Consider the following 576716-nt stretch of genomic DNA (forward strand, 5'->3'; position numbering starts at 1 on the left):
GACACACTTGGCAGGTAGGCTGTTCTGAGCATCTTGGAGAACTCGCTTTAGTTCTTCTGTGGATTAAGGCTGCCTCAGCGTCTTTTGTCTCTTCGTGTAATCCCAGACTAACTCCATGATGTTGACATCAGGACTCTGTCGCAAGACCTCTAATTATTCTTGTCACTTAACGACTGCGGCTGTATGCTTGGGGTCATTGTCGTGCCGCAGAATGAGTTTGGAACAGATCAGAGACGTCTTTGATGATCCTACATGATTGAATAAAAATGTAAACATCCAAAATGCTTAAAAGTGTTTTGCACAGGACTGTAAATCAGGGTCCGTCCCAAGTAAATCTAATAAAATGAGATAAAAAGAACACCGAAAACATAAATGATCAAGGGTAGACGTGCTCGGGAGCATGTAGCTTGGCCAAGTCTTTGTCCATCATCATTAAAGGACACGGATTTGTTGGAATCAGCAGCGGTCTTGTGACTGGTCATGTGTGCCTGAGGTGCCAATCATGTGCAGATATTTTGGGAAAGAACCAATAAGCTTTGTTAAGTGAAAACTGAAGGTTACGAAGCGATCGAGGAACCACATGGGAAACGGGATGACATGTTGGCTCTCAACATGGATAACCTAGGTCTGCCTGAAGTGTCTGACGTCATTTTCACTGAAGCGAAAACCTCACAGTTGTACTAGCTGTGCGTCCTCTTTTTTATCATATCAGTGAACAAAAAGTAATAAACCACAATTTATCAAAATATCCCGATTACTTACATTTGTTCCATCATTCTAAATACAATAGTGATACATATGTACCATGAGATACATTGTAACAGATAAAAACTGAAACTATTCAGTCCTTATATACAATATAGCAGTATTTATATGTAGATAGTTCTATCATTGTTGATTAACAGTGTTAAGAATCTTAACAAAATGGCTAAAGAATGCTAACTTTCCATAAGATGCAAGCTCATTGATCTGGTGTTCCAAAGCAGGGAATTTTTGAGATTACTATTTAATTATACATTTTCCCCTACGGAACCTACAAGCTGGATAAGCGCCTCATGATGAGTCATTTTAACTGAACCGACATCACCCGGTGTTCAAACTTCAAGATCAAAGTTAACACGACTGTTGGAGATTTCAAACAATCTTGTGATCGTTGCAGTAAGCGTGTTGGAGAGCTTCAGAACATGTCAGAGTCCTGGGAGACATTCTACATCTCTGTCAACCAAGTCATTAAGCGTGACTGGACAGTAAGGAGAAAAACTGCATCCTGTACTGAATTTGTCTGTTTTTGGTGCATATCAACAAAACCTGAATTTTTCTTCGTGGAAATGATTCCAGCTCTGATCCTTGCTTCTTCTTTGTTTTGGAGAGGTTATTAATAAAGCTGTTGTTTATGAAAAGATTCCCATGTGGAAGTCAGTCGGTGTCAAACAAATAGATTTCCATTAGGGATTTCTCAGGTATTTCAAACAAGTGTCCCAGCGACCGACTTAACCTGTTGCCTTATTTGATCGGGGAATACTTTAAATGCTTACATTTTGTGCTGTTATTTAGTATATAATTCAATATTAATATCTTCCCTAATCCCACTTTACATTCAGCAAAAGGACTAAAAATATGAGGACTGACATTACGAGTTGCCCTGTTTTCAAGCCCAGGAGGGAATGAAATTCCTGCCACGTGCCAAAGGGACTCCAAAGGTTTTTCCATTATCTCAGAAAGTTTATTCCTCCAGGCCAGGAAAAGAACCGGTAGTTACTTATTTACTATGCTGCAAACACACATTAACATTTTCAGTTTTGGTTGATTAACAGTATATACTTGATATTTGAAAAGGCTTTGATAATTATGATGTTGTTTTTCACCTCGGCGTGTCTGGGTTGAGTAAGAGCCAGCAGGTATCATGCGCCATTTGGTGAGTGATTACGTGCAATAGTCTGCTACCTTTGCAGGATATGATTACATCACAGTTATTCATTAACAATTGCACATGAACAATTTATGCGCTGGTCAAGAAACTGACTGGGGATCATACGCCAGCAAGACTGTCATTAACAAACAAACAGAAAAATCCTATCTTTGCCTGTTTGTAATCTATAGTGCTGTGCATTTTACAATTCAGTGAACTGAGTACATTCATAATAATAATAATACAAGTCTAATGCCCTCTGTTGACAATCCGAGGAAACATATTCAAATGACTCCAAATGCAAAATGGCAGTTTAAGCTGTTGCAGCCAGAGAGACCACATGTGTTTTTAGTCCCAGCTTATGAATAAACATCTCTCCCAGATATGGATGCCTGTCACTGGATGACCTTTTATTACATCTGTTTTCTCTTTTTTTGTCCCTTGCAAAAACGGCCTGTATTATTATGTAAAATTATGCTTATGAAAACATAAGTCTGCCCCTCTCCTGCGTTCACCTTCACCTGGCAAGCATGACTCAACTTCACATTTCCCCATAGTGGGTGAAAGACAGCGGGCTTTTTTTATATTGAAGCCAGGTGTGTGCCTGCGCTCTACCTGATGTTTAACGGCATTCCTTAACCAGATTACAGCACGCTCCAAGTATTAGCAAGACTCAAATATAAACATAAAACAGCTGTGTTTATTTTTAGATATTGTGAAACCAAAAAGTGGCCCTAATAAAAAACACCAAATAACAGCTGTGCCGATAATTAGATTTTCAAACTTTCATAAATATATATATTTGTTTGTTTTAATAGGAAAAAAAACATATATCAGAGCTCAGCTTCATTACAGAAAGAAATGCTGTGCACGATGAAGTATAATAATCTGCATTTCACCCACAGTGGAGTATAATGTAGAAAACCAATATAACATACTGCATGCAGTAAGGAGTGCCAGGGTCAAAGTCCCAGAAGCCTGAAAAGAAATCCATTGACTGCTGAATGGTGTCATGAATCATGTAAAGGAAAAGAGGAGCGATGAAAAAAAAGAAGGGGGGAAAAATACATTCACGACTCTGAAGAGGTTCTTGATTTGAAAAACTGCTTGGCTCCGCACACGCTTGGCTCTACACACCAGCGGCAGCTTGACCACTGCTGCATGGGCCAGAGTGCTGTCCAAATGGGGCTGGTTTGAGCGAGGGAGAAAAAGGTCTGTGTGCACGTCCGTGTTCTTTTGATGCTTGGTAGTATTACAGTAGAATGACTCCACTGTCATTGGTTGAATAGGCCGGACTGCCTACTGTGACAGAATACGGGCCTCTCATTCCCAAAAGGAAGGCAGTGTCGCTTCTTTAAGCAGAAAAAAAGTGGGGCCAAAAATGAAGGCGCTGCACTCGTAATAAAGCTTTACTTTCTGTATGATGCAGTGGAATAGCCCCTCTGTAGGAAAATAAGCTGAGCACAGTCCTGCCGGGCATGATGATAAGTTGATGAGGACAGTCTGTGATGCGTCTAGACTCCGAGCCGTGGTGGATCTAGAATCCATGTCAGGTTTTAGTGTAGACCTGCGCTCAGACAGCTCCTGCAGTCGGCAGCCTGGTATCAACTGCACTGGCGCTGTTCACTGGAAGCCCGCTCAGCGCTGCTTCCTCCAAGTGTCTCAACACTGTGAGCGGGATCTTTACCAGAGGCTAGCCGCTGAAACTTGCCCAGTCCCCACACAGTATCATTCAGGGGAGCCAGGAGAGCAGCACCGGCGGCGGCTACAGTAGCGGAGAGAGATCTTCGTCTTCTCCCCTCCACCAGACACTGAAAAGCCCCACTCTTGTCTGTCCCTCTCAGTCACTCAAGTCCTTGTTTTTTTGGTCCCCGAGCTTCGCTTCTCTTTGACTCTTGTTGTTACCGCTGCTGCTGCGTCGGGGAGTGAGGGCGCACGCACAGGGAGAGCCGAGACTGTATGAGCCGCTCAGAGGTGTGCATGAGGTGGCTGATGAGTTAGGACTGAGCTCAGAGCAACACCTTGCGTGCCATGGAAGTGTGCGCTCGGTGCAGGGGAATGTACGGGCAGAAAAGGAGACCTGCCGCTTGAAAGCCAGCCTCTGTCCCAGACAAGGCGAGCATGCCTGAGACCTGCAGACTCACTCTCTTCGCTGCAGAGGAGTTCACATCAGACTGCCTTTCCACAATCTGACATTTTTTAAACGAATCTTTTTTATACAGCTCACAGTTTCCTACTCACTGTCTTCAATCAAGCCCCGCGTGGCTACACTGCTTTTCGAGAAAGGTAAGAGTAGATTTTATTTTACCCCCCTCCTTCTGCGCATTAATACCATCAAAACTTATGAAACATCCAAACTGCAAACTAAGGTATAGTAACTTTTACCTTCTGCCTCGGTCACTTCTGAACCTGCGTTTCGAAACTTGTTTAGAAAACGACAGATGGCGAGTCAGATTTTGTGTCTGAGTCAGTTGTTTTAGGAAATTCGCATTATAATAGAGGCGCCATAAGTTTAACGAGACTAAAATAATAATAATGATGAATTTAAAAAAAAAAACAGAGCAACACAGTCTGCAGTGGAGTACCGACGGGTGCCGTGGTTAATTGAAAAGTGCTTAATCAAAACATAAGCAGATGTGGATTGATTTGTTCGGCTGCCGAGTCTGAACGTCTGAATTGAAACAAATTTAAAGTGCGTGTGTGTGTTTGTGAACGTGTGTGTGTGGTAGGGGGGCTCGGCAGCGCAATTTCTATGAACCAGAACACGTAAAGCGTCATTTAATTGGGATTTATGCCTCCAAAGTTGAGGTGGAGTTTTGCTGGTGGTATTGGCCACTGAGGGTTTTTTAAATCCACTGATGGGTCTTGTTGCTTTGAATGGGGATTTACGCTGGAAGCTGTGACCTGAGAAGTGTTGTCTGCCTGTTTCTGGAGAGCATTCACGGGCTAATCCATTATAATTGGGGTTAGGCTATTTGTCCCAAAAAAAAAAAACGAAAGAAAGAAAGAAACAGACAGACAGAAAATAATTCGAGCCTCAACTAGAGATGTAATAATTAGTTTTGCCTCAGAGCTAGCCTGTGAGGCAGTTGGCTCCGAGGGTGGAAGGTGACGTTGGAATGAAATGGTGAAATAAAAAGAAAAAGACGGGAGCATAAAAAATAGGAACTGATTTGGCTTGCTTACACTTAACTCAAACCCAGTGGGCGCAGAGTGGCAGTAAAAATTAGATCCTTTTACTGCGCATTTATTATTTAGGCCCACCGATTCCGAACGTGTCTTGTCAACCATGTGTTAAAGAGGAGGCGGGAGACGCGCACATGCGGTGCGGTGCGTGCCTCTCCTTTTGCTGGAGAAACACACAGCGGTCACCGCTGATGCATGGCTGCCTGGAGCGGAGCAGCAATCTTCAGTGATCGATCAGAGGATTGGGTTAAATTTAGCTCCAGCAGACTTCACATGCCCACAGTTTTTTTCTTCTTCATCTTCTTCTCTTTTGGGGGGTTCAGGACTAACCTTAGGAAGGCGAGAGACTGACCTTCGAATTCCTGCCTGGAGTACTGTCCATAGATGTCCCTCATGTCTGTCTTTAATATATCTGCACAACACATTCTCACGTATACGTACTTGTCCATAGCGGGTTATAGAGTTAGAGTAAAAGAGGATTTTTTCCCCCCTTTTGCCTCGTATATTCTTAGATAATTTTTCAAATGAGAAACAAAATAAACCTAATTGCAAAGTTATTGTTCATCTTCTCATATTCTCCACAAATCCATACTCTCAATAAAAAAGTGTTGAAATTTAAGGAATTTATAAGAAGCATGGCTGCTGCTCCCTGAATACTTTGTTTTTTAGTATTGTGATGATGATTCCATTGCCTTGTACTTGTATTAAAAAAAGGTAAAATTAGGCTAATGTGAGTGCAAATTCCAGCTGTTTGGAAGGAACATATTAGCATATCAAAGTGGTCCTTGCACAATTGAAGGAGTCATATATTCTGCCACTGGTTTTGGCTGATCCTGAAAGGCTTCAGAATGAGTGTGTGAGCTAGTAAAACTCAAGTTTCTTTCTCCATTCTTCTTGTGCACACGTCCCTCTGACATCTTGCATATAACATACGTGCCATGGCATCCTCACAGTGAGTCAGTTATAGTAAACAATGGGGGATGAAAATGACACGAAATTCAAAATGTATAAATGCTGGCGATGTTTGATTCTTGGTTAAAGTAGTAATAAAATTGTGTGATTTTGTGTGGGAGTCTGAAAAGAAATACAGGTCTATCTACACTCAGTGGAAATAATGTAATCTACCTGTGAATGCGTCCTAAAGAAGGAGACTGTCTTCTCAGATGTCGTTGCTTGATATCTTATTATGAGTAGTTTACCAGTATGAGAGCACCTTTTTCAGTCTGTAGCCTCGTTTGAATGGAAGTGCGTCCGGTTTCAAAGAACTGAAGCTGCTCTTGATGTGCCAGAGCCCCACATTGCCTCTATTCGCTTGCATGTTCGTCTCCACTGGCGGATCAATAGAGCCCGGCACACTCCTGTATGGGTCTGAGGGAGACATATCACTCCTTAGTAAACTTTGGTATACCACGCTGTCATAGAACGCAAGGCTCTCGAGCGAGTGTGAAAGGGCGAGTGGGTGTGAACACATCCAAATTTGCCACATTATGGACTCTAGCTCCATTTTCTGCTGGGATGGTCCCCTCCTCAGAACAGCAGCTGAGCTTTTTGGATATTTGACGTGTGGATTAAACAGAAATGACGCAGCCTTCATTGCCTGTCCAGATTTTTTCTAATATCCCAACAAGCCAGACTTGTTCCACTCTGGTTTTATTAAGGTAATTTGTTATCGATTTTATTCACTGTGAGCTTGCACATGCTGACCGGTGGTGGCATTTGCTCACTTTGCTTTGTGTCTCTCTGTCATGAGTGTGGATGTGAGCCTGCGATTGGCGAGCCACTACGACTGATTTAAAGGTTGCTTTGTGGCTGCATGGATAGCTTGTGCCAGCCTCGCACTGTCAGGATGCTCTTCGTTCGTGTGAGCCCATCTTTGCTGTCCTTCCTGCGCATCAGAGTCTTTAGCTAAGGAACAATGACCAATTTAAAAGTGTAGTTGTTGTTGCAAATGATGTGCTAGCTGCTCCACAGCATAATCCACCCCCCAAATAATAAAAGAAATGATGGAGGCTTTGAGTGTGTCAGCAGAAGAGGATTGCAGGGAGTTAGATTTACATCCCATTGCTTATTTGGCGTGTGAATTGTGGGTTTGTGTTTTCAGATGCAATCTTTTCTTTTGCCTTAACCACCTACATGGAGTCATACTGTGCGGATAACTGCTTGCCATTAAAGGGAATAAACAAGGCTGTAAAAGAAAGCTATGGCAAATTTGATGTAATGTGCAGGGCTTTGGTGGGCCAGTGTACCTCCCCTTTCATGACTGATTTTATTTTACGATTGGCAATCAGTAAAACGCTAGTGCGCTAGTGTGTTCCCCTCCCTGCCATTTTGTGAAACATTTGTTTCCACTTGCCAAAGGCCTCTGGTGCAGCGGGGGGATTCGGTGCCCCTGAAATGGCAGGTGAAACTTTCTGCTTGCCTAAATAATTTCCTAGCAGAACATTACTCTGGGAGTGGAAAGTAGGGCTCCATTCAAAGTCTGATGACAAGAAACAGCATGAGCGTTAGCCGATAGATGTCACGATGGTTTGTCTGCACTGGCTAAGTGGCAGTCTCCCTTAGCTTATCTGGCATCTCTTTTTATGAAAGGTATTTGGAGATAAGGCCGTGCAAAGTGCAAAACTGGGTCATAAAATCTCCTTTTTTGTGTGTCCTCTGGTCACAAGATGACTGGGCGTAGCACGCCGTTCTGTTTGCCTTTTTTTACAATGTGTTCAAAACACTGCTCGTATTAGCAACGTGTGTTTAGGTCACTCAGAGAAGTGAAAGAAAATTCTGCCAAGAGATCACTGGGTGGAAATTTGATCAACAAATTGTGATTTAAAAAAAAACATTTTTATATTAATCTCTAGAGGTATAAAAAGCGAGATTGCAAATAAATTATGTTTTTTTTTATTATTTAAAAATATTTTTTCTTAATTTTCAGACCTGACATTGTGGTTATTTTTGATGCTTTTATATATAAGTTGTTACATTTATTCCTATTGTAATTTGAAGAAGGTTGAAACACACACACACACTCACACACACTCACACACACACACACACTCACACACACACTCACACACAGTCTCATTTTTGTGCTATGTGAACAGGACTTGTCCTTATCTGTGCACAGCTGCAACACTATTTGGGAAAATATTCAATTTCAGTGTGACAGAGGAGAACTTGGGAGGCAAGGCTCTAAGCAAACAGCAGTTATTGCGGCTCTGCCATAGCAGCGGAGAGCAAGGCCTGGCTGGGAGAGAGGGGGGATCTGCGGACGTCTGCCAGGGGAAGGAGTAATGTCTCGGCTGGATTATAGGCGAGCGAAGCACATCCACATTTAAAAGCCCCTTTTCCAACAAGACAGGGCTCTTATTTAGGGATGGTGTGGGTAAACACAGCAGAGCAATATATTTCCTCCATATAGGCTGCTGTCCTTGACAATTGTGACTCATTGCAAGTAAGAAAAGTTGCTTCTTTATTTTTTTAACAATGGGATATGGATGTTCTCCAGTATATTCAAGCCGACATTCTTGCAGCGAACAAAAATGGTAAGTCGAGTTTGACATTTCAATATAATTTTACTCGTTTGAGTGGCAGCGCTTTTATTTGCGTTTGCTTCTGGGGCTGTATTTTAAATATACCAAATTATTTACGTACCTGTTTGTTGTTGACTGTTTAGCAGTCTAGTGAACCGGGACCCTCTTAAAGAAATCTGTAGGGAACAGAAACACTGAACTAAAACTAATACATATATATGTATATCTAAAAAAGCAGTAGTTGTTTCTCCAGTGGATGAAAAATGAGCGAAAAAGATGTGAGAATATTTGGTTTTAGAGTTCTTCTTAAGTGTTTGGATATTGATCTACTGGGAGATGATTCAGAAAACGATACACTGAAGCATTTTGGAATCCATCAAAAACACACAGCAGTGTTTCCAGTGTTAAAATACTCTAAAAAGTCAAAGTGACCTGCAGGTAGATCCACTCCCATAAACGGTGCACTTCCTTATTTGCAGCTAAAGTCCTGCCAAATACATGTTTTGTTCTGCTTTTTTTTTTACCGCCCCCATCGTTGCATATTTTATTCTATACGTTTATTTGTTTAGGCGGTGGTTTTCTTTCATGATATTTTATTTTACAGTATGTAGTTAGGGAGTGCAGAAGCTTTGTTCTTGTAACGTAGCTGCCAAGTCAGATGGAGTTGAGCGTCTGGTCTGGGAGTTTCAGAGGAATATCACAGGCATGGTAAGTTGCTAAAAACTAAGCTAATCAACAAAATAATTGTCTGTTCAATTGCTACCATGCCAGAGACATCAAACACAGCCGAGGTTGAAAAAACAATCAAATTATCTCTTAATGATTGCTCACGCTGACAGATGAGTGCTCGTGAGTCGGTTTTTGTTTGTAGGCGACATATGCGAGGAAGAAGGAAATTCTGCGGTCTCTCTCGCGCTCATAAATTCTGTGTACATTTTAATAATCTACATAGATATCCATCATCACCTGTAATGAAAACAATTTTATCTTATTATGTGGTTTTTGGCAGTGAAACAGAGAACTGTATTAGTCTATTAATTTCCTGCAGTGAATCATGAATCCTGCTGCTTTTATCCTCGCAGCACCCTCCATGTGTGGTCCACAAAAATGTTTCTATTTCCTCTCCAAACTAAAGTTTGGCCCCTATGCCGGCTCTCCCCTCCTCCTCACCCCCCCTCCCCGCCACACACCCTCCCTCTCTTTCTCTGTCTTTCTCTCTCTGCGTAGATAATGTCTCTGCAAATGATTTAACCGCCCTCGTTGAGGCTCCTTCCAGTAATTGAACAAGCAGAGACTGGGTGCTTTACAGGAAAACAATAGTCATATTATCTCAGATCTCTACTACTCTCAGATTCAACAAAACACAAGGTTGGACTGGACTTTGTGGACTGCTTCACATCTGAATTGAAGAAAAGAATCAGGTTTGCTTTCTCTTGTCCAACGGGAGAAAAAAAAAATGAAAAGGGCCGCGGGAAAATGGGTGCCATTACTTTACTCAGTGCATGTGGGCTAAAGTGCAGCCTCAGGTAGCGCTGCTAATAATTAGTCACAAATATGCTTTGATAAATGGTGATAATAAATCTCAAGGTGCCACTGGAATTATTATTGATATTTTTATTGTTATATTTATTATTATGCACATGGCTGAATATGAAAATGTGGCTGAAACCTCCACGTTTGAGCGTGATTGCTCCGGGTTGGTATTTGTTTTGCTTTTTGGCACAGCGAGGGGAGCTTTGATTGTGTTGCTGTGGAGCTGAATTGACCTTGTGTGTCAGAATGAGCTTTTTCTACGCCTTGTTTCATACGCAGCACTGTTAGGCTGAAATGGCCTTAGGAGGAGTTGTTCTTGACAGAGATGCATTGTTTCAGGCAGCCAATAAACCACTGCACTGAGTGGCTACATCTGTGAACCTCATCTTGACTACAGTGTGGGGCTAGCAACAACACGGCAACTGTCACGGCTGCACCTGCTGCTGTCTCAGTACAGAGCCTCCCTCTCTGTTACCCATAGAACCGCATCACTCTTTTCCCTGTGACAAGCCAGAGGCAATGGTCTCTGCGTAGGTCAACTGAGGAGAAGCTTCTTGGGAAAACATTTTGAAGGCAGAGGACAAAATGTCAGTCCTCCCCCCCAAAAAAGAGAGATGTTAAAATAAAGTTTCTGCCCCGAAGGCCGGGATTTGGTTCCGCTGGAGCTCGGCTATAAAATTCTGTAAGTCTATAAAACATAGAGGGGCTTGTTTAATAAAACGTGCCCAACACTTGAGGGTCCATTTTTCAGCGCATTTGTCCAGCCACAGGAACGGTCTGGGATATGACAGCAAGCTGTCCCTCCATGATAATGTGAAGGATGAATGCAGATAAATGGAGCCGACTCTTCTGTACACACACGCCGCATGTTTGTGTATCGAGGCCATTCAGAAGATGATCTGATCAGCTACGAAGAGATTCAGGGGCATTAAAGGCTTTTAAATCTCATATGTACACATATTTGCCGCGCCGCTGTTAAAAGTCACAAAGCCGGGCTCTGGTGTGGAAATGCACGAGTAAAACTCAGGTTTGTGCGTTCACATTGCACGCTTCAGTGAGTACCTGAAAGAGAACGCAAGAAGCAAGAAAATATTTTGCAGAAAATGACTAGCGAATCGATTGTACATGATAACACAGCCATCATGCTGTCTCAGAAACAAGATTATTGGAGGGGAACAATGCCGAGAGAATTTTCAGCCAGGAGAAGTGATGCAACGTGTCCACTTTCCTGCCAAATTGAACTTAGGGGTGTGAAAAGCAATGCAAGGATGTGTGGAATGGGTCTGACGTGCATGCAGACAGTGTGGGATTAACACAGGGAAAGATTGAGCGACAGTGGCCGGTGACTTCTCTTTACAGCTTTGCTTGTACAGCTGTGCCAGGCCTGGCATTCACTGCTGCCTGTTGGATCCAACTCCTCCTCTACTGCCGTGGGGGTGAGGTAATGAACATCTTAAATACTGCAGAGAAGTTGCTCCTGAATGTGTGTGTGTGTCGATGGAGACGTCAAATTATTCATGTATTTATAATGAAATTTGGAGTGCTTAATATTGACACCTCACTGCGTCTCTGTACTGATTTGATCTTTTTGGCATTTGCACAGGAAAAAGACATATACAGGCTGCCCTAATAATTCATCGTGCCTCCTTCTAAATGAGGTGTGAGGCAGCTCTGCTGGTGTGAATTCTGTTATAAATCACACATACCCTGACTGCTTTATCCATTAGAGCCACCGGTTTGTCTAATTCAGTCCACAGCAAACCGGTTTAAGTAATTAAGATGAGTGTGAGAACTGCAGCTTATACTTCACATCTGTTATGTTGTGACTGAGCAGGACGTGCAGAAGCAGAAGAAATGCTATTAGTTGCACAACTGCAATAAAACTGAGGATGCTCACCGTATAGATTCCTTGCAATAAGCGCAAACAATAACAGCATGTAATAAATATTTAAGGCTAAAATTTCATTACTGGCCAAATGTCCAGTATCTCCGTAGGTGGCAAAAATGTTCTTCTTTGTTGTGTTATAATGCATTTTTTTAAGCTGCTACATTTTTACATATATTATTTTTGATTATTTCAGAAATTAAAATTGAACGATATTTGGATTTCTCTTTGTAGTTTAAGAGTTTTATCGCTTTGCTTATTTCTTAAATAACTTTAAAAATTAACAATAATTTGAGGTGTGTAAAAAGCAGCCTCGCAATGCTGTAACATATTTATTGCTCGATAAACAAAAAATTTTAAAGGTGTAATTTTAGTTTGTTCAAGAAAAAAAAAATAGGTCAGGTTTTGTGTTTGGTGGATATTTCGTGTGTGTGTGTGTGTGTGTGTGTGTGTGTGTGTGGCATGAAAAGAGATAAATGAGGCCAAAAAATGCCATGACCTGCTAAGAAATAAACAGATAAGCCAAAGCAGGGAAAAAAGTAGTTTTATCTACTTTATAGCTGTGTTTTTGTACTGGGACCATTAAAGCGAACATGTGTTCACATCCTTATAAATCACCCAGTGATAAAATGAAAGCAAGGTTAAATGATGACCAGACAGAAAGCTCTGAGCAAGCTCTACAAATTCTCAAGTACTGCATCTGTGCCCGGCAACACATGTTTCATTTTTAGCTTCAGCATCAGCAGCTGAACCAATGTGATGAGTGCTATTTTGTAGTAGTTGATGGAAATGGGGAAAAAAAGCTGTGTAAAGAGGACAGTCAAATGGGTGGGTGGGGGGGCAGAAACTGGTGCTTTTTTTTTTTTTTTTTTTTTTTGTCGTTGCAAAAAGTGGAGCCAGTGGCATTTCTGTCATTCATCAGCTCGAGCTGATTACTAGTGAGTCTGGAGTGAGCTGACAGGAAGTGGCTCCTGCAGCCATTACCATCAGCCCGGCCCGGGGGTAGGCAAGAAGCTTCAACTCCAAGGAGGCAGAGACGTGTCTAAAGAATGGAAAAGTTTCTCTGTGCTCCCTGAAAACATCTCTCTGGGTATCAGGGTGAGGTAGTAAATTTTGCCTAAATGTTTAGCTTGTTTTTATTTATGTTTTAAAGGTCTACCTAAGACGAACATTTGCTCTGTAAACGGTGGTGTTGAAATGTGGGTTCCAGACACCAAAGCTGAGCCTTAACAATCAGCGAGAGATGGTGAATGTTGCAGACGCTGCAACGCCTACTCGTTTTACAGTTTACTGCAAGGGCCAAAAAATAGAGACGAAAAAAAGGGATCTTTTATTCTCTCACCTGAAAAGGCTCGAGGCTCCCGTGGAAGCAGCGTGGAAAAAGCAGGATTGTGCAAGCATTACTTGGAGACGTTTTCTGAAAGTCACTGCCCATAAGACTTTCTCAGGTGCATGCTTGATATTTAAATGATAAGTGAATTCAGACACAATTCATACAACTGGAGCAGCAGCAGGCTCAAAAAATGCCAAATGTTGCTGCAGATGTTTTGGTGTAAAAAAACCCAGGAGGATGACATGTTAAATGTATTGATTTTATTCTGTAGTTACCTTTCATAACATTAAGTCCTCCATATACCCATTTGTTTTCAGTGTTAAAAAACATATACGAGTTACCCACAGTCAGTATTAGGTTGCACCTTCCAGTCTTTTCAAGCTTCCTGGATTTTCATGTTTTTGCAAAGAGCGATATTTAAAGAAAACACACAGAGCAAAAGGTTGCAAGCAGCATCTCTTATATTTAATGTGGAAATTCCAGAAAGTTTGCATGCTACACATTCGGCTGCATTTTAATTAATTTCATAAATACGTAACTGTTTCCTCTTTTGTAAATTCACCTCTTTCTCACCTCTCTTTCACATCCTTGGTATCCATGAAGATGAATTGCTGTTGCTAACAGGAACGGGTTCATCTTAGCTAGCCGCTTTAGTCGCATAAATCCTAACATTTCATCTGCGCGGCTCGCTTCATTATGTTTCTCCGAATGGTGCGTCTTGTTAAAAAAAAAAAAGAAAAAAGAAAAACAGCGTCCATATTGGCGCTTGTTGTTCTTCAGAGGATAGTTTTCCTCCCCAGCAAGAGTCCTTGTCAAAGTGTTTTGCTCCTCTGCCACTGTGGGGACTTTGTGTTCTCACTCACTTCATATTCATAGTGAGTCTCATTCTTCTGTCATTATTCTGTATAACTTAGAACTGTAGCAATTACACTTCAATGGATTACCTATGCAGACATGCAGAGATTAAAATCTTGGCTTCCTGCTACCTCAAACCGCGGTGGTTCAAAGCTACAACCTGCTCTGCAATCCGCTATCGTTTAGCAGAGCACAAAATTGGTCAACCTCTCATAGTTTGTTTGGGAATTTGAATCCCTTTGGTATTCAAAACAGGAGGACCTTATGACAGGGAGATAATTTCACAGTGAATGTTTTATCGCAGTCTGCTTGACAGTCTCCTGTATTTGTCTGCTCTCTCTCTCCTTGTGTCTTTGGATTCCCTGACTTTGGTCCAGTTATTCGAAGGAGAAAAAAAACAACAACAAAAGAAAGCCCTGTTTATCCCCCCCCCCCTTTTTTTTTTTTGTTATCACAAAGGAACAAACACATATTAAACATACACAAGGTGCAGAAGCAGTGATTGCTGTATCTGCTGTCCTACTGTGGGTGGCAGGGGACGATAACATAAGCCACCGATTCATTTACATATTTTTTCTTTATTCATGTCAAGCCCAAATCATGGTCAGTTGGGAAATGAGGAACATTGGTGAAAAGAGATGTTTTCGCCCATAATGAAGATTTTTTTATCCTCCTGTGGCCTGCCACGTGTTTAAATTCGGGCAAAGTGCAACAGCAGCAGCGCCGCTCTTACGTCAACTGCACGCAAGTTTTCTTTAATCATCCAAACTGCAGTTGAAACTTTTCCACCTATTTTTAAAAAAATCGAATCTCTCTCTCAGTCTCAAAGAAGGCTGATCCATTGTACAGTGAGCAGGCGGGAGCGAGAACCTTAGTTATTAAAATTGGGGGAGATGGAACGAGCCAATCTTGGCTTGTTTGCATCACAATCCCCCTCGCGCTGCTGATGTTATGCAAATGAGGACGGTAGAGAAAGCTCAGCCCCAAAACTGTCCTCTCCCTTTCACAGCTGAAGGTGGGCAGAGGGCAAGGAGTAGTGACACTGGAACGGCACGAGGAAATCTAATGAAGCAGCCTCCCCAAAAATTCAAAGCAACCCAAATTACTCGCTTATGTCGTGCTGCTGTGTATAAATGCCATATTAGATGCTTTTTTTCTTTAAAAAAACTAACTATGTAGTCTCACCCCTTTTTCACTCTTTTAATGAAAATATGTTTCATGTTATTGTGCAGCAGAGTGTGTAAAACATTCATTTGTGAGCGGCAGCAAAATGCCTTTTAGACATTTTCTGTATCTTTAAAAAAAAGGCCAATATACATTCATCGGTTTAAAAAGCACCGTTACCTGTCACGGCAGTACTGAGTGAAGATTTAGGGCTGACAAGTGATTGCATTCAGGAAAGACTACACCCACTTCTTTTGTCTAAGCTTCCTGACGAGACACAGCGCTATACCTTGTTTAGCTTGACATACGCCGCTCCCCCTGTCTGACAAAGGCATTCATGCCATCTTTTAGATTGGAAATAGATTCGGCAGTAGTGGGATAGAAATGCGCTCGGATGAAGTACGCTACTGTACATCCACTGCTGAAATCATTCGTACAGTATTGCTTCTCTTCCTGTTTAGCTGATGACTGAGATGATGCAGTGGCCCTTTTGGCTTTGGCTTTGTCCTTCCCCTGAGCCACAGAAAGGTTAAAAGCATTAATTAGACATTAAGCATAGTGCCTCTAATCTGAAAGAATTAACATTCTTCAAAAATATATACATTTCCACAGTAACACAATAACTCGTTTTACAGGATTTGATGCAATTTTTGCCAATTTTTGCCTCTGATGCATCAACAAATACAGAGAAATTGTATTAGGGGCACTGCAGTGAGCTGAGTCTAGGTAAAAGCTCCTATTAAGACATTGTTAAACATAAAAGCCACAAAGGAGAAGATGATGCAGACTGTCCGGAATGTAAATTCAGCGTATGCCAAGTATTTACTTAATGACATATCTGTCAGTCGAGGTGCACTGAAAACATTCCTTCGTTTTTCAGTTTCTCTGCTTCTCGTCGCCTAGACGAAAAAAAGTCGCAAATAAGTGTCTTATTTTCACGCTCACGCTGCTCCATTGAAAACGCGTCTCTCACAAGTCGTCGTCTCTGTTACTTTCTTCGTGTTTTGTGTTGCTGCCCACTGCCTTAAAAATTAATCATCCTGCTTAATAACGCCTCACGATCACAGTGCATTATTGATGGTGAGTCCTTAGTAGAAGGATGAAGCGAAGGTTTTACCCATTCAGCTGCTCCGTTTGGAGGGGGGCAGAGGATCACAAAAGCTGCTTACTGGTGCATATCCGTGTAAATACGGCGCATTATTATCATAGACTAAAAACCAGGCCTTGCGCTTCCAAAAGGTCTTGGTCCCTCTTTTGCAAACAGCCATGTTGTTTTAGATGAGAGGTGACTCATATGTAGAAAAAAAGGTTGTGTGTAGCGGACGTTAACCCAACTTTTATGCTGTCCTGATGTGCTCTCGGGGCGTCAACCCTGCAAAGTATTTATGCGCACACACTAATTGGATCAGGTTTCTCAACAGGGGACTATATACTACATATTGCATGCATTCTCTGTATTTCAAGGTGAATCACACCTTGTCAAGGACTTATTGGACTTGATTGGCAGGTACTATCACCATGAGATGCCCATATAATGGCAGGGCTCACTTACCTGACCTGCCTATTTATCTTGCTGTATTAATGTCAGCCTATTAATTCCTAAGCGGAGGAACATTTGGCAAAGACACCGTTTAACAGCCCTGGCTGAATCATTCTTATCTCTGCAGACCTGAAAGGAATAGTTTTGTGCTATCAGCAAGTGGAAATGACATTTTGAAATTTCATTCGAGATAATCCACTTCACTTCCCAGTAAAACATCAAAATTAGAACAAAAAAAATGTATGGGACCCGTATTAAAACTTTGTTACCGTGGCAAATCACCTGCCTATAATCCATGTGGACAGACAGGTGTAGGTATCTTTCAGCGCTAATAGGATTTTTCTTGCATTGCTAAAGTGATTATGAGGCTATGGATTTAATATATATTCAAGCAGAGGGGGCGATAACACTAAGTGCCTAGAAATGCAGAGGAAAAGTGCCACGTTGAAACATATCGTATGTTGACATTCTTAAATCAGGAAATCTTTCCTGATAAACGCGGCGCTTCTCGACATGTAAAACTACGGCAGACCAGAAATACTTTTTTGTTTTGTTTTTCATATTGTCAAGTAAAACATCGAAGGAGGGAAATGAAAATAAAACAATGCTGTCTTTTCTTTCTCCTAGACAATCCATTTATTTTTGAATGTATTGAAGTGCTGGAGTGTTTCAGGGCTTAGCTCATGATTGCTTTATTTAGTAGCCATATGTCCTAACCAGTGGGGAGTACCCTAATCGATTAATTGAGTGGCTCATAAAAATGATGAATGGTGCAAACACTAAGAGCAGTGAGCATGACAAGTACCACGCTTATGTCACGCTCTGCTCCTCTTGCATGCTGCTGCCTTTTCCGTGCAGTGTGGCTTGCATCAGAGCCGGCTAATGATTCGTTTAATCCAAATGTTGTGATCAACAAATTCAAAAAACAGTTGGTTTTATGTGCTCTCAGATGATGAAATGCACAAGATAATACATGAAAGTTTCAAGTAAGCTAGCCTCCCACAGACAGTGTGACTAAAAGTCCTAGCAGTCCTAATCACGACATCTCCAGCTATGTTACTATGCAGAGTAATAATAAAATGAAAATAATCTTCCATGCAATTTTTCTCCGCCCTTATCCTTTGCGCTCCCTGCTCCATTAACCATCTCTGCTGCTGAGGAGTCCTGTCGCGCAGCATGCGTGTTTGACCCGGTATTTCACTGGCTCGGCTCGTGTCAGGGTCGGGTCTCGTGTTCGTGGCACCAGCAGTCGCACGGCGTTTGGTCGGGTGTCGCTCGGCTCCTCTGGTCCTGTTCTGCTCTCAATCATTCCCTCAGCAGAGAGGTCAGCCTTGATTCCTTCCTGGCCTATATCCGACTCAGTGGGGGGCTCCAGACTCATCTGCTCACCAGCCCAATCTCTACGCTTGCAAAATGTACATTTGAGCAGTGTCAAAGCAGGGACACAGTCACTTTTGAGAAGACATTTCTTCCAGATTTGAGACTTGAGTATTTTCTGACTGAGCCCCATGTTTCAGGTTTTTTGGAGAAACAGATAACAGGGTTCTTATAGTGCGTATGAATTAATGTATGAGGATAGTTTTGGGAAAGCCCAATAGAAACCAAATGTGTTTCCCTGCATTCAACATGTGGTGGTCTGTTGATTCTGATTTCCATTTCAGTGAATATCTGGCCCTGCGTTTCCCTTCTTTTGCATCCCTGTGATGTTCGGTGACAATTAACATCCCAACTCTTTCTCGAGGTTTGTTGAAAGCTCAGGGGCTAATTCAAGGGTCAAGCAAGACTTGCAAGCTGTCAGTCTCTCATTGTAACTCGTGTCCCACTCCCCCACTCAGGTTCTTTATTCCGGCTCCCCCTCCATTCTCCCAGACCTCGTTTTGTAGAATGGCCCAACTCTTCTTCTATTCTCCTGTGGCCCTCTAACAGCTATAGAGGGACAACCAGGAGCTTTGTCTAAGAAGCCCAGCATTCTTTCACATCTGCCTCTTGTTTTCAGACCCCCACTGCATTTAAATTTCAAACTGTCCTTTTCAATCAATCCTCTCTCCCTCCCTTCTAATAACCCCCTTCCTCCCAGTCACTAAGCCCTTTTATTTCTTTTTTTCCTAAGAGGACCAACTGCTCCTGCAATTTCTAATTTTGTCACACAGTTGTTGATTATAAAGCATTCTGTTGTATTGCCCGTATATCAAGCACACATATGTTTAAAGCCTCTGGGCTCACGCCCCTGTGGCTTCTACATTTTTCAGAGTACTTAAACATCTGTCTGCAGTGGCTTCACGTTTAGCCCAAGCACTGCGATGCTTGTTGACATTTTAGCAATCTGTGCTTAAAAATCACAGAAGACCGCTACGGTCATGCGTTTCGTGAAGTCGAAGGACCCGCGTCGACAGCGGCGCTCGTCATCTGTGCATCTCTGCGTATCGAGTCCAAACTTCAAGCACGACGCAGCGGCGGCGTTATAGAGATGCTCAAACCTGCTCTGAGATCACACCGGAGTCGAGGGCTATTTGAGAAAATGGTCAAAATGAGATCACCGGCAGTTTCCGTTACAAGGCGAAGAGAGGGAAAAGAAACCCCCAGCTGAGAGGGGAGACCTCAGCCTGTTTAATGAGGAGAACGGCAGTCTGCAGTCTTCCTGCAGCCTGCGCCTTTGGTGTCTCAGCATGTTAAGCACTCACAGCATGATACAAAATATATTAAAGTATAGGACTGTTATCGTCGATTTACAGAACATCCGTCCCCGTGTACCGCGGATCTACAGTCGTCCTTTTTTTTCTTTTCCTTTTGTGGCAGGGGGTCTACGCTGCCTTCAAGGCAAAGTGTTTAAAGGCATCCCGTCTTTGTCTTAGCATTCTGACACAGGGCGTGTGAGCGCGCTGCCTCCCTTTTTTTACACTAAGCAATGATGACAAGGAAGGAAGAATAAATCATATTGAGACCAGCCTGTTTACATACACAAACAGCCTCAGCCATGAAGAAGACACGCATCCACCAGCATGTTTTAACCTATTTTGACCATAACGTTTGGCATAAAGTGTCGACTCGAGCTATAACAGTTTAGTTAGACCTGATTTGGCTTAAACGATCACTCGATACGTTTGTTGGTGCATCAGCTAATAAAGCAACTGTAAAGGGGAAAAATGACTACTTCACCATGGGAAGCCAATAGACCGGTTATCGAAACGAACACGTTAAGTAGGTCACAGCGTCTTGTCAAGGATGTAAGCTGAGCAGGACTAGTGCACATACATCCAGTAGCTTCTGTTTCCCCAGTCTGGTGCGCACACATAGTGAACCTGGTGCAAAGTGAGGCTACATTTGTTGACAATGGCATGTGATGACAAGAGCGGAAGCTAATTTTTAACAGATTTCGTTTTTTCCAGCTAACGCCTCCAGGGTTAGAGCCTGAATGAATGCCGCCTTCTCCATGTGCAGATATTCCTCTTGAACTATATTTTGCTGTTAAACGCTAAAACACAAGAGTAAATAATGAATGATCCTGTTAAGGAGCCTAATTTTGTTAAACTGTTCATTTCATCTGAGTGTTCATACTGTATTAGTTTTAAGGACTGATTACCATCATCCACCGCTCAACACACGTAGATGTCTTTTGGCAAAAGTGGACAAACCAGTAGCCGATGAGGCTAAGATGAAGCTAATATGGTCACTATCCACCAGCTTTATTGTTAGACGATCAGCTCAAGAGCTGATTACGCCGTACGTTTGGACCTTGACTTTACAGGCTGATTATGTGTCGCCACTCACCTGATAAATTGAATTGGTGCCACGTGGACTGAAGAAAAAAAAGGGTCAGAGTTTTATTGGAATCCAACATGTTTGATCAACTTTCATTTGTTAAGCCTCATGACTGCATATTATTCCATTGAAACTAAATACCCGGTGGCTGTGTGTGTTCTGCTCCTGTTAACCTCTTTTAAATGGCTCTAAAATTAGAGGTCTCAGGTGAGGCACAATGTCATACTAGATGAGCTGATTATGGCAGGTTTAATTATAACTTTGTTGGCTAATGTGTGTGCTCTGCATGTTTTCTCGGTGATAAATTATTACACTGTCTGAGAACTCAGACAAAATAGATCAAAGACCTTTCGGGCCGCGGATATTCTCCAGTGTGGAGGAGGCAGCTGAAGACGAGTTTTGCAGCTCTGACTGTACATGACAAACAAAATTCCTCACGGTCTTTTCTTGTTAGCTGCAAGTATAACGGATAACATCCAGTCCTTTGAATCTTAACTAACAATTGCAGGCTGAAGACTCGGAAAGAAAAAAATGGAACTGTGTTTTTGAATGTGCTAAAAAAGAAAAAAACTGTTTCTAATGGGGTCCTATGAGCCTTGTTGCCAGAGTGATGCCATATCCCATGGTGAATGTGCTAATGGTCCATGGGAGTGAGAGGATTGAGCTTAGCCCAGCAGTGTAAACACACAGACAAAAGGGAGCCGTTAGTTCTGTGAAACGCATGCCTGGGCGCGCAGGTAGGCATTAGGTTTCACCCTACACAGCTTCAACGCTGTATCTGTGGCGGGGAGGAGGCCATTTGCTTTTGTAGCGAAAGAGAGCAAAACAAACATTCAGACTCGTACAACAGAGACAGGTATGGATGGGCTGGGGAGACAGGAATTTTGGTTTGGAGAGATGTAAGGGACTGGGGGGGGGACTGGAGAGATAAGGTGGTTTGTGGTCAGTCACAACACAGAGAAGTGACCATTTGCTTGGTAGTGTTTGTTTGTTTGTCTGGGGGTCATAAAATATCACTCAAACAGAAGTAGAGCTCCGCTTGGATACAAGTGAGATTCCAGTAGTGCATCCCCGGCCAAAAGTAGCTTCATTACTGCTACATTTTTACGTAAAATGCGTGTTGCTGATCGTTTCGTTACGTGTGCAACCTTCCTAAAAATAACCGGATGTGAAAACAGCTCCCATATGTAAGAAAACCACCTCTGAAATGGACAATAACAACAATGACAATGCAAAGCAAGCTGCACGGAAAGCTTTTTGGCTGATGCTATCCGGGCTATTATCATTAATATTTCTAGCACTAAATGTTACTGTCATTTACTTTAGCATTTCCACCACGTGGCTGTAGCGTTTTACTCCGTGTCAGGACGCGCTGCAGCTCTTACAACAGAGCTTTTACTCGGTCGGCGAGATGCTTTTGGTGTTATAAAGGTGCTACGTTTTAGCACATCAAAGTGATGTCACGTGAGACAGTGGCCCAAAAAAAAGGGATTTTAAAGGGGTTTAAACAATGTTCAAAAGGCATAAATGTGTTCTGTGGAACAGGAACAGAAAATACAAGTTGACACAGTTTTGATAAGGTTAGCATCGCTAAAGGTCTTGAGAAGGTAGAAGGTGGACAGGGCGGGATCCGTCTTTTTGATCACGGTGCTGATCCCACTCAGCCCCCCCTCGGCTTACACACACACAACGATTCACCCCCACCCCTCCCTGCTGGGGAAATAGTTAGCATTGAGCTGCCATCAAGGGATTTCCCTTTGCAGGATTATTGAACTTCTGGGCTTATTTTAGTGGCTTGCATGGGGTTTGTGGCATTTCACAGTTGTCACATTTCTGCAGCGGGATGTATATGCAGCATCAAGTGCCTTGTGACATGAGTGTTACAGGATGAATTCCACTGTGAAATCACACAAGGACAGAGCTCGCACGTTGAATTATTATCACTGCTGAAGGGAATGTCTTTTTTTGTGTTCTCTGCAGGTTAGAGGATCAATGATGAGCATCTCTGAGACCACTTGGCTTGGACTTTTCTAATCAGAACCTGTTAGTCACAACACAAATCTGCCACACAACATCAACACCTGGCACCATGTCTTGCTCCCTGTGGAAACTACCCACTTTCTGCTGGTTTCTCATCACTCTAGCCCAAGTACACTCCACAGAGGGTAAGTAGCTCCTCTTGCTTTTGTCAAAAACATACTGCTAGTTTTTTTTTGATAGCGTCTTTTGAAAAAGTGTGTTGTTGTTTTTTTTCAGGCTCACATAAAAAACTTATTTTTTTAATGCTATTGTTTTCTACTGCATATAGCATAAGCAGTTACATTGTGGCTGAAGCCAAATCTGCTCTCTGGGTGCAGCCACTGCTTGTGTAAGTAATGCAGCTTGGAGGACAGTGGGCACAGGCGGATGGGGGATAATCTTGAGTGGTTTCATTAGTTGGTAAATTGTGATTTGTCTGAGATTTTCTGCTTGAAAGCGTCAGTTGTTCCCAGTGGCATCAGAGCTGGATCCATTTTTAAATTCCTCACTAAAATGTTCTGTCTCATGGCAGGCAGGCACACAGATTTCACACCTCAAAAAATATAAAGCTTGAATGTGTTTTAATCATACTGCATTAAGTTTTGATTAAATCACTCTCAGCTGTATCGTAATTACAAGATTTATGCGTCCAAGCCTTATCTCATAAACTGTATCCTCTACTTATTAGTGTTTAATCGCAAGACTAGAGGTGCTTTACTTTAGACGTTTGATTATTGGATTTAAAATAAAGCGAGGTTGGCATCTTTTTCGTGCAGTATAAGATGAGTCTTTACAGATTTTGCTTCACTGCTGCCAACTGTTTTAAGATCTCGCCAACTGTTCGCTATACCTGCTTTATTACTTCTTAAAAAACTTAATAATGTAGGATTACTCATTCAAGTTTTCAAGGTAATGATTTCTCAAGATTCATTTACACTGTAGCAGGTCACACTGGCACGATGTGCTTTACCATATGGTCTTCTCATGTATCACCTGGGTTCAATTTGATCTTTCATGTAAGAAATGTGAAACCGTATGGGAAACAGTCGGGGAAACGATTTCACTGTCTTTACATGCACGCACATACAAATCTATATGTTTTCCACAAATATTGGCACTTTACTAAACCCCAATTCTGAACCTCGGGCAAAGAGCAATTACGAGACTCGTGTATATACACGTTAATCTATTTAGGAAAACCTCAGAGGTTTTCCTATCCATGTTGCGTTGCCTCTGGTGTTTACCGGGTGCTCCACAAAATTCAGTCAGCAGGGTTTGCAATAAATCTTGTCGATAGACTAATGGTTTTTTAAGACACATCTGCTGCAACAGTGCGAAGGAGTGAACTGCATGTGCTGCGTGAGTCCACTCTGGCAGAAGAGACAGACATGACGATGTGTCCAGAATCGGGGAGGAGAACGGGTTCAAAAACACATAAATAGCCCCGTTTATTAATAACATGGCACTTGTCATTCACCTTTTTCCTCTTGCTGGATAGCCTCCTCCCCGAGCCCCCCACCCACCTTCTCCTTTTTCCCATCTCAGCCCAGAAACAGTTCATTACAAACAATATCCTCAAGTAAACATGCTTCATTAAACTGCGTCTACCCCTAATATCTTTTTAATGCATTTTTATAATTGAATTAAATGGGTTAGTGCAGTGCTGTAAATAGTTTAAAGTTAGTTTTCCAGTTTTTCTTTTTTGTTGTATCTAAAGAAAGACTCATACACACAGCCAATACCGATACTGACCATCTGTCTCATGCCTTCACTTTTTCTTCATGAATATCTGTATTTGCTGGGCTCATTTCTTCCCCGTATTTTCTTTTCCCTTCACATCCTCATCTCTCAAAATTGCACCCTCCTCAGCCTATTCTGCAGCATTAATTTCCAAAATTGATTTGTTACATACGTTTCAGACAGTACTGCACAAAAGGCCACACGGGCGTCGTTACGACATAGATACTACGATCACTCACGATGATATGAGACCAGTGCTGGTTACAGTATAGACTTACTTTTTTATTTTCTGCTCTCCGTCTATAATTTAGCTTCACCTTTGTTAAAGAGACATCAGGTGAAAATAATTTAGCATAAGAACTACTCAATCCATTAAGACAGTTCTAAAGGAGAGCGACTGGAAAAAGTGGGAAAAGAATTAAGAAGGAAAGACTTGACAAAAATATCTTGGCCTCTGGTGAATCAATTTTGACCTTTTGAATTCCCCCTAAATTCATGGAAGTGAAATACTGAAGTGTGGGAATGCCCTTTTAAAACAGAAAGAGCCCACAGACACCAGCAGCACCGGTTTCAGCTTGTAGGTGAGCGTCAGGCTTCACACATTAATATTCACAATGCTCTACGCATGTTTTGCCTTCCACTAATTAATTATGTTTACAGTCTTTAATTTACCTTGTGAAACAGAGCGAGGGCGATCTAAACACAGTGATTAATAGCGTTCATTTCATCTGTCTACCTATGTTTCTGTCTGTCTGTGCATCAGCACAACAATCACGCTCACAGTGGTCTTCTGTAAAGTAGTGGGTTTATTTCCTTTTGTCCCATTGGCTTTCCCTGTGGATATCACCATGACAACCAACCTAAAATGAGGCGAAGGTGTAATTTACAAAGTAATAATATTTTTTTGCAAAAACAGTCGTGATTTACCCCTGCAATACATGATTAAATTGGCTCACATATCTTTCAAAATAATTTAGTGAATTCTGGTGGGGTTGAAAGGATTTGTATGTATCAGCGACAGAATAACAATTCCCACCCAGCTCAGCCACACGCTCTCGTCGAAGTTTTCCCGATGATTGTTGGAATTACGCGGGGCCGAACCGAAGAGCAGGGATTCAGTTTTAGAAATGCGATATTAGGGTGAAAGTTGCGACACACTCGCCTGTCCCTACGCTGCTCTTCCTGCACCATTGTTGGTTTGAAATTATTATCAACACTTAATCAGGAAATTCCCTATCCTGGGAGCTTTTTGGGAAGTTTGTTTAATTTAATTGTCACAGTTTCACAGTGTACGGATGTTACTGTGTGAGTGATCATGTTTTGCAGATGTATAAGCAAACATAAGAAAAACTATCCCAAGTAGGTCATGTCGACCTTATGCAACAAAAATTAAACTTCAGTTATTTTCTCTTCCATTGCACTATAATAAAAGCTGCTTGTTCAGTGGCAAAAGTGGCAAACAAGCTTGAGAATTCCCGTTTCTGTCACAGACCCTGAAACCACACTAGTTTCTCCTCGATGCTTAAAATGTTCAAAGTACTTGAGATTTCTCAAGGGCAGCAAGAAAGGGCCTGTTATTGTACCACGTGAAATGAAAAGAGAAGGGTTTTAAAAGCTGTCACACCAAAGTCTGTGGAGAGAAATAATCAAGGTGTTTTGAAAATATAAAGGCTAGAAGTAAAAGCCTGCAGCATAATGTGAACCAGGACCTGCAAGGGCAGGACCCGGCTCCTCCCAGTGCTCTGGCACCACCTATTTGACCCATTTAGCCTTTTCTTGTAACCATAAAAGCCTGTTTTATAACTTCATTAAGATGGCAGGCTGCTATCTTGTTATTTTCCACGTTGTTCTCTTTTTTTGTTCTCTATTTTCTGCTCCAGTGTCTTACTGACCAGCATTAGGGCAAGAAGATAAGAAGATAACTATCTAACAGGTAAATCCAATCAGGTAAACTATAAATCCTGTTATCATAAGCCCGGTCTTTAAAGGCACACACACTGTATCTCAGACTAATCGTTAGCCGTTCATTCTGCCCAGCGCCAGGTGCCTCTTTCTTAGTTGTCTTAAAAATAAAAAGAGAACACTGTTAGATGAGTAAACCATTTTTTTCCCTTTTTGAATACTCGTTTGTGTCGGTTGTGTCCGTGGAAAAAGAATAGCACCCCGCTGCGTCGCCATGCTCCAGTCCCCTGATCACTTAATTTGGCATTTAGCTATGAGCCAGCCTTTGAAAACATTGGCCCATACCTAATTTGTTAACAGAGACAAATCAGTTGTTGCATAATTACTTTCTGAAATGCTAAGTTTTCATACTTTCCAATTTGCTTATTGTTGAAGCAAAACAGTAAAGGCTAAAGGGCTGGATTTTTAAAATTCCCTTTTATCTCGTGTGTCTAAACCAACCTCTGTTGGTTTTGTCTTTCTACCTCCTGTGTGATGTCATCCTGGTTGTTTGTGGAATCTGGCTCCCCGCGGAGCCAGGCAGGCGTGGGGCCTGTGTACGAAGGCCCACCATGCTGTCATGTCTCTTTCATCGCCAGCCAGGCTTGGCCAATAAGGAGATAAGGAGACAATGACTGGGAGAGCAAGCAGTGGCAAGGTGTAACCTCAGCCCCCGGGTCTCCTCCCTGCCGAGTACTTCAAATCCTCATTAGGATTTTCAGCAAAGGAAGGAGGGATTTTCTGGATTAGGGCTTTGTCACAGCTGGCTCCAGGTTGGTGTTTGTCATGCACAAGCATGGTGAAGCGCTGACATCTTGGCACTCTCCTTTCTCCCACCCAAACACTGATATTCCCTTCACCTGGCTACTGAGGCAGTTTAAGGATGTTCCACTAACCCAAAATCTATGACTGCTAACTCGTTGCCCTTGCTAAAGGTTTTTAACAGCTTCCTAGTAGCCTGCGCTCGTGGATTTGGACTGCCGCGTCAGCATTCTTCTTAATGGCTATTTATGTGGAGATAACCTTGGAAAGCATCATTAGTTTGTTGTTTGCTGTCACCATCCATAAGTCGTGCCCAGATCTGGGGCCGCGACACAGATGCGGCAGCTCAAACAGCAGATACGATACCGTGTCAGTCATGGCGGAGATGCTAAAGTGTCTTTCATAAAGCATTTTGCCCCCAGATTTCTCACGCATTTCCACAAGGTTTCTATGGTCATTTTTTCTTTCTTTCTAAACCGAAGCAAAGAGTTTCCTGTTGCAAATACGGTTACTGCTTTAATTAAGCCACGAGTGTTCCAGTCCTGTGCTACAAAACAACAAGACTGTGTTTCCTCATGTGTTGCTCAACCTCTAACATGGTCTTTAATTGGGTTTCAGGCCTGTCTGAGAGAGTGGTTCAGCATGACAGAGCCTCAGACTTAGTGTGAAACCTACCTTGTCCCATCATTCTCCAGGCTGATCTGTCTGGATAACGGGAATTCACACGGGTCCCACGAGCCCTCTGCTCGGTCGTATCTCAGGCACCCTTAGATTAGTCATTTACCCACATGTCCCTGTCTGTCTTCAGTTTTACCGTCATGCTTTGTCTCGCTTTGTTCTTGCCCTGCTAGAATCATGCGGGTATATCCCAAACAATCTACAAAACATGTTCTGATAACCTTATCAAGTCTTTTCTCTAAATCCCAAATATGGGAAAACAAATCTATCTTATCACTCTCCAGTGCAGTGGTCTATAACCAGAGACTGTTGTTCATGGAAAATTTATTGTTTTGTGCTTTTGTTGGTAGTCTCTAATGTGACCGTGGCAGATGTGAGCATCTTGGTATAAGCAGGCTTCAATTTGTCACAGATATGCTTCCGTTTTAAAAGTTGTGTCTGTGTTTGCCCTCGTGTTCCATATTTGCTACTTGCTGTGCCTGAAACCCGGGTTAGCTGCAAGATTTGATGTTAAAGGTTTCGGTATATCCAGCAGATACAAAAGTGTTCAGAAAAGACCTGAACCTCCTCGCATGATGGCAGAAATAGCACAGGCTCTTAGAGCCTGTGTAGTGGACATCAAGGACTACAGACAGACCTCATGCAAGGACTACTGCTGAAGTGTTGTCTGCAAGGGGAGGATGAGTCGAATGTTTTTGATTATCCGGTGTCGACAGTATTTCAAACAAGAACCAGCGTGAACACCTTGTGCCGCACAAATGAACTAGCTCAGCTGGTCAAAAGGCAAATGTCGGTTTTTTTTCTTTTGCTGTAATGATGTGGAATATTAAGGTGATTAAACTGCAGAGTTTAGGTCACATGGGTCGCAGCGTGTCCATGTTCGCTTTTCAGCTCCTTCTGCAAAATCAGAGATGGAGGAAATCCTCATGAATGGATTTAACTGTGTGCTCTTTGCCGTTTTCCTTCGTAGGGTGAATTACACGTATTTATCAGCGCGAGCAGTTTAGCTCTGCCGCACCTTCTGATTTCAACAACAAGAGCAACTAAGGCAGTGAAGTGGTCCTGAACTGCTGTTTATGAAACCATCGACTCGTTTCAACAGCTGAAATACGTAAACAGCAACAATCTGCAGGTGTTTAAAGAGGACGTAATCACATTTTCATTGTGAGGGCCACTGCCGAAAGACGCGCTCGCAGAAAAGCGCAGGTACGGTTTGAATGTCATGCAAAGGAAAACTGATTGCAGGACATGTAATGACAGCTTCTGTTAAGAGAGCGTAATATATCTAGAGCCTTATGATTTCACAGATTTTACAGTTCGCTCTCAAGAGTCACATGTAATATATCCCTGCTTGCCCTTACTGGAGTCCTGTTCTTCATTGCTGATTTAGAGCAGCTATAAATCCTGAAGAGGCTCCTGTATTTGAGGGGTGGTGAAACTACACCCATAAATATACTGAATTTAGAGCCACGACCTTTTGAAGTCAGTCTGAATGCCCTTTCATGAAGCTTTGTTAACTTACAGCTTTCCTCTCTAGTTAGTATTTGTACTTTCTTCTGTGTTTTTGTGCTTCTTGGCTACGTGACCAAATGGTGCCAAAGCAGGTTGCAGTAAATAAAGAAGCTGTTTAGTTAGAAGGAAGATGTCACGACCTGCTGGTTTAGTTGCTGGCAGGCTTCACACATGCTAGCTCAGGGCGTTTATGCGCTTGTAAAAACGCTATGACTTGACCTCGTGTGACTTTGTGAGCCAGAATGACCCCTGAGTGTGATTGCACGTCAGGGGCTTTGGCTCCTGCTTTTAAGCCCCACTCTTGGGTAAATGATGGGCGGAAGGAAAACTGTAATAAAAGACATCTTATAAAGGACTATAAAATTAAATTAGTGATATCAACTCAACCCCAACCCCCTTCTTGGTGCATTTATATATTACTTACCCATGCCTTATATTCGGTTTGTACCTTAATTTCAAGACAACCCCCTCCAAACACGCCAGTACCACCACCATTATTTAAAATAGCCAGCATGCAGTAAATAAGGTTGATAACCATGAGCGACATCTGAAACTCTTAAATGAGAACTTCCTGCTGTGACATGTGTGAGGGCTGCAGACAGATGGAGGAGTGAGAATTTTGGGCATCAGACGTGATTCAGACGAGGTTATTCCAGAAGTCAAAGTTTCAAACAGACACACACATACAAATGTTGGTGCGGACCTTCTTTTTAAAGGTAAGATGATTCACTGGGGGGAAAAACACATGTAACATGGAAGGCCATCAAGGTAAGCCTTAGCCTGTGGATTATAATGAATAACGCCAAATAAATCCCTGATAAACTGAGTTAAATTCAATTTCAACTTTCTATTCAAGAATCATGAGCTGGAATCCTTGAACCAAAGGGAATCTTAAGATAAGTGTCCCATGATTTAAAAAAAGAAGAAGAAAAAAGTAAAAAAAATCAAATCAAACCAAACAACTGTTGCTCTGTCTTTGTCAGATAAGTACTCTGGAGTTGTGCATAACCTTGGATGAGGCCATTGTATCAGAGTAAAACGGTGTTTTGTCACATAACAATCTGCCGAACCTAGAAGGCAGCAAGTCTGCAGTCTAGTCTGAGCAAGAGCTGCATAAAGAATTCAGTTGGAGCAGTAGTCGTGTCATCAGGGCATGACTAGCGTGTTGGTCAGGGAATTTAAATGCCAGGTGGGGGTCAGTTGAAGCACTAGCTGAATAATGTGGCACAAATGCATACACATGAGGGCTGAGTCTCGGGGAAAGGAACCACTGCTGTGGCCTGCTTGAAGAAGTGCACTTTGGGAAGGCAAACATGCAGCAGATGGATCCTTCTCATTTGTGTGTACTGCCACTGCTGGTGACCCATTGGGAAATGCTTCTTTACTGAATTGAGGAGCATCAAACGCTTCATTGGAGCAGAGAAGGAAGTCTGTGCTACCCAATGCATCTCAGTCCAATTTTTACATTCTTTGTAATGGAAACTGTGAAAATGGTATCGATGTGACGAACACAAACTAATTCAAGTCTGACTGGTGTTCTGCAAAAAACTCATCGCATTTAAAAACATGCTAAATATTTTCAGTGTTCTGACAGACCTGCTGTCACTAAGATGCTTTCCTCTTGTTTGGAGGGGCTGGTAATCAGATTTTTACTTAACATTTATTGGAACTAGATAGTCTAGACAAAGCAAATATTGTGTTGCTGTGAGCCTCACGCTCACGTTCTGGGTTTGTGCACTTTTAAAAAATTCAGCTCCCTCTTTTCCTTTACACCGATACTCTTTGCTCCCACCTTTAAACGTGCTTGGTGGCTACTGGAGGTTTATTTCTGGTGTATTCAGCTGTTTGGATTCAGAGAGTTAGCAGAGTTTGAGCAAATGCCACAGAAGTCAGTGAGCCGTCACGTTAAATACTCATGATCACAGAATTATGACTGTGCCACGCAGCCCTAACAGGGACTGCCCCACATCAAGCTCTTTAGGACGACTCGTGGGATCAGGACACTGCTAATCAAACAAAGCATGCAGCATGTTCACTTTAAAGTTAAATAATAATCAGTTTACTTTGCTAAAACAACTGAAGCTGTGTCACGATTTGGAATATTTTACCTTTTGGATCCTTGCAGTAAAGCCTCCACACTGTGCCGGGTATCACACCGTGATAACACGAGGCGAGAAGCCTTGACCTCTCGTTGATAATCTCTAAATGTATAGCAATTTAAAATTCAAGTCTGGCAGTGACCATTTGTTAGGGACCATGAAACAAAATTTACTATTTGATGGTCATCGCAGCCATTTCATTACCGGAAGATGTCCTTGCTTTTTTGTGTGTGACCTAAAAAGCACTCCCCATTTCTCTCTCCCACAAATACAAACACACACAGCAACGCACACACACTGCCTGGCCTCAGGGCTATCCGATATTAGACAGTGAGATGACACTGTGTGCTTGTGCGAGTGCAGTCAGCCGACATGTGCAGATAATGTGAAGTCAATAATGCTTTATGAAAAAATGGGATTTATGACCTTGATGAGCCCCATAGAGCTTAATTAGGCCTAAAGGTTGATTTACATACAAGTGCACATGGAACTTGATGAGGTTGTGTTTTCCTGCCGTTGTTGTGCATTCTGATTCTGTCTGGCATTAAGACTCGATGCATTTGTTCAAACTCTTACGGATCAGAAAGAAAATACAATAAATACTCGGACCCTGCTCGGGTGCTTGGTTTCCACAGGATTATATTTCCTTCCTATGCAATGATGGTATTTCTAGTGCAGACATATGTCTACAGGTGCTGGTTGGAGGAAAAAACTAAACGGGGGGTGGGGGGGAGTCTGTGACAGGTTAAAATCCTGTTTAAGGAGGCCCACCCAAACCAAAAGGATGGAAAATGAGTTTTTTTCTCACAGTACCTATTCAGAGGAAAATGACAAGATCTTTTTCAGAGTCATGTACCTATATCAAAGATGCTCCTGATAGCCCCCCTGCTGTTGCTATGGAAGTAGCAGAGATGTAAATGAACTGGAGTGAACTGGATGGTGGAGAATACAAATGAGGTTGGAATGCTCATTCTCCTGCTGCTCTTTGCCTCTTGTTCTTCTCCCAATATCTTTCTCTGATCCTGTCTCCCTCTCTATGTGCGAGTAGGTTTTAAAGACTAAATTATATTCTGCATATATATAGAATTTCAAACACCTTAATTATATACAGATGTTTTGGGCTGAATTACAGATGAAACGTCTGCACGTGTAACTGCTGTTTGCTGTTAGCTACAAAATAAGCTAAAGTTAATATGAAGGAATTCCAAAGAACGTTAATATCTGTCGAGCCCGTGCAATTCTTCTTTACAATGGCCACACAGAGTCTGCAGTCGACCATATCCTGCTGTTTGCAGGATATATGCAATATTTTCTTTCTTCTCCTCCCCTGCATGGACCTGACTTCTTAAGAATACATGCTGTTGTAAAGGATATCTCTGGATTATAGAATCAGCACTGTGGGAAGAGTTTTGACTTAAAGGTTTCTTTTCCTTCGCAGACTCGAAGGAAAAAGGGAGGGGGCTCGGGGGTGCCGGAACCTGGGGGACTCAAGCTGTGGTTCCTGTGGCTCCAAGCTAATGCTATAGGCCACACTTTCCTTTCACCCAAAATCCCCCCAGCAAGCGACCTTGTCGGCTCAGGAGTGCAGAATAATGGCTGGCCGAGCAGCGAAGCTAGCTCATTTACAAGCAGCTGTTTAGCTCTCATCAGAGCAGCGAGGAAAATCAAAGGGCTGCGTTAACGGCAGACGACAAGCATCGGGAGCGTCCCCGTCACACTTCTCATTGGCTCTCGACAGAAAAATTATCTGGTGTGACATCAAAATAATCTCGAGTCCTCTTTTGTGCTCGGAGCACAATGATGACTGAATAGACCTTTTGATCAGCCTCTGCCTAGCCCCTGGACTAACTCTGGAAAAAGTATAACTGGAGTTGCAGAGAGTCATTTTGATTTAAAAACCATTTGCTGGATGCAATATAGCTGTGATGAAAAGCAGACTACTCTCAATTATGCATTACGGTTGGAGCAAAGAAATACTGAAAAAAAACTATTTCATAGAAAGATAGTAAGTTTGGTGTTCTGATTAAATGCAGCCGTTTTGACTGCATGTTCTTTATGTCTGTTATCCGGCTTGATGAGACTACACAGTCTCTACATGGCTGAAAAAGACCCTAATGTCTCCTCATTTCTGTGAAATAGGAAGACATTTTCGTCATTACCTCTGCTTCAATGACACTCATATCCTAACAGATGGTCACTTTCCGATTGATTTGGCTCATCTGTGAGAAAAATGAATTAAAACATTACGGCAACGAGACGGCGCTTAATCGGCCGCCCTTACATATGGGAGGTTTCTCACAGTTCTTCAGCCTCAGCTTTTGTACGTGCTTAAAGTCATCGCAAAGGTTAGTCTGGGTAATAAAAGCCAGAGTGGAAAGCCTTAAATAGAGGCTTGTCACTGGCTTAATAAAGTGCTATAACCCATGGAAATAGAGGTGCTATGCACCAATCAGAGTCAATTACTAGCATGTTCCAACACCATTTACAGCGTTTACAAGCACATGTCAAAAGGTTAAGTGCTCAGATTTCTTTTAAAGCAAACAGATGTTTTATAATGTTCACTTGTTGACTGGGAAATGCACGACATTTTTAAGGTTTACTGTCGAATTGCATCACATTAAAGACAGAGCCCTGACTGAATGCTTTACGGGAGGATGATGTCAGTAATCCTCGCTCTGCTCCGTGACAGCCGATGGCGATGAGCCGGACTGGTCTTCTTGTGGTCGTGGTGGTGGGGCTGACGGCTGACCAGAATTTCTGATTAGAAAGTGTCAACAGGGCCACGATAAGGGCCTGGCCAATAATGTCTCTGCTCCCATCATGTTGCCATGGTGACAGGACTGAGCTTTCCATATTATATATTTTATTTTGTCTATGTCTTAAACTTTCACCCCCTGCTGTTTAATTAATGGCGAGAATGCTTCAAAAATTCTCCTTCTTCGTGTTTGATTGATATAAATCTATATTTTAAGAGCTTGTATACATCGTGCACTATCTTAAAGTGAAAGCACATCAAAGCGAGTAAAATAGCATCTCGTATTTTAAGATCTCTGAAGTGCGTGCTATCAGTGACGATGGGGCAGCCGGGCTTCTTTTATGAGCACGTGGCCGCATAGCTCGTCTAAAAACTCTTTCCAGGCGCAGACTTGTGATTATGTTTTTCTGTCCGTGAACCATCAGCGTACACTTGGGTGGCGCCATTTTGTCTGCTCAGCAGCCTCTTTGTAGAAAGCTCCGAGGTAAAGAGGTTCCTGAAACATAATATAGCAACAAGTGCCCTCAGCTCCCCCAATTAACTGCTGAGCTCTGTTTGGATGGGTTTTTAGAACATCAGCAAGAGTGCGCAGGAAAACCAAAATAGATGGTTTACGTCGTCAATATTTTAGCATCCGCCGCGTATTGATATTCTTGACATGTTTTACTGTCACCGTATGGAAAGTAAATAATTTTCATATCATGCATTCGCTGAATAGTTATGCTAATGGCCCCATGAGCAAAATAATGATTACTTTTCTGGCTCATTTGAATAATGAAATCATTTAGTTAAGTGAGACAGTAAGCATTGGATTTGTTTATGTTAGATTCAGTGTGATCATATTATTCTCGTGTAATTGCGACGTGTGATCGATGGTGTTTTGGTTCCTTCATACTATCTATATGAAAACAGACAAAGAGGATTTATTTTCAGGAGTGGCACAAAGCCTCTATTATACAGTAGAAAAGAACCTAAGAAAACATTATTTAAAGTGCACATTTTAGTCTCCCAGCATAGCAGAGAAATGATTTTTTGTGGGGCTGATCTTGGTCAATACTTATTTAAGTGAAACAGTGACAAATGCGTATGTGAGGAGGACAGATTTTCTGAGGATCTCATCCAAAACTGAATAAATGAAATGAAATACTTGTACAAACAGTACAACATTACTAACTTAATTGAGAAATAAGGACACCCATCTATTCCATTGGCATTTGTTTACAGAACTATTGTTTGTCCCCCCATATTGATTTATCTTTGTCACCCATCTCCCCATGAACTAAAAATACCATCTGACACCAGAGCGAGGGAAAAAAATCAGCCTCAGGCCTAATCAATTGAGAGGCTTTTTGAGGTTGTTTACGATGCTGCTTTTGGTTCATGATGCACAAGCCCAGCTGGTGAATGAAATGAGTTTAGAGGACAGCAATTTTGTCTGAGAACCAGTAATATGAACAAGAAAATAATTTCACAGCGTGTTTTTGTAGAAGTCGTACGGTACTCTTGAGCCTACATTTATCTCCTCGTTGCTCCGGCCGCTGTTTTCCTACTTAAGCGCAGAGACTGCATCAGCTCTAAATCATAAAAAACCAGAAGATTGTAAAGGCAGAGTGATTTAAGTGTTTTAACAGTGATCCAGAAACGCAGAGCATCAGTGGGTTTGGCTGTGGATTTGGAGATCAAACTCAGAGGTCTTACACATGGCCAAAAAAGCAGAACACTTGGCCAAGTTTACCGTCTCCCACCCAGTCACGCTGATCTGCTGCCCGGTCACCTTTATATTAAGGCAGGGTAGCAAAAATGTGTTAGCTTCAGTTATTGAAATCACGTTTTAAAATGATTTTTATTCCTCATATGCAGAAAAAAGTGAAAGCTGTCAATTCTTCATTTGATGTGACAACAGCTGACGGAAAAGCAATAGATGAGTTTCCATTACACATCCACCACTTTTGTGACATGATTTAAGCGTAAAATTGCGATACGGGTTTGAGTGATGTTTTACATAGGCTCTTGTAGTTACTACACATCATATTTCAGTCTTTTGACAAAGCTGGAGTACATTGACACGAACTCAAGATTGGCTGTCAAGTCCTGTTCTTAACATGCTGTGTTTCAGGGGTTTTTTCTCTCAAGCCAACATCTCTGATATATTGTTTATCACCTTAAGCGTTCTTTTTGACTCGAGAGAGAAAGGGGCTGCAAAAATGAAATACGGCCGCAACCTATCATATTTGAAAGCCTTTACTTTTTCATGTCTATTGGTCACATGAGAAAGTTTGCTGTCAAAAAGTGCAAGTGGAGGAAAAAAGATCCTTCCCTGATGATTTTATGCTCCCAAACAAATAAAAGTCTTTTAGTGATAGGCCAGGGCAGCTGCCCTCATCCATACAGATATATCCTTTGTTTACCCCGAGCTCCTCACCGAGCACCTTCAGAAACAGGCCTTTCACCTGATTGGCTCACAAACGGTGGATCTGGCAATACAAGCTGACATTTATCTTACTTTGTAAAATACCACAGGAGCATTACGAGGCAAAGCAGAAAAAGCAGAATGCTAATCCCCTGCCACTGTAGCTTTGCCTTTAAATCACACTAAGATAATTGTTTTGGTAATTAATTGATGAATCATTCAGCAGGGTACAATGAACTTAGCCTTTCTTGACCAATTTACTCGGTGGCTTTAAGTAAACAGCTGCCACAATGCCATGTCACACAATGCCTCATGAAGTAATAAAGTGCTTCATAATTCCAAACAACTGCACATATGGATCGCCCGGACTTGTCCAGGAGCCAAACGAATTAGTGCATTAGAAGTGGCGGCGGCGGCGTGCTTTATTTTCTTTTGCAACTGTGAATAAAGCTCATTAAGGAAACGCGTTCTTCGGAAACAAAGCCATCAACCAAGTTGCATTAACAGCGATGTTTAAAGCACTATAAAGGTGACTGAAACTGTAGTTTTTATTCAGCCGTGATTCAGAGTCTGCAGAGAAGCATCTGAAAATCATTTTTAGCTCCGCGCCAGGTTTCTTTGATATCTGACATGACATAGCTGCAGGAAGCTGCTCTCGCCAAAAAGACACGCAGTATGTAGAGCGCTATAGTTTATGCAGGTAGTTCACTTTTAGTTTAAATATGGCTTTTGGCATTGTTCGTATTCGCCGAGCCACAATATTGATTTCTTTTCTATTTTTCCTCCCCCCTCCCCCTCCCCGACACACACACACACACACACACACTGAACACACTCACATTCATAAACCTTTTTTTCAGCCTCCCAATAGCCTTGCCTTCGATTGTCAGCACTGGAAAGTGGATTAAATTACACTCATGTTGTCATGCTTGTTGTTCTTTTTCATTTTGGATAGAAAAATGAGCATTGCAAGTAAACCGCAAGTCTCCAGTGATAGACTCTGCAGTGTCAGTCAGGCCCCGTATTGAAGTGAAACACGCGACAACAGCAGAGAAGAAAACAGATGGTTAAAAATGTATTTATTTAATTGTTTATGTTAACGTGACATCAGCCTCTAAAGGTTGTTCTTGTGTCGGCATGCTTATGTAGATGGTCACAGGGGGAAACAAGGCTCCAGACATTTAAGCTGACAAACTAGACTTTAATGACAAATATTGATTTCTCTTTTTTTTAGTAGCAGTTAAGGCACGTGGATGACATACTAACACTATTAGCTCCCTGGTGCGGTTTAGATCTGAAATGTTCACTCGGCATACAGATGTATGTCAGAGTTGCAGTCTAGTCTGGGCTTTTACTCTTTAGATTTCTTATTTATATTGATGAAAAGTTACATCTTCTGAATAAAATAAGAGAAAGCGATGTTTGAAGATGCTTCCTTTGTGTATATCCACCTCTGATCTCTTTTGTCTCCTGCCTCCCTCTTCCTCTAAGTCGCTGTAGTTCCATGCTTCGATCCGCACTGATAGAGCTCCTTCTCCTTCTCTTCTCCCTCAGGGTTTAGTCGAGCTGCCCTGCCATTTGGTTTAGTGCGGAGAGAGCTGTCTTGTGAGGGTTACCCCATTGATTTGCGGTGTCCAGGAAGTGATGTCATTATGATCGAAAGTGCCAACTATGGCCGAACGGACGACAAGATCTGCGATGCCGACCCTTTCCAGATGGAGAACATAAACTGCTATCTTCCAGACGCCTACAAGATCATGTCACAAAGGTAACACTGCAGACACCTCCAAATAATAACAGTAATAATAACTAATAAATCTAAAGGTATTTTCCGCTGTCACAGAAGTGAAATGATTGATAAGCATGATAACATTTTCTTTGTCGTGGTCCGCTGTTGTTCATTTTGCATGGTTGCCCCTGTTGGCATCCTGTGTTGAGAACAAAAACCCTCCGTATCCCTCGGCTTTGGAGTAAAAGTCACCCAGAACAATAACAGTGTTGCTGTCAGTTGCATAAAAACAGAAAAACGGAATATGAGTGTGTAATAAGATTGCACTACTGAGACAGCCGAAACCGAGCAGAAAAGAATTAGAAATTTCATCAGAACTTGGAATTTTAAATCAATTTGGGCAAACAGCCCAGAGAGAGCAGATTAAAACAGAAACACAGCCAAAGTCACAGAGTGCAGTAACAAAGCTTCCCATCCAAACTGCTGCCCATTGTCATTTCTGCTCTTATATACATACATTTAATATCTGCATTTATGTGATAAAATAAATAAATATTTAAAAATAAATAAAAATGAAAAAAATGTACATGATAAATATTGATTATGATGAAGAGTATTTCTACAGTATAATGTGTATTACTTTTCTAAATGTTCTACTTCTACTGTCTGAATTTCCTAAACTTCCTAAATCATACTGATCTCATGTGTAAATTCCTTCTGGTAAGTTTAAGAGCAGGCTGTTAGCACGATTCAAAGATGCTCCATAGCTGATATTCGCACTCTGGTTGATAGTGTTAACTTTGGCACCCAGTATTGCTTTAGATTGGCACCAAAAAATTGTGTCAGAATTGAATAAATGCACTCAATGAAAAGTGCATGGATACAGTTATTTTTCTGCAGCTGACCCTATTGCACATGTATCTGAATTGAGTTTTCCATTCAGACCACAAAATTTGGGGTTGACACTTTTAAGATGAAATATACAACTCAACTCACTAAGTTTTGCATTTGTCAATTCACCACCAACTGCCAAAGTCTAATGGCATAAAGTCATGTGTTAACTATTTTGCAGTTCCAAGAACAACAGCGCTGTGGTATGAGGGAGAGAAGTTTCTCCACTCCTGTTCATTTATCTGCAATACTAGAAGAACACGAGAACATCTGAGGGCAGTCGTTAATGTTTCTAAGGAAACGAAAGGCAACACGCACCAAAGCTGTTTTGAGCCGGGGCTTTAAAAAGTCAACGTGAAACACATAACATATGCATTTTAATGATATGCACTTTTTTCATATTGCAGGTTTGCTGAGGTGCTATAACAAACACTAACACACCAACAATACAGTGAGACGAGTTCATTACCAGTCTGACTTCAGCCTTTAGTCCAATCTGAATTTTAGGCTTTTATGAGACAACAAACACTAAAAAGATTTAATTCCAATTTTGCAGATTATTCATTATTTGCAGTGTCACAATGCTAACACTGCAGACCAAGTCAGTAATTCCAGTTCATCTTATTATTACGTAACTCTGACCGCGTTATGTCACCAGGGATAAAAGGACATTTCTCAAGGAATTTAGCTCATAAATGTATTTCTGTCCAAGAAGTCAGATAAAATGAGATGATGCTACTCATCACAGACTGTAAGCAAATGAATACAACTTTACATTGAAAAAATAAGCATGTTTTTGTGAGCCTTGCACATTTTCATTTAGTTATTATTTGCATTTATAGAAAAATGTTCAGTTTCCTTCACAACGCTCTCATGGAAACAAAGGTTGCTAATGGACAGTTGAATAAATGAACACCACAATGCAAGCTTGAAACCATCTCTGTAGCTGTCATTAGATGCAAAGCTATCGACACGTTCGCTGACGCGCACACACACTTGCAAACTTGGCTCAAGCAGGAACGCTGCATACATGAGACCTAATACACGAGGCCAGTTGTCACACAGGGATGCCATCGGAGCCAAAGTGCACAGGATGGAATGACATATGACTGCCACAGAGAGAGATATTGGACGGTATGAGAGCGTCAGCAACTCTGGCACGCCGCCTTGGGAAATAAAAAAAATAATGAAATAAAAAAGTAGAGCCCTTGTATTCAGGGGGGTTATTGTCAAGTCCTATTTGATGAAGTCAGATAGCTGACTCACATTGTCTGTCCTGAAAGGCTGCAGGCTGCCTTCTCTCCGCTTGTGGCCATATGTATTACGCTGGCCTCAGCCTCGCTCGTACACAACAGTAAACAGTAAACTGAAGCACAAATACCGACCCAGCAGGAGGCTGACAACAAATCCCAAAAACGCTCTCTACCAGTGTCTCCAGTTCAGACACTGATGTCTGTAGGACTGGGGTTCATTCCTCACATCCTGAGAGTGCCAGAGGCTGAACTTCAGATGTTGTTTTAAATGTGTTTTTAGCACCGTGATGTCGATGCTGTAGTGTTCAAAGAGAGCGAGAGAGAACTGTCATAAAAGAGGTCTCTGCGAGGGACACAAGTTCAAAATGCACAAAACAGGTACTTTACAAGAACAACGTCTGACAAAACACATAAAGTTCTTTTGAGATCACCATGGAAATGTGAGAACAGATGAGTGAGTCATTATTTATACGAGTGGAAAGCGTGGATTGGAGTTTTTATGTAGTCAGTATCATAAAAAGCAAAAGGAGTTCACCGACATGAAAATAGATTCAAGGACAGCTTGACAAATGTCCAAGACTGCATATGGGACTAATTACACATTCTTTTTCTCCTGCCCGTTTATTTACAGCAATAGACTGAAATAGGAAGCAAATGTCATGAAAGATTGCCCCTGCTGCCAAAAATAATTATCTTCAAATGGGGAAAAAGGAACGTGGTGATTGTTTTGCCTGTTTGGAATGCAGTGTTTGTTTCATTGGCATGAGGTCTGAGCCCTCGGTTCCTCCCCGAGTCTAAACTCCGAGGCTAGCTCAGCTGAAAACGGTCCCTTTGTTGAACACTCCCCTGCACACACACTGTATGTGGAAAAAAAACAGGAAAATAGTATTTCCTACTGTACAGCCTACATCAATAAAGGGATTCGAGAATCAAAAATATTTGTTGCCATAATTACTCTGGTCTACTAATTTAAGTGTGTGGGGGGAAATCACATTAGTACTCATGTGTGGAAAACTGTGTTCACTTTTAAACATCCGAAATTGATGTGGCCCCGAAGTGTGGAGAATTGGATTGAGGCTTCACTGAGTTTGATAGATCCTGTTGGCACTCCAAGTTGTTTTTATATCTAGCTGGCATATTATATTCATGAGCACAATGATTTTATGAAAATAGCCTTAGGACTGTTGTGGCTCAATTAGAACATTCAGCTGCAAGCAATTAGTCGACTCAAGTGGGTGATAATCTGTACAGGAATTTTTCATGTGGACACCTCCCCAGCAGATGTGAAACTGCATGGCAGTACAGTTTGAAATAATTAATTCATTGGTAATAATATTCAGTGATGTGTTTTTTTTTCTTTCTTTTCAGGATTTTAGTTGTTAATGATTACATTTCCTCATCTACGCTGATGATAATGATAATGACTACAAACACATTCTCGCCACACAGATAACATCTACTAAATTAAAACTGTAATTTAGGTGCATTTGAATATTATTTTGTAGTGCGTTTACTTGTGCATGCAACAACCATCTGGTGCTTAGATGTTACTGATCTAAATCTGTCCATCAGTCTCCATCACAGTTCAAGGAATAAGAAAACATGACAGTGAAGCACCTCGACTGATCATCTCAAAAAAAAAAGGATATACAATATGAGCAGCTTACATCTATTGATTTCTCTTTGACTAATGAGGTTCACTGTAAGTATTAGATAACAAGGTCATTGATTGCTGTAACATAACATGATTGGTGTCTGTGCATCATGGTTTTTTTTTTAAAGAGCGTATCATTGATGAAAATGATCAGTGCAGATACGTCTCTAACAGAGAAGATTAAATTCATCAGCAGGATTAGGGGACAGCGTGAGTTGATTATTAATTAATAATTATCGTGACAATTATTATTATTACCAGTCAACAACCATGTATTTGAAATGTTATATTTCATAATGACATATTAAGTGCAGCAGGTTTTTACAAATATAACATGTTGTAAAAACATTAACATGCAATTAGCTGCATCTTTGAAGTTGTTGTCAATGAATGTGAAGCAGTTCTGGAGAACAAATGATGCCGCTTACACTATTTATATCAATGTCAGGGGCGGCTCGCGAGGCTCTCCGAGGAGCTCCATTGTTGCCGCCTGACAGCACAGCGCCTTGTTCTTCCTCTCTGTATGTACGACGTTAGTGTTTATTTAAAGCGCAGCCGATTAAGATTTCATAAAGATCCAGATTCCGCTTGGACGTTTCACAGGGATGTTCAAAAGTTCATGAGGCATGAAACTGCTCTCCACTCGAAAAATTAAGGGTAGGAACAGTCACCTCATTAGGCTAACAACTGCTAATACCAGTGTTGAATTACATGAAATGTAAGTAGAGAAATAGATTTACCAACACACGTGTCACATCATGTTAGACGGGTGGGGCAGCACGCTGGTTTCCCACGTATGAAGTCTGGAGTATGTATTGGAGAATCTGGGCAATGCAGCAAGTGAGGCCTACTACTGTTGATATTAATAGTACTAAAGTACATATGATATGCACTTAGATTCACCAGAGTTTTTAAATTGATATATTTTCTTACAGTTTGGAAATGTTTCCAGTTTTTCAGATAAATTTGATCATTAACACAATAACACTTCTGTAAAAAAACAAAAAAACAATTAACACAGAAACACTGAACTACTCTCTAGGAGGAATTTTAAGCAGTCAGGAAAGCTCCGAAGTATTAAACAGTTATGACCTGCACACACATTAAAAACAGCCACACTAGCGGTCTGTGAAGTTATCATCAAGGTGGTGGATCGTAACTATGGCTAATATTAAAATGATAACATTAGTGTTGGGAGTGGGTAGCAAATTATATCAGTATGACGGGATGACACAATTATTTGTGTGTAAAAAGTACAATCATCCTTCTGAAGGTTGGAGCTGAAAAAAGTCTATTAAAACTAGACAGAAACAGAAGCAGCCTACCTTACCGACTGCATTCGATCAATAACAGAAGTCACCAGAAGCCCAACGCTACCTCAGAAAATCTAAAAATGTTGAAGTTTTTTTGTGATTTTGCTCTGCAAACAAAATCTTAAAGTATTGGTCACACAGTCATACTTCCAGTTATATTAACTGGATTTTTTTTTTTTTTTTGCACGATGTCAGAGAACTTAAAAACAGTTTTGTCACAGAAATATTCTTTTATATTGTTTGTAATTTTTATATATATAAAATATGATCCCCTGTTATATTAAAAATGTATTCTTTTCCTGGGTATCAGTTTGAAATTCAACGACAAAAGAAGCAGCAGCTTTTCCTTTTTAGTAAAGCTTTGAGTTCCCATCTCTTCTTTACAAAACTGATCAAGCTTGAGAATGAACACACTTAAATTCCTTTCATTTACTAGAAGTCAGAGCTGCACTGAGATCTCATATTTGGCCAAAGGAGAACATTCATATTGTTGTTTCTGAAGCTTTCCTGAATTGTTGTCTTTGTACTTGGGTGTTCTAGCTTCGCGTCGTGTCATCTTGTAAAGGTCACATTTTGACCAGCAGAATGTCACCGTAGTATTTCTATTGACTTGAGTGGCATGGCGATATACCTTTTCTGGTTTAAAAATCAATAGATGGATGGATGTGAGTCAGACAGCCTTCCCCCTGACTCTTTAAGAGCCTGGAATCTCCCGGGTGAGCTCCATAAATATGGCACAAGCATATGACAGTAATTATAAGTTTCTGGGATGTCTCACCCGGATATTGGGCTGGATTGTGAGTTGAAAGCGATGCTAATGGTTAATTTCTAACAACCTATTTCCTGCAGCATTATTGGGCCACCCCCTTATAAACTGGTCTATATATACTGATACTGGAGCTGGTTATACTTATAAAGACTATACTGTACACACGTGTGTGTGTGTGTGTGTGTGTGTGTGTGTGTGTGTGTGTGTGTGTGTGTGTGTGTGTGTGTGTGTGTGTGTGTGTGTGTGTGTGTGTGTGTGTTCGCACCAGATTTTTTTTCCCTTTGCTGCTATTCTCTGGCCTTGGAAATGATTTAATTTTTCAATGGCCTGTCTGCTATCAACAGGCTTGCCTCTTGAGAGAGATGTCTGCCTTGATAATTGTGCCATGAACCTCATCAGCATTTCAGATGAAATGGAGCTAGACGGGTCACTTTGAGTTTAAGAGATGCTAATTTGATTGAAATTCAAACTGGGAGCACCAGGAAGTAGATTGTGCCTTTTTCTGTAATGTGCTCCCCTCACTCATGTCGCTTTTCTCCTCCAGTTACACAGCGATTGTTTTGCTACTGCTGCTGGTGCTACTGTATTTTTTTATTTTTTTTATTATGAATTACAAATAGCTGCTTTGGCTTTCAGTGAGTTGAAGGATAGAAAATCGAGAAGTGGGTGCAAAATGATCTGAGATTAAGCAATTAAGGGACATCTTACCGGTAGTCTAAAATAAACCAGTCACGTGACCGGCACTTGATGTGACACATGCAAAAATGGTAATAAAAGATTTACTTTCTACACTGCTTTAAAAGTTTTTAATTTAGTTTCGTTTTCCTTTAAATCAGTTTGCAATTGTTCTGATTCAAAATTGAATATAATTAAAATATTTCAACATTTCAGGGCTTTTTCTCCGGTCATCTATTTTTCTCTCTTTTAAAGCAAATTTCTTCACTCACACACAGTCTAAATACACATTTTTTGTAGTTTCTTTTATTATTATTAAATATTTAAAGGTTTATCTTCGGTATTACCTCGTGGTTTCACCCCCATGTCATACTGTGTATGGTTGTGTGTGTGTGACAAATAAAATTTGAATTTGAATTTGAATTTGAATTTGAATTTTGTGGTTGTGATTAATCTGATGATGAAATGTGTGACGACCAAATCCCCAAATTTCTAATTATGCAGTATATTTCCACATATTTGTCATAAAAGTAAAACTGGAATATAAACGTATAAACTGAAAGCTTGACATGATACAAAGCATAGTTTATTAAAATAACACAGTTATAAAAAACAGGCATGTTAGGATTTCAGAAGGCTGTAGACCTCCCACTATGTTTGTTTTTGTATGTTATCATGATTTATTATTAAATGAACATATTATCCTCAAGGCCCATCATTCCTCTGACATGCTTTATGATGTCATAGCAAAAGGTTAAATATGGTGGATACATGGTATCAGCGAGTACTAGCAGTTCACCTTGTTGGTATCTTATTGCTTTCTTTCCCACTGCCCTGAGACGGAGCTCATATTTAAAAGAGATTTACATGAAATCCAAGCAGCACACTCTAATTGTACTGATGTCTCCCAAAAGGTCAGAGATGTGATGGGATTACATTTGGAACACTTCAGTGTGATTAAAAGGCCGGTGGGAGAAATGGAGGCAATCAAAGCAGAATCATGCTCTCTCCTGCAGTCGCTTTAGTTTTACGTCAAGAAAATTGGTGATCTGATTTTACATTCTGAGACTAATTTAAATACATATTTTCGAGACATTTTCAAATTCAAATTATTTGTAAGAAAATACCACAAATAAGTAGAGAAAGATATAACCTTTTGATTTAAGCTTCTGACCTCTACTTCTTTTATCTCTTCAGACTTGGCTTTGCTTTGAAATGTATTCATTCATTCATTCTGGAACAAATTTAGATATATGTGTATATATTCTAGATATTTTCCCATTCAAAGTATCTGTGAGCAACACCCTGAAGAGGAAGAGAAAGAGCTAGTTTTTATTGGAGTCTGTGACCTCTAAGACTTTTTATCTCTTCAGTCTTTTATACACTTTGAAATGTATTATTTACTAATTACTTACTTACTAATTTAATTATGTACTTACTTATTCTCAGCCAACCTATGTTTGATGTAAAAGTTTCCTAAAATATGACTGCATCACATACACTCGTCTGTATAGGCACAGCAGGAACAAACAACCCCCAAAAATGAGTAATAATAATAATTATAATTTTGCCTCCGAAATAGTATATTTACTATTAACTTCTTTAAGTCTTTTTAAAAGCTAAAACATAAATTGGTAGTCTCTTCACTTTTGCTTCAGTGAAATCCTGCTGAGCAATCAAGATAGTCATAGAAAGTTTCAAAATCTCAAAGAAAGCGGAGGAATGCTTCCTTTGACTTAATAATCATTATGTACATGATTAATTACTATATAGCCTAAGAGTAGTAAAAGATCATACTGTACATGCATTTAATTAGTGTGCACTTTGAGACCTGCGCCCTACCAAATCCAAAATGCTGAACTTTTTTATGGGAGGAATTTCTATTACGTGCTCTCTCTCAAAATGAGGGTTAGAACTATGCACAGCACAAGTCATTAGGGTTTTTTTTTTTCTCAATTGGTCTCAGGGGATGCCTGAGGTTTCACTGAGGAGACAGGCATCACAGTCACACAATCCCACAGACGAGGGAGCCCCCTGCTCCGCTGCTCTAAAATTAGGGCAATATATCAGAAAGAGCCATCAACACTTATGTCAACATTGTTTCATGAGAAATATGAGAATTTTTTGTGTTTATGTCCTGTCGTTTCACGCATTTGCCTGAGTGATGATGGCAGGCCGGTGTCTCATTAGTGTCACAAATTTTATTTTTGAATTAATTCTTTTTCATACCCGTAACATAAAGTATGCATTCATTTCCCAGTCTCGTTGGTATCTGATAGATAAAGCACGGTGATTTATATTGCTCCTGCATGAGATGCTTATGCATGAGCAAAGGAAAAACAATCATCAAAGTGACCATATAATATATGGAAACTGCTACAGACTCGAGAAATATTAGCCACAAAAACAAGCAGCGTATTATGGTCCCAGCATGAAGTGCATGTTTTAATTTCAAAACAGTCATTCATTTCCATAAATACAACTATAATATGCTGATATTTTCATCTGTTATCACTCACGGAGGTCATTAATAAAGTGAAATGCCCCTTGAAATCTGCACTAAACACAGATGCACACAGATGTGGAAACAAATGTGTGTTTATGCTGATTTGCTCTGTAATAAAATGTGCTGTATTAAAATTGCCAAAAGGAAAAAGAAGGAAAAAAAACCCCATTTGTGCTTCTCAGTCAAAATAAGAAGGTGTTCTCTATCAAAAACATTTATGAACATTTATGAACTCTTTCAGTCAGCATGATTTGTAGAAATGCAGAGGAACATGAATGAGCGATGTCTAATTATGTTCCCTTCTGTTGTTCCGACTTTGTTCTGGACACAGTTGTGTGTTGTAAATCTCAGTCCCAGCGCCCTGCATGCATTCCTGATACTCAGCTAAAACTCTGTAGGTTTGTTTTTAAGCAAAAACTAAAGCGGCACCAGTGTCCAGCCCCTACGTCAATTCATCACTGTGCCCCTCAACAGTAACCAACTCTGTTCCACTGAGATACCTAATAATATATTAATAACATTTGGACACAGAGCAGCGATTACGTCTCCAGCCCAAAACAAAAGCAAAACCCAAAGCACAATACAGTGCAACCAGTAATACATTTTCCAATGATCTGCTGTAAATGGGCGCACTGGTCTGTGATAAGAAGAAACAAATATTATCTCTGGTCTCTGCTAAATCAGCAGAACGGGGTTATCGATCCGGCTCCTCACATTGCCAATAGAATTTCAAGTCCCCTTGGAAGCAAAGACGGCTAGCTCAGGGTATTGATGTCATTATCATGATTTCAGTGTAGCGAGATGGTGGTCTCCTACAACTCCCTGAACCTCAGAAGATCCTCTCCAGATGTTAAAGGCAGTGACTGAAATGTACTTCTGACACTACTGTAAGGGCTGTTGAAATTATAAACAAGATATCTAATATTATTATTCTTATTTTTAAGAAATGACACATTTCATATTGTCTGGTCTTGTGGGATCTGCAATTTCAGATGCTGCAGTTATTATTAATGAGACCTTTGATGGCATTTTGGGTGCCTCATAAAGCTACTCAGCATGTAGGCCCATTCAGAGGAAGCTCAATCAATAAGTCAGGACATTTGAGTGAAACACACAGAGACTGTTTATCCTGTGCAAAACTCACCCCACCAAAGACCAGTGTGGGGGGTAAAGATCACATGAGGTTCCTGTGCAGTAGTCCAGTACTGTATTTACAGTGAGCCACAGTCAGCTGCAACATTAAAACTAGTGCCACATAATGTGCGGTTCCCTCTTCTGCTAACAAAACAAAATGGAATCACAGGGCTACCCTGCGGGATCCGGGTCTTAGGATCCCGGGGGTTCTAGAATGGGACGTCCTTGGATTGGGCTTGTTGTGGTGCACTGGATTGGGGTCTGGAGGATATGAAGGCAGTGCTGCTCCCATGGGTCATGTTCCCAGAGCCATTACTGAGCATTCAAGGTGACTTTATTTATACCCATAGGTAAATATGCTTTACAGCAAAATGATAGCATTTGGCATCCGTTCACAAAACACCCACAGCTATTTAAACCTGACAGACACATATTAGGTAATTAGACAAGATGAATCCAATCAAAAAACAGTTGTTATTAAGTAAGCATGTTCCCCGTTACCGGGGACTTCTGTGGTCCAATGATCCCCGAGGGTCGTTGTCATGTTCCTCGAGCTGCGACGGAGCAATTTTACGGTGTGATTTAGCACATTTTTTCTAAGGGAGTTCTGTTGCTATGGTGACATCCTAACAACGTCTTATGTCTGGTACGTGTCAAAGTCAGTCCGTGCATTGCATTGCTGGTGTGTGTCATGGATATTGACTTTGACACATACCAGCGATGCAATGCAAGGACTGTAAAGTTGATCATTGTATTGTTAATTTTATTTACCCACCGTTTAGTTTTTACATTTTTTTTGGCTGCATCTGACAGTGTTAGAATAATTTGTTGCTTTTTTTTTTCCTCCCACAAAGTTTCAACTGCATGCAAGCAGCTTGACATTTAACAAACCACAACACATGCAGAAGTTAGTTTGAATTTAAGCATGATGACAACTCCCTCCAAACTGCACTCTATTAACAACAACAGAGGAGTTCAGATGACTTCAAGTTGGCAGACAGCACGGCTAACAAGCTGTCGCTAGCTAGAGGTGTTTATAAAAAGGTGTGCATGTGCAGACGGGGCCTCGCGTGTGTTATCATAGGTCATCTGCCTTAAAGCTGCAAAGAGAGATGTCTTCAACCAGGACATGTGATGCGGGGCATGATATCTCACACTGTATGTGTTGTACTGAGTCCGAAGGGGAACTCTGCATTTAGTTCAGTGCTGACCAGCTTTTTACCAGACAGGTGATGCTGTGTTATGTTAAGGGACTAAAAATATAAGAGAGGCTTCTGGATTTTTCCTTGACATATACACATTCAGACAGATTATCCACTATCTAAAAGAAATACAACACAAAAGACCTCTTTTATATGAACCTGATGGCAAAGATCCAACAGGCATGTACAGAGTGAAAAGCACTGGAACTGGTCATATCTTTAGTGCTCGCAGATTCAATAGCATGGCTACATCTTGCTGAGCGTTACTCTTTTTATTTCTTTGTTGATAGAATTTGAATATTTCCCAGCCTGAACATGAGTTAAGAGCCGTTGAAAAGAACCGGCACACAGCGCTTTAATATTTATGCTTTTATGTCCTTCGGTTTGTCTCGATACACGCTTAATCACCCAGGGAAGGAAATCCCAGACAGCTGATTCTGTCCCTGTCAAACTGAGAACACTACATCCAGATGAACACAGTCAACTTTCTGGGATTTCCTTCAGTTGCCGAGTTTGCTTGAGACTGGATGAATTTGAACAAAGCAGTGAATGTTTCTTTCCTGTGTTTTCTCTCGTCAGATGCAACAATCGGACCCAGTGCATTGTAATCACGGGATCAGATGTCTTCCCCGACCCCTGCCCAGGGACCTACAAATACCTGGAGGTCCAGTATGAGTGTGTTCCCTACAGTAAGTATGGCCCTTCTGTCATGAATTGTAAACTCTCCCTTTTCTCTCTCCCGACACCCCTTCCCCATCGTTTCCCCCCTTCCTCCTTGCCCTCTGTCTCTCCTCCTGTTGTACCATATTCTGTCCCATTTCTTCCAGACAGTCTCCTTTCTTTGTCTGCAACACCTTCCAACACCCTATTTCTCCTTCTCTTCTTCCATCTGTGTCACTGTGAACTTTTCATGAAATATGACCTGTAAAACCCTTTGGTCCTCTTCCACACGGCCCTTATTATTGATGTGCTCACTGTGTTTCCAGCAGATCGACAAGCCTGGTTATGAGGTAGCAGACTAGAGGGAGGGCAGAGGAAGTCATGCTGACTCTCCTTAATAGCAAGACAGTGTTTCATTACTCAAGTCTTGTACGGAGAAGTCTATCAGGCATAAGCACAGCTCACCTTGATGGCTTAATATACATTCGCACAACAGGTGTTGAAATATGTTAGCAGATGTTTCATTATGTAACAGAACAAAATAGCTCCACTCATAAGTCAACAAGCTAATATTTCATGTAAAGAGATAGCGTTAACATTTTGTCTGTTCCTCTGGTGTTAAAATATTCATTGCCATTCAGCTTCCAAACAATCTTTAGATTGCCCTTTGTATTAAAATTCTCCTTTGTCCTTTAAGCTGCCATGTTCATTTGCAATTCGTGAAGGAAATTCCCCCGTGTAACCTTTACAAACTGATTAATGACAAAGATTTAGATGAATTGCCAGAATCACTAATCAGGTGGAACTGAAATAATTAGAGTCGGGGTGATGGGACAATAGTATTTGGCAGCTCTTGTAGATCCAAATGAGTATTTTGCACTCTGATGTCTTTGGATGTGTTGCAGTCTTGATTCAGCTCAAAACAGAAATGAAATAGAAGTAGAAATAAAACACCTGTATTCTGTTTCTCCTTAACACATCTGTTCAACGCTGCTCATTACCAGTAAACCTGCTTAAGCTGTTCCCCTTAGTGTTGAATTGGAATGCATTAGTGAACATCATTAGATGGTGAAACTCATTACAACTTAAAGGTTAACCTCTCTGAGGCTTTGAGGACCTGTAATTAAACATGGAATAAGCAGTAATGGGCATTCGAGTCCAACTTACTGAGGAAAGACGAATCCTGGAGGTCCTACCTCAGACTGCACTCAACTGCTACCTTCTTTCTTTTTTGGGGGGGTTAGAGAGGCTAGGGGGAGCTCACCTTATAGTCAAGCAACGTATTGATTCTACGTCTTGCTGTGATGCCGCAAACTTTAATAGTAGGATTAACCTCAAGGTGCACTCGTGTCCACCCGCTGTTATGATTGTCTTTTGCCTTCACATCTCGCAGAGGAAACAGTCTAGGCTGCTAGTGTGGTGGTGAAAAATAAACTTCTGACCAAGGACTCTCAGCCCTAGAAAAGTCTGTCTAACCAATGAAAATAAAAACAAGTCCTCACTCTAAACAGTTTCAAACATGCATGTCTGTAGCCCCATCTTTTTGCTTCTCAAGGTCCATGCCCAACCAGAATAGGACCAAGAACACAGAATGTATCCTATCGCAACTGCCCTGGTAAGTGTATAGTGTTCTCCCAGTCTGATTCAGTCCACACAAGCCCAGTCCAGCCTTTCCTATTCAACCCCTACTGTAAACAGTGATAGACTTTGATTTATAGGAAAGTTGCCTGTTTTGTTGTTCTCCTGTAACCAATCCTCTGTCTCCTCAGCCGTCAGCAAAAAAATAATATTAATCCATGCATCTCATTTTGTAGAGTCAGACTAATGCAGATTGAATAGATCATATGCCAAATAGAAAGGTTCATGATTAACAACATTTCAGCAGTCCAGAAGCTTAGGAACCCCCGGATTTGCAGACTTGAGTAGATGTTTTTCAAAAGAACACTTGAAATCCCCATTAAGCTGATCAGCAAGGGGACCAAAGACAGTGTCCTCGTTTAGCCCGGTAACTACCACCCCTCAAAATCTCACTGTCCCCAAGAAACACAAGTAGCAGTTACACAACAGAAGACTTAAAATGTTGTTTTTTTTCTCACCAGCTGAATGTATTTAATCCATTCGGTCTATTTTCCAAGTCTTTGCATAATTACACTTCTGTGCAAGCAGCGTGTGCAATGACTTACCTACATTCCAACCATTTTCCTCCTTTGGCTTTATAATTTGGTTCTTGTCATGAACTGCCCTCATTAGTAGCATTAGCTTCATATTCCAGCCAAGGATGTAAATTTTGTCTTCACCTGGCACTGAGTCACCCTTTGAATTGGCTCCAGTAATTGCTTGAATCAGGCAACATAAAAGCCTCGATGTTTCTTTATTAAGATTGTTCTATGCAAGCAATTTCGAATCGGTGGGAAAAAAAGAGGATGATTCCTTCTCTATTCTTACTTGTAAAACTGCAGAGTCGTGCCAGTTGGCATAAGCAGGCCTCATTGCTAATATTTTCATTTTCATCACCTGTTAGTACAGGTAAACCCCTCAGCTCCGAGTGACAGTGTTGGCCAGAACAGGAAAAATAGGATAAAAAATACAGCATGAGCATCGAGTCCTCTTTGATGGCTTTGTTTAGCCCCCTCACACCTCCCACCCCTTCCTTTTTCTTGAGTATATTTAATTTAATGCTTCAATTCAACACCAGGATACCTAACTGAGTTGACAGCAGACATGTGTTCACAAAATAATAGAAAGCCAGATTATTAACCGGGGTTATTTAATTACAAGTACTTCTTAAAAAGCAAGAATTCCCTAGAAAAGAAAAGAATGTAGTTTCCTGGGTTAAATGTGGATTCGAATGTGTCTCATGCTTGTTGTAATGTTGCTGTATATAAACTGACTTAATTTCTTCCCTTCCCCTGTGCAATCTGCAGGAAACCTCCTGGGTATCTGACTCACTCTCTTCATCCACTGACCGATTTCTGATCACACTGATTGCTGTTTCTATTTTTACATTTCTACTTACATCATCAGGTCTTCGGTCATGTGTTCTCCCTTTCTTTCCAGATTTCCTTCACCCGTGTCTCTCCGTCTGCTTCTCACCTCTTCTATTTTGTGTGGCTGAGGCAGCTTCTGAGAACTGTTGTTAGTTTGTTTGATTCCTATCCATGTGAGATCTCTTAGTTAGGTGCAGCACACTTGAATTTCTTCTGCAGAATGGAGTGCATTCATTTGTGGATCCTTTTGAATCGCAAGCTTCATAGATTTTTTTTTTCTTTTTTGCCACAGAAGCCAAGATCAGACTCAACAGTTTGTGACGGATTCAAATTTTAATGTGAACATGTATACAAAAGGAGTGTTGCAGGCCTCGGATAAAAATGTATGATCACGTTAACGCTTTTTGTGAAAAACAGACAGTCACAAACACATAGGAATGTAGACTGAAGGGCACAAGATCAGAGGTGTGCAGAAATAATCGTTGAATCAGTGAAGTAAAGTACGAGTGCACTTCAAACACTCCGCACATAGATATTACTTTGTTGTTGACGCTTCATAAAAGTTCAAAATTAAAAGAAATAAAACTCACTTAAATAAGAGTACCATTTGATAAATACCAGGTTCCTTAACTCCACCCAAAAAAGCCAAAGACACACCTAATTTAAATTTTTGCTGATTTCCACTTCAAGGTTTTCTCATTGTTCTCGTTGAAGTTTTGAGGTCTCATTCTAACTACTTGACACATCAGGACATAATAGTGAGCGCTGAATTTGAAGTTTGATCTTGGAGGATAAATTAAGGTCCAAAACACAATTTAAAAAAACAAAACGACACTGAAACCGTGTGCTCGAACACTATAAGCTGCTCGGTCTCTTGGTCACAGCTCATGATGTGAAGAAGCAGTTAAAATAAAATCTAATTTTCTTTACCTTGAATTTCAGATCAGCCAAATTTAAATCAGGTTTTTGCCTTTTAAGGGCAGAGTGACAGAATTGTTTTGATATCTCACTCACAGTTTTTCTCTCGTTCATGTACAAATACCACTGACTGGATTTCCCTTTCTGTAACACTGTTACCTCTTAAACAGTGTACATTCAACACAAACAGATTACTGCTGTACTGTCTTGAATTGTCCAGTCTGATCTAGGCTTTAGATGTACCTTGCTTATATACTGCTCTCTCTCTCTATATATATTTTCCATTATTGTATTGTTGCAGTTCAGAATTAGAAGCCACTCACTTGCAATGCATATGGAATTCTTTTTTTTTTTTTTAAGTTTTAGTGAAATGTGAAATGTTTTATCGGCTATTGACATCTCAGTTTAATGGACTGAATAATGCTTATTAGCACAAGTGCATTCAGAGTGCCTTGTTTGAATGCGCTCATGATGGCTAATTTATAGCAGACTCATATGGACACAAAAACATCTATTCAGATTGCGCACGCTCTTATGGAACATAAAATTAAATACATTTTTCCACAGTGAGTGCACGAGAGGTATATTCATGCATTTTGCTCCAACAATTTACAGTGATTACCTGCTCCCTTGGTCTGCAATGAACTTATTTGTGCATGGCTTCATCTTTTTAAAAGTGAAAATAATGATAAAAATGTTACATGGAGACTTTTGCATTGTATTTTTCCCACAAAATTGAAATTGGATCTTTATTATATTAAAACCTGCTTTAATTGAATAACACGATGTAATCAATTACACTGCTCAAAAACCCCCCACTTAAATCACACATAGAAAAGCTTTTTTGATATAAAATGTGTAATTCATAAACCCTTTGCAGGCAAGGTTCAAAATTATACCACCAATCAAAGTTTAAAATTGAAATTAGAGGCTGCTTCAACTGGTGTCATAGTGTGGCTCTGGGTGAGATAGCAGACGGTGACCTGGCAGATCTCCTTCTAGACCTGGATCATTTCATCAGTGACATCCGAGACAGTCTGGGTGCTCCCAGAGGTTCTCAGTTGGATTCAGGTCTGGGGAAATGAAGGCCAGTCAATGGCATCGATGCCTCTGTCCAGGAATTACCTATACACTAGAAGAACCCACAGCAACAGCATAAGGTCTGACAGTGGGTCTGAGGATTTCATCCTGGTACCTAACAGTGATCAGCTGTTTAGCATGTGGAGGTCTGTGCAGCTGTCCAAGGATATGCCTCCCCAGTCCATCACTGACCCACTGCTAAGCACTCATGCTCAGTGCTACTGCAGGCAGCATAACACTGACCAAGGCATCTCCAGATTCTTTCACGTCTGTCACTTGTACTCAGTGTGAAGCTGCTCTCATGGCGTGTCAGCGGAGAACACGCCAATTCTGATGTTCACTGGTGAATGCCAATCAAGCTGCACTGTGCTAAAGGCCACACCAAAGGACGTCAGCCCCTAGTCCCGTCTTCATGGCGTGTGACCGTTTGGTATTCGTATTAATAGCCTACTGGGGTCATTTTGTAGGGCTGGGATTGGGGAGGCCCTGTCCAGTTCTCATAACATACGCTCCTACAGGAACCTGAATGTGCTGCATGGAGCGTCTCGTGATAACAGTGTTGACAAGGACGCTAGCAAAAAGCAAAAGCAGAGAAACGTGGTGCAGGAAGGACATGGAGAGTAATGGTCTGTGGCCACCACCTGCTAAACTGTTGTCATGTTGTTGCCTCTCCGGTGTGCCTGTTGTAGCTTTCATTGCACCAAAGCAGGTGAAATGGATTGCTCCCTAAATTTTACCTTTTTTTGAGCAGTGTATTTGTACAACTTTCCACTTAGAAAAAGGAAATAATCAATCTTGATTGAGTTTTGGTGGTGAGTGGATTTAAGGGAATGAAAAGTCACACTCTAGAAAGTATCGTGTGATCTGTCCAACTGTAAGACAGGGTTTCAGTTTCTTTGAGAGACAAAAATGTGACTTTTACTTTATGCAAATTTTTACCATATTTCTAACTAAAGAGAGATTTTTCTGAAATGGTTAGAGTCGTGGATATAAAACTGAACGTATGTTAATAACAATTTTCTCACTTGCCAATGAAAAAAAAAATCCACCCACCACTTTGCTACAAAACTACTTTGACAATTAGTCATGACGCCAAATGTGACCACACAGTTTTTGGTGCTCTAATCTAACCCTTTTTCTGAGACAGGACTTTGACGTCTGTGTGTCATCTTTCTCACAACTTTCCTGTTTCTAATAGGTGTACCCGTCTTGTTCCATGTCTCATAACGTGTTTCTGCATATGTAATCGTGGCGATGACACTTAATTCATATTAATCTGTTTTTTTCCCTTGCACCCCTTTCATTCTCTCTTCCAACGCTTAAAATAGAAGTGGAGCAAAAAGGTAAATAACAGACACGACCCAAACCCTAGCTCCTTGTTTTGTGGCATCTAGTTGTCAGTTACCTATTTTCCGATGGTGGCCTCTAGAAACCCATTGCAGACGTTATCGTCAGAACCTCCGCACCCCCCAACTGTAACGTTAGCAGCCAGTGTAGTGCTACAAGGGAAGTAAAGCTGGCCATATAAAGACGGTACACAAGCAGCCAAAAGATGTAAATGGGGGAATATTGGCTGCAGTCCATAGGGGCGTCCTCTTCTCATTCTCCCTGGGTGCTTTGCTACTCAGCAGAATCTCATATTGCTTGGCTTCTAAACCCTTTTCCATAGCATGCCATGGTAACAGTGTTTCCTGGCCTTCTTTTCAAGCTTTTGCTATCAACTGTCCCTTTTCTCTTCAAGATCCCTACCCTTCTCACTGTTTTCCCCATTATTCTCACCAGACCACTTGCTGCTCTTTTCTCCGTTGATTCTTATGCCTCCTTTACCTCAGACAACAACCAAAAACACCTCAAGAGACCCTTTCAAAGAAAAGAAACCAAACATTTTTTATTACTTTTCAATTTGAATGATTGTGATATTTGCACCACTTCGTAATGACGAGCCTCTCAGGTATATACCATTAGAATAGGTGGTGTAACTGAGACATCAGAGTATACACATTTTGCAGACTCCGTTGACTCCTGCTCTGTCATAACCTCTCCCGTCTGTTGCCAAGTGACTTTAGTTGGCTGCATACTTTTATTTACAGGACCAATTGTTATGTTAAGTTTTGTTTCTGTTATGTTTTCCCCTCATTTGTGTTTTACTCAACAGTTAATGTCTATGAGGCCAGTCTTCTTTTCGTTTCCGACTACTACATATTTAAACATTATGCTTAATAACTTTTCTATTTCTTTGTATTTTTTCTTTCTATGCACAAAACGTCCTCATATTGGCTATAGATGTTAGTTGTGTTTTGGCCACTCGTTGATATGTGTTTGTCCCCACTCTTATTGGACAACCTGTAAAACAAAATGAAGAAATTAGCTATTAAATCGGCTATTTAAGCGTGTATATATATATGTATATGCTTTTCACATTTTAACCTTTCTGCTTCTCATTCTACTCTTTCTCCATTGCTAGTTTTTCTTTGTCCTGGGACTCTGAAAGCTGTCGGTGAACCTTCCTTTATATTTGAAGCGGAGCAGCAAGCTGGAGCCTGGTGCAAAGACCCACTGCAAGCCGGCGACAAAATCTACTTCATGCCTTGGACTCCGTACCGAACAGACACTCTAATCGAGTACTCCTCCTTGGATGACTTTCAAAATGCCCGTCAAACCATCACCTACAAGCTGCCGCACCGGGTGGATGGGACTGGATTTGTGGTCTACGACGGGGCGGTGTTTTTCAACAAGGAGCGTACCCGAAACATCGTGAAGTTTGACCTGCGGACTCGAATCAAAAGCGGTGAGGCGATCATCAACAACGCCAACTACCACGACACGTCGCCCTACAAGTGGGGAGGAAAAACAGACATTGACCTGGCGGTGGATGAGAACGGGCTGTGGGTGATTTATGCCACAGAGCAGAACAATGGTATGATGGTGATCAGCCAGCTGAACCCCTACACGCTACGATTTGAAGCTACCTGGGAAACGACCTATGACAAGCGCTCAGCCTCCAATGCCTTCATGGTCTGTGGAGTACTCTATGTGGTCCGCTCCACCTACGAAGACAATGAAAGTGAAGTCAGCAAGAGCCTGATTGATTATATTTACAATACCAAACAGAACCGTGGGGAATACGTTGATATCCACTTTCCCAACCAGTACCAGTACATTGCAGCTGTGGATTATAATCCGCGAGATAACCAGCTCTATGTGTGGAATAACTTTTACATCCTGAGGTACAACTTGGAGTTTGGCCTGCCTGATCCGGCACATGGTAAGAAACCGTCGCCCCGATCATTTCTCCTGCAGACAATAGTGTTAAATTGCATTGCTGAGATTGTGATTTTAGTTCCTGTCAAGTGCACTTTTATATTCCTCTGCTATCCCCATCTATGTATCAAGTGTCACAGCTGACTGATTTTTAATTTAGAATCTAATATGTGCTAGATATGTTATGGGAAGCTTTGGAGTGTAGGAAAGCATTGAAGTGAGCGGGGCTCTGTGGTAAACAACACCTCGAAGCCAGTTACCATATCATAAGGGATCAGTATCATGGGGATTTGGGAGGTTTACCATCCGGGCGTTCCCTGAGTCCCTGGTGCTAAGGCTCCAGGGACCCCTGCTAGCATATTCCTTTTTTTTTTTTTTTGAGAGTGAGTAAGACAGGAAGAGAGAGAGATACTCTCACCTCTGGAAACATACATGTCTGGACAGGTGCAAAGTCTGGCCTGGGGCAAGGTTAGATAATTCCCCCAGTGATGCTGAAACTTGAAATCTCTGTTGGCCATTAAAAAGTGAAAAAAAGCGAGAGAACCCCCCCACTTCATTTTACAGTCTCTAGCTGAAGTGTAAGGATTCAAGGTTCTCCTTAAGACAGAAAGAGATGCAGACAAAAAAGAGACGGATCAATCATCCAGGGTCACATCGGCAGCATGTGTTTTTAATTTAGCTGTCAAGAGCTGAGCGGAGACCAGCCAAGGCTTGCAATCGTCCTTACGCTGAGAATATAATAACGGTAATTATCTTAATCCCTCCACACCCAGAATCCTAAGTCCACGTAATGCTCAGCATAGTTAATGATGAGCCACAGAGGTCAAGCAACTTTTTCACAGATTATCCAAGAGCTTAATATTTATTAATGCGTTGGCTCGTCCACTTTGGTATTGATAGGGCACGGCCTAGGGCTGCTAGACTGGGTTCAGCAAGTGGAACAGCATCAGCCTAGGCAATGCAAACCAGGTCTGAGGTAAAATGCACAGGGTTCACTGGCCAAATAAAATTAAAAAATGATCTTTATAACTTGCGTGAAGTTCTTCCACTAAATACTTTATCAATATATCGAGTTTTACCTACAAATTTTGAACAATTGAGGCGTATTCTGCAGTCAGAATCCGTTACCTTATTTTAGTCATGCCTGAACATACATTCACGTACTCATTTGAAGAAATCAAAAATAAGCTGGTTTTGGGCCATTCCCTTAAATTTCCCGACAGTCACTGTAAAAGCGGTCGTGTTATTTTTTTCTCCTAACAAATGAGAATCAATTAGTGCATTATGTGTTTATAACCAGCAAACTGACTATGAAGCAGTCAGCATTGTCTTTCCAGATTAACTGATATGGCTTCCCGTATTAAGCTGTTTATACACACACTGCATGCTCAATCAACTTTTTCATTTGTTAAATGGACACTGATCACCGATAGCAAAATAAGAGGCTTTAAAAGGATCTGCCCTGATATAAGAATACACTCCAGTTGTCTGTGTGTCTTAAATCACACTGTGCTAGCTTGTTTATTCACACAGATACCTCTCAAGCATCAAAAAGAGCCCACTTCACTTCCTGTCTAGTACGTTAAGAAATATACAGTCTCTGACATCCTGCATTTCCTTCTCCTTAGGGTTTCCTTATTCTCTCATCTTTATTTTAATGTCTACAAGGACTCAGTTCTCTCCCCTTGACAAATGAGACATGAGCCTGGCCCTGTTGCTGACTAATGTATGTTGAGTTGCAGTCGATGAGAGCAAGGGAGAATGGTCCAGGATGATCATCAAGATGTCAATAAACTTGTCCTCCCACATGGCTGATGTTGACACATAAATGATGGCAATTTTTTCTGGCTGTCACAGGACGCCCTCTCTTTGATATCTTTATGCTCGTTTCAGTGGCTGCATCACTGGCCACTGAAACAAGCCATCAGAATGCTTTTGTGGTGTTAAAAGTTGAACCTATACGTTTTTAGCAGCAGCGACAAAGAAAAAAGAAGGAAACTAAAAGAACATTCTCATGCACTAAAGCCTAGACTACATGCACACGCACAAAGGTGTGTTTGTGTATGAGTGTAGCAGTAACTGGCCCAAACTTGCAAAATTCTGCTGCTGAATGATGAGTTTGGCCCATTATCAGTCAGACAAACATCCAGTAGTTACTTACCGTGTAACAAGAGGATTTAAGCAGCAAAGTAATAGTTTCTTACTTTTTCTATTTGTTGAATCACCATATGGTGCACAGTGTTTTAGCCCTAAGAATCCAACATGCAAAATAGTTCCACGCTTTCAGTATTTATAGGGCTGTGTTAAACTTTTGACTAATATCTGCAGGTCGTTCTACTTTTAAAGGGAATCTCAGAGAATGAATAGAAGCTGATGGAATTGGTAGGGGCAAGACCAAAACTTTACTTTTACTGCACTTTCTGCTCTATTGCCATTTCTCAATGCACAAACAACTCAGTCACTTGATTTGATCCGTCATGGAACGCTAAGCATCAAAGTGATGCTGAGGCTTTATGCGACAGACATTTGGGTTCTTGTCAAGTCCAATAGCATTGCTCGTGTAGAGACAAGATCATCTCTTGTAGGATTATGTGGGAGTGGATGGGCTCCGATTCAACAATCAGCTCCACTGGAAGTGGACGCTATATGGGTCAGCAAGTCCCTCTTGTGGCTTTGACCAACGTCAATATAATAAAGTGGTTTTGCTCCTTGCATGTTTCCCTTCTTGCATATAGCAGCCAATGCAAAAGGCACATTCCTTTGTTGCATTTTTTAAGTGAGATGATTACATGGATTTGAATGAGGTATTCCCAAAGAGAACTCATTATGCACCCATTTCTGTGGAGAATGTATTCATGCCAAGCTCTGATATGTGGCCTCAAACCACCGCGTAAGCATCTCCAAAGCCTTTTATACCCAAAGTGGGTAAAAACAAGCTGTGACATTTCCAGGATGGGACACAGGTGAGCCTTGGAAATCTTTTATTTTATCCCGCACTGCAAAATACTACTGTATAAAAGCCCCCAGTGCTGCAGTTAACACCCACGCAAATCAAAACCGCCTCTTTAATTGTTCAAATGTCAATACATTTGCATACAGTTTCAATCTTTGCGCTGCACAGTCAAATTACAACATTCGCAAGTAGGGATCGTAAGAAAGAAAATGACCCAATTTGTCTAAAATTATAAGGTACGGCTCACCGACGCGAGTTGCCAATTAGCTTACAAAAGTCTGCATGTGGTCAAAACAATGCCCTGTAGTTGGTGTGTTATGAAAGTGCTTTACAGTGCAAAAATGTTCAGCTGTTAACAGATGCTTGTGACTCATATGCATTAGCATCACCCTAGAGAGCTTACCTCTTATAGTCTGATAAATATACAGCTCTCTAATAAGCACCACTATGATTCATTTCTGTCTTCTGTGGTGCTTACATGGAGGTCAACTTGTGCGTGGCAACATTTAGAGAGAAAACAAGGAAGGGGGGTAAAAAGATGGACACTGTCAACGTCATCATTAAGCTTTCGCAGCCATCTAAGCTGCTCCGCTAAAATGTATAGAGCATGGATGTTTATGTGTCCTCGAGTTTGAATTTGTTCTTTGTTATTTTTTAAGGTGTTGCGATTGTGGAGTAGCCGGCTTGGATAAGGAGGTGCCACTTCCCAGGCTCATTAAAAGGGATGCTACTTTTAGCTAGTTACAACATATGCAGTCCTGACAGTTTCGTTTAGTACGACACTGAAAAACATCTCGAAGCAGCCACACCCTTAAAAAATGTATAAATTAGCCACAATGATCAAAACCATCTTTTTTTTATTCTTTGTTTAGCCAGGCTGTGCAGTTTTGAAAATGTGTGTGAGGCTATTTCTGGTCAGGTGGTAAGAACTTTGTGTCTGCTCACTGTGGTGCAGGATCACGGTTCAGGATGGGTTAAAAACATGTTTGCCTTGACAACAATCAAGTGTGGACACAGCGGTGTGGATGGGGAGGGTATCGATGTGGAAAATCACCCTTTCTGTTTTTGTCTTCATGTTTTCTTTTCTGTCCGTTTCAGTCACATGGTTTCTCGCCGTCGTTGTTTCTGTTGCATTCAGTTGTGCTGCTTTACTCTTTCTTTTATTTCTTTATTTCTGAGTTGCAGACACTCATTGTCTCGGTTGGTGCCTGATGCCATCGGACCAAACCCACTCTAACTCTGACAACCAAATCCACATATCTCTCCTAAAGCATGTTTTACCCTTTTCACGTCCGTGAATATACGATAGTCACCTTTGGTCACAGCGATGCCAATTTTGTCATCAGTGAAACCGAAGCTACACGCTGCCATGGCGTGCCTTCAAATTTGTCGTCACAGGCTTGCCTGTGTAGATTTACAAGCACGCGTCGTCCCAGAAGACCGTTTTAATAAGAACAACTACTCATCCATGGTGTCCACAGCTGTCCGTCGGCGCCTCCGCAAGCAAGTGCAATCACGGTGTAACATTAAGCACCGATCACATCAGTGCCTCGTTTCTGCTTTGCCCTCCAGCTGATCCAAACCAGCAAATTTTTTTCTTTTAAGTCCTCCTTCTCTGTGAATGTACACGAGCTGCGACTTAGATCCACATGTTTGCATTTTGCAAGCATGTCGTCACCCATAGGCATCTGTTTGACTTCTCTGCTGAAGTCGGGCTAAAGCCTAAGTCAGACTGCTCAAATAATGCCTAGTGAGAGCAGTGCACACTAAATGAGTGGATTTGAGCAAATCCTTAGCTCTGCCTCATGGGGAACTGCACACACACAACAGGGCAAAGATGGCCATCATAACATGAGCACGCGGCTCACACACTGCTGGCTGTCATTAAGAAGTCATTTCCACTGTTTTGTTTTTTTTAAGGATCAATATTTTCATTATAAAAAAAAAAAGTAAAATCCAATATTTCCCATCTGTTCGTAGTTTAGTTGGATTTTCTACTGATAAATTCTTGGTAAGTAACTATTCGCCTCTGTCAAGGTGACTCTAATTCTGACCGCACAAGCCCGGCCAGCCAAGGCTCAACCAAATGAAACACCTCACTGCAGCAAGTCTGTATAAAAATCCCCCCACAGCGAGCTGACCTCTTGGCAGGCCTGCTTCTTGGTCGGAACAGGTAAATTCAGCAAGTTTCATATTTTGTTGAGCGGCTTAAATACGTCCCTAAATCTCATATTTTTCTGCCCAGGTGCATGATATTTCCAATTTTGTCAGCTAAATGTCTCCATTGTTGCTTTTAGAATGCAAAACTCTCTAATATCTGTCCGCCTGCTTCAGCTCTTTATTCCTCCCCCGTATCTTTTTAAACACAATTTAGTTATTCTGTCTACATCATAACACCGCTGTTCTCCTTTTTGGTTATGATATAGGAGTGAATTTAACTAGGCTGATGAAAAAGGGAAATTCCACAATGGGGATTTGGACTATTATTCACAGCGTCTCAGATATTACTTTTGTGGGATAATAACGAACCATCCAGTATCTGGTGGCAATAAAGGCTATTACACATCAGGTTAGGAGGTCACCTGTTTCCTCTGAAATATGATCACGATCTTTGCTGTTACTCCAGCACTGAGCACTGGCCACTGGATAAAGAATACCATTTCAGAGCTTATCCCACAGTCCCGACCTGCTAGTTGGAACTTCACTTGGAATGCAGCCTTACAAGCTGATGTTACGTTAGTATAAACAACATGGCCAAATAATCTCCACTGACAGCACACAAGATGTGGGCAATAGCAAACCCGGGGTTATGATTTAGAATGTCACAAAGAGTTGTTTTACATAAAGGGGAGGAGGGGTGATTATAGTTACACTGAGTCCTATAGCCAAGGGGATCCACAGTCTCTTGTTTGATTACAGTCTGACTGTGAAACAAGGCGTATTAAAAGAATTATTACTCAGACATCACAATGGTCCCCCATCACTCCCTGACACACGCCTTTGAGGAGATTTATTTCACACAGGCGTGATTATTGTGTCTATGGGAGTCTGTGTTTCTCTAATCTGCGGGTTTGCATGGATTTCTGCGTTTTGCAGCTCCCGTGCTCACACATGCACACGCAGCCGCTTGGGTGTGCATCTCCGTGCGCTCGTGCACGTGCATGTGACTGCCCCAAAATAGATACCCTCTCCTGTGCACAGCGTTGCATATCAGTCTGCCTGGCACACTTTGAGTTAACGCTTGAAATTTGAGGCACGTACGGTTCAGAAAGCTGCAAGGAAAAAAAAAAAGAAAACAGGCGGCAGTCTGGCAGCTGCTAAGTCTGTTCTCCATACATTTTGTGTGTGAGAGTGTATATGAATGTGTAAATGTGTATATGTATGTCTCTGCTTCCTTCAAAGTGTGTGTGTGTGTGTGTTGCCTCCAGTGCTGCTGTGTGAAACAGAAACACTGGAGACAACAGAAAATAACATAATCCAACTATTAGGTTCCCTAAGACATAGATGTGTACTGTACACACCTCACAAGGACATGACTCATGGGAAATTATATGAATTTTCACTCGCCTTTCTTAATATTTACTGCTGATACACAAGCAATCATACGCTGTGTTCCCTCCACAGCTACAAACGCGGCGTAGAGTGAAAGATGTGTAATCCAATTTCCTTTGTGTATTATTGTTATTATTGGTAGATATCAAAATGCATCACAAACATATTATAAATCATCACGCTGTTTCGTACTCAAGAACAGCTCCATTTCCATATGAACTTCGATGCAAGGCGGGACCCGGAGACAACGAGCGCCGTGCGCGCTGGAAACAGGGACGCATCAGCAGTATTAGCACAGAGAATTATTTACAGTTTTTCTCACACTTCAGCGCCTTATTTCAATTAGCCTGCGCTCAGTGTCGAGCGGCTCTAAAGCCGATGGGTTGTTCGTTGGTCCCCTTCCCAAAAGCCTATCACGGGTCGCTATTGATGGCAGAAACAGGCCTGGATCTGTTTTGTGGTTTCATGGGCTCGTTAACTTTTTCCCCTTTCATGGGCGTGTGATTACCACAAGCCTTTCACTGTAGCACAAAAAGGTTGTTTTTTTCCCTCTCTCAAAAATGGTACAGTAGGTACAAGCGGTACAGTAAATCTCTTAAGCAGCTTCACTTCCCATCATGTGATTATTCCATGACAAAGCAGGGGATAGAGGAGGTGATAAGTGACATCCAATAATTATTTTAGCTTTTAATGTGGCAAATTAGCTGAAACGAATGCTAAACCACTTTCCCTTCCCTCACAAGATAAACAGCACCTGATAATGTGTATGAAACATTACCCTGATGAACAACCATGCGGTGCCTACTGAAAGTGAAGCCATTAAACATAATATAAAAGACACACACGCTGTCGGTTTTCATTTGTCACCTCGCCGTGAATACCGAGTCCTGGTAAAGTCTCATCTGGCCTCTGTGTGTGTGTGTGTGTGTGTGTGTGTGTGTGTGTGTGTGTGTGTGTGTGTGTGTGTGTTGCGTCCATGCATATGCTTTGCACTGGCTCAAAACTTGACATGCTCCTCTCCTCGATTTCCCATCTTATTGTCTGTCATCAATCCGAGGCCTGTAACCCCTGTGGTAATAACCGAACCACCGAGATACATTCAAGTGCAACAATGTGTGGGTGTTGAATCTCACAAAGAGGTTATGAATAAGTCTGCCCTGACTAGTGGCAGTGCTTTGGAGAATATCACTCTGTGCACTCCCACTGTATGACAGCTAATTGAAGCTTCCCCTTGGGCTAAGTGCAGCACAGACATAATAATCAAGGATCCTGTCCTGGATTCGATATATAGCCCGAACGTGGGATTTGCTTCTTTTGTCATAATCAAAGGAACGTCGCACAGGGAAAGTTCAGGAGTGTCAAGGCATGTGTTGCCACAATGGAAAACAGAACTATTTGCTTAATGTTATGAATCTGAAAAGGTCTGGAAAGGCCTGCTGCAGCACCGCCAACAGATCGATAGCCATCCCTCACTCGGCTCTGCTTGCTCTGCTTATAAAAACCATCCACTTAGACATCTCTGTGAAGAAGTGACTACCTGAGAAGAGTGTCCATTTTAATGCCTTTGGGTTAATTCCTCCTAGCGTTCATTGGATTAAATTAAACCAGTCTATGGCATAACGGTAATGAGATTATTGTGTTTCTGGTAGGATTACGGGATGACAAGCTACGTACACGGGAGCAGCAGTGGTCAGAGGGGCTGCATTGTTTATGCACGGATCTCTGTGGGAAGTGTAGCCTACATCCACATTAGCCTCGTTTTCACACTGGAAAGCGGATTAGTTTGCATCATAAACATGACATGAAACCTCCAAACTGGATTAATTGAGCCATTTTAAATAATGCGTTTTCTTCCCAGTACTGCTCATTAACGAAGCTCTGATGGCGTCCAATCAGAGCAGCAAGAGTTTTATTGGGGGTTTTTTCGTAGCTAACTGATTCTTTGGTTTTTTTCAATCCACCCCGCAGCCCTTTCCGTAAGCCACAGGGTCGTCCCTCTCAAACGGAAACCCCTCAGTTCAAGCTCAATATCAACAAGAGTCCAACATTAATTATATTCCCAGCTTTGCTGTTGACAGCAGGCACCATCAGAGAATAAAAAGATTGCGGTCGTTTTAACTAGCGCGTAAACCCCAACATCACAGCAATTTTTTTTTGTTTTTGCATGTAGTCCTGTTGAATGAGAGTATAGACAAGATACAGTTGTTAGTTGACATGCAAAAGGAATGTGCTTGGATTACAGCAGATGCCTCTTTGATTTATTGGCTGTAGTGGTGAGCCCTTTATCTCGAATCACGCTGCCGAACAGCAATTCATTTTCATTTCATTTCTGTCTGGATCCTAAACCTCCCACCCACAGAGACTGGGATTTTTAGCCTTATCATCTTTCATACTTTGGAAATGAGAAACCCATAAAGGGGCCCCACAGTTTCTTGGGAGCCTTGTGGAAGTTTGCCAAGCAACTCTGACCCAGACATTTATGAAGAAACAACGATAATCATTTTAACACTGCGTTGACACACATTCGTTTCCTTTAGACCGAGCCGCAGCATTGATTGCCACAGCTTGTAAAGTCAACCAGGAATCTGCAAAGCTTGCTTTCACGTCTCTGATTCTTCTCAGTGAGTCTTAAAAAAGAGAAAGAAAGAAAAAAAAGGGCTATAGCAATAAAAGGATATTGGTGCAGAATAGAGACAAACATTTCTCCCAGCCAGCTAAATGCTGGTGCTGAAAGGACACTAAGCACAGGTTGTCTCTCAACTGCTGTGACAGGCTGTGCAGCCAAGAATTTCACTGTGTTGAGTAAAAGGATACAGGTAGGGGAGAAGGGACAAGAGAAGGGGGGATGCTGAGGTGAAGCCAGCCGACCAGCCAGCCAAATCTGCCTTCAGCTCAGTGTCAAAACAGCCAGTCAGCTGTGTACACCTTCATGTCACCTGCTTGTGCGTGTGTGTGTGTTTGTGTGTATGCCGTCCTATAGCCTCCCTCAACAGGAGGGAGCACAGAGAGTCATCTCCTCTGGTCAATAGAGCCTAATTCTCCACAGGTGGCAGCCAGCCTCAAAGACGATTCCCTTCAGCTCCACTGTGCTGAAGCTTCTGATCCACACGATGGGGCCTTTGGTGATGGAAGAATTGGTGTGTGTGTGTGTGTGTGTGTGTGTGTGTGTGTGTGTGTGTGTGTGTGTGTGTGTGTGTGTGTGTGTGTGAGGGTTGAGTCAGATAAGAGGCGATAGATATGGAACCAGGGGTTCACCAGAACGCCAAAAATGTCTTCTTATTGACCCCACTCTTATTGAATTTTCCCATCGTCGCCCTCTGTTTCTCCGCTTCTCTTGCCTCACCCCTTCCACCTCAGATTATCTCCTCGTTCTCACTTTCTGCCTCATCTCTACCTTCACCTGTTATTTCACAAGGTGTTGCAGCACCGACAGCAACTGTGCTCAACCCCGGCAGTGTAACAGCACCTCTTCGCATTTTCTGCATGCTCTATAGGCAGCCTAATGGAGGAAATCAAAGTACTCAAATGCGATTAGATCGCATAACGTTCAGAGCTCCTTTTGATTGATTCGGCTTTTTTCTGTTAAATTCAACCAACAAATATGTTTTTTCCGAGGTGGTTGTTCTGCTTTCTTTTTGCACTTGCAGATTTATATCAAATAGTCAGTGTTTATCAACATTTCATCTATAAAGCTCCCTTATGTTCAACTTTTATGAAATGTAATTACAGCGTTACTCTCACTCCTCCGGTGTATCACATGAAAAATGTCTTCATAGTTTTTCCTTAGTGGCTCATGTTAAATGTAAGGACTGCACTATTTTTCTCCTTTCCTGGGACTGAAACATATTGTTTTTGCCCGGGGCATTGGAAGAGTTACTGCACACCTGTTTTATCAGAGTATGAGTTGTAGGGAGAAACAACTGTAAAATGAATGTTCTGGCACCATGGCTGCACATACAGGTTCCGTGTTGCTCTAGTGAAATTTAATCAGCCATGCCACAAAATCTTCCAGGCAAGAATGATTGCCAGGCAGGAGGATGTTACTGTAATTATTGTCTTGTTCGCTTCAGACTGAGTGCCTTGGATAAGCCATAGTCAACGGGAAAGCAAATACGCTTGTTGCACAAAGCACTTAGTGGCAATTTACACAACAGGGTACTTGGATGTATAAGCATTACAGCGTTGAACGTGTTGAGGAAAAAAATGGGAATGTTGCTTACAGGGGGCGCCGTTAAGGTTTAGTTGTACATGAAGACTTCTGCCCACCAGAAGGTCAAGCTTTGAAAAGCTGCCAGGTTGAATATTCTTAGCAAATCCTCGGTATTATGTGTTTTGCACAACAGGGGTGCCACACTAATGAGCTGACCTCACACAGCAACCGCAGGTCAACTTACCATTTGGTTATTATTTTTATTCACAGCACTGCATCGTGTTTTCGGAGGCTGAGAAACACTAAATGTATCCCAGTGAGATCCAGACTCGTCGTGTTCTCCCCCAACCCCATCCAACCCAGCGCAGATCACACAGCGGCGCTCCACCCAAATATTGACTTCTGTTTTTTCTCTCCCGTTGCACAGCACCGCCGTTTTCAGAAGTCACCACGACTCCGCCTACAAAAACGACAACCACCACAACAACAACCACGGTGCACTGGGGTGTGGACAACAATACCACCACAACAGGGTACAAGGAGCGCAGCAGGGGAGCGCCCAGGCCACGTCCTGTAATCCCACAGACTCCTTCCCCTCCGCCCCTGGAGTCTTTCCCTTTACCTGAACGCTTCTGCAAGGCAATTGAGAAAAGAGACATAATGTGGCCTCAGACCCAGAGGGGCATGCTTGTTGAGCGACCTTGTCCCAAGGGAACACGAGGTAAACAGGGCCGTCTTTCCTTCTCTCTCTCTCATCTCAGGGCCGACTGCTCGCTGCGTTCAATATGACCCGACAGCTCTCGAGAGAACATCCCCGTGTTTGTTAGATATTTCTTTTTTCTCTAATTATAAAAGATTTAACTTAAAGGAATCAGCAGTGGCTGTTAGCGTAAGCAGTCTCTGACTGACTGAGGCTCAGCTGTTTGTTTGTTCCTCATTTGATTGTATATGAACTCATGTCACTTTGTAGCAATAACAGGCTAACAAAATTAGTTTTCTGTACATTGTCTCGATAGACAAAGTGGGGAAAACTAAGAAGAAACATCTGCTCAGGCTTATGTTGTCATGTGCACAAAAATGTTTTGGATTCATATATGTTCTACATATAAATACTCAATTTGCATGATTGTGTTGCTTGTGTGCAATTTCTTCCTTTGATCTCTGTTTCTGCCTTTGTTGTTCAGCGAGCAGCCTCATAAAAAATATGTATTTGATTTGAGTTGATTCAACTTGACTGTTCTCTTCTTGTTTGTTTTCTTGGTTTTTTTCTGTCAGGCACAGCATCTTATTTATGTGTCCTTTCCACCGGGGACTGGCACCCAAAGGGCCCTGATCTCAGCAACTGCACCTCCCACTGGGTCAACCAAGTAGCCCAGAAGGTTTGTATGAGCTCTGCCTCGCTGTTTTCCATCTAAGTGTTTTTCTTAAAATAAGGAGTAGACAAAAATAATGTGTTCCTGTAAAGGACGTCAATTGCAAAAGTAAACTATTCACTGGAAAAAAAATATAAACATGGAAGCAAATCTGGGTCAGAATCACTCGAAAGCAGGATGACAAAAAGGGCTGATGTGTCCTATATTTTTGGTTTTATAGAAGATGACTACAAAAAAAGAAAAAAGTGAAATATCGGAGTTAAAACGATCCAAATTTTGTGTTAACAAAATAAAATGACACAAACTGCATTATACAGAGGGACAGTAGGAAAGGCACCATGAAGCTGCAGTGTGTATAATTGTGTATTTACATTTTAGTGATTTTGATTTTACACTTTGGTTAGTGGTGTAGTGGTTAACACCTTCACCCAGTTTGAAACTGGGAGGTCAGAAGCTGGCCCATAAATAGGACGGTTGTATTAGGAGGAGCATCCGACATGTAATCTGTTCCAAATCCACCACGTGGACTCGTTTGCTTTGGCACCCGACTCGGAAATAAGGGACTAAAGTACCTGACATTGTGCCCTTTGATTAAAAGCCTTTTACCTTCTGTATAATCTGCACCATAGTCTTATTTTGCAAACCACTCTTTGTAGACTTTTTTTCTTTTGCCTTAGCACACAATAAAAAAAGAAAAAACTGCCACTATAGCAGCTTCTGCTGTGTGAAGAAAACATTAAACCCTCTTTTCATAACCAATATTTCAAGGACTCATTCAAGTGTGATTTTTATGTTAGAAACAGAGCCGCAAAGAGCCCTCCAAGTCTGTCTTTTCGTATTCTCATTCGCATTACTCACTCTCTCCCCATGCAGATCCGCAGCGGTGAAAACGCGGCTAACTTGGCCAATGAATTAGCCAAGCACACCAAAGGACCCATCTTTGCCGGGGACGTCAGCTCCTCAGTGCGCCTGATGGAGCAGCTGGTGGACATCCTGGATGCGCAGCTGCAGGAGCTCAGACCCAGCGAGAAGGATTCTGCAGGACGGAGCTTCAACAAGGTAACCAGATCCTCCACATATTAGCAGGGTATTAAAAAATATTACCTCAAGTTTCTCCCCAGTTCCCTCTTACTGAATGACTCTGCATAACTTACATCGCTTTTATGCTTTACTGATAACTTAATACTTCTTTAATACAATAGCTGCGTTTTATTAGATTTTTTTCACCAGATTACGTCAGCAGTCTGCTTTTCTGTGCTTTTCACTTCAAGTTCAGCCGAGCTGGGAAACAAACAGAAAAGCAGTTCTGATTTTTGAGCAGATGTGTATTCAGTGTCATGAGTGTGATCCACCGGTGCCATTTGAGACTGGTCGTTTTATCAGTTGGTTTTTCCATCCAGCGCTCACCCCTTTATTATTTCTACCAATTCTTTACTCGAGCTCGTGAACTTGTGCAAATTACATGTCTCTATTTTGTATCTGTTCTTTTCCTTCTCAAACAAAAAAAGCTCCAAAAGCGAGAAAGGACATGCAGGGCATACATGAAGGTACTGAAGCAAAGCTTCTGCCCACTCTGCTTGCAGCTGCTGTCCCCTCTATTCCTGTACTACCGTACTGTATATGCCCTAGCCCAAGTTCAGCAGCATGCACCCTCTCCACTGTCGTGTACACCCTCCTCCCTGTGCTTCCTGCTTTTTTGAGTAATTGCTTCACACAAAAACACAGTTGTATTCAAAGTGCTTCCTAAGTCAAAGAGAAGTCATCTCCAGTTACTTAGGTGGCTTCTTTTTGTAACTGTGTACGTGTCTTCTTTTTTTTCTCTCCTGTATGCATTGACAGCTATGGTGTATTTTGTTGTTTCTTCCGTTTGTCCCTGTTATTATTTTCTGTGTTTCCTCAAGACTGCACGCCTACATGAATAACAGCACAACTCAAGCAGACATCCTCTTCTTACATCCCCCTCATTATTCATTTGATGAAGGATTTGCTGCTTTGTAGTGATGTATCAAAACTCTTTCTACGGATCGTTTCCTGACCATTCACAGCCTGCAAAGGGAAAATCCACAAGGGCGCAGGTTTGAGGTCATTAAATGAATGCGTTTCATAAATTAAAGGTACAAATCTATAGCTCGAGCTGGTTAATAGGGTTAGTGCAGGTCAAACGCTTTTTTTTTTCTTTCCCTTTCTTCCCCAAATGCTTTCACAGCGTTGGGTTCGCACATCAAAGTATTTTGGCTGTATATATATCCCCCCACCATCAGGGACATCAGTGTCCTCCACCTGCCACCAAAGTCACCCCCCTCAATCCATCTCTCCTTCGGGAGGGTGTTAAAATGGATCAAGCTAATTAGCCAGTCAACGGCCGTGCGCTCGTAAAGGAGGCAGGGAAACTGGAAAAAAGCAAAAAGCACATACGTAGTCATATCGCCGCCGCCGCCGCGTCGCATCATCGTTTCGCTTTTTAAAGTCAAAACATTTCGATTTGACTTCCGAGAGGTTATGTCGATGTAAATTACAGCAGCATGAGAGAGGATCAGGGACAGGGATTGTTGAGTCATCAGTATCTGACATCTGACGCAACTTCACATTAGCCCCCCCCCCACACACACCCCACCCTCTCCTCCAGCCGTCGCCAGCATTGATTACCTGATTAGACGCATTGATTTTATTATTTCCTGAAGAAAACCCTGCATCATTTATGCCCAATTTATCCTCCGTGTTTCCTGAGCTTTTAGATGGCAAAAAAGATGTAAGGGAAAAAAAAACAAGGTTTGCATTCACGGGACAAACAACAGTTTGGCAAACTGCACACTTTTGGTTGACTTTTCGAGTGCCTTTGCAGGGCGGCTTAATTACTTGTTCTACAGTAAAGTGTTTGAAGAAAAGGAAAGTTGCTGCCCACTGAACTTTCCAATTAGAGAGCTTTAATTGAGATCAGCCACGGAGACTTTGGCTTTCACCAGGCCGTCTCTTAATATCCTGTTATCAGACAGACGTGATAGGCTCAGTGCACTGTGACCCAGAGCATCGACGCAACATCCTTGGAAAAGAGGCCGAGCATCGCTGAAGCGCCTCGTCTCCTCCGCTCTTTTAGCAGTTCTTCCTTCATTAACATCACATTAAAAACATTTTTTATTGTTTTTATTTTGAAATGTGTTGCAAATATATGTTTACATTACATATACACCTGAGAAACAGACGTCCTTTCAGCTTCCTCACTTTTGTCCATTTCACTCCTAACGACGTGACACTCCAGCACAGCGTTTCACTAACTCACATCAGCGTCTGCATGTCACAGCTCATCCACAGAAAATGTCACTTGTTTCCAGACACTCAAGAACCTTTGTTTTCTGTGGATTTGTTTCGGTTATCTGCTTTAATACAGGCCATCGTGGACACGGTGGATAACCTTCTGCGACCAGAGGCGCTCAAATCCTGGCAGGACATGAACAGCACCGAGCAAACTCACGCAGCCACCATGTTACTGGATACTTTGGAGGAAGGGGCCTTCGTCCTCGCCGACAACCTCATGGAACCGGCTATTGTCAAAGTCCCAGCAGATAATATAAGTGAGTAAAGCCGAGTTTGCGGTAAGCAAATGACAAGCGTCCGTGATTGATGTGCGCCTCGGCTAATTTGATTACGCTCAGTTCATTGAAAGAGTAACTCCTGTGATAGCAACACAAGGCCGCCTCATAAAAAAGGACTTTGTTTTCATAATAAGGGTTTAAACCTCGGGGGAAGTGAAAAACAAGGCGTATTAGGTTTAACAAGTCGCTTACTGACAAAGTGATGAATATCAGACAATTAAATAGACTGGATTCTCTGATTGCGCACGCTTACTTTATAAATGTGTGCGTCTAGACCTTGTAACTCTATACACTAATGTGAACATTAGCCTGCTGTGCAGGCAGAAAAAAGGACATTGTTTATCCAAAGCTCCTCTTCCTTCGCTCATTTTCTTCAGCTGATAGACCGAACGAGAGAGTCCTTTGGTTTCTCTCAGCACCGTTTTATTCATATTAGTGGGAGCACCACTGGGATGAAACGATCACTGTGTGAGTGACGCTTTTATTGCGTGGCGCACTGTCACTAACATTTAGAAATGTTTAAACAGCTCGTGTAGAAATGTCAGGAAGAAATCGTCTTCCCTTCTGCTTTTTTTCTTTTTTGTCTCTTCTGAATTGACCGATTTTCGTTTTTTTTGTTGTCGTTCTCTAACTCATCCCCTGCCTCTCTGCTCTTGGCAGTCCTGGAAGTGTATGTTCTCAGCACGGATGGCCAGGTCCAGGATTTCAAATTTCCACAGATCGGCAAAAGCGGCATCTCAATCCAGCTCTCAGCCAATACTGTTAAGCTCAACAGTCGGAATGGTGAGTTAAAAAAGCAACGATAGCGAGAGGAGCTCGGTCAAAGTTAACTCTGGTAACTCAGAGACAAACAAAAGTGATTCTTTAGCGTAGGAGAAACTGTGAAATGGATTCATTTTCAAGAGACTGAGTGCAGTTTATCTCAAAAACTCCAAAGCTCTGCGATTTTAAACCTACAAATAAGGCCATTTGTAGCAAATATATCTCACTTCTCTCATCCATGCAGATAATTGCTTGAATAATTTAAATTCAGCTACATTGAAAAAGATGCAGTCAGTTTTAGAGCTTTCTCGTCCTCTGGTCTTCTGCATATTTTGTCTTCACTTCTTTTAGGCCCCTGTTGTTTTAATTGCGTCGCTCTTTCCCTAATCTGGTGTTTCTTTAAATCTTTCGCTCCGCAGGAGTTGCCAAACTGGTTTTCATGCTCTACAAAAACCTGAGCCAGTTCCTCAGCACAGAAAACGCCACCATCAAGATGGACAATGACGCCTACGCCCGCAACGTCTCGGTAGCCGTCAACTCGGACATCATCGCCGCCTCAATCAACAAAGAGTCTAGCCGCGTGTTCATTAATGACCCCGTGATTTTTACCCTGGAGCACATTGATGTAAGTCCGCCTGCAGGAACAAATGGACGGGCCATATTAAAAACACCAGGAGGGAAGATCTAGAGTAGACGGAGATGTGCAATTTGAATTGTAAATGTCTGGCTAGGTCAGTCGGCAGTTTATTTAAGTCATTGAACATCAAATTAAAGGAGTCTTTAGAACCTAAGTGAATTCTTAATGAAAACTAATTCTTTAATCAACATTGGGATATAAATGATACCCATTTTCTTTTATAGTGAGGGAAATTAACTCCTAGATTAGCCCTACAATCTAGGATGAAATTACTGGAGCACCAATTATCTTTCGTCTTTTAAAGTTGTCACTAGAGTTCCCAGAGGGCCGCGCGTGACTCCATTCTTTATCAGAGAAATTGTGCAATTCCAAAGACATGCCGTCAAACAATTATGCTTCTCTGTTATTAAGGCCTCGTATACGCGACCATGCTTCGGTTGATTTGGCAAGCATGTGCCAAATGAGATACAACATATGAATTGCTTCATAAGAGCTGTGAAGTGAAAAATCCTCATCCATATCAGTGCAGAAAAATACTTTCTGTGAGTGGGGGGTAAATGGCCTCTGTGTTCTACATGTGCTTCAATTTCAGGAAGTCAATTATTTGGACACTTAACCATATCTCTTGTTATCTGCAGATGGAGCACTACTTCAACTCCAATTGCTCCTTCTGGAATTACTCTGAGAGAAGCATGATGGGCTACTGGTCCACCCAAGGCTGCAAACTCCTGGACTCCAATAAAACACACACCACCTGCTCATGCAGCCATCTCACCAACTTTGCCATCCTCATGGCACACCGTGAAACCTCGGTATGTCCAGTCTTCTTTCGTGCCCACCCGTAGCATTGGAGGATTTTTGATTAAATCAAGATCAGACCCTTAACATTTTAGTTTCTAGGCTTGAATATTAAAGCAGCTAAAGATTGCAGCTATCACGGTGCGGTTTAATGAGTCGATCTGTGCGTACTGGGTTGTTTTTGCCAGACTTTTTTCATCTTTCAGCTTGATTTGAGTGCATCTTCTCCAACACGTAATGCTAATTTTACACCCAGAAGCAAACGATAATGAAATAACCACAATTATTGAAAGAGAAAGATTTTTTTAATCAATATCATCACCATGGGCGCCCGCAGATATGTCATGGGATAGGGATGTAGTCCCAAAATATGAAATTGGTTACTCTGTGTCCTTTTGTTGCTCCTGATTTATCTCATTATGCTGGAATGTAAATGTAAGCAGTCATTTCTTCGTTTTAGTCCTCAATTATCAAATCTAAAAGGGGAGGCTACCATTATTTCCCTCAGAGCTTCACACGACCCTCTTTGTCATTTCGCCCTTTCGCTTCAGGCCAGCAGTGAAGTGCACGAGCTGCTCCTGACCGTCATCACTCGCGTCGGCATCGTGGTGTCCCTCGTCTGCCTCATGATCAGCATCTTCACCTTCTGTTTCTTCCGGGGCCTGCAGAGCGATCGCAACACCATCCACAAGAACTTGTGCATTAATCTCTTCATTGCAGAGTTAATATTCCTAATTGGTATCGATATGACGGAACCCAGGGTAAGCCGGAATGATTTCACCCTATTGATTTGGTTTTGATTCATCCTCTCTCTCCTTATCGCCTCTCAGCCCTCACACAAAAGACCCTTCCAGAGTAAAATGGATAAGACTTTAAGCATTGTTTGTTTCTAGCCTTCCCCACTTGTCCCTGACATGACACGAGTGGAACAGCACCATTAATATAGCTTACTAAAGGGACATGTCTTCCGCTTGATGGGTCTTTTTCCCTCTTTCCTTTGAAGCTGCAGCGACGATTGCTGAGCAACGGCAGCTTTTTTCTGTCTTTTTTCACAGCTCCAAATAATTAAATCTCCTAACTCTAACCCCACAATACTAATGGCATTTAAATTTGTACTGTGCTGATGGAAAGCTAAACCTGTGCTTAGTCAGAGCCCATGTGGTGAATGAATATTCATTGTTTTTCTCTGCTGTTGAACGAGACGCCCTGAAACGACGATCTTTTCAGGGAGCTTCAATAAAAGATGGGGTACACGATGTACAATTTTCACTAACAAAACAGCAACAACAACAAAAGTCAGATGGAAACGACACGTGTCATCTTGATGTTGAAAGATTATTTAATAAATTTCACTGTGTCTCCTTTGCATCTTGTTCTTTGATTGTCTGAATCTGTTGTTCTTCTGTCGTTCTCAGATTGGCTGTGCCATCATTGCGGGGATCCTGCACTTCTTCTTCCTAGCTTCCTTCTCCTGGATGTGTCTTGAGGGAGTCCAGCTGTACCTCATGCTTGTAGAAGTCTTTGAGAGCGAATACTCGCGGAAAAAGTATTACTACGTGTCTGGTTACCTCTTCCCTGCCATCGTTGTCGGCGTCTCAGCAGCTATTGACTACAGGAGCTACGGGACCAAGAAAGCGTGAGTGCAGCTTCTTTTTTTCTCTCTCTCTGAAAACATTCTTGGAAATGCAGAGCAGACATGCTGGATGCTGCACTGTGTGGGCTTACCTGCTGTGGCTGCGTGTGGCAGATTTTGAAAAGAAATCCGCTCGTCATTTCTTCCAGCACCTTATGTGCATCCCTGGAGACTACACCAAAACATTTGAGCGCCTTTTGCCAGGGATGGGCAGCTGTTCAATTTTTTATGTCATTTGAAAGTGGCTGACAGACTCAACACTGTGGTTTCAGGGGAGGCTGCAGCTACATTAATGCCTTTCTGTTCAAAGACCCTCCTGTGACCTCTTGTTTGTAAATGCTGTCTTAAAGAGGAGAGCGCAGTGCAGGGGAAAAAAGCCTTTTACATAGATTAATGGCTATATCACAGCTAAGACGACGCTATTAAGAGGGGCTGCTCGGTTTGCTTCTTCTCCTGTTGTGTCCGGCCGTCTTCCTGCTCGTTTTGTGAAAGAGCTTTGAGTTAAACACTGATAATAACAGACATCAGCCCAAGTAACCAAAAATGATTTCTTTCCATTTTTAGCCACAGGAGCACGATGTCGTTTTTGTGGTGTTCACTGCCTGGAGCTGATTTGTGTGTTTCTCTGACATAGGTGCTGGCTAAGTGTGGATAATCATTTCATATGGAGTTTTATAGGACCTGTCACCTGTATCATCATGGTAAGCTGTTTTCTTTTCTTTGAATACTCATACTGACAGAGTGAGGAAGGGACCAAGAGGGTGAGATGAAAGAGATGCAGGAGGAAGATAAAGGGAGCAAGATGGTTGAACTGAAGGGAAAAGTCAGCAGGATTTTTGCTCCAAGCCTTCCCGGTGATGACAGGTTAATTTTGCGCCACAGACAGATTACGAGGCGTCCGACGTTCCCCTCTGCCTCTCACTGCCTGACAAGCATCAGCCTTGATAGTGTACTTTAACCTCACTTTTACACAATTTCAGGAAGTCTCATATCACAGATATTACCTGATGACCTTCAAAGGTATGTGATGAGGGAAAGTTAACAATTGGCTGAAATGGTCCATTTTACAGCACACGTTGCAAGCCGGGGTAATGTTCATAGCTCTTTTTTGTATTTGTCTGCCTGTAAATAGCGCACGACTTTGTCAGGAAGACGGAGAGCAAAGGCATCCCTTCTGTTTGGTCAGGGTCCGCCAAGGGTGAAGGACATATAGCATATAATATTGACATATGTCCCATTGAGGCATGCAATTATTTACTGGTCATGACATTATTATCTCTCGCTCCATCAGAGAGGCTCAGAAGAATAAGACCTTCGGGAGTCTTACTTCCCTGCGCAGGACCAAAAAAAAGAAATAGCAGGTGGTGAGCCTCACATATATCCTCTCAGCTTCCCACATCATGTATTGCTTTGCCCTCGTGCACACCGAGGGATAAGGAAGCTCTGCAGGCTCGTCTTGCTGCTGTGTAGGGAGGATGGGTGGTATTTGTTCAGTACTGTGTTCATTATCCAAGCTAATGGTTGGTACTGTATCTACAGATGCAGTGACCTCTGCTGAACATCAAGCTGACACTGAAAATATACTAGAGAAAAGGGTCAGCCGTGTCAAATTCCATCGAGTCCCTGCACACTATTGGCAGACTGCTCCGAGTTTTCAAAGTAAAGATGCAGTGGCCGTACTCTTTGTCTGTGTGGCAGCAGAATAAGTAAAAGGCAAATCTGCACACTGGATTGCATTTCACAGCTTTCTCACAAACAGGCGTTGGCTTAGGAATGGAAGAAATGGTGCTCACTCGAAAAGGGTCTGCGCTGGATTGAAATGTCTCGGAGTAAATGCTGAAATGACTTTTTCTTGTTTTCAGTGATTTTCCTGTCTTTTTTCTTTCCTCCTCTCTGCCTCCCTGCTTTGAATGTGTGAGCTTATAATTGAGGAAAAGCTAACATTGTATTAAAGCAAACATACATTTCTCCCTGTCTCAGCAAATGCTCTGTCAGCCACACTGGAATATGTTTCCTTTCCCTAAATTGGACCCTCATTGTTTTCCAATCGAGTGTTGCTCTCATAATGATTTGCATGAAAAATATTTCTGCAGTGGAAATGATGATCGGGATCCCGGTGGTGATGACCGCAGAGATAGAATCATGACCCTGTGAGGAGCTAATGTATTGTAGCAGAGCTAATATGTGACAGGAATGAGGTTTTGCTGCACTGGGCCGGGCCTCGCACACCGCTCCTCTGATTCTGTGCAACAATTGACTCAAAAAGACAAAGTACTGTGGAAAGGGGCATCTCGGGGGAGCGTGCAGGAGCAAGGTTTGTCTGCACCATCCGTGACCCTGGTTTCTCTACAAATTGGCTTTGTCCTTGTCAATGAAAGACAGAGTTAGAAGGCGAAAAGGCACATGAACAGGAGAAAAGGAGAGAAAACAGTGCTGCTTTGGCTTATGTCTGGATCCCCACTTGTCACCCAGACCATGTTTGTGCCAAGTAACACCAGTTTTGACCTAGGGTGGTCATGTTTTGTTTTGTTTTTTCTCAGCCTTGTGCTTTCCCCCCTCATTTTTCCTGTTGTTTTTGCTGCCGGATGAAACGCTTCCTAAATACTGACTGAAAACAAAAGCTGAGAGCAGGCATTTAGATCCTTGTTCTTAGGCAGAGGTTGCCCTGCTTCTGGGCACAGGGGGTATTAGCTCCATGAAAGGAGGAACATGGAAGTAATGAGTGGTGGGGGGAGCCATTAGCATGCTTGAGATAACTTCAACACAAGGCCTTTTGGATCATGACACGTCGCGAGCAGTTCTTATCATCTGGACAGCTCCATCTGCACCTTTAATATTTTATCCCCAGCAGTTCATTTGGAGTTCAGTGTGTACACACACAGTCCGCTTCAGAAAAAGCTTTCTCCTCAGTCCCAGTGTGGCAAGGTGCTTCTGCATGGCTTGCAGTGATGATTCAGAGACAGAGTGAAGGATAGAGGCAAGACAGCTCCGCTCTAGCAAGAGGGATCCCCCGGGAGGGGCTGCGAAAGCATGTCGGTGGGGGTGGGAACATGTGCCATGCTGCTAGGTTACTTTAAAGTACCGTGTCCCTCTCCTCTGTCTCATTGGATCCATGTCACCACTCCAGGCTGTGTGAAAGGGTTTTTCAAAAGTCCTCGTCCTCGTGTCCCCCCACACCCACACGCCTCCCCTCCCCCACACCCACACCCACTGTCTGACTCATGCAGACAGGAATAATGGCTGATCACGGTGAAACAAAACATAGTTTCAGTGCCGTCTGTGATATGAAAGAAGGTTTGCATTTTTTTCCTCTTCCTCTCTCGCCCCTTTTTCTTTTTTTTACAGTCGGGCTTATTGTGAGTGGCTCCATGAGTTGATTGCATGTGGAGGGGTGATGTATTGACCACAGGTAGTCTTTTGATAGCAGCGTGTGTGCACCAGAACACTGAGAAAGACTGAATGGCTGTGGTCTGAGTCCAGCTCACAAAGGTCCCTTGCATTGGCAGTCCGTCTCCATTTTTCTTTTGCCAGTGCTGCAGTGCTCTAAAGACAGCGTGCTAACGCCAAAATGCACTGTTTGGTTTTCGTCCCTACAAATGTTTTACTTGCATGGAGCTTCTTTGTTACGCACATGGCACTGACGCCGCGTACACATAAATTTGTCTGCCGTGTTTCTGGTGTTTGATCCTCTTATTTGCTCTATTGGAGACTCACATCTCAATTTCCCTTTGTAAGATATTCCTTGACATCATTTATACATGCCTGGCTTTCAGCACAAATGCACTTGGGTTTGTCTGAGTGAGTACATGTACATGCTGCGTCAGGTGCTAGTTTGCTCCAGAATAAATGTTTTTGAGGTAAATTATTTGGAAGGGCTCCTTGCTGGAACATGCAGCCTTTGTGTCTCTAAATCACAGTATTGATTTTTTTTTAAAGGTAGCAAATAAATGTGCTCAGAAACACAGCGCATAGTATCCCTGTCTCAACCTGATATGTGCCACTGGTTCTCTAAAGATTTAATACATTAAAACAAGCAAGCAACAGCCTCCACACGTCTCCCCTTCCTTCTCTCTCTCTCTTTTCATCTGGCCACAAACAGGAATCGAACAAAATACACCACGTTCCCTCAAGCCTTCTGTAGCTGGTTATACCTTATAATATTTCACTATGTGCATAAAATGATATGCAGTTGTTTTGTACACCAAGAGGCTCTCATTTCTTCTGCTACTTTTCATTCCCTTCTGACATTCCCAGAATGGTGCTGTGTGGCTGCCCCCCTCTTTTCTTTTTTTCCCTTACAGTGATGGATTTTAATGCATTTCCATGCTCTTATTGATATAGAATGACACTAAATTTGGCGCCAGTCGGCCCCGTCTGAGACTAGCTGGAACGATAGATGTTTATTGGATTAGTCTGTGGACATGCAGAGTTGAAGGCTCTCCTCTTTTAATACTTATGGGCAAATTAACAGTTTTTTTTTCTGTGTGTGCTATATCTTCAGTCATACATCTTCATGTATTAACACTGCCATTACTCTGTTTTGACAGCTCAATCTCATCTTCCTGGTGATCACAATGTACAAAATGGTGAAGCACTCCACCACCCTGAAACCAGACTCTAGCCGACTGGAGAATATAAAGTAAGTGAAGCGTCATCATATGCAGAACGCCCGCACACTCCTCCCACTTATGAGCAATCTAACACCGGTGCCACTTCCCCCGGAAAAACCACAAAGCCTCTTTTAGTGTTAAGTTGTTGTTTTTTCTCCACCTCTACATGAATTCTTTTTATTATTTATTTATTTTAGGCCCAATTTTAAAATGATTCATAGAGACTTTACTATTTTCACTGAAATTACTTTTTTTTTTGCATCACCATGTTGTGTATAATCTGTGATGATGACTACACATATTCTGTGACTCATATTTTTCATGCTTTGGTGTTTTACTGCAAACCTGCAGCCACAGAACTGCTCTGGCATGACACGCATCACTGTAAGGATGCTGCGTAACCGTTCAGCGTCGGCTCTGGCAGGGTGGGGCGCAGCCGAACAGCTACCATGTGTGCTTGAGACTGGAAAATGTCAAAGTTTTTTCATATTTATATAAATATATATAGAGAGAGAGATGCCAGCTTCTAATCCTAAAAAGAAAAAAAATCTGCCACCATCTCAACACCGCCACACTCCGCCTTTCCTCTTGTAGCCGCTGCTGAGTCACCGCAGCGTGTAGCTCAGCGTTTTCCAAAGCACTAATTACAACTGCTGTTGTTTTTGCACATTGTATGAAGAAAACTGATATAAATATATATTTATTGCTGTTTACTCCAGGGCCTTGTTGGTTACAGTCCTGCAGTCTCATGCCATTTTGCATTATTTACATTATATTAGTTTGTGTTTCAACCTCCACCACGCTGTGCGGGAGCGGCGCTTGCTGCTTTCTTTTTTCCCCCCGTCCAGTGTTTGTTATTCTTCATCTTTGCTTAATGAATGCGTGCAACAACACAGCTCTGTGGTAAAACCGCAATCAGAGAGAACAGTCACAAAAACGCCTCACTTAGTATTCTAGGTCCATTTGAGATGGACTCCTCCCTGTTTAAGGAAACCACAGCAGAAAGCATTCACTGAACTTCAGATTGTTGCGCATTTTGATGTCGGATGTTAGAAATGATTTCTTTCAAGCTTGTTTGTACTGAAATGCACCGTTTGCCTAATCGCTGTTTCCTCTGTGATCATTTGTTTCCTGTTGTCGCTGTTTTTCGTGCCAAAGTTTGATGCTGAAGTCAGACAATGGTCGCTGCATGTTGCATGTGAAGCCAAAGTTAACGCACACCCTCTCCTTTCTTTTTCTTCTGTCATTCCTCTCTCCTGTCTCTGTTCTGCAATCCACACCAGTAATTATCGCGTTTGTGACGGCTACTATAATACAGATTTGCCTGGGTAAGCTTCTACTACGCACCTCAGATAATTTTACCCACACAACACCACCCACGAGTAAAGGAGCATAAATGCATATTCAGCTACAGACAGCGAATGTTCTACATGTAATTGAATCATCAACAGCAAAATATACAAGTCTCAGTTCTTGTTAGATCCTTTATTTCACTGCCTCCCGTGATTTCCCCTGAATCAAAGTTGACGATATCTTACTCAAATGCCGACTAACCCAAGCTGTTATGCGCTCTAATCTAATTGTGTTTCTCTCTTCCTGCCTGTCATGCTCTCTAGCTATGAAGATAATAAACGGTTTATCAAGTAAGAACATGCTGCCCAGAAGTCGTCTCCTCAGCTTCTAGTTTATTCTCTCTATCCCACGTTATTTTTTCGTGCCTTTTTGTTCCTCTTTCTATCATTTCCTTTCACAAACTGCAGCTTCTAAGCTTCTCATCCACTGTCTTTGTGACCGGTCACTGCCACCACGTCCATCATTTTTGATCCAGTTTTGTTGTCGTTGCTGTTGTGTGTTTGATCATCGAACCGTGACCACTGTTGGTGTGCGAAGGCTCCGCAGGACCTTCGCACACGAAGCAGGGAGTTTTCCTTGAACTCTTTCCACGTCTGCGTAGCTTCTCCGGTTCTGGTAGCGCACTCAGTAGATGAATATGATAGTGTTTGTTGCTTTTGTTGAGTTATTTTTAAACATGTCGTGCTGTCTTGTGATAGCGGTTGGTGTGTTTTAATAAATAGAGAGGTATAAAGAGAAAAGCGGGTCAAGCTTTTGCTTGTTTCTTGTCTTGTCTGAGGGCAGAATCTGCACGTGTGAGGATGGAGGGGTGGGGACAGCGGGGAAGGGTTGTGAGGACGTGTGTGTGTGTGTGTGTTTTCTTTTTCATTTTATTTCATTTTCCTCCCACCTGGTTTTTAGCCTTTTCTACATATTTCATAGTGGAACCGGGTGATTAATATTCCAATCACCGTTCTGTCACAGAACCTCCCTCATGCTGGATTCGTCCTGTGTCTCGTTTGTCGTCCCTCAGATCCTGGGTCATGGGTGCTTTTGCTCTGCTGTGTCTGCTCGGTCTCACCTGGTCTTTTGGGCTCTTCTTCATCAGCGAGGCCTCGATTGTTATGGCGTACCTCTTCACCATATTCAACACCTTCCAAGGAATGTTTATCTTCATTTTCCACTGCCTTCTCCAGAAAAAAGTAAGTAGTCACTCTGCACTGCGTACGGTTTTTCTCTGTCAAGGTGAAAAGCAGAAGGCTTTTGAGCAGTCAAGGCCAAACCTTCAGCTGAATTCACAGATGCTGATATAAAGAACAAACACTGCCTCATTCTGCTTCTTGTAAAGTCATATGTAAAGTCAACATTGTATTTAAACACTTGGCTGTTTGCCTGCGTAGGTCCGCAAAGAGTACAGCAAGTGCTTCCGCCACACGTACTGCTGCGGAGGGCTGCCGACTGAGAGCTCGCACGGTTCTGCGAAGACTTCCACCACACGGACCAGCGCACGCTACTCCTCTGGCACACAGGTACACCGGCACTTTTGCACAGTGAGAGTCTCGCCACGTGCCAGGATAAGATGAGAGCGCAACGTATCCTGGACTCGTCGTGCAGCTCTGTTACGTTGTTAATAACCCCACTGTTTAAACGACTCCTCAGGAAAATGTACTTTTACTGTGAGCACAGAGAAAAAGCACATTCTGCATCTTAACCTCAGAGGTAGATGAGAAGACACAAACATTATCCCACTTTTTTACAAGCAGCATCTGCTGTACTGCATGAGTACCTTTCTTCTGTTCTGGCCCCTTTAGCTCTTGCTTTTATCCTTTTTCACTAACGCCATGTGCATGGGGAAGAAATACATATTGCACTGTTTAAAGAGCATTGCAGGCACTTTTTACTACAGGGAGAGCCAAAATTACAAAGAAGAAAACAACAACTTTGTCCTCGCCTTATCCGGTTCTTATTAAAGGCTAATAGACCTTAGCAGACAATACCTCCAGATGTAATGTGCTTATAGAGAAGCATCCCCGTCTCAGTATAACCTCCAGCCTATTGTAAAGAGTCATAACTGGAGCTGAAGTTGTTCAGAAGTTGACTTACATAAAATTAGTTTTTGAAAAACTCATCCAGAGGGATTGAGCAGTTACTACTGCCCTTGCCTCACTGCAGATTAGTAGGTTTGTTTTATAGTGTGTAGCACGTAGAGGGAAATCGAATGAAAGTTGATCTGAAAGGTGAACGGGCTTGTTTAAAGTCCTAATGGCTGTCCCTTGTTGACCTGACAGAGTCGTATCAGGAGAATGTGGAATGACACCGTAAGAAAGCAATCTGAGTCCTCCTTTATCTCAGGTGACATCAACAGCACCTCCACCCTTAACCAAGGTCAGTTCACACCTCATTTCTCTGCACATGCACACCTATGCACACATTTCATCATCCAGCTAAAAATACCTCCTTCAAGTTCCAATGATCTCACCAACACCGTCTAGGGTCCTACTCTGGTAATCGTAATAAATGATTCAGCTTGAAAAGACAGAGCAGTACGGTTTAAAAAAAAGATTTAGGTCTTTAGTGTGGTCTCCCTGTTCTGCCAGCAAAGGATTACAACAATCCATCCTCAAATACTCTGTGAGCTGTCATTCTGGCCAGTCATGTCAGTCTTAAATTGGGGCAAGGCTGGAAGAACTTTTTTTTAATTTAAGTGCTGGCTGTCCAAAGTTTATACCAAAGCTCAGGGGAAACATAGACAAAACTTAAAAGGCGGGGAAGGGGTGGGGTGCAAAGTTTTATTTTCGGAAAATCTTAACATTGCTTTAAAAAGGCGGTTTGTAGCCTGGCATGTAAGGTGACCTCTCTTACTTTACAGTGGGAGGGAGAAAAAAAAACTGTCATTTATTATTTAGCTTGAGCACAAATATGATGATGAGAAGATGATGTTCAACTCTGGCTGACCTGGAGTGCTTAGTGTGCTGTTAGGCTTTCTGCTGCTCTCTGAAATGGCTTTCCAAGCATGCGAAGGGAAAGAGGGTTTACACCGAGGTAGCTTAACTCCATTCCCTCCTCTCCCCTCCTCTTGACTCCTGTCTCTGCTTCTCTTTGCGGTCACTTTTTTTTAAAATTTTGCTGTCACTTGTCACAAACTACAACATTACACCTAGCGCTTTAAAACACATTTTGGCTTGCTGATACATCAGCATCAAAATAGAAGTCTTTTTGGGGGGGCGATCAGTATAATTTCCTGGAGATGTTAATGTAAAGGTTGGATATTGATCACTCTGGGGTGTAGCTGCCTCGTTACCCTGGAGAGACAGTGCACTGAAGGATGGCTCTATCTCCTAGAAGCACTTCCCTGTCATTAAAAACATCCCTGGAGACTTCTCAACATGACAGATGGCATTTAACACAGGTGATAAATGGCAGCCGAAATACCTCAGATCCTTAAAACACACTGCAAGCTGGGGGGGGGGGGGATGGAAAGAAGATGAGCTTTTGGAAGAAAGTGGCAAAAAATTAAGACTTAATAATAACTTTGACTTGGACGTGTTCGCCTTGGTCTCTTGGGAGCACTTATGTTTGGACCTGGTCCAACAGCAAAACCTCTGCACAATAACAGGGTGCTGTTTTTGGGAGGAAAATAATACTAATAACCGAGCTTGACTTAAAAAATGCGAGAAGTGTGAAAAATTGCAGTAATGAGCACAGCTGTTTCAAATGTTAGTTGGTAAATAAATGGGTTATAAATGCTTTTCAACACACGTAATGAACTAAATAACTGAAGAAGGACAGCACAAAGTTGAACATTTTTGCTCCTCAAACTTTTCTCTGTACAATCACTACGTTTCAGATTTCGCGTAAAAAGAGAAGTGACGCCACACGCCTCTCTACACAAACTGCTGCTAATTTCCTTGATCTCTTTTTCTCAATGCTCCTCTTCTGTCCTGCTGCTCCAGGAATGACCGGGAACTATCTACTAACAAATCCTCTCCTGCGACCACAAGGCACTAACAACCCTTATAACACCTTACTGGCTGAGACAGTCGTATGTAACACTCCCACAGCTCCAGTGTTTAATTCACCAGGTGTGCTTACTTGATACTTTCACCTGCATTCTGCCTGTTCTTCTGTCTTTACCTGCTCTCTCCCTCTTTTGTATCTCACTTCAGTGTACGGCACGCTAAAAGAAAAGCAGGATGTTCGGCAGTATCACCTTTCCTTCTGAATCACTGTCTCCCAAATGCTTGACACACTACATAGTGAGAGAATGTGTGTGTGTGTCTGTGTGAAAATGCACACATTTTCATGCACGCCAGAGATTTTTGTGGTTCGCCTCAATAGAGTCTCATATGTGTTCTCGTATTTCTAATATCCATACTCTGCATGGGACGTGATGATTAAGATGGCAAAGAGATACTACACATTCTGCCTTAAAATAATGCAAAGTATAATCTGCATGATTATTATGATGAATTTTCCTGAATTGAACAGGTCGTTTGTTAGTTTTGGTTTGCTTCAGAGGGAATTTTCCCCTTCAAAACACATTAAACTGCAAGAAAAAATCATGCAGCGTTGCATTAGTAGCTGCATACACATGCAGACTTTCACAGATTGCTTTACTGTACAGTTGGTGGTGACTTTTGAGCATACACCACACTGTAAAGACTGTGCTGTGATTATTTTTATATATATCTATATATGTATTCTATTTTGAAACTGAAATGGCCTCCTTTGTCATGTTTTGTGCTTTTCCCTTGTGCTTCCTTCTAGTGACCTACAGAGAGACAAGTATGGGAGTAAAACTTAACTTTGCCTATCAAATGTAAATTTTTTTCAGCATGCTTATTAAAAAAAACCCAACAAAACCCCGGCACAATCACTGGTTCACTTTAGGCCATTAACACACACTCAGTGAGCAAGCGGTTCACAAAATTATCTACCCAAATTTGAAAGACAATAAAATATCAAATATTCTTCCAGAGCTTCTAAATGCTTATTACTCTGCTATTGTCTCTTTTGCTTAATTTGAGATTTAACCAAAACAACATGTGTTGCTTTTTTTCTCCCCGTCAGAACAGCTTTTGTCAGGTTTCTTTTTTCTTTTCTTTCTACCTTTTTTTTTCATGTCTTTTCTTTTCTCTCCAGTTGCTTGTCCTTGTGTGGCATACAGCAGTTTCAGTGTCCAGTAGTGTCCCCGCACTGTTTTTCCCCAGAAACACCCGTCTGGACACTAAATTGCCGTCTAGCGGGCATAAACACGTGGATGTCATGGCTGCAGCTGTTCAGCTTTAGTTTTCCTTCTTCATACTTTTTTTTGAAATTTCCACAGAATCTCTGTAAAATCTTTCCCTTTAGTCACAATCGGTCCACCCCTCCTGGACAGAGACATAATGAATTGCCATGGACATTGAATTAATGTTATAATTAAAGTGGTAGCAGAGTTCCTTTATCTCCTTTCTCAGTCGTGGTATTACAAATACATTTTTCTGCTGCTTTCCATGACCTCCATGCTTTGAGAAATTCCTAACATGACTGAGTCTGACCTCAGCAGCAGCTGTTTTTTTTCTTGAGCTGTTCTGCTAGTGACCGGGGTCTCACTGGGAACTGTTACTGTGACGGATGCCAAGTGCCGAACTGCGGGCAGGCTTTGACCTTTGCCAGCTTTGGGTACACAAGCTGCCAACTAATGGACAGCAAGTGTACCGACACAAACTCAACTTAAAAAAAAAAACGACAACAAAGCGGCTGCTGGCAGTTAGCTCGGAAAACTAAAAGCTAGCCGATGCTTAATTATTTCATTTGCTGAACCCTTGCTCTTGCTAAGTTGCAGTTAAGACCGTTACATTTTGTTGTTCTTTTGAGTGATTCTTCATGTTACAATAAATCATTTTACTTTCTTTTGTACATCAGCTGCTCTTAGACCAGATAGCCTGAGCAGACAGACATGATGTGAGTTGTCTAAAGTGAGTCCTTTCACCTGCTGTGTGTGGTGATGGTGGAGTGCTGCTTGTGGGCTCCCCTTGTAGTGGGAACAAAGATGGCTGTCCCATGACCACTTTCCCTTTTCTGTCTTATGTCATCGTTTGCCATCTCCTTCCTTTTCTTTAGTTCAGCACATCCAACCTATTAGTTGCTAGAAAACCTTTAAGTGTCGTAGCTTGCCCGTCTGTGGCTTCATACATGTGGACATCCACTTTTTGCCCGGTGTGTTGTGATGGTGATTACTGTCTGTTTCTTAATGTTGTTTGGGATCTTTTTCACATTTGTGGCAGAACTAAGCGCACAAACCCCTTCCTGTTTGTTCTTAAAGCAGCTTTTTAAAAGGGAAAGTGAAAATGTATATGTGAGAAAGTAAAATGATTTCTCGACGCAAGTGATGCATGCCTGCGTATGCTGAGGATTGTGCCTAACTAACAGGTTTACGGCATGGCTTTATTTGACCTCCATGTGAAACTGCATCCTAAACAGCATTAATGCTCTGTTTTATTCCCCCTGCTGTTATTGGTGTTTGACTAATGTAAAATCCCCTCTATTTGCCTTTCCTTCCAGGGCACTCACTGAACAATGCGGTGAGGGACACAAGTGCAATGGATACTCTACCGCTAAATGGTAACTTTAATAATAGCTACTCGCTCCGTAATGGGGACTTTGGCGACAGTGTGCAGGTAGTAGACTGCGGCCTGAGTCTGGACGATGCTGCCTTTGAGAAAATGATAATCTCCGAGCTAGTACACAACAACCTGCGTGCCTGTAATAAAAGCCACCAACAGCAACAGCAGCAGCACCACAGTTTACATCATCCACCCCACCACCAGCAGCCACCGCAGTACCACCATCACCACCACACGGAGCGGGCTCCGCCCAAGGTGACGGTGGTAGGTGGAAGCAGCAGCGAAGATGACGCAATTGTGGCCGACGCTTCGTCTCTGGTCCACGTGGGTGACACGGTGGGCCTCGAGCTGCACCAGGAGCTGGAGGCACCTCTCATCCCCCAGCGGACTCACTCGCTTCTGTATGCACCCCAGAAGAAGGTGAGGACCGATGGGGGAGTCGATACGTTTGTCAGCGAGCTGACACCCACCAATCCCGATGATAGTCTGCAGTCCCCAAACAGGGACTCCCTGTACACTAGTATGCCTAATCTGAAAGACTCTCCGTACCCCGAGAGCAGCCCTGATGTTGTGGAGGACCTGTCCCCCTCCAAAAGGAGCGAGAATGAGGACGTTTACTACAAGAGTATGCCTAACTTGGGGGGTGGCCAGCAGCTCCAAGCCTATTACCAGATAGGCCGAGGGAGCAGTGATGGTTACATTATTCCCATTACTAAAGAGGACAGCATCCCTGAAGGCGACGTACGAGAAGGACAGATGCAGTTAGTGACAAGCCTTTAAATGTATTTAAATCATCCCCAGACCGTTCCCAGCCTTCCTGCAGCCCTGAACTCTTGGAGGACATTATAAAAGGGAAGGGAGGCATTTTTCTTTGTTTTTTTTAATGGGGTTTTTTTGTTTGTTTGTTTGGGGTTTGTTTGCTTTTTTGACGAGAGCTTAAAAGCCCCGCCATTTACACTTAGCCATTTGCAAACCTACATCTCCATTGCCATCTTCTTTTCATGCCACCCTTCCTAACTTCCCTGCAGACCAATAGACTTGGAGCACAGCTATGGCAGTGCAGAGTTTTAATGAGACTGTACATAAAATGCAGAGTTAAATTTCAATTTTAAGAGACAAGCCAACTATGTATTTAAATGTGCTGCTGCTGTTGATTAATTGAGAAAATTTTAAGGTACGAAAATTTAAAAAAAAATGTAAAAAAAAGGAAAAAAAAAAAAGGAAAAAAAGAGAGAGCGAGAAAGAATCAATACTGGCTACATCCAATCAGCAACCTCCCAGTCAAAAGGCTGTACATACACTCCCCAACAACCTAGCTGAAGCCTGTTTTTTTCTTTTTTGTTATTTTTTTTTTAAATATTGTATACAGAACAGTACCCCTGGACCAGGACATGGACATGTTTGCAAAATGTTCCTGATCAAACTGTTAGAAAAGGAATATAAGGTCCTGATCGGTCTCCATCACCATCAAGTTTGGATTGTATAACCACTAGCAATCAAGCCCCTGGCCTTATATTTTCTCAACTGTAACTTGAACTGTTGTCAAGGAAAAATGGCTAAAATATATATTTTGTTGTATTGCTAGTGTAAAATAAAAAAATTCAATGGGAAACCATAAATATGAAGAAACCTTATAATTGCAAAATCTAACGTTTGAGAGACTATTGTGTAGAAGTTGCACATATGTTATACAGTGTGTTTATGGTTCCAACACTTCATTCATGGTAGTGCGTTTGAACGTTAAGGCTTATAAAAAGAGAGATCGAGTCAACTAATTACAAAGATGCATTATCACCTTTTCCATTTGTGAACAGTGTTTTTTTCTTCCATCGATATCGCCCATGTTTAAATATGTTTATTTGACTTTGCCATTTACTTTGGTAGAATGGGAATGCAAAAACCCCAGTTAAGGTGACTTATGCATTGCACAGTTTTTTGTGTAATTCTGGCAGATATAGATCTTTTTAAGTAACGGCAGAGTGGTGGGCAAGCGCAAATGAAACGAGCGACTTTGAACAATAAAGTTCCTATCATAAATGTAGTTCTTCCGCTTGGGTTTGGATATTTTATTTATTAAAATCTTTCCAAAAAAAAAAAGAATAAATAAATGGGAAATGTGTGAATATTTTCCAGCACTGGTATACATGCTGTACTGTAGCTCATGTTTTTTATGTAAACATGTTACCAAGGGGCTCTTCACTTAAGACTGATGTAAAGTTCAACACTTGTTTAACAAATAAAATAAATGTGAGATTTTTTGTCAAATGCCAGTTGCTTTTTAATGGTTTGTGGTTTTGGTACTATTTGAGAAAAAAGCTTTTATTATTTTGCTATGGACAAAATACACTTTTGACTCAGGTTACAAGTTAAGTCCCGAGCACCTTGACAGGTAAATTAGTGAATTTATTTTCTAGAGCGTTTATTTGCTTTCTTTTCCTGCTATTTCTTTGCTAACTGCAGAGTTTAGAGAGCGCGTATGTGTTATAGAGAAGCCAAATCTTTCCATGTGATTCAAAGATGAGAAACTCAGGTAGGAAAACTGCATTGTAAATGTTCCTCTGTGTGGTTGTGACACTAATAAAGGCTAAAAAAAAACAAACACAAAAAACCCGACACTGGTTCAAAGCATTGTCCACTAAGTATATTTTTAAATGAGCACTAGACTGAGCGCCATTAAAGGGTCTGGCAGTACAGAAGTCTTGTAGTAAGATTTTGGCTTAAAATGCCGTGTGGGAGTGGAAATGTGTCCACAGACCTAACAAGGGGTCAATGTAACACTTGGCTCCGGCTGTAGAAATATATTATACATAATGTGTCCAGCTATGACACATATTTGCTCTAATTAATGTCTGCTTCTGCTGGAGCCCACAGTCAGTTCTTGGGTGGTTTATGCCTCAGGTAGTGCTAATTTCTGAAGCATTTTAATATAACACCAGTTGAGGCAGAGTGACAGCTCTCAGCAGGGTTGCTGGAAATTGCACTGTTTACCATTTGGCATTGAAGGAAATGACTCAGAACTTAGCAAAAATGCACTTTATGTCAGTGCACATAAGGCTGTGTGGGCTGTGTGTTGTTTTGACTTTTTCAACAATTACGTGACATTTTGTGCAATTATCTGAGGCTTCAAATTGTCATAGAAGAATTATGTTCCTTTTTTTGTGATCTCTTGTACAGACCCCTTGAATGTCAGTTTGGAATCAAGTGTTGTGGTGATTGTTGACTGTTGAAATGGCAGGCATAATGACATGCATAATAATGAGAAAAAAAGCATATTGATTTCCTGCATTGTAAAACATGCAGCGCCATTTTATCTGTTTAACATCCCTTAACGTTTGATAGCGTACACGTAATTTGAAAGCATAAAATTAGTCTTAAGAATGACAAATATAAATATTATAATGAATTGATAGTATTTTTTGACAGCAGAATGACAAAATATGTCCTGTAAAAGTCAAAAGTAATGCTAAACTGACAATGCATATTAAAAAGAAGTGGCTAACCCACACTTACAGAGGGAAAAAATGCGTTTTTGAGTGCAGAACAATGTGTTAAACCTCAAAACTACCACCACAGTTAACACTGAAAGCAATGCTCCATTGTCAGATCTGCAGGTTTGTCTTTGCTCATTGTTTTTGTCAGGATAAATCTCACTCAGAAGCACCATTCACCCGATTTATCTGTTTACCTGAAACAAAAAAAAACTCTCCAGTGCAAGATTATGTACAAATTGTAAAATAAAGTTCATTTTAACAGCAGAAGCTCACGTTTCAGTGGTGTCAGTAGTCAGGTCTTCATAAAATACAGGCAAACAAATATTTGCCAACCCTTTCCTCACCCCTCTCTCTAACTGCGGTTTGTTTATCCCGACACGGTGACCTTCGACGTGGATAAACTTGGTGTGTAAGCAGGTTTATTTTCATTATTGAGGACAGGGAAATATGATCTCACACTGACTGTTTGTCTCTGTTAGAGAATGTGGACTATACAGCCTCTAGCTTTGCGTGTGGCCTTCTCACCATTCAAGATCTTCTCTAATTCCCTGCCTTTTGCTGAGGGAGAGACTCGCCCTTTGTCAAACATTGATTCAGAAGTAGGCCAGGAGCCGAGGGGCTGAGAGCTTGGTTCCTCCCACGGAGGAACAAGCCAGCCTCTGGAAACAGAAGCAGAGAATACTGTCAGCAGAATCAGAGTGAAACTATTTAAGACGAATGGGTTATTGACTGAAAGAAGCATGTGAGTCACATCTGACCAAACATAGCTGTGACTGTCTGATTGTCAAGTCTGAGATCATTTTCAGGATCTAAGGATTTCTGTAGGATATGATGAAATTGCATGAAAGACATTTTGCTGTCGATGAAAAGATTTAATGTGCGTTTCCAGAGTGCACCGAACGTCTCCAGCATCATTTTCCGTCTCCAGGAAACGTGAAACAATGAATCTTTTGCAGAAAGCAGATTTAAAAGAGACATTTAAAAAGCTATTTGTTTAACTAATCCTCTGTTTAAGATCGACTGAGATGTTATAATCATTTTTAAAATAAATTCACACCAATTCTTTTACTTTAATCAAGTGCTTAAATGCATTTTATGAGCCATCCATCCATTTTCTTCAGTAAATTCAGGGTAGTTGTCGGGTTGAAGCTCGTCACTGCTGTCACGGGGCAAGCTGTGGGCTGGCTCGCAGAGTACGAGTATTTCCAATCTGTGCTCTGTGGTGTGTATGTGGGTGTGTTTTATTGCAGATCTCTGTTTTTCTTTTAATTAATTTTTTTAGTATATAGAGAGCCTGTTTATGTCCCATGTTTTTATCAGAGGCACAGGTCACCAGTCTATCACAGGGCTGAGACAGAGAGGCAGACAACCATTCACAATCATACCTACGAACCAATTTAGAATCACAAATTCACCTAACATGCATGTCTTTGCACCAGGAGGAAGCCAGAGTACCGGGAAAGAATCCCAGCAGGCTTGGGCAGAACATGTAATTTCCACACATCAAAGGCAGCCGGAGGATTCAAACTCAGGACCTTGTTGCTGTGACACTGTTAACCACTGCACCACCGGTGATCAAGCCAGTCAATTTGGTATTTCTTTCAAAAACAGAGCACAGTGTGACTGTTCTTGCAAGTAGTATGCATTCATGTATTTGTTGAAAGTTTGTTTAAGAAGTTCATTTTCAAACCCTCTGGTTATTTCTCTGAGGTTATCAATAGCTGGTGCAATAGCTTCTGCAGCAGTCACTCCTGTGAACGGAAAACACTGCCAATTATAGATGCCATCAGCGTGAATGAAGGCGATTGTGTACAAGCAAAGGAAAACCTCTGAAACCACAAACAGTAACTGGCAGCACAAAAGTAACTTCCCATACTCTTGAAGTCAAAGGGGACCCTTTAACTGCTTACTCTTTTCTTCCCCCAGCCTCCTTTGTCCTGTCCCCAACTTCAAATGTGCAGATTTGCGGCCCATGGGCGACTCAGATCCGGTCCCGTTGAGGTGAAAAATCCAATTAACCTGCAGCTCCAGCTGCCTTCGTTATAATCCCCTCCCATAATTATGAAATTACTAGATGCAGGATTTCAAATGAAAAAAGGATGAGAGCGACTGGCTCAGGAAAAAAAAGATGAAATAAGCCATTCCCTGCCAGTATACAGAGTTCCCATTTACCTCAAGGAGGAACAGCTATTTCCTATGACTGAATTTGAAGGTGAAGCCCACAAAGTCCTTGTAATCAGAATAAGACAAATCCTAAGCACAAACATGAGGACAGTAAGGATCGCGAACTAGTCGTTGAGATTAATGGATAGACTGGCCAGACAATTATGCATTTAGACATCAATGTCTAGCTTATTGAAATATATCAAAACCGTGCCAGTGTGAGCGCTTTGGAGTCTCCAGTGGTGTAAATGTGTACTTCTGAAGGGCTTTAAGTCTTAAAACATCCCTCAGCTTCCTTCTGACTTGCCTGGCGTCTCCTGACGAAACAACTAAACAACAGACTGCAGTGAGGTGCGATACATGGCGATTAACTTATTTGTATGAAGTTTCTTGATTGCATTTAAACTGTGAAAAAAAATTAAAGCGGTTTCATAAATGTTCTTGCGATCTCATTAAATGGTAAATGGCCTGTATTTGTATAGCGCTTTTCTAGTCCCTAAGGACCCCAAAGCGCTTTACACAACCTGTCATCCACCCATTCACACACTGGTGATGGCAGCTACATTGTAGCCACAGCCACCCTGGGGCGCACTGACAGAGGCGAGGCTGCCGGACACTGGCGCCACCGGGCCCTCTGACCACCACCAGTAGGCAACGGGTGAAGTGTCTCACCCAAGGACACAACGACCGAGACTGTCCAAGCCGGGGCTCGAACCGGCAACCTTCCGATTACAAGGCGAACTCCCAACTCTTGAGCCACGATCATTAAAAGTCGTTGTAGATGCTGTTCCAGCCTTTCACAAACAGAGAGCAAAATAAACCATTCATCCCCAGACTTTTGAATTTGTCAAAGATCTGCTGTCTTTCCTCACTCTTAGTGCAGGTCCTTCCATCTCAATACGCCTGCCTCCAGGTCTGCGAACATTAAAAACTGTGAGCCTCGCAAAGCAACCGTGTTGGATTAGTGCGCCCTTAACATTGACATAAACAATCGAAAGGAGTTCAAATAAAATTGTCATATTATAAACATGCAATGATGGAACCAGTGTACTGTTAACCAGAAATAAGAGAAAACACACAAGTAATTAAAGTGAAGCAGAAAAACTGAAGGCAATTAGCTGATAACACACCTACGAAGAAAAAGGAAATAAAATATAATATTTGTACTGGCAGGTGTAGCAGTACCAGTACTGTATCATTTCATCTGGACTGTTTCTGACTAATATATGCAGTGCATCACACACTGCACATGTCCAGTTCCCACAGAGTTTAATAAATTGTATAATACAATTTTCTTATGTAATTACATGAGTTATCACATAGTTTTTAGTAATCAGGAATGATGCATTCTTTAAATCTTGTGTTCAGGTCCTTCACAACAGAGAGACTCCGTCCTATCAGTAAATCTAATATTCGTCTGATAAACTCATTGGCACTTGCCGGAGGGAAGCCTCAAGCAATAACTACAGGATCTCCTGCTGTGTACAAGCTTCTGCAGGCCAATACAGATAACTCCCACTCACAAGACACCTACTGTATGCCGTGTCTCATGTAAAATAATCCATTATAGTGCTGTATTCACACAGCAGTAACATCTTTATTCATCATTTGACAAGAGGAGAAGGAATATGTAACCAGTTAATGTCCACTCGCCTAGCCTGCTTGTTTCTAAAGGACATTTAAGAAGGAAATATGATACGGCTGGAAAGCTACTGCAATCTTTGCATTGCTTTCATTCTAACCAGGATATTCACAGAGACAAAACAAAGCACATTTTCCCGTAACTTAAATCAGAGTGAGTAAGACAACTCGGATATCTAAAGCAAAAAAATGATAACACTTAAAAACACTGCCGCCATAAAGTACTCGTGTTTGCACAGAGAAATATTCAATGCCATCATAATCAAAGGTCTGAGCAGATAATAATAATAATAATAGCAATAATAACTACATTCCTAACTGCATGGTAATGTAATGCAGTACTGATGAAAACATTACATACGTGTTAATATAAAATTGTAACTGTTGGAATCTTTTTGTAAAATATGCATTACATTTTTGAGGCTCATTACTATATTTATAATTGGTAAACAGAAGTGGGGGGGTAACCTTGGTGTGCATTCCAGCTGAATATTGATTTTGAGTTTCCTTGCTGGTGGCAAATGTGCAAGGAGGCTATGAAGAGAAGATATAAAATATATTATGAATGTCTCTGTTGGATTGTAGTTTCTCATTAAGATTCAGAGGGGCCTTTGCAATGGAACCTTGTCATGCTAATCCTGGGCAAGTGGTCCACAGGGTCCCAGGAACTGTGCGCGAGCATAACCTCGAAGAACATTTTTTTTTGTTCGTCTGTGATCTTTGTCATATTACTGGGATTGCCTTTGTGTTGTCATTGTCCTATTTGTGTAGTAGTTTGTCTTAGTCAAATATCTGGTTATAAGAGCAAAACGCACAGCTTGCTCCACTTCTCTTTGCTGTGAAAGAGAACAGAAAGAGAAAGGATTTTCCATACAAGCAAAGCAGCCTGTATTTTTCAGAGTATGCCCAACAAGTGTTGAAAAAGCAAAGAAATTTAGTTGTTTATGAAATGATTTGGGTTCAGGTCACTTGTTTTATTAATGAATAATCAGTTAGTTCATGTGTTCAAATGCAGAATAGTCTGACCTAAAGCAATAAAACAAGAACAAATAAAGCCATCAGAGAAAATGAATATACAGTATGCTCTATAATTTAATGTCGACTGAACTGTAGGTCAGTTTCAATATAGCATGAGTGAAGTGTTGTGAGATCTAATCTGATTTCATTTTATTAAAATGAGAATGCAGTTCTAGGAATCCATCGCACTTCTCTGATTCATATCAACATCTTTTGTTTTCTCGTTTTACTCTTGGCCAATAACGGCACACGGAGCTACTTTGTTGCCTGACTATGTGCAAATACACCTTAAAGTAAAGGGCCACAGTTTAGAATGGCACTGGTGAAATGTTTCAATTGTCATCATTGTACAAGAATATAAATAAAGGGTGTCCGAGTCGTTTCTGTACTTTAAACCAAGCCCAACACATTACTTTTGCTAGTGGCTGGATGGTGCTATTATATGCAGTGCCATTGTTGCATCCTTAGAGGAAAGCCCTGAAATCTACCCACAGTACATTTCTTAGCTGATGAAATTACTGGCATGACCTTTAAAGCCTCTCTTTAAACTTCTTATGTCTGAAACGACAATAAAATGTCTTGTCAATCATGTAAATTACATCTCAGATTCAATGGATCACATTGCAGATAGGAACAGAGAAAAGCATTATGTTGACTGAAAAAGGGAGGACAAGCAATTAATGATACCTGAGCTGGGGTTTCAGATCCCCAACAATCATAAATGATCAGATGGTCTAATGTCAGGCACGCTTCCGCCTTCCAAGTCATTTCTCCGTTAATTCGTGATAATCATAGTATTGACACTCAGCTCTATGAATGGTGCCTATTACATGTTCTAGCAAAAGCCCTGGAAATAGACTTTTATTATGAATGTATTTCAATAAGTGTAATGGAATACGCTCGTGCCTCCACCTGATTGATTAGTTTTACCCTTTGTGTACAGCCTGGCTGCAAAGGTCCTCGCTTTCATATCATTTTAATAAGCGACTCAGGCCTGATGTTGTAATTAAATGCATAAGCCTACACTGTAATGCAATCATTATGGCAAATGTTCATTTTGCTGTCTGGCTTTTGGGGAAATGCAATATTTCCTCGCTGCACATGTACTCTTCAACTAAGTTAAAGCAGAGCCTGGGGGATTCCAACAGATGCTCGATGGTTGTGTTGTCTTGAGTACATCAGGGCTTTTCAGCTTGAAGGTGATATCAAGTATGAACCACATTACGACTCACTTCGACGTTATGGCTCACAGCTGTGACTGGGTAGCTCGGTGAAGTCAGTTCTTCGGCTGATAAAGGAAGAACAGCTGGATGGCTGAATTTTTTGTGCTTTAAATGCAGTCAGGCTGGTGCAACTTGAAAGAAACGTTAAAAAAATCAAATATTTATGTATGTCAGCAGTGCAATATTGAGATTAAGATCAGGAAGAAGAAATCATGTGGAAAAGTGTAAAGGCATGTTCATACTACATAGCTCTGACACCAGTTATCTAAAACAGTGGTGTGGGCATGGCATACAGGAAATTTAGGTAATCGAATGCATAAAAGCTTACTGGTATAGGTATATACTCTTAACACATCTGCACTTTGGGCGCAACCTTTGATGTCCCTTTTCAGGAATTGCGGGAAATGTCTCTGTTTGTTTTGTGTCCAACAGTAAAATGAGTCTCTGCCCTTGTACGTTAGCTTGGCCACTGGAGATCGGATACTGTGTGGCTGTGAAGTCATGTGGACTAGTGGACATAGCAGCCATGCAAACAACCATGTTTTGACTTTGATACCCAGTGTTCTCAATGGCTCAACTGGAATAGGGGGAAGAAGGTGAGATGAATCTATTTATACCTTCTTGTTTCATTGATGGCTAATGTCGCCACTGAAACCACCTACAACAGGACACAATTTGCTTCCACACAAAACCTGCAGTTTAAAAAATAGACACCATCATGTAGATGTAGTCTAACAAACAGATTTTCTTTTTGGTTCAGTAGGCAGACAAGATTAAGCACTTAAATTCCAGAGCCCCCCCCCCCCCCCCCCCAGGCTAAAATAACAGATACCATCACTGCCCACACAAGCTAACTGCAACCCCTGCATTCAGTGATTTTAAATGGGGTCATTTAGTAGCACAAATGCCAATCCTATTTTCACATTGAGTTTCAAGTTGCTGATGCCATATTGAGATTTGTTTTTGGATGCAAAAAATAAAAAAAAGACTAAGCCACTTACATTTGTATTCACAGGGCGGCTCCAGTATCTGCAGGGCCTGTCTTTATGTGGCCAGTGTGCCAGCAGTATTGGAGGAGAACCAGATGCAGAGACTCACAAGTGAAACTGAGGCCACAGCCACAGTATCAACATGTGTCATCTGGATAGACGTGTCAATTTAAGTGTGCCGCATGCAATGCGCTGTGCCTTGAGCGGCGCTCCATGCATTAATTTCCTGTTGTCTGAGTTCAAAGTGTTTGTCACCCTGTGTCAGTCACATTGCCGGCTCCTCTCTCGCTGCTCGGGGACCCCTCTGCAGTTGCAGGAAATGTTGTTTTCCCTCAGCAGTACACTGGGTCACTTGGTCGATAGCGGCAGAGGTCCGCTGGGGTCAGGTCAGCTGACAGGAGTACCCACTGTCACCACTGCATGATAAAATGCTCCGAGGATTAGTGGCTAGTCTCCGAACAGAGGAGGGAGGAAACATACAGACAGATGAGTAAGGGAAGAGGTAAAGGGTGATGTTACAGAGGAGAGTGGGTGGAAGTAGAAAGCAGTCAAGCCAAACAAAAATTTTACTCTGCAGAAATTCTGTGCTGTGAGCGATACGTAACGACCGTGTGAGAGCCTACGTCTGCTGGACAAACTAGACGGCTGGACAAAAACAAAGGTCCACTTGATTAAAACAGTGCTGCAGATTAACCAGGCCCTCTGTACATATTTGCTCAGAAGCATTAATCAACACTGGATAGACTACTCTGAATAATAAGCAAGGTGATTATACAGCCCTGAAATGCTGCTCGCGTGCATGATTTGGGCATGAGCTGGTTTACAAGCCACTTGATGGTTGAAAGTGATATAACAACACCAATTGTGAAACACAATAGTAAATCAGTGAGCAATCAGCGTGTGTTTTATTTATTTTAAAATTCCCACCTCCACCAGAAACATATCTGATTAATGGCTTAATTTAACATCTGCGAGGAATCAGAGATGCTTAAAGAAAAAGAAAAAGCTACAGAAATAAAGTATCGCCGTTTTATTTACTGCATGATGAATATAATCAAATCTTAAACAAATACGTCGAAATGCTGGCTAAAATGTTAATCTTGTATTTATTTACTTACAATTAAATCACTTCACAAAATGTGATATCCGTGATATTAATACACCGTTTTAGCAGCAACGCTGTGCTCTGCGAGCTATGATTAGGCTTTCGTGATGGTTAAAATGTGCTTTGTTTTCCTCCAAGTACTCATTATGTGAACAATTTACTAACAGAAATGAACTCTTTCTATTGTTATTATGCTTTTTTTCATGAAAACTTCTTTGTCTTGGTCGCCGCCGGAAAGAGATCCACAACTGACAGCCAACATTATGAATTTGTGCATATTTACCCAAAAGCTGCCACCACGACTCATGTTATCTTTAATTCACAGCAGTTCAGCAACATCACAAACCAACCAAAAAATATTATTGACTCATAATATATTGATATAATTGGCATTGATTTGCAATCTGACACTTTTTAGTGCCAGTTTCCATTTGACAAAGAACCCAATAACAAAAAGGCATCATTATAGCACATCCTCTAATTAACCTCATGAATATATATTGGTTTGTTAGTTTTTCCACCATCTTAGATTTTCACCTTTGCATCTAATCATCACCCTCAGCCACAGCAGCTCAATGTTATTAAGCCACAGCACAGTGAAAGAAAATGCTGACTTATCCTTTCGCACTAACACCACATTTTATTCCGATGCATTTTCCCCCCCATATCTCTTACAGCTAAAGTTGACCGACTGATGGGCAGGAGACAGCGTCACTTTTCAACTTCCCTCAAACTGACTGACAATGATCGTTTTAAATCCTCCTCACAGGATTGCAGTGCTCAAAGTAATGGTGATAAGTACTAATTGGGATCATATACATCATGGTTAATTCCCCAGCCTTTACAATATAGTTTACATGGCATCACGAGTCTGCTCACAGTCAATCTGGAGAATCCATTACATCAATGAGAAAAAGTTGTCAGCAGTCAATTAATATTGGAACAGCCATGCAGTGGGCAAGCCACTTGCCTGTCTTAAAAATGCCTGCAAGTGAAAGTATTAGGAAGGATTAAGAAATTAATCTTGTAACAGTGCAAGCAGGTGACAGGAAGCTGAAACAACTCAGTGCAAGAAATTTAAAACTGGTCATAGTGGATTAAAAGAAAATTTACATTTGCAGGTCTAGTTTGATGTTTTTCAGTGTAATTCTCATATAACCTTTTCTCCAAGTTATTTATCCTGTGATGGAAACTGTTTCTATTTCATTTCTCATTTCCTTTTATGCTTTCCAATACCTCCAGCAGGTGTGCAGTTGGGAATATTTGGCATTTTAAATGCATTCCGGTCACCAGGATGAGTCGAACGCTCAGGCTGGTGAAGACCAATGCTAAGGATGACTAATATCCTGTTTTAAACCAAGGTTTGAATTTTTCAACCGGGAATGCGTTTTTGTGTTTTCTGTCCTAAATTCAGAAGGGCTAATGGCTTATAGATCAAAAGAGAAAGACCATTTTTCTGCTACATTTGCTACAAGTTTAAAGGCTTTCATGGCTGAAAACTTCAATTTAATAAAGTGGGATTGATTGAATCTCAGTGATTTAGATGTCACTCATAGGGAGTTCCCTGTTTTGTTTGTCTAGTGCACGAGGACGCACTCATGCAAACAAGTGAGGCATTTCACATTATTCCACTGAGCTATAGGCTATAGGTGGGGGAAATGCACTCTGACAAAGTCAGTCATGGGCACGGGTGCCGTGCCCATATATATATATACACACATATATATATATACACATATATATATTTATATGCCTAACAATCATTGGCAGTGTGCAAAATATATCCAGAGCAATACACACTGGCTTATAGTGTGTAGAAAAAAAACATTACCCTGAACTCACCTATTTCTTCGGATATCAGTGGGGCTGGTTCACTGTCATGAGTGTGAGTTTGGGGAGATGCGTGGGACAGCTGAGCCAGAGGTTTGCCGTGGCACCAGGTCGTCAGATTAGTGATTAAACATATGTGCGGAGGATCTGCCTGCACCAATTACACGTTGGCTAAAGGAACACAAACACATTATTTTCTGTCAGAAATGAAGTAAGCTAACTAATACTAGGAAAGTCAAGCAGTTTCTTTCATATGGACTTTGTTATGAGTTTAATTTCCACCTATCTTAATTTCTTTTTTGAAACTGGACATAAGTTTTCAATGGAGAGACTCTTCCGTCTGGTGCACCTGGACCAAACCAAATCATGAAATAAGGAGGGGGGGGCGGCTGGGTCAGAGGGTGACTGGATTTTATTTTTTATTGCCAAAAATAAAGCAACCTGATTATTGTGACGGTTAATTATTGTAATAATTTTAATACTAAAAAAAGACTAGTTGACTAGTCTACTGTTTACTAGTTAGACATCACTTTTCTCCCCCTTACGGCGCCCCTGACCGTGAGGTCCATGCAAGCGTAAAAACTGTAAGTATGCCAGATAGGTATGCTAGTAGTGATGGGATTTCCGGGTCTTTTTAGTGAGCCGAGCTGAAAGAGCCGAATCTTTCGGCTCCGAACCAGATCTTCAGGTTGTTTGGTTGCTTTAATTAATTTATTATTAACAATAATATAAAATTATGCACAAAAGGAATTACTAATGTAAAAAAAAAGTTGTTTTACTTATATATGTTTATATATAAATGTATACGGTGGCCCCTAGAGACAAGACACGTACAAATTCCAAAACACATTTCTAACGTTAACTGAACTTCCAAAACAGAGCTACCTAGATCACTTAAATTACACAATTGAAAGCATATGTGTATTATTTGTAGGGCTGCTCGATTATGGCAAAAATGATAATCACGATTATTTTCACTGAAATTGAGATCACGATTATTTGACGATATTTATTTAACCCTTTAAGACCTACTATAGAACCAAGTCCACCAGAGCTTATATTATTTTTATTTTTTTTTTTTACATGCTGTAGTGCCATTTGTGGGAGCATTTCAAGTTGCTATACATCAATACAACTGTTATAGCCCATATTTTAATAATATGTATGCATTAAGTCCATAGTAATTACATAAATTGCAAAAAAGTGCAATGAACTACAAAAAAAATTGAAAATCGCTTTTGTTTTGTTTACATATATTTCTACTTGGAGAAGTTTAAGAGGTTTATCCCTCAAAACTTTAAATACAATAAAGTTGCAAAAAATAGTTTCCCACCACAGGAAATTTATTTTGAGTGTCTTCATAGTTTTATTTTGGAGATACAGCAATTTTTATATACTGCAGGAAAAACAAAAAACAATCCTATGATGCAAATTTGCAAAGAAAACAGCATGTGCATCATTTCACTGTGGGAAGTGTTACGAACAGCTGATAGGAACGGCAAAGCGTGTTTCTGGAATATTATGCTTTTGTTCCTGCAAGCGCTTTTTATGCAGTTTTTGCAAAGCTATATGTGGAACGAAACCGTGACCGAGGACAAGCTGATGGCATCAGATGTAAGTACAACTCCTCCGGTTTCATATGCAAAACAAATTATTGCGCTAGCTTACACGGTTCAGGTTCTACAGGGATTTAAAAATAGTTACGCAAAACGGAGCGTGCTGCTCTGACCGGCTTTAAAGGGTTAACAATGACTTTAAAAAAATAATATAAAATAGTGTGCAACACCACTGAAGTTTGTTTTTTTTTTAACTCTTTTCAACCAACGGCAGTCACTCTCCAAATAACTTCTGCTTAGCTTTCCGAGCTTCCCTCGGGTCCTCTTAATCAGCGGTCTCCAACCTTTTTTGTAGTGATGGGTCGTTCGCGAACGAAATGGCTCTTTGACGTGAACGACGTGAGCCGGCTCCTTATCGCGAGCCGTCACGTGGGGGTTTTTTTTTTCTTTCTCTCAGCCTCTCTCTCGCACTTTTTTTCCGCTTCACTCTGCACGCGAGCCTTGTGCTTTACGCTGGGCAGAGGGGGGAGGGGCGGTAGTTACACTCACAGTAGCACAGGAACAGAGCCAGAGAGAGAGAAAGAGAGGCAGGGACAACAACATTAGAAAGGTATAGTAATCATCCACAACTATTTTCGGTTGCAGATGATAAAGGATTGAGAAAGTTTATTCATGCAGGTCCATATGACAGAGAATATGCATGTTCTTTTAGTTTTCATATTATAATTTATATTTAATTGTGTTGTGGTTTGCAGTGTTTTGTGTTCTTTTCACTTTAAATTTGTGAAAGGAAAAAGCTGAAAATTTAAATAGTTAAAAGTTGAAATGTGAATAGTTGATTTTTGTATTATATTATTTATTTATTACATTTTATGTGGAGTGAATAAATAAAAGTATATTTACGGTGGCCCCTAGAGACAAAGCACATACAAACTTCAAATCACATACGAACTCTGAAGCATGTACAAACTCCAAAACACGTAAAAACACGTACAAACTCCAAAACACGTAAAAACTCCAAAACACGTAAAAACACGTACAAACTCCGAAGCACGTAAAAACTCCGAAGCATATAAAAACTCAGAAGCACATAAAAACTCAAAACACGTACAAAAGACAACAGAAGTGCTCCAGGATGCTGGGCGCAGTGTTGAGCCTTTGTTATCTTGTGGCTACACAAGCCAGCAAGTACCAATGACCGGATTTGGTGTGTGGTAATAACAGGTAAATGAACTTTTTTTAAATTATTAGAATATATATATGAGTGCCTGTGTATAAATACACAAACAATACACACATGCTTTCAATTGTGTAATTTAAGTGATCTAGTAGCTCTGCTTTGGAAGTTCAGTTCATGCTAGAAATGTGTTTTGGAGTTTGTACGTGTTTTGTCTCTAGGGGCCACCGCATATATTTATATATAAACATATATAAATAAAACCACTTGTTTTTACGTTAGTAATTCCTTTTGTGCATAATTTTATATTATTGTTAATAATAAATTAATTAAAGCAACAAAACAACCTGAAGAGCCGGTTCGGAGCCGAAAGAGCCGGCTCTTTTTAGTGAGCCGAACCGAAAGAGCCGGATCTCTAAAAAGAGCCGGAAATCCCATCACTACTTTTTTGCGCCACGGACTGGTTTATGCCCGACAATATTTTCACGGACCGGCCTTTAAGGTGTCGCGGATAAATGAGGGAGGGGCTAATAATCGGCTCAGTCATTTTTAATGATCGTTGAAAGCCCAGATCGTAATCGTGATTCAAATTCGATTAATTGAGCAGCCCTAATTATTTGTGTATTTATACACAAGCATTCATATATATTCAAATAATTAAAAAAAAAATGTTCATTTACCTGTTACTACCACACACCAAATCCGGTTGTTGGTACTTGCTGGCACTAGGTAACAAAAGTTCAACACTGCGCCTAGCATCCTGGAGCATACTGTTGTCTTTTGTACGTGTTTTGAGTTTTTATGTGCTTCTGAGTTTTTACGTGTTTTGGAGTTTTTACGTGTTTGAAGTTTGTACGTGCTTTGTCTCTAGGGGCCACCGTAAATATACTTTTATTTATTCACATAAAATGTAATAAATAAATCATATAATACAAAAACCAACTATTCACATTTCAACTTTTAACTATTTAAATTTTCAGCTTTTTCCTTTTAAATATAAATTAAAATATGAAAACTAGTGATGTGCGATACCACTGATTTCCTTTCCGATCCGATACCAAGTAATATTCAGGGTGGTATCGACGATACTGATCCGATACCGATACTTTGTACAAAACGGATTTTATTTATTGTATCTCAAATTATAGCGTCATAATGATTACAGGACATCAGAATACCTTCTTCTTATCACTTAATAATGCAGAGTTCATCATATAGAAATAAAAAAACTAAAGTTGTGTGCTATTTGAACACCTTGCCTGCCTGGAGGACTAAAGGACTCCGTGAGAGACTCTCACCCTAGCAGCACCTGTCCCTCTCCTCCTCTTCAGTTCGGCTCAACATACGCTCGTCATATTTTGTGATATGATTTACTCTGAGGTGTTTGACAAGGTTAGTGATGTTGCCACAACCATACATGCCAACCCTCCCGATTTTTCCGGGAGAATCCCACCTTTCTCCAGATTTTCCACCCGGACAACAAAGTTGAAAAACCATATCGCAGAATTCATAGCGCGGCCCAGCCAATTCCAGTTTCCAACAATGACGGCAGCGACTTAGTTTTAATATCACTCTTATTTCTCTTTCTGGGTCGCAAAAAAACTTTTAACATATTTTCAGGTGAGAATGTAGCTGTGTAAACTTCAAATATCTGAGCCGACCGACACATCGTCTTCAAACCCCCGCGGTCTTTCACCACTCGGGTTAAACATGATGTACAAGTCACTTTGATAACTTAAAAATGTTCTTGTTTGGCTTTTTCAGTGTTTTATTTGTTCGTGAGTAAATCGGTTTGGCTGAGATTAAAGTTATTAGATTAGATTAAATTAAATTAAACTTTATTATTCCCTCGGGAGGGTTCCTCCGGGGTTTTCACACAGCTGAATAAACGTCAAACAGAAAACTGATTAAACAGAAGAGTTTACGTCAGTGTCCGGTTATATTTTAGACAGCAAGGAGCAGACGGCAGAGTTTCACTCCACCGAGGGAGCTCGTGACGTACTACCCGGCTTTCTTTAGACCGCGAAGGCCGGTCCTCAGGTGGAAGCAGCCTCTGAATTTGGACACCCCCGCTGTTTCCGGGCCGGCCAATAATAACGGTGACATTTAACGTATTTTATCCGATAAATAAACCCTGTAAAATATATTTATCCGCCCAAACAGCCCTTTTGAATGTCTCCCTAATTCTGAGGTCTCAAGGTTGGCAAGTATGGCCACAACACCTCACTTTTTTTGCCACATTTATTGCAAACCACGGCTCAGCTGTTTGTGGAGGTAAAATACATCCGCACAATTACGCTCAGCCATTGCTGTGAGTGCGCACGCCAAGGGGCTGCGAGACATTTATACAGCCGTATTTCGCACATGACTATGAAAGGCGGAAGAGGAAGTAGTTCCTTTGAATGTAGGCAATCCGAATGTTATAGTTTCTTTCCACTGTGTTCCTGTTAATGATAAACTACAAATTTACTCTAAATTACTAAAATATCGATATTTTAATGTGAGAATCGATTCTAGAACATAAATGATTGGTATCGGAGGAATCGATATTTCAGGATCGATCCGCACATCACTAATGAAAACAAAAAGAAGATGCACATTCTCTGTCATATGGGCCTGCATGAATAAACTTTCTGAATCCTTAAACTATTTCTGAAAATAGTTGTGGATGATTACTATCCGGTCGTTAAGTCTGACGTCACCAGCCGTGTCTGGGCCTAAACTCTGCTGCAGCTCCATATATCAAACGATTACTATGGTATTACTGAGAGTTGAAAAACTATCTAAAGTCTTACATCTTTAATAAAATGATCAGCGTTCTGCTCTACCAGGTGTAACAATTGAGTTTAACATCCAAGCATCCATGAAAACGGAATTTATGACATTTAATGGAGTTAGAAGTTAGCAGGAAGTTAGCTCGCTAGCTTCTATCTAAATACAATATAGCATGTCCTGACGGCGGGGTTTTGGAAACAATTCAAACGTACAGCTCTGCTATCACTTCCAACATAAATGAAGACAGAAAACGAAACAGCAGTGACGTTTGTAGGGTTACTGAAGTTTAGCTAGCTGGTATATAATGATGTGCTACGTGACCGCTAGCGACACAGCTATGTTAGCATAATATAAACAAGCTAACTTTTTTTCCACTCGATAAAAGTTAACGTGAGTGTTCTCGGTGGTCAGGAACAAATGTAATTGCATGGCAGGATGCTTCAGCCAGGAGAACAACTGAGATAATCCATCCACAATACGAGGTTAGTCATTCATATACTGCTGCATATTCATATACTGCTGCCATACATGAGCGCCTACAAAGCGGCCTCATACGGCGCGCGGTGAGAGATGCCAAACGCCGGTACCGGGAACGTGTGGAGTCCCGCTTCCACCAGGGCGACACACGGAGTATGTGGCACGGACTACGCACCATTACGGACCATTACGGACTACAAAGCCAGGGACACTGCGCCGATCAACGCCAACTCTGCATTCACCAACGAGCTGAATCAGTTCTACGCCTGTTTCGAGGTTAGCCAGGCGGCTAATGCTATCTACCGCCTGACTACCGAGGACAGTGACGTCATCAGCGAGAGACCGGTGACCAGCATCACGGAGCATGACGTCCGAGCGGCATTGAGGAGAGTGAACACAAGGAAAGCGGCGGGGCCAGACGGCATCACCGGCCGTCTGCTGCGCTGCTGTGCTGACCAGCTAGCAGGTGTGTTCACTTACATCTTCAACGAGTCCCTGGCGAAGTCTGTGGTCCCCACATGCTTAAAAAAAGTTCCACCATCATCCCTGTGCCCAAGAACAGCAAACCCTCATCCCTGAACGATTACCGGCCACTTGCACTGACCTCGGTAGTAATGAAGGTGTTTGAGAGGCTGCTGAAGAACATCATCTCCTCCTCCATCCCAGACACCACAGATCCGCTGCAGTTCGCCTACCGATCCAACAGATCCACAGAGGATGCCATCGCCCACGTCCTACACACCACTCTCAGCCACGTGGACAAGAAACAGGGTAACTATGTGCGAATGCTTTTTGTTGATTACAGTTCAGCATTTAACACAATAGTGCCCTGCAGACTGTTCACACAGCTCAGGGATCTGGGCCTTAACAGCTGTCTATGTGCATGGGTGTTGGACTTCCTCACTGGCAGAACTCAGGTGGTGAGGGTGGGTAGATGCGTCTCTAACAGCATCACCATCAACACAGGAGCACCTCAGGGATGTGTCCTCTCGCCACTGCTCTACTCCCTCTACACTTCAGACTGTGTGGCCACCCATGGCTCCAACATCATTGTGAAGTTTGCTGACGACACAGTGGTGTTGGGTGCCATCTCCAACAACGATGACGCAGTCTACATGGATAAAGTGAGGAATCTGGCATCATGGTGCCAGGACAACCACCTCCAGCTGAACGTTGGCAAGACCAAGGAGCTGGTGGTGGACTTCAGAAGGGGTCAGCACAGAGACTACAAGCCCATTATCATCAATGGAGCTCCAGTGGAGAGGGTGCAGTCCTTCAAGTATCTTGGTGTCCACATCTCCTCAGACCTGACATGGGCTGCCCACATTCAGGTCCAGACCAAAAAGGCTAGGCAGTGCCTGTATCACCTACGACAACTGAGGAAGTTCAGGGTCTCTCCAAAGATCCTCAGGATTTTCTATACAGGCGCTGTGGAGAGCATCCTCACACAGAACATGACATCGTGACTCAAGAGACTCAAGAGGAGCTTCTATCCCCAAGCCATCCGGGCCCTAAACACACACACCCGCCCTCTCACATCATCTATAATTGACTGAGACAGGACTCGCTTCCAGACACTCTAAACCCAGGCACAATGTACATTCCAAATTCCTTTAATTTTAAATAGGTTTAAATTGTCTATCCTGTAAAATAGTCAGATGTCTATTCATATTAATGTACAGAATTCACCTGCTTGCTGCTACTACTGCACATTCAGCCAATGTATATACTAATTATATATATATATATATATAAAATATATATATTTTTGCACATGTCCAGGAGCGTGTGTGTGTGTGTTATACTTGTATAACTATGCATGTGACAAATAAAGGACCTTGAACCTTGAATGGGCTGGGCTGTAGTTACATCCTAAGGTTTTAAAAACTGAGCTTAAATAAATGATTATCGGTAATAAAAGCCGAGGGAGGGCAACAGTGATCACTGACTTTTTTAGGAACTTTTTGAGATTAAATAGAAGAAAATACAAAACATTAAACATGTTAACAACACAAAAGCCATATTAAACGCAGACTACTTTAGGCCCGGAAGTAAGATTCGTCACGTCATCACTTAACGACCGAATACCTTTCTATTGTGACATTGGCTGTGTCCCAATTCAGGGTCTGCACGTTTGAAGTATGCGCACTACGCGTACTATGTACGGTGCGTACTACAAGTACGAGAAGTGCGGAAGTGAGAGGCTTGTGAAATGGGACGGTCTAACCTCCGTCGCACTGTTCAGGTTGCCTAGCAACCATGATACTAACCGCGAGAAACGTTATATTCAGCTTTATTTGACAGTAATGAAGGAGAAAAAATGTTTTGTTGGTCATTCATTGTTGTCATGACTAGAGATGGCACGATACCACTTTTTTATGTCCGATACCGATTCCGATATCATAAATTTGGATATCTGCCGATACCGATATGAATCCGATATAGTGTTTTTTAATCAACAAAACTGTTTTTTTAAATATCTTGCTGCATTTTGTATAAGTTCATACTCAAGTTTAAAACAACAACTACACTAAAGCTATTCTGTTATACCTGTATGCAAAAAAAAAAAAATTTCATAGTTCAGCAATACTGATCAATCTAATAAACTTAAACCTACACCATCCTCCCTATTCTGGTATTTAGTACTTAGCGTAAATATTAAGCAACCTAACTAATAGGGTTCCAACTCCCAGCAACAACAAAAATAAATAAATAAAAAATAGTAACCACCCCTCACGCTCCACCTCATGATGCTTAATCGACGTAATCAACCTTAATTTGATGCAGTGTGAAAAAAATGCACAGAAATCAATTATTTTTCAAGAAATATTAAATAGATTCAACATCTTTCTTCAACAAAATTGCAGACTGCACAGATGGTACCTTCCCAAAGGAAAAAGTACTATAGCTTACTAGGGTATATATATTAGACTTAATAGTCACTATATACAGTAATTGACTTCTATTCATTTTACATCAAATTAAAACTTTGGGTGTAAGATTTGGATAATTATTTATTAAAAGCTAGACATTTTAAATGAGAATAAGAAAGAAAAGTATGTCTTTGTGCCCCCTTTTCCCTGTTCATGCCCTATCGGCCCCCCTGGCTAAACTTTGCTAGATCCGCCCCTGCACAGTTACCAGCGTCAGCTACGTAGAAAAAGATCCTCGAGTAGAAAGTAATATTAAATAAATTCTAACAACAGCTGATCAAGCTTAAACGTGCTGCTGTTGTTCAGCCGCTGGTTTCCTCTTTCTGGTGCAAAGTGGGCCAAAAGCAAACTAGAGACACGGACTCGCGACAGAAAAGCCAATCAGCTGATCGTTAAGCAGTTTCATGATTGAAGTAGCAGCAAGAAGAGGCAGTCACTCCATATATCGCTTGTTAAGCTTAACGCAGGAATGCTTTACAAACATTCAGAGATGGACTTACACACTTGCTTTACTTCTCTCGGGGATAACTTTGTCGGAGATGAAATGCCGGGTTGCTAGCGAAGCAACAGGTCCCGCATGCCACAGCCGCTCTATCACGTGATGCATACTGCTCCAACGTGCTAACGTTCTGAGGTGAGTTACGGCGTGTTGCAAGTTTTGTGAGGTGCTTTCGTGATATTCAATGGATCGGATTACATTTTATTTATTTATTTTTTTTTTTGCCTGTCCCGTTTGGCTCTTTTGCCATCAGAATTATTGTCTAAAGGCAAAGAAAGATGCCCAACGGATTTACTTTACCAAATTGACCATCCCAGCCTTGCCGTAATGGTCCATTTGATTCACCTTTTATTGTTTATTTTATTTTCACTTACTGAATACGGGACAGACTTGACTGGGGAAAAGAAGGGGAGAAAGAAAGAGGGAAAGAGAAACAGCTGAGAAGAGGGACGGGGGAGAAGGGCAAAAAACAAAAACCAATAGAATGAGCAGAAGAAAAAAAAAGAAATAAAAAATGCATATATCAATCACCTGGATCACCTGCTGAGAAAGAAAAAAGAAAACAAGCAGAAGAGAACAAGAGTAATAGAATAAACAGCATCACAATGATATATGGGAATATGACAGTAAATACTAAATATTAAACATTATTGTGCAGCACATAAGATCAACAGAACACAGTGTGCTGTTGAGGTAGGAGCCAAAAAGGGTGTAGTTTGTGGGTGTGATCACCCGTGTGTACACCTGTGAGCATGGACGCGCTTGTTTTTTTAAAAGGTTCCTTCATGTAATGATCTGCTAGAGGGTGTGGGGGGGCCACAGCCCCGTCCTCCAGGGCATGAAGCAGGTATGGAGGAGATCAAAACTCCAGACATCCAGAGGCCCCCAGAACACAAGAGACCAAGGAAGACCAACAGAGGGGCAGCCGCGCCACTGTCCCAGAAAGAGCTGAGGAGAGTCCCAGATGAGGGCTCACTCAGCAGCCGCGGAGCAGAAGCCAGGGGGAGTTGCAGTGATGCACCCGTGAGCTCCGCCGGCAGCCAGCCGTGCCTGAGTGACCGAGCCCCAGGCCGAGAGGCCGGGGGCACCCCACCTCCGAAGTGGCCCGAGCGAGCCCCAGGCTCCAGGCCCCGATAAGCGGCCGCCAAGGAGTGAGCCGGTGTGTACCTGGACGCCCATCCCCGGACACAAAGAACCACCAACGCACCGATGTCTGAGGGAGTCCGCCACTGGCAGGGGAAGTGGTGGTAGGGGGAGATAGGCCTCCAAACCTTGGAGGGCCTGAGATGTCCCCAGAGAGGTGGCGCCTGACACCCAACCTGACATATAGACACAGAAATACAGGCACACACATATACAAACATCCATTCCCACCCTCATGCTCTCATATGCACTTACTCCACACTCAACCAACGTGGAGACAGACATAAAGAGACGCTGTACACACGATCACACTCCCCAAGCGTACTCTACAAACCGGGTCTAGGTACCCTTGCCCCTGGAGGGGGAACTGCAGCCAGACCCAGGTGGTGTTACCCTTTTCCCTGCGGTGGGGGGAGGCAGACCGCCCCGACTCCGCAGCAGCAACATTTTTTATTTTTCTCCGATATCCGATCCAGTAATTTAGGTCAGTATCGGACCGATACCGATACGTAATATCGGATCGGTCCATCTCTAGTCATGACATCACATTGATTAGTTGAGTATCTGAGGCTGAGACCACGGGACTGTAAAACTGATTGTTGGGCTTCATTTCTGTGCTGAACAGCCTTTTCAAGATTAGTTAGTAAATAACAATTAGCTAATGTTGTTCATGAGACTAAAATCTCACTGTGGTAATGTAAATATAATATGGCCAATAATATATGTATTGTCAGATTATTATGATATATATATATATGTGTGTGTGTGTGTGTGTGTGTGTGTGTGTGTGTGTGTGTGTGTGTTTTCTCGTCTCTTGCCCACCGATGCCTTCTTGTTCCAGTAGCCCACTTTTCGTCAGGGTGCCCTGGTTCCTCAACACCTGACGCAGACCTTGTTGATCCGGGCGACGTCCGAGCCGGCATGCCTTCATATTTCTTCCTGTCAGGCATCATATCGGCTAAGATGAACAGGCACATGGGTCAATACATGAGCGGGACACAGAAAGGAATTGGCAAGAATACCAGAGGCGCAAAACACCAGCTACTGGTAGACAGAACAATCAGCCGAGACCGCAAGACCAGACTGACCAACCTGTGCACTGCCTGGATTGATTACAAGAAGGCCTATGACTCAATGCCCCACAGCTGGATACTGGAATGCCTAGACTTGTACAAGATCAATGGGCCCCTAAGAGCCTTCATCAGGAACTCAATGGGGATGTGGCGCACAACACTAGAGGCCAACTCCAAGCCCATAGCACAAGTCACCATCAAGTGCGGGATCTACCAAGGAGATGCTCTGTCCCCACTTCTGTTCTGCATAGGTCTGAACCCCCTCAGTGAGATCATTAACAAGACTGGCTACGGATACCGACTACGGAACGGAGCAGTTGTCAGCCACCTCCTGTACATGGATGACATCAAGCTGTATGCCAAGAGTGAACGAGACATCGATTCACTGATCCACACTACCAGGCTATACAGCAATGACATTGGAATTTCGTTCGGACAGGAGAAGTGTAGTCGGGTGGTAACAAAAGGTAGAGGGAAGGTAGTCAGAACTGAGGGGATTGAGGGGTAGGGACAGGCTTAGGGCGTCGGGGGGTTCCCCGGAGGCATCTTCCTTGGGGGGCTCAACCCGGGGTAGCGGTCATGTCCGGTTGGGGGCTCTGTTGGCTCTCAGGTGACTGTTTCCTCGCGGCTGCGTGCAGCGGGGCTAGGGGAGGGTCTGTGCTGACGGACGTGGGTTACTGACCTGGTAGCCTGGCTGCCCCTGGGTGGGTCCGGGATGGGCGTGAGGTTCTGGGGGCGCTCCGTCTCTGGGCTGGGACCCGGACCGGGCCTCGGGGGCTTGGGTCCTGGTTGGTGTGTTGCCGGGGTTGTGGGCGGGTGGGTGCATGGGGGCCCAGCCCTGGAGCAGGGTGCCGCCGGTGCGTCGAGCCACCTGGGGGGCTCTTCAACTGGTGGGGGAGATTGTCACATCTTGCAGGAGCTTTCCTCTCCTCAGGAGCTCCCTCTGCAGGAGGGGGAGATACAGGAGAGGTGGAGGAAGATCTCAGCCTGGGTGTTTATTGTCTTATGTAGTCTGGAAGATGAGTGGATGGTGGGGTGGGTGCAGTTTTCTCTGTGGTGGGGTTGGGTGGACTGTCCCGGGCTCTGTGGGGCCGGGCGGCGCTGCTGCACTGGGCCCCGGTCTGGATGGGCCTGGGCCCCCTTTCCCTGGCGGGTCGCGGAGTATGGGGGTGCCTACTGGGGTCAGCGGGGGAGCTGGCCCCAGGGAGGGGTCACTTGCCCCTCCCTTCCTTCCCTCCCCATCTCCAGCTGCCTCCCTCTTCCCGCTCCACCACAACCACCCACACATGCAGGGCCTTGGAGTAGGGGTATGTCACCAGGGTGCAGAGGAGGCTACCCCCCCCCCCCCCCCTCTGTCCCCTTCTGGCTGCCTCTGCCTCAATTTTATCCCACAACTTAGACATTCACATTACTCACACTCTCATTACACATACATATAGGATCTTGGGGGTGGGCACGATACACGGAGTCCAAAGTACCATCAGGGTGTACACCCCACCCCTGGCATCGTTGCCCACCTCTCAATTTTAAATACACGTAGACATTGAGGGCTAGCAGGAGGGACCATGCGCTTACCTGCTGCTCTCTGGCAGGTAGCTCCAAGCCCTCCTGGGTTTTAAATGCACCTTAGAACACACATGCATCAACACTACAATGAGCGGGTGGAGGGAGGTTCGGAGTCTTCTCTCACCCCCATTCTCTGCGACCTGCTGGAGCAGGGGGGCTAGGACTAGGAGGAGGAGTTGGCCGTCCGACTGCGGTCTGGAGTGTGGAGCCTTCCTGCTGCTGCGGAGTCGGGGCGGTCTGCCTCCCCCCACCGCAGGGAAAAGGGAAACACCACCTGGGTCTGGGTGCAGTTCCCCCCTCCAGGGGCGGGGGCACCTAGACCCGGTTTGTAGAGTACGCTTGGGGAGTGTGATCGTGTGTACAACGTCTCTTTATGTCTGTCTCCACGTTGGTTGAGTGTGGAGTAAGTGCATATGAGAGCATGAGGGTGGGAATGGATGTTTGTATCTGTGTGTGCCTGTATGTCTGTGTCTATATGTCAGGTTGGGTGTCAGGCGCCACCTCTCTGGGGACATCTCAGGCCCTCCAAGGTTTGGAGGCCTATCTCCCCCTACCACCACTTCCCCTGCCAGTGGCGGACTCCCTCAGGAACATCTGTGCCGAGTATAACCTGGAAGTCCCGAGGTCAAAATGGGAGATGCCACCTAGGGTGGTGGAGAATGACCGAGCTAAGATCCTGTGGGACTTCCAGATACAGACGGACAAAATGGTGGTGGCTAACCAACCGGACATAGTGGTGGTAGACAAACAGAAGAAGACGGCCGTAGTGATCAATGTAGCGGTTCCGAATGACAGCAATATCAGGAAGAAGGAACACGAGAAGCTGGAGAAATACCAAGGGCTCAGAGAAGAGCTCGAGAGGATGTGGAGGGTGAAGGTAACGGTGGTCCCCGTGGTAATCGGAGCACTAGGTGCGGTGACTCCCAAGCTAGGCGAGTGACTCCAGCAGATCCCGGGAATAACATCGGAGATCTCTGTCCAGAAGAGCGCAGTCCTGGGAACAGCTAAGATACTGCGCAGGACCCTCAAGCTCCCAGGCCTCTGGTAGAGGACCCGAGCTTGAAGGATAAACCGCCCGCAGGGGCGTGCTGGGTGTTTTATATATATATATATATATATATATTAGGGGTGCAACGATATTCGTATCGATATTGAACCGTTCGATACAGTGCTTTCGGTTCGGTACGCATATGTATCGAACAATACAAAATTTGTAATTTATTTTATCAACTTTCCTTCTGACGATGCTGTCTGTGTTGAGCGCTCAGTGAATCTGCGTTCGACTACTCCGCCTAGGCTCGACAGTGCAGCCTAGGCGGAGTAGTCGAACGCAGATTCACTGAGCGCTCAACACAGACAGCATCGTCAGAAGGAAGAGCGCAGGGCAAGCTAGCGAGACAGAAGTTAAGCTCTCCTTGCAACATGGACCTCCCCCACCCTCATTCAGATCTGGCGTTTGGAATTATTTTGGTTTTCATGTGACGTATGACCCTGAAGGTAAGCGAGTCATGGACTAAAGTAAAACAGTATGTTGGATGTGCCATGCAATGCTCAATTACATGGGTGGGAACTAGTGTGTTAGCGCAGTTAGCTCGTTAACGTGTTGGCCGTGTTGTGGCGTTAAGGTCATTTCAACGAGATTAACCTGAAAGCACTAGTGGGAACACAACGAATATGACTGCACATTTACACCGACATCATCCTAGTGCAAAGACAAGTGGAAGCAGAAAAAAAACAAGCAAGCATGCTACTAACTTTAGCCGAGTCATTTAGACAGCTGTTAGCACATGATTCTCCTTATATGTTTAATATGCTGCTGAGAATATAGCCCAGAAGAAGCGGATAGTATAGATTTTATTTTGGAAAGAGACATTTCTCTGTAATAAACTCTCTTTTCCAAAGATGAGTGATTCCTCAATCAGATACAGGGCTCGCAATATCGCTAGCCCTACGTCCCGGGGCTAGCGATTTTTTCAGTCGGGCTACCGAAATCTATCTCTGCCCTGCCCGTCGGGCTATTGTAGGAAGGAAATATATGTCAATGCTTTTGCATTCTTTCAGAAATGTAGCTGGGTAATTATGTCATTGGCATCGGTGAGCCACTGTCAATATGTGACATATTGAAATCGCGTTTGAATTTGCGCTTGTTTTTTTGCTTTCACTTTGCAATCACGCGAACTGTGTATAGAGAGCGACAGCACTGATCTGTGAGTGATGATAATTTGTGCACCAATTCCTCTGACATCGTCTTATTAATTGTTAGCTTACTATGCAAACATGACAAGTGAAATCTCACGCAGCAAGCTTAAACATGTGAGAGGTTGATCGCGCAGAAAATCGCTGAGCTTATGTGAGTGCGTGTGTAAAAGCAGCAGGATATATATTTGACTACGATGACCTGGATGACTGAGAACCTTCACAGACAGATATATATTTTAGTTCTGCTGAGCCAAATAAGACAGGTCAGGGTGAAGAAGTGACAGCCAAAGAAAAGCTTACCACAAAACGGAGAAGTTATGACAAATCAGACTATAAGGCTAAAAGAAAGTGCAGCTTTATGGTTTCATGGACAAAAGAATTTCTGTGGCTGCAATATGACGAGCTAAATAACCAGGGCTGCACATAAGTGGTCCGCAGGTACGCATTCGCTGTCAAAATAAAAAACACGCACAAGGGTTAGGGTTAAATTTAAGAACTGTACTTTTGAGTTAAAATATATATTTATAATTTTAATAAATGACAAATTAAAAAGGCATGAACATTTTTTTTGTATCGAAAAAATATCGAACCGTGACACCAAAGTATCGAACCGAACCGTGAATTTTGTGTATCGTTGCACCCCTAATATATATATATATATATATATATATATATATATATATATATATATATATATATATATATATATATATTTCAGGATATATAGGGAGTGCAGAATTATTAGGCAACTTAACAAAAAACAAATATATACCCATTTCAATTATTTATTTTTACCAGTGACACCAATATAACATCTCCACATTCACAAATATACATTTCTGACATTCAAAAACAAAACAAAAACAAATCAGCGACCAATATAGCCACCTTTCTTTGCAAGGACACTCAAAAGCCTGCCATCCATGGATTCTGTCAGAGTTTTGATCTGTTCACCATCAACATTGCGTGCAGCAGCAACCACAGCCTCCCAGACACTGTTCAGAGAGGTGTACTGTTTTCCCTCCTTGTAAATCTCACATTTGATGATGGACCACAGGTTCTCAATGGGGTTCAGATCAGGTGAACAAGGAGGCCATGTCATTAGTTTTTCTTTTTTTATATCCTTTCTTGCCAGCCACGCTGTGGAGTACTTGGATGTGTGTGATGGAGCATTGTCCTGCATGAAAATCATGTTTTTCTTGAAGGATGCAGACTTCTTCCTGTACCACTGCTTGAAGAAGGTGTCTTCCAGAAACTGGCAGTAGGACTGGAAGTTGAGCTTGACTCCATCCTCAACCCGAAAAGGCCCCACAAGCTCATCTTTGATGATACCAGCCCAAACCAGTACTCCACCTCCACCTTGCTGGCGTCTGAGTCGGACTGGAGCTCTCTACCCTTTACCAATCCAGCCACGGGCCCATCCATCTGGCCCATCAAGACTCACTCTCATTTCATCAGTCCATAAAACCTTAGAAAAACCAGTCTTGAGATATTTCTTGGCCCAGTCTTGACGTTTCAGCTTGTGTGTCTTGTTCAGTGGTGGTCGTCTTTCAGCCTTTCTTACCTTGGCCATGTCTCTGAGTATTGCACACCTTGTGCTTTTGGGCACTCCAGTGATGTTGCAGCTCTGAAATATGGCCAAACTGGTGGAAAGTGGCATCTTGGCAGCTGCACGCTTGACTTTTCTCAGTTCATGGGCAGTTATTTTGCGCCTTGGTTTTTCCACAAGCTTCTTGCGACCCTGTTGACTATTTTGAATGAAACGCTTGATTGTTCGATGATCATGCTTCAGAAGCTTTGCAATTTTGAGACTGCTGCATCCCTCTGCAAGATATCTCACTGTTTTTGACTTTTCTGAGCCTGTCAAGTCCTTCTTTTGACCCATTTTGCCAAAGGAAAGGACGTTGCCTAATAATTATGCACACCTGATATAGGGTGTTGATGTCATTAGACCACACCCCTTCTCATTACAGAGTTGCACATCACCTAATATGCTTAATTGGTAGTAGGCTTTCGAGCTTATACAGCTTGGAGTAAGACAACATGCATGAAGAGGATGATGTGGACAAAATACTCATTTGCCTAATAATTCTGCACTCCCTGTATTACAGCAGTGAGCTTGAACTCTGGGTCAAAGATTCAAGTTGCAGTTATTTATATTTCCTATCACCTTAAATCTTCAGTCATAGACAAGTATCTTTGACAGTGTGTATACGGATGTATTATATATAAGAGAAATATTGTTCGTTTAATATGTTGGCATTACTAAATTTGGCTCAATGCTTACATATATGTGTAAAAAGAAAATGTACGAGCTGTGAAAACTGTTTCTGATAGAATGAAGAGCAGACTGATATATGAAATATTCCTTTATTGGGTGAGAAAATCAGACCATGTCATAACTGCTTTAAGTCATACAGAATAGACATCAGAGCCTTAAACAGGCTGACTTCTGCTAAATGGGTCAAACTGGGCAGAAAGTCTACAAACACATAACATCCTTATAGAATAGGATGTAACACTATAGATCAACTTAGCTCAGAATATATAAAGCATATAAACAGTTACAGCAATATGATGCAACAAACACAGCAGCTACTGATCCAAAATACTCAAAGCTTCATAGAACTGAAACCAACATTTATTTTTAGCTCCATTCTGCTGCTGATACATACTTTAGGTTTCTGAACATTAAACTTGTTGCTGCCTTTCATGGTGTGTAACTTGAAGGCCCTGAGTACTCTGAGTACTTTCTCCCACACTGAAAACACTGGAATGATAACATTATTTGAACATTACCTAATAAGACTGATTCAGGACAGACAGTTATGTTAAACTTTCCTAGCAGTCCTTCACAAACAGGGAACAGTCTGTCTATTCTCTCCATCTGTCAGCTGCTGCTGGCTCTTCCTCCTCCTCTTCCTCACACACTGCTGAGTTTGTCCTGGTGGATCATCAGGGCTGCAAAGCCTCACAGATGATGTGCAGCAGTGGGTCCCTCAATCTGTCCTCACTCTGGACACTTGCAGTCGTCACACATGGAAATCAAATGTGCGATAAGCTGCAGGATTCAAACACAAGTGTAACTTATAAACACATGTTCATACTTTTATTCCACAATCAGAGAGAAAGAAACAGAGAGAGAGTGCAGGACAGACATACAGGTGACAGTCTCAGGTGTATGCACTGCTACACAACAGCACCAGAGAAGCAGGATTTAGTGTTTGCGTTATTACGAGTGCTAAACAAGAAGAGTTCCCAGATGGTGCAGTGGACACATGTGTGACTGCTGTGATTAAAGCATCTTTCTTTCAGCTTAACGAGTGAACCGTCAGCTCGTTCAAACACACGTTAAAGTCCGTTTGGCTCAACACCACCGAACAGAGGCAGCAATGTAACATAGCTAACATTAACAGTGCAGTGAATCCTGCTTGTGCCGTGATATTCAGGACTGCAAACCGAGCAGCATCACTGACTTTCAGCTTGTTGTGTTTGTGGATATATGACTGACTTTAATTATCCATAAAATCATCACATTCTCTGTAAGATTAAGGTCGACTATATATATATATTTAGAAGTAGAGGCTTTAAAACCAAGCTGACGCTGAAAGTACAAACATTACTAATGTCACACAACTTTGCCGACATGTGGCCAACAGTAACGTTTTGATGTTCTTCATTATTAAACATTCGCACATAAATAAGTTACATAATATTCAGTACTTACTTTTGACAGTTCACTCTTCGGCCGCTCCCTTCTGCCGTATTTTGCGGCAAAATTATCCACACCCACCGCCGCGCTATGAATTGTGGGATATATGGGACCACGAAGCGTGGTCGGGACCACGCTTGATATTTGGGGAAATTGACGGCGCATTTGGAGTATGCATTTGAAGTACACTTCGAATTGGGACAGCCGTCGTCGCGTGGCGGTGACGTAATCGCACTTGAAATGCGTACTTCAAGCGTGCAGACCCTGAATTGGGACACAGCCATAGTTGTCCCTGGCTCTCTTTCTCTGTCTCTCCCTCCCTCTCTGTTCCTGTGCTACTCAGAGTGTAACTACTCTGCCCAGCGCAAAGCACAAGACTCACGTGCGGAGTGAAGCGGGAAAAAAGTGCGAGAGAGAGGGTGAGAGTAAGAAAAAAAACCCACAAGCTGGCTCGCATCGTTCATGTCAAAGATCCGGCTCTAAGAGCCATTTCGTTCGCGACCGGCACATCACTATATGCTAGACCTTGGTAGCTGACATAAGTAAAACCAGGCAAGCAGCTGAAAGCTGACCAAATTTAAACACCCCATTACATTTAACAAAATTAGGGATTTCTTTACTTAAGGATTTAGTCATGGCAGTTTTAGACATTTTTATGCAGAAATGTTATATATTGTACTTTTGAGGCTGGTAATATTACACTGAGCAGAGCTGCTGCTTAAACTAGCTTCCAGCCACAGGGGAAAGTTATAATGCAGTTTAATGCAGCACACTTTCTAAATGTAAGCATGAGAGACATGCAGGAATCAGTCCGAAATTCCTTTCTTGTTGAGGCGACTATTGTTGTGAGCTGGTGTTAAATAAATCTGTCTGCTATGTTATTTTAATGGGAAAAACATGTCCCATTAAAATAACATAGCGTCGCTCCCAGAACATGACATTTTGTTTTTGTTTTCCTTTGTCTTGTTTATTGGATGGATGAAACCAGGCCACAAATGTTAACAAAGTTCAAGTGTGATTCATAGATCGCTGAAATATTTGTCTGTTTTAGTCGAGTCCTGTCAGCCATCTTTGTGTGATGCCAAAGAAAGAAAGGAGACAGTCCTCATAAGTATATTAGTAAAAGACATGAGCATGTGTTTGTCAGCCTGTTTTTGGAGCAGTCACAAGACACAGATGAGCGGGGAGGATCAGGTCCCCGTGAACCCACAGAGAAAAGTAAAAAGGGGAAAAGGGGAGACTAATGTGGAAATGGAGTGTCATTGTGTTTCACCTTCATTAGCCAGAGACTCACCCGGACTCGGTGTAGTTAACCACCTCAGCTCCTGCCTTGCATAATGACAAAGTGAAGTAAAACAAGGGGAGAAACGGGGTTACACTTGCCTTAGGAGGGAGTCTCTGCCAGAGAATATAATCGCCGTCAGGCATTTATTAGCAAAGTTGTCACTGCTGCCACAGACAAAAAAAGTTAAATAATTTTTATGTTATGATTTATCCTGATATCTGGGAGGAAAAAATGGGAGGTTGTTTGGTACAAACCATGCACCTAAGAGTGGCCGCGCTGTTTCTGGCAGATCGGTGTCCCTGTTTGAATGCTGCAAAGCTCAGTGACTCTGTGGTTAGGATGCATACAGCTCCAACATCCCCGGTCTAATTTGTTAATTATGTTGTACTCGGTTTTAAAAGTAGTCTATAAACAAAACAGGCCATGAACTCCAGATAAAGAGGTTCATTAGCTGCATTATCACCCTGTTGCCATCAGCTAATTAAATTATTGCTATCTTTAATACAAAATTCAGGAAACTGGCATCCTGGCATGATGCTAAAATGGATGTTAAACATACAAATTGGAAGTCATCTATGTACTGTTAGGTTAACATTAAAGTGAGGCTGCAGAGGGTGAAATTATAGGCTGTGTACCAGTTGATGTATGCTTTCAAATTTGGCTATGTTCTTTTTGAACAGGTGTTCAACTTTTTAAATACTGCCTTTGTTCTCCAATCATGTTTGTGTAAAATATCCAGCCAATATGTAAAGTAAGCCTTAAAAAATGCACTCACTATTAAAACTGTGTCACATCTAGGTGCTTTATAAATATGCATGTAGATGTCACGTTGATCAACCCAAGGTAAAGAACATTTCTCAAGGGTTTAAAAGCAACAACAACAATAACGATTAAAATCCATTAAAAAAAATGTAAAAGAAGGACATGAGTGAGATAAATGAATTAGGCAAGACTGAAACAAGCAACTATGAGAACAATAAAACAGGCACTGACATCAGACAGTCATTGAGTTGACATTGAGAAATGCCGACATGTTTAATGATGAGCCCCGGCTTTTCCCTTTTGTACATTTATTTATCCTTCTTTATGGCAGAGCGTTTTATTGCTGCAGCTGTTGTTTTCCATGTCATTTGTATTAAGGAATGAGGAAGCATCCTCTCCAATCATTGGAAACTCTGACACCAGTGTGATTTATAATCCCTGTGAATAATTTGCAAAACATTCAATCTCTCTCTGCGCATATCAGTGTTTCTCTGAAAGATACACTGATATAAACCTCCTCATTTAAGACGGCCCGTGGGATGGTTAGGACAGAATCTCTTTCACCAGATTCGGAGGAGGCTGTAGGCATGCTCGACTGCACTCGACTGTTAGAGCGTTGTCACTAGTTGTTAACTTACTCAGAAAAAGTCTCTTTTATGGCGGCAAAGTTAGATTTTCCACCGTAATACAAGTAAGGTTTTTGACTTGCATCGGTGCTGTGAGTCATAAAACTGAAACAGGTGGCGTAATTTCAAAATGACATGAAAATGTTTGCGTGGACAGATATGCAGACCTCATCCTAAAGCTGCTGGGTGTGTTTTTCTTTATTTATATTGCTGCATAGATAAATCACAAGGTACTTTTATAGTGTGTGCTATGGACTACAGAGAATTGCTTTTTCTGGAGGAATGCAGTACCTTTGTGTACATAACCATGTGCTAGTCTATTTATCATTAGGCAGTAATTGAAGTAATTAGGGCAGTGATAAATCAATTTCCCCCCCCAAAAAAAGTCCGGGGACAATTGTGCTATTGAACTGTAATTCAAACGGTGTTTACTAAGAAATACAGCCGTATCCGTGGAGCATAGGTGCCATTTGTTTCTAACCTTTTAGGGTTTTTTCAGGTCCGTCTCATCGACACTTCTTTATGTCTCTCTACGAGTTTCCTTTCATTCAGGCAAATGAATACACGTTTTGTATTTCTTACTTAAGCACAATAGCACAGCAACAGTAGAGCTCTGTCAAATGTTCGCTTTTTTTCCTACCCTAGATTTTGGAGGCAATTCATAGATACAACTCTACAGAATCTCCTCTGAGGCGTGCCCCACATGAAACAAAGCATACACCTCAATAGGTTTCCGTGGGACTGGTGGCTATCTGACTGGGTCTTGAAAGATTGACAAGTGAGCATTATTTTTCACAGGAAAGTGGCAGGCAGTCCCTTATGCGATATGGAGGCATGTGAAGGGTTGCTCTCTATCCTTTTCTCTGTGTGTCTTTGGGTTTTTTAACACCTCTGCTATTCAAGCAGGCCTCTGAGCATTTAAATGATCAGAATTCTGCAGCATGGCTGTCTGCCCCCATGCTGTCAAATTTGGACGGATATGTTTCAGCAAGTGAGAGAGGTAGACATGGACGATACACGTATACTACACAGAGCAGTACACACGCGCATACACACACACTCGCGCTCGCCCACATGTCCAGTGTCGCTTCTGCAGACAGGCAAACGCCTGTCGGCATACCCGGCAGTTGAGCCGGGCAGAAAAGTGGAAAAATGTGCTCCTCAGTGGAAATGCAGTCAATCATACAACTGTCCAAAAGCAGCAGCTATCTGTTCAGTTAGAGACTAGAGGGCAAAAGGCCAGAATCTTTTTGTTGAACTTTCAGTCATTCGTCAAACATAAATCTGTAGCGAATAGCTTTTTAGCGTTTATTGTTTTATAGGAAAAAACAGGAAATGAGAGTTTCATTCGATATGTCAAAATTTCAAGATGACTACGTCGATCGGTATATGTTTTCAAATGTTGCTTTATTGGTTTGAGGGCAGGAGTCCAAAGCAATAAAGTTAAAAGAAAAAAGAACCTGGAAAAGTTTTATAGGCAAACATTTGTCTGTTCGGAGGCTTAGAGAGATTTGTGATTTGCGATGCTCAGTGGGTCAAGACAGACGCCTTAAAACATACTCTCCTGTATGCAGCTCTTCAAGAACATGTGTGACTATACACAAAATTAGATGGTCAATTGTATCTTCAAACACAAATGTCCAATTATACATCGCAGCCATATGACGCGAAACAATACAAATATGTACACGGATCTTAACTGGTAGCATTTGGATGTTGCTGAGCGCAGATGTCATTGTCAACACAGACTGATTAAAGCTGATAAGAAAATAAATAAGCCACAGGCAGTCATTGTTATTGACAACACCATAGTGTGCCTCTAGTGAGCCAGAGCTTGCCAATTTTCGGGGAAAAAAGCACAATTTAGTCAGTGAGGCTAGATCCGTCTACGTGCCTGCCTGCTGGCACTAAGGGGAATATGGCTTCCTCCTGTGCTCTTATTGCTTGTCATTTGAATAAAACATGTTTATGTTACTGTTCAAAAAAATACCATTTTAAGTGGTAATAATCCGTCTAGGTTTAGAGTAAATAAGAGACTTGTAAAAAAAATAAAATTAATATTGACAGAAAGCTAAGCCGTGATAATGGCTCAGGTGTCACCTTTCAACATTTAATCATGTCACGTGGTGGATTTAAACCGTGCACACTGTCCCTTTTTTTTTTTTAAATTTGATTAAATTAAACTTTATCCAAAAAGCAAATAACAAATTCTGGGAGCCCCATTTCTGTCTCATGGAGCTGTAACTTCTAGAACAATACAAGTCAGAATGAGGAACAGAGGATGACACAAAGAAGCCAAGAATGACTGCATCTGCCTGCCTGCTCCTGCTTATATCAGTCTTAACAGAAATGCCTTGTGAAAAGCAGATACGCTCGCCGAGCGCTGGGCCGCTGCCAGAACTGATCGATCTGGAAATGTTATCATTCGGGTGATTTGTCTGGAGGCAGCTATTTTTGTCTGTAGTTTTTAAATGATTATTCTAATACCTTAATGAAATCGGGGACATTTTCCATATCTCTCCAGAATGAATTGGATTTTGGCAAATATAACACTGACCTGAGATAGTGGAGTGCCTTTCAGTTCATTAGTAAGCCATTTCAAATTGTATCTCACACATAATAACCTCAATCAGCATATTATCTAAAATACTGTAGTGGAGTTTAGGTGCCAATCTGATGGCAGAAGGGAGCAGTGCCACGCTTAAATTTTCTTCAATTTGCTCTTAAGCCGACCCTGTCAGCTGCACAGGATGTTAATAAATGGCCACAGAGCAATCTCTCCACATCAAGATATGAAGCTTTTGCTGGTCAGCAGAACATGTGTCTGCTCAGGCTGCGAGATGTCAGAACCTGCCCTCGCAAACACGCTGGAAAAAATTGACATATCGGTCACAAATAGTTTCATCTGCCGGGTAAATCCAATATACCCGGATATCTCTGGGAATCATCCGTTTCACAGTGTGCACAGGATTCTGAAGAGACCTCAGAGTCCTGGAGCAGGATATGTGAGCATTATCATGGCTATGATACACAACATTGACATTCTGAAACCGGCCTGTTCTTTGGCTTTTCACAAGGGTGAAATTGAACAAATCAAATATACTGTATCTTGACAGCGATCTAAATCCTTAGAGCCCTTTTCAAACTATTTGGATATGAGATGCATCACTAAAAATCTGCAGAAGTGGCTCCACATGTCACGCTGTTCACTTTGACTCACTGAAAACTGTCTAAGGGGATAGATTGAGTTTCATTTGGTGGAAAAGTTTGATTTTGTGGGCGAGTCGCGTTTTCTTCTGAAGTTGGGAAGTTAAAATCACACCAATGGCTCCGTATCTGTTAGACAAAGAACACATTTTCTTGCATAAGCCTAATGCAATCAAGTGTTAGATTTGAGATCCATTGTAATGATTGTTGGCAGAGTTTAGGGTGAGGAACAGCTGTAGCCTCCCCATGTGTGCCCAACTAGCAAGCGAAGTATGTGTGTGGGAAATAAATACAAAAATGAACCATCCTTTAACTGCTGGCTGGGAAAAATGTCCTTCACAGAGTGTAATTCACAGATAGCCCACAAAGGAAGCGAGGTCTAACATGACTAATCTCCTAATACTCTGACAAATAGATAATGTGTTGCACATAGAGAGGGAAGGGGATAGTGTGCAAAGGCATTCTAATAGCTTCAGTGTTTCAAAGATGAGGACTATAATTGTCTCTTTTTTTCTGTATTGAAAGGCTAAATACCATCCAAGGCCACACTGGTCCATCCAGGATGCAACAAAAACCTCACTGGGCAAGGATGCCTAGACTAACACCATATATGGACCTTTTTGGACTCAACACTGAGTGAAACAGGCAGTGCGATGAGATTTTATTTGATGAAAATAGGAAATAGCATAATGCATAATTAGCAGGGGGTTTTACACCTTATATACAACACTCTGCACTCGGAAAAAGATCAAAGACTTGCTGCTAATTAATATTGTGTCCAGAGGTGTAGCTTACCTGGGTCAAAGGTTAATTTGAAAATTATCCTTGTTTAATGTGGCTGAAGGGATTGAGATGTGTCCAGAGCACGTTGCATGTTTACTGTAGTAAAACACACATATTTTAAAGGTGTTGCTTTAAAAGATTTAGTCCCGTGTGCAACTGCTTTGCTTAAATTTTGCAGACACTTAGGATCCTCTGAACTGGACTATTATGACATTTTGTGCTGCTTAAACTGATTTTTAACAAAAAAATTTTGATCTTAAAGCATCAGGTTAATTTCCATATCCATTCATTCATCTAGCCATCAATCGTGGAGGCTGGAAGCTATCCCAGCTGTCAAAGAGCAAAAGGCACCATAGATTGCACGATACGAAGGTCTGCTGCTGTGTTTAAATACAATCATCATGAATGTCATGTTGTGCTTCAAATTATTTCTTTGAACTGTTCCTTTTCCAGGGTGGAAAGATTGCAAAACACAGAATTGGGTGAATGAGTTTGTGTTGGATTTTCTCTACCCCACACAGGCTCAAATATATGCATGCACCCACTGATATTTAGTCCAATGCCCCTTAGCAAGTTGCACCTCGACAAACAGCTTTCATGTTGGCGTGGAGAAACTGTCAGCTGTAATCAACCAGACGTTAACCGGCCTAAAAAACGTCAGGCTAAAGGACATTGTAGAACCTTCAGCGTCACTTATTAATAGATCTGGGTGATTGTATGTATATGTTTGAGCCTTTATGAATTAGACAAAATCCAAAATAAATGCACCCAATTCTTGCTTTTTTCATTAAGAAACAGGATGTATGTGCAATCAATCCACCCTGGAAAAGAACAGTTCAAAGAAATCATTAAAAGTCCCAAATTACCATGGCATTCATACCCATGTTGAGTATATGGAAACCTTTTACAACAAATTATTATTGCTTATTTTAATGTATTCAATAATTTTTCTTGAGGAGGAGAGTCAAGAGATTATACATCTACAAAAAAAACCTCACACAGAGGAAAAAAGAGAAAAAAATAAAAGACTGCACAGTCCATGAAAACCAGGTGAGTTTTCTACACATCATTAGGCCGTGGGAAAATGTCTTCACACAAGAAATGAGGATATTCATCACCTTGGTTGCATTATGTTTTGCGTCACGTGCTCATACGTTATAAGACTATAAAGTAAAGAAGCAACCAAAAGGGAAAAAAAGCATCTTCAATTTACAGCGGCACATCTCTCCCGCTGGGTTTGCATACAACATCAATCCATTCATAGTGGGAAAATATAATACAGTTAACACAACAGGAAGCACAGAAGCAAACGTGTGCAATATACATATCAAAGATTTCAACCAGTTGCTAATAGAGCTGCAGCTTCCGAGCTCTTTTTCTTCCTCTTTTCTTGCTCATCTTTCCATTCTTTCTGTGTGTCTTTGTTCACATGTGTGATATGTCAAAGTCTTATTTCCATGTCCTGGCGCCACTTACACTCAAGGCAAACACAGGGCGGTATGTGTTGATGATTGTCAGCAGTGGCCATTTATCATCTGTCAAGCTTCTGTCCTCTGAGGAGGTAAATACACCCAGTGAATTATGGTTGTTTTAGTCTGCAGGCGGAATCCCACATGACAGCCAGCAGAAGGCCGTGACAAAATCATTTATGAGGAAATAGTTTATCATGGCCATGGTAAACATTGTCCATCACACATGAGAAGAGCAATGGATTTAGCACTTTGATGGCAAGGAACTTGCATCGCAGACAACGAGGAGTTGAGTCATGAACGATGTAATTCAGTGTTATGGAGGTGGCAACAATACTGCGATCGATGTGTTTTTGTCGTTTCTCATTAGTGTTTATCTTTCTAGAAAGTAGGAGAACAATCCAGTAAGGATTTCAGTTTATATCTGTACAGTAGAAACTCAAAACTGTAAACTGAGAGATTTTTATTGTCTCAATTATTCTGTTTTTATCCAGTTTCCAATTATCCACTCTTCTTTTTTTTACAGTTTAAGGCATATTAAAAAGGCATATTAGAATGACTATATTTTAATAAATAATGCCACAGGTTCGAGATAAGATCGAGGATGTATTTTATACAGGGAGTGCAGAATTATTAGGCAAATGAGTATTTTGTCCACATCATCCTCTTCATGCATGTTGTCTTACTCCAAGCTGTATAGGCTCGAAAGCCTACTACCAATTAAGCATATTAGGTGATGTGCATCTCTGTAATGAGAAGGGGTGTGGTCTAATGACATCAACACCCTATATCAGGTGTGCATAATTATTAGGCAACGTCCTTTCCTTTGGCAAAACGGGTCAAAAGAAGGACTTGACAGGCTCAGAAAAGTCAAAAATAGTGAGATATCTTGCAGAGGGATGCAGCAGTCTCAAAATTGCAAAGCTTCTGAAGCGTGATCATCGAACAATCAAGCGTTTCATTCAAAATAGTCAACAGGGTCGCAAGAAGCGTGTGGAAAAACCAAGGCGCCAAATAACTGCCCATGAACTGAGAAAAGTCAAGCGTGCAGCTGCCAAGATGCCACTCGCCACCAGTTTGGCCATATTTCAGAGCTGCAACATCACTGGAGTGCCCAAAAGCACAAGGTGTGCAATACTCAAGGAGACATGGCCAAGGTAAGAAAGGCTGAAAGACGACCACCACTGAACAAGACACACAAGCTGAAACGTCAAGACTGGGCCAAGAAATATCTCAAGACTGGTTTTTCTAAGGTTTTATGGACTGATGACATGAGAGTGAGTCTTGATGGGCCAGATGGATGGGCCCGTGGCTGGATTGGTAAAGGGCAGAGAGCTCCAGTCCGACTCAGACGCCAGCAAGGTGGAGGTGGAGTACTGGTTTGGGCTGGTATCATCAAAGATGAGCTTGTGGGGCCTTTTCGGGTTGAGGATGGAGTCAAGCTCAACTCCCAGTCCTACTGCCAGTTTCTGGAAGACACCTTCTTCAAGCAGTGGTACAGGAAGAAGTCTGCATCCTTCAAGAAAAACATGATTTCCATGCAGGACAATGCTCCATCACACGCGTCCAAGTACTCCACAGCGTGGCTGCAAGAAAGGGTATAAAAGAAGAAAAACTAATGACATGGCCTCCTTGTTCACCTGATCTGAACCCCATTGAGAACCTGTGGTCCATCATCAAATGTGAGATTTACAAGGAGGGAAAACAGTACACCTCTCTGAACAGTGTCTGGGAGGCTGTGGTTGCTGCTGCACGCAATGTTGATGGTGAACAGATCAAAACACTGACAGAATCCATGGATGGCAGGCTTTTGAGTGTCCTTGCAAAGAAAGGTGGCTATATTGGTCGCTGATTTGTTTTGGTTTTGTTTTTGAATGTCAGAAATGTATATTTGTGAATGTGGAGATGTTATATTGGTGTCACTGGTAAAAATAAATCATTGAAATGGGTATATATTTGTTTTTTGTTAAGTTGCCTAATAATTATGCACAGTAATAGTCACCTGCACACACAGATATCCCCCTAAAATAGCTAAAACTAAAAACAAACTAAAAACTACTTCCAAAAACATTCAGCTTTGATATTAATGAGTTTTTGGGTTCATTGAGAACATGGTTGTTGTTCAATAATAAAATTATTCCTCAAAAATACAACTTGCCTAATAATTCTGCACTCCCTGTATAGAGAAATGTACACATGCAGCACAATGTGCAAATATGTGTTAGAATAATATACAGATTATGTGTGCTTTTACCTGACGTTTAGAGTGGTTTTCAATTTTATATAAAAATGTTACATAAAATCTGACTTACTCGAGTAAATGTGCACATGCATTTGATACTTTAAATTTAATACCACTTGCTAATTGTGTAAGCGAACTGTCCTCTACATACAATATGTAACCAAATGTTAAAAACTGCACGGTATACACTGTGTCTGTCATAGCGTTGTTTACATGAGAAAAACAATATCTTTATCAGCTTACAATATGTCGTGTAAATAGAAGAAAGGATTATTTCCAGCTGAGGTTTGTGACATGGAGACGTGAACAATGATCCCCTCTGTTTCTCACACATGTATAAGCCACATTCCTATTGGAAAGTCTTTGATCCGTTCAGCCAGATGGACGATGTATTGAAAAACAGGGGAGTGTGGGGGCTGCAGGACTCACAGTTCCACACCTCATCCAGCAAAGTGGGCCAATCATTACCAGATTTGACCCTGCTTTCCCTGACTGCAAAGAAGAGTTCTGGCCAGTGCTGCATTTTCTCTAAGAGCCCCCAGGCAATCCCAGCAAATGGCCCCAAACATATGGAGAGATGTGTGTGCCTGACTTTTTTAAAGGCATTAAATGCTGTGGGGCGCATCATGCTTGTGGCTTGGGATATGGCATTAGGAATTTGCAGCTGTCAGACCAAGTAATCTGTTTGGTCAAATAGCCAGGTCTGATGTTGGCACCTGAAACTGTTGCCAGTAACATCTTTATGTATCAAAGTGTTTCGTGCTAATACACGATATGGCCCGGTCTGGCAGACTCGCAGTAAAAGTTTCTCATCACTCACTGTGCAGGATCTCATAAAAAAGTTGTGTGAAATGACAAGACCTTGATAGGTTTTGTCCTAATCTCCTGTTAGGCATCAATTCAAAATACCTGGGCTCAGATCCAGCGGCTTAAAAGTAATGACTCCTACAGTCCATCCTTCACTCACCCAGTCATTTTGGCCTCAAAACATGACTTGCAGTACCATTTACTTTGGGAAAGCCGTGGAAGTTGTCCGTTTCGACAGTCCCCCTAATAATGTGTTGGAAATCGGTGCACACGCTGTCAAAGCCATAAAATGATATTTTAGATGAAGGAATCATTAATGATGATGGAAACCAATCAGGAGATGACCCGTAAATGTCCAGGTATTGGTAGGCGTGTCTGTTTTGGCTAACAGCAAATGGTGTGTTCAGGCAGTTGAACCACTTTATATTCCATTTGGAGAAAGGGACCACTCATCCATTAAACAATATATTGTTCCAGTTGCTGTCCAAGTGTCTCCACTGAGAAATGCAACTGTCTAAATTGAAAATTAAAAATGATTTCACAACCTACTTCACTCAATTTAAGACATTTTCATAATTATTTTGTCACATTAATTATTTCTAATCCATGCAATATCTGGAAAGATAAACTTTTCTTGCGCTCCTGTCTTTGGCCATAATGAACCCTAATACGCAATCTAAAAACCACTTAGCCAAGAGCTGCATTTTCTTCTCGGTATTTACTAGTGCAATACACGCTGTCACAAACATATTAGCATCTGCAAAGGTAAATGCTGGACTCAGACTCATTAATCAAACTTGTCACTGCACTTCCTCTCGTAGCAGCAATTGAAATTCCAAGTCTTAACTAGATAAAAGGAACAACTGTTGCGCAATGAGAAGAAAAGGCAGGCATCCACAGACATACAGTCGTGTTGTAAAACCCACTGACAGCATTATGAGGCCACGGGGGAGTGTGGCCTCATCTGTGAAGTCTCACATTAAGCTTACGAGCCTAAATACCATCGAACTGTTGAGATAATCTATGCAGCAGGCGCAGAACAGGACACACTCAAAGTTAAGCCAAAAATGACCTCTCATCTAGACAATTTGTTGCACTTCCTACACGTCCCACTTGCCAGGTAGGATGTATAGATGAACTGAAATCTGTCAAGAATATCACAGAGCGGACAGCCACAGAGGTTGTCCATTTGGTCGTAGTTAGAGGCAAGCAGCAGTACCATACTTCTTCTTTTTTTTTACTTCAAACAAATTTGCTTGCGGTTGTATCTGTACTGACCCAAGTGCAAACTCGAGCCAGAGCAGCAGCTGTCAGTGCTCATGGTCGGTGGCAACCACTGAACTCTTTCATGTGGATTTTTGGCCTTTTCAATCTGATCTTACTTTTTACTAGTGAAGACAGAAATGCACATCCAAAAACACGTAGTCTCTCATTACAGCGTATAGTGTACCTTTATAAATAAATGCATGCTCATTACAAACAGAGAAGAAAGGAGTCGTTCTTTGGAACTAAAAGTGCATCTATCCTACGAGAAATATGTCCTGGTTCCCAAATGGCAGCCTGATATTAGCCATCATAGGATCCTGTCCTAAATCAACCTGGTGATGTGATATTCCTTTTCTTGTTATTTTCATTTTCTGTGTGCTTTCCCCCCTTCTTGGTGTTAAGGAAAAAAAAATCACTATGTGTGAATTTCCAGTCCATGCACATTGTATAATTTAATTTAGACATTTCATAATTTCTCAGTTTTTGAAAAAATACATTTTTATTGACTGCAGTACGAAACAGGAGTGAGACAAAGAAATACCTGAATAGATTTTATAACCAGGAAAACATCAAACACACTTAAATACTAAAGAGCTTCACAATCCTTCATTAATTTACTTACTTAGACAAGCTGTAATATTCACTTTCCATGTCTTTTGCAATCTGTTGACATATGGGCACTGAGTAAATTCGATTTTCTTTTACACTCACTTGTTTGTCTTCTGTGCTGCTCGACACTCAGGGACATACAGTACAGGAGCCAGCTAGCTAGTTAATATATGAGGTGTTTTAGCCATGCAGACTGCTTCTCCTCACGAGATTTGTCACAAGCAGGTAATTCTTCAGCTTTTGTTAATGCTGATTTTATCTGTTAGGCAACTGAATTGTTTATTGGCATGTTGGCAATCCAGCCAATAGAGAACAAAGGGCAACTAGCTTACAAGTGAGGTAGACCAATGAAACCCATTAGTGTCACCAGTTAATTAACACAGGAGTCAAATGTGTCTTTATCTTCTCTCTCGAGTTTGATTGGATCATTAGCAACAATATACAAAAATATACAAGAAAATGAAGATGTGAATAAAAACAAATCTGTGAGTGTGCAGTGTGAGTTTGCCGTTCACAATCGTTAAAAACAATTACAACAAATTAAGAGGTCTGCCTGACAACCTGTTTCCTCCTTTATTGACTGTTATGGGAAATCTGTCACAGAATAAGCACAGACTTGGTTTGTCTTTTGTTTTCCTTGATTCAACCAGCCCTGAGGGGCAGCAGCTTTTTTAATTGTGTAGCTACCTTTTTGTGTTTTTTTTTTTTAACTTAATCTGTGTGTTCATCTGTACGTAAAGAATTTACGATCAAGGCGCTGTGTAACAGATGAAGTATGGATGCTGTGCATCACCTTTGGTAGAAGATGTTATTATTGTAAAGAAAACAGGACTATGTTGTGCTATTATACACTATTTAACATATCTTTCCCTGACATAAAAAAGTGCACGTTTTGACAAATACATGCAAGCATCTCCTCTAGAGATGTAATAGCACAAAAGGAAATACAAGATAAACAACCTGCCAACCCAGCGCAGCACGATTTTCATTTCACCAAAGGTGATGTTAGGTTTAAGCTCTTAGGCTTGTCAGCTACTAACAGGACAGGAATCCTGCATGGTTTAGGGTTTATTTTTGGACGTTTGCTTGATGATATGAAGTCGCAGATATAGTGTACGATGGCAAAACATCAACAGAGCGAGTATGTGGATGCTCCTCGTGCAATCAAAGGTTTTTCATCAGACTCCTCTCTGTAAACATTGGCATCCCTAAGCAAACCACACAGTGATTAAGAGGAGTCCACAGTTTTCACAAAGACTTTCAACTTCTGCCAAAAGTTTCAGAATGATCAAGAGAGGCATGTTGTTTTCTTTCTCTATCTTGATAGATATTCATCAGACGATGACTGAAATTAGCCCATAACCCCTCGTGATCAACTTTTGACTTGCTTTGTAATCCTTTCTTAATTATATTGTAGTCATGAGATGACAACACCAAAGTCTTTCTGATTTTGAAGTTTCTCCATTTCCCAAATGAGCTCATGCTATGGATTTGTGACCTGTATGACTTTTTATGCTTTAAATCTTTTTTTCTCTTTTACACTTTTGCACATGAGCAGTGGGCTGCGAACTCACCTTGGTATTACAGAAAAGGGATGTTGTACCTAAAACCTTTGGATGCTTGAGAGACAAAGCCGAGCTGAATGATGATTTAGATTTGTGCGCAGGTCAAACGACTAGTCATGGCTGAACATGACCACAGCCTGCGCTTTGATTAAAATTTGACAAAAATCCTTTCCTGCTCCAGAAGCCAACAACTTAATGTGACTCTCTGACCTGACTTTGTTGGCCTTACTCCTCCCGCAGACATTCAATAAGATTAATGTTGGGATTAGCCTTAATCTGTTTTGTCTTGATGAGAGCGGATTCAATTGTGCAGAAAGAGCTACAAAAATAAAAATAGTATGTTGGAAGTTTAGCATCTTAAAGTGAGACAAAAATGCCATCTAGGTGAGAAAAAAAGCCACGATTTATTTATTTTTTCTCGTCAACAGGAAGTAATGGAATATGGACGCTGGTTTTTACACCTTCTTGTTGTTTCTGCACTGTGTAAATAGTTTAAAGAGGAAACATCTTGACTGTTTTCTAAATGGTCTCTTTTGTTCCCGAGCTTCATTGGTGCAGAGCTGTTTAAATATATTTAAATATGTGTAGATTTTAAAGGATGATTTATTTAATCATTAAGGTTGAGTGTTGTTATCTGTCAGGTTTAGTCAAAACAGATGATTTCACTACTCTCTCAGGGTGTGTGATCTCACTTAGAGGATTATTTGCAAGTTCACCAGTTGTTTCTGTGTGTGTGTGTGTGTGTGTGCGTGTGTGTGTGTGTGTGTGTGTGTGTGTGTGTGTGTGTGTGTGTGTGTGTGTGTGTGTGTGTGTGTGTGTGTGTGTACGTATGAAAACACAAACCATAATTCTACAAAATGCAGGTCTTTACAGGAAAAAATAAATCACATCGTATTCCACTTATGCTCCCTAACCTGAAATGATGTGTCTTCATCAGTCAGCCTCTTGTTGATGAAAGCTTAAGGCTCTGCTAAGAACTTAGCCATGACATTGCAACTGCCATCTGTCTGGTAAGGCTGATCGAACCCCTAGGACAGGGGCCCCTGCCAGCACTGCTCTGGGGAGGCCTCTGAACAAACGGGTGAAGAATAGCCGCGCAGGATTTATGGTTAGCAACGAAGGAGCTTTGACAGATTTTCATCCATTTATGAAGAGGTGGTGCTAAAGTTGTGTTGTCAGCAGGAAGAGGTGAAGTGCTGGCAAGCTGCTCTTCTTGGCTGAAAAATGTCCACACAAAGCAATCAATAGATCTGTAATAAGGTCTAACATGTCCTTGAATGTGGTTTTCCTTTTAAGCCGTGCTTTAGACTCCCCCCGTGTCATCAGGGCTACTCATCAGAGAGATTTATGTCAATGCACATTAATGGGAGCAAGGAAGACATCGCTTAAAGATTACTTTTCTTAATCTGCTTCTTGCTGTGATCAGTCGGGTCCTACACACTCTTCTCCAAAAGTTTGAACACTTGAGGTCAACAAAGATTTCAGTTTTATGCTTCTGTCTGTGTTATTACTGTATCACATGTTTCACTTGAAAAAGGTGTCTCATTAGCAGAGACCAGTGATAAATTAAAGGGAACCTCTTGAACCCTTGACTTCTACACCGGAGTCCGCTTTGTGTTGGCTGACATGGTGTGGGTCCATTTGTGCCATTACACAGTAGGGTCACTCAAAATCATTACAATGTTGCTTTGAGTGATCACAGTTCTATCCTGATGGGAGCGGACTTTTCCTGCATAATAGTGCTCCCATCCATAGTGCATGAAGCGTCACTAAATCTTTGATTGACTGATTTTAGCTTGTTAACCCTTTATAATATGACCTGTGACTAAGAGCTGAATTTCCATGTATGTTACATGAAATTACAATGTAATTATATTTTTCTACTGATACTAGAATAAGATGCTAATAATACAGGTTTTTACAGGAAGGAAGACATTTTGGACTGCCAGTAATTGTAGTTTGTGTGTAACTTCAGGTATTTTACAGGAAAGGAAAAACAAATTATAAGTAATTTTAGGTTGTCATGATCCTGGGTCTTTTGACCCAGTGTTTTGTGTTTTCTATTATTGTGATTTTGGTTCTGTTCTTCCTCAGTTTAGTGTTTATTCTTTTCTGCCCGTGTATTCCTGTGTCAAGTCCGTGTTTCCTAGTCTGTGTCCTTGCATGTGTAAGTTCCTGTTTTATTGTGAAGGTCTGTGTCTCATGTGAGTGTTTTCAGTTTGCCTCCCTTGTCTCGTCACGTTTATCACTCCCAGCTGTGTCCCCCACTTGTGTGTAATCTCCCTGTGTTTCTATGAGTGTATTTAAGTTGTGTCTCCTGTCATAGTAGTTGCTGGTTCGTCTGCGTCTCTCCGTCCGTTATCCCGTGTACTTCCCTGTGCCTCCCTGCATCTTTGTTTAAGGTTAGTTTTGTTAGTTTGCCTAGTTTAGGTTTTCTTGTTTCACGTTCACCCTCGCCATTTCTACATTTGTTTATTAAACTCACTTGCACCAGAGCTGCCGCTTCCTGGGTCCTAAATCATTCACACACAGCTTGCTCATGGCAAGCCGTGACAGTACGAACCAGCCACCATGGAACCAGCGGCACTGAATCCATCCGAGGAGCTCCAGGACATCATTTACAATGTGGAGATTCTCCTCGGGCTGTGGTTGGAAGGGCCTCCGGAAGAGCTTCGCCGCGCAGTTGAAAGCCGGCTACAACGGCTCTTTTCCGGCCTTCCATGGTTATTGGAATCACTTCCTCCGACCATGCAGGCCTTTCTCCAGCACACACCACACCTTCTCCCAGCCACTATTGCCTCGCTGCCCGACCCACCGGATGTGGTTTTGCCTGGCCCGTCGGAGCCGTCTGTGGGGAGGAAACGACGATCGCACCGCCGGCGCATCACCCCACAGCCAGACGTTGGGACTTCTGAATTGCCGGCTGTGTTGAGTTCGCGCCGACAGAAATGCAGCTCTGTGCGGTATGACTCGCAGTGGCGGCTTGTGTGTTTACATCAATGCGAAATGGTGCAAGAACTCTGTGCTAGTTTCTAGTTATTGCTCATCGCTGGTGGAGTTTGTGACTGTTAGATGCAGACCTTTTTATTTACCACGGGAATTCATCACTGTTTTCATTATCGGAGTGTACATTCCACCTAGCGCTAATGCTAAGGAAGCGCTAGGGGAACTGTATACAAAGATCAGTGAACTGCAAAATACACACCCGGATGGACTGTTTATTGTTGCTGGAGATTTCAACCATGCAAATCTCAAGTCAGTGCTTCCTAGATTCCATCAGTATGTGGACTTTGCAACGAGAGGGGAAAACACGCTGGATCTTGTTTACACAAACATCCCCGGCGCATATCGGGCAGAGCCTCGACCCCCCCCCCCCCCCCTCGGCTACTCAGACCACATCTCTGTTATGCTAATTCCAGCATACAGACCACTCATCAGGCGATCAAAACCGGTTCTGAAGCAGGTGAAAACCTGGCCAGCAGGAGCCATCTCTGCTCTTCAGGACTGTTTCGAGAGCACTGACTGGAACATGTTTAGGGAGGCTGCAACTTACGGCGACTTCACTGACTTGGAGGAGTACACGTCATCAGTGTCCAGCTACATCAACAAGTACACCGATGACGTCACTGTCTCCAAGACCATCATCTCACGACCCAACCAGAAACCGTGGATTACTGCGGAAGTGCGTGCACTTCTGAGGACCCGAGACTCTGCCTTCAAAGCGGGAGATAAGGTGGCGCTTAGAAGAGCTAGGGTCGAACTTTCTCAGGCCATCAGAGAGGTGAAGCGCGCACACACCCAGAGAATCCACAACCACTTCAAGGACAGCGGCGACACACGGCGCATGTGGCAGGGCTTACAAGCATTCAACACGATCATCCCCCAACAACTGATCGGAAAGCTGAGCCTGTTGGGCCTGAACACCTCCCTCTGCAACTGGATCCTGGACTTTCTGACCAGAAGGCCTCAGTCAGTACGGATCGGGAACTGCACTTCCAGCACCACCACACTGAGCACTGGGGCCCCACAAGGCTGTGTACTCAGTCCTCTGCTGTTCACACTGCTGACTCATGACTGTGTAGCAACACACAGTTCAAATCACATCATTAAGTTCGCTGATGACACGACCGTGGTGGGTCTCATTAGCAAGAACGACGAGTCAGCGTACAGAGAGGAAGTGCAGAGGCTAACGGACTGGTGTAAAGACAACAACCTGTCTCTGAATGTTGACAAGACAAAAGAGATGGTTGTTGACTTTAGGAGGACACGAGGCGACCACTCACCGCTGAGCATCAACGGCTCCTCTGTGGAGATCGTCGACAGCACCAAATTCCTGGGCGTCCACCTGGAGAAGGACCTCGGCTGGTCCCTCAACACCAGCTCCCTGCACAAGAAAGCCCAACAGCGTCTCTTCTTTCTGAGAAGACTGAGAAAGGCCCAGCTTCCACCACCGATCCTGACCACCTTCTATAGAGGAACTATTGAGAGCATCCTGAGCGGCTGCATCACTGTCTGGTTTGGGAACTGTGCCATATCGGACCGCAAGACCCTACAGCGGATAGTGGGAACAGCAGAGAAGATCATCGGGGTCTCTCTCCCCTCTGTTGAGGACATCTACACCTCACGCTGCATTCGCAAAGCCACCAGCATTGTGGCTGATCAGACACACCCCTCTCACACACTCTTTACACTCCTGCCATCTGGAAAAAGGTACCGAAGCATTCGGGCACACACATCCAGACTGTGCAACAGCTTTTTTTCACAAGCCACCCGTCTCAGCAAAAAGGGACTGACTGATAAACACACACGCACACACACAAACATTATCACTCAGCTTAACTCAACTACATCAAAACATTGAGACTGGACTGACTAATCAACACAAGCGCAAACACACTGACCTACACCACCAATCTATCGTACACACCAACCTGTAAATGCTCTTTTGCACAATATTATTACTGGACTTTTTGCACTAACTTCTTTACTTCCTAATTTCTGCTGCTACACTAAGGAATGTTTACTGTTCCTCCACTACCTCAACTCATCATCACAAAACCTTATTATGTTACGTTGTGTTTTTTTGTCACACTGTCACTTTGCTGCTCTTGTTCGCACATTTGCACGTGCACTTTGTTGTCTGCTGTCTGTTAACAAAAAAAAAAAGTCTTCCTTAGATAGTTAGATAGTTAGTTTTTGTTAATTTATATTGTAATTCATGTTAGGTCAGTCTGTCTTGTCTCTGCTAGCCAGCTAACTAGGCCTCTTAGTTAGCTAGTTTAGAAGAGGTGAGTAAGTGACGGAGCAGGTGAGTAAGTGACGGAAGTGACGGACAAGGTAAGCGACTCATGTTGTAACTGACGTCAGACGCCGGAGATTTTGGCGGAAAATTAAAGCAAATGGTAGTTTAGATTTGAACAAATTCATTTAAGCTTCAGCATTACCAAATACACTTATCAATAGTCTTATAACTAACACTATTTGTCTAAATAATCTCCAACACCCTGGAGAACAACGAGGAGAGTTTAGAGACTCTCCAAGATTACATCGATCAGTGCTTTCAGGATCTCGTGATGAAGAAGACCCCGTGTGCAGCTTCCCCGGCCAAAGCTGAGACGCCGTCGTTGAAAAGACAACGCCCGGCAGATTCCCCCGGCTCAACATCGCCAGCCGGCAAAGATGTTGCCGACATATTGGAGTCAATCGACAAGCGATTGTCCAGTTTCGACGCAAGGCTGTCCTTGGTGGAGATTCTTCACCGAGAATTTAAATGCTTGCGAGAATCCCTGGAGTACAGCCAGCAGCAGGTGAAATGTCTCACAGATAATGTTACCCAGCTCAATAGAGAAAATAAAAAAATAAAAGAAACAGTTATCGATCTACAAGCTCGTAGCATGCGTGATAATCTGGTATTTTCTGGTATTCCAGAAGCCGCTGGAGAGGACGCGGAGACCACGGTAAAAAGCTTCATCAAAACCCACCTGAAGCTGCCGGAGGACACTGTGAAGAACATCGTCTTCGATCGGGTACATCGCCTCGGCCCCATTCGGGCTACGGCCGGGAGACCACGTCCTATCGTGGCCAAATTCGGCCACTTCAAACAAAAGCAACATGTGAAAAGCCGCGGCAGGGAATTAAAAGGAACGGACTTCAGCGTGAACGACCAGTTCCCCAAAGAGATCTTGGAACGACGCAGGGTCCTCTTCCCAATCCGACGCGGCTTCATCCAGAAGGGCTCCCGCGCTGTCATCGCTGTGGACCGGCTGTACGTGGACGGACAGCTCCACCGCGACCCCAACATCACTCCGTGGCTGTATTAACCTCACACCAGATAAGAATCAGCTGCACCATTTCCCTATCCACTCACACTAACTTGGATTAACATCTGTTTAACTTACCGGTATCAAATCGCATCTTAAAGTGTGATTTCATAGCAGAATTAACACCGTCACTCTCCGTCAGTGATCTAATTGGAATGTTTACGTTTTGTTTCTGTTTTGTTTTTCTTCTCGTTTTTTTTTTTTTTTTCCTCCTCTCTTTTCCCCCTCTTGGTTTTATGCTGCTCACCCCTGTCCTTGGTTTCTTTCTTTATTCCTTTCACTGCCTCGATCACCTGCTTCGACACTCATCCACAAACATCCTTTATTTCGACACATACGCACCATGCGCTCAACGGCAGCACATTTACTTCAGTCAGACAGCGCACACAGTCGTTTAGGATACACACACTTAAGCCAAGCCTACTCATATTAGTAACTATGCTTACACAAAGTCAGACTCAGGGAGCATCTCGCCACACATTTTTTCTCTCTCTCCTTCTCTTTATTTATGAACAAGTGACGTATTCTCTCCACCTGGCTAAGCGACGCACACAGCATACATCCCTAGTTATACACAAACATCTATGGGTACACTGAGGTTCATTACATGGAATATAAATGGAGCTGGCTCCAGAGTAAAGAGGTTAAAAATATTTAACCAACTCAAAAAACTACAGGCAGATGTTGTCCTTTTACAAGAGACCCACAGACCTCTTAGAGGTTCGAATGAACTTAAAACACCTGAGTTTCCTAATGTGTTCTCAGCTTGTTATAATTCTAGACAAAGGGGAGTAGCAATTTTAATACATAAAAATATTAATTTCACAGTACTCGATACAGTTATAGATCCAGAGGGCAGATTCTTAATCATTAAACTATCTATACGTGATAAAAAGCTATGTATTGCAAGTGTATATGGTCCAAATGTTGATGATCCCTCATTCTTTCACGGTTTTTTCAGTGCACTCTCTGAACACTTAGATGGCACACTTGTTCTTGGAGGCGACCTCAACCTTGGACTAAATGAAGACATGGATATGTATACCTCTCCTGTATCTCCCCCTCTGCAGGAGGGGGAGATACAGGAGAGGTGGAGGAAGATCTCAGCCTGGGTGTTTATTGTCTTATGTAGTCTGGAAGATGAGTGGATGGTGGGGTGGGTGCAGTTTTCTCTGTGGTGGGGTTGGGTGGACTGTCCCGGGCTCTGTGGGGCCGGGTGGCGCTGCTGCACTGGGCCCCCTTTCCCTGGCGGGTCGCGGAGTATGGGGGTGCCTACTGGGGTCAGCGGGGGAGCTGGCCCCAGGGAGGGGTCACTTGCCCCTCCCTTCCTTCCCTCCCCATCTCCAGCCGCCTCCCTCTTCCCGCTCCACCACAACCACCCACACATGCAGGGCCTTGGAGTAGGGGTATGTCACCAGGGTGCAGAGGAGGCTACCCCCCCCTCTGTCCCATTCTGGCTGCCTCTGCCTCAATTTTATCCCACAACTTAGACATTCACATTACTCACACTCTCATTACACATACATATAGGATCTTGGGGGTGGGCACGATACACGGAGTCCAAAGTACCATCAGGGTGTACACCCCACCCCTGGCATCGTTGCCCACCTCTCAATTTTAAATACACGTAGACATTGAGGGCTAGCAGGAGGGACTATGCGCTTACCTGCTGCTCTCTGGCAGGTAGCTCCAAGCCCTCCTGGGTTTTAAATGCACCTTAGAACACACATGCATCAACATTACAATGAGCGGGTGGAGGGAGGTTCGGAGTCTTCTCTCACCCCCGTTCTCTGCGACCTGCTGGAGCAGGGGGGCTAGGACTAGGAGGAGGAGTTGGCCGTCCGACTGCGGTCTGGAGTGTGGAGCCTTCCTGCTGCTGCGGAGTCGGGGCGGTCTGCCTCCCCCCACCGCAGGGAAAAGGGAAACACCACCTGGGTCTGGGTGCAGTTCCCCCCTCCAGGGGCGGGGGCACCTAGACCCGGTTTGTAGAGTACGCTTGGGGAGTGTGATCGTGTGTACAACGTCTCTTTATGTCTGTCTCCACGTTGGTTGAGTGTGGAGTAAGTGCATATGAGAGCATGAGGGTGGGAATGGATGTTTGTATCTGTGTGTGCCTGTATGTCTGTGTCTATATGTCAGGTTGGGTGTCAGGCGCCACCTCTCTGGGGACATCTCAGGCCCTCCAAGGTTTGGAGGCCTATCTCCCCCTACCACCACTTCCCCTGCCAGTGGCGGACCCCCTCAGACATCGGTGCGTTGGTGGTTCTTTGTGTCCGGGGATGGGCGTCCAGGTACACACCGGCTCACTCCTTGGCGGCCGCTTATCGGGGCCTGGAGCCTGGGGCTCGCTCGGGCCACTTCGGAGGTGGGGTGCCCCCGGCCTCTCGGCCTGGGGCTCGGTCACTCAGGCGCAGCTGGCTGCCGGCGGAGCTCACGGGCGCGTCACTGCAACTCCCCCTGGCTTCTGCTCCGCGGCTGCTGAGTGAGCCCTCATCTGGGACTCTCCTCAGCTCTTTCCGGGACAGTGGCGCAGCTGCCCCTCTGTTGTTCTTCCTTGGTCTCTTGTGTTCTGGGGGCCTCTGGATGTCTGGAGTTTTGATCTCCTCCACACCTGCTTCATGCCCTGGAGGACGGGGCTGTGGCCCCCCCACACCCTCTAGCAGATTATTACATGAAGGAATCTTTTAAAAAAACAAAAAACAAGCGCGTCCATGCTCACAGGTGTACACACGGGTGATCACACCCACAAACTACACCCTTTTTGGCTCCTACCTCAAAGCACACTGTGTTCTGTTGATCTTATGTGCTGCACAATAATGTTTAACATTTAGTATTTACTGTCATATTCCCATATATCATTGTGATGTTGTTTATTCTATTACTCTTGTTCTCTTCTGCTTGCTTTCTTTTTTCTTTCTCAGCAGGTGATCCAGGTGATTGATATATGCATTTTTTTTCTCTGCCCGTTCTGTTGGTTTTTGTTTTTTGCCCTTCTCCCCCGTCCCTCTTCTCAGCTGTTTCTCTTTCCCTCTTTCTTTCTCCCCTTCTTTCCCCCAGTCAAGTCTGTCCCGTATTCAGTAAGTGAAAATAAAATAAACAATAAAAGGTGAATCAAATGGACCATTACGGCAAGGCTGGGATGGTCAGTTTGGTAAAGTAAATCCGTTGGGCATCTTTCTTTGCCTTTAGACAACAATTCTGATGCAAAAGAGCCAAACGGGACAGGCCAAAAAAAAAAAAAAAAAAAAAAAGCTAGTTTAGTGTTTTCTGTTAATTTATGTTGTAAATTTATTTTGCATGTAGCACCTTGGTCCTGGAGGAACGTTGTTTCGCTTCACTGTGTACTAACTGTATATGGTTGAAGTGACAATAATAATAAAGCCAACTTGACTTGACTTGAGGACTCTTTTCCTGTTTTGGACTGTGGAACTGTTTATTCTGGGGCTGTGTTTTGTGTGGCAGCTACTAAAGTGAACGGCTATTCACCTGCTCAGCAGCCTTCGGCTCAGCTAGCTGCCCAGCCTCAAGCTCGTTTAGCTGCCCGGCAGCCACCTTCCGCTCAGTTTTCAGTGTCAGCTGCTCACTCGCCCTTAGCTCAGTCTCCTGTGCCTCCACTGTCTCCTATAGTTCAGTCTCCAGTGTCGCTACCTGTAGCTCAGTCTCCAGCCTCGCTGCTACCCGTAGCTCAGTCTCCAGCCTCGCTGCTACCCGTAGCTCAGTCTCCACCCTCGCTGCTACCCGTAGCTCAGTCTCCACCCTCGCTGCTACCCGTAGCTCAGTCTCCAGCCTTGCTGCTACCCGTAGCTCAGTCTCCACCCTCGCTGCTACCCGTAGCTCAGTCTCCAGCCTCGCTGCTACCCGTAGCTCAGGCTTCAGTGTCACCGGCCTCACACATTCATTCAATGCAGGGAGAGAATCACATGATAACCTTTGGTGTATCTCATGAACTGTAACTTCCTTCAGGGCCTCCCCAGAGGCAGGGTATCAGCCCTGAGCTGACTCTGGACCCCTGAAGGTTAAGCAGCTCCCAGAAAACTACACCGCGCCAGCGCTGTCTGGGAGGAGCCAGTGCTCAGCACAGCGCCCATTGCCTTCGTGTCTGCCAAAGGACTCCGTGCCTGCTGGCTTTGTGATAGCCTCTGCTGGAGGGTCCAAGGGGCCCGTCCGGCTTTCGTCTCGTGTCTTCGCTGGAGGGTCTGAGGGATCCGTCCAGCCTGCAGCGCCACCGTCTCCGGCTTCTACGCCATCACCTGTGGCGCCACCGTCTCCAGCTTCCACGCCGTTGCCTGCAGAGCCATTCTTGCCTGGTCCAGCCTCAGAGTCTTCATCCTCGTCTGCAGCAGCCTCATCATCCTCGCCTGGTCCAGCCTCTTCTTCTGCCTCTGCCTCGCGTGGTCCAGCCTCCGTGCCTTCCGCACAGTTGGCCTCCGGACCAGTTCTGTCGTCATCGCTGCCGCTGCCTTCCACCCAGCTGGCCTCCAGGCCCCCTTTGCCTGAGTCGCTGCCGTTGCCTTCCGCACGGTCGGCCTCCAGACCAGCTCAGTCACCTCCTTCGCCGCTGCCGCTGCCCTCTGCACGGCCGGCCCCCTGAACTGTTCGGACTCCTGTGCTGTCGGCCTCCGGGCCGGTCCCCTGAGCTGTTTTGTTTTGGACCTCTGTGCTGCTGGCCTCCGGGTCGGCCTCCTGAACTATGTGTCGATCACCTCCTGAGCTCCTGTGATCTGATGGACTTCCTGTTTTGGACCTGTTCACGAGCCCTGTGTGTTTTTTATGGATGTTTTGTTTTGAACTCTTAGTGCTCCTGTTTTGTTTTGCTTCGTTTTGTTTTGTTTAGGACCCAGGAGCTTGCCCCGGCAACCCGTGACATATATAGCTTTAAGTAGTGCATAAATAATTTTAAGAAGTGCATAACTTCAGTTATTATACAGGAAAACAGACACTAATTAATAGATTGCATTTACATTGCGCTTTTTGAGACCCTCAAAGCGTTTTACAATTCCACTATTCATTCACTCTCACATTCACACACTGGTGGTCTGGTCCATTGCTACAGGCCATTCGATCCCTATACGACCGTTGTAAGAGCTTGGTTCGCATTGCCGGCAATAAGTCGGACTTGTTCCTGGTGGGTGATGGGCTCCGCCAGGGCTGCCCTTTGTCACCGATTCTGTTCATAATTTTTATGGACAGGATTTCTAGGTGCAGCCAAGTGGCGGAGGGCTTTCACTTCGGTGGCCTCAGAATCTCATCTCTGCTTTTCACGGATGATGTGGTTCTGTTGGCTTCATCGGGTGAGGGCCTCCAGCTCGCACTGGAACGTTCGCAGCCAAGTGTGAAGCAGCGGGAATGAGGATCAGCACCTCCAAATCTGAGGCCATGGTTCTCAGCCGGAAAAGGGTGGAGTGCCCATTCAGGTCGGGGATGAGTTACTGCCCCAAGTGGAGGAGTTCAAGTATCTCGGGGTCTTGTTTGCGAGTGATGGGAGAAGGGAGCTGGAGATCGACAGTCGGATTGATGCTGCAGCCGCAGTGATGCGGATGCTCCGCCGGTCCGCCGTGGTGAAGAGAGAGCTGAGTGTAAAAGTGAACCTCTCACTACATCCCTACCCTCACCTATGGCCACAAGCTGTAGGTAGTGACCGAAAGAACGAGATCGCGGATACAAGAGGCAGAAATGAGCTTCCTCCGAAGGGTGGCTGGCCTCTCCCTTAGAGAGAGGGTGAGAAGTTCAGCCATCCGGGAGGGGCTCAGAGTACAGCCGCTGCTGCTCCACATCGAAAGGAGCCAGCTAAGGATGCCTCCTGGGCGCCTCCTGGGTGAGGTGTTCCGGGCATGTCCCACTAGGAGGAGGCCCCGGGGCAGACCCAGGACACGCTGGAGAGATTATATCTCTCAGCTGGCCTGGGAACGCCTTGGTGTTTCCCCGGATAAGCTAGAGGTGGCTAGGAAGAGGGAAGTCTGGGCTTCTCTGCTTAGGCTGCTGCCCCCGTGACCCGGCCCAGGGTAAGCGGAAGAAGATGGATGGAAGGACTATTCACCACTTCCCACTAAGAAGAAAACGTAAACACCAACAAAACACTACAGGGCACAGGCCCATGTGATCTCTGGAGTCACATATAACTTGATTTTTTTTTCTTTACAAAACACTGTTCAAGCGTCAATCAGACATTTCAAAATGACTCTGATAAAAGTTCAAAACGTGAATTAACGTGAATAAAGAAATTCCACAAATTACCGTTGTTTATACTTTATCGCTGCTGAAAAGTACTTAAAGTATCATTATTTCTTCTTTCCTGTACAAACCTGTAATATTACCCTTTTATCTACTACTGAGTATGTGTGGGTAAATATAATTGCATTGCACATTTAGGTAAAATAAAAATGCCATTTAATTATATGTGGATAATCTAAGGCATCTACAGTTGAGCTCTCAACCCAGCTGAACACCTATGTGACATTTTGGACTGTCAACAAAACACTAAATGAGGAAATTTGATTTAGTAGAATGATGTTCTAGTCATCCAGCTGAGCTTCAGACACTTTCAGAATGAGTGCCAAGCATACTAAAGCTGTTCTGGGATCACATGTTGGCCCAACACCTTTTTAAGACATTCCATGTAAGTTTTCCCATTGATTTGTCACACGTCTGCATGTGCAGCAGGATTTGGAAATATTTTGATTAAAGTGTGAAAGCGGAGAGGTTACTTGATTATTTTGGCTTGCTACCATCAGTCCAATCTGAAACGGCACCAACACAATTCTGCTAAAGCACACTGGCAAAAATGTACGAGTAAAATGTAAAAAAAAAAAAATGAATAAATGAAAAAGATTTTTAAAAAAGAAGCCAGTTTATTCCAAAATGTTAATTTATGAATAGCCCAACCGAAAATATTAAATGTCACAGGAATAATTTTAGGAACTGGAACTAAATCTTTTGTACATAAATAAAGTATTGCTTAAATACTTTTAGTTTTGTTTCTGTTTAATCTGAATGAATAGATCGGGATGACAGAATAGTTTCTATTACTGTTTTAATAACTAGTCCTCTCATTACAGGATTTTTTTTTATTGTGAGTTGTCGTTCAAATCAGAATTTGTCTTTTAACCCAAAACATTAATTAGTCCATGAGACCATTCCCTTTGCTGTATGTAAATAGCATTCGGGACTGGCCACAGTAGAGCTCTTCCCTGAAACATTTTAGATGTATGGGTCTCTCAGGAGTATTTAAATCCAACCCAGATGACTGATGACCACAGTTGCCACAGAAGCCACATGACGTGTCCTTTTTGGTCAAAGCCAGTGTTGCATCCCTTTGTAAAAGCAAAGATTTGGTAAATAAGTGCAGTGAAGCATTGAAGATAAATTGTTCCTATCACCCAAATTCATTTATCTCTTCTGCTTCTGATATATGTAATTCCTTATCTACAAAAAGGGGCATTATACAACTCTGAAAAGACACTCTGCATTTTTACAGAGATGATGTCCACTTGCAAGGCCAAGTTTTTCATTTCCAATCATTAAAAATATATGTGTCAAAACTATGGAGGCTTTTTATTCCTGCTTGATGCACTCGCATCTTCTCTTCACATCTTAGCTCCTCCCAGCCAGGATCACAGAGACGGAGAGAGAAAGAGATGTAAGAAAGGGACGCGTAACTGCTGAAAAGAGAAGCTACAGCTCCGCTGTATCAGTCTCGAATTACGTCAGGTACACATAATGTGCTGCACAGCTGGATCACATGTCAAACCGAACAGCACAAATGTCCCTGCAGCGTAAACATCTTTGGATGAATGAAACGTTTCGCCCAGGCAATTATTTATTTTCAGATTTTAATCATCATTTAGCGTTTCTTTTAAATATACTGGATCTCTGTTATTTGATATACATTTACAGGCTGTTTATTAGCTTCCTTTATTGTCTTCATAAATTAATACACATAAGAATCTATATCAAGAATGCAGTTTTAAAAAATTCACTGCTGCTCTTTATGTGATGCTACAGGACTTTATATAAATTACCTTATATAAATTAATGTATTAGATTTATCACACATGTGAGAATGCAATATTGATGAGCTACACCTTTGTTTCCAGAAGCCTCGCTGCTCCTTGATGGTGGAGCTAAAATTGTTTCTATGTTCCAAAGCAGAGACTTACTACATCTTTATTTTCTTCAACAGTTGAATTAAAAACATAATGCAGAAGCTTAGAAAAAAAATTTTTTTTCTTGAAGTGATTGCCTTTCTAAAAATCCTCCCTTGCAGACAGGCCCGTAGTCAAACATATCACAACTGCATTTGGTATTAATTAGAGATGGACCGATCCGATATTACGTATCGGTATCGGTCCGATACTGACCTAAATTACTGGATCGGATATCGGAGAAAAATAAAAAATGTAATCCGATCCATTAAATATCACGAAAGCACCTCACAAAACTTGCAACACGCCGTAACTCACCTCAGAACGTTAGCACGTGGAGCAGTGTGCATCACGTGATAGAGCGGCTGTGGCATGCGGGACCTGTCGGTGGTCTGGATAGCATTTGGAGCTTCGCTAGCAACCCGGCATTTCATCTCCGACAAAGTTATCCCGAGAGAAGTAAAGCAAGTGTGTAAGTCCATCTCTGAATGTTTGTAAAGCATTCCTGCGTTAAGCTTAACAAGCGATATATGGAGTGACTGCCTCTTCTCGCTGCTACTTCAATCATGAAACTGCTTAATGATCAGCTGATCGGCTTTTCTGTCGCGAGTCCGTCTCTCTTGTTTGTTTTTGGCCCACTTTGCACCAGAAAGAGGAAACCAGCGGCTGAACAACAGCAGCACGTTTAAGCTTGATCAGCTGTTGTTAGAATGTATTTAATATTACTTTCTACACCAGGATCTTTTTCTATGTAGCTGACGCTGGTAACTGTGCAGGGGCGGATCTAGCAAAGTTTAGCCAGGGGGGCCGATAGGGCATTAACAGGAAAAGGGGGCACAAGGACATACTTTTCTTTCTTATTCTCATTTAAAATGTCTAGCTTTTAATAAATAATTATCTGACACCCAAAGTTTTAATTTGATGTAAAATGAATAGAAGTCAATTACTGTATATAGTAACTATTAAGTCTAATATATATACCCTAGTAAGCTATAGTACTTTTTCCTTTGGGAAGGTACCATCTGTGCAGTCTGCAATTTTGTTGAAGAAAGATGTTGAATCTATTTAATATTTCTTGAAAAATAATTGATTTCTGTGCATTTTTTTTCACACTGCATCAAATTAAGGTTGATTACGTTGATTAAGCATCATGAGGTGGCGCGTGAGGGGTGGTTCCCTATTTTTTATTTATTTATTTTTGTTGTTGCTGGGAGTTGGAACCCTATTAGTTAGGTTGCTTAATATTTACGCTAAGTACTAAATAAAATAAAATACCAGAATAGGGAGGATGGTGTAGGTTTAAGTTTATTAGATTGATCAGTATTGCTGAACTATGAAATATTTTTTTTTGCATACAGGTATAACAGAATAGCTTTAGTGTAGTTGTTGTTTTACACTTGAGTATGAACTTATACAAAATGCAGCAAGATATTTAAAAAAACAGTTTTGTTGATTAAAAAACACTATATCGGATTCATATCGGTATCGGCAGATATCCAAATTTATGATATCGGTATCGGACATAAAAAAGTGGTATCGTGCCATCTCTAGTATTAATATACTCCTTCCAATAAAAAAAAACAAATTCTGTCCAGGTAGTGTTTGAAATAGCACCCGCTGGAAAGATAGAACAATTTAATCAGGTTTTTAAGATTTAAATTAGAGATGTTGGTTATGTGAGTCATTCAGAGTTAAATATTAGTTCATAAATGCTTTTTCAAATGCATTCACTTTAATTCGTTTAACTGTCTGGCCAGCAGTGACTGCATTGTGCAGCATGTTGTTTCCAATAATCCTGAAAGCCAGCCAATCACTTATTTCTGTCCTGAATAGAAAAGGTGGCTTATGTAAGCGAGCTAGTCATCAGAATGCATTTCAATAAAGAAGCAAAGGACGAAATCTCTAATATTAAAAAAAGAAGAAGCAGCAGTGGCAGTAGCAAATACAATACCGTCTTTACAATAATGCATAAATCATGTTTGGACAGATTTTGAATAGAGTAACCAATCAGGTCATGGCCCTGTCTTAAAAGTCGCTGTTAGTGTACTATTTGTTGCAAATCAGATTTGTGGGCTTGAGGGATGTGAAAAAGTTGTTACTCCTTTTCTGGCTCTAGAGGAAGGATGAGGAGAAAGACGGGGGTTTATCAGACTTTGGTAGCCTGGGGCTACAGGCTCGTACCGCCACCGGTTGTGAGCATAGGGTTACTTCCATGAAACGTATGTGCTGGGTCGAGTTTTGGTGGTAAAGTTGCCTTGCAAGTGAGGTAAGTGCCACATTTTAACAAGAAGAATGGAAGTTATGCTGTAGTTGTATGTTGCTTTATTTCTTTGACTAGGAGAGCAGCATTGAGTCTGCAAAATCCCCAAATTAAATATAATAATTGTGTTCCCACAATGAATGAATGTATACAAAATATTATGTAGCCAGAAGAAGAATCAGCTCCTGGATCACTGCATGTTAAATGGTAAATGGACTGGTTCTTATATTGTGCTTTTCTACTCTGTGTAGGCCTTCAGCTTTCGCTCTTAGACTCGTACTTCATTGTAGCGCTGATATGTTCACTCTTAGGTTTTCCAGACAGTCCTGTGATGTCATATGATGCCTCAGTGGCCAGTTGACCAGAGAGGTGACACATCCTAGCAGCAAGCAAGCAAAAGAAATTAAAAACATGTAGGTGAATGTATGATTTGTGAACATCACACCATCAGAGATCACTAATAGAAGTGTTGTGTTTTTAAATAACAAAAAAGAACAAAAAACTATTCGGAAAATTAAGGAAGACTTATTTTAAAAAGAAATTATAACTATTGAGCCGTGGGTACGGAAATTAGTTCATTTGAATCCTTTATTTTTGTGACAAGCTGTTTGGATATTACACTTTTTAACACGAACAAAAACACAGTGGAGTGTAAAAACCGGTTGGAGACTCTTGTCAGCCTTTATGTGGAATTAAACCAAAATAGGCACAAAACTGTCTAGACAGAGCAAGAAGAAGAAATCTAATACTCTAGCAACGAATACTCAACAGACAAATGTATTGTATGTATTATATTTGTTTTATCTTTGCAGTCTTCCTGTCTTTCTCTCATTCTTCTCCTCATTGTTGTTGTCACAAAACGAATGTGTAGACTAATGAGGTGTAATTTTTTAGAAAAGAATGCTTAGTACAATTTTAGGGGATTATACCTTTTATAACACGGGATTTAACGTTGGCTTAGACAGAGGATTAGTGCGTCACATTTATCTCACACTTGTTAGGCCAACGTTTTATTTCCTGTTATTACAGGCAGTTTTGTCTAATTGTATCATCTGGTTCACTTGCTATCGTGTGGTCAGCACACTTTCAGTTTGCCATGAACAAAAGATGCATCCACGGCATCGCTACACATGGGCCGTTAAGGAAAACTTTACTGCTGTCTCTATGACCAGTTGCAGAATATTTACTCAGTCAGACTCCAGTTTTACAGCTCCCAAGCTCAATTGAAAGTGCATTTAAAAAGATAATGGTCCATGGTGCATAAAAAAAAGGGGGGGGGGGGGGGGGGGGCAGGAAGTTCAGCAGGTTTTGTTTGGTCTGAAAGAATCGTGTCTCTTTGCAGAGATGAAATGTAGTTTGAGAGGATATCGCTTACAGATGTTCACTTTATTGTTCACATCTGTATGATGTGATATCTGCGAATCTTTCAGTCTTCCACCTCCAAAGAAATATGGGCTCTGTGGGATCCGGGATCTGATTCCTGGCACCTGGGAAGTGATTCCAGCTGTTTGAGTCCGTGTCTGTAAATTGCAGGTTTGCAAGTTTTTATAGAAATCCTCGTCGCACATTTACGCTACTTTGTCTACAACACACAATACAGATAAATACAGTTTATACCACTGTTTTGCTGTGTTAAACTTAAGTCTTTTCAACACTGAGACTGCAAGGACAAAGATAGTCTGACTTTTATTCCTCAGAGTCAGTCAAGCACCAAAAACACAGAATGCAACATTTTCAATAATGCAAGAAAAAAAGCCTCTTTCAAAAGGTACATCTGTTTTCACAATCTGTGTGCTACGTCTCCTGACAAGTAAACTGAAATGCATGTGTGAACTTGTCTGAGTGCCCCTTTAAATTGATAATGCACTCAGCATCTAACTTTGATGAATATTTTGAATATTAAATGGTGGCTTTTAAATGTTTCCTTTTTGAAGGACGCGGTTCAGAATTCACATCGGGGATTGTGCTTTAATACTCCAAAGGGCAAAAACATGTACCAAGTTTTGCTTTTACTGAACACTAAAACAAAAAATAGCACCAAAAAAATCATTTGGGGTGACAGTTGATGCAACTGGCTCATGACCAATAATCACTTGATGACCTGACAAAATTCTCTATTTAAGCAGATTAATTTTAGGAGAAAATTCCCACCATTGTTCTTAAACAATCCATTCTGACAACTAATATAAAGTTCTCCGTCTTCTTTTACTGCAGAAAATTAAATACCCTACATCTGTCTGCGACGGCGACATTATCACGGGGTCCATCGTTCTCTATCAGGTATGCTTCATAAAAAATTCAAAACACTTTCCAAGTCAGTTGTAGCCTGCGGCTCTCAAGGTTTGTCTTTGTAACAATTTGATAATACTGGCCACACTGTATTGTGTGTCCTTGAGCACCAACAAGGACGGCAGATTTGTTTCCCCGATCCATACAGACGCAAAGGAGGAAGAAATATATATACTCCGCTAGCAGAAAGGCTCTGCAATTGTTTTGAGTGACAAGGTTGACAATTCTCAGAGTGCATTATTAAATATAACCTTTGAGAGAGGTGAAAGCACAATGGAGCGAGACATTTGTTAAAGCAGAGGTTGAAAGTATAGGAATGTAACAATAGATGTATTTAATATAATCAGCTGCCATCCAGGAGGCAGAGAAAATGAATCATACAACCATTACATAATGCAATGAAATGTTATTGGCTATATGGAATTCTAATGCACATGAATAATATGTAATAGTTCCTGCTTTGTAGCCTACTTATTGTGTTTGTATGCACATAATAATCCCACTGTTAACCCTTTCACTATTTGCTACCAGAGCAGTTATCATGGCAACTGATGACTTGCTGAATCCTCTAAGTAAGCAGCTTAGGGAGCGCTGTGTGAGCCTACGGTAGCTGTAATCTACTTACCAATCAGAAATAGGATTAATCTCCAGCAACAAAACAAAAACACATAGAGTAGCTTGGTGAGGATGACAAAACAATGTTGCTCGTGTATCTTTGAAACTTATTAAGCTTAGAGAATGATATATGAAACATTTTTTCACATATCCCTTCCCCGCATCCGTTCAAACTCTCCCATCCTTTTTCTCTTCTTAAGCTTATCTCAACTCTAAGAGAAAACTTCTGGGTTCTTGCTTTTTACTCCCACTCTACACATTAGAGTTTACCACTCTGCTTATGTTGCTGTGCATTTAAACTGTTCTCGCAGCCAAACTCTGGAAAAATGTAGAATAAGGTCAGAACGCTGGCCCAAGGTGCTCTTTCCTAGCACAAAACAGGAGATAGGAAATGTTCCATTAGGTTTTTTGGCGAACCACTCAGCAGCTTGGAAATCACAGTGCAGTCACCTTAGCTATCTTCACACTGGTGCAAAATTAGACTTCACACAAACTTTATATAAATACAGAGCCGACAGAATTTGTGCTCTCACATACATCTCTGTGCAGAAAAAGAGATTAAAGTTGTGTTATTTGATGTATATCAGATGAGTAGGTCAACGGCTGTTTGATGAGCAGACACTTCATGGTTCTGTTTAAATCTTTGCAGCAGGTTTTGAAATTTTAGGTTCACCAATTTTAACAGTCCTACTAACATAAACTATATATATTTATATAATTCATTCATATCTTTAGTGGACCTGATCTTTCTTCTTAGAATTTCTTCATCCTGTATGTGTTGTGGCACAGTGGTGACACAGTTCAAGGGGATGACCCGCCTGCTTTAATTACACTTCCCAAAATCTTAAATAAGTCTGATTGTGAACTCAGCAGTGCTGTACAGCAGGTTTATTGCAACCACAACATGGATCTATTAAAGCTGGCTACAGTAGACTGTACAGTCATAATTATTTTTTTCCACTGGCTAAAATTGCCAGTACCACCCATATGGAAAAGATATATATACATCTTATAACGTTTGTATCTGTCTTGTGTGAAACTTGCATGAAAAGCATATAAGAGTGAAAACAGATATAAGATCCCTTGAAAAATTATATAATGAAACTTGCATGTTTTGGATACTTACTAAAACAATATCTGAAAGTAATGAGAAAGTGGCCACTTTCATGAGTGAATCATATATGTTTTTACTATTTCTTTTTCATATGGGCAATGCAGGGTTAAGTACTTTAACAGTTTATTTAAATATGTTAATTATCAGCTGTTGTCACTTTTTGACAAAACATCATCACTGATTTGATTGTCTGATGGATTTTTAAAATACTGTAGTATATTTATGCTAGTACACACAGTGTGGGGCTACTCTGTCTGCACCAATGTCAACATCTGTGGAAGAAGAAAGCACAAGCAAAGTTTGATTGTCTCCATACATGTCCCTGTCATTGTCTGCCCACAGTAGCTTTTCTGGAAAAAATACACAATTTAAAAAAAAAAAGCAACCAAAACATGTGACACCACAGTTAAGTGTTCTCTGTCCTTTACCTACCGATATCTATTTATCTGCTTAGAGTGCAGAGCCAAAAACAAAAAAAGAAATCAATGTGGCTGAGAGCAGTTGTGAGGAGCTGATCACCTTTCGTCAAGCTTTGTTCTCAATCAATGAGTTTGATGTTGGTTCAGTTGCTGGGAACGATTGACTGGTGGAAGACGTAATTGGTCTCATTTGACACTGAGGCAGGTTGGATTCAGGGCAGGATAAGTGCAGTACAGGATACAGAGTGGATCGTATGTGCACTTGTGTCTCGGGGAACGAACACAATATTCCACTTGAGTAAAGGACAGACCCCAGGCGCTCGCAAACCTTATCACTTTGATCCATTGTTTTTTTTCTTCATTTCTTTTGAGGTTAAAATCCGTCTGAGGCTGGATTTGTATCACTTCATGTATTCTTGGCATCCAGTAAGGTTTCAAAGAGAGCAATATTGAAATAGAGTACAGGTTCAAACCTGTTCTCAAAAACATATAGATATTTATAATTCTTTTATTGAAATTCTGTGCAGCTTTTTTGGGTTATGAAGGAAGGCTTATGGTGTTTTACAAAAATTTTGAGTTTGCGCTTTGTTCTAATCTATGTAAATGAGGACCGGCTGTATCAGCAAAGGTCACGGTGTTAAATATCGGATTCTGAGAGGACAAAGTAATTATAGTAATGATACTGGTACTGACGGACTAATTCAAATCGAGACCTTTTCCAGAAGATTGTCTCTAAATGTCCATGATCTCTCTTTTTTCCTAATTTTTTAATTTGTCAAACAAAAGGGGCTAAGCCTGCAAAGTCACGGGGAATTACATAGAAAAAAAATTGAGCTGCAATTAACCTCTGACAGCAACAGTAGCTGGACTATACAGAAAATAAAAACATAACAAATTTTCAAATGACAGGCCTTTTTCTCGTGTCGCAATCAACCAGTGAACCGACATCAACGAACGTGCGGAGCCGGGTTTGTTTTTACAAATAATTTGCAGAATCGTTCTCGTAGGCAAGACAAAAACTGCACTTCAAAACAAGCGTGCGGTGCACTAATTGTGTCATGAAGTCAACTATTTGGTGTGTAGTTTGCTAGCTGTTGAGCACATTCAGTTGTACCTGGTTCTTTGCAAGAGTTGTCGTGAAACGTCTCTAATTTTTGTGCTTTGAGTGCAAATTGTACAATGGCTTAGTAATTTTCTTTCTAATTCCTTTTGTCCTCAGGCAAAGAATGTTTGTACGTGCATAGCCACCTCTCTCACTCTTTCTCCCTCTGTCTCTCAGTCTCTCGCTCCTCTACAAAGTCTCCCTTTTCCCTCCCTCTTTGTGCACATATCCAGCTAATTAAACAAAGCACACGATTTGATTAAACAAGTAAATTGTGCTAGTCTGTGTTTGTGATAATTAGGATAACCCAGAGTTTCTTTAAGAACATTAACTGTGATGGATGTTTCATCTACAACTTAGAATGGATGTGCCTCGACAGCACGAGAGGATACGGACTCCCGTAGTGACAAAGAGAGGCAGAACCAGGATGGAGTCTGTTTAATAATGTTGGACGCAGACGGCCCGCTGATGCCATCAGGACTTTAAACTATGTATATGCACAATATGTTTCTGCTTTGGGTGAGACAATGGCCTTCTTCAGGACAGGGCAGTGGGATAGCCTGGCCTCAAATACAGTGTAGAGACTTGTTGTGGCAAAGAGGAAGTACATTTACACAGGGACTGTGTATAAATCTGAAGAAACTTTCACTTGGGTTCTGATTAAAGCCTGAGTTCACATGTTTTGATGGCATTAGATGGAAGCAGGCCTGTAAGGTTTATCCCTAATAACGATTCAAGGGGGAAAGAGGCCTTGGAGCATTTTTCCGTGGCTTTGAGTGTAGTGAAAATATTCAGAATGCATATATGGATATATGGTTCAAAACTTTCTGCACTGTTTTAAAGATTGTACTTTAAAAATAATACCTCATAGCTTCAAGATTTTGATCTCCATGCCATCAAACATGTAATCGGACCCCAAGTGAAAACACAAATCTTCTGCTATAAGCAAATCTTGTCCTTTGCTTAAAGCAACATTTTTAAAACAGTGTCCGCTATTGAATTAAGTAAATCCAACGTGCTCTTTTTTTCAGTGTTCTCCAATGTGTGGTTTCTGTTACTCTACAGGCCTGCTTCCATCTAAAGTTAGTGCGAGCTGCCTCTGCCTATACAGCTTACTAGAGCTACTATTGTAATTGTCATGAAACCTAATTTTTTATTCATAAATACTGAAGCGTCACAACTTAAATCATTAACTGTACAGGGAAGTGTCATCTCTGTGGGGAAAAGTACAAAGAGTGAAAAATAAGAACTCTCCATAAAAAGTCTTTACCAACCAAATGTGCTTAAACTAAAACCTTTAACACAACGACGCGTATCTGCCATATCAGTCATTTTGTTATAATGTCATAATTACAACAAGTTAGCAGTATTTGAGGATGGAGATGCTTGGGTTGCTCGGGTTCTCGTTTCATCTTTTTCAGATATTTAAATCCAAAGCAAGTTACAATTAACTATCAGAGCTGTAAAAACCACAATATTTATTTTAATGAACGAGTGTTAAAGTAGAAGAATTTTCCTACAAAAGAATCAAGAAATTTGACTCATTAAGTTTTAAATTAAACTGACTTATTATCAAATTGAATGCATCTAATAACAAGAGGAGATTTTCACAATGTGTTCACGATGTTAAGGACAAGTAAGCAGTTCCAGGAAGCTTCTGTAAAGTTTTATGAGAGTATCTGTGTCTGTACCGTGGTAAGCTTCGGTGGCAAAATGAACGAATGAATCAAAAGATAACCGTTATAATAGCTCGTCAGAAAATTGTGCAGCTATTAAAAGATAAATGCCAGGACTTCCCCGCCAACGTTTCCTTTCTTCATCAGCTCTGAACTCGCTCTGCACAAGCAATTCTTGACCTTATGAAAATCCCAATATGCAATATGTAGGTGTGTTAAAAGTGGTTACTCTTTTCTTTGACACGGAGATTGCACATTTGATTAAGATAACTCATTACATTTACAACATAAAGATATTTAAAAGATTTTCAGCTCCAAGTGAACAAACATATAACTTTTATTAGCAAAAAAGTAATTTGTCATCAGATATATACAGTATATTATCCTACACGCTCAAGCTACCAAATGTTTGGGGTTAATTAGACCCCAGAGAGGCCCATAAAAATCCAACTACATTATACAGCTACACTCCCTGAGACTGCAAACGGGAGGAATGCATAATTTTCTGTGGCAAAACCCTAAAACATGTCATCAGGTCAAAATCTTGCCCAGAAGAAATTCTCATAAAATGTGAAACGATGAACTATTAGGCTGAAAGAATAACATTTTTTTTAATCCGTTTAGAAGAGCTGCATTTCTCTGGGATGCTAAATACGCCATTAGATTCGAAGATAAAATAAGTTGAAAAATGTTAATTTTGCCTTCAAGGTGTCAAATACTTTACACACGGCTGGTAGCAGCAAATTATTTTATCTTGTCACAGCACAAAGAAACACATTTCACAACTCCTCCATGAGCGTTCTTATTCTTTCCATCCCAGATTCTTTTACGGCCGGGGTCGTAATGAACACGAAAGGTCAGGAGGGTAACCGTATATGCGGACAGCACTGTACGAACATGGAATCGGCAGGGAGTTTATTTCTGTCTTATACCTTTATTGCTTATCTTGTAGATTGCACAAAACTACAACGTACAACAAGATGAGCAGGGGCGAAAAAGGACGGAAAAGGAGGAGGATGGAAGCTGTTGGGGAGCGGGGTTAGGGGAGGGGACAGGCAAGACCTGATTAAAGACGGTCTTTGTTATGTAATTAGCTCCAAGAGAAGAAGGCCCCGCTGCTGCAGGGATGGAGAGCAGCTGGCCTGAGGTTGTCTAATTGCCTGCTCGGATTCTTTCCAGGCCTCATCCTCTGGAGCTCGCGCTCGTTATGGCACAGATGTTTACTGCTGGGTATCGCGGCGAAGGCTACATGGTAACCACTGACTACTTCCACTGTTGTGTTCCAGTGACACCTTTCCCTCATGGGACCGCCATATAGCCATGATTTTTGAATGGGCTCAGCTGCTGCAGCAGGGAAAGGCGGGTATTTATAGCGCGGGCATTGACAGGACCGCGCGTTCGCTCTTGAGTCACTGCGTTCTCATTTGAGATTCAACTTTGGAATCTCTTAACTTGTGTCTCAGTTTTTGATTTTAATTTTGACTAAAGTGTTATTGACTCTTGATCTTATTTGAAGTTGGTCCATAGACTCAGGGTTGTTATTAATGTTCTCAGCAGCTCTCTGCTGTTGGGTAACCTCTGTCTTTATTAAGGATTATTACTACAAATCTTTTATTGAGGGTTATTACTCCACATTACCTCGGGAGTCTAACTGTGTTCAGTACCATATTTGTTTCGCTGAAAGACTATTGTGAATCTGATGGTTTTTTATATCAACCTTTGTTCTAGTGACGATGAAAGGCCACTCGCAAGGGAACAGGTGGTTACATCATATAGAAATTGCTCAATATTTGCATTTATACATATCACATCTATGTAACGATTTACTGTGTAGCGTGAAGCTCAAGCTGTGGCATGACCACAAATCGTATAGTAATACATGCATGCATAAGAAGGAAGTAACTTGTGAGCAAATTGAAATATTAAGTAGTAAAACAAAACTCTCTGGCTGCTTTGTATTTGTGTGTAAGCGTATCTATGTGTGCATCTCTGCGTTCAAAGATCCGTCATGGTTTAGTTCATTTACATCAAAGGTATATTTGACACACTAACCAATCTGTTTAAAAAAGCTCTACAAAAAGTGAGAAAGCCACATAATGACCGAAGGTTATATCAAGGATCCTTTCTCAATTCTAACTGGTTTTTCTGTCTGCACCCTGCAGCCCACCTGCACTGTTAGTATCAGAGTGTGTGTGAGGAGGACTCTGTCATGAGATAAGAGAAAAGAAAACATGAAGAGACGGGGCAGGGGCATCCACACCTATCTCCTCTGTGTCTGATGCAGCTTTTGAAACCAGAGGTTTGCAGGTGTTGTTTTTTGAGGGAAAGACTTTAATATGGTAATCATTTGCTGTCCCTCGTCAAAATTATTCTCCTCAGTCTGAGTGGTGTGAGTGCTTATTTCAAGCTTATTTTGCTGGCTAGCATTACTCTTACGCTAGAGAGCGCACACAGACATTCACACACCTGCTCCACAGAAAGCAGCCAAACACCTGCATCGTCTTGTCCCCCCTCTCTGCCCACACTTCCCTGATGGCCACTGTACCTCCTCATCTTCCCTCTTTCTCATTTCTATCCAGCTCACAGCTTGTGAGACATTTTGATGACCAATACCCACCTCCTACAAAGACAGACACACACCTCATTTTTCTGTAGCTTTTGTTGATATTAAAAAGGAGAATGCAGCTGGCTCTATGCAGAAAATGAGGTCAAAGCCATTCTAATAAGTCTGGGGGTATGAATCTGGCATGAGTAGGGCAAATAAGAAAGAAAAGAAAGAGCAGTATTTGTACACAAATATGGCCGGTGAAGCTTGTCCTCTAAGTTTTAGCTGCAGTCCTTCAGATCCATGGTCAATGACTAATGTTCAAAGGAATGAAAAATAAAAGTTTGACGTAAACAGTAATTTCTAGTCAGCTGCATAAAGAATTTCACACAATTTTAAATATACATTTTCATAGATTTGCAAAGACTTAAATGTTGACAGTTTTATTTGTTTCCTAGATCTACAAAAGTCTTGTGTCTCTCTGAAATGTACTCTTTTTCTTTGTTTGTTAACACCTCACACTACCTTATGGATCACTTAATTATATTTTTAAAAAAAAACGAACTCAAGGATGAACGAATGATCAACCAGTCTGTCGCAAAAACAGATCGTTTGTTTCAATCTCTTTATTTGAATCTACAAAAAGTGCCAAATGTAACACTCTGGAGTGAAAAGCTATTGTTGCACCAACGCGCTGATTGCAAAAAACTCATCATATCTTGTCCTGCTGTGCAGCTTGTCCTAAAAACAAAAGGAAACGGGACAAGTCGAGGACAAAAGAAGAAGCGGCAGACCTAGAATATAAATACAGCAGATGAACATATCTGAAAGTCAGGTCCTTAAAACATAAGAACAAATCCAGAAGAGGCCTGACACAGGACCTGAGGGATGCATCTGGTCCTTTAGTTGATCCATGTACTGTTGTAGATGGATCGACTGAAGCGTTCATGAAGCCTCGTCAAAAAGTCTCTCAGTGGGAAACAGGCTGAATTGTGCCAAATAACACAAGAACCCATCGAGTGAGGGTTTTTTACAAACTGCATTGATATTTATGGAGGATGTCAGGGTAGAGGTACACCAGTGAGTGCTGATGGGCATCTCTAAAACACGGTGGAGTTCATGGTTTGGGGCTCAGATGTGGGGATCTCCTCAAAATAAGTGAAATTATGAACATAGAAACGTGCTGTCACATCCCTACATCTGGAAACTATCTGATTGGCAATGACTTTATTTTTCAGCATGACAATGATTCGAAACACACTGGCAGTTAAAGCATACCTGCAACACCATCAGCCATGGTTTGGGCCTCCACAGACCTCCACGTGGTTGACAAATCAAAATGCAGCCAACACTGAAAGAGCAAAGGTGCTCACAGGAAGCTCCTTAGAATTGTATAAACTGTATTTCCATGTATGTTTGCACATGTCTCATTAAATCAATGCGCCTGTCAGGGACCAAGCAGTAAAGCATAAAGGACACAGGTGGTTTTAATTCAAAAAAGGGGTTTATTGACCCAAAAATATGAAAATATATTTAACAAAGGCCAAAACTTAAACAGACAGACCAATAAAAGAGGTCAACTCAATAGACTAAACTCAAGATAATAATTAACAAAACCTCAAACAAACATATGATAAACTGACCTGCTGAAATGACACACAGGGGAACTTAAATACCGGTTTAGCTAAACCAAATGACACACACGGGGGAAAACAAGATGGCTGCCATATAACCAACTAATACAAAACAATGAAACAAACATGAAACACCCCCCAGGCAATGAAGCATGTGGTGCAATCCAATTAGGCTGTCAGTGGTACTTCAGGTCTCCCAGCCCTTTGCCACACCTTTTGCCAGACAGGAGGAGACACCAACCCCCAGGTAACATGTGTGGCATGCCATCACAGCGCCTGTTTCCCATTTTCCTAGAAATCGGGATGGATCAAGACTTTTTGCACAGTATAGCAGTGAAATAGTTGATATGAAATCAAAATAAATATCTAGAAAGATCAAAAAGGTTTGGTGTAAAACAGACAAATATCAGTCCTGGCATTTGTCCAAGGGAAACACAATACAAGCTGTTGATTGTAAGTCGTTACAGTGATATTGTTTACTGTTTACACAATCTTTCCTATTAATCAAACCTGTGGGTCAGCTATAATGCAATGTTCTCTGAGCAGGCTGTTTTTCACATGGCTTGAACACATCTTAGCAGCTATGCAGAGTCTCATAGATGTATAGTACAATAGCATCCACCCACCAGTTGTCATCTTACCGCTGGAATAAAGTCCCCTGTCACTGCAAAAGATTGAGCCAACAGCCTTTCAGTTGTTAGACAGCCCTGCTACCTACTGTATAGACCAATCTGCCAACCAATTGTTGTACTCTCATAAGGCTGATTCTATCTGAATCGAGGGCATAATTTACCCTGTGCAGTGCCTGTGAATGCGGCTGAATGCAAGAGGTAGGTAGAGGCTGTCAAATCCGTCCCTGCCATGATAAATAGCCATTTACTGTGGAATGGCAGCAGGATAGGGCAGGTATACATGCTGAGACACTCGCAGTGTCTTCCTGGAAGTGTTTTCTCAGAAACCGAGCCTCAGCCGCACATGTCTTTGCTACATGCATGGCAATTGCCATAGAACTTGACAGAATATCTTGGTCTTGGCAGGCATGTCTGTAAATCATAATATCAGGGTGACATCTGCAGAACTTTTCACTGGAAAGCAGCAATTATATAGCACACCCAAAGCATGCTCTGCACTTGCTGAAAAAAAAACATACAGCAATGACCACACTAGGTCAGGGTCAAAATATTCAACATGTGCTTCTAGTTTCAAATCGCAGACAGACAAGTTTGCACGTTTAGTGAAATTCTGTAGGTGTGGAAAAAACGATTTGTTGTGTGTATGTGAAAGCATGCACACAAGACACCTTGTGTTTTCTCATTATCAGAAAACAATGAGTTGGCGCGCACAAATCAATAAGTAGATGCATATTGATCGCCACTGCAGACAAAGAAGAAATACAGGAAAACAACACGAATAAACAAATAACAACAACATGCATTTCAGGCTTGTTAAGTGTTTGCGATTTAATTTTATTGACGTCTCGACAACCTGAATCACAATGAAAGTTATTAGAAGAAATCAGAAGAACGAATCAAAGTGGTGAATCAAAGCTTCTAATCCTGTGCTAACATAAACACCGTGTCCTTGTGCTGTCATTCATAACGAGATGCTTCTTATGGGCATTATTTTATTAGGGTTTGAGAATGTCATGGCTACTAAAGAACCTGCATGCGTTGGTAAAGGAGGAGTGGTGCAGTTTAACTGTTTATGCAGTGCAATTCTATAATTCAATACCCAGAGTGCAAAAATAATAACATTTTTATAGATTATATTACAATTACAGCAAAATTGTTTTCATTTAGGTGCATTAACCTTACATATTGTTTTCCTCTGCTGAAACAAAAGCCTTTCTGTTATTCAAAAGTATATTCTGGTTAGAGAACAGCCACAGCATTATTTCTAGATGTAATGTCATCTTCGGCCACCTGTAAAATGTTAAAGGTCTTTCCCTCTGACTGGATTGAATACCTGAAGCCATTACGCTGCAACTGCAAGAATGACATGTGGGTTCAATCTGCAGTTTGTAATTTGAGGAATGTGCTGCACTTGATTATGAATGGGTCAAACACCATGCATGGCTTTTTTTAATTAGTTAACTCATCCGACACAGCAGCGGGATCTCAGAACTTAGGTACGCAACCTTCTGTGCTTTCTTGCAAACAACAAAAGCAAATTATTTCACACAGATTCCACAGTTAACTAATTTGGAGAATAGCAGGGATCTCAGGAACCTGCTTGGGGACCCAGGCAAGTTTGGGAACAAAACTTTAAATTAAAGCCAAGGAAATGTAAAGTTTTTAATGACCTGACCTCCCTAAAGGGTCCCACTTGGCTCTAGTCACTCCCAATGAGTGAGTGAGTGGCATATGAAATGTTGAACAGTGTAAGTCAATCAGAAATAATTAAGAGGAGTTGTCCTCCTGTGAGGAAGAAAAAATGAAAAGGAGGAAAAAAGCAAGACAGTGGTGAGTTACACAGTTACTTATTTAGCTATATAAAAAAATGAAAAACTAACTAAGACTAAATAACTAACTCCTGCTATAAATGTGGGTGGGAGACACTTGAATTACTTAACTTCTACTAGCATTGTGCTATTTACTGTGTTTACTTCAGTTTTTAAAATATGCTAACTTAGCTAGCAGAGCAGCCTAGCCATCTTGTTTCCACCACCAATTTCCATCATCTGTAAGTCTAGATTTTGGGTTAGTGTATCGAAATATCAACTTAATAACTTGAAATTTCAAGTTAGATATCTTGTAATTCCGACTTACTCAGAAATAACTCAAAATTTTTGATATGTATTGTCAGTTATAAATCGAAAGTATGTCAAAATTTTGAGACGTAACGAGATTCTGAGATAACTCGAAATTTCAATGCAGCCTTGCCTGGCCATTTTCTGTAGGTGAAACAAAATTCCTTCACGTCCAGCTCTGCTGATTTAGCCAAATGCACAGTGATCAGAGCTAGCAGAAAAAAACCCAAGAAACGGAGAAGCCAGTATCACTGACAGCTTAGTCTGGGCATTCTTACAGTAACAATGATCTCCAAGTTCTAGCATAGTTGTACTTTTAATTTGGATAATAGCTTTTTCTCTTGTTGTTCTTCTTGTACTTGGTGGTGAACTGCAGCAAACTCTAAAATGTCACTGACCGTGGATTGTGTCCAGAAGAAGTAAGCCTGCTGTCCTTGCAGATGTTTGCAAAGAAGTAATGCTGTGTTTGTAGCGGTGGATAGTTGCTTGTCTGGGTGCAGGCTTTACGTTCCTATTATTTTCTTGTCCTTTTGTCCAAAACAGAAAAGTTTTAGACCACATTTTATGATTTTTGTTTGTTTCTGTCCACTCATTGTAGCTTGTTGAGCCCATTATGGCTACAGGAAATGCCATTATTGTTTGATTAGTAACCATAATGCGATTATTGAGCTTAGTAGAGTTAGCTGTTAATTTATTGTGTTACAGACAAATGTAATGTACTTAGAGTAATGCATTACTTTGGAAGACCCAGCGCAGATCTTTGGACTGTGGGAGGAAACTTCCACTGGATAAACACTGAGTCATTCTTAAGGGCAAACATCTTTTGTATCCTGCTGCAGAAATAAACACATCAACAATTATTAATGTATTCCAAATTTTAACCAGTTGCACTAGGACTGTATAATATGCCTTGCATTTTTTTGTATTTTTAATTGAATTTTGTATTTAATGCTAAACAGATTCTTCTGTGGATGTTTTATATGCTGATTCGCAGTTGTTGCCTGAAACTATGACCAAAAAAAGGGGAAAAAGTTAAAATGTTCCTGAATATTACATTTTTTTAACCTAATGTAATAAAGAAATCATGTGGTGCTTCTTAGGACTAGTATACATATTTATTAAATAATTTAGCTCAGGATGTAGAAACTTATCAAATGGAATATCAAACCACATATGCTTTGAATTGCTGGAGCTGTTTCCTGGTTCCTATCTTTAGCTAGTGTCCCATGTGGTCCTGTTTTTAATGGCAAATATGCCTACCAAATGTCTTGCGAGTCTCCCGAGAAGAGAGCAAAACATTCAGAAGACAAATAGACAGGGAGATGCACATGCACAGTCACACAGCACTGCACGCTGCAAACTTCATGTTAGACACCTTTTTAAGACAGCTGCTTCGTGCACTACTGGAGCACGTACAGAAGCGAGTGATTTTTTTGGAAAATATGGTAGGGAAATGTTTGTTTAAAACTGTCTGTGTGGATAAATACTTTTTCATTGTGTCTTGTTTACAATCCCCGAGCTTCGTTGTGACTCATATTTCTGCCTTTTATACAGCCGATAAAAGAGTGTGCCGTGCTCGTTTCAGCACGCCAAAACAGTTTGGTTTAGTGGTGTAATTTGTCTGGTCAATGAGGACGAAACACACCTGAATAAATTATTAGGGTGGTGAATTTTTATGCCGAGAAACATAAAGGTATTATTCATTGAAAGAAGAGGCTTTAAAAGGGACGGGGTGTCTGTATATCTGCCCGTAAAACTCATATGACCTTTTCATTTTCCTTTAAAAGTGTCATTGCATGCTACTGCTGTTTCAGAATGTGTTATCCTTATTTATACTGCCTTTGTTTGACATCTCGCTCTTTGTCTTGCTTACAAGCATTTTGTTCCTCTGACTCACTCTTTGTATGTGTTGTGATGTGTTATAACATTTGGTAATTGAATTTTCTTAAATAGCATTTAAGCTTTATTCCACAGTTTTAGATAAATAGCAGCAGTGAAATGAATCTGGCTTTATATGAGAAATTGTCTGTTTTTTGCATACAGATACACACATATGTATACAGTGTATATGTGTGATGTGTGTGTTCTAAATTGTAGTCGCACACACACATGCTCACAGTCCAGCTCCAGATGGATTTACTGTATTTTTGTGACAGACACAGCACTCCTCGGGAACGTTGCCCTTTACAGAGAGAGAGACCAAAAGCACACTACGCAGCAGGACGGGAGACGAGAAACAGCACCAAACATATGGGGAAGTGTAATGTCATGTGGCAGCTCTGGATATATAGTCACTCTAAGGCTGCTGCACCCATATAAAGTTTACCATGAATTTCCATCCCCCTCCATGGGTGGAGAGAAATGGGGAGATTCATGGACACTTCACTGGGCTGTTAGTCTGTCTCATTAAATGCCCTTTAGAATTCCACAGGTGTACATTTTAGTGTAAATCAAGTCGATATTTATGGCAACTCTTTTAGGAGGAAATACGTTTTCTCCTTGGGGAGAACATCGGTTATCTTCCAGCCCACTGCAGACAGGGAGCGTGGCTGTAATATATCCAACTGCTACATAGTAAAGGAGGTGGAACAGAGATTTTCCACAGCTGCACGCAGTATTTTGCAGGCATCCTAGAATTGCAAAATAGTCTTTTCACAATGCAATCAAACTGAATTGTAGTTTCAGCCTCGCAGCACAAAAATGCTGCAGTCCAACACTGAGACTGGACAGAGGGAAGTGTATAATCCAATGCTCATTTGTGACACATTTGAGTTTGATATTCACAACTCTGTCCTGGTCAGCTCCAGGCCACCTGTTATGTCAGTGATGGATGCCAGTGCAAGCGCTCGGCTACTAGCTGAAATGTACAGTATATGACTGCTATTCAGATTGTAAATGGTTGTGAGTGTGTGTATTTGTCATGGTTCCTTATCATCACCTGCTGTGCGCCCAAGAGCAGTGAGCAAGTGCTCACTCAATTGTTCTCCATCACACACTCACAGGAGAATACACACTCCCACACTTCCCCACACATCCTCCGAGCAAATTTAGTTCACCAGTTTGTCTCAAAGTGCTCACTTACTGCTCCTTGTTACCATATTGCAAGGAGATTTTAACATTCAAAATGAATGCACCTCCTTAGAAATAACTGAAAAGACAAAGACACACACACACACACACACACACACACACACACACACACACACACACACACACACACACACACACATGCACAGAAAGGTGTTTTTCAGCTGCTTTATTCCTGTTATCACTCAACAAACGCACCTTGATCTTATTTGCTCACTAACAGGTTACCTAACCTCATTACATCTACCACCCCTGCCATGGCTATCTAGAAACTAGTTTTCACTTAAGTTGTTTTTGTATAAGAGTGGGGGTGGGTGGAGGCAGCTGGGGCTGCAAAGTTACACTAACTTCTATCAAGCTCATTAGGACTTTTTCATATCCTGCACGCACGATTCTGGCACACAGACGTCTGAGTCATTACATTGCACTTGATTTATTGGGCACCTTCTGAGCTCCTTTTTAATCTATTCAAAACTGTGCTGAACAAGAACCATTGGAAATCTAACGTAATAGCAGGTGATATTGAGGCTGCTATTGATAGCGAATGAAGGGGATCTTTTTTTTTTTACAGAAACAACTCCAACGTAGCACATGCCTTGTGGGAGGATGAATAAACAGGTTCACAAACACAGGTGTGTGCATGCTGTTGTTGCTCAGATGCATGCAAGTGCACACACACACACACACACACACACAGTTTGTTGAGAGACCTGCTTGTTAGTTTTGTTGGCTTTTACTTCTCCAACATTCTGTCAGAAGAGACAAAGAGATTCACACCAGACATGGTGTGTGTTCCATCTTTGGAGGAAAAAGTGTTTGATGATAGTATTAACCAGACAGCTGAGCAAGGCTGGCACTGCAAAACCCACATAATACAATTTACACTGCAGTCGAAGTATAACTCCAAATACTCTCTAACTCCATGAATATAGTAACACCACGTAGCATATACGGTGTTACTAAAGAAACTTATTTTTACTCACACCCTGGTTCAGAGAAACCCTGACAATGCCTTGAATCATGCTATGTGTATTTCCTGCTGTTCCTGAATGAGATATTGATTTTCAAAGGACTTCCCAACAATGGTGCATGGCTGCAACATTAAATCCTAACTGCACTATATTTTTAAGATCACAACAGTATTGTAAAAACTAGATGCTCTACAGTGGAGGCTCATTCTCTTTTCTGCCTGTAATGAGATACCTTTGTTTAAGCGCTGGGAGTGATGATTGTACCATTTTCCCTACCAATCGATTCCTGCAGGTATCTGCGTACATCCTGGGTCCGCCTCATTCAGTTCTGCCATGTCATTTACTTCAGTGACCTCGTAATACCTCTAAGCTGTGTCAAGGTTCAGCGGTACTAGTGACAAAGATGGACTGAGCTGTTAATCTCCCACACCGATCTCCTCAGACACACTCTCTCTGTCACTGATACCCTGCAGCAGAAATCGCCTCTTTTCCTCCTTTCCCTCATGAACACTGACAGGTGAAAGGACTGGATAAGTCTTATATCTCGCTATCTCTTCAGATCAGTCACCGCGAGGGTGTGCTTTCGTGCCTGAGTCTGCCAAGGTCATTCTTGGCATTGTTCAGTACGAGCGCTAAAAGCATTGTTAGGAGAGCCGGGCTTCATCAAGGTCCTCGCCATATTCTGCAAATAAATGCTGTGTATTTGGGGCATGTGACTCAATTTGGCAGAACATCAGAGTAAATCCAAGAAAGTCAACTAAGAAAGTGTTATCGGATGACGGGCTACTTTCGAGTGAAAGGCATTGCCCAAAGTTGTGGCATTTCAAGGAATGGGAGAGGAGGGAGGGTGAAAAAATCCAAGACAGCTCAAAGACATCTAGAAAAAAATTTCTACAAAGAATGAACATGAATGAATTAGATAAAAAGAAACTGGCTGGAATTAAACCTGAAAAACAGTAATTTTAAGACAGCTTGTCTGTGATGGAATAAATACTTCATTTGATTTCAAAAAGTAAGGCCTCTTTAGACATAATGGCATCCATTAAGACACAGAGACGGATGATGAAGGCAAAGAAATAACAGCTAAATGCTGATTGGATTCACTACCTTTTTAGTCCATTAATGAAGCACTTTAATTTAGCTGCCAGACAACTTTGTCTGTGACCTCCTCTGGTGACCTCCTCCAATATATTGAGCAGTGTTTGAGGAGGGAGGGCGAGAACACCTCTTCAAGGGAAATTAATATTCACAGAGGATGCTCTGTCCTCCGCTGCACTAATCTGCATGAGATCTGACTTCCTTTCATTAATCAAGGCGACTATGCCCCGGTGCATCGCTGTTGTTTACCTTCTGAGTTTGTTGTTTTCCCAGCCTGTTGACTGGAAGCAAACAGTATAAATCACAAAACAATACATGACTTAACTACCCGCACCGGCTGATGTGGTGTCGTATGCGTGTGATTTATTCTTTAGGTTTTGCTGAAGATGCATGAGATCCATGCCTGCGAAAATTACGCTAATAACGCACAAATTAAAACTTTTAATTTGCGTTAACGGTTCAGACGACAGCGTGAGGACCTGATCTTAATGCTAAAGATGAAAGTACATTTTCCTAGAGTCACCCATGAAATTCAGGATGACAGCGATGATTATTCACATGCTAATGTGTAAATACAGCCAAGATTTCCTTTCATTACAATTATTAGAAATGATTTTTTTCTACTTTGTACTTAATTTATAAACATCCTTTAAAGTGATCCTGTGGATGGAGGCCCTCATACACCACACACAGTCATTTCTGCACTTTCATATAGCGTTGTGTTTTCCTGTTGTATAAATCATAGCTTAAAGCTGATTATTTCGGTGCCACATTACTTCAATGGTATCTTAAGGGCTCGGATCAGTTTGTAGAGGGCGGTTCTCTTAAATAAATTCTAATGGTTTTGTTTTTGTTTCTTGCCGGTGTGCAGGTGTAAAATAGTCTATTGTTGTTTCTATTGCCTCTCCAGTGTTGTTACATAATGCAACTGTTTAAGCAGGCTAAACATTTTCACACACTGAGATAATGTGTTAGTCGTGGTTTATATGAGGGTAGGATTAACCCATAGATCACTTGAGGTAAAGGTGGGATACAAATTATACAGTAATCCAGAGATCAGAGTAATTTTTACATTGTTACATTTTATTGTTTCACTCAAATGCACATGTAGGAAATGCTTTAAAGCGTGATGTATCTTTTCTTTTAAATACCTTATACCAAAGGCAGGCGCTTCTTCTGTTAATCAGTGTTTTGCTGGAGTTTTTACAACAAAGTTTCCATGAGAAAAGAGAGAGAAGAGGCCAGTGTCATCTTTCAGTTAGCATTCAGGCGAAAAACAGACAGTTTTTCTTCGCTCTGTGATGTAAACCCATTTCTGCACTTCACATCCTTTTGTACCGAGCAAGGTCAGCGCGGCAAAATTGCTGGATGGAGAAGGTAGAATCAAAGACGTAAGAGTGCGTCGGCAGAGACAATTCAACCTCAGCAATAAGGCCTCCCACACAGGGTCGCGCAATGATACATAAGAATAAAACAAAAAAAATTACCTGTTACACTGAACTCTGCTGTGACAGTTACTGTGTACACGGTGTCATATATTTATCGGATATATTTGAATCTCAAGTTACAGGCTTTTCATGTTTTATTAATTTCAAAAACTTTCTTTTAGTCTGTAAAGTCTTTTTTTTCTTTTTACCTCGGTCAGTGCCGCTTTTTTGAAAGCATGAAAAAAATTTGTCAGTGCAGTTTGTTAAATTGCAAGTTATGCATTCTTTCCTCGATGCGACGCCATATGACATGTGGTCGGTTATATGTACGCGCCCACACTGGTTCCATTTTAGTGAGAGAAGCTACGGCACATTATAGTCATCTTATTAATACATTACATCACTCGGCCCCCGTGGGACGTCCGCTTTGAGATTAATAATTTCAGAAATACAAGGAAAACAGACCCAGATGAAAGGATCCTGGAAACACAGCACAAAGAAGAGAGAAACAGTCCTACGATGAGTTTCACCTTTAATAAACTAATAAATTAGGGCCCCACATTTTATTACTTCAGAAATGGAATTAAAGTATAAATTCCTCCCTTTTACCTTTTGATATGTTCTCTCATTAAGAAGAGGCTGAAATTGCACCTCCTGCTGCTCGGTGCTCTCTGAGCAATTGTTCTTTTACAGTGTTGTGCTTTCAAGGCAAGAGTGTAATCAAAATCCTAACCATTGCAATTAGATACAATGGCTTTCCCTATCCCTGTGTGGGTATCTGCCGAACAGAGCACAGAGGGAAAAGGCAGAATGAGTATACAGTGTCTGCATTGAAGGCGAGTGAGTAATCTTGTATGTATTGTAGGCGCGCGCTCAAAGACCACTGGCTGCGAACAGCCTTTGTTTTCTGAATTGGCTTTAACGTTGTCTAATTCAGAATGGTGCTTAAACATGATTATTTTGCAGGATTTTCACCCGAAAGAAAGACCAGAGTGGGGAAATGTGACGGGGAGGGAGGGGGGGTGTTATGATTGACGTTGCAAAGTCAATGAATACCAGCTAGAGGCAAAACAATAACATCAGCTGCAATTTGAAAGATCATATCTACGCTCTGGAAAATATCTCACATGGTTTAAATCTGTGGCCATATTCGCTGACAGACACCCGCTGTATTATCTTACAGTATTATACACAATAATGTACAGTATATTAAGCCTAGTTTCCTGTATTCACTAAACTTTTGCTATGTCTGGTGTAATTACTGATAAACACTGTCCAGAGCAGCGTAGAGCCACGCGGGAGGTGAACAGACAAAGTCATATTAAAAGTAAACAAAAAAAATGCTCCAGTAGTTGTTTGCTTCTTTTTTAAACCTGACCTTTGACTGCACCTTATTTCCTGCCGTGGAGGTCTGTTATGCGATGAGGTATTTTTGGAATGGGACACTTACTTGTTGAAGTTGACTTTTCCTTTTCACTTGTTATGCCAGGCCACAGGGATAATCAGACGCACATGTACATTGCGGTGAGGAAAAGAGGACGAAGGTGGGTATTGGATTTCAGCACAGTAGACCCCACTTAAAGGAGAGGAGTCAGCAGCCGCAAATTATTTGAAACTCACATAATTAACCCAGGGAGCAGATGGGAAGGCGAAGCAGTTTGCAAGCAAAACAAGCGTGGATTTCTACCACCACTGTTGGATCATAAACAATTTCCCGGGTTTCAGTCGTGCAGGAAGGATTAGCTTTAATAACACAGATAGCAGCCTGGCTTTGCAAATATTAAAGTTTTTAATGTATTTACAAAAAAAAGTCGTCTTAAATAGTAACATTTACTTGCGCTTAAAAAAAATGTTCCAACATAATTAGGTTCGCTAATGAGGGTATTATTTTTGGATAATTATTTATCTGCTAATAATTTAAGGAATTGTGGTTCTTTTTCAGAATCTTTCTTTCCTCATTTATATTCATCTTTACTCAGCAGGGTGTTCAGTAACACTAACACCGTGTGCGTGTTGTGTAGTTCCAGTCAGCATTTGGCAGTCTCAAGCATGAAGCAAGGCGGGCCCGGGCTAACTGAGTCCACGGTGTGGTAATAGTTATTGTCAGTTATTGATGTAGTATAGAATTGGTAAGACATTCATTAATGAACATTTAACCTAACTAGCGTACACAGGAGGTTAGCTGTACACACATTCTGCTCAAATTGCTCTGGATGGGTCGGCTTGTACCCTGGAAACTATTTGAAATCAGTCCGGCGGCATTAAGAAAATCCTTGAGCTTTAAAGTGCTCTCTTTCACTTTAAACGTTTTTTTTTTGTTACAGTTTGTTTGTTGAGATCTTTTCCTGTAGCAAAACACTGAGGGAAATCAGAAGCAGGACTGAGGCATCTCAGGGAGCATTAGGAACTTTCTGCAACTGTAAAAATTCTCATTTGTTTCAACAACAGGAGATGGCGAGCGCAAATATTTTTGATCGAACGCTAGAAAGAGAGCTCGGCGGTGAATAAATCTGCTGCGGGGTCTCGCAATTTCTCACATTCTCACAGTGGGATTTCAGCATCTGGAATTGGTGGGGTGGGTGGCTCTCTTTGTCAGCTTATTACAGAAAGAGTAAACTTTGTGGTTTTTCTTCATATTGCAGCAGCAAGTCCCAAATGCACAGTGAGATACACCATGGTAACAGAGACACAGAGCAACGCCTTTTGTTTTCATTTTCTAGTCTTTTACAAGAAGCATGCTTTCAGCCTATTTTGCTCCAGTATTCAAGGCCTCTGCATATTATGTGTCAGACACTGGGAGTGTGGAAAAAAACCCTCTTCTGAATATCACTTTAGAAGATCCATTTTCTATCTTCCGCTTTGTTGTTTCTCGTGCTGTCACACATTTCAGTCCCAGCAAATTCTTGCACAAATCCCGACAAAGGTAAAATTTCATTTAGACCTGTAGTGTCTGACTTTTCATGTACATTGATTCAAATGGAAGTGCAACTAATGAGTTTGATTCAGATGTTCAACAATTGAAAAGAATAAAAAGATTTAACATAAAATGCACAACAAACACAAGCAGTAACTTAATTTAAGCGCTTCAGAGCGAACGTACAGACGGTTGTTCCCATTTCGCTTCATGTGAGTCGCTATTTTCAGATAGAATATCTGAATAAATTGCACTGAAATGCATTATATATGTTATAAATTAAACAATTTGATCATTTTGCACTCAGTCCTGTAATGCCATCTGCATCCTTCAACAAAATAAGAAAAACATTTCCAATGTTTATAATATGAGACGGATGTGGAGCCAGACCAGTGCCAGCTTCTGTGAGCAGAGAAGCGCTGAGGTGGTCAGATCACGAAGAATTAAGCTACGATCAGATGAACCGTGATTGAGTGTTGATTTAAAGCAGCTGGGCGCTTTGGACTGCTTCCACTCGAAAGACAGATTGTAGAACAGTCACAGACATGTAAAACCAGACAGCAACTGGCCACACACAAGGGACAACTACATATATATTTGTGTGTGTATATATTGCTTGCAAGCACAGGAGCCATGAAAATGTAAATACAAATATTCAATTACATGCATGATGATAAACGCACAAAAACAAAGCCAAACAAAAGAAAATGTGGAATGACAGACACTTGTAAATAATGTTTATAACGTGCACTTTTATACGTGTAAATATATTCACTGATGAGTAGATTTATAGGCAGAGGTCAGACGCCGGGGACAGAACTGGTTGCAGATGCCATCTGTCTTCCATGAATACTGTGCGGCACATTCCTCCGGCCTCCCACAGAAACCCTGTTTTCCATTCACGCGCTTCCTAACAATGTTTCTCTTTAGGATACGGAGCCTAATAGGAGAGCATCATGCTCTAAAATCTTTTCCACATGCCTGTCGCATCTTCATTCCCTCGTGTGACCGGGGTCAGCCGAGCGGCTGAGCGCGGCAGCCGCGAGCGCGTTTCATCCTCGCTGAACGCTCAGTATCCAAAAGGCATCTCGGCTCATCTGAAGGGGAGCACATGGAGACGGCTTCTCACTGACCTGGAAAATCTAAACTGACAAGGCAAACAAATGACAATTACAATGCTGATGATGTTAATTAAACACTGTGTCTCGGACCACTGTAATGGTATTGCTAATAAAGACCTTTCAGCTAATGAGAAGTACAACTTGATTATGGACAAAGGCGAGGAGCCTTCTAGTCTCTCGTCAGTGAGAGGGGTAACACGCGCTCCAGCGTTTTCATCAGCATCTTCTATCCCCTCGACGGTTGTTAACACTGATACCAGAATTGAGATTTATGATCACCAAGAGTGTCTACTGTTTCCCCCTTAGCTTATTGACATGATCTGACATGATCATTAGGGGAATGATGCAGTAGGTGTGCAACCGCTGTGGCTCTGACAGCCCCTTTGGAAAACTTGTGAGTAAATGTCGTATGATTTGCTTTGCTTATTGTCCTTTTGTTTGGCGATCGTCTAGTGGGAAGCATATGTTGCAGATAGTGAGGAATCTAAAGAAAACATCATTTTACAAAAAAAAAAAGAAGCCTGTTCCTTTGGCTTTTATTGCAACTATAAATTTCCATGACTCTCTACATCATAACAGAATAGAAAAATAGATGATGGTAATTAGTGCTGCTTGTTTTCCTGCAGGGCAAAACAGCCGTTTGTAGAATTTATTTAGAGGGGAGTGATGAAGGTCAAAGGCCTGTGAAGGATCAGATGCTTCTGAGAATTCTTGAGACATCATCTGACCAATTATCTTCCTAAAATAATGGAGACAAACTGCCATTCTGCATAAGTAATAGCACGCAAACAAAACAAAACAAGAAAGGAAAAAAAAGGAGAGGGCGAAATTATATTAATCTTGCATAATCTCATAGGGCCACATTATTTTGCAGCAAGAAAATGTCCCGAGAACATCGTTGGGTCCTGAAAATGTTATACTAACAAATGAGAGCCATTTTTTATGGTTCTATAATGAGCGTATGTTCCAGAAGAGTACTTCAAGCTGAGGAGGGGAAGTCAGCTGTCATCCTTTGTGGACTCTAACTATGGAGGTAAGAAATACAAATGGGCTCTCTCTTATAATGAGATGTTAGCCCAAGTATCACATAGAGCTTTTAATCGTCTGTAACATGCTCTGTGGGAAGATAAAGTGAGATAACAAGCTAAGTGTTGGAGTTCAAAGGAAGCCTTGCGGAGGGAATCACACTATGATGTCCGGTGTATATGATACGGCCTCGCAAGATGGATCTGCGGTGTGCGTGATATAAGGTAGTTGTTGCGACGGTTAAATTCTTGGAATAACTGAGTATTTCTCTTCGGGTCTTACTTGTCAAACAACCGAAAGCTTTTGAAACAAGAACACACATGTGATGAATTTCATTTATTAAGGAAAAAAATGTTCTTATCTTAAGATCAATCCCCACAGTGCACTTCTGTTTAATTTATAAAAGATGCTAGGCATAAATAAAAGCGCTTAAGCAGGTTCTAGAACCTCATTTGTAACTCACACCCCTGTGATCTATAAATCTTAAATTAACTTTGACGGCAGCTGCCTTGTATGTTCCCCCTTGGATAATGACAGCATAACTGAAGGTTTAGTCAAGGATAACAACAGACCAAAAGATTTTAAGAGACAACACACACCTTGGGAGCATGTTGCCACCGGAGCGAATGAACTGCAGCCGACAAACTGCGATACTCCTGCGAATCCAGCAAGAAAATCATTCACATCGTGTCAGTTTTGCTTTTTTACGTGTGTGTTTAATCCAAATGTGCTTTGTAAACAAGGCCCCAGATTTGCCCCACTTGTAAATGCTTTGCCGTACAATCAAATCTTGATATGCTTTGAGGTGCTGTTTCAAAGTTAGAAAGGCCAATAGTGTGACAGCAGGATTCTGACGGTACCTTAAGGGGAGTTCTGCTTCCTACACTGTTTCCGCCCCATGTATTGACAGTAAATTAATGGACTTGTGTAGCACTCAGCACTCAGCCAGTGAGTGGCACCCCATTGATTTCAAGGTGTACTCTTGCCCATATATGGCTTTCTGAATAACCCTTTAAGGTGCAGGAAGAGTGCTCAGACAGTCCACCGCAAGGATGAAGCTCTGTCTGGATAAATATTTCAACACTTGGACTTTGTTTATTGATTGGGGCAGTAATTTCCACACATGCCACCCCAGGGAGACAGGCACTAATGATGCTGGTTCCACCGTGTCCAGCCAAGGCTTTCCCACAAAGACATATTCCCAAGTCCTGGGCCTGTGAATTATGGGATAAAACATTAACAGCTTTCAAAAGTGTTGCGCATGTTTCTTTCCCCCCCACCACGAACGAAGACTGGTGTCTCTCATCAGCAGGCCCCGACCAGGGTAATGGCATCTTTGGTTTGAAGCCAAACTGCCTCGTGGAAGAAGACGAGCAAAACAAAGCAAAAAACTCAAACTTTCCACACTTGCTGCCTTTGAAAGTTGTTTCTGCACACCTCCTGAAGCGCAAAGTTGTGATGTATTTGTCGCAGTAAAACTCCGTCGGCTGTTACATTATGGTCAGTTAAAGGATTAATTACCGTTAATAACAACTTATTGCTCGATCTGTCCGCAGCTGCAGCGCTGAAATTGCAAGAGGACTTCAACCGCGCGATATCTCGCATTAAATAAATTCCGTCGTTTTCTATTATCCGAGAGCCCATAGTGTTGCCAGCGCTGATGCATTTGCCCAAAGCACTCCAATGTCTTGTCACTTCTCTTGCCTCTGGCACAGGAACCACTCTAAATCCCAGTTGTTTGTATGCATGTCTTTGCTCGTGCCCCTCTAAAAGGAAGCTGTATTGGATTTGTGTGTCCCCCATGGGCTCCATAAAGAGTAAAATATCTCATGAAGACACTAGCCGCATGCTGCGAGGATAGCAGTTTAATATATGTTGCCGTGTCTCACATCCTCTAGGGTGATGAGGTGATGAGAGCTAGTTTCCCACCTGTGGGGCGACAGTAACAATTTGTGCTAACTCTAAGGCAAGTCAGCCCCGGCTGAGCAGCAGGAGAGCAGAGAGGAGGAGCACTGCTGTTACTCAGACGTGCTAATTACCTCTCCGGTAAAGTGTACAGTGACTTCCCCCCCTCTCCCCTTGGCCTGGCGCCTCACGCCATCAACATAATGAGAACATAACTTTTTATTCTGAATACCTAAATATCTCCTTAAGTGATCGATAATGTGCATCATCATAAATCACGTCTGGGATTGCCTGAAATTATTCCAAAAGTCAATACTGTGCACCGCAGAAGACTTTTGAGAGCGACTAATGGTGAGATATAGCTGCCTTTGGGGAGATATGAGGGATATTCATGCATATGTATAGCGCAAAGTTTCTCACCCCCAAGCAGGAGCGAGACCGAGGTTGGCACTCGACAGGCACTTCTTGGCCCGCTGTGTGGCACCGGGCCCAGCAGGAAGAGCAGTGTAACCGGTGTCTGGTAGCGAGCCTGGCCGTGAAAACGCACCATTAATTCTTAACACAATTAAGGCGGCGCTGAAGAGAGAAATTAAGAGCGGTCCTTATTTAGCAGACAGAGAAGTCTTTTTAAAAAGGCCACTAATACCGTGATTACTCAGATTTGAGGGAAATTATTCAGAAAGGGGCCACATGGGAAGAATTGTTCGTGCTTAGCAGGCATTTCTGAAAAGTTTGCTTTTCCCCTTGTTTTGTCTTTACAGTATCTCACTTTGTTGAGTTTCACTGAATGCAGTTGCTATTTTTCACCCCGAGATCGTGACTGAATGGGCAAAATAATTTTGTGCAGCTAATCAAGTAATAAATAGCCCCCGCTCTGTGATGGTTTTTAACGGCTTCTGGAGCACGGAGCTTCAGCTCTCCAGTGGCTCCACATGAGATCAGCTGCAATCATTACTTGTTTCTTGGAGTTGAACAGGGATTACCCCCACAGCAACTGCCGGGCTGTGGGTTTGAATTATAAGAAGGGCAAAATAAAATAGATTCTACACAGCAACAGCTTGCTCCTGTGTGATTACAACAATGTACGCAAATGTTGATGCTTGGAAAAAAGCACATCTGTGTGCGTATACGTAGCATGATGAAGAAGAGAGGTGCAAATCACAGTTAATGTCAAATGAAGCATTTGCTCCATGGATGGAACCCAATCTCAGCATGTTTGATTTCTACATTTGGTTAATTTATAAAATGGTTCATCATTTGGTTTCCTGATTTACAGAGAATAATTGATAATTGTTATTATCTTTTGTTTTTTAATGCTTGAATTAAGAATCTGCGCTGATACAGAAAAAGTAAAAACCTGCAAGAGTAAAAAATCACACTAAACTGCTTTAAATGCTGCGTGTGATCAAGGCTGTGTTATTTGTTAAAATGATGAAACACACGCCTTTCTGACTTTTTTTAATCTCATAAACATTGCTCATTAATCTCGCCAACAGATCCCCGACAAAAGTTAAAGAGAACAATTTAGTAACAGCTCCTCTTTATATTTTTCCCTTTCTTTTTGTTTCTATAAGTTTTTTTTTTTTTTAAACTAAAATATTCTTACCCGTTTCACATGTCGGCTATTCAAAACTGAAAAAAGGACAGTAGGCAGTAGTGAGCAATGTGCAATTTCTGCTTCTTAGTATGCACATTGTATTGTGATGGACTTGGGAATACAGCTGTGGAGGCACCTGCAGGTTCATTTGCAAGCTAAAATTCAAAATCTCTAAGGAATCATCTCAAACTCCTGATTGGACACCTGTCAGCTCTTCCGATTCACCAGACATTATTAAATTGTGGCTAATGATTGGTAAATTTCAGCCAATCACATGGATTGACAAGAGGACGCCATAAAAAAGGTAGAATTTGTGTCAGCGCTGCTGTGGAAAAGGCGAAAGCTGAGTAAATTAGTGTCTGTATGGATAATACATTTGATCCTGATTAGTGCATGCAAAATGTCAGCATATTTTGAGAAATGCTGACAACAAGCAGAACATCCTCTAAGAGCAGTCAAAAGTTTTTCTATGTGCAAGTATTTCATGGGCATAGGAACAATATTTGTGCGTGTGTGTGTGTGAGAGTGAGAAAGACTGAGCGCGTGGGTGTGTGTTGTGTACGAGGCCTTTGTGAAAGCATGTTCTGTGAGTGTGCGCGTCTGCGGATTCATGCAAGAGTGTGTGCGTATATGTGTGCGCGTGTGTGTGTATTTCCTCCTGTCCCAGAGGGAGGGTGCTGAATAACAGGCCCTTTTTGACAGGCTGGGACGCTGAGAGCTGTCAGCCCCCTCGCCAGGCCTGGGATGAGTAGTGAGAAAAAGAGAGGGAGAGGAAGTGATAGAGAGAGGGAGAGAGGAAAAAAGGGAGCGAGAGAGAGAGAGACAGGGGACTGGGGGGGCTCCATGTGTTTAGACTAATAGGAGGCCAGCGTTCAGCTTCTCCTCCAGCAAGAACAGACAGTTGAAATCTCTGGGCAGTTAGCACAGCGCTGCCTCTCAAAGATTTCCTGTCAGATCATGTCTATAAGAGGGGAAGAGGTTCTCAATAGCAAAGGGAGGGAAAAGAGGGATAAAGGAAGGGGGAAAAAAAGCACCTGAAAAAATTGTCTGCCTTCATGAGAACTGAGCAGCCTGAGTGGAGTTAAAGTCTGACCTGACAAGACGTATGTGCAATTTCTTCATATTTGACAATTTAAACTAGAAAAAAAAGGGCGTCCACTTAAAGGCTGAAGGTTCCAGTGCAATTAATAGCAAGAACATTTATTTGTGACTGCGTTTAACCTTCTGGCCAATGACACAAATTAAATATAATGTCTCTGAATCTGAAAAACCGCTCAAAGGTCTCCCAGATTCATTAGGCAAAAGTTTAAAAGCAAAAGAGGGATAACAACGGCGCAATAAATTTGTCATGGCTTTAAAATGCCAGACGCATAACCTCTCTCCTTTGTGAAAACATTTTCCCCGTGTAGGACCATTTATTAAGAGTAAAATATGCTTCATTTTGATTACATTTAATTGCATATAAACAAGCGATTTGGGCTATGTATATGTCGTTTATCTTTTTTATTACATGAAAAGATCCAAATTTGCAAGTTACAAAAAAAAGTGGAAATTGCTTCAATGCATTCAGAGAGTTTTTACTACTGCCCATCAGCAGCATAATAAAAAAGAGGTTTTTAACTGCTATACAGAAGTCCTGTGCTGATAACCAAGCGTCACGTCGCCATATTCAGGTATTTATTCTCACATATAAAAGCAAACATTATCCCTGGTCTGTTGATCTTCCTATTACACCGTTTCCTGCAATAAAACATGTTTACAAAATGCTCTCATTCGGCTGCGAGGGATGCTGACGTCGACCTGAAGCCCATTATGAAGCGTTTTTCTGTTTTTTTTATTTAATTGCATCTTGTCATGTTAATGATGCAAAGCTCAAATATCAGCTATAGTGCCGACACTCTGTGGTGACCCCCTAGTTTGTGCAGTGATGGAGCCGTGATGGTGCAGCGTCAGCATTAACAATCGTTGCTAACGGGGATTTTTTCACTCCAGTTTAAAAAAAATATGGTGTTTTCACATCATGAGTGGTTTGCAATGGAGCCGCCATCCTGAGGCATGATATTGAATGCAAATATCAACAAAGTGTTTCTGTTTGAGCAGAATGAGAAAAAGGAGTCTGTCAGTGAAATCAGGCTGAATTAATTTTGAACGAATGCAGTCGGCTTAATTTGTAGTCGGCTCTCTCCACGACGCTACACACACAAATACATTGCAGCTAATTAGCAATGCCTGCTACAGAACATGCGTCGTTAGGCATGTGAATAGACAGGAAGGCAACACGCGTGCAGCATCAGCTCGACGTGATGCCGGCAGGGAGATGCGTCTTGCAGATCACATAATACTTTAGATTAATTTGAGCCAAAGCTAATCTTATCTGGAGATTATAGTAAGCCACAAATAATGGCGTTTGCTTCCTGACAGTGTCCTTCATCCCTGACCCGGTAGATTTCTTACTAAAGTATGAGTCATGCAGTCAGGCCTCTGGCTTCTAATAGCTGTTTTGGATAATTACACTTGACAGTAGACAAGTGCTTGAGTTCTGACCAGATATGAACAGTTTAACAAATATTTCTCTTTTTTAAAAAAAGAAGGAAGGAAAAAAGGAGCTAAACTTAAAAAAAAAGTCATCTTAATTCTGTGGCTTAAATAACTAACCAAAGATTTCAGGTTCATCGTTATTCCAGAAAAACGAAGCCCTCTGCTTGCACGCTGTCAAAATGACCTGCCAGCAGTGGCTCGTGACAATCATTTGCTTCACTTCTTTTCTCTTTACAAAAAAAAACAATGCTGCATGGTGACTGCAGCAGACGAAGCCATAAAAGATAACTGTCTTGAAACAGAAAACAATTAACACACTGACCGATAACACAGACAGCAGCCCCAGCCTGGCACTAGCCCGCTCTGTGGGACGTCAGATCCTTAGTTTTCTGTCAGGATGTGTAGGAATGCGTCTCTGCTTATTGAATTGTTGAGGAGGGACCCTTGCCTGGGGGTTAATACAACAATTTACTCTGGACTGCCTGTGGATGTGTTGCCATGATTTGTTTGGTGAGCGTTGTCAGCCTGCAGGGTTTGGCGTGCACTTGCCTTCCTGTTAAGTAGGAAGATGTAGCGAGTTCCAGGGAAGCTCCATCATTTGCCTCCCACAGTAACTCTGTTTAATACGTCAATGGAAATGAAAGATGGCTCGATGCATCATGAATTTGCTTCTACACATCACCCTTACTCAATTTTCATTTCGTGGCTTCTTTCAATCGGCGAGTGTCAACTTCACCTGGTGTCGGCTGAATCGTCTTTTCTATTCTCCGTAAAAAACAATGTTTACTTATTTAAATGCATTAATATAGTGCACATTTTTGTAACGTATTTAAATAAATGATATAAAAAAAGATCCGACTGCCTAACTTTTAAAATATTGCTGTGTAAATATGCTGCCCACAAGCCCGTTTAAGATTTTGTAAATGCATTATGTTTAGCAAGGGAAAAAAATCTGGCAGGCTGTCATCTTTCGAGAATATAGGTTATGGGTTTATTTACAGCGCGCTCTTGATACCATCGCATTCATTCATGTTTCCACCTGACATATTTTTGTTCCATTGCAACCTCCATCTCTGCACCTCTGCCATTTTTTATGCCTCAAGTGTCAATGAAGCTACGATAGCATTGGGATATAATGAGGTTTATATTTAGCCATTTCCCGCCTTGTGTACCGCCTCGCCTAAAGTTTGACTGGAAGCTACAATCTGTCAAAACAAAGGAAGTCCTTTTTTTTAAAATATGCCTGCTCAGTACAAATTATTCTTTCCGGCAGAATTTTCGATTTAGGCTGTCTCAGAGAGATCATCATCACTCAGCAGCTTTTTTGGCTCGCTTTTAGCGCTGCGCTGCCAGTGCTGACCAATCGCAGAGCCGTCAGGCTTCCATTGTGGATTGTGCTGCTTTTGAAAAAAACAAAACAAGGCATTTTTACTTGAATTACAGAATTCCAAATTATGCCGAGTTCAATACTTTCAGCGTCTGCTGGAGTGTTACGAAGTATCCTCGTCCTCAGTGACGGTATCAGAAAAAGATCAGGTTAGATCTGCGCAATGTGCACTTGATCTTGAGAAGCCACGAAGCAGCTTTTTGCCAAATAGACGTGGCATCATCTTCTAGGTGGGTAGCTTTCCCTTCAATTTGAGCCTTCCCTTTCATCAGAATAACCACCCTTTCACTGCAGTCTCCTTGAACAGATGCTGGAAAAGACAGGGGAAAGGAATGACTGCTGGCAGGTATGATTGTACTCCAACACAATGTTATCAACCGGACACAGTTTTGTCGAACATTTGGAGAAAATCATTTCGCTCGATCTTTGACTGTCTGCTGGGCTGCGAGGCAGCTGTTGGGAGACTCACCACCTGGTGAGCAGCTTTGAAGTACACTTTGAGGATTAAATTATTCATTCAGGATGGCGACATGTATCCAGCTTGTCTGAAACTGTGGAGAAGATTTTGCCTCCTGCAGCTCGCCGGACAGTTTCTAGCACATCCAGCTTCATCCCACTTTATATTTAAAAAAAAGAAGTTTTCAGAAAGTCCCGGGTCCTTGTCATAGCAAGCTGGAACATAGCCACCCACAGTCTAAATGGAGATTATCATGATTACTTCCATTATAAAATATTACCATACATGAAACATTTTATAATCTTTTCTCTGTTTCACAGATTCGAACGTGTTTGTGCCCATCACAGCGCTTTGACTCGGAAACTTGGTTCTTCCAGAGTTATTTCCACCACGAACGCAGCCACTGGAGATCAACTCGAGCGTGTTTAGAAAGGTTCGAGGACACAAACAGAAAAAGCAATTTAGATTTTATTAATAACGTGGTGATTGACAGGAAATTTAAATGGCTCTGGACTGTTAAAAGAGACCCTAAACACATTTACGCAGCTACTGAATGTATTTTCTCATTTGATGGCTTTTCCATCGCTAAGTATTTAATTTATGAAGAATAATTTTAGGTCTGGTTTTCCTTTAAATTTAAGCACACGAGGAGGAGCGGAGGGAACAGGTATAGGCCGCTTTTGTCTTTAATTAGGTCGTGTAAGTGTTGTTTCGATATTACATTTACTTATGCAAATCTTTTGGGTTTTCTATAAACTAAACAAGCAAAAAGCATAAGGAACCTTTCTGCAGTGCCAAAAATCTGCTCCAACAGAGCAGCTACGATCAGAAACAAAGGTCAAATCACAGAGGGAAAAAGAGCGGACAGTGTGTTTATTTTGTCTGTTTGTCCCGTTTGCCCAGGGACAAAGGTGATTTCTGTTTGCTTGATCTTTCTGCTTCTTTGTTTTTTATAAGCAAATAACTGTGGCCAATGGTACGTTTCCCTTCACTTTTCCCATCGCATGCATTTTCTTATTGTAGAAATAAATGTGTTTTATATTATCATTACTGTTTTTGGTAACTGGGGATGGTAACGAGCAGGCCAACTGAGCCTGACTTTACCTGTGACGTGGTGATGAGTGTGTTTTATTGGCTCATTTTGGTGCTCTGGTAATAATCACCTTCAGCGTGTACGGTGTCGTTCCCTGCAGAAGGCCGGATGTTCTCAAAGCTGCAGTATTTACGTCTGTGAACATGTCCTTTGTGAAGTTTTTCTCTTCTCGGTGTGATTTTTGAAACTACTTTTAGGTTTTGATGATGGGTTTGAAAATGCACAATTTTATTTTCTCTGAATGGCAAACGTAAATTTGAGCAATGCAAAATTACACATCACTCTCAGTGGGAATCGGACAGGATTCAGATCCATTCGTACTGGTGAGACTGATTTTTTTCTAATTTAATAATAAATGGTGCAAACAGCTTATTAACTAATTGTGACAGCATGCTGCATGTTCCTTTGATGAAGTAAATCAAGAAAAGATCAACAGAAGGCACATAGATGATTGTAAATAAGCCCTAATTGTCACTGAGTCATTTCTTTATCAGACAGAATAAAAAGAGAGCGAGACACAATCGTACAGAGTCATCCTGCACAGTGCGCTGAGCACACTTCCCTCTTTATGTCAACATGTACTTTGTATCCTGACAGAAAATACACTGCTGTTGATGTACAGTATGATTTGCATCATGTTTTTTAGGGCAGGGAATTCAGCATTGCAGACTCCTGCAACGTTAACCGGTACCCAGGCGGAATGCAACGAGCGTGAACCGAGATACTGTGTGATTTTATCTTTACTGACATTGGGGAGCAAATTACGAGAAGGCCCTCAAGGCTTGCATGCTACAGAAAAGTGTGATCCCTGTGGTTATGTAATAATTGTCTAGCCTGACTCAGTACACCACAGTTTCTGAAATAGCAGAAAATTTGCCAGCACTCGGCCGACAGAAGAAAACATCTCTACCTTGTTAGCCTCGGTGGTTTCTGAAACGAGGTTTAGTGCCTGCTGACGGATTTTGCACTCGTGGGATATATTAGACCATATATGGTAAACGTTTGCAGGACTCGTGAAAGTGTCTCCCGAAACAAAGATCTCTTTCAGATTCGAGGCTGAGACAGCGTCAGCTTGTTATTTCGTGTGGCTTGTCCTGTGCATTGGTGGCCGTACTGGGCACTTCAGATGTAGGACTTGTGTTACATCGACTAAAATTGCACTGAGACTGACCAGTGGCTCTGCTGTCTCTTCACAATGCCCCAGATCTCTCGTAAATGCTATAGTCTCTCAGGTATATGTAGCTTGAGGCTACTTCCATGTGGCACAGATTTAATTATGTGCCATATTTAGACATATTTTAAATGGATTTGAGGGACAAAAGAAGATGATGGAGTCCCAGTATTCCAACAGTGGAGCACAGCTGCCGTTAGAAAAGGAATTATCTGGCTGATACTATCTGTCTTTTGAAAGCCTCAAACAGGTCTCCACTTTTAGTAATTAAATTAGACAGTCATCGCTGCCAAGCTTTTGATAATTGGACAAAAGAAGTCAAACAGCACAGTGTGCAAGCATTCCTAAAGTCACAGACAGTTGGGAATGTCAATAACATTTATAGCCAGAAACAGAGGCACGAGTCGCCACAGGCTTGGAGATCTGCGCAAAGCTTCGTGGTTGGGGGGGATAAATGAGCTTGTCACATTTGCTCAAAGATCAGTCCAGAAGGATTTATCACTAATTCATGTGATTTCGAAACTATTTGAATTACAACCCTGATGGCTGCACTTCCACTATAATCTTCTTACGTGTTGCCATCTGCTCCACATAAGACTTAACGATGTTCCAGCGATGAAGTGGCCAGCATCTTCTGTGATCACTGTTGAGGGAAAGTTAGACAATTTAAGTGAACTGGGCATGTTAGACAGAGAAACAGACAAACGCATATGGAAAAGGTTCATTAGTATTTTGGAAACGAGATCCCGCGACTGCTCCCGCTTTTCTTTTTTTTAGGGAGCTCATTTCCTGAAATGAGTGTGTGTTTTACCTTTTCTCTCCAGTGAAAATCATTCTGGCATACATCTATCAAAAACGAAGCAAATTCCATGCAAAGATTAGATCCGCATTAACCTTTTAACTCTGTTCAAATTGAGTATACATGCAAACTATTAGTTTGATAGCTAGATAGTTATGAGGTGTCATCAAAAAGTTAATTTACCCTGAATATAAAAAAGCAAAAACCTTATCTGAAATTTGACCACTACCCTCTTCAAAGTTGTCTGCTTGTGCAGCTTCCAGCAGTCCTGCCATTTTTAAATAATTCTGAAGGAATCCAAATATCACTATAAATCTGATTAGGCACATGGAAGAGGCCACAGTCTGACTGTCTATATAATTAAGTTGACTTACAACAATAGATTATTATTTTACATAAACGTTTTCTTACACACACTCTCTTTGCTTTCAGCAACTGTTTAGCCGACTTTTAACCTCACAAGGAACACAAATCTTCCTCGACTCTTCAGCATCATGCAGGCTCTGTGTAGCTGCGTCTCTCTGCAGCAGTTAGTGTAAGACATACATGTCCTGCCTCTGTGCACAACACGGGTAACATCTGTGACAGCTGATTTTCTCTCGGGGAATTGGCAGCATACCAGAAGATCTTGCAGCTGTTACCCTCCCGAGCTGCAGATAGAGGGGCTTTTGCACCAGGTGGAAATTTGCTCACGTAGTTTTTCACGAAATGTTAACTGAACTTCAAGCATAGCTCCCCTCCGCGTATAGGAAATCTGGGGAAATAAAGAAAATACAGTCCATTCGCATTGCAAAGTGAAATTATTCGATGCACATTCTCACAGTGGTGCGCACATAGACACAAATCACGAAGCATAATTAAACGTTCACCACAGAGTGTGGGGGAGGAAAATGCTGGAGTGGAAGTTCAGATCGTGCATTTCCCTCCACTCATGTGATGGCATAACACGAGCAAGCAAGAAAAAGTCAATTGACTGATGACACAACTTTTTTTATATATAGAAAAACAGGAAATTAAATTTTCATACCATTGCTCTAATAATTTCCAGAGCTTCAGGCCTGCATTTATATTTAGATAAATATGGAATAAGAACTTTACATGATCATCCCTTGCAGCCATTAAACAGTTTGTTTGTTTTTTTAAAAGAAGGTTAAATATTTCAGAATTGTCATTTCAGAGGAAAACAACAGACAATAATAATAAATAAGTTCCCCTCTGAACAGATCACTGCACAATCTCTGGCAGCGTTTTACCATCTGAACCATGTTTGTGCAGAGCGAGACTCTGCCTGCGTCTTACACACATCCCTGCAAATAATCACTGAAAAAAGTCATTTAAATTTAAAAGTGAACGAGAAATTATGAGCAGTGCAGTGTGGATGGAATTTATTGTGATGTCACAGATATTGCCAGCTGACATGAATACGCTAATTAAGTTATTGGAAATGCTGCATTAAAGGGGGAAAATATAAATCCCTCAAGGAGATGCCGAGTTGATGAAGTAAAGGAAGTAACAGTAGACGCAGCAAGTTTCATTTACGCTTCCTCGTGAGATAAAAGAGGTGAAAATCAAATATAATAGGACTGAATAACATGTGGAACTTTTTTTTCTTCTGTGAATGGAGAATTGAAATCTTTGAACAACATTTTCATTTGCAAATTAGTATTTTTTTTTTCCTGGAGTGACATGCAGAGCAATCAGCAGTCCAGGCAGATTAGACGGCCGCCACCTTGACAGTAACTTGACAGGAAGTCATATTTCATGGTTTTGTTGAAAAATGGACTCACTGTCATGGTGCTTTGTGTTTTAAGAGGAAACCCAGAGACCTTTAATTAATTTAATATCCACTTTTTTGTAGTTGGTTTTTAGTGGTTTGGCTCTTGCTCAAACTGCAAAGGAGCTGCCGTAGTCCTTATGTGTGTAATGGTGGGGAGGGAAGGTGCAACAGGAAGTTAACACTGTAAACATTTTTCTGAGAAACGTTGTAAATTTCACACAAAGTCTATACAGTGACAGAGCCTCAACAAGGTGAGTAAAATCATCAGCACCTCAGTGAGTTGCCTCGGTCAGGTGTACAGGCTGGCGGGCTTTCTTCTGCTGCACCACGACATTACAGAATCAGGGTTTGCAAAGCAGACCAAAGCCTGCCTGCACAGGCCCCCATTCATGTGTACAAATACACTTGTAGAGCGAGTGGCAAGTGGTGAAGTCATACTCCTGAATTATTATATCTGATCGAGGCATTTTTTGAACGTTGAGAAGTCACGCTTAACAAGCACAAGGCCCAGGTAGCGCAGCTGGCTCTCAGAGATCTTACCTGCAGGTGCACTAACGGCTGGAGTCATAATGGACAGCCTGCAGCTGTTCTGATGGTGAGCAGGTCTTTTATTTTTCTTCTACCTCCGGCAGTGCTCTTGTGTTGTGAGATTAATTCACACATGATCAAATCTGCATCTGTCTGCTTTTCCATATTGTCGCGCTTGAATAATGGATTCATAAAGACAGCTTGTATTCTGGGCTGTGCAGGGGACTTTTCTCTTGGTTTCTGCAAACTTTTGATTCATGATTATGTTGTGCGGCGATGCGGGTTTGGTCTGAGATTCCACTGTCAGTCTAGTTACAGTACTCGTTGTTTTGAAGCCTCTCTATAAACTCCGCTTCTCGGTTATTATTTTTTAGCCAGAATATTTCAGTCGCATTGTTCTTTAATATTTCAGGCTGCTGGTTTCAGTTTTGACTCTAAAACTGATTTGTTGCACCAGCTAGCAGAATGGAACGGGTTAACTTTTTGGTGTTTTAACAATGCGCTGTCACCAAACTTTAGCGGGACGTGGCTTTGCTGTTGTTAGATTCTTAACTTTTCTGTGAATTATTTTCTTGAACGAGTCAATTAATTCCATAAAAGTAGCTCAGAGTCTGGTGAGACTTTCATTTCAGCAGACATGCTGTTGAGTTTAAAATCCTTATTTACTCCATTTTCTGTGCAGTTATCCCTCGGCTGCTCTTATTCTAGTTCGCAGGCTGTAAGCTGGTGCAGATTAGTTGACTTATTTATTACAGAGGGTGTCTGTTGTCGATTGCAGAGCTTATCCAGTGTGATTAATGTTGGGTTTGTGGAACCACCAAAGCAAACACAGACTGGTCTTTTAAAGGGTCTCCACCACCAAGGGATGCGCTGGAGAGATATACTTACAATATGTCTCAAGTTGTGCGTTGTTTAGAAATTTTTCTGTTAATGTTTTTTGTCCATGAACAGATGAAGCCATGGAGGTCCCAGTTTTTATTGCTTGCTTGTTTTGCTGAGGCTTTATTCCGGCTCCCGAGAGAAACGGAATAATTGGCATTTCCTTTTCTCAGCAATTAGAAATGTTTCTGTAATGTTGAAATATACTCATTAGGGCGTCATTGCCAACCATTTCCAAGATTTCTGTGCAGCAGCCTGCATAGACGTGTTCACATGAATTGCATTACTCTGTGTATGTATAAACAATGCAAAAGGTTTGTGCTCCGTTGCAACTTTTGCCTCTGGTTGGTTCCTTTCTGCCAGCACTAGTTTGATTTATTCACCGCTGATGCAGTTTATTATACAGGTGAGGCCTCCCGATTCTCCTGTATGTATGTTTAAATTTGCAGTGAAACTGAGACTTACCACTGTGAAATCATCTCTTCTGTGGCATGAATAGATCACTTTTAATTCTCTTCTACATTGTGTGTGTACTTGGCCGCTCGTGCACTCTGGCTGATGTGTGCGCCTTCATGAATACGCGCATATGTAGGCTGTGCGCATAAAGCTTTTACACAGTTTCAGCTCAGTGCTGGTATTGGACTTTGGAAATTCCCCGAGGCGAGGATTCGCTCTCCAACCAAACAATGAGGTGCAGCTTTTGCTCTCTAGGTGAATGAGGGGAAGCAAGCCCGTTCAGGAGGTCAGCTCCGAGCTGTTGACATTGCTCCCTGGTTGCCTGTAGTTCTGGGCAGAGCCTCATTATCACAGGGTCTGCTTGGAAGAGAGTGGGCTTCGTTAGGAAGCAGCTGTCAGTGCTGAGGGGAGAAGGCATAGGGAAAGAGCAGATAAAGTAGAGCCTACTCTGTGGTCTATCGGCAGTGGTGCTCAAGGGCCAGTTGGCTGCGGCACTGTAGCCTGCTTTTGTGTGATTCGTGTGTGTATATCCTGCAACAAGTATTTCAGTATTTTGTCAGTATTATGTTTGTCATGAGCCTGCTGTCGACAGAATACTCTTTTTTTCCCTTAAAGATTCATTTTCGTCAGTAAAAATACTTTATGGTACTTTTATATCACACGTAATTACGTATTCACAAGACAAGATGTCTTTGATATAAGATCAATCATTTCCAGAAAGCACATGCAGCACAGGAGCCACGGGGAAATTTTTATCCCAAAGCAGAATAAGCATTGCTCTTATGGTTACAGTGTGGCAGATGTCTCCAGTTAGGTTCGTGGCATAATTGCTTGACTTGAAACTCGCTCATCTGTGGCAGATTTCAGGACATCTTTTTCAAAAGGGCGGAAAAATAAAATAAATTGAAAGATGCTGAAGCGTGCAACCTGTAAAGGATAACAATAAAAGGATGCTACTGAACCAAGGGCCAAGGAAGAGAAATATTTAGAAATGCAGAAACCCATTTTCAAGCATTATGGGAAACAAGATAAAATGTATGGAGTTTTGCAGCATGTGTCAAGTTTCATGTCTGTCACAGTCGATCAGTGACCGAGGCTAATGAGATGCTACGTGCTGCCTGGGACTTGAGCTGGAAAACTGCTGTTCTGGTGCACATTAGAATCTGGGGAATTCCAAAAATCTAGCATCTGGTGAAAAACAGAGCAACCCTCTGTGGCACAGCGGTCATTAACTTCTGGGATTTACTGAGATACGATACCCTGTTGAGAAAAAGTTTCCACGCTGATGAGAACAGTTCTTCCAACTTTAGCAATTTTCTGCCCAGCGGAAGCAACGCGAGTCAGGAAAAGAAGCTGCCGACGTCTTTTTATTGGGAAACGTAATGGATATCAAATGATAGCATACAGATGTAGTCGCAAAGTGTATGTGTGCTGCACTGGCGCAGATTAAGGCATATTTCAGCACGTCGTAGGAATAGTTGAAGGAGTGTTAGTGGTGTTGCTTCAGGAATGCTGAGTGGCTTTGAAATTTGTAAACGTAAAAGTTTTCTCAGCATGAGAGGGTAGAAAAACACTGAGCTTTTAATAAACACACATTCAACTGGTAGCTCGTATTTCACTATTAATTCTCAAGTACCAATTAACGCCACGCGAGGATGCAATAAAAGGAGGAAAGAAGAGGAGATTCCCCGACATGGCAAGAGACGTTTCTTTGCCAAAGTAAGTGCTTTTAGTTTCCCCTAGCATCCAAATTGAATGGTCATTGTCATGATTCAAAGGCTGGCAGATTACACTCTAACTCAGTAAAGCCAAAATATAGTACTCGCTTGATTACATTTCAACCAAGGTAATCCCTCAGAAGATAACAACTGGAAACATTCACAAGTGTTGTAAGTCTGAGGGACCAGTCGCTGGACTACTGCTGCCCAATCGATGGGGATCTTTAATAGCAATTTCCAGGCACCCCGATGCTATTGATTTCAGTCGACAAACATTTCACTTTGATCATTATGATCCCTGGCTCGCAGCACACTTCCTGGGGCTTCTCCTCATGAGAGGCTTACAATTGGTCTTCAAATGGCAATCTAGTGACGGCTGCCGCATCGACTGTGCCCATCCGCAGTGGCGAGAGGAATTGAATTGTATTTGAAGAAATAAAATACACAAACAAGTTAACATTCTCGAGAAACTGAGTGTTTAGCGGCTACTTCTCTTTCTGAATGCGCGTCTCTAAAATTCATCCACTTTTCCCGCTGCGTGTCAAAACTTGTTGCCAGCCGATTTTGTTTTTTTCCTCTTCCCATTTTTATAAAACGGTTCATTAGTTTCCCATGCACCCGTTGGTAAGCCTTATTGTTCGGCAAACCAATATTATGTGATGAAAGGAATAACACCGAAGCAACTCTGGAGACTAATTAGAAGTCCTCAAACTTAAAAATCTGTTCAAAGCCTTGTTGTTGCCGGCACACAGAGGCATTGACCCAGGGTCTCATTTAATGTTTCTAAGTATCTATTAATGTTCTTTTGGTTGTGTTTAGAGCTAGGGGAGGCACACGAGCAGGACCTGATGGATGAGAAACATTAGATGCCCGGCAGGCACCGAAGCCTAATACAATGCAGTCATATGGCTATTTTTTTCCTTTCGCGTATTTCATTACATTTCTCTTTGGTGGAATATGTTTCTGTTTAAATAATGTATCGTTCCCTTTCTTCCAGGTTTCTCTCAAAAATCAATCGGTACCTGTCTTCCCAGAGATAAGCATTCCTTATTAATGTTAGATCTTTATCGTGCCAGGAGGACCACTGCTGCTGAGTCTGCTTATAATTGACATTTTCTCTAGATGAGAGTATTTATCATTCTATCAATGTCCATGGGAGGTCCCATAGAGCCCGTACCCACACAGAATTTGGAGGAACAAGCTGGGATTTTGCACCGTGTATCCAGTATAGCATGCAGTATTCATGTTTCCTCATGAGTGGAAAAAGTTTGTTTCTTAAGGGAGGAAGGAGGGATTTCCATCATTGAGCAGAATAATAAAGGGTGAATGTGAGCTTTAGAAAAGGTGATATTCACCAAGCGAACGAGCTGGGAGGTGCTTTTCAGGCACGCTTAAGTATACGCAGAGCAATATGACCAATAGCCTCCCTCCTCTAGAAGACAGTGGATATTGGAAGCATTCACTGCAGCTGACAGTGATAGTAGTACATAACGCTGACAGCAATGTCACTTTAACCATAAGAATTTGCATTTATATTACATAATTGGAAGATTGGGCCTGGAATTGCATCATTCTGTGCTGATGTAATGACGCAGATTTGGATGCATCTCAGAAATAATGCTGCTTGTAATCTAAGGTTTGTTTGTGAAGCACAATGGCAGCCATCGGCTCTGACTGAAAACCGCAGTTGGGATTCATTTCAAGCATCTGCGATAGCTTTGAGCTCAACGTGACGAAAGGCAAATGGAGCAATTTGTTAAGAGAATATAAGAACCTTCTCAGACAGATCGGCTTAATAATGGTGTGAAAGTGTCACTATTAGCCGTATAATACAGAGCGAGCTCCAGAGTTATTGCGGCTTTGTATTTTCTAATTGGTGTTTATTTTTTTATTGTATTTGCAGTTTTTGTATTGTGTTTGTTTGGAGCTGCTTGTTTCAGTTATTTTATTGTTTGAAAATGTTTAGTACGTTTTTGTATCTGTTATATGGAAGGTATTTGTCTGGGGAAAAGGTAAACCGATCAAAATTTAAACAACTTTTTTGTCAGTTCACACACATCAAAGGCTCGTCAGACTGTGACTGACACCAAGGACAGTCCCTCTGTCAAACCTAGTTTTATTTTTATTTTATTAAACCAGCGTGTTTTTCAAAACCCAGTTTTAGTCTTGTTTTTAGTTGACTGTAACAGACCTTCCAAGCAGGCTTGGCCCTCGAGCAGAACAAAGTACAGTTTTTGGAGAAAGAAAAAAAAACTTTACTAATCAAATTCAAGACCTGTGCCAGCCCAGGCATTAATTTTACAGCGTTTGGCTACGATTGTCAATGGCACAAGACATTAGATGCAACACAACCAAATGAAAAGCTGAGGAGTTTGATGTGATATATCACTGAAATAAATCCTATTGGGGAAATGCATTTTGAATGAGATCAGTGTAACTGCATTTGACACACTTCATTTCATCCTCATCTGTCAAGTTTAGCGTAGATGTGCATGGCTTAATGGAGGGTACGTGACAACTTCTGAAGTTTGAACGCCGTCTGAGTGATTCCAGGTCGGGAAGAAACACTGTCGCTGTTTTCTGCTTTCACTGCGGTGTTAAAGCTACATTCTTACACTGGAAGTGAGTTTATCTTATAGAAAATCTTATTACAAGTGGGTGAAATACATGAAATCCTTTGATACATTTTTATTTCTTGATATATACATACTGTGGTATATTTTCTGTTAAATCAATTATAAAATGGCCTTGAATGAGCTTCCTTTTTTCACAAACATCGCCACATTTCATGACGAAAAAAGGTAAAGAAAAAACCTCAGTTGTTGTCTTCATGTGTTATCAAGGCTCCAGAAAATCACTTGTGCAATTACAACAATAGTTGTGTCGCTCATCAAGACGCCACGATTCATGTGACAAATCATGTGACAATAAAACTTTATTATACAGTATTAATTGATTGCAATAAAAAGCTAGACCCCGTTATTTGCCTCTGCATAGATCACACGTTAATAGCAATTACAACTGTAGTCCTTTCCAGGACTACAAATAGAATTTAAGGCGGGATTGTACATTGTGGTATTTAATACCCCACATTTTAGAGGTAAAGCTAAAACAGGTAAATCAATAAAAACCACTTTAATATGTGAAGATCATGTCCTGGACTTTGGTCCCTTTGCCCTTGAATTTGTCCTGGTTTCACAGAGACGTGGCTTTCCTTTTGAACATTACAGTACATGCTGTACAGCATGGTGTAAGATTTCTCACAGTAATTTGCTGTGATAAAAGTGTCTCATTGCATAATCCATATCCCCCCTACCCAGTAGCCATGAACATCATTGTGATCTGCTTACACATGCAACCCTCTTTCGTGTGGGCTGAAAAGATTTAGATTTTTCTCTCTCTGACATACAAAATCAGATTACGAAGCTCTGATATAAGACTTCATTAGCTCTGCACGCATTTAACCCCGCGTGCTGAACTCAAAAACGTTACCGAACTTGTGTGTGTCTGTCCACCGTATCGCTCATCAAGACGCCACGATTCATGTGACAATAAAACTTTATTATACAGTATTAATTGATCGTAATAAAAAGCTAGACCCCGTTATTTGCCTCTGCATAGATCACACACTCAACATCTGGCCTTCATTGGCCTAATTATTGCAAGTAATGAGATGCTAATTTCAACACTCATACTGCACGCATGAGCGGCCAGATTCATGTGAAACAGAACTTTATGACAAAACTAATAAATAAAACATCTTACTGGTGGTAAACATTAAGCAAGTGAGGGAAAGAAAACAAAATGGGGAGGAACACGGGGCCTAATGATTAACAGTGCTTTTACATAATCACGCCTGTGCCTGAAGGATAGTTTCTTTTGCCCCACTGTTTACTGGTTTATGAGGAGAGTGATGGGCCATTTCATTAGCTCAGCAGTAATTAATGCTCAAAATTAAGCAGACTTTGATCAATTAGAGGGACCGGTGTTGTAATATATTTCACTACTGAACTATGAAATCTACACCAAAGTATGTGAAATAGCAAAGCTAAAAAGTTTCAATAGACTGAAGGTCCGAACATTTTCAACAGTGTGAAATTATTAAGCCTTGAGATTTTTTGTGTCCTGGGAAATAAATTAGCTCAGTGTAGCAGTGAGAACTGGGCCTGATATCTGAGTCTCCAGCCTGCAAAAAGAACAGCTCTCTGGGGGCAATTCCTCACTGCAAGATAAATGAGTTAACCGGGAAACCGTTATTCGTCAACACACGTATTAACGCTGTACCGTTGCTTGTTTTGCCTAGTTCTTGATAAGCCACTGCTAGCCACCCATTATTTGTGATTTCCACCACGTGTAATCTGCAGTATAGATTTGTAGGAAAAGCATGAGCGACGGTAAGAGTGGCGATCCACCACAGAAAAGTGGACTAACAATAGCTTAACGAGCAGTCCCGTAAACGCCATCTCGCAAACATCTAGATCTGCGTTTTGGAAAGTGAGAGCCTCGCTTAACTGTGCAAGGTGAGGTACGTTTGACAATTTTAACACAAGCAAGGCTTGCACGTTACGAGTCTGTGATCTCGGTGCATATTATAGTCTACACCTCTCACCTGGGTTTTAATTTGAATCTCGTTGAGGACGCAAAGAGGGAAACATGCTAATGCTACCACGAAACTGTACAGATAACTGAATTGTGTGTTCACAGCTCTGTTATTCACTGTAATCACAGCTTTGGCTGTGATCTGTCACAGCAATCAGTAACCTTGCAGTATAAGTGTGCACTTTAAATTTCATTAAAGCAGTAAATAATTACCGAATTGACTTTAAATCATATTAAAGTGGCTCAGCGGTGCCAGCTGTGAATAACAGAGGAGAATAGGTTAAAATGAAGGCAGCATTGTTTCTGTTGTTTTCTTAGAAGAAGGGAAAGAATAATCCGAAATCTTACAGTTTCTGCTGATGCAAAACATCCTGTGTAAAAAAAAGTAGGCTCACTGACATACCCAGCAATATAAAGAAAACACATTTTAGCCCGAATGGTATGAGCACAGCTGGTGGCTTCACTTCATTTTCAAGATTTCAGATATTTGGAGCTGAGGCTTAAGACACACACATCCAAGGCTGGATAAATAAAACCCACATCACCATGGCTTGATAAGAGGTGTTGTGAGAAAACATGTTTTTCACTGTGTTTCAGAGTATAAAATGATTCTTGACAAGGCAATATTTCACATGAGCAGCTGTACAGCATTCTTTAAAAACAGAAAATCAAAGTAGTTTTTGACTCATGAATTATTTCCCTGGGTCACTGAAGTCTTTGGCACTTGATCTCCAACTCTGTCAAGAGAGGGGATTTGAATTGATGTGACTAATGTAAAACAAGGCCAGCTGTCAGATGTAAGCCAGTCACTGCTAGTGCACTTTTGCACCCTCCATTTCCAAAGCATAATGATGCATAGCCATCACACTTAAGCCCAGTCTAGTGCCTACACATGGAAAAGGTGTCAGTTGCAGCTAAGGAAATTATGCAGTCCACTAGTTCCCTGTCTAGCGTGGCATCTCATCTGCAGGGAGCATTCCCCGAAGAAGAGATGACATGTTTATGAGTTATTCCCCTGATGGGAAGCTACAACTAGGAATACCGACTCGTCCGTTACCCTGAAATGGTCCACTATGGGAGGTCTGTTGTCAGTAACTAAATACAAAAACAAAATAATTCTTTCCGTCAAAGCGACTATTCCAGACTATTTAATAACAAGGAATCAAATAAAATGAATGAAATTATAGAACTATAATCACCCACGCCTGATTTCTAAAATTGTATTAACCTTGAGGGTTTAGTCATTTGGGGGTTTGTCAAATAATCTCACATACAAACGATTATAAATGAATGGTTGTCATTTTAGACGCGGGTGCATGTATGTTTTTACCGTCGCTTGACCGAGAACGAAACGGACTCCGAATGGTGTTTAGCTTTTGTGACCATCACCAAGCTCCCCTGTTACACGCGTTTCTTCCCGACGAGTAACCACTTGAACATTAGACTGACTAAAAGTAAAATTATTTAGGTTATCAGCCTTCTTCTATCTCACAGAATAGACATTAAGCGGTTGTAATCACGTGCAAATTCTAAGCAACGAGTGTGAGCTAACAACGTGTTCTCCATAAACTGACATAAAACATTTCAGAATGAAGCCCATCATATATTCCACAGTCTCGCATGAATAACCATGGCTTTTGAAAAGTAGAGGAAAATAACCTGTAATAATTTGTCCCTCCAGTCGTGTGGAGATACTGCTGTGGTGTTCCTCTATTTGTCACTGTCAGCCTCCAGACTAAGGATATGAGAAGGCGGCAGAAAGAATGGGAGCGGTGAGGGGGTAGCGGTGGTGAGACGAAGGGGAGTGTGAAGAAAACGCTGAAGTATGTGATTAAGAATAATGAGTAAAAAATTGCATAAAGCCTTCTCCCAAATCACATATCAACTCCACGCCTGGCATTATCCCTGAAGCATCTCATCAGTCCTGGACCAAGTCCCCATCGTTCTGCAGTGCAAGTACACGTGCGCCCACCCACCCACACACACACACACACACACACACACACACACACACACACACACACACACAACCATCACAGCCCATTAGCAGCTAACACATGAGCCAACATTTCTCTCCTTTTCTTTCTCCCTCCCTCCCTCTCTCGCTGTATCTTTCTCTCAGTTGATCCACATTGTCTTCGGTGGTAAAGCAACGGCAGGAAAAAGACCTGTCAGGTTTTATATAAATACAATGACCTTCCATCCTTTGCTGCTGTTCCACCACTCCAGCAAACACAGCTAGGCCTGCGCGTTATCTTCAAACCACTGTTTGGAGAGGCATCTCTATCAGAACACTGGGAGAACATCCAATGCATATCAATTGAAAGACTCTGATTTTTATTTGTTCTGCATTTGCTCTGTCTTGCTATGGTACACAGAAATGACAGCAGGGTCCACTGTATAAACTCTCAAACCACTTGAATCTTGTTGGACTTTGCTGGAGACATTCAGTCTGCAAATGTTGAAAATATGAGTCATGTCTCATTTTGCCCTCTCCCCTCTACTTTCCATAGGGGTCGTATTGTTTTTGCATGTATTTTAAAAATGTGGATTTTTAAGTCTTTAAGTAATAATTTGCTGTAATATTGAAAATGCTCGTGGTTTTATAGCTCAGGTGCTAGAGCAGGTTGTCTACCGATTGGAAAGTCAGTGGATCAATCGCTGGCTTCTCCAGTCTACTTGTTGGAGTGTCCTTGAACAAGACGCTCACCCCCAGTGGAATCTGAGCGTCTGTGTGAATGTTAGATAAAGCACAGATAAATATATGGCTTTAAATAAAGTCACTGTATGATTGTTTGGGATTTGGGTGCTTTAATTGAGTAGAAAGACACTCGGGGGGGTTATGAAACCTTGGGGTGTCTTGTGGGTTGCAGGACGGAGCCTCTGTGGCTCAGGTTTGTTCTGGTGGATCTCAGATACCTGATCTGGAGTTTGAAAGCCTGGTCAATGCTTTGTGGGCTGCATACATAATTGGAAAAGAATGGGAAAACCCCATCTGATGAGCAGAGATGGCATCCATCCCTCTTCGGATGCTGCAGCTCTCATGCTTCTCTGCAGCGTCCCTCCTCTTGCCATCCTCCCAAAACCCCAATCCAGAGAGACAGAGTCTGCTCTCTCACCACTTTAAATAAATAAACCTAAAATCAATAAAAGAGGAGTTATTCATAAGAATCTGCAAAGAAAAAAAACTAAAAACACTCCAACAACATCAGAGATTAAAACAAAAAAATTAAATGTGGACTATTAAATATTAGATATCTCTCCTGTGAGTGTTCAGTAGTAAATGTTTTAATAATTGATCAAGATAGTTTGGTATTTCATTTTTTCTTATAGAAACCTGGTTACAGCTAAAAGCCATTTTAAATGCGCTAATCACCCCGAGTCATACTGTCAGAGTTCCTGAAGCACAGGCTGAAGAGGAGGAGGACTGGCAGCAATCAGCCACAGACCTAAACGGGAGCCTCTCACGCTCTATTTTTATTGCTGTGCATTTAGTAGAACTTTAGTTTTTTATTACATTTTTAAATGTTTTCATGGTTTTTAATTGCAGTTGCTTTCTGTCTTAACTTCAATCTAAACGTCTTTTGTATCAGTCCATCTCTGCACTGCCAAACCAATCCCCTGGGAAGGACATCAGTGTATGAGGACAACACAATATCTGTCAGCTTGATCCTCTTTCTCTCTTGCTGTCGGCGAACACTGCGCCCTCTCAAAAGCTTTCAGAGGCCCTTCGCTGTCTTCTTCTATCCTGTTGCTTTTTTTGCTTTCCTTTTAAGAAAGTGGTTCACACCCCAAGAAATGACAAAAATCCTCATCTTCCTTTCTTGTCCTTGTCTGCTGCCCACTGTGGAACTGTCACAGCTGGGAAATTAAGAATTAAAGTTGGACTTAAATCAGAATCACCTGATATGAAGACGGACTTGAATTATGCCTTCACTGATAATGATCCACGCGGCAACATGCAGCAACGTCTCAGTTACTCAGCATACTTTGTGAGTATTATTAGATTGCACTGCAGTCATAGTTTTTAACACTGTGCCAATTATTTTTAATGCTGGCTATCATTACAGGTTTATTTTTCTTAACAGGTGGCCACGCCTACCCGTAGAGTTTTATAGCACATTTTTTATCAACAGCTTTCTAAAGGCGTGTAAAAAAAACAACAACAACAAAAAACTTTTTTTTCACAGAGAAAAATAAAATGTCTCTTCAGGATTATTCTAGAATGAACCATTTGTCCATTTTGGAGGAGTTTACGTTGTGTTTTCACGTTGTCCCGTTTCCTATCTGAAGAGGATACGCTTCTATTTTAATCAGTGTAACTGCCAACACAGACGACATCACTCATGCTAAACTCATTCGACAGAAATATGAAGCATATTTTTATGCCTTCATGTAATGGCAGCGATTTTATATTGGGCCTTGAGAACTGTCAAAATGTGGGTGATTTACACTCAATAGTGTGTGTGGTTGTCTCCTGTGGACACTAATGGAAGACTGAAGCTGCTGCGGCTCTGTTAATGGACTGTTTTCATTGCGTAGAGTATCTATAGACCAGTGGCGAATGATGACACAAAAAAGAAATTGGGGAGGACGAGAGGAAAACCAACCGACGCCGTTGTGTTTTTTTCTTCCCACAGTCAGCTTCTTATCTCACATTTGACAGAAAAATTAAAAAAATTTCTCACGATCAGTCGGTGCTAGATGTAAGGACATGAATGATGTGTGGCTGGAAGCCTGTCATGCAGCATCCAGTGCTTTTTATACACAACACCCTCTGATTTTAAAAAAGGAACGACAAAGTTCATGAAAATTAAGAATCATTATAAATAAATAAACCTGGTGGAACAGCTTAACTAACCCGCTTAAATCCTACATCAACCAGAAATGCAGATGAAATGCTCTCAAATCTACAAGAATTAGATTTTCCACTTCCAAAAGTGTGCAAAACATTGATAAATAATTATAATTTCACAGTTCAGCAATTTGATAGGTTATCTTTTTGAAAATGAGTGCATTCTGTTTTCATTTAGATTTTCCATAGTGTTCTAATTTTTGTGTATATAAGGTGTGTAGGATGTTTCATGTATGTGTGGCTGTCCTTTTTTATTTGTTTTAAGGAAGAAAAAACACTTTATGACCTTGCAACATAAAACTGTAATGAAATAGAGTTTGTTTTAAAAAACAAAGAAACAAACATTAAATGTATCATTTTGAAGAATAAATGCAGAAAACTGTAAAAGGTTTAGCACTCTTCAGGTTGCCCACTGAGGAGTGTTTATACATGGCTACGGTTATTATGAACAGCATGATCGTCCTTGTTTTCTTCTTGTTTTCTTGCAGTCCACGACAGTAAAACAAAATCCAAAGCAAAAGTTAGAGTGGTTAAGTCGGTGGTACAACCACGCAGAACATATAGTGGTAAGGTGACAGTGCAAATGTCATGTGATCAGTGGGGGCCTATGACTAAATGATGTATGCAAGAATGTGACTCTTCAGATTTAGCCTGATAGTACTGTACTGATGTTCTAAGTTTATGAGAAAAGGCCTCTGGATTCAATCTCGCTTCTTGGACCTGAAGTGTGAGACGGGCAGTTCTAACCTTATAGGACTCTGCAGACACATACAGATAAAGCTGCAGTATAAATATGTCCTGTTTTAAAAGTAACCTTTAGAATACAGAGTGGCTTTTTACACGTTCTCTTTTCTCCACGCCCGAACTTTATTATGTGCCGTCTGAGACATCGGACTCCGCGGCATTCATTTTACACAAGTTGACCGGGTCACATAAGATTTCCTCCACACTCGTGCCTCAACAGTTTAGCTATTTCAAAAGCAATGCATCTATCTGAAAAGCATTTTTCTTTTCACTCAAAGTTACATTTCTGTTCTGAAAACTGAGCTGACAGTTCAGTACACCTTAATCAACAGTAGGCCAACTCTTCCTACTTGCACAAATACATAAATGCTTGATTACATTGTAGTAACCATGAGTTTCATAGTTGTTTCTTGTTTTATTTTTGGATTACAGGACTCATGAGTTAAGGCCTCTTATTTAACAGGCATTGCCAACAATTTGAATAAACACCAACAAGAGTTAAAGCAGGTCCTTATGTTTCACATAATCAATCAACAGTTGATTTCACATCCATACTGTACATATTCGTGTTCATTGCACAAAAATCTGGCATAAAAACACCTATTTTATATTAAATTTAAATTGTAACAGTAACAATACAAAAAACATTTTTGTAAGGACGAATTCACTGACTTAAAAAAACATCCAGGAATGTGCTGTGTTGTCGTATTTTCCCTTTACTGGATTTTAGTACGTCTTCTTTCACAGTTTAGCAGGTGTAGCTGGTAACATGCTTCTCTTATGCAGTGTGCAGCTCATTCAAAGCCGGGATAATCCACCAAACGTTGAAGAATGTGGTAAGCAATTTTCTTCTTTCTCGTCCCTTTTAAGCGGTTAATTCTTTAGTTCATTCTTGTACACAAAGACAAACTTTTCAGCAGAAGTCTGAAATTTACAGAATGCTGTGAAAAGACACTATCAGTCAACTTAAAATAAAACCTGAATGCAAAGAAAACAAACTATCATAGGGACAGAAGAAGGGTTACGCTGATACAAAACATAGCACCCCAAGAATAAAAACAATGGCATAACTCTACAGTCTTGTGCATGTGCATGCGTGTATGTAAAATATTTTGCAGCTTTGTAACTGTTTTCCACGCTGCTAAATCATTAGCACCATGAATGACATGACAGACACTGGGGCCTGCACGAGTTTTGCATATGATTCTGCTTCGAGTGGAGCAGCTGAGCTACAGAGTTCATGGTTTAATGTGTGTCACTGTGTGTGCATGCATGTAGCAAGGAGTACATGTCAGCATCTGAGATGCTCCGTGGATCCCTCAGTGCCACAGCATTCACTGCTGCTCGCATAATTGACTGGAAAGATTTCATTTTCACTGTAACACAGAGCAAGACAAGCAACTCAAATACCTTGTGGAGTCAAATGTCACAGGGACAGGTCTGATTCACATTTCACCATGACTCAGATAAAATACACAAAGTACAAAAACCTCACCCTGTTCATAGGCTGCAATTGATTTTTTTAAAATTCGTAGACGTTCAATAAAGGTAAGAAAATTTAGGGTTTGCAAAAGTCACAAATACGACGGACGGTGCGAGAGTGACATCGTGACCCACCGTGTAGAAGCAAGGAACAAAAAGAAGGTTGGCAGCAGGTATTATCAGGCCCCCTGGGGAGAAACCATTGTGAAGTGTCCTTGTAGGTACTGTCAGATGGTGAGACAGCGAGATTGTGTCTCAGAGATGTGAAAAAGCCTGTAAATACTCGCAGAGCTTTTTTTGTTTTCCACCTTTTGCCTTTCATTACATGACATACTGTAAACGGCAAATGCTGTATTAAAAGTATGAAACTGGTTCTTTTCGAAAACTCATAATGGTTTTCTGTTTCTTGCAAGATAAACGTATTGTTTGCACTGAGCTATACAATATTTTAACAGCATTTCTCTTCTGCTCGGCGTGTATTTGTGTGCAGCTTGTGTTGTAAAACATAGTTTAATCATGCCTGCAAAGCCTAATGCAGCATTTCAGACTAGCAGCCCTGTGCACAAAGGCCTGTCTTGGGATCTTGGACTCCCAGCTGTGTCTCACATGAGCAGTCCAGTAAAATTAGTTGAACTCACTCTAGTGGGAGTGGAATGCTTTTTCTTTTTGTTACTTCTAAATAGATATTGTATTCAAATAGAAGAACAAGCATTGACTCTGTAATCCCTGTGCAACTCTAGCTGACGAGCAGAAAAAGTCAAGTGTTGTATTTGTCTGTGTGCCACGCTTATCTCCTCCAGTCCCCACAGGCCTGGCTTGTCAATGTCTGTAGCTTCAAGCTACACTTAGCTGTCTCTGATATTAAAGAGCACTATCTCGGCGGTGGCCATTTGGGGCGACAGGTTTCTTTTCATTCCAACAAAGACGCTCTTTGCCATAATATTGTGAGCGTTTTTTCCCGTGTCAAACTGAATGTGCTTTCACCAGAATATAACGTTTGCGGTGTTTATCTAAGAATATGGATTTCATTCAATCTGTCCTCTTTGTGGATGCTTTGAAAAGGCATCACTTATGGTGTCTACAATAGGTAACTTTACTCTTAATATTTAAACAACTGAAATGGCATGAAAAAATAATACGTTATTGCATTATACGTTCTTCAAGTAATCATACTGATTATACTGAGTGCTGGGCTGCAAAGATTTTAATGAAGGGTTCTGACGATTTTGATAAATTGCAGAGGTTGTTTCAGTATTTTCAAATCCTGCATTAAAATCAGCTGCCCCGCATGCACCAATTAAGTAGTAATTACAAAAACATCCACTTTTATCTCTACTTGCATGAGTCCAGTGGTCTGTAATGTACTTATTAAAGTGAATTATCTCTGATAATCATTCTAATCGGGGTTCAGCTCATGTTAGCAGACTTCCTGCTGGGTGCTAATGTCTAATTACACTGGAGCATGTCTTGATGGGAAGGGTGCCCCGCAGCCCTTCAGCTCCATGTTCTGCTCTGCCTCTCTATCCTCGTCTAATCACACGCTGGACTGTCAAGTACATATCACGGACAATCACCAATGATAAGTTGTTGATTAAAAGTAAGCAGAAAGAAAATGATCAAAACGACTGAGCGATGTACATTCTGGTGAGATCTTCTTTTTTCCTTTCTTTGACTTTGAAACCCTGAAGAAGATTTATCCCTGCCTGTGTGCAAATGTAAAGGGTATAGAAACAGCTTTAATTCTCTACTCTATATCCATCCCCATGTTTGAGAATTTACCTTCACTGTCAGGAAAAAAAAGAAAATGTGTAAAAACCAGGTAATATTCCAGGTTTACTGTAAAATATTAGAGCTTTACTGATTTGATCCTAGCTTTACATTTACACAAGTGTGTTTTCTGGTGAGGTTTTTCTGTTAAAGAAAGCGTATTTGAATGTTTAAAAGCAATGAAATTACCTAATAATGTGTTCTAAGGCAAATAATCAGGCTTAAAATGTATATTTTACATGTGTAATTTGTTATCCAGTTACCGGTGCTTCATGTTATTTTAAATTAGACAAGTTAATTCAGTTAAGTCTGTTTTTTGCAAGTTCCTTTATTCAAAAATTATAGAAATTCATTTGAATATTATTAAGTAAAACTCTGTAAAATTATCATTAATGCTTTTTTACTCCGCTCACTACAGAGGCAGTCGAGCTATGCAGCGCACGGTGAAGTAACATATTTTTTGATGTCTTTCAGCAGCTCTGACAGAAATAAAAATGATCACCGGGAAAGAAAAAAATATTTATGTTCCTGAAAGTAATGAGCGTTGTAGAAAATGTATTTACTGTTACATATTAAGCCATCCATCATTACCTAGACAGGTGTATACACAAGTCTGCACACTAAAAGATATTAAAAGTCTTTACATATAAAAACCTCTTTGTCCAGGATGAAAATTTGTATTTCACCTACTGTTGTCTTTCATGAAAATAAATTGAGTGGAAATCCGCTTCCAAGGTTGGTCATTACTGGGCCTAGGTAGAGTGATTTCATGGCAGCAGATTGGAAAATGGCCCTTTGTAGCAACTCCATTTACATAGAGAAATGCTGATGGTTCACAATAGCAAATGTGCCATAGTCGACAGCAAGCTGCTCTGCCCGTTGTCTTTCACTGACACTTGATAGTAGTGCATGTACAATTATGCATAATGCACTAATGGCGGTTTCTCATAACTGTCAGAGAAGCTGTGGGTAAAGTGTTTCCTTTGCAGACAACTTGATGCTAGGTCTACCGCCGGCACGTTTTGATTCTGCTGACGCCAGTACCCTTGACAACAAAATAGCATTGTATCAGCTGAACGCCTGGCTCGGCCATCCTTGCAAAGTTATTGAAAAAACTTTGAAATTGCTTATTGAGAATGCAGTGTCACAACTTTTCTGTGATTGTTTGACTGTAAAAGAAAATCTCAGTAGTGAGAAAATGAACGCCGCTCTGGTATCTTGATGTTAATCTGCGGCATTATCAAATCAAAGTTAAAAATCCTTGTTTCATCAGACTTGAAAGGTGGCGCTTCTGCAACCGGGGGGAGCGAGGCAGACATCAGCACAACGTTAAAGTATTTATGGAGATATATATTTCATGCTGACTGGTCCGTAAGGATTACAGCGGGACACATTAATGGGGAGAAGCAACCATTACAACAACAAGCTGATGAAAAATTGATTATGTTTTCTTGCTTAACTCTGTTAACTATGTCAGGAGGTAATTAGTGACAACAGTTATGGTTTAAATTGTACTGAATTGTTCAAAAATGTTGTCAGCAATTAAAACACGAGCTGTCCTGTAGGCATAATGCAGTCAATCTGTTTACTCTACAATATAATTAGTACTTTGGAAATTCTATAACTCAAAATCTTTATTACTTAAATCAGTTTTGAGGGTTTTCTTAATATCAGTTACAATTTCAGAATGTAAATCTATTAAAAATCCTTACAGTATTTCTGAATACAAACTACTTTAAACCCACTGGGAGTGGATGTCTTACAGTGTTACTTGCAGCTTGGAAAATTTAGTTGAAAATCTATAACAACTGAGGCGTCTTTGCATTGTATATATATTGTTTTTCATGTCCATGGGGAAAAGTAGCAGTTTGCATATCTGCGATTTAGATACTTGATTCTTTGTTTCTTATTTTATTTACATAATCTGTGTCATTATTACAAAATAAACTTTTCTACTGCTTTAATCACAGTGTTGGCTACAAAGTAGCAAAACTCTGACGTTTAGTTAGTTCCGCTCTGCCAAATCCCAAACAAGTACAAATGTAGTGGCATTGAGCAGGTTTCACTTAATTCAAAAGTTACATGTCGAGCTCTTGTTTCTAGCAGGGAAACAATGTTTTGCTTGAGCGTAAAGGAATTCATGTGGGATTCCGAGTGTTTTAATCATTGACACAGGAATTTACTTGCCAGAGTGTCGTGAAGTCAGCTGTCGCGCTCTGAGCGGCATTGTCACAAAATCACTGAATTAGAAAGGCTAGTTCAACACACTGTGCTCCTTACAAGTAAATCCTATTTATTTATTCTGGGCCTCCCTTTGAGTCCATCTCCAAAATCACACAGAAAAACTCTGGGGGTGTGATGTTTCTCAATAGTTTCCACTCCACTGTTCGCAGTTCAAATGAATTCCTCTGAAGATTTATTCTTTACAGCTAATCACTTGTTACTTGGATCGAAGGAGTACAGTAAGTCACACTTGCTTGCACTTTACAGAAAAAGAAAATAGCCATCACTGAGTCACTGCTTGGCGTGAGGTGATTCTGTCCAAAGTGATTGGATTTCAGAGAATCTCTCCCTGAAATGTATAAGCACCTCATTGCTTTTTAATTCAAGATTAACGTTTCTTTTTCTCTCCGAGTCCAAAGACCAAGTTTTAGCTTGTGCTCCCTTTGTCTGCTCTCCGTCTCCCGCTTTCTACCTAATATGTTTTGCTCGTTCAGTACCATCAGTTACACGTCTGCCAAACATCACACGTCGTCAACTTGCTCCCAATGACATCCCACTGTTCTGACCATTGATTGGCAGGTCAAGCAGCGAGCGCAAGCAGGAAATCAATAGCAGAGGACCTCTAGACAGTACAGGGGGAGTCTTCAAGGAACTGGCCCACTGGACACTGCCAATCACCAACCACTAAATGTAAGGCCAGCCAGCCATGAACAAAACCTATCTCCAGACAGAAAGACCAGCTTGGAGAGAAGATGGATTTATGTTTAGGGCGAAGTTTCTCCCAGAGTCCGGGGGGAGGAAAGAAGGACAAGCAAAGTTTTCTGGAAATATATTTGCATTACTTATGCTCATTCATATGCTAAAACTCAACTGGGATCTAGGACCTTTGGGATTTGGCATTACCAAATGTAGGCTCTTTATCTTAACATGCAGTTGCACCAGGTCTGACAGTCTAAGCATGACAGAGCAAGCTTATTAGCATCTAGTCAGCCATTTCCAACCACTGGAAGCATCGGAGATACAAGTTTATATACTGCTATATTCACCCTCTAGATCCTTAAAATATGGCCTGAGGGACCCTTGAGGCTTAGAGGAGTTGTGCTTTGTCCTCCTTGGTGATGCTTTTCTTGCTTTTCTCAGACACGCTTTTAGGTGCGGTTGGCGCATCACCCAAACAAACTCTCATCTGACAGTGGTGACAATAATTCAACAGTAAAACCTGGTAAATGTAGCATTTATTTTCAGTTCATTAGAACCCCCGCACCCCAAATTGGTATTTCAAGAAAACATTTGCTTCTCTGGGGCGCATTTCTTCTAAACCGTTAAACCCGAGATCTACCTGAGCCTCTTCTTCTTCTTGTCTCCTTCAGTTGCTGAGTGTTGGTTGTGTTCCACTACCCTAGCAGTTTTACCCTCGTTCACCTGCCTTACAATCAGTGACCTTTGAACTTGGTCATTTATCCTGCTACTCAAAATATATTGAGATGATTCATTGCGTACAGCCCTCAAGGGTGTGAACTTGATGAATCGATAGAATAAAGAGCATCATATGTACAGTTTCAGCAATATTTAGGCTCCAGGTAAAGTAGATATTTGAAAAATTTAAAATGCCATTTATTCCCAGCTTCTGTGACGCATGGGACAATTAAATATTATTTCTCTGGATGTAAGGTGTAATTATGTGCTCATACAAAATACTGGATCTGGCAGTCCTGTGATGTTTGTTGGGGGTTTTTTCTTTCTTTCTTTAAGGAGAGGTTTACTCCTTCAGAATAAGAATAGAAGTGACCTTGCTTCTGGGCCCTGGCAGTCGGTGAAACATTTGAACACATTTCAACTACTGTCACCTTGGGTCCCCGCCATGCTCCTGCTTTTCACAGTGCAGCCGACACAAAAAAAGAAAGAAGGGGGGGGGATGCATTTCCATGGTAACCACTGGAATTAAAAATGCATCAAAACTTCACAGTGCGAAAGGAGAGTGGCAGCAGAAAGGAGCAATGACAGCATGTTCTCTACAGATGCCTGACGGAAATGTACCACATTAGGGCAATGCACTAAACAATTGCTCCTCACATGCACGGGCTGATGTACTAACAATCACATACACGTATCACCCTCACCTCACCTCAACAATGGAACTGCACTCAGCATAAATTCTGCTGTTGCTGACAATGGCTTCTCGACGGTCTCTGCCCATCTTTTTACGATCTCGTGTATCTACAGTACTTTCCTAATGCTCCCTGGATAGATGTGTTCTGAGCTCTTGCCTTCACCCAACATTTCAAATATGGATGTTTGTGAAATGGACTGGAATGAAATGGAAAAAGAGCCTCTGTCTTGCTTCCAACACTCACCATTTCCTTCTCTTACTTGTGTTTCATTTGCCTCCTCTCACACTCTCCTCGGAGATTAATGATGAAATGACCAGCGTTTGAAATGATGTCTTCCTTCGCGCTCATGACTGTTCAAGACAGGGCGATAATAACGACTGCTGAAATGGGTAAACCATAACAAGGACTGAGACAAAGAGGTCTGACTTTGTGGGCGAAGCTATTTATGGTGCAAGGCTGGATTTCTTGCAGTGGAAATGTTCGGTTTGGGATTGACATTATTACACCAGCAGGGAGTGCAGGTCATTCAGGAAAGACTTATTTATTCACACCTAAAGTTTCAAATTGATGTGTATTTTTTTAATATGTTTAATGTGTTTTGAGCTTGTCATGTATTTTAAATAAATGAATAAATATTAATGTTATGTTTTGAAATGTACTTTTAAAAGAATATCTAATGGTCATTTAGAAATAAGAAGAAAAGTGCTTCATCCCACTGAATCATTTTATTTACCTTATTTCGTTCAAAGTTTTATCCTCACTTATAACTAATGATCGTTTGAAGCAAATAAAGCATTTGCCATGAAATCTTTCGGCAGGAGCTCGAGTATCTGTGACACGGCTTGAAATACGCTGCATACACACTATTTCCCTGTTTCTTATATAAAATATAATTGAATGTCTTTGTCTCCTCGCAGTTAATTACAGTAGGTAAATAATTTAAAAAGTAAGACATACTTGAGCAATTATTCACTGAACATTAATCAGAACAATCTTTGTACCGTCCTTGTTGTTTTGCAGATTTCACAAAGTTACACAAAATTACACAGCTCTCATTTGCTTCATTTACCATTAAGCAGGGTTTTTCATTTTAAGGGAAAACTGCAGCTGTGTAATCAAAAGCATCTAAAGCACACAAGTGCCATGGTGTGACTTTACAATGTATCTTCTTTTCTTCAAAGACCAGAAAGACACATTATGAATAAGAGTTTTCTTGTTGCAGACAAAGGATGCATTTAAAATGCATCGTCTTTTGCAGGTTTAAGAACCACTTCAAACTAATCTGGCATCAGGTTGTTGATATTGTTGAGTTTTGTCAACACAAAACAAAAGCAATAAATCAGACTGTGTTTAAAAAGTCTCCATTAAAGACTGAAAATATGCTAGTGTGGCACAAATGAAATAGTACGGTCAGCTATTCCATGGAAAATCAATTAGTGGGTAGCACCTATCTCAAAAGCAGCAGTTTTTGGCTTTTTGTACAAAACATTTTGAATGAATTCATGCAGCATTTTACCTTCATGTTATAAATATTTCCCAAGTCTGTGGCCCTGAAAATACAAAGAGCTGGGTCAAAATGTTGCATTTTTTTTAATTAGCTTTGTTTTCTCGCTATTTTTGAGCTCCCATAATTTCATAAGTACAGGAGATATCCAAATTTAAGTTCTGTTAAACGCTCTAATCAAATTAAATTTCACCCACTCCAGACTGAACCACTTATTTTGGTTCAGCAGGATTTTTCTATAACCAACTCTCACAAACAATATCAATAAATATGTGACAGTTTCAAAAGAACATGCATTTTATTGTATGTTACCTGCAATAATGCATTTAAGTTCTGGTACATGGGATGGTTCGTGCTTTTTTAGTAAAGGATAAAATTTTAATGTGTGCAATCTGGGTGTCTTTATGAGGTTCACATCAACACGTGCATACATATTGATAGAAGAGTTACCTTGTAGCCATCATTCACAGTTTTTGAGAGAGTTGATAGAAAGAAGCATGCAAAAATAAAAGGTAAATTTGACTTGATTAAATATACTAAAGCTGATTCAGAGGGTACCAGTACTACACTGCAACCACTACTACGGCCTGAGCTTTAATACGTCTTTGATGAATGATTTGGCCACGAGACAAACACCTCACAAATGAAGTCACACAGACAAGCCACAGACATCTCACAAACCGGCGCTGACACCGTGATATTTTGGTGCTCTAGCCAAGATATTTCCCTCTTCTTTGCTTTCACTTTGGCTTTGGAGCCACATTTTGCCGGTCAAGCAGAAGAAAACACTTAACGGCTTCTTATTTTTTGCTCCTGGCACTTAAAAAGGAAGTGGAGAGACAGATGAGTTTATTTTACTGAATAGAAATACATAAAGTTCATAAAGTACTGCTACCTTCGCCATTTCCCGTGTCTGTTTATTTCGACTTTGTGCCTTGAGGACACTGCTTGGAAATATGAAGTCACTTATTTTAAAGTAAGAGCTTGGGGACAAACATTTTCAAGACAGTGGAGTGAAAAATTAGCATTTTACTCTTGTGGCCTTCATCACTGAGATTTGGTCACCTTGTCTCGACTTTTAGTGAGTTTTAAAGTTTAAAGACAAAAAACAGTGAAAGAAATATAATTGTTACTGTATATTTTCTTCAGCATTCATTTAGTTCATGAAATAAAAAAGTACTTTTTTTCTTTAATATTTAAAGAAAATTCATAAAACATTTAATGTTATAAATTGGGGAAAAAAGGCCCCTGCATATTTGGAAGACCAGCAACTGAAACTGATGCTATTAGCTTAAAAAAGTGCCTAAAATTACTTGAAAATCCAGTTAATTGCGCTTTTTGTTTTTAATTTATTTATTGCTCATTTATTTATTTCGCCACAGATTGAACTGACTAATCAATCTGTGGTGACTCTATACTGGACAACATTGTTAACCAGTGTTATTAAAAATGCTTAAATATTGCGTAAAGACATTATGTCATTATCGCTGTGTTAAGTTGTATCACAACAATGGTAGTGTTAGTGCATTGTTAAAGAGCAACTTGATTCAAAGTGTGCAAATAGTTTCTGCAACTTAATTGGCCATGTTTATTAATAAGTCAAAAAAGCATTGATTTTGACAGGAGGGTGAGCTTCTTGCTGTGCGATAGCTAGACCTCATGCTGTTTCCTGCAAGCAGGACTCTTGCTGTGTAGCAGTGATTGCAACATATCCTTGTGATTACTGTCAGTGAATGTTATTAGGTGTTTTCTGATTGGGCTTGCCTAGGCTGCAGGGTTCACTTTACAAGCTTCATGGGAATATGCAAAGTGCTTTAGCAAGTAAACTCCATCTTAAATACAATGCTGCTGCAACAACTGCTTTGCTTTTGTGGGCATAATTTGACACAGATGCTAGCTCTGTCACAAAGGCAGTGGAAAGAACATTAGCGATGGAAAAGCCGGCATGTCCCTTCACCGTAAGACAAAGTTGTTTGAGGTTTGTGGTGTAATCACCAAGGGATGCCACTTGATTTTTTTCTATACATTTGCTGTTTTTCTCAGTCTTTAAATTGCCTTTCCGATACGAGTATGGAATCACTGGCATATGTTGGTGCACGCGCCTTTAAAATGTGCCTTTCTTTAGAATTATTTATTTGTTTTGGACGATGGCGCCTTGATGGCCCTGCCGCAAAAAAGGCGCATTTAGTCTTCCTTTGCTCCTCTGCAGATTTACCAACATCCACACCAACAACTTATTTCATCATACTATAGTTTGAGCATAAGGTAGGTCAAGAAGTGGGATTTATGGTATCGTTCCAGGTGATGCGGTTCCACCTCCACAGGCAGTTCTCAAAGGACTGAATTCACAGTGAGGTATACACGAACCATCAGCTTCCCCCCATCCCCTTGTTCTACCTATGCGTCTTTTAAAAATGTGTTTCCCATCATTTAATAACTTCTATCCTCTCCCAGTGATCTGAGAATTAGCATTCAAGCATGAAGATGGAAAGCATTTTGCATGATTTCTACCTATATAATAGTATTACATGGGCAATTGTGGCTCTGACAAAATCAAATACATGTCCTTACCATCTTCCCGACTATCCAGTTTCTTTTTTACTTCCTATACATAATGCTTGTCATTCAGTCTGAGAGCAATTTAGCCCATTAGCTTGATGTTTAGAAGCCAAACTAAACCATATGCATCGACTCTTCAGCCTTCATATGAAACTGAAGGAGAATTTGTTTGTTAATAATGCGGGTAGTATTCCTCAGTGTTGGAAACGGAGCATCCCCAACTTTAACGCAAACAACAACAGGATGCATGGAGGGATTTTGCAAATGCTCATTGAGCAGGAGGAAACGTTTATGGAGATCCCTGCCAGGTCAATTTGCCAAGTTACGTTCAACAGTCTGAGCTCTGCAATTAGTCAGGTATTCATTCTACTATGGGTTTAAGTTACCATTAACTGTGGCAGGAGGTATGTACAGTTAAAAGGCCTGACTTAAAAATCCATTCCTCACAAGGTTGGGCTGTGCTCCTTTATGAAAAATACGAGCACTTTACAATGTAACTTCTCTGAGATCAGTGCAGTTGGAAACTGGTTTTGTGCAAATAAACTTGAATTGAAATGAAGAAACTCCAGAAAAGAGGGTTCAAAGGTAATTAAGACCAGAAAGCTTTATATAGTAAAAACAAAATGCACAATCAGTTAATGTATAGGGTCTCGCTTAACCATTTAATTAATGACATGTAAAAATGTGGCAGCGCTCTTGTGTCACAGCGACTGTGGACGGTCCTGGGTTTGATCTGCAGGCCGGCTGGGGTGTTTCCTCCCTGTGCCCGAGTGGGTTTTCTCTGGGTGCTCTGGCTTCCTCCCACAGTCAATAGGCCGTGATACACTGGTGACTTCTCCATAATGCATTCATCAGCTGGGATCAGCCCCCACCCTCTACAACCCTGAATTTAAAAAGTGCTTAACAAAAGTGTGATTGTAAAGTGAGGTAAAATTGTCATTACAGCTTATTAATAGGATGGGCAAGCATCCAGTTCTAAGTATGGTCCCAATGATTGCTGTTTGTCATTTATTGTGTGCTGTTACAGCTTTCTCAAGAATTGCATTACATTATATTTTTTCATATTTTATCTAATCTGTGAAAATCCTCAAAATATTTTTGGTCAATCATTGCCTAAACCACAGTCGGTAAACATTTTAATGACTTCATGGTAGATTAACGACTGATCCCAATTATTGCACTTTTGATTTGAGACCTCCCTTACTCAGGGGTTATTAAACTCAAGTGTTTTCTACCATTTTATCCACTTAATAGAGGCACTGAGCTAGTGTACAGTATATGGATTTGATGATCATCTCTATTAAACGTGGGCTGTGATAAACTACGAATAAAGACGTTTTCGTCTTGTCGTGAGTGGCCTCGTGATCGGGTTATTTGGGGAATAAAATGGATTTGCATGTTTTTGTTTGAGAGTCATGTGTCTCAAATTGTCCACAGAATCCAACACTGAGCATGCAAAGCATCTTTCCTGCGTCTCTGAATATGATCTCTGTGCTGCGTTCTTTATGTGAAGATTGTTTCTGTGCTACAGCCACAGTTGGAGCTTTCAGGTATGGAGTCATCAATCACCGGCCCTCTTCTGACGTTAACTTTTTTGTCAATGCCACTGTCTCCAGTTTGTCTGCAGACTGAAAGATTTGAGAGGCACTTTTTATTTGCACGCTTTTAACTCCGCCCAGCCGGGGTAATGGAGCTGGTTGTGTGCAAGCAATTAATGCAACCACAATGCCAAAAGTGGTGATTTGTCATACACCGGTGATACATAATCATTATATGGAATGTAACGCTGCTAAATTGCCCAGCCTTGGTTGATGTTGTGATTCTGTCTGTCCTCGGGTTTCTATGGTCTTATTTCCACACACACAAAAAGAGAAATGCACGAGCTGAACCACCGTTTCCTGTAATATGTTCTGTTTTTTTTCCTCTTTGTTCTTCATCTCTGCTTGTGTTTGTGTAAAGCAATATGCTGTTTAAAAAAATACCTTCGGCAAATATACTTAACCTTTTTGTCTCTTTGTCGCGCAGTTTTCCCCTTCAGACAACAATGTATATATAATTTAATTTGAGCTAGTGCGTGTTGTTTTGGAGTTTCAGACTGTCATCTGTTTTGACTTTATAAGCAACTGTGCTGCTAATTTATTGTTCCTCTAATTTTAACTCCCTGGACACTCTACCTCCTGTCTACTCTTGCCCTTATTATGAAGGCATTTCAATAGCAATGAAGCCCCTAGGCTGACAGCCATGAGATTAGTATGGATGTATTACCCCCTTGGGTGCCATACCCTGTAATAAGTTCCCCATTAATCGTGTCCGTTGGGGAAAATTTGTTTAGGCCTTAATTACATATCATTAAAATTGGTCTTGATTCTTTGAGATTTAAGCTTAGAATTAGACTGCACATTTTCTGCTTTCTTTGCCTTTGGCCATTCTGCAAATTTATGTTACTTTGCTTCCTGCACCAGTGTGATTTCTCGTGGACTAAATGATTGCATTTTCCTGTTTGTTTGAACACACTTGTTTTCATTGGCGTGTTAATTCAGAAATTAATTTTATTTTAATATTTTGGTCTCTTTGAAGTTCGTTTTGCTTGTTTATCGTGCGTAGGAGGAAACTCTATAAGCTATTGTGAGCGCAGGGCTCTCATTCTCCACATAATTCACAGTTTTATCAAGTTCAGGTAGTTCATATAGATACTAAACATATCTTAGATGCTTTAAAGGTTTACATTTCATTCCTCTATTTGCTGTGGGACTTTAAATCACACTACTGGAGCTTGAAGCTGAATCATGGTTATCATTAAATCCCCATTCTGTACCTATTCATCTGCTGCCCAGTTCAGATCTGACTCTAGCTGAAAGGTGCAGGACCGTGAGGGCTTTATGTTGCTACTAATCCATATCAAATGGTATGTGTTATACAGAGCGCAAATGCCTCCACCTTTAAAGCAGTGTCTGTTGGTGCGTTGCAACATTTTGAACAAAAATTCAGGGCCACCTACACATTACACCTAAAGAAAGCCATGCTATGAAGCATTCTGATGTTTTTCATTCAGCAGAGTGATTCCGGCTTTTACGCCATACGCGTCTGGGCACTGGGCAAACCTGCTCGGGACCTTTGTGTGGACTCCGCGGCTCAGTAATACCACTTACAGTTGATGGTGGAATATGCAGGTGGGAAGAAAGCTTGCAAACTGAGTTGTTGTGATGGTGGCATCCTAATATAGTTCAGTTTGATTCAGTGAGCTCGTTAGAATGACACGTTCTGTCACAAATGACTGCATGGCTTGGTGCTTGATTTTATACATCTGTGGCAATGGCACTGAAACCACCTGACTATAGTGTACAGTATGCAGTTCATGTAGTGCATGTTCACGTGCACGAGACCAAGCAGTGGCCCAAACTGTAAAATATTATCACCATAGAAAATAACTTAATGTCTTCATGCACACAACTTATAAGAGTAAGGTTAGTCACTAATCGTTTCAGTATTTTCAGTAATTTAGGTAAAGTTCATTAATACATTAGCTTGAATAATCTTAATAAATGTGCCGTATTATCTCAACATCATCTTATGTAAATGTCACAATAACCTTTAATAGGATTAAAGTTATTACTTGAGAGCATTACAGTAGATTGGCATTAGTATATAAAAACACATGCTAAGGAAGTTAGCTGCATCTTTCTATTGTTTTACCTGCATCACACATCACAGCCTGGTCATTTAATGCATATCTGATCCCGACCTGTTTGTTTGGACTCCAGGGAGATTATAGCTAATGAGGTAGCTGCTGTAGTACCTCAGTGTATGAGACCTTACACTGTGGCCTATGCTGTTCGTTAAACATAGCCAATAATAACGCCTTCAGTAGCTACAGTGCATAATGCCTGCACTTTCTGTTAGTATTTAGCATGACAGGGGAACTCAGACGGGATGACTGTACACATAACGAGCAGTCTGTTGAGCTGTCAGCAGTAACCTTTTCACAGCTTCATTCAGACACAGCCCACCTGTAGAGCTGTACTGCACGTGTTGTCTTGCCATTAATTTTTGGTTTATTTAAGATTCTGAGTCATAAAAGGCTTTTATTTAGCTGTTTTGAAATCTAAAATACATTTTAGGTTTCAAGGCATTTCATGCTGAGAGCTATGATGCACAAGTCCAAGCAAATAAAGAAGAAAATGTGGAGTTTTTGTGATCTGTTCAGGACAGATGGTTATTTATATTGGCCTAGTATGTGTTGTGCTTCCTTAGTTTGAAATACGGGAATGGCAACAGTTCATTGGAGCAACCTGACTCGATATCCTGATGATTTATCAGACCACTGGGACCATTTGGGCTTGTAAAACGTGAGGTGAAGCCAAGACCATTAAGCTATGTAATCAGCCATGGTGAGCTTGATCCCACACTCTCTACTTCAATGCATTTACGGTCCAAAGACCAAAGCACATACTTGTTGGTTGTTTCTACTACTCTGCAGCATTTCTTCTGTTTGCCCGAGCAACAATTTCCTCTTTTCAAAAGCTTGGCACATGTCCCTTTTTCTCCCCCCGTAATTGAGCATGTGTGGGAACTACAAAATTCCCCACAAAGACTTCTTTAATGCTTTTCCTCACGTTGGGTTTAATAGTGTTGTTTCAGTGTAATAACTCAGCACAAGAGATTTTGTATATCGAAGCAGCATTATGTTCACCACATGTGACTGTTCCACATGCTCCTGCTTGAACAATATTGCTTTCTCTAATAACAGCTAAATGCACCTTCCAGATTACCTCTGCAAGCTTCCATCAGGGATAAACACGTGAAAATTGGTTCACTGGTTCAGACTTAGTTAATATTCACACGGACTGGTTCGGCCCTGTGAGAGATTGTTCCACAAACTATTTTGCAAGAAGGTTTGTATTGACTGATTGTCCCTAATGATACCTCTTAGGCAGGCTGTTGTATTTGTAAGCAGCTAAAGGGTAGACATCTAACTGTAGATATGAGGTTTTTTTAAGGTTCATTACAGTAACATAATGGCTTAACTTTTGCAGAAAGACGTCAGGGCAATGGTAATTTGTCAAATAAGTTTTCATCTTGCCATACAAGATTAATTTCCATATAGCATGGTATTTCCCCCAAGACTTTACTTTTCAGTAAGCAAGCTCTAGGTCATAAAGGTATTCAGCTATACCAGGAACCAAAAAAAGGGGAAAATGCACATGTTATAGCTGTATAGGCACTCAGGCAGCCTTCACGTTTATGTCTGTAGAACTGCTTTTATGCTCCTTAAAAGAAACAAAAAGTAGGTCTTCATTACAGTCCCACTATATGCATTTGGCTTCTCTCACTGTGTAATTCTCAGTGTGATGCTGAGCTTAAACCTGGCTGTAAAACTTGCACCTTTATAGACAAAAACTGGATAAATATGTATGTTAAGCATACAACAATTACACAGTGACATATGCACAAAGCAGGGAAGAACAGAGTTTAATGCAGCTTTAATGCAGTCATGATGAAATTCTTTTTTCTTCAGTGGGGGCATTTTCCTTTTTTCCCCTTGTGTTGCACACATGATTCCCTGGGCTCGGTGTAACACTTCAGCTCAGATGTAAATATCTGCATTAAAGCTCAATTCAGTCTGATTAGCAGTGGAATTGTACTTAGCTGATTTTCCACTGCAGCCCAGACACGAGGTGATGCAGACATGTGGACGAATGTCCTCCTAATGTGCAGTGTCACCTTCGTGTTTCTGTGTACGATCCACCAGACTGATGAAGTGACAAATGATTTTGCACCAGCTTCAGCCGAAACAAAACAACAACATCATTTATATGACGATACATCTGTGAAACTGAAACCTAGACAACAGCGACATGCACTGTTTGTCGCAGCCATATATAAAGAATAAAATACAGGATTTTCTGTTGTTGATGGTTATGTTAAAGACAGCATTTTTCTTTTTTTTTTTTACAAAAATGGTGTTCCAAGTGTAACAAATCAGCGAAGCGCCTCGCCCAGCACATTTTGCCAGTTCACAAGTACCTACCGTGGAGTAGGCTCCTTTTCTCCTCCAAAAACAGCCCTGAAATATGTCCCGTAGTGGCAGCTCTTGAAGTTGCAAGAATGCTTTTTTATGAGATCTAAAACGTCTCTTTAGCTCCTGTGCTGAGAAACAGCATTTTAAAACAACGCAGTTACAACCAGGATTTCAGTATTCAGAGATTTGACACATTTGTGTTTTTTCTAAGACGTCAGACGTCATCGTTTCTGTTAGGATACCGTTGCTGTTTTCAGTATAATTTACTGTTTTGGGTGGATTTTATTATAATGCCGTAGATGTGTACAGCCATTCAGTATGGTAGCGTGAAAGCTACCAGAAAATATGTGTTTGTGCCTCATGCATGCACGATCCAAACAGAATGTGAATCCTGCCCGTGAAAACATTTCTCCATAGTGCTTCTAGTGAATAAGACTGCAGTGTGACTTTAATAGTGCTGCAGCAGACACAACAACATACAAAACTCACAAATAATGCAGAGTGCTGTATGCCGTGTACATAACTGTACATTACAAGCGCTGTAGATATGTGAGATTTTAGAAAAGAGGATAGTGTACTTTATTTCAGCACTAAATTTAAATGCAACCATCCAATTGAACCAGTATCTGTTCAAATCACTCATCTAGATAAGACTAGAAGGCGCCATATTGTGCCCATTCATAGTCCAGCAAGTGTGATATCATTCATTTTAATCAGTGATAAAGCAGAAAGGAACCCAGACTGTACAGAAGACCGATAGTGGCTGTGGGAAAAAGCACACTGCAATCTCCAGTGGAGCCGTCACACTGGTAAACTAGAAAATTGAGCTTTCTATCGATGAGAGGTTGCAGTCTTTTCCTGACCGAGCGGTTTCTGTGCCAGTATCCAGCACGAAAGCATTTGAAAACTAAACAGTGGGTCACAATGAAACTTAAGTTCGAAAATAGTTTGTGATGTCACATGTGTGTGATTCATCATGAAATCTGAATAAGGAGCAAGAAGACCTCCACAGTTCTGCTGTTCTGTGTGGCCGGAGAGCCGACCCACCGTCCTGCCTGGTTTACCTGTGTATGCTGCATCCATACTATAATTTATCTAGAGTGTCTGTGTTGAGGTTACATGTCGTCTTGATCTTGATTGCTTCGGTCTTTGTTAGAGAGAGCTTTGCTGCAAGAAACCTAAAAATGACGATTCCAAACACCATCATGTGCTCGTTTGATGGTGACGATAGCTGGATGGAGGAGTCGTGGCTGAATCAGGCTCACGCTTTTCCACGTAGGTATTATTTGTTTGGACAGGACTGTAAAGGGAATACGCTTGGCTAACCAGAAGTTCAAGTGTAAACACTTGATTTTACAGACCCCAGGGCAGACATCCTTTGACTAACATCTGGATATCACATCACATTCAATGCCGTGACTGTAGGAGAGCATCTGGGGCAGAGAAGTGAATGCAAACATTTCTTCTTTTATTTCGTTTTTTAATACCATGGCTCTTAAACAACAAGTATTAAGCAGCAAGGGTGGAAAGGTTTAGAGTAAGGTAAGTGACCATTATTATGATGTGTTCAAAACAACAGCATCACACAAAGTTCTGCTTTAGACGTTATCTGGTAGGTCCACATACTGAACTCTAAGCTGGCACGATCGCATGCTGAGAAATCACATAACTAGACCTGTTGCTGCGTGTCTGCATCTATTTGGTGCTTGCAAGTAGTTCGACTCTCCTACTGTGAACCTTTCCATCTTCTCCTTCCCCAGAATTCCTCCCTGCATGTCAACCATCTACTGGTCTTCTCTTTTCACTGTGGGAGGTTGCGGATCAGAGGAAGGAAGCCTTTTGTGGTTTGCTTTGAGCTGGAGTGCAATCCAAGACCTTATCAGTGTGTGGCTGCCTCGGACAATGGGGAAGAACATGTGTTCATGAATGTGCTGTGAGCCCGTTTATGTAAACCATCAACATGCCCACCAGCTTACAACCACACCGTGTTTATTGACAGCGCCGTGTTTACGTGTGGGCTCTAACTCTGAATTGATGTTTAAAGAAACTGATTTATTTCCTAACACACTCTGATTCTTTACCCCGAACTATTGTTCATATCTCCAGCTATACGAAGTTACTGCGTTAGACATTTTATGCAAGAACACGTTATTTGGCTGGACTTTCAGCTGCTGCGGCGCATGTCCTGCTGGGGTTAGGGATATTAAGACACGCCAGTTGCACAGTATGCAGTACAGGCCCTCTGGAAAAGACTCTCCTCTATCTGTGAGGCTTTGAACTGAGGCCAGATGGCCTGCAGTAATGTACTGCAACATGGGGCTCTGCTGCTGTGGAAGTCAATGGCCTCCTCTGGGAAGAGAAACAAGAGCTACTGACACCAGAATCTCGATTCAATCACCTACTTCAAGATTTACAAGTGGGTGTGACACACTGTGGATGTGTAACGCTGTAATCTTTAGATGACAGATACCAATGAGGTGAAAAGACTTGCAGTTTAATATATAGCAAATGCTTTGAGCTCATGTAACCATGCAGTACTAGGTACTTTTGTTTTTTCGGAGCATTACTTGTGCTTGTAAATGCTGATAACTTTAATGGCGAAAAGGATGTTATTTTTTAATTATACTTTTACAAACACAAAACCACGTTCGTGTTTAAAAACGAACTTTAACTTCCCTTTTGTCAGATCAGATTAGGAATAATTACGTGCCCTTTTCTAAACATTTTGAGTTTTGCACTTATTTCCATTTTAAAAGCCCCGTGTAACTTAGTCTGACGTCTCAGACAGAAAATTGCAAACATGTCAATGTCAGTCAAGAGGGCTTTGTAAATACTGCAGACAGCTTCCATACATCACGCAGAAACGTCTGTGGCTGGCGTTGCTAGGTGACACTGGTAGCTAAACAATGGCACACAGCCGTTGTTGGCCTGCATTTCAGAGCCAGAGGTGCTGAACAAGATTGGAGCTGCAGCAAAAAGTCACGTCACATTGGTTCACATGTGAGTTGAAATTTGGTGATCACACATAGAAGACAAGCAAACTTTGCTGTGTTCAGAGTTAGGGCCTAATGAGAAAGCAGGAAATAAAAAGCATATTTGAATGAAATTCAAATGTTTTTCTGTGATTACTACCGTGGTCATTTTTAAGGGACTACTGCTGAATTTTAGATCACCCTCAGGACTCGTGGCTCTCTCTCGAGAAGACAAAAGTCACACTCACTCTATTATAGTCTCCGGGATCTCTCTTCACATACTTCCCGTCTCTGTGAAAGCAAAAGCGCTAATGAGTGAAATCCCACAGATGGACAGTCATTGTTAAATTGCTTAAGCGGTCGAATGAAGATTTCAACCCTGCCTTAACACATGACATGGGTGGCTCTGTCAACTGGAGTCATCACAGGAGTGAAATATGGAACCCTGGGAAATCAGGGCCCATAATAAAAGCATTGTTCTGCACGCGGTTGCAATGCCCGCCAGTTTCCCCTGGGTGTAGGTTAATGAGTGAAGCCTAAATGGAACAACAGAGAGATATTGTGGCTCAGACACATTTACCACACTCAAACCTTTGATTCAGCTCCTTTTGTAAGTTTTGTTTGCAGTTTTCAGTGGATGTAACCAAGGTTCATCCCCTGTCTGCTTGTTCTAGTAGTTAATGATGTAGTAGTGGAGGGAATAAGTTGGCTCCACATTTTTCCTTTATTCGTCTTTTTACTTTGCTATTCCTCATTTTCCAAGGCATGATGTGCATAACACAGTAGTTGATGAAAGGAGAGAAAAATACCAGCCAGCAGGATTTATTTATGGATTCACTGTTTTTTTTGTTGTTGTTTTTTTGACCGGGCCCTAGCTCTGGGCATTCTGGCCACCAGTGAATTTATTCCACACTCTCTAAAATGATGACATACACCCGGCTTTGCTGAGGAGGGGGGTGTTTACTACGAGGCGGTAAGCTTCCCCCGTGCAGTTGTTTGGTCTGACCTCTCCTCCCGTCAGTGACATACCATTAACTACTACACATGCTTCTCCGTGCACCTACCATCCCTCGTCAGCGCAGGCAATATATTTTGTTTGTCTTTTTCAAAGGTGGCACTGCTTGGCTCCTCTGCTTACCATACAGAATGTTAATGGGCCTTACAGATGTCCTTCAAAGGATGGGGAGAATGGGGTTTATTTTGTAGTCATGTCACATTACTGTTCTTCCAGATCTGATGTTAGCTGCTGACAGTTGCAATTATGTGTAAAATAACATGCTGTTCTTTTCCAGTCAAAGCAGGGAGCCTTCACCCGAGAACGGCCGGAGGGATGACTCTTCTGCACTGGCCCATTTAATGGAGATGGTGGAGTGTGACAGTGTGCTGGCAAAATGAAAGCGATTGCAAAGTTTCATTTTTTGTCCTTTTTTTCTTTTTAATCATGTTGTGACACCTATGTAGTTTTTCTCCCACTCTTATTCTTTCCTGAATGCTGCCTCGCTGTGTCAGAAGAGGGCTGGAAGCTCATCTGACACTCAAGCTGAGGTTTAATGTAAAAGTGTAATAAGAGCTCTGAAGAGAGCCATCCTCCCCTCCTCCTCCAAAATGCCGTCCCTTCAGGATTCACTGTTTTTGGAGAGTATTGTTATGGGTCATTGAGGCACCGGTGCTTCTCTCCGGTGAGAGTGGCGTTCAACTTATTGGCCTGTCGTCCTTGGTGATGATGGAGCCCATATTTTACTGGAGCTGCGCTCTAAGTGAAAGTGAGAGGTGTTCCTGTGAAATGGGAGATGGAGGGGGTGCGGGGTCACTGTGATGGTCCTGTTATTCCCAGCTGCCTATTTCAACTTTGATATGAGTGTTTGGGTTCCCAAGGTATCAAGGAGAGCAAAATGATTTTTCTGTACCCAGACACAAAATGTGTTTCCCTCGTGCCTTCGGACTCAAATCCAAAGCACCCCGTGAATAAAATATTTCGTACAGTACCGCTACGGCTGATATTCGATGCAAAACGAACAACGGCAGACAGCTGCAGTGCTGTGGTTAAGGAACCGCCTTTGTGCTGGTTCTATGTATCTGTAATGGGGGAAATGCAATAAAATACGGTAAATACTCGATTACTTGAACTTCATCAGTTTGGTAAATTCTTGCTGTTACCTGCTCAAACTGGATTCTAAAAACAAGTCATATCTGAGCACACAACACGAGATGCAGTCGTTTTTCTTGTTCTTCCAACTGTTGTGATCTTGCTGCAATTTCAATGCCTCGCGGAGTTGATAGAGTAAGCCTTTTTATTGCTTTAAACCTTTGTGATTAATGCATGATTACAGCAGACGAATGAATGTCAGCGCTGCTTTTATTTTTGCAGGCCTTCTGCATTTTCCAACCTAGATTTAGTGTTCACATTTAAAACTGTAGACAGAAATTAATGGGCTGGGCTATCTTTTAATTAGTTTTTTTTTGCGCTCCAGTGTTGCTAAAAACACTGGCAAGACAGAAGGGTCAAGGTCAGAACAAATTAATTACATTTTTATATCAAGACGGGAGGGAAACAGTTTGTGAAACGCACTGTGTGTAAGGATTTTGGTGGGTTAACAGATGGGTTAAAGTGGAAGAGGACGGAGAACTCCCGAAAATGTCCTTTCTCCTTCCATACAAGTGTTGGAAGATTAGTGTTCGAAATCATGTCATATACACTGGTTTATAGGGTAATGCAATTTTATATTAGCTTTGTGCAAATGGTTTCACAATGTCTGCCTAATAAAGAAATAATCAGTTAAATTATCAAAAGAGAATGTCATATATTTTCTCTTTTTGTCATTCAAATATTAGAATTTAGGGATTTTTTTTCACAATTGCACACGAGTCCTCAAGACAGTTATTTAGAGAGTAACTGATAAAACAATAGTTTGTTGTGTCCTTGTTAAAATTACATTTCTGCAAAATCTTTGAAGTGACAAATGGGAGAAATGTATTTTTCACAGTGAATTTTATTAGTTTTCCTTTTAATGTGGGGCTTTTTTATGGTGTTGTGTGTGTGTGTGTGTGTGTGTGTGTGTGTGTGTGTGTGTGTGTGTGTGTGTGCGCACGCGTGCAAGTGTACACATGCATGATTAACCGTGCACCGACAGCAAGCCAAGTGAGAAGGGGTAGCTGAGAGGCACCAAGCTGCGTCAGCCCTAATCTGTCTCTTGACAGTCAAGCCTTATTTTGCAGCAGAATTCTCATATTGATCTGTGCGCCTGTTACACAAATAAATAAATAAGTCAACTACTCTGCACCTGAGTTCACAACCTGCCCTTGACAATACTCGGGCGTAGCGTGTGTAGAGAGGCGGCGTGTTGAGGTGGAGGGGTTGCAGTCGTGCAGCAGGGGAGCAGAGAGTCAAAAAGGGTTCTGCATTGTTGATCCAGTATGACATTGATAGACAGCAGCTGAAGGAAAGCTGATAGCCATGTTTGGCGTGCTGGTTTTTAAAGGACGGACGTGGCTGCCGATCCAAAGTTGACTGAGCATGAATTCAGCAGGCGATCGCCCCAAGTGGTTGTGCTGAGGAGAGGTGAGGAAGGAAACTTTCTCATATGACTTGCTTGACTTTCCATCTTTTCTTTAACCATTATTATTCCTCCCTTGAACTACTTGTTCCTGCCAGGGTTATTTTTACGTGTGCCTGCTTCTTTTTGAAAACAAGGATACATGTTTGTTCAATCACCTTGCTCCGTGTCTGTCAGGATATAATAGATTTCTGAAAGATGTCTAACTTTACTGTTGGAAAAAAGTGGCCACTTGGGTTTCCCATATTAGGTGAAAATGTCTGTGCTAATCATCTGGTTGTCTTGTCAGTTGTTCTATCCGTGGTTGCCCCATGGTGACGTAAATAGGAGTTAGAAATGTCAAATGTTGGAGATATTACATTTGACATAACTTAACAAGCATGCCACTACATCTACTATTTACAGTCTGACTATGTCAGACCTCGTCACATATCAATTTCTAGACTTGCAAAATTGACGGCATCTCTGTAATAGGTAAGTGTGCATGAAATTACAAATGCACCCATGCATCTTGCGTTGTTTAGTCACTACCAGACATCATTGTTTTGGCAGACACACTAAACAGCAAAAACATAAAAATCTCAGTATCTTTCTCTCCAAATGAATTTCACTGAAACCTTAAAGTCTTTGTAGAACAAAAACAAAGTTAAATTCACCTTTTCTAAACCAGATGCGCCTCCACATGTTTTCATAGGGGGCATCAAATTTTGGGGGATGGCTAGAGGCCCCCTCACCCCCACCCCTTGGTGGTGCCCCTGTTCTAAGAACCAGATATCCTCCTAATTTTCTGTTTTAGTGCAAACACCACTGCATAACATCACAGGACAAAGTGCTGGAGGCGTCCACAGATCATTTTAAAATCATCAAACATTTCTCAGGTCTGTTGAGTTTTTCCTCACTTTGTGTTACAATATCACATCTATTCTATATTGAGAAGGAATCAGTTCACAGCTAACAACAAATTACTCACTGTGTGCTTCTCTTTCATACAGAGCCGCCGAAAAGTTTAATAAATGTTTTAAGGACTGTAAAAATTACAGTCCTTACTAAAAAAATATTATTGGATTGATTAATAAATCAATGTTCATTTAAAATCATATTTGGTGAATTCTTTCATACATTGTCTGATGCCTTGACTCCACCTCTGTCTCCTTCTGATTGTAGCTTTCAGTTCTTTAGCTAAACTGCCACGTAGTCCATTTGCTGAGAAATTAAATGTTACTGTATTATTTATTTACACTAAAAACAGTGTTTTTTGTATTGATCAAATCTTTAGTTTTGTGACTTCAGTAATACTGAAAATGGTGTTGAGTTCCCTCTTTATTGATGTGTATTGACTAATTATTAAAGCATTTAACAAAATATAGATTCCAAGTTAATAAAATTCTGAATTCATGTTCTGTCATATCTGTGTACTGCTAAATATAGATGAAATCGCATGTGCACTGTGTCTGAATAAGGCCCTCAGGAACATAAACTAAAAGCAAACTAGACCCAGCGATTGCCGTCAGTTTAGCAAACTGACAATACCAGCAATGCCGTACATGCATTGTCTGAAAAAGGCTGCAGTCTTCCAATAGACCAGACCTTCCCAAAGTGTGGGGCCCGCCCCCTAGGGGGGTCGCAGAGCCATGGCAGGGGGGTATGAAAAGGAAAAAAACAAAACGCTTGGACACTGCTAGCACGGGGCGCCCACACAAACGCAGAGCAGGAGATGAAGCATCGCTGAATATGTTTCCAAACCAACTTCATTCTGAGCCAAAGACTAGAAAATATGGTGAAGCAAATCTGCCCTTTGGCTTCACCTGCACAGGTGCCGAGGTAGGTCTCCCTGCAGGATTGGTTTCCCCTGCGTTGGGAGCAGCGCTGGGCTGTTTAGATCACGGACAAACAGGATCCCACATTCTTGATTTTTAGTTCACAAACACTTGTTGTAATGACTATCTGCTCCTGACATGTTGGAGATGTTTGCTCTTTATACAGTAAAGTTACAGCGGGATACAAATAACATCAGGCTGATCCTGCCACAGTTTGTCCCCCTGTCTAAATCACGGACAAACAGGATCCCACAGCTGTTTATGTTTTTAAACCCATTTTGAACAGAGAGGCGTTTTTTGAAAAATTTATTGACAGCTATGTTGAACATTATTACACAGAAGAAAAAAAACAACTACAGTAAAATAATGACACCGTGACGCCTCTGCCTTTGTAAATGGAGGGACAGTAACTGCGTGTAAAACCTGCAGACAGTCAGATTAACAGTATTTCGTCTCTATCTGCTATTCTGCAATTCATCTCATGTAAACAATAACGTGGCCACAGCGTGACGTGGAAAAAGGCGCATACCTTTGATGTTGCCAGACGAACTCTGTATTCCTCGTCCACAAAAAAGGAGTTTTAAAAAATCTGTTTTCGGTGATTCAAAGCGGCCTTTACGTGTGGACGAAACAGCTGCGTTTTCAAAAATACCCGTGTAGGTGCGGACGTAGCGTAAAAGAGTTAGTAGTTTGTTTGTTTTTTATTATTACCTGTAATTTATTGCAGGTTACTTGTATTTGCTTAATTGTTTACTGAATGTTTGAGGTGTGAAATAAACCGCAATGGAGCAAAATATGGGCGTGTGTGGTTGGAGGAAGTGTGTGTGCATGTGCACGTGTGGGGGGATGGGGGGGGGCAAAAGTTTTTTAAAACAAAGGTGGGCCCAGCAAAAAAAGTTTGGGAACCACTGCTAGACTAACAATTACTGGCAGTTTCAGAGGTGAACGTAACCTGAAATAGACAGTTAGTAAATCCAACTTGGATGGAGCCACAAAAAAAAGTCTTAATTTTAAAGTAATAAAAGGGACAAATGCAGGCTGGAAATACACGCTCAGAGCTTTTATGCTGGGCCCATTAAGGCCCCACAAACAGGGTTTGAATGATTTCTAAGCCTTCTTTGACATTTTTGACACTCTTGAGTTTTTATGTTTTGCACAGTGCAAGAGACGTTGCCATGGGACCCAGAGAGTCTACTCTGTACTTAGCATTGTGTCACTTATCTCTCTACAGTATGTCTCTTGTTAGCCTCACTTTTCAAACTGACACATGACACTCTTTTGGGTGGCATGAAGCAGCTACTTTTTTTCCAAGGAAAACAGTGTAGGGCTCGCTGAAAATCCAACTAAAAGCCTCTGACAAATTAATCTTAGATGGGGACCGAAGGCCAGCAAAGTATGTGGTATAGAGTCTGTCTCTCTGTACCAACCTCCACAAACGTGGCTTTTAGAACAGAGCACTGCCAAGAACTGTCTCTTATATGTGTGTCTGAAAATGGAGAGAATGCAGGAGTGTTATAGAGGGTTCGTTATACAGTACAAATAACACTTCTGTAGCGTCACTGGCTCCCGACTATTCTTTCCCCTTCCAGTGGTGATTGGTTTTGCTCGAGTGTCCTGTTTGGAGCTTATCCTCATTGGTGCTCGCTGCTTCAAAATCTTATTTCTTCCCCATCTTCAATTTGAGCTTCCTGCCTTGCTTGAGACAAATGCTTTAATTCATTTTGGGATTTAGTTACAGGGTTACAGTCACTGTGCAGTTTTCTGATTTTGTATCTCTAGGCTTCTGTTTTTTAAAAGATATAACAGAAGGCTACTGTGTCACATATTGTCATATAATATTGCCTGTAGTACTTTGTATAATCACTGGGGAGTTTTTGTAGAGGCAAGCCAATGGGCAGATTGATTATAGTGAACCAGACATTAATGTTAAAAAAGTTTAATTAAAAAAAAGCATAGATTAAGAGACAGACCACCAAGCTTTTACTAAGTAAGTTGCCTTTTTCCTTATATTTGCAGAGTGCTGAGTTGTTGAGGACCAATTAATTCAAGAACAAATGTCCCCGAAGGCTGCAATTAATGATAAACTTATTAGACGTGATGGTGCCCATGAGGTCTGAATCTCATTGTGGTGTCCACGTTCCTGGTGGTGTTACTTACCCAACTGCCACTTCAAATAAAGTAAGTGAAGGAACAAACTGTGTGTATATGAGAGTGCGCGCGCACTCTTGTAAGTCTGCCTTTATAATTCCATTTTTCAAGACACAGTCAGTCTTCAAATACCCCCTCAATCTAGGTCTATCACTTGACATTTGACATGACTCTGTTAAGCTCTTATTGACTAATGAATCTGTCAAAACTGGAGTCTCTGGAGAATGGACGTCTTCCTTACTGCCTTATACAAACTGTCAACGCTGAAGAATGGGGGTGATTCACTGACCTCCCTTCTTACTTACTCCTTCAGACTACAAAAGCTGTACCTGCACATTTACAATTTAGTTAAACTGGCCGCCTGAGCACAGTTACCCTATCTTGCCATACTAAACAGAGGAGTGCTTTGAGTCAGTGTGCGAGTGAATGTCTCTGTGTGTGTGCAGGAGTCTGAGGAAAAATAAGAAATGAATTTAAATTCAGGCAGGCGGCATTCAGGGTAGCCTCACGCCTCACCAGTTTCACTTGAGTTTTACATCCTGAGGGGTTAATACCTCTCACTGCACTGCCCCACTCCAGTCTAACAATGTCAGGTGACGTCAGAAATGCCGACTGTTTGTCGTACTTAAGACTGTGGATGATGTGTGTCGGCCACGTGCTTGGGCTTTATCCACTGGCTTACTCAAAATACATTTTTTACCTAATGAATCAGAACTAAAACAAGTCCACATGAACTTTTTAGTGGAACGCAGAAAGAAAGGCCGCCTCGACATTCTTCTGGTTGGCAAGCAATTCTGAGTCATTATGAGCTTGTTTGACTTTGACTTGGTTGACAGAACAATGGTCATTATGCACTTTTAATGTGACCATATAGCTTTCAAGGCCCATGCACTTTATTTGTACTATTTTCAGGTGATATTCAGCAAATTTGAATGCTCCCAACTCTGCTGTAATGTAGTAAAGATGTCGGCATACTTGGAGCTAAAGAACAGGCAATCGGAGGTTATTGTGACTTTGAATACACTCAAGGAGAGTGTGATGGTGAGCCAGCTCATTCTCATCTCTATGTTTCATTGCATCAAGACACTCAGTAGTAATATACACTTCACATAGTTCATGTCAAACACGCAAAACACTCTTTAAAGTTGAATGTTTTGGATGTTCAATGTTTTTCTGCTGATCGCCAAGCAGCTCTACTGGCTGAGAGGTATCCCAACGCTAAAAGTGATTGCGGGGTAGTGGCGTTACTCCAGCGGTCTCCAACCCCCGGGCCCGGTCCGTGAGTCATTTGGTACTGGACCGTGAGAGTTGAGGCTCAGGTGTGAAATTTCTGGTTTTCAGGGTTTTTATCATTATCTCTGTTTCCCTGGGTCTTTTCCCGTGTTGTAGTTGTGCGTCTTATTTTGAAAGAAATATTTACGCGTTACCATAGCGACCAGAGAGCATTAAGGGGCAGAGTGGAGGATGTTACTCTGTGTTGTTGGCGTATTTCAGGAGGACGCTGCTAATAAAGTTACACAATTACACATTGAATTCATATTTATTATTATTTTTACAAAACACCACAGTTTTTGTCTCGGTCGTATCATTTTATTTTGTTGTATTTATCCACAACACCTTAAAGGCCGGTCCGTGAAAATATTGTCTGACATTAAACCGTCCGTGGCACAAAAAGGTTGGGGAGCGCTCTGAACCTGATAAGCACAGGCATAAGCCACATGGCTGCTTGTAATCTTCTGAAATAGTGCCAAATTCTTTCAATGTTTATATTAGGTGCTCTACTTTTCATTCTTTATATTTTGGATACTTGTCAAAATGAAAAAATAAAGGCCTTGGCTAACATTAGGGCAGGTGGACCAAAGTACACAAAGTACAATAGAGTGCACATGTCTTTAAAAGGCACGTGCAAAATACTGCTAGTTGTCAGTCTTCACTTAATAATGTCTGTGCCATGCATGTGATGTGTTTTCGCCACTTTCTCAGCCTCTCCCAGTAGTTTCAGGCCAAATGGGCTTTCCAAAGGCACAAAGAGTTTAATCCAAACTCCAGATCCTCCGGTGCATGTATGACGATCCTTCATTTCCCAGCTCCTTGCTTCCTGTCTTGAAAAGACTCTCTGTGGGGGGAGTATATGTGTCTCTGATAAACCCAGCTAAATTAGGAGGTAGACTGGTTGTGGGCGAGGGGGATGTGGTTGTGGTGGGCTGTGCCGCTGCCAAAGGGTGTGTCAGGGCAATTTATTAGCTTGCTGTGCATGCATGTGTACGTGAGTGTGTGTGAGACCGTTCCCAGCCCTTGGCAGCTTGGCAAACTCAATGTCTGAGACACAGCTGTACCACTTTTCTAATATGGACTCATTATGGCCATCCACTGTGTGCCTCCAGTTACTTCACAAATTTGCCGATAACACACCTATTTTTTTTTCAAATACTCTGATGACAGTCTTGTGTTCCCAGTTTTTTTTAGCTTAGATTAACCTGAAGCGATGGTTTAATTTTGCTACTCTGCCTGGTTTTGCGTGTACAACGACGACTGTGCGGTGCACGTGCAGTAGGTAACAGGTGTTCGACGTAAAAACATAGATTGGTCCCTCTGGGAGGAAGAGTTTGACTGCATGCTGCAGTGTGACCAGTGCTGCGGTTTTCTTCATGTGTGCTTGTCTGAGAATACTTGGTTGTGTGTAATTACATGTTAATGACCCCCTATCTCCCGTATACAGCTGTGTGTCGAGTAGAATAGCTGCCGTCTGATCCCGGCTCAAACGTGGAGGATAAGGTTTACATTCTGCCGGCACCTGCTCCGCTCCCGACTCCCCAACTTTCTTCTGAGGCTAAAACAGATGCTGGGGGACACTTAGCCTGCAAAATGCAATCTGCAAGACATATTCATTGTGTTTGGGGAGCAAAAACAACAAAACATGAGAAAAAAAGTTGCTATCAGAGTCTGTAAGCACCTGCAGGTCTTGCTCACGCTGGAACATTTTAATTGACCAAGCAAAAACGCCACAGAGACAGGGAAACGCCTGTACTAGTATACCTACCTAGTCTGAACAAACGGCTGGTTTCAAAGCCCCATCAGCAATCCTTTGCAGTAATGAGGGAGTTTTGGGGGAATTGGGGGATGGTGTCAGTTTACTGTCTCTGAGCCGTGGGTCCTGCTGTCCAAATTGTGGAATAGCAGGCGAGAGGTGTTGTCATAACACAATAGGCGCACGCATCAGCACAAAGTTAGCGAGAGGGGGTTCGAGTCACCGTGCCGAGACATGCAGTTCCTTTAAACGGCACACAAATGAAGTCTCTAGACTATTACGATGCTAAAGAAAACACACGTGCGTACCGAGTTCGTAACAATAGCAGCACATAACATTTTTCTCCAGCTCGTTGATTAACTAAGTTTTAAAGCAAAGGACCGCAGCGCCATCGAGAAACAAAGCCCCGTATTTGTCATTTGTTTTCAAAGTAATCATCGCTCACCCAGGCACAGTGCGGGTAATAAATATTTATTCCTCCTTTTTGGAAATGTAAACCATATAAATTTTTCCCAACCTTTTGCTTTCAGAGCAACTGCCCTTGATGATAACAGTATCATTTAAATGTCTTTTCTCTCCGTTTGGCTTGTTTTCTCCCTCCCATTATCTCTCTCCTGTTCGCTCCATTTTCCCCCAACACAGTGTTAACAAGCTCCTTTTCTGCCCTATCTCGTGTAGGTGAGACAGCTCCACAAAATGACAAGGTGAGAGGGCGTGCGTGTGTTGTTGGGTTTTATTTTTTGCCTTCTGTGTATCCATCTGTGTGTGCCGTGTGTTTATTTGAGCGTGTAGCCACACTCGCGGTTGTGCTGCGCGTGTCATGTGTGACCAGCAGCCACTGTCAGGGCTCATGTTGCCCCCCGACGGTAACAATAATCATGGGATTTGATTGCCAGTTCCCTCACCCGCCGTAATTGATGAATCCAATATTTACTCTGTTACCTGTGTGTTGTAAACATTCATTACAGGGTACCTTCCCAGATAGGTGAGCAGCAGAAGAGAATGGGACAAGTCCAGCCTGCAGGGACCAGCTGTCAGTTTGACTAATGACAGAAATGAATAAAATCTCATAATTACTTTAGAAAAAAAGGACAGTCGCCACCTTATCTCAGGCCAATATGCATTTTAAAAATTTTTGGCGGGTTTATTAAATTCCACCCCACCACTCCCACCACCCAACCCCCCACTGTAATACATTACAGACAGAGGCAAGTTCTCAAATTTCAAATTTAATTTTCCTCTCGCCATACACACACACACACACACACACACACACAGTCTCTCTAATCAGATTGCGACATTATTGTGTTTCTATTGACATTAGCATTGTTATTATTTTGTACTGTGTAAATATCAGTAACTGGAGCATGCCTGGTTTCTTTGCCAGGAAGGGATTATTTTGTGTATTTATTTTGTTCTAATGCTGTCAAAAAATGTCCTTCCACGATTATATCTGATGCTGCCTATTATCAGAAGATGCCGTCTCTCAATGCTATGCTGTTATTTTAATGTAATCCTGCAACTACATAAATATTGATGTCTAGAGTTTTGTCGCCTATGCGTTATAGTGACATCCCTTAAATGTGAAGGAGAAGAAAAAAACACTACATGCACCTGCGATACATTACACAGCCCCAAAAATAGGGTATCAGTGAAACACATCATGCTTTTAGATAGAAAGCCACCACAGGTCAGTCCATGCTTTTAGAGCTGTGTGTACGTGGACCTAATTAGATAAGGCTTCAATAATGTGTGACTGCTTTTTTTTTTTTTTTTAGTTGGCACATGTGCTTTACAGCACACCAAGCCTGAAGAATTGCAGTATTGTGAAGTGCAAAGCTCTCATCCGAATCAGGTACTCAAGATAGAGGAATGGAGGGGTAGATTAATGGCTGCAGGGATGGAGGGAGAGTGGAATGGAGTGGAGTGGAGGGAGGGACAGATATGGGGAGAGACAGGGCAGTGATATACAGTAGGCCCTACTTAGACAAGTCGACTCCTGTGTGCCATTAGGCCTAACAGGAGGCAGACTGGGAGGGCCTAGAAGTAAAAGAGAGGACTGCTATCAAATAAACAGGATCATCTGCCTTAGTTTGTGTCTATTGTACATTTCTGCATGTGCCTGCACACATGACTTATGGCCGCATGTTCCAGGATGCTCTCGCAAACACACAGAACTCTAAAAACCAGACAAAACTCAGCTTGATTCCATTTGAGTAGCTTCTCTCTAATGTATTTTTTGCCGAGTGGAATCCCACATATAGGAGCGTGTAATATGGCATATTTGTGTCTTATGGGGGCAGACAGCTGATCATGTCCATTTGTCATGCTGTCAAGTTAATTACCAGATTTAAAAGGAGAATGAGATTACCCCTCCCCTTCCAACAGACACTCCTCCACACAACCGCACTTGCAACACACACACACACACACACACACACACACACACACACACACACACACACACACACACACACACACACACACACACAGGGAACCTGCACGCTTAAGGGCCGCAAGGAAATTTTCAGTGTGCCATTTAACAACTTACTGGAGTAGAGTGAACAGCATCTGAAGTTAAGGGAAGAAAAACACACAAGGTCAGGCTAATGCGCAGAGCTGTGAGTGTGTGAATGATGCAGCAGATTACCTTTGCAATTTTCATTCTTTCCATCACGGGGAAAAAGGGAAACTTGAGGCTTCTTTGAAGGTCTCCATAAAAAGCAACCTTTTGCTTTATTCCTGCTCTCCTACCCACCGTGAAACTAGCTCTCACCTGCGTGAGCGAAGGTAATTTTTATGTACCTCAGCTGTGTTCTGTGCAAAGAAGTTTGTGTCCGTGCTCGTGCAATCAAAGGGGACACTTTGAAAAAGCAGACAGATCATTAGCGTATAATGAGCTGAAGTACTTTGGGCAGTGAACAGGATATCCTCAGTAAGCGATGGCTTAAGGAGATGGATACAAAAAGGTGGAAATCAGATTCTCTCAGCTTCAGACAACTTTTCTTTCCCCCAGGTGAGTCCTCTGTCTGTGTGCATGTTTGAAGTAAAGTATAGCTCAAACACACTGGCTAAGAGCATCAACAAAGCCTTTTGGCACCCTGACAGTCACGTACTCGGGTCTTGATAGTTCTCTTGTGCGGCCCATCGCTTCCGTTATGAGAACCCATGCTGAAGATCTAAGCTACGCGGTCACGGGTTCAAAAGATGTGAGAACGGCACCTACAAAGTGTCTCAGCCCTCACAATAACGCTGGGATTAAAAGCACCTTTTTTTCTTTTGCTTTCTTTTTCCTCACTGACAAACAAAAGTATCACAGAAAAGAGAAATATGCTTTGGTCCGCTGAATGAATTACAACACAGGACAGAAGCATGCTGTTGCAAACTTGAAAGACAACCAAAGACCCTTGGGGTTTGAGACAAAGCGTACGGGGATATCAAACAAGTGATAAAAGTGAAGAATGAACTACTGCGCATGTCTGGAGTTTGCTTATTCATTAAAATCATGAATAAACACCAAGTCTCCCCGTCTGCCTGATCTTCATCCAGGAGCCCAGAGTAATTTGATTACCTGTTTCAGAGCAGAACCTCTAATGCAACTATTTTCCAATATCCTTGTTGATCGTGTTACTGTGCAGCTCTATTCATATCTCTGAACACCTCGGGGTTTGCGGCAGTCGCCGGCTACACGGTTGAGACGTGACGAGTCTTAGTGACGGCGCCCAGCTGGCCAAAGTTCTGTGAGGGTGGCCTTTGTGACATCACCGCAAGTGGCGCGTGACAAAATGGCAGCATGCCAGTCGCGACCCACAAAATAATCCCCCAACAGACGAGGACAAGGGCCACGTTGGCGCGCGTGCCCACCTTACGCCCCTTACCCCATCCACTGCCATCGCAAGCATCAGGACGGGCTTTCGAAAATGTGTCAGATAAGCAACGTGGATTGCCAGTAGGAAAGGGGCTTCTTGTCAGGTGATGACAAGTAAGTGGCAGGCGAGGAAAAATCAAACATCACTCTGACCGCCCCCTCCTCCCCACGCCCCCAAAAACGCCCCAAACGTTTTTATGCTGTCAATTAGTCTCAATCAATCCCTCCGCTCGTGTTTAGGACTCTTATGGCAACTCCAGTCTGTCTTCCCATCAGTCAGCGCATAATAAATATGCTTTGCAATATATGTTATCTCTGTCAGCTGTTGGCAGCAGCGGCCCTGCGTAATTGTCATGCCATACTGGACAAAGTGAGCGCTGCTACATTTGATCATGACAGGGGAGAATGGCAAACAAATGAAACCCCAGACTTGTTTGGCTCTGTCAAGACATGCTGCCCCCCTCTAGCCTCTCCGAAACTCAATCGCTTCGGAGCCTTCTGATCGTAGATCTGAGGCCGAACCGGAGGGAAAAGAGGCAGAGAAAGTCATCTCCTCAAATGAGAGGACGTGATTGGCTTCTAACGACTCTTCTCTTGGCTGTATTTGACTAAAGTGTGAGGTGAAGTAGTGCTTATCAATAAAGTAAGTCTGCTGCAATGTATTATTAACAGATGATTGCATGCAGGGCTTGCTTGGCTAAAAAGGACTTAAGTGATGTGGGAGCGACACTGTCAATCTCAGCCTTCCTCTGAGAGTCAATTAGGAGATAAACAGGGCTGCATGTCTTTGGCAGTAGGGAGAAGCCTGATAGGCTGTCCCATGGATGTCCTGGGGCAAGGTAAACTGACAGTACAGCTTTGCCGTCAGGGATGGAGGCGAAGCGAACAATGTACGACTGGCCTGCCACTTGAGAGAGTATGTGTGTTCTTAAGTTGGCATCTGTGTGTGCACTTGAATTGTTTTGCCGGATTTTGTTTTTTTTCCTGTGTGTGTGTGTCTGCTGGTTTGCCCACTCAGCTGACTGAGCCCCAGAAACTGAATAAGAGAATGGCAGCACTCCAAGAAAAATCACTTTGGAGGTCATACGAGTAAAAGCGGTGCTGAGGATGGTGGCGATAATAATAACTGCAGTAACAGCGATGGCTGCGAATCAGTCATTGCTCTACATTTGTACGTGTGGCTTCAGCTGTACATGAATGTGGTGAATATGGAGTGCACTGTGTAGAAAACATATTTGTGCACACGTTCGTACTCCTGCATGCTTGTTTAGATGTCGTGGAAAATGGAGAATTTTTAATACGTGCATTAAATTAAATATGCAATACATATTTTCCATTTAACATCATGCCAGTGTGTGTGATGGTAAACACGTTCAATTTTATACAAGAAAATAACTGTATTGCAATATCATCAGTGTTGCATCACATGCAGTCCTTGTATTGTAAAGTCTTTCCACAGAATACATATTTGACCAGCGTGGTAAGGCCTCAATCACTCGAAGGAATCATTTCATGCTCGTTAAATACATTGATATAATAAGGTTGTACACCAACAGTGGCTTTTTTCACATAATTAAGTGTGTCAATATAATGAGATGATATTCCAATATCTTCTTTCTCCGTGTCATGTCGTTTAATTCATGCTCAATACTGAGCTGAAACAAAAGGCTCAACAGATGAATTTTAATGAGTGGTAGGCCATTATTGCCCTCATTATTTTCCAATTAGCAAACTGTACACAACATCAGCACGGAACAGAAATATCAAGTACTTTACCATGCCGTAAATACACCTTCTTTCCTATCTGTAAATAACTCGAAACCCAATACCAGGCAGTAAAAGACTCCACAAAGGATAGATCATTGTAAGTGCACTGCATGAGAAACAATTCCATTGAGCCTGGATAAAATGCATTAAAGTTAATGAAGTGGTATGGCAGCCCAAACCAGGAACCATCCAAGGCTAGAAAATAACAAAATATCTGAATTAGAAACATTTATTCTGCAGCATGACAGGAAAAAAAGAAACAAAACAATAAAATAAATGGAAATATCAGAGGTAGCGCAGCAGAAAACTCACCCTGCGTGTTTTTCTTTCATCTTTGTAAAGGGAACAGTCCGGTTTGTTTTGTCACAGTGAATTAACAAACGTTTTATCATTTAAATGGAGAGCTCCAACGTAAAGAAGTCAACCAACACCCTCGCAAAAGCCTGACAAAAGTTTGAGATACGGACAGATGCAGAGATGAGCGGCAAAGTGGGACATGAATGAAAATTAAAGGAAGGGTTTCGCCCTAATGTTTGAGGCTCATAATGTCATCAGGTGCCGAGTATTTACTTCAGTATCAAAGTGCTTTTGTATCACTTCAGGAACAAAGTGGTTTGCGCCTTCTTTAGTCTTCACGAACCAGGAAGAGGCTGTGCAATATAGCATGATGTTGCTCTGCATTGTAAGTACAGTAAGAGCGCCACCCGTCTCCTCTCGGCGCTATTGCATTCCTCCATTCCAATGAGGAAAGCAGCCATTTTCCGTTGAACCACATCCATGTAGTGTTTGACCTATTTTCTGCCCACTTGCCTTATATGTGTAAAAGGGGGGCGAAAAAAAGTACAAACGGCATCACTGTATTTGAGTCAGCTCAGTTATTTTGGGGTGCAAAAGAGCCGTCTGTGGGTGCATATGTAGCGTGAAATGCAAGTGGCGGGCGAGTGACACTGTCAGCTCCTTTTCTCCACCTTGTCTGTTGGTCGCAGAGCGTAAGAGCTGGTTGGCTAGACAGGCGGGGCCAATAGGGTCATTGTGTGTGTGCGGAGAGATGCGCTGAGTGAATAACCTTTCTCGGTAACAGCTGTCAGATCCACCAGAGCAGAGCAGAGGACAGAAGAGCACGCCTAGCTGGGCCCAACCCAGACACAAGGCTGATAGGGTTGCGTGGCAGAGGGGGTGTATGTGGGACGGACTATCTGCCAGCCTCAAATGCCGGGCTCAAGGGTTTTGATGGGTGGCCACACCGAGCCTTGACGGGGGTCTCGGCACCCAGGCAGCTTATTGTTTAACACACTGCTCATCGCTTTCATTCCCCCCAATGCAGATTCCATGCACAGCAGTGCAGAGCACACAGGCCCAACAGTGGCCTGTGGCGATGCTTTTGTCGAGGTGTCACTCCCCAACGCAGTGTCTCAGCATGGTTCGCCACTGGGCATGACAGGGGATGCAGACCCCATGAAGGGGGATTAGTACCGCACCCATTGTCTGAGGGCAATGTGGTGCTGGATTTGGCTGCATGGCTATTCAGTGACTGTATTTCTATTCTTTGGCACTTGACAGAGACGCTCAGTGGCCCCACTTTTCTTCTGCTGCAGTATCAGAATGTGTTCGTGTCATGCCCCCAGCCGAGGCCCTTATTATCTCAGTTGACATGACGAGGAAAGGTGTGATGGTGGATTCTGTTATTGCTGTCTGCTGCCCGACCTGCAGGTTAGGCAGGTTTTTTTTAATGGGTTAGGAAGAGGCTTGCTTCTCATGTATAATTTACTGTTGATTCTGTTAACGCTGAAAGGAGAGCATGTTGACCGAGACTTAACCTAAGGTCGGGTTTGGTGTTATGAATACAAAATTAAGAGATTTTAGGGGGCTGTTGGTTTTATTTTATTTGCACTGTTTTATCATTCAAATCAAACCGCATCCACGTTGCATCACTGAGTGCTGTGAATTAAATGGAAATTCTAGCCAACAATCCGTTGCTGTCATTAAAATTGTGTTTTAAACAATAAATGGCACTTTACACAACTTTGAAACCACCAGTAATTTTAAATATAGAAAAAATGAAAATATCTGATTACATTAAAAACATTCGAAGCAGATTTGATTGTTTATTTATATTGTTTATATATATCATTTATATAACAGCAATATCAGCGCACAGGCCCATAGGCTCACAGGACTCATTTCTATGTTGAGAGAGCTGTTTTGGGCAGTAAAGCACTGTGGAAAATAGTGATGGATGGCTCCTTGTTCCCTCATAGAATAGAGAGGCAGTGGAGTTTTTCCTTTTTTTCTTTTTTAGATTAAGGCAGCAGCTCAAGGAGATACAGGTTTACAGTAAATGTATTTTTGCCCCCCTGCTGTGCTGTCTGAGGCAGCTTTTCAACCTCAGAATTTCTTACATTTTCTGGCGTTTGGGGCCACACTCATGCAGACTCTATTACAGCAACATGCATTCTTCTTTCAACTCTCCCGTTGCATCTTAGCAGATAAATCATATATAGTTTGCCTAAAATCTTTAGCTCTTGATTCTTTATTTCAGACAGTAAACAATGACTCATTGAGAAAAACCTCACCCACACAGTAAAACAGAGAAAAACACTTTCACATGCAAACAAATTATGCAATTGTTCTGCAGTAATGCAAGCGCTGCCAAAGCATGCTCCGATGTTGATGATAGCGTAAACAAAAGTCCATTGTGACTTCATCTGGACTTAAAACTGAATTGCAGACATATGCTTCAGTGTACACTATCCTGGTCTAAATTTTAGTTGGGGGGTTTTTCTCCCCCCTCAGCTCTGTTTATCAAAAGACTTTCCACATACCTTTCCAGGATATGTTGAAATGAAGAGACATCCTGCAAAGCATAGCTCACCAGTGCTTTGCCAAGAAGCATTCCCCAGACAAAAGAAGCTCCGAACCTCAGAAGTACCAAAAGCGCCGAAACTGATATTTCTATTACCAGATATTACAAACACGGTTGCCTTACAACTGCTTCTCATTTATGGGGATTAAGAGAAAAGAGTCAGACAAGAGTGTGTAAGGAATGCCATCATTGTTTTTGTTGTTCTCCCTCATCTCTTTCCTGGATTTCCTGTTGATGTCACTGAAAGGTGAGCAACTGGGTCATTTGGTAGCTCAGAGGTTTTACTGGCCTTGATCCTTGTCAAATGGCCATAATGACGAGGTTCCGTTTTCCCCATCAGCCGTCATAAAGGTCTTGATTGCAGCTGCATTAGACCATCCTCCACATGGCAGTGTGACTGTGGAAGTCCCTCAATTATTCGTTTGGTTCATAGACATGAACGTGACATCCCATTAGATCGCTCATTGATCGGCCACTTAAACCAACCAATAGCACAAAATGAAATCTTTAATCCCATGAAATATTTAGTTATTAATTTTTTGCTGTCAAGTAGTTGAAGAAGTGCCCATTGGTATTCTATTTCAAATAGGATTCCTTCTATAATATAGTTAACGTGATACGTTTAGTATAAATCATTAAATTAATTACATATGAGGGCAGGGTTTTATTTACAATTCTCTGTGTTTGCTTAACTAGGTAATGGTTAAGTATTGTGGATTATTCTGATATAAACTCGCCTTAAACATGTTTACTACCCACTGCACTCATGGTGTCACAGCTTTATTGAGCTAACATGAGAAACTGTGGGCACAAGCAATAAAAACACAGAGAAACTCAAGCATTTCTGTAACCGTGTTAAATAAAAAGCTGTAGCCGCCTTCTTATTTTCTGCTGATATTGTATTGTAAAACATTTGTTGGCATACCTTTTTTTGGCTTGTGTTGGTAGCTGACCTCTGTTTGTTTGTATCAACCAGGCGCTGAGCCATTATCAGAAGGCCAGCTTTTAATTGACATGTTGTTGTGCATGTTAATTGTTGCCTGTTATATGTTCAGTGCATTACAGAGAGCGGAAGACGTGACGAGAGTATTTATTTTAAATCACAAAAAACGACGTGGAACGTAAGCTTCTGCCTGAGTCTTCAACCTGCTTAACATTCATTTTATTTACAGCCTGGGAAAAAAAGCATAACACTTTGCTGCTTGTTTACCTGTTAGACAGAACATCATGTCGCCTTGTTAAAGCCCTGGTCTGTGACAGCAGGGTAGCTGCTTCTGTTGAAACAATGTCACTCTACCACATGCTGTCCCTATACAGTTGATTTACTTTATTTTTAATTTTGTGTGCTTCCTATACAAACAATCATTTAAATGCATATTCTTGCATTAATTGTTGTTTGTTGGAATGTTTTAAATTATAGGAGTCAAAATTGCCTTTGAATAAAACCAAAACCTATAACTGTGGATGATTGTACGTACATTACAAGCTTTCTGTGTCTCTCTAAGAGGATAATAAAAGTGTGGTAAAAAGGGGCCAGGCAGGGGAAGATTTTTTCAACATCTTTTGGGCAGCCACAGCAGAGTGTGGGCTGTCACCAGACACGGTAGAAATCTGCAAGAGGTGTCCCACTTTGTGTAGGTCACTTTCAATGGACTGGATCACCATGTTCATTTACAATCAGCCCCGTAATTAAGGGGAAGCAACCCCGAAATTGTCAATCAGTTAATTACTGAGATGCTGCATAACAAATCCAGTTTCTGATTGAAGCACAACAGTTGCCCTTCCAAGATGCTGTCGTCATCCAAATGCAAAAGCGGTTCATGAATTGACAACAATGCTGATTTATCAGTGGTGCAGTGTTTGGTGGATATGTAAAAATCATCAGTCTCCATGTATATACTTCAAATGATTCTGAAATTATCTTTCAATTTTTTTTAAAGTTAAGGTGAAATTTTTATTCACCTTTAATTTACAGTGTTGTAGCCGTGGCTTAGCAAATCTCCAGGTTTCGGCCATAGCCTGCTATTTTTGCAGTTTTACAACAACTGACACAATAAATATGTCACATAACATGTAACCAGCTATTAACTCCCCAGTGACTAGGAAATACAGAGGTAATTCGACTGTGGAATACCATATTTAGTGGTTTCCTTGTTCCTAAAACATGCTTAGGCTACAAAAGGCAAATAATGTCGAAGCATGGTTGGAAAAATCTGCTCTTTATTTCAATCTAGTGATGCATAGAAAAAGTGGGCACCAAACTATACTATACACTCACACACATACACACACACACAGCGAGACATAAATCCACTAAGGGTTGTGAATCATTTTCCCCTTCAAACCTCCATCGCTTTTTCATGGTTTTCTCACACATCACACACTCTTTGCTAATTATTTTCGGACCCGTTTTATTTACTCACGTACTCTCAGGCCATCACGTGAAATCCCAAAACAATTAAATTCTTATTATATGCATTTTTCATTACATTGAATGCACTTAATATGTTTGTGTATCCCACAGAAGCCTAAACGCTCCTCACGAAAGCATGCATAGGGGCCGCAGCTGGAAACTCTGACCACCACAGTGCAAAGTGATTTACTTAACTCCTTTTCCCCCCATATGGGAAAATAAAGGACTTATGAGTTGCGTGGCTAAAAGCCTCTTTTTTCCCCATCAATACATTTTTTGGCCCTTCTTAAAATGCATAGGAATCCCTTGATGGTATTAACAAAGTACAGCTCGTCTTTAAAATAAGCGCAGGTAAAATTAAAGGGAGTTCTTACATATTTTTCAGGATGTTACCCATTATTTATGATTTCAAAAAAAAGGAGAATGTCCAACTTAACAGATGCAAGGTTATGGTGTGATTTTGCATGTATTACATTTGGAAATACTGCAGTCAGTTAGACGGGACCCAGTGTAATTATTATCTTGCATAAGATCCCATCACAAGCTAACTGGCGTCTGCATTTAGTATTATAAAAATCCGTCATTACCAGCCATTATTGTCATTTCCTGGTTTCCTTTTTGGTGCTCTGAACATAACGCAGATTGCATAGTGCTGCAGACATAAGATTGCTCCAGCATTTTTTTTTTAAATGACCCCATAGCTGGTGTCTTCAAGATTGTCATCCTGGCTGCAGAAGCTGGGATGCAGCAGGGTCCTCTGCTGGTGGCAGGCAGAAAGTGGTTAGGGGGGCTGGAATGACACTCAAGAGGCCAATCACCGAATCTGGGCCCAGGTTTTTTTGGCAGGCAGCAGAGTGTGAAATTCACAGAATTTCTTATGTTGGTGCTGCAGCTGCCTCTGTGCCTACACTATGGTATTGTCAGACAGTAGCTCTGAAAGGAGACTAGAGGGCTGGATAGAGAGAACGGAAGAATTCAGATGTGATGTTTTGCCAGTTTTTGTTCAGAATCCTACAATGCAGATAGACGATAGGCATGGGATGATTACAACATTTTTCCCTGGCAGGTGACAGCACTCAGTTTCTTAGTACTTGTTTATTCCTATTGTTGTTTTTCTAGTGCTGTTTTATAAGTCATTGTTCCTTTATTTGCAGTTAACATTTAGTTTTTTGTAGCACGTACAAAAAGTAAAATATTTAATGAACTTACAAAAACACACTCAATCAGTGTTTTATTTATTTATAAATTTTTTACTTCACGTTATTACATATATGGCAGATAAAAAACTAAATATAGCAAATATAGAGAATAACCTCAAACACGCCTGTAAAAAATGCTTATGCAATGAATTTCAAATGTGTTATGTAAAAAATTATTTTAGTTGGCTATAGAGATTTTTTTTTGGTGGTACAATAATATTAATAATAATAATAATAATAATAATAATAATAATAATAATAATAAGCAAGTTAGTCACGTCCACAACTGATCCAGTATTATTACCTTTTGTGCAAATTTTGCCTGATAGCAAAGCAATTAAAAACAGACATTTTTAATGGTCTGTGTAAAGTTATTTATTGACAATTTATATTTGCCGTTTATTAACCGTGTGCAATTGATGGCTTTTTAGGGGGGAAAAGTGGCTTGTCAGTTTATTTGAAAAACTGGTGACTTCAAACAGTCAAAATCATGAGTAGGAATGATGAGCCCAGCCACAGGAGCGAGCAGGCGGGCGGGCAGTGTAAATAGCTTTATAGTCAGCATGGCTGCAGATGATCTTATCTTTGAAAGGAAAATTTGCACATAGATGGCACAAATGCCATTTTCAAAGTTTATTTTTAATTGTCATGTGCTTAGGTAAATGACTATTATGTTACCATCTCATACCTAAAACACGCCTGTAGCTGCTGGTAGGAAGATGCTGATTACTCTAAGCAGCTGGGAAATGCTTGTATGTGTGTACGATGGATTCTGACAAGATCTTGCGAATCTTGAAGGTATCAAGTTCTTCTCCAGGTAAACAGAACATTTGCATTTTTATCTTATGATGTGGGAAAATTCAAAAGAACTTAAAGTGTGGTTTTATTGTTCTTCACTAAGGAAATATGCTGTATTTATATCTAATTTTGTTTAATTTTTTTATACATCATCAATATGAAGGATGTCAGATGGGTGATAGCAAAAAGCATGTTATGTGTGTAATATTAATATATTAAAATTTTAAGATTTGAGTCTCTCAGAGCACAGGAATGATCTCCTGTATTGTTGGATTATTAATAATAGTGTTTTCAACAGTGTTAATTTTGTTGACCAATAATTTCTATTATAGTTTTTGTCAATTACCTTTTTTTTTTCTGACAACAACAAGACAATAACTAAATAAAAAATAACGCAAGAGGAAAAAAACTATGATGAAATGTACTGACACCTTCATCTACGAATAAAAATGAGCTCTTGAGAGACGAGACCAAATCAAAACCATTTAAGCTGCGTAAAAAGGCGGGATGAGTTTGGAAGTAATCCAATCAGGAGTAATCTCCTTGTGCAGTAAGGTTAAGCGTGCCCTGTCCCGGGGAAATGGCACACCTTTTCTTTTTTCTTTGGGCTATGACAAAATTTAGTTGTCAAGATTAACTCTAGTTCATTCAGCGAGATCAGATTTACCTGAGCATTGCTAAAAAAATATTCTTATAAGCCCCGCCCCTTCATTGTGATTTGTTCACCAGGGAGATGTTACATTGATGAGAGCAGCGGTGATGCAAAAGTTGCAGCTGCCATAAGTCAGTGTTTATGTTGAAGACATTGAGTAACAGCTCTTTGTAGGTACAGATACATCACATCTAACCTCGGTCCCTCTATCTATGAGCTGCAGTAAAGGTTTAATAATAACATGAAGAAATGTTTTTAAAATGTTTTGTGCTCCTGAAGATAAACTGTTTATAAGCGTCTTGTAAATGCTGAACTTTATTACCTACTAGCCAACGCTAATTTCAGTTTTTAGTACATTAACAAGTACGTAATAATGCAGTTACATGTAACAAACAGGACAAAGGAAAAGATTAGTAAAATTAGCGATAGCTTCCAAATTCTAGGTAGCAATCATTGATGATGAGCATAAACTGTACATGACAACTAAGCAGACTGATTTAAAATGTATTTATTTTTTCCCTTTTTACCCCGTCTTCCCTTCCTTTCTCCCCGTCATGACCTAAAACCGCATGTGTTCACATGAAAGTCGGGTGGAGGCGGTGGAGCATTCCTAATTCAAAGCAGGCCTCATCTTTTCTTTAGAAACTGCAGTCACATGTCATTTAGTTTCCCTTCATTATTCCATAGAAGAACAATCAGGAAAGCTCAAATGGGGGCACTATACCCTGGTCCCATCCCTGACTCCGGCTTCCTTCCCAGTTCGTCTCACTAACTGTCTCTGCTCCTGCCAGCATTTGCTGGAACAGATGCCTTCTTATTTTGACGGCCTGCTGCTTGCCTCAGTCAGTTGGGCAGCAGGTCACAAATGCTCACATACCCATGAGGACACATGGGCACGCACTCACACACAAACACAGACATATCCACACTGTGGTGACTGTGAGGCGTGTGTGTTTAACTTACTAGTTGTTTAAGTAAGCTGAGAAGAATCCCCTCAGGTGATTAGTTCATTTGCAAGTCCCAGGCTGTTGAAGCTAGTGCAGGCCTTCTGCCCCACACTCTGCCTTTCTCTGTTTAGTCTTTACCCTCTTTCTGTCTTAATCTTTTACTACCAGCCTTGCTTGCTCTCCTCTTTCTCTGTGTTGCCTTTTCTGTTCTTTGGTTTGTTTGTGTTTCTCTGGACTCTGAGGGAGAGGAAGGAGACAGAGTGCAAAAAAGGGAAAAAAAGGAACGAAAATCGAGAGAAATGTTAAGCCGGCTCGAGTAATAGCGCTGGTCTTGGTTCTGCACTCATTATTTACGCTTTGATTACAATCTTGAGGAGCTCGAGTTACCCTAATTCGGCCGGCTGAGACTCTGGCTGAAATTGTGCTGTGCTGAGTGATGGTTGAATTGAATATGCCAGGGGGGTCAGCACTGGATCTGGTGTGGAACGGGAGGGGGAAAAATCAGAATAATGATTAAATGAATAAACATGCAAAACAACGGCAATATCTGTTATAATAGTGTGCCAAACGTGCAGCATCATAGTATGCGTGGTCTCCAAGTGCATTTCAGACTCACCCAGCATGGAGATGTAAACAATGAGACCAACCGTGTAATTCCTTCAGGGATGCTTTCGTGCCAACAGGACGTCTTGTTTATGTCACATGTTGAGAAACCGTCTCGGTGCTGCGCAGCACCGAATGCATGGAAGAGCAAGCAGACGTGCTGCGTTTCTCTGGCCAGTGACGGTGGTACCACGGGAGGGGAGCGAGCGCTGAGGACGCCGCCTCGGGGAGAACTACCACTAGACACTTAGCGTCACAGTGGCCTAGTCACCACGTAGCACTAATCACAATCCCTGTCTCCTTCCATCTGCTCTCCATCAGCAGCCTCGTATTCCCTCTCCACCACTTCACCTCCATTCTCGCTCTTCCTCCTGGCTATTGCTCTAATTGTGTCTTCATCCTTTTTTGTTTTCTAACGTTTAGCCTGGCTGGTGTTGCGTCACCTCTGAGCACGTCTTAGACCCCTCTGTAAATGCTTTCAGTGTAGCAGCAGGTGGAAACATCTTGAATGAGACCAACAAAACAAACCTGATGCACGGAGGCAAAGCAAGCTTGTGAGCATGCCCAGCTAACTATAGACGTTCAATGTTAACTAGCCGGCTGACATTACTGGATGTTGGTGTTTGGACGGCTAACAGTAGCTGTGAGGACAATAATCCTCCAAGTGGCAGAAGATCGGTGATGAAAGTCTTCTTGGTTTGTTTTGGGGTTTTTGTCCCTCCATGTGTCAACTTTTGCTCGTGCTGCTGAACTAAAACACATATCTAGAACACAACATATTGATCCTGAATGCTTTCATCCACTCCATCTTTGTCACTGTTTTATTTTCCCTCCCACACAATGTTTTCCCTATTAATGCTCCTTTTGCCTTCTGGTCTCAGCACGTAATCTGGCAGAGATGGCAGAAAGTGTCATCAGACAGATGTGAGTTTTTCTAACTACGACGCCACCGTCACTTCAATTATTAGCCTGGCTCACAGTTGTACTATAGCTATGCTGATTTTTTTTTGCTGCCCTTAATGATCAGATTAGAGTTACTAATTAAAAAAAAAAAAAAAGGAAAAAAAAACAATATTACAAGCGGCCCTAACGCTTCTCTGGGTGGTGATGAGTGAGGGCAAAGTTATTATTCTTTTGAACTCCTGCGGTGTGGGGGAAAGACGGCAGACATTTAAAGCAGCATGACGTTTGGTGTTTGTTATTTCTTTTTCACTTTTTTTAATTCCCGGGCCGGAGATTTATGACTTGATAAGTGCCTCAAACTTTTCTTTTTTTTTCAAATGGAGTTAATTTAAGTACACCTCACAAGCAGACAGAGCCCCCCTCTTCTTTCTTTCCTCCTCCTGAGCTTTTTGTCCGTCTGTTTCTCTCAGTCTTGCTGTGTTTTGTTCCATTTTATTTCTTCCAGCTCTGCTTTTTTTGCTTTTTTCCCCTGTGGGGTTCTGTCTAATCTCAACGTGACACGTCCAGCGCTTTTTTTCCTCATATGTTTGTCGGTTTGCAAGTCATGTTCGTGAGCTTTTATACGTTGTTTCACATGGATAATGTTTCTCGCTGTGCATTATGGACAAATGCAAATGTTTTGAGACAGAAGCCTAACAGAGCGACCCCCACAGGTTGTCCATTTTACCCACTTGCCCCCAGACTTATGGTCGCTCTTGTTTTCCCACAGCAGCTGCCTGTGTGTGTGGATCAGATATTTTTGACTGACTTTTATTTCCTCTATGCGTTCCTTCTTTAGCATCTTGCTAAGGGGCTTCCTGCGCTTAGTGCCCACCAATCTATTGATAAACTGCACTTCCTTATTCAGCCATTACATCATTTGTTTCCATTTCCTGTCAGGCGTGACTGCTCGACAGCCCATCCGTATAATTAAAACGACCTTTAAGCAATTTGCTGCCGAGTTTCTAATATTTTTAGCCTGGTCATTATTCCCGATACACAGATGTGGAATGTCAAGGAGGGAGTTGAAGGGGGTTGGAGGGGGGGCTTGACAGCATCTCACTCCTATTCTTCATTTGTGGGGGAAAGGTTTTTTTGTATAGGTAGTCGGGTTGGTGATGGAGCTATTGCCCAATTATTCATACAAGTGTCACTTCTACAGACAAATATGTGTAGCCTCTATGTGTGGCTGGATTTCGGAGCTGTTACAGCCTGTCAACACAGTGAGGGCGCAGTCATTAATCACCATACATTTGATCAGAATGCAGCAAACCTCTACTGTTTCCTGTGATGGAAGGACAATGGAAGGCTGTGTTAGATCTTGTTCCGCTAATTGGGTTAGTCCAGCTAATGGCCATTTAGATGGTGGATAACAGGGAGGCATTTTACTCCACAAATGTGGTGATGGAAGCAGACGCTATCACGTATTTGAATTGTACTCACACACACAAAAATGCAAGGAAAGGGCAGGCATTTTTGGTAACGCTTGCTTCAAACTTCTTAGGGAATTGCGTACTTTGCGTACACTCAAGTATGCAACAATGGCTTTGTTGCCGGGTAATTATTTTTACTTTGCCACAGCAGAAAAATGCCCTGCAGGTATTTGTTTAGCTTTCCCTTTTACTCTCGCAGTCAACGTGTGATAGGTTTGACAGCATCATAGAGGGCATGTGAGAAAGTGTGTAGAGTGGAAATCAGCAAGTGTTTTCTACTTTGAGCAAAAATATTATGTGAAATCACACAACCCACATCTGTGGTTCCCTCACAATTTCAGCGCACGGGGCGTTTTCAATGACATTTTACCTCAAACTCGTTTGAGAAGAACAACAGCCCACTGTAGAGGGACGTGGGAATTGAGAAGGGAATTAAAATTACAATACCTGCATGCCCAGCTGCCCAACTCAGATTGCTCAGCTGTTATATGCTCCTCTATGCAATATCCTGCCACTGAGCTCGGTGCAAGGCACGCTAATAATGAAGCTGTCTCTGGCGTGCGGATTTCAATGTGCAGGTCATGAAAATTGGAACAGAGGGAATAGATATGTGACCGTACCCACCAAAATGGGCTAAGGGGCTTGCTATTCCCCAATCAAAGTCACTGCTACAGTTTTTGTGGTGTCCAGTGGAAATGACTGCCCAGTTGCAGCGAACACACGGCCAGCTTGAAATAACAAAAAAAAAAAAAAGAAAACAAGTAAAATGACCCCACAGTATCGGAACACAACTACACAGCCCTTTAGTGTTACTAAAGGAAAAAAACAGAAGAAGAAGAAGAAAAAACAAACAAAGACTGGCTTGTGTCCTTGGTTCAGTATAGCTCTAGGGCGCAGTTTCTGTTTGGCTGCCAGCACAGTTTCTGGCCCCGTTATTTCCTTCCAAATGAGAAAGAAATGTCGTTTGTCCCCACCATGAGCGAGCAGCCGCTGAGATGAGGAATAGGCCCACTGCTTCACACAGACTAACGTGACAGGCTGCCTGACATCACTTAGCCAAAATGGATTGCCACTTCAAAATGGGACAGTTCTGCCCAGTGTTAGGAGGGCTCTCACTGGAAGAAAATAATTGACTCTGAAACGTATTCAATGTATTTTCATTTTTGTTTTAGTTCTGGCAACTGCGTTGTTTTTCTGCGGGTGGCAGAAATTAGTTGGCAGTGTTTGGTGTCTTCAGTCTTGGATTTGTGTGGGAAAAGTGAATTAAAGAATTAAAACTGCCTAATTAGAGCCGCGGATAGTATTTCACGATAGCCTATGGTGCGTTTGATAACTACGGTTCAGCTGTATTTTCCAGGTATTATGCGTAGATAGTGAAGATTACCTTAGCGACTCCCAAAGAGCACATTTAGGGAAATTATATTGGTTGCAAATCATAAATTTTACATACTCTGGGAAGAACGGTAGAAAACGGCTGATGTGTAGAGAGCCAGTGTTAGATTTTTAATTCTCACTGCATTAGTTCATGAAATGTACATTTATTTTTCACACTATCAAGCCACCTTTGTTTTATTTACTGAAGTTTTTTTTTTATATTTAAAAATGTCATCACCTGTCAACGGTTTTCTTTAGTGATAGTTGTTCTGTGGGTTTCTTAACTGGTAAGATCTCAAAATGTTGGCAAATGAAACCAAAAGGTGGAGAATTTATTTGCTTATTAAGCAGGACTGTCTTAGAATCGACACTTTTTAGGAGGCTGATTGATTCAGATGAAATACAAGTTGCCTTACAGCGCGTGAGAGTGTAATTCATCCTCTCACCCCATCCCCACTTTATCTTGGGTGACCTGCGCACCACTCGGGCTCTAGGCTGAGGTGACCACACGGTCTGATCCGCCGCTCGCTAGCAGCCACTTCATGTAGACGTGTACACAAACACCCGCATGTTCTCACAGCACAGCGCAGCACATCTGGTTTCCAGGATCCCCTCCGCCTCCATGAATGCAGACCCTTTAGCTGCAGGTACAGGCAGGCTGCTGGTGTTAATGACCCGGGCATTTGCCGACTCCCGGGATGAAAATAGGGAGAGCATTCAAAACAGAGGCAGCTATTGCTGTTAAGGGGTAACCCAATCCATTAAGCAGAAGCTACATGTGTGAGTAAATGGCCAAAGGGGGTAGCCGAGCGAAAGGTCCCCGAGGTCAGAATAGGCTGACATAGCATCCCTGTGTGTGTTTGCTAGCTGTGGCTTCCTCCCAAAAGTGCAAAGCGGTCAGAGTAATTTCCCCAAGTCAGGATTGGGTCAGGGTCCCACTTCCCTTACATATCAGTCATTGAAAGGATGAGGAGGAGAGCGCAGGGCCTGTTCTTTGTAGAATTAACTCCCCTAATCCCCAGAGTGTCAATACTGCAAGGAAAGTATGCTGTTGTTCAGCAGGGCATGAGGGAAATTTGAACTATAGATGGCACTTTTCAGTCTGAAACTTAAAATGTAATTATTGCATTCATAATTGGAGTGAGATTTCCTCGCCGGTGTCATTATCTTTCTGGTTATTGGAATGGGCCACAATGCTTTCCGTTAAGTTGTTCGCCTAACGTCACCTAACCTCACTCAGCAGCAGTAAGTGAACGGGGTTGCTTTGCTCAGGAACTGACAGAGAATACATTAACGGTGGAAGCAAAACGTTGCCCCTGAAAAGAGCTCAATAATGATTTAAGTAGCTTGCGGTAGAAGGGATTATTTTACCGATTTCTTTCTGTGTTTTTTTGTGTTTTTCCTTGACCCAAATAGCAGGTCTCTCTCTCTCTCTGTGTCTCGCGCTCTCTCTCTCTATTTCGCTTTTGATTCCCCAAAGAGAGGTAGCAGTCCAAACATACTCCATATTCATTGCAGTGTGGTCATTCAGCGGGCTGCTTTGAAATACAGTCCCTCGCAAAAAAGAAAGAAAAAGCCACCTGTGTGAAGTTAATGGGCCACTGCTGCAAACCTAAAACCGTCGACAGATGATGTCGAGGGACTTAATTTAACAAACTCCAAACTAACACCATCAATACATTAAATTCCTTGATCCCGGAGTTCTGCTCGGTCTCTTGACAAATTCAAAATGTATTAGGGATAGTCGAGCTTTCTGCTTGGCAGACATTTCTGTAGACTGCAGCGATGATTAACCGTAATAAAGATGTAAATCCCTCCATCTCTGGCTAAGTCTGATTCTGACTGTCACTCCACAGCCCAGGAAGTTTGCACAAGGGCACGGGAAGCCAGATATTATATCACAACGGACAAGTCACTGGTAGCCCTCCAGTGATGAGCTTTATAAACTGAGAAACCTATTGGTTGGGGTTTTAATATCTCAGAATGGTGGGGGGAGCTCAATTCAGGCATCCACGTATCCTTTACCTCTGGACTAAGACAGCTCAATCGATATTTTTGGAACATGATCCACTCACTATAGGGGAGAGTATTGAATGCTCATTTTTATGCAAGCAAAGTAATCCAAGGGCAAAGGGGAACATCAGAGTCTCCCTTGATATTCTTCCATATGTGTGTTTGTTTTTTTCTAAATGTACTACACAGCCTTTCATGTCCTGGCAGCAGCCATGAGGTTTTACCATGCATGCACTCTGCCCAAATCATTAACAATTAAGGAGTATTTATTGGCACATATAAAAAAAAGAGGGGGAAAAAAGTGATAGTTACGCAGTCCCTCGCCTCGGGAGCCTGCTGACCCGCTAAGATCGAAACCCATCAGAGCTCTGTCCTGTACAGCTGCCAGAAAATCTTAATAAAAATGAAAGCGCTGTGTTGCTCGCCCTTTTAAAAAAAGCGAGCATGCAGAGAAGAGTAAAAGAATTTGAAAAAGAGATCGAATCGCCGGTGAAATGGATGATAAAATAAAATGTAAAAAAAAATTAAACTTGGAGGGCAAAAAATAATTTAACTGCTTCCCTCTTTCTCCCACTGTCCCTGTTGTAATATCACATTTCAATGAATGCATGATTAACTTCACATCTGAAGGCACGAGTCGGCCACCCGGACACTACAGCAAACAGGCAGCCTGCGCGCCACTCGAGCTGTTGATAACAAAAGCCATCACCCTGTGCACCGCTAAGCAGTTACCACATGATTTTATGAGAGCCATGCTCATTTATGAGTGCAATCAGTTGCAACCCAATGCCCCATAGGATGTCAGTGTTAGCGCCCCTCTTTGTCCTATGATGATGGACTGTCAGTTCAATGGCGTTATTGTAGCTCTAGTGGGCATCGAGGGAGTAATACATTGATAACAATATCAGCTCATAAAGATGGGCTGTTGGAGAAAAGGTCACTCCCTTTCTTGCCCACGCTGTATCCCTCTCTCTCTCCCCTCCCTCCATCTCGTGATTCCTTTCCGGATTCTCCATCCCGCTCTGCGCGTGCGAGTGCGTGTCTCTCTCTGTCTCGCTCACTCGGGGTGATGACGGCTGGCCGTCAGCGTGTAAGGAAACTGGAATGTTGTGTTTTAACTGGAGTTAGAGGTATGTTGACAGGGGAACAGACAGAGGGAACAGATGGCAGCGTGACATGCCCAAGGTCATCTGACATGCCACTGCCGGGAGCGCTGGATTTGAAACCCAACACGTTTATGCCTGCATCCTTTGTCTTTCTTTAGGTTTTTTTCTGCCCCCACTTCCCCTCTTTCATACTTTATTTAATTTCTGTCTCTTAGCTCTTTATCACTTACTACTTTCTCTGCTTCTTGCTCTCTAACCCTTCCCCTCGTCTCCCTTGTGCTTCTGGTGTGTTTATCGCTCCTTCACACCTCAATATAGGTCACAAAGCCCCCCTGAACAGGCTTCAGCCTATCTCTGCTTAAACACACTGCCCCCTAAACTCTTCTGACTGCTCTATTCTCTCTCTCACACACACACACACACACACACACACACACACACACACACACATTCGATTCTTGCTTTCTCTCTTCCACACATCCTGATTTGGAGTCGCATCGTCAAAATGTGCCAAGCTACCTTTTGTCTCCTAGAGTCTTGCCCCAAACAGCCCTGTCAGCAGAGATGTAGAAAGAATCCAAATGAGTTTTAATTACCTGTGCAGCCATGCCTGGAAGGTTGTGCACCGGAAATCCCAACCACATGGGTACAGTAAGCATGCCATGTCGCAACACATGGCCTCTTTGTCTTCAAGCTAATTTCTAACAGAAGCAAAAAGTCAGACGGGGGGGGGGGGGGGGGCTGTGGGAAAAGAAGAGAGGCAGAAAACTGCTGTTTCTCGCTGGCTGCTAAATGTTTTTGAGGGGTTGTATCAGAATCGCAGGCGGAGCAGGGCAGAGAGCAGTGTCCTCACTTTACCCAAATACTGTCAGAAGTGTTCGTTTCAGCTCAGCAGGCAGAGCTGTGTGTCCCACAACAACATTTCCTTTTTTAGTCACGTCTCTTGTGATAAAGAAGACATTTCAATGCTTATGCAAAAAAAAAAGAAAAATTGCAGGAGGGAGGGTAAAAAGTTAAGAGGGCAACACATTTTTTTCAATGATGCAATTTACATTTTGAGGTTTTGAGAATACAGCCTGTTACGTGCAGCACAGTGTGTGTGTGTGTGTGTGTGTGTGTGTGCCTGTTTATCAAGCATTTCAGACAGCCTGTGGCCATCTGGGCCCAAAAATTGGTGACCCCTCAGTATTTCCATGTGAGACGCCTTCGTGGTGCAGCACAGCGTACAAACCCTAACAAGCTGGGAAGGACAAAATGACAACAGCAGCCTCCAGAGGTGACATTTCCTCAACAACAAATAAGTACACAGATTTGTTTCTGAGGCCTTGTGCAGCTAGGTCTGTTTAACCCCTACTCCCCTATTACCCCAGCCCCCCCTCGCCCAATCGCCCGAGATCAGTGACTCAAAACAGCCTTCGTTCGGTTTATTAGCATGTGTTTATGGTTGGTATTTGCTGTGTTTGTTGCTGCTGTTGCTCAGGCCCTGTGATTATGCCTGTCGTTTTTTTGGCAGAGGGTTGTCTGAATATTAACAACATAACAATGCTAGGGCTGATTAGACTTGAACGCAGCATAGACGGCAGATCTCTATCTGGGGTGATACAGCATCAAAATCACGCTGGGAGAAAGCAAGAGAGAGAGACGAGAGGAAGCACAGAGAAGGGAGAGGAATCGGGGGGAAGGGAGGGAAACTGTTTCAAATCTTCTCATCTACAAAGGTTATTTTCTGAATAGTGAGTCTTTCAGTATAAAACCGCATGTTTTTCCTTGAATAGAAATATGCGTAGCCACAAACAGAGAGCATATGGATGTATTTATGGCACCACTTTGTTCCTGCAGTGTTGAATGGGTAATCTCGAGACTTAAAAGTACCTATTTTCATCTTTTTTTCTCCTCCGAAAATCTCTTTCTTCCTACTTTGCTCAGATTTTCAGAAAAAAAGCCTTTTACGCTACAAAAATGGACTTACAAGGCATATTACGAGTAAACATTAGTATAATTTGTCACAATTAAGCCTTGCGCGTCCTGCTCGCTTGCAGTTTGCCTGCAGTGGTGGGAATTTGCTGTTTCAAAGAAGTGAAAAAAAAAAAAAAAGGAGAGAGGGACTAAAGTTTTGGGGGAAGGAGGGGGGAGCTAAATTTGTACACATGGGGGACAACAAAACTCGATGGCAGTCAAAGTTTAGGTTCGGATTGACGTTTCGGTGAGAAATTTGATTTTGTGAACAACTCTGAAGTTGTTGCTTCGCCCATTAATCATCCATCCCTGGAGAAGGGAACTCAGTGTAGCACGCAGCCCTCTCTGTGTCACCACAATAGAGTGAAAGCCAGACCCAGCGTTCTTGAACAATAGATGCCCCAACGTGACACCATTTTGTTACAGTGCGTGTGTGTGTGTGCGCGTGTGTGTGCGCGTGTGTGTGTGTGTGTGTGTGTGTGTGTGTGTGTGTGTGTGCGCGCGCGTGTGTGTGTGTGTGTGTGTGTTTGGGGGGCAGGACGGATTCTTGAAAGTACAGTGACACCTAAAGGCCTAATCCCACAGACCCACTCTCACTCTCTCACTTGACACTTGAATCAAGGTCGTGTGGAAATTTTGGGGGAAAACTGATGAGTTTTCACTTTTACTGCACTTGATAGTTCCAAGCATTTGTGCGGGGCATCAAATTTTTCTCCTAATGACATGCCCGGGGCTGCCTCCAGGAAGAGTGGCATTTTCATCTTGCGACCTGAGCATCTGATTGGACATTGGGCGGGAAAGCCAAAAATGGATGCTGTGCTCCTTTTTTTTTTTTTTTATAAGTGAGCGCAGTTGGGATCGTACTGTGCTGCAATGTCTGTTTTATGCCCTAAAACCAGTTTTTTCTTCTTCTTCTGTTTTTTTTCTTTGCTTTTATTTTATTTCTCGTTTTGTAGTTCTTTGAAAAAACTTTTTCCAAAGTGAAGGTCAGGGACGGCCTGTGTCTTCGTAAGTAAACACTGATTTTGTACAATACACACAGGGTAGATGATAAATAGAATGTAGTTTGCTCATAGATAATTATTCTAGCTGGAATATTTTCAGAACATCTTCTTCTTTCTTTTTTTTGCATATTATTGAAATCTGTTGTATCACTTAGCTTTCACAGCCCTAATATGACCTACAATTTCCTCGAGTGAGTCCACTCACGCAGTGTTATTGTGCGTTTTCAAATGAACCTACAACCTGGATTAACTCGCACAGCACACATTTCCATAAACACACATTCCCAAGCTCAACGGTACCAGTGTAGTGGTGAGATCTTCACTGGGCAAACCTTTGATCTCGCCTCGTCTCTTGTGTCTGTTTGACGGCCAGCTCTGCATGCGGAGCCAGTTTTTAATATGGCAGCACACCCTGGGTCCCAGAGTAACAATAAACTTTACCTTCAACTGTCAGCAGGTCTTAATCACTGGGATTACTAGAGCACTAAATGTTGGGTTCTTGTTAATATTCCTGCCGGTGGGGGGAAAAAAGAAAAAAACAGGGAAACAGACCCAGAGATACGTATCGCCCGTCCCTCAACAGAAATATCCTTTGGAGTTTAAAATCTCATTTTCATCACTTTCAAATATGGCGCAGAAGTCGAGAAGCAAAGAATAAGCCCCAGTTTCAATGAATGTGGACAATCACAATGGGATTCTTTTTTCGGCTGCAGCCCCCCCCCAACACACACACACACACAAATGTGAGATCGGTCATTTTCAAAGAGCCTTCAGCGGAGCTGTTATTTGCTGTCCCGTGAGGTATCATAGCCGGAGCTCACCAAGCCAACTAATGGAGCTTCAGAGGGCTGCAAATGGCAGCAGCAAGCGCACAGGAACCTCTGCGAGCGAAATAGAAATCCATTTAGTTTAGTTTCCCCACGGAATGTAAAGAAACAAGATGCACATTACAGAGTAAAGTTATTATTATTATTAGTATTATTATTTGTAGTAATAGTAGCAGTATTGCTTCACCAGTTTTGGTAATTTTTTAAAAAACAGTATTTATACTGCATAATATAATATTCTCCTTTTTGTTCCTTTATTATTATTAGTATTTTGTATTTGCTGCAAAGTTGCGTCTACTGTATCTGTATTTTCCATTTCTTTTTTCAAAATTAGAATTAAAGCGGGGATGTCACTCGCACGTTTTGTGTTTGTTTCTTTGTCATTTTGTAGATTTTCTTTACATTCTCCCAAAGCGCTGAGACACGAGAAACGAGCACAAACTCAGGCTGACAAATTTCAATGTTATCCATATATTCACACGCCCTGAAAATGGCGCCTAGCGGAGTGGAGCGTGCTGTTTCAGAAGCAAAATCCCTGCTCTGCTGGGTCCAAATATTTTACCATAGCTTAGCTGCTCCACTAAAATCTGCACTTGTGTGCACTCCATTGCTCCTTCATCTTGCTTTGAAAACACCACTGGATTAGAGGCCGTTGTCTCAGGACTCAAGCGGCTTGACTCCACTGTGACACGGGTCTCACGCTCGTGTCATGTTGCGGGGATAGTCGACGGGGAGAGGGGAGAGAGGGAGCGAGCTCTAAACAATTCAGGCCTACGCTCTATAGGGATGAGCCACAGAAAGGTTGGCTCTGTGAACAAGTGTTCATGCATTTTCATCAACAGTGATATCATTCACAGGGAATGCAATTCAGGTTGGTTTGAATGAACACGTTAAGTAACCAGGAGACAGCCATTTACGTAGGATCTGCTGTATAGCCAGTGTTTGGGCTGTGCACGGCTGCGTTCTGGTAACACGTGCAAAATGGCTTTGTTTGCATTTTATTCATTTCTTTTTTTCCAACGTTTGCATCCCTGTTCATTCAGCTGTTCTCCACGTAAATGAGCCTACCTTATTTCTGGTTTCTAACAGTCTACAACAGATTTGAATGTATGAATAAACCCAAGCAATCACATGGCTGTGAGATCCCCAAAAACCAGCACCACATGAATATTTTCATAAATAACTTGTGTTTTGCTTGAAAGGCAGGGTTTCCTCACACGTTCCTCTTTAGTTTTTTTGACACAAAGCTTGGCGAGTGAAGCGAATATTATCAGGCAGAGACGTTTCCATCACTCTATTTCTTTTAGCTAATTAAATTGCCATGAATCCTGCTATCACAGTGTTAGCACCACGGATATATGATGGTAGTCTTTATTGAAATGATTTCCATGGGTGTTTGTCTCACTCCTGGCTGTGTGGCAGAGAGACTCGGGGAAAGGGTTTGGGAGAGATGGAGTGGGGGTGTGGGTGAGGCATGGGGGGGGGAGGGAGAATATGAAATTGATTAGCGAGCTGGAATGGAAAATAAAGACTTCATCAGGATCACTTTGTGCAGTCCTCACAATCAGCTGTGAAACAATGCAGCCACCCTAATGAGGACAGAGAGGCAGGGAGTGTGTGTGCATCTGCGTACCTGCGCTGTGTTTGTGTGCGGCTCTATTTGCTTGTGTTGCGACACTGAAATGAAAGCCAGAGGAATCAGACGGGGCGAGGGTTTACGTCACAGTCACTCAGATCCCCCGCGTCGTTCACAGAAAGTTTTCAAATCAGAAAACTCTGTACCGCTGTTACGCCAACCTTCAGGCAAAGAATCAAATCACTCTCCTTTTAAACTGTCACTTGAGTGCTGTTGAGTTTAATTTTTCAAGTCCCATCAAAGATTACAAGTTTAATTATTGCAAACATTTGCAGTGAAGGACAGTGTGAGTGGCACCCTTCTGTGCGAAAGGTCTCACAAAACAAAAATGTAAAACAAAAATTAAAAATGCTTAACTCGTACGCTACAATAAAGCATCAGAAAAATACAGAAATCTCACATTTTTATAAAGTTGCAATTTGAATTTAGTTTTTCAATTTGACTCTTTTTTTTATTTTATTTTTTTATTTTATTTAATTTATTTATTTTTATTTATGATTACATTTTAGTAAAAAAAGATTGGAAATTAATTAAAAAAAATAAAATGTTTTATTCCACACAAGATATTTTTTGTGAACGCACTGAAATGTAAAATACTGCCACTATAATTTTATCATATTTTTTTTTAGCAATAACATAATTCAACTGTGTTGTGCAAAATACAATAATATAATGCATTGAAACCATTGCAGTTTGTGTGGTATTGCTGCAGTATGTTTTAGATGGAGTTTATGCTTTAAAATGTCTGCATTTTATCAAAATAAAAACAAAAGCACACATGTGTAGATCTTGTTTGCTCAGTGAGGCAGTTACAGTTGGTGGTTCACATTCACCGGCCGGATTATGACACCTTAACATTATGTTTTCAGCTGGGTTGTCACTGCTGCAGGAACATTAACAGCCCAGTCTCCTCCCTGTACCTGAAAATCCACTGAAATACATTTAAAAAAACCTGATGCTCGGCACATATAAAATATAGAACGCAGTACTGGACACAGCTTTGGAAGAAAAAAATCGTGTTCATGCACTGCAGATATAAATGAATTTAAATATATTTGCAAGGCCACCGCAACTGAGCAAAAGGACACAATCATTTCATGTTTTCTTTTAAAGTCGCCCATCTTTGAAAGTTACTTTAGGTTATCATCAGCGTGCCAGTAACTTTGTTAGGCTGTGCGTATTTATAACATGCTCGAATACACGAGATCGTAATTTAAAAGGCTAATTGTGAAGTTCTTACTATCGACACCATGGACATTTATGAGATTCATTAAATTCAAGTCTTCAAGCGTGAGAGAAAGAAATGCACCAAACTGGGGCATGTTGCACTAACCAATCATGGGGTAGTATCATTAAAGCAGGTGGGCCAATCAGGAGCCAGCTGCAGGTCGTGCTGACGAATCGCTCATAACTTTTTCTTTTTTTTAACTCTCCATTCTCTTCTCCTCACTTATCTCCATGCTGATAGAGGATTCTGACTGAATGTGAGAATGGCTGTATTGCCAAAGTGTTGCTCTCACACTCTCCCCTCCCCTGGTTATTTTGGTATGTTAGAGAAAGTGTGGCTGACTCCTGGAAGAAACCCTCTGGCGACTGCTATTTATAGGGAAGAGACAGTCACATTTGCATCTGGAGCTTATGAGGGAGAGAGAGAGAGAGAGAAAGAGAGAAGCATGAAGGATACAGTTGATTTTGGAAATAAATAATTTATCCCGTAACCCAAGTTATTTCTTTCCAGGACAAATAAAAGAAGAAAGGGGAGTGGGAAGTAGGCAAGAAGAGCGACTATGTCCAGATTCTCTTTTCTTGCCCATAAGTGAAAAAAGCTACCTTGAAATAAGACAGGCTGACCCAAATTGAATTAAATTGATTTGGATTCTCCTGAGCCTGCTTTTTCTCCCCACAGTGTACACAGTATTATCCTCCATTTCCTGTGACAGTGTCATGAGCAGTATGCATTAGTCAGCTCCTTATTTAAAAAAAACAACTCTGAAGCTATGGTATCGATTCTTGTGCTTCAATAATTGAGCCGCCGATGCAGAACAATGACGTCCCTGTTGTTCCTTGTTTTTGGCGTTGAAAGTGCATCTCCCCTCGAGGCCTGCTTCACAAAGAATAAACCAGGGTTTGCCTGTCAGATCAGCAAAAAAAATAAAATAGTGCTGATTTCAGTCAGGCTGTGTTCAAGATTCAGGTTTGATTCCTTACAGGGAATATTTTAAGAGACGAGAAAGAAGCTAAGAGTGCCACAAAAAAGGAGTGTGTTGGTTTGCTGCATGTGAGATTTGCGTGCAGAGCGTGGACACGGCGCGCACAGACGCACCGCTCGCTACGTCACTGAGAGCATCACAGAGAAGGGGCCTCTCAGGCACATCTTCCACGAGAGACTGAGCGAGAGCGAGCGTGTGAGCTAGTGTTCGGTACGTGCATGTGTACGACTGGCCTTACTGTAAAAACCACAAAAAGTGACCGGTCCCGGAGCACTGGGGTTCAGCGACACATTACGACGGCATAATTAAAGAGCGGCGCTGAAGTGTGAAAGGAGTTGTGTTCTCGGGGCTTTCAAATGAGCCCATTTACATCCCCGTTGTTGTTGCAATTTTTTTTTTCAGACTGGGGGGGGGCTTAAGATATAAATATGTTAATGTGTGTTTACCCCCCATTCACCGCAAGGGCACGGGCACATTGAGTGTGGCGGAGCATGCTGTTGTGTGGTGCAAGGGTTTGGTGAGGTCTTGGCGGCGGGGGGGGGAGTTAAGGAAGAGAAGCAGAGGGAGAAGTGGAGAGGGGTGTGGAGGGGATAAAGGGGTGGGGGTGAGGCGTATACATTATTAACTACGACTTCATCACATGTTCCCAGTTTCTTGGGGACTTATTATTCCGAGGCGCTTTAATGAATAACAAGAAGAGAGGGCAGAGGGAGAGAAAGTGAAAGGGAGTGATTGATGAAGCAAGTGCAGACACCGCCACCAGCTGGATGGCTCCAGTACTGCTCCACAAACAGGAGCCGCAGCAGGGAGATATACTGTTTCTTTCTTCCTTTTTTTTAAATAGCCACAAAGGGCAACAACCTCTAAAGTGTCCCTGGCATTAGCATTTGACAAGGTCTCCGCCTGCCATGCCGCATATAGATTGGGATTTGCTTTGTCAAGGATACTTGTCAAGCGGGCGCATGACAGCCAGATTTCATGAGCTCTGTGCAACAGCGAGGTTGGACATCGAGGCGGGCACTCTGTAAAGCCTCCCAGTGGGTGTGTGTACTGTTTGTGTGTCTGTGTATGCGCGCGTGTGTGTGTGCATTTCTCCCTTCTCAGGGAGAGGGAAGGTATATTTGAGTTGGGGCAAGTCTTTGTGCTTGAGAGTGTTTGTGTTTGCAGGTGTGTGTGTGTCCATACTTGCTTGTGTGATTGCAAAATAAAATCAGAGGGTAAGATTCACTGTATCCAAGGTGACTGCTGCTTTTGTTTGTCTTTGTGAGGGCATTTCGGTTCGCAGTTACTTTAGACAAGTTTACCCTCTCACAGAAGGAGAATTGACGTTACTGCGTGATTCCCTGTCATATCAGCCAATGTCTGCTGGTTATTACACATGCAGAAGGAAAACAGGAAGAGAATGAAAGAATAAGGAAAGATTGAATTAGGCAGAATTTTCAGGAGTTTTTTGCAACACGTATAATCTTGTGTTACTGCGCACTTGATGCATCCTGCATAGATTTGTGAAGGATTTCACACTGAGCAGCCTCCGCCTGCTGCGGGGTCTCAGAACAGAGAACGAGGGCAGGGCGAGCGAGCTGGGGGAAAGTGAGGACCTTTCGGGGGAAGAGGAAAAAGAGGATGCAATATCAGAGGTTGTCAGGTCCGTTTACAGAGCGGCATGATTCAGGCCCCCCAAACTCCCCGCTGCTGCCTTTCATTCCGACTGCAGTGTAGAGGGCCATTGTACGGGAACTCATAAGAGAATAACAGCTTTTATACTTTTACCTGATCCCTTCACTGTCCGAGCCCCCCCCCCCCCCCCAGCTCTTCCTGGCTCCAATCCAGATGAGTGAATTTCTGGCAGCGTGCACCACATTAAGGCCACCAACCTTTTCAGAACCATTTGCTGTCCTCAAGAGTGAAAGGTTTTCTCATTAAGGAGTAAATATAATAGCTAGTCCTTTAAAAATGTGTTTTAATTGTTGCACTAATGAACGCCCAAAGTTCAACCATCCATAATGGATTTTTTGTTTGTTTTCTTGCTTGTTTGTTAGATTTTTCAGTGTAATGCACAATGCAATGTTTATTCTTCACAATATAAAATGCGTTCTTAGGTCAGGTCATCCAAACAGTTTGGGTTTGTGCTTAGTAGATATTTAGTAGATACGTGTTAATCAATGAACAAAAAGTCACATGCAGCTAACATTATTTAAAATTGCTTAAAAAGTGCTATTTGTACACTTTAGCACAATTGCAGTCTCCCAAAAAAAGATGAATTATCTTCTAAGGAAGACATCAAAAAGACTGAACATAGAGAAATTTGTATCCTCAGTGACAAAAGAGGTTTGCATTAAGCGAGCACAATAAATGAAATGACAGAGTGCAATAATCATGGTTTCAGTGTGTTCTCAGTCGTCGCCTTAATTTTGACGCTACTCCAGATCAGAAGCAGCAAAAGTTAGTGAAAGGTGACGTCTTGTCAGAACATGAATAGCAGCCGCTCGTTAATGGCCTCAAAACTTTGACTTTCAGTCTCCCACAAATGACCACAGTCTGGCCTGGTCCTCATCATCTTTATTTTGTAACCCTAACTTCATCTGCAGCTGTTTTCGCAGCCCTTTGATTTTCCCTTTTCTTCTCAACAATTGGGCCAACTGGTACTGCGTTGCACAAAAGGCTGCTGCTTGTCCTCTGTGATGTGTGACAGCTTAACTGTTTCTTCGCTTGCCCGAGACGGAGTGCCGCAAACAAGCAGCAAAGTCCCAGGGTTTCAGCTGGTGACTTCTTACAGCCAGACTTCATAGAATTGGGTAATCGTGTTTATTACAGGAGGTCGGAGGTCACGCGTCGCCTAATGACCTCAGGCGGGCCGTTCTGTCAGGACCGGCTGCAGAGAAAAGCCGTTTGGCGTAAAAGAGAGCGGCTGGCACACTCGTTTGCATAGGAGAAGAAGGAGTTTGGGAGAGTTGTAAGGTTTACACCTGTAACCTGTCACTCAAGGCCTGTCATCGCCCATCTCAGCCATTCATCATGTTCATAAAATCTCAGGAGCAACTGGTTACAGATGGGATCTAGCCCCATCTCTCGCCGCTAACCGATACCTTCATCTGTTATGTCTCTGTACTGAGGCAGCTTACATCCATGCTGACATGTTACAATCTGAAATTAAAGCCTGTAGTCAGTTCAGGAAAAAAACACCTCTTTTTTTTGTTTCCCAAGGTAGTAGCATGCACTTGCAATGAGCAGTGACACATAAATGTATCAGCAGGTTTTCCAGGTGATGAAAACCAGGATGAGTTCTCATGCAGCCTCAAGACTAAATCATCTATCATGTTGTCGTACAAGACTGGACAAAAAGATCACACGCGCAAAATAGAAAGCAATGGGTTTGTACATTGGCCGCAGCAGAGGTAATCTCCAAAGACTTGGCTTTATTGCCTCTCTCAGCCCTATAATGATGTTAGGACTCTGGGCTGCTTTGGTTTGTCGTGCTCCGACTCCCCAGCCAGGCTCCATTTGGCTTTGGGGAAGGAGGTGATATTGGCCAGACTGCTCTGAAATTTCCCCTAACGGGTCAAGGCTCAGTTTGCATTGCAGGCACACATAATGATGCATGTACACAAGGCAGTGCATAGACTAATGCAGAAAAGACACACACCTTTCCTTACCTTTACAACATTAAATATTCTTTTATGACATTTTAATTATTTTATGACTGCACCAATTACATCAAATGCAGTTATAATTAGCCAGTAAGTGGGGTGACATAGTCAGTGTCTGGAAAACATTAGACATTTAACTTTAGTGTGAAAAATGGCTAGCTGCAAAGCACATTTGTAACGTGTGCTCCACAGTGGAGTGGCACATGTGAAAAAATGTGATGAGACTTGATTGGGTAATACTGACTCTATTGTGAGCTGACCGCTTAGAAGCAAACACACAGATTAAGAAAATCTCTTCAATCTACTCATCTGTGATCAATATTTCCCTTTATTTTCTCATTTGGTAATGTTTGGCTAACTTTGCCAAATACCGGATTTTCAGCACTATAAGGCGCACTAAAAAGCCTTTAATTTTCTCAAAGATCGACAGTGTGCCTTATAATCCAGTGCACCTTATGTATGAATTCTGGTTGTGGTCACTGACCACAAACCATTTTATGTGGTACACGGCGCTCAATAATCTGTCAAAAAATGTTTTAGTATGACTTTGGTAAGCTTTGAAGCCGCACCGCTTGATGGATTGTCAGAGCATTACGGCTACCGTAGTCCAGTGTTGCCAACTCCTCAGTAAGGAAAATCGCTATTGGTTGTCCTAAAAGTCGCTAAATGACGTCATCGCCTAATTTGCATAATTGGTCATGCTAATCTAATTGTAACCTATGTTGTTGGAGAGAGAAATAACATCCTGGAAGAGACATAAAGTGAATAAAAAACGTCCTAAATGCATTTAGAGTTTAAACGCCTCATAGTGATGGGATTTCCGACTCTTTTTAGAGAACCAGCTCTTTCGGCTCAGCTCACTAAAAAGAGCCGGCTCTTTCGGCTCCCAACCGGCTCTTCAGGTTGTTTTGTTGCTTTAATTAATTTATTGTTAACAACAATATAAAATTATGCGCAAAAAGGAATTACTAATGTAAAAAAAACAAACGTGGTTTTACTTATATATGTTTATATATAAATGTATACGGTGGCCAGTAGAGACAAAGCATGTACGAACTCCAAAACACATTTCTAGAGTTAACTGAACTTCCAAAACAGAGCTACCTAGATCACTTAAATTACACAACTGAACGCATATGTGTATTGTTTGTGTATTTATACACAAGCATTCATATATATTCTAATAATTTTTTAAAAAGTTCATTTACCTTTTACTGCCACACACCAAATCCGGTCGTTGATACTTCCTGGCTTGTGTAGCCACTAGGTAACAAAAGCCTAGCATCCTGGAGCACTTCTGTTGTGTTTTGCACGTCTTTTGGAGTTTGTATGTGCTTCGGGGTTTGTACGTTCTTTGGAGCTTGTACATCCTTTGGACTTTGTACGTGCTTTGGAGTTTTTACATGTTTTGGATTTTTTTACGTGCTTCAGGTGTGTACGTGCTTTGGAGTTTTTACGTATTTTGGAGTTTTTACGTGCTTCGGGGTTTGTACGTGCTTTGTCTCTAGCGGTTACCGTAAATATACTTTTATTTATTCACTCCACATAAAATATAATAAATAAATCATCCATCCATCCATTCGCTTCCGCTTATCCTTTTTCAGGGTCGCGGGGGGCGCTGGAGCCTATCCCAGCTGTCATAGGGCGAGAGGCGGGGTACACCCTGGACAGGTCGCCAGTCTGTCGCAGGGCCAACATACAGGGACAAACAACCATTCGCACTCACTTTCATTCGCACATTCACACCTAGTGACAATTTGGGTTATCCAATTAACCTATCCCCACAAGCTGCATGTCTTTGGACGGTGGGAGGAAGCCGGAGTACCCGGAGGGAACCCACGCAAACACGGGGAGAACATGCAAACTCCACACAGAAAGACCCCGGCCTGATGTTGGAATTGAACTCAGGACCTTCTTGCTGTGAGGCAACAGTGCTAACCACCGTGCCACCTAAATAAATCATATAATACAAAAAACAACCATTTACATTTCAACTTTTAACAATTTAAATGTTCAGTTTTTTCCTTTTAAACAAATTTAAAGTGAAACAACACAAAACACTGCAAACCACAACACAATTAAATATAAATTAAAATATGAAAACAAAAAGAAGATGCACATTTTCTCTCATATGGGCCTGCATGAAAAAACTTTCTGAATCCTTTATCATCCGCAACTGAAAATAGTTGTGGATGATTACTATACTTTTCTAATGTGACGTTGTTGTCCCTGGCTCTCTTTCTCTGTCTCTCCCTCCTGCTCTGTTCCTGTGCTACTGCGAGTGTAACTACCGCCCCTCTTCCCAGCGCAAAGCACAAGACTCACATGCGGAGTGAAGCGGGAAAAAAGTGTGAGAGAGAGAGAAAGAAAAAAAAAATACAGCTCTTGTTGTTCACTTCAAAGACCCAGCTCTAAGAGCCGTTTCGTTCGTGAACGACACATCACTACTGCCTCAGGTCCCAAAGTCAAACGAACACTGCAGCATCAATGAGAGTTAAAAACTGACTAAATTCTTTCATTTTTAATAAAATGATCAGCGTTGCTGCTTTACCAGGTGTAACAATTAAGTTTAACATCCAGGCATCCATTAAAATAGAACTGATTACATTTAACAAAGTTAGAAGTTAGCAGGAAGTTAGCTCACTAGCTTCCACCTAAGCATGATATAGCATGTTCTGACTGAGAGATTTCTGAAAAAATTCAAAACGTACAGCTCTGCTATCACTTCTAACATAAATGAAGACAGAAAATTAAACAGCAGTGACGTTTGTATGGTTACTGAAGTTGGGCTAGCTGGTATATAATGATGTGCTACATGATCGCTAGCAACACAGCTATGTTAGCATAGCATAAACATAGTGAAGCTGAAGGATGAACGCGAACAGTTTTCCACTCGATAAAAGTTAACGTGAGGGTTCCTGATGGTTAGAGACAAATGCAATCGCATGGCAGGATGCTGTAAACGGACCAAACTTCAGTCAGAACAACTGAGATAATCCTTCCACAATACGAGGTTAGTCATTAATATACTGCAACAACATGGGAATAGAGCAGCTGAGAGAGGATTCAGCATTAATGAATCAATGGTACAGAAGTGGAGGAAGCAAGAAGAATGATTTGAATAAAGTTTGACTTTTCTGACTTTTTTTTTTTTCGCTTAATGTGCGCCTTATGGTCCGAAAAATACGGTAGTAGTCCACTCCCACGCCCCATAACCTTGGACTTTTTTTACTTTTTTCTGGAGTGCAAACTGTAATAAATGAGGAAAAAACCTTTTAAAAAATACAGCAGAGTATTATACGATGCTATCATTGTGAGTTTAGTGCAGAGTTGTTGTAAATGTGTTTCGGTACATGTGAGTATTTCCTAAAACAAATGATGCAGTTACCTAAAAGACACTACTCATCCCTCTCCCAAATTACATAGCTGTGACCGTGTGCACGGCTGCTCGTTCACGTGCTTTCTTTAGAATTTATCATGTCATATAAAGTTGCTAAACTCTTCAGGGGGCTTTTTTACGAGCACTCTCAAAGACACACACAGCCCTGCTTCAGGGTTCAACAGTTCACATGGTCACCTTGTGAACTATCCTTCAACCTCTGTTAGACATCAGTGGGCCCTCTACACGCCAGAGCAAAGGGAGGACTTAAATGAAATAATAAATATCCGCGGTATGGCTCCCACTTGCGCGCCAGGCCACTCTGACCCCTCTCAGGACCTTCCAAGCCAGGCAGGAAGAGCCAGCGAGATACTTGCGGTGCGAGGATGTCGGGTGGGGGGGGAGCTTGCTGTTCAGGTGACCCAGGAAATGCCTGGAAAAGGCTGGGGACCATCTGATTGTTTCAGTGAGGCCAGACGGCTCAGCACTGGTCAACAGAAAACTGGAGCCTTAGCTGAGCTAGGGTGAGCCAAGCTAAGCCAGGCAGCTGGCAGACATCACAGAAAATATGTTTGTGTGCTCTAGACAAAGCAGGTCAGGAGGGCTGTGATCCAGGAGGGAGAGAGATGGAAGAGGCAATGAAACAAAATGTGGGGGGGAAATGTGGAGGGCTACAGAAAGAAGACTTGAAAAGCATAAGCTAAGGAGATCAGCAAGACAAAAAACGCCTTGCTGCTGGCAGCGCTGGGGCCTTCCTTCATTTTATTTGATTTAGTTCATTAGATTTTTGGCTAAAAAAAAATAAATGTTTAGGAAGTAAAACAAAGGTGTGATTATCACTGAATCTTCTGTGTTTCACAGAGTCTGTTAGCTGTAACACATGATATACAGCAACTCTTTTTTTGATCCCCCAATGTGTCCTTGACCCTGAACAGGACACCGCAGGAGTGACGTCTCCAGGCCCAGATGCTGCGGTCTAAGAAAACACGGCGTGGGCGAGCCCCTCTCTCTCTGAGGGCTCGGGTTCAGAGCTGTTATAACATGAGAGGACAGCAAGATTAGGTGAACGCATACAGCTGTGGCTGCTGTGTGTGTGTGTGAGGGAGGAAGAGAGGATAGAAAAGATTAGAAGATAGGTGATAGACTCAAGGAAAGATTGTGTTTGACACTTGCACGCATGCAAACGTGCGTACTTTAACACGCTTCATGTGTGCGTGTGTATGTTTGGCGAGGAAGCAGAGGTTAGAGGAAGGGAAAAAGGAAGATGACTGTAATTGTACCGGGCAGGATTTAGTCTGGAGTGTGGAGATGGTGAATCTGCATATGGTATGCATCCTTCAGCTGCCATCTCCTCTGTAGTCATACACATGGCTTAAAGTTAGCAGCAAGAAAAGGCACGTACACTTCCACCAGCAATAATGACGCCATACTTTCATAGTGTCTGTATGGAAGCATGTGGGTCGGAATAATTCAAAGACAAACTAAAATGGATTTAAAAAAAAGTCAAACAGCTGGAAACATGGCAGCAGCGTCAAATAGTCAATCACATCCTGAACTGAATCCAAGCCCAGCTGTTTGCCAAACCTCATGCCAAGAGCGAAATATCAAAAAATTCTCTTCAGTCAATTTCCAAACATGAAAAGCAAAATCCCTGTTCAATTTCTGCTACAAACTGTGGTAATCCACGCACAGGAACCACAACACTTTCTCAGATTTTCTCTTTTTTCATATTACTGTATGAAAACATTTTTGATATTTAACTTAACACATGTTATTTGATTACATTTGTTCCACTGATGAAAGCTGTTTTTCATTCACTCAGAGCCATCACAGCGCCTGCCTGTGTTCTTACTGTATCGGTCTTTTTTCCCACCCTCCAAAGGCATCCAGAGACAGGCTTCAGTACAGCGCATTTCTAAACAGGCTGTCTATGGGGGGTTAGTTTGTTTTACTGTCCCTGCAGGAGGGCTGATGGGAGTCAACCGGGGTCAGGGCAGACTCCAACTTCATAGCAGTGCTTTGACAGAGGGGCGTAGCCTCTTCAGACCCCACAGATTGCTGGTTCAATAATGGCGCCAAGCACCGCTCTCAGGGAGGTCGTATACCCTTTATAGAGGACAACTTTAATCAACCATGGTTGAGCTGTTTGTGCTATTGTTTTAAAGGAGTAGTAAGTCACTTCTTTCTTATAGACTGTGTCAGTGTGTGCGGAGTGCAGCTGGACTTTCCGTACAGCCGCACTGTGAGACCTGGGAGGATGTTTTTCCTGTTCCTTATGAGAAGGTAACAGTAAAAATGAGAATCTAATTAAAAACTCAATTCACGCGCACCACTTTAGCACAGATAAAGCGACTTCTTTGTGTTGGGATGTATTGAGGCCATAGTTTCTACGCACTATTGTCACAGTCTTGCATTGTGATGTCCTGCCCCTGGAGGATGTATAAGAGGAGTTTACAGGCATGGCGACAGCTCTTGGCAGATGTGAGCAGCTGGGCTCTGCAGAAGGGCTACTTAAAGAGGCCTTACAGGTGCGGTAATGAGCAGGTTTTTAAACCCCCCTCTCCGCCTCGCTCTTAATCAGCCTCGGGGCTATTTTTACCAAACCCGGCGGGCCCCTCGGGCTCATCCACCTTCGGTTGCTGAGAGAGGGCATGTTGTTTTCAATGAAGCACACATACACACACACATAGTGACAGGAAACACACTTGCATACATGCAAATTCAGTACGCACTCAAATAATCTCACATGGAAGCACAAGATGCCTACAAAGACATAGATGGCACAGAGTCACATGTTCTCACTGTGCCGGAGCTGTTGGAGGTTCAGAGTTTTGCCTGATGAATACTGAAGCTGGTAAATCCAGCAGTGTATCCTGCATGCATTGCATTTTATTTCATTTTGTTACCTGTTTACTGTATTTTTCACCGGGAAGCTTTTTGTTGCAAGTCATTAACCCTGGATCACTGAGTCATACTGGTTATCTGCACTGTTAACTTTATGCAGCCTTAAGCATTGTCAGTTTTACAGCCCTCTTACTAACAAAAACATCACCCGTGGCCTATCATACCACGCCGAAGGGGTTACGCCAAGGAGTCAAGCTGATGCGTTTCTTTGATGCACGACGGTAGCGTTTCTTTATAAAGACATCAGACTGAAGTTGCTGCTATTTCTCTCAGCACATTTTAGGCTGTTCATCATTTGTTTTCCAGAAAAGAAACGGTTGGGGAGGAAATAAGATGTTTTGTTTGTTAGTTGTTATGCAGAGGTTTTACTGGTCTGGGCCACTTGAGATCAAATTAAGGCCCCTGAACTAAAATGTCTTTGACACCAGCGAGTTACAGTTTTTTGTACAAAGGTATCAGAGTGTGCAGCCTGCGGCATCAGAAGAGAGGGAGAAAGGACGTAAAAAATGTATCGGTGTTAAATAGATTTTTGATCAGCAGACCTTTCTTCTTTTCTTTTTTTTTTTTTTACCATAGCAACAGTGTCTGATAGGATGTAATGAGGAAACACGGGATTCTTTTGACAGTGGCTTCATAAACCTTTTGAAGCAGTGCTTTTTTTCTTTTAATAAATATGTGAATTATACAATATCTCTTTACAGTTAATAGATATTAAGTTAAGAACAAGGGGCAAGAATGAAGCAGAATCTGCACTTCCTCTAGCTGCCACTAGGGGGTGGCCCCAGTTCCCATAAACCCCCATGTTATGATGCAAAACTTTACTATATTAAAAAGCTTCTTTACAATTTCGGCCTCTATGGAAAGTTTATAAAAACTCTTGAGCGGGGTATTAATTTTTTTTTAATAATTCATCTACTTGCGTAACTGAGTTATGGGCCTAGCTGTGCCGACTGACAGGAGTCATCAGAGTCTGCTAGGCCTCATCCAGTTCTTTGAGTCATTGTAATGGATCTCTTCAGTGTGTGTGTACTGTTGGAGCCTTTTGAAGCACTTTTAATGGGTAATCTGCAGCAAACATTTCGAAAGTGAATAACTGTTGGCTGATGGATTTTTGTTGACATCTAGTCCCAGTTCAATAATTGTGCCAGAAAACATTGTGGACACTACGCTGGTTTGAGTTAGTTACTCTTCAGCGTTGCAGAGATATTCTTGGTATATTTTCTGCTACGGAAAAGTTTGTGTTCAAGAACTGTTTTCTCCTATCTCTTCATCAATTATATTAAAACAAAATAAATGTACTTGTTGCTCAGCCAGTCCCATCTCTGACACTGGGGCAGTTGTACTGCAAAAACCAGTTTCGACCAAGGAGACAATCGGATTTCACCGCTGTGTGGTACAAACCTAAACCTAAGAGGTTTGTGACGTTGTGGGGAGTAAAATTCCTGTATTTTATTAACATTTGCACTAGGGCTGCTCGATTATGGCAAAAATGATAATCACGATTATTTTCACTGAAATTGAGATCGCGATTATTTGACGATATTTGTTTAACCCTTTAAGATCTACCATAGAACCAAGTCCGCCAGAGCTTATATTTTTTTTTTTACATGTTGTAGTGCCATTTTTGGGAGCATTTCAAGTTGCATCAATACAACTGTTATAGCCCATATTTTAATAATATGTATGCATTAAGTCCATAGTAATTACATTAATTGCAAAAAAGTGCAATAAACTACAAAAAAATTGAAAATCGTTTTTGGGTTTTTTACATATATTTCTACTTGGAGAAATTTAAGAGGCTTATCCCTCAAAACTTTAAATACAAAAAAGTTGCAAAAAAAGTTTACAACAACAGGAAATTTATTTTGAGTGTCTTCATAGTTTTATTTTGGAGATACACCAATTTTTATATACTGCAGGAAAAACGAAAAAACAATCCTATGATGCAAATTTGCAAAGAAAACAGCAGGTGCATCAAAATAAACTATTTCCAGCAGTGCAGTTTGAGTTCTAAGCATCCCAGAAACTATTCAGAAAAGTATAGAGTCAAACATGACTTATAAAAACACCAGTATAGGCTTTTAAGGCCTACAAGTAAAAAACTACATTTTCCGCGAAAATGACGTCACTTCCGGTTTCGGACAGGAAATGGCGGACATGAGACAGTTCGCGCTGACGTCTGTTTCACTGTGGGAAGTGTTACGAACAGCTGATCGGATCGGCAAAGCGTGTTTCTGGAAAATTATATTTTTGTTCCTGCAAGCGCTTTTTATGCAATTTTTGCAAAGCTATATGTGGAAGGAAACCGTGACCGAGGACAAGCTGATGGCATCAGATGTAAGTACAACTCCGGTTTCATATGCAAAACAAATTATTGCGCTAGCTTACACGGTTCCAGTTCTACAGGGATTTAAAGGGTTAACAATAACAATGTATTGAATAATGACTTTAAAAAATAATATAAAATAGTGTGCAGATACTGATAACAGTGCAAATGATTGCAATATAAAAAATAAATGAAAAATGTAAACGTCTATGTTTAGTGAACTTTGCAGTGTTGCTCTGTGGTGCAGCTACGACACCGTAGCAAAGTTTACACACTATGTCTACTTGATCCACGTCTGACTCCGCCAACCCATAATGTTTCCACACCACTGAAGATTTTTTTCTTTTTTTACCTCTCTTTTCAACCAACGGCAGTCACTCTCCTCTCCAAATAACTTCTGCTTAGCTTTCCGAGCTTTCCGAGCTTCCCTCGGGTCCTCTTAGTTGTTGTGATGCGTGTTCGAAATGCAGAGAGGTGCGCTCGATTTGCCACACGGAGCAGCGCGAGAGTAAAGGGAGGGGCTAATAATCGGCTCAGTCATTTTTAATGATCGTTGAAAGCTCAGATCGTAATCGTGATTAAAATTCGATTAATTGAGCAGCCCTAATTTGCACTAATTAATCAGTATCTGGGTCTCCACATTGCACCTTTATGGTTTACGAATGCAGGTTGCTAACCACGCTTTTGAGTGTTAGGCTAATAACTTCACACTCTGACCTTTGAACCCTATAAGGTCACTTCAGCCTCAAAAAACTACACAGCAGCAGCCAAGCGTGTCATGGTTGGCTGTGTGGCAGGCAGGCAAGCAGGAGTGGTGGATCCAAAATGCAGGACTCACACACAGAAGTTCAACTTAAAGCGCAGCTTTATTGCTGGGAAAACCTCTTACTAAACTAAACTCACCAAAGGACAAACAAAAACGCTGGTGGACTAAAACACTGAAGCAGAAATACTGAACTGGAGCTAGAGCTGGAAACAAAACACTGGTAACACGGAGGCAAAACACACACAGCTTGTTGAGGGTACGACGCAACACTGACTCAGAGAAACACAGGGACTAAATACACTGGGAAGTAACGAGGAGAATGAGACACAGAAGGAGGGCACAGCTGGGGGAAATTAGAACTGACGAGACAAGCAAAGCAGGACACATTCACATAAGACACGGACCTACAAAGTAAAACAGGAAGGATCACACAGAGACGCGAACTTGACACAGTGGAGACAGCAACTAAGAAACACAGAGACATAAACCATAAGGCAGAGGACTCTAAGAACTGAGAGACACAGAGGGGAACTCAAACATGCAGACACAGACTTACACAGAACAGAGGGGACACAGAGAAACATGAAGGGCAAGGGATCGAAACTAGAAACTCACACCAAGTACAATAATACAAAAATCACAATGAACTAAAACGCTGGGTCAGGAGACCCAGGACCCTGACAAAGCGCTGACGTTGAAGCTTCCATTATTGATGCATGATGTCATGCACACATCTTTAATGCTGTCTGTGGGACAGAAAAGGGATTTAAAAAAATCACATTGGTTCTTTTTTCAAAGCCATCGTTTGGCATTAATGTAACAAAGACTCAGTTGTACTTTGCTGTGCAATCAATTCTATTGACTCTGACTACATCTCTTCAAACCATCTTTTTCTATCCTTCCTCCCTCCGTGATTTCCAGCTTGACTGACACTGCAAAAGGTCAATAACATGCTTAGCGCATAATGCTACGACGCACACACAAATGCACATCGTGATACTTGGCAGCGGTGGAGAATCACGATCCTGGCACTTCGAGAAGAGCCGGCGCGGCGGGACATTAGCGCGGCGGCAGCAAACACGGGAGCTTCGTGAGATCGTTAAAAGTTTGCCACTGCCCAGCTTAGAGTGATTTTAGTCGGGCTTTTGGTACTCTGAACTCCAAGTTGGAAACACAGGAAAGCTTCTGATTGATGACTTGATTTTTAAACATGACACATCAAAGGGAGGTTTATGATTGCAGTCCTGCTCTGGCATCATCACTGGGGTACTAGTCATGCTTATTACTTGTGTATTGGCATGTTTACTTTACTGAAAAAAAATCTGTTGCTCCCCATCTGTCTCTCAGTCTGTCAGTCAGTTAAAGCCAACTATTTGTCTCTGTGTCTTTCTTCAAACCTTCTTTTTCCCCTTAAATACTGAAACTGCGAAGATCATTTGATCACAGGCATAAAAAGAGAGGATTGGGATTAATTATCCATCATTGCACATATTTGAGGAGCACAGTTCGAAGTTCAAGGCAACTCGTTTTAAGTTTTGCCTTCCACCATCAGCTAAGTTTGAACCTCCTGAAATCCTCAGATGAGCTGTAACATTTACATCTGTTGGAGGCCTTTGAAAGTACTCCACAGCATTTTTAAATCAAATGGATTTTTTTTCTCCCCCCATTTGAAGTTCTGAACTGGAGACGCTCCTGCTTGTCGTCTCTTGCATACAGCAAACACAAAGTACAAGAAACTGTCCTTTCCTTTGGAGCTGTAGAGTCTATACCACAAGGCCACATTTTCCTCTAAGACAAAAGAGAGCAGAAATGAGTTATTAATCTGGTCATTCATCCTCCAGATTTATGCAACAAATCTGCTTCTACAGATGACGGTAGCTCAGTCCAGAAGCCTCGAGGCAGAGTTGTTCTGACACTCTTACCGATTACCTTGGCATCCTATCCATGTGACTTCCTAAATTACTTAGATTTAACTACTGCTCTCCGAGAGTGCTGGCCACAACATTTTAGGAGCTACACATTTTTATTTAAACAACTTAGGGGTTGAAATGTTCAGTCGTAAGCGATGCGTAACCCTCGGTGGCAGCAGATCTCATCAGACCAAAAGTCACAGAGGTTTGTCTGTCAGTGCCGTTGGCAGGTTCTTACCACAGATTTATAAGTAACACATTCTAGTTGCTAGCTCGTTTAGTCGAGGCAAAAAAAACAAAGTGTGAAAACAACAGTTTGTCATTTTATAGGTGATTATGTGCTGGACGGTTTCTTGGCTGGCAGCAGAAGCTTCCTGGAGTCTGCACTGGTTGCATGGCAGCTGGTCCCAGCCAAGAAATAATTATGCTCATAAACCCCCTTAAAACACTAAACGGATGTTTTGAAACATCAGTTTATGCATGGAATAAACAAACAGTATATAATATGTGAATTAACATGCTTTAGAGAAATGGTTTTGTCACTTGTGGGCCATTTCCAGATTTTCATGCGACCGGTAACCACATGGCGTTAACTTGGTCTGTCAAACAGAGGTTTGAGGTAACACTGTACAAATACTCTACCGAGGTACAATTTTTTAAGTATCTGTACTTTACTTAATTATGTATTTGTACACAAATATCTCCTTACATTTTAAAAAGATGCTTGTTCGGCTTGACCGAATTTGAGGAGAGCTATTCACATCAGCGTATGCTTTCAAACATCAAACCTGTTGAATGGAGGGAGCAATAACACAGAACGCCGGGGTTTATCACGTACAACAGACACGAAAGAGTTAAAAGCATCAGTTATGGTTAATTCTCTATAGTGAAGGTTTCAAGTGGACGACATTTCTGGTGCAGATGTCCATAAATTGTGATATCAGTCAGTGTTGTGCATTACTTTACTTTCCCGTTATTCCATAAAACGACCTGCACTGTCACATAATTACCAGACAACAATATAAACCTACAGTTTACCAACATAAATCCGTGTCCTATAGAGCAGCGGTCCCCAACCCCCGGGCCTCGGTCCGTGAGTCGTTTGGTACCGGGCCGCGAGAGTTGAGGCTCAGGTGTGAAATGTCTGGTTTTCAGTGTTTTTATCGGTTTTCAGCGTTATTTTGTTATCGTTTTTATCGTTAACTCTGTTTCCCTGGGTCTTTTCACGTGTGTTATGAATAAATCTTCTTTCTTGGTACCAGTACTGGTTTTATTTTGTTGTATTTATCCGCGACACCTTAAAGGCCGGTCCGTGAAAATATTGTCGGGCATAAACCGGTCCGTGGCGCAAAAAAAAGGTTGGAGACCGCTGCTGTAGAGTAGCGGTCCCCAACCTTTTTTGCGTCACGGACCGGTTTATGTCTGACGATATTTTTAATTTCACGGACCGGCCTTTAAGTTATCACGGATAAGTAAAACTAAATAAAACCAGTACTGGTACCAAGAAAAAGAAGATTTATTCATAACACACGGGAAAAGACCCAGGGAAACAGAGTTAACGATAAAAACGATCAATTTCACCCGAGCCTCAACTCTCCAAACGACTCACGTGGCCCGGGGGTTTGGGGAGCGCTGCTATAGAGGACACACATACAGTCTTTTTTATATAGCGCTTTTCCACAGGTACCTACTCTGTTTGGATCGGCTTAGCTCGACTCACTAAGTTTTTTCCAGTATCTGTAAATGTCTGTACTTTTGCCACCTCTGCTGGCAACTGCCAGTCACCAGGGAAAAAAGTTTATTCCCTGACTGCTTGGTGAGATTTTGCTGGAGGGTGGTGTAAGAAGCTGTCGCAGTGATTGCTAAAACCCCAGTCACACAGGAAAAATGTATATTCCCCAAAAGGTTGGTGGAAACCTCCTGCGACTGCTTTGGTTGGTAGCATTTTCCCGCAGTCACCAGCTTGCATGCAAGACATTGACTTGTATGCGAACAATATTTAAGCCTCTGGTGAGCTAAATTGCCACCATGTACAAAATTGTAGACAAGTTAATGTCACACATCTGCAAAACCTGAATAGATGCATCACCCAGACAGACACCTGCTAAGTAAGATAACAGAAAACAGATTCGTGGGAATGGCTGGTAGGAGAACGAAACACTAAGCAAATCATATTAATTGACAGATAATTACAGTAAAAGTGCTCCAACATGCAGCAACATCACAAGCATGGTTGAGAGGGACAGTTACTGAAACACACATTCTCACACATTAGCAATAACTTACACAATCCCTTCTTTTCTTTAAGCCAGCTGTAAACACTTATTTCTGCTGTGAAGTTGGGGATCTATGAGAACTTTTGGAGCCAGTCTCAAGTGGCCACTTAAGGAATAGCATGTTTGTTATACACTGGTTTCATTTTTCACCCCCAGAAGTTGGTTGTTTAGGACAGAGCAAGCCTGATAAGTTAAGCTAACCAGCTGTTGAGCGTAGTACCAGAAATATAGGTGCACGCAGGACGTGTGTGTTAGACTCACACAAAATCAACGACAGCTGACATATTCAAGACAGCTAAATGCTGCAGTATTGTTAAGCACACATAGGGGTCTGTGTTACAGAGCAATAGTTTTATTAAGCTTCGACAACACAGGAAATGCTTATTAGGAGGCTCAGTTGTTTGTTACTGGTTTTAAACGGGATTTGTTGGCAGTAAGAACACAAAGAGTTACCAGACATACACTTTACTGCTCAGTCATGCCAAATCAATACTAGCTCTTGCAAAACTGTACTTTAAACTTGTTTACTCATGCAAAATAAGCAACATGTAAACAGTGATGCTTTTAATTTATCAGCTTAATTATAAGTTACAGTATGTGTCATCATTTGAAAGCCAAAATGCAGTCCCTCTGCTGCCATGCTGTAAGCTGCTGTTTAAAAGATAAGCTCTAAAATATGTCGAAATTACACACAATTCCACTGGTGTGACTCCCAGGCACAGTTAGTGTGGTGCTATTTAAAAGTCTAGCTAAGCACAGTTAAAATACATTTTATGTCGTCTCTGTGAATGCCTGTGTGTGTGTAATCCAGCTGAACTTGTAAGTTCGCCCTCATCCTGGAGCCTCACAACACAAAGTTTAAAACTTCTAAAAAGTTTTCAAAAACTTGACGGGATGAGTGACGGCAGAGAATAAATGAAGAACACCACAGAATCTCCAGGCACCTAAGCCACATAGGGCTTTGTTGTGTGCTAGTGGACTTCGGAGTGCTCCCTCCAGATTCCCTGAAGCAGACAGTGTGGTAAAGGACCACGGTGGTCCAAAGCCATATCAATTAGAGCCATTGGCTCCAGCCCAAGCAGCAGCTTCCAGGGCTGATAAATGAAGAGCCAAAAACTAAAGTTCCTCAAATGGCCTCTTGAGACTGGCTCCAAAAGCAAGTGAGTCCCCACAGACCCGATTTAAGTAGATGGTGTGTGGAGCCATTTTCATTCCATGGAGTGCCAGTTTTATCGCACTTGGAAAGAAATGTTAGTATTACCACCACCATTAATGTGTTTCAATAATACAGTAATATCATTAAAAAAAAAAGAACAAGCTTGAAGTGTGGAGCGCGTGATTAAATCACAGTGTGTGCGATATAGACAGTGGTGGTGTTTAAATAATTCACAGAACCTGAATAAAAATTGCAATCCCACACTACAGATGAAACTCTTTGACTCCAATAACTGAGTATTTGCCTTCTACTCTGATATTTTCCACTTCCCATTTATATCCCACTATTGCACATCATTAACTCAGTGTCGTCTCGTTCCCAGTGTTTTGCCTCGTGCACTCTTTGCCATCTCTCCATGCCGTTCTCTCTGCTCTTTCCCGTCACCATAGCTGGTTGTGACAGATGGCTGCCCTCCCCGAGCCTGGTCCTGCCAGAGGTTTCTTCTTTTTAAAGGGTGTGTTTTCTGCTGCTCTAGCCAAGCGCTTACTCACAGGGGATCATTGAATTATTGGGTTCCTGTCAATAATGTTTGTGGGTTCTTGCAGCATGATTTATTAAGTGCCTTTACATGACTGCTGTTGTGATCCAGCCCTTTGTAAATGATTTTGAAATAAGAATAAACTGTATTAGTACCCTAGTAAGGGAATATGGCTTCCTCAGGTTTCCATCATGTACAATTAGCCACCTGTAACTGATGTCCATGAGCGTGCTTTATTAATTTGGAGTTTCCCTGTTAATTAAAAAAATACACTTTTTAAAAGAAATTTAAAAAAACATGGTCTTGCTAAGAGTATCAATATATAACTATTTAAAAATGTATCAAAATGAGGGAAAGAATGAGAGAATGGTTACTGTGGTGGGGCGTGGTCTGCGTTGCCGTACAGGGAGGGCGGACGTGAGTTAAAACACGGGGACTCAGGTGTATGGGGTTTTTTTCTGTGGTGAGAAGTGTAAATAAAATGGCTCTGAATGTTGATCTGTGGTCCCGCCGTGCCTTATTCTCACCACACTGGTGCCGAAACCCAGGAGGCAGCATGGTGGGCCTAGAACCGAGCCGGAGGAGAGAGGATATGGCCCAGATAGGGGCCGAGATGGCGGCCGCACAGCGGGAGCAGGCGGCGGAGGTGAGCCGGCAGCGGGAAGAGCTGAGGGACGAGACCGAGCGCCATTTGGAGAGAATGGCGGAGCTGGCGACGCTGCTCCAGGCCTGGGTGACACCGCCGCCGCCACCCCCGCCAGGGTTGCCTGATAGTGGGGAAGTGGTGGAGGAGCCGCGTGGGGCATCTCGGGAGCCGGAAGTGGTGGACGAGGCGCGCGGGGGTCCGCGCCTGTCGGAGGAGGGGGAGCAGCCGGGTAAAGGGCTGTTCCTGCCGAGAGCGGTAGAGGATCCGCTCCAACCGGAGGCGGCGGACAAGGGGCGCGAGGGTCTGCGCTGGCCGGAGGAAGAGAAGCCGCACGAGGGGCTGCTCGAGCCGGGAGTTGTGGCGTTGGCAGCGGTGACGGAGGAGCGGCGCAAGGGGCTCCAGCCGGGAGAGGTGGAGAAACCGGGAGGGGAGACGGCTGTCCCCGTGCCAGGGGAGCCTGCTTGACCTGGGACCGAGGTCGAGGATCAAGCTGCCCCAGAGCGTCAGATGCCGGCCCAGTTGCCCGGGGGGGAGGGGCTCACTACCGGGCTGGCGGGGTCATGCCGGCTTGCCAGTTTCGTCGCTGCCGCTGGAGGCATGGCCGACCCCCGGACCAGCCTCGCCGCCACCGCCACTTGAGGCGCGGGCGGCCTCCGCAAGTGACTTTGCCCTGTTCCCAGGTTGGGAACCGGTGGGGTGGGGCAGTAGGCTCCCCGGCCTCAATCGGGCGATGGGGGTGTGTGGTGGGGCGTGGTCTGCGTTGCTGTGCAGGGAGGGCGGACGCACCTGCACGGCATCCGTAATCACGCCTGCCGAGTTAAAACACGGGGACTCAGGTGTGTGGGTTTTTTTTCTGTGGTGAGAAGTGTAAATAAAATGGCTCTGAATGTTGATCTGTGGTCCCGCCGTGCCTTATTCTCACCACAGTTACACTGCACAAATTTTAAGGCAGTACATCTCCATCTTTTGCTAATACTGCGGGTAGTAATATAGATATTTGCAACATTAAAAATACACTCACTGGTGCAGTCTCTTTGTTTGGTGCATCTTGTTACTCCAGGCTTTAACCTGCTTTTTCTTTAATAATGCCAACTTCTTGTCCTACGATCTGAACATTGCAGCAGAAATCAAGATTTATCAGTCTGATTTGTTGACAGGAGTGGAACCCAGTATGGTCTTCTGCTGCTGTCCAAAGGTTACGCATTCAGAGATGCTCTTCTGCATACCTTTGCTTCAGCGAGAGGTTATTTGAGTTACTGTTGCCTTCCTGTTACAGTCTGGCCATTCTCCTCTGATCTCTGACATCACAAGGTACACAGAGAGCTGCTGCTCACTGGATATTTTCTTTTTCAGACCATTGTCAGTAAACCCCAGAGACGACTGTGTGCAAAAATCCCAGCAGATCAGCAGTTTCTAAAAATAATCACACCAGCCCATCTGGCACCAACAACTACACCCATTCAAAGTCACTTAAATCCGCTTTCTCCCACTTTCCGATGCTCAGTTTGAACTCCGGTCGTTTTGATCACATCTGTGTCTAGAGTTGCTGCCATGTGATTGGCTGATTTGGTTGTCGCGTTGATGAGTAGCTGAACAGGTGTACCTACCAAAGTGGATCTTAAGTGTAAATAACAATATTTACCTAAAAGATGTAGTACAGTTGGTGTACCATAAAATGGAAACTCAAGTGCTGGTGTGTTTTTACTCGGGTACCTACAAAGCTGTGTTGAATCTACTTATTTGTGTTTACGACTAAAAGAACGTAAACCCGAAAGAAAGCGGCTGTCAGTCAGACACCCGTTTTTGATTAGTATAAGAAGCCTACATGTAGATGATTTTCCAGTGTTTTATGTAATTATATGTAAGTTCTTAGGTGTTCCACGTACACGTCGTTTCCCGGTGATGATGTCAATTAGCGTTCTCTTGACGTTGCGTAGACAAAGCACGGAGTTCAAGAATGAAGCTGTTGAAGCCGAGAGACGCAGACACACCAGCAGTTTGAGAAGCCAATTATTTTCCAGTTGCAGAGGCTGTGAGAATGCACAGCTAATTATTGAAAACTGAGCTTGTTCAGTTGCTGAAAAGCTGCAGATACTCTAGAACAATTTGCTCCCATTGAGTACCTAGGCTAATTAACGTCAGTCTTACATTTGAAAGAACATTTTTTTAGTTATCCATTTACGTAACACACTTTGATGGACCACCTTAACTTCAAAAGTATTTTAAGCAGCTGCGACGCCGGTGAAAGGAAACAGAAGTTTGAGGGACCTTGAGTGGTGCATGTCTTCCTTTGGGTACATATATTTAAAATGTCATCTTCAAAAGATGGGGCTTTCTGAGACATAATGGGAGCAAAATAACAGCTATGATTACTAAAGTGATTTCATGCCGAATTACTATTCTGCCAGTGAAACAAACACCCAGTTGCCTAAATACACAATAGAGACACACACAGAGAAACATGCCTATACATAAATGCATGCACACAAATTTCAGATTAAGTTTAGGAAGTCTAATATTACACATCCAAAAAGGGAGAACAAATAAGGTCCGTGATGTGACTCCACACCTACGATTTATGAAGCTAATTGTGGCAGTCTTGATCTATGGGAGAAGAGCTTTTTGTGAGTCACTCTGGGATATTTACCAGACTAGACTAGACGTTTGCTTTCACAGAACGGTCCTAGATACCCCCGGAAAAAGTCACAGGAGAGGTCGTTAACACCGGTGACCTGTGTCCGGCTTATTGGTGCGGGATAATGGCTGGAACAAAATGAAACACGGGGACCTGTAACAAAGACAGTCAGACAAGCGATGTGGAGTCAGAAAAGATAAAGGGATTGCAGACAGTGGAGGGGAAAAAAGAAGCTTCCAGCTATAAGAGGTTAGCACGGTCACCAAATAAATTCTTTTTTTTTTTTTTTGACACAGAATGAGGTCACGCTGATGGCTTTTTAAGTCATTTGAGAGGGATTCAGAACGGTTGCTGGCTCCAGAGACTAAGTTGTGGTTTCTGCAGTTTCCACTGCGCAGGAGCTGCAAGCAGACAGGCCAGAGAGGGCTCCCCGTGACTCATCAGGGGGGTAAAGTGAAGATTTAGAATGATTTGCTGCTACCTGTTAGTCAAAAGCCAAGAGGTGAATTTTAGAGTTGAATATTGGAAAGTGCCGTAGCAAGTCATGCATCCATTAACCTCAAATCATTGAGGGGTCTCAGCGATGTATCTGTGGTTATGCATTTAGATCAAGGTTATGCTTTTTCTTTCAATTTAAAATTAAAGTAGACGATTATTGAACAGACAAAGCGTAGTATTCACAGTAAGAGTGTAGAATGGGAGGAAAATTACAGGAAACCATAGAAATATCATTTCTTTGGCATTCATTCAGCACCCGGATGGTCTCAACCATTTGCAATTTTCACAAGTAAAATACAAGGTCAGCCTCCTCATTACACAAATGGAATATAAAGCAACTCTGAAACAAAGTGGAGATGGAGATTTAAAATACAGGGGCAGTGACACTGACACGAGACCGCACACAAAAAAGAAAAAGCATTTCCTTTGGAACAAGGCTCTTAAAAGGGGAGGACTAGTGTAATTACAGGAGTGGGCAGCACACTGTAAGTGTCGGTGTACCTCAGCACCATCAAAGACACGGGACCGAACAAGAAAAGAGTGGAATAAGATTATGAAGCAATCTTTGAGAGAAGGAGCTGAAAATAAGTCAATTTACAACGAAGGCTGAAGAAAAAAGTTCGCAAACAGAGTGAAAAGACGAGACTGAGGCAGCCTTTGAAATAAACTTTGAGCAGGTAAAGATGAGGCAAAGATGGAGGACTAGTTGGCAGAAGCTCCAGTCAAACCAGCTGTTCCCCCTTACACTGATGCTCAGCAGTAGACTAATAGGCAGTGGGAGTCAGTGGCTCCGTCTCCTGTCTCCCAGGCTGCCTGGAGGGGCTGTATTGATAATATCCTAGCCTGCAAGGCTCAATCCATCCCCTGGGGCGCTCAGCAGCAAGTGGATGAAGAGTCCCCGGACGGTCTTTTGGCTCCACCGCTAGACATTGCAACAGAGGAAGAGATCTGAACTCGCTCGAGTGCAGGTACACGCATGCACAGACACACACGTGCGCGCACAAACAGGCACGCTGCCCGCGCACCTTCCCCACACCTCATTTATTCTCATTTTGAGTCTCCCTTCTCACACTCGCAGCAGAGCGAGGGGCAGAGAGCAGTGATCACAGAGGAGGCGAGGAGATGTATGAGGGAAGGGATGGAGAGACGGGGAAAAGAAAGGAGAGGAAATGACAGCCTGCGCCAAGGAACGTCCTGCTCTCTTCTCTCCCATCAGAAGTGCTAATCCAACCAGCGGAGGTGCAGACCACCGCTCACATCTGCCTTCTCCTCTCCATCTTGTTAGGGACCAGATGGGAGAGAAAGTGACTTCCCGCTGTACTTCCACTACATGGCTTGTTCCCTCACATTAATACCTTCGCTGCTCAGCTCCATTTGTTACACACACTCCAGACACACACTCAGGGGGAGCCTCGGGCTGTGAATGATGGCCATATGCAGAACTGCGCTCATCTATAACCCCCCGTGGCTGCAACAAAGTACAGTAGGCACCTTGAGTGTTTCAACAAAGGTTAACATTTAGAAGTTCTGCGGGCCTGTCTGATTCGGCATCTCTGTGTAGTGTTCTCAGCTGAGCCGTAAAAAGTTATCAAACTGGGTTTGTAGGTAGAAGGTCACTGGTTTAAGTTCACGTGTGTGTGTGTGTGAGTAAAAATCCATCAGGAAAAGTGAACAAGTAACTCAGCATCCGCTTCAAGCAACCGCTGTGAGAAGTCACGTGACTGCTCTGCATCCAACAGCAGCCAGCAGTCGCCGCACAGCTTCCAGGTGTGAGAGCGTGTTAATATGTAATTTGGAAACAAAGCAGAGGGGGAAAGCGTGCATGCTCAGCACAACATTTCCCCTGATGGTTATAAAAAGAAAAATACAACACAGCTGATGAGACGAGCGAGCGAGCGCCCGTTAACGACCAGCTCACCATTAAAACGAATGAAACCAACAACGACCCGCAAACCAGGGGTGTGTAGATTAATATACAACGAGTGGCGTCGCGAACAACTGTGTGTGCAATCGGCTAGCTATTTGTTTATTTGCAGAATGCAACTTTCTTTATGAGGTTGGCTGTTTACTTTATGTTCACTTAAAAACGACAGTCATCACCGTGTGCACTTCTAAACGCAGCGCTTTTGTTTTCGCTCCCATTTTCATCAGCTGAACTCAAACATCTGAAATTTTTTCTACATACACAAAAGACTCATGACTCTCAAATGTTGTTCTTAAATCTTTATAAATCTGTGTTAGTGAGCACTTTTCCTTTACCAAGATAATCCTTCCCCCCTCCCAGGTGTGGCATATCAAGGGGCTGATTAGACAGCATGAATATTGCACAGGTGTGCGTTAGACTGCCCACAATAAAAGGCCACCCTGAAATGTGCACAGTTGTGCCACCATTTGCCTCACGCAGGGCAACACATCTCCGTCGCATAGAGTTGATCAGGTTGTTGATCGTGGCCTGTAGCCTGTCCACTCCTCTTCGATAGCTGTGCGAAGCTGCTAAATATTGGCAGGAACTGGAACACGCTGTCGTACACGCCAAACATGCTCAATGGGTGACATATCTGGTGAGTATGCTGGCCATGCAAGAACCTTGCAATATGGGGCCGTGCATCATCATCATGGGGCCGTGCATCATCATGCTGCAACATGAGGTGATGGTCATGGATGAATGGCACAACAATGGGCCTCAGGATCTCGTCACGGTACCTCTGTGCATTCAAAATGCCATCAATAAAATGCACCTGTTGTTCATAACATACGCCTGCCCATACCAGAACCCCACCGCCACCATGGGCCACTCGATCCACAACGTTGACATCAGCAAACCGCTCACCCACACGACGCCACACACGCTGTCTGCCATCTGCCCTAAACAGTGAACACCGGGACTCATCTGTGAACAGAACGCCTCACCAACGCGCCAAACGCCATCGAATGTGAGTGTTTGCCCACCCAAGTCGGTTACGACGACGAACTGCGGTCAGGTCCAGACCCCGATGAGGGCGACGAGCATGCAGTTGAGCTTCCCTGAGACGGTTTCTGACAGTTTGTGCAGAAATTCTTTGGTTATGCAAACCGATTGTTGCTGCAGCTGTGTGGGTGGCCGGTCTCAGGCGATGTGGAGGTCCTGGGCTGGTGTGGTTACACGTGGTCTGCGGTTGTGAGGCTGGTTGGATGCACTGCCAAATTCTCTAAAACACCTTTGGAGACGGCTTATGGTAGAGAAATGAACATTAATTTCACGGGCTCAACAGCTCTGAGCTTCCTCAACAGCTCTGGTAGACATTCCTGCAGTCAGCATGCAACTGCACGCTCCCTCAAAGGTTGTGACATCTGTGGCACTGTGCTGTTTGATCAAACTGCACATTTCAGGGTGGCCTTTTATTGTCTAAGGCACACCTGTGCAATATTCATGCTGTCAAATCTGCCCCTTGATATGCCACACCTGTGAGGTGGGATGGATTATCTCGGCAAAGGAGAAGTTCTCACTAACACACATGTAGACAGATTTGTGAACAATATTTGAGAGTCATGGGTCCTTTGTGTATGTAGAAAATGTTTCAGATGTTTGAGTTCAGCTCAGCGAAAACAAAAGTGTTGCGTTTATAATTTTGCTCAGTGTACATATGTGATCCTGTGTGGATTAGAAAAAGTCTAAAATAAATTCAAACTTGTGTGACCAATTCTTGTTTTTTAAAGACATTAAAGACATATGCTGTACAATCATTCCACTTCTGGAAAACAGCTGCACAACTTGTAGGAAGTTTAGCTCTAACCAGTAGTTGAAAATTGTACAGATATTAATAATAGGTTGTCTTGTACATGTTCAAACGTACACACACGTGGTTTTGGTTCATTCCTGCATACACAGTCGTATGCACACATATTAGAACAAGCAGCTACAAAAAACTGGGGAAAAGGTTAAAGAAGTGCAAACAGAAATGAGTTTTCAGCACAGAAACCACAGATTCAGGCGATCGAATAGGCCTGTTCCAAAGTTTAGTAGCTACTGCTGTATACACAGTGCCCTGGCCTTTTGGGGCTTTATGTGATATTGATAACATTTTTATGTTACTTTTGAATTTCACTGGAAGAAACTGAAGGGGAGCAAGAATAGGGCTGATGTCGAAGTGTTGTTAGCCGAGCTGCTGCCTTTGGACCAGCTGAGAAATCACCTCTCAGTCGTTTCTCGTGACTGTAGAAACAGTGAAATGGGAGTTTCCAAAATGGAAACAGGAAAAAATTAAAAGTGTGTAGTGTGACATTTATAAAGAATTGTTGAAGCAACTATGAAAAGGCTCTAACCATTCAATTAATGACCTAATCTATTAGGCCGTTATTTAAATTGTTGGTAATCACGCACTTTGTGTTTGAGCACTGCTCCTACAGACACTCATCTGAGGAACAATAGGATTATCCTGTCACGTGTCCCATTTTTATAGCATTACTGCACAGCCTGCCACAGGTTATTATAGAAATAAAGAAGAAGTAAAGAGATCCCTCCACTAACTTCAGAGGAGCTGTTATATTAAAATCTGGAGAAAATTAGCAGATGCGCTAATGCTCACAGCAGAGCCTTTCTATTTAAAGAGTGAGCAAACTGTTCAGACCATAATCTAGTTAACTACATTAATGATGGGATGAGATGCATCAGGATCTGTCTGATTCAGCTCAGCAGGTCACACTCTTTGATTGATCGCATTACTTTGCGGTAATAAATCAGAGCAGCGGCTGAATGCGGGGAAAAGTCGAGGCAAAACGGCTAATCAGTTTCCCAGGGAAGTGAACGGAGACCTCTTATTTAAAGAATTTTACACCCAGTTTAAAATTTTTGCTCATCTGTAAAATATATGAAAATAAAAACTTTACTCTGAAAATACCAATTTGTTGCGGAGAGGCAGAAGCGCACACGCAGTGAATAACTGGAGCCGGCAGGATGAGACCGTCCAGGCTCCGTGGCGTGCATGTGTTTGTTTATGTGTCAGTTACATGCAGGATCCCTGCTGAGAGCAAAGATGTTGCTATCAAGGCACCACACATAATGCACTGCAGCGTGTGTGTCCCAGTGAGAATACACATAAAAACACACACACACTCGGATGATGTCAGGACAGTGAGGCAGGTGTGAGGCCTGAAAAACTAATAAAATACAACTCATGTGAACATGCTACACACGCATACAACAATGAGCCAAAATATAACTGATTTTCTTTTCACAGCAACACATGTGGGGACACAGAGTATTACAGAGCTGGTGTAGAATCAGTTATTGTAGTGAATTGGATGTGGTGGAAATGGACAGTAAAGGACTAAGCAACTTTAACAAGGGCAAAGTCATTATAGCCATATGTCAGGGTCAGAGACGAGCGACAGCCTCAGAAATGAAGCTGCTGTAGAAAAACAATGCAGTTCCTCTAATGTCCACTTGAGGCTTGCAATAAAAACGAGCTTTTTGTCTTTATAGCTCATTTCGACCTGCACGCTTTTTCCTCTAGCTCAGCCTAACCTTAGTAGCTGCTGTGAAACTAAGGCTGCTCACAGAGGTCTAGAAAGCAGTCAGTAAACCCCTCCCACCCTGCGGTAACCGTCAGTCAGTACGGGAAACTGGTGGTTGCTGGAGGTTAGCGGCAGTCACCAGGAACCCAAAACATGCTAGCTGTGTTTTATCATGATTCATATAATACTGATGACGGAGTTTTAGGCTAATAGTCAGGCTAACACACGTACCAATCATCTTTTCTTTCCTCACAAAACCACTTCTTTTAAGTGTCTTAGCATATTTTGGTTCCTGCAACTGGTCCGTCGGGTTATTGTTTCCCCAGAAACACTTCCCTTGTGCTTTTGGAAATCTGTTTTTTCCTATTTCTGTTTTCTTTTTTCCTATTTCTGTTGTGTTTTGTGTGCTTTTGCAGCTGGTGTTTTCTTAAGTTGTGTGTTTGGCCTCTCAGGGCCACCGTAGACTTGGATCATTTCCTCATTTACTCTATTCTAGCTCTAAAATCTAAGCTGGACATTTCTGCGTTTGAGATGCTTAAATATGTTGGAGAGAACTCACACAGAGGCGATTCGGATGTTTGGGGGTGTCTCTGCCCACGATATCGCCATGGCAATGACAACAAATCAACACAAGGAAAGTTAGCTACACTTTGATTAGCAGATAGCATCATCCAAGCTAGCTTCCTGTTAGTAACTCTGTTTGTCCAGACCAGGTTGATTGTTCACTGCAGTGATCAACTTCTCCCACATTCTGACACCAAAGTGCACAGGTAACCATGATGCTATCTCATGATATTTGTATAGTATGGCTGATCCTTCAGAAGTTGAATTACTCTCAAGTCCCCCTAGTCAGCAACAGTGATTTCCTACCAACATGTCTCCAAGGAGGGACAAACCATTAACTTGCAATAGAGGATGTGTCAGAACAAGTCTTATCTGCGGCAGCTCCACCTCACACCTTTCAGGACTTAAAGGATTTGCTGCTAATTTCCTGTTGCCAGATACCACGGGGCACTTGCAGAAGACTTGCCTGTATGGGTCAGAGCTATTTTGGCAGCAAGCAGAGGACCAACAGCAAATAAGGCAAGGGTGGTCATAATGCTTTGGCTTAAGTGTACAGCGCATGCTGCCATTACACACCCCATTGGTAGGAGAGAGTCATAATCCACACACACAAACCCCATGTCATACACAGGCAGTAAACAGGCAATATTTGTCTGATAAGAAAGGTCACTTTTGTTATTCGAATGCACACAGACCACTACAAGCTCCACTTTTAAAGCTTCGATTGAAAGAAAAAGGAGGGCAGCTGGGTTTCTGGACACCTCGCTCAGGCAGTCATAATTACAGAATAAACCACGCTGCTCTTTTCCCTCCATGTCATTTGGAATAGTGGATTAAGAGCAGATTTGAAGCCTTGCCATCTGTGTTTTGCACCAGAGTGTGCTTCCTTATCTCATCTGAACCATCCACCTCTCAAACAGCTCCCAGTCGCTTTTGTACTCTCCAAGCCGAAGAGGTCGGCTTAGGGCCCCGAAACTGGGTCATCTGGGTTTAGCTCAAAAAAGAAAGAAAGAAAAAAAACCAGGCTGGACTCTGGCTGCAAAGCTGCCTGGACCACACACAGGTAGGGGGAGAGAGGGATGGAGCAATCAGTGGGGATGGGGATGAGGGGAGTGACGGGTAGAAAGGTCAGGACTGAACAGTGCAGTCCCATTGCAAGGGGGGGTGGGGGTATTTTTGGATGGCGCGGCAGGGTCACAGAGCCAGACAGTCACTGCCCCTGCTCTCGTCTGGTTGTGGGGGCCGTGGCCAAGGCGAAGGCCTCAAGGTCACGCCCTGCAACTCTTCTGTTGACAGGAACGGGGAGGGCGAGGTAGAAAGGGCACAAGAATCTGTAAGGTTAGCTGCTGTTACAGGTCTAAATAAAACTGGCTCTGTCCTCTGTCTCCACACGCACAGACGTCAGTGCAGGGTATCTACAGGTCAAGACAGAACGAGAAATAGCTGATGCACACACGCTCTCATTTCTGAGGCAAGTGGCGGGTCAGGAGTGTCACCTGTCCAGCACGGCCTCTGCTGTGAAATGTAATATCAGTTGGAGGTTAACCCACATGGATATCGAATGGACAGGGAGTTTGAAAACCATTAGAGTACAGCAGCACTTAAATTAAGTGTTTGCACTTAGTTACACTTGAATTTGCCTGTTTGTTTTTTTTTCTTTTCACTTTCCATTTCAACACCTACAGATTTTGACTTAATGGTTCTCGCTCAATTATAACATAACTGTCTCAGGTCAGCATAAGAGACAAAGTTATCCACACCTCGAGTTCCCAGACTCGTGGCAGGCCATTAAGTTACTTCACAGCATTTTTTTTGTTTACACTCATCTGCAGTAATTAGCCTGAACTTGATGTCGTGGTTAGGTTGTGTTCAGGCTCTGAAAGCTAAAAGCATATTTAGTCACCCCACTCCCACTTAGTCATCACAAAAAAGTCTGACTTTGTGTTTATTGTTGAGTGTTTTGTACAATTTAAGGCAAGGAAAAAAAGGTCCTCCCGGAGTGTCTTCCCCTCCTCTCAGCTGACTGGAGGGGGTGCGTCAGGGTCTGCGTTTGATTGGCGTCCCACCAGCTGCTGCCAAAGTGTCAGCACTACAGCAGGGAGCGAGAGCCAAAGTAAAGAAAGCTGTTCTCCTGTGTCACGGGCAGACAGTGTGTTTGTGAAGAGTGACGACCACACCGGCATCTAACCAGACCCGAGTGACATTTGCATTTACATTTAGATGCTGTTAAAAGCGCTGCAGCTGAGCAGCTAATTATGTGTTTAGCCTGGAAACCAACCCCAGCAGTGAATGGCTGTTTGACACCCTAAACTACATGCTACAGTTCAAAAGTTAAATAAGGCAGATACTTCAGGAGAGAAAAAAAGTTTGCATGAGTCGTTCAGAGTCGCCTTCGAAAACGTAAAAAGTAGTCCATCAACTCAAATACCACAACAGTATTTGACTCAGTTACTGCGAGAAATAGAGGGTCCTGTCCACCTGTACTGTACAGTTTGCATCCAAGGAGCCAGACTTGTCAGTTTTTATATGCTCCTTTATTCCCAAGAGGTTGACACAGTGGGTAGCTCTGCATACTTTGATTGGTGGGACTTTTTACACTTGGCTTTTTTCCTGATGCATCCCCCAAATGGATTGATGTCTTATCCCAGGATCAAACTGGGAATCATTTGTTTGTTTTCATTTGCAAATGTATAACTGCTACACTACGGTGCCACCTGTAATTTTTAAGTGGTCTGGAGTAATACTTCCATTTTTTCTTTTCTTGCTTTTTCCACTCATTTTCAGTCCAGTCCTTGTACCTGATCATTTTCACAGGAATGTTTTTATGTTAAGTCACCTAACACAAATTTTTTGAATCATTCAGGCACAAAAAAAGGCACCAAACACAAAGAAATGAGCAGTGGTGCACATTGTTGTGTGTTTACATATAACAGAAAAAACTCAGTAAAGGACTAAACTGCATCTTAGCAGCCTCTCACAAAAAACAAAACATCTTTTGTTTCAATTTCTTTAGCTGAATCTATGAAAAATGCCAAAGATAACTCAGTTTGACAGGCATAAAATAGTATTTTTTAACAGCAAGGTAATTCTCAAAGAGCTATTAGCCAAAAAAACTTGGCATAGCTCAGCATAGTGTGCAGCGTGTTCTTAAATCTTTTGAGAGAACTGGACAAGTGGAAGACAAAAGAAGAAGTGTCGAGCTTGAATTTAGAATTGATCTGCAGCAGGTGAACGGGTCTGAAAGTCATGCCTTTAAGAAGAAAATACAGCAAAGACTTGACACAAGACTCAAGAGATGCATCTGTCTCTACAGTCGATCCAACTACTGTTCACTGAAGCCTCATCAGAAATGCTCTCAGTGGAAGGATGGTTTTCACGAAGCCATTCTTAAGGAAAGGAACCAGGAGGAAATGCTGAGGTACGCCAGGTTACACGAGAACTGGGCTGAAAATCAGTGGCAGCAGGTCTGATGAATACAAATTAGAAGTTTTGGGGTCAAATCGTTGTCAATATGTAGAAGACCTACAACAGTGAGTGTCTACAGTCATCTGTGAAACATGGCAGAGGCTCTGTCATGGCTTGGAACTGCATTTCAGCCTGTGGTGTTGGGGATCTGCTGAGTTTAAGAAAAAAGTGCCATCAGATTAAAGTTTTCATTTTTCAGCCACTGCAGTAAGTGCATAAATGGGTAGAAATGGAGCACTATCAGTCATGGATTAGCCCAGACCTCAACATTATCGAAGCAGCGATGAAAGGTCATCTCGACAGAGACTGGAACAAAAGGCAGCAACATCCAAAAAAGAGCTTTGAATGTCCTTCGAGAAGCCTGGAGGACTCTTTGTGGCCGATGGGCCTGGTTCTGCCGGAGGTTTCTTCCTGTCAAACGGGAGTTTTTCCTTCACACTGTTGCCGAGTGCTGGCTCGTAGCGAGTCATCTGATTTTGGGGTTTTCTCTTTATTATTGTAGAATTGTCACATTACAAAGCTGTTCTGATTTGGTGCTATAAAACAAACTGAATTGAATTGGTGGTCATAACAAATATTGACTTTGCACCTATTTCCCATTTTCATGTGGCTTTCAAGGGTTTGCGGACGGGGTCGTAAAAGCGAAACTCCTCTTCACATTTTCTTTTTTAAAATGTAAGTCATACTCGGCTTACTTTTCGTCTCCTTTTCACAATCTTCCATTTAATCTGCGTTCTCTGTAATTTTCCAATTCAGCACCAAGGCTACATTTGATTGAAAAGGAAAGCAGAGCACAATCTGTAACTACACTGCCACTTTTTAAAATAGTGTAAAAAAGTAATAATAATATTAATGAATGAGAAAAAAGGTGAAATCAGTTTGTTTAAATATTTTATTGCTATGTAAAATTAAAAATCTCATACCTCCAATGAAAAAGTCCGGCTCTTAAATAAGACAAATCAATCAGGCAAAATAAAAATGTTTGGCATTGTGAACGGATGCTGGGGACGAGGGGAGAGTTCAGTTTGAGCAGATTTAGCGCAGCATTGCTGCTACACTTGTTAGTCAAAACTGTTACAAAACGCACCGTAGCGTACAGACTACCATCTTTGAAATTCTAGTTATCAACTCATGGGCTAGTACACATAGTAAACTACGAAACATGGACACAATGTTTCTCCCTATTAACATTTAATCATTTAACCGAAGGCTTACAGTAGTTCATGACACATTAACCTTAAATAAAAGTCAACCAACACATGATGCAGACGTGCGTATTATTGGCACATCTGTGAAATCCCGAGCACTTAACTACAGTGCGGTGGTGGGTGTTGGGGGGGGGCTGTAGCTGCTCATCCCAGCCAAATCTCTGCTGTTACAGTACAACACATTTGAACAGATCAGCCAAGTAATTCAGCGTGTCGAACAATCTCTAAATCGTGCAACAGATCCTCGTCATCCCTAACGCATCCAAACTCGAGACGACAAACATAAAAGTGAAGTGTCTTCTTTTCAGTGCAGCCAAACACAAAGAAGATGAGAATAATTAATGTCAACGCAGAACTTCAAGTATATTCCAAACGCAGCTCCTTTGTCTAACCACTACATCAGAGTCTAAAGGGACTAAAATCTAGTCATGCAAGCCACTTTTCTCTCTCTGTTACAAACTGCAAAGTGCATATTAGGAACTGGTGTGCGCTCTCTGAGAGGTTTGGCTCTTGATGCTGTGGCATTAAAGTCATCTCATTCTCTAAAGAGGCAAATAGGCTCGGCTTTACTACACTGACATTCTAACCGTTGTGTTGCTCAATAGTGCTGCACTTAATAATATCACACAGGGAAAACATGAAGCATTAGCGTTCAAAAGGCGACCCGTTTTCGGGTCCTCCGGGCACCACATCTGGACTGCAAAAAACCTCCAAAAGCGAGAACATAAAGTGACCGTTGTTAACATAAAGCCTCTCTTATAAGTTACGAAATAAATAACATTTCAACATTTCAGAAAATGGAAACAAAATAACTGATTATAGTCGGCAAAAATAAGTTTTGTACATCCACTTTTTTTTAATTTAAATGATGGATAGCTTTGTTAGTCCATGTGCATTATGCATCAGCATTCACTGCAGTCATGGAAAAACCTTAGAAAATAAATAAGTACATAAATAAATAATCCTTGCATTGTTTTAGTGTTTGTTATTCTTTTCTTTTACAGTACCATGACTTGTAACTGTACAGTGAGTATAATACAGCAGTTACAATGAGAAACGCGGGGCAAGCCCATCGCCTGGCATTCGAGGGGCTAGAGGGAGGGGACCGAGGGTAATGGTGGTCTGCTGAGCAGAGTGAGCAGCTCCCTTTAGCGATCCCCAAATCATCCAGCCTTGCTTTGTTGATCTTCCACAAGGAGACTGGGCCAAAACCAGGCCCCAACCTGGGGTCCAGAGCAGCACCAAATTCAGATCTATACCAGGACACCTAAGATCTGGGTTTGGCTAAAAAAGTCAAGGGAGGCGAGGTTGGGGAGGAGAGGGGAGGTCAAAAGGCCAGGGTTGCCACGGTGACCTCAGAAGTGGCCCATCCTGGCGGCAAAAAGGTTACGGGAGCGTGGCACGGCTGAGGAGATGCTGCCAAAGCTGGACGAAGGCCACTTCATGATGAACTGGGAGGTCACTGGCAGCAGATACCTGGACAGACGGACAAGAGCGAGGGACGGAGGGATTAGGAGAGAGGATGAACATAATGAGAGGATTAGTCATGCAAAGGTCGCAATTTAGAGGTCGGGGCGCCTGAGTAGGCACTGAGACAGCATATAGCCAACTTTTCATTAATGGTTCTACCACTTATGACCATCTCCATTTGCACAATTCAACTTTAATATTTGCTTGGAAGTTTGAAGATTAAAAAAAGAAAGAAAAGGAAAGAAAAGTGAAAAGAGTAGAAAAAAAGAAAAACTGGAGACTTGTGAGATCCGTATGAACTGCAGCACTTGTTAAAACAGCTACGTTATTTTTTTAGAAAATTCCAGAAGAAAGTAAAAAGCGCCAGTTGTACATATCACCACGGACCAAGATGGCATCTTCAGATGTTTGGTTTTGTTTGTTCAATGGTCCAAAAAGCCCCAAATAGTCTTTTTTAAATCGCATTTAACCAAAACAAACAAATAAAAAAATCTTCACATTGAAAAAGATGAAAATAATAAACATTTGGCTTTCTTCTCTTTGCTTGGCGATTCTTGCGTTTATCAAAATAATGATTTATGTTCTAATCTTTTAATCTTTTCAGCTCCAGTTTTGTGTAATGTACCAAATCTAAAGTATCATACACACAGAGCTCTTAGCTGCGGTCCTGTTTAATTAGGTTATGTGCAGTAATTATGCATCTGCTCGTACAGTAATAAATCATGGACCTCATACCGACTGTCTTTTCTCTCAGTACAACTGTTTTTTGGGGGTTTTCAGCTTTGATCCTTACATTATTTGGTATCATGAACATAAAATCCTCACCTATCATTCCGAGGCACAGGCGTCAGTACCTTTCTAAGACTTTTCTATGACACCTTCCACCGAGACAGAGCAGTGAGGCAGCTCCTGCTAACAGCGTTCCAGTACCTGAGAATGAGACCAGTGTCAGGTTGAGTCAAGGCGAGGGCTGAACCCCGCTTCCATCTTCCTTAGTTAAGGGAAATGAGTCAGGTATGGTTGTCAGAGAAATGTCAGATGAGATGATCGGGATCCTGGACAAGGTTAACTGAAGGTTATGCAAATGTTAGGGTAGCGTTCAGAAGACATGAGACGGGATGCTTGGATTCTTCTAGACTGATCGCTTAGAACAAGATTTACATTTATGGGCTTTCCCAGCACACATTCATATTGTGATATGAGACATTATGCGATCTTATTGCTATATCCGTGGCAAAAATCCTAAGCTAATAATAAAAATACATCTAATATTCGTTTAGTTAAATGAGTACAATGGTCAAAGGGAACGGTCCCCATGGAAGCTCTTAAGATGTGACAATCTAATCAAAAGGGAGCCACTGGCGCTGAGGATTACAGAGCGAAGAAATAATATCTCCTTTTAAGCCAGAGCAGCGATAGCACACTTTTTCTCTGACAGCCCTCGTTTCTTGTGAAATAGCTCTTGGACAAATTAGCTGAGCAGCTTCTTCTGAAGTCGACCGGAAAAGGGGAGGAAAAAAAAAAGCATGTCGCTAAGGGCATCTGTTTCAACACAGCCCCAGACCCAGGAGAGTTAGGAGGGATTCAAATTAACTTGATTTACTCCAATGAGAGTGTCCTTGAAACGGCTTCAAGTGGGCCGCAGGTATCCCTCCAGCACATCATCTTCATCTGTGACTGGACTCGGCTGAACAATGGCTCAGTCCCACACTTCATCTCAAAGTTCTCCACTTAAACCCCAGAGAGGTTTGCAGGATACGCTCTGCTCTCGGCCTTTCACATACGTTCCCAGCAGGTAGCTCAAAGTGCGCTCTTAAAAGAGCCTTCTAACGATTTTATAGCACGGTGTTGGGTGCCACCCTTTGGATTAACTCCTGCTTTACTTATGTTTCTCCTCTCTGTGCTCGACACCTTAAAACATGTAAAGATTCACCCTACATCCACCGGGAATTCTGTAGCTTTGCAGTGTCACGCTTCAGTTCGTTTCCAAAGTTTTTGCTGTAAACTCCAAGAAAAGACACGAGGGAGGAAAAAAAGATAAGAAAATTGAATACTGAACATTCATTAGGGGCCAAGTGTGTGTTCTCTGAGATCCTCGGCTAGTCACTTTGAGAATATTCAGCTCATAAAAAGAATCACTGTGGTGATACTGGCAAGGGGTGAGATGGGGTGAGATGAGGGGGGGATCTTCTCATGTCCAAATGGCTGTCATCTCTGCAGGCTGCATTTAATTGGACCCTCGTTCAGCTTCTTCCAGGTTTGTCCTCTGTTTGATTGTTAAGAAGGTCTTGGCAACAATGTGCATGCTTGAAAGCCAGTGGGTTGCGGCTCATTCATGCACTTGTGCTTTACTTCAATTCATCAGTTGACAGGCACACACTCTATGCACCAATCCATACATGCAATGCTACAATCTAGTGCAGTTCCTCCTGACAGGCCGATCTTAAGTCCTCCATCAAAATTCGACTGCCGCAGTGAAATGACAGAGGCCCCGACAAAACAAAACACCATGACTGAGGAAGGAGAAGGAGACTGCTGCGATAGCTGATGCAATCAGAAATAAGAGGTACAAAAGAGGCTTGAAGGTTATCTGCAGCCCTCATTCAGCTCCACACCCCAATTAACCCTAATTACTGCCACAGTTTTCAGACAAATGAAAGTTAATAGGATCTGAAACTTTTGTCATCATGGGAAAATTGTCTTTGGGTATTGACAGCAATTCCAAGCTTAACAAGAAAGTCATTAGTGGGGCTATTTGGCTACTTCTTCTCATCTGCCCACACAGGACGAAGGACTTGCCTATAACCCCGCCAGGCTGTTGACACACCTGATCGGGGCACTTCTCACGGGGAGGATGCTTGAACTCGAGCAGGCAGGTGTGGTCAACAATGGAGACCCCGTGGACCCGATCAACGCTGATGTGTGACAAAGGCTGGTGTATGTGTGTGCACGCACATGAGACAGTGGGTTGAATTTACAGTACAAAACTCATTTAAATGTTGCATAGCAAACTGTTCATCATAGCTATCTATAAGATTTAAAAAGGAAAGCCCAATACAAATGGATCATTCTATGAAAAACATGTCCTTAAAAGCCTTTGAGGAATAAGAAATATGAGTGTCAATAATGAATATGGTCTTATTATACTGCAGTGTTGCAGTCTTTGACAACAGCAGGTGGATGAGTGTATTTCATTTTTCTAATTCAGGCCTGAAAAGTTCTGAAAGCTTCAGTTTATTATTGTAAAGTAATTAGTAACAATGTATTTATTTAAAAGTCTCAATTAAAGCAACCATTAACCACATTCTAATGTTTAGGTATAATGGTCATTACTTGTGTGATGCAAATATTCATTCTGTCTGTCATGCAAAGATGCAGTGTGTTTAGTCCAGCTGATGTCGCATCACCAAGAAAACAAAAGCAAGCACCTTCCAAAGTTTAGCGTGAATTCCACTTTTTGTGGAAGATGTTGCTTTAAAAACAGATAAACTCAATCAAACAGTGACATTTCCTCCAAATTTCCTGTGCAGCTGGATGGGAACAGAGCAAAGGAAAAGTAGTTGGAGGTTAGTGGAGTGCGAGTTACTGAAGAGGGACTGATGATCGTTGTGTAACAGTCACATGACATGTGCATGCACACCCACGCGCTCTCATACACACACAATTTACCCTCTCATAAAAAGCTTATGCATCAATGACAAAATAATCCTAATTGCTTCTCAGCTATCTGAAGTGGTGGTGGGTTGCAACTGTCCCCTGCATGCCTGATGGAGAGATGCGAGCCACTTGTGCCGTGAAACTGCAAGCCACGCCATGTGAAGCCGAGCCAATTTCTGCCTTCTTGTGACAAGAAGAGAGGGGTGCTTAGGGTTGATCATGGCACTGATGCGGTGCAGGTGAGACGCTCGGCTCCCGCCGAGGCCACTCGTACTGAAAATGCACTCGGGGTGAGATGCTCTTGATAAAAAGCACTGAGTGAAAGGCGCAGTTGTAAAGCATGTGGTTAAAAAAGGATGATGCGCTGCAAGCTGGCCGAATGGTTGCGGGGTTGACCAGCAGAGCTCCAAACAGTCTGAATACGCCTCTTTCCCTCTGAACACACTTTGTCACCGTTTTGCTCTATTTGAGCATTTAAAACACATCCTGTTCTTTTGCCGTATCAATTAATCTCAGCGTGGCTTATTTATTAAATGCTAGTGAGGGACAGAAGAGGAGACCATGCTAGACTGTTGGTTGTGCAGCCAAAACAACCATCTCTGGGCAAGTGGGATCAAGCCTGTGTTACAGCTGTGAGGGTGGTGGAGGCAGCAGAAAGCAGTGAGTAGGGACAGTGCTGGAAGATGGTGGGGAAAGGGAGGGGGGCGGGGGTTTAGCAGAACTAAACCAAGCAGAGACCTGCATCGAGGGGCGAAGAGACGGAGGAGGAGGAGGAAGCGGCAGCGACAGCAGCAGGAGTGGAGCCATGGGTAGAGGTTGGTCCAGCAGCAAATGGGAAGCTTTTTTTACACAGACATATATAGACACAAGAAATAGGGAGAGACACACCAACGCGTGCTTAAAGGATACCTACAGCGAGTATATGGACACACTGGGCTTGATGGAGCTATGAATTCTAGTTGTTAGTTATTTCATCGCGTTATCACATCTGAACAAACTGAGTTAAGAAAAAACATGAGCAGGATAGTCAAAACCTAAACCGGCTCTTCAACCATACACAAACCCTTAATACTTTTTTAACAGCTGAGGTTTTTATACAGTAGGTGCAAAGTGATAGCCTGTTAAAATATGCGCAAGAGTTATGAATCATGTAAAGTGAGGCCCCAGGAAATAAGGAGCTCTCTCTCGTAAGGTCATTTGCTGCACAGGCTCATCTGGGGTCTAATTGAATTAAGCAGGCCTCGAGGGGCCCCGGGCTAACCTGAGCGCTAATCTGTGGGCCATTATTTCCTGTTAACAGCACACTCCCTCTCTCCCACTGCCGACCCAGCTCCCTCCCTGTCTGCCAGCCCAAAGCATATGTGATTTAAAAGTTCACTCATTACAAACCCAAGCTGCTGTCTCCTGCGGGGATCAACCTTAAAAAACAGAATGAGGCTGATTTTTTTTTGCTTGTTTGTTTTTATCAGGGTCTCCTAATGAAGATGATGTCTTTAAGGCTCTGCGGAGGCGAGAGAGCAAATGTTTTCTGACAGAGGTATAATGATGATAGGGCTGGAAATTTTAAATCAGAGTCTTTTTCTGTCTGTATCAGTGACTTTAATCAGTTTTGTTTCAGTGGGCTTTTGTCAGAGTTGTAAGTTTATTAATAGGTGCTTTAACAAGTTTCCAGCTACACCTAAATATTGGAGGAAGACACTGAAATAAGTGTCTTTGTTCAGAAGCCCAGTGGAGAGATGTGCAGAGCAAATAATGTCTAATTCCTTTAATTTGTTGCGATACCATTATGGCTAAACTGTTGCTGGTAATTAACTGTAATAATAATGAATTTGAGACCCATTTCTAAAGATGCCTCCTGGACCAAGCCATTACCATTTTTTTAAACAGTTCAATTCAATTTTCTTTGCAGGAGTTAATCTCAACATTGTGCACGAGGATACCTATGACATTTGAACACCCTCAGATCTTATACAGTATGGAGGATGGATAATTAGCTCTCTGTGGCAGCGGGAAGCTAGAAGAATCTTTCAAAAATACAGCTGAAATGCTCGGATGTCCATCTCACCTGGTGTCATCCCACTCCGGGCTGAGTCCGGTCAAAGAACCGCGAGACTCTGAGACAAACTTGTAGACGACCAACAGGCAGTCTCGGCACAGCTGGACCAGCCTGCGACAGCACTGCAGCTCCTGGGGTGACACCACCTCACTGCTCTTGCTGAAGATGGTCTCCCAAGATGAACTGCAGAGCAGAGAGAAGTAGTTTAACACACACACACACACACACACATATATATATTTAAATTCTTCTTTTTCGCTTTAACTCATCATTATGAAGTCAATGTTGCTTGCACAATGTAATGACAGCGTTGTTGTTAAATTAGTTCCCTATAAGTCTTTGTCGAGCCGATTCGGTCTCCCTCCAGGCACAAAATTACCAGCTGGATGTCAATGGCATCTAAAAAGTATCATTTTAATGTACAGTGTCTAGTGTACGCATGATAACCACATACAAACACGCAGCCTTTCCCTCTCCATGCGTGCGTACACAGCGCAGACATACAGGAAGACAGACACACTGAGGGGGATAAAACAAATCCTGGTACAGTTAACCCCCTTTACAACCCCGGACATACCCCTGACTGTGAGAGAGCCTCAACAACTGAGGAACACAACCCCGGGGGGTACTTTTGATGTCTACCCCGTTTCACTTCTTGGGAGGTGGGGGTGGCTCCTCTGAAAGGGTTCAAAACAGTGTGCGTTTCCATTCTCTTCCTCAAAGTCGTTTTCAAAGCCTGTTGAATTCATCAGCAACAATAGCTGCGAGGCTGTTTGATTGTTGTTAAGTCCCTCAGATAAAATATCAAACAACAGACCGAGAGGAGGTTGCGGGGGGAGCGCTTCCCCTTGGATTTGGCGTGTGCTATCCGAGGTGCGCCGCTTCACTGTCTCCATGTGATATCAGGGCCCCCTGTTGGGTTCATCCGTGTTGGGGCCGTGGCCCGCTGTAGGGAGGGGCCAGACGATAGGCTAGCAAGCTAGCTGGATGATCCTGGGCAGGCTGTGATCAGACAAAAGCTGGACGGGGTGCAGCATGATGGGGGTGGCTGAGGCTAGGGTTGGCTAATCCTCATGAGCCACATGAGCCAATAGCCCTTCTGCCCAATCTCTCTGCTCTCTTTTTACCGTCTCTTTCTCACTCGGTCGCTCCTCCACTTTTTCTCCAGCCACACTTCCATAAAACGGGAGCTTTCACCAGGGAGCAGCACTTTTTGAAGGAATTCAACATGTTTCAACCACAGGGAACCAGGTCTAAATTAAGTTCTGGGGTAATTAGTTTAGCCCCCTAAAAGCCCTGGGAAGGTAGTATTTTCTGAAAGTTCAGGTCCTCTGGGGTTGGAGCTTGAAGCGATAAAAAATGTTTGATTGGTCGAGCACTCGGAGCGTTTTAGCCGGCCTGAGACTGACTGTGCGATCACACAGTAAAAATAAAAAAAATAAAATGTTTGCTTACTTTCAGAAATACAGCAGGAATTATCGGTTACTGTCTGTAAACGCCACGTTCAGACTGGGACAGACGGATGAGAAAAAGCGAGAGCAGAAGTGGTCAGTCGAGTGAATGAATAGAGGCTGTGTGTCCAGAATCATTACTACATATTATTTAGTACACCAGGAAGAGTTTCAGTGGATCCCCGTATACAGTAGTTTGAAAGGAAAGCTGCAATCAGTAGTGGAAGTCAAAATTCGATTTTAAACTGAAGGAGGGAGCAGAGTTATTGACTGTGGCAACATTTTAACGCACAAACAAACACACTCAGCCCTCCACACCTCTGCACCACGCTGCGGGGAAGATTTTGTGTGAATGGTCGGTGGACTGATTTGCATCATCTTCAGGGCTCTTCAAGACCCGAAACGTAGACAGCCATCGGTCAAATTCCTGCAAACAAAAGTTTGGAGTTGTCCAGCTGCTGTCTTTCTTCTCTCACTGCGTATCAACCCCTTAATCTCCATCACCTTCTCACTCTCCTCCCCAGTCTCCCTTAATTGAGAAGGGACAAATGGAGAACTTAGAGCAGCGACTTAGGTTACATCCTCTGAGCCCACTGCATCAAGAGAAAAGTCGCTGCTGAACAAGTGAACTGTAAGGAATATGGAAGGAAGGAGATGTGAGGAAGTCACACCTTTATCCCAGAAGAGACAAAGATACTGGCAGCCACCAGCGTTACCCCTCAGCCTCCTAGTAGATGCACCTATGGAATAAAAGTAGTAGGTGACTTCCTTCCTAAATGATTGCACTTGGAAAATGTTCAGCAGGTCGAGATCACTGAGATTCAAACAGATGAAAATTCAGTAACACTTGATAATATAACCCACGGCTAAGGGCATAATTCCTCTGTTATTAATGGAATTTCAATGTATTTTATTTGAAATTACAGCATAATTATAGTTACGAATACTTAAATGTAGGCACACTAGAATAAGGGGGTAACAAGTCAGGCTTTTACAGGAAACAAAATAATTGCACTGCAAGTAAAGTGTCTGACATGTCTCGTGGAATAAAAATGTATTTTCCCACTGTAGGTATGCGTGTCTACTTTTTGCGTGTTTAAGCAAGTGGAAACTGGACGGTGCGTCTTCCTGACATGATCAAGTGAGCTGTGACCGCAGTGATTCATCTTGTGAGGATTCATCTTCTGTCGCTTCAAGAAGCGTAGAAATAAATAAATAAAGGCACAATAAAACTTCAGAGTATCAGATAACAACCTAAAGTGAAGGAACTCAGAGGCCTTCACTCACCTTCCCCTGCTTCTGTCCCTCCCCTCGCTTTCTTCTTGCTCTCACCAGTGAAAAAGCCTTGATTAACAGCCCAGATTTGTGACCTGAATCTGCACCCTGTCTACAAAGACTAACATGTTTCTTTCATGCCCAAAAGCTTTCAGGAAAGTGCAGTTAGGTCTGGTTGGTCTGTCACTCATTCTCTGTCATTCAGCTGCCATTTCTTCCGCAGTCATACTGAAAGAAAATGGCAAATTGTCCCTGCTGTCAGTGAAACTGATATATTGATGAAAAATGGGCTTAAGGACATGAAGGAAATTGTGTAGTGCAAGAACCTCTAGTTATGGAGATGGAAGAGTGACATTATGCAATGAATAAAGTAAGTGTAATTGGCCTGCAGCGTAATCACTTGTTTGTGTTGTTTCTGAAGAATTAGACTCCCCGAACATTTCCATTCATTCAGGCGACTTCTTTTTGATAACACGGGCAATTTTTCAAAGTCTCTTTTTTAAGTCCTGATTTAAGTAATTGCTTACCGTCTAAGTTGATGTTACATTATAGGTACGAGGCTGGTTTCATTCAGAGGTGCGTAGATTCGTTTTTACTGATCATTTTTTTTCGCATGACCCCGGAGCACGCTCAGCTGAAAGAGCCATTTTAGCATCAGTGGAAATAATATCAGCAACAATTGTCTGTTTATCTCCGTTGCAGCACCGCTCTGTGTGCGTCTGCAATAAAACCTGCTTGTTGGATCCATGCACACAACCGACGTTTGACTTTGATATTTGGTGTGTATGCAGCCTTCAAGAGGTTGATCTTTTTAGTGTCCATTTAGAGAGAAATTACGCAGTGGATGGATGTCAGTAAATATAGATTTTCAACCTGAATTTTATTTCAATAAAAGATCCGATGTGTGATTTTAGTGATTCTGTGCAGAGATTTCTTCATCAATTAATTACTTCTTTTCTTTTTTGCTTCTGCAACTTATCTTCAAGTTGTTTCTGTCCATCCAGTCTCTTTCTAGGAGGTTTTCTACCTTGAAATATAAAATGGCACCAGGGTGGATGAGCTAGCTCGCTTCCAATAAGTTTGGGTGAAATGTAAAAATTTTCCAATTGACAATCGTCAGTCCAATAACCGACGACAGGCGATACACTTGCACATGCACAGACTTTTTGATGGACGGAGCAATGCAATCATGCACGGACTGATTTGCACGTTTAGAACACAGAAGAAGTCCAAACATGGACGAACGAATTGCCCAATTACAGACTGGAGGCGAAGGCGCAGATAGAAACGGACTGTTAGCTCAGCGAGGAGGTCGTAGGCGGCGAAGACGATCCACTGGTCTGGACAATGCATCTCCCAGTGAAGTCACGGAAATATCCTTGTATACCAGCCACAAGCACACCTCCAGGACGCATGTTCAACACCGCCGGTAATATTGTTAACCACCTCCGCAAACATTGCAGTAAACAGGAAACATGCTTGTTTTCCTGTCAAAGAATTTAAGTTTTGTTTGGAGGGAATGAAGCTACTCTTTGGATTATTCCTTTATTTATTTATTTGAGACTTAACGTTACATCGCAGCTGGAAGAGACGATTTTTAACTTGTTGTTTGGTCGAGTGTGTCAGACAGATAAACACTGGATCGGCCTGTAAACAGGGTACAGCAGAAAAAAGAAGCCAGTTTGTCTTTGTTTCCCTCCCCACCATTGTGTGTTTTGTTATTTAAATAAAACGCTTTTTTCTGAACATTGGCTACTGCTGTTCTTTCTTTCTGTCATGAGTTTGAGTAAATGAATCGCTGCTACGTTTGGGCGCACTCTGAGGAGGGTGCCGTTAAAACAGCGGTATTATTTATTTCTGTTGACTGCTTCAACCAACATTATCAACAAACTTACTTAAATAAATAAATGTTCCTTGTAAAACCCGTCGACGACAGTCGATATATTCGCCCAAACACCCAAACTTACCTACCAATAACTCCTTTGTCATTCTAAGGCCTCAGTCACAGCAGAGTAAAAATAGGACAGCAGCCTCCGACAAACACTACAGACTGATCGCATTGAATTTCTTTGCTGGCTGGGATCCACTGTAAGCAGTTGCGTTGACAAACTGGTTGCCCAGAGGTTCAGTGTGCAGAAACCTCAAACTCAGTCTTTAGAAGCACAGGTCACCTGGTGTGAGGCAGCCACAAGCTTTGCAATTAATTTCCATTTAATTTATAAACACAGAAGATTATTGTGACCAGCTGGAGTCAAAGAGCGAAACTCCACTCCATGAAATAATGAAACATTTATGGCAGAACTTTTACTGTAATTTGCACAAAGTTTAACACCGTAAAGCATTTCTTATTTTGCACTCAAGATGCGAGTGATAGTTGCCGCGTTGAGTGTTTATTCCTTTGGAAGGAGAGGGAAGGAGTCTGTAATTCACACAGCTGGATGTCTCAAAGCTGTGAGCAAAAAATCCCCAAACTTTGGCTCTGTGGTTTCGCTTTTTTACTCAGGCTTTCGAGCCAGGAGCATTTCCAGAATATTTTAAATGGAGCGGCGAGAATGCAGCAGGGGAGCCACAGGAAATCAGAATATTCAGTCAGAAATATTTAATAAGTGTGAAAAACTGGTGTAGCTCTAAATCCTGTTGCAGATTTACTATGTGAAAAGTGAAGCTGCATAAGAATGTTAACATGTTGTTGTTTGCAAAGTGAAAAAAACAGTGATTTAGGTAAGAAGCCGTGTCTGTCTGTTTTGCAATAGGTGTATCACAGTTAATTGTGGCATTATCGCAAACACATTACACAGAAATGCCAACTTGACTCTGTTTAATCAAACAGCTCAAAGCATCAAAGTCGGTTTGATGACAGCGACTGACTGCGACTGGTCCCAGAACTGCTCCCATCTTTGAAGCAATTTCAGAGACCAGTTGACTGCACACAGTTGCAACAACTGTGGCCGAACCCAGTCCATCACCTGGCTCCGACTGGACCTACCCGGTGTTGGAGAAGCAGTTCCACATGCCCTGGCCGTGGCTCCACAGCAGCCTGTTGAAGACGCGATTAAAAAGCCGGTAGAGGTGAAGGCTCTCCACGTCCGGCTCCTTCCAGATCCGCTGCAGCACTGAGCGCACATTGGTACGTACAATGTCCAGCACCTGAGTGATGGAGAGAGTGAGCGGGAGTTGGGGATGAAAAGGACAGAGAGGCTCAGGCTTGAATGGGAACATGAGGGAAAAGTAATGCTACACCTGTCATTTCTTTTCTCCTTCGTTTTTTAATCTCACCTTAAAATCAGCAATGACGGAGGCCAACACAGAGAGCAAACTTGCAATCGCATATATACACATAATGTGCATAAAGAAAGATAAAAATGATTTGAGCGGGTTTATCTCCGGATTCAGGCCTGTGGACTCGTGCAAGACTGCATGCAGAGACATGCAGCCTATTTCTCATTTGTGTGCTTTTAAGGCTCTTCTACAGGCAGGACACAAAGTGCCGGGGCAGACAGTGGAGAGCACGGCAGAGGACTAATTGCTGCACCAACGTCAGTCTTGGAGATAAGGTGTCAGAAGTTCCCGGGCGGTCTAAGGACACCTGCGCCAGCCTTCCGTCATCCCTTCTTCGTTTTCCCATCCCTCCCCACCTCGCTGACTTCTCTTCCTTCCTTTTCTTTCTCTTTTCACCCCGCTCAGAGTGCAGCACTGTGGCTCTTTTGACTTTGATTCCTCGCTCCTCATTACTGAAGTGCCCATCGGACGGTGTGTGTGTGCATGTGTGTTTGGGATGCGAAGAGGCAGATTTCCCAACAGCAATATGAGGCGAGTGAGACATGCATACACACTCAGCCAAACTGATAGATGAGTAAACACACACAGATATGTTTTGGTATGGTAATCAGATAGCAGAGCGGTGGGCGCTATGTTCCTGACCTCTGCCTGCTGCTCATTAGGCTGCTCCACTCCAAATAAAGCATCAGCTCGCACCACCGCAGCCCACAACACGGCCAAGCGCAGTTGTGCAGAAAGCACTGGCTGAGAGATCACATCATTACTGACACGCCTACTGGATGCCATTACATGTCTTGTCCCCTCTTGTGTTTTGTTTACATCCTATTTGGTGTGTCTGCCTCTCACTGTCTGACATGGTAATGATCTTCATGCTCGTCTTATTTTTTTCTCTCGCTCTCTGAAGTTTGATTTCGAGGTTATTTTTCGTGCTTTAAAAGTTGTACAAAAGCTTTCAGAGAAACAGGTAGGAGAGGTGACATCTTTGTCACATTCGCCGGTTTTAACAACGTCCATTCTGTACAAGGTGACAGCGCAGACCCGGCGCCGGCAAGGGCAGGCAATTTATGCAGGTGGCAAAAGAAAAACGGGGATCTTTTTGTTTTACAGTTCCAGGATTAACATATCCAAGAATGACGCCAGTGTGTGAGGCACTGATTAGTATTTTGACGAGTATTTTTAAAAAGTTCTAATAACTAGACAAAGATCAGGTTTTGGGACGTTGCTCTCTGGAATTCAAAAGTCCACATTTCCGTCTGTCTTTGCAGATGGAAAAAAAAGCTACAACTTTATTTTTTATAACCTCTTTTTTGCAACCGTCTCTTGTTGTTTGCTGGGATTGCCTTCTTGTCTGCTCCCAAAAGCAGTGATACTCAGTTGGCCCTAAATCCACCAGAAAGTGACAATTTGAAACAAAACAACGGGAGCTGATACAGACCTGGAGCCAAACTGTTCTATGAATGACGAGTCAGGTGACCTCGCTCAGATCTCCTGAAATGTGGACGTCTGCACAGATTAAGAGGTTTGGTGTAAAAAAGCCCATTTGCGACTTTTTCGTATATGTATTTCTGGGAGTTCCTTTCTCAAGGTGCAAAATACGTAAGCGCACAAACTGATTTAGTAACCTTTACTTTTACTGGTAGTTGCACCTATTTTTATCTTTTTTTACTGACACGAACAAACTGGGCCTGGGTTTAGGAAACAGCGCAACCTTTGCTTGCTCTCACATGCCATTTCACATCTGGCTCTAACACTCACCTTCCGCTGTTTGGTTGAGTCCAGCTTCACCAGCCAGTAGGAGGCGACCTTTGGTTTATGATATTTCCAGTTATCCAGAATCTGTGGAAGAAAAGTAGGAGTTAACAACTGAAAGGTAACCTTAAAACCTGCTACAGATTACCTGCAGAGAAGTGCAATTATTAATAACAGCCTCTGCATCGTTCCAACAAAAAACAAACCAAAACAGACTACATTGCTACTGCTGTCTCCCAGTAGCAGTCCATCATACCTCGGGGTTATTACCGTGTGTTAAAGGGCAGTTACTGTGCTGTGCAGTTCAGTCACAATAAGAAAGCATACGAGGCCAGGAATACACCTCCAGGGGGAAACAGATGCACCTTTTTGACTCCAGGGCAGGCGGGTCTTGGTCAAACTTATTCTGTAGAGATTCCCTGTCCTCATTAAGATACTATACAACAACTTATCACTGCCAAGTTAAAGAGTGCAGTGCCAGAGAACAGTTAAACCTGCACTTTTACAGTACTTTAAAACTGAGAGAGTATCTCAGAAAAGCTGTAAATAAGAAAAATGCACATAAAATATATCATTTACATGTAGCACAAAAGAGTTATAATGATAATAGATTTTTTACAGGTTATGACCCTGTGAGTCAAAAACCCTGGATGTGTTGTTATGCTCAAAAGCTGTCCTGGATATTGCAATGCACAAGCTCCCACTGCCAGCATTACTGTGTGACTAAAGGCACTGTTATTGTTGTCATGTTGACACAGTCTACATCTCCCCACTGGTGCACATACCTCACACGTATCGTGCTAGATCCCCTGCAAACACTGCTGCCATCGGGAAGCTGCAGCGCAAACTTTATGTGTACACACACACTCACACACACTCACGCTCAGAGTTGGGTTTCCATCATTTCAGAGGACATTACGTTGACTTTCCTTTACATTTACCCCGTCTATTACCTCTTGCCTGCCCCTGTCACCCTAACATTAAACCAAGTCTGCAGTTAAACTTGGACAATTTGCATTTTTATCCCCAAAAGAGAGACGAGTCCCCACAGTGTGACAGTATAAACATCTATTGCCCCCCACCCCCTACACGAGTAACACATGTACACACCGTACACAGACAAACCAATGCAGCAAATAATTTGTTCACATTCTAGAAAGTTGCTTGTTTACTTGTTTAGCTTTCTCTCTCAGTAAGAACCCAACAAACAAGGTGAGAAATTGGTTACCGCAGCACATCTAACGCTTCTTACGTTTTGGGTCTTTTTTTGTCTGGTAAGCTGCGTGCTCATTTGTCACAATGTGTTTTGTACAGGCACAAATTACCCTCAATTTCATCTTTTTATTGGTTCCAACGCCGGCAAAAGAGACGGTTCTGAATGAAAGATAAAGGAGCCAATTACACGGATACAAACACATCATTAGCCCAATTAGACCCAAGTTTAAATCACGGAAAGCAAAAAACGCCAAAGATTGTTTTCATGCCAAGTGAACACTCGTTTTCTCCTGAGGCAAAGAGTCAACAGTACAGGTGCAGCTGTTCGTCTGCGTTTCCACGGCGCTCTCATTAGGGTTCGTTAACAGTACAGGTGTGGCGGTAATTGTCTCCCACAACCCTGACACACCCAGATGTTACCCACACAGACACACACGCACACATTTTGCTTTAAGGTGTTTGTGTGAGGCCACTAATAAGGTGCTGGTGGCTCGCCCTAACAACAACAAAAAATGCTGTTAATTTTTCAAGAATTGTCACTTGTTTGTCCATTTTTACATGACTTACCTCAACATAATGAGCATTTAACTTTTGACATTTAATAAAGTGCCTGTCTGACCTCTCACATGATGGCCCAATTTATTTATTTTTTAACGTAGGCCTTGCTTGGATCCAGACCAACACTACATTTGCTTCTGTCGTTGTTACTTTATTGCATTTTAAGAATGTGGTTACTTTGCTTGATATATTTGTAAGTTTTATCCTCGAGCTTTGCATGGTTTGCATTTTATTACCTGGCTTGTGTAACTCTGTTTGAGAAACTATTATTATTGTTACTATCATTTGGAAAATGTGTGTATTAATCTCAATCTTTAGCTACCTGCACACAGATGCTGATTGTTTTAACAGATATTTAAAGAAAACAAAAGTATCCTTCATTGACCACTATTTTAAGTTCCTAACTCCTAGGTTTAGCTTTATGAGCCAATTTCTTTACGTAAATTTGAGTAATAATTTGTAGCACAATCACACCTGTGAAAACACGAACACACCGGGATGTCCAGGCCTGACCAGAAGCAGAGGAGGAACTGATTGATACAAAGGGGCAGTGGGGAATAGCGCGGGGCGGTAAACTGTTCGACAGGTTGCTGCTGGGGTCGTTTGAAAGACAATGGGAACCGAGCCAGAGCAGACAGGCTATTGTGAGGGAAGTGAGGAGGTCACTTTTAGTTAGGCTGCACAGTGACCGCACCTGGTCACAGAGGGGCTCTGGGAATACCGCGAGTCTGGACTCCCGCTCGACACTACTCCGTGTTGTCTTCCACTTTATTTTTCTTACACGCAAAAATAACCTTTTGATTATTTTGTGAATTATTTTCACATTTTGCACAATGGCGATCCTTGACTCACCTCGTCCAGCACACCCTCGGCCTCCTCTTCAGTTTTGCCCGGAAACCTAATCCTCATGGCGGTGAGCACTGCCAGGGTCTGACGCACCAGCTCTGCCTCCTGCTCTTTACTCCTCAGATTTATCAACGGATCGCCCTGCACACACGTAAAGGCAAAGCATTAAAACTCGACAAAAAAAAACAGCTTTTAATTTATAATATTGTGTAATCGGATGTGTTTATTAGGCCTAAAAAAATCGGGGGCATTACCAGATTATTTCTGTTATAATTACTCATTACTTAATGGTATTATGTTCTTGAACGTGACGAGAAAATTCTATTTTTGTTTTATTATCACATTTTGAGTTCTTCGGAGTTGCACTTGAATATATTAAGTTTTTAGCATTTATACATAATGACTAATGTATTTATACTGCTCACATTTTATATATGTGTTATAAATATATTATCAGTTATTATTTATTTCTATTTATCACAGTAAATTTAGCTTGAGATTTATGTGCTGCCAGTTTCACCAATAAATTTTGCTCCCGCCTGAGTTTCCGTAACGTTCAAAATAAGCTCAGTGAAATACAGCTCATTATGCTACAGCAGCGTATTCACTGCTAAACCTATATTTAGTTTCCTGTGCAGTTGAAGCTCGAGTGTGCAAGATGGAGAAAAACTGGGTGAAATTAGTGGATCTCATGTCATTTCGTATTCACGTGGAAGGACATTACGTGTTGTGGTGCTTGCTATGGCCTCTTTCAGGATGAAGGCTTTCCACTTTGTTCTGCTCTCAATGCCAAAACTCATTCGGCTCTATTTTATTTGATTCCACTGCATCCAAAGGTTACCAGGGCACTTTAAAAAAGGAAGGGGAATGGAGGAGACAGGTGGAAAGCAACAGATGGCAACATAATAGAAGGTTATTGTTGTGGGCTCCAGCGGGCCTATACAGTATTGACCGGACTGTTTAAACGATACTAAGCGGGTCTGGGTACAATATGTCAGAAAGGGTGAAAAGGGTAACGATATGATGGAATACGCACCTCCATCTTTAGTGATAAAGCTGTAGAGTAATTCTCGATTGTTTATTTTAATCCTAGCTGGAGCATTTTAGAACATTTCTTGTGACTGACAACTCGCGACATATTCTGAAGTCTAACCCTACTTTGCGTGCGTGCGTTGAGTATCTTACTATATTGGAGTGGATGGTCCCCAGGCTGTTGCTGTGAGGCACCCGGTGAGCGGAGCCGCTGCGGCTCAGCGAATGCGAGCGGAGCGTGGCGGAGCTCGGCCTGACGAGGGGTGGGGCCACGGGAACCGTAGGGGAAGGCCTGGTGGACAACGCCCGCACTTCATTTGGCGACGACAGGGAGGCGATGGAACGAGGGCACGAGATGGAGCGCCGGATTGGCCCAGAAAGCGACGGTGACGCGGACGGGGCAGTGCTCGTTTTGAGCGACTTGATTGGAGGTTTCCAGTGCATGCGGCCTGTAGAGAAACAGAAGAGACGGAAAGAGTAGTGGGGGAGGAGCTCACTGACTCGCTGTCACACTTCGGTTTCTTCTCTTCAGCCTGTCTCAGTGCCGCCGTCACTGTCAGGCTCTCTCCTCTGGTTTCTATCTGTCTCCGGGTGGCTTTGGAGATGAAGTGTGGCATTAAAACTCCCACAGCTGCACTCTGGCACACTGGCCCAGTGATCCACTGTGTGTGTTATTAACAACCGCAGCATGTGTAGCCAAAACCAGAAACTAAACATTAGTCCTGTCTGGTTTGGGGATGGATTAAAGAGCATGCCTCTGTCTGTCTCACACACACACACACACACACACACACACACACACACACACACACACACACACACACACACACACACACACACACATTAGATGAACACATGTACACAGATGGAAAATGAAGTAGAAAACCCACAGTGACACTTTCTATCACCCTTGAAACTCTTCCAGTTTGTCCACTAGCCAGTGTATTAGTGTGTGCTTTCTGCTGGTGCACTGTGTGTGTGTCTGACACCAAGTGTGCACACAAGTATGGGTGTGTTTGCGTGTGTCCATGTCGCCGCTAACCCTTCTGAGGATCGGCCATTGCCAAATGAGAGCATTATGTGGCTTAGCCGTAGCAGTCCTTTGGTGGCTTGGTATGGAGTAGGGCTTGGCAAGGTTGCCGTCTCTCTCTGCACACACATGCACACACACACATCCGTAGACGCTTTGTCCAAAAGTTGGGCTTTTTCATGGCTTTGTCCTTTACTTTGTAACAACTAGAATGAGCTCATGCAAGGGTCCTCTTTTTTTCTGGACTGGCAACCCATAATGCAACCAGGGATTTTTTTTTCTTTCCTTCCAAGGTCGCCACATAGGCTGCAGTGAAAGCTGCTCCCTTTCTCACTTCTGAGGGCTGAAAGTGAGTTGATGTATGCGACTTATGTGAAATTGAAGGAATGCTTGAGACTTATCACTCTAACTATAAAATAGACTATTTCAGCATTAAACTCAAGGTGTTTTCAAGGTGCACAACAAAGTCCTTTTTCTCTTTCTATAAAAATTCCTCCTTCTCTTCATCTCTGCCTCTGCTTTCACCTTCTATTCACTGGAACTGCACTGGTCAGGACACTTTTCTTCCCTCAAGTGCTTTTCAGCGCTGCAGCATTTGTGTATGTGTAGGTCCACGATTGTGAGACGTCTTTAGTGTGAGCAGCTCGGCAACAAAGATCCACGTTCGTCAAGTCACAGGCCACGGTCACTCTGCTTAGGCTTTAATTAGGCGACGAGAAGGCTGATGAACACCTGTTCGCAGCACTTGCCAACTCAAACCACCAAACCTGACCTGCTTTGTTATTGAAGAGCGTGCACCACAGATGCTAATCAAATCAGCAGTTCTCGGCATTTGTGTGTGTCCGTGTAACTGGAAATGGGAATTTGCAAGTCTAAACGTGCTTTTTCACATGTTGATAAATTTGAAAGATACACCAGTGGGTGCACTGCGAAGCAAGTTCAACCTAACCAGGCTTTCCTTGGGTCAGCTGGCTTCACAAAACCTAAAATCCCAGTCACCGCCTTAAAAAACTTTCTTTGTTAAATTTGTGCGCTCACATAAAAGGGCGAGATTAACGCGTCACTCGACTCTTCCCTTGCAAAGTCCTCACCCCAATCCGAGAAATTATGAGAGGAATGGATGTTAGAGCAGAACATAAAAATACAACACTGTTGCTGCAAATAAGATTAGAGAGTAACGCTGCAGAAATTCACTTCTTTTGAAATCGCGATCATCACAGGAGCACCAAGAGCGGTAAAATAAATATACCAACTTGAGTTAATATATTTATTTTAGAGCTCTCGATGCATTCCTAATGCGACAGCTGCACATTAGAGCCCTGCAACTTTAAAGTGCATCCATTTAAACATTAAAGCTTACTCGCTTTGTTTAGCTCTGACACTCTCCTGTGGCCTAATAAAGAAGACGCTAAAATCACTTTAGTGAAATCCATTTCACCGATTGTACAGATAAAAAACCTACCAATGTATCTGATCAAAGATACATTAGCTGGCTTTGTAGGTTCTTTCCTAATCAGTGCTCTATTAGTTGTTATTGGGACACTATGAAAGAGCCAAGCATAAAAACATTCATGCATTATGCAAACATTTCTGTGACTGAATGAATGTACAGGACAGTATAACCAATGTAAAGCACAGTTTTCTCACTGCACAGTTTCAACTGGTGGTGCTACGGCTCAACAGGTTGCATATATAATAAAAAACATATTCATATAGTTTAAAAGAAACAGCCAGTGAAAAGGTGATTTTGAACTGAAACTCTGAACATAATCTTCTCTGGACCAGGTGATGCTTTCAGTATCAGTTACTATGGTGATCTACGAGGTAAAAAGAGAGCCACCTCTCTGAAATCTGTCTTAAAGCTCAATATAGCTCGCTAATCAATTAATCTCTCTTTGCAGTACATTGTATTCTAATTTTTGCCTCATAACTTTTGCACTGTCCACTTCCTGCTGTGACAAAACAAATTTCCCACGTGTGGGACTAATAAAGGTTATCTTATCTTATCTTATCCCTCAGGCTGCGTATCGTATGTCCTGAAATTCTAAGTGCAAAGGTCAGGACATACATGTCAGCTTTGTTATACATTATACATTAGTCCCACTGTATGATTCCAGTCTGACTATGACAGAGACTGAGATGTAAAGTAAATCCTGACAGAGCTGAAATTCAAACACAAAATATTAAAAATGTGCAAATATGTAGGCGTGCGACTGTTCACATTCACAAATCTCAAAAACAAGGTTGTTTTAGCAATTAGGGTAATGCTCGTAATCAGACGGCTTCAGCTGAAAGAGGAAGAAATAAACAAACGGCAGAAAGAAAAGAGACGACTGAGAAAAGGGGAAGCGAGCGCAGAAGAAAGTAAACAAGGACAGATAACAGCTCCCTTTCTGTGGCGTTTGCATGTTCTCTCCAGGTACTCGGCTTCCTCCAAACACATGCAGTTAGTGGGGTTTAGGTCAAGTGATGATTCTAAACTGCCCATAGAGGTGAATGTGAGTGCAAATGGTTGTCTGTCTCTGTGTGTTAGCCCTGGTGACCTATGACCACGATAAGGACGAGCGGATGGATGGCTGCTTTCTGCATTAAACACGCTCTTAGACAACCTGCTCCTCTACCTGAGCGCTCAGCCAAGTTCTTCTCCTTGCTCTCGCCAAGGTCGTAGGAAACTTTCTTTTCCCCTCGCTTCTCTCCACTTCTTCTTCCTCCCGCCTTCCTCCTCTCCTCCTCCTCTTCCTCGTCTGAAGAGGAGCAGGAGTTATCGGCGCTGCTGCCGCTGGTGAAGTCGGCCAGGTAGTCTGGTCGCTGACGTCTTGGAGTCTGACTGCATTCTGGCATGCCGGTCAGGGGCTGGCAAGAGTACACAGATACAGGACGTATTTACACTCATACTATAGAGTAGAGTAGTATACATACATTCATAATTATACAGGAAAAAAAGAAAGACAGTTCACACATGGATACACACTCTTGCACACATAAACATCTTTTTTGCTTTTATCCTCCTGGGACGCTGCACTGAATTTATTTGCTTTTTAAAACCAAACCATCCAAAATGACCTCATTTTGGGAAAGCGTCCTCCTTCCAAAGGTCTGCGCCTCCACCAGAAGCTCACAAGGACAAAAGTGCAACGAGATAAACACACACACATAAATATGAAGATGTTGAGACGTTGTCAGCCTCGCCTCACCCAAAGCTCATTACCATCTGTCACTGGGAGACCTGCCGGTGACACGGCCGGCCCGCATGCCCACACCTGTGCACGTAATTGCAGCCTCATTATGCACAAATACACAATCGCACACCTTCGCTGCTTTCTAAGCTGTCCCTATAAAAAGGAACATGGCTGGCTTCACGCGCAGAACAAATGTGGCCTGATTAGACACGTAAAGGTCGAGTTTAAAGTGAAGCAGCTTTTTGTAAATGCTGTAAATTTTTTTCTTTAACTAGTTTAATAAATTTGTTTGTGCAAATGAAAAAGCGAGAGCTCTGGAAACTTTTAAGAGCGCCTTTGACACCAACTTGCTGCTGTAATATCTGCTTCTGTAAGTATTTTCACCTAAACGTTCAGCTGTGATGCTTCACAGACGCAAGCTTTCTTTTGTTGCTTTGGTTTGTTTTACTTTTTGAGTTTATTAAATTTAGTGTGTGGAAAAGGACACGCTGAAAGCATTAATAAAGCATTTACACATCTGTTATTCAACAGTCAGCTCGGGCAATGCTGTCAGCCCACCCAAATTAATGGGCAGGAAGTGATCAGGGCTTACACAGCCACTGCTGGGTAGTTGTGTGGGTGAGTGATGGAGGATAGAGACAGAGAGAGATTAAATACATGAGAGGAGAATAAAAGGGAAGATGGGAACATCAGATTGATGGGCTGAGAAATAAAGAGGAGGACAAGGTGAATCTGAGTATGGCAGATTCAGAGAGGAGGCACTGAATAGATGGAGAGAAACGGAAATGAACATGGAGAGAAAGGGGCTCTTACAAGAGGACAGAGAGAAAAGGATGCGAGGACAGACGGTGAATAAACAGTGGAGGGTAAAGACAAAGGGAGAGCCCTGAAAGGATGAGATGAGAGAGAAAATGTGTAAAGAGAGACGTGGGAGTGACTGGGTAAAAGCAAGTGATGAGCTGAGGAGAGATGGTGACACGATAAGAGCCAACTGTGATGAGCTATATGTCAAAATTAGCAGAGTTGGGAGTAAGAAAGAGCAAAGAAAGTCAATAAGAGGAAAAAGGGGACGAAAACCCGAGGACACTTGCTCGCTTTCTTTGTGCCTTCCCGCTTCTCTTCTTCTCCACCTTTTGTTCTCTCTCCGCCTGAACATTTTTCCCCAGCAATAACAAACCTAGCTTTGTTTCCTTCCCTCAGAAATCCTGTTCCTAATCCCTCTGCCTCGCTCCTCTTTTCTGGCTTTCGCACACTCGTCGGTTCAGTTTCACCAGATGGCTCGAGAGCGCTACACCCCAAGGAGCGAATCTATCCGTCACAGCGTTTTCTTTCCCTTCCTCTCGATGTCTCTCTCCGCGCGCTCGCTAACATCGAAATTGACGGGGCCCAAATTAATTTGGACAACAGCGATTGTGTCTGAACAAGTCCTCATTCCAGCTAAGGCCTCTCTAATGTGGCGCTGAACTGCCCTGTCGAGTCCCTAACACGCTCTAAGTGTTCCAGCCAATTTAGCTCTCGAATGAGGGATGGATGTAGATGTGCAGGAAGAGAAAGGGATGGAGAGGTGAAGGGAGGAGAGTGAAGCAAGGTGATGGAGGGAGTAATGTGCTGTCGTGGGAAATCGAGGGGGCGTATAGGTGCATGTGACAGAGAGAAAGAGGAAAAAGGGGGAGATAGACAGAAAGAAAGATAGCAGGGAGAGAGTGAGAGAGACAGCCTGACAGCTCTCCCCTAAGGGAGTTGGGTCTTTTCTTTGGGCCTCTATCTGATTCTTTTCTTTTCTTCCTAACCCAAGACCCCCTCCTCTTTATTTTTCTGAATCACGTCCTATGTGCTTTCCGTGGGCGTTAGCTCTAGGCATTTGACTACCTGCCACCCTCTTCCCTCCCTCTTTCTGCCTCTGTCACTCTTCTTTGCACATTTTTTTAAGGGCCTCTGATGCATGTGGCCCCTATTCTCCCTATTCTCTCCTAGCTTATGTGTCTTCTCTCTCTCACCCACCTTAGGGCCTCTTTGCCTGGAGGATTTGCCCATCAGCTTCTCGTCGTCCAACTCGCACTGTTCCAGCAGATCCAGGATGTCCTCTTCCTACACAAAGAAAACACGAGATGAGAATATGGCAAAGGTGCTGATTTCGGTAAACAGAGCTTAACGGGGTAGTTAAAACCTCGAGGAGGCACTGATAAAGTTTAATAGGAATGCTTTGATATTTCACACTTTTAAGCAAACTTAAATCATCAAAAAAGAAGAAGAGATGAAAAAGTTTAACTTCAGAGCCATGCGAGCCTTATCTGGGAGCGAGGGTTAGAAGCGAGGCCCCGGCTGAGCACGCACTGCTCGCTGGCAGCGCTCGTGAAGGCAGCGTCATGGCGGTCGCCAGTACACTGAAGCCTTGGCCATTTGGCTATTGCTGAAATGCAGGCAAAGGTGATTAATGTTGCTTCATGGCTGCGACATAACAAGCTCCCACTTGCTGCTCAAATGCAGATGAAAAGTGATTGTTTTCTCTCAGATAAGCCATCAAGCTGCTTTCGGGGTTTGCGAAAAGGTCAGTGTGCCCCTGGCTCACAGTGTTGGTGAGTGTGTGAACATTTACAGTGGCATACTTCACTGTCTGGAAGACTTTGGACTTTATGGTAAAGGTATGCATCACTGGGTTCATACAGTTTGTAAGTTTTCGCTTTTTTCTGATTGCCATGCGGCTTTTCGGTTCGGTTGTTTTGGCGAATTGTCACTGTGCAGTTATAGAAGCTGCTCAGACAGCTGAGACAGAGCCACGTGCAGATTTACAATTCTTCATCAAAGCCTCGTAATTTAAGAAGCCCGGTAAAAGAAAAAGGAGAGCTAACAGGTAACTGCTGAGTTATTTAGGGCTTGTGTCCATATATTTTCTCTGGCAGAAAACAGGCAGGACGCTGAGGAGCTCCATCAAACAAAGCACCCCGTCACTGTGTGTGGGTTTTGTTTCCATGACAACAATATCCTGACAATATATCGCCGCTCCATGCATTGTCATGTGACAGAAAAGCATCACTCCTTTGCGTTTTATTATTGAAGCATAAAATGGACACAGCAGGGACAAACTTCTCCTTCGTTGTCTTGGTTATCGGGGTGACTAGTACTGTATGACACGCTTCCTGAAAGGCAGCAGAAGTGAGAACGCCAGTGCCTTTCTGAAAAGTTCTGAAAAGGTCCCGAAGCGTCTGCAAAAAACGTCAGAGTGCTCTGAAAATGACGCCGAGTGCAGGGCTTTCTCCCCAGCCTGCTGCATTTGCTCTTTCATCATTAGAGTGACTGAAAAAAGACAGACTGAGATGAATATGCTGTATGAACACAGTCAACTCCATCATTTTAAGCTGTAAGTTTTTCATGATAACAACATTCAGTGTTGCGGGACGTCTATTGCAGTGAATGTTGAAACGCTGTTTATATTGTGGCTTTACTTTGCATTGCTCTGATAAATTCATTTACAACTTGCAGCCATTTCTATGCAGTAAAGAGCATGCCAACTCAATGCTCGCCTCCTTTCACGAGGTGAGCGCTTCCCCACCCACAGTAGTTTTAAAATCACTGAAGGACCATTACCTTGTTAAATTTCACCAAAGCAGATTACATGGATGCTTTCAAATGCTTTACAGTACGTGGGAAAACCAAATCTGACGCATATACAGAATTTAAGAGAAGCTGAGAGCTATTTAGCTTTTCTTAAGTACTTTTGTTAAGAGTTTATAAAACTGTGAAATTTAGGCTGCGACCTGCTACACTGTCACTACTCAGCTTTTTGTTCCTACTTTACTCCCAAAATAAACATTTTCAGCCGTGTGCCTGTGTGCATGTTACGTAAGCTGCATGTTATAGTACTGCACTACCAATGGTCTCTGTCCGTGTCGGATCCATGTAGGATAATAAACTGTATTTTACAAACACAGTACTTTTTATGTCACTGGACAACAAATTGTGTAACGCAGAGGTCTTTAGGACTAACCTTTTTCCCCTTTTTAACACTGCAATTTGCTTTTAAATATTAGATACAGCGAGACTTACATGTTCTTACCATTCTTGTATTCATTTCATATATTTGCACCCCTTACCGCTTTCATGGGCTCTGCAATTGCTCTGAAGTGCTTGGAGACATCTTGTGCAGTTTGTATACTTGTTCTGTTTCATTGGCAGAGCTCCTCAGGCAAACTGAGCGTGCATCTGCTTTACATCCTTTTTTTCCAGTCAGTATCCAAGTGAAACAGTTGCAGGATTAGGAAGACGTCACCTGAGCGCACAGGGAAACACTGGTAGCTAAGCTAGACGAGAGGACTAACAGCCCGACTCATACCTGTTCCACCTAACTGTAATCAGAAAAGGAATAAAGGTGAGCCGAACCCAGTGGAAACCAGTGCAACCTGTGGCTGGGCTGTCTGTAGCACAGTGGTCCAAGTCAGGAGGGTGCTCTACAGTCAATCAGCATGTTTACAATGCAGGTTTTACTTTCCTTTGATCGTGTGACAATCCATGACATTTTTCAATTCGTGGCCCCAAGAAGCCCTCAAAGGCAGCAAACGTGAGTCTTGCAGGTACAGCGTCTGTCAAACATGATAAATGGCATGCTGGCAAATAACCTCTGGCTTATTTTAAATAAAAAAAATGCCTGAGGTAGCAGGCAGTGCTTGCCAGATGATGAATTCATAAACATGCAAAACACGAGATATTATTTATGTTACCAATAATAATGGTTTTGTTTCAAGTAAAGCTTAAGATGAGTAGATTTAAATTCGATTTAAATTTGGTCTATAATTTGTTGGCCAACGACACAATCTTTTTGTGGTTTTACCACTCTACATCATCACAGTGGATTTTAAATCAAATAATCATCGTGTCACTGGAGTGCAGGCTTTCTGGATTCATTTCAGTGAGTTTGACACACATGTTAATACACAGTCTCGTTATTAACTAAATTTACTGGCAAAACTGACAGAAATTAATTACAAGGATTGTTTTTAATACTTGTACTAATGCTAATCCTCTGCAGTCATCATTCTGGTTCACATTGGTTTTATCTCACAGGCCGTGTACAGCCTCTTTTCTTGTGTGTAACTAGTGGTTTGCACTTATAAACCTCTGTTGTCACTGTCTTGGTCATAGACTCTGGCAGTGAAACGTGTAGGTCCTTAAGAACATTTTTGACTTTGTTATATGTTGTTTTTTTCCTAATCATTGAAATAATTCTGTCATCATGCACTTTAGCTGTTCTCTGTGATCTGTGGGTGTTGCTGAGCTGATCAATGCATTCATTGCATTTAAGAACGCGTCAGGGAGCAGGCCTTACCTGGATATGAACCTGATTGTCAGTCCATTTTCCAATTAAATTTGAGTCTTTGAGACTACAGTATTGCATATAAAAATGTCTGTAATAATTGTAGATTAATGGACGTTTGTAAAATCTGCTGAATTAAAGCTAAAAGTCTTCACTTCAATGAAATGTTGATTGCTTGATTTAAATTCCACTCTTGGTGGTGTACGCCACGCTGTGGAGGCAAAAATACAAAAATTGTGCCTTTGTCCAAACAATTATGGACATGGCTCTGTACTCAAAATTGTAAACTTTCAGTTAAAGAAGTTTTAGCGTGGTTAATCTGGGCCAGAGGTGCTTAACTCATAGATACACTAAGAGTGAATATGGTTAAAAAAGGCACAGAAATGTGTACTGTCAGCTATGAAAACAAGTAGAGCAGGTGTGTCAAGCTCAGTTTACATCGCGGGCCACATACAGCCCACTTTGACCCTAAGTGGGCGAGGCCAGTGAAACTCTGACTTTCTGTCAGTTACAAGTTACATGTTTAATGTTTTTCTACATGATAAAGAAAAAACTGCTGTGACAAAGAAAGAAATCTCTCAGCTCGACTCTTTGGACTGAAATTGTAAGAAACAAATGAGTAAAATGACAGAATAGGTTCTGGTAGCTCAATGCCCAGACTGTCCAGGGTTTTAGTTTTAACTGTAGAAACTTCTACAGCAGAAACGGAAAAACAATCTTTTTCAAAAAAAACCTGAAACTTTTCTGTTTTTCACAAAGTTGCAAAGGTTTTATTAAAGGCATAGCTAAGCGTATTGCAATTTGCCCTAATTTGTAAAAGTTAAAGTTTCTTCTGTACTGAACAGCAGAAATTAGGATCTCAGAAACGCACAGAGATCGAGCTGTGCAGGAAGTGCAGCCAAAGCAAGAGGGAATCCATGACGATGTGCGAAGCGTAGTTTTGGGCTATTTAGCTGCTGGTTCAGTGAATTTTGGTCAGAAAGTGACAAAAACCTGCAGTTTCAGAATCTGTGAGATGACGCTTTCAGCATCTGGCGGCATGTCTGTGTTCATGCTGTCAGGTGAACAGACGGATCTGCGTTTTGTGTTTTTCCAGGTCAGGGACAAGTTCCTGCCCCAAGTGGAGGAGTTTAAGTATCTCGGGGTCTTGTTCACAAGTGACGGCAGAAGGAAGCGGGAGACAGACAGATTGGTGCTGCAGCTGCAGTGATGCAGACGCTGTACTGGTCCGTCGAGTTGATTTACCGGTCGATCTACGTCCCTACCCTCACCTACAGTCACGAGCTGTGGGTAGTGACCGAAAGAACAAGATCACGGATACAAGCGGCAGAAATGAGCTTCCTCCGAAGGGTGGCTGGCCTCTCCCTTAGAGATAGGGTGAGAGGTTCAGCCATCCGGGAGGGGCTCAGAGTAGAGCCGCTGCTCCTCCACATCGAAAGGAGCCAGCTGAGGTGGTTCGGGCATCTGACAAGGATGCCTCCTGGGCGCCTCCTGGGCGAGGTGCTCCAGGCATGTCCCACCGGGAGGAGGCCCCGGGGCAGACCCAGGACGTGCTGGAGAGATTATATCTCTCAGCTGGCCTGGGAACGCCTTGGTGTTCCCCCGGACAAGCTGGAGAAGGTGGCTGGGGAGAGGGAGGTCTGGGCCTCTTTGCTTAGGCTGCTGCCCCCCCAACCCGGCCCCGGATAAGCAGAAGAAGATGGATGGTATTTACATGCTCTTTTTGCTGTTTTAGCTTTTTGGTGGTTGTTGAAATGGTTTTGTGGGCTTTTGGATGAGATTCTGACGTTTCTGTGAAAACCACACGCTTCTATATTTAAATAACAGATCTGGCGGTAATTCCAGATGTTCTCCCTCTCGCCTCCAGTACTGGGGGCATTGGGGTTCAACAAGTTAATTGTTTATTGCTTAATTACTTTGTGTTGTATAAATGGCCATATGGGAGGTTTTTATCAGTAGGAAAAGCTGTGAAACTTGTGAAAAAGCAGTTAAAAGTGCAAAATTTGTGCTTGTTGTGGTGAGCGGCAGATTCAACAAGTTAAGAATCATAAATGGCTTTAAACGCACATTCAGATTCATTTAAACAATCAGAAACCCAGAGTCACTGAAATGCAGCCAGACGCTGCTCATTTTACATCTTCACGTGTTTCTTCCATTTTTCCCGACCGGCTCCCGTCTCTTTGTACCACAACACTTCCTGTCTTGGAAACGCCCCCTTCCTTCTTTCACATGATTATCCCGTATGATCCCAATCTGCCTTTGCATTTGATTGGCTGCATGGTGTGCCCATCTAAGCAGAGCTAAGGAATGATGTCTCAAAGAAAAAAAGCAACATCACGAGTAATGAAACTCCCTGATAAATTAAGTTTTTAATGCTAATCTAACTTAAACCAGTCTGGAGGTATTTTCATTTTTACACACTTTCTATTTGGTTCTCTTTAAATTCTGTTTGATTTAATTTAGACTGTCAAACAGTCTCAGCCGCTGACAATGACAGAACAGCTCTGGCTTCTCTCAGTCTCTCTTTCTCATTTTGTTATGCTTGGTTTAACACTTGTTGGGAAGCTTTTGTTTACAGTAACATAACAAGTTGTCATCTCTTCGAATGACATTATCTTCCTTTCACTTGTCTCTCAGCTGCTCTGCTAGGTGTGTTTTGCAAAGGGCACACAATAAAACAAAGAACAGAAATGGAAGGGAGGGAAACTAGTAGAGCCATGCACGACAGCAGACGCATGCACACGGAGCTAAAAAGAAAGCTCACTAATTTAGCATTTGAATCGTAATGATACGACCAATAACTATGAAATATACACCCACCATCTACTTTGTTAAGCACACCTGTAAAAATGCTTGATAAGGTTAATATCCAGCAATTAAGTGCATTTAAGCAGAAAAAGGCAAAGTCAGAGGAGAATGGCTGGTTTGCTTCGATCTGATAGGAAGGCAACAGTAACTCAGATAACTACGGGTTACAACCAAGTTCAGAAATGCAAAAGAGCATCTCTGAACATCACATCACATCAAAACCTGAAGCAGGTGGGCTACAGCAGCAGAAGACCGCACCGGGTGCCATCCTGTCAGCTAAGAACAGCACGGGATCACAAACATCATCGAAGAAAATTGTACAAATAATAAACGTTCTGATGCTTGACGATTTCTGTAGCACAGTGTTGTTTAAACACTCTAGCCATTGTTTCTGACCACGTCCATCTCTTCATGACCACAGTGGATCCATCGTCTGATGGCCAACAGGATAACGTGCTGTGGCACAAAACTCTAAAACATCTTATTCTGGTTTCACTGAGTTCACTGTATCCAAATGTCCTGCACGATTACCAGATCCCAGTCCAACAGAGCACCTTTGGGATTTGGTGAAACATACGACGTAAATCACGGATGCTGATGAGAAAAAAACTGTGACGCAACCATGTCAAGGTAGACCAAAACCTTTGGGGATTTTTTTAGCACCTTGATGAACTAAAGCAGTTCTGAAGGCCAAAGGGGTCCAACCTGGTGCTAACAAGGTGTACCTATTAAAGTGGCTGGTTAGTGTGTAACAATTTATAAGGGACAAGCAGCAAACTTCGTGTTGCCGAGTCACGCCTTACAGTGAGTCTGCTCCATCTGTGAGCTGACTATTGAAAATTGGCGTGCTTTATGTTTTCTGTGGGGGAATAATGAAAGTGTGGGGAAAGCCAGTTGGCAATTGTCAAGAAATGTGTACATGCTAATGCAGTTTTCTGAATAGGTCCAAAGTTGACACTGTGCATAGAAGAATAACATTTCAGACCGTCTGTGGGTAACTTTCATTCTCTCCATTCTGTGTTAATTCTTCTCTACTAGTGCGACGTACCTATTAAAGTGGCAGAGTAGTGACTAAACATAGAGCTTGGCTCCACGAGCCGCCTCCCCCACTGCTTTTAGAAAGGTACCTGAAAACACCCGCAGACTCTCTCAAAACTAGAGGAAATGTTTAAACATAAGGCAAGAAAACGTTTGCATAAGATGTGTTTTTTGTGCTCTGATGAATATCATACTGCAGTTCAGGAACATCTTTTTCCCCATAAATGGTTCAGATTAGTATCTCACACTCTGTCTCTGAATAAGGACAGTCGAGTTGTCACTCATGATCGTGTTATTAGATAGGAAACACAAAAGCAACACTCGCTGCCTTTATATTTTGTTTCGGCTCTGACCAGTCTTTGATTGACATCTCTAAAAATGCTCTGCAGAGATTTCCATTCTTTAAAGGACACACAATAAGTTTTTGAAAAAAAAAAAAAACACTGCGACAGGGTGCAAACTGCTGAGGCAGTTTCCACAAAAGCTCCGATGGCTCCATATGACAGTACTTTGATATGTACTTGTAATGTCAATACTACTGTCAAAAATATCCACATTCTGCACAGTATTCACTTCTGCTATTCAGTTGCCAAACGCAGTTAAGGCTTTTTTGTTCTATCTGCATCATTCCTCCTCATCATTGCTTCTTCGCTCCGTGTTTTTAAATATCCCACGGTTCCCTCCCCTGTGTCTTTTCATTCCATTGATTTGTTCCTCTTGAATACATAACCAGACATGAAAACCAAAAATTGCCCCTTTCTCTCCATTTTTTTGTACTCTAGTCAAGTCAAAACAATAGTAACAAAACAACTCTCTATCAGTGTCTCACCATCTTTTTTACTTTATGACTATATTATCCTCCGCTCATCGTTCCTTCATCTCCCATTCTCATCTTTCTGATGTAGATCAGCTGTTGTCCTCTCTTCATACCTTTACCTTCAAAGCTTAACTGAAGATGCATTCCTCCTGATACTGCAGAGTGCTGGTATATGTGTGTAAGTGCGATAAATATGTAATCAAACTGCATAAAAATGCATTGAAATGTGTGGCCAGCAACTTGGTTAACCTTTGCAGAAAGGAAGAAACGTAGGAAAACACAGAAGAAGAAAGAGGAAGTAAATAAAGTAATAAAAGTGACATTGTTGTTTGCTTTTAAAAGCTCATGTGCACAACATAATGAATATTTGTGAAAAGGCTGAATGACAGTGGAAAGGTAGGGAGGAGACGAAGGACGTATTTTCAGGTGTTCTAACAAATACCAAGGGCTGCGGCACACTTTCGCGCTATTTGTGCATCCTTTTTGTCTCTATGGGCAGAATCTTAATAGAAATGTGTGTGTGCTTCTTTTCTTTTACGTTTGCTTGTCCACAAGTGTCTGAATATGTTTGGGTGTGGGTTTCTGCAGTTTTCTTTGCTTGTGTGCGTGTGTGAGTCCGTGACAGTCTGCCACTGACGTACGTGCCTTCATTCGTTTCAGAGGATTATTCATTTCCTTTTGAAGTGAGGCAGCTCGCCCGGCGAGGAAGGTCTGAAAGGCGGCCGAGAGCAGGCTTTCATACTTTTCCAACAGCAGCTTGTCGTCTGGGGGGTAAATACGTCTGTGGACCGCAGAGAAGGAGGGAGAAAGGAGAAGAGAGTGAAGACGAGGTGAGGAACAATGGACAAAGGAAAGGGGAAAATGAAGGGAAATGATGGGTCACAAATGGGGTCATAAAAGTAGAAGGTGAGAGAGACGGAGTGGAAGAATGAGAAAAAGGGTGGTTCAGGTTAAGGAAAAGAGGGATATGGGGTGGAAAGAGAAGCCGTGAAATATTTAGGAAGTCAGTGGGGGTAAAAAAAAAAAAGTGGAAAAGGGGTAAAGAGATTTAGAGAGACAAAGAAAATAAAAAAAGAACAGGGATAGAAAGAAAGATAAAGATGAGGCACAATAATTGGTGGGAGAGACAGAAAGGTCAAGGTGCAGCAAGTGCAGAGAAAGACAAACAAAAGGTGAGAGTGAAGGAGGAGGAAGGAGGCAGCAAAGAGCAAATACAGACAGAAGAATATTAATGAGACCTTAAGTGAAGAAACTGCATGAACATCAGTCAATCTTTTCACTCGGTGCATTAATACAACAGCTTTCTACACGCTGTACACCGACGTGTGCACGAGCTTCACTGTGTTTGCAGTCTTTGCTAATGCGCCCATTCACACATTCACATTTGTGCCCTTAAGACTAAAATAACAGTGCTCGGTGTTTATCCAAGGCCTGAGGGGATTAGAACAATGCCTGGTTACCCTCATAATACATCTGCAAACTCCCAATGCCATCGCTTTAGCCATTAAGTCAAAACAAGGTTATTGTTTTAATCAAGATAAGAACTGGCCTTAGTTATTGCAAAAGCATGAATGTAGTCTGGCGTCTGCACAGACGATATTAAGTGCTAAACTCCCCTCAAGTTGGTTAGAAAAACACTCACAAGCACAGACCTGTGATTAAAAGAGAAAACTATAGAGATGAATGAAGTCACAGCAAGGACACAGCAGTGGAAAATGTTCTACCATGGCACAATGACAGGCCGGCTCTTTTTAAATATTGATTAATAGGCTTTGAGCTACTCACAGATACACGTGTATGTGTAGCAGATTTCTGTGTAATGCCACATAAAGCTGAACTATTTAATTGGACCAAAGCCGTTACCCAGTATTATGCAAACAGGTACATTGATTGTGAGACCTGAGATAAAGCTGCCATTTGAATCCCATCCCTTGAATTCACTATATGTGAGACTTCTCAGTTTCTAGGGTGCATGTAATGGTTCTTTTCATTCCCAAGACACATTTTTATAACGGTCACATAAACGAAAATGGATTCATAACATATGAAAAGAGCCAGAACGTTTCAATCCTAAAGAGCGTCATGAATCACTCGACTGAGAAGCTTAAGGTGAGGCACTTTAATAGTGGATGTTAACTGCTCAGTCTTTTTGGCAGCGTCTATCTCTGAGCAAATGGACGTTTTACGTGGGGGTGACCTCTCACTATTGTTTAACTAAAACGTTTGCTGGGCCTTACTTTCAGTCCTCAACTGGAGTTAAAGAAAAACTAACATCTGAAACTCTACTGAATAAAAACATTTGATTTGGTCAACAGGTCTTTAAAGTTTGCTGTCGCCAGACATTTAAAGGGGCCCGTTCACTCTGGGAGTGTGAACCACATCCCAGAGTGCGCAAAAGATACAAACAGCAGGCAGACAGGGCTTTATCCACTCGCATTAAGTCGACAGTGCAAAAAAACCTGTCTAAAAACGAGCATTTAGAGTAGTCTGATGTCTGAGGGTCTGCTCACGGGGATTACTGTAGAGCCATGTGAAAAAAGCAAGTGAAAACCTAAATGCACGCCATGATTCAATAGCTCACAGAACCACTTTAGCAGCAATAAGTTGAAGTAATTGTTTTCTGTATGACTTTATCAGTCTCTCACATCACTGTGGAGGAATTTTGGCCCACTCTTCTTTATGATGTTGCTTCAGCTGATTGAGGGTCTGCTCAGCATTTCAATCGGGTTGTCTGCTGTGGATTTGGTGGGATCGCTGTTGCATTGCCCAGTTTAGGCCGAGGGACGGGCCAGCTATCACCACTTTGGTTTTGTCTGTGTAAAGGAAGTTGGTCTACAAGTCTTTTATCTCCGAAACTTTCTTTTTCACATTAATTTACATATGCTGACCTTTTATTTCTATTCTTTATTTTAATATGAGCATTCTCAACTGTAAGCGTACCTCTTTGTGCTATGCACACATATATATATATTACATGTATATATAAAACACAAGCTGTACCCTTTAAAGAATCCTAACTGAAGAGCAAATACCTGCTGGGTTTCCCTCGGCTCACGGTCATTGTCTGTACCTGATACAGTTTCATCTAATAGCACAATGTAAGTCAGTTCATTACCCAAACTCATCTAATGAGAAGCACTGTGTTAATCAGACTTCAGCGTTGTGCAGGGACACTATTTGAATGCTAAGAGGTCTTTACCAGGGTGCTCCAGACAGACGCCAGCCTGCCTGATTGACTGTCTGACTGCCTGTCGAAAAATGGGAAGGAGGTGACAGCACTTCATGCAGGCCTGGATCAGCATTCAAAATTCACCAGCCATTCACTCAAGTGATGAGTCAAGAAGTCACTTAGAGTTGGGAAGACAGCAAGAAGGGTGTGTGTTGTGTGTGTGAGCCAGTTGTGACTGTTTGTCTTTGTTTTTGTGTGTAAGTGGGTGAATGAGGAACATACTGGGAGAGAAAAGCGAGGCGGGGGCGGGGGGGGGGGGGGGGGGGGGGTATGTGTTGGATTAAGGTGGGGAAGAGACACAGAGGGAGGAAAGAGCATTAACAATTTATAAGGGACAAGCAGCAAATCTGAACTTTGTGTTGCTGAGTCATGCTGTAAGGTGAATCTGCTCCATCTGTGAGCTGACTATTAAAAATTGACATGCTTAATGTCTTCCAGTGTCCCTGCTGGATTTCGGGGGGAGATAAAAGTGTGGGGAAAAGCCGGCTGCCATTTGTCAAGAAAGGTGTACACTAAAGTAACTTTGTTGTGCACACTGTGCATAGAAGAATAACAATTTGATCCTTGTTCCTACACATCACTGGACAGCTTTCATTCTCGTCATTCGTTCAGTCAGTTCTTCTCTCCAAACAATAGATTCGCTTTTGGTTGTTCTTTCTGCAACAGCTTTATTTGTTTTCCTGAGAGCCTGGCACTCTCGAGATGACCCCCATAAATGTAAGAGCACTGGCACAAGTACAGTGGGTGGTGTTCCTGGAGGGAGAGGCTCTTCGCCCCAGTTGTCTGCCTCTTTCCTACCTGTAGTTCCCCAGATGTTGCTTTTCATGCTCCTCCCTTGAAATCTGCTTGCGAACCTGCGCCAGCCGCTCTTTCTAAACATAAGAGAAGAGCAAAGAGACAAATGACAACTTCTTCCAGATGAAAGTCAGTGCCAACAAAACAATATATTCTATTAGAGGCAAAGACAGAATGAATTCCTGCAAGAAAGAAAAGAGGACAAAGAGTCTCACTCATCAATGACTCATAATTTAGTCCATTTACTCTTTTATTAGTATGTTACAAAGGTGTAATTGTGGAGCTCAGTTGGCCAATTTGGCATAAAGACGAAAGGAGGGGACCACTTTCCTACCAGCACTGCAATCTCATTTAGCTCTCAGCAGCGTGTGCCTTTCATAGATCCAAACCTGGTCTCACACTTCAGCCATAACAGCACTCGAAAACGAAGCGATGCCCTTTTTCTAAAAGGTGCCTTTCCGCCATCTTTCCTCATTCCCACTGATTAGTGCCATGGCTAATCAAAAGGCTAATCAAAGAGGGTGGAAGGCGTTAAAGTACTAGTAGCTGCCACTTTCCCCCATATACATGAGCAAAGCTCCCCCGACTTCATTTCAAAGAGAAAATAATTAAACGGTATGCTTGTGTCAGAAACTTTTGAGTCTTCTGACACAAAGTAAGAAGTAACTGAAACTGAGTTTCTGCTTTTCGACTTGTGTTTCAAGTGCATAATACAGCAGGGTGCTGAGACATATAATTTATATGTCAAATATATTGATGTGCCAGCTGATCGGTGTGTTAAGTAAATGTCTGTAATGACACGTCACAGATCTCTGATGTGAGCCTGTCTGAAGCCAAACCACCTTTTTGTGCACATTTTCGTGTGGCCTGCAAAGCTTAAAAGTATCTCATGACTTACGACCGCCGCTCGAGACTGTGCAGTCATTGTTCTAATCCCCAGGCCGGTTTTGAATGTCCAGGTGGGGAAATGAATGAGTAGCGCTCTCAACTCCCTCGACCACAGTTAAGGAGCACCGCCTTGTACAGGTGCTTAGCATCGCAGATGCTGCCCTGCAGTTTGATACCAGCCAGCGCTTTAGACAACTGTGGTTGTACCTGCGGTGGGACAGTGTGTGTGAAGGAGTGGATATAAAGCCCAGTATTTGTGAATTTAAAAAAAAGTTTTAAATGAATGGATTTCTGTTCCCCTCCTGCTTTCTCTTTCTTTCTGCTCGTCCTCACCAGCTCTTCTCTTCGTCGCTCCAGCGTGTGACGTTGTTTCTCCCAGTCTGAGGAAGCGGCCGAGAGTTTCTTCATGGATCCGTGTCCGTACAGCCGTCTCTGAGCCTCTGCCTTCTGCTGGGCTAGGTTGCGTTTCTTATCACTCGCCCTGGATCAACGAAAAGCAAGACAACTAACATCGCACATACACGGAAAGGGTTCGGATTTAAGAGCTAACTAAGAGCAAAAACATTCTGATCGCACCTTTTAATGTTTGCTGTCACCAAAGCTCTCTTTGTTTAGTTTTGCTTTGCATGTAATGGTTATTTGTAACACTAGACAGTACTGGGAAAAACACACACGCACATAATCAACGGAAAAGGGTTTTTAAAAGTGTCATAATAAAGCCTGACAGCTTGTGGGCCTCCTCCCTAGCTGACCTGAATATCTGCCTTATCACATCATTGTGCTGGTTTAAAAAAAAGACAGACAAAAAGCCCCCACAAAACACTCAACAATACAAAAACAGAGATGAAGCTGAGACACAAACAACTCTGGGATGAACAGGACCAGACAGCTAATTCTGAACAAGTGGGCCACTGCGGTCTAGAGAAAGGGCAATTCATTTTAGTCAATCGCTGGTCCTTTAAATTGGATATTGAGTGCTTTTGGGGGACTGAGGTTTATCAATGTCCATGCCCGACCGGGTCTGAATTGATCCCATTTGATACAGTTGATGTGGTGAGCAGAATCAAGAGCCAAGCCTACCTCTACACAGCACCAGCTCCTCCCTTTGGGGGAAGCAAAGTCATTACTATACAAGGAAAAAGTGAGCGAAGCCCCCCCACACTCACTGTAGCGTGAACATAAGCGCTATGTCCAGTGGAAAGAGCTTCCCCGTGCCTTTCAAGCCCTCCTACGACTTATTTGTCATAAAATAACCAAATCTCCCTTTTTAATCTGTGGCAGCACATTAAACATCAGCCATGTAACAAATCACTTTGAGAAGAGATTTGTTTGGCCCACATGAATCCATTCAGGAGGATGGAGCCGGTCTTTATGTGGGCCCGGTGCACCTCACATGGCCAAATTAGATGTATACGATGTTGCATGTAATTGATCCAGTGTGTGTGTGTGTGTGTGTGTGTGCACTTTGTTTGTATATATGTGTGTGACTAGCAGAGCTGAGACTATATTTAGAGCAGTAAGAGGAGGACAAGCACACAGAGAAAAGAGGGAATAAAGAGCAGAGGTCTGGTGTACAATGATCAATCAGGACAGACTCTCCGTAGCCAGGGGACAGAAAAGCATGCCAGCAAACACAAACACGTGCACACAAACACGCACCCTACCTATACGACAAATACATTCCAAAATAAAAACCGTGCGCATTTAAAAGAAAGGAAATACACCCACAAACCAAAACAAAGAGCAGCAGAGGAAGCGTATGTAGATATACGGACCACAGATCAGCGCACAGGTTAAAAAAAAGACACATTCAGAAACTCACAAACACCCAGCATCTCTGATTGAAGGGTTCACAAAGCACACAGTGGATGGTATTGCATGGCTTTGTACCTTGGCCATTATCCGTCTTTTTATCCACCACAGAAACACCAACACACAAATTTAGAAAGACAGCAATTTATTTGTCCAAAGCTTCAACTTCCTGCTGCGTCCACGCTAATGTCACTACTGTCTCATCAGTCTGAAACCAAAACAAGATAATGGCCGGATTGTACTGTGCGTCAAAATAATTTTAAAAAGATAAATAAATAAATAAAAGAAACCTAAGCACCGATTGGAATTCTGAGCATTTAAAGCCCTTTAAAGGAAGGCTTGATACAAACTTCGAGTGCGTCTGCGCACAAAACTTCACCAACTAAACAGAGCAGTTGTGAAGTTTGTTGATAAAACATGTAGTGGTCTTATAGGCTTCAGATCGAGCGTGCCAGCAGCAAGGACTCAAATCTTTCCATGTTAAATTCTTTGTTTTCCTGTTATTTCTTTTTGAATGCATAGCTAAGGCTACACATTTATGTGTTTACGTGCATCCATGCCAGACACCTCTACTGATTTCCAGCAAAACTAAGAGGATAAGGCAGCAGGTGACCGGCTGGCTGAGAGGAACACATTTTTTTAATTCAATGTAAAGGCTCCACATTTTTAGAGCAGCAGCATAGTTACTTTCCATATTTATATTCAGCTACTTATTTTTGTGAAAGCCACAGGGAGCCACTAGAGATGGGCAAAAGAGCCGCGGGCAGGATTTGCAAACCGTAGATGCAGTTTGTTGCATCTATTTGCATGGGTGTGTATGTGTAAGACAGGGTGGAAAACAATACCTGATGTTGAGGAGTTTGAGGGCATTGAGCAGCACACCTTTCTTCACATCGTAATCAATCTTCTGATCTGTCCCAAAGCTCGGAGCTCGATTGATCTGTCAGGTAAGAGAGAACAGACACATTCAAAGGATGCTCAGTATTTTTTTCTCTTCTTGTTCTGCTTCATATCACTTTTTTCTCCTTTCTTATCAGTCCAACAGACAGGCTACGCAATTACAGGAGTGAGTTTAGAGCATCTTTGGAGAAAAGAAAAAAAAGATCTATTCCGACAAGGAGAGAAGTAGTGAGAAAGAGATGAAAGTTGAGGGTTTTTTCTCTCTTTGACAGACACTTTGCAACTCTTAGCCTTTGCCTGGGCATAAATCCACTCTGGCACTGACGAGTGTATGCCCGTGCATTTAGAAGAGCATATTTGCGTCAGAGTGAATGCATACAAACAGATTGTGTGGGTTAATCGCTCACCCCATAACTGACCCTGGTTCCTGACTCTGTATCCTAAGATTGCTCGCAACAGCCCGACGCCTCGACGCGCACGTCTTTGCGAGCATCAGAGAACTGCCGTCGCTCAGCTCAGTGCCATCACGGACAATCAAGAGCGCTCAGAGAGATTCCGCTCAGCAAGAAACAGAAAGAGCCACCTCGGATTCGAGGTACAAAAGCAGGTATCATCTGGGGAGAAATTCAAGAGCAATGTACCATTCTTAACGGAACAATTTCCAGCACCAGTGCAAGGTATTCAAATATCAGTTATTATACCTGACACAACAAATCAATTCTTTTTACTCTTTGTTATGTTCCCACAGTGAGAAAGAGATTATGTGAGACAACAAAGGCTGCAAAAAATGGAAGAGAAGTGCAGAGGGAGGGTGAATGAACTGGCAACCGTGAGAGGAATGGTGTCTTTCTATGAGCTGACTTCAAATGACAATGCAACAGATGCCCAACGAAAGGCTGGCCGAGTTTGATACGGCTTGATTTTGGAGATAAGTCGGCTCTTTTATTAACAATGTCCAAAAGCCTTAGACCGCCCATTTTCTTTTTAACGTCTGGGTGATGTGGTCGTATGGGATAAGGGTTTATTTGTTGAGTAGCGAAGGGAATTTTGTCACTTTGTTGCTATAAATCAGTTCAACAAAATCAGAGGTTATGAACAGCAACAGTTAACATCACCTTAATAGACAATGTCCTCCTATTAATATATTTTCCGGGGTTTTTTCTCAATTCATTGACAATGTTTATGTACCCTGAAGTCAAAATTATCTGCTTTTATGAATGAAAATCACAGCCAACTGTCTGGGCGTCTAGCTGGAAATTCAACCTCTCCCAGTAGCCTTACTCTGCAGTCAACGTGAGTACTTGTGTCACAAACACTATTCCTCTAGTTCCCGTCTTCCTTTGGAAAAAAGCCGTTGGATACAGTTGAACACATCAAAGCAGGACAACAGCCAATCACAAGTCGGGATTTCAGTAACAGAGCAAAACTGAGCTAATCACAGGTTTTAGTGTCTATTACAGATCCCGTTCTATCCACCAATCAGGAATGTGGGGTAAAGGACGGTAAAAGAGATGGATGGAAAAAAAGGCTGGCGTGCAGCATCAAGCTATTTGGAACCATGAGGTTTTCCCGAGCACCAAAATTTGAAAGCCCCTTTGGAGACGGCATGCAAAGCCTCTCAAGGGTTGTGGGGGTAGCTCTCTGTAACTCCATCCCTCCTTCTCTCTCCTACATCTGAACTACCCATTACTAATCCTGACATAAAGGTGCTCAGTGCTGTGTGGCAGATTCGGGAACAGTGATGTAAGATAATATTTACACCGCTGCTAGACTCCCAGGAACTGCGAGAGCCAGAGCGTGTGTGCGTAACCCCCCCCCCCAAAAAAAGGCCGTAACTGCTGAAAGACTGCGCATCAGGATCACGAGGCAGCTATAGAAAATAAAATAAAGGAGAAAAAATGTAAATCTGCACCTTCCAGCGATCAGCAGCTACACCCAAACTGACCTAAGAAACGTGACTGTTGTGATACCAGGAAGCTTTTTATTCTTGCTATTTCCTCAGAAACTTGATACTGAGCTGTGGCTGTCTGTAAATATGCATATAACCTTCCCTGGGCTGTCACTGCCTGAGTCCCTTTAACTAGTTTAGGCAATAACTCCATAAATATCACAGGTGAGCTACAAAAGCCTCACAAATATGAAGTGTGTTTGTACGGACGTGCCCTTGTAAGCGTGCGTGTGCGTGTGTTTTTTATTATTTTGTATACAGCAGCCATTTATCAGTACGGAGGTGATGAATGTGTTCTAGCACCATGAGGAAAACAGGAACAGAGAGACCCTATGCAACTCTTTCGCTCAAAAGAATGAAGTGTACAATCCTCTCTGTGCCGAGGAGGACGGCGCTCCACTTCATCCTGCAGTTATCTTATCAAAGAAAGCGAAACATTACTAAAGAAAAAATAAATAAAAGAAGGTCTGTGTTCATTTAGAGCGCTCGCCAATGTGACAGCCACGGTGAAAACAGTATGGCTTTAGAGCGCCGTAGCCCATAGGTAAGAGCCAGACTGGCAGTGATCCTGGTGACGCTCGTCTCGTTACTTGTCTTCGTTTCTTAGTTTGATTCGTGGTGTCAAGCTGTCACAGGAGAGACTGGCATCGCAGCGCTCGCTGGCTTTCTTTGCTCTCCCTCAGCTGTTTTGTCTCTCACCTTCTTCTTGCAGCCAGCTGCACTCCTCTCCTCCCTAGTTTCTATTTCCACTCTGTCTCTCACCGTGTTTTTCTGACTGGTCACCACTGACCCTGCGCTCCCCTCCCGTCCCCGCTCCCTCCCCGTGCTAGCCCTCATTCTCCGGTCGTTACCTCTCTTCATTTTTCTCTCGCTCTCTGTGTTTCTGTGTTCTCTGTTTCCTCCCTGGCAAAAGGAAGTTGAACCAGTCTGGTCCTAATGAACCCCTGCAGGCTCCCAAAACCCCCCACTCTGATTTCCTTAAGTAACTCTGGCAGGGTCTTAAAGGAGCCCTCGGTTGCTCCAAGATGCATTCAATAAAAACGTCAGATGAAAAGATTAGAAACTCCTTTTTACTCATTCTTTGATTCGGTTCAGCTTCAGCGACGCATCGCTGTAGCCAAAATATCACTTGGTCAAAAAGCATATCGGTCTTTAATTCTTTCACAGGACCCTTTATCCCCATCTGATTACTGAATTAAACGTACAGAGATGAAAGGGTTATAACAAAAACAAAGACGGGAAATGTAAAGCTTTTATTTTCAGCACCTTGAGTCGTGGGATTGAGATGGCTCATAAAAACAAAGAGAAAACCGTAACCTGCCATCGTTCATGAAGACCACTGTGAAATACAGGCTGTTGCCGGGGAGCCTCGTGAGACTTTTTTTTTAAACCATCCATTTGGTTTGAATTTTCGGTGAACAGCAAGTCCCTCTACTGATCTTTATTTTGAGCACTAAAGTACAAACAAAACAGGGAGAAATGCAACCGGTAAATTTTACATGGCTTATTTAATTTGATAATGCCTGGTGATTTCCAAGTGGAAAATTCCATTCAGCCACTGGTTTGAACATGGATCTGTTGATGTTTGATCTGTTGAAGCATCTCATTCAAGTAAATTTAATTCACTTTTATTGATATAGCATCAAATCATAACAGAAGTCATCTCAGGGCACTTGATACATAATGAAGTTACGGCATTATAACATTATAATTGAGATCTAAGTGTGTTGCCCAAGGATAGCCAGTAAGCAAATATGAGCCAAACAGCACAATAAATGCCTAACAATGAGATCACTATAAACCGGGTCATAGGTCGTTCTGCACAACTACAGAGAATAAAGTCTCCACTCGTATTATGATGAGACGCTAACTGATGCTCTGTCTGTTGTTATCACTTCAATTATGAATAAAACCATTAACCTGGCGATGACGATGCGTCTCGCTCGCTGCTAAAAATGCAGCGGACGTTAAACAGTTTGTACCTGTGGCTTCTGCAGCTTCGCCGCACAGACCCTAATAATATAGCAACGGCACCGGATCAACAACAATCAGCTGCTTTATTTCCACAACAAATTGCCACCCCACATCGACATTTATTCTGCGTCTGGAATGCTCTCTAAAACAAGTACAAGGGCTGCTCGTGATTAATCGGTTCAGAAAAACGACCCCCTCTTATTATTCCTGGCAGAGTGTAAACAACCACTGCTTTGACAAGCCTCCCATTTTGCCCCGCACGCTCAAGGGTATCGGCACAGTTCAACCGCTGTCAGAATGGAGTGTTTGTTGCTGCACAATGGTGGAATGAGAGAGGGAGGCAGAAAGGGAGAGGGGGAAACCGAGCATGAGTAGTAGAGCGACAGCAAGACAGACAGCCAGCCACCCTGTTAAGTCGCTCTCTTGTTTCAGCCGTCTTATCAATCACCGTTTTGTTCTTTTTGTGGCATTTTACGTGGTCCACTCGGATGCAGGGACACTCTAGCGGAGTCTGGTAAAGGTCCTGGAAGTGAGTGGGACACTATTTAGCTTTGCTCACCTCCCTTGCTTTTTGAAGACATGGAAAAGATGCAAGGGATACAATCCAAGGTAGTTAAATGCGGTTTAAGTGGATCTAGTAAGTCACCTATACAAGAGTCTTCAAACAAAAACAAATCATCAGTCACAATCTGAAGTCCAGAGCTGACTGTCACAAACATGAAGGGAAAACATGTCTTCCCTTCAAAGATGCCACAGAGCCAGCTGTAGCTGCTGCAGTTCCCTATGTCACTCATAAACGTGCATCTTCCTTCTCAGTCACACGTGCGCACACAAACACACTGACACTGCCGTACACGCCTGATGATAAATGACTAAGAGTTGGTGTATGTTTTCAACTGCCCCACATACAAAGCCCGTGCGCGCCTAATTTGATACTTATTCCATGAAATAGTCATGTTGGGGGAAAATGGATGTGGATAGAGACAGACAGTCCCATACATCATTCTAATTATTCTTTAATAAACCTCTTTTAAGCCGGGGAGTGGCTCGCAGGTCACTACTGCCACCTAGGGTTTACAAGTGGAAGGACAACCCCTCAGAGCGTAAGGACGATATCCATGTACATTTAAACAAGAATGAATCCCACTAAGTGCCAAAGATTAATCAAAGACAAAAGGAGAATGAAAGGTGGAAGAGGGCAAAAGAGACTCGGAAAGATAATTGAGAATATCAGACTGTATGTATTCTCCTCTATCATTTACCCTAGAAAATTCAATCATGAAGGGATGAAAATTATTTGGAGAGCACAGGTAGCAAGTAAATTCCTCTTTAATCACTCTGAATACACAATAATGTTCGAGTCGGCTGTAGCAGGTGTTAGGAAACATTTCTGAAATTTCCTCAGGAAATATGTGAAAGGCAGGCTAACCTCTAAATCCATCCTCTAAGAGTAGCCGGAAAACATCTCTACTCTTTACACTTTTATGAAAGGCTATAAGAACATTACATTTTTACCTCATTCTCCACAGATTAAATAGAATTTCTACTGGAAATCTGAACAAGTGTGAGCCACTATTTATTCCACCCAAGGCATTAGCAGTATTTCCTCAGATCCAACTCATTTGGTGTCTGTATGTGGTTGGAAAATAGGAAAGTGTGAAAACTATCGATGTGTTTGTCTCTGTGCATCTGTTTACAGTTGCCAATGCAGATTACTTCCCACAAACACGCCAAAGAAAAAGGAAGTCTGGATTACGTTGGCTCTGATGGGCTGGAAGGACAAACCAAAACTCATCTTGAAACAATCCGAGACACAAAGCACACAAAGAGGGGAAAGTTGCAGGAAGGGGTGAGGGGAAGGGTGAAAAATCGCCACCCATGGGGAAGCAGCCCAGCTGCAGACTGTTGGTCTGTTTTTGTAATGGCCAGTCACACATACAAACACACAAACAGCCCGTGACGAGCAAGCCCGTGCCACAGTTTGCCTAACCACGCCCGCCTCATTAGCTGCCAATCATTTTGCACGGCGGTCCTAAAAAGGGGGACAGGACACGAAGAAAGAGCACATGAGATGGATGAGGGGATGGTAGTGAAATTGTTGCCGTCAACAATCAAGCTGCCTTTGTGCAACGCTATCTTAACATGACACATAAAACGCAGTGAAAGTCGCCCAGCTTCTTCCTTCTCTCTTCCTGAATAGGCCCGTGTGTGTTTCAGAAGAGTAAAACCTGCCAACCTCACTGAATAAAAGCAAGACTATGGGCTGGAGTCGGTAAGCAGATGAGGGTAGCGTACCACACACTACAGAGGGCTATTCCCAGAGGGGCAAAGACCATTCATCCAGACACACACGCACAGACACACACGCGGACAGGGAGTAGAAGATTTACACAAAATCGCAGACACATCCTCGGCTGTATCTCTCATGATGTGTTTAACGTCCAGCCGAACACAGTACAGTACCAAACACTGCAAACATTCACACAGTGCAAATCAAATTTAGACACGCTAACTTACATTCACTTCTGCACACACACACACAGACACAAGCACACCGTCACATGCTGACTGTAGCCCTAACAAGCAGGCCGACCAGCCTCTAAGCTGCCTGGAGCCCGGCACTAGAGAGACAGCTTCGCGGGGACCGGGGAGGTTTCTAATTATTCATGCTCACTACAAGCACTTGTTTCTTCTTATTTAGAGTTGACCAGCTGGAGCTTTTTTATGCTGCATGTGGGGAAACAGCTTAAAAAATGAAGTGAGCCAGAGCCTGTAATGAGGCTGGGCCTCAGTTCACTGGTCCTTGTGCTGGGGGTCCGCGGGTACCCATCAGGACCTCGTGAGAACGCTAAATTGCGCTCTTTGTCAGATTCTGTTTCAGGGGTGGAAAATTTAAGGCAATAGTTTTGTGTGTGTGTGTATACGTCTTGTCCTCTCCCATTTTTATATTTTTCTCTGTAAATTTGAAACTATTTGTCATGCCAGCTTACAGGCCACGGGCCCTAAAGAGGCTGCAGGGTCGAGGGGTGCGGGGCCGTAATATTGTCCCGCTGCTGCATTTCCCCAACAAGTAAATGCACTCCTTACACCTGACGCTGGATTTTTTGAAGCTTGCTGGTTCCTTTGGCCTGTATAGTGCCATCTGATAACACCACTACATGCTAATAGAATTCATGAGCTTGTGCCACGAGGCAACTACTGAGCTAAACAGAACACGTGCAGCGATTTTTACTTTTCTCCTGGTTTGCTTCGTTTTTTTGTTTGTTTTTTTTCTGGGTTTTTTGCTTTTAAAAGAGAAAGAAAACACTCAATGAACCGCTAAGAGCAAAAGCCTTGGCCTTGACGATAGAAACTACAGTCTAGGCAGAGAGGCGTGTTTGAATGCGTGCTTGGATATGCAAGTGAGTGTGTGTGCGCGCACTTGAGTGTGCGCCTGCATGAAGCAAAGATCACGGCTCAATGAAACGCCTTTCCTATACGAAACACAGATGCTGTCTGGGCTGGTTTAATGAAAGTGAATATCTCAGGTTACGCCATTTGAGCAAGTGCGTGTATGTGTGTGTGTCTTTGTGCGTGTGTGTGTGCCTATGTAGTGCTGATGTTTTGAATGTCAATAGGAGGTAAAACCTGTGTTGAAAACTCTGCTGAATTAAGACAAGGATCGCACAAAAGCCTGTCTCTCTCCCTCGCTCTCGTTTTTAGCTTCCCGTCTCCCCTTTCTCGTTTTGCTTTGAGCACAATGCGCCTTCTTTGATGGCTGGCCGTGGTTTGAGACTCATCACCCCCTTGCCTTTTCTCTACTCACCGGTGTGACAAGCTACTTAGCAGGTGTCTGCAGGTCTGTGGAGTGTCCCTCTTTATTCCTCTGTGTTTGTTATCAGTATATTTCCAATGATATCTCTGTGCTTGTGTCCACTTACAAAGAGATAGTGTACTGTATCACAGAGGGTTTTTCCTTTTTTTGCAGTTGCAACAAAGAGGCAAATGCATCCTCTAACACAGGAGTTTGGAGCCTTATTTTGAATATCACGCTGCCCCACTGAAAAAAACCCTCGTGTCTCCTTTCTGAAGGTATAATTGGAGGATGTGAAACACAGCCTTTTTCTTCTTCCCTCTCCATCCTCCTACACGCTCTCAAAAACAGCTGACAAAAACACAAACGCAAAGAACAGGGATAATATGATCTGACAGTTTCTTGTATATGATACCATCTAGCTTTCACGTATCCAACTGGCTTTTGAGTCTACGCAGGTTGAACATTCATTTCCTGGTTGTGAGTTTGCATGTCCGACAACCAACTCTGACATTTAAAAGAGCAAGAGAGGACAGTGTCGGAACAGCAGTCTGGGTGAAGCCCCAACGAAGCATGGCACGTGTAATTCACAGTGACACCAACAAGGAAACCTGAGTGGTGGGCGTCCACAAATCCAGAACAAACCCGTAAGACCTAGATTGTGGTTCAATTTAATTTCTACTGTTTCGTATCGACTCGAGGGCAGGAAGAAAACAGAAAGTTAAAACAAATGGTGAAATGGGCTGAAATAGATTCAGTTTACTACAAAATGTTGCAAAGCGATCTGCTGAAAAATTAAATTTAGACCTGAGGGCTTGCCATAGGGTACCGTTTGTGGAAACCAGCCTATGGGCCCGCCTGCTTGTTGCGTCCCTGCTGAATAGCAACGAACGTCGACGTGGTAATAAAGTTATTTTCAATCTTGACAGTGTACGCAGTGAGGATTTGAGAGGGGGTCTCTTTGCTAGCAACTATCCCCTGACTAATCAGTTGAATTTGGGAAATAAATTATTGTTGCTGTAAATGTTGCGTGAAAGAGAAGCAGGGTTGTGTGTGTGCGTGTGTGCGTGGGATGTTAATTGATGAGACTTATAGAGAGCTGCTAGTAGCACAGGGGGGATCATTACTGCTGGAGTGGAACAACTGCATTCACGGCTGTTTGCTATGTCTCATACACACACACACACACACACACACACACACACACACACACACACACACACACACACACACACACACACACACACGAAATGCTCACAAATGCTGTCACGGTGCACCAGCAGTCAAAAGGAACACCATCCTCTTGCTCTCTCTTGTACATCCTTTTGTCTTATACTGCAACTGCTCAGCTACACAAGAAATGTCACGTAGGGTAATAATAGCACCCTAATTCCAAAATGATAGAAAATGCCAGCACCTGAAAATACCAACCAACTATCAAATGTCACTTTGTTTCTCCAAAATCTCAGAAAAAAACCTAAAAATGTTATTTTGGGTTGGCATGATGGGGGGAAGAAACCCCAAACAATTATCCCCAAGGCATTTCCCCATCCTCGAGTCAATTTGTGGGATGGGGGTGGAGGTGCAGCCACTTTGGGTTAAAGGATTTAGGTCACACTTTAACTCACTTGCTGACATCAGAGCAGTGAGATAGAAATCCTGGAGTGGAATCTGAATTTGACTCAATCTCCTGCGTGCCTGACACTCGAGAGACTGACACTTGAAGAATTACTAGTCAACCTGCTATTCTGGCCTATATTTTAAAGCCTGCAGGGGGGTATGGGGTGGGGTGTCTTTATCGTGTCTTATAGGCTGCGGTATATTCATGCATTTCTGTATGCATCTATGGGTGTGCATGAATGCCCGCATGCGTGTAATCAAGCGTGCATGGCTGCGATTGTGTGAGTTCCTTTCATTTTACAAGAGTCTCTCCGTGTGTTCGGAGGCGCGTAAACACGTACTGCAGACCGTGCGGGTGTTTGTGTGTGGGGACCAGAGCGTGTGGGCACAAATCAGTGTGTGTTTATGCTTTCTGTCAGTGTGCGGTAACGTCTCCCTGTCTCCTGCTTATACCACATTACATCAGTCTGGAGCCGCTGTCACTTCAGTAGCAGCGCAGACAGGTGAGACTTTACAGAAACGTTAGAAATCACAGAAGACAGAATACAAGTGTACCTTCACTCTTTGTTGAAAGTGTTTTTAAAATAGCACACACAAATAGTAGCTTAGCATGACATACTAACAGTATACAGAAAAATAGTAATAGTAGTCTAGAAATTAAATATCTCAAATTATCTAGTGAAATTACGCCTCCAAAATATATTCTAGCTTTTGAGAGAAACACACTTCTCCAATTTAACCAGCTTTACACACACATGCATGCTGTACATATACTGTAGATAAACAGAATTATACCTCCAATAGCCAGGGTTTGAGTTTGCGGTCCAGAATAATGTCAAAGCCCAGGACCTCGAAGCAGACGCTGTCACTCCCCGGTGGCTGGCCAGGGCGACACATGCGGTAGGCGTGCAGCACGTGGGGCTCAGCTACTATTAATGTCTTCACCACCAGCTCCTGGCAAGACAGACACACAAAGCCAGAGAGAATCAGCCAGCTGCATTTACAAAGAGAACTCAATTGTACTTTTTTCTTTAGTAGGTTTCGTTTATCCTAAGAAGCCATAGGCTGTGGGCTTCATAGCTGCTGATTAAAAGGTCTCCTTAATCAGGAAATGGTGAAATTAAAACTCTTTGCTTTAATTTCATTTTAAAACTGCAGATAAGGGATTGTACCTTTGTATTTAGGACAAAACTGACAACGAAGCAATGGTGACGGACACACTAGAAATGCAACCCACAGACATGCTCCACAGAGGCGCGAATGAAATGTTTATTTAATCCTGAACTCGAATGCGTTATAAAGACAGTCTGTCGGTTTAAAAGCTAAAGCCTTTTGAATTGCTCTCACACAGAGACTTTCACAAAAGTTGGTGGTGGTCCATCTCCGTTGCTTGTGGTGCCCAACCTGTGCGCATGTTTGTGCTTGCACCTATCTGTGCTGGCTGCTACCAGCCTGCCTACTCCCAGCGTGCAACTGGGGTAAACATGCTCAGTCTGACACACACACACACAAACACGTTGCACATAGCTTACCCTCACCAGTCAAGCCCCACACAGTGCTGCTGGCCTGCAGTTTGCCCAGTCCAGACTGACTGCTGGGTGCAGGAGAGGTGTATGGTGGTCTGGCCCTGGCCTGATAAGGCTGCACCCCCCTCTCCCTTTTCTATCTGTCTGTCGCTCACACACCTCCAACCATATGACAATCCATCCACCCGTCTGACCCCACAGGCTGCCCTGCACAAACACCTGGTCCCACTACCACTGTTTATGCCCAGAGTCCCCAGCAGTGGCTGGTGTATGCACACGCGTGTGTGTCCTTTGTCCCTGCCCACATCACCTCCCTCCTTATCCTGAGCCCCCAGCACTGGCCACTGCCTCGCACCTTATGTGTGTGGATGCGTGCCTGTATCTTGCTAGCTTTGAGCTAGAATGGTTTAGCCTGCTTCTTTTTAAATCATTTTATTCATTTTTGTTTTTGTAATCTTTATATTTATCCAAATACCAAATTAATACACAAGTTATTTTTTTTCATGTTTCGATCTGTGGCTTCCTTTGTTAAATTTACGTAACAGTATCACTGGATTAAACGAGGCACATTAAAAATAAAAAACCAAAAGGAAATATTCTAAAATGCAATAAAGGAAAATACTGAGTATATGGAGAATAAATACTGCATTACTCTGTCAGTGATGTATTATTCTGTCAAGGAAACTAATGCATAAAAACATGAGAATTTTTACATATGAACAAACGTATCTTTAGATGTTGGAAAAAGTCTAAAATGCAGTTTCAGATTTTTTCGTTTTTATTTATTTATTTTCGCCTCAGTGTGTGTGTGTAAATATAAAAATATAAAATCCATAACTAGCTCATTTGTAGTCAGACGCTGTTTTCAAAATGACCCCTGTGGTGGACCACCAGGTGGCTCCACTCACACCCGGTGTGAGGGGAAGTGAGAGGGTTGGGCTTTTGGCGCCTTGAGTGTTGAGTTGTGTAAAGCCGAGATTAAAGTTGAAGTAAAATATTGAGATCTCTCGTGTTATCCTTTCATACCTCCACATTGGTGACCCCTGGGGCGAACATGCTAAGGTCCGAAGAGGAAGTCAGCTCCTGCCTGGAAGCATCGGCGGCTGCCGGACTGCCACCTCGGCCTACAGCTGCTTTTGCTGCTAGCTTGCGACTATAGAGCGCCTGGGCATTGTGCAGCGTTCGTTATCCCATTTCCCACATCCAGGATTTTTCCGCCCCAAAACTTGATTCTGTTCATCTGGAACGTAGCGTTTTCATCCAGGTGACTTCTGAAGAAGTACGTGAAAAGGAAAAGATCACCTCTGAATCGAGGAGGGGGGCTGAGGGTACATCGTTCACCGTGTTACAATGCTGTGAGTGCAGCCATTCTCCAACTCTCTGTGAATGGTACTCATGGCCATTGATCAGTGGGCTTTGATCAGTGGGCTTTGATCAGTGAGCTTTGATTAGTGGTTGTTGATCAGTGGTCACGATTTGCATATTAATGATCAAGAAACTGACCTCACAGCCCATTAATCATGCGACGTTTCCATCAGCCGCCCACGCTCGGTGGTTCCCGTTTCATGGTGTTGTTGCGTTTTTGAATCGGCGCATGCTCTATCACACCCGGGGGTCCGGGCCTCAGCTCCAAGTTTGTTTGGGCAGGCCTTCGCAAATCTGTGTAGGAATGGGCAGTGGCGTGCGTTTCATGCCAGCGCGCAAAGGTCCATAGACACACTAAGGCACCCCTTGCGCCATTCCTCATCCCTGGCAAACGTTTTGATCATGTGCATTTTGATCTGATGGGTCCCCTACCACAAGGTTACAAGCTACTGTACCACCTGGTGGCCAGAGGCGGTCCCCCTGTCATCCAGGACCGCGGCGGTGGTGGCCAGGGCATTTTTGTCAACTTGGGTTTCGCGTTTCCCCAGCTGACATTACCTCTGACAGAGGCCCCAGTTTGTTTCGGAGCTTTGGGCTGCCATGGCTGATGGCCTGGAGGTCGGGATCCACTGCACCACTGCGTACAACCCGCAAGCTAACAGGATGTGTGAGCGGTTCCACAGGTTGCTTAAGGCTGCGCTCCATGCTTCTCTAACAGGTGGCAACTGGGTTGACTCCCTACCATGGGTTTTGTGGGGGCTGCGGTTAAGGAGGATCTTGGTGCTTCCAAGGCTGAACTGGTTCTTGGTCAGCCCCTCTGGGAATTCTTGCCCGAGAAACCCCCCAGCCGATCCCCCACTCCTTCAAGTGGACTTGGCTCACATTCCTAGTCCAGTGCACCATTGCCTGCCTGACACCTTTGACCCAAAGACTTTAGAAACTTCTAAGTTTGTTTTTGTCAGGCACGATGCCCAAAGGACACCACTGCATCTGCTGTATGACGGCCAGTTCAGGGTCCTCGAATCGAGTCAGAAGCATTTTGTTTGAGACTTCGGGGGTTGTAGGGAGACTGTATGTGTTGATAGACTTAAACCTGCACCTAGCGGGGCCTGGCGCCTGTTGCTCGGTCAGGCCTCCTCCGGGGTGCGGGGGGCACTCAGGCCTCCGGCCTCTGGGCCTGCGGCTCGGTTCACTCTGGCACAGCTGGCTGCCGGCAGAGCCGGCGGGCACGCCGGTGCAGCCCCCTCTAGCTTCTGCTCGGTGGCTACTGGGTGACGCCTCGTCTGGGGATCCTCAGCCCTACCCAGGAGGGTGGCACGGATGCCCCTCCGGTTGTCCTCCTTGGGCTCTCGCACTGTGGGGCCTCTGGATTAGAGGTCTGCATTCCCGCGGCTGTCCCGCGGGAGCCGCGGGACCCGACCAGATTTCTTGCGGCGCGGGAATAAATTTCCAAATAAAATGCGGTAGCGGTCGGTAACTCTGGTGTAATTTGAACGGGAGCGGGCGGTCTGAAAATATAGCGTGCCCGACATTTTTTCGGAACAGCATATCTGTGATTTCCTCATTCTAATTGAGCACTGGTACAGCCAGTGCTCACGCCTGTTACACGCACTGAGCGCATGGATCAGTGCTTTTTGCAGTAGGCCACAATGCTGTATTCGTTTTTATTTATTTTATTTTTGCAACACGTTTTCCATGTTAAAAGATAAATGTTGCATGTTGACAGATAAATGCATCTTGTTTAAGAAAAATAAATACAATCATTGCACAACCTGCAGTTTTATCTGTTATCTCTATTTTTTGGTGGTACCCCATTTAAATGTGAGATTTTGGAAACCAGATCTAAATTTAGCGGGAACGGTCGGGTCGGGTAGAAAATTATTCTAAGCGGGCAGCGGGTGAACAAAGACTGAATATACAGCGGGAGCGGTCGGGTGCGGTACAAAACCTTGCGGGAGCAGGCGGGAGCGGGACTAAAAAAACATTCCCGCGCAGACCTCTACTCTGGATGTCTGGGGCCTGGATCTCCTCCATGCCTGCTTCATGCCCTGGGGGATGGGGCTATGGCTCTCTACATCCTCTTGCAGACCATTACATGTGGAAACCATTTGAATACAAGCGCGCTGATCCACACAGGTGTGCACACGGGTGTTCACTGTTCGTAGACTTAAATTACACCTTTCTTGGCTGCTACTTCAAAGCACATTGTGCGCTGTCTGTCCTGCGTGCTGCACAACAACATTGAATATTTAGTATTTACTGCTGTTTACACTTAGCTAGATTAATGCGATGGTGTTGTGTTTAGTATGTTGCTTTGGTTTTTTTTTGCTTGTTTTCTATTCTTTTTCTCTCAACAGGTGATCCAGGAGATTTTTTTCTCCCCCCCTTTCTCACTGTCCCTCTCCCCTTCTGTTTTTCTTTTCCTTCCTCTTCCTCTCTCTCCTTTCCTATCCCTCACTCATGTCTGTCCCGTCTGTAACATCTGAAAATAAAATATAATAAATAATAAAAACAAAGGTCGATCAAATGGACCAGTACGGCAATGCCACGATGATCCATTTGGCAAAATAAATCCATTGGGTATCCTTGTTGGTCCTCAGACAACAATTCTGATGGCTAAAGAACCAAATGGGACAGGCAAAAAAACAAAAACAAAAAAAAAAACCCTGCACATGTTCTTGCAAACAAAATTCACATTTAAAAAAACAAAGCTACAGCTCTTCAGAAACCTAGGTCCCATACAGCACATCAATAATGCCTTCATACGAAAGAGATGTCAGTGTTTCACATAAAATAGAATATATATATCTATATATTAGGGGTGCAACGATACTCGTATCGATATTGAACCGTTCGATACAGTGCTTTCGGTTCTGTACGCATATGTATCGAACAATACAAAATTTTAAATTTATTTTTATCAACTTTCCTTCTGACGATGCTGTCTGTGTTGAGCGCTCAGTGGATCTGCGCTCGACAGTGCAGCCTAGGCGGAGTAGTCGAACGCAGATTCACTGAGCGCAGGGCAAGCTAGCCAGACAGAAGTTAAGCTCTCCTTGCAACATGGACCTCCCGCACCCTCATTCAGATCTGACCTTTGGAACTATTTTGGTCTTCATGTGACGTATGACCCTGAAGGTAAGCGAGTCATGGACTAAAGTAAAACAGTATGTTGGATGTGCCACGCAATGTTCAATTACATGGGTGGGAGCTAGTGCGTTAGCGCATTTAGCTCGTTAACGTGTTGGCCGTCCAGCCCCACGGACAGGGCGATCCGCGGTAGCTCGTTAACGGAGATTGGCCGTGTTGTGGCGTTAAGGTCATTTCAGATTAACGCTGACAGCACTAGTGGGAACACAACGAATATGACTGCACATTTACTCCGACATCATCCTCGTGCAAAGACAAGTGGAAGCAGACAAAAACAACAAGCACGCATGCTACAAACTTTACACGACTCATTTAGACAGCCGTTAGCACAGGATTCTCCTTATGGGGACCTGATATGTTTAATATGCTGCTGAGAATATAACCCAGAAGAAGCGTATAGTATAGCTTTTATTTTGGAAAGAGACATTTCTCTGTAATAAACTCTCTTTTCCAAAGATGATCAGATAGATTTATTATTTTATTACTTTGTTGTTTCAGCAACATTAAATTTAAAAACTGTACTTTTGAGTTAAAATATATATTTATAATTTTAATAAATGACAAATTAAAAAGGCATGAACATTTTTTTGTATCGAAAAAATATCGAACTGTGACACCAAAGTATGGAACCGAACCGTGAATTTTGTGTATCGTTGCACCCTTAGTATATATGTGTATATATATATATATGTGTATGTGTATATACATATATATATATGTGTATATACACACATATATATATACATATATATGTATATATATATGTATATATGTACAATATTCTTAACCTGTACAGACAAATCTTTTGGCAAACACTCTCTGACTGCCTGACCATGAACACTGGCAGGAAGAGTCGGGGCAGCCTGCTAAGGTCTGCATGGTAACAAAATGTAAGAGGTGAGATGAAAAGAGAAGAAGAGGGGAGAGGGCGCAGAGAGCATAAATACAGAGTTGAAACAAAGCACAGTGTGTGAGTGCAAATGTACAGCACTAACACCAAAGTGGTGCAACTTCTGAAGAAAGCTCAGAGAAAAAGAGAAAGAAAAGAGAAAACAACACAGAGAGCAAGACGAGAGGTGGACGTTCTGGCTGAGTCAGGAGGTGACACGCGGTGTTACTAAAGGACAGAAAACAACCAAGAAAAACAAGAAAACTAAGTAAAATACAGGAAAGGAAATGTTAGTTCCTTCACCAAATGGAGCACATGGACACATCACACAATGTGGATATGAGACGGGAATAAAGAGGGGAGAAAAGAAAATGTTATCTAAACAACACATTTTCCCAGCAAGTAATGCGCATGCCACATGAACATGAAGAAACATTAAAATTAAAAAAAGAGGCAGTAAGGAGAAGAGAGAAAAGCTTTCCTTGAGTACAGAATAATAACCAAAGGGATTTCATTTTGGTTTTGAGTGGTGGTAGCATGAGAGCAGGCCGTAAAGCAGGGAACAAGTACTGAGGGACCACACAACTCAAATGATTATGGACAGCAGGACAAAGACTCAAGGTCAGGGATAAAAGAGAAAATAATACTGAATACTGAGCGCATGAAGAGAACCTAAAAAAAATGGGTCAAACAGAAAGGAGCAACTAAAAGAGTAGAAACAGAAAGATAAAAAGGCGCATGACCGGCATGGATGGATGTACAAATTTAAAAAAGAAGGAAAAAAAGAAAAATCAATGAGAAGGTGAAGGAATTTTACAAACAGACAATGATGAAAGAAAATGAACAAGGTTAAAGTGTTTGGATGAGCAGGGAGCAATGCCAAATCGGGAGAGCTCACCCTCCAGGAATGATGTTTCCACTGAGCTCTTCCTGGAGTTAAACAAGCTCACAGAATCACTGTCATAACAAATCATATCAAGCCGTAGCTCGTCCACTTGTGCATTGCGTGCAACCGGTGTTGTTAGCAGGAGCAGCATGTGTGTGTATACACACACATATATATGTGACAGCCTGCGTACAGATTACTTCTGAGGATGAAGTCATTCACTGTTTGCATTTGTGGAGTGTTTTGTTATCATACTCTACATCCTTGCTTTTGGAAGTGGACGTCAGGCGCAGCGCGTCTGAGTGTAACTGTATCTGTGTTTGCACGTGTTTTGGGTGGACTGCCCACGTACAGAGACGTCGCCCCAGAATTTGGCCACATCATAGTCATTGGTGCGGAGGAACTCGGTGAACCAGCTGATGGACCTCTTGCTGCCTTTGTCCACCGTCTCATCTCGCTCAAAGTTCTCGTTGTGTTTGTTGACCGAGTAGTTGGTCAGATGCATGTAGAGCTGGCTCTGTGGAGAGAAAAGGGAACAATAAGAGGCTTTTTGCATTACACGTGTCTCTTTTACATAAGTAGCCTGATATAAATAAATATGCTCAAAACAAGCTTTGCCCTTTTCATTTATATGGAAGAATGCAGTATATCTGATGATAATTCGACTAAATGTGACTGCGGGATCCAGCGTTTGGAGTGAATAACAATAAAACTTCTTTTTACAAGCTCTAACAACCTGTTCAGGAGTGTTCGTGAATTTATACTACAGAGCACCAGCTCACAATATGGTGCAAAACATTTTCTCTAAAAGTAAAGTAGGTAAATAAGACTGAAGTAAAAATATTGCATGCTAGTCCCTTGGCAACTTGAGATGGTGGAATGAGTGTTATAGTAAAAGAAATAAAGAATATATCACTGTGTGAACTGGGAGATTATCAGTGATGTATTTCAGAAACGCTCCTTGGGTGATTTCCACTTATTCTCATGAGAATAAGTGGAAATCAAGCCAATAGCTCAATCTTACAATCACAGACCTGCAAAATCTTAAGAATATAAATCTGAGTTATAGTGCCCAATAGTGTATGGTTAAAATGTTTTATTGGATGGTTGTCTTTAACTTTTTGTATCCCTCTCTTTAAACACCATCCCTTACACCTGAAGACAATACATCCTTGTCCTTAGCCTACAAGGTAATAACCGCTGTGACCGCAGGCCACTCCAGCACCCGATGGCTGTCTGGAAGCCACTCTCTGTGGGATTAAACATCCATCTCCATGGCATGACTCACTCCATCATATGTCACAGACTAACACAACGCACGCTTCATGTCATGGGAGAGGTCCTGCATGTCTATGCGTGCACGTGCGTGCGTGCTCATATTTTAGATAAGTACCGTGCTTGATAGGAAGCGGTGATACAGGCATTACTCATGTAAATCTATTTACACACATTATGAGGCCGTGCCTTTCTTATGAGGACAAAAAGCAAGCACCCGTAACGTAAATCATTAAATTTAAGGTGAAGACAAGTTTTAAAGACGGGGTAAGGTTAGGTTAAGGCCAGGGCAGCGGTTAGGGCTCGGCAAATAGCAGTAATGGTTAAGACTAGAGCAAACCTACAGGAATGAGTGTAAGCCACCATAATGTCCTCTGAACTCACTGAGTGCGTGTCTGCGTGCGTGCACGTGTGTGTATGTGCGTATGTATCCCATCATCAGCAACAGACTGTGCTTCAGCAGGTGCAGAACCTCAAGGCAAACACGAGCGGCTTGATATTACAGGAGACATCTGGCATGTGGGCATTTGTGTGCATACAGTATGTCTGCATATTTTGCGTCCGTGTGTGTGCGTGTGTGTATGTGAACAATATCAGTTATTGCCAATTGTGGACTATTTATATGTGTGCATGCATGTTCTTATGTAAAGACAACACTGCTTCCAACCTTTGTTTCATCTGTTTTTAATCTGATTGTGCTGAGTTGCACGAGGCTATGGCTGCAGGTCATGGAAGTGCATAATAAATAAAATGTTAGCAGTGCATTACTGAATTTATAACACGCTGAGCACTATATATGTATTGTTTTCAGTAATATAAATGCACCACAGTGCCATGCACTTTTATCAAACTCAAGAAAAAGGCGCAGGTGTGTGTGAATACCTGCATAATAGTAGCTTCATTATTTGTCACTCACCAGGTTGGCTTCGCTGGGTGCATGGTACTTCTCTGTGCCCATACGAACGAGGCCGTCGTTGTAAAGGAAAATGCGGAGAGGGTCGCAGGAAGTGACGAGGATGTAGATCCGCAGGTCAAACTTGTAGCCCTCCATCAGGAAGGGCTTGTCTAGGTACTCCTGAACGATAAAGTGCTCCTGCGCTGGCAGCTTCTCACAGTTACGGATAAGTGAGATCCTGGATCGAGAGAAACTTTATTAATCCTCGGGGGGGAAATTATGGTGTCGTCAGCAGCATAATAAAATATGGCATAGTAAAGACAAAAAAGATAATTAAAAAAATGATAGATGGGAGCACAGCAGAGACCATGAACATGACTGATGACATTGGCACTGTCTTATATACATGTTGAAGGGAAAAAAAAGGAGGGGGGCAAACAAGATACAGATTTTATGTGTCTCAACACAATATTTCATTTCAAAGTCATCTGGAAAAGTTGGAGATATATGTCTGGCTTGCTGCAGATGCCAATACTAGTGGTACTTTCAATCTTCGCATGCCAAGAATAGCTTTAGCCTACTAATCAATAGATGTAGTTGGAAGGAGAAGATAACAGTATGTCCTTACTGAGCACAAAATGATTAGAAATACTTTTATAATAAAGGCATTTAGCATTAATAGCTGAGAGGGTCAGAGTCATGCCCTGATGGTATTCAGTGAGCCTCCACAGCCTTCAGTGAAAATATGTAAAAATGAGTCCAGTCTAGTTTGAACAGGACGAGCTGTCTGGCGCTACGACGCATTCGACCATCCAAAAATGCTGTTACTCTATTCATTAACTTGCCATCTAAACAGAACGGTTTGAGAAATGATTGCGCATGAAGCAGACAGGTACAGCGCAAATAATGGTTTGTCTGGGCCATAGCCGGCCAGCATCTGGAGATTATTGTGATTTTCTGTAGCCAAACTCCATTCAGTCTAAATGGCACAGTGCATCACATGTTCTAATAGGGTCATTTAGCCATGCGCAGGTTAATAGCAGCAGACAGTGCGCTCCGTTTTAACCTCCACTCTAATTCATTTGCTTTGGTCTCATGTCACTGGCACTCAGTTCTTATGAAGAGCAGACTGTTGCCGGCTGGACTTAAGATGTGTTTTATTAGTTTGTGTACGTCCACGTGGTTGTATGTGTGAGGGGACGACATTCGCAACAGTGTGCGTCTGTCTGAATGTGTGTGGTGTACATACGTGTGCAGTGCGGGTGAGGGGTCATTTTTAAACGATCTTCCACTATGCGCGCACAAAGCGACTGACCTATATCACCATCACTCATAGTTAAAGCAGACTCGGGCTAACCTGATTACGTGCACAGCCAGGAAGGCTCCATTATACGCAAGCGAGCAGGAACACTGCACACATAAACGCAACACAGGGCTAAAATGTGGAGAACTGATTGCTCCAAAACAAACACACACAAAAGTAATTTAACTATTCAAGAGTTAGGTCAGAAATTAGAGGTCAAAAATTATTAGGCCCCAGGTAATCAGAATATATTCTTATTTAGTTTAGGTGCTCAGTCAACTTCATCAACTCCTAGCTTACCAGAACACTGCACTGTTGTTGATAAGCCTCAAAGGGGGGGGGGGTTACTAAGGTTTAGTTTTTCAGGTTATGATCAAATAAGGTCTTAGCTAAGCTTGATTAAAAAAAATTCATTACTTGTAGATCTACTCGAGTATAATGTCGCTGTTACTTTGGGTTTATCAATTAGCGGCGACTTCTCTACTACAGACGAACGTTTTACCTGCCTGCTTATTGCAGCACTCAAAGTTTTTTCAGTTTTTATGTGGAGGGGGGATTTCATGGACGATGTGAGGGGCTTTCCAAACAGGCAGACAGAAAGCTGAATGATGAAGACAGGGTTAACAGTGTTAGTTAGTCGAGTGGAAGTAGCAGAGGAGACGACATGATTGATGAGCCAGGGTGTCAGATAATCACGGCCCACTCTCCCCTGCCTATTTAATTTGGCACTGGAGGGGATCTCGCCTTTTTAAGCTCTGCACGCGCTTTTATTTTGTTTCCCTTATAACAAGCTGGGCTTCAGACACAAACAATAACTTCATTTAGTTGGTTGACGGAAAAATAAATTACAGGGGGTAGATATAACTTAATTTCCTGCCGCGTCACACCATGCAAAAAAAAAAGGAGAAAAAAAAGAGAAAAATCTAATCTTGTGAGCCGCCTGCCGTTGAGTGGTCGAGCTAAACTCATCATCTTTCATATTCTTAATGTATTGCAATAATTCAGCCTTTGCTGCCTTTTATTCTTTAATAAATAAGGGCTTAGTGCAGCATGGAGTTATAAGTAATGCGCACATTATACCAGAAAGGACAAATTCAAAGAGAATTAGAGGGAGAGGTGAAGCACGCTGAGTTATTTGTACTTCAATATCCCCACCTATTGGCGCCAGTGATGATGGCACTCCAAAGGATTTCTTCATACACACACTTCAGGGATCATATTTTCAAAGAATAATAAGTCAGAAAGAATATTAAATAAATATCTGGGATTTTCAGAAATTTCAACATATTCTTCAGAGCTTGAGATAGAAATGGTGCAACATTCAAACCAGATTATTTTCCCATATTTTAGCCTCTAAAAATATTCCATCTATTCATTTATTTATTTTTCTATCCTATAAAACTGTATTAGCTACAAAAACCAGCCTGGCCTGAATATTTAAAAACGAAACCACTTCACTTCCTTTCCGCTTGGCTATGTGACTGTGAGCACCACACAGCTTAAATCGACCCTGACTGCCTGCTTCATGTCAGAATATGAAATACAATTTAGGATATTTACCTTTTTCTCTTTGATATTAAATAGCAAAAAAAGAATGAGGTGCATCATCAGAGCGCTGTGCCCCTCCACCCCCTGGACCTCCTCAGGATCTATCGAACGCACACTGTTTTGCATAATTTTTGTCTGCCTCCTCCTTTAGGCACACCTCTCAATATAATGCCAAAAACATCACTGGTTACATCTTTGAAAGTTACTCAAGTTGCTCATCAACAAAAGCTAAACAGTTCAAACTAGGTCAGTTGTGTTGCTTGCCGGGGTTTTGTCTCTTACAGTGCACACGTGTACCTCATACATTTAAAAAAAATCCAAGTCTCTGTGCTTGCATTTGGTCTCTTCATGTTTCAACCCTCCTGTAGTCAAAACATACAACGGGCGCATGACATCACAAGCATGAGATAGGCACTCAGCCCACGGGACCGCAAAGTATGAAATATGCATTCAGGTGCCACAGCCGGCTCATCTTCTGATAAAGCGATGCTATTGAGAGACGGAGTCCCCTGCAGCAGCCATCGTTGTCCATTTTCTAATCTGACTGGTCTCTGCTGATGGTGCCTCATAAAGGACTCCAATAATCACATGCAGAGACCTTCAGGGGGGGAACTACAGTAACTGCCAGCAACCATGTGTGCATGTGTGTGTGTCCTCCAATGGCGGCGATAACCTCTGATTTATGGAGAGTGTGACCATCGAGGACAATGAAGCCCACAATGAGATTCACCACACCCTCTCAGCTCAAATACTCAATCTGGTCCCAGCTATAATGCTATTTCCACAGACACCCATGTCAGGGTCACAAACCTCTTATTGCCTTGTTTTGTTGTGCTTGTCCTCCATTTGCTCTAGCGCTAATTTCCTCCTTCACCCACTTACTTATCATCTCCTTCAGCTACTCTCTCCTTCTGCTCGCTCCGCTTTCCTCTGGATGCGTACAGATTGCACCAGCGCGCTCGCTAGCCTCTGACCTACCCGTGGCCCATGGCTCCGTTGGCAGGTTTGACTATAAAGGTCTTCTGCTTGCGTTTCCTGCGTAGCTCTTTGACGTAGTTCTGGAACTGAGTGTACTCAGCAGGGAAGATCCAGGTTTTGGGTATGAAGCTGTACTCTTGAGGCTGGCACTTGATCATTCTGGAGAGATAAAAAAGAGAGTAACATAAATGTGTTTTATTCTCTCCTTTTATAACTATCTAGAGTCAGCCACTTGTAGTTTTTAAAGGTGCGGTTGTGCTTTCACTGCAGTGTCTACTTGTTTGTCTCCTAAGTGTGCAGTGCTGCAGACACCCTGTTGTACCTTGTAGCGCATGCAGGCTTTCACGCACATCTGCAACTCAACTCGTCTTCTAATTTAGCCGGTGTTGTAAGAGAGGAACAAAAAACTTACTTGGCCATGTTTCTTGCTAGGCAGTCTTTTCGGCAGATTTCGCCCATCCCAGGGAAATGGTTAATTCTCTGCGACGGGACAAGCAGACATAATAATGTTGTTAGGGCCATTACGCCACTCAATTTCACCCCCACCCCTTCATAAAAATGAGCACATTAAAGGCAGCAACCTGAAGTGAGCTTACAATGTTCTGACATTTATGCCCAATTACGGACTCAAAACAAAAAGGTGACGCTGAGACCTTTCTTAACCTTTATTTAGTTTACCATGGGTTTTTTTTTTTATACTTTAAAGGTTGGGGAGGGAAGAGGCGAGGAAAAAAAAAGATCAATCTCAACTCAGAGGGGCCAAGGTAATTGGTTCTGCATCGCAAGCTCCTGCAGTGACAGTTGAATGAATTGCTTTGAATGTGCCGAAAGGGAGGTGGGGGTATAGGAGAAACTCTGGGTTTTCTGTATTCTTTGACCAAATGAGCCTGAACAGGGGCGTTAATTAGGCTCATATGAAGTGAAACTTGACAGCAAACTCTCACAGTACATCACTAAAAGGAAAAAAGGAAAAATTAAAAGAGGGAGAAAGAGTAGGAGAAGGGAGGGGGAAAAGGGAAAAAAAAACAAGGATGCAGAGGGTAAAGGGAATGCGTGATTATTATCCAAACGAGACAGACGTAATTAGGGATTCGGAAGAGATTGCACAATTATGCCAATGCTGCGAGACGACGTGACTCGTGAGGGGAAATCAAAACCAATTGTTGAGGGACTTCTACTTTTCTTCTGAAAAATTATCTCATGAAGCACCACGGCAGCGTGAGGGAGCACTTAAAAAAAAGAAAAAACCTGACATCACCAGTTCTACGTGAAACATTAGCCACGTTACAACATGTTAAGCTGTTACACTATTTGTAATATTCAATCTACTTAGCTGAACTCTTGCTGCCCCTTTCCTAACAAGCCATACTATTCCTGACTAGCCTGTGATTTAATCGATCATTAGTGCCCAGTCTAATCAAATAAGCGCTCGAGAAGATGGATAGCTAATGCTCAGAGCTGACCGGGATCAGCCAAGTTCACTCAGCAGGGCGGGGGGGGGGGGGGTCAAACAGAGGTAAGATCACTCTCAGACCAGCATGGAGAACTCAGAACAACTCTTGTTGTTCAGGGCCTTCTTATCAACTTCACAGGTGACGTCTGAAACCCGCCCAAACATCCCCTGCTGCTCACAACTTGTCAGTTTACCCGTCAATCTTCCCGTCTCTGTGGAAGATGTTTGCTCTCATTGGGCTCACCCCGCCTTACTATTTGCTCTCACTCCTCTGATGGTTTAAGGAGGCCAAGAAGCCAGACTCTGTCTTCTGCCAGCTTATCACTTTTCCTTTTGTTCAGTTATATTTTATTAAATTGTTCCTATTATGACTTATTTAATTGTTATTTAATTTTTATTATTGTAAGTGAATGCTCTCATTCAGTTGTCTTCCAGCAAAATTCTCCAAATACCGCCTCCTTCCCATCTGTTCTCACCTCCTTTCTTTTTTAAATATACTCACAGTTTAATAGTTGTCATTTGGTGGTAGACAGAAATAAGGCAGACTGGTACTGCAAAGAGACCCTGGGTGGGATTGACCACATTGTACAGAAACACTTGGGTTCATCAGGTTCAACAATCCCAGTCACGATCTTCATGGAAACAGCTGTTTCCTAAAGTTTACATATGATGCTTCCTGTGTTCATTTATTTGATCAAAAGCTAAACGTCAGCAGGTTTACACGCTATAAATTTGACATGTTGTGGTTTACACAACCGAAGGATAATAAAGCAGCGAACCCTCCTTTTCTTCACACACACACGAATGACCTTTTTTTGAAATTCTATCTTTAATTCTTGGCAAACCTCTGGTAGCTAAGATTTATTCACATTTCATTTAATAGTTTGTTCTGACTATGTAAGAAACCGTCTATGGCATCTTAAAAAGTAGAGTTTTAATAGAAAAATCAGTTATAAGCAGCATGGTTATTACAGCATCTAAATCTTGTTTTTACTGACAGTGCATTTCAATCAGAGGCATCTTTCACATTCTTCTAATTAAACTCTTGAGGAAGGTAAAATCTCACCTTTCCTACTCAAATAATAATCTTTTTCAGACGTCTCGGTCCATATTCTTGAGCTCCAAAGATTAAGAGCCATATTTTCCTGGTCAGCAGAGGAATTGAACCCTTATCCAGAGAGCTCTCCTCTATAACCTCTAGATCAGCGGTCTCCAACCTTTTTTGCGCCACCTTTTATGCCCGACAATATTTTCACGGACCGGCCTTTAAGGTGTCGCGGATAAATACAACAAAATAAAACTAGTACCGGTACCGAAAAAAAAGATTTATTCATAACACACGTGAAAAGACCCAGGAAAACCGAGTTAACGATAAAAACGATAACAAAATAACGCTGAAAACCAGACATTTCACACCTGAGCCTCAACTCTCGCGGCCCGGTACCAAACGACTCACGGACCGGTCCGAGGCCCCGGGGGTTGGGGACCGCCGCTCTAGGCTATTGAACCACTAACAAAGGTGTACTGACTTAACATGGTAACCATGTATACCTGATAATTCCTGAGCTCAGCGATTTTCTCATGCTGCACAGCTGAGTCGTTCCAGATGAGGTTGGCAGTCTCATCATCATCACGGGTCTTGATGAAGTCCATTTCATTGATGACTATACGAACTGTGAGGGAAACACTCTCATTAGATTGTATTCCATTAATAGAGTGAGACATGCAGTCACTTAAATAAGCTTTACATACACTTTGATTTTAGGAAAACACCCCCAGAGGATTGACTATACATATCCACGACGGCAAAACAACTCAATGATATTGATGCAGAATAAGAATAAGAAATGACCTGGACCCACAAATCAATTATTTCTGCTTTGCAGATCAATATTTCACTCAAACATTTTGCAAGGCTTAAATTTTGTTTTTGCATACATTAGGGGAGGAATGAGACCCGGAGATTATAGATCAAAAAGCTCACAGCAATATTTACCATTCATGGCATGGTTGCAGAGCAGCCAATCGTAATGCCTCTCTTCAAAAAGATAAATTAATTGTCTGTAATGCATTCAAATCCCCACTGGAAACCCCATAGTATGAGAGATAGGTGGCAAGCCCATTTGGACATTAATCCAACAACTATTCATTATTCAGCGAGTAATGAAAAATTCATATGCCCTAACGAAACAAGGTATTAATTAATTTCTTGAAAGCCTCCACAAACCTGGAGAAGGCTTGCCTAATGTTGCGTGTTTCCGATGTGACTTCATCCATCTGTTAACGTAGGTAGAGGCTCACAGTGTTTTGCTAACTGGAACAGGAAGGGTTTACATCACAGCAGGCCTATGCTTGCAGTTACTAGCAGGGCTTTGAGTCCAAAAAAAAGATTTCATCGGCCTTTCTTACACATCTTACTAAATCGACATCCTCAGGGTAGAGTCGGCATTCCCTTCTCAGTGTGTGTAAAGCAGATTTCCAACCACATACTCCCTAACCTTTAACCTTTTCTCGTAATGCTATCAATTCTGAAACAGAAAAAGACAGCTGCAAAAAAAGGTAACAGCAAAAATGAGCCATCTATCTGGCCCTTAGTGTTAATTTCCCTCCAAAATAGCTCTGCTCTACTCTCAGAATGGCCACTGTGAGGGTCTCGTCACAGCTAGCTGACTGACTCACAGCTGGACTTCCATCTACCTGCAAGATCCCTGCAGCATCCAACTTCTACTTTCTGCTGCTGACTCTTTAGTTTCATAGGTTGTAGTTCACCCCTGAGAGCCCTGCTGCCACATAGTATATTGAACATGGGAGGAATGCTTACAATGCTATTTCAGCCAATCTAAAAAAGCTCACCTCTAAGTTATATTACCTCAACAAAGATTTATGCATGTATACGAAGCCAAGCTGTCTCTTTGAGAAGTGTTTTGCTGGACTGCAACTCTTTTAGTTTTAACTGAAGCTATTAAATAAAGGTGGTATCTTTAAAAACAATCCAACGCAGCAAATTAGATTTTATTGTTGTGAAAACACTGTGATTGGATTTTGTGGGGTTTTGACAGACAGAGTAAGCCGTACTGAGGGCTGTTTCCGAGATTAATAGAAATTCACCTTGTCAGAGAACATTAATTCTACCACACGAGTTGCTGGTCTCACTCACAAATGAAATTTTCACAAGGAATGAATCAAAATAAAGATTCAGATGCTTGAATTTCGGAGACTCTGCGTTAAACGCGCTGTAGTGGAATCTTTTACGAGCTCCTCAGTCATGGTGAGAGAAGATTTCATCTTTCCCGACACCAGACAGTGGCTTGTATGTTTATTTTACTCATTTTTTTTCTATTGTCAAAAAATTTCAAATGCTTCTCAATAATAAATACAAGAAAGCAAATTACAATACCAATTTCATATTTTGTGCCAGCGACGTTGGCGGTAATGGTGCCTTTTTTCTTTTTGGTGTGCACCTTCCTCTTCCCGCTGCTCTGGTAGGAGCCCACAGATGGCCTGTTCACGGGGGACGCTCCTTGATCCTCTGGAGGAGGAGAAAACATACAACAAGGCTAGATACAGTCACAGCTTGTGCTCCAGACTGAGTCTTCTAATATATTTTGCTCATTTCTGCAGGGGATTTACTCTGGTGTGTTTATGAGGCTAGAATGTAAATGGTTTCGGCATCTATTTCGGCGTAGCTCCGTGCGTCATGATCCCTAAATTATTTGTGTGTGTATTTCTGCTAATGTGTACTTTTATAGGTGGTGTATGTACACACACACAAAAAAGTTGAATCTCTCTTACTCACCTCCATCATTGGGAGGGGAGGGCATCTCAGGGGTTGGAGGAGTAAAGGGACAAGCCAAGCTTTCTGCCAGGCTTGGCAGGTGGGCGGGCCTCACAGGGTGCTCGCAGCACCCCCAAGGACTCTCTCACACTCACACTAGTTAGTCTTCCCTGTCTAGGGCTGTGTGGACGAAGTGGTTCACAACGACCCAATGGATCATCTGAGCATCTCCCTGGCACCTTTCAGCTGCATGAACAGCAGTGGCGGCGGCGGCAGCAGCAGAGTGTGAGTGGGCAGGGAAGTCAGAGGGGGTAGCAGTGGTTGGGAAGAGCGGGAGTGGGAGGACTTCTCAAGGGTCTGCACAACCCCAGCTTATTTACATCCCCAGCAGGAGAAAGGTGGGGAGGGGGTGGATGGGGGGGGAGGGGAGTGGGTAGGAATGCCTGTGGAGGAGAAGAAAAACCATATTTTACAGCTGCAGAACAGTAGTAGTAGGTTGACTGCTCAAAGGGTGACTGCAGTGCACAGCGTGGATCAGTGTGTGCTTTCGACTGGAGCGCACTGGACGTGCTCTTTGATGTAAAGCAGCTCCAGCAGCAGCACACAGGCCTAACCCAGGCTACATCAGCCAATCTGACACTGGACAGAGTTCAGTCAGGACTCCATACAGCCGCGAAACTGCAATACTACTAATGAGATAAAGCTGTGTGATGGCTACAGTAATAATTGCCATTATTTGGAATCACTGTGAAATATTAATGTGGATGTCAAGTAAAGAGTTCTCTGCTACTCGTTGTGTCTTGTGCCAGCTGGGTTTAATTGTATGCCTGGGAGGTCACTTCATTCAAACAGATGGCATCTTTACAGTGGTTTGTTAAAAACGTGCCCCGGGCTATAAACTGTGTGGGAAATTAACACCAGTCACCAGCCAGATTCTGTTATTATTTGGCTGTGGTCAGGGAGTGTGTCTTTAAACCTCTTTTGAATATAATCAACCATTATGAAGATTAAAACGGTCGCTGCTCGGGTAGCACAGTGTCTCGATGATTGGTAATGTTGCCTCACAGTGACACGTGTTGGACTAGGCTTCATTTCCTGCATTGTTTGTGTGTGTTTCTATGTTTCCTATGACTTCAGCAGTCCCTGTGCTCTAGCTGTAAAAAAAGAAGGCAGCATCAGTTGGAAAATCTAAACTGCACACGCATGAATCTGTGTGACTTAATCCAGTGATGGATTAACAAGTAATACACTGAGTGTGCTCACACAGAGCTGATTTTTAGGGTTTGGTGGTTGTGTGTTGCACTGAGCATGAGCTTATCGTGGTTTTGAGAAACCTGTATATACTACATGGATGCTGGATACTGTATGTATGTTTTTAAATTGCATTGTTTTTTCTGTATTGCTTTTATTTATTTATCTTTTTTCAGCACTTTGTTTGAAAGCACTTTATAAATAAAGTTATTATTATTATTATGTAATCACCTATTATACATTTCGGAACATTTTCTGCTTGTAAAGAAAGACGGTGGTTGAAATGGTGAGAAACTGAATGCACCATACAGAGATTAAAGGAAACCTGGCAGGGTTTCCTCGTAAAAGTTGGTGCTTTGATGTATCAGTTGAAGATACATGTTTCCATTCAGATTGTCCGAGCTGAATATTCATTTATCAACCTGCACTGTTGTTACTAACGAATCCTTTAGTATCTGTACTTCTACATGTGTCTTAGTTTCAGTGTCCCAGCTATCTAAATGTTGTGCACCATGTCTGTGCACTAAAGGACAGAAACTTCCTTGGGTCATGCAGCCTTACAACTTGGTCATTGAAAACCAGTTCTAGATGAGAACTGGACTTGTGACGTGTCATCAGCCGCAGACCAAGCACTGTTCCAATTCATAGTACGCATCAAGCCAAGTATGCTAAAAATTCCAGAATGTGTTCTCGCTCCTCCCGTTTTATCGAGCACGCATCGGTGGTGACTTGTGTCAACTTGGTGCAGCCAAATATCCCAGAATGCATTTCATCCAAAACTCAGCTGCGGAAAGCGGCTAAAAAGTTTGAAATGTTCCTCTTTCTGTGTCACAAAATAAACTTTTAAGATATTTCAGGCGAGAATGTAGCTGTGGAAGCTTCAAATATCTGCTCGATTTATCGAGACATCACATGTTTGCAAAAGCGCTCAGACGTTTTCGGAGACGTCTGTTACCCACCAGCTCGATAGCTGACCGGGAGGTCAATGTTCACCAGGGCCGGCGAGAACAGCGGACTCCCAGCACGTCGTTTTTAACACCCCCGGTCTTTCGCTACTCAGGTTAAACATGATATATAAGTCACTTAGGTAACTTCTAAATGTTAATGTTTGGTTTTTTCAGTGTTTTATTAGTTCCTGAGAAAATCTGTCTGGCTAAGATTCAATTTAAGCTTCATAACTGGACCATTTTATTTAATATTGAAGTCTTGGAGAGCTGTCAGTTTTGAACTTCACCTGTTCTGATTTAAACAGCTGACTCTGAATTAAATCAGAACATTAAAAATATTTAAATTCGGGAGTTGACATTTTCAGCGGGAGCAAATCCAGCATGTTAATACACGGAGATCCCGAAGGCTGCTCCAAGAATTCTGATTAGATTTTAAATATTTGTTGATTTCTCTTCCAAACCCCAGCAGCTGTCTGTTGTAAGTTTTGAGTGTTTACTAAAATAAAAATAAAAGCATTCTAACATCTCACCTGTTTGTTTTTATTCAGCCATACATGTATACTATTTTTATTAAGAGAGAGATGAAGCTTGTGATTCTGTCACGTAGTGATTGTGCTTAACATTATGAAACAGATGATGCTTAAAAGCGAATTTCGCCAAAGTGCTTAAGATACTTTTTTAAAATATCTTTTTTTCTTTAAAAAAATCTGCTACATCTTTCCATTGCAAATATTAATCACAGCTCAATTAAGAGGGAATGGCAGTAAAAACTCCGGAGCAGAGATGTCATCGAGCACACCGCCGTGCCCTTTGTAGAACGATCGTGCTGTGTTCGTGTACTTGAGAATTGAGAAACGGCCAATATGTAAATAGATTCTAACATTTGCTGTATGTAGCTGTTCTTAACTATGACAATATGACATTCAAAATAATGTTTTTTTACTGTCACAAGAAGTCGTGTCTTACTCATATGTTCTGCCTGACTCTGCTTGGAGCAGCTGCTTGTTGTGTTTGTGGAAATCCAAACACACACTCCCGTTAGCGAAGCTACAGAGTGCCCTCTGGTGGACAAATAATGTAACATCAGCACTCGTGACATTGTTGAAGGGTGTTTCTTTTGTCTCTTCTTTACTTCTTACATTTTCATTCATCATAGGCTGTAATAGTTTTATATGTCAGACAAAAAAGGATCAAGTACTCTCATCATCTCATACAATGGCTAAATCCAATTTGACTGTCAAATTTTAGATTTGATAGCAGCCATGACGCCTGGGTGCTTTAATGTCCACACATGAATAACCAAGTTTATCAGGGCTACAGTCTGAATGTCAACAAAAGGATTAAAAACCTGGATGCTAGACAAACTATTTCAGCCACTCATGATTCTCACAATTAAAAAGGAGAGTTTGTAAAAGCTGATCTTTGAGCAGTGATGATTACTAATGGCCTGACAGTTTTGAATCTCCACAAGAGGTTCTGTGATACATGTGAAGGGTTCTGAGGCAATTAACAAGACGCTGTGATTGTTTTTCTGTGACCAACTTATTTTTTTTACTTTTTACTTTTTAATTTAATTTAATTTTTTCATTCTTACTATTTTTGAATGACATTACATCATGCCTTTTAGACATTACATTAAGTCTAAAAGGCAAAGTGTCACTGAAATATGTTTTCTATGACAAATGCTATGTGTTGCATTTTGGACAACGCCGACTTACATATAATAATGCATACATTTGAAATAAATTGATATGATTTTCAGCATAGCAAAGTTAGCAAGATAGCAAGATTAATAAGTCTGTGAAATATAGTGGTACAGTGAGGCAAAAAAGTATTTAGTCAGCCACCGATTGTGCAAGTTCCCCCACCTAAAATGATGACAGAGGTCAGTAATTTGCACCAGAGGTACACTTCAACTGTGAGAGACAGAATGTGAAAAAAAAAATCCATGAATCCACATGGTAGGATTTGTAAAGAATTTATTGGTAAATCAGGGTGGAAAATAAGTATTTGGTCAATAACAAAAATACATCTCAATACTTTGTAACATAACCTTTGTTGGCAATAACAGAGGTCAAACGTTTACTATAGGTCTTTACCAGGTTTGCACACACAGTAGCTGGTATTTTGGCCCATTCCTCCATGCAGATCTTCTCGAGAGCAGTGATGTTTTGGGGCTGTCGCCGAGCAACACGGACTTTCAACTCCCGCCACAGGTTTTCTATGGGGTTGAGGTCTGGAGACTGGCTAGGCCACTCCAGGACTTTCAAATGCTTCTTACGGAGCCACTCCTTTGTTGCCCGGGCGGTGTGTTTTGGATCATTGTCATGTTGGAAGACCCAGCCTCGTTTCATCTTCAAAGTTCTCACTGATGGAAGGAGGTTTTGGCTCAAAATCTCACGATACATGGCCCCATTCATTCTGTCCTTAACACGGATCAGTCGTCCTGTCCCCTTGGCAGAAAAACAGCCCCATAGCATGATGTTTCCACCCCCATGCTTCACAGTAGGTATGGTGTTCTTGGGATGCAACTCGGTATTCTTCTTCCTCCAAACACGACGAGTTGAGTTTATACCAAAAAGTTCTACTTTGGTTTCATCTGACCACATGACATTCTCCCAATCCTCTGCTGTATCATCCATGTGCTCTCTGGCAAACTTCAGACGGGCCTGGACATGCACTGGCTTCAGCAGCGGAACACGTCTGGCACTGCGGGATTTGATTCCCTGCCGTTGTAGTGTTACTGATGGTGACCTTTGTTACTTTGGTCCCAGCTCTCTGCAGGTCATTCACCAGGTCCCCCCGTGTGGTTCTGGGATCTTTGCTCACCGTTCTCATGATCATTTTGACCCCACGGGATGAGATCTTGCGTGGAGCCCCAGATCGAGGGAGATTATCAGTGGTCTTGTATGTCTTCCATTTTCTGATGATTGCTCCCACAGTTGATTTTTTCACACCAAGCTGCTTGCCTATTGTAGATTCACTCTTCCCAGTCTGGTGCAGGTCTACAATACTTTTCCTGGTGTCCTTCGAAAGCTCTTTGGTCTTGGCCATGGCGGAGTTTGGAGTCTGACTGTTTGAGGCTGTGGACAGGTGTCTTTTATACAGATGATGAGTTCAAACAGGTGCCATTCATACAGGTAACGAGTGGGGACAGAAAAGCTTCTTACAGAAGACGTTACAGGTCTGTGAGAGCCAGAGATTTTCCTTGTTTGAGGTGACCAAATACTTATTTTCCACCCTGATTTACCAATAAATTCTTTACAAATCCTACCATGTGGATTCATGGATTTTTTTTTTCACATTCTGTCTCTCACAGTTGAAGTGTACCTCTGGTGCAAATTACTGACCTCTGTCATCATTTTAAGTGGGGGAACTTGCACAATCGGTGGCTGACTAAATACTTTTTTGCCCCACTGTATATATTATAGTTTGCCATAAAAACACGTTTGCCCACTTCCTGATTTCTCTTTTTGTTTTGCATATTTATCACACTTACATGTTCAGATCATCAAGCAAATTAAATATTAGATAAGATAAGCCGAGTAAATGCAAAATGCAGTTTGTTAATGATGATTTATTAAGATGAAAAAAAGCTATAAAAGTAAATGCACCCTGATAATTGGCCAGTCTTGACAAAAAGAACTGCAATCAAGCATTTGCGATATTTTTTTTATATCATTTGCAAAAATGATTTTAATCCAGCCAAACTGGAGGCTTTTCAAGCATGAAAGGCTCGTTTACAGTCACACCAAAGAATTCATTTGGATTTAAATAAGGACAAAACTGACTTTCTTTCTATGAACTGATGTTAGTTTCACACCAGATGTAACGAGAAGCAAACCTTCCAAACAGTTCAACTCTCCTCAGCCTGCAGAACATTTTCCCAAACGTCTTGTGGATTCAAGATGTTCTTTTTGTTCAGCAGTGGGTTTTGCCTTGGAAATCTCCTATGGATGCCATTTTTGCCCAGTTTTTCTTAATGTTAATTCATCAACACTGACCTTAAATTAGGCAACTGAGTCCTGCAGTTCTTTAGATACTGTTTAGTGCCACCCTGGATGAGTTTTTGATGTGCTCATAGAGTGATTTTGGTAGTCTAACCACTGCTGGGAAGGCAGGTCGGTTTATTTTTGAGATCTTTTAGCTCAATTAATTTCTCATATAAATTTTATTTGACTCTTGAGTCAATAGGTCACACAGGGCAGGTAGATTTGGATAGCATTTTGCCCTTAAATGAAATGATCATTTAAAAACTGTGTTTTATATTTTCTTGCATTCTCTTTGTCTAATGTTAACATTTGTTTGATGATCTGAAACATGCAAGTGTGACAAATATGCAAAAAACTAAGAAATCAGGCAAGGGGGGCAAATACTTATTCGTGGCACCGTATAAAGAGCACATATATCATAAGAAACATAAACTAGTACATCTACAGTGCACCGTCTTGTGGCGTCTCCACTGCATTTCATAAAGAGATCAACAGCAGCCTCTAGTGGCGAGAACACACAGAAAAGTCCATTTCCTATCGACCAGTGTTTACCGTCCACACACTCTCCTGTAGGAGCACAAGCACATGGGCTAGCTTGCAAAGCGACCTTATTGATCCCATCAGCAGCCTCTGGACAAATTAGAATGAGGAAACAATCTGATCGCCTTGCTTGATCACTCAGTAGTCGTCACTGTCAGCCTCTTGGTCTGCCTGCGGAAACCACGCGGCATTGATCCTGGGACGAACGGAGACTAAAGTGAGCTCAGCAGAGAGGGAGGGAGAGCAACAACAAAGAGTCAGGGTGATAAAGTGAAGCAAGCTGTGCTGTTGACAATCTTCCCCCACCTCCCAGTGGTGTACTGGCTCTCTGTACAGTAGGCAGGGAACACCGTCTCCATAGGAGCAGCAGACCTTGGTGTCACGTGAACCCTCAGGAACAACGGTGGAGCTGACGAGCACATATGATGCAACTAAACTAACACACAAGCAGAAAGTGCACACAATCTCTAATGCAAGTATTTTAAAAAATGAAAATGATACACAGTCCCCAGGCAAACGCCGTGTTGTTGCTCTTAATTATCCTGCACAGTATTGCAGGGTTATTTATTCCTAATTTGAAGAAGAATTTTTTTGAAGAGGTTTTTTTGTTTTTAATCAAGATTTATAATAATTATTTTTCAGATATGACAGACATTATAAATTACACTTAAAAAAAAAGAAAATAGCTACTGTAATAAAACATGCTTCAACCTCAAACAACAAAAAAACCAAGATACACATGCGCATAAATATATTTATAAGTATGTCAGTAAATATGTCACTGATTCGATGATTTAATTTCCGCTCCTTGTATCTTATGGAAAAAAATGTCGACACGGATTTTTCTATCTAGGCTTGTTTTTGCGACCATATAAGGTCACAGGTGAGACATTTCAGCGGCACACTGATGGATGATCCAGCAAAAAGAGGCCTGCTGTTGCTTTGCTCGTTTGTTTCGCTGGTAGCGGTGGCTATAAACCACAAGATGGCCTGATTTTACCTGAACTCACTTGAAGCTGAGGATTTAGTGTTATTAACTTAAAAAAAACATTATTTTGTGACAATCATCCTGTCAGTCTCTTCTGTAAATGCACCTTCAAAAAATGGCAGCAGCTGCATTTCTTTAACAGCCACAGGCCCCCTGTAAGTTTGTTAATCTGGTCCTCAGATTTCTATTTAAAGGACTCTGTAATGAATAGAAACACCAACACAATCTGGTTTGGAGGTTTTAATAACTATTTGTCACATTTGTCATATTCATAAATACTGACAGCATTATAAGTACAAATTACTATTCGTCCCTACATATAATCGTAATAAAGTGGAGTTTCCACTTAATCCTCTGCTGCAGTAGCACATTTTCACCAACAGGGTGAGCCAAAGGGCCATCTGAGAATTTGCAGTGCTATGACTGCAGACCTGGTAGAGATGCTTAGCTCATGCACGTTCCCTCCCTGCCACACGACACAGAAAGGCTTCATTGTAGCGAGTCAGCTCTTCATGCTGCTCAACAAATGCATATCTGTCTTTCAGGGCATTGTTATGCACAATCTCACCCTTATTATCCAGCACAGGTGGTAAATGTGTAGTCAGACTACTACACACCGTGGTCTCCCCACACAGGCAAAGTGGAAAAGTAAAGGAAAACAATTGAGTCCTTGACCCATACAGTGGCTCTGTTTGGCTGTGGGGGCATTTTGCTGGTATGGTTTGCAGTTCTTCTTCATCCTTAGAGGAACGTGCAATACAGGATGATACTATCTCAGTATTTTAAGATGACAGCAAATCACTCTTTATAACAACCTCTTTTATACCAAAAACAAATCCACAAAGACCACGGAAATAGTCTGAAAGCAGTGAGTCAAAGGAAAAGCAGAGCTTAAGCAGAAGACTGTGTTTGTACATGACAAGGTTGTGTCACACCTATTACACAAGTCCTGTCAACAACCAGTGGTACATCCCAGAGGGACTTGTTTTATATTCCTCCAGCCTAACATGAAACTACTTCTTGAAAGCAGAAATCAAATACAGAATCAATAGAAAGTCCTGGGGAAATACCATTTAGCCTTGTGCTAAACTGAAAGAGCAGGATTTCCAGACAGAAGTTCTTCTATGTACATTTCATTTCATTTCATTTCATTTTTATTTATTTCACACTTGGTACTACAAATCAAACAAAACAACCACATCTTCTGTCAAGAAAACACAACAACCATGTGTGAAAAGGAGCAGGAAGAAGAAAATATTCTTATTAAACCCTGCCCCCTATCTACCATCGAACTTATATCACCGGTGGGCACCAAAAATCAGGAACAAACTAATATTGACATTTCTCTCCGGTCGAATCCCAAACCAACATCACATTCATTCGCATTCTTCATACTGAGTTATCGTTTTAAACATATAACACTTTTTAAAACATTGTAAATTTATACAATTCTTTAAATTATAATGAAGTGAATTCCACAGTCTTATACCCCTAACCGTTGTGCTCATTAATCTTTGTGTAGTCCTGGCTAACTGATGTTTAAAATAAAATTTCCTTCTATTCTCTTCTCCCCTTGAACACATCAAAAATACTCTTTGTAACTTAAAAGGCAAAATATTATTTTTAGCCTTAAACATAATTAATAATGTCCGTAATTTCACTAAATCTCCTAATTTTAATAATTTTGATTCTATAAATAATTTGTTTGTATGTTCTCTATATTTAACATTATGAATTATTCGTATAACTTTCTTCTGTAATAGGTTTAAAGGTTTTATGGTATTCTCATATGTATTCCCCCAAACTTCAACACAATAGTTGATATATGAAAAAAACAAAGAAAAATATAAAATACGCATTGTTTTATAATTTAATAAATCTCTTATACTACCCAAAATATAAATACTTTTGACCATTTTCTTTCTAATATGTTCAATATGAGATTTCCATGTCAAATTCTCATCCACTATTACACCCAAAAAACGAAATTCAGTAACTCTTTCAATCAATTCTTCCTCTATAAACATAATGACTTTATCCTCCTTTACACGATTGCCAAATATCATATATTTCGTTTTTGTCAGATTCAAAGATAATTTATTTACATCAAACCATTTTTTTATTCTTAACATCTCAGAAGTCATAATTTCAACCAAGTCTTTCAAATTCTCTCCAGAGCAATAAAAATTTGTGTCATCTGCAAATAAAATCGAATTTAACCTTTTAGATACGTCACAAATATCATTAATATATAAATTAAAGAGTTTAGGTCCCAAAATAGAACCTTGAGGAACACCACATACAATCTTCAGTCTTTCAGAAGTATTGCCAAAATAATAAACATATTGCAACCTATTCTCTAAATAACTCATTAACCAATTCAATGCTACTCCTCTCACTCCATAGTTGTACAATTTAGAAATCAAAATAGAATGTTGTATCGTATCAAAAGCTTTTTTTAAATCAACAAATACTCCCACTGTGTATTTATTATTATGTGTTGCAGATGAAATATCTTCAATAAAAACTGATAGTATGCCCGCCATTATGGCAGCATTGGGACCCCCGGGGATGTACGAGCATTCAGAAGAAGGCACTGGCTAAGAATGGAGTCATGTTGTACTATTACAGCATGGCTCCATCACAGATAAAACGCAAATGTAAACAAAGAATTTAAGCAGAAAACTGTGAGTGGCATTTGACATTTCATGCGTCACAGTTTTTCTTGCTCTTTCTGCAAAATCGTAAACAGTTTCCATCTATTTAGAAACAATTTGCCGACTTCATTTGAACTTTTTTGCTAACCTGGTCTCACCCAGTAAAACATATTTTTGCAAAGAGATGCTCTTCTACTTTATAATGCTACAGCAGAGCTGTGTTTAACATTTCACATCTTACCCAATATCACATTTACTTAACTTCTTACTTGATTCACACTTCTTGTAATCATGCTGGATAAGTAAGAAGTGAAACTGGACACTTTCAAAAGGAAATAACAGTATTACACAAAGTCATGTGAAAAAGAAACATTTCACAGGACTCTATGCAGTCCTCTGCAAACTAATTACACCCTTGCTGCTTCCATAGGAATTAAGAGGGTAAGCAGCAGCCAGAAGCTGCTAATTAAATGAATTTGATTAATTGATTATCCAGCAACTGTGACCACAGCTATAAATATAGATCTTTAAATCTGATGTTTTGGTAGTTGGATAGTCTGAAGCATTCAGGCATGCTAACACAAAGCCAAAGTGTTCCCACGAGTGGACCTAAAAGACCCGAAGGTTAGAGCACACAACGTTCAGAAAAAGTGCAGAAAACACAAGGGCTACATCTCAGATTCTACTGGCCTCATTTATCATGTTAAATGTTAAAATTCATGACAGTACAAATACAAACAAGTATGGCGTCTTTGAAACCGTTACCAGGAGAAAGTCTTTTCTCTCTATAAAAACATGGCAGCACAGCTTAATCAGAATCAGAATCAGAATACTTTATTAATCCCGAAGGAAATTAGGGTTACAGCAGGCAGCACGCTAATGGCGCATGCCAAGTTTGCAAAGTTGGATCTGAACAAACAATAAAGCTTCTGCAACAACGTCTTTTAGGTAGACCATCCAAAAATGGAGATGTGCCATGATGCACAGCACCATGTTTGGAGAAAATCAAACACAGTGTATCAGGCGCAAACACTTCAAGTATGGTGGTGGAGGGATCATGATTTGGTTTGTTTGCAGCCAAAACCACCAATAACCATGAGCTCCTCTATATGCCAGAGTATTCCAGAGTCAAATGTGAGGCCATCTATTAAACAGCTGCAGCTTACATACAATTCTTTCACGCAACAGGACAATAATCCCAAACATACAGGCGAATCTGCAACCGAATGACTGAAAATTGTAAAAAAGAAAAAGAAAAAAAAGAATCAAGGTGTCGCAATGGCCCAGTCAAAGAGATTTGCCGACTGACATGGTGCAATAAGACCTCAAGAGAACTGAATAAGGTCTCTTCAAGAAATGAATGTCCAAACTTCAATGATTTTGAAGCAACTTTTGAAAGAGGAGCAGGCCTCCACAACAATGTGAGAGACTGATATTGTCACAGTCTGGCAGTTCTCCGCTGTTGTGTATGTGTGTGATGTTTTGTGTGTTTCTCCCTTCCTCCCCTCCCTGTGTTTATGTTTTGTTACAGGACGATCGGGACCCGGAAGCTTGGGCACCGAGGGCAGTTCATCCTGGAAGCGTTCCCGCGCTGGAGCTTGCCACACCTGCAGCTCATCAGCTGCTGCCAGGTGTAGCTGATTACAGTCTGCACCAGCGTCCCTTCTTAAACAAGTAGCTGAGCTTCAGTCGACGCTGGATCGTTGAGTTCGACTCATTAGCACAGCCACGGCTTTCTATTTTTGAAAACCTCTTTACCGAAAGGTACCTAGTCATCGTTTGTGTTTTGGAATTTTTTCACTAGGAGTCGAGAGCGGGGTGTTCCACGGGAGCAGAGCCACAGCGGGGGATCGGAGTTCGTTGTCGTCACGATTCACGCCATGCACGTTTGCACTGTGAGGAATTCGGGAGGAATCATCTTGGGAGCCACACTGCTGGAGCTTGCACATTTATTGTTCGCTGTAAATAAATGAACTGCCTTTTTAGAGTTAAGCGTTTGGGTCCTCTCCTTACCTCAGACGTGACAGAAAACAATTACTTCAATTCAATGACTTAAGTAGCTGCAGCTAAAATGGCTCTGCAAGCTATTAAATAATGGGGTGTACTTAGGTTTCTATTTCGTTTTTCACATGACTGTAAAAATAATCCCCTGATAATATCAAGTTAGTGCTGCTAAAGGTTGTTCTGCAGGCTACTGAATCGTGGGATGTGAAAGCTTTCTTTTTTACATGACTGTATATAAATCCTGTGAGATACAAAACACATATAAAACATACACACTTACAACATGTGTTGTTCTATTTCTTTTTCTTATGTGAATGCAAGATGAGCTGAACAATCCATTCCCAGCTGATTCTCGTTTACTGTAATCTTGACTCTTTACTGTGTTTCTGTATATCACTTAAGTCCCCCAATACAACTGTCCTCCGTTAAGTGCCGGTATTGGGGGGGTCCAATTTGTAATTTTTACTCCATATATTTTCAAACTTTATAGAATTTCAAGAGTTTTGATGTGTTTAATAGTTTTACCACGTTTTGAGAACACGTTGGAAGGATTCAATAAACGCTGCTCATGTGAAAAACTGTAAGAGTGACGCTGCATATTTTAACTGTGAAAACCAGGAAGTTTAATAAAATAAACATAGCATAATTACATTTATTTAGTTAACTATCTGACCACTGACACCTCAATAATGAGGGCTAAATTTGTGGCCAATTCTCACAGGAAAGCAGAGAGCTTTGAATCGCAGTGGATCTAAAATTAGCTCCAACCAGTGACCCAACACTGACTTCACGCCTTCCTCAACATATGAAGAGGAACAAGTGTGGGAGCTGTCAGCCCACAGGGTACTGAAATACAGCAACAGTTAAATGTTAAGGATAACTTCATCAGAAATAATTTATGCTAACTTGTCAAATGTTACATTAAAGCCACCACCTTGGAAAGGAAATTAACTGAATACATTAACTGCAACCTACAAGCTTCATCTACATAAAATGGGACAGGGTGAAAAAACATGGACAGTGTGGACAGTGCTCAGTCCACAGTTGCACAAAGCTCTGAATGAAAAGTGATTTACAAACAGAAAAAGGGCAGAAAGCCTTTGGCTTAATGAAATCATTTGCTTACTATGCAAAGCATTTTGCACAGAGCACAGGGGACATAGTAAAAAAAACAACATCAGCAAACGCCTGTAGTTTGTAAAAATGTGAACCTCTCTTCAGTGCTACTAGCATTTGTGGAATGGTTGAAGTAAGGTTAAATTTCTCACACGAAACCTTTACTCAAATGTAATAAAGTATATTACTACTACACATCACAAGATGTATGAAAATAAGAGATTAAACATATCATATTTATATTTATGTCAAAAACCGTGTGTCTGGCATATGGCCTACAGGCAGGATGACATTCAGAATATGTTAAGCTTGTTATTAACATGTAATCCATCTGCGCGGATGGGAATGGTCACTAGCAGGGTGCCCTGTCGGCATGTGGTCTGCAAGTGGCACACTCGACTGCAAAAAGCACAGAATCAATCCAGTCTTCAAGCTCCGTATTCATCATATAATTAAAGCTTCTCATTGCTCACCCATATGTTGGCGCAAATAAAATAGGGGTTCTTGCAAAGCTGGTCTGAACTAAAACGCTTTGCTGCACAAGAGTAAAAGGGGGAATCTATGCATGTCACAGCAAAGTAGTCAATATGGTATCTTCCAGATCAGTGGTGGGATTATAGGCCATCCCCCCCTCTTTTTTAAAATATCTTCCTCGTATTTAAAGATTAGCACCAAATACGATTACTTACAATCTCGCGTGTAATATATCGGCTTTTCAAGAAAACTGCTTGTGCTCGCAAATGAAATGTCACATAGCCTGAGCAGGTGTTTTCCTGCCATGAATGAGTTGCTAGCAAGCAGTAGCTAACGCTAGGCTGCTATTGCATAGGTCAGGTGGAAGAATCAAAGCACAAGGAAACAATCTGGCAGTGTGACCATCCAGCTAACTTTCAGCGTCACTGCAGCGTTTACAGTGTAGTCGAATGAGAGCATTTTTATTCAATTTTGTAACATAAAAACAAATAATATATTCCCTAATGACACAATTACTCAAAGACAACATAATGACCCCCAGGCTATTCTACAGCTAGCTTAGCTGTAATGCCTAGCGAAGAATGCACAGGCGAAAGCAAAGTAGCCCCTCAACGTTACCTTATTTATTCCGAGCGCTGGCAGTGTAGCTTCTGCTGCTCTCATCCGGACGACACAGCCACCGTTTGGAGAAGTCTTTGCAGAAGCCCTCCAGTCACTGGAATGTTTACAAGACTTTAGCAGTGCCTGCTTCGTGTTACCGCCACTAAACAACAAACAGACGTTGGCTGACAGACAACAAAAATCTGTATATTGTAGTGCTCTTGTGTGCTAGGAGTGCTGGAGCGAGTCCATGGGCAAAACCATTCGGTGTGTAAGAGTGGGGGGGGGGAAGCCTGAAGGAAGTGCTGAAGTTTGCATTCGCAATTTGGCAACTACGTGACATTTAGCACCCTGAGCGGCTTATATGTTAAGTCAGCACATATTATATTTATCTACTAAGTAGCTGTGAAGGAAGGGAAAAGTGATACCACTACTGCGAATGAGATTTCGTACATCTTCAGGTCGTTGTTTAGTGTAGGTACAGCTCTTCCTCCTCAACTCACTGATACAAACACAGGACAGCTACCTAGCAACTGTGTCGCTGACCATGGTGCTAAAAACAACCCTGCATTTAATGGGCGCGTCCCGCTCCGAGTTCATTAACGTGTCCAAAACTACAGCCAGATGTGCCACATTTTAAGACTTGTGGGGAAGAACCTGTATTTTCGGAATACTAGTTTATGATAAAGTTTTATGACAGATGTGAACTAAAACATTTTATTTATTTATTTTCTTTGTTATTTTTAGTTTTTTTTTTGTTTTTTTTGGGGGGGGGGGAGAGAAGCTTAAAGTGTTTGTTTGTTTGTTTGTTTGTTTGTTTGTTTGTTTGTTTGTTTGTTTATTCTAGAATAACAGTATGGCTTTTCCTTTAACAAAAGGGTCGCCACAGCAGGTAGCTCAGCATGTTTGATTTCATTCACCTGACATGCTTCCTCCCTAAAGAGAGATTTGTGTCTCCAGCTGGAACTGAACTAGCAACCCCTGCTTGCCGAGCAAATTTCCAAACTACTGGTTATAATCTTTTATCATCCGTTGTTATATTCTTATAACCGTCTTATCTGCATTTCAGTTAACAGTGACGCCTCACAGCATGAAGCCCATGGGTTTAATCCAGCATAGGGCCTTATTTGTATTGGTCTTATATATTCTCTGTGTGTACACCTAACCTCTCACCCTGTGACAGCTAGGATAGGCTCCAGCCCTCCTTCAACCTTAAATTGGATAAGCAAAAGAGAAGGGTTGGATGGATGCATGGATGGGTTCTCTCTGGGTGCTCAAGAATCCTCCCACAGTTTAAACACATGCATGGGGTTATGCATGAGTGGTCGCCTGCCTGTCTGTGTTAGCCCCATCTCGCCCTATGACAGCTGGAATGGACATCTTATTTTGTGAGCAGCTGTATTTTTGTGATATCAGCTTAGATTTATATGTGTGTGTTTATCCTTTAAAACGTGCTTTAATAAATTCATTTATTGCAAGTAGAATGACAAACTTCTGTTAAATGCCAAAAAATGACACAGTGGCCATCAGGTCAAAGGCCATATTAAATCTTTTTATGAAAACAAACATTAACTTGAAAGACGTTTCTATTGAAGAGGTGAAACACGAAAAGAAAATATAGTCAAATATACCAATAAAAACAAGAGCCAAAAACAGCAACACATTAGGTTACAGCAGTTTTACATAATCAGTATAATGTAGACATAAGTCCACTATTTCTGACTGGTACCTGAAGGCAACATTGCACCGAGCAAGCCTTGCCGGGGTATTCCCATATGACCTGAACGCAGCACAAAACGACAGCAGTCAGAGGTGAAAAGTCTGGATCATGTTGTCATTCCAGCGGAGGCATACTTGAATGACAAAAGGACCTTGATCAACAAGGCGGTGAGCAGAGCACATCGAAGTTCTGTGCACAAAGGGAAGACATTGATGTCGTTTTCAACCAGCCAGCTAGCAAAAGCTGATATTTGTTAGCTAGCTAACGGAGTACCCCCCGTTAGCTAACCGCCACCATCATCGCTCCTAGCCAGCTGTGGATCGCCCTGTCTTCCTACCATGGGAAACGCAGCAACTGCCAAGAAAGGCAATGAACAAGAAAGCGGTGAGCACCTGGAAAGCATCCAGCTGGCCTCGCAGCCATTTAACATTAGTTATTGTGCAGTGTGAGCTTGCTTATAAAAGTGAGTGGAGAGCAGCCTTTAGCAGTTGTCCAGTGTTAGCGGGAGACTACAGTAATATGGTTTGCAGAGAAGAACCATCTTTGGTAGGGCAGTTTATGAGGTGTGTTTGCGGTCTCGTAATGATTCGTGTTTGTTTACCTCAGCGGAAAACGGTGCTACAATTTTTACAGTCAACTAATTATTGAGAAGGATAATCAAGGATGTGGTAGTGTGATCCTCAGCATCATATTCTTTGGTTATCTAAATCAGTCTGTGTTAAAGACAGCATCTCAGAATAAACTGTATTAAGGCTATGCACTATAACACTATAACGATTAAACGACAAAGCATCGTTTGCAGTTTCCAAAGGGCGAATATCGCGTGTGTAGACCCAGATAACATCAGCAAACATTTGTTTCCACTGAAGCCGCAGAACAAGGCCTGGTCAGTGCTAACAACAGGTATCTGATAACCACTGACTCACAAGCTGACCAGAATGCTGCTTGATGTGGTTAAACCAGATTAATGGTCGTGTAATAAAACATGTAATTGCTTTGTTTTCCACACAGTGGCTGCATAAAAAGAAATGACACTGTCTTTCCCACCTGGTTAACACTGATGTGCCAAGTCAGCTGTCAACAAGTCTGCTGTAAATTAAAGCGTTAATGCCTCTGATCACTGCTTTCTTATAGTGATATTAAAGTGTTGTCCTGATACTGTAACATCCAAAAACAGCAAAATCTTAGTCAAACTGCGACTACTGGAGAGGAATTTTGCATCCTAAAGCACTCTATTAATCACTTGGAGACGTAGCCAGAAGGCACTCTGTTGTGTTTGTGAGTAGTGACCAGCCTAATCCATTAAACTGTGCCATTCCAAGTGTTCTGTCTGGAGAGCACTGTTCTTGACCTGCTTTCTGTTTGGCACTTGTTCACACAGTCTTAGCGACTCATGAGACCTGTAGTTTCTGCAGGGAGGGGCTTGGAGTTGAGTAGAATAACACTGTGATGAATGAAGAAACTTAACACACTGTTATTCTGTGTTATCTAGATTTCTGTTCAAATATTACACATTAAATTAAACTTATCAATACTGGGTTTATAGGTACAGAAAAAAATGTTTTGCCATCAGGATGTTGGTCAGTATGGTTCCTACATATACATATCGTTAGCTTCATAGCATAAGTGCCTAAGTCATTGACTTAGTCAAATGACTTAGGCAATTATGCTATGAAGCTAACGATATGCAGATGTGGTCAGGTGTTTACATCCACTCATCATGGAAGTGAATATCATAGCAATTTTGGGCTTTTGATGATTTCTTTGAAGTGTTCTTTTTCCAAGGTGGACTGATTGTATGGCATACGTCCTTAATGACTTTAAAAGCAAGAATTGGACCAAAAGTTTGGATATTTTCTTTAATCCACACAGGGTCAAAAGTATGCATACCAAATATATATATGACTTTTAAAAAGTGTAAATGTAACTGTTTTTTATATAGCGCTTTCCTACTCTATCTGAGCACTCAAAGCACTTTACGCAACTTGCCTCATTCATTCATTCACACAAGCGTTTTGTGCTATGCTTTTTCTATATAATTGTAATTAGACTCTGCAACCATGTTCTACCGTTTTGTGCTAGTTCTGGTCGTTTTTCTTAGTTTATTTCTACTTTTTTCACGCGTGTCTGGGGACCCAGAGCAGGGATCCTTTGTTTACAGTAAGGATCAGCTGTTAGCGCTGCGTCCCGCAGCGGTACTGCCGGCGGACAGACCCGACATTCCCAGCGAGCTGAGGAGGAAAAGACGGGGGTGTCATGCTGGGAAGGAGCGCCGTCGCCCGAGAAGGAGACGTTATCGACCATCTCTTCCTTCTGTAATCATTGGAAACGTAAGATCTTTGCCCAATAAGATGGATGAGCTCACGTCGCTAACCTGGTCACAGAGGGAGTACCGGCAATGTAGCATCATGATGCTAACGGAGTCGTGGCTAACACCGCTAACTCCGGACACAAGCGTGACACTACCGGGATTTCAGATGCTGCGAGCGGACAGGACGAGAGAGAGCGGTAAGAGGAAAGGAGGGGGACTGGCAGTTTTTGTGAACGACAGATGGTGTAACCCTGGGCACATCACTGTGAAAGAACAACTCTGCAGCAGAGACATTGAGCTGTTAGCCGTTAGCATGCGTCCGTACTATCTGCCCCGGGAATTCTCGCATGTTATCGCAATAACAGCGTATGTCCCCCCCTCGGCCAACGCGGATGCAGCCTGTGACTCTCTCCACTCAGTGGTCAGCAGACTGCAAACACAATCTCCGAGAGCCCTTCTCATAATATCAGGGGACTTCAATCATGCCTCACTGGACTCCACACTGCCCACCTTCACCCAGTATGTGACCTGCCCAACCAGAGACAATAAAACACTGGACTTACTGTATGCCAATGCTGAAGAGGCATACAGTTCATCACCTCTCCCTCCACTGGGCAAATCTGACCACAACCTGGTGCACCTTGTCCCTGTGTATGAGCCCTTAGTGCGCAGGGAGCCACCAGCCACCCGCACAGTGCAGAGATGGTCAGAGGAGAGCGAGGAGGCTCTTAAGGACTGTTTTGAGTCGACTGTGTGGGAGGTGATCTGTGACGACCATGGAGAGGACATCGACAGCCTTACTACATGCATTACTGACTATATTAATTTCTGTGTGGATAACACCGTACCTACCAGGACTGTACGGTGTTTCTCCAACAACAAACCTTGGATTACCCCAGAAATTAAAGCTGTCCTCAAGCAGAAGAGGAGGGCCTTCAAATCCAAAGACAAAGAGGAGTTGAAAAGGGTGCAGAGAGAGTTGAGGGGACTGATAAGGAATGGGAAGGACAGCTACAGGCAGAAGATGGAGAACCAGCTTCAGCAAAACAACGTTGGTGAAGTCTGGAGAGGCCTCAGAACCATCTCAGGCCACAAACAGCAGAACTCTCTGCCTGGGAGGGATGTGAGGTGGGCAAATGAACTGAATCATTTCTTCAACAGATTTGATTCAACCATGAGACAGTCTGCAACATCGGCTGCAGACTCACCCACCCCCACTGCTGCTGTTCCACCTCAGACACTTCACACCTCCTCTATTCACCCTGCTCACTCCCCCCCACCCCGGACAACAGCATCCAATACACACTCAACACAAGGCTCCAGCCTGTCTCTCTCAACCACCCAGGTTAGGAGGGAACTGAGGAGGATTAATGGCAAGAAGGCAGCGGGTCCAGATGGCATCAGCTCGAGGGTCGTCAGGTCCTGCGCGGACCAACTGTGTGGGGTGATGGAGCACCTCTTCAACCTGAGCCTGAGGTTGGGAAGAGTCCCACAGCTCTGGAAAACCTCCTGTGTTGTACCAGTGCCAAAGACTTCACGCCCCAAGGACCTCAACAGCTACAGGCCGGTGGCTTTGACATCCCACCTGATGAAGACCCTGGAGCGGTTGGTCCTGGCTCAGCTTCGGCGCCTAATAAGCTCATCACTGGACCCACTTCAGTTTGCCTACCAGCCTGGCATTGGAGCGGATGATGCCGTCATTCACCTCCTACATCGTTCCCTCGCTCACCTGGAGACCGCTGGAAGCACTGTGAGAATCATGTTCTTTGATTTCTCCAGTGCCTTCAACACTATTCTTCCCTCGGTTCTGAAGGACAAGCTGGAGAACTCTGGAGTGGACCATCACCTCACTACCTGGATTTTGGACTACCTCACCGACCGACCACAGTATGTGAGGACTCAGGGCTGTGTGTCGGACAGGGTCGTCTGCAGTACGGGGGCCCCACAGGGAACGGTTCTGGCTCCGTTCCTCTTCACCATCTACACTGCAGACTTCTCCCACAACTCCACCCAGTGCTTCCTGCAGAAGTTCTCTGATGACTCTGCAATAGTCGGCCTCATCACTGATGGGGACGACAAGGAGTACAGAGGACTGACTCAAGACTTTGTGGACTGGTGCCAGCTGAACTACCTCCAGATCAACGCCAGTAAAACCAAGGAGCTGGTGGTAGACTTCCGCAGGCACAAGCATTCTCCACTGCAACCACTGAACATCCAGGGTATGGACATTGAGGCTGTGGACAGCTACAGGTACCTTGGTGTTCATCTGAACAACAGACTGGACTGGACTCATAACTCAGACGCCCTCTACAGGAAAGGCAGAGCAGGCTGTACCTGCTGCGGAGACTCAGGTCGTTTGGAGTGGAGGGCCCACTCCTGAAGACCTTCTATGACTCTGTGGTGGCTTCTGCTATCTTTTATGGTGTGGTCTGCTGGGGCGGCAGCATCTCTGCTGGGGACAGGAAGAGACTGAACAGGGTGATCCGAAGGGCCAGCTCTGTTCTAGGATGCCCTCTGGACCCAGTGGAGGTGGTGAGTGACAGGAGAACGGCGGCTAAGCTGTCATCCCTGATGGACAACATCTCCCACCCCATGCAGCAGACTGTGACAGCACTGAGCAGCTCCTTCAGTGGGAGACTGCGGCACCCACGGTGTGGGACGGAGAGATTTCGCAGGTCTTTCCTCCCCACTGCTGTCAGACTCCACAACAAAGACTTTAACTGAACAAACACACGCATCCACACATGTGCAATAACACTAAGTGCAATAATCTTTTCTGGCATCGTTGTATTTTTACTCAGTTGTATATAGTATTCGTATTCTATTTTTATCTTATTGTATATTTTTATTCTATTTTATTCTACTGTATATAGTATATTATTTTATTCTATTCTGTACAGCTGTGTACTGTATTTATTCTTATTGTATTCTAATTTTTGCGTCATAACTTTTGCACTGTCCACTTCCTGCTGTGACAAAACAAATTTCCCACGTGTGGGACTAATAAAGGTTATCTTATCTTATATAAATGCTTTCTATCTAACATTCACACACATTCATACTCCAATGGATGCATCAGAGAGCAACTCGGGGTTAGTGTTTTGCCCAAGGATTGGCATGCAGGCTGTGGCAGCCAGGGATCGCACCAACAACCTTTCAGTTAGCAGATCACTACCTGTCTTTGCCAGCATTTAAAATAATTTGTTTGTCAGTACTTATTGGGATGGACCAATACTCAGAGTAACGAGAAAGTCCAAGGAACTCAGTGCAAGAATGAAAGTTGTAGATGTACAAAAGCTGAGGTATCTAAACCACATACAGATTTTAAGACAATCAGTTCAAACAACTGTATGAAATTACAAGTTAATTGGATGTGTCACCACTCTGCCAAAGTCAGAAAGAATACCCAAATTCTCACCCGCAGATGAGAGTATGTTCAGGAACAACCAAGGCTCAACCCTGTCATGAACTGGAAACTGCTGGAACACTTGTGTCACTGTCTGCAATGAAGCAAGTCTTATAGTGCCATGAACAGAGGCTGAACTGCTACTAGTGGTACTGGTACATTTCACAAAGAAGGAGGACTACCTCCAGATTTGTCAACTTCACCTCAAACTAGGGCTGTTTGATATAACGATATATATCTGATGACGATATAGAAACATCTATCGTTTCATTTTACACTATCGTTTGTTTCGTGGTGTCGCAAAATAAACTGTTTACAGCAATATTTTTCATGGTTCTGATGGTCACTGTAGTGGCTATATTCATTTCTTAAAGTTCTCTCTTTCTCTTATATTTAATATAACCACACTACAGACGAACAAGCGCCTGTTTTTATGCGTTGTGGTTAGCAACAACGACGGTAACAGCATCGCGTGTCCGCTTGTTTATGTTCCACACAAACCTTTCACAATAAAGCTCAAGATCCTGTTGAGACTTTTCAAAATAAACTGAATCACGTGAAAGAGCAGATTATTTACTGATGAGAAGTAAAAAAGAGCCGCCAGGTGCTAAAAAATAAACCTTAGACTCAAACGTTAGAACAGGCTTTTCCCCGCAGCACGCCGTGTAATAAATACTCACAAAGCAAACGGCGGCCGTTACAACTTATGTCTAAAAATGTATCGTTTCATGCATCGGTTAAAAAACTCGACTCCAGCTACACGAGCTGGAAACACTTCACACAAGTCGAGCTGCCCGAGATTCACAAAATTTACAGAAAACGTTACATTTTTGTAATGCGGTTTTCGTCCTGGTCGCGGAACACTGGACCAGCTCTTTATCCTCTCCAGGATACTTGAGGGTGCATGGGAGTTTGCCCAACCAGTCTACATGTGTTTTGTGGACTTGGAGAAGGCATTCGACCGTGTCCCTCGGGGTGTCCTGTGGGAGGTGTTGCGGGAATATGGGGTGTCTGGCCCATTGCTACGGGCCATTCGACCATACAACCGTTGCAAGAGCTTGGTTCGCATTGCCGGCAATAAGTCGGACTCGTTCCCGGTGGGTGATGGGCTCCGCCAGGGCTGCCCTTTGTCTCCGGTTCTGTTCATAATTTTTATGGACAGGATTTCTAGGCGCAGCCAAGTGGCGGAGGGCTTTCGCTTTGGTGGCCTCAGAATCTCATCTCTGATTTTTGCACATGATGTGGTTCTGTTGGCTTCATCGGGTGAGGGCCTCCAGCTCGCACTGGAACGGTTCGCAGCCGAGTGTGAAGCAGCGGGAATGAGGATCAGCACCTCCAAATCTGAGGCCATGGTTCTCAGCCGGAAAAGGGTGGAGTGCCCACTCCGGGTCGGGGATGAGTTACTGCCCCAAGTGGAGGAGTTCAAGTATCTCGGGGTCTTGTTCGCGAGTGATGGGAGAAGGGAGCCGGAGATCGACAGACGGATTGGGGCTGCAGCTGCAGTAATGCGGACGCTGCACCGGTCCGTCGTGGTGAAGAGGGAGCTGAGTGTAAAAGCGAAGCTCTCAATTTACCGGTCGATCTACGTCCCTACCCTCACCTATGGCCACGAGCTGTGGGTAGTGACCAAAAGAACGAGATCGCGGATACAAGCGGCAGAAATGAGCTTCCTCCGAAGGGTGGCTGGCCTCTCCCTTAGAGATAGGGTGAGAAGTTCGGCCATCCGGGAGGGGCTCAGAGTAGAGCAGCTGCTGCTCCACATCGAAAGGAGCCAGCTGAGGTGGTTCGGGCATCTGACAAGGATGCCCCCTGGGCGCCTCCTGGGTGAGGTGTTCCAGGCATGTCCCACCGGGAGGAGGCCCCGGGGCGGACCCAGGACACGCTGGAGAGATTATATCTCTCGGCTGGCCTGGGAACGCCTTGGTATTCCCCCGGATAAGCTGGAGGAGGTGGCTGGGGAGAGGGAGGTCTGGGCCTCTTTGCTTAGGCTGCTGCCCCCGCGACCCGGCCCAGGACAAAGCGGATGAAGATGGTGGTGGTGGTGGTGGTTACATTTTTGTGATTTATATCGTTATCGGATGATAGATGTCTTATATCGGGATATGAGATTTTGGTCGTATCACACAGCCCTACCTCAAACTGCTAAATGTTTGAATCCTTGACACAGTTGCATATTCCAACAGTTCCAGCAGGTCAATGATCCAAAACACATCAGAACTGGTTTTGGAATGAATAGAGAGGGCTAACATTTAACTTCTGGAATAGCCTTTCCAAAAGACCTGACCTCAACCCTACTGGGTCTGTGCCAAAACACCAACCAGTTTTAACAAACTCTATTAACTCTCCCAAGAAGAGTGTGGTCAAATACAAGAATTTCGCCACAGTCTTTCTGATTGCTACCAAAGCCAGTTGGCCATAATGCAACGTGGAACATTTAACCAAATAATTGTGACTTGCGATCAGAGAAAATCCAAAATGGATTTTAAAGGCACTGAAGATGACAATAATTTCTCCCTAGAAAAAGGACAGCTCAACGAAATCATCAAACGTCCAGAATTACCATGGCATTTATGCCCATGATGAGTGTATGTAAAAGTCTGACCACTACTGTATACTTTGCAAGTGATTATAAAAAAGACAAAAGGATAAGATCATTGTTTTATTACTTCCCAACAGCAGTATATTTGAGAAAATACTTTGCAACTCACCATAAAGATAGCACTTGATTGCACACTAACATCTGCTCTGCTGTGATCGTACTCTGCTGCATGTGCTGCAGATAGTGCTGAAAGTATTGTAAACAACAGTCAGAGCTGTTCTGCAGGACAAGCTACAAGTTCACTACATTCTACACTGTTTTCTTAAGTTCCCTATTACCAAATATCAAACAACATCAAGATTTTTCCCCGACTAAGAATGGACGTTTGGTCGCCAACTATGCCAACACCAGTATATATGTGCCATTTTCTTTATCTGCTTAAACGACAGGATTCCACTTTTATTGCTGTTACCCAAATTGGTGTTAAGCCCCCCCAAAAGTCACCTTTTTACTGCCCCAGTATTTGCAGAAGTGTGCTTTAAAGGGTCAGCTCAAAAGAGTGACTTGGAGCAAATAGGAAAGCTCTTTAAAAAACTGCATTGTAAAGCATAACCACCAGAGAGCACAATAAGCCAGAGATAACTTCTCTTTCATGTTTTTAGTGGGTGTAACAGGCTTACCGATGTCTTATCAGTCGTCTGAATTAACCCGCTGCACTGTGGTTTTGACAGGACTTTGCATGCATGCTGTTATCAAACCAGTGTTATCTTTTGTGAGTGAGATAAAAGAAAATGCCTTTAAATGATTCTGCACAGAATTACTGGACATGCAGTTGGCCATAGAAACTGAAGCAGAGCACTTGAACAGGAAGCTTAACTTTATGTGGTTAGCCAAGCATCGCAGAGCCTTTGAGCACATACAGGAAGTCCCATCGATGCTCTGTCTCAAAACGTACTCACTTTGCCTGTGAGCCGTCGTTCTCACACACCAAAATATTTGCCTCAAAATGTCCCAGGGAAAGGATCAGTCCTTCGCCAGCCGTTTTTTTAACAAATACAAAAGTAAAGGTAGCCAAGAGAACAGAGTACAGGAGAGCGACGTGCCGCATATCTCTGAGTTCACCATCATGTGGGATAAGTGCAGTAAGTGCAGTTCATTGCTTTACTCTTAGATTTGCCCGCCACTTCTTGGGTTTCAGGTTTGCATTTTCTACCTTTATAGTTCCGTAGAAACACTTATTAAATCAACTGATTCTGTATAAATTGCATTATTTCGAATTATTTTTTGGCACGCCTCTATTTTTGTAATTTGCAACAAGCAGCCTAGTTTGATTACTGCTTTTAACTATTTAGAGGTACCTTAACCATCAATTTAACAACCTGTATTTGTCCATTTTTTTAGATCTACCAGAGAAGGCATAACGCTTTGTAGTGCAGCCCATTTGTGGTGCTTCAGCTGCTTACATTGTCTTAATATCTGTGTCTTGTCATTGTGTAACGTTTTGCAAGAAAGAAATGCATTTTATGTAAACCTTTAAAATGTCTCTTCAATCAGTGTTGTCCTTTGTTCTTCACAGACCAAAGAAGCCTCTAAAAGTGGCACAAAAGATAGAAAGAGTTCGATTTAATTGCTGAATACAGTCTAGTGTTAAAAAAAGACTGTGGGCTAAAATAACTGCTTGTTGCTCAATTGTTTAAAAAAAAGAAGAAAAAAAAGAAACTATTTTCTTGATGTTGCACAATAAGACGTAAACTTCCTTAAATATTTTAGCTGACGTTTTCAGAGACGATAAAGGAAGTCACCAAACCAAAATAATCACATTACTTCAGTGTAGAAGAGTTTTATAAGTTTTAAATTTAGTCTGGCGGTAGGCTTTGCCTTACATTGTCTCCTCTGTTATCATTTTGTTGTGTGAATCTAAAATGTGTTTTACATTATTTTCTTTCAAGACTTCATAAATGCTTCTTCCTCTCTTTCTCTTCTCCATCATTTCCATCCATGTGGATGAATGTTCCTGCAAACCCTTGGTGAACTGTAGAGACTTTTGGTATGCTCATTTTTCCATGAGGCGTCCCGAGTCAAAGAGTGAAAGTTTGTTGTCTCACTTTTAGTCAAACGCAGCCTTGACTGTATAGATTTAAATTGGTAGCAACATACCAAAGTGTAGCGGCACTGTAGGCACCATCTGATGGCTCTTTGACTTTGGAAAGCTCATGTCTGCAGTGACTTTCACAGTACGCTGTCTTTCTGTGGCTTGCTCTGATCTGTTCTGCATTTTGTCTGTCTCACTACCTGCCTCACTGCCTTTACCCCCACCTCCTCCTGAAAGAGATGCAGAATAGCTTGCCTTTAAATTGGCCAACTTGTAAAGTCCTCAGAGCTCTTTGCATCACTTTATGAATTAACATGTCCTGCTAAGGTGTGTGGTTTGAGGGTTTGGGTTGTTTTTTTTTCAATAGAAATATTTTTTCCTCTTTTGTCAAGTATGACATTTCCTCCCTGGTACTTGACCTTTGCTTGACCTTGCCTTGATTGTGTGAACTGCCCTTGTTTGTTTTTCTTGAACATGTTAAACTATCCCAGTTTGTTTTCCTGAGCATGTGCACTGACCTTGTCCGGTTATCTAAACTCTAATTCTAATTATCAAAACCGATCTTTTCTTTTATAGTGAAAGAGTTCTTAGCTAAAGCCAAAGAAGACTTCTTAAGAAAATGGGAGTGTCCACCACAGGTGGGTTGTTGTTTAAGGGTAATGTATAAACGTTTTCTCTGATTAGTACACTTTGTACACTTTTTTATTCTTATTTGAGTAAAAATGAGAGATTCAGTTGTGCCTCGTCATTTCCTTCTTGTTGACTTGAATGCTGGCCGATTGCATAATTGTGTCAGAGGCATGTGCTTCAAAAACATTTCCATTAAGCTTGTGTTTTTGAGCTACAGTGCATGAAGATAAACAGCTAGTGGCTTCCATAAGTACACATAGTTTAACATTTGCTAGTGTTGGTTGTTTTCCTGCCACTGATAATGTGTTTCCTTTAGTGCACAACAAGCCTGGATGACTTTGAAAGGTTCAAGACCCTGGGGACTGGATCATTTGGACGAGTAATGCTCGTGAAACATAAAGCAACAAACCAGTTCTATGCCATGAAGATCCTGGACAAACAAAAGGTAAGCGAATGGCTTGCATTTGCATCCATAAGAGCTGGTGTTGTAAACTGCAAAGATGTTTTGTTTCTCATAAAAGGAAATGGAGCGTTTCCTCTCAGCACTAACATTATGTTTTTGAAAACCTCAAAGGCGCCTCACGCCGCAGTTTCGATCTTTAAATACTGATGTGAAAGTTTAGAGGCAGATTGGCCTGCCGGTAGTGCCTTGCTCATGTAGCAACCTCGTGTTCCCCTGAATTTCACCATCAGCTCAAGAGGTGAACCTGTTTAGCTTTTGGTTTCGCTCAACAGTTACAACCACAGCTTTCACACTTTTTTTCCACTGTATGGATGTTATTGTTTGTTTCTGCAGCCATTACTTTCCACTAGCGTCCTCCGGTACAGCATGAGACTATACCGTCGAAAACATAAACTGTATATCCTCTAAATGTCCTGCTGAGCGATGTCTCACAGTTTGTTCGGGTTGGTGATGTCTTGATGTCTCAGAATTAACAGTAAGCTTATAACCAAAAGCATTTTCTACTTTCAGCTTTTGGCTGCATAGCTCGTGGTGTGCACAGCGTCACTGGGCAGCGGTTTCTGCAAGGTTTTGTGCATCAGCTCGTGTTAAATAGATTTTTTATCTTTCGACTGCGTGACCACGCAGCAATAACAGGACTTAAACACCACAGGAAGTCCTTAGTGATGGATTATCTATCTTAAATTGAATAGTTTGATTTTAATCCCTCAACAAAATTTACTCTAAACTGTGTGGAGAGTCACAGAAACACAGTTAAAAAATGTAAAAATGTAATACGTTTGAAGCTGCGGTAAAACATGGAAAAAACAAGAGGGCACCTCAAAGAGTTATTAACATCACCTGGAAAATCATCGGCCACCCCTTTCCCTGCCTGAAGGACCTCTACAGCACCCGCTGTCTCAGACGGGTACACAGCATGGTGCCGGTCTGAGGAACACCCGGGACACTGGGCGTTTTATCTGCTGCCCTCTGAGAGATTTGGTCACAGACAAATAAACCCAGGGACAGTTTTTACAACAAGCCAACGACTGTAATCATTGCTAATACCTGACCTGATCTGATTAGCTATTTTCTTATGTTTATGTCTCTGCACACACATTTCATTATTACACTTATTGTATATATTTTATTCTGTACGGATGTTATTTATTGAGATTACCGCTTGCCTTTATTTTAGCGTGAGTGTGGGACAGCACTGCAACTTCGTTGATATGATTTTTTTGTTTATGTCTCTGCCTTTTTTCTTTTTTCCCCTTTAGGTGGTGAAATTGAAGCAGATAGAACACACGCTAAACGAAAAAAAAATATTGCAGGCCGTCTCCTTCCCCTTCCTCGTCAGACTGGTGTACGCTTTCAAGGTAAGGACAAAACAAAGGTGTAAAGATTGTATTTGTTCCAGACAGTTAATCCTGTCGGTTAATTGGCCAACATGTCGTCATCACATTTAGATTAAATACCAAGTCCCCTGGTTGCTTTTGTCCTGTGACAGAGTTATTTCACACAAGATGACCGAGTCCAAAGAACAGAAACTTAACTTTAAACTGCACATGTGGTTAGTCTCTTGTCCTAATGTCATTAATTTCTCATATTTATATACATATATATATGTATTCTTTAAATTAACAGGACAACTCAAACCTCTACATGGTAATGGAATATGTTCCTGGTGGAGAGATGTTCTCACACCTCAGACGCACTGGGAGGTTCAGGTATTATGCACATAATTATTGTTAGCGTTCGGTTGTTTTTTGTTTGCGATTGCTGTTGTAGCCACAAATAGCTGAACAAAAGCAATTTCAGGTGTTCTGTTTTGGTCTGTCAGAGCTATAAATGAATTAGAAACCTACACCTATATAGTGTTTGACTGAGTTGTCTTTCATTCAGAAGAGACTTGAGTTCCTTCATATTTTCCGTCAGTATCTGACTGTCTGTGTTTCCTTCTCTCAGTGAACACCATGCTCGATTTTATGCAGCTCAGATCGTGCTCACCTTTGAGTACCTTCACTCCTTAGACCTCATCTACAGAGACCTGAAGCCTGAAAACCTGCTCATAGACCAACATGGGTATATCCAGGTATATAGTCAATGTAAAGAAATAAAAGTAGTGGAAAGGCATCAGCAAATCAGAAACAGTGTGTTAATAGGACAGCCTGGGGGCTGAAGCCTTCAGATGTTAGTTTATAGCTGGACAAAACTGAAGCAAGATACATCTTAAAGACTTTAGTTGACATTGTTCTGTGTTTGCAGTCAGTCTAAAACCAGACCTGAGAGGTTGTGACATGTACGTGCTCGATGTTGTCTCTAAAATAACGTTCTATACGTAACGTTCTATAAGTCGTATTAGCCTAAATTATTGTAAATAAACATATAAAGAAGACAGGATTTTTAATCATCTCTACCGGCAGAGATTAGAGCCACTGAAACTGTCACTAGATTAAAAGCCATGATAAAAAGTCTATTACACCGAAACAGATCTGCCAGTCTGAAATGTTAATTCGAGTGGTAAACTCTGCGTTGTAACCTGGTTAAACAGTTTCAGAAAACCACAGTTCTCACAGGTCCTGTGTGTAGTTCAGTGGGTTTTGATTTAGTGCGTTTCTGCCTGTGACAGTAACATTTGTGTCTGTCAAACCTGTGATAGTTCAGTCAACCTGCACTGTTATAGTCCTGCATGGTTACCTTTATGTATTTATTCTTCTCATAACAATTGTGTTGTTTTTTTTATCTCAGGTCACAGACTTTGGCTTTGCCAAAAGAGTAAAGGGCAGGACCTGGACGTTGTGTGGAACTCCTGAGTATCTGGCTCCAGAGATCATCCTCAGCAAGGTGAGGCTTCATACACAGTTAGCCCATCTTACATGTTTGAATGTCCGGCTGGAGGCTGCTGGGTGATGGTTCAGTTTGTGTGCTGACCTTTGTGCACAAATCCACATTTATATTGAATCAATTGTCATTTAGAAATTCAAACAAACAGCTAATTGATCTCACTCCAGTTAAGCACATTTTTCACTGGCAGCCTTTGACACCGAGTGTCAGCTGATGTCTTTCCTTACAGATTTGAGTCAGTGCTGAGGTTAAATTATTCTCTGTCCCATATAACTACGGGATATTAATACATCAGGATATAATCCTTGTATTAGTCATACAGTGTAGATCTAGAGGCCCACAAAATAAGCCGTGGAGAGAGCTCTACCAGTACTGCCTTTGTTTTGTTTAAAGCTCGTTCTGCTGTAGCACAGAGGCTTTACAACAACGAGCCACTGTCCTGGTCTTTATCTGTCTCGATCGTCTCAAGAGTTGCGAGTTCGCCTTGTAATCGGAAGGTTGCTGGTTCGAGCCCCGGCTTGGACAGTCTCGGTCGTTGTGTCCTTGGGCAAGACGCTTCATCCGTTGCCTACTGGTGGTGGTCAGAGGGCCCGGTGGCACCAGTGTCCGGCAGCCTCGCCTCTGTCAGTGCGCCCCAGGCTGGCTGTGGCTACAGTGTAGCTGCCTCCACCAGTGTGTGTGTGTGTGTGTGTGGGCCATTTACATTCTTCAGTATCGCTTCATATGTTTAGAAACGGGGACACTGAACCTTCTCTCCTCGGGGACTGTTTTTGCAAAAAGAGCTTAAACATAAATATTAATACATCAGATAAAATAAATAAATAGTAAATTACACATTACTGATCTTTCTTTGAAGTCATTTATTAAAAAAAAACAGTGATGGAATTAATTAACATTGGCATTACATGTTATAATTAATAAAATGAGAGCCTGAGAGTCCATTTTACCAAAAATGTTCTTGAATTAAATATTAAGTATCTGGTCCGGGCCTATAGAGGCCCCCTATGACGTCTTCCAGGTAGTTCTTTTGCTACTGGCTCAAAGAAAGTCAGCTCGTTCCCATTAATGTTCAGCGGACATGTGAACTCTGGCTTTAAAACGAAAAGTCTGACACGGAGAGTAGATTATATCATCAGAGGCATCAGTAGAAACATCAGACTAGATAGAAATGACTTTACTATTACTCTGTACTTGGACAAGCGAGTACAGAGGGTGGTCAGTTAAGAGATGCCCCTTATCCTGGAGGTCAAAATTGCAACTGTGCCCTGTGTTGGGCTTCTTTAGCTCTCTGAGTCAGACTATCTCCAAATTTGAGATAATTTGTTACTTTTGCTTTCTAATTAAAAATAGACCAAGAAAAGTCTTTAAAATTTGATGAAACATTTTTTTCTTTCAGGGCTACAACAAAGCTGTGGACTGGTGGGCTCTTGGAGTTCTTGTCTACGAGATGGCTGCTGGTTACCCTCCTTTTTTCGCTGATCAGCCTATCCAGATTTATGAAAAAATTGTTTCTGGCAAGGTATGCAAAGATAAGCAGGAGCAATGTTTGAGCTTTACTTTTTCCAATGTTTAAATGCTCTGATATTAGTTGGTGAAGCTAGATGAGTTTAAATATCTGGGGTCAACCATCCAAAATGCACAAGAGAGGTGAAGAAGAGAGTGCAGGTGGGGTGAAGTGGGTGGAGACGAGTGTCAGGGATGATTTGTGACAGAAGGATAGCAGCAAGAGTGAAAGGGAAGGTTTACAAGATGGTAGTGGTGTTGTGATGTGCGGCTTGGAGGCAGTGGCACAAGAGCTGGAACTCTGGGTGGCAGAGTTTAAGATGCTCAGATTTTCAGTGGGAGTGACCAAGAGGGACAGCACAGGATGAGCGGTTTGGAGACAACGTTAGAGAGGCAAAAAGGAGATGGTTGAACATGGAGCTGCTGGGCCAGAGTAAGACCTCAGAGAAGATTCATGGATGTAGTGAAGGAGGACATGCAGAGGATTGGTTTGGCAGACGAAGATGCTGAGGATAGGGTGGAGGCAGATGATCTGCTGTGGCAACCAGCCAGAAGAAGGAGGACACTGCTGACTACCATCGGGACCAGCTTGCTTTTGGCTTTCCAGTTGTTCTTTAGTGCTTTTAGCTGTTTTATTTCAGCGTAATAAGCGAAACAGTGAAAGTATTTTTCTGCAATTTGTGTTTCATAACCCACATCTTTGATTTATTTATGTATTTTTGCAATTCTGCAGGTTCGATTTCCCTCTCACTTTAGCTCCGACCTCAAGGATCTGCTGAGGAACCTGCTTCAGGTTGACCTGACAAAGAGATTTGGGAACCTGAAGAATGGTGTCAATGACATAAAGAATCACAAGTGGTTCTCCACAACAGACTGGATTGCCATCTATGAGCGAAAGGTTGGTGTTGTTTTTTTTCCCAGGGAAAATAATCAGTGTGTTGCTCGCGCTTCCTTTTTTGGATGTGGTTCATATTAAAATGGAAAATTCATATCCTCCTAAATTCTCAGGTTGAAGCTCCCTTCTTGCCAAAGTGCAGAGGACCAGGAGACACAAGCAACTTTGATGACTATGAAGAGGAGGAGATCCGTGTATCGCAAACAGAAAAGTGTGCGAAAGAGTTTGCTGACTTCTAGTGAACGAGCAAGAGTCCCAATCAGGGCTCTTGTGTTTTGGGATATTTGCACTCCGCTGAGGGTTAAGATGGAACTGAGGCCATCACGTGCTCAAACAAATGCCTAGTTCCTTCAGTCCACACAGCCGAATGAGCTCCTTTTTTTGCCATGATCCTGCGTGCTGTTAGCACTAATCTATACACAGGCACATTATGCAGACACCCCTCGTGCTGCAACACAGAGTACCAGACCACGTTCCTGTTGTGTTTCTTTTTTTTACCTTGTTTTCTATGTTTGCCACTGTCTGTGTCCTGTCGTCCCTTATTTAAGTTCTTATTTGAGAAGCAACTTGAAGACGAATATTAATCTTACTTTGAAGCAGCTAGCTGGTGTTGCACATGATGTGGTTTTTAGGCTTTTGGATAACTAAGGGACACTTTTGGGCAGAGCGTTTAAATATCTGATATCTCATTGGCTGTTACACGTTTTCTGTTACATGACTTAGTTTCCCGTAGGATTCAGTTTAGTATTCCTTAATCAGAAACACTGAAAGTAAATCTAAAGCTAAAGCCGTCCGAAGCCCCTCCCATCAGCCGAGCACAGGCTGCAAATGCAAACTTTTGGCTTCACGCAACATCCAAACCCATCTCTACAAGGTGAAAGTTAGAATTCTAACCCACGGCACCAGTTTGTCTTTATTTCTGTGCTGATGTTCTCCTTCCTTTTTATACCACTTTACCTGGTGTCGTTTGAAAGACCCGTGATAGGCCAGAGTCTCCCGTCACATGTCGCGTTTCGAGTGGGCTTTAGTGGAGATGCAGCAATAAAGCTCCCTCTAAGATCATTTGAAGCTAAATATGATGAGAGGTTAATATAAATGTTTTCTTTTTTTTTGTCCAAAAAAATGCCGAAAACATGTTGCCTAGCCCAGCTTTAAATATCATTATTTATCCCTCTGTTGCCCTCGAGACCTGAAATTGTGTATTTGTGCATATAGATGTATGATTTGATTTCTTTAAAGAACGTGTTTCCTTAGGGCATGACCACAATTCAATGAAGGGAAAGAAGCGGTGATGGCTTCTTGAAGTTTTGGCACGCTCAAAGAAGCGGATCAATATTGACAAGTGTTATTATGAAGCAGAAACTTGTCAGTGTTGTGCTGATCAATCTGTAGCATCGTTTATCCATATCTGGTCGCAGGACTTTTCCTTTTTACCTCAGTCTTGGTGTGATATTAGCATAATGGAATGAAGTAATATATTTTTTCTGGTACGGCTATGTTAGAGAGAAAGGGAACTAAGAGAATTTGAGTATATCACTGTGCACAACACAACATTTACATGGTTTGTTTTATACATTAGTGCGTTTTTCAGTAATTGAAAGGTCAGGTGGTGATATTTTCGTGAGGTTTTATCATGAAGGGGAAGCAGTGTTGGTCTCATTTAGGTTGCTGTTTGTTTTGTTTTTTTGTCTTTTAACTGCTGTGTTTTGAGCAGAACAATCGCAAGATGTTGTGTACCTGCCATATTTGTTTGTCATTTTTTCATGTTTGTATAGATGTGTCACAACAACCTGATAACAGCCTAAAAATGTTCCCACTTTTTCGTTTGTTACCTTTTAAATTGTTCCAAAGCCTCAGGCATTCATGCAGTAAACAAGTAAATTGGATATGGGTTAAGAAAGAAACACAACATTCACAAACAGTGAAGAGAAAACTGAAATATCATCACCTTAAAGTATTAATTCAACTCGGCCACGCTTGATGCTTTTTTCGCTCTTTTTTTTTTTTTTTTACATCAGTAACACAGCTGACAAAAATAATAGTTTTCAAAGGAAATAAGCTCATAAGACTCCAAAATATCAGTTACTCCTTTTAATTTATTGTTAAATCATATTCTATAAGGTTTTATGAGCAACTTTCATGACCCATTAATTCTCACTCTTTCCCTGCCGCTAAGTAAAGAACAAACAACTCTCCGGTTACAGGTTAACATATCTAAAGGACTTTTCTTTCATCCAGACATCAGAAACGTTCTTTTCTTTGTGAACAGAGGTTTGTCTCTGCTGTCCACACGAATGTCAGAGTTTGATCCTCACAGCTGTGTGAAAATCGAGTTTTACATTTCACACTGTCAGGAATAGCAGTGCACTATTGACAGTGTTTCACTTTATGTCCCTTAAGTCTTGAGAAGCTTCGTCATAATTTGACAAGATGCTCAAGTATTTGTATGCGAGGAAAATGCAATTGAATCAAGTTCAACAATCATAGAAACCAAATGTGAAAAGATTTGCAGACTGAATGCTATTTTGTAGCATTTTATACATAAATATTGGCAACATGTGAACTTTTATTTTACTGTTTGAGCCCAGCATGTGACATTTTTTTATTTACCCTTGTTTTCATTTCCGAGACAGAACTGTTTCGTATGCTGTTTTATTTATATTTAGAGATAATGAATAAACACTGAAATGTTTAATCGTCTATAGTTCTCATATAAAAGACTCCAAATGTTTTATTTGCAAGTGTTAAAAACAGTGAATATACTGAAAAGTTTTATCTGTGTAACTTTTTATTTGCCCTGTTAAGACTTACGTTTATGTACACTGACACCTCAAATGCCTATTTAAAATGATAGCCTTTTGATTTTAACTTATTTTTTTTTCATTTCCTTTGTCTAAAGAAAGATTTTTTTTAAATAATCCTTTAAAAACAGATTTACCAAAAAAGATCCAACAATTTTCTTCTTCTCACTTTGAAGTCTGGACAGGATTTAATGGTAAAATCCAGAACAAATATTCAAACAGGACTTTGAAAAGCACAGTCCCAAACAGCTTGTGTGTGTGTGTGTGTGTGTGTGTGTGTGTGTGTGTGTGTGTGTGTGTGTGTGTGTGTGTGTGTGTGTGTGTGTGTGTGTGTGTGTGGGTGTGTGTGTGTAAATCTTCCCAGAAACTGTGTAGGAAATCCATATCTCTCCACATCTGTATCTCCGTATCCTTTATTTCCCAATCTGTGTAATCTTTGTCAGATTTCATGTAAATGATGGCACTTTTTCCCTGAACCACCTCACACTCCTGACTGCAGGAAATCCGTTTATGAGTTCTCTGTAGCTAGTCACATGTGCCAGTATGGGATCAATAATCTGAAATGTGTCTCTATTTAGTTTGTGGAATTTTTGCACATCATTTAGACGGCTGACACGGTTTTTGTTTTTTGTTTTCCCACTCATATATATTTGTGTTTGCAAGGGGAGTATACTTTGCTGTAGCAGATTTTATGTAACAAAGAATATGTCACAATAATAAATTCTTTTTATTAAAAAGTTTGGTTGTGAGTTTGCTCCTGGGTGATCATCAGCAAGTGTCTAATCTCACTGAACTGCAAACCAAGGCGTTGGGGACGCAAAACTACATTACCCATGATTCTTTGGTGCCCTGTGGGTGATGGAAGCGAAAGCGATGAAGAGGGGGCTAGTTGGCTTTACTTGATTAAATCTTGATTTTATCAAACGACCGCTGTCGTTTAATAATTTGTAAAATATCGTAGTTATTGGAAAACTTTTTAAGATTTAAACTACGTGTAAACGTCGGGCGGGCCATTTCTGTCAAAGCGCGAATCTCTAAAACAAGGTAACTGTTAAATTTTGTATTAGCAAGCCTAGCTAACTACCCCTGGTAGCTTAACGTTAGCGTTAACGCAGAATACGAAGTGGCAGTGATTAAATATCTGTCGTCATTTAACATAAAATTGTTTTCTTAACTCTCCTCTCTGATAAGGTAATTTTTTTTTACTTTATTTATTTATTTTTTATGTTTCTAATGTAATTCTATGTTTTTAATACAGCTAACAACGTGAGTTTTTGGTCGTCATTTTCACACACTACAGCTCTCCCCGTTGTCAGTCAGAAACGATTGGATTTGTTTTGTTCTTTAGCTGTGTTTCGGGTTTTTTAAATTAAATGAATTTTGTTATTTACTGCACAACTGTTTTTCCTGCAGAAACATCCAGTAAATGGCAGACTGCGAAAGATAAACAATGAGGGTTTTTCAACTGCCAGCACACTAAGTTCCCCGAGAGAAGACGTCTGATGAAAAATTACTGTAACGTTAAAGATCGTAAGTGTTTCCTTACACCTAAGTCAGTGATTAAACTAGCAACGCTTGTGTTTAATCAGGTAGTCGTGTAAGGTTCCTCTGTGAGGTGTTTGGGCTTTTCTGTTGCTTGTGTAACCCGTTGGTAGCGGTATAATTGCAAAATACCTGCCATCACAATGGTTGACGGAGTAGAGGAGTAAAAAAAAATAGCTCAGACATTTAGTTGGTTAAGTTAACCAGCTGACAGAGAACAGTTTGATCGCACACGATTAAAATGTGTCATTTTTGCAAGGAAAAAAAACACCAAATTCATATTCTTACACGTTTTTAAACAAAATATTTGCAGGTTTCTGCATATTTTTTTTAATAGCAAACTGAATGTCTTTACACTCTGTATCAAGTCATTTGAAGTTATTTGCCTGTTTATTCTAATTTGAAAGAGAATTAGAAAATGAAAAGCATTTTAGAAAATACTTGTAATTTTCAAATTGACTGAATAGTTTCTTTTTGCTTTTGTAATTTTCTTGTTATTTTTTTTTTTAAGCTACAGCCGACATGGAAGACAAGGCAAATGGATCAGTTGACACCAAAAGGTGTGTAGGATCTTGTTGATTGACAAACTATTTTAGATATTTTAAGCTGCTCTTAAAATTAAGCATACATTTTATATTAAGATGAATACATTTAATTTCACCTTACAGCCCAGTGGAGAACGGTCAGCTGCCGGACCCTTCCAACTGGGCAGTTGCTGATGTTGTCAATTATTTCAAAGCAACAGGGTTTGAGGAGCAAGCCATGGCTTTCCAGGATCAGGTTTGACTGTTATTTCCTGCTCAAAATTGCTGCCACATGATGCTGACAAACTAGGGAAAACTAGAATTTCTGTCTTTATCTGACAGGAAATTGATGGTAAGTCCCTGCTCTTGATGACGCGTAACGACGTCCTGACGGGGCTGTCGATAAAGCTCGGCCCCGCACTGAAAATCTACGAGTATCACGTGAAGCCGCTGCAGACTCAGCACCTGAAAAGCAACGCCTCGTAGCGCCGCAGGCCGTCCCAGCACCCACGTCTGTGACAATCATTGTGTCAGGAGAGCCCAGGTTAGCCGTCGTTTCGCAGAGACTTTTCAGCCCACAGTGGCTTCTTAACAGGATTTTTGAATGCTGTATTTTTTCTTTTTGTTTGTGTTCTTTTTATATAAGCGTGGACCCCAAAAATGGGTTGCACACAGTGTCCACTCAGCCGTTTACCCTTTCAGCCATTCTTATATCTGCTGCTTGAGATTTTTTTTTTGTATTTTTGTATTTTTTTGTGTTTTATTTAAAAGAAGAAAATTTGGGGAAAATACTCTGCAGGTATGGTTTTTGTGTGCGTGTATGTGTGTGAGTGCAAAGTGAATTAACCCATGAAGGTTTAAAAAAATAAGTATTTGTATATAAGATTATATTATAGTTGAAAACTGTATGTTCTGTCGCATCTAAAGACTTTGATACATGCAGATAATGATTCTGGTGCGTTGCCCTTTTTCCCCCTGAAACTTTCTATGTTTTAAAATGTGCATCTGAGTCAATGAGTCGTCTTCAGCATGTGACCGTGAACCACTTTGTTTTCCCAGACACAACGACCCGAGCAAAAGCCACCTTGTTCCTGAACATCTACATTATTCAGGCTTGAGACTCTTGATATGGAAATATTTATGTGTATATATTATTATTGTTATTATTATTATTATTATTATCTATCAACCTGTGGTGCTTTCAGCATTGTCACACAGACAACTGTTCAAAAGTGTGTATGACCAATGTACATGTGCAGCATAACACTGGAGTTTTAATATCCGAATCTGAGATTTGCAATAAATGGTGCTCTTTTCTCACCAAAGATCAATGTTAGTTTATGAATTTATCAACAGCCGCTGTCTTTAGTTTCATTTTATTTGGGTTCACATCACATCATCACGAGCTTTAGTCAGGCTACAAATATTAACTTGCTGTTGTTGGAATATTTGTTTGAAAGGTTAATTCAGATGGATCTTTCTGTTAAACGGCCCACTCGGATTGTTTAAATCCCAGCAGGGCCTTCTTTCTGTGGGCGCCGTTAGAGCCGTGCTCGCTGCTTCCTGCGTACTGTCCCCGTTATGTTCCCTGAGGGATTATCCAGAGGAAGGAGTACCTGTGATGGGAAAAAGATACTAATGTCCACAACCCGATCATTTAAAGAATATGAAGGGTCATTTGTGAGAACAGAACTTACTTCATCATTGTTGACAATACCCATTCTTGTCATGTCTATGGTGAAGTAATGCTCATTGGGCATGATGATCTCTATTTCATCCACCTAAAAGAAAATGTGTACTTTAGCATGCCTGTTATATACAGTATGTAGCTTTTTATTCAATTTCCAACAACTGTGGAGATGTAATTTGCATGTTTGTCCTTTTTTAGGACTCAGAGTTGGTTAGATTTCAACTGTGAAGTTGTCTAAACAGTTTATGTATCTCAAAAAGTGATAAGATTGAGTTTGATGATTTCACGATCTAAAGGAAGTACCTCAGGAAGTCGATCCAGGACTAGAACCTGAGTTTCATACAGGGTCTTCTGCACTGAGGGCGAGTACTCCCCGCGATCATAGGGGCCAGCAAACTTCTCAATAATCGTCTCCTTCACAGTCTTCCTATAAGAATGAAGAATATAAAGCTTCAGATGTGAACTATATTTATGAACTTTGAACTATATTGGTATACGTCAGCTGAGGTCTTTCTTGACGCTCGTAAGTCAGGCAGTTACCAAGCAGCGTCAAAGTCAGTGTCCTGGATCTTGTTGTAGCGCCACCTCGAGTACACAGAGGTGCAGAAAAACCTGTCCTTGGCGTCTTTCAGAGTAGTGAAGCGGTCTCTGTAGAAACCTTCAAAACCAGACTGGGTGGTTTTCAGCACCTTCATATTCTTCACCCCACTGTGGACCACAGGGATGCCTGCGTGGAGCACAGATCAGCCCGTGAGGGTGGAGTGATGTGAAACATGGCAAACAACTTATGAAAATGGTGCTAATCATGAACCTGTGATCAACAGTGTGCAAGGGCTTAGTCATAGCTTTAGCTGCCTTTGTTAACAGTATTTGCACCACAAGTCAAATAGTACGTTTTGATTTACTAAACACGCTTCAAGAGTTAAAACTTGACTCAAAGTAATTTGTGACAGCCATTAACCTCTGATGTTTGTTTGTTTTTTCACATGTATTTGCCGGCTACTGAGCAAGTGGAGGCTGCAAAGGGAGAACGCCCTCTTCAGCAGAACAGAGCTCAGCGATCAGATCTTGGCCTACCTACATGCTGTAGTTCAGGCGTGGGCAACTCCAGGCCTCGAGGGCCGGTGTCCTGCAGGTTTTAGAATCTCACCCTGGGTCAACACACCTGAATCACATGATTAGTTCGTTACCAGGCCTCTGGAGAACTTCAGGACATGTTGAGGAGCTAATTTAGCCATTTAAATCAGCTGTGTTGGTTCAAAAAACCTAAAACCTGCAAGGACACAATGGCCCTCGAGGCCTGGAGTTGCCCACGCCTGCTGTAGTTTGAACTGTCATGATAGTGCAGTGATTAGCACCGTCACCTCACATCAAGAAGGTTCCAGGTTTGAACCTCTTACTTGGTTGGGGTGTTTTTGTCTGACAAAAGTATGACAACACACACGTAAGTTTAGCTGTAAACTATTGTAACCCTGGTGATGGACTGGTCATCTGTCCAGCTTAGGGTAACACTAAACTTAAAAACTAAAGTAACTGAAATCTAAATAAAAATCTATACCTTTGGAAGAAAATTAAAAACTTAAATAATTGTATGTTAAGAAAACTAATTTAAAAATATAGCAGAAATGTGCTTGTCTGTGTTTACACATTCAGCCTAACCACACTTTGGTCCAGCTATTTATTGAGACTTGGGATCACGACATGGGATTAAACGGTGCTGTATTTGTGTAAGATCTTCTGAAAAGCTTTAATTTTGTCTCCTGACAAATTGCCTCCATATAATCATAATTAAAACTAACAATGAAAACGTTGCTAAAAGGAGCAAAAGTAATTTGGAAACTAAACTGGAAACAAAAATTCTAAATTAAAAAAAATACAAAACTTGAATTAATATAATAATAATTATTATTAATACTGTTAATAAACCAGAGTGTATTCAGTCCGTCACTGTCCAATGACAGCTTGGATAGCATGTAAGCAAATACACTGTTTGCGTGTTTTTGTGAGAGTGTGTGATTACCACCGATAGTCTGTTCAACATCACAGAAGCGGTAAGCTTCTGGGCTGAATATAAACGCATGAGCATGCTCTACCCCACTCTGAGAGAAAAAAAAGACAAGGGTCATGTTTTACGATGGATTATCACCTGCAACATTTGATCGGGTTAATGTGCGCTTGATTTATGTTGCTGCTCAAATAGCTGTTAAAAAGGTCAACTCTTGTGAAGCTGCACCGTCCTGTGTTTTACCTTCTCCAGCCTTCTCCACGGAGCTTCCTCCATGTAAACTTTGGCCTTCAGCACATGGTTAAAAGAGGTTAGGAAATGATTGCAGATATCCAGGGAAAACTGTTCGATGTTCTTTATCTTGACAGAGAAACAAGCAGGTTGACAGGCTGTAAAAGACCTCAATAACAAATATTTTAGCAGTTGAAATAGCAATAACAGGTCTTCCCTGTTCCTCAAAACGGTGTTAGACTCACCCCTCTGAGCTTGGCCAAACCGTGGACAGTGTTTTTAATGGTGTCAGTAGGGATGATGTCTGAGTTGTCTCCAGTTAGATAATCTTTGCGTGACTTGAGCGTGAGCTCCACATCAGCCTTCACCTCAATGATAGAATGCTGTCTTCCCTGCCTCCGGACGACCAGCACCTTCACCGTTTTCTTGCCGTAACCTGTTCGCACAAACTCCACTTTCTGCATGTGTGAGAAATAGTTGTAATAAGATGGCACACTTAAACAGTTTCCAGTGGTAGAGGTGTTTCGTGCCACAGTGTCATCTTAGAGCTACAAATATAATATTTCTTATCCCTTTAAAATGTTGTCTTTGGATAGTTTGCAGTGAAGTTTCTCGTGTGCATTTGCAGGAGCTTGTTAAATATATCTCCGTATTCCAACATTAATTAAAAAAACCTGAAATCAGATATTGTCTGAAAGTACACGAGTACTACAACATCAAATAAAAAAAAGACTTTTACTTTGTGAGGAATTAGAAATGTTTTAAAAACTAACCTTTAAAGATCACGGTTTGACCCTGTGGCCACTGAACCCTGAGATAATTTCCAGTGCTATCAATCTACCGTCAGAAACATTAGTCATGTTCTATCGTTTAAGTTTTACTGTTTCCTTCTACAACTTTCTGAAATGTTACCTGATCTGAAGCGTTTGCCATGGTGCCTTCCTCTTCTTTACCTGCTGCCCTTCAAACAGTCTCCAGTAAATGGGGCTCCTGCTACAGGAGGAGGACTTTCTACAGAGGGTGGCATTAACTTTGCACTCAGGCTATTGGAAGCTGAAGTTTAACCTCTTTTATTTGTACTGTGTGATGCACTGTATTCCACTCAGAGAAATGCAGAGGCATGCACAAACACTGTTTACATGTACAGCCACAAAGAGAAAGATGTGAGTGCATTTCACATGAATTCATTGTTGCAGTCAGGTTCAATCTTGACCGACACCTAATTTCTTTATATTTTGCCAGAAAAATAAGAAACAGGTTTATTGAAACACATGCAAACATAAACGGAGATGCAGTAGATGAAGCAAAAACATCTGAAATTAGGAGTCTGTACAGCACTGTAGTTTGCACTCCCTATGCTCATATAAAGACTATAAACTTTTTTCTTCTAAATATAAAGAACAGTTTTGAGTTTCCACCTTTATGAATTACATTTATATTATGCTTTTTTTGTTTTTACGCAAATGCGCTGTATATTGTGTGGACAGCATATTGTTTTTTTTGTTTTTCTTCCTTTTGCATATGTCACACATAAATTTTAATATTAGAAAAAGATCATCAGAGTAAATAAAAAATAAGGTTTTTAAATGATGATTTCCTTTAAGTGAAATTAAGTGAAATAAGCTCTTCAAACCTGCCCGTGTAGGGTTGGAGAGTGAAAAAGTAATTTAGAAGTAAACCTAATACCAGCCTTGGTATCAAGATCTGTGCCTCCTTGAAGGGGTCTTTTCATTTCCTCAGTAATAAGAAAGTTTGGATGGTTCAGCTCAACATGTACAATAGTGATAAGTTTAAAAGTTTAAATTCAGTTACTTTAATGCAGGATGTTTTCTGTCTGAACGTGCTTTGCTTTAAATTTAAAAGAATATCTTTATAGAAGGATGCTCTATGCACCGTGTGCGCAGCGCAAAGGACTGATCAGTCAGCTGCTTCCACTGAGGAACTAAAGATCCCGTTAACATAGTTTTGTTATTAAGGAGGAAAATAGTTCTTCTGTTTATTCCTACATGCTTTAGTTGCTTCACCGTTTGAATATATTTAAAGATCCATCCATCCATCGTCTTCCACTTATCCGGGGCCAGGTTGTGGGAGCAGCAGCCTAAGCAGAGAAGCCCAGACCGCCCTCCCCCCAGCCACCTCCTCCAGCTTGTCCGGGGGAACACCAAGGCGTTCCCAGGCCAGCCGAGAGATATGATCTCTCCAGCGTGTCCTGGGTCTGCCCCGGGGCCTCCTCCCGGTGCTGCAGACCCCCCTGTGAATTGCTACCTTATCGTAGTGGAGGGGTTTGTGTGTCCCAGGAATCCCAGGGGCTATGTTGTCCACGGGCTTCTGCTCCCTGGTAGGGTCTGCCATGGCAAATTGGTCCTGGGTGAGGGACCAGACAAAGAGTGATTCAGAAGACCCCTATGAGAAGAACACTTCACCCCGCCTAGGGTTACCAGGACCCTGCCCTGGAGCCAGGCCCAGGGAAGGTGCCCGAGAGCGAGCGTCTGGTGGCCAGGACTTAGTCCCTAAAAAGGGACATGGGTCCTTCTTCCTGCAGGCCCACCACCCGCAGGAGGCATCGTAGGGGTCAGGTACATTGTGTGCCGGGCGGCGTCCAGGAGCGGAGCACCTGGCAGACCGATCCCCGGCTACCAAGACTATGTTTAAAGAGTTTCCTCAACAATAAACTGGATGAGCTTATGAAATCCAGTTTGGCTTATAAACATTACAAAAAGGAGCTCAGAGATGTGACTTTGTCAGACTTCAACTATGAGTTGTTTTACCAAAGAGACGTTTCCCCTTTTACAGTCAACATGTGGTTTCATTGTAAAATTAAGACCTGACCAGTACAGTAATCAGGTGTTTGCATAATTAAAAATCAGCAACACAAAAAACATTAACATACAGTACATATATAAATAATACGAGGACAAGTAAAGTAGCTGATCTGTCAAGGTTGGCAAAAAATAAAAATCTATAAACATTCTGAAACATTTAATTGCTGACAGAGTCATTTCAGTATTTTCCCGTCATGTGACAACATCTTATGACTTCCCATTTTTGCATCTAAAAGCAGATGTGCTGGTTTCACAATCAGAAAGCAGCAGATTTCAGATTTCCCTTTCGTCAGTCGCTGCCGTGTTGACTTCAGCTGCAGGAGTCACTCAGGATGATCTCACGCTTTAGTTTATCCTCACAGATTTTTGTGCTTTTGTGTTGCACAGTTTGTGGTGCTGACATTTCATGTAGAAATGAAGAAGGCGAGGCAGTCGATTGGTGAGTTAATATGATATTTTTAAATATTAATGCCTCCATATTCATACTGATGATTAATTCCTTCAATTTTCCCAAGAAAAGACACGTGGTTTTCTGTCTCTTTCCTTCTAAGGTTTATCGTCTACAAACTGCCTAAATACAGAATCGATGACATCGGCAGTGGGGTGGAGTACATGTACTTGGATTCATCAAAAGAAGGCTGGGAAATGAGTAAATACACGATTAACTCCAGCCAAGGAGCCATAACAAACACACTGAACCAGCTTTACATGGGAAAAGAGTACAAGGTGAGATTATTCCGTCTTTTTGTGGGTTTTTATATGATGAGTGAGACTTTAGTTTGTTAATGGGAATTATCAGAGATAATGCTCGTGCCAGTTTGCTGAGTAGGAACTCTTTTATTTAATATGAGGAACTGAGTTGACACTGAACAGTCAGAAACAACACAAACTACCAGTTTGGAGTGTATGTAAGTCTGGAGTTTATGTAAGATCTTAAAGTAATCAGGACAAATAAACTAGGTGTCAGGGAAATATTTAGTTCAGTTTCCCCAGGCAGACAGAAAACAAACATTTCTCTGAAATATCTTTGCTATAAGAATGAAGCCATTAGCTGGTTATTGTGGCATTCTTCTTCTTCTTCTTTGTTCTTTCAGTTGGTCCCTTATTCCATTTGCCATTAACGTAAGCCAAAGTGTAATAAGGTGTAATAAGCATTTTGGTTTTGCAGGGCGTCCCTAATGTCACCTCTCAATTATTCTTCTTGTATAAAAGAACTTGCATAAATAACTTTCACTTGTATAAAATAACAAATGTTGTTGTTTTGGGGGTCTTTTGGCAGTCAAACACCTCAGTGTATGCACTCTATAACGACGCCCCACCAGACCTGAAATACATTCAAAAATATGGACACACTAAAGGTACGGTACAGTCGGCAGGAAGAAATCTGCTTCTTTCCTCTTCTTTTCATCTCAAGACTTTTATTCATTATTGTGACCACGCAACAAGATTGATCAGGTTTTATTCCCAGAGTTTTCACTGTCAGCAGAAAATATAGCAGCGCTATGACTGCCATAGTTTTTCTTCACTCTGTTGACACATGTGCAAAGTAAAGGTGGAATGTCCAGGAAAGTCTGTTTTACATTTTCCACCTTTAATAATAATAATAATAATAATAATAATAATAATAATGGATACTTTATTGATCCCCATGGGGAAATTACTTGTTTTTCTCTGCATTTGACCCATTCACTCAGTGAAGCAGTGGGCAGCCCACTAAGCAGGCGCCCGGGGAGCAGTGTGTAGGGACGGTACCTTGCTCAGGGGTACCTCAGGGTAGCCGTTAAGTGGATTCGAACCGCCGACCTTCCGATCATGGGGCGACCACTTTACCTACTGAGCTATCCCTGAAGGTAGTTATTGTGTATATATGTAGCCACACTATGTTACATGTACAAGTGCACAACTATTCCCCATGCAACAGTGCAAGTTACAGCATTTTTTGTGTCTGTGACAGTTACCGGCAGATGCATTTCCAGACTGCTAGTCAAGCTTTGGAAAAAGAAAAAATCAATAGGGTTTAGGTTTCCTCTGCCTGCAATAGGGTGTTGTAGGGGGAGGACACGGGCAAAGACCATCTGTCCGATAGCTCCAACTGCACATTTGACTCTTATCAGCAACACAACACACAACAAATCTTTCTGCATCTGCGTGCTGGTTCGCATGTATCTGTGTGTAATCATTCCAACTTTCGTATGTTTGTGTGTGTCCTGCAGGAGCACTGCTCTTTGACCGCGCTCAAGGTTTCTGGTTGTCGCACAGCATTCCCCATTTCCCTTCCTTCCCCGAGAAAGGGTACCTATACCCGTCGTCTGGCAAAGTCAATGGCCAGACTGCACTGTGTGTGACCTACCAGTACCAACAGTTTCTTCATATAGGTGAGCTCTCATGAAGCACAGAGCGAAAATCTCCTTTTTTTCTGTGAACCCACTGAAAAAAACCTACAAATATGTAAAAAAAAACCTTTTAATAGTTGATCTATTACTTAATTACTTTGGTGTCGTATGAATGAGGGAGATTCTTTACCAACAGGAAATACTGTAAAATCCTGGTAAATGTTCAAAATTATGCACTCCTTCACATTTTCCACAGCCTAATGGTGGGCCGGACTCGGCTGGGCCGATTCTGGACCCCGAGCCTTATATTCAGCACCCCTGGTTTAATGCAAAGCAATCATCAGCTTTTTTCTTTTACATGCATACACACAGTTAAACATCTGGACAATAAGAGAATTTTTGTAATTTTGCCTCCGTTCACGATCACGATGTAATTTGAATCAAGATGTGAAATCCAGACTTTCAGCTTTAATTCAAGGTGATGAACTGTTTGTTCAATTGTTGAATTACAGGCAGTTTTATACACGTCTCCCCATTTAACGGTACATAAAGATTCAAAAATCATTTTAAATGTGCGCAGAGTTTTAAATTATTTGGAGTTTTTATGCTGCTCTGCTTTTTTCTGGATTTCTCACTGAGCAAATGTGTAAAATGAAATTTTAAGGTTATTAATAAGGTGATTTGTTTCTTTTGTTTGGAAACCCCACATTGCACACAAGTATTATAATGAACCTGTGAAATTGTTTTTGCTACGAAGCGTGTCTGAGGGAAACTTTAGGGGATTTCCTCACACGTGTTCAGCTACTCGGAATTATTCTGTGTTTCTGTGGTGATCATAACAGTTTCACTATAATAGTATTTTATTTGAATTACTATGTTTTTTATTAATAATCAATTTTTTCACATTTTACCAAGTTAATGTGTCAACAAAGTGCTTACAAAGAAAGACTGGAGGACATTTAATTTAGCTAAATGTAATATCTGCTATATAAAAAGCCTTGAATGCGAAAATTCGATATTTGCCAAGAATTTAATTAATAAACTTGATGAGACTAACAGTAAAGAATCAACATCAGTGTCATTATCGTAAATGCTCATTGCGGCTGTAAGGAATACTCTCGCTATACGACCATCTAATATACATCATCTCTTATTTCTCTCCTCTTCAATCTCCAGCAAAGCAGTTGGTCTACCTTTACCCACGTTTCTATAACTGCTCTGTTCCTGCTGCATTCTCGGCTGACCTGCCACAGCTGGCCCAGTTATGTGCGGACTCCAAACCACAGCTGTCCTCCAATAAGAGAATGGAGCAGCTTTTTTCAGCTGGAGGGGAAAAGTTTGTCAGTTTTGCTAAATCTGAAAACTTTGTGGATGGTAAGATACCCCGCATGCCCTTTTTTAAACTTTTAGGCATTTACTTGCTCATCGTGTACATTTTAGAAGAGCAGACTTCTTTCCTGTAGCCTGCTGCCATGTTTGCACATTTCACTCGTCGACCACAGTCACTGATTATCAGGCGCAGACACGCTATCGTCGCTGCACAGTGACGTGCATTATCACGTCCCAGCCGGGGCTTTCAAAGTATACTCACAGCTGCTTTGACTTTTGGATCTTAGTTACATGCAGTATTTTGTTTCTCAGTTTGTGTATATGTATATTTTTATTATTTAGAGAGAATAATTATCCACACAAAGGTTTATTTATGCATGAAAACAACACAGAGCTCACAATGTATTTATTTTACCATAATCATACATAATGCAAAAGGAAGTGTGAGCTTATCACGTTTGCATTTCCTTTATTCTCATATCATTTGGCAAATTGCCAAAACAACTTGAAAAATGCTATTTAATGGTATAAAAACATTATACGTTTCATTTAGCACAATGATTCGAGTACAGACTACTCTAGTACCTGACATGTTTTTCTGTTGGCTTTCATTCAGATATCTACACAGGCTGGGTGGCTCAGGAACTGGGCGCCGACCTTTTAGTGGAGTCCTGGCAGAGACAAGGTCACGACCTGCCCTCCAACTGCTCACTGGCCAAACACACCATGAACATTAAGAAAATCCAGCTTCCCAGATCAATCCTGTTTTATTCGCACTACGACCACTCAAAGTGGTGCGTGTCACGACTTTATGAGGACCAGGTGACCTGCCTGGGAGACCTGAACAGAGAGATGGGCCAGCTGTGGCGAGGTGGCGGTCTGATCTGTTCCTCCAACCCTTTGATTTATAAGGCCTTCAGGCAGGTGGTGGATTGGTACATTCAGTGCTAATTGAGAAGGAAAAGCAAAGTGATTAAGAATCAGTGTGACACTGGCTGACAGTGGCAGAGCGAGACACGATGATTCTGTCTCCAGGGTTGACTGCTATGTAGAAGTAACATAGAGACTCACATATAATAATGTATGTGTATAATTGAATTCAGTTTTATATATACAGCTCCAAATCACAACAACAGTCACCCGAAGGTGCTTTATATTGTAAGGTCGACCCTACAACAATACATACAACAATCATATGACACCTTATGATCAAGCACTTTGGCGACAGTGGGAAGGAAAAACTCCCTTTTAACAGGAAGAAACCTCCAGCAGAACCAGGCTCAGGGAGGGGCGGGGCCATCTGCTGCCACCAATAATAATGTATTTACAATTTAAACTGGTGAATAAGCTTTTGAAAAATAGCAGTGACTGCATGTTAATTATGTGGTGGATACACTTAGTTATCCACCTTTGTTTGAGTTAAAGCAGCTGTATGGAACCAGCAGCCCACAAGTATAAATAGATTTAAAAAAATAATACTTTCAATTCAATAAAACAAAACAGAAATAAGGTTAGTAAGACTGTAGATCACAGCCGCACATTGTTTCAGGAGATGTCAGCGGCTGTGTGTTTAAACAACCATGTCTGCACAATGTCTGCACAATGTCTTGCTCCTTTTACAAAAGGAGCAAGAGACAAAATCATTGATCTATGTCGCTTCCTTTCATCCAGCAGAGATGAAACTATAACACTATTAGTGCTACAGATAAAAGGTTTTGTAATTTTCTTTTGAATCTTTGGGTGTTTGTATTCATATTATTTTAGCACAGTGTGTGCACTTGTGTTATGATGCTACATATTTGAAGTTGTTTTTACGTTTTATAAGTTCTGCAATAAATATATGGAACCATATGTTGTAGTATGATGTGCAACATAATAAAGACTGACAACATTAAAATCTGGTCTACTGCTCAGTGAGACTGAGGTACATGTAGTCTAATGGAATCTATTTTATTTTATTTTGTTTTATTTGGTGCCTCTGGAGTAGTCATCATCATGTTTGTTCAGTTTCTATTTCCACTGAAGAGGCACTTGGCCTGTAACTGTGTGTGCGTTTAGTGTTTGGGGTAAATAGTGTCACCTACTGGCCAGACCAGGTGACTCATACAATTCATTCAAATGATTTTCCGACTATCTACAATTCGATACTACTCATGCAAACTAGAGCAGGCAGTAGAGAAGAAAGAGTACAACTAAAATCCAGTAAAGTGCAATAAGTAATATGTATTATAGACAGTCGTGTGAAAAGGAGAGTACAGCCTCTTTCAACAACAAGCTTTTGTTTATCAGGGGCATATTTAAAAAACACATCTGGTCCTCAGCAGGTCTTAAAATTAAGTTAATACAGTGTCAAATGAACAAAGGTGAAGAAAACTAAGTCAAAATGCAGAAACAGCAAATGAAGAACTCAGTATGCTCTCAATGCTTTCATAGGAGTTAAGAAGGTAAGATCAGGTAACATAATGGCAAGAAAGAAAACATCAGCAATGATAGAGAAGCAAATGTTTCTGCTCATCAATCTGGGAAGAGATATGAGAAATTATACAGTGAGAAAATGGAAAATGTTTAAGACAGCTGACAATCTTCCCAACAGTGGATATCGAAGCAAATTCACCCCAAGGTCAGACTGTTCAGTGCGCAGAGAAACTGCAAAACACTCGTGAGCTACATCTCCTGCTCTACAGGCCTCGGTTACCATGGCAGATTTTTAAAGTTCATGGCAGCACAGTTAGAAAACAAGCCGTGCTTGCTCAGCAAGCCATGAATACAAGTTATACATTCAGTCGTTTTGTTGCTTAGAAAAAGAAAAAGCCTTTTCTCTCTGAACTGAACAGCTTAGCTTTACAATGTTGCCTCTGAATAAACCACAAGACTTCTAGAACAGTGTCCTTTGGACAGACAAGGCCAAAGTGGACATGTTTGTCCATAATGCACAGCGCCATTTTTGGCAAAAACCAAACATAGCATATCAGCACAAACAGATCATGTCACCTATCAAGCATGGAGGTAGACAGGTGATGACAGGATCTGGGCTTCTTCCAGTCACCGAGTGGACGATGAAGGTCTGAGGTCGTCTGCCTGACAGCTTGGACTAGGTTGAGATCGGGTGATGCAACAGGACAACAACCATATTCAAAGCAGCAAATCAAGAACAGAATGAGTGTAAAAATAAATAAATAAATCACGGTGGCCAAATCTCAATCCAGGCAGTCAACCTGACTGAAATACTGTGGCGTGACTTTGAGAAAGCTGTGCAACAAATGCCCACAAACCTCAGTGAACTGAGGAAATGTTGTAAAGAAAAGTGGGTTAAAATGACTCCACAGTGACGTGAAAGACTGATAAAGTCATACAGAAAATGATTATGTCAACATATTGCTGGTAAAGGTGGAGAATTATTTTTTTTGCACGCTGTTTCCGAATTCTGGTTTTGTTTTAGTTCAATAAAAAATGTTCTTGTTCATCTCAAATTGTATTTATGTAATGATAAGACAAGCTAAGGGTCTAAGTCCGTTTTTTACTTGAACTGAACTTTCTTTTTCACCTGACTCTGACATATTTCTACATGTACACTATGTGCATGAGAAAACTGGTTCTAAGAGCGCAGCAAACAATTTTGTTAACTGATTGAGGATCTGGATGCTTAAAATGTTGCCATGTGGTTGCAGTAATTGAGATTGTGCTAAACCATGCATCAGTTTCACATTGACTACACTTTCTCAGAAACATAAGAAAAACAAAGTCACATATATATTCTTTCAAAAAGCAAGTCAAACTGGAACATGCAGGGCTCAGACGGCACAAAGCCTCGTGACAGCGTCACCTGGTCAAAACAGGCATGGCAACATTGTAAAAAACAAAAAAGGAAGATCTATGGTGACGGCTTTGAGCAACAAGGAAGTTGTTGCTGACACATCGAATGCAGATATGGGTGACGGTTTCAGTTAGCAGTAGATGTGACAAAGCAGCTTTGTGAAACACATCTAAAGCTCACTGAGAAGGAAAATGGAAACAAGTAGATATGTAAGTAAATGTTTACATATTTCAAAATATATTCTACAAATAATAACAACTGACCCGGGTGTGTTGCATAATACTGAGATGATCTATTTACATAAACAGGCTGAACACAAAGTAAATGCATAGTTATCCTGTGTATAAAAACACAGTACATGAGTACCGTGTGTCATAGCTTATCAAACACAATGTGAACAGAATATTACCACATGAAACTAGTATTGATGCATTTATCATGACCCTAGATTACACCCACCAATAAGCATGCTATTATAAAATGCAACAAACTATTTTATACTGCTGCATGATTTGGCATTATTGGCATTATAATACAATGTCCATGGTGTGTTTGACTTGCAAATATATTTTTCAGTAGTGGACGACTGACCTCTTGTAAGCTGAGGAAGTGGCTTGACAGAAATGCAGAAGTCTTACACACTTACAGATTGTTTACATCAAGGATCTTTACTTATAGCGTCCAACATATAGCTACAATAAGAAAGTGAGGATGTGTGGGATCACAACAGAAAACCTGATAATGCAGCGTTCATAAAACAAACACAGATTAGGTCACGTGATGACAAGTTTTCCAGATAAGACTGTAAACCCTGTTCATATTTAGAGATGTTTAGAGTCTATATTGTGTTACTCGAAACTGAATGATTGAGGTAGATCTTGAGTTGTATTGCCGCTGTGATGAACTGATACATCTTTCACCATTTTATAAACTAAAGCGTGTTGGGGGGGCAGAAATGTCAGAAGGAGAAACGGAAAATTTGTAACTTCATAGGCTGCCACGCTGGGAGGCTGTGTTTGGTAAATGATGTGAGCAGAGACGTGTTACATGTGTGGTAAGTGGTGCAACTTAAGTCGTCTGTCTAAAGTAGCTCGCAGGGTTTGCAGAAGTAAAGACGTAACTGACATAAGTTTATGTCAGTCAGATAAAGTTCATCAGTGTTTAAACAGAAGCTGCAGGTTCACTGGTGGCTTTAATTGTGTTACACTGTATTAAAGACCTTCTGCTTTGTGACGGTGTTGTTGAATGCAGACAGCCTCCTGTTTTTGTGGTTCTAGCAACGGTTATGTTTGACTGTTTCAGACCAGTGTGATGGGATTCCTCTTGAGTGTTGGGATCCTTTTTCAGGGGTGTGACTCAGCGGTAAAATGCAGGAATGACAGAGGAGACGAAGTTGACTGGTTTGTAGACATTTTGAATTTCTGCCAATGGGTTTAATGTAAATGCATAAGAAAACATCTTCATCTACATTCTTTAGGTATATTTTGTACAAGCGTCCCAATGAGGATAAACTTGGATTGTCATACTTTTACATGGATGAGAGCACCAACGGATGGATACTCAGCCAACAGAACATCAACAGTGATTCTGGCACTCTCGCAAACACCCTGAGACCTCTTTTTGACTTCTATGACAGAAAGGTGAGGTATTATAGGATATATGTCTCACTAGCATGGCACAGTGAATAATCTGAATACCATTTCAGAGTTGTTGTGGTGTTGCTCGTCTATCCAGATCGAAGGCTTTGGATACATGCTCTACAGCGACCAGCCTCCAAAGCCGTATGTTGCTCCTCCATCGTTTGGTCACAGTAAAGGTGGGCACAACATTGTCTCAGCTGACGCGTCCTCTGTCTGAAAGACCCAAATGTAGCAAAGCTCAGTTTGTGTTTCTGACTTTCTACAGGAGTTGTGTTGTTGGACAAAACGTCTGGAGTTTGGCTTTCACACAGTACACCCAAATTTCCAGTATATCGCAGTAAAGCCTTCTGGCCTGATAATGGAAATGCAAACGCTCAAGCATTTATGTGCGTGACTTACCCATATAAGCAGTTCAAAGAAATAGGTATGTCAACAGGTAAACAGCTCAAATCAGTTTCGTAGAACTAGTGAAAGTGCACTTTAACAACTTGTATCTGAATTCTTAGGAGTGCAGCTCAAGTACATCCATGCTTATTCGTATGACTCTGAAATCCCAACAACCTTTCACAATGAGCTGCGGTGTGTGGCACAGCGAGACTGCTACCCGAAAAAGGAACCCTGGTTTAGTCAGGCGACGCTGACTTCTTCACGCGGTCGTAACTTCATCAGCTTTGCAAAATACACACGCTTTGGTGATGGTAAGTGTTTTCAGAAAGAAGACATATTTCAGGAGGGATGAATTCATGTTGTATTGATCACAAACATAAGACCCTTGTGATGGACCGAGTTGAAAAACAGGAGGAGCCCAGGAATTATTAGAAAAATATAATTTCCATTTATTTAACCCCCAAAAATTATATTTACAAGACTAATAAATGTTGAGCTCATAAAAGAGGTCAAAGAAACAAAACTGAACTCAGGCAACGACTGCAACCTTAACAAACCAAATGACTGCCCCAAACGTACATAATTGACCTAAACATGAAATGACATACAAGGGTATATATAATGGCTGATCAGACCATTGTGACACATGAGGGGTAACAAACAAAACACCATCATAAATCACAAACGATGCAGTACAATCTAGTTTGTTAATAAACTAAACACTAAAGAAGAAAATCAAAAACCCCATTAAACCCTAAACTCAAATATTTAATTAAATACAAATACTTTGTTTTTAAAGTAAAGAAAACACACATTCCCCCCCTTCAGCAGGAAGTGGTGGTGTGGTCCAATTATCTTCCCTTGTATTTAATGGTTTCAAACCCTGGCTACCATCTTTTGTCCAGCAACTCCCAGTGATGATGGCAGGTAAGAAAATAAAAAGACAAAGGTTAGTCAGAAAGCAAAGAAATGAAGTAGTATGAATACATAAGTAAACTAAATGTGCGCGCTTACAAATAGAACAAATGTATCCAAACCAATCAATAAAGTTATTGGAAACTAAAATGTATTACTATGTTCAAAATGAAGAATGAAAATACAAAAGTTACCGACTTTAGAGTGTGGCCACGGGTTTGGCCATCACACACCCCCCCACTTCTGGATCTTCCATCAGGCAGCGAGAGAGGTAATCAGCAATGGTGTTGTCTTTACCAGGGATATAGTGAATCTTAAACCGGTATGGCTGCATAGCCAGATACCACCTGGTGATTCTCCCATTAGTGTCTTTCATTCTCACCAGCCACTGCAGGGCTTTGTGGTCAGTTTGAAGGATGAATTCTCTTCCCAGCAAATAATACTTGAAAGAGTCAAGTGCCCATTTAATGGCCAAGGTTTCCTTCTCAACCGTTGCGTAGCGGCTCTCCCTTGGTAGCAGCTTACGGCTGATGTAGGCGACAGGATGTCGATCCTCTGGTGGTCCCTGCAGAAGCACTGCTCCCAAACCCCTTTCAGAAGCATCAGTCTGCAATGTAAAGTCTTTTGTGAAATCTGGTGAGTGCAGAACGGGGTCCTTACTCAGGGACTGGCGAAGGTCTTTGAAAGCTGCAACAGCTTCAGCTGTCCACCGAATCTTATTGGGACATTTTGAGCCAATCCTGTCCGTCAGTGGGGCTGCTCTAGCTGAGAAGTTGGGAATGAATCTGTTGTAGAACGCAGCCATGCCGAGGAAGGATCGCAGCTGTTTCCTGGTTTGTGGAAGAGGACATGATGCAATTGCATTAATTTTGTCAACCTGTGGTTTAATTGTCCCACCTCCAACAGTAAACCCGAGGTACTGGACTTCAGTCCTAGCAAGAGCACACTTTGCTGGATTGATGGTAAGGCCTGCGGAACACAGCCGATCCAGCACGATCCTTAGGTGATCCACATGCTCTTCCCAAGTTCCACTGAAAACAACAACATCATCAAGGTACGCACAAGTGAATGCTGAGAGCCCACAGAGTACCTTATCCATTAGCCTTTGAAATGTTGCTGGGGCCCCATGCAGACCAAATGGTAAGACTGTGAACTCGAACAATCCCCACGGAGTACGGAATGCTGTCAACTCTTGAGACCGTTTAGTGAGAGGTACTTGCCAGTATCCCTTGGAGAGATCAATGGTCGTTAGATATTTTGCCTTCCCCAAACGCTCAATGAGATCGTCAATGCGTGGCATCGGGTAAGAGTCAAATTTTGATATGGAATTGAGATACCTGAAGTCGATGCAAAAACGTATCGAGCTATCCTTTTTCGGAGCCAACACAACAGGGTTGCACCACTCACTTGTTGAAGGTTGGATGATTCCCAGAGACAGCATGAGGTCCACCTCCTCCTTTAACTCCACCAGGAAGCGTTCCGGTATCCTGTAACTCATACGCTTCACAGCTGCATCAGGTTTTAAAACAATGTCATGCTCCACCAGACTCGTGCGACCTGGGTACTTTTGAAATATGTCTGAATTAATCAGAGGTGTTACCTGAGACTGTTGCTCACTGGTGAGATGGCTCAGGTCCAGGACAGAGACTGTTACTGAAGGCAAGTAGTCATTAACTTCTTCCTCCTCATCCACGCTGTGAATAAGCAAACCCTCTGTTTTATTCTCAGTGCGTGGAATCCATTCCTTAAGAAGGTTAACATGGAGCACTCTATTCCCTCGCTGAAGACCTGGTGTAGAAACTTTGTAGGTAGTAGGTCCAAGTTTCTTCTGTACTTCAAAGGGTCCCTGCCACTTTGCCAGCAACTTGCTGTCAGAAGTTGGCAACATTACCAAAACCTTCTGGCCAGGGACAAAACTCCTGTGGCGAGCTTTTTTATCAAACAAAGTCTTTTGTTGCCTCTGAGCAGCTTCCATATGACTCTGAGCCAGTTCACTCATCTGCTGAAGCTTTTCTCTCATATGAATGACATATGAAATAACATTGACCGATTCCTCTTTACCTTGCTCTCCCTCCCATGAGTCCTTTAGCAGGGTCAATGGGCCTCTCACCTCATGGCCATAAAGAAGCTCAAATGGGGAGAAGCCAGTGGAGGCTTGAGGAACTTCCCTGTAGGCAAAAAGGAGGTATGGCAGCCACTGGTCCCAATCAGACCCTGTATCATTGACAAACTTTCGGAGCATTTGTTTGAGAGTTTGGTTGAAGCGCTCCGTCAGTCCATCTGTCTGTGGGTGATAAGGGGTTGTCCGCATACTCCTGATACCTAACAGCTTATAGACCTCTTTCAACAGTGTGGACATAAAATTAGTGCCCTGGTCAGTTAAAATCTCCTGTGGGAATCCAACCCTTGAGAACAGTTGAATCAATGAGGAAGCTACAGTTTTTGCTTTAACAGTTTTTAATGGAAAGACTTCAGGATACCTCGTAGCATAGTCTGTAATGACTAGCATAAAGCGATTTCCAGATTTACTTTTTTCTACAGGACCAACTACGTCCATGCCAAGACGCTGAAATGGTATACCAATGATTGGGAGAGGTTGGAGTGGTGCTTTGGTGGGGACTCTAATTGAAGTCTTCTGACATTGAGGACAACTCCTGCAAAACATAGCAACATCTGAGCGTAAACCAGGCCAGAAAAAGTATCGCTTGATGCGAGCGGTGGTCTTATGCTTCCCCAGGTGGCCAGCCCAGGGAATGGAGTGCCCCAAAGTAAGCACTGTTTCACGGGCTACTTTAGGGACCACTAACTGTTTAACCTGGCCGTGCTGGTGGTATAAAATGCCATCTTGCAGAATGTACAGCTCTTTATTTGTGTCAGATTCAACAGAGTCCTTTTCCTTAGCCCTCAGCAACATGGCAGACAAAGTTGGATCAGCCTGCTGCATTTGTCTGATGTTCGTAGGTACTGAAAAACCTAAAGGCATATCTGGAGCAGCCTGAACTGATGTCTTTCCAACAGTGTGTTGAAATTTTTCACGTCTTCTTTGACTGCGTGGCTTCCGAGACTTCCCGGGATCTGTCTCTAGTTCAGCCTCAAAGAAGGGTAAAGCACTGAGGGTTGCATGATGCTCATCCTGATTTTTAGTTTGAGCCCTTGTTATAGCAACATTGCACTCTTGCACTTCTCTCAACAAATCATAGATGACTGGCAGATCCTCCCCAAGAACTACAGGATAGGGCAGATTATCAGCTACACCAACCTTTAACAGATAGGGTGTCCCCTGCACTTCAATAAACAGATCAGCAGTAGGGTATGGTCTTTCATCACCATGTATACAGCAAACTGATATGGTTTCAGAGGGGCATGTGTAGTCTTTTGACACATATTTCCTGTGTACCAGAGTCTGTGTGCTGCCAGTGTCTATTAAAGCATTAATTTCTTGTCCATTAATCTTAACTGTGGTGATTTTATTTGACTGCTTTCTCTCAGATTTAATATCCACATTCCGGTGAGGCACAAAACACATCTGAGATAATTTGCTTTGATTATTAGGACACATGGGCTTAGTGTGACCTTCCTGTCCACAAAGGTAGCACACTGGTGGCCTTTTACCTGGCTTCGAGGTATTCAGAGGCTGCGTTTCCCTTGTAAAGGGCTTACCCACACCCGTCGCTGACCTCTGAGGATGCTGAGGGGGTTGCGACCGACGTGAATCTCTGGCAGCCTTCCATGCACTGTTGCTCCATGGCTGACTCTTACTTCGGGCAGCTACAAACACATCAGCCAGGGTGGCGGCCTCTGCAGCAGACTTTGGATTATGCTCCTTAATCCAGACCTGAAGCTCAGGACACAGCATTCTTAAAAACTGCTCCAAGATGATAATTTCACCAACTTCTTTTACAGTTCTGTTTTTCAGCTGAATCCATTTTTCATAAAGTTCTTTCAGTCTCGCATACAGTTCCTTGGGACTCTCATCAAAAACTTCAAGACAGCGAAATCTTTGCCTGTATGTTTCTGGGTTTATATCGTATTTTTGCAAAATGGCAGCTTTTACCTTCTCATATTGCAGTGAATCGTCCACATCCATATTAACATAGGCACTTCGAGCCTTACCAGTGAGAAGAGGAATGAGGTGAAAAATCCAGTCTGACTCTGGCCAACGACAAGCAGCTGCAATTCTCTCAAAAGTGGTCAGAAAATGTTCAACATCATCTTCAACAGCTAGTTTCTCCAGTTTAGGATGATGAATATGCACAGACTGACCTGTTAATATGGAGGCTGAGCCAGAACCCTCATGCTGAGATGTTGCTTGTGTCTGATAATCGGCTGGAGTTTCAACAGACTCTGGATCAGTTGATGTGGGCTCTGGAAGTGGGGTGGTTCTGGCCTGCACTTCCATTTGCAAAAGCCGAAACTGGTGTTGCAAACTCTTAAAACGCTGTTCTTGCAGTATAGCATCCTCTCTCTGCTTTTTATCTCGAACTTCCTGTTGTCCCATGAAAGCCTGAAGAATCCCAGCAATATCAAGGAGAGTTGGCTCCCTGGTATCCTCTCCTTCAGTGTCTCCAGCCACAACTGAAATTCCTTCTTCCATCTCCTTCTCCCTCTCTGGCTGCTGCAAGGCCTCTCTGGCCTCCATTTTATTTCCTCTCTTTGGGCGCACAGCATTCTGCATGGCTCAAAAAGTTTGTCAGGGGAGGAAAAAGGGCAGAAAAATGCAAAAAAAAATCCTGTCTCCTCGACTGAAGGGTCCCACTTCTGACACCACATGTGATGGACCGAGTTGAAAAACAGGAGGAGCCCAGGAATTATTAGAAAAATATAATTTCCATTTATTTAACCCCCAAAAATTATATTTACAAGACTAATAAATGTTGAGCTCATAAAAGAGGTCAAAGAAACAAAACTGAACTCAGGCAACGACTGCAACCTTAACAAACCAAATGACTGCCCCAAACGTACATAATTGACCTAAACATGAAATGACATACAAGGGTATATATAATGGCTGATCAGACCATTGTGACACATGAGGGGTAACAAACAAAACACCATCATAAATCACAAACGATGCAGTACAATCTAGTTTGTTAATAAACTAAACACTAAAGAAGAAAATCAAAAACCCCATTAAACCCTAAACTCAAATATTTAATTAAATACAAATACTTTGTTTTTAAAGTAAAGAAAACACACATTCCCCCCCTTCAGCAGGAAGTGGTGGTGTGGTCCAATTATCTTCCCTTGTATTTAATGGTTTCAAACCCTGGCTACCATCTTTTGTCCAGCAACTCCCAGTGATGATGGCAGGTAAGAAAATAAAAAGACAAAGGTTAGTCAGAAAGCAAAGAAATGAAGTAGTATGAATACATAAGTAAACTAAATGTGCGCGCTTACAAATAGAACAAATGTATCCAAACCAATCAATAAAGTTATTGGAAACTAAAATGTATTACTATGTTCAAAATGAAGAATGAAAATACAAAAGTTACCGACTTTAGAGTGTGGCCACGGGTTTGGCCATCACAACCCTGTAGATTGACAGTAAAACACACTGTACTCTCCACAGTACGGGCAGAGCGCACTCTTAATAGTGTTGTTTTCCTGTTTTGTTTTCCATACTATTGCAGATCTTTACTCTGGTCTTGTTACAAAAAACATTAGGGGGAATCTGTATGTTAAGAGCTGGGGAAAGATGCACCACAATCGCGGTCTGCCTTCTAACTGCAGTTCAAGCATCCCTAACCATGTGTACAACGTGAAAGAAGTAAAGCTTCCAAACAGGGAGGCCTTCAGTGATACTGTGGATCACTCAAAGTGGTGCGTGACTGCAGACGGTGACTGGATCTGCATCGCTGATATGAACCGAGAGGAGAGTCAGATGAAAAGAGGTGGAGGAGCAATATGCACTAATGACAGAGTAGTTGGGATGGCTTTCTATGGACTGATACGCAGTTTTGAACCATGTAAAGATCCACGCTCTGTTGGTAGACGAGAGCTGTGAAGGAACAACCCGAGTGTTGGACCAATATTATAAAAACCTCCGTTTAAATAAGCACATCAGCTCAGCTGTTCAGTCTTGACTCGTGCAGCTTTAGGTTCAGTTTGTTTCTAAAAGAAATCCAGAGATGGTTACAGAGTGCCTGCTTTTGTCCCTTCATTGTTCGCACGACTGGACCAAAATGCAGCAATCAGAGTTTTTAAATGTCTCGATCATGTTGTTTCATTTTTTTAATCTCTTATTAAGTTTTGTTTTTATTTCCTATCATGTCCTGTGAAGCGCTTTGTAACTTTGTTTTGATAGGTGCTATATAAATAAAGGCATTATCATTATTAAGAAAAATCGATGGACTATTAAAAACTTGATTTTATTACACAAACTTCTGTATCTGGTAGAAAAACAGTTTCGACCTCAGGGTCCTCTGCAGTGTCCTCCGTGCACCGTTACTTCAAACTAAATGAATTAAATGTGAATGATTTAATGCTCACTTGGAACTTATTGCCAGCTGTGCAAACCAAGCTCTTGCTGCAGCTCCACACATTGAAAAGCCTTTTGTACACCCTGAACCCTGCATGTTGACGTTCCAGTGGAAGGACAGGAGGAATGCCAGATAGTACGGTGTTTGTGGCTTTGCTTGTCTGTGCATGTCTATTTTCTACTTTTTCATTTATATTTTTTGGTTTTTGACACTGAGCAACTTCCACTCGCCTCCTATGTAAAAATGCAGTTCTTGTCCTCTTTGGCAGCGTCTGCTTGCAACAGGTTTTCAGCTTTCAGCTGTTTCTGTGGCACCAAAATGTTGCACCTGTAGATTAATTTCCAGAATCTTTCCAGCTTGTTCATTTTTGTGATGCGGTGTGTTAAATGCAAAACACCTTGTCATTGGAGCTGAGGTAAACAAAAGAAAAACATTTCTTTTTTTAACAGTGCAAAAACTGACAAAAATAATGGAAGGTCTTATTTCTGAAGTTTACCATAAAGTGTCTTAATTGCATTTTTTTAATGTTAACGCTCCAGGAAGTGGCTTTTTAAAATAACATGATCAGTCCTTGCCCACACCACAGCTTCCTGTTCACACCACATGTCACACTATCATGCTTAATTTTAAAGACCTACATTACTATAATTATTATAAACTGTGCTATTATATCCATATAGTATAATCTCAATTTTTAGGCAGGTGATTAAAGATGTAGGACAAATATTGTAATATTGTATTTGTTGAATCACAAATATAATATTATTCCTCATAAATGCAACTTTGTGTTCACTCGTTTTCACTGAGAAACACTAAAGAAAATACTCAAATTAAATGTGCTGATGTGTTAATGATCACTTCTGTGGTTCCTGGTGCAGATAAACTCGTGTTGTCTCTTTCTGGCTTTGTTTAATTGTATTTAAGCTGTCAAATGATCACAGCCTCCTCTTCCTCCTTTAGTCCTGAAGGTGATGGTTAGACCTTCATCACTGATATGAACAGGCACAGTTTCACTGTCATTTCACCGGTTTTGAGCTTTCAGTTTAGATGCCCTCATTTACTGGTGTGCCATCGAGCCATATCTGGCATTTGCAGCAGTTCTTATTTGTGCCCCCACCTAATGTAAGGTTTATGCCACAGCTTCCCTAAATTAAGAGTTTTTGTAATTACAAAAACATTTGTATGTTTCTGTAATGATTAACTATGAGCTAGATCTTTAACTGAAATTATATTTCTGATGCTAAAATATAATTATTGTTATCTATGAATTTTCAAATGTATGGGTTTATTTAAAGAAGCAGAAAAACATAGTAGAGTATGTTATTATTTATTTTTAAGCCTCTACCTGCTCTAACAAAAAAAAATCAATTCAGTCTTTTTTAGCCACTTAAATTGTCTTTACAGGATTGTGAGTTTATATATGTTGTGACTTCTCCTGCCTTGTTGGCCAGTTCACTCCTGAAAAAATACATTTTTAATCTCAATGAGACTTTTTACCTGGATAAAAAAGATTACAGATTACACTGATTACAGCTTCCAACTCCTTTAAGGAAGGTTTTTTTCTGGCTCTAAATGACTTGATATCATTCATAAGAGATATGGTTGACAGATTATAGGTCAACAAGTCATTTATAACAGCTTTCCAAGAAACAACAGTGATGTGTGGAGACGTAGCAACTACAAAGGTATAAAGATCATGAGCCATATCAGAAGATACGAGAAAGAGTTCTTGAAGGAACAGCAGCATGGCTTCATGTTGAGACAGAGAGCTACAGATTAAATGTTTGGTTTGAGAGTGCTGAGGATGAAGTGTGTAGAAAGAGCCATGTGATGTTTTTGTGAATCTGTAGAAAGCATATGATCTGGTGTGATACTGTATGAGGAACACCGAGGAACAGTGGAGCACCGAGGAACGGTGGAGCACCACCGAGGAGCACCGAGAAACGGTGCACATTGCTGTGCACCGCAGCAATTTCCTAATGTTGCAAACCTGCTCAACATTTGGCAATAAAACCCTTTCTGATTCTGATTCTGAAGCAAGGGTTTGGATTACGTCAGGGATCGTCTCCGAGCATCTTCTTGTTTGCAGTGGGGATGGATGGATGGCCAGGTGAGGTCAGGCAGGAGTCTCTGTAGACTGTGATGCTCACAGATGACATTGTGTTCTGCAGTGAGAGTATGAAGTAGATGGATGAAAGCCTGGAGAGGTGGGGGTATGTTCTGGAGAGCAGAGGAGTGATAGCCAGTAGAAGCCAGACAGAGACGGGTGTTAACAGTGAAGATGATAGGACTAGAGGTTTGAATAACTGGGGTCAAAAAAAGCCATGGACAGTGCACAGGAGAGGTGAAATTGAGAGCGTGTAGGCTGGGTGGAGTCGGAGGACGAGTATCAGGAGGGTTTATGACAGAACATTACATAAAGCTGGGGTATTGCAAAAAACGGCTGTGTTTAGGTTCTGCTCTATTTCCCTACTTTACAGTGGGACTCTGTCTCCTCCTCACCACTAGAGGTCACACTTGTTCTTCACCGAGTCTTCATTCGGCCACTTCCTGTCCCACCGGAAGTGAATACGCGAACGGGGCTGCTGCTTCCAGTACACACACGTGAGAAACAAGCCAAAACAGACAGCAGATACAAGATGGACATTACAGAGGTCTCAACAAGTCAGGACGGCAAAGGGAAGAAGGGCAAGAAAGCGAAGAAGAAGAGCGCGGAGGTTGATGGGGAAGGCAGCGCGGGGGAGGAGAAGAAGATGGTGAAGAGCGAGCTGGCTGTTGCCTTTCCTCCCACCTTCAGTGTGTCAGAAATCAAGAATAAACAGCGAAGACACTTCATGTTCATGAAACTCAAGCAGGAGAAGAGAAAGGTACCGATACTGGGTCATGGCTGGTAATGGGGGGAGCTTCCGGTACTTGGGACACTCACGTGCCAGTTTATTAGGTACAGCAGTTTTACGTGAGCAAAACTCCAGTGTGTTTCAGTAGAACTGTTAATGTAAGAGAATACAATAGAATACAGTGATCAACATAAAAATATCAATGTCTCGTTTTAGCACGTGTTTTTTCATTAAACGTCAACATGTTACGTCTGTCGTTAGGCTGCTTGTTTTGCTTGGGTCCAGTTTATTTAGACTCTGACTCCTTATGTGCTGCTTAACTCACCACTCACCATATTTCATTAAAGTGAAGTATAGTCAGGGTGGGTCTTCTTGTTCTTCTATTTATGAGGGAAAACAGCCAAACAAAAATCATTAGGATCAGCATTTGCTGATATTAAAGTTGGACCATAATCATTGCATCCATAAATATTAAGCACACCTGTTAATGTTAATAACTTAAGAGTAGGCTGGTAAATATCTAGTTACCTATTTATTTTGTGTCAGTATTGTGAGGCCTTTAGAGTTTTTAGTTTTTTTAAATACTGTTATTTATGTTATAATCCGGTGCATCTTCTGATGATACTTGTATGGAATCACAATAAATTTTATGTGAGGTAACAAATGGCCAGGTTTACTAGTTGTGACACACAGAAAAAGGTACATCTATAATTTTATTTAAAACATCACTGCTTATCCAGATCAGTTCTAGCAGGAGTAATCGATAAATCACTTTATTAACTTTGAAAACCTCCTTGAAGATCTATTAACTTCTAAATTTGTATTTCAGCAAAAGATGCAGCTGAGGAAAAAGAGAAGAAAAGAACGTGAAGCTTTAGGTGATAAGGTGAGTCTTCTCTTTGTTTGTTCTTCACTTATGACTGTGTTTTATGATGGATGTGTTAATTCTACCAATAAATTGCTGTCGTGGGGATTTGATGGTAAAGAGGGGCTCAGATTAGAGCCACTAGTCCTCCAAATTAAAAGGAAGCAGTTGGTGAAGCATGTCCTACTGGGAGGGGCTGGGGGGCAGACCCAGGATATGCTGGATAGATTATGTTTTGGCTTGGGAATGCCTCTGTGTCCCCCCGGAAGAATTTGAGGAGATGGCAGGAAAGAGGGAGATCTGGGCTTCTATGCTTAGACAGCAGTGACAGAGAGTGAAAGGATAAAATAAGGCAACAGCTGTAATATTTATTATTTGTACTTTATTTTATTCTGTCTCCAATGTAGGCACCACCAAAGGAGGTCCCCAAAACAATAGAAAACCAGAGGGTGTATGACGAGACAACAGTCGACCCAGAGGATGAGGAGGTATGAACTGGGCTTCATCAGATTATTGTTATCTTTATTTCTGAATTTGGATTAAGTTGCATATGTTTGTGTACGTTATATACAGATTGCTTTTGACGAGGGGACTGATGAATTCTCCGCCTACTTCAACGGGCTGACAAATCCTAAAGTGCTCATCACAACATCAGACAGGCCCAGAGGGGTGAGGGCTCCTGCTGTCATTACAGTCATTTTTATTATTCTTTTATCATTAAATATGCAGAATCTGAAAAATTATAATTTGCTGGTAAATTTTGGATCATTTGAATATTATGCAGAACAAAGAATTTTCTAAAAATCTCTTTACATATTTGAATATTCTTGACTTTGTTACAAAATCGAGCAGAACAGAAGCTACAAGCTTACTTTTAGCTTTTGTGTAAGCGTTTGAAGCTGGTTTTGTTGTTACAGTTTAATTTCTGCACTAAAATAGGATTTACTGTCATAGTAGTTAATAATAGTTGGCAGCCTTCTTGGTGCTAACCACTCTTCCACCTCAAGTGTTGAACGCACAGTGATTTGTGCCACATCATCTGATTTGTGTCTTGCAGAGGACGGTGAGGTTTTGCGAGCAGCTGGCCACAGTCATCCCAAATGCCCACGTGTACTACAGAAGAGGTTTGGCCCTGAAGAGGATCATACCGCAGTGCGTCGCCAGGAACTTCACCTATCTCATGGTCATCAATGAGGATCGACAAGTGCCCAGTATCCTTAAAGGCAGCTGTGCAAGCTCTAGTTCTTTCTTTGGTCAAGTCTCATTTTGACCAAATACTGCTGATAATTATGAAAGTTGCACAAACCATGGAAATCTTTGATGCACTCAGCTGTTTTCTAATGCCGAGATCCTTAACCATTAATTAAAGATGGCATGGTTCTCTGTCACTTACCTGACGGGCCGACTGCACACTTCAAAGTCAGCAGTGTTCGACTACGCAAGGAGATGAAGGCAAGATGATAAGTCCAAACTCTTTTTCAAAATGATCCTACTTTCTCACCTATACTATAAACACGTGAAAAGGAAAGTACACCCTCTTTCAATTCTGAGGTTTTACATCAGGACATAGTAAAAATTTAATCTGGTCTTCAGCAGGAGATAAAATCTCAGATGAAGAACAGCACGTAATATTACTCCGTGTACTGTTTGTACAGGGGTTAAGTTACCTGCAGGCAGGTGCAGCTGATAAAATGCACTTGATTAACTGATCAATAGTCAGCGTGGGCACTCCTATAAAAGGAGAAGCATTTAGATGTGTGTTAACACAATGCCAAAACACATCAACAGTGACCTTAAAGAAGAAATTGTTGCTGCCCGAGACTTTTGGAAGGACTATACAAGTCCGTCATTCTGCTGTGAGAAAGATTATTCACAAATAGAAACGTTCAGCACGGTTCAAAGTCTTCCCAGGAAAGTGACATCGCAGCAAATTCACTGCAAGGTCAGACTGTGCGATGCTCAGACTCACTGCAAAAAAGCCAAAAGCTACATTTCAGACTGCAGGCCTCGGTTAGTAAAACATTTGAAGTCCAAAACAGTCCAGTTAGAAAAAGACTGAACAAGTATGAACTCCACAATGATGTGAGACTCATAAAGTCATGTAGAAATACATACCTCATGTTGCTGCTGCTAAAAGACACTGAATCATGTGGTGCACGCGGTGTTTCACACACTGCTTCTGCATTTTGGTTTCTTTAAAAAGAAAAAAACCAACACATTGTATTATGACGTGTGTTGTTCATTTGAGGTTATATTAAAATAACTTTACAACCTGGTACAGTCCAAGTTATTTTTATCATGTTTTATACTTAATAGGTTGAAGAGGTGAAACTGAACGAGGGGGTATTTCCTCTTTGCTTCTGTATGTTACTCCAAACACTGGGACACGCTTTCTTGAAGTTTAGTCATTTGAGATCATCTGGCTCCTTTTCTTTGTCCCACAGAGACGAGGCAAAAATCCAACTGAACACTACCCAGAGGTGATCCTCAACAATTTCACCACTCGTTTGGGGCACACCATCGGCCGTCTGTTCGCAGCTCTTTTCCCACAAGAGCCACACTTCGTTGGCAGACAGGTCGCCACCTTCCACAACCAGCGAGACTTCATCTTTTTCAGATTTCACAGGTAAATATTTTTCAACCTTCTACACTAACACATGCGTCTGTTTTAAATCTTACATTTAGAAGGCTAAATAAATCTCTAAAAATATCTGTGAAAGGTACATCTTCAAGAATGAGAAGAAAGTTGGTATTCAGGAGCTGGGACCACGCTTCACCCTCAAACTCCGATCTCTACAAAAAGGCACGTTCGACTCAAAGTACGGAGAGTACGAGTGGGTGATGAAGGTGAGTCATCCTCACAGATGGTTGTTTTTGCAGTAAAACTCATCAAGCCACGTGCACATTTGCCTTTAAGCAACCTATTTGCTGTTAGTTTCTACTTTGCCAGTCGTGTTATTACAGTCTAGTTCAACATTTAATTGTGGAAGATTAAAAGAAATGTTTTTGTCACACAAGCTTAAATATCTTTTTTTGATTTCAGCGTCATGAGATGGAAGCCTGCAGGCGAAAGTTCCAGCTTTGAGAAAATAAAACTCTTTTCCTGGTCAGATGGGAATGATCGTCTGTTATCCAAGATACTTCAGCTGTTTGTGGACTTGCTGAGATTGACTTTACAATGCCCTGGCAACTGTTAAATCTTCAACAACAGCTCAAATTTCCCTTAAAAGTATCATTTCCACTCTTTATTGTAACATGACCTACTCATGGACATCAAAGGGCTGAGTCTAATTGTTGGACACATTTTCTGTTGGACCGTGAAATGCCCGAGAAGACATGCAGCATCCTGCTTCTCTGTAAATGCTGCTTGTGTGTTAAAAGCTTTAAAAATGTGACCTGCTCTGACCACATATATGCAAACATACACCTGGTCCATCCTGGTTTGTGCGACTGACAGAAGGAGCTTTGAATAAAGTGCATTGTGTGACTGCAGGTGGTCAAATTGTTTATATTTAACACATGAGCACAGTGCAGATGCTTCTGTATTCAACAGGATTCTCAAAAATCATCTTGGATAATACGTGTGTATATTGTTATTCTAATAAAACATTTACTGTGTCTTTAAGTTGTGAATAAAGGTATTTATTTTTGTTCAGGCATGAAAAATACACATTTCAAAAGGCACATGTTAGTATGGGTTAGTTCTATGCAAATAGCTTAAGACGCATTTGTGCTAAAACCACTTGGAAAGGTTTCCACGTTAGATTTGATAAAAGGCAAAAGTTAAAAAAACAAACAAAAAAAGTCAGTCGTTTGGCCCAAGTTCCCTAACGCTCCTGAGTCGATTCCAGTCCATGATGCAGGATCCTGATCCTGAAACGCCGTTCCACAAAGCACCACAATGTCCAACACCTGCAGAAATGTTTACGATCATTAGTCATGCAAAAATTTTCTTCATACAGCACCAACTCACGTCAACAGTGGTCTCAAGGTGATTTATATTGTAAAGACCCTAAAAACACACCCTGTATGAGCAAGCACTTGGCGACAGTGGTAATAAAGAACTCCCTTTTAACAGAACAAGGCTCAGGGCATTCAGAGAGAGATGGGACAAAAGGCAAATTACAGGGGCCACAGCATTTAGGCTGAGGGTGTGAAAAGTTTGTTTTCCCTATAAAGCAGGCGGCAAAGCATGTAAACAATGCAGAAATGCACAGTATTTTATAAGCATTACTGCAAAAGCAAAGTTAAACCACTCTGACCTGCTTATAAATGATTTTAGAAAAACTGACCGTGAGTGATGTTAAAGCTCTACCTGAACTTCACAGGTGAGAAAAGTCTAGAAATTAAAGGTGCGAGTCCGAGCACTGTAACTGATGATTTTCAGTAGAGCAGCCTCGACAAGCTGACTGGAAATAGTTAATAACTGATATTTTATGTAAGAGTTAATTTTAAACTACCATTGAATTATAAGCGTTTGATGTTAATCTTTTAAAATTAGACTACTTTTTAAGAAAGTGCATTTTGTACTGGTTTCAGTTTCGTAACTTGTTGCTATTACTCAACGTTATGTCTCTTGGCCGTATAAAACATCAAAACGTACTTTATGGATTCTCCACAGAACTTGAGGTTATTTTAATCGTACAAAAAAAGAGGCAGCCTGAGAACCAGCTGTACTCACACAGGCGGAGGGTCGGCCTGTTGGTGCTATAGGAAGGAGCAGACTTTCTGCGGTCTGAAGGGGTTGTTGCTGGACGACATGCCGGTGAGCAGAGGGTCCTGTTGGGCGTTCTGGAGGCAGAACTGCTGCAAGTCTGCAGCGGCCTGGGACACCTGTGGTTGGGAAATAGTTGAGGCAAGCTACTGCTGTGCAACTACAACTACAATCGCTATTCAAATGAAGAGAGACTCCTTTAACAGACGACAGAGAAACAGTACACGCCCTACAATAGTAACGTAGCGATTTTAACCGTTACCTTAACTCTGTTAATGCCAGCTTCAAGGCGTAACTGTTGGACCACTTTCTTCATTGCTACGACGTTGGTCGATCCAGACATCGCTGAGTTGAACGTTTTAAGGCTTTAAGCGACGAATTTAAAAGTTTTACCTAGAAAATTGGTTGTTGCTAGCTCACTTGCTAACTACTTCATCAACAACGAGCTTCCGGTTTTGTATAAAGGCGTGTCAAGTACTGCTGCCTTCGCGTGAAGTTCGAAAATGTCAACTTTTCGATCTCTTTACTTCACTGTTTTGTAAACAATAGAAACCTCACAGTAGAATAGTTTTTCGTTACTTTGAAAACTGTATTAGTGAAAACGAGATTCATAAAGCATATAATCATCGCCTTTGTTATGCATTTCCAGACGGTTTCTCTGATAATCACCCACAACAAAAGTTCAATTTAAGTTTTAAAAATTACAACTCCCACATATACCAGAAAGGAGCGCCAGATAAATGCAAATTCCGCCCCCTGGTGTTGGAAACGCTTCCATACTCTTTCCGCGCGCGCGTGTGTGTATGTATATATATATATATATATATATGTATATGTATATATATATATATATATATATATATATATATATATATATATATATATGTATATATATATATATATATATATATATATGTATATGTATATATGTATATATATATATATATATATATATATATATATATATATATATATATATATATATATATATATATATATATATATATATATATATATATATATATATATATATATATATATATATGTGTATGTATATATATATATATATATATATATATATATATATGTGTATATATATATATATATATATGTGTATATATATATATATATATATGTGTATATATATATATATATATATATATATGTATATATATATATATATATATATATATGTATATATATATATGTATATATATATATATGTATATATATATATGTATATATATATATGTATATATATATATGTACATATATATATATATACACATATATATATATATATATATATATATATATATATATATATATATATATATATATATATATATATATATATATAATTAACCCTAAAGAGTGAAAATACAGATGAAATTGCGCCCGCAGTGGTCATCGCAGATTAGCGGCTTCATGTTTTTTTTTTCTCTGCAGCTATGATCCGCAGCAGAGCAACCACTGCTGGCACTCTCATAAAAGAAACTTCACTGGACAACTGAGGGTGTTTGATTACTACAGACTGGAACTTAGCAGTGCACGCCTTCAGAGCACAAGAGCAGAAATCTTCCAGTGTTTCTGTTCCTTCTCTGATGGAGCTGTCTTGCGCGTCAGCGAGATATACAGAGGACAGGAGACCTCACAGCTGCAAGGTATTTTCTTTTCTTTCTTTTTTTCTTTTTAAGGATGAAATAAAATGACAAAATAATTTTTTTCAAGCAAGCAGACACATGCCTGATGATGCAAACGGACCGTGTTATCATGTTTGCATTCGTGTGCAGCTTCTGGAGCTCCATGTGCTGTTTGTGCCAGCTGACCAGTGGAATGTGAAGCTCAATAAAGTCCCTGCTGAAGCCACAGAGAGCTTCATATCAGCCGGCTTCATCAGGTGAAACTGCCGCAAATGTTTGTTTTAATATAGAAAACTCAACATAAGGATTGTTTAACACTTCTGGACTGCACTCCACTGTGCAGACACATAAAAGATACTGAGATATGTTGTATTACTTAGGCTTTGTCCTTAGGAAATTCAGTAACGTAATTGTCTGATAACAGTGTCAGACTGCTTTAACATTGTTCAGTGCTTTAAAAGTGTTGCAATGATACAATCTTTCCAAGTCTCAGTTGAAAAATTACAGTATTACAGTTGCTGAACGTGTCATTTTGCTTTTTAAACTTGATAAGTCAAATTTATTTGAGCACTCGATAGGTGACATGTAGCTTTTTTCTTGAACAATCCTGACTATCATTCTTTTTTTAACGTGGACACCACCTCTCCTTTTCTGTGACCTTAGGGTTTATCCTGATGTTACCCTGAAAACGCTTAGAAGTGAGCTGGGCGCTCTCCTTGGTGCACAGAGGAGCGTCAACAAATTCTCCTTCCTTAAATGTGTGGGGCGCAGTCTGGCGCTGGTGAGTGCAGCTGGCTGTTTAGTGCTCTTTTGTAGAGCTGATTGTATTTCACCAGACACACAATAGAGAGAAACTGCACAGACAGTTTACTGCTCAGAGTAAAGGGTGTAAAACGTGTGTGCGGGCGAGTGGGGAACACACTTTTTACTGCCGTGCCTTTTACAGCTTCCAAATTCTTGTCTGCTGCAGGTCAAAAGCAAACAGGAGCAAGACCTGAAAGTGAAAGTGTTCGCCCCACCCTATGTGCGTAGAGTCAGTGTTGGATACTTAAATCTAAACATTTAATCGGATGATGCTTCTCTTTATGTAGTGGGTTGGTTCCAGTAACACGTTGTTGTCACCTGTCAGCAGGCCACGCAGCCGGAGCTTTACTTGCTGCCCGCTGTGGAGAATGACAGCAGCGTTTGCTCCCGGTCTCTCACCCCTGACACCACCAGCACCTCCCCAGACCACCAGATCTATTACCACCCTCCCAAAACGTGCAGCCGGGCAACAGGAACAAAGGAGCCCACCAAATTCCCCCATATCCCCCAGTATTCCCATCAGCCACCTCCCACACACCGGCTAGAAGAAGAGGAGGAAGAAGGGGATGATAGGAGCTACAGCTCTTCAGAAGGAGGCGGGGAGAAGGAAGGTGAAACTCTCTCCTCCATCAGGAGAGCAGAGCAGGAGTGTTTTCGAGGGCAAAAGCAAAGGGCACCCCAGCTTGCTTTGCACACACCCCAACTGCAAGGCTGCAGAGGTGGAGGTATGCTCTGGAGAAATGAGGCATGAAAGTCAGTTGAAGCAAGACAGAAAACATGTGAATGAGAGGGAGAAAGGTGTAAGAGTGAAGTTACGAGTAGAGATAGTGAAGGTGGAGGAGTTTAAATACCTGAGCCCAACCATCCAAAATAATAGACGGTGCACAAGAGAGGTGAAGAAGAGAGTGCAAACAGGGTGGAGTGGGTGGAGACAAGCGCCATTTGTGACAGAACAATGAAAGCAAGAGTGAAAGATGGACAAGATTAGAAATGAATACATTAGTGGGACATCCCAGACTGAGCAGTTTGGAGACAACGTTAGAGAGGCAAAGCTAAAATGGTTTGGATATGCGCAGAGGAGGGAGAGTTGATATATGGGACAAAGAATGTGCAATATGGAGCAACTAGAAAGGAGGAAAAGAGGAAGACCTCGGAGAAAGTTCATGGATGTAGTGAAGGAGGACGTGCAGAGGGTTTGTGTAACAGAAGAGGATGCTAGGGTGAAATATGAGTCGCTGTGGTGACACCTAGAAGGAGCAGCCAAAAGAAGAAGTCGTCGTCTTGTATTTGATGCAATAAAATGTCTATTTGCTGAAACTCTTAGAAAAGACAGATGCAGGTTTTTCTGCTTACAGATTTCCAGCAGTGTGTGGCTGATTCAGCTCAGGTGAAGGAATTGCCAGAGAAAGAAGAAACCTGCAGAAAGAAGAAACATAACCAAAGAGGAAACAGAGCAGCCAGACATTCAGGAGTGGCGGAGTCCCTGGAGGACAGAGATTCAGGCTTCTCCCTAACAGACGGGTACCGAGCAGCCAGCATACTGACCTAAAAACTTCTTACTCCATGGACACGACTGAAACTACTTGTGTGTGTTTTTCAGGGTTGGGAAATCAAAAGTGGAACACGTGCTGAAGTCCATCAGAAACAATCGAACAGCCAGGGTAACGTGTGACATTTAGAAAAAACACAAAGTATATCTTGGTTACATGATCGTCTCCTTTTCAGTGCTCTTTGTAAAACATGGATCCACAAAAGAAAAACACTTTGCAGGATAATCTTCTGTTTTTCTGTGAAGCTGTCAGAAAGCCTAGCTCCGTTGTCTCAGCCTGCCGTATCACCACCTTCAGGTTTAGACTTGGCCACAGTCACCCATGAAACGGCTGCTTCTCCAGTCCTTCACACAAACAGTAAGCCGGACGTATCTGCAGGCTTTATGCTGATTGTTATTAGTACAACTGACGGGCTTTTTATTTAAAAGGGGAAGAACTAATCAGTGAAATCAAGCTGGTACGGGAGGAGAGAAAGCAGCTGGAGAGGAGGCGACAAGAGCTGCTGCGAAAGGGGAAAGACTTGTTAGCCCAGAACAGACACCGCAGGAACCAAGGTCAGCACCAGTCACCAGAGGTTTTTAATTATTCCCCAATCTGAGTTAAAGCGCTAACAATTTAGTGAAACTTTTTTTTTGTTGAAGTTGTTAACCAATTTGTCTCCGTCCTTTTAACATAAAGCACGTGACAGCTGGAAAAAGAAATATTTTGAAGCCAAGAAGGCCACAGCGCCATTGGACGAGAACTTGAGAAACTTGAGACAAGAACTGGAGACGTTTTACAACAAAGTCCTGCATCAGCTGCAGGCCCGAGATAACAGAGCAAAGCCCAGACACCAAGGAAGATCCTCCATGAAGGTACAATCTAACCACACGATTCCCTTCTTTTTTTAAATGCATCTTCAGTATTAATATTAAAGTCTCAGTGGCTCAGTTTCAGGTCTGTACAATGAACCAGTCGTTACTTACACCTTGCTAGTTCTGGGCTGGACCCTCTTTTGCTTTCAGAACTGCTTTAATTCTTTATGCACAGATTCAACGAGATGCAGGAAACGTTCCTCAGAGATTTTGGTTCATATTCACAGTTCTGCAGATTTATTGGCTGCACATCCAGGATTTGAATTTCCTGTTCCATCACATCCCAAAAACAACACTCGGCTAGGCCGTGGTGTTTAAAAAATGATGAAATGGTACTAACAGGGGCCAGTTTCTGACCCTACCATCCGAGCGTTGCAGCAGAAATAGAGTTGAATCAGACCAGGCAAAACTTTTCCAATCGTCTAATGGTTCCATTTTGGTGTAGCCTCAGCGTCCCTCAGGAGCGGCAGCCAGTGTGGCGTTCTTGCTGCTGTAGCCTTCAACCAAGCATATAATAGTTGAAATAATTTGTTGTCTTTCTACCAGCAGTCAGGTAGTAAATGATAAATCATCTTTTTTCCCTATTCTGATGCTCAGTTTGAATTTCAGCAGCTCATTTCGACCTTGCTTACATGCCTAAACGCACCGTTTCTGCCATATGATTGGCTGATTTGGATATTTGTGTTAACGGGTAGTTGAACAGGTGTATCTAATTCAAATGGCCACTCACCCATAAACAGTTTTCCACCCATAAACTTAATGACGGACTATCCCTTACAGAATGAGCTCATCATTCAGATCATGACTGAGAGCCACGAGATTGACAACCTGAAGAGGAAGGTAGAAGATGGCAAGATGAAGCTGGTGACGGAGATAAAGGTAAGTGATGTATGAAAACTGTTAAAATACCTGAGCTGGTTGGTCAAGAGACATATCATCAATAAAATCATCTAATCACGGCGCACAGCAGAGCTCATTTTCTTGTGTTTCCTATGAATGTTTTTCTAGTTGAGAAAACAGGCGGCCACTGAGCTCAGAGCCCTGAAGGCTGAGCTGGCTCAGAAGAAGAGTCAGTCATCTCATCCCGGCCTGATGGGAAATACTCCACGGCACGGAGCACAAGTCCAGAGCAGCGCTGCCCAGTTCAGAATAAACTGCACGTGAAAAACCCGTTTTCTGGTTTAATTATTTTGGACTTGAATGCATCTTTCTAATTAGTTATGTTATTTGATTGGACCAAAATAGTTTGCATTGTTTTATAATGTCAATTTAAGTTTGGGTTTCTCAGATGATGTAAACTCTGATGTGCTGAGATAACAAAATTCCACTGCTTACTCTGTAATTTCATTCAAAGATTTATTAGAAACAAGTTTTATTTATTTAAAAAAGTGCATAAATCTCAGTAAGCTCAGTGTAGGGACGTTTAAAGACTGGCTTTCCTTTTTAGAGAATCACAGTTATTTCGCTTAGCAAAGAGGAATGTAACCCAGTCAAAGGCAGCAGCAATAAAAGAAACAATTTACTCTCAAGTGCAAGTATGCCTCGAATACCCCCTTTACTGCTACAAAGGGAGGTGTTGACTTAGCAACAAACAGAGGCGGGCTCTGGGATGGTTTGTCACATGCACAGCTAGCATCCTAAAAGAGCGTTCCACATCATTGTTGTCTGTTGCCTGGCGACCGGATCGTCACTGTAGTCCAAGATGTTGGCGTTCCACATGCCAATACCCCTCAGGCCCTTAGACATCACCGAATCCGCCTTTGGGCAAATACTCTGTGGGTCATCGTACCAAACTTGATGGATCTGTCCGTCCTGGTCCTGAGGAAAGAAGCAACAACATGAATTTGATAATAGCGCCATCTTGTGGTCTGAAAAGATTTGTCCATCCACCCTGAGGGCAAATAGCAGAAATGTTTCTAGTTGTTTCAGAAGGCTAATTCCTTCCGTTTGGGAAGTGACACTGCTGTACTTTAACAGTGCATCCAGATAAACGGCTCTTCCCTGAAATACAAGCGCCACGCAGGCATGAAGCTAGTCAAACTTAAACAAAGAAAACAAGCCTGAAGAGATGATCATATCAGTCGAAATCTTGGTTTGCATATTAATATTTGTTTTAAATATTAACTGGAGCTAAACAGTGCACAGATCCTTTCTTGCACATATTGCCTTTTTGGTCCGAGACCTAAAACATTTCGCCTGGAAGCAAAAGAACTAAAACCCAAATATTTAAATGCACATTTAATTTTATAATTAATTGAACACCTTATCCATGCGTTTGTATACTTCAAGAAGAAAAAGGATTTATCCTTAAAATATGAAAGAAAATTGAGCACCTTGTAATTGAAGTAGGGAGCCTGCTGCTCGTCGTCCCAGAGCCTGCCTGACATCGAGCTGTTGACCTGCTCCATGAGCCACTTGTACGGTTTCTGTTTTCCAGCCGCATCGCTGCAAGGAACTCCACGGAAAGGCACTTTCTCTATAGAGCACACGCCCTCCTGGTGTGAGAAAAGAAATGACGGTGTGTTATAATAACAGGCAGGAGTGGCCTCGTATTATATCACATATGGCCCACACTGGGCAAGGTTAGTAATGCTATCGGCTAATAACCTATAAAAATGTCATTATCCCGCCTTTGTTCAGCCTAATGAACAACCTCGTGTCCCCATTCGAGGAGACACCTTTTCACTGGTCTTCAAAAACCTTCAACAACAAACGAATCCTCACTTTTATTTTTTTAATGAACGATCTCTTACCTGGGAAAAGTTGAGGCATGGATAGTCATAGCCGTACCACGGCACTCCCATCACTATCTTCTTTGGACTGATCTTCAGATTCAAATACTGGTCATAAGCTACAAAGAACGACACCGAGTATTTCATGTCATTGTCTCAAGTAGATTTACAACAACATGCCTTTCTCCTGTTCTACTATAAAGCCACAAACCTTCGAGTGTCTGACGGAGAGGAGCGTTTGCCATTGCAATGCAGTCGCCGGTGATCTGGCTCTGTTCGTCGTAGGACATCACAAACAGCAAGTCGCAGGATTCGGCAATGGTTACGTAATCATAGCAGCGCTTATCAATGCATTTTGGTGACCAAGCGACATCAAATGAGACCTGAGGAATCAGGAAAAGGTAAACATCAACGGGATGATGATTTTAAAATCACTCAGAAAGTGCTCATAGGCCTTTTTTCATTTACCCAGTCTTGCCAAAATACTTTTTATCTGATTTAGTGCTCAGCTCAGATAAAATAATTATAGTGGATGATGTGCTTGTAACGATATAGAAAAATAAGCACGTCCTGTGAAGACTGGTGAAGCTGGGTTTAGTATGGATTTCAAACTGAGAGACTGGCCTTGGAAAATGACCGTTGTCTCCGAGTGCCCAGTCATTCCGCTTTACCTGAGATCCTGGGATCTCCCTGTGAAACATCTCAGTGGTCTCTTTGACCAGAGATGTTAAGGCATAGTACTCCGGTGAGCCCTCTTCCACAGCTTGTTCAATGTCTATGTTAATCCCGTCCATAAACTGACTCTTGGCCAACATGACCTTGTCTGTTATCCACGCAGTTCTGTTGTCCTGGTCCACAATGTAGGAGAGGGGGACGTCGCCTTTACCCAATAACACAAAAAGATAGACAAATGTACAAAAACTCAATGAGAAGAAGCACCACATACAGTACCATGCAAAAGTATTGAGCCACGCCTGGTTTCTTTATATCCAGACTTTCTTGCAATTCATTTAAGTTGTCTTGAGCAACAGTCTTTCTTTGGACATTTGGACGATTGTTCACTCATCAGTCCTTGTATCTGATCGTTTTCAGACGCTGACCTATGAATCACTCGGGCATAAAATGCAGCTAATTCAAGGGATGAACCGGGGTTGTGTCTACACATAACAATCTGTCAGAAAAAAAACAACACATTTTAAATATTATCTTTAGGCACTTTGTTGCCAATCTGTGGCAAAGACGCATAAATTGTTCTAATTTCTTTATCTACAACTATGAATCCAAATTTGAAATTTGTATTTTGCTTCAAACCATCACCAGTATGTAGAGGAGGAGGTCAGGAGAGGTGTAGAGCAGTGAGTGTTGACAGAAAGAAATCGTGTTTAAGAAAGTTCAGGTTTTTTTGCTGAGAAATAAAGGTGGTAATACCGAATATTGACTTTCAAGCTTGTTAGAATTTTAAAAATCTATTTGTTCTTTGTGTATTGTGATTCCATGTATGTTTGCATATGTTTCAATAAATTTCCTATTAAAATAAAAAGTAGTGAGGGGTGCTGCTGTGAACTGAACAGTCACAGGACGTAAATAGACGTAAATGGAAAAATGAAATATGGAATTATCACAACATCAGTGCAAGTACTGAGAGATATTTAGTTACATGTAGGTAAACTCCAGTCAGCTCTTAGTACAATAAAGAAAGTTATCTTACCTTTGAGGACGACCCGTGCGCCTTTGGAGTGAGCGTAACACATGAGCTCAGCATCATATTTTCCAAACGCTGCCACTGTTGTTACCATGCTCCAGTTGTAGGATTTCCATGTCTTCCCACCCACGTCAAATATAAACACCTGAAAACGACGCACACAATTAAAACACATACAGTGGCATAATAGCAAAGCTAATGATGAGGATTTACTGAAAGGTCAGAACTGTTAAGTACTATATGTGTAAAGGAACATCTGGTATACCTACTGAACAGCTGTCTGAAAAAATAAATCAGAAACTGAAGATTAAAGTAGGATTTACTGATTATCTGAGAGTTATATGGCCGAGTGTATAATTTTGTAACCTTATGATGGTGTTCATTGTTGGTCAAGCATCCCCTGAAAACCAGATTTTAACCTCTGGAGACTTCCTGGTTAAATAGGTAAATGTAGACAAATACCACCTCGTTCTTCTGCACTTCTTCTGTACTACTGATGTCAAATAAACTGTTATTGAAACTATTTGCCCGAATCATTTTTGGTCAACAAAATCCTGCATTCAGCAGAGCAAACATATGTTTATAGAAAGCACTTCACTATTTCACAGTGGAACTTTATGAAGCTGAATATATTTAGCTTTAACAGAAAAGCCCCTGGTGCTCCAACAGGGCTTTGATGTGCCTTGTAAATGGGAACTGAAAATACTGTGTTTAGAGTATTGTTCCATCAGGGGCGACCTCCAGGCAGGTATGGACACATTCTTATCAGCACGGAAGAAACAGAAGAGCTAAAAAGTTCTATTTATATGTTTCATGGCATAAAACAACAACAACAACAACAAAATAAAGTGTTGGTGGGATTGTTTTTTTACCCTTACTGGGGAATACTGACGTTTCCTCAAGCTCCTAAGTAGAAAAAGATTCTGGGGGTGTTTTCTTAATTTTTAATGGCCTGTGGTTAATAGATGCAGCATTAACCACAAGCATAAAATTAAATTAAATTAAATGAACAGACTATGTTACCCAGATTTATATAAACTCAGCACAAACGGTAAGCAAATGTGTGTTTGTGCGATAGCAGAATAAGCTGTTTGGTATTCGTTTTTCATGGGCACAACCCACAAATGCACAAATATCCCTTACAAATGTTTCACCATTTACGAGGAAACAATCATGCTTTTCACTGATATACAACAAAGAAATAATGAACCAAACACAAACTTTAAAGGGCCACATATTCACCGTGTTCTCCTGAGAGCACGTAACGAGAACAGTGTGTGATGATATGGGGCTGGACTGCGATTATCTGGAAACCAATACGAGGTTCAGTGTGTGTGCGGACTATTGAGCTGGTCCCTGGACACACATACGAGCTGGGAGCTCGCCTAACTGGGAGCCCTGTTAGTTTCACCTGAGGATGGTCTCTGAGAGAGAGAGTCAAACAGCTGTCAAACGAATCTGGGCCACGAGCCTTATAGTTTTACACCTGTAAGCGACACTAAAGAGGACTGGTAGTGTCATGTAATTAATATATCCTTAGTGCTTATTTTCTTTATTATATTGTTTTATGTACTTTAATAATGAAGGTTTGTAAAGCAAGGCCACTTTTGACTCATAAACTGTGCTCAGCCAGACTGAAAAACAGAACGTTAGTGTAGAAATATACAAGTATATTAATAAATACAGGAAGCCAGACAGAAAAGAGGAACTTGTACCATATAAGGAGTGTTTGTATCGAAACTGTGTGACGTGTAAAGTACCGAAATAACACCTGTATGTGAGACGTTTTTAAATTCTAATGTTAGAGCTTTGGGCTGTGCAGGGCTCTCTCTCTCTCTTCCGGAAGATGATTGAATAAAAAGAATTATAAATGGTTTTGACCACTATGAGTCGGGCTTTCTCTGTTCTATCATGGGGATACTGAGTCACACCTCCATCACAAGACCAACTTTTATTATTACAGTGGCGACAGCACCAAGCAGCAGCCTTAGCTCATTGCCGTTGTTGCCATTTGTAATCAGAGTAAACCCGCAACGTTTCACCTGTTTCCGATGAGCTTTTACATCAGCAGCACCAACACTTACGTGATTTACGCCACCACACTGTTTGTAGTGTCTCAGATGTCTCTGGCTGCGAGCGATGAGCGGAGGGTTCAAAGGTTTTTTGTTTTTTTCGGCCAAGTTTTAGCAGCAACAGGTTGGTCAACTAAGTTTACCTCGAAGTCTTTCTCCTCGCGGATCTGCTGGCAGAGCTCCGGTCTCTCACACGGACACACGCTGGACCTACAGGCGGTCAGGAGCGAGCACAAAATCACAAGAAAGCTCAACATTTTTAGCAGAAAGAGGAAAGTTTTAGCGCAGAGTGAACCCGTGCGACTGTGAGCTGCCCTACGGCGTGCGAGATGGGACAAACGTCTACTGTCATTTATTTGTACAGCTTCAGAAAACAAAGTAATCCAAGTCGCTAGAAAAATTTCAAATAGATATATTTCTATATTACAGAAAAAGCGGGCCAGGCTGCCAACAGAGGTCAAAGTAAACCAGGCAAATATTGACAGATTTGAGTTCAGGGGCAGAACACATCTCCAAATGATGAACTCTGATCTAACCTTCCCAATTATGATATGGGTCAATCTGACCCATTACCACCCTCTCTTCCTTTGATCGGTTACACAATGTGTCTTTGTCGCTGCATCAAGTGTTATTCTGTTCGGATCATCATAAAGAACCACATAAATACTTTACAAAGAAACTCTTGAAAGCTTTGATATTTAATGTGAGTCGTCTCTTTTTATTTGCAGGCTTTTGAGGGAACTTAATACAGGTATTTCGAGTGTCGTGCTTCCTTTGGCCTTTTATTTAAAAAATAAAACAAAACAAAAAAACACTATATACAGTACTTCAATTGAGATGGATCCCAGTTATAGTTATCTGTGAAGCCAGATTACAACAACCATGTGTCTTAACCAAAAGTATACATGTCCTAAAGACATAAAGGTCTGAATGGTTTGTTGTAATTGGTCTATAGCTGTGCTCCAGTGCTATTGTGACACATCTTTGAAGTAATTTTTTAGTGACATTTATTCTCTAAGATGCATGTAAAACAAGTTTCTAGGACTGTCTTCATTTATGTGTGCAGAATTGTCAAATAATAGCAATATTGTAACTCCTTATCATCAGTGTTTCCTTAAAAGTCCCTAAAAAGTTGATCCAGGGCACTGCATCAAGAGCACTCCCTCACTTTTCACAAAACTCAGCACATGTGAACTAAAATCATCTGTTCATGAACAACAGAAAAGAAGAATTTAAGGATTTTGAAGGCAATTTAACTGGTCGAAATGAGGAGACCTTTACTGTAACAAAGAGATAAGAAAGTAAACATCCAGCAGCTAAGGGAGCAATATCAGCATGTGATGACCTGCACACCATCTGCCAATCAGGCCGTCACAGGAGAGCCAGCAGATGTCAGGAGTCCAATGAAAACCCTCTGTGTGTACGTGAGGGTGAGGAGGAGGTGTTTGCTCCCAGTGTCACCCTCTGCATGTTGTTCCCAGCAATCAGCACGCTGTGTCCAGTTTTTAGTGCATCTGAATGTACAACTGTCTGACATTTTGGCAAAAGCTAACCTGCTAAAGATGTTGGGCACCAGATGAAACGATGTGTTTTGTACTCGGGGTGTAATAATGTGGCATTACGTGAACATTACAAATTGTGGTGTTTGTTCAAACGTGAAATTTGCAGCTTTTGTTTGGCTTCAAGAACAGCTGGTCATGAGCAAAACACTGAATATCTCTAAAAAGCAAAAATAAATAAATAGATTTAGATGAATTGATGTTTTTTTCTACCCGATTTTAATTATTGAAAATATAAAAATGAGCTGGTGAAATAATTTTGGAATTAATTTTTCTTTAGCAGAGATTCAAATCTACTTACAGTTTTATCCAGCATTGCTGGGCATCGTTATTTATCCATTTATTCTTTATAATTGTATATAGAATAATAATTGCATCTCAACAGTATAAATAACCCTGTAACACTTGGATTAATAATTTTGCACACAGTTTACTCACACAAACGCACACAAAAGTTAAGTTAAAAACAATCAGAGGTGTTGGGGTGGGGGATACCAGATTATTGGAACATGTGAATTGCTTGTAGAACTTCATTTAAAATATTATAAATTTATTGTGTGTACAAGTCAAAAAGGGGAGGGGAGGGGGGCAGACCTGAAATTAGCCTGTGTCTCATAATGGCTGGGAAACGTGACCTCGTCCTCATTCACTGACAGAGACAAATGAAAGCGGCACCAACAAACAGGCCAGGACTTGTTTACACTGGCTGGTATCAGCCTCAGGACTCACACTGAGGGTGATAAGAAGTGTGATGCAGAAGAATAGGTGTGGTGATTTCATTGTCACACTTTGTGTCTGATGCTTGTAGACATGAACCTTTTCCTTTTCCCCTTTGTTAATAATAATGGATTGCATTTATATAGCGCTTTTCGAGACCCTCAAAGCGCTTTACAATTCCACTATTCTTTCACTCTCACATTCACACACTGGTGGAGGCAGCTACAGTTGTAGCCACAGCTGCCCTGGGGCAGACTGACAGAAGCAAGGCTGCCATATCGCGCCATCGGCCCCTCTGGCCATCACCAGTAGGCGGTAGATGAAGCGTCTTGCCCAAGGACACAACGACCGAGACTGTCCGAGCCGGGGCTCGAACCGGCAACCTTCCAGTTACAAGACGAACAGCCAACTCTTTGAGCCGCGATCGCCCATAAATAAACATAGTGGTGCTAACCCCATCTGAATGAAATATTCTTTCTTTTGTATTATCTGCAAAATAATTTTGCAATTCACAAAATCATGAAGTGTGAGTGTGTTTCACTGAAACAATTTCCATCTAAATGAGAAAACACAGATCAGTTAATAAGTAGTTACAAAATGCCATCAATACATGTGGATACGTAGTGCCTCAATAAGTCCTGACCAGTCTGTGGTCTGAATCCTTTTTGAATTTTCTGTTAGTAGATTTAAATTTAGGGTTTTTTAATGAGTTTTATTGCTTTTTGTTTCTTGTTCTAATATTTATCAAACACATTTAGAGAAAACATATGGCCTTAATGTATTGAATTTTTTTTAAACTACACTGCATTTGAATTTGTCACTCGACTCTCACTTATTTTTTAAGTATATTAATAGCCTCTGAAAATGTGTGCATGAGCTTTTATATCTGTTGATGCCTTGTTGAAGCTGTTCCTGGCATCCCAAATCCGCCCCAAGACAAAACAGAACTCACAATTTCAATATAAATTTTTTATTACTCATTTGAGTTTCATTAAATTAGATAATTTATTTTCTTTTCTTAAAAAAACCCGTGACAGCGGTTGTTATGTCAACATGTGTTGGCTTGACTTTTGAAAGGTGCTCTTGGTCATGGCCAGGAGCAAGATGACATGACTGTGAAAAAGTCGCCTGCCAGGGCACACTGACATTTCACTGAATTACTAAGTGGAAACAAATCATATCTGCGAGAGATAATTATTTAACCTTTGTCCACCTTTGTTTAAAGCATCTCACCAAAAAAACCAATGGTTTGAGATAAATCGCTTATTGAAAACAGTGGACACATAAAGCTAATTCTAAGGATGTTGAAATATTGGTATGCTAATATTTCTATTCATTCATAAATTAAAATACCTATGAAAATAGCGAAATGCTTAAGATTAGAAAACCGATTGTGTTTAAAATGTGTGAAGTGCTATAGAAAAACATATTCTTGTAATTGCGACATTGGGAAATCTCTGGAAATTTGTGAAAGGTAAGAGCCAGGTCAATACAACTTGTCACATCTGTGATGTTTCCTATTAGTTTATTTACTTTGTCTAATCTGTATGATCAGGGCATGGTCACATCAACACCAAAGACAGCCGGCATTTAGTTAATGATACATTTGATGGGCAACGTCAGCAAAAAATCGGCTTAAAAAGGACGCCTCTGCCTGCAGATCCTCACATCCACCAGCCATGAGGGTGCTTGTACTAGCTCTTGCTGTGGCTCTCGCAGGTGAGTAGGAATTATTTACAACTAAATGTTGTTAAATTGAACTAAAAATTCATCTTCTGAAAAAACAGTCTTTTTTAAGAATTAGATAACAACTAAGAATAAGAATTTCAATAGACTTGCAGCTGAGAAGAATTGTTACTGCCAGTGCTAGCAGTTTAATGCTGCCAGAATATAACAATGCTAATTGCCAAATGTTAAGCACATTCTGGCAAAATAGCATAAATTTTATATAAATTAGTATCATTATCCCTTTACAAATTCTCTTCCCTATTTCTTGTCATTTGTGACACCAAATTAACATTTATTCTTCTCCTGTTACAGTGGGGGACCAGTCCAACTTGGGTATGTTGTTGTCCTGTTATGTTAAACACAAAAGGCAGTTAATAGAGAAAGCTTCTCCCTCATCTTAGAAATGCACTTTGTTTCTTTTTCTGTTTTTACAGCCCCAGGATTCGCTTCTGTTAAGACCTACATGTACAAATATGAAGCGGTTCTTATGGGCGGCTTGCCTGAAGAGGGCCTGGCTCGAGCTGGGGTTAAAATCCAGAGCAAAGTTTTGATCAGTGCAACAAGTGCCAACGACTACATTCTGAAGGTACAGATCACTAGGCAGAATTAAAATGAAAGATTATTGAAACAGACAACTTGAAACATAGCTTGTTTCTCTCTCTTTCTCCTCTTTTTTTTTGCAGCTTGTAGACCCTCAGTTGCTGGAGTACAGTGGCATCTGGCCCAAAGATCCTTTCCATCCGGCCACCAAGCTCACCACAGCCCTGGCTACTCAGCTCTCGACACCGATCAAGTTTGAGTATACAAATGGCGTTGTCGGGAGAGTGTCTGCACCGGCTGGTGTCTCCACAACAGTGCTGAATATCTACAGGGGAATCATCAACCTCCTGCAGCTGAATGTAAAGAAGACACAGAATGTCTATGAGATGCAAGAGGTACAAAAAAATTCGCTTTCATCAGGTCCTTCATACAAAATGCTTGAACACTGACGGAAAATAACAACAATCTATATTTTGATTGTATTTCGTGATCTAGTCTGGTGCTCACGGTGTGTGCAAGACCAACTATGTCATCAGGGAGGACATGAGGGCCGAACGCATTCATCTGACCAAGACCAAGGACCTGAACCACTGCCAGGAGAAAATCATGAAGGACGTCGGCTTGGAACACGTAGAGAAATGCCATGATTGTGAAGCTGTAAGGGCATTTTCTAGTTGTTTCATAATCTCTCTTCTAGAAGTCTTCATGCTGGCAGTTTGAAGATTGCGTTGGTTTTATAATTGCAGAGAGGAAAGAGCCTGAAGGGAACTGCTTCCTATAACTACATCATGAAGCCAGCACCCAGTGGTTCTCTGATTATGGAGGCTGTTGCTAGAGAGGTCATCGAGTTCTCACCTTTCAACATTTTGAATGGCGCTGCTCAGATGGAGTCTAAGTATGTGGTTTAAACTAAAATATTATGCTTCATTACAGATTTATAAGCATCGTGCCACATTGATTGAATGATTATCTCCCCTCACAGGCAAATTCTGACCTTCCTGGATATCGAGAACACCCCCGTGGATCATGCCAGATACACCTATGTTCACCGCGGATCCCTGCAGTACGAGCACGGCAGCGAGATTCTCCAGACACCCATCCATCTTCTGAGGGTCACCCATGCCGAGGCTCAGGTACTGCAGCATTTACTTGGAAAAAGCCTTTTCTGAATTCACCCTGTATCCACAAACCTTTTCATCTGGATTGTTTGTTTCCTCACAGATTGTCAGCACTCTGAACCACCTGGTAGCCTCCAACGTGGCCAAGGTCCATGAAGATGCCCCTCTGAAGTTTGTTGAGCTCATCCAGTTGATGCGTGTGGCCAGAGTCGAGACTATTGAGTCCCTCTGGGCTCAGTTTAAATCTAGACCTGATCACAGGTAAGTGCAGCTTTGATTCAGTAAAGGCCCAAGAAACTAACATGACACGGATAATGGGATTGTACTCCTCTTTCCCAGGTACTGGTTACTGAATGCTGTCCCCCACCTTCGCACTCATGCTGCTCTTAAGTTCCTCATGGAGAAGCTCCTTGCTAATGAGCTAAGTGAGACTGAAGCTGCTATGGCTCTCTTGGAATGTCTGCACTCTGTGACACCTGACCAGAAAACCATCGAACTTGTCAGAGTAAGTATTTTTTTTAAGCTTTCCTATATATTTGCAGTGACATGAAATCAGTTTTATATTGTGTCTTCACCACTTTTCAGAGCCTGGCTGAGAACCACAGAGTGAAACGTAACGCTGTGCTCAACGAGATTGTGATGCTGGGCTGGGGCACTGTAATTTCCAGGTTCTGTAAAGCGCAGCATTCTTGCTCATCTGATCTTGTGACAGTATGTATTATTTGAACATGTTTTATTCTGCTAAAGTTCAATTTAGACATCAGTGGCTTTAATGTTTTTTTACATTCTTGCACAGCCTGTACATAGACAAGTTGCGGAGGCTGTTGAAACAGGTGACATCGATCAGCTCACTGTCGCTCTCAAATGCCTGGATAACGCTGGACATCCTGCTAGCCTTAAGACAATCATGAAGTTCCTGCCTGGCTTTGGCAGTGCTGCTGCCCGAGTCCCACCCAAAGTTCAGGTCGACGCTGTTCTAGCTCTGAGGAGAATTGCAAAGAGGGAACCCAAGATGGTGAGACTACATTTTCTGATTCCTACCATCAATAGCAATAAATATACTTGAGACCTATTTTGTGTGCAGTGTTCAGTTGGGGCTATAGTAATCGGTCTTTCTCATTAGGTCCAGGAAATAGCTGCTCAGTTGCTCATGGAAAAGCATCTCCACGCAGAACTCCGTATGGTTGCTGCCATGGTGCTCTTTGAGACTAAGCTCCCCGTGGGTCTAGCAGCTAGCATTTCCACAGCCTTGATCAAAGAAAAAAACCTGCAGGTCGTTAGCTTTGTCTACTCTTACATGAAGGCCATGGCCAAGACCACATCCCCTGACCACGCTTCTGTGTAAGAACCTAAATGATTTTCATGTTTCTAAGATGCTTTATATCTATGCATGCTAGTCTATCGAATCTCAAATATCCCCTTGTTCTATTTTAAGTGCTGCAGCATGTACTGTTGCCTTGAGGTTCCTCAACCCCAAATTAGGCAGACTGAACTTCCGCTACAGCCGAGCCTTCCATGTGGATACCTATAACAGTAAGACGATAGCAGATAAATAACCCGCTGTTGCACACCTTAGATTTGTGCATGTGGTGTGATGATGTTTATCCATTTGCCTGCCAGATGCCTGGATGATGGGTGCTGCCGCCAGCGCCGTCTTCATTAATGACGCTGCAACCGTGTTACCAAGAATGTTTATGGCCAAAGCCCGTACTTACATGGCCGGAGCTTATGTTGATGCTTTTGAGGTAAGACGTTTAAATGTTAAGTAAGTAACTAAAAAAACACTCGGCAATGCAATTCAATGGCTTCAATATGTAAACCATACATTTTTCAGTATCTGCACTCGAATGCATTCAATAACGTACTTTTCAGGTTGGAGTGAGGACTGAGGGAATCCAGGAGGCTCTTTTGAAAAGACGACATGAAAATTCTGAGAATGCAGACAGGATCACCAAGATTAAACAAGCCATGAGAGCTGTAAGTTGAACTACTGTGGCAAGAGTGAAAATGGGATTCTGAGGCACATTTTCTTTACGAGAGCTGACTTTTCTTTTACTTGTTTTTAACCTAATTTATTCCCACAATAGCTTTATGAGTGGAGGGCTAATCCTTCGAGCCAGGCCCTGGCCTCTATGTATGTGAAGTTCTTCGGACAAGAAATTGCATTTGTCAACATTGACAAATCCAAGGTTGACCAGCTTATCCAGGTACGGTTTCTCCCACAGCCTCATATGGTTTCTTAGTAATGATGCATTATGTTAAGTTGAAACTAATAAGCAACGTTGCCTTCACAGTTTGCAAGTGGACCTTTGAGAAACATGTTCAGAGATGCTGTAAATTCTATGATGTCTGGTTACGCAACACATTTTGCTAAACCAATGCTGCTCGGTGAGCTCCGTCGCATCCTTCCCACCACTGTTGGGTTGCCCATGGAGATCAGCCTCATTACATCCGCTGTGACTGCTGCATCCATTGAAGGTAAGTTTCATTTGGACAGTTTACAAGTTTACAAAAGGTAAAAATATATTGATATTGATATGAAAAATATATTGTTCTCTTGTGTTCTTTTGCTAGTCCAAGCCACTGTGTCACCACCTCTGCCTGTCAACTACCGGGTTTCCCAGCTTGTGGAGTCCGATATTCAACTGAGGGCTACAGTTGCTCCAAGGTACACAACAGCTTGAGAAGCTTCTTTTCCGCAGTTTAATGAATGAATTCAGAGATAACTCTTAATGAATAAATATTTTCTGTCTTTTTGCAGTGTTGCCATACAGACCTATGCAGTCATGGGTGTGAACACCGCCTTAATCCAGGCTGCAGTGATGACAAAAGCCAAAGTTTACACAGCTGTTCCTGCACAGATGAAAGCAAGGATTGATATTGTTAAGGGCCACTTCAAGGTTGAGTTCCTGTCTCTCCAGGGCATTAACACAATTGCATCTGCACAGTATGTTCCATCCTTGTCACTAATTGCCATGCATTTCAAAGATTTTTGGTCCTTTTCGGCATCTGTTTTTATTGGGTGGGGTTTTTTCTCTCATACAGCGCTGAGACGGTTGCCATTGCGAGAAATGTGGAAGACCTCCCAGTCGCAAGAAGCACACCACTGATGTCATCTGAAGCTGCATCACAACTTTCAAAGGCCTCTCTCAACTCAAAGATCTCCAGAATGGCATCATCTATAACTGGTGGAATGGTAAGTTTGGTTCACTTGCCTCCTATTTTCAACATTTAACTTTTTGAAATAAACGTGGCGATCTCTGCTGTGGTTTTACAGTCTGCGTCATCTGAAATCATTCCTGCTGACCTGCCACGTAAGATTGGGAGGAAAATGAAATTCCCTAAAACCTACAGGAAGAAAGTCCGTGCTTCAAGCAGAATGCTAGGATTCAAGGCCTACGCTGAGATTGAATCTCACAATGCTGCCTACATCAGAGACTGCCCTCTCTACGCTCTGATGGGAAAGCATGCTGCTTCTGTTAGGATTGCTCCAGGTGAACTTGAAGTTGAAGCTTTAACCTAACAAATTTGCAAAACATTGTGGAAAAGTCCTGTTTTTGTTTTTAATTATTATTCTTTAATTTATATTCCAGCTTCTGGACCAGTCATTGAGAAGATTGAAGTTGAGATTCAGGTCGGAGATAAAGCAGCAGAAAATATGATTAAAGCGATTGACATGAGCGAAGAGGAGGAAGCTCTTGAGGATAAGAATGTCCTCTTGAAAATCAAGAAAATACTGGCACCTGGTCTCAAGAACACCACATCATCTTCCTCCAGCTCCTCCAGCTCCTCTTCATCCAGCTCTAGCTCCAGCAAGTCTTCTTCATCCAGCTCCCGCTCCAGCAGCTCCAAGTCATCCAGCTCTCGTTCCCATAGGTCTCGCTCCAGAAAGTCCCAGTCTAGCAGCTCTCAGTCAAGCCGCTCTCCCTCAAGCTCTTCCTCCTCTTCCTCCTCTTCATCATCCAGATCTTCTTCCAAGTCATCTTCCAGATCATCTTCCAGATCATCTTCCAGATCATCTTCCAGATCTTCTTCTAGGTCCTCCTCTCGCTCCAGACCTAAGATGGCTGACATTGCTGCTCCTATTATCACGACGTCCACCAGAGTGAACAGCTCCAGTGCTTCATACTTGCTCAGGCCATCTGGCAGCAGCAGCAGCAGCAGCAGAAGAACCAGAGTGAACAGCTCCAGTGCTTCATACTTGCTCAGGACATCTGGCAGCAGCAGCAGCAGCAGTAGCAGCAGCAGCAGCAGCAGCAGCAGCAGGAGTAGCAAGAACAGCAAGAACAGCAAGAACAGCAAGAGCAGCAACAGCAAGTCATCAAGCTCTAGGTCCTCTCGGCGCAGTGCTCAGTCCAAGGTGAGTCATCCTCTCTTCGCAGCATGCAGACGTGTGTGGAATTTTATGGAATGTGGGGCACTTATTTTACAATTCTTTTCCTATTACAGCAACAACTGCTGGCCTTGAAGTTCAGAAAGAACCACGTCCACAGGGTAATTATTAGGCATCACATCAAAGCTCCGTCATGTCTTCTGTTTAAGCAGGCTAAATGTGTGGTTTCCTTGTTTGCAGCACGCCATCTCCACACAGCGTGGCAGCAGTCACAGCAGTGCCCGCAGCTTCGATTCCATCTACAATAAGGTGATCAGTCAAATGAAGATATTTACGGTGTTACACATTAAACTGGGAATAAACATAATTATTAATATCAACCTCTGGTTTTCACTTTTAGGCCAAGTACCTCGCTAACACACTCACTCCTGCCATGTCCATTGCAATCCGTGCCGTGAGAGTCGACCACAAGGTCCAGGGATACCAGCTAGCAGCTTACCTGGACAAACAGACCAACAGAGTGCAGCTGATTTTTGCCAGAGTCGCTGAGAAGGACAACTGGAAAATCTGTGCCGACGCTGTGCAGCTGAGCCCGCACAAGCTGATGGTAAACATAATGAACTTATGAGGAAGTAACCAACTAAAATTAGGTATGATGCTTAGGCTTTAACTCACTGAAATTTATTTTAGGCCAAGATATCCTGGGGTGTTGATTGCAAGCAATACTCCGTCACGATTATAGCTGAAACTGGTCTTTTGGGCCATGAGCCCGCAGCCCGCATGAAGCTGAACTGGGACAAACTGCCAAGAAGCATAAAGCACTACGCAAAGAGGTAAAGCTGTGGACATTATTTCGATTCATGCATATAATCAGTGCTTTTATCAAAAAGCTTTTGCAGACATTTTGCAGATGGCAGTGCATAGCAATTACTTTCTTCTGACATCCTCTCGAACCTGTCGTTTGTACTGAAAACTGATAAAAGCTTTATAAAACACTCAGTAACCTTTATGCTTGTCTAGGGCGTGGAAATCCATGATCCCTATTGGTCAAGCATTTGGAGTAAACTACGCAAAGGCCAAGAATCCTCGTAATCAGATCAAAATGACTGTAGCTGTTGCTACTGAGACAAGAATGAATATTGTGATGCACACACCAAAGGTACAGTTTTGTTGCCCCTTCTTCTGTATGCACTGAAAATGTTTGCAATGCACTTTGTCACTCAGAGTGTTTCTAACTACTTTCTGACTGTTTAATATTCCAGGCGATCCTTTACAAGCGTGGGATGTGTCTACCTGTTGCTTTACCTATTGGAAACACTGCCGCCGAGCTGCAAGCATCCCGGGACAACTGGGCTGACAAGATGTCCTATTTAGTTACCAAAGCTAACGCAGGTAAAAATATTTTAATGTTTTTTTTTAACAAAAAACAACAACAAAAAAACCCAAAACAGATTTCATATTTCTGTGATTTGACTTGTGATTTCCTTTTCGTTCCATTTCAGTTGAATGCTCCCTCATCAACAACACACTGACCACATTCAACAACAAGGAAGCTAGAAATGAGCTGCCACACTCGTGCTACCAGGTCTTGGCTCAGGATTGCACACCAGAACTCAAATTCATGGTTCTGCTGAAGAAAGACCAAATACAGGATCAGAACCAGATCAATGTTAAGATTTCAGACATGTAAGAGCAGCCAGGATTTATGTGGAAAAGAAATAATGGTCAGCCTGTGAGCCAAAAAATAATCATATGTATTTGAACTGCTTCTCAACAGCGATGTGGACATGTATCGGAAGAACAACGCTATTGTTGTGATGGTTAACGGAGTTGAAATCCCTAAAAGCAACCTGCCATACCTGCATCCATCAGGTTTTTGTTTTGTTTTTTTAATTTAACAAAAATATTGAACTGCCAGATTGTGCCATTTGAAACCATGCTTATACATATTTGCACTTACTTTAGGTAAGATACAGATCAGACAGTTAAATGAAGGCATTGCTCTCATGGCACCCAGCCATGGTCTTCAGGAGGTCTTCCTTGGCTTCAACGAGATGAGGGTAATACAAAAAAATGCTGATAATACATATATCTAATATGCATATTTATTCTTTTCTGAGGCAATTTCCTATTTGTATACCTGCTTTAATCTACATTGTACTAATATCTGAACTTTTTTATTTCAGGTTAAAATTGCAGACTGGATGAAAGGAAAGACTTGTGGAGCCTGTGGAACGGCAAGCGGAAATGTCGGAGATGAGTACCGCACACCCAGTGAACAGGTGACCAAGGATGCCATCAGCTACGCCCACTCCTGGGTTCTGTCTTCAAACACCTGCCGTGATCCCTCCGGTAATCCTTGCAATATTTCCTTGACCTTTCTCTAAGAGAACATTACCTGCAATGCAAACTGTCACAACACAAACAATGAATATTTGGCATCAAACAATGCACACATACAATACTTACCTTCACCTTCTACACTCTTCCAGAGTGTTCCATCAAGCAGGAATCTGTGAAGCTGGAGAAGCAGGTGGTCTTTGAAGGTGTGGAGTCCAAATGCTACTCTGTTGAGCCTGTGCTGCAGTGCCTGCCCGGCTGTATCCCAGTGAGAACCACTACCGTCAACGTTGGCTTTCACTGCCTGCCCAGTGGTGAGTTGCAAGAAAGCTTCTTTGAAAAACATTATCTCTGTTTTAGTATCACGTACAGTCTCCAATCACTTCTCTTTTTTCACTGTTGCAGAAACAACTGTGAACCGTTCTGGTCTGAGCAGCTTCTTCGAGAAGAGCATCGACCTGAGGGATACTGCAGAAGCCCACCTGGCCTGTCGCTGCACTCCTCAGTGTGCTTGAGCTCATTGCCTTCGGCCACATGACATTTTGTTTTCTGTTTTAGACAGGTGTTGTTAATTAGCTTTGGCTCAACTTGTAAACTTAAATAAATTGGAAAAGCATGTGAAGCATGAAACTGTTGTGCTCATCTTTTATTATTATTATTATTATTTCCTTATTCTTTATTATAACAAAACATAAATAAGATCAACTTAATTTGTCCCAAAAGTTAGTCACAGAAACCAAAATTTGAAAAAATGCAACATGACAAACAGATGTCAGTGAGGTCAAGTCTACTCAAAAGAAGCAAAACTGAATAGAAAAATTAAAGAAAAGTAAAATAAATAAAATAAATCAAAATCAAATGCAATAAAATGTTATGTAAAAAGCTTGATATAATACAGTAAGGAGCTCAAAATATTAAAATCTTAAAGAAATGCAATAAATACAAAAAAAACCCAATAAAAATGTAAATAAAATACATCAAAGTGATTTTACAGAGTAAGATTAAACTAGATAAAAATGGATTACTAAAGAAACTCTAAAAGAAATCTGCTCATCCTCTTCTTGTATGTATTTGTTGCACATTTTGCAGTAACATGAAATCTTTGTAAGCACAGTAGTCATGAGCTCACATTAAAATTACATTTGTAATACAACCTAAGCAGTTTAGGAACATTTATCATGGTACAAGTGAAAGAGACCCTTTTAGTGCACTCCTTGATTTGTGGAAGGTTGGCTTATTCACATCATTATAATGTAGCCGTAAACAGGGACCTGTCTACAACCTGCCCAATAAGTATAGCATGTTAAGTTGCAGAAAGCAACACAACATGGGGCGGTTTGTTTACAAACTCAAGTCTAACTTGTTTTTTGTTAGAAAAAATCTGATTGTTACATGCTTAAATTTACACAAGTTTACACTGTCACGAATAAAAATTTAAACCTAATTTTTTATGATTTGTTGGGTTAGCCCTCTGAGGTCCAAAATATAATTGGCCATTTTTGACTACGTTCAGGGCTGGACTGGGACAAAAAATCGGCCTTTGAATGAAAACAAACGCTGTTGTGACAGTGATGTACAGTCTTATTGGTATTTATATATGATTTCTATACGTTTTACATCAGATAAAAACTTTGGTTGTAAGATTCAGATAATTATTTATTAAAAATTAGACATTTAAAATGAGAATAACAAAGAAAAGTATTTCGTTGTGCCGCCCTTTCCCTGTGTCCAGGGCTGGGCGCTCAGGTATGTACCAGCTCACTCCCGGTGACTACTTGGCAGGGCCTGGTGCCTGTTGCCTGGTCAGGCCTCTTCCGGGGCAAAGGGGGCCCTTTGGGCCTCCGGCCTCTGGGCCGGCGGCTCAGTTCACTCTGGCTTCTGCTCCGTGGCTACTGGGTGACCCCTCACCTGGGGCTCTCCTCAGCTCTTCCCAGGAGGGTGGCACGGATGCCTCTCCGGTGGTCCTCCTTGGGTTCTCAAACTCTGGGGCCTCTGGATGTCTGGGGCCTGGATCTCCTCCATGCCTGCTTCATGCCCTGGGGGCGGGGCTATGGCTCTCTACATCCTCTAATGACAAAACCACTTATTAGGTTTAGAAGGAAATGACTTTTTCTACATGAGGTAAAGTTGGAGCTGTTTCCCCAAACTAAATGAAATCATCATTTAAAAAACTACAATCTGTATTTACTCTGAACATCTGTGTTAACATTTGAAATTGGAAACATGTAAGTGTAAGAAATCAGGAAGGGGCATGTATAGGAATTTCTTTTACTTATGTATTAATCACATTATTTTATTGTATGATGCCTTGGTGCCACTGGATTTTAACATGTCTCACACTCATACAGTAAGACAAATGGTGGGGGTGTAGTAAGGAAGTTGGGGGAAGCAGACAACTCCACAGGAAGAGTCTTTTGTCTCTTTGAGGACTCTGGGAGGCAGCAAGGGAGTGTGAACCTTAAGGTGTGAAACAGCTGTGTACTGTCTTTTGTTCCTGGAGATATTTAACTGAGAGCCATGCTGGGCTCAGACTCTGCTGACCGTCTGTCCCGCGGTCATGCAGGGACTTCATCAAGCTTGGTTGTCTGTTCTTTGTGTGTTTGATTAAAGAATGTTAGCTACCGCTCACCGCTCGTCTGCAGGCTTTATTTAAATGGAAAACTTCCACAACAGGCAAAAAAAAAGCTTTTTGCTAAACAAAAAAGATTCAGAGCAGAAGTTTTTTGCACTGCATTTTAAAATGAAAACATATTGCATTTATTTACAATTAAAGACACAGAGCAGAAAGTGTGTTACTGTTTTACATCCACAGACACACAAGAAAAGAAGCAGGCAACATGAGGTCAAGTTATGGCAATTTTATTTGTGCATTTCAGTTTTTAAAAAACAAACAAACGTCCCAAGAAGAAGGATGGGGTGAAAGAAAGGTGGAGAGAGGGGGAAGAAACTATTGATGCTGCTGGGTCAGTTCTTTCTCAGCAGTCTGCTCCAGAATCCCCTCCTGTCCTCAGCTTGCTTTTCTTTTTCTTTTGCCTTCAGTTCGTTTAAGGTCTTGTTGAGCTGCTCCTCGGCATCTTTAAATTTTTCTTTCAGCTGCTGTTTGGCCAGTTTCCCTTTGTGTTTGAGGAGCTCTTTAGCTTCCTTTTTGTGCTTTCGCATTTCTTTCAGTGCGTCTTTGCAGTCTTTCTTGGTCACCGTCATTTCTTTCTTCAATACCTTCACCTCAGTTTTCTCTTCTGCAAGTTCTTCTTGCACTTTCATCAGTTCCTTCTTCATGTTTTCAGTGTGACTCTTTGTATCTTCCATTTCTTTCTTTGCTTCCTCTATTTTCATTTTCTCTTCCTCCAACACTTTTTGAGCTTCCAACAATTCTTTCTTCAAATTTTCAATCTCATTTTCTGCCTCATCTTTACGTCTTTTCTCCTCTTCAAGTTGTTGCTTTACATGCAGTAATTCCTTTCTTAGTGTTTCAGCTTCAGCTGTTACATTTGCAGCTTCTTGTGTTGCCAACTGCATTTTCTTTTTTCCCTCTCCAAAAGCTTCCTGCACCTCCTGTAATTCCTGCATCACATTTCCTGCCTCCTTCTTTGCAGTTTGATATTTATTTTTGGCTTCTTGTGCTGTGCTTTTCTCTTCCTCCAATGCTTTTTGAGCTTCCAACAGTTCTTTCTTCATCTTTTCATTCTCCTTTTCTGCCTGTTGTTTTCCCATTTTCTCTCCTTTAAGTTTGAGACCCACATGCAGTAATTCCTGCAATACTACTTCAGTTTCAAACTGTGAATCTTTAGCTTCTCCTCTTGATTTTTCTGCCTCTTCTTTTAATTTGAAATTTTCAGCCTGTATCATTTGAAGTTCTTCTTGCAGGTTAATCAGCTGTACTGAATTGTGAGGTGAAGCACTCGCCGATCCTCTTCTCGTTCTCCCTCGATTCATTTTGGCCTTTTAAACAAAGGAGCCAACGTTTTGTAGAGGAGTGAAGTGAAGTTTTGGATGTTTCTTCGTCAACTGTCGTTTGTCCTGCACAGAGATGCTGCTGTAGATGTGTCTCTAGCTGTGTCTGGATACAATGAAACATGCTGGAACTAAGTGCTTGTGTTGCACAGTTCTACTAAACATTCCATTTCATGCATGCTCCGCCCACATGGTCAGGAATGTCAGGTGCTGCATCACCAAATGCTGCTCCCGTTGCCTAGCAATAACAGCTGTTTACTTTTGGGGTCTGGTTCATTATTTAATAAAGAAAACATGTCCAAGTATTGGGTGCTGAGGCTCAGCGCATATTCTAGCCTGCTGTGTGGGTGGGCAGCTAGAAATCACTGGTGGGCAACATGAGTGAGGAGAAAACTGGAGCAGCCAAGCAGGGAGCTGCAGGTTGCTGGTTTGAGTCTCTGTTCAGATGCTGGTGTCTCCTCTCTCTGAGATGTCTGCAAACAGTCCCAGATAAAACAATAAGGATAATAAACAAACACGTGACTAAAATAACAATTATGACTCTGATGTGTTTCATGTGTAGCAGGATGGCCTCTATACAGCAGTCGCTGCAAGCATCCACATCGCCACACTCACTTTTCTTTAAGCAGGCGTGCTGGGCTCCTCCTAAGGAAAGTTTGAAACTTCATTTCCTTCATGCTGGTGAACTTTTTACCAAATATTTCCATCAAAGCTTCTCCATCACTGACAGGGATTGTTTGGATCTTCACACTCATCTCCACCAACCCTAAAAAATGAGTCTCACTTTGCTCATATAATGCCAGGAGTGTCTCCATATTCCACAAAAGTCTGTGCAAACATGTAACAGTATCCCATATTCATATGAATATTATTGATATTATAACAAAAGCTGTCACCAACACAATTGTCACAAGTGCTTTTTTTATTAGTTATTGCAAATGCTTGATTGCAGTTCTTGCTAGATGACAAAACCACTTATTAGGTTTAGAAGGAAATGACTTTTTCTACATGAGGTAAAGTTGGAGCTGTTTCCCCAAACTAAATGAAATCATCATTTAAAAAACTACAATCTGTATTTACTCTGAACATCTGTGTTAACATTTGAAATTGGAAACATGTAAGTGTAACAAACATGTTAAAACATAAGAAATCAGGAAGGGGCATGTATAGGAATTTCTTTTACTTATGTATTAATCACATTATTTTATTGTATGATGCCTTGGTGCCACTGGATTTTAACATGTCTCACACTCATACAGTAAGACAAATGGTGGGGGTGTAGTAAGGAAGTTGGGGGAAGCAGACAACTCCACAGGAAGAGTCTTTTGTCTCTTTGAGGACTCTGGGAGGCAGCAAGGGAGTGTGAAGCTTAAGGTGTGAAACAGCTGTGTACTGCCTTTTGTTCCTGGAGATATTTAACTGAGAGCCATGCTGGGCTCAGACTCTGCTGACCGTCTGTCCCGCGGTCATGCAGGGACTTCATCAAGCTTGGTTGTCTGTTCTTTGTGTGTTTGATTAAAGAATGTTAGCTACCGCTCACCGCTCGTCTGCAGGCTTTATTTAAATGGAAAACTTCCACAACAGGCAAAAAAAAAGCTTTTTGCTAAACAAAAAAGATTCAGAGCAGAAGTTTTTTGCACTGCATTTTAAAATGAAAACATATTGCATTTATTTACAATTAAAGACACAGAGCAGAAAGTGTGTTACTGTTTTACATCCACAGACACACAAGAAAAGAAGCAGGCAACATGAGGTCAAGTTATGGCAATTTTATTTGTGCATTTCAGTTTTTAAAAAACAAACAAACGTCCCAAGAAGAAGGATGGGGTGAAAGAAAGGTGGAGAGAGGAGGAAGAAACTATTGATGCTGCTGGGTCAGTTCTTTCTCAGCAGTCTGCTCCAGAATCCCCTCCTGTCCTCGGCTTGCTTTTCTTTTTCTTTTGCCTTCAGTTCGTTTAAGGTCTTGTTGAGCTGCTCCTCGGCATCTTTAAATTTTTCTTTCAGCTGCTGTTTGGCCAGTTTCCCTTTGTGTTTGAGGAGCTCTTTAGCTTCCTTTTTGTGCTTTCGCATTTCTTTCAGTGCGTCTTTGCAGTCTTTCTTGGTCACCGTCATTTCTTTCTTCAATACCTTCACCTCAATTTTCTCTTCTGCAAGTTCTTCTTGCACTTTCATCAGTTCCTTCTTCATGTTTTCAGTGTGACTCTTTGTATCTTCCATTTCTTTCTTTGCTTCCTCTATTTTCATTTTCTCTTCCTCCAACACTTTTTGAGCTTCCAACAATTCTTTCTTCAAATTTTCAATCTCATTTTCTGCCTCATCTTTACGTCTTTTCTCCTCTTCAAGTTGTTGCTTTACATGCAGTAATTCCTTTCTTAGTATTTCAGCTTCAGCTGTTACATTTGCAGCTTCTTGTGTTGCCAACTGCATTTTCCTTTTTCCCTCTCCAAAAGCTTCCTGCACCTCCTGTAATTCCTGCATCACATTTCCTGCCTCCTTCTTTGCAGTTTGATATTTATTGTTGGCTTCTTGTGCTGTGCTTCTCTCTTCCTCCAATGCTTTTTGAGCTTCCAACAGTTCTTTCTTCATCTTTTCATTCTCCTTTTCTGCCTGTTGTTTTCCCATTTTCTCTCCTTTAAGTTTGAGACCCACATGCAGTAATTCCTGCAATACTACTTCAGTTTCAAACTGTGAATCTTTAGCTTCTCCTCTTGATTTTTCTGCCTCTTCTTTTAATTTGAAATTTTCAGCCTGTATCATTTGAAGTTCTTCTTGCAGGTTAATCAGCTGTACTGAATTGTGAGGTGAAGCACTCGCCGATCCTCTTCTCGTTCTCCCTCGATTCATTTTGGCCTTTTAAACAAAGGAGCCAACGTTTTGTAGAGGAGTGAAGTGAAGTTTTGGATGTTTCTTCGTCAACTGTCGTTTGTCCTGCACAGAGATGCTGCTGTAGATGTGTCTCTAGCTGTGTCTGGATACAATGAAACATGCTGGAACTAAGTGCTTGTGTTGCACAGTTCTACTAAACATTCCATTTCATGCATGCTCCGCCCACATGGTCAGGAATGTCAGGTGCTGCATCACCAAATGCTGCTCCCGTTGCCTAGCAATAACAGCTGTTTACTTTTGGGGTCTGGTTCATTATTTAATAAAGAAAACATGTCCAAGTATTGGGTGCTGAGGCTCAGCGCATATTCTAGCCTGCTGTGTGGGTGGGCAGCTAGAAATCACTGGTGGGCAACATGAGTGAGGAGAAAACTGGAGCAGCCAAGCAGGGAGCTGCAGGTTGCTGGTTTGAGTCTCTGTTCAGATGCTGGTGTCTCCTCTCTCTGAGATGTCTGCAAACAGTCCCAGATAAAACAATAAGGATAATAAACAAACACGTGACTAAAATAACAATTATGACTCTGATGTGTTTCATGTGTAGCAGGATGGCCTCTATACAGCAGTCGCTGCAAGCATCCACATCGCCACACTCACTTTTCTTTAAGCAGGCGTGCTGGGCTCCTCCTAAGGAAAGTTTGAAACTTCATTTCCTTCATGCTGGTGAACTTTTTACCAAATATTTCCATCAAAGCTTCTCCATCACTGACAGGGATTGTTTGGATCTTCACACTCATCTCCACCAACCCTAAAAAATGAGTCTCACTTTGCTCATATAATGCCAGGAGTGTCTCCATATTCCACAAAAGTCTGTGCAAACATGTAACAGTATCCCATATTCATATGAATATTATTGATATTATAACAAAAGCTGTCACCAACACAATTGTCACAAGTGCTTTTTTTATTAGTTATTGCAAATGCTTGATTGCAGTTCTTGCTAGATGACAAAACCACTTATTAGGTTTAGAAGGAAATGACTTTTTCTACATGAGGTAAAGTTGGAGCTGTTTCCCCAAACTAAATGAAATCATCATTTAAAAAACTACAATCTGTATTTACTCTGAACATCTGTGTTAACATTTGAAATTGGAAACATGTAAGTGTAAGAAATCAGGAAGGGGCATGTATAGGAATTTCTTTTACTTATGTATTAATCACATTATTTTATTGTATGATGCCTTGGTGCCACTGGATTTTAACATGTCTCACACTCATACAGTAAGACAAATGGTGGGGGTGTAGTAAGGAAGTTGGGGGAAGCAGACAACTCCACAGGAAGAGTCTTTTGTCTCTTTGAGGACTCTGGGAGGCAGCAAGGGAGTGTGAAGCTTAAGGTGTGAAACAGCTGTGTACTGCCTTTTGTTCCTGGAGATATTTAACTGAGAGCCATGCTGGGCTCAGACTCTGCTGACCGTCTGTCCCGCGGTCATGCAGGGACTTCATCAAGCTTGGTTGTCTGTTCTTTGTGTGTTTGATTAAAGAATGTTAGCTACCGCTCACCGCTCGTCTGCAGGCTTTATTTAAATGGAAAACTTCCACAACAGGCAAAAAAAAAGCTTTTTGCTAAACAAAAAAGATTCAGAGCAGAAGTTTTTTGCACTGCATTTTAAAATGAAAACATATTGCATTTATTTACAATTAAAGACACAGAGCAGAAAGTGTGTTACTGTTTTACATCCACAGACACACAAGAAAAGAAGCAGGCAACATGAGGTCAAGTTATGGCAATTTTATTTGTGCATTTCAGTTTTTAAAAAACAAACAAACGTCCCAAGAAGAAGGATGGGGTGAAAGAAAGGTGGAGAGAGGGGGAAGAAACTATTGATGCTGCTGGGTCAGTTCTTTCTCAGCAGTCTGCTCCAGAATCCCCTCCTGTCCTCGGCTTGCTTTTCTTTTTCTTTTGCCTTCAGTTCGTTTAAGGTCTTGTTGAGCTGCTCCTCGGCATCTTTAAATTTTTCTTTCAGCTGCTGTTTGGCCAGTTTCCCTTTGTGTTTGAGGAGCTCTTTAGCTTCCTTTTTGTGCTTTCGCATTTCTTTCAGTGCGTCTTTGCAGTCTTTCTTGGTCACCGTCATTTCTTTCTTCAATACCTTCACCTCAATTTTCTCTTCTGCAAGTTCTTCTTGCACTTTCATCAGTTCCTTCTTCATGTTTTCAGTGTGACTCTTTGTATCTTCCATTTCTTTCTTTGCTTCCTCTATTTTCATTTTCTCTTCCTCCAACACTTTTTGAGCTTCCAACAATTCTTTCTTCAAATTTTCAATCTCATTTTCTGCCTCATCTTTACGTCTTTTCTCCTCTTCAAGTTGTTGCTTTACATGCAGTAATTCCTTTCTTAGTATTTCAGCTTCAGCTGTTACATTTGCAGCTTCTTGTGTTGCCAACTGCATTTTCCTTTTTCCCTCTCCAAAAGCTTCCTGCACCTCCTGTAATTCCTGCATCACATTTCCTGCCTCCTTCTTTGCAGTTTGATATTTATTGTTGGCTTCTTGTGCTGTGCTTCTCTCTTCCTCCAATGCTTTTTGAGCTTCCAACAGTTCTTTCTTCATCTTTTCATTCTCCTTTTCTGCCTGTTGTTTTCCCATTTTCTCTCCTTTAAGTTTGAGACCCACATGCAGTAATTCCTGCAATACTACTTCAGTTTCAAACTGTGAATCTTTAGCTTCTCCTCTTGATTTTTCTGCCTCTTCTTTTAATTTGAAATTTTCAGCCTGTATCATTTGAAGTTCTTCTTGCAGGTTAATCAGCTGTACTGAATTGTGAGGTGAAGCACTCGCCGATCCTCTTCTCGTTCTCCCTCGATTCATTTTGGCCTTTTAAACAAAGGAGCCAACGTTTTGTAGAGGAGTGAAGTGAAGTTTTGGATGTTTCTTCGTCAACTGTCGTTTGTCCTGCACAGAGATGCTGCTGTAGATGTGTCTCTAGCTGTGTCTGGATACAATGAAACATGCTGGAACTAAGTGCTTGTGTTGCACAGTTCTACTAAACATTCCATTTCATGCATGCTCCGCCCACATGGTCAGGAATGTCAGGTGCTGCATCACCAAATGCTGCTCCCGTTGCCTAGCAATAACAGCTGTTTACTTTTGGGGTCTGGTTCATTATTTAATAAAGAAAACATGTCCAAGTATTGGGTGCTGAGGCTCAGCGCATATTCTAGCCTGCTGTGTGGGTGGGCAGCTAGAAATCACTGGTGGGCAACATGAGTGAGGAGAAAACTGGAGCAGCCAAGCAGGGAGCTGCAGGTTGCTGGTTTGAGTCTCTGTTCAGATGCTGGTGTCTCCTCTCTCTGAGATGTCTGCAAACAGTCCCAGATAAAACAATAAGGATAATAAACAAACACGTGACTAAAATAACAATTATGACTCTGATGTGTTTCATGTGTAGCAGGATGGCCTCTATACAGCAGTCGCTGCAAGCATCCACATCGCCACACTCGCTTTTCTTTAAGCAGGCGTGCTGGGCTCCTCCTAAGGAAAGTTTGAAACTTCATTTCCTTCATGCTGGTGAACTTTTTACCAAATATTTCCATCAAAGCTTCTCCATCACTGACAGGGATTGTTTGGATCTTCACACTCATCTCCACCAACCCTAAAAAATGAGTCTCACTTTGCTCATATAATGCCAGGAGTGTCTCCATATTCCACAAAAGTCTGTGCAAACATGTAACAGTATCCCATATTCATATGAATATTATTGATATTATAACAAAAGCTGTCACCAACACAATTGTCACAAGTGCTTTTTTTATTAGTTATTGCAAATGCTTGATTGCAGTTCTTGCTAGATGACAAAACCACTTATTAGGTTTAGAAGGAAATGACTTTTTCTACATGAGGTAAAGTTGGAGCTGTTTCCCCAAACTAAATGAAATCATCATTTAAAAAACTACAATCTGTATTTACTCTGAACATCTGTGTTAACATTTGAAATTGGAAACATGTAAGTGTAAGAAATCAGGAAGGGGCATGTATAGGAATTTCTTTTACTTATGTATTAATCACATTATTTTATTGTATGATGCCTTGGTGCCACTGGATTTTAACATGTCTCACACTCATACAGTAAGACAAATGGTGGGGGTGTAGTAAGGAAGTTGGGGGAAGCAGACAACTCCACAGGAAGAGTCTTTTGTCTCTTTGAGGACTCTGGGAGGCAGCAAGGGAGTGTGAAGCTTAAGGTGTGAAACAGCTGTGTACTGCCTTTTGTTCCTGGAGATATTTAACTGAGAGCCATGCTGGGCTCAGACTCTGCTGACCGTCTGTCCCGCGGTCATGCAGGGACTTCATCAAGCTTGGTTGTCTGTTCTTTGTGTGTTTGATTAAAGAATGTTAGCTACCGCTCACCGCTCGTCTGCAGGCTTTATTTAAATGGAAAACTTCCACAACAGGCAAAAAAAAAGCTTTTTGCTAAACAAAAAAGATTCAGAGCAGAAGTTTTTTGCACTGCATTTTAAAATGAAAACATATTGCATTTATTTACAATTAAAGACACAGAGCAGAAAGTGTGTTACTGTTTTACATCCACAGACACACAAGAAAAGAAGCAGGCAACATGAGGTCAAGTTATGGCAATTTTATTTGTGCATTTCAGTTTTTAAAAAACAAACAAACGTCCCAAGAAGAAGGATGGGGTGAAAGAAAGGTGGAGAGAGGAGGAAGAAACTATTGATGCTGCTGGGTCAGTTCTTTCTCAGCAGTCTGCTCCAGAATCCCCTCCTGTCCTCGGCTTGCTTTTCTTTTTCTTTTGCCTTCAGTTCGTTTAAGGTCTTGTTGAGCTGCTCCTCGGCATCTTTAAATTTTTCTTTCAGCTGCTGTTTGGCCAGTTTCCCTTTGTGTTTGAGGAGCTCTTTAGCTTCCTTTTTGTGCTTTCGCATTTCTTTCAGTGCGTCTTTGCAGTCTTTCTTGGTCACCGTCATTTCTTTCTTCAATACCTTCACCTCAATTTTCTCTTCTGCAAGTTCTTCTTGCACTTTCATCAGTTCCTTCTTCATGTTTTCAGTGTGACTCTTTGTATCTTCCATTTCTTTCTTTGCTTCCTCTATTTTCATTTTCTCTTCCTCCAACACTTTTTGAGCTTCCAACAATTCTTTCTTCAAATTTTCAATCTCATTTTCTGCCTCATCTTTACGTCTTTTCTCCTCTTCAAGTTGTTGCTTTACATGCAGTAATTCCTTTCTTAGTATTTCAGCTTCAGCTGTTACATTTGCAGCTTCTTGTGTTGCCAACTGCATTTTCCTTTTTCCCTCTCCAAAAGCTTCCTGCACCTCCTGTAATTCCTGCATCACATTTCCTGCCTCCTTCTTTGCAGTTTGATATTTATTGTTGGCTTCTTGTGCTGTGCTTCTCTCTTCCTCCAATGCTTTTTGAGCTTCCAACAGTTCTTTCTTCATCTTTTCATTCTCCTTTTCTGCCTGTTGTTTTCCCATTTTCTCTCCTTTAAGTTTGAGACCCACATGCAGTAATTCCTGCAATACTACTTCAGTTTCAAACTGTGAATCTTTAGCTTCTCCTCTTGATTTTTCTGCCTCTTCTTTTAATTTGAAATTTTCAGCCTGTATCATTTGAAGTTCTTCTTGCAGGTTAATCAGCTGTACTGAATTGTGAGGTGAAGCACTCGCCGATCCTCTTCTCGTTCTCCCTCGATTCATTTTGGCCTTTTAAACAAAGGAGCCAACGTTTTGTAGAGGAGTGAAGTGAAGTTTTGGATGTTTCTTCGTCAACTGTCGTTTGTCCTGCACAGAGATGCTGCTGTAGATGTGTCTCTAGCTGTGTCTGGATACAATGAAACATGCTGGAACTAAGTGCTTGTGTTGCACAGTTCTACTAAACATTCCATTTCATGCATGCTCCGCCCACATGGTCAGGAATGTCAGGTGCTGCATCACCAAATGCTGCTCCCGTTGCCTAGCAATAACAGCTGTTTACTTTTGGGGTCTGGTTCATTATTTAATAAAGAAAACATGTCCAAGTATTGGGTGCTGAGGCTCAGCGCATATTCTAGCCTGCTGTGTGGGTGGGCAGCTAGAAATCACTGGTGGGCAACATGAGTGAGGAGAAAACTGGAGCAGCCAAGCAGGGAGCTGCAGGTTGCTGGTTTGAGTCTCTGTTCAGATGCTGGTGTCTCCTCTCTCTGAGATGTCTGCAAACAGTCCCAGATAAAACAATAAGGATAATAAACAAACACGTGACTAAAATAACAATTATGACTCTGATGTGTTTCATGTGTAGCAGGATGGCCTCTATACAGCAGTCGCTGCAAGCATCCACATCGCCACACTCACTTTTCTTTAAGCAGGCGTGCTGGGCTCCTCCTAAGGAAAGTTTGAAACTTCATTTCCTTCATGCTGGTGAACTTTTTACCAAATATTTCCATCAAAGCTTCTCCATCACTGACAGGGATTGTTTGGATCTTCACACTCATCTCCACCAACCCTAAAAAATGAGTCTCACTTTGCTCATATAATGCCAGGAGTGTCTCCATATTCCACAAAAGTCTGTGCAAACATGTAACAGTATCCCATATTCATATGAATATTATTGATATTATAACAAAAGCTGTCACCAACACAATTGTCACAAGTGCTTTTTTTATTAGTTATTGCAAATGCTTGATTGCAGTTCTTGCTAGATGACAAAACCACTTATTAGGTTTAGAAGGAAATGACTTTTTCTACATGAGGTAAAGTTGGAGCTGTTTCCCCAAACTAAATGAAATCATCATTTAAAAAACTACAATCTGTATTTACTCTGAACATCTGTGTTAACATTTGAAATTGGAAACATGTAAGTGTAAGAAATCAGGAAGGGGCATGTATAGGAATTTCTTTTACTTATGTATTAATCACATTATTTTATTGTATGATGCCTTGGTGCCACTGGATTTTAACATGTCTCACACTCATACAGTAAGACAAATGGTGGGGGTGTAGTAAGGAAGTTGGGGGAAGCAGACAACTCCACAGGAAGAGTCTTTTGTCTCTTTGAGGACTCTGGGAGGCAGCAAGGGAGTGTGAAGCTTAAGGTGTGAAACAGCTGTGTACTGTCTTTTGTTCCTGGAGATATTTAACTGAGAGCCATGCTGGGCTCAGACTCTGCTGACCGTCTGTCCCGCGGTCATGCAGGGACTTCATCAAGCTTGGTTGTCTGTTCTTTGTGTGTTTGATTAAAGAATGTTAGCTACCGCTCACCGCTCGTCTGCAGGCTTTATTTAAATGGAAAACTTCCACAATAGGCAAAAAAAAGCTTTTTGCTAAACAAAAAAGATTTAGAGCAGAAGTTTTTTGCACTGCATTTTAAAATGAAAACATATTGCATTTATTTACAATTAAAGACACAGAGCAGAAAGTGTGTTACTGTTTTACATCCACAGACACACAAGAAAAGAAGCAGGCAACATGAGGTCAAGTTATGGCAATTTTATTTGTGCATTTCAGTTTTTAAAAAACAAACAAACGTCCCAAGAAGAAGGATGGGGTGAAAGAAAGGTGGAGAGAGGGGGAAGAAACTATTGATGCTGCTGGGTCAGTTCTTTCTCAGCAGTCTGCTCCAGAATCCCCTCCTGTCCTCAGCTTGCTTTTCTTTTTCTTTTGCCTTCAGTTCGTTTAAGGTCTTGTTGAGCTGCTCCTCGGCATCTTTAAATTTTTCTTTCAGCTGCTGTTTGGCCAGTTTCCCTTTGTGTTTGAGGAGCTCTTTAGCTTCCTTTTTGTGCTTTCGCATTTCTTTCAGTGCGTCTTTGCAGTCTTTCTTGGTCACCGTCATTTCTTTCTTCAATACCTTCACCTCAATTTTCTCTTCTGCAAGTTCTTCTTGCACTTTCATCAGTTCCTTCTTCATGTTTTCAGTGTGACTCTTTGTATCTTCCATTTCTTTCTTTGCTTCCTCTATTTTCATTTTCTCTTCCTCCAACACTTTTTGAGCTTCCAACAATTCTTTCTTCAAATTTTCAATCTCATTTTCTGCCTCATCTTTACGTCTTTTCTCTTCTTCAAGTTGTTGCTTTACATGCAGTAATTCCTTTCTTAGTGTTTCAGCTTCAGCTGTTACATTTGCAGCTTCTTGAGTTGCCAACTGCATTTTCCTTTTTCCCTCTCCAAAAGCTTCCTGCACCTCCTGTAATTCCTGCATCACATTTCCTGCCTCCTTCTTTGCAGTTTGATATTTATTTTTGGCTTCTTGTGCTGTGCTTTTCTCTTCCTCCAATGCTTTTTGAGCTTCCAACAGTTCTTTCTTCATCTTTTCATTCTCCTTTTCTGCCTGTTGTTTTCCCATTTTCTCTCCTTTAAGTTTGAGACCCACATGCAGTAATTCCTGCAATACTACTTCAGTTTCAAACTGTGAATCTTTAGCTTCTCCTCTTGATTTTTCTGCCTCTTCTTTTAATTTGAAATTTTCAGCCTGTATCATTTGAAGTTCTTCTTGCAGGTTAATCAGCTGTACTGAATTGTGAGGTGAAGCACTCGCCGATCCTCTTCTCGTTCTCCCTCGATTCATTTTGGCCTTTTAAACAAAGGAGCCAACGTTTTGTAGAGGAGTGAAGTGAAGTTTTGGATGTTTCTTCGTCAACTGTCGTTTGTCCTGCACAGAGATGCTGCTGTAGATGTGTCTCTAGCTGTGTCTGGATACAATGAAACATGCTGGAACTAAGTGCTTGTGTTGCACAGTTCTACTAAACATTCCATTTCATGCATGCTCCGCCCACATGGTCAGGAATGTCAGGTGCTGCATCACCAAATGCTGCTCCCGTTGCCTAGCAATAACAGCTGTTTACTTTTGGGGTCTGGTTCATTATTTAATAAAGAAAACATGTCCAAGTATTGGGTGCTGAGGCTCAGCACATATTCTAGCCTGCTGTGTGGGTGGGCAGCTAGAAATCACTGGTGGGCAACATGAGTGAGGAGAAAACTGGAGCAGCCAAGCAGGGAGCTGCAGGTTGCTGGTTTGAGTCTCTGTTCAGATGCTGGTGTCTCCTCTCTCTGAGATGTCTGCAAACAGTCCCAGATAAAACAATAAGGATAATAAACAAACACGTGACTAAAATAACAGTTATGACTCTGATGTGTTTCATGTGTAGCAGGATGGCCTCTATACAGCAGTCGCTGCAAGCATCCACATCGCCACACTCACTTTTCTTTAAGCAGGCGTGCTGGGCTCCTCCTAAGGAAAGTTTGAAACTTCATTTCCTTCATGCTGGTGAACTTTTTACCAAATATTTCCATCAAAGCTTCTCCATCACTGACAGGGATTGTTTGGATCTTCACACTCATCTCCACCAACCCTAAAAAATGAGTCTCACTTTGCTCATATAATGCCAGGAGTGTCTCCATATTCCACAAAAGTCTGTGCAAACATGTAACAGTATCCCATATTCATATGAATATTATTGATATTATAACAAAAGCTGTCACCAACACAATTGTCACAAGTGCTTTTTTTATTAGTTATTGCAAATGCTTGATTGCAGTTCTTGCTAGATGACAAAACCACTTATTAGGTTTAGAAGGAAATGACTTTTTCTACATGAGGTAAAGTTGGAGCTGTTTCCCCAAACTAAATGAAATCATCATTTAAAAAACTACAATCTGTATTTACTCTGAACATCTGTGTTAACATTTGAAATTGGAAACATGTAAGTGTAAGAAATCAGGAAGGGGCATGTATAGGAATTTCTTTTACTTATGTATTAATCACATTATTTTATTGTATGATGCCTTGGTGCCACTGGATTTTAACATGTCTCACACTCATACAGTAAGACAAATGGTGGGGGTGTAGTAAGGAAGTTGGGGGAAGCAGACAACTCCACAGGAAGAGTCTTTTGTCTCTTTGAGGACTCTGGGAGGCAGCAAGGGAGTGTGAAGCTTAAGGTGTGAAACAGCTGTGTACTGCCTTTTGTTCCTGGAGATATTTAACTGAGAGCCATGCTGGGCTCAGACTCTGCTGACCGTCTGTCCCGCGGTCATGCAGGGACTTCATCAAGCTTGGTTGTCTGTTCTTTGTGTGTTTGATTAAAGAATGTTAGCTACCGCTCACCGCTCGTCTGCAGGCTTTATTTAAATGGAAAACTTCCACAACAGGCAAAAAAAAGCTTTTTGCTAAACAAAAAAGATTCAGAGCAGAAGTTTTTTGCACTGCATTTTAAAATGAAAACATATTGCATTTATTTACAATTAAAGACACAGAGCAGAAAGTGTGTTACTGTTTTACATCCACAGACACACAAGAAAAGAAGCAGGCAACATGAGGTCAAGTTATGGCAATTTTATTTGTGCATTTCAGTTTTTAAAAAACAAACAAACGTCCCAAGAAGAAGGATGGGGTGAAAGAAAGGTGGAGAGAGGGGGAAGAAACTATTGATGCTGCTGGGTCAGTTCTTTCTCAGCAGTCTGCTCCAGAATCCCCTCCTGTCCTCAGCTTGCTTTTCTTTTTCTTTTGCCTTCAGTTCGTTTAAGGTCTTGTTGAGCTGCTCCTCGGCATCTTTAAATTTTTCTTTCAGCTGCTGTTTGGCCAGTTTCCCTTTGTGTTTGAGGAGCTCTTTAGCTTCCTTTTTGTGCTTTCGCATTTCTTTCAGTGCGTCTTTGCAGTCTTTCTTGGTCACCGTCATTTCTTTCTTGAATACCTTCACCTCAATTTTCTCTTCTGCAAGTTCTTCTTGTACTTTCATCAGTTCCTTCTTCATGTTTTCAGTGTGACTCTTTGTATCTTCCATTTCTTTCTTTGCTTCCTGTATTTTCATTTTCTCTTCCTCCAACACTTTTTGAGCTTCCAACAATTCTTTCTTCAAATTTTCAATCTCATTTTCTGCCTCATCTTTACGTCTTTTCTCCTCTTCAAGTTGTTGCTTTACATGCAGTAATTCCTTTCTTAGTGTTTCAGCTTCAGCTGTTACATTTGCAGCTTCTTGTGTTGCCAACTGCATTTTCCTTTTTCCCTCTCCAAAAGCTTCCTGCACCTCCTGTAATTCCTGCATCACATTTCCTGCCTCCTTCTTTGCAGTTTGATATTTATTGTTGGCTTCTTGTGCTGTGCTTTTCTCTTCCTCCAATGCTTTTTGAGCTTCCAACAGTTCTTTCTTCATCTTTTCATTCTCCTTTTCTGCCTGTTGTTTTCCCATTTTCTCTCCTTTAAGTTTGAGACCCACATGCAGTAATTCCTGCAATACTACATCAGTTTCAAACTTTGAATCTTTAGCTTCTCCTCTTGATTTTTCTGCCTCTTCTTTTAATTTGATATTTTCAGCCTGTATCATTTGAACTTCTTCTTGCAGGTTAATCAGCTGTACTGAATTGTGAGGTGAAGCACTCGCCGATCCTCTTCTCGTTCTCCCTCGATTCATTTTGGCCTTTTAAACAAAGGAGCCAACGTTTTGTAGAGGAGTGAAGTGAAGTTTTTGATGTTTCTTCGTCAACTGTCGTTTGTCCTGCACAGAGATGCTGCTGTAGATGTGTCTCTAGCTGTGTCTGGATACAATGAAACATGCTGGAACTAAGTGCTTGTGTTGCACAGTTCTACTAAACATTCCATTTCATGCATGCTCCGCCCACATGGTCAGGAATGTCAGGTGCTGCATCACCAAATGCTGCTCCCGTTGCCTAGCAATAACAGCTGTTTACTTTTGGGGTCTGGTTCATTATTTAATAAAGAAAACATGTCCAAGTATTGGGTGCTGAGGCTCAGCGCATATTCTAGCCTGCTGTGTGGGTGGGCAGCTAGAAATCACTGGTGGGCAACATGAGTGAGGAGAAAACTGGAGCAGCCAAGCAGGGAGCTGCAGGTTGCTGGTTTGAGTCTCTGTTCAGATGCTGGTGTCTCCTCTCTCTGAGATGTCTGCAAACAGTCCCAGATAAAACAATAAGGATAATAAACAAACACGTGACTAAAATAACAATTATGACTCTGATGTGTTTCATGTGTAGCAGGATGGCCTCTATACAGCAGTCGCTGCAAGCATCCACATCGCCACACTCACTTTTCTTTAAGCAGGCGTGCTGGGCTCCTCCTAAGGAAAGTTTGAAACTTCATTTCCTTCATGCTGGTGAACTTTTTACCAAATATTTCCATCAAAGCTTCTCCATCACTGACAGGGATTGTTTGGATCTTCACACTCATCTCCACCAACCCTAAAAAATGAGTCTCACTTTGCTCATATAATGCCAGGAGTGTCTCCATATTCCACAAAAGTCTGTGCAAACATGTAACAGTATCCCATATTCATATGAATATTATTGATATTATAACAAAAGCTGTCACCAACACAATTGTCACAAGTGCTTTTTTTAAACAGGATTTTCAACTAGAGGATTTCCCCACAGAGCCAGCCTGATTTGTTTTTCCAGCCAGGATGAGTCCTTCTTTGCTGTGCTGCTCCCCCAGCACACCACAGCATAGAACAGTACTCCTGCAACCACCGACTGATAAAACATCCTCAGGAGCTTCCTGCAGATGTTGAAGGACCTCAGCCTCCTGAGGAAGTACAGTCGGCTTTGGCCTTTTATGTACAAGTGCTGCATGTTGCATGACCAAACAAAACTTTCAGTGCACTGTGAAAGTAAAAAAAAACAAAAAACAGGAAGGCCTAGTTAGGACATCTAAGCATGCTCTTCATCTTGGAAGAGTAATTCATACCAAAACTAATTGGCAGGTTCAACTTGGTAATAAAAGTGTTGGGTCTGTGTTTCCACAGGCCCGCTAGTTTAGAGACTTATTCCTCATGAAGAACACAAGACAAAACAGAACATCTTCAACCAGTCTTTTTTAACTCGCTAGCGAGGGAGAGCTTTGGTCAGAAACAGGCAGTGGAGCAATGCTCCTCACCTGTCTCCAGCCCAAATCCTTCAAAGAGCAGCTCTCCTCGCAGCTATTTATTGACAAACTGTTACAATACACAACAACACAAGCACCTCCCATCGTAAACCCCCCCAATGGTTCTAAGACAAGGCACTATGTGTGTGTGTGTGTGTGTGTGTGTGTGTGTGTGTGTGTGTGTGTGTGTGTGTGTGTGTGTGTGTGTGTGTGTGTGCCCCTCAACAGTAATATTTAACTATTAATCACAGTTTTGCTCAATAAAAGGACTGGCTTGCATCAGTCATATGACTACCATTAACCAGTGATCGCCCTTAACAGCATAGCGCGCTGGTTACAGGCTGGGAACGGGCTGGCAAAGAGCACGTGCATTTTTTGCCGTTTGAGCTGTAATTAATTAACACAAATTAATTAACAGACGCAGGCTGAACAAAAACAAACAAACAAAAAACAGTAAGTAGGTGTGTATACTGTAGTCTATAGCACACAGGAGTATTTGCTTATTATGTACACGTTGGTAAGATACCTTGTGGCACTAGGGCTGGCAAGGGATCATTTTGGGGTGGCACATGCCACCTTTCTAGATCCACCCCTGCAAATATGACTTACCACTTTTATTTAGATTATCTGGTGCAACTTTGACTTTGTAGGCCTACCAGTGAATTAGCAGGTTAAATACACATCCAACTGAGTTAGACGCTAGAAAAGTTCAAAGCTGTGAATTATGAATGAATTATAATTAAATCCGATTGGCATTTTATTATGAAATACTGTTAAGAGATGCCAGGTTTTTATGAGCTGGTCCTTTTAGAGACTGTTATGTAAGTAACCACATGACACCACCTGCACACATCCTGTTCTCCTCTCATCCCTGTGACGGTTCAGATGTAAAGCTATGCTTGCATTACTTCAAGGATAAACAGAGTTACTTAAAGTGGCATATAATTTCAAATTCAACATTTCAAAAAGCTCAATACACATAACAACCAAACTGTTTTTGCACAGTGCGGTAGAGGTGGCAAAAATACAGACATTCTTTACTTAGGTAGAAGCACAGACAGGCCACCTGTGTTAAAAATACTCCAGTAAAAGCTAAAGTACAGAATCAACTTCTTTGCTCAATTGGGAACCCTACAATTGGTTGTAGTGGCTCAGTAGAGCTCTATATCTTGGCTAATTTACATTTCCTACACTGACAATATACTGCATATTGTCTTCATACTAGACCATACACAGCTGGCACAATTAATCTAAGCATCATCAGCTTCTTTGCAAATTATTTAAAGGTTCAAGGTTCTTTATTTGTCACATGCATAGTTATACAAGTATAACACACAGTGAAATGTAGCCTGACATGCTCCTCGACATGTGCAAAAATGGGGGGGGGGGGGGGGGGGTAGTAGAGGAAGAACATATAATAAGAATAGACATCTGACTATTTTACAGAATAGACGATATAAAAATATTTGAAATTAAAGGACTTTGGAATGTACATTGTGCCTGGGTTTAGAGTGTCTGGAAGAGTCCTGTCTCAGTCAATTATAGATGATGTGAGAGGGCGGGTGTGTGTGTTTAGGGCACGGATGGCTTGGGGATAGAAGCTCCTCTTGAGTCTCTCTGTCCTTGCCCGGATGATGAGGAACCTTCTACCAGATTGCAGAAGTTGGAACAGTTTGTTGGCAGGATGGGACGGGTCCTTCAGTATCTGCGCTGTTCTAGTCCGGCATCTCCTGGTGTAGGTGTCCTGAAGCGGGGGGAGAGCAATCCTGCAGCAGCGTTCTGCTGTACGGATCACTCTCTGGAGAGCTTTTTGGTCCTTCACACAGCTGTTCCCGAACCACGATGTCATGTTCTGTGTGAGGATGCTCTCCACAGCGCCTGTATAGAAGATCCTGAGGATCTTTGGAGAGACCCTGAACTTCCTCAGTTGTCGTACGTGATACAGGCGCTGCCTAGCCTTTTTGGTCTGGACCTGAATGTGGGCATCCCATGTCAGGTCTGAGGAGATGTGGACACCAAGATACTTGAAGGACTGCACCCTCTCCACTGGAGCTCCATTGATGATAATGGGCTTGTAGTCTCTGTGCTGACCCCTTCTGAAGTCCACCACCAGCTCCTTGGTCTTGCCGACGTTCAGCTGGAGGTGGTTGTCCTGGCACCACGATGCCAGATTTCTCACTTCATCCATGTAGGCCGCCTCATCGTTGTTGGAGATGGCACCCAACACCACTGTGTCGTCAGCAAACTTCACAATGGTGTTGGAGCCATGGGTGGCCACACAGTCTGAAGTGTAGAGGGAGTAGAGCAGTGGTGAGAGGACACATCCCTGAGATGCTCCTGTGTTGATGGTGATGCTGTTGGAGAAGCACCTGCCCACCCTCACCACCTGAGTTCTGCCAGTGAGGAAGTCCAACACCCATGCACATAGACAGCTGTTAAGTCCCAGATCCCTGAGCTTTGTGAACAGTCTGCAGGGCACTATTGTGTTAAACGCTGAACTGTAATCAACAAAAAGCATTCGCACATAGTTACCCTGTTTCTTGTCCACGTGGCTGAGAGTGGTGTGTAGGACGTGGGCGATGGCATCCTCTGTGGATCTGTTGGATCGGTAGGCGAACTGCAGCGGATCTGTGGTGTCTGGGATGGAGGAGGAGATGATGTTCTTCAGCAGCCTCTCAAACACCTTCATTACTACCGAGGTCAGTGCAACTGGCCGGTAATCGTTCAGGGATGAGGGTTTGCTGTTCTTGGGCACAGGGATGATGGTGGAACTTTTTTTAAGCATGTGGGGACCACAGACTTCGCCAGGGACTCGTTGAAGATGTAAGTGAACACACCTGCTAGCTGGTCAGCACAGCAGCGCAGCAGACGGCCAGTGATGCCGTCTGGCCCCGCCGCTTTCCTTGTGTTCACTCTCCTCAATGCCGCTCGGACGTCATGCTCCGCGATGCTGGTCACCGGTCTCTCGCTGATGACGTCACTGTCCTTGGTAGTCAGGCGGTAGATAGCATTAGCCGCCTGGCTAACCTCGAAACGGGCGTAGAACTGATTCAGCTCGTTGGTGAATGCAGAGTTGGCGTTGATCGGCGCAGTGTCCCTGGCTTTGTAGTCCGTAATGGTGCGTAGTCCGTGCCACATACTCCGTGTGTCGCCCTGGTGGAAGCGGGACTCCACACGTTCCCGGTACCGGCGTTTGGCATCTCTCACCGCGCGCCGCACGCCGTATGAGGCCGCTTTGTTGGCGCTCATATCGCCAAATGTAATTGTCCAACATACTCTTTTATTGTGAATTCACCAAAGTAGCTTGCAGCTAACCTGATTATTCTGCACAAGACTACAGAGTATTTTCATTCAACATTTAAATAACACAAAATAATTATACCGTAGTTTGTTGTGCAGGATGTTTCACAGCATGAAAATACATAATTTACCAAAACACAGCAGATTTCTTGCCGCTGAGCAGTCCTTACCTTTAAATCTAACGTCTGTCCTTTCTTACGTCTTTCTCCATCTCTTATTGAATTTATCTTGAAACTTCTTTCTGTACCTGGAAATACAGCAGCTGTTGTTGTTTTTTTTTTACCTAGCAACAAAATATGTGACAAGCTGGACAAACAGTTTGTGTGTTTGTTGAGCTCATAAAATTGACACATTTCTAATTATTTGACAAAAAAAACCAAAAGCAAAACGTTACTCCCTTTATCCTCACTCCTCTTCTGTAGGGCTAGCTAGATGCTCAAGAACCGCAACCACAACTCACAACACTTGCACTCTTTCTGGCCCACTTTAGCCCCCCACTATAAACACCTAGCTATATTTGATAGACCTAAACCTAACTTAATGTCTGTTTTGAAAATATAGAGAGTGAAAAGTACAAATACTCGTGTAACCATGTAGGTCGTAAAAGTAAAAAGTGTCCTGAAAAATAAATGCACAAATACACCTGAATGTATACCTGAAAAATATGACCTGCAGAAACAAAGTATTTGTTCCCAGAGAGGTGGAGTCTAAGACTCGACCTGACATATAGACACAGACGAACAGGCACACACAGACACAAGCGTACATTCCCATCCTCATGCACACATATACAAATACTCATCATTCGCCCAACGTGGAGACAAACATAAATGGACACTGTACACACACTCACACTCCCCAAACATACTCTAAACCCCTGGTCCAGGCACCACCACCCCCAGAGGGGTGATGGTACCCAGACACAGGAGATGTTACTCTTTTCACTGGGGTGGAGACAAGCAGACTGCCCACGGCCCCGCAGCAGCAGGGAGGCCCCGCATCCAGACCTCGATCAGATGGCCAACTCTTTCTCCCAGCCCCAATGGTAAAGAGAGAACGGAGGTATAAAGAGACCCATGCTTCCCTCCGCCCGTTCATATGTGGTGTTACTGTGTGCTGTTCTAAAGTGCAGTTTTTCCCCTTTGGATCTTTAGCCATCAGAATTGTTGTCTGAAGGCAAAGAGATGCCAAACGGATTTACTTTACCAGTTGGATCATCATGGCCTTGCCATATTGGTCCATTTGATTGACCTTTATGACAATTATGTATTAATTTTATTTGATTTTCAGTTGTTACAGACGGGACAGACATGACTGGGGGATAGGACAGGGAGAAAGAATGAAAGAAAGAGAGCGAGAGAAAGAAAAATAGAGGAGAGAAGAGATGGTGAGAAAGGAGGGAAGAAAGAAAGAAACAAACAAAACACCTGGATCACCTGTATGGAGATAAGAAAAAACAGAAGAGAAAACAAACAAGAAAGAGCAACATAATGAATACAACACAGTCACAATAAACTAGCTAACAGTGGATAATAGTAGATAGTAAATATTACATATTATTGTGCAGTACGCAAGATTGACAGTGCACAATGTGCTTTGAGGTAGCAGCCAAGAAGGGTGTAGTTTGTGTCTGTGAACACCCGTGTACACCTGTGTGCATCAGCACGCTTGTATTCAAAAGGTTTCTCCATGTAATGATCTGCTAGGGAGTGGGGAGCCATAGCCCCGTCCCCCAGGCAATGAAGCAGGTATGGAGGAGATCCAGGCCCCAGACATCCAGAGGCCCCAGAATACGAGGACCCAAGGAGGACCACCAGGGGGGCAACCGTGCCACCCTCCTGGGTAGAGATGAGGAGAGCCCCAAACGATAGGTCACCCAGCCGCCATGGAGCAGAGGCCAGAGGGGGTTGCAGTGACATGCCAGCGGGCTCTGCCGGCAGCCAGCTGTGCCAGAGAGGACGGAAGGGGCCCAGCCGGGCCACAGGCGCCAGGCCCCGCCAATCGGCCACCAGGAGTGAGCCGGTACATAGATGAGCGCCCACCCCCAGACACCAAGAACCACCAACACACCAACGTCTGAGGGCGTCAGCCACCGGCAGGGAGTGTGGTGAGGGGAGATGGGCCTCCATACCTCGGAGAGCCTGAGATGTTCCCAGAGAGGTGGAGTCTAAGACCCAACCTGACATATAGACACAGACGAACAGGCGCACACAGACACAAACGTGCATTCCCACCCCCATATACACAAACGAATACTCGGCACTCACCCGAAGTGGAGACAGACACAAATAGACACATTACACACATTCACACTCCCCAAAAATACTCTATATCCCAGGTCCGGGTACCCCTGCCCCTAGAGGGGCAAACCGTACCCAGACCCAGGAGATCTAGCCCTTCTCTCTGGGGTGGAGGAAAGCAGGCCGCCTCCTTATCTGCAATAGCAGGGAGGCCCCGCATCCCAGACCCCAATCCGACGGTTAACAGAACAGGAGTGAGTGAAGACCCCAAACCTCCCTCCGCCCGCTCATATGTAGTGTTGCTGCATGCTGTTCTAAAGTGCATTTAAAACATGGGAGGGCATGGTGGTTCCTGCCAGAGAGCAGCCGGTGTCTGCTTGGCCCCTCCCGAGAACCCTCAACATGCAATTAAAACTGAGAGGTGGGCACCAGCGCCAGAGGTGAGGTTGAATACACAGACGGTCCTCTGAACGCTGTATAGCGTGCTCACCCCCATGGTGTTTGTGTTATGACATGTGTTATAAGCCCCAGGTATAGGGGCCTTTCTCCCCTCACCACACTCCCTGCCAGTAGCTGATGCCCCCAGGCCTTGGTGTTTCTTGGTGTCCGGGGTTGGGTGCTCAGGTATGTACTGGCTCACTCCCGGTGGCTGCTTGGCGGGGCCTGGCGCCCGTGGCTCAGTCGGACCCCGTTTGGAGACTGGGGGGCCCTCGGGCCTCTGGATTTCTGCGGCCTGGATCCATGCCTGCTTCATGCCCTGTGGGCTATGGTTCCCCACACTAGTGCCACTGGGCCCTTTGACCGCCACCAGTAGGCAACGGGTGAAGTGTCTTGCCCAAGGAGACAACGACCGAGACTGTCCAAGCCGGGGCTCGAACCGGCAACCTTCTGATTACAAGGTGAACTCCCAACTCTTGAGCCACGATCGCCCCAATCTAAACCCTGCAGTACATGATCTCACCCTGGGTCAACACACCTGAATCAAATGATTAGTTCATTACCAGGCCTCTGCAGAACTTCAGGACATGTTGAGGAGGTAATTTAGGCATTGAAATAGCTGTGTTGGATCAAGGACACATCTGAAACCTGCAGGACACCGGCCCTCGAGGCCTGGAATTGGACACCTGTGATCTAGCACACCATTACATGGGGAAATCTTTTGAATACAAGCACGCTGATTCACACAGGTGTGCACACAGGTGTTCACTATTCATAGACATAAACTACACCTTTATTGGCTGCTATTTCCAAGCACATTGTGCGCTGTCGGTCCTTCTTGCTACACAACAACATTCGATATTTAGTATTTACTGCTGTTTACACTTGGCTAGATTAACGTGATGGTGTTGTGTTTAGTTTGTTGCTCTGGGTTTTTTTTTTTGCTTGTTTTCTCTTCTTTTTCTGTCAACAGGTGATCCAGGAGATTTTTTTTTCTTCTTTCTCTTTTTAAGTGCCCTTTCTCACTGTCCCTCCTTTTGCTTCTTGTTCGCTCTCTTTTATTGTCTTCTCTCACTGTCCCGTTTCTCCTCTGTTTTTCTTCACCCCCCCCCCCCCCCCCCTCCTCTTTCTGTTAGGGTGAAATTGTTAAATGTTGCCATTATTGTACGTACATTTTTAAGCCTTGGTTCAAACTGTATGATCAAAGACATTCTGTTTCTGTCCTTATTTAGTGAGGATGTTTACTTCTTTCAATTTATGGCCCCGCCTGTGCTTGTGTATGGGTGACCATTAAAGGGGTTGAGGCATATACAGGGTGAGGGGAGATGACCCTTTGTGATCAGCAGGAAGTCACACAAAAACACCCACATCCACACACAGACTCACACACGTGCACACACACACACACACACACACACACACACATGCTCGTACATGCATACGCACACACTCAGTGCCTTAGTTTTATGACGCACTATAGGGGTTTTTTTTACGATGGGTGTTTTTGTAAACTGTGTTCACAGAATAAAGGCTGCAGGGGAAGCTGGGTTCTTTGGAGTGGTCTGAGACCGAGGGCAGAGGTGCTGCTCTGAGATCCTCCCCTTGCTAGCAAGTAAAAACCGGTTAAGTTGTTGTCTTGCTTTCTTCACGGGTGATAAGTCTTTGAACTAGCGGGGCCGACCCTACACTTTCTCTCTCCCTTTCCCATTCCCCAGTCATGTCTGTCCCGTCTGAATAAAATAAATAAATAATAACAAAGATCAATCAAATTGACCAATACGGCAAGGCCGTGATAACAAAGGTAAAGTAAATCTGTTGGGTATCTTTCTTGGCCTTCACACAGTAATTCTGATGGTTAAAGAACCAACCGGGACAGGCAAAAAAAGAAAAGAAAAAATAAACAAAGTGATTGTACTTTGTTCCCACTTCTGTAGTTTAGCACACAATTTGTTTGTTAGCTAAAGGTACGGTGGGTGTATTTCCCAGGCAAAAAATTTATGTTAATGCATGGCAGCCAAAGGGATAAGCAGACTGTGCAGCTGCTTAGGGCCACCATGGTTCTCCAGAAGAGAGCTTGATAGTCAGGCAGGTCACAAGACAGGTTGATGAATGATTATTTATTGTGTTTGTGTATATCAATAGTAATCACACAGTTCAGCACTCATACCCAAAAATCTATGCAAAATATTTTGATAAATCCGTCACGATCACATCTTTGAGTCCAGTAAAAACAGAAATATATGTTAGTGCAAGTTCTCTATTCTAATGATTTCAATTCAATTCAATTCAATTTTATTTATATAGCGCCAAATCACAACAAAAGTCGCCTCAAGGCGGTTCATAGATACAGAGAAAAACCCAACAATCATATGACCCCCTATGAGCAGCACTTTGGCGACAGTGGGAAGGAAAAACTCCCTTTTAACAGGAAGAAACCTCCAGCAGAACCAGGCTCAGGGAGGGGCGGGGCCATCTGCTGCGACCAGTTGGGGTGAGAGAAGGAAAACAGGATAAAGACATGCTGTGGAAGAGAGACAGAGGTTAATAACAGATATGATTCAATGCAGAGAGGTCTGTTAATACATAGTGAGTGAGAAAGGTGACTGGAAAGGAAAAACTCAGGGGGTTGGGAAGGAAGCATATCTGTAACCTGAAGGTCGCTGGTTCGATCCCTGGGCTCTCTGTCCTGGTCGTTGTGTCCTTGGGAAAGACACTTTACCCTACTTGCCTACTGGTGTTGGCCAGAGGGGCCGATGGCGCGATATGGCAGCCTGGCTTCTGTCAGTCTGCCCCAGGGCAGCTGTGGCTACAACCATAGCTGCCTCCACCAGTGTGTGAATGCAAGAGTGAATGAATAGTGGCATTGTAAAGCGCTTTGGGTGCCTTGAAAAGCGCTATATAAATCCAATCCATTATTATTATTATTATTATCATCATGGGAATCCCCCGGCAGCCTACGTCTATTGCAGCATAACTAAGGGAGGATTCAGGGTCACCTGGTCCAGCCCTAACTATATGCTTTAGCAAAAAGGAAAGTTTGAAGCCTAATCTTGAAAGTAGAGATAGTGTCTGTCTCCTGAATCCAAACTGGAAGCTGGTTCCACAGAAGAGGGGCCTGAAAACTGAAGGCTCTGCCTCCCATTCTACTTTTAAATACTCTAGGAACAACAAGTAGGCCTGCAGAGCGAGAGCGAAGTGCTCTAATAGGGTGATATGGTACTACAAGGTCATTAAGATAAGATGGGGCCTGATTATTTAAGACCTTGTATGTGAGGAGCAGCATTTTGAATTCTGGATTTAACAGGAAGCCAAAACAGGAGAAATCTGCTCTCTCTTTCTAGTCCCTGTCAGGACTCTTGCTGCAGCACTTTGGATTAGCTGAAGGCTTTTCAGGGAGTTTTTAGGACTTCCTGATAATAATGAATTACAGTCGTCCAGCCTGGAAGTAATAAATGCATGAACTAGTTTTTCAGCGTCACTCTGAGACAGGATATTTCTTTCTTTTTCTTTGTGTCCTGTCTGGCACTGTAGCAATCAGAATTATTGTCTGAAGGCCAAGAAAAATGCCCAACAGATTTACTTTCCCAAGTGGGCCTTTTGCTATACTAGTCATAGTTTATTTGATCTTTATTAGTTATTTTTATTCTAAGTTATTGTAATCAGACCAGACTGGACTCAGGGATGGGAAAGAAAAACAAGAAGAAAAGTTCAGAAGAAAGTTAACAGAAGGAGAGGGAAAGAAAAAGGAGAAAAGAGATAGAGAGAAAAGACAATGAAAATCTGCTTCATCACCTTTTTTTTCTTTCTCTTTTCCTGGATCACCTGTTGAGAAAAAAAGAAAACAAGCAGAAGAAGACTAGAGCAATAGAATAAACAACATCACGATGATATATGGGAATATGACAGTAAATACTAAATATTAAACATTATTGTGCAGCACATAAGATCAACAGAACACAGTGTGCTTTGAGGTAGGAGCCAAAAAGGGTGTAGTTTGTGGGTGTGATCACCCGTGTGCACACCTGTGAGCATCAACGCGCTTGTTTTTAAAAGGTTCCTTCATGTAATGATCTGTTAGGGTGTGGGGGGGCCACAGCCCCGTCCTCCAGGGCATGAAGCAGGTATGGAGGAGATCAAGACTCCAGACATCCAGAGGCCCCCAGAACACAAGAGACCAAGGAAGACCAACAGAGGGGCAGCTGCGCCACTGTCCCAGAAAGAGCTGAGGAGAGTCCCAGATGAGGGCTCACTCAGCAGCCGCGGAGCAGAAGCCAGGGGGAGTTGCAGTGACGTGCCCGTGAGCTCCGCCGGCAGCCAGCTGCGCCTGAGTGACCGAGCCCCAGGCCGAGAGGCCGGGGGCACCCCACCTCCAAAGGGGCCCGAGCGAGCCCCAGGCCCAGAGGCCGGAGACAGGATATTTCTAACTTTAGAGATGTTGCACAAATGGAAGAAAGCAGTCTTACATATTTGTTTAATATGTGCGTTGAAGGACATGTCCTGGTCAAAAATGACTCCAAGGTTCCTCACAGTGTTACTGGAGGCCAAGGTAATGCCATCCAGAGTAAGAATCTGCTTAGATACCATATTTCTAAGATTTTAGTACAATAACCTCAGTTTGATCTGAATTAAGAAGCAGAAAGTTAGCAGCCATCCACAATCATAATCATAACCCAGACTGCTCTGGTCTTCTGATGCTCAATTTGAACTTCAACAGCTCAGACATATACATGCATTGAGCTGCTGCCGTGGGACTGATTCGATAGTTGCATTAAAGACCATTTGAACAACGGGTGAAAGATGGGATCAGCAGCCTAATTTCCCCTAGATTAGCTATGCTGATAACAAAATTATTGAAAGTGAGATCATTATAGTTATTATTATACTTAACTTCATTGATAGGATGATATTAGGATATCAGGATTGGGATGAGAAGCTTTAAGAATTAAATTAATTTTGTCATGAATTGCAAAAAAGGCATTGTTAATAAAATGAGATGGGATTTGGAAAGTGGGCTCTTGATGAGAAGCCTGAGACACAGCCATACTTACCATGGTTAAAATATTATGTAGTATTCAGTAATGTTACACTGTCAATTTTATAGGAAGTTAGAATATAATTCATTGATACTGCAGTTGGGAAACTTGAGCTCTGTTAATCATTCTGATCATCAATCTGTTTTACAAGTCATGTGATTAGTTTTTTTGTTTTTTGGTCTCATTTGCTAGTGACAGCTACAGAGTGGGTGGGTGGGTGGGTGGGGAGGGTGGGTGGGTGGGTGGAGAGCAAGGAATGACATCCAGCATGGGCCCTGGGACTGGATCAAGCCATTAAAAACTCAAACTGGGAATAAGGGATGAGATCTGCAAGGTGAGCAAAGGGGGTGACCCCATACTTTGCATTTATAATCAGCTGAATTTGCTCAATTTTAGTCAATTAAAAGTATGATATAGTCATCTTATTGAATCTTATAGTCTTTGGTCCTGTCTAATATTTCACAACATTTCATATTTTTTAAAGGGAACATTTAGAAGCATAAGTAAAAAGCTAAATAAAACAACATGGAAACAAAGTAAATTTTACTTAAGCAACCGTCACATAAATCATAATATTTGGCAGAAAAATGGACAGAGTCAAAGCAACAAGCAGAAATTAAGCAAAAATAAATAAACGGTGTCAGAACATGACAGCAGATAAAAGCAGAGCAGGCAGATCTGCTAAAATGTCACAGCCTTCACAGTCTGACCACAACAAATAAAGTGAGCAAACAGCAATAGTCACGCTGCCCCTTTATCTGAACTTTGAAGCCACATTTGAATAATTTGATGGAGAGATGCCACAAATGTTACAACATTAAATAAATAAATAAATCAGTGGCACTGTCTTGATTTTATGAGACAAATAATATTTAAGCAAACACTTGACATGTATGTAAACAACTGAAAATGTCAGTGAAACCTTATTTTTAATGAACCTTATATAGCAAAAAGTCTTTTGGATAAAGGGAGATTAGTTATATGTCAGGAAAAAAAGTGAAAAGATAAACACATCGGCAAATACACTGCAACAAAATAAGATTGTTGTGAAAAAAAATTCTATTTTTCAGTTTTACTTTCGAATGAAACGCAATGAAAATTTCTACACATCACGTCAGGACTTAGCCTGCCATATTTGAAGAGAACAAGGGCAGGTGACCCTGACTTTTCATTCACTGATATATGAGTGCAATGATCAAATGTCCAGGGGTTTGAATCATACCTTCGTGCAATTTGTCAGCACAAATTTCCCTTTAAAAGGCTGCTTACTCTGCAGACCAGCACCACCCTGTCAGCAATGAGAGCGCTCGTGCTCGCCCTGATTCTGGCCGTTGTGGGTGAGTGATGATGTTTGTGCAAAACTTTGCTATTTTATAAATATGTTCAAAAATAATGCTGATTTCATATTTGGAGTTTTATTGATTATGCGTTGAATGGTAATGTCAGTGTAATGTAGGGTCTTTACCCAACAATAAAAAGCACCTTGAAGCAACTGTTGTTGTGATTTGGTGAAATGTAAATAACATTTGAATTGAGTTGAATGTAGGTAAAGACAAATTATAGTTATGTACTTGTTATAAATTGGTAGTGGGTTTATGCCTCTTTTAAAAAAAGGTTTTCATTTTTAGGCATATGTAACAGAAAACATGCTGCGTGTTTGTTACATATTTGGTGCTTTATGTGAATTTTAATATATACAGACCCAGCAGTTCAACTTTTCTTGTAAGCAGGGAGCTAAAACCTAGAACTAGAAATGAAAAAGCATTTTAGCTCACTTTAATAACTAAAATCAATTCAAATGATCAAGATCAGTTTAAAATGGGTCAGTTTGTCAGCTACTGTAGACTCTACTCACAAAGAACCGCTAAGTTTTGTACAGTGTGACTTTGTAATGGGGAAAATTCTAGTTTATCCTCACATTTCGATTCAGGTGTTTAGTCACTGTAGGATTTTGTATAACCTTTTGTTTCTTAGATGAAGGGTGTGTGTGTTTCAATATGACCAGGTGTAACTGCTTAGCTATGCTTAACGATGTTTCACTATGTATCTACTGACTGTTAAGGTGTAGAAGGACAAAATTCCCAAGAAGACCAGTCCAGGTGCTTCCTGGAGCATAGGTAGTGGGAAGTCTTTCCTGCCCAGCAACAGTCGGGTGGGATGAAAAATAGTTGTAACTGAAAAGATGCAGGGTTTTGTGTGTGAGGGTATAAAAGAGACCTGTGATGCCTCAAGGACAAAGCTTTCATGACTGTAGAACTGTGATGTTTGATGTGCGTTTGCTCTCCTGCATGCAGTAAATAAAGCGGCTTGACCACAGCTGACCTTGTTGCAGACTTTATTAACAGAAAATTCCACCACAACATTCAAAGACATTCAAATTTCCATTTCCAGCAAAACTTTGCATATCATTTGGTTTAGTTGCTCATCTTTACTACTTCATTATCTGAATTAAAATAGAAGTCTTATTGTACACAATTATAATGAAATTTCAGAGCAGAGTCTTTGGAGCGAACATGCAGTAATTTGCACAGTAAATATAAATCATAACATATAAACACTGCTGAAAAGCATATTCAAGCCCATTCATATGTTTTGTCATTGTTTGTGGATTCAGATTCTTTTTTTGTGTGTTTTCTTTTTTCAACAGATTTTTCTAAATCTCTTTGTGCTTTGAGTCTCTGTCTGGCTCAGTTCTGAAACATGCTTAAGAGATTTGGGGTAGAATTAGTGGTTTGTATAATCACAATGTTCGGCCTTTAACATTTACAGTGCACTGCTTTCCTTTTACCTCTGGTTTTAATTTGTAAAACAAAATGCAAACTATGTTTTCAAATGTTGTAATAGTTTCAGATTTTACTCGCTGTATTACTGATTTCTTTCTTATTTTCTTACAGCTGGTGATCTTCAACATCAAGGTAAGTTTAATACTGTGTTCATTGTGAAACAAAAACTGTAGGCCTGGTTTAGAGTTTATAGTTCATATAATTTCACAAATGAGTCATATAAATTACATTCACTGACTTCTTCCAGATCCTGTTTTTGAAGCTGGTAAAACCTACGTGTACAAGTATGAGGCGCTGCTCCTGGCGGGCCTGCTAGAGAAAGGTTCAGCGAGAGCTGGACTAAATATCAGCAGCAAAGTTAGCATCAATGCTATAGACCAGAACACATACTTCATTAAGGTAAAGATCAAAATCCTGCACAAGCTGCAGTCATTTACCTTTTACATGTATACTAATTGAATTAAACCTTACTCTTATATGAAAGCTTGAGGAACCTGAGCTCCAGGAGTATAGTGGAATTTGGCCTGAGGATCCTTTTATCCCAGCAACTGAGCTGACTTCAGCCCTCCAAGCTGAGCTCACGACTCCCATTAAGTTTGAGTATGTCAATGGTGCTGTGGGAAAAGTCTTCGCCCCTGAAACCGTCTCAACAACAGTGCTTAACATCTACAGAGGTATCCTGAATGTCTTTCAGCTCAACATCAAAAAGACACAAAATGTCTACGAGTTGCAGGAGGTTGGTGAAAGATCTTTATAAACCTGTGTGTGACAAGAAGTTGAATCTCCCTACTGAATATGTGTGCTGCTCTATAGGCTGGAACTCAGGGTGTGTGCAAGACACTTTACTCCATCACTGAGGACACAGAGGCTGAACGTGTCTATCTGAGAAAGACCAGAGATATGAACCACTGTCAAGAAAGAATAACTAAAGACATGGGGTTAGCATACACAGAGAAATGTGGAAAGTGCCAGGAGGTAGGTTTTACACATTTTATATCAGGAAACATCTGTGAAAGTGATGGGATGCATGACAAGCAACAGCTTTGTTCTTACAGGACACTAAAAACCTGAAAGGAGTTTCATCATACAGTTACATCATGAAACCACTCGATAATGGCATCCAGATCAAGGAGGCATCGGTCCATGAGCTGATCCAGTTCTCACCTTTCAGCGAGCAGCATGGAGCTGCCCATATGGAGACCAAGTATGTCCATAACAACTGTGAATACAAAAATTGATTCAAAGAACGTAAATGAACTTTTCTTTCCACATTCAAGGCAATCCTTGATGCTCCTTGAGGTTCAAACACCCCCTTATGCACCCACTACACCACCACCCCTGGCTCAGTATCCACACCGTGGAAATCTCACATATCAATTCTCCACTGAGCTTCTTCAGTTACCCATTCTGCTCCTCAATATCAGCGACATAGAGTCTCAGGTATTGTCGTAATTAAGAGATTATTGCTAAGGCATGAATTAAAAGTCTGTGCCGTGCTCGGTGATATCCTGTTTACCCCTGTGTCATTAGCTCGAGGACACTCTGAATCACCTGGTCAAACAGGCTGTAGGAAAAGTTCATGAAGATGCACCTCTGGAATTTTTGAAGTTTGTTCAACTCCTCCGTGCAGCCTCCAATGAAACTCTGGAGAACCTGTGGAGCAAACACTCAGGGAGTTCTGCCCACAGGTGATTTCACTGATTAAATGTTTAAAATATCATGTAAAGATATTTGCACAATTTGGCAAACTTCCTTTTTATTGTTTCAGAAAATGGATCATGGACGCCATTCCTGCTGTGGGAAATCCTGATGCTCTGAGATTTATCAAAGAGAAATACCTAGCAGAAACCATAACTGTGTTTGAAGCCGTTCAGGCTTTGATTACTTCGTTTCACATGGTGACAGCAACCACCGAGGCCATTGAGGTCATCGAGGTCGGTAAATCTCAACATATCTAGTGAAGTCAAGTTATTTTGTCCAGAGTAAGAAGGGACGTTTTTGTATTAACTCTGATACTCTTAACTCTGTGTGATGTTTTAGAGCCTATCAAAGGAAAGCAGCATCGCGAGAAACCCAGTTCTGCGCCAGATTGTATTCCTTGGCTACGGTACCATGATTTACAAACACTGCTATGAGAGGACTTCCTGTCCTGCTAAGCTCATACAAGTAATATAACATTGACCTTACATGCTGCCTTAGAATCACGTACACATTTAAGAATGAGAGAACGGGTGATTTACTTCCTTATTTGCTCTTGCAGCCCATTCAAGACCTTCTTGCACAGGCTCTGAAAGATGGAAACACAGAGGACATCATCCTGTTTGTGAAGGCTTTGGGAAATGCTGCGCATCCTTCTAGCCTCAAGACAATCACAAAGATGCTGCCCCTACATAGTAAATTAGGTTCATCACTGCCAGTGAGAGTTCATGCTGAAGCCATGATGGCCTTGAGGAACATCGCCAAAAAGGAGCCTAAAACGGTGAATTATCAACGCAGAGATTTCCTGATCATTCTAGTTTTGCACAAAGCTCCACACTGAGTCTGCGTTCTCTCATACATTAGGTCCAGTATTTAGCCTTTCAGCTCTACGGGGACAAGACTCTTCATGCAGAGATCCGCATGCTTGCGTGCATGGTGCTCTTTGAGACAAAACCTTCAATGAGTTTGGTGTCAGCTGTTGTTCATATTGTGAAGACAGATACAAATTTGCAAGTAGCAAGCTTCACCTACTCCCACATGAAGTCCCTGACTTGGAGCACCAGCGTTATTTATGCCTCAGTGTAAGAGTGCTTTCTAATCCTTCGTCACAATCGGATAAATCTCTGTGATTTGATCCATCCTGCAGTGAGCTCTTTCATGTTATCACTGCAGTGCTGCAGCATGCAAAGCTGGCCTGAGAATGTTGGGCCCAAACCTGGACAAACTGAGCTCACGTTTCAGCAAAGCCATCCATGTCGACGTCTATAACAGTGAGAATCGCCGTGCCTGGTTTGACTAACCTGGATCTTTATTTTCGATTTAATAATGTTTAACTGCATCTCATTAAACTCTCTGTTAGGTCCCTTTATGCTTGGTGCTGCTGCGACTGCTTACTACATCAATGATGCTGCCACCATCATGCCCAAATCTATTACGTCTAGGATCAAGGCTTTCTTTGCTGGAGCTGCTGCTGACATTCTGGAGGTAAAGGAAACCGAAATCAGTCCAGATATTTAATAACTAACCTGAAAGTTACTTGTCTTTTTTTTTCTAGGTGGGAGTAAGAACTGGGGCACTACAGGAGGCTTTTCTGAAAAACCCAGCAGTTTTTGATAGTGCTGACAGGGTCACCAGGATGAAACATGTCATTAAGGCTGTAAGCAACACCATAAAGTTACAAGAACGACAGGGACATCTTATCTGCTATCTGCAAAATGAAACAGAAGACTAGTGATCAGCTGGACTGCATCTCTCTCTCTACAGCTCTCTCACTGGAAGTCTGCACCCAACAGCAAACCCCTGACTTCCATCTACGTCAAGTGTTTTGGACAAGAAGTTGCCTTTGTTGACTTTGACAAAAACTGGTTTGGCAACACCTTTAATGTACGATTTAAACAAACAACCCATCAACCTAAAGATCAGTTTAATCACGATTTTGCAAGACGCAATATTTATAAAATATTCTTCCCCTGCAGCTCATCCTTGGCAATAACGATGCTGACACGTTTGGTAGAGATGTTTTCAAGGCTCTGCAGTCTGGTCCTACTTGGCGCTTTGTTAAGCCTCTGCTGGCTAATGAGGTGAGACGTATCATGCCTACTATAGCTGGTTTCCCCATGGAGCTCGGTCTGTACACTGCTGCTGTGGCTGCTGTTCGTGGTCAAAGTGAGTGAATATTACTTAACGACCTAATATTTCCATCAACACCAAAACTTCTTTAAAAGTTTTGAGCATTTTTTTAAACTTCTTTCAAAGAAAGAAGAAGTTGCAAACTTCCTTTTAATAAATTAATGTGGAAATATCATAACAATGTGCAGAAAAGTAACTTTTCTCTTCTGTTTTCTTAGTCAAAGTCACGACAACTCCAGCTCTGCCAGAAGACTTTTATCTCAGATACCTTCTCAAGGCAGACATATACATTACTACCAAGGTCACACCAAGGTGGGGCAATAGCTGTCGCTACAATAGTAAATGGCTAATACTTTATAACACAGCACATAACTAAGGGTTTAATTCTACCCCTGGAATCAAGTGGGAATTTCCAAGAATTTTACCTGAAATTATTTTACCTGAATGGTTCACACCAGCATAATGAATACTGAAATGTAAAAAGGCAAAGTTAAGCTACTTGATGGTTGGAGAACCTCAAATACAGCAGGTACCTGCAGTGTGAGATGGGGAAGCTCCCCACTGAAAATGGCTTAATTTTGTGTTTGTGCCTCAGTTTCTGTAAAATACCTGAAGTTACGCACTACTTAAAATTACTTATGCATTACTCAAAACTCTTCATGTACTATTTAAAATGACTGTGAAGGTTCTCAGTCATCCAGGTCATCGTAGTCAAAGGAGCTTGCAAAGAAAAGCGTCTGGACTTCTTTAAGTTACTTGAAGACGTTTCACCTCTCATCCGAGAAGCTTCTTCAGTTCTAAGGTCAAATGGTGGAGAGTTCCCTTTTGAGATCCCTCCCCAGACGCCTTAACGCCCACTCACATCCTGGGCCATCTGACCTCAGGAATTCGCATGATAAGGTGGGGCCAGGTTTCACAGTGAACTCACCCGAAACTCTGGCTGATTGGGACCCACACCCAGTTTCACACCTTGGCTCAGGCGATTAGAGGATCATCAGGGGGTCCTTTGTCCCTCTGTGGGGGGTCACTCCCACTAGGTTTATATCTGGGACTCTCCACCATTTGACCTTAGAACTGAAGAAGCTTCTCGGATGAGAGGTGAAACGTCTTCAAGCAACTTAAAGAAGTCCAGACGCTTTTCTTTGCAAGCTCCTTTGACTATTTAAAATTACTTTCAGTGTAATTTGTGTCTCTTTTCTTGTAAAATAACCAAAGTTACACACTGCTTACTCACTTTTATTGCTACTTCTGTACTGTTTAAATTGCTTACAGTACAATTTGTCTTTTCCTGGAAACACAATACTTATAACTACTTGCATACTACTTAAAGTTACTTATCCATGAATTTCCTTGTTTTCTTAAAATTAAAAAAAATTAAGGTACAATTTGTGTCTCTTTTCCTGTAAAATACTCAAAGATACGCACTACTTGAATTTTCTTAAGCAATATTTAAAGATATTAGAATAGAATAGAATAGAATAGAATAGAATAGAATAGAATAGAATAGAATAGAATAGAATAGAATAGCCATTTATTGTCATTGTACATGTACAACAAAATTGCAGATGCTCCACACTATTTGTGCCAAAATAAAATATAAATAGTGTACAGCAGGAATATATACAATCAAGAGGGATATATACAAAAATAAGGGAAAGGCGCACGTTAGACAACAAAATAGTTGCAAACAGGTTGGAAGTAGTGCAAAGAAAAGGTCTGAATAGAGTCTGTGTGTAAGCGACCTGAGTGATGCAGGTATTTCTGTACTATTTAAAATTACTCACATTATAATTTGCATGATTTATGTCTCCATTCCTCTAAAATACCTGAAGTTACATGCAGATTAAAGGTACGTGTGCATAATGTAAAATTACTAACAGTGTAATTATTATTTTCTTGTAAAAAACTTAAATTATTACCCTTATGAGTCTACCTCTGGGTATTTGTTGGTAAATATAATTATATTGTAATTTCAGGTGTAATATAAGGAAATTCCACTTATTTCTAGGGGAATTAACCTCTTGGGCGCCGGCTGTATTATGACGTGTTACCAACAAATGTAATATAATGTTCAACTGTCCTCCTCTTCTAGTGCGGCTGTGAACACATTTGCTGTGTTCGGGATAAACACTGCCATACTCCAGGCTGTCATGGTATCAAGAGCCAAACTCTACTCCATCGCACCTGCCAAAACTGAAGTCACATTTAACATCAATGAGGGCTACTTAAACTTCACAGCTCTTCCTGTTTCAGTGCCTGAAAACATTACCGCTGTGGAGTAAGCCATGACATCTTTAATTTATTGCATATTCTTAAACATCGCTTCTGAGATGCTTTTACCTTTGCACTGATGATTACGGTTCATCCTTGCTTCTCTTTAACAGGGTTGAGACTTTTGCTGTGGTAAGAAATCCTGTTTCGGGAGAAAGTATCACTCCTGTGATCCCTGCCAACCCAAGACAGATTCTTATATCGAATAACACTTCTTCTGATGCTGCTAATGAGGTGAATTTAAAACCGTTTTAGAGATATAAAAAAATATTGTGTCTTTTTTATGTAATTTACATACTTTCTCCTCATAGTCGAGATCCGCAGAGTTCATTTCTCAACGTCAGAAAGCTGGCAGGCACATCAAATCTAAAATGGTGAAGAGTAAGAAGAAGTACTGCGCTCAGACTGTTAACGCTGGACTCAAGGCCTGTCTCAAGATTGCCACTGCTCACACGGGGGATGCTGCAGTGTATAAACTGGCTGGAAAGCACTCTGCTGTTTTTTCTGTCATACCAAGTAAGAACTTAGAAAAGTGCTTTTTCTAGTGACACAGTGCAGAAATTAGCTGCTAACCGCATTAACTGATGATGCTTTCAGTCGAAGGTGAAGCTGCTGAGAGACTGGAATTAGAGGTTCAACTTGGAAGTAAGGCTGCACAGAAGATCATCAAACACATCACCCTTAGAGAAGAAGAAATCCCCGAGGAAACACCAGTCTTAATGAAGCTCCACAAAATCCTGGCCTCTACCCAGAAGAATAGCACCATGTCCTCCTCCTCGTCATCCTCCAGTTCCAGGAGCTCTCGCCTTCCTGGCAGCTCCTCTTCCTCTAACTCCAGCTCTTCATCCCATTCTAGCAGGAAGACCATTGATGCAACTGCTCAACAAGTCCAGTTGGTGAAAAGACGTTACAGCAGCAGCAGTAGTAGTAGTAGCAGTAGTAGTAGAAGTAGTAGTAGCAGGAGTAGCAGCAGCAGTAGCAGCAGCAGTAGCAGTAGTAGTAGAAGCAGCAGAAGCATAAGTAGTAGCAGCAGAAGCAGCAGTAGTAGCAGCAGCAGTAGTAGTAGTAGTAGCAGTAGTAGAAGCAGCAGTATCAGTAGTAGTAGAAGCAGCAGCATAAGTAGAAGCAGCAGCAGCACAAGCAAAAGAAGCAGCAGCTTCAGCTTCTCCACCTCTGTCGGTACTTCCAAGTCCAGCTTTGCATCAAGCTTTGCGTCGCTCTTCAGTCTTAGTTCAAGCTCTTCTCACTACAGTGTGCACCACAGAAAGGTAAACATGCTGTATTATATTCAGACAAAGAGCCGCTTGAGCTGTCACTACTACTGTTTGAATATTTATATTGTATAAGTCAGCATTTTATTAATATTCTGTTTTCTATCTATAGTTTTAATTGATTTGAAATCTCATAGTTATCTGAGTATATGGCCACTGTGGTTGCTGACAAAATGTTTCTTCATAGCAACCTGCGAGTCATCGCCACAAATCGAAGGAGAATCACAAAGAGAAACACAAAGAGAAGCACAAGAAAAACCACAAGGGTCACAAGACTCCAGTGAGAACCCATTTACACCATGTTTGAAGTATGACAATACTGCACATTGTACAGTTTGCACAGGTGGTAACTTGTGTTGTCTTTTGCGTGGCACTATATGGCATTCTTGTAGCATCACACCTCTAAAGCCACATCATCAGAGGTTTTCAGAAGCAGAAGCAGTGGCTCAAGCTTGGACGCTATCCAACATAAGGTCAAATCCCGTCAAATCTTCTTTCCGGCGAGGGATTTTATGGATGTACTCACATGAATAGTTGTCCCCACAGAAGCGGTTCCTTGACAGTCAAGCTGCCGTGTTTGGCATGATCTTCCGTGCTGTTAAAGCTGACAAGAAGAAGCAGGGATACCAGTTCATTGCTTACATGGACAAAACCACCAGCAGACTTCAGATCATTCTAGATGACATTGTTCCTGATAACAACTGGAGGCTCTGTGCTGATGGAGCCGTGTTGAGCATGCACAAAGTCAAAGTGAGACACTGTCCGCCTTATTTTTGGATGTTGAACTAAGCATAGCACGAAAAAAACGAACCTAAACCTTTCTGCCATTTGTCATTTCGATTTGTTCTTTCTAGGCTAAAATGAACTGGGGAGCAGAATGCAACCAACATGACACCGCGATTACAGCGGAAACTGGTCTTGTCGGTCGAAACCCTGCAGCTCGGTTGAAGGTGGACTGGAATCGGTTACCGTCTGATCTCAAGCATTGTGCAAAGACGTATGAAACTTCACAGACACTGTCACGCATGTCATACAGACAATATGAAACCATCTGATATCTGTAAATTCCTTTGCAGGATGTATAAGTACATTTCTGCTCACATGCCAGCCGGCTTGATTCAGGAAAAGGACAGAAACAGCGACAAGCAGCTCTCGCTTACTGTGGCTGTAGTATCTGACAAGATCATCGACCTGATTTGGAAAACACCGAGAGTACGAACAGCAAAGTTGTTGTTTCAAAATCATATGTTTTGATTTTTCTCACAATAATTATTCTGTTTACAGAGCACTGTTCATAAGCGGGCTTTGCATCTTCCCATCACTCTGCCAAGTAACGAGATCAAAGATCTTACTCCCTTCGGTGACGTCTCTGGAAAGGTCAAGCACTTGTTAGCTGCGGCTGGCGCAGGTAATGGCTCGTGCCTGTCATTTAAACGTGGACAGGCTGTGTCCTTTTCTGACACATCATTTTTTCCCCTCCTCAGTTGAATGTAGCTTCACCGGCAATACACTGACCACATTCAACAACGAGAAATTAAAGAACGAGATGCCCTCAAACTGCTATCAGGTTCTGGCACAGGACGGCACAGACGAGCTGAAATTCATCGTTCTACTGAGGAATGATCGCACTGAACACAAGCAGATCAGTGTGAAAATTGCTCACATGTAAGATTTCATTAAAAACACGAAAGAAACTCTGGTTTTTGACAAAACTGAGTCTTTTTATTTCTTCTCGTGCAGAGACATTGACCTCTATCAGAGGAGAACCAGTGTGACTGTGGATGTGAACGGGCTGGAAATACTCACGAGCAACCTGCCCTATCATTATCCCCGAGGTTTCTATGCAGTCTAAAACCTTTGAATCGGATTTTGCAAACTACCATCAAACCTACGATCAAATTTTATCCCAGATCTTTGTGTTGAAAAAACGAGAGTAATCATGGAACCTTTTTGTCTTACAGCTGACATCCAGATCAAACAAAGTGGCGAAGGCATCTCTGTGTATGCAGCTAGCTTTGGTCTTCATGAAGTCTACTTTGACAAGAAGTCATGGAAGGTAAAAGCAAAACTGATAACTTTGGTTATGAGCTTAAAAGGAAAAACGAAAAAGACCAAGCGAGATGGAAATTCAGTTAAAATTGACGTCTGATTAATCACGTGATCCTACGATGCAGATTAAAGTTGTGGACTGGATGAAGGGGAAGACTTGTGGGCTCTGCGGAAAGGCTGACGGGGAGACCATGCAGGAGTATCGCACACCCACTGGATGGATAGCCACGACAGCAGTGAGCTTTGCTCATTCTTGGATTCTGCCAGCTGAGAACTGCAGAGACGCCACTGGTAAGACAAAGATATCTGATGTAATCATGGCAAGTCTTCTAAAGAATAATATACTGAATCTATCAGGAACCCTAAAATCCCTGCTGTGTTACAGAGTGCCGTATGAGGCATGAATCGGTGCAGCTGGAGAAGCAGGGAAACATGCAAGCTCAGAACTCCAAGTGCTACTCTGTCGACCCTGTACTGCGCTGCATGCCTGGGTGCTTCCCTGTGCGCACCACCAGCGTCACTGTTGGCTTCCACTGCCTTCCAGCTGGTGAGTCTACAAAGATTAAAAATGCAACATCGTGGAGAAAAACACGGAGTTTCTAATTATTTTTGCTCCCTTCACGTCCGCAGGTTCCAGCCCCTCCAGCGTGTATAAGAGCGTGGACCTGATGGAAACTACGGAGAGTCACCTCGCCTGCACCTGCACAGCTCAGTGTGCTTAACAACAGCACTGTCAGTCTCAGACATTACATGTATGTTTTGAATGTTATTTTAAATAAAGCGAATCTCCAGATAAACTTACTGAGCTAAAAATGAACTCTGGCGAATTTCAAAAGGAAAATCTGTACCGAATAAGACTGTTTATTACATTTATTGTAACACAGAGACAATAGAAATGAGATCATCTGTGAAATAAAGTGTGAAGCTGAACGCACCCATATAAATTCAGTAATTGCCAGTTTTCCTTCTGGCTTAAATAAGTGATCCATATTCTCCATCCACTTCCCTGCTTTCTGTGATATCATCCACATAAATGCTTCCCTTATACAGTGTGGTGACTGCAATTAATTTGCACATGCCAGATGACAAGTGTTGTGTAATTCTCCAAATTTTGGTATCGATCCAAACACTGATAGTGGGACTACTAACATATAAAGGCAGCTTATGTAGAGAAGAGCTGTGCGTTATCATTTATTAGATACATCACAATCATTTTGCAAATTCTGAACGCCTTTTAAAGACTTCTACTGTGATTTTTACTTTGCACAATAATTACTTAAGCCACTAAAACACACCTTTCAGCTTTTTGTGTAATTTGAAAGATTTTTTTGGACATGGAATGTAAATATGCCTGTTTCCAAAGAGCTTTGGGTCAACTTCTGTTGTTTAAATGTGCTTTAGGCTATGAATGAAATTGAACTTAAGAGGATAGAAACAAAGTATTGATCTGATACCAATACCAGCATTGGTGTCGAAACTATTTGGATCAATCCGTCCACCTCTACTGTTGACTTCGAATGAACTAGTGATTCAGAAACACACACATAGTGATGTCCTAAAGTCAACAGAAGTTTTGTATGCACTCAGTTTGTGCAAAGGAAGAACATTGAAACACACATTAATGAATGATGCCGTGTTTAGTATACAAAACCAAGTGTATTCTATTCATATAGATAAAGTATTTTATTTTACCTCTTAATAAACACACCCATTGAATGGCTATAATTATTGGTGCCATGGTATTCTTCTTATAGTGCATTTTGTTTTCCAGTCTCAGTCCACCACAGAGGAATGGGAACCAGGAGAGGCAGTGATGATTAAAAAAAAATCAGTGATTACTTCCCCGATAGAAGTCAAAACTATAATGAGCGTGAACATGAACATGTCATTTAACATTTGAGAGGAAAATAACGGCCACCTGTCAACACAAAGCTCCTAAAAGAAAAGTGACATTAAAGAAACAAATTGTTTCATGACAAATCATATTAACGTCACAGTGGACTAAAGTCACTATCTCCTACATAATATGTAAATTGTGCAAGATGTTACATTCTTCCTATTCAAAGCAGCAGATAAACTACCTGTTACAAACCTAACAGCAACATTTACTGGAAAAATGAGCTGTCACTCAGTCACATTCTCAGTGTTGTAAACAGAGCCGGCATACTTGATTTGATTTACCCAGTCACATATTGCATCAGCAGCATCTAAATGTAAGATATGCCAATTTATGATTTACAGTACCATAAATAAGTAAACTAACTACATACTATATGCAGTACATTAATACAGATCCAGCAAACCAGAACGTCACTCTTAACGCTCTTTCCTTCTTAAGCTGTTTAATCATTTTACAGTCCATCTGTGGGCCTTTGGCATCCACCCATCAGACGCATCAGACATAAACACTGGACATGATACGTCTGATTCAAGTGAACGGAGTTTTTGGCTTCAGATGGAGCTGTTCTTCTCCTGTGAGAGTGTGTGGTCCTCGCTGTACTCCCACTGTTGGTGCTGGACGAAAACATCTCCACAAAACGTGCCCGATTCCTCCACATGTTCCCCGTTTGTCTTTGGTTGCACTGAGCTGCAATCACATTGAGGGGAAAACTTCAAATTAAGTTCATGCAGGTACATTATGCCATGCTTATTACTAATTCAGAAACTGTGGTACACATAAAGCAACCACACCTGTTTTCTGGGATAAAGCAAAGCGTGCGACACAGGTCAGTGGTGGAAGCCGACGCGAGCGCGACACACCTGGGTGTGGGGGAGGCTGTGTCTGAAGGACATTTGATGAGCTTTTCTGGAGCCACCGTCGCAGCCGCCTCTGTTTCAGCTGCTGGGGAAAAAAGAGGCTGATTTAATGACTGCTGGAATTGATGGAAATTACTCATCACTTAAAAAGAAACTTAGTCATAAGTCTATTTGGATATATTTTCCTTTTTTCAACTCCTGTCAATACGTAACATTTTCAAACCATCTAAAGCAACTGCTGCTCTTCATTTTAGGGAAACTGATAGAAAACTGAGAGACTCACATATCAAAAAGGCACTTTTAGATTTTAACAATGGGGTTTTCTTTGAGTCTGCAAATGGACTCAAGTTTAAAAACTGGTGTTTGAGCCATGTTGCCCGATCCTCCTCAAAGGCCTTCCTCTGCAAAATGAACCCAAAAAAAGGTTTTAAAAACAGTTCAAGCATCTTACCTGTCATATGCACACAACTTTGCACAAGATGTAAACTAATATTTGTTTTTAATCACCTCGTGGCTCAGTCTGATGGCTGCCTCTGTAAAGTTCTTCCTCTCCCTCTCAAAGATCTTCCTCTGCTCCTCCAGAGTCTTCCACTCGTCCCCGAGGCGCTCCTTCTCTTGAAGCATGTAGCAATTGCTTAGCAGGGATGCGGTTTCCTCATCACATGCAGAGCTTACCTGATGCTATAGGAAAGAAAGGAACGTGGATGAATTAATCAACAATTTATTGATTATTTATAAAACAAAATGAGTTTCAACCAAAACACAAACAACAGTAAGTCAGGTGTTCATTCCAGAGTAACGTGAGAAGTAGCAGACATCTCTGATCCTGTTTTTGGTAAATGTATTTTCCTTTCACTCAACACCGATAAATATTAAAGACACTTTCTCTCTGTGTGTGCAAATTTCAGCTTTTAAACCCACACAACCTCAGGGCTAATTCACCCGTACCTGCAGGAGCTGCTGCTGTGTTTGAATAAAGTCTTTGCACTGCTGGATCTCCAGCTTTAGTCTGTCCATCTCTTCCTCCTGAGTCTCTTGTGGAACAGCATCAGTGTTTTTGCTTTCCACCATCTGAACCAAGGATGCTAAGCAAAAAGCCCAAATAAACATGTCTTATAAATACTGAATTCAACAAAAAGGAACAGTAAGTAAACATCAAACACAAAGTGACAGAGCCGCTGTATATAAAATATTCAAACCATTCATTATCTTTTGCTTCCAATCAGCTCATAACATTTCTTGATTTTAACAGACAAAAAAACATAACAGGTCCATGTGTGAATACTGACTTTTAATTCTTTGAGCAATCACAGCAGAGGTTTCAGTTAATAATTTAAACAATTATTTGAATTAGTGAGGAATCGTTGATGTCACAGTATTTTACCCTGGCTGTCCAGTCTTTCCACGTGGCTCTTAAGTCTCCTCCACTGGAGACGAATACTGTTGGTCAGTTTCTCCCGGGCATGAAAGCAATAAAGCTCTACACTTTCCTTACTGGAATCGAACACCTCTTCCTCTTCCTCTTCCTCCTCCGATGTGGCCTGGAGTGAATAAATCAAACATTTTCCAGTCTCCTGGTAGCACATCTAACAAACATTTTTGAACGACTAAGTGAAACAAAGAAGGAGGCTGATTGTTTGAAATTGCGAGGAAATGTCATCAGCGGCTTTAAAATGTGACGGAAGAGTCGCAAAAGAAAAATACAAAGTATACAAAAGGTGATCAAACACTACCTGTACGCCACTGTGTTCAGGTTTGTCGCTTTTCGCAGCTGGTTTTCTTGAACTTAGAATGGACACCATGTCTTTTTTTATCTGCTGCAACACTTTCCTCAGCTCTGCATTTTCCAGCACGAGCTCTCTGTGGCGAGCGTCATAGTCGCTCAGCAGAGTCTTATACATTTCCCCTTCATGCCTTATGAAGAGAAACACAGGTCTCTTATCAGTTAGACAGTTGCGCTCAATTTAAGAGGAAACATCCAAGATTAGTGCCAGCCATGTTTGAGGTTCATGCTGCCAAAAATGTTCATTAGAGTGACCTAGAAAACTGACAAAGGCACTAATCTGCTTCTTGTTTGAGGCTCCAAAGTATAGCGACTAACATAGAGGAGTGTCTCTGATCCAAAAAAGGTTCACCTATGTATCTAGGGTTCTCAGAGTGCCACTGGCCACCCTTACTAAGAGTTTATGCAAGCAACAAAGAAGATTGAGCAGAGGGGTCATTTCTCTAATGCCAACTTTCCACTCTCCAGTCATCTTAGTCACACAGGTCTAGACACCAGTGTCTCTAGGCGAGTGGTTATTGGAGGTTGCTGGTCAATAGGTGAACATAATCACAAAGAGGTATGCAGTGATGCACCAAAGACCACCTTATGATTAATTTGGTCACTAGCAGATAGCCGCGGTTACTGTAGCTGTCAGGCTGTCTGCAAACACTTGCCAACTACTCACCGAGTGCTAGTTAAACTGTGGAAGGTGCAACACAAACTGGAAACTGAGAATTTTGGCACTCGGAGTAAAGGTTGTGCCTCAACACTGCAACCAGTAAATTTTTAAAAATTGCAACTATTCAAGAATTAGTTGGAGAATATGCATTTTGCCCAGTCTCTAGGATCATGTGACTAAGGCAGTATCAGACTGAACCTCTATAACTTTGACACATACAATCAATCTTCACACTAACAGTTAAATGTTAGTCATTTAACTTGATTCTTTGCAGTCAAAACCCAGATTTGACATATAAAAGAAGTGAACTTACTTTGCTTCTGTCTTTTCGGTTTTCCAAAGGCTTCTCTTCCCATCAGCTCTCCCAATGTTGTTTAATACATCAATGGCTGAAGAGCCCGGAGAACAAATGTGGGAAAATAAGAAATTCTGAGACTTGAAAGGAAAGAAGTTTCACCTCTCACACACAAGACACTGAATTAACTATTGATGCAACGAATGATGTAAAGAGGATTTTACCCTGTTTCTTCTCCTTTTTGTCAACCAGCAGCTGATTCAGTCGTTCCTTCAGTTTGTTAAATTCTCTTTCCTTCCTTTTCATCTCGTGATTGTACTGGCTGGCCCGGCTTGCAATAATGTTCTGAAGCTTTTGAACCTAGGGGATTGTGAATAAAAGAAACTGTGACTTCTAATAAAATTGGCGCCCTTTCTCCTGAAACCCAAATACCAGACCATGAAAGCCAGATTGGTCTCACACTGTCTGTGGCAGCACTTAATAAAAATACCTCTTCTTTTTCATTCTTCAGACAGCTCTGCAAACTTTTTGCTTTCAGCTGCAGCTGCCGTTCTCTCTCAAGAAGTCCCGTGTTTTCTCTTTTAGAGAGTTCGAGCTGCTCCTAAAAAATAATACAATGGGCAGGAACTCAGTAAAAGACCAGAAGTGTTTTGGAGAGCTTAACAAAAGGATGCACATCACAATGTTTTTTCAGAAATAAAAGGAAGAAACAAAACTCTAATGCCAATTCACCAACAGCACGTTGCTTTACTACAGATAATGCTACCTGTGTTTTTCAGGTGAGCTAGTGTACCTTCAGATGAGTGATGGTGAGCTGCAGGTGATCGATACTGCTGCTAGATTTAAGCTGCTCCACTTCCATGCTTTCAAGGGTTCTGAGGCCCCGGCGCTGCAGCTGAATCAGGTCATACATGCAATTTAGCACAGCCACAATATTCAGCTCTGAGCTGTCGCCCGACTCTGTCCAAACTGGTGGGAGGCCAAGAGAAGATATTTCCTTTAAAGGCAGAGCAAAGGGAAAAGTGTGAAGGAGGACTGACACAAATTCTCTCTGTCTTGTGTCCCTGAAAACATTCATTCAAATAAAGATTTTCTTTAAAGGCTAATTTGTTTTAGCAGTACAAGACAAACCCAGGAGACTGCAGTCACGTACACGTTTCAATAGGGCACCTAACATCAGTAACAGCTGTGGTAATGTGCAAGGCTACCAACCTGATTGATGTGTGACAGACATTGTTGCACATTGTGCTCTGTGCAGAAGGTACTGAGCATGTAGGAGTTTCTGTGCAGCAGCAGTGATGATTGGCTAAACTGTCTCAAGGGGGATGCTCCATATTCAACAGAGCTGCTGGGACCGTCCTTGACTTGTGGAGAAAGAAAGAAGCCTGTTAAGTATTGTACATTACTCTACGCTGATTCAGTGTCTAACAATACATTTACTAGGTGTCACTAAAAATGGCTTTTATCAATCATATTTATCAATTAAGTGTTCTTTACTGCAAAGCCGAGGTCGACATTCAGAACTGAAGGTACAACACTGCACTGATATATATTCAGTGGCCTTTAAAGACGTCAAAACTCACCCAGGGAGGACTCTGGCATGTTTGCAGTGCAGACCTCAGGCTTTGTCTCTGGATCATCTACTGCATTTGCAGGATAGGCAACGTTTGCCACAGGATCCACCTACGCAGCCTGCTCCTGAAATAGACGATCAGATTAACAGCAGCGATTCAACTCGTCTGGATTACAAGGATTTGGGAGGCAGTGGTGAGAGATGGAGGCATGAAGCTAGAGAGCACGGTCTGAGGATAAGTGATTTATTCACTTATCAGTGGCAACAAGCTACACAGAAAACATCCAGCGCACTCGCAGTTACCCCACAGTGTGTTTATTTAAAACGTTTAGCTTCAAATCTAACAATGTAGCTTTTGTTATCAAACCATTGTCAGTGCAGGCTGAGTATCTAACAGGTTACGGTTTGGGACACAAGAGATCCTCTCATCACAATGTGCTTATCAGCTGATTAGACTAATCCCAGACAGACAACATGCTTGTTTGTCTGCAGGCATTCACGTTCAAAAACATGAATGAAAAAAATTATGTGAGGAAAGTATTTCCTTCTAACAAAATAAACAGTGTGCACTGACACTACTTCAAACATACAACATCCTTTTACAGCGCTTCACAAGACATCAGCTACTGTACCAGAGTGAGACCTAAAAATATTTCTCTTACTCAGACATTTTTCCCTCTTATCACCATCTGTTATGAGAAGTGTGACTTTTAGGGGACCTACCTTTGGTTTCAGTGATACTTAATCAGTCTGCAGAAACAGATGGCAAGCCTTCAGCCACAAAGCCTGAGGAGCATGGGCCCGGCTTATATAGACTACTCAACAAGTACTAACCTTTAGCTCATTAGGTCACCATTCACAAACTGAGTCCTGACAGAATGTGTTTACAGTGTAATGGTGAAATAACATAAAATAGTCACTGAAATTTTAGACCGGAGAACTTGATGGGATCACAGCAGAAACTAAACTAAGCCGCACTGTTTATGTTTACCGGGTGGAAGCTAAAGCTCTCTGTAGTAAATCTTTCCTTCATATAATAGTATAATATAATATAATTAAAAGTTCAGCTACATCCCTTTACAAAATTGGCAGCTATATTAAATTAAAAACATCTCTAAAATTATTTAAATTGGAAATGAAGATTATTGGCCGTTTGAATGAAGGATTTATTACACCATAACTGCGCAGTCGGTGTTCCTAATTATTGGAAACTCAAAAATCCCAGGTAAGTAAAGTGTCCAGTCACGCATTATTTTAGCTAACGTTAAGGTTTGCCGATGAAATTAAATAAATAAATAAAGCATAATAAAGCAAATGTTATTCGGGTTTCTCACCAGCCGTCAGCGCTAAACTAACGTTGTCCACGGAGCGCTACCACCGCAGAACAGCGAAAACAGAAGCCGGAGGGCTACCACAGCCGGACGAACAAGTTAGGTAGCCTCGACAGTTGGTGTTTTAAATGTTTACATCATGAGGAAACAAAACTCACTTGCCTTACGATACAATTTGACACGTATCTCTCCAATGCAGCTCGCACCGGACCGTCTCCTTAAGCCCCGTCGTTCCTAATGACAGTGTACGCCACCGCAAGCACTCCAAGCATAGCGCTAATTGGCCCACTCGTTGTCTAGCAACCAAACTTGGCTTATTGTGATTGGCTCTTGGCGTTTTATCTGCTTCAGCAGCAAGTGTTTATTTTATTTATTACACTTATTATAATACACAATGTTAGTGATATATATATATATATATATATATATATATATATATATATATATATATATATATATATATATATATATATATATATATATATATATATATATATATATATATTCATTATTTATTTCATTATTATTTAGTAATTTAGTGTTCAGCAATAAGAGGGAGATTTAATTATAGAAGGAGCACATTTTCGTGAATAGTGGGATTATTCTGTAATCAGATGCATTCACCATCGTACGAACAAAATTATCATATCACATTAACTTTAATGTCTATAGGAAAAGTAGAATTAATACTCCAAATTGTAGTTACAATGATCAAAACGACAAAACAGACATTCTTATATTACAAAAGCAATGTTTGGGTCAGACACTATTTTTGTAATATACCCAATCCTGATTAAGTGTTAATCCTGATTAATAACTAAATAATGATATATATGTTCATCCTATTGCCCTATCTGCATATTTGTTCTCTAAACAGCCTGCAAGGACACAGCCTTTTCACGCACTGGTTTTCTGTAGTTTTAGGAAGCAATCAGTCACTCATTGAAGTTGGGACCTAACTAAAATGCTTTTTAGTTAACTATAGTAACCTGGTGAAAAAGGCAGTTTTGTTAACTAAACTAAAACGTAAAAAAGGCTTTTAAAAATAAAATAAAATATAAAGAAAATATCTTTAGTTTTAGTACTTGTTGGTTTGGTCACCGTGTTATTACAACTAATAATGCCCAATGAGGCATTGATGCACATGTTTATTGAGACTTTGGATGTCTACAAGTCTGTGAGTCAACTGCTTTCAAAAAGTTCTGTGTTTTTATTATAACACCTGTACTGATTTTCATAAATCTGACATAAGCCCTCTAGACAAAAATAAAAGCTAATCATTTAAAAAATAATAATCAGATTTTTTTAACACAGAAACTAATTAAAAAAAAAGTCAAAATGTCAAAAAATAAATAAATAAAAATTATTGGAGAATACAAAACTATCACAACTCTTACTTCACATTAACTTTCAAATAGAAGATTCATGCACAACCTTTTCCCTGTTGTATTGAAAGAAAGAAAATGAGAGTGGCTGAATGAGAGAAGAGAGTCATATTGCAGAGTGTCTCCCCTTTGAATTTTAAATAAAGCCATTAGGATCTGATGGCAGAGAGTAGCAGCTGAGGCTCCATCTGAGTAAGACATCAATGTCAGCTCTTCAGCCCTGTCCCCCGGGACCGAGATGTTAACCACTCCCCGGTAATCATACTGCCACCACCCACATAAAAAGAGGTTTTAGGTTACCATGTGAAAAGAAGCCAGAAATGTACAAGATAATGGGAAATGAGTACAAATATCTGTTACACGCATTTATATTTGGAGTGAAGTTTCCCTGGCTTTATAAATGTGTTTTCTGGTCAGTTTCAAATATGAGAGAGGCTTATCTGTTCTTAGCATCCATTTCCCTTCAAAATACACAAAAAAACCCAAAAACAAATGTCATGGTATGCAAGAAATACCACCATAATTAGGTTTAACTTGGGTGGGTTTAGGGATCCTCTTTGTTCATTGAGATGCCACAAAAGATCCAATCACTGCAGCAACGACGCTGCCAGTGGCCAGGAATGTGCTGAAGATCGCCCCCTTCTGGAGTGTTTGTAAATGTATTTCCCCACAGAAATGCACACGCAAGTAAAAGTTGAGAAAGAAGTACTATGAGTCCTGATCAGACTTCACATATGTGCAGGGTGACTGGATCCCAATAAACTAAGCAAACGCTGTGTTTAGGTAAAAAGAAAGCTGACGTTTGTTCTCGTGGTTTAATTATAGTCTTTATATTATTTTTTATCTGCATGTCAGATTATTTTTATGTACAGTCTGATTTGTGACATGGTGCACAGTAGTTTGTGTGGTGAGACTAACTGTTAAAAGGATGATGGATGTGCTTAAGAGGACCACAGGAGCAGATTGGGGGATCTTCATCTGTGTGTCAGGATTGATCTGAACTGTGGGCCAGACGCTCTCAAGATCCAGTGCCATACTGGGAATCTCTCCTCTCCCACATGATTGATGCCACTTTCTTCAAGGACCCCAGAGACTGCCATGGAGGAACTACAGGAACAGCTCCACTAACAATTAGGCAATCTCTGACAGCAAATTGATAAATTACCCTTTAGATAATAAATCTTTCAGACGTATTATTTTCAAATGAAATAATATCCACTAGGAAACAAGCTCAGTGGACACAACGCTGAAGTAAACAGCATTGTGTCCAATGTTGTGCAGCCATTAGCTTTGGTAGCATACACAGCATTTCACAGCTGACGGTGCTTTCACTCTGTATTTGGAGCAATAACTGTCTCTAATGTTCCACCAGATGGCAGTGAGTACATTTCACTACGTCCTTAAATCTCAATTCAAGTGTTGTTTTTTGTTCATATGCTTCACTGTGAAATGTGCACAGCGGAAATACAAAGTAGTAGTAATACAATATTTTACTGTTCCTAACCACCTATTACATAAATATAAGTTCTGCTGGCCTATATATATTAGTGTGTTCTCTTCTCATAATCCTCATTAAAGCAGTGTGGACCCTTTCCATCTCTCCTCATTGTTTTTCTTACAGTATATCAATCAGTCTTCACTTTCTCTTGAAGAAGATCTAGTGGACTTCCTCCAAGGACACCAGATGTTTCTGTGAGTCTAAAACTCACAGAAACCTGGATTTCTTAAAGATAACAGTCTGTAATTATTTCTAATGTAACTTTCTTTTTACCAGGTTCATCATTGTGTTCACAGGGCTGACTGTGTGGGGGTTCATCTTTTCAGGCATCTTCTTTACATGCTTCGTAGCGTTACCTGGGCTTCGTTGTGACCAACACCCCTTAATGAGCTGCTAAAGTTTTACAGGGAAGAAAACTGAGTGACTTATAACAAATCAAAAGTTATAATTTGCAAAAACATACAGTCATGTGAAAAAGAACGTTTTCATAGGACACTGTGCAATCATCTGAACAACTAAACTCCACAGTTAAATAACTTTTAGAAGAATTCTTAGGAGCCATAACTTGAAGCAGTTGTTTTCTGCATGACTTTACGAGTCTCTCACATCACTGCAGAGGAATTTTCTGCACAGTGCTGCTTTAGTTCAGTCAGCTTTGTGGGCATTTGTTTAGCAGAGCTCTCTTAATTTTCAACAACAACATTTCAGTTTTCAGTCATTCTGTTTTAGATTTGCTGCTGTGTATTGTTCTCTTGCATGACCCACTTTCAGCCACTTTTAGTCTTTAGCTATTGGACAGATAGCCTCATATTTGACTCTAGAATACTTTGGCATACAGAGGAGTTCACGATAGGGTCAAAGACAACAAGGTGTCCAGATCCAGCAGCTGCAAAATCAGCCCAAATCATCACCCCTCCACCACCATGCTTGACAGTTGGAATGAAGTGTTTCTGCTGATGTGCTTTGTTATATTTAGGCCAAATGTGGCGCTGTGCATTAAGGCCAAACATCTCCCTTTGGTTTTGTCCATCCAAAGGACATTGTTCCAGAAGTATTGCGGTTTGTTTGGATGAAACTTGCAAACACAGACCATGCTGCAATGTTCTTTTGAGAGAAAAGAGGCTTTCTCGTGTGAACACTTTCAAGCAAGTCATACCGGTGCAGTCTTTTTCTAACTGTCCTGTCATGAACTTTTCCATTTAACATGTTAACGGAGCCCGAAGAGTCTCAGATGTAGCTCTTGGGTTGAGCACTGCATGGTCTGACCTTGGGGTGAATTTTCTGGGGAGACTGTGACACTGTGTCAACACACCGCAATGCTCCGAACCAGAAAACTGTCAGAATCTCTGCTTTTATAAAGGCGCTCATACTTGCTGATAACCAATTAGTCGAGTGTATTTGATTATCAGCAGAAAGCGGCTACCCACCCTCGTAATTCCTGTGCAAACACTCGGGGTAGCGTTAGTTTTTCACAGGACAGCATAGAGCACCGTGAAAACTTTTCACACGACTTTAAAATTACCAGCTGCTTTCTTTGTACAAAAATCATATATTCCCAGCTATATTTGCACATGTTACAGACCTCAAAATAGTGTTTGGGGACTACGACAGTTATTATCTGTCTTCTGCTTTGAGTTCAGGCGGCGGGAGGGGGGGGACGCCACATCCTCAGTCCCTCAGCCTGTTCCTGCTGGTCACAAAACAAAGATCAAAAGGATGCTGAAGGTTGTAATCTAGAGGGCTGTCATACTTGCTGAAATGAGGTCAGAACAAGCTGCAATCACAACTACAGTCAAGGCTGCAGAAAAGACACAAACAAAGAGACAGATTCAGTAACTAAGTCTAAGTCTTCAGCTTAGCTATACGGAGTAACTGCATGATCCAAATACTACAATAATCCAATTTTGCTGCTTTAACTACCACTAACTGCTTATAGTGTGTCTCTCCAAAACACCGATACACATCTGCTGCTGATGTTGTGGAGCTGCTTGCCGGCAGGACCTCTGGAGTTTCGTATATGAGGTTTACATGCCCTAAATTAAAGTTGTCAAATTTCTCCTTTCTGCAGGCACAGAGTCGACAATCTGAGGCCGAACACAGAAAAGCACAAGGGTTCAGTGAAGTAGGACGATGCTGCTGTTGTAGGGTGTGTAGTGCTATGACTCCTATGAGGGCTAAGGTGAGTAAGTGTGACTACTGTAACACAAATTGTGTGTTTTGCCAGTATAATCACGACTCACTGTGTAATTTATGATGACATATTGTTACCTGTTACAGTTTCAAGTGTCTTGTGAAACTTTTTGTGCTGGACATCCTACGGGTGATACCGGTGACAAACAAAAGCCTGCAGGGGAAAAGACATACCAGTACTAGCATTACTGAGAAACCAGTATGAGATGATCTGAGATTTTGACTTTTGCAAGTTTTCTTCCAACCAAAGTTAGCAACACACCCAAACAAACACAAAAATGCCTTCTGCTAGCATTTCATAATGGTAAGATGAGGACATTTTGAAAGGATTTTCAATTTTTTCTCCGGTCATTCAAAACAGTATTAGTATTATTTAGCAGTATTTACTGATTTTAATGACTGAGATTAATTTCTAATATTTCTTATAGCAAAGATCAGTTCACGGATCATTTCCACTATATAGTCTGTATCTGTAGCTAGTACATGATTATTGTTAAACGTAGATTGAAAACATAATAATAGTAAATTATCAGAATATTGTAAATGCGAGTTTTTCCCACTTAAAGCCAATAAGGACGTCATCCTTCAGCAGGACATAAGCCAGGCTTCCACTGGGACAGTGGATTAGCACACAGTCCATGAACATGCACGGACTGGGACTGGTCCAGTTACTTGGCCAAAATAAAATGACATCAGTTATGTCAGCAATTTTTGACAGCATCTCACTATATATCAGGCTGTATGAAGCCTTGTTTGAAGGAAGTGTTGACCCCTGCTGCTTTTACATTGATGTGATCTCCAAATCCTGAGAGGAGTCTAGTGTGCGTGGATGAAAAACGCTCTTATTAAAAGACAAAAGTCACTCATCATCAATATGATTAAAATCTCAGTATGCAAAAGATCAATCAAGGTCTATTATTTCACACTTTGTTCTCTTTCTTTTCTTTTCTCAAAAGAAACTTAAACTGTTGAGCTTCCAGTGAGTTGTGTTTTCTGTGGAAATGCATGTGTAAGTGTAAACTGCATCTTTGAGACATTTTTACCAAATATTATGATCTTGTAGTTGATGATCCAGCTTTCAGCCCAAAACATCTTCTGTTTCTGGTACTGCAGCCGCTGCAGGAAGGAGAAGAAAAGATAAACATCAACACATGAGTCACATACATTTATTTGTGTGTCTGTGTGTTTGCATGCATACTTTCAACCGGATTATTCATCCAGAATTGCTACAGGAGCCTCCGGACTAAGACCACCAGGAACCGGAACAGCTTCTTCCCCACAGCTGTGAGAACTCTGCCTCCTGACATCTGACCCATGTTAAACTCACGGACTGAACACACACAACCACCTACACACACACACAATGGACAACTGTACCCTCAAACACACAATAATAACAACATGGACTGAACCACCACTCACAACCACCAGCACTTTATAGCCTCTGTAGGAATTATATCTCACTTATCTTAACTGCACTACTGTATAGCTCTGTGTAAATAATCATTCTGTACATACGATAATTTTTAATCCTACAACTGTTTACAACTTGCATAGTTCCCATTTCTGTATAGCTGTATATCTCAGATTCTGTAAAGTTATTTATTTCATATTTATATCCTGTTCATATCCTGTACATAGCTTGTACTCACTACAGCCTGTACATACTTATAGTTATAGCATATTCATAACATACTTCATACCGTGTACATTATAACATACCATAATAGACCCATTTCTGTAATATACTTACATATCTATTGTTATGTATGAACCAAGAATTATTGTGTGCTATGCAAGCCATCGCCAGTAGGGGGCACCACGCCCAGTTATGTGTGTGTGTTACTTCTGTGTGATCCCAATAAAGAAGAAGTCAACTTGTAAACAAACTGTTGTATGTGCAGTCTGACTCGGCATAATCCTTAATAGTGTATTGACACTACAGTGGAAATATAACATAAATTGGCGACGAGTTGTGACGTCTGGAAGACTTGGCTGTCTACTGAGCATGAACTGACTGCGTGGCCGAGTTCGGACGGAAAACGGACGATCGCGTGGTGAATTAGCATCGGAGCTAGCTGCTAGCTGATTTTTCGCCGACGAGTCAGAGACGACAGTGTTGGCTGTGGACAGCGGATACATCATGGCTGGAATGATTGGGCAGATGGACCCCTTTGATGATGCTGGTGAGCAATGGGCGACGTATATTGAACGTTTTGAGCATTACATCCTTGCTAATGACATTCAGCCTGAGAAACGGGTCCCAGTGCTGCTGAGTGTGATGGGTCCCAAGACGTACGGTCTGCTGCGTAATCTAGTGGCGCCAAGCAAGCCTGGGACAATGCAGTATGACAATATTGTGGGTGTTTTGCAAGCTCATTTTGCTCCCAAACCGCTGGTAATAGCTGAAAGGTTCCGGTTCCACAAGAGGAATCAGGGGGAAGAAGAAACGGTCGCACAGTATGTGGCGGTGCTGAAAAGACTGTCAGAACATTGCGAGTTTGGTGCGTATCTGGAAGATGCTCTACGAGACAGATTTGTGTGTGGATTAAAGTGTGAAACTGTGCAGAAGCGTCTTTTGACTGAGAAGGATCTCACGTTTCGCAAAGCAGTTGATTATGCTGTGTCGGCAGAGACAGCAACACGTGAAGTGCAGCAGTTGAGTGGTTCCCTTAAAGTGAATGCAGTGCTGTCACAAAGAGGTGAAAAATGCCGCCGCTGCGGGAAAATGAATCATACTGATGATGACTGCTGGTACAAAGACCGTGACTGTCACCAGTGTGGAAGGAAGGGCCACACGAAACGCATGTGCAAAGGTAGAGCCAGAAGCAGCCAAGATTGGAACAGGAAAGAGAAAGAGGGGAAACATGAGCTGAAAGGCAATGCAGTTAAAAACAGAGCAAAGGACAAAAAGAGGAGAATTCATCATGTTGCCGCTGAGGAGAGTGAAAGTGAAGGAACCAGACCCGACACTGATAGTGAGTTGGAGCTGTATTCTTTGTCACGAAAAGAGAAATATTCACGTATCTCCCTAATGCCTGTAGTTAACGGGAAGAAAATGGAGATGGAGCTGGATACAGGGGCTGCTGTGTCTTTGATTCCATGGGAACAATATAAAAGTATGCTGAGTCAGTTGCCGCTGCAACCCACTGACATCATGCTGAAAACGTACACTGGGGAGCCGCTGGCACCAGAAGGGGTCATCAAGGTGCAAGTTGAACTGAATAAGCAGCGTGCAACTCTACCCTTGTACGTGGTAAAGGTGGATGCTCCACCACTGTTTGGTAGGGAGTGGCTGAGAGTGATTAAGCTGAACTGGAAAGACTTAAAGATGGTCCATGCCAGTGAGCAAAGCGGAAATGACAATCTGGAGGCTGTGCTAAAGAAACACTCTGCCGTTTTCTCTAAGGAGCTGGGCACAATGAAAGGAATTAAAGCCAGATTGACTCTTAGGCCTGATAGTGTCCCCAAATTCTGTCCACCACGTAACGTGCCTTATGCTCTCCGCCCTCGGGTGGAGGCAGAACTGAAACGCCTGACTGAGCTTGGGGTGATCACACCAGTGGAGCATAGTGATTGGGCTACGCCCGTGGTCCCTGTCAACAAGAAGGATGGCTCAGTGAGACTCTGTGGTGATTTCAAGGTCACTCTTAATTCGCAGCTCTGTGTGGATAAGTACCCACTTCCACGCATTGAGGACCTGTTTGCTTCTCTAGCAGGAGGTCAGCATTTCAGTAAGCTAGACTTAGCAAATGCCTACTTACAGATGGAGGTAGAAGAGGAGTCTAAGAAGCTGCTGACTATTTCGACACAAAAAGGGCTGTTCCGTTTCAATCGCTTGCCTTTTGGAGTGGCGTCTTCACCTGCATTGTTTCAGAAGGCTATGGATCAAGTGCTTCTCGGCCTACCATACACCCATTGTTATCTGGATGACATCCTCGTCAGTGGTCCAGATAAAGAGACACACCTGAGATCCCTTAAGGCAGTTTTGAGCAGGCTGGAGGACTATGGCCTGCGTCTCAAACAGGAGAAGTGCCTGTTTTTCCAAGAATCGGTGGAATACCTGGGCCACATAATTGATGCGGCAGGGTTACACAAATCACCAGAAAAGGTGCGTGCCGTTATGGAAGCTCCAGCACCAGCTGATGTCAGCCAGTTACGTTCTTTTCTGGGAATGCTCAACTATTATGGACGTTTCATACCTGATTTAGCTACAGTCCTGAAACCGCTGAATGAGCTACTCAGTAAAGAGAAGAAATGGCAGTGGACATCAGCCTGCGAGTCAGCTTTCCAGAAAGCTAAAGAACGTCTGGCCTCACCAAAAATACTCACCCACTACAATCCTGAACTGCCTCTCCATTTGGCATGTGACGCTTCACCATATGGCGTTGGAGCCGTGCTCTCACATGTCATGCCTGATGGCCAAGACCGGCCAATTGCTTATGCTTCACGAACCCTCAGCAAAGCAGAACGAAACTATGCTCAGATCGAGAGGGAGGCGTTGGCAATTGTTTTTGGAGTGCGCAAGTTTCACCAGTATCTCCATGGTAACAAGTTCACCTTGCTCACTGATCATCGCCCACTGACCTCAATTCTGAGTCCAGTAAAAGGTACACCATCAATGGCAGCTGCGCGAATGCAGCGTTGGGCGCTCCTTCTGTCAGCACATAATTACACCTTACAGTATCGGAAGGGGGCACATCACGCCAATGCTGACGGTCTGTCACGTTTACCTCTGCCCCTTGCACAGAAAGAGGAACAGGGAGCAGTTGAGGTATTCTACGCATCTCAGCTGGACACATTACCAGTCAGTGTCGCCGAGATCAGACGTGACACTTTGTCTGATGTCACTTTGTCTCGTGTGCTGGAAATGGTAATAACTGGACGTTTTCCAGCAACAAAGGACACAGATCAAGAGCTGTCACCCTATCTGATGCGCAGACATGAACTCACAATACAGCAGGGATGCCTCATGTGGGGCTTGAGGGTGGTTGTGCCACCTAAGCTGCGCTCTCATGTACTGAAAGAGCTCCACACTGCACATCCAGGGATGGTGAGGATGAAGAGCTTAGCTCGCAGCTATGTTTGGTGGCCTGGCATTGATTCTCAAATTGAGCTTCAAGCTAAAGCCTGCCACTCTTGTCAGCGTGTGCAAAAAGAGCCTGGGTTAGCGCCTTTACACCCTTGGCTGTGGCCTTCCTGTCCATGGGAACGGATCCATGTGGATTTTGCGGGTCCATTTGAAAGTCACATGTACCTGGTGGTGGTAGATGCACATTCCAAGTGGCCTGAAGTGCATATTATGGATAGCACCACAGCTGGTAAAACCATACAAGTGCTACGGGGTCTCTTTAGTCGCCATGGCATTCCCCACGTCCTGGTGAGTGATAACGGACCGCAGTTCTGTTCTGAGGAATTCAGGGTGTTCCTGAAAGCTAATGGAGTCAAACACATCCGCTCTGCGCCGTACCATCCTGCCACTAATGGTTTGGCTGAGCGTTTTGTGCAGACATTCAAGCATGCACTGAAAGCCTCCAGGGGTACAGCACCTGTGCAACAACGCCTTGACACGTTCCTCTTGACATATCGCAACACTCCGCATGCGACAACTAGAGAAACGCCAGCTATATTGTTCATTGGACGCAAGCTGCGCTCTCGACTGGATTTTTTGAAGCCCAGTGTGGCCGGAGCTGTGCGTCGGTCACAGGATGCGCAACAACAGTGCCGACAGCAACACTCCAGGGACAGACGGTTCACTGTGGGCGAGCCTGTCCTGGTGCGCGATTATAGGAAGGGAGAGGACAAGTGGACGCACGGTGTCGTACTGGAGAAGACTGGGCCAGTGTCATACAAGGTGAATGTGGGAGCCCAAGGGGTGTGGAAACGTCATGTGGATCAGATGCTGACACGACCTGAGTCAGTATCTCAGCAGGTCACAGTGGATCCTCCGACAAGCTCTCAGATGTCACCAGCCCAGAGTGGTAGTGACACCATGCTTTACCCTTGTACAACTCTGCAGGAAGAGACTGTTGAACAAGTTATGGGGACCACCGTACCTCCAGATACACCCCAGTCTCTTAAATCATCACCGACTGACTGTACACAGGTTACAGAGCCTGTAAGACGTTACCCAGTGAGAGTCACCAAGCCACCCGCTCGTTATTGTGATGGGTGAGCGTATTAAGTAGTTCAGTGAGAGTGTTGGCGTTCAGAGACATTATTCTCAACTAAAAAGAAATTCATACAGAAAGCAACATTAGTTCCAGTTTTCATGAATGTTGTAATATAAAAAAAAAAAAGGTGCTACTTTGGTTATGGGAAATGTTTCTGCGGGTGGTGCCACGGTCGCATAGCTTAGTGGGGAGGAGATGTTATGTATGAACCAAGAATTATTGTGTGCTATGCAAGCCATCGCCAGTAGGGGGCACCACGCCCAGTTATGTGTGTGTGTTACTTCTGTGTGATCCCAATAAAGAAGAAGTCAACTTGTAAACAAACTGTTGTATGTGCAGTCTGACTCGGCATAATCCTTAATAGTGTATTGACACTACAGTGGAAATATAACATCTATATTATTGTAATATATCTATATCACTAAAGCACTTCTGGATGGATGCAAACTGCATTTCGTTGCCCTGTACCTGTGCATGTGCAATGACAATAAAGTTGAATTCTATTCTATTCTATTCTAGTGCACAGCTTGACCATCATGGTTAGGATGAAGCCATTGCTGAATGGGGGGACTGGAAGCCCAAGGCCCACCTTGACACTGATGAAGATTGGGAAGAAAGAGAAGAGGATGATGGATGTGTATCATATTACTACATATAACTACTTTTCACCCAGATAGTTTTTCCACTGGGATCTTTATCTAACCTGGCCCTGCTGCATATAAATGCATCCTAACTTATTTCTGTACCATATTTTGTGTTAACAGGCTACCAAACAACAAGCAACTAATTGCAGTAAAAACACAAGTGGCGTAAACACAAATGCTTCAAAACTGTAAAATGGTAAATGGTAAATGGCCTGTATTTATATAGCGCTTTACTAGTCCCTAAGGACCCCAAAGCGCTTTACATATCCAGTCATCCACCCATTCACACACACTGGTGATGGCAGCTACATTGTAGCCACAGCCACCCTGGGGCGCACTGACAGAGGCGAGGCTGCCGGACACTGGCGCCACCGGGCCCTCTGACCACCACCAGTAGGCAACGGGTGAAGTGTCTCGCCCAAGGACACAACGACCGAGACTGTCCAAGCCGGGGCTCGAACCGACAACCTTCCGATTACAAGGCGAACTCCCAACTCTTGAGCCACGATCGCTGTACTTAAATACAGTCAATGAGTAAATGACTGAGTTTTCTAGCAGTGAATGAAACACGCTTCACGTCGACTACATCCCCATGTTCAGACAAAATCATTTGTTTTTCATGCAACAGACAGAATCTTTACATAAATCTGCATTTAATGTGTTTTTGCTGTAAAAACTGCTGAATAAACATTTAATAAAACTGTGATAGACATTAAAATTACTCCCCCACTTTGTTAAGCATTCCTCTTTAACTGCTCACAAATGCAAATATCTAATCAGCAAATAACATGATAGCAAATCGAGGTATTTAAGCATGCCATCAGTGTCAAAGGTTTCTGCTGAAATCCACCAGAATGAGGAAGAAAGGTGATTTAAGTGACGCTGAATGCTGCGTGGTTGTTGGGATTTTCCCACACGGTCTCTAAGGTATACAGAGATCATCCTGAAACTGATAAAATGTCCAGTGAGAGGGTGAAAATGCTTTCTTGCCAGAGGCCAGAGGAGTAAACCAGACTGGTATGAGATGATAGGAAGGCAGCAGCAATGCAAATAATGCAAATAAAGCAGATGTGCAAAGATCACACCGGGTGCCACTCCTGTCAGATAAGAACAGGAATGTTAGACTCCGTGTCACACAGGCTCACCAAAGAAGGTCGGAAAAATCCCGTCTTGTCTGACGAGTCTTGATTTCAGCTGCAACATTCAGATAGTGGGGTCAGAACTGAGCATAGACAACATGAAAACCTTGATCTTTCATTTTGGTTTCAATGGTTCAGACTGATGGTGGCAGCATGATGGTGTAGGGGATACTTCTCAGTACACTTCAGAGCCCTTTGGACCAGACGACCTTCATTTAAACACCACACCTGGGAATAGTTGCTGACGTGTCTGTCCCTGTACGACCACAGTGTGCCCATGTTTTTATGGCTGCCTCCTTCAGGATAATAAGCCGTGTGGCAAAGCTGAGATAATCTCAGACTGCTTTCTTGAACATGACACTTAAACGGCCTCCACAGCCACCAGTTCTCAATCCAGCAGAGCGCCTTTACGATGTGGTAGAACAGGAGATTCACGTCATGGATGCGGAGCTGCAAAACCTGGTATGGATGTATAATCATATTAAAAAATATTTTCCCAGAATATTAAAAACGAATCCCGTGACTCAGTAGGTATGACACAATCCAAAGTACACCAGCTTCTAATTTGGTACAAATATGCAGTGAGTCGGCTGTTAGGCGACATGCCTGAGCAAATGAAAACATGTTCTCACACTGTTGCATATCTCTGTGAACACGTGTGTGTTTTTAAGAGCTGCATTTTGTCAGTAGAAGTAAAAGTAAAATGTCGTCAGTTCTGAAATTCATGTTACACAACGTTACGTCGGTCCACAACACCGGCGTAACATATGCAGCGCTTTTTGTTTGTGCTGCTTTACCTTTGAAGTCCAGTATTTCTGAGTCATCCTTCCTGCTTTGGTTACACTGTGAGTCACTATTTTTACCGCTGTCACACACTCGGTGGTCACACAGTCCTCCTTGGGGGGTTTTTTTGTTTTCAACAGACAGTTTGCAGAAGTGCTCCAACAAAATGTGCTTTCACTCCTCTACACTAGTTGTTCAAGTCTGCAGACATGTGGATTCATTCATAAGTATCTTCCACCAGAGCTGCGACATTAGATGAAGTTATGATGCTTTGAAAAGGAATTTAAAAGGTTTTTACACGAAGCATATTCTGGGTGTGCCAGCTGAGACAGAGTCAAAGAGAATTATGTGCTTTATCACTACAATGCTTCCAATCTTGCAGTTTAAGCCGTTCACAGCCGTACACTCGCAGTAAGTCAGTCATTAGAAAGTAAAGAGAAGCACCACACGAGCATTAAGTACCAAATATTTTCAGATGAATCCTGAGGAAGTCAGAGTGAAGAAGATGATGTTTCTGTATTATTTCTCTTGGTTATAAAGGACGTTAACAATGCAAATATCTCTGTGTGTGTGTGTGTGTGTGTGTGTGTGTCTGTGTGTGTGTGTGTGTGTGTGTGTGTGTGTGTGTGTGTGTGTGTGTGTGTGTGTGTGTGTGTGTTAAGTACCAAATATTTTCAGATGAATCCTGAGGAAGTCAGAGTGAAGAAGATGATGTTTCTGTATTATTTCTCTTGGTTATAAAGGACGTTAACAATGCAAATATCTCTGTGTGTGTGTGTGTGTGTGTGTCTGTGTCTGTGTGTGTGTGTGTGTGTGTGTGTGTGTGTGTGTGTGTGTGTGTGTGTGTGTGTGTGTGTTTCTGTCAGTAATATAAATATATGAAATACATTAACAGTTAATTAAACAGGTAATGAAACAGCTCAGCATTGTCATTATGATGTGCGTCACATATTGTTGTGTCAGTTGTGGCCCCTGATACTCGAGCAGTTTGTGCCATTAGCGTTACTCCTGTGTGACAGGCTCACGTTCATGACAGATGCTCGGACGCATTACTAGAAGTGAAAGTTAGCGCGCGGTCAACACGACAGTCTGTGTCGGTTTTTCAAATGCAGAAGCTCCACAAAACCAAACAGAGCTGAAACTCCTCGCATGTGATGTTGTTATTGCTTGTTGTAGAGCTTTCGCTGAATAGTCACCTTTTATATAGACGCTGTGAGATTTTTCTAGTATTTGTGTCCAGCTACACAAATGTGTAATTAACACAGGCGCTTTCATTTTTGTCTTTCCCAGCAGCAGCTCTTAAAGTAACAATCACTGATTCAGTGTAATGCCAAGCATGTGTTTGCATACGTATGTGTGTGTTTTGGGCACGGCAGATCTTCACCTGAGCTCGAAAATCCTGTTTGTGACGTTGTATTCGTAGGAGTCTGAAGCTGTAACTGTGTGCATGACACTGAACTCTTCCCCAATAGTTGCTGCTACTCGTGGGTAATGTGAGGCCTGACTTGTGACAACACATGGGTTTGCATTTGCATTCAAACAGTGTAAATATGCTTGAAGGCGGGGATACTATATCCAATATTTGCACATTTCACAAACAGATATGATTTATAGAGGCCCTAGTTTCTCCAAAGACACTGAAATTCCTCCTTCCTTTCCAAACCTGTCATAAACTTTGGAAAACAGCAAGAGACAGAGTGCAAGACAGAGAGCTGGAGGTGGTCAAACGTTCATAGGTCATTTGGTTTGTTCAGCACTGTGTTGTCCAGATCCCAGCAGACACGACAGCCACATGTGTGTAAAGTGGAAATGTTCATTCATTTAAGACACATCTTTAACTTAAGCCAAAAATAAAAGGAAAAGATCAGCAGTGGGCATCAACAAAAGCACTCTGCTAACACATTATAATAAAAATCTCTACACCTTTTGAGGGGACAGCAAAATAATTGGGTTCCTCAGCATTACACAAAAACCTGAACATTGCAAACTAAGTTGCCATACTTGGTTAGTTTGTCCTTTGTGTTTGAAATAGAGTCTTAAATAACCTCAGGCAGGCTGTGGCCTTTAAATGATGCTCAGTTGGTACCAAAGGGACCAAGTGTGCTAAAAAAAATCATTACATCACCAGCAGTAGCCTGAACCGTTGATACAAGGCGAGATGGATCCATGCTTTCATGTTTTGTTTTGTTTCATTCATCAACCAAATGTTGCAGCAGAAATTGAGCCTCGTGGGAGCATTTTTCCAGTTTTCTGAACCATAGCCTCAGTTTCCTGTTCGTAGATGACAAAAGTGACACGGGCATTGTCTTTTGCTGCTGCAGCTCATCTGCTTCAAAGTTCAACATGCTGCGCATTCAGACTTCACTCTTCTGCATACCTTTGTGGTTATTTGAGTTACTGTTGCGTTCCTATCAGCTAAAGCAGCCTGGCTATGCTCCTGTGACCGCTGGCATCAACGAGGGATTTTCTCTCAGGTAACGGGCCAGTTTCAAAGATGGTTGTGTCGGGAGAATCCCAGAAGATCAACAGTTTCTAAAATATCAGATGTTTGGCACCAACAACTCGGCCACTTCCAAAGTCACCTTTCTTCCTACAAGTGTAGATGCACTGAGTTGCTGCCATACGATGTAATTTGCACTTACTTGCAGTCAGACAGATGTATTTAATAAAGTATGTTGAGGTTCTCTGGATGTGAGAACCATATAAAGTGAATACATGACAAACTTTTTATTTTTATCTTTTGCTGATTTATGCTGAATAAGTCTGTAATCTGATTTAATTTTGAAGCTGGCCTTCATATGCGATATGAGTCCTTATTTTTAGAGCAAAAGGGATGATTTACGCAACATTTCCCATCTGTGCCTACATCTGTTTGCCCTAACATTTAGAATAAACCAAAAGACGGCATTTCTGAACATATGTGAAATTTAATTGGCTTTTCAAGAAGGCATAATTACAGCACAGCTGTAGAAAAAGACGGCCACACAACGCAGTTAACAGTTCAGGTTTTTCAGAAGGTTGAACCAGCGTGCCAATCAGCAGGAATTACAGATCTGCAGAGGCCTCTGCTTTGGTCATACAATGTGCGCTGCCATGCAGCATCATGTACATGCAAACCACATGACCCGAGTCAACCCATATCTCAACAACTGAAACGAAACTGGATGTCATTTACAACCAGGCTATACATGTACCTGTTCTGCTTCTGCACAGGGCAATACATTCAGACCGCCGTGTGAGGTTTTAAAGCTTGAAAGGATGTTAATGCAGTAAAACAGTACATCCGGCTTGTGGAAAAATAAAAATGGCTGTGGGTTTGTGGTTGCTAAGAGTAAACAATAGGCTTTCGTTTCAAGCATGTTGATTGTTGTAAATTAGAGGGAGACCTGACACATAAACAGGGCTTTTGGGGAGAACAAGAACTACGTCTATGATACGCAGTATCGAGTGTTTACTTTGGAAAGAAAGGAATTTACATCTATATGGACCGAAATCTAGAGAGTGGGTTTGAATAGTTCGCTCTTATACCTGCATTTAATGATTATTATTAACTGCCTAAATCTATACTTAATTCATATTGTCCAATTTTTATTTTTTTTTGGCCTGTCCCGTTTGGCTCTTTTGCATCAGAATTGTTGTCTAAAGGCAAAGAAAGATGCCCAACGTATTTACTTTACCAAACTGACCATCCCAGCCTTGCCATAATGGTCCATTTGATTCACCTTTTATTGTTTATTTTATTTTCACTTACTGAATACGGGACAGACTTGACTGGGGGAAAGAAGGGGAGAAAGAAAGAGGGAAAGAGAAACAGCTGAGAAGAGGGACGGGGGAGAAGGGCAAAAGACAAAAACCAACAGAACGGGCAGAGAAAATAAAATGCATATATCAATCACCTGGATCACCTGCTGAGAAAGAAAAAAGAAAACAAGCAGAAGAGAACAAGAGTAATAGAATAAACAACATCACAATGATATATGGGAATATGACAGTAAATACTAAATATTAAACATTATTGTGCAGCACATAAGATCAACAGAACACAGTGTGCTTTGAGGTAGGAGCCAAAAAGGGTGTAGTTTGTGGGTGTGATCACCCGTGTGTACACCTGTGAGCATGGACGCGCTTGTTTTTTGTTTTTTTAAAGGTTCCTTCATGTAATGATCTGCTAGAGGGTGTGGGGGGGCCACAGCCCCGTCCTCCAGGGCATGAAGCAGGTGTGGAGGAGATCAAAACTCCAGACATCCAGAGGCCCCCAGAACACAAGAGACCAAGGAAGACCAACAGAGGGGCAGCCGCGCCACTGTCCCAGTAAGAGCTGAGGAGAGTCCCAGATGAGGGCTCACTCAGCAGCCGCGGAGCAGAAGCCAGGGGGAGTTGCAGTGACGCATATTGTCCAAGTTTTACAGTGCGATCCACACAGGGTTTACTTATTTTTATCAGACTCGTTGCCCAATAATATAATTGACTGGAAGCGTTTAGTGCTTGAGGCCCATTAAATAGCCTAAATCATCCCAAAGTGCTCTCAAGCTGCAGTACTTCATTACAGACGGTCCTTTTAGTGCTTCTTCTTGGTGCAATCAATTCTGCAAAGGTTTATAGTATTATAATCAGTCATCACTTAGCATTGATCATCAGAGTTAAAATCTATAGACACTTAGCTTCAGTCGAACTGGATTTTCAGGTATTGCATGGCTTGTTTTGACTGGTGTGGGTGCCAAATGGGTGGTGTGTGCAACCATTAGTCCTCTGGAGATGAAGATAAAGCAAAAAAACAACAAAAAACTGACCAACCAATCAACTAATATTTCCACGAGTCTGCTGTTATGGCTGAAAATACAGGAAATACTGAAGGATATAAAAATGTATATATTTTACATATTCTTCTGGAATTAACTTAAGGTTTCTATATCATGTCATAAAAGAAATATTGTACACATTCTTATATTTGCTTATTTAAAAAAAAGAATGTCCTTAGATATTTAAAAAGACATTAAAGTTTTATGGCTTTAAAAGTCCAAAACTACACAGGAACACAGGTCATCTCAGCCTAACAAACAAACCACTAACTTGTCTCTCAATTTACAATTTTAATGACGTCCTTTACAACATACATGGCATAAATACTTTACAACCAAAGAAAAGTCATTTGAGCCCAGTCAGTGGTTTAGATTTGACCAGGAAGTTTTCCTAATCAGCCTGCAGCGCTTGTGTTCGCAAAGGGAGGTACAGTCTATTCAGTCGTATCGTCTTCAGGTCCTGAGGGCCTACTGTATGCCAAACCTCCAGCTGGAATCCAGTGTGTTGCAACATCATTTTACAGCTCTTTTACTGGTGACCAGCTGTTTCATCAGAGCAGCATCAGCCACTCAGCAAGCTGAAGCGGATGTTTGAATAAAGAAAAGTTACACAACAAGTCTGTCTGCGTGATTTGCTGCAGGTCATAGTTTTGCACAGGTGAACTGAAAAAAGGAGACAGACTGTCCACCAGAGGCCAAACTACTCAACAAGAAGTGACTGAAATTCTCACACCAAGTACATATTTTCTGCACAGTATAGTTTCAAGAATGCTTTGCTAGATCTATTGAAAGCATAAAATAAACATAAAACCGCGTCCTGCCCAAGCGAAGCCGCAGCTTTACAGTGCCCGACTTGGAACGAAATGTCACTCTTCTTGACTAGTTCTTCCACTACAGCATTCCTTAAAAGCTAACCAGGAAGTGAACTTAGTGGAAGAATCAAGCAGATATACAGAAAATCATATTGATGTCACACTTCATATGGTTTACTCCCTCGCAGGCTTAAAGGAGAAATGAACAGCCGTGCACGCCACGCCGACTTGTTTTAATCAGCCATTCGAGTGCAGTGTCACCCGTGCTTACGCAACCCAGAGGATATGATAAAAAAAACACAGGATGATTCCCATTATGGAAGAATGGGAGGTATGTGTCCAAACATGATCAAACCCTGACAGAACAGCTCGTTTGCATTCATTAGGGGAAACAGCAGTGCATGAAGATCCCTATCTCCATCGAACCAACTCCAGCAGTGGAGGAGTTGGGGTGAAATGTCTCTTCAGGAGACTGCTTTTAATCTGAGGACAAACACAACCCACTGAGACCAACTGGAGACATGTGCAGCTTCTCTTTCAAGTCGGCTCCAGTCTCTTTTCATAAAGATCGTTCAGATCTGGACAGATGTTCTCAAAAAAAAAAAGAAAAAAAAGAAAAAGTTTTCAGTTCTTGAGTAAACCCTCATCATTCTTCATCTCTTCTGAGGGAGGCTGGCTGTTGCCCGTGTCGTGCCCAGAGCTCAGTGGCTTGGAGTTGGCATTTGTTGACCTCTGCCGACGAGTGCCGTTGCCAATGCAGCGCATGAGGTTCTTAAAAGTTGCCCACATTTCCTCATCCTTGTAAGAGTAGATGCAGGGATTCATGACAGAGTTGAGTACAGCCAGGAGCAGGAGCCAGCGCTTTAACTTCATGACGTGACAATTCTCACAGTTAAGGCCATCCATCAGCAGAACCACCAAGCCAGGAGTCCAGCAGATCACAAAGGCCCCTGAAGAGAAAGAAGCAAACTGCGTCATCATCTTCAGTACGTTTCCTTTCAAAAATGTGTATAATTTTTGCACAATGGCAGTCTGAAAAGTCGCATCTTCAACATTTTGCAGATGAAACTTAAATAATAAATGTCTTATTATACAGTTATGACAAGACATTTTGGACATTTATTGTATGAACTAAAATATTGATGAAAATTGTTCTAAAGAGGCGACTTTCAGCTTTGATCCTAGCAAACGAACAACAAAAACTGCATTAAAGATTGAGGAATTACGTCCTTTTGTTTCCATATTTTAAAACCTTCGTCATGAACAGTTTGAAAAGGCAAAAACAAACAGCAAACAGTCTTCTTTGTTTTGCCTTATCATACTACTTTATCATCAGCAAGTGATAAATCAGGTTAACCTGGTGTGACTGACTCTCCCACTGCAGATCGTTTCATTTCGTTATCTTTTTAAAAAAGGGTCATTTTCACTGCTTTGGTGTATTCAGCTGAAAGAGCAGAAAGTGTAGCTTTGCACAGAGCTTATCTGGCTGCTTCTGTCTTCTGGCACATCATCAATGAACTCACTGCCTCTGGAGGGTGTGCATGCTTACGTCATCTCACTGCCTCCGCCATGTTTGACACACCTTTTCCGATGCTTCGACTCAGAACAAGACCTCAACAGTTCACTTCTTTCAGAGGAACCGGTACAGCCGAGCTCCGATTCATCTGTCCACACGCCTCTTTAGAGCTGTGTTTGTTTTTGGTCATCTCTAATCTTTCCTTTCTGGTGGTTTTTCTTTACAATACATGCTGCGAACATTCACTTCTCTCTTCTGCAGACTTGCAGGCATTTTTATGTTACTGAGGTCACCGGTGTGCTCCATCTTCTTTTCACACTATGTTAAACTTTTAGTTTGGTTACTCTTATTAATTCCTCTCGTGTTTTTTTGTTTTGTTTGCAGGATGCTGCATTTCACTTGGGCCAGTTCGTGACAATCAATGTAAAGGCTTAGCAAACAGACTGAGGTGAGCAGAGGAAGCAGGAAAATGAAAAAAGATGGTTGCTGAGGTTGTGTGGCCAGAGATGATGCAGGGGTCGGGTGATAGTTACGGTTTATTACTCCAAAATGAAGCCAGTCTGCATTTTTCCATTAGCATCTTCTTGGCATAATAAATGCTGCTGGGCTGAGGGGGCCACTTGTACATATTTCATTTATTTATTTGCTTCTGCCCGACCTTACGTCACGATCGGACCTACATTAACCAGAGGTTTTCAGCAGACGGTAAACATAACCACAGCCTGTAGATTTTTGGATGCTCTGTATAAACATTCAAACTTCCACCCGGTGTCCGATTGCTGTGCACATGTGGAGATCAGGAATTGTGCAGAAGTTATATTTTACACAAATGGAATTATGTGTTAACAAACTTCACTCCTGAAGTTAAAGCACAGAATGTAAAAGAACCACGTTGCTTAAATTCAACCTATTCTAGTCGAGAAACAAGTAGACGCAGGTTGGAAACACAATGCCATTATTGTGCTCAGTACTTAACTGTGTGTAGCAGATAATGAGGTGGGTCATGGAGGCACTGAAGCAGCCATCTACTTCAAACATGTTTGGGCACAAAGCAAAGCAACTAAAGCTTTTCTGGAAATAAAACGAACCAACAAGCATCAACCTGTCTGCTCTACTAGAGCATCTCTGAGCTTTATGTCAACAGCAGGAGAAAAACATGTTTTTTGTTTGGGTTTTTTTACAGCTCACCATTTCTTTTGTCAGACAGAGGGGTGTGGGAGAAGGGTTGAGCTCAGCTTTTATTCTAAAACTCAAAAACGAGTTATTTATATGCAGCCTTCTTCCGCCTGAATTTGTTTTCATCATCTTTGATGTCCAAAGTAACGTGAACCAAACTGTAACTGAGATTCCATCACCGTGCAGATTTTGAGGTATTCTACAAGCTCAAACTTTTTTCCTCTTAAATCTCTTACAAATAAAAAGGCTTTAGAAGCCCATGTTTTGAACATCTGCTCCTTTTGCTATTCATTTGTCGATTTGTGGTTACGCTTAAAGAATGAAAACAAATCTGCCGGGAGTATTACGATGCTTCACTTCAAAAGCAGGCCCCAACACACTGGGATGTGCTACATTTAAACAGATGGATGCTTAAACTACAACAACTGCATGCTGACAAACTAGTGCCATGAAGCGCAATTATGAAAAAAGAAGAAGAGTGATTCCTGACGCTTACTTGTTTTAAATTTGAGTGAATTTATTGTATGAAGTCGGAAAGATTATGAGCAAAAAAACAAAACACCCTAAAAACAATCTTCGGACCTGTTACAGGCCGAACACTGAGAGAAAACAGGGACAGCTGTTGTTTCCTTTTACTTCTAAAGGACAGTTTATGCATTAGCACATTCATTCTTTGGTGTGACAAAGGCCATAGCATTTCCAGTCTTTCTGCAATCAGTTATTTTACTGCTTTTAACAAAGCATGTGTGCTTCGTACGCATTTCTGAACTGGTTTGCCCTGCTGCCGTTTTTGTCTGTACAAGCAGTTTTCCCTTTACCTTGGACCTGACTCCATGCCCTACAGGTTTTGATAGTCCAATTGTTTCTTCCATAAGAGCTTCATTGACTTTTTCCCATAAAGCATAATCATTAAAACAATTGTGTTACATACTCTCCAGCTACAGTTTTAAGTAAGTAAGTTTCTGTGTTAACTGTTGAAGCTTATTGCTACTGTGAGCAGCGGTGGAGGGCTTTAGCCCTGTGATAGACAGGAGATTTATACCATATCTCGCCCTATGAAAGCTGAGATAGGTTAAGAGGAAGAAGGAAATCAACAGATAAATTAACATACTGAAGGGACGAACCTACACTTGTGTGATTACACTTCAAGCCATGGAGAAGTGCATCTGAAAGCAATCGCCGAAGTCCCCGAGTATAGGTTCTTTTTCTTTTTTCCCTTTTTTGGGTAGGGAGGAGGGGACGTTCACTGAAAACCAGTGCGGTGTGGTGGATGGTACGCCACACAGGCTGTGAAGCAGTGTCCTTGCAGGAAGAGATAATTACACAGCCGTCTGCAATAAAGTGTCTAAACAGACAAACATCTTCTACACTACATTCAGCACTGAGATATCTGCCCGTGTGAGCTGAGAAAGATAAACGCCGGACCATTTCTCTGTGGTGTGACGCTTCAACCTTCTCTTTTATCTGAAGTGCACACAAAACAAAAAGCAATCACACTGAACGCTGAGGAACTCGTCTGACCTGCAGCGCTATCAGAGATGCATCAGTCCAGCCTGCATTCCTAGCTTTGGTGACTTACTATACATAGACTGTGTTATACAGTTCTGTGCAAATGCTTCGAGTTCTCTTTTAGTTTGTCTTTGGACATTGGCTGCTTTTTCAATCAGTTCATTCCAGTCCTCGTACCTGACCATTTTCAAAGGAATGTTTTGTTTATTAAGCCAACTAACACTGAGGCAGCTAACTCAAGGGATAAACGATTGTTGTGTCTGCTAAGTTTTCTGCTATGCATAAAGAAGCTATTTTAAATTGTATCTTTAGGCACTTTGTTGCCAACAGCCTGTCACAAAAACAGTTTATTCCTGAACTGAATCTGTGTAAAATAACAATGATAACGCAGTTTGACGGACATAAAATGGTATGTTTGGACCACAAAGGTGATTTACTAAGAGCTGTTAGCTGGGGGGAAAGGATGTGGTGTGGAGGAGGAGGTCGGGAGAGAGGTGCAGCAGCGAGTGTCTACAGCCATCTGTAAAACACGGTGGAGGCTCTGCCATGGTTTAAGGCTGCCTGTCAGTCAATGGTGTTGGGAATCTTGTCAAGATGTCAAAACACTTTCAGATTTTGATCAACCATTCAACCATCTGGAAAATATCAAATTGGCAGTGACGTACTTGTTATCTAAAACATGCTGCCAATGCAGTAAAAGCGTACAAGCATAGAACAGCAACACAATGGCCGCCCCAGAGCCTCAAACAAAATAGCTTCAAATGACCTTCAAAGTCTGGTGAACTATTCCTGAAGACCATTTAAAGGAATGACATAAGAGCTTGTCTAAGAGAGTTCAGGCTGTGCTGAAGAATAAAGGTGGTCATACCAAATAATTAACTGTTTTTGACTCGTATTCTAAATCTCTGTGCACGTTTGCACACGTTTCAATGAATTGCCGCCCCTTTTCTAAGCCAAATGTACAGACGTGGGGGGTGGCTCAAGACTTTTTCACAGCACTGTACTTAAAACAGTGTAACTTCCAATGGTCTGTAGTTGCACTGCAGTAGAATATCCTTGTACACTCCTATTGTACCGTTTACAATAGAAAGCACTGGTCTGATTTTATTACTGAGCCTCTATTGAAAGGTATCCTCTTGCAAAACGCCAACAAAGGGAGCCAAGTAATGATATCCGAGGCCCTCGTCTAAGATGAGTCAACTGAGAAGGGGAGAAGGTATTATGACAAGCGTTGTACCACTAAATCATGAGTTTATGTGCCAGCGGTTAAAAAACAAGAGGTATTTCTTATTACTCTGAGGCTACAGCTTCTCAGACGTGAGGGCACTGAATGGCTGCTGTTTGGGCGAACGCAGCTAATATTTTTTTTGCCCCTTTTATAACTTGCTTTTCCATCTTGTCAGGAACATCTAGATTATAATCAAGTATCTTCAGCAGAGACTCCAAATTGTTTCTAAAGTTTGTGACAACTTTAAAAAGCACAATAGTGTTTTTATGATCCGCTGATCAGCGATACTCCTCAGGGAACTACTTTATGAGTAGCACCTACCAAGCACAACCAAGACCGTCTTCATGAGCTTCATGGGTGTCCTCTTGCGGTTGATGGAGCCGGAGGTGTGTGGCATGAGCATCGCCGTCTTCTTTTTAACGTAGGCGTAGATTCTCAGGTAGATGGACACCATGATAAGGAACACCACCAGGTTGGAGACAGACCAGAAGATCAAGTAGCTCCTGCTGAAGATGGGAGCGAGCTTGGAGCACGTGTTCAGGTTGCAGATACAGTTCCAGCCCAGACTGGGCACAGCCCCCATGAAGATGGAAATGGCCCACACCAGCACAATAAGCAGCGTCACCCTCCTCTTCGTCAGGTTGCTATGAACTTTCCAGCTCATAACAGATATGTAGCGCTCCAGAGCTATGACTAGCAGGTTTGCCAGTGAAGCTGAGAGACTGATGTCTAGAAGACCTTGGCGGATGAAGTAACCAGTGACAGTAAGTTGCCGTGACACCTCGCCCGTGTTGAACATGAGGTACACGTACGCTATCCCTGCGAGGAAGTCCGAGGCAGCCAGGTTGGAAAGGAGATAGTAGAAAGGATAATGAAACCTTTTATTGGTAATGACAGCAGCTATGACCATGACATTGGAGACCAGGATGAAACAGCAGAAGATGGAGCCCACAACCTGGACCAGGATGAGCTGAGTGGTGTCCCATTTGTCATCACCTCCGCTCTGGTTGTAAAAGAACTTCATCGTCTCATTGTAATGACAGGTGTTCTGTTCGGCCATTTTAAAAGGCAGGTCTGTGAAATGAGAAAACCAAGACGTTAAAAGCAGAACTTTTCATTATCCATGTCAATAAACCTTTTGTCTCATGTTGCATCTATGCAGTCTTAGTCACCAGCTATAAAAAAGCACAACTCATTAATATCATCTTCTACAAATTTGTTGTGATGAAATCTCTAGACTGACTGAGTTTTTTCTCTCCCCCTGAGCCATAGGTGTCAAACAATTACATATGGCCCGTGAAGCCATACCAAATTACTATCAGAGCTGGCCTACTGGTATTACACAGCTAATATATATATTGTTTAGTATTAAGCTTTGCTTGATCCATATTCAGTTTTTCAGCAAAACGTGTTTGAGTCCATAAGAAAAGATTCATTCTTAAATCTGGAGGAATAAATATATTTCAATAAATATTAACATTAGCCCGCGACTTTGTTCCAGTTTTGAATTTTGGCCCACTGTGTATTTGAGTTTGACACCCCTGCCCTAAGCCAAGGAAGAGATTCATTCATTTGACTCCAAAACGCACACAGCACAGCCTGTTTACCGGAGCCGCTCTGATTGTACAAAACTAAACTCACAGTAAACCCTCATTACTAAAGCTGAAGGGCATGGCCATATATTAAAAAATCAGAGTGAAAATCATATGGACCCCATCTGAAAGTTCCATGTATGCAAACATTTCTTAGGGTAAACGCTGCATACATGGTAATAAACCAGAGTTGACTGTAACACGGTGCAAGGTACACTTTTCTTCATGACTCCTTTGTTCACTCAAACTTTACTACAACCGGTCCGACTTGGAAACCAGTGGGCAGCAAAGCCAGGGGAGGAGATTCTAACAGCGGGACAGACAAATGATAAGCACTTGGAGAAACCACAGAAAAACTAGTCAAAACTAATAAGAAGTTAACAAAAAAGGCAATTACAGGAGATCGAGCAGAAGGGGAAAAGAGCCAGGTGGGTTTACCTGTGGGAAATGTTTGTCCTTTGAGCGTCAGCAGACTTAAAGTTGCGAAATCCTCAGTTGGACTTAATGAACATGTTTCTCCTGTAGCGCTGTGCGTCCTCGGCTGAGGACGGAGGGAGGTGACTTCACTGCGCCGCTGCCAGGACAGAGTGAGAGCAGAGCGTCTTCCTCCCCAGGTCTCAGCAGCGTGACGCAGAGGGCGTGAGCGTGGAGCCACCCACGCTCACTGCTGTATTCTTTGCACGAGACCCCGCGAGCGCACGATGACCAAACGAAACCGATAACAAGTCAGTGATCTGAATGAACCAGAAGTTTATCAGCTAGACTACGTGACAGCTGCGGATACAGTTACATCTTAACAGTGTGACGTCTTATTCGCGTTTTCAGTGTGAATAATGAAACATTCTAACTTTTTGGCTTTTAAAATCAGTCATTTGGAGTCCCTGTCACTTTTAACATGTCCATGAATTTTTACCAGGTCATTCACAAAAACATTTCTCCTTTAAACTCATCTGGTTTCATTCCTATAAGCATCATAATATGTGACGTTTAACCTGTTTTTTTAACCCTTGCTCATCTAGTCTCATATACACTGGAAACGTAGCGCTGGAAGGACTCCAGCTCCTAGACTGAGCTACAGAAGACTGTGCGGTAGCTAGAAGCAGCTCCACCTTGAACAACAATACAACCACTTAGCATTAATAATAAATATGTCTGATAAAATATTAATTACAGGCGAGGCATTTTTCCTGCATAGGCACTTTTCTTTTTGACACAACAGCATCTTAAACTAGTTTTAATGCAACTTTACTTGAGTCAGAAAACTGATTAGAGTCAGCACTGAAAAAAGTTGAAACCAATTAACCAGCAGCTTAGCACCATTACCTGATTTTCTGGTAAATCGTCCTTGGAAGGGATTTGTTCCTTTGGGGTTTCGAGAAGCAGGCTCAGGTTATCCAATGGCCATTCAGGGCCTGTGACCGGGGTTCTCGTAGAGATGGGGCCCCAACCAAGAGGCGCATAGAAGAAATACCAAACTGTATCGACTTAAACGTTAGATTTTTAAACCATATTGTCTTGTTTATATCATACCAGGATGGCATAATTGGTAAAATATAGTAGTATGTATTTTTCCTGCCCCTTTTCTCCCCTACAATGCCGATGCTAGTAGGCTCTCCCAAAGTTAGACATCTTGTGGACCAGGTACTCCCAAACCCATGGGCACAATAGAGGAAATGTGAATAAATGTGTTCCTGATTCATTTTTGTAAATAATTCTGGATGAAAACCTTTCAGTGAAGTTATTGAGATGTCAGTTAGATGACATGCAAGCTAATCACAATGGATTGATGACCTGAAACCTTTAGCATCCAGGGAATAGTTTTGTTTTACCTGCAGGATTTTTTCCCCCATCAAAGAAAAAAAAAGGTCCTTTTTCAGTGGACACATGCCAAACGTGCCTTTTCCCAAGAAAAGCTCTCCGTTACAACAACGAACAATCATCCATGACCGAGATTGGCAAGAATCTCGAGGGTTGTTGTGGTGCGTTGGGGGCAGAAACCAAGACGAAGATGATAATAGCTGCTTGTGCACGAAAACATAGCATCATTTTTTTTTTTTTAAACAATCTCTGGCTGTTTCATTTAGTGTAAGGATAATACAGCTTTTACAAAACTTGTATTTTGATATTTCTTCACTAAAAGGTGCAGTGCTCTCTATTTCAAAACTGTTCTGTGTACATATACGCACACATTCCTGTATGATGCATCTGATTACTGAAGAAAGGGGAAGAGAAGGAGGAAATAAAAAACAAAACACAAAAATGAGCGAGGGCTCATCAAACATTTTTGTCCAGGGGTCTGTAACTTCATGATCCAGGCACGTTTAACAGTCTGCAGATATCTTCTTTGCCTCATTTGTAAACTAGCTTTGAAGATTTTAAACAGCTGAATGATAAAATACTTAAAAAATAAATAAATAAAAGGCAACCTAGTGGCCAACGTAGCTGAGAAAATGTGGGAGAAATGTGATGCTTTGATCAAACTAGGAGCACAGCTCTGCAACAGAAGTCATGCTCCAGCTTGTCTTTAACTTTAACCTGCTGGTTTCTACACTGATCGAGCTGACTCATCGTTGTGGTGTGTTCATTCAAAACTAGTCTTACTCACAACTCTGCGGGAAACATGTTTGTGCACTTCAGAGAAAACTCACCCCCCACTCCCACCAGTGACATGATTACATTTAAATAAAAATAAAAAATAAAAAAAAGGGACAAATAGGAAGATTAGCCTTGCTGCAACCTTTACTTCAACACTTAATAAATTAACTTTAATGTTGTACATTCCCCAACAGCACTCGACCAAACTCCTTGGCCAAATAAACATCTAAGCAGTATTATAAACATACACAATTAATCCAAGCAACCACTTCTTCTTAGTCCCAGTTCCAGCTCCGCATCTTGAGCTCCTGACTCCCGTTCAGTGGAGGAAACTCATTTGGCCTTTCTTATTGCACCTCACGGGATGTTACACGTGTAAATCTACATTCTCCAGGATTTTTTCAGTGTTTCAGCGTTGAGAAGTTTGTCTCAGACATGTGAAGTATTGTTCCCAGCATTTTCCTCCCTAAACTGTCTCATCCAGAGGCGGGGCAGCCGTCAGCTGATAAGTATGACATCATCATTTGCTGGAACTCTGTAAGGAGAGAGGGAAGGAGAGAGAGAACTCATAAAACCACCAACCTTTCATCATGACAAACTACAGCATAGGCTACTTTTCACTCAGACGTTCGATTGCGTGGTTAGCGAATGCTTCTCTTTAGAAAGCACCAATACGCATCTTACTCATAAATGATATGAACCAAATTCAAGAAAGAAAAATAGGTGGTTTCTGCTGGTATTCAAAATCAAAGCAAGCAGTGTACGATCTTAAATAATGGCAGTATCCTATTTATGGGACTCCTACATGCTTGTATACGAATGACCTTGCATGTCCCATGTTTAATCAAATGTGCTCCAGCTTTATTAAAGCGACACAGGTTGTTCAAATGCAGGGTACATGCCATTCTAAATGTAGCTACCAAGGCAACACTGTTATTCCCAAGTGTATCAATATTATGTTGGGATGATACATCCAACTTGTTACACAAGCAGACAGGAATTCTCACTTTAGGGCATAATCTTGCAACACTATCACGGTAATGTTCTTGGGATAATTCCCACACACGCATCATTAAGGCCTCGTTCTCCAATCTGTAATTTCAACTTCACGCAGGTTTGATAGCAACACACAGCAAAGATTTGCACACTTCACTGTATCAAAGTTCAAACACTTTGTTTTTAAACAAAAGATAATTTTCCTTCATTTTTATGATCTGCTGTAAGCAGAACATTTTCCAGGATTGGAATGATTGATGATGACGATGAGACCAAGTGAGCAAGGAAGTTGTATCTAATCATTTTGTTGTCAAAGGAGAAAACAAACTTTTATTGCACAAAAGGACGAGTGCACGGTGGTGAAGTGCAGACTACATACAGGACAGAAACAACGACATTATGCTGCTAACATATTTCAGCTCTTTGCAAGCACAGACAGCATGCTAATGCTAAGCTAGCCAAGAACCCAGAGTAAAAGCTGAGTGAATGCTGACCCCAGACCAGCACAAAGACCCTGATCTTCAACAGGTAACAAACTGATGCGCAGTCACTCACTCAGGTTTTTACATTCTTAACTGGTAATTATGAGACGTTTCATGAGGTGTGTGCCCTTCAGGACCTTTTTCAGTGCTACGAATTACTTTCTCCTGGGAGTAAATCAGTAATGTAATGCAATACTTTTCTTAAAGGTGTTCCGTGTTAAATGGTAAATGGCCTGTATTTATATATCGCTTTACTAGTCCCTAAGGACCCCAAAGCGCTTTACACATCCAGTCATCCACCCACCCACACACTATGGCAGCTACATGTAGCCACAGCCGCCCTGGGGCGCACTGACAGTGTTGTTAACCCCAACACTGACCATAACAAAGAGTGTAAATCCCTCCTGCTGACCACACAGGATACAATTAATTTGCATGAATGTAATGTCTTTGATATGAGGCTTAGCAATGGTGGTGACTGTCAAAACGCAGCCAAAGACAAGACATGAATGTTTTCTGTCTGATGATGACAGAGTGCCCCAGGCTGATTAAAATGACTCCATTCACCTGTCCTGTTTGTAAGATAAACATCATGATCCACACTGACACATTCAGATTCCTCAGTACACCGGATTAAAGTGGAGGCTCTTCTCTTTATTTACCAAATGCTACGGTGAGTCATAGTATCGGAGCGCCGCTGACTGCTGCTTTCTTTTTCCTACTCATGCACGTGAAACTCCAGGTGAAGTCTGATCGGCCTGTTCTGAAACTGTAAAGTCTGAGTTGCTGATCTCAGAGTTTATGATGGGAGTCAACATTTTGAGGAATAGGGCCATAATCTTTGACAGACTGCAGCTGATACATTTAAGTCCAAATACTGTTAAGTTTACAACCTTTGTCACACATATACGTTCTATTACATTTAATTGAATTCACAAGAGTCATAATATACAAGAGATAACAAACCTGACGCTTTTGGTAAACAAGTTTTAAATCCAACCCAAGGATCACTTCCCAGCTTCCTTTCCAAACAAGGTAACAGATCCAGATGAAATTTCACCCAGTAAGACATTAAAACGTTAACTGAGAACACTGATCTAATTTTTGCTGGGACAGTAAGATAAGGATGCTTGTAAAAAATGAGATCTAGCCAGGTCAAAGGCTGCAAATGAATGCAATTATATAGTCAGTGCAAATCTACAAGAGTGCGAATAAGAAAACTGAACCAACTTTAAAAGATGGTCACCAATTTCAACAGAGGATGTACATTACACATCAGTACATAATGGCACTGTAACTGAAACTCGACTTCCTTAAACACTCAAGGCAACCAGAGCTGGAATCCCAGGAAAGCTGGGTGATAGAAAACGGCTGACAAACATCCATAAAAAATAAATAAAAATAAAATAACAAGCCCAAAACAAAACCCTCAAAGTCGGCGTGTTAACGTCTGCTGAAACAACGGCTGAAGAGCCCCGAGGGAGGAAACAGACTGTCTAAGCTCCAATGTGTCATCATAACACATACAGCAAAGGAAACTTTTCCCAGTGCCAGGACTTTCCCAACGAGTACACGACTACAGATCATTTTTACAGTGTGTACAAACATTCAAAGCTCTGGCAGGAAAAAAAAATAACAGTTTGGTGGCAAACGCGAAACACAGCTCTATACAAATGACTACAGTAGTTGCTTTACTGGGTAAACAACATCTCATGCACTCAGTCACAAAACAGTCTCCTGCTTTTGAAGTGGAATGATTGTGATGACGGCTACAGAAACCAATCCTGGTGTCCGTTTACAGCGAAACATTCTCCTGAACAGAAACATCAACTTCACAGTAATGTGCTGACTGTGATGGAGGAAGTGTTGCTGGGAGCAAACGGGGCACTGCGCTGCCGCTTTAAACGATAACGGGAAATAAAATGAAACATTTCTCAGGCATGTTAAACACTTCATGTTATCAGACAACCGAAAAGAGGTTAAGTAAATGATAAAGAGAGAACACAGTGTGAGGTCATTCTAATAAAACCACGCACAACAAAGCCGCTAAACCAGTCTCTCCAATGCATTCAAAACTGCTTTCGACTCACCACTGAGCCTTTTCAGCTCATTTTGAGTCACAATGTTTACTGTGACCTGTGCATTCAAGGACATAACACAGTACAGAGGTGCTGGGAGTTTAAGGGGACGGTGGGGGCAGGGGTGTTCCTCAGTGTGGAGGCCCTCAGTTTCTCTGTAATCAGCCCATCACTGGGTGTGTCAGCATAGCTCCCACCACTAATTTCATTGCTCTCAAACCACGTAAGACGGAGCCAAACCGCAGCGTGGAGGAAACTCCGCTGCAGTCGGCTGCCTGCCGATGATGGAGATTGGCTCATGGAAATGGAATGAGAAGAAAACACCGACATACAGAGGAGTACGGTGTCCGTACAGTGGGGCAAAAAAGTATTTAGTCAGCCACCGATTGTGCAAGTTCCCCACCTAAAATGATGACAGAGGTCAGTAATTTGCACCAGAGGTACACTTCAACTGTGAGAGACAGAATGTGAAAAAAAAAAATCCATGAATCCACATGGTAGGATTTGTAAAGAATTTATTGGTAAATCAGGGTGGAAAATAAGTATTTGGTCAATAACAAAAATACAACTCAATACTTTGTAACATAACCTTTGTTGGCAATAACAGAGGTCAAACGTTTACTATAGGTCTTTACCAGGTTTGCACACACAGTAGCTGGTATTTTGGCCCATTCCTCCATGCAGATCTTCTCGAGAGCAGTGATGTTTTGGGGCTGTCGCCGAGCAACACGGACTTTCAACTCCCGCCACAGATTTTCTATGGGGTTGAGGTCTGGAGACTGGCTAGGCCACTCCAGGACTTTCAAATGCTTCTTACGGAGCCACTCCTTTGTTGCCCGGGCGGTGTGTTTTGGATCATTGTCATGTTGGAAGACCCAGCCTCGTTTCATCTTCAAAGTTCTCACTGATGGAAGGAGGTTTTGGCTCCAAATCTCACGATACATGGCCCCATTCATTCTGTCCTTAACACGGATCAGTCGTCCTGTCCCCTTGGCAGAAAAACAGCCCCATAGCATGATGTTTCCACCCCCATGCTTCACAGTAGGTATGGTGTTCTTGGGATGCAACTCAGTATTCTTCTTCCTCCAAACACGACGAGTTGAGTTTATACCAAAAAGTTCTACTTTGGTTTCATCTGACCACATGACATTCTCCCAATCCTCTGCTGTATCATCCATGTGCTCTCTGGCAAACTTCAGACGGGCCTGGACATGCACTGGCTTCAGCAGCGGAACACGTCTGGCACTGCGGGATTTGATTCCCTGCCGTTGTAGTGTTACTGATGGTGACCTTTGTTACTTTGGTCCCAGCTCTCTGCAGGTCATTCACCAGGTCCCCCCGTGTGGTTCTGGGATCTTTGCTCACCGTTCTCATGATCATTTTGACCCCACGGGATGAGATCTTGCGTGGAGCCCCAGATCGTGGGAGATTATCAGTGGTCTTGTATGTCTTCCATTTTCTGATGATTGCTCCCACAGTTGATTTGTTCACACCAAGCTGCTTGCCTATTGTAGATTCACTCTTCCCAGTCTGGTGCAGGTCTACAATACTTTTCCTGGTGTCCTTCGAAAGCTCTTTGGTCTTGGCCATGGCGGAGTTTGGAGTCTGACTGTTTGAGGCTGTGGACAGGTGTCTTTTATACAGATGATGAGTTCAAACAGGTGCCATTCATACAGGTAACGAGTGGGGGACAGAAAAGCTTCTTACAGAAGACGTTACAGGTCTGTGAGAGCCAGAGATTTTCCTTGTTTGAGGTGACCAAATACTTATTTTCCACCCTGATTTACCAATAAATTCTTTACAAATCCTACCATGTGGATTCATGGATTTTGTTTTCACATTCTGTCTCTCACAGTTGAAGTGTACCTCTGGTGCAAATTACTGACCTCTGTCATCATTTTAGGTGGGGGAACTTGCACAATCGGTGGCTGACTAAATACTTTTTTGCCCCACTGTATATCATGGCGACAAGGTGTAAGCGACACAAACTCTGTTTTCATTTCTGAATGTTACCGTGAATCCTGTTTATTTGTACACGGACTGAAAGGGAGAGTGAGAATGTAACGGCGTTTCCTCGACATTTCTCTGATCAACTTCACTTTTGACGCTGGTGCCAGCTCTTTTCCAAAGACTTCATGAATCTTTCCCAAGAACAAGAGATGTGTTTCACTCTTGCCAGCATGACCGTCAGCATTCATGTTAACAGTAACTAAAAGTGACAGTTGTTTTGACCATCAGTTGATTTAGATATTGATTGATGGCCAAGATTTAAGAGGTTAAGACTACATCTTCTTCTCAAGCTAAGACCTAAGTAATAAGCTAAGCCAAGTAATAGCCCTAATAGTCAACAAGCAACCGTCAAACTATAATAAAATCTTAAATCTCACTGGCTAACAACTCTAAGCAGGTATTTAAAACACAATACCTCTTATGTTACATTGATGTTTGTAGAGAACAGGTTCCAGGTGTGGCTGAGTGTGTGAAGAGAGATTAAATATTAAACAAGCAACACTGCTGTGAACAGTCGTACCACTGGCAGTAGCAGAGTACAGAGTGCCTGACGCTGACGTCTGTCTGATCGCTCTCCTCTATGTTAGGCAGCTCTGTCGGCTCGTGGAGAAACTTCTGCAGGTCGGTCTGCGGGAACCCATTTTTCTGGTAACTCTGTTAGCAAATAGAAAAAGTCCAAAATGCATCACATTTAAAGTCAGAAGACAAAACTTTTTCCATGCTAGATTTGAGAAATGCACACCAATTTAACACATATTGTAGACTCAAGCCCACAAACAGGTACCGCAATGACTGAAACATGGATTGAGAAACATTGTGACTGGTTTCTTCACATTTTTCTTCATAATTTAAATATAAAATTTGAAATAAAGGCTTTTTATAGATGTGATATTCACTGATTGTTGTCTCCTCTCAGCAAGATGCAATTACATTATTGCCTAAGGGACAAGCAAGACAGGAAGTAAGATGTAAGAAGAGCACAAGATGCACTTAACCCCCCCCCTCTTTTTGTCCTCGACACTTCTCTCCGTCCATCCTGCTGCTTATTTGGTTCATAGATGCCCAGACTCCCCACTCATCTGTCAACCTCATCCAGCTCCTCTGCAGTTTCTTCAGCCCTGAACTATCTGTTAAGCCGCTCAAACACCTAACCTAGGATTCATGCAGGAGGCACCCAAATGCCCAAGTACCATTCTACTGAGCCCCTTTTAAATAACTAAGGTCTTCACCCTTTTTAAGAAATAACCCAGACACCCTACTGAGGAAGCTCCTTCTGGCTGCTATCAACAGCTTGTGGCCATGCGTGGGTGGGAGGCATAAAGCACCCAGTAAATTGATGCCATCTCCTCCCATAGCAGACAGCTACAGCATCCTCATTACTGCAGACGCTGCACCAATCCATCTGTCAATCTCCCGCTCATTCCCCGACTCATGAACAGGACCCCGAAGCCACCTTAACTCCTTCAACTTGAAGGAGTTGCTTCCCAACCCAGAGTGAAGACACACTACTTCACTCATATGAATGCACTCGATTTGCACCATCCTTTCTCTTTGTCACGCAGCTAGACTTAACCTGCAACACTGATGTGGCATTTGGTTGAAGAGTGGCAATCTCACACAGGGACGTCCCTTTTTTGTGGTTCTGTCAGAAGAGATGTGAACATCCCTTTTGTCTTGCTGGCAGAAAGCTCAAAGTACAGTAAGGATTGTTGTTCAGTTTTAGTCCACATTTTCCAGCCTCCTGTCAGGTCTAACAAGATCCAAGAGTTTAATTGACAAAATGCCACAGTTTTCAAATGACTCGCACTCGGTAACGTAAGTACCTTGATGGTCTCATAGGCGTCGGTTATAAGCGCGATAAAGAGCGACAGCACCATGTAGATGAACAGGGAGATGAAGGAGTACAGGTAAGCCCGACTGAAGAGCCACACCAAGGTGTTTTTGTCCTTAAGCTGGGCGAAGGTGGTGAACATGTCGTCTCCATTCAGCAGAGAGAACAGGCACTCTGCCACAAGACTCAGGCCCTCAAACTACAGAGAAAGAGGGAAATAACAGTGCAGTGAGCAGTTAACAAATCCACAGAAATCTGAGATTTCCTGGAAAACAAAACAAATGAGGAGATTGAAAGAAATTTGTTACATTACTGCAGCTTTTCTTCCTTTAAAAAAAAAAAAAAGTTATACATTTGGTCTGTAAAAATGCCATAAAATACAATTTAGTGTTAATCACCAACTTCAAAAGAACAACATGACATTATTTTATTATTTTTCTTATAAATTGCAAGTAAAAATTCTTCACACTGAAACACTGTTTTGATCTTTTAAGTAGCTGATGTAACAAATGACAATGAGTAAGTCTTAGGTCGAAACCCAGTTTATCAAAGAAAGACGAGTCACAGATTATTACCATCAACATATTAAACAGGCAACAGAAGTGTTTAAGTAAACAGCCTGAATGCTCAGGTATAGGTCAGCTTCACTGTGTTTTGATCAGAGATTAAAGAAAACTTGGAGTTTCCAAAAGTACTTGGTTGTACTAAAAGAAACGCTGGACCTCGCAGGCTTAATAATAAGACAACGAGTTTGTCTAAAGAGGAAAGGAAAAAAGGGAGACCGTTGGTTGAAAGAACCAATCAGAAAGCCCGACACAAAACAGAAAGAAGTCATGTTCCACAAGAATGAGATAAGATCTAAAAACAACATCACTCTCAGACACTATGGATTCAGCTGACAGCACTTGAAGACGTGTGGAACGGCAAGCCGCAGGTCATCCCCTGCTGATTTCCTTCTGTAAATAACCTGAGGATCCTGGAAACACTTACAGGTCACTACGGGGGACTCCCCGAAACATCGCAGTATAAATATAAAAGTCTCCGTTGACTGCATCGCTGCGCAAACGTAAAGAACTGTAACACGGCTGACGTGAAACGCTGGCATAGCAGAGCTGGTTGCACAAATGGTAGTCGGGTAACAGTTTGCTTTTCATGTGGGCCTGATAAGAGTCTATTTCACTGTTAAACAGAGAAAAGTGTACTTAACAGCTAAAATGACCTGCTTGAATGCCTTCAGTGCACCAACCGTATGGATGCTTTGTTAGTTCCACAGACGGGCATTCCTAAACATGGGAGGTAGTGAAGTGACATAAAGGCAAACACAAAAATCAGCTCACAATATATTTACAGTAGTTACTCCTCTTCAGCACAAGATTATCAACAATTTAGCCAGTGAGAGGCAAGATGTGAGGCAGCTGTTCTCAGGCTTCCCCACATCTGCCTCTGCAGATTAGGAGCTCTGCCGTGTTTAGACGCCTACTTCTGCTCAGACTTCCGTAAATAATTTATCTTAACAAGCCAGAACAGCTAAACATACAGATCACTGTCTGGGGAGCTCCCAGTTAAGGTTAGAGTTTCTCAGGATTTTAAGAAGTGCTCCAAATGTTGCTCAAGTCCAGCTGTAATCTCCACAAATTCTTAAAACATGAGCCGCTCAACTTTGTTTCTCACTTGTATGTATTTGGAGGAAACTGCTTCTTGTAGCCTCTTTCAGTTTGAGATATTTGCTCTGTTTCGGGGCAGTTGGCCCAAAACTGAATGTGGCACAATTCTGTTGCTAATCATCAACCATTTGATTCATTCCTCAAATGGTTGATTCATCCACGCATATGCACACACATCAGTGTACAAATGAATGTGTTATGAATGTGGCAGCAATCACTGTACAATGTTGAAAACCTGGTCACCAATGAAGCAGCAAACAGCAGCCAGTGAAGCAAAACAAGCATTATCGTGCACTGACACCTAGTGGCCGTTTTATTTAGAGAGTCTTATAAATGCACTGTGAACTCTAGTTGCTCCTGTACAGGGAAGCCAAAGGCCATGTGTACACTTTGTTCAGTTTGAAGAGCAACATGCTGAAATAGCAATTTGAAAGAAAGAGCTTGGAAAACCTGATGGAGAAGTTAAGATTTAACTTCTCCAAGTCCAATCTGACAGTCATCATAAAAAGGAAAGTATCGTACAACCACAGTTCCAAAAAAGTAAATAAAAAAATAAACTGTCAAATAAACAAATCACTGATTTGCAAATCTCATAAAAATCAAACTTTGAATATCTCATCTACAGGTTATCAAGAGTCTGAATCTGGGACACGATCAAAAACAATCACCTAAAACACTACTGTAAGTCCGTTTTTTAAAAGATGTGCACTTTTGGGAGTTCCTCAATTCAATATCTGTAGCGTCAGCAACATTTCGAGAGAAAGAAAAAAGAAGTCTGGACTGTTTCCCCTGCATCTGTCACACCCATCACAGTGATTTCCTCAAAACCAGTTAGAAAGTTACCTTCTCGTGGTACGGCCCCAGTACAATCCAGCCACAAAAAGTATAGCCGAGGTAGATCATGCCAGCACAGCAGCAGAAACGCAGGACCTTTGGAAAGGCTGCCTTCATGGTTAGGATCAGCACCTAAACTTGGAAGAAATATACTGTTTTTAAGTGAATTTTAAACCTTATGAGACAACAAATAAAGATTTATGTGAGAGTGGAGCGGACTGATACAGGTCTACACATGTGCATGATGAGAATTAAAATAAATATATCATTCTCACAGCATATTAATACAAGTTTCTCCATCACTGTTGCATTAAGCTTAATGTGATGAGCTCCTGCTTAATATTTTGCTCATTGGAAGCTCTCACATGAAACAGACTTCAAACTCTGAGATCATAAATGTAGAACATTAATGCCTTACATCAGTCGTGCCGAGCATGGACTCACATTGTATTTCTGGAAGTATCCCAGGTACCTGATCACTCCAACCCACACCAGTAATGTAGACGTCCCCAGGAAGATACTGCACACGTCATAATTTGTAAGGTTCTACAAAAGAGAGCAGAGAAAGTCCACGATTAGGGATGAAATCATAGTTCTAGAAAACTCTGTTACATAATTACACACAGTATACATAAGTTATATTACAGTAAAGCTGGTTTTGCTGTATGATTGCAGTAAATGACATAGTCTGGGTGATTATTTTATTAGGGTTCAAAGCACAAAGTGAAGCCAAGGAACGATAAACCTTAACGTGCTTTTATGCTTTAATGCATGTGCACTGAGAAGAAAACTATAAATGTAAACTGCAGGTTTCTTAAAGGACAGCTTCACTGATTTTGCAATTTCTATTTGTGTCCAACTGCTCAAAGTTATTATCAACGTCCGAATCACAATGCAAAGTGTCGTCAGTCACGTTGAAATTTGGTTTGGAATTTAAAGTTTGATTAAAGGTCCAAACTGTCCTTTATACGTCTAACAATGTAATTATAAGATATTAAAACCGAACTGGTGAATTAATGCTGCAATCAGACAACTTAACCTCCGCTGAAAAGTTATTGTAGCAAATAATAGTAGAGCTTCACCTACAGTGATAAATTATACAAAAGAAGTAAAGTTGGGCATAAATGAGTCTAACTCTTTAAAACACATCGGTGGATATAAATAAAACATTAAAATAATGAAATATGATAAAAATTTGCCTACACACTAGAGATGGCACGATACCACTTTTTTATGTCCGATATGAATCTGATATAGTGTTTTTTAATCAATAAAACAGTTTTTTAAATGTCTTGCTGCATTTTGTATAAGTTCATACTCATGTTTAAAAAACAAAAAAACAAACAAAAACAAACAAATACAAAAAAAAAAAAAAAAAAAATACTTCATAGTTCAGCAAAACTGATCAATCTAATAAACTTAAATCCTCTAGCCTCCCTATTCTGGTATTTTAAAGAGTACTTAGTAGAAATATTAAACAACCTAACTAATAGGGTTGCCAACTCCCAGCAACAACAAAGGGAACCACTTTCCACCTCGTGATGCTTAATTGACGTAATCAACCTTAATCGAATGCACCGGTAAAATAAAATGCACAGAAATCAATGATTTTTCTACAATAATTAAATAGATTCAACATCTTTCTTCAACAGAACTGCAGACTGCACAGATGGTTCCCAAAGGAAAAAGTACTATAGCTTACTAGGGTATATTAGACTTAACAGTTACTATATACAGTAATGGACTTCTATACATTTTATATCAGGTAAAAACTTTGGGTGTAAGATTCAGATAATTATTTATTAAAAGCTCGACATTTTAAATGAGAATAAGAAAGAAAAGTATGTCTTTGTGCCCCCTTTTCCCTGTTAATGCCCTATCGGCCCCCCTGGCTAAACTTTGCTAGATCCGCCCCTGCACAGTTACCAGCGTCAGCTGTAGAAAAAGATCCTGGTGTAGAAAGTAATATTAAATAAATTCTGACAACAGCTTATTATACAAAACCTTTTCTACATAAAGATATACATTTTCAAATCTTCTGCAATTATTTGACACCTTTTAAATGACAACTGAATAGGGGGGGGGGGTTATGGTTAAACGCCATTGCAAGAAAGAAAGGGATTATTCATTTTACCTTTGCTTGTATCTCCATCTTCAGAATCGATCCAATTATGGCGAAGAGGTCGCTGACGATGACCAGCAAGTACCAGCCGTTCAGAAACTCCCTCTGGTCGTCCTCGCACACTTTCCGATTAAAGTTTTCATGGAAGAATCTGGAGAACCTCTTCAAAATAAAACAATGGAAATTCAGTCAATTTAACACACACACACGCGCACGCACACACCTTTATCCACGATGTTTAAGTTAATTTCAAAAAGAAAAAAAAAAAAAAAGCAAAAAGGTAGCTGCTTGCATGGTGTTGCTGACCTGCAGTAACCTGACGGCCAGTATGATGGAGCGAGTGCACAGCACGGCTGATGTGAGGCACATCAGAATGACGAAGGCATCAAATACCAGCAGATAGTGTGTGTTCTTCTGAGCTGAAATACACACACACAAAAAGCACAAGTGTGGGTGTGAGAGGGTTTATCACTCAACTCCCTCACACTCACAGTTCTGACACTGATAACACAAGTCTGAATGCAAACGCCTCAGTTACAGGAAACTGCCCAGTCCTGGTACAAGTTTGGAGACAAATCCTTCCACACACTTTAACAACGTGGTGAACAAGCTGCTGCAACACAAAATAAACTGGACAGACACATTGGTCCACAAGAGTTTATTTTTATTTAGTCTGATTCTTTGAAACTTGACAACATTTTGATATTTTTACAAATATTCCAAACATGCATTTGCAGGCTGACCTGTTGTTTTACTCAAATGTGAAAAACAGTTTTCAACGCCATAACCTGTCTCATTCCTCCCTCATTTGTTACCATTAATTAATTTTTCGGTTAGAGAAGTTCACCTTACCCGTCCCCGATATCTTCCAGTCTCGGCACGCGCTGCTTTCAGCGTCTATGTCCAGGAATAGTTTCACCTTTCCACTGTGACACTGGTTATCGAACGTTATCTATCAAATCAAAGGGATCCAGGTGTTTATATGTGCTTCAATCCAGCTGTGTTTGCTGCTTTTACATGGCGTTAATAAAGCCAAGAAACTTATACCGTAACAAAGAAGGAGTAGCAGTCGGGTAACTCTCGCGAACGCACCGTCTGGAGGTTGATTCCCTTCAACTGGAAGGTTATTTTGATGTCGACAAGTCTGAAAAAGCGGCGAAATGTTTGATTTAAAAAGGGGATGTCAGCATGTAATGTAAATAATTTAAACAGCATACCTGTAAAAATCCAGATTAAAAAAGGATGAATTCTCTGCTCTCCACAGGTTTGCAGTATTTGGATCGTGTGACATACAAACTGAAAAAACCCATCACATATATGAGGTGTGTAAAAAACACAGACACAGCTTTTGTTTCCCCCTCAAAATTTGTTCTTATACTCCAATATGGAATTTCATGACCTGTTTAAATTACCAGTAAATCCCATAATGGTTCTAAAATGTCTGAAATATATAAGAAATGGTATTTTTAAACATGAATCTTTTGTCCCGTTTCTAATGAAAACTCTCATCACACATTTACATTACAGGTATTCAGGTTTGTCATTAAATATTAAAACTACAGGAGCCCAAAGGGGAAATTTTAACAACACTGAGCTTAATTATCTAAATGGCAAATCTGACACCAACTTCGCCGCGTATAACAGCAAACTGACATGCAAATTTTCCCTCTCACCCGTCTCCAGCTGAGCATCGATGTCATAGATCTCATCTGAAGGCTCCACGCTGCCCCTCCTATAGTACTCTTTACATATGGTGAGGGGCAGCAACTTGCCATTTTCATCCTCTGCGTAACTGATCGGGCCCACGGAGAGCTGGCCCAGCTGACTGTACTGTACACAAGGAAAATAAAAACAAAAAACAAAAAAAAAAAAAAACAGAAAACACTCCAGGGTGACGAGACAATAAAGAAGCTGAAAACTGGAATATCGCAGTGAAACACAATAAAACAAGAAATTCAAAAAATAAAGCAGTTCCAACTCATGCGATGCTTAAATTACACCAGATATGTTTATATGAGCATTAGATTGGAGTTCCTGATGTGCATATTCTATAATAAAACTCAACACTACATACACTTCATAATGCTACAGTAAAAAAGTCACTGTTACTTGCCTGATCCATGACATAAAACAGACTTTCATAGACGTCGTGCTTTGTGTAGACGGCAACGCTGTAGTCGTCCTCATCGACCCCGCTGTAGCCTTTTAAGAAAAGGTGTTTGAGCGCCATGGTGTTCTCTTCCTTATAGGAAACCACCAGCTGGTTGTTGAGGCCGAACAGGACGAGCTGTGGGGAAAACAAGAAAGGAGAGTTGAACATATACGCGTCTTATTCCTTTTGAGGTGGAAAACACATGTTATGGTAGCTTTACATCTCTGACATACCTCTCAGTCAGTTGGGCCTTTTAAAAAGGAGATTACCCAAAACTGTAGTTGTTATGGACATGGAGTATTGTGCAATCTCCCACAGCTACACATTTACAAGTAGTTTTAAAGTGTTACGTGAAATACTGATGAGGTGCTTTGAAGACGTTTGTGTTGTTTTAGGGCCATGTGCTTCCGAAACAATACAAATTTAGCAGCAAAATAAAGACAAACACAAATATTCCTTTATTCTCCCATTTTAAGCAGGACCCTCAGTGTAAGCATGTATATACACACTGCTCTTGGCTGCATGCCTTCGATTACATATTGCAGTTCCAGGAAGCCCCTTCTGAGTGCTGCCTCTTTCCTGGTCTTTCCCAACATACAATAAACCCCAGTGCACATACTTGTGTGGTGACCATGATGATTTTCAGGATCTGGACTCCCATTTTCCAGGGAATGTGTCTTCGGGCTCTGTACTTCTCACAGGGGCTCATGAAATAATACCTCAGGTCATCTCTGAGGTTCTCCTCTTTCATAATGTCGTGAGTTATGACAGAGCTGTAAGACAACAACCATCATGCAGATGACAGAAACAGATCGCAGTGCTGTGGGCTACACGGTTAAAACTCGTGGAAATGAACAGATGGTGAGAGGAGTTTCTCTACGAAGGAAGAAGAAAGCAGCCAGAAGGCTGAAAATGCAGAAGTGAAAGTTAAAAAGAAAGACAGTTATTTTATCAGCTCTTGTTGTTGCGGTGTACCAGACTGGTAATCAATCACACGGAGAGATCCGTGTACGAAGTTCAAGGTTAGCTCAGTAAATGTACTTTCACCATTTCCCCCAATTGTTTGTCAACTATAAACAACACAAATCCAAGTCTCCAAGTTACAAAGTGCAACGTTAAATCCAACCCTGATCACGTCATAAAACTTCCTGATGACTTTCGCGGTTGTTTTTAACGTTGTTACATTTTAACATGCGGCATTTCAGAATGATGAGGTAACAAAACTATATTTGAACGCAACTTATTTAAACATAAAAAGCTTACCTGACCGAATTGCTTCTATCCAGATAGCGAGAAAATAACTCCATTTTTGCAAAGCAAGGTGGGGAAAAAGCCAAATGACTGAAGGGAGATTATTAAACGTAAGCCGGACAGCTCCGGCAGAGAGTCAGAGACAACTCTGCTCTGCTGCGCGTGTGCCCCGCGAGACCACGACGCTTTCAGTCAGCCAATCAGGAAATGGGTTTGAGGCGGCACAGGTGCGCAATCTACGAGTGAACGAGTGCTCACGGAAAGGCCCGAAACATAATGTGGTTAAGAAACTAGATTTAAATAGAAAAAACAAAATAATAATGAAACGTTGCTGTGTGTGTGAAAATCAGTGCGTCAGTGTAAAACCTTTGAACTGATTCAAACCTGGAGCAGTTACTGATATAGGAACAAACTCCACAGAAGACATAAGGTACTTCTATATTTCACAGGCAAGAGTCTGTAGGTCACGTCATCACACATGATGCTATAAAGCAGGGATGTCAAACTCATTTTACATTGGACGCAACATACAATTCACCAATCAAACTGCCCTTTCAGTCAATGAAATGAAGTTTAACTACACATTTAACCACTGAGATGTTTCAATGGTACATCTCAGGTTTTCCTCATGATACAGAAACGGTGCTGTAGTACATGAAATAAATATTTCAGCGTGATTCTTTGGGCTCAAAATAGAAAAAACCCTGATAGCTCAGTGCCCAGATGTTCCTGTAATTAAACATGAAAAAGTTGGTTAATTCAGACAAGATGCCATTTTTGTTTCTATGATCAATAGTGAAAAAACAGGGTACTTTGTAATTTAATTGAATTAACTGATATAGTATTAATAGCCACGGGGGAAGTCTTTATCAGAAGGAGAAGCTATAAAACCTAAATTAACAAATATTTTAAACTCCAAATTTTTATGCCATCCTTCACATTTTCCCAAAGCCATCTAGTGGCCGGAACAGTGTCTTTGCCAGGCCTTATGTTTGACATCCAAGTCTCACAGATACATGCAGCATATCCTAAGAGGTCGGAGGAAGACGGGTCCTATGTTAAACAGAAACCAGCACATTCCTGATACGATCTACTGCTGCTTGGCATCCACCTAAGATGACAGCTACAGTGTGTTAAATGTGAAACGCAGGGACCGTGTTTAATTTCTGTTCCAAAACCTCACGTTGGACAAAGAAACATGACGGATGTGACAAAACTTTATTTGTCCACTGATGAACACAGAGCAACAAAGTCAACTTCCTGATATCAAATATGACTTCCACAGATCAGAGCTGGAACGCCTGTGAGCTCCTGAAGCTGCTTGCATCCAGCAGACAGGAGGGAAAACTGTAAATCATCGTCCTCAAATGACAAAAATGAAATGATGACGTGGAGATACAGTCGATGACATGCACTGGATTTCAGCCACTTCATTGCTTTTTATACTGAGCGAGCTCCATCAAGCTCACTATGGTTAAAATCCACTGTTCTTGCACAGATGTCTATGTTGTGGTAGCAACAGAAATCCAGCATATATAAAGCAGAAAGTCAAGTCAAGTCATCTTTATTCATATAGCACATTTAAAAGACATCAAGTGTCGGCCAAAGTGCTGAACAGAGGAATATGATAAAAAGAATTAAAACAGATGAAAACAGAAACATTGTGACATCCATACATTTTTGTAAAAAAAATAAAAATAAAATAAAATAAAATGATAATAATAATAATATGTACACATTCACACACAAGTACACATATGTGAACATAAAATACATGTATACGTGTCTACACATGCAAACATCATCCAACGAGATAAAAGATCAGACAAGCTGAAACAGAATAAAGGTGGGAGATCTGAAAGCCTTGGAACATAGGGAGGTCTTCAGATTCGATTTGAAGACTTCCAAGGATGAAGAGGATTTTATAAAAGAGGGGAGACTGTTCCAGAGTCTCGGCAATGGAAAAAGCCCTGTCACCTGTAGATTTGAACTGGGAGCGTGAAACTAATAGAGGCATCTGACTGGAGGAGCACAGAGTTCGAGTGGGTAGGTGCAAGCTAAGAAACAAACAGTAATGATAATGTAGAGCCAATAATGCATTAAAAAAACTAAGACGAGATCAGCAGGTATCAAAACAAACAAAAACAAAGAAAAAAACCCCAAAAGACAAAAATATCAATAAAAAGTTTTCATTAAACATTAAGATACCAATTTATGTTGCACATGAATATTTAACTTCATCTCAGCAGAAGCATTAAATAATAAGGACATTAGTCTCCACCAAAACCCACTATTGTGTGTCTAATTTGATATTTAAGCTGATTGGATGAATCTAAACAAAAATTATTTTAAAAAGTGTGTGTGTGTGTGTGTGGGGGGGGGGGGAGGGGGGGGTGTCAACTGATCGACACTCTGCGCTTCTGGGAGCTCAGGTCTGGGTAGTGCAGCATCTCTGGTGATCTGTTCAGCTCTGGTGGTCTGTTCAGCTCTGGTGGTGGTGGGTCCCTTTGTGGGCGGCATAAAAGTGCCATGATGCCATTCTGGAAGGCTGCTTGCACACTTGCATACACAATCACCTGAAGAAGATATACATAAAAAAAGGCCTTAGAGCTTGAAGGTCCTGTGCAGCATCTTTTCTGCGCTCTTCTGGACAGAGACCTGTTCTATTAATCTTATCCATCTATAGAAAGCTCTATAATGTGAATAAGGTAACAGGTTTTACCACAGTAGCAGGCATGGTAGTGAGCAGGACTGGGATCTGCAGGGTAACCGGAAGATCTTTGAGGAGCACTCGAAGAAATTCACTGAATCCCTGACCGAAGTACTTCAGTGGCTCTGTGATGAAGGTTGTGATGGTAAATAAGATTGCCTAAACAGAGAAGCATGTCTAGGTTATAAAACTGTACATACATATAGAAAGTCCAAACTCATACAAAGGAACACAGTTTAGGAAGACTTTGCATGGAAAAACGTATAGCAGTTAGAAAAAGGTAGAAAAGTGGCAAATGTATGTGTCAGCTTAATAGAAAGCAAAGCAATGAGGTTTCAGCCATATCGGATGTGATTTAAACATTGGTTTGTAGGGAAGAATGGTTATTCACCAACTGGTCGCTGGGTGAAATCGGTGCAAAGAAGGCGCTGTACCACAGACCTCCTTGTGACAACTTTGGTTTTCAGCCGGTTGCCACAGTGGCTGTAAGTTTTCACATCTGTCTGTAAATACTTGCTAACTAATAGCCGAGAAGTTGCACAACTTGAAAAAGTGATGGTTTGCCTTCAGAGTAAAAGTTGTGCTTCAGTGCTGCAGTTAAGATGTTTCAAAAGGCACAACTTTTACTTCTTATCTCACAACTAGTGGTTGTTGCATGGTCGTGAGCAAGTCTCCAGGTCTGTGTGGCAACTGATTCACAAACTCCTACACTATCAGCATGTTTGTCACATGTCCAGAATGGTAGACAAATTTAAATCATGTGTTTAGTAGTGATGTGTCTGCAAGACCTCAATAACTTGAACAGAGTGACTTACCTTGATTGGTGATACCAACAAAAGAGGGTCAACTATAAGAACTTCATAGTATCTCTTACAGGGGTCATCTTGAAGAGTCCAGGTGCTTCTAAACCACTCTGCAGGAAATCAAATACAGGCCTAAGCTTAGGCAGACGTTATGCGCTAAATATGATTAATATATCCAAAACAGCAGTGCTGGAGTCTAAAACTATTAAAACAGCTGAGACTTCAGATTTTGCACAATGACTGCAGAGGGACTTGTCGTTAAATTCCTCTCCATCTCATGGCTGTGCAGTGAAATGTATTTCAAAATGATATTTAATACGCTCTAAAAATAAAAATAAAAAGAAGTTTTTTTCTCAGCCGGTTAATATTTTAGATATAGGAGGTTTTCACAGAATACCAATGCTATGTCTGTTCAACACTGGCAGTGGCATACCTTTCAAACTGTCAATCCAATCCATTTTCTCCACTCCAGTGCATTTTGCATTGAAATTCTCCATCTTCAATATATTACTTTGATGCTCAGCAAAGGCAAGCTGAACAAAATATACATATTTATTAAAAACATCTTATTTTACAGTCAAAACACTGAATTGCAGTTGAACTGAAACCCCTGAAAACTGCAGGGGCTCCTATTTACCTTGTACAGGTAAAACCAGTTCCAGATAACACTGACGAATAAGCAGACAGCAAACAGTTGTTGGAACAGCACAAACCAGGAGATCTTTGTCCGCAGTTGGAGCATGATAATGACTAGTATAACCAGGATAAATAACACGATCTGGAGAACGGAGCAGAGAACAGTTTAAGTGGTTACAGAAAATAGAAACCATTAAAACACAGCAGACACATTAAGAAAAGTCAAAACAGAAGGGGGTCAAAGGTAAAAGCTACATTTGGTTTAAAAAAAAAAAAGACATGTTTTTATATCTGCACTGACAACTTCTCACGAAACCATACTGAGTGTACATGAAATCAACAGACAGCTCTCCTTCTTGTTCATGGAGACAACACTAGACAAGAGATTTGGGGGGAGTTGGCCTCAAACCAGAGAAAGTGGAGTCACAGTAATAAAGACTGAGATTACTTTCAATAATGTATGCAGCTCCACCCCAAAGGTGTCTTCAAATGGCCACTTCCAGGCCCCATAATCATGCGGTTTAACGTCCACAAGTATCTGACTGATGGCTTTGTCCAGGGCGCCTGGTATACAGCTGTCTTCACTCTCCAGATGTGCCTGGATCTCCTCCATGGCTTGTTTGGACATTTTGAGTTTGGCATCATAAAAGACATCTGTGGAGTCACTGGGCTGGAGAGAAATGGGAGAAGTGTCTTAAATTGCACATTTTTTTCCACCACACTTGTAAAATTATTAAACGAGAGAGTAAATATGATAGCACAATATGCTCGACTGAAATCTCATAATTCAACATAAAACATGAGATGACCACCTACCACACCAGCTCTTTGTATTGCCTTCAACAGTCTGCTAAGAAATCTCTTGAACACTGGGCTGCATGTTGGCTGCTGTGAGATGCGCTCGATCGTCTTCTTATGATCTTCAATCTGAATGAAGGCAAGGCAGAATATCTGAAGTGCCTGTCCTGAATAAGTTCCTATTTCCCAGTCAAAGCTTCTGGGATTATGGGAAAGACCCCAGGTTCTCTTCTAAGACTGGTTGGTGGTGTAAGGATCTGAATGATATCTTCTCGATACACTTTGAGCCCGGTAATAACACTTCACCATCATTTAAACATCTCAGCCTAGTCTTGTTGCTAACCACTGTCTGCCCACAGATGATGTTATAGCACAGCATTTCCAAACCACTGTGCAGCCCCACAGAAGTATGCCATGAGAAATCATCAGGTGTGCCATGGAAGATTATCCAATTTCACCAGATGGGTAAGGGAGGAGCATGTAGTAATAGGCAGAAAATTTCCATTCTCTTCCACTAGAGGGCAGTGCAACATCTTGCACAAATTAAGAGGGTTGCCAACCGCCAGTAAAACAGAAGAAGGGCCGCAGGTAATAGCGATGGATAAATATCTGAAAATAAAAAAAGTAGTGAATCTGACCTGAGTCCTGGAGAAGACTCAGATGAAGGCCCTGAAGGCATGAGCAGTGGTCAGAAAAAAACAAAAGGAGAGCTCAAGATAATACAATGAAACTCATCTTGCCATTGGATTCACCGGGGAACCAACCAAGCCAATTCCACTATGCCTGCTGCTGAAAAACTGTCAAACAGTGCCAAGGTTCCAAGTAAACGTAAATGCCATTTCTAGACAAAACACCCAAGACTTCAAAACAAGATCACAGACTATTTTCCCTTTCTGGCAAACAAAGTTATTTCAGCTCTGCTTCCTTCCTCCACAACCCATCTATGGGTTTTATAAACATGATTGCTATCAAGACAAGAAAAAACCAAAACACAGACTCAGGACTGTCGAGGAAGATCTTCGTGTGTCTTCCTTCAACTCCTGCAAGAATATCAGCTTTGTGTTCAACTAAACAGGCACAGGTTTCACACTATGTAACTTAAGAGTAGATTTTAAATATATCTTGTAAGAAATGAACTTTTGTGACATTTTTATTTGGTGTTGTGATTTTTCTATGTGACGTGGCACTAAAGGGTTGGGAAACACTGTTCTAACAGACTGCAGCTCAAAACATGTAAAACCGGTTTGTTGTACATGACATTGAGTTCACCTTATTTAAATGGCCTTTTTAGACACGGTTGACGTTCATGTTTTGTGTACCAGTTAGAACAAAGCGATAAGCCTGGAGGCGTATAATTAGACAATTTGAAGATAGTTTTTCCTATTTAAAACCTCTAAACACCAACCAACACCAACTCTAACTCCTCCACTTGTTTGTTGCAGGGCGATGGCTCAGTCTGGCTGGAGTCCTGATTGTACTCTTGTCTTTCAGTGCCCAGATTGTCACAGCTTGCTGGCTGCGTTGCAAACACACATACAAACTAAGTGTCTGAGCTGGACAACACAACATCTTCACAATACTCAGAGTAAAAATCTCCCAACCTCAGTAGGCTTTCTCATCCTTTTGGTCGTAGCATCATACATGATCATGTCGTAAGGGTCGACCCACTGGCTTTCCTCCTCCTGGCCCACGGCAGTGAGCAACAGGTTGCACAACAAAGCAATGAGGAGCATCCTGGCTGGGAGAAGACAGACTCTTATCCAGTGTTAATTCCTTTACAGTGAAAACAAGCATAGGTGGACACCTATAGCTAGCACTGTTAGCTAAGTTTAAGGCTCAACTACAAAGCAGCTTCGGCCTCACTGACTCACACATGGCCTTAAAGGTAGTATAACAGGGTGAGGCGGGAACAAAACAAAACAGCCTAACAGACATGACCATAAAAGGAATCGCTTTACTGTACAACCACGTGATGCAGTGTGTGAATGTGTGAATGTGTGTGTGAATGGGTGGATTACTGAATGTGTAAAGCGCTTTGGAGTCCTTAGGGACCATGTAAAGCGCTATACAAGTACAGGTCATTTACCATTTTTACCAAGTGAGTGCAATTTAAGTTTGTAGGCTCGTGCTTAATTTAGTTTTGATGACTGACATCTCAAAAAGGTTATAAGAGCTGTTTTGTTTTTCTGTTTTTCTTCAAGGAATATTCAAAGAAATCCAAGAAAGCTCTAAATGGGGTGGGATAAAGTGTCAGAGGCACAGGATGTAGGCTGTAGACACATTAAAATAATGCCGAGATGCAATAACTTAAGATCACTTTCGTTGGAAGGTTATTTAAATGCGTCTTCAACCCAGCTGTGGCAGCAGCAGCGCAACTCATGAGGTTACAAAAAGAGCTGAGAGGTGCAACGCAAAATGGATGGGTGCCAGTGGATGGAGCATCTTTATCAATGTACACTGCCATGCAACAGGGGGCGCACAGTGAGCATAAAAACTGTTAGGTTTATATTGTTGGATTGTCATTTATGCTTAGAAACATTTACTCATATATGCTTAGAGTTATATAATCAATTGCATATTGATAGGATGTCTCATCCTAAGCAGTCTGCAAAGACTCTGTGTGCCCTCCAGAGCACTCTGGCATACCCACGCATCCTAAGGTCATGAGAGAGGTCGTACTTTCTCTTACTGATTTATGGTACTGGAGGACACCTACTCTGTATCTGTTTAAGTATAAGAGCCCTTTGTTTAGGTGGACCGCTGGACTCCTGGCACCAGCTTTGGGGAGTCGTTCACAGGGTCACATCTTGACACACACACGCATACCTACACATATGCGTGTAGGGACGAGTCTGCCTACAGGAGGGAGGTTGAACGTCTGGTGTCCTGGTGCAGCCACAACAACCTGGTGCTGAATGCCCAGAAGACAGTGGAGATTATTGTGGACTTCAGGAAGCACACAGCCCCACTCCCCCCCATCATCCTGACTGACACCCCCATCACCTCTGTGGACTCATTCCGCTTCCTGGGTACCACCATCACCCAGGACCTGAAGTGGGAGCCCACCATCACCTCCGTCATCAAGAAAGCCCAGCAGAGGATGTACTTCCTGAGGCAGCTGAAGAAATTCAACCTGCCAACACGGACGATGATGCAGTTCTACACTGCAATCATCGAGTCCATCCTCACCTCCTCCATCACCGTGTGGTACGCTGGAGCCACTATCAGGGACAAACAGAGACTGCAGCGTGTTGTGCGCTCTGCTGAGAAGGTGATTGGCTGCAGACTCCCATCTTTGCAGGACCTGTACACCTCCAGGACATTGCGGCGTGCAGCTCGGATCTCAGCTGACCCTTCTCACCCTGGACACAGTCTGTTTGACCTGCTCCCCTCAGGCAGGAGGCTCCGGTCCATTCGCACCAGAACCTCTCGCCATAAGAACAGTTTCTTCCCCTCTGCTGTTGGACACATGAACAATAACCATATGACTGTACCCGCCACTAACACATGACCCTACGCTGTGTCACTGCATCATTCTATGTTTGGCACTGATCACCACCTGCACTCATAGAATAGAATAGAATAGAATAGCATAGAATTCAACTTTATTGTCATTGCACATGCACAGGTACAGGGCAACGAAATGCAGTTTGCATCCATCCAGAAGTGCTTAGTGATATAGATATATTACAATATATATTAGCAATAATATAGATATGTAAGTATATTACAGAAATGGGTCTATTATGTTATAATGTACACGGTATGAAGTATGTTGTGAATATTCTATAACTATAAGTATGTACAGGCTGTAGTGAGTACAAGCTATGTACAGGATATGAACAGGATATAAATATGAAAAACTATACAGAATATGAAATAAATAACTTTACAGGAATCTGGGATATACAGCTATACAGAAATGGGAACTATACAAGTTGTAAACAGTTGTAGGATTAAAAATTATCGTATGTACAGAATGATTGTTTACACAGAACTATACAGTAGTGCAGTTAAGGAAAGTGAGGGTGTGGATAATTTCTATGTATATATCTTTCAACGTAGCACTCTTAATTCTTATTCTCATGTATATATCTCATGTATATCTCATGCACATATCTTTCCACGTAGCACTTTTAATTCTTATCCCTACTTTTATTTTTTTCCATGTCTATTTAAGTGCTATTTATGACAGCATGTTTGCACTGAAGCACCGCAGCAATTTCCTAATGTTGTAAACCTGCTCAACATTTGGCAATAAACCCCATTCTGATTCTGATTCTGATTCTGATTCTGATACACACAGACGGTACTCTTTGTTCACATGTATGCCTGTGTATGACGTCATATGTTAATGAGACTATGCATATTCATGTACCACAATAAAGACCAGTGCTACGGGTGAGCTAACTGAGAGTGACTGGGGTTCGAGTGTCAGGAGCAGCGCTCGTCACAGTTCTCTCCCTCGCACGAGATCACACAAAGAACTCTGCCTTGTGTCCAATGCTTTTGGCCATTGTAGTAGAATTGTCTCTGATTGTTCCAGCGAGGGGTTTGTGCTTGACAGATCCATCAAAAACAGCCTCAAATTTCCAACATCACAGACTGAAATTCTTTCTAAAGATGGCAGACTAAAGAGTCAACCCTGAGCCCAAAGATACATTTAAGAAGAGTTTTAGCACCTAAAAAACTGACAGGCAAACTATTTATATTGGATAATTATGTACAGACTGGCAAATGTATAGTTCCTTTGGAGGGCTCCAAACTTAGGCCATAAGATGAGCTCTGTCAACTGTCCTGGATGCAAAATATGCAGAAATAAGGAAATATATATGTACAACATTAAGATCATGATGAGAAGTGTCTGGGGTTTGTGTATGTTTTGTTCATGCATGTTGACGATCTGATTTTCATACTCACTGGTACTTTCCACAGGAACAACCAAGAAGTCATCATCATCATCGACTTCTTCGGGAGCTCAGGTCTGAGTAGCGCAGCATCTCTGGTGGTCTGTTCAGCTCTGGTGGTGGTGGGTCCCTTTGTGGGCGGCATAAAAGTGCCATGATGCCATTCTGGAAGGCTGCTTGCACACTTGCATACACAATCACCTGAAGAAGATATACATAAAAAAAGGCCTTAGAGCTTGAAGGTCCTGTGCAGCATCTTTTCTGCGCTCTTCTGGACAGAGACCTGTTCTATTAATCTTATCCATCTATAGAAAGCTCTATAATGTGAATAAGGTAACAGGTTTTACCACAGTAGCAGGCATGGTAGTGAGCAGGACTGGGATCTGCAGGGTAACTGGAAGATCTTTGAGGAGCACTCGAAGAAATTCACTGAATCCCTGACCGAAGTACTTCAGTGGCTCTGTGATGAAGGTTGTGATGGTAAATAAGATTGCCTAAACAGAGAAGCATGTCCAGGTTATAAAACTGTACATACATATAGAAAGTCCAAACTCATACAAAGGAACACAGTTTAGGAAGACTTTGCATGGAAAAACGTATAGCAGTTAGAAAAAGGTAGAAAAGTGGCAAATGTATGTGTCAGCTTAATAGAAAGCAAAGCAATGAGGTTTCAGCCATATCGGATGTGATTTAAACATTGGTTTGTAGGGAAGAATGGTTATTCACCAACTGGTCGCTGGGTGAAATCGGTGCAAAGAAGGCGCTGTACCACAGACCTCCTTGTGACAACTTTGGTTTTCAGCCGGTTGCCACAGTGGCTGTAAGTTTTCACATCTGTCTGTAAATACTTGCTAACTAATAGCCGAGAAGTTGCACAACTTGAAAAAGTGATGGTTTGCCTTCAGAGTAAGGGTATGGGCCAGACACCCCATACTCCCGCAGCACCTCCCACAGGACACCCCGAGGGACACGGTCGAATGCCTTCTCCAAGTCCACAAAACACATGTAGACTGGTTGGGCAAACTCCCATTCACCCTCTAGTATCCTTGAGAGGATAAAGAGCTGGTCCAGTGTTCCGCGACCAGGCAGAACACTGGACCAGCAGACAAACTCTCCTTTCCAGCACCCTGGCATAGACTTTCCCAGGGAGGCTGAGGACCCACCCTGGTTTTCCAGTCCAGGACTACTGTCCCTGATCTCCATGCAACATTGTAGAGGCGTGTCAACCAGGACAGCCCAACAACATCCAGAGCCTTCAGGAACTCGGGGCGGACCTCATCAACACCAGGGGCTCAGCCACCAAGGAGTTGTTTAACTGCCTCAGTGACCTCGCCCCCGGAAATTGGCGGGTCATTCCTCTCATCCCCAGACTCTGCTTCCTCCTCAGAAGACGTGTCAGTGGGATTAAGGAGGTCCTCGAAGTATTCCTTCCACCGCCTGACAAATTTTCTCAGTCCAAGTCAGCAGCGCTCCGCCAGCACTATACACAGTGCAGGTAGAGCACCGCTTTCCCCTCCTGAGACTCCTGACGGTTTGCAAGAATCTCTTCGAGGCAGTCCGAAAGTCTTTTTCCATGGCCTCTCCGAACTCCTCCCACACCCGAGTTTTTGCTTCAGCCACTGCCCGAGCCGCATTCCGCTTGGCTTGTCGATACCTGTCGGCTGCCTCCGGAGTCCCACAGGCTAACCAAGCCCGATAGGACTCCTTCTTCAGCCTGGTGGCTCCCTTCACCTCTGGTGTCCACCATTTGGTTCGGGGATTATCACCACAGCAGGCACCAACCTCCTTGCAGCTGCAGCTCAATGCAGCAGCTTCGGCAATGGAGATGCTGAACATGGTCCATTCGGACTCAATGTCCCCAGTCTCCCTCAGAATGCTGTTGAAGCTCTGCCGGAGGTGTGCGTTGAAGATCTCGCGGACTGGGGCCTCTGCTAGACGTTCCCAGCACACCCTCACTACGCGTTTAGGTGCACCAGGTCTGTCCAGCGTCCTCCCCCGCCACCTGATCCAACTCACCACCAGGTGGTGATCAGTTGACAGCTCAGCCCCTCTCTTTACCCGAGTGTCCAGAACATATGGTCGCAGGTCTGGTGATACGATTACAAAATCAATCATCGACCTGCGGCCTAGAGCGTCCTGGTGCCACGTGCACTTATGGACACTCTTATGTTCAAACAAGGTGTTCGCTATGGCCAAACTGTGATATGCACAGAAGTCCAATAACAAGACACCGCTCGGGTTCAGATCAGGGAGGCCGTTCCTCCCAATCACGCCCCTCCAGGTCTCGCTGTCATTACCCACGTGAGCATTGAAGTCTCCCAGCAGAACAACAGAGTCTCCAGGTGGAGCACCTTCCAGCACCCCACCCAGGGACTCTAAGAAGGCTGGGTACTCTGAACTGCCACTCAGCGCATAAGCGCAGTTGACAGTCAGGACCCGTTCCCCGACCCTAAGGCGCAGGGAACAAACCCTCTCATCCAAGAACCCCAACGTACCAGCAGCAAGCCGAGGGGATATTAGAATACCCACCCCAGCCCGCCGCCTCTCACCAGGGGCAACTCCAGACTGAGATAGAGTCCAGCCCCTCTCCAGGAGACTGGTTCCAGAGCCCAAGCCATGTGTAGAGGTGAGCCCGACTATATCTAGCCGGTACCTCTCAACCTCACGCACTAACTCAGGCTCCTTCCCCACCAGAGAGGTGACATTCCATGTCCCAATTGCCAGTCTTGGCAGCCGGGGATCAGTCCGCCAGGGCCTCCGCTCCTGGCTGCCGCCCGGCACGCAGTGCGCCCGACCCCTATGGCGCCTCCTGCGGGTGGTGGGCCTGCGGGAGGATGGGCCCATGTCCCTGTTAAAAGAAAATTGTACATAGTGTGATCAGCTACATGAAATGTGCCCTTTTTAGGATCACTAAGCAAACCACATGTCTACGTGACTTGCCATATAACAACTTTTGAGTGATAAACTTATTTTAGCAACTAACAGCTTCCTCTTTTCCGAGAACATACAGATGTAGAAAAGCCAGCTTGTATAAATAAAGAACGCAGACAGTCACAGAGCACGAGTCCGTGAGTGTCTCTCTGCGAGTACGAGCGCTCTGTGGCTGCCCTTGCAAGTAAATCAACTGCAGTGTTTGTGTTTTCTAACTTAGTTGTCTCAACTGAAGAACTGTTTGGGAGATTCTTAGAAATCCCCTGTCATTTAAATTGGTCCTTCGAGCCGGAGTGGAAACAACAGACGCGTTTCTGTGACTCCAATCCAAGGTCTGACTGCTGCATCCTGACGTCGTGGGAAGCCAGCACCGAAGTCTGTTGACAGCCCTCTCCAGGTAGAGGAGAAAGTCCTGGGATGTGAATTCGGGTCCAGGCCGGTGAATTAGTTCTGGTCGCTGGGATCCAGCCAGACGACCTGAACAACCAGCAAAAAGACGACTGAGGGTGAGAAAACACTGTTTTGGTCTGAACTGCCGTAAGGTTTTTGCGCAATAGGTCTAGCCCGCCGCAAGGGTCTAAAGAGGTCTATCCGGCCGCAAGGGTTTAAAGAAATAAACACGTGATAAATTATATTTAGACTGGTTTCAGAAGTAGCTGCAATTACTTCGTGACAAATTATTAAAAATGCGTGAATGTCTATGTCTATATGTGTTTTGGAAGTAAGTTGATTTCACAGCACAAATAAACTGCTGAACTACTTCCATGTTTGTGTATCCTGCAAAAGCCCACGTACTGGTGACAAAGGGGAAAGGTTGAGTTCCGCCTCATAAAACTGACACCGCTCCATGAATAGCACGGAGTAGAAGGGCGTGTAAGCCACCACTCCCGAGTCAAGTGTGCCAGAGAAGGCTTTGCAGTTCTGTGTAAATGGGGAATCAGCCCACCAAACTCACTGCTGACGAGCAGTGCTAGAAAAGAAATGTCCAGGCGCCAGACAAATCAGTGCTTGTAGATGGAGAAATCCTAAGAAAATAAAAGTCCCACTTGGGAAGGGAAATGTAGTCCTTCAGCGCTAACACATCTGAAGGAGGCTCTTTAAAAGAAGTAGGAGAGACGAAAGACTTAAAAAAGAAAGGAAAACATACTCAAGAATCACAATACTTCCTGGCCTGAAAAAGAAACCAAAGAAAAAAAGAAGCAGATAGGTGAGACGAAAACAAAGAGAAAAAACAAGAGAAAAAAAGATAAACAGTCAGAAAAACAGAACATAATAATCCCTCATCAAGTGAAAAATTAGAGATCAAAGTACAAGTTTAAAAAGGGCTGGATACAGAGCCAACTGAATACATATAAATACAAGAGGAATAAAGTGGAATAAACAAAAGGATAAATTAAATTAGAGCTTATCTCTAATGTATTCAAACTAATAATAGCAAGGATAATGTCAGGGTTTCTGGGTCTTTGACCCAGTATTCTTAGTTCATGTTCACTGTTTATATTCTGTCTGCTTCACCTCCTGTTTTATTGTGTTAGCCTTGGTCCATGTGCATTATGTTCCGTCCTCTTCCCGTTTATCATTAGGTCATTATGTTCAGCTGTGTACTCACCAGGTTCTAATCTCTCATCACTCAGCCTGTGTATTTATGTCCCTCAGTTCAACCAGTCCAATGTCTTGTCATTGATGTTATTGTGATGTTGTTCTCGCCGCCGTTAGGTTGTCCTCTGTTCAGTTCCGTCAGGTCAGCCGGTCAGTTGTCGGTCAGTCTTTCATTCATCCATTCAGTCAGTCGTCCAGCCGGCCAGCCGTTTCCTACTTCTGTTCTGTTTGTTCACTCCGTTGACAATAAAACACCAATCTTCACCTACCCGTGAGTCCAGCGTTTGGGTCCTCCTTCTTTCATCCACGACCTCATCCTGACAGATAACAACCTGTAAACTGGTTGGGATGACGACCATGCCCAGAATGAATAGAATGAATGAAAGCAGATAATTCACACGAAGACATATTAAATGAAATAGAGAGATGCATAAGGTATATTAAGGTTGTGTCATTGTTCAGCCAAGGAAAGTGTGTGAAAAGGAAAATGTCTCCAGCTTGGGAAAGGGTGAAACTGCAGATCACCCGAAGCCCTTGATGGATACAAAATAAAATATCAATAAAATATTGTAATTTACTGTTGGGTCTGTGTTTCCACAAGCCCCGCTAATTCTAGAGACTTATTCATCATGAAGAAAACAAGACAGTCGATCGATCTATTATTTGCGCAAGGGAGGCCTCGTCTGTGTCTACCACGAAAATGACCCCCAGATCTGACCTCCTCCTCGTCAGAACAAAGCCACGCCCCCTTGGTTCTAAGACAAAGCATTGTATGTATATGTGTGAACTTCTGTAAGAGTGTGTGTGTGTGTGTGTGTGTGTGTGTGTGTGTGTGTGTGTGTGTGTGTGTGTGCGTGTGTGTGTGTGTGTGTGTGTGTGTGTGTGTGTGATCCTGCTGATCAAAGGGTCATATAACATAAAAGCACAGGAGGAACATCCTTGGTCATAAAGAGGGTAGTCTCCCCCACACCCTAGATGGTTCACCCTAGATAGCACAGTGAAGCCATACAAAGGGGAGGAATTTTCCCCACATCAAACAGACCTTCACAAGGGTGTTCCTGTGATAATAAACACTACCGCCCCCCTCCCAGAATCTTAAGGATCTGGGGAGGGGAGGACAGAAATAATTCCTTAAAACTATGTACAAATGGTAAACATAAAAATGACAAACATTTAACAATTCAGCTTAACATTTACCATTGCTGTTATATGTAAAAAAAAAAAAAAGATAATAACATTAATAATGACATAATATTAATATGAAGAGGCACCTTAGTCAGTTATGATGTGAGGTGGATAATTGTTATAAGTAGTCTGCGTCAAGCTTAAGGTTGCTCAAATTCAGTACAACGACATATGAGATGAAGAAAATATCTAAACTAATTAAGTGCATAGTGTCACGACCTGCGGGATCAGCATCTCTCCACTCCTAGCCCCCCTTTTTCCTCTCTCTCCCTCTCCCCTGTTTTGCCGGGGCGGAACTCATGGCGGGTTCACGCCCTCGGTCCACGCCTTCCCGGATCGTGCACACCTGGGCCTCATCAGACCAGCTGGTATATTAGAAGGAGGAGATCAGCTGTTCAACGCTGGATTGTTGTGAAGGCTCTTGTCAGTACACACCTAGCTCAAGTTTCCCGTGCCTCTGTCTCAGAGACTTAACGTGTTCTTTTGTTCCTAGATTCCCCGGACCCGTCCCCGTGTTTCCCTGTGTGGAGTGTGGAAGGAGTGGCAGGTCGCTAGCGGAGTGGAGAGAGGCTGTTCTGAGCGCGTGTGTGATTTCCCCATTTTCCCTGGAGCCCTGGACCCCTGCCCCTCAGGTCTTGTGTATAGCACTAACCTCGCACTGTCTGTACATACACTTGGTGAAGATCTGTAATAAACTATCTCTGTTTGAACGCTACCCAGGAGTCCTGCGAGTGGATCCTCTAAGCAACCCGTGACACAGAGGCATTTGACCTGCTTGAAAACCTGTCATCCTAGATGAGACTTTGCTGAGATATAGAGCACACCTATACTAACAACTAATAAGCTAAACCCTGTATGCAACAGCTAAAGCTACAAGATTAAGAAGCTGAATTAAATATGTGGACACTGCTAAGCTTTTTTTTAGAGCAGGAGCTGCATGATATTAAAGCTCACACATGCAGCTGTCTGTGAGCTCAGTTTTTTCCTCACACTTCTGATTTGTTTTTGGCAGCAGCTTTTTTCTTTTTGTGTCCTGACTCATGTGTGTAAAGCGTTCATGCCATCAGCAACTTGTTTTTGTTTGTTTGTTTGTGTTGTTGGTTTGAAAAATAAATAAATTTGTGATCATACTTGTGGATCACAGTGACACATAATGATTAGGCATATGATTTACTAATGTCTAGTTTTAGAGCTGTGAGCAATGCATCCACATTGAGATTAAAAGCCTGGTGCAGACTTTATATGAAGCTGCTATAGAAAGAATGGAACCTTGTGGGAAAAGTTCAAATAAAGAAGTTTTTTAAATCCTAACTTAAAAGTTTGAAATATGTAAGATGTGTGAATTCTTTGAAAAAAATAGAAATGACCTAAAATGCCTTAAATATCATCATCAGTGGCACACCAGTGGAGAGAGTGGACAGTTTCCGATACCTGGGTGTCCACATCACTCAGGACCTGTCATGGTCCTGCCACATCAACACCCTGGTTAAGAAAGCCCGTCAGCGTCTCTTCTTCCTCAGAAGACTTAGAGACTTCCATCTGCCACTGAAGGTGCTCAAGAACTTCTACTCCTGCACCATCGAGAGCGTCCTGACGGCAAACATCTGCACCAAGCAGGACAGACGAGATCTGCAAAGAGAGGTGCGCTCAGCCGAACGCATCATTCAATCAGAGCTCCCTGACCTGCTGTCCATCTACACCAAGCGGTGCAAGTCCAAAGCTAGGAAGACTATGATGGACCTCTCCCATCCCAACAATGGACTCTTCTCACTGTTGAGGTCTGGGAAGCGCTTCCGCTCCCTTAAGGCCAAAACAGAGAGAATGAGGAGGAGCTTCTTCCCCCAGGCTATTCGGGCCCTGAACCAGGTGTAGGACTGGACTCTCACACACACATCACTATAAGACTGGACTCTCACACGCACCACCACACATTTCCTATAATTCCTATAATTTATAATCTTTATAATCTTTATAATCTCTTCTGCTATTTGCACGTTCTTTACTGTAAATTCCTAAGTTAATTTGTAAATTTTGTAGTAACCTGTAAATTGTAAATATT

At 42.0% G+C, this 576716-nt stretch overlaps 16 protein-coding genes across 69 annotated transcripts in view; 9 read left to right on the plus strand and 7 right to left on the minus strand.

Moving 5' to 3' along the window:
* The first annotated feature begins 2224 nt into the window (after positions 1 to 2224).
* On the plus strand, positions 2225 to 93242 carry adgrl2a (adhesion G protein-coupled receptor L2a). 36 transcript variants are annotated; one of them, XM_080290245.1, is made up of 27 exons: positions 2225 to 4195; positions 22669 to 22853; positions 38159 to 38372; positions 50310 to 50419; positions 51946 to 52005; positions 57840 to 58640; positions 69719 to 70012; positions 70567 to 70670; positions 71538 to 71723; positions 72173 to 72211; positions 74050 to 74233; positions 74915 to 75037; positions 75436 to 75641; positions 76292 to 76465; positions 77003 to 77212; positions 77867 to 78087; positions 78719 to 78785; positions 82632 to 82723; positions 83978 to 84022; positions 84311 to 84337; positions 85060 to 85228; positions 85427 to 85555; positions 86315 to 86411; positions 87980 to 88108; positions 88794 to 88811; positions 89934 to 89986; positions 90573 to 90714. In XM_080290245.1, exons 2-26 carry the CDS (start codon positions 22778 to 22780, stop codon positions 89969 to 89971), a joined length of 3813 nt encoding a protein of 1270 aa, XP_080146371.1. In that variant the 5' UTR covers positions 2225 to 4195; positions 22669 to 22777; the 3' UTR covers positions 89972 to 89986; positions 90573 to 90714. The 36 variants fall into 36 exon arrangements, with proteins under 36 accessions (XP_080146371.1, XP_080146372.1, XP_026050441.1 ...); XM_080290246.1 differs by having other exon boundaries at positions 89934 to 89972; positions 90573 to 90713; XM_026194656.2 differs by lacking the exon at positions 89934 to 89986 and having other exon boundaries at positions 90573 to 93242.
* Positions 93243 to 117958: 24716 nt separating this feature from the next.
* spata1 (spermatogenesis associated 1) lies at positions 117959 to 445714 on the plus strand. 4 transcript variants are annotated; one of them, XM_080289735.1, is made up of 13 exons: positions 117959 to 118169; positions 441143 to 441357; positions 441487 to 441593; positions 442000 to 442117; positions 442307 to 442360; positions 442466 to 442865; positions 443496 to 443661; positions 443741 to 443801; positions 443936 to 444047; positions 444119 to 444244; positions 444369 to 444544; positions 445325 to 445423; positions 445553 to 445714. In XM_080289735.1, exons 2-13 carry the CDS (start codon positions 441298 to 441300, stop codon positions 445706 to 445708), a joined length of 1635 nt encoding a protein of 544 aa, XP_080145861.1. In that variant the 5' UTR covers positions 117959 to 118169; positions 441143 to 441297; the 3' UTR covers positions 445709 to 445714. The 4 variants fall into 4 exon arrangements, with proteins under 4 accessions (XP_080145861.1, XP_080145863.1, XP_080145860.1 ...); XM_080289737.1 differs by lacking the exon at positions 117959 to 118169 and adding an exon at positions 439698 to 439834 and having other exon boundaries at positions 441425 to 441593; XM_080289734.1 differs by lacking the exon at positions 117959 to 118169 and adding an exon at positions 439698 to 439834.
* Positions 300708 to 384648, minus strand: ttll7 (tubulin tyrosine ligase-like family, member 7). Of its 3 annotated transcripts, XM_026193851.2 has the most exons (23): positions 384399 to 384648; positions 369833 to 370254; positions 369434 to 369565; positions 367588 to 367709; positions 364996 to 365063; positions 364584 to 364742; positions 360776 to 360992; positions 358937 to 359101; positions 351564 to 351722; positions 341379 to 341473; positions 339055 to 339202; positions 337837 to 337910; positions 334455 to 334590; positions 325840 to 325926; positions 323281 to 323512; positions 319783 to 320078; positions 318604 to 318738; positions 315985 to 316065; positions 313937 to 314097; positions 308234 to 308407; positions 306907 to 307007; positions 303337 to 303441; positions 300708 to 302517 (listed from the first exon to the last, which is right to left on the minus strand). In XM_026193851.2, exons 2-22 carry the CDS (start codon positions 369855 to 369857, stop codon positions 303359 to 303361), a joined length of 2850 nt encoding a protein of 949 aa, XP_026049636.1. In that variant the 5' UTR covers positions 369858 to 370254; positions 384399 to 384648; the 3' UTR covers positions 300708 to 302517; positions 303337 to 303358. The 3 variants fall into 3 exon arrangements, with proteins under 3 accessions (XP_026049636.1, XP_026049639.1, XP_026049637.1); XM_026193854.2 differs by lacking the exon at positions 306907 to 307007 and having other exon boundaries at positions 384399 to 384646; XM_026193852.2 differs by lacking the exons at positions 303337 to 303441; positions 306907 to 307007 and having other exon boundaries at positions 384399 to 384644.
* Positions 386147 to 406303, plus strand: prkacba (protein kinase, cAMP-dependent, catalytic, beta a). Of its 2 annotated transcripts, none has more exons than XM_026142727.2 (10): positions 386147 to 386484; positions 397025 to 397086; positions 397395 to 397523; positions 398801 to 398899; positions 399168 to 399250; positions 399489 to 399615; positions 400272 to 400367; positions 401764 to 401886; positions 402604 to 402768; positions 402879 to 406303. In XM_026142727.2, exons 1-10 carry the CDS (start codon positions 386439 to 386441, stop codon positions 403002 to 403004), a joined length of 1056 nt encoding a protein of 351 aa, XP_025998512.1. In that variant the 5' UTR covers positions 386147 to 386438; the 3' UTR covers positions 403005 to 406303. The 2 variants fall into 2 exon arrangements, with proteins under 2 accessions (XP_025998512.1, XP_025998510.1); XM_026142725.2 differs by lacking the exon at positions 386147 to 386484 and adding an exon at positions 395228 to 395498.
* Positions 406395 to 408963, plus strand: samd13 (sterile alpha motif domain containing 13). Of its 7 annotated transcripts, none has more exons than XR_003269807.2 (6): positions 406395 to 406610; positions 406980 to 407096; positions 407620 to 407668; positions 407777 to 407888; positions 407975 to 408176; positions 408692 to 408963. XR_003269807.2 is itself a non-coding variant. In XM_080289739.1 (5 exons), the coding sequence occupies exons 2-5, from the start codon at positions 407069 to 407071 to the stop codon at positions 408116 to 408118; spliced, it is 333 nt and encodes a 110-aa protein (XP_080145865.1). In that variant the 5' UTR covers positions 406396 to 406610; positions 406980 to 407068; the 3' UTR covers positions 408119 to 408963. The 7 variants fall into 7 exon arrangements, 4 of the variants coding, with proteins under 4 accessions (XP_080145865.1, XP_025998776.1, XP_025998775.1 ...); XR_013901784.1 differs by having other exon boundaries at positions 406407 to 406610; positions 407626 to 407668; XR_013901783.1 differs by lacking the exon at positions 406395 to 406610 and adding an exon at positions 406617 to 406757.
* On the minus strand, positions 408993 to 412727 carry uox (urate oxidase). The gene is made up of 8 exons (XM_026142989.2): positions 412471 to 412727; positions 411804 to 412016; positions 411571 to 411687; positions 411343 to 411421; positions 409863 to 410049; positions 409626 to 409749; positions 409330 to 409413; positions 408993 to 409248 (listed from the first exon to the last, which is right to left on the minus strand). The coding sequence occupies exons 1-8, from the start codon at positions 412489 to 412491 to the stop codon at positions 409174 to 409176; spliced, it is 900 nt and encodes a 299-aa protein (XP_025998774.1). The 5' UTR covers positions 412492 to 412727; the 3' UTR covers positions 408993 to 409173.
* On the plus strand, positions 413735 to 419939 carry dnase2b (deoxyribonuclease II beta). The gene is made up of 6 exons (XM_026142350.2): positions 413735 to 414819; positions 414932 to 415106; positions 415660 to 415738; positions 416594 to 416755; positions 417890 to 418087; positions 418659 to 419939. The coding sequence occupies exons 1-6, from the start codon at positions 414713 to 414715 to the stop codon at positions 418991 to 418993; spliced, it is 1056 nt and encodes a 351-aa protein (XP_025998135.1). The 5' UTR covers positions 413735 to 414712; the 3' UTR covers positions 418994 to 419939.
* On the plus strand, positions 421835 to 431141 carry LOC113006511 (deoxyribonuclease-2-alpha-like). Its single transcript, XM_026142527.2, has 7 exons — positions 421835 to 422065; positions 423159 to 423256; positions 423334 to 423496; positions 423591 to 423672; positions 423762 to 423920; positions 424003 to 424194; positions 430429 to 431141. The coding sequence occupies exons 1-7, from the start codon at positions 422048 to 422050 to the stop codon at positions 430800 to 430802; spliced, it is 1086 nt and encodes a 361-aa protein (XP_025998312.2). The 5' UTR covers positions 421835 to 422047; the 3' UTR covers positions 430803 to 431141.
* On the plus strand, positions 433818 to 438886 carry rpf1 (ribosome production factor 1 homolog). Its single transcript, XM_026142307.2, has 9 exons — positions 433818 to 434144; positions 434944 to 435000; positions 435387 to 435467; positions 435553 to 435648; positions 436037 to 436190; positions 436349 to 436431; positions 437424 to 437605; positions 437700 to 437826; positions 438023 to 438886. The coding sequence occupies exons 1-9, from the start codon at positions 433917 to 433919 to the stop codon at positions 438062 to 438064; spliced, it is 1050 nt and encodes a 349-aa protein (XP_025998092.2). The 5' UTR covers positions 433818 to 433916; the 3' UTR covers positions 438065 to 438886.
* A 172-nt stretch (positions 445715 to 445886) lies between the features above and the next one.
* Positions 445887 to 451387, minus strand: ctbs (chitobiase, di-N-acetyl-). Of its 2 annotated transcripts, none has more exons than XM_026142305.2 (7): positions 451194 to 451387; positions 448985 to 449123; positions 447948 to 448156; positions 447488 to 447659; positions 447298 to 447395; positions 446878 to 447039; positions 445887 to 446362 (listed from the first exon to the last, which is right to left on the minus strand). In XM_026142305.2, the coding sequence occupies exons 1-7, from the start codon at positions 451305 to 451307 to the stop codon at positions 446174 to 446176; spliced, it is 1083 nt and encodes a 360-aa protein (XP_025998090.1). In that variant the 5' UTR covers positions 451308 to 451387; the 3' UTR covers positions 445887 to 446173. The 2 variants fall into 2 exon arrangements, with proteins under 2 accessions (XP_025998090.1, XP_025998091.1); XM_026142306.2 differs by having other exon boundaries at positions 451063 to 451381.
* Positions 451388 to 455487: 4100 nt separating this feature from the next.
* On the plus strand, positions 455488 to 464015 carry vtg2 (vitellogenin 2). The gene is given in 32 exon segments (XM_080289742.1): positions 455488 to 455640; positions 455738 to 455989; positions 456090 to 456251; positions 456341 to 456489; positions 456577 to 456781; positions 456783 to 456973; positions 457052 to 457217; positions 457298 to 457423; positions 457509 to 457727; positions 457836 to 458053; positions 458148 to 458245; positions 458333 to 458457; positions 458585 to 458689; positions 458800 to 458919; positions 459007 to 459190; positions 459287 to 459380; positions 459474 to 459659; positions 459758 to 459908; positions 459990 to 460206; positions 460306 to 461072; positions 461162 to 461206; positions 461286 to 461354; positions 461446 to 461652; positions 461736 to 461878; positions 462066 to 462204; positions 462308 to 462437; positions 462548 to 462731; positions 462823 to 462917; positions 463011 to 463105; positions 463232 to 463397; positions 463538 to 463699; positions 463791 to 464015. Coding segments are annotated over 32 exon segments (5403 nt in total). The 5' UTR covers positions 455488 to 455517; the 3' UTR covers positions 463901 to 464015.
* Positions 464016 to 495324: 31309 nt separating this feature from the next.
* LOC113007136 (vitellogenin-1-like) lies at positions 495325 to 508176 on the plus strand. The gene is made up of 34 exons (XM_026143574.2): positions 495325 to 495364; positions 496922 to 496942; positions 497058 to 497209; positions 497295 to 497546; positions 497624 to 497785; positions 497866 to 498014; positions 498088 to 498250; positions 498341 to 498498; positions 498579 to 498744; positions 498851 to 498976; positions 499071 to 499289; positions 499373 to 499590; positions 499682 to 499779; positions 499869 to 499993; positions 500064 to 500165; positions 500273 to 500392; positions 500485 to 500674; positions 500857 to 500950; positions 502731 to 502916; positions 503023 to 503143; positions 503221 to 503425; positions 503507 to 504177; positions 504368 to 504460; positions 504573 to 504653; positions 504727 to 504930; positions 505035 to 505177; positions 505257 to 505392; positions 505465 to 505588; positions 505665 to 505845; positions 505921 to 506015; positions 506142 to 506236; positions 506355 to 506520; positions 506615 to 506776; positions 506860 to 508176. The coding sequence occupies exons 1-34, from the start codon at positions 495325 to 495327 to the stop codon at positions 506949 to 506951; spliced, it is 5310 nt and encodes a 1769-aa protein (XP_025999359.2). The 3' UTR covers positions 506952 to 508176.
* On the minus strand, positions 507898 to 514924 carry LOC113007137 (afadin- and alpha-actinin-binding protein). Of its 2 annotated transcripts, none has more exons than XM_026143576.2 (14): positions 514792 to 514924; positions 513309 to 513423; positions 512938 to 513089; positions 512519 to 512722; positions 512216 to 512326; positions 511950 to 512085; positions 511744 to 511819; positions 510720 to 510900; positions 510371 to 510527; positions 509935 to 510071; positions 509494 to 509667; positions 509270 to 509387; positions 508921 to 509068; positions 507898 to 508816 (listed from the first exon to the last, which is right to left on the minus strand). In XM_026143576.2, the coding sequence occupies exons 2-14, from the start codon at positions 513325 to 513327 to the stop codon at positions 508681 to 508683; spliced, it is 1749 nt and encodes a 582-aa protein (XP_025999361.2). In that variant the 5' UTR covers positions 513328 to 513423; positions 514792 to 514924; the 3' UTR covers positions 507898 to 508680. The 2 variants fall into 2 exon arrangements, with proteins under 2 accessions (XP_025999361.2, XP_025999360.2); XM_026143575.2 differs by having other exon boundaries at positions 508921 to 509071.
* Positions 514925 to 533422: 18498 nt separating this feature from the next.
* Positions 533423 to 541672, minus strand: lpar3 (lysophosphatidic acid receptor 3). Its single transcript, XM_026143208.2, has 3 exons — positions 541512 to 541672; positions 539803 to 540555; positions 533423 to 535002 (listed from the first exon to the last, which is right to left on the minus strand). The coding sequence occupies exons 2-3, from the start codon at positions 540539 to 540541 to the stop codon at positions 534677 to 534679; spliced, it is 1065 nt and encodes a 354-aa protein (XP_025998993.1). The 5' UTR covers positions 540542 to 540555; positions 541512 to 541672; the 3' UTR covers positions 533423 to 534676.
* A 2122-nt stretch (positions 541673 to 543794) lies between these two features.
* mcoln2 (mucolipin TRP cation channel 2) lies at positions 543795 to 559277 on the minus strand. Its single transcript, XM_026142897.2, has 14 exons — positions 559101 to 559277; positions 558457 to 558610; positions 557799 to 557972; positions 557359 to 557515; positions 556903 to 556981; positions 556733 to 556829; positions 556538 to 556637; positions 555992 to 556104; positions 555698 to 555847; positions 554008 to 554109; positions 553573 to 553695; positions 551058 to 551264; positions 549755 to 549888; positions 543795 to 544203 (listed from the first exon to the last, which is right to left on the minus strand). Coding segments are annotated over exons 1-14 (1635 nt in total). The 5' UTR covers positions 559145 to 559277; the 3' UTR covers positions 543795 to 544202.
* A 1359-nt stretch (positions 559278 to 560636) lies between these two features.
* The window catches only part of LOC113006995 (chloride channel CLIC-like protein 1), a 25919-nt gene continuing 9839 nt past the window's right edge, over positions 560637 to 576716 (minus strand). The window contains exons 2-10 of one of the 5 annotated variants that reach the window (XM_080289745.1): positions 569290 to 569436; positions 568956 to 569143; positions 564054 to 564164; positions 563686 to 563907; positions 563239 to 563379; positions 563035 to 563134; positions 562614 to 562711; positions 561811 to 561957; positions 560637 to 561664 (exon numbers count right to left, since the gene is read on the minus strand). In XM_080289745.1, coding sequence (XP_080145871.1) covers positions 561485 to 561664; positions 561811 to 561957; positions 562614 to 562711; positions 563035 to 563134; positions 563239 to 563379; positions 563686 to 563907; positions 564054 to 564164; positions 568956 to 569087 — 1131 coding nt within the window. In that variant the 5' untranslated portion in view covers positions 569088 to 569143; positions 569290 to 569436 and the 3' untranslated portion in view covers positions 560637 to 561484. Of the gene's footprint in view, positions 561665 to 561810; positions 561958 to 562613; positions 562712 to 563034; positions 563135 to 563238; positions 563380 to 563685; positions 563908 to 564053; positions 564165 to 565636; positions 565913 to 568955; positions 569144 to 569289; positions 569833 to 576716 lie in introns of those variants that run through there. The other 4 variants (XM_080289744.1, XM_080289746.1, XM_080289747.1 and 1 more) reach the window with 4 other exon arrangements.

This window comes from Astatotilapia calliptera, chromosome 15 (assembly GCF_964374335.1).
Source record: "Astatotilapia calliptera chromosome 15, fAstCal68.1, whole genome shotgun sequence".
NCBI lineage: Eukaryota > Metazoa > Chordata > Actinopteri > Cichliformes > Cichlidae > Astatotilapia > Astatotilapia calliptera.

What these genes read in the sequence shown, in the direction of transcription:
- ctbs (XM_026142305.2), bottom strand. Translation starts at nt 451,307, where the DNA reads ATGTTGAGCTTTCTTGTGATTTTGTGCTCGCTCCTGACCGCCTGTAGG. An exon ending in GGGAGATCCCAGGATCTCAG is followed by an intron (nt 447,660 to 447,947) that starts GTAAAGCGGAAT and finishes CTGATTCCTCAG; the next exon opens with GTCTCATTTGATGTCGCTTG. An exon ending in TCTCCGTCAGACACTCGAAG is followed by an intron (nt 447,396 to 447,487) that starts GTTTGTGGCTTT and finishes CGTTCTTTGTAG; the next exon opens with CTTATGACCAGTATTTGAAT.
- mcoln2 (XM_026142897.2), bottom strand. Translation starts at nt 559,144, where the DNA reads ATGGAGTTATTTTCTCGCTATCTGGATAGAAGCAATTCGGTCAG. An exon ending in TCATCATGGTCACCACACAA is followed by an intron (nt 557,973 to 558,456) that starts GTATGTGCACTG and finishes TTTTCCCCACAG; the next exon opens with CTCGTCCTGTTCGGCCTCAA. An exon ending in GCTACTCCTTCTTTGTTACG is followed by an intron (nt 556,638 to 556,732) that starts GTATAAGTTTCT and finishes TTGATTTGATAG; the next exon opens with ATAACGTTCGATAACCAGTG.
- prkacba (XM_026142725.2), top strand. Translation starts at nt 395,363, where the DNA reads ATGTCCCAGGGAAAGGATCAGTCCTTCGCCAGCCGTTTTTTTAACAAA. An exon ending in AGACGCACTGGGAGGTTCAG is followed by an intron (nt 399,251 to 399,488) that starts GTATTATGCACA and finishes TCCTTCTCTCAG; the next exon opens with TGAACACCATGCTCGATTTT. An exon ending in CAGAGATCATCCTCAGCAAG is followed by an intron (nt 400,368 to 401,763) that starts GTGAGGCTTCAT and finishes TTTTTCTTTCAG; the next exon opens with GGCTACAACAAAGCTGTGGA.
- ttll7 (XM_026193851.2), bottom strand. Translation starts at nt 369,857, where the DNA reads ATGCCCTCCCCTCCCAATGATGGAG. An exon ending in AACGGAGCCATGGGCCACGG is followed by an intron (nt 360,993 to 364,583) that starts GTAGGTCAGAGG and finishes CTCTCGATCCAG; the next exon opens with GATCTCACTTATCCGTAACT. An exon ending in AGCGACGAAGAGAAGAGCTG is followed by an intron (nt 337,911 to 339,054) that starts GTGAGGACGAGC and finishes TCTTATGTTTAG; the next exon opens with AAAGAGCGGCTGGCGCAGGT.
- spata1 (XM_080289735.1), top strand. Translation starts at nt 441,298, where the DNA reads ATGGAGCTGTCTTGCGCGTCAGCGAGATATACAGAGGACAGGAGACCT. An exon ending in TGGGGCGCAGTCTGGCGCTG is followed by an intron (nt 442,118 to 442,306) that starts GTGAGTGCAGCT and finishes TGTCTGCTGCAG; the next exon opens with GTCAAAAGCAAACAGGAGCA. An exon ending in TCCAGTCCTTCACACAAACA is followed by an intron (nt 444,048 to 444,118) that starts GTAAGCCGGACG and finishes TTTATTTAAAAG; the next exon opens with GGGAAGAACTAATCAGTGAA.
- adgrl2a (XM_026194656.2), top strand. Translation starts at nt 22,778, where the DNA reads ATGTCTTGCTCCCTGTGGAAACTACCCACTTTCTGCTGGTTTCTCATC. An exon ending in TAAGCTCAACAGTCGGAATG is followed by an intron (nt 75,038 to 75,435) that starts GTGAGTTAAAAA and finishes TTCGCTCCGCAG; the next exon opens with GAGTTGCCAAACTGGTTTTC. An exon ending in TGGCACACCGTGAAACCTCG is followed by an intron (nt 76,466 to 77,002) that starts GTATGTCCAGTC and finishes CTTTCGCTTCAG; the next exon opens with GCCAGCAGTGAAGTGCACGA.
- uox (XM_026142989.2), bottom strand. Translation starts at nt 412,491, where the DNA reads ATGGCAAACGCTTCAGATCAG. An exon ending in TGGCAAACGCTTCAGATCAG is followed by an intron (nt 412,017 to 412,470) that starts GTAACATTTCAG and finishes TCACACATGCAG; the next exon opens with AAAGTGGAGTTTGTGCGAAC. An exon ending in GTATTGTCAACAATGATGAA is followed by an intron (nt 409,249 to 409,329) that starts GTAAGTTCTGTT and finishes TTCCCATCACAG; the next exon opens with GTACTCCTTCCTCTGGATAA.
- dnase2b (XM_026142350.2), top strand. Translation starts at nt 414,713, where the DNA reads ATGATCTCACGCTTTAGTTTATCCTCACAGATTTTTGTGCTTTTGTGT. An exon ending in ACATGGGAAAAGAGTACAAG is followed by an intron (nt 415,107 to 415,659) that starts GTGAGATTATTC and finishes GTCTTTTGGCAG; the next exon opens with TCAAACACCTCAGTGTATGC. An exon ending in CCAACAGTTTCTTCATATAG is followed by an intron (nt 416,756 to 417,889) that starts GTGAGCTCTCAT and finishes TTCAATCTCCAG; the next exon opens with CAAAGCAGTTGGTCTACCTT.
- samd13 (XM_080289739.1), top strand. Translation starts at nt 407,069, where the DNA reads ATGAAAAATTACTGTAACGTTAAAGATC. An exon ending in TTACTGTAACGTTAAAGATC is followed by an intron (nt 407,097 to 407,619) that starts GTAAGTGTTTCC and finishes TTTTTTTTTAAG; the next exon opens with CTACAGCCGACATGGAAGAC. An exon ending in CCATGGCTTTCCAGGATCAG is followed by an intron (nt 407,889 to 407,974) that starts GTTTGACTGTTA and finishes TTTATCTGACAG; the next exon opens with GAAATTGATGGTAAGTCCCT.
- LOC113007136 (XM_026143574.2), top strand. Translation starts at nt 495,325, where the DNA reads ATGAGAGCGCTCGTGCTCGCCCTGATTCTGGCCGTTGTGG. An exon ending in AGAACACATACTTCATTAAG is followed by an intron (nt 497,210 to 497,294) that starts GTAAAGATCAAA and finishes CTTATATGAAAG; the next exon opens with CTTGAGGAACCTGAGCTCCA. An exon ending in AGTGTGAAAATTGCTCACAT is followed by an intron (nt 505,846 to 505,920) that starts GTAAGATTTCAT and finishes CTTCTCGTGCAG; the next exon opens with AGACATTGACCTCTATCAGA.
- LOC113006511 (XM_026142527.2), top strand. An exon ending in ATCGTTTGGTCACAGTAAAG is followed by an intron (nt 423,673 to 423,761) that starts GTGGGCACAACA and finishes GACTTTCTACAG; the next exon opens with GAGTTGTGTTGTTGGACAAA. An exon ending in TAAGCAGTTCAAAGAAATAG is followed by an intron (nt 423,921 to 424,002) that starts GTATGTCAACAG and finishes CTGAATTCTTAG; the next exon opens with GAGTGCAGCTCAAGTACATC.
- LOC113007137 (XM_026143575.2), bottom strand. An exon ending in TCACCATCACTCATCTGAAG is followed by an intron (nt 512,327 to 512,518) that starts GTACACTAGCTC and finishes ATTATTTTTTAG; the next exon opens with GAGCAGCTCGAACTCTCTAA. An exon ending in ACCGAAAAGACAGAAGCAAA is followed by an intron (nt 510,901 to 511,743) that starts GTAAGTTCACTT and finishes TCTCTTCATAAG; the next exon opens with GCATGAAGGGGAAATGTATA.
- rpf1 (XM_026142307.2), top strand. Translation starts at nt 433,917, where the DNA reads ATGGACATTACAGAGGTCTCAACAAGTCAGGACGGCAAAGGGAAGAAG. An exon ending in GTGAAGCTTTAGGTGATAAG is followed by an intron (nt 435,001 to 435,386) that starts GTGAGTCTTCTC and finishes TCTCCAATGTAG; the next exon opens with GCACCACCAAAGGAGGTCCC. An exon ending in CATCAGACAGGCCCAGAGGG is followed by an intron (nt 435,649 to 436,036) that starts GTGAGGGCTCCT and finishes TGTGTCTTGCAG; the next exon opens with AGGACGGTGAGGTTTTGCGA.
- lpar3 (XM_026143208.2), bottom strand. Translation starts at nt 540,541, where the DNA reads ATGGCCGAACAGAACACCTGTCATTACAATGAGACGATGAAGTTCTTT. An exon ending in GACGGTCTTGGTTGTGCTTG is followed by an intron (nt 535,003 to 539,802) that starts GTAGGTGCTACT and finishes CTTTCTCTTCAG; the next exon opens with GGGCCTTTGTGATCTGCTGG.